General features: G+C 32.4%; 14 protein-coding genes and 2 long non-coding RNA genes across 38 annotated transcripts in view; 9 read left to right on the top strand and 7 right to left on the bottom strand.

Annotated features, from left to right (window-relative positions):
* Positions 1 to 18,134: 18,134 nt before the first annotated feature.
* LOC126879188 (gastrula zinc finger protein XlCGF52.1-like) lies at positions 18,135 to 35,856 on the bottom strand. Its single transcript, XM_050642244.1, has 3 exons — positions 35,421 to 35,856; positions 34,028 to 34,342; positions 18,135 to 20,318 (listed from the first exon to the last, which is right to left on the bottom strand). The coding sequence occupies exons 2-3, from the start codon at positions 34,287 to 34,289 to the stop codon at positions 19,390 to 19,392; spliced, it is 1,191 nt and encodes a 396-aa protein (XP_050498201.1). The 5' UTR covers positions 34,290 to 34,342; positions 35,421 to 35,856; the 3' UTR covers positions 18,135 to 19,389.
* Positions 35,857 to 37,243: 1,387 nt separating this feature from the next.
* On the top strand, positions 37,244 to 114,267 carry LOC126879185 (zinc finger protein 235-like). 5 transcript variants are annotated; one of them, XM_050642234.1, is made up of 3 exons: positions 37,244 to 37,713; positions 61,356 to 62,020; positions 83,584 to 83,789. In XM_050642234.1, the coding sequence occupies exons 1-3, from the start codon at positions 37,479 to 37,481 to the stop codon at positions 83,608 to 83,610; spliced, it is 927 nt and encodes a 308-aa protein (XP_050498191.1). In that variant the 5' UTR covers positions 37,244 to 37,478; the 3' UTR covers positions 83,611 to 83,789. The 5 variants fall into 5 exon arrangements, with proteins under 5 accessions (XP_050498191.1, XP_050498187.1, XP_050498190.1 ...); XM_050642230.1 differs by lacking the exons at positions 61,356 to 62,020; positions 83,584 to 83,789 and adding an exon at positions 109,305 to 114,267; XM_050642233.1 differs by lacking the exons at positions 61,356 to 62,020; positions 83,584 to 83,789 and adding an exon at positions 103,851 to 109,282.
* An 8,700-nt stretch (positions 114,268 to 122,967) lies between these two features.
* LOC126879179 (zinc finger protein 234-like) lies at positions 122,968 to 129,192 on the bottom strand. Its single transcript, XM_050642215.1, has 2 exons — positions 127,838 to 129,192; positions 122,968 to 125,064 (listed from the first exon to the last, which is right to left on the bottom strand). The coding sequence occupies exon 2, from the start codon at positions 124,799 to 124,801 to the stop codon at positions 123,587 to 123,589; it is 1,215 nt and encodes a 404-aa protein (XP_050498172.1). The 5' UTR covers positions 124,802 to 125,064; positions 127,838 to 129,192; the 3' UTR covers positions 122,968 to 123,586.
* Positions 129,193 to 132,773: 3,581 nt separating this feature from the next.
* LOC126879178 (uncharacterized) lies at positions 132,774 to 146,627 on the bottom strand. The gene is made up of 2 exons (XM_050642214.1): positions 146,072 to 146,627; positions 132,774 to 136,051 (listed from the first exon to the last, which is right to left on the bottom strand). Exons 1-2 carry the CDS (start codon positions 146,328 to 146,330, stop codon positions 133,665 to 133,667), a joined length of 2,646 nt encoding a protein of 881 aa, XP_050498171.1. The 5' UTR covers positions 146,331 to 146,627; the 3' UTR covers positions 132,774 to 133,664.
* Positions 146,628 to 152,940: 6,313 nt separating this feature from the next.
* Positions 152,941 to 157,119, bottom strand: LOC126885701 (uncharacterized). 2 transcript variants are annotated; one of them, XR_007698434.1, is made up of 4 exons: positions 157,034 to 157,119; positions 156,078 to 156,989; positions 155,215 to 155,371; positions 152,943 to 153,707 (listed from the first exon to the last, which is right to left on the bottom strand). It is a non-coding gene; the product is annotated as an uncharacterized LOC126885701 (long non-coding RNA). The 2 variants fall into 2 exon arrangements; XR_007698433.1 differs by having other exon boundaries at positions 152,941 to 153,707; positions 156,078 to 157,086.
* An 8,659-nt stretch (positions 157,120 to 165,778) lies between these two features.
* On the bottom strand, positions 165,779 to 231,900 carry LOC126885675 (zinc finger protein 664-like). 3 transcript variants are annotated; one of them, XM_050652382.1, is made up of 2 exons: positions 231,304 to 231,900; positions 165,779 to 168,184 (listed from the first exon to the last, which is right to left on the bottom strand). In XM_050652382.1, exons 1-2 carry the CDS (start codon positions 231,536 to 231,538, stop codon positions 167,046 to 167,048), a joined length of 1,374 nt encoding a protein of 457 aa, XP_050508339.1. In that variant the 5' UTR covers positions 231,539 to 231,900; the 3' UTR covers positions 165,779 to 167,045. The 3 variants fall into 3 exon arrangements, with proteins under 3 accessions (XP_050508339.1, XP_050508347.1, XP_050508330.1); XM_050652390.1 differs by lacking the exon at positions 165,779 to 168,184 and adding an exon at positions 182,164 to 183,975; XM_050652373.1 differs by lacking the exon at positions 165,779 to 168,184 and adding an exon at positions 215,425 to 217,610.
* A 104-nt stretch (positions 231,901 to 232,004) lies between these two features.
* Positions 232,005 to 265,638, bottom strand: LOC126885690 (zinc finger protein 664-like). Of its 2 annotated transcripts, none has more exons than XM_050652401.1 (3): positions 265,173 to 265,638; positions 261,729 to 261,857; positions 232,005 to 239,534 (listed from the first exon to the last, which is right to left on the bottom strand). In XM_050652401.1, the coding sequence occupies exons 1-3, from the start codon at positions 265,306 to 265,308 to the stop codon at positions 238,342 to 238,344; spliced, it is 1,458 nt and encodes a 485-aa protein (XP_050508358.1). In that variant the 5' UTR covers positions 265,309 to 265,638; the 3' UTR covers positions 232,005 to 238,341. The 2 variants fall into 2 exon arrangements, with proteins under 2 accessions (XP_050508358.1, XP_050508365.1); XM_050652408.1 differs by lacking the exon at positions 232,005 to 239,534 and adding an exon at positions 252,754 to 254,753 and having other exon boundaries at positions 265,173 to 265,630.
* Positions 265,639 to 265,757: 119 nt separating this feature from the next.
* Positions 265,758 to 275,382, top strand: LOC126885667 (zinc finger protein 501-like). Its single transcript, XM_050652363.1, has 2 exons — positions 265,758 to 266,072; positions 270,345 to 275,382. Exons 1-2 carry the CDS (start codon positions 265,853 to 265,855, stop codon positions 271,448 to 271,450), a joined length of 1,326 nt encoding a protein of 441 aa, XP_050508320.1. The 5' UTR covers positions 265,758 to 265,852; the 3' UTR covers positions 271,451 to 275,382.
* Positions 275,383 to 277,883: 2,501 nt separating this feature from the next.
* LOC126885663 (zinc finger protein 675-like) lies at positions 277,884 to 305,288 on the top strand. Its single transcript, XM_050652352.1, has 2 exons — positions 277,884 to 278,264; positions 303,591 to 305,288. The coding sequence occupies exons 1-2, from the start codon at positions 278,036 to 278,038 to the stop codon at positions 304,460 to 304,462; spliced, it is 1,101 nt and encodes a 366-aa protein (XP_050508309.1). The 5' UTR covers positions 277,884 to 278,035; the 3' UTR covers positions 304,463 to 305,288.
* A 2,805-nt stretch (positions 305,289 to 308,093) lies between these two features.
* LOC126885657 (uncharacterized) lies at positions 308,094 to 456,962 on the bottom strand. Of its 5 annotated transcripts, none has more exons than XM_050652343.1 (4): positions 456,840 to 456,962; positions 314,796 to 314,920; positions 314,313 to 314,738; positions 308,094 to 309,016 (listed from the first exon to the last, which is right to left on the bottom strand). In XM_050652343.1, exons 2-4 carry the CDS (start codon positions 314,890 to 314,892, stop codon positions 308,583 to 308,585), a joined length of 957 nt encoding a protein of 318 aa, XP_050508300.1. In that variant the 5' UTR covers positions 314,893 to 314,920; positions 456,840 to 456,962; the 3' UTR covers positions 308,094 to 308,582. The 5 variants fall into 5 exon arrangements, with proteins under 5 accessions (XP_050508300.1, XP_050508299.1, XP_050508303.1 ...); XM_050652342.1 differs by lacking the exon at positions 456,840 to 456,962 and adding an exon at positions 384,180 to 384,348; XM_050652346.1 differs by lacking the exon at positions 456,840 to 456,962 and adding an exon at positions 381,938 to 382,025.
* Positions 324,553 to 361,560, top strand: LOC126885637 (zinc finger protein 845-like). 8 transcript variants are annotated; one of them, XM_050652286.1, is made up of 7 exons: positions 324,553 to 325,617; positions 335,538 to 335,843; positions 335,905 to 336,027; positions 336,089 to 336,214; positions 343,033 to 343,314; positions 349,935 to 350,216; positions 356,394 to 359,062. In XM_050652286.1, the coding sequence occupies exons 2-7, from the start codon at positions 335,723 to 335,725 to the stop codon at positions 357,782 to 357,784; spliced, it is 2,325 nt and encodes a 774-aa protein (XP_050508243.1). In that variant the 5' UTR covers positions 324,553 to 325,617; positions 335,538 to 335,722; the 3' UTR covers positions 357,785 to 359,062. The 8 variants fall into 8 exon arrangements, with proteins under 8 accessions (XP_050508243.1, XP_050508275.1, XP_050508249.1 ...); XM_050652280.1 differs by lacking the exon at positions 324,553 to 325,617 and having other exon boundaries at positions 334,981 to 335,843; XM_050652288.1 differs by lacking the exon at positions 324,553 to 325,617 and having other exon boundaries at positions 334,982 to 335,843; positions 343,033 to 343,233.
* On the top strand, positions 363,960 to 365,185 carry LOC126878530 (uncharacterized). Its single transcript, XM_050641289.1, has 2 exons — positions 363,960 to 364,093; positions 364,429 to 365,185. Exons 1-2 carry the CDS (start codon positions 363,960 to 363,962, stop codon positions 365,183 to 365,185), a joined length of 891 nt encoding a protein of 296 aa, XP_050497246.1.
* LOC126885656 (gastrula zinc finger protein XlCGF57.1-like) lies at positions 385,274 to 397,859 on the top strand. Its single transcript, XM_050652329.1, has 2 exons — positions 385,274 to 385,917; positions 396,068 to 397,859. Exons 1-2 carry the CDS (start codon positions 385,467 to 385,469, stop codon positions 397,435 to 397,437), a joined length of 1,821 nt encoding a protein of 606 aa, XP_050508286.1. The 5' UTR covers positions 385,274 to 385,466; the 3' UTR covers positions 397,438 to 397,859.
* LOC126885662 (uncharacterized) lies at positions 422,893 to 444,159 on the top strand. Of its 2 annotated transcripts, none has more exons than XR_007698425.1 (3): positions 422,893 to 424,721; positions 424,780 to 424,974; positions 444,056 to 444,159. It is a non-coding gene; the product is annotated as an uncharacterized LOC126885662 (long non-coding RNA). The 2 variants fall into 2 exon arrangements; XR_007698426.1 differs by lacking the exons at positions 422,893 to 424,721; positions 424,780 to 424,974 and adding exons at positions 440,279 to 442,016; positions 442,075 to 442,269.
* On the top strand, positions 445,679 to 469,344 carry LOC126885651 (zinc finger protein 227-like). Of its 3 annotated transcripts, XM_050652325.1 has the most exons (4): positions 445,679 to 446,883; positions 463,453 to 463,629; positions 467,840 to 468,016; positions 468,185 to 469,344. In XM_050652325.1, exons 1-4 carry the CDS (start codon positions 446,631 to 446,633, stop codon positions 469,252 to 469,254), a joined length of 1,677 nt encoding a protein of 558 aa, XP_050508282.1. In that variant the 5' UTR covers positions 445,679 to 446,630; the 3' UTR covers positions 469,255 to 469,344. The 3 variants fall into 3 exon arrangements, with proteins under 3 accessions (XP_050508282.1, XP_050508279.1, XP_050508285.1); XM_050652322.1 differs by having other exon boundaries at positions 445,680 to 446,883; positions 467,840 to 469,344; XM_050652328.1 differs by lacking the exon at positions 463,453 to 463,629 and having other exon boundaries at positions 445,681 to 446,883; positions 467,840 to 469,344.
* Positions 469,345 to 482,431: 13,087 nt separating this feature from the next.
* The window catches only part of LOC126878526 (zinc finger protein 678-like), an 8,415-nt gene continuing 7,123 nt past the window's right edge, over positions 482,432 to 483,723 (top strand). Inside the window, exon 1 of the mRNA XM_050641282.1 lies at positions 482,432 to 482,492. Within this exon, the coding sequence (XP_050497239.1) occupies positions 482,432 to 482,492 (61 nt within the window). The remainder of the gene's footprint in view (positions 482,493 to 483,723) is intronic.

Here is a 483,723-nt window from a genome sequence, read left to right as displayed (position 1 = left end):
TTGCCCTTAATTATTGTCAAATAGTCAATGAGCAACATTATGAGCATTTGCTTAATTGAAATAATTAAATTCAATTATTATTCGATTACTTGTTTTTCATAACTTTGTTATTTTTTATTATCTTGTAAATGGTAGGGAATAAAAATTTGAAATTTTGCAATTATGTATAACTTTAAACACCCTATTAAAATAGCTATCACAATGACAGTGTTGCCATTTAAGAAAATAAACGATGACGTCATATCTCTAAATTGGGACTCCCTGTATACATTATTATTATATGTCAAAAATGACAATTTGAAATACTAATCGACGGGTCTGAGAATTTTTCAAAAATACAATTAGTATTTGAATTATTGAATTTATTCCAAATTACAGACACAACTTTGTTACTTTTTATTATCTTGTGAATGGTAGAGAATAAAAATTTGATATTTTGCAGTTATGTATAGCTTTACACACCCTATCAAAATAGCTATCAAAATGAAGTCTTGCCATTTAAAAAAATCAACGATGACGTCATATCTGTAAATTGGGACACACTGTATACATTATTATTGTATGTCAAAAAGGACAATTTGAAATACTAATCGACGGGTCTGAGTATTTTTCAAAAAAACCATTAGTATTTGAGATATTGAATTTATTCCAAATTACAGACTCTCTCTGTATATATATATATATATATATATATATTGATACATGTATCCATGTGACTTCCAAAGTAGATTCTCGTAATACGTTGTTACTTCATATATACCGTTATGACTTCCGATTTCGGAAGTCACAACGTTTTGCCTATATTTTTACGAATTTGGCTACTAGATGGTATCAGAAGGCTTATATTAAAAATTTCGCTGGAAGTCATATCGTATCTAACATACTCATAAGATCAGATTTTAGTTCGACGGTATATCACCAGCGCTAGTGTCGCTCCCGTGCTACTATACAGGCTATGTACACAACGCGTAGCGTCTTCCGTATACCACACCGCTCGGTGTGACTTCCGTTTTTTGGCAACCCTGTGTAACGGTTTCCAGACATTTATCTGTTGTAGATTCGCGGTCCTAATCGTACTTAGTGTTTTGTGTGCCTTTTGTTTTTAAACATGAATAATAGCAGATCTGCTTTACTTTTAAAGTTAGCCTTAAATGAAGGTACAATAAGTGATTATATATCTCTATAATTATATATTTTCTGTACTTATTTTAATCTATAATATTTACTTACCTATTTACTTATATAAATTCATTTTTCTCGTGTTTTTGTTTACTTCCTTTTTTACAATGAACTTCTAATTTAATCTACACTCACCGGCACGAAAAACGGGCACCCCAAAAAAATGGGTAATTTTTGATGTCTCGTATCTCCCAAACCTGTTGTCCGATTTAAGTAATTTTTTTTAATATGTTATAGCCTTATTCTTTAACAAAATAGCTATGATAATATTGTTGATAGACAGGTAAATTTTCATTGTATACCGGGTGTACCAATCAAACTGGGTTTTTTTCTCAATTTTCACAACACCCTGTGGAATATTCTAGCCTTTATAAAATATTTAAATCAAAGCCTAACTATAGCTCCAGGTTTTATTAACATTCTGTTTTTTTATTCATTCGCTTACGTTGGATAATAAAAAGTTAAGGACTTTAACAACTAGCCATGTTCTTTATCGATACAGGTGTTTCTAAATATAAGTGCGACAAACTTTAAGGGGTAATTTCTGCATGAAAAAATAATGATCGTTTGGCAAAAGAATTTTATATTTGCAAGCATTTGCGGACATAGCTTTATCAAGTAAACGATCATTATTTTTTCATGCAGAATTACCCCTTAAAGTTTGTCGCACTTATTTAGAAACACCATGTATTGATAAAGAACATGTTTAGTTGTTAAAGTCCCTAACTTTTTTATTATCCAACATAAGCGAATGAATAACAAACAGAACGTTAAGAAAACCTGGGGCTATAGTTGGGTTTTAATTTCAATATTGTATAAAGGCTAGAATATTCCACAGGGTGTTGTGAAAATTGAAAAAAAAACCAGATTGATTGGTACGCCCAGTATACAATGATAATTTACCTGTCTAGAAACAATGTTATTACAGCGATATAGTTAAAGAATAAGGCTATAGCACAGGGGTGGGCAAAAGCCGGCCCGCGGGCCGGGTCCGGCCCTTTCGCTTACTTTGTCCGGCCCGTTGAAAAACCCCGCAAGTACCTAATCTTTTTAATCCCTTTTATGTGATTTTGTTGAAATCAACAGTAATAGTTTGCATAGTGTTCACATAAATTATTAAATATATAAATAATAGAGAGTATTATAATTACGAACAGCCTTAGCTAACTATATTTTTAAAAACTGTTTAATTGTAACTATTTACTTTAAATTTCTTTTAAAATATAGGGAAATCCCCGGAGATTCATAATTGTTTATTCGGTATTAATAATCGTATTTAACTCTCAAGGTCTCAAGACAAGCACTCGGTGTTTGGGTATCTATTTCAACCATATCACTGACAGTTTATGATCTAAATACCTCAGCACTTTGGTCCCAATAATATGATTCTTTATTTATTAAATCTGAATTAAGTATGGTTGTTTGGAATACCTACTTCAGCATAAAATTCATTGTTACCGATTTTCGCCGAAGTTTTACAACTACTTCGAAAGACGCGTATAAGTTTATTTTGATTTAGCACTGGTCGTATTTCCTATTACTCCTCATATTTCTTTTGATAGTGTGTGTTATTTTGCAAATATATAATAAATTGAAAAAGTGGAGGACATTTTGTAAGTAAAATTTGAAAACATTGTTTTTATTTTATTGTATTAAAATATTTATTTGTAAGCATTTGCAAAATGATACAATCTAAAAAAAGAAAAGTTGATTTGGAATGCAGAAATTTTAATGAAGCATGGACAGAAAAATACCTTTTTACGAACATTGGTAAGAAAGCAATTTGTTTAGTTTGCCATTAAACCATTGCTGTTTTCAAGGAATATAATTTAAAGAGGCATTTTACATCAAAACATCCAAAATATGCATCGTTTTCTTTAGAAGAACTTAAAAATGCTGCAGACAACTTAGCAAAAAACTTAAATAAACAACAAAATATTTTTAGCAAACAAAGTAACATCGAGAAATCTACCACACAAGCAAGTTATGTTATTGCACACAAAATTGCTAAGTTATGTAAACCTTTTTCTGAAGCAGAATTTGTTAAACAGTGCATGGTAGAAGTGTCGGAGATATGTTGTCCTGAAAAAAAACATATTTTTGAAAATTTAAGCCTGTCAAGGAGAACAATAGTACGACGGATCGAAAATATTTCAGGAAATTTACTCGACCAGCTAAAAACAATAATTGCTGATTTTACATATTGTTCTCTGGCGTTGGATGAGTCCTGCGATATTACTGACACAAGTCAATTATTAATATTTATTCGGGGCATTAACAAAAAGTGTGAAATTCGCGAGGAACTTCTTAGTGTGCATCCAATGAAAGATACAACTACCGGTGAAGACTTCTTTAACGCTGTTGAAGAGTGTTTAGTTAAAGTAAATTTACCTTGGAACAAAATAGTAAGCATCACTACGGATGGCTGTCCTAGTTTAACAGGGAAAAATGTGGGCTTACTAAAACGAATCAGCGACAAAGTAAAACAGTTGCAGCCAGAACAAGACATATTATTTTTACACTGCATTATTCATCAAGAAGTGTTATGTAGAAAAGTTTTAAAATTGAATCACGTCGTTACTGTTGTGACAAAAGTTGTAAATTTTATCCAGGAACGTGCCTTAAATCATCGACAGTTTGTTGAATTTTTGAAAGAAATTGAAAGTGACTTTTACGAAATTCCTTACTACACTGAGGTGAGATGGCTTAGCATCGGTAAAGTTTTGGACAGATTTCAATATTTGCTTGATGAAATAGTATCCTTCTTGTCGATAAAAGAAAAACTACATGATTTTCCTGAATTGCAAAATGAGGCATGGCTAAACGATTTGTCGTTTTCTGTAGATATTGTAAAATATTTAAATGAACTTAATGTAAATTTACAAGGGAAAAACCAGTTCGCTTTCAATATGCACTCAAATGTCAAAGCATTTATGATAAAACTAAACTTATTTGCTGAGAACTTTAATAAAAAAATATTAAACCACTTCCCATCATTACAAACACGACGAGAATTATTGAAAAATTCTGATTTTCTTAAATATAGTTCAGTAACACAAGACCTGCATACTGAATTCCAAAGAAGATTTCAAGATTTCAAAGCTATTGAAAAACCTTTGTCATTAATTAGTCAACCTTTCAATTTCGATGTGCAAGAAGCTCCTGTTGAAATTCAGCTAGAATTAATTGACTTACAGGCAAATAATTTATTAAAAGAAAATGTTCAATCAAACGAATTGAGTGCTTTCTACGGTGCTTTGAATACAGAACATTTTAAACATTTTTTAAACTATGTTCAAAAATACCTAGTTTTATTTGGTTCGACATATATTTGTGAAAGAACTTTTTCGTTGATGGTTTCCACGAAAAATAAATATCGATCACAAATTACTGACGAAAATCTACACTCGGTATTAAGGATTGCTACAAGTGATTTGGATCCCAATTTTGAAGAAATAATATCACATGAACATTCGCGATTTCACGTTTCGCATTAACTATTATAGAAGTTATACTTATAATGAGTATTCTATTAATTTTAACGTTTAATGTTTGTCTTTTTTTTTATAATTTTATTTAATATTAGGTATATTTACAAAATATGTATCAATATAAATTAATTTGTATCGTTAAAATATAAATAAATAAGAAAATAAAATCTTTCAATAACTGATTTATTTAATTACCATTAATTTATTATTATTCTTCTAATGCCGACTCCACTAATGAAGGTTGGCTAAAACACCATTGCAAATTCGTCTCTATTTTCTTCTTCTCTGAAAAGAGTCTGTGTATTTAACCCGGTCAAGTCGTGAATGTTTTTCAGTCAGAATATTTGTCGTCTACCAGGACCCCTTTTTCATTCGAACAACTCGTACATATCATGCCGTAAATATGCTGTCTGTCTCCTTTTAATGGAGGCCAAAAGTTCTCTGTCTCTTTCCATTTCGTGCAACATCATTTTGTTCGTATATGATCGGTCCATGGTATTTTCTAAATTCTCCCAAAAAGCCACATCTCAAAAGGCACATCTCACATATATTTGTGAAAGAACTTTTTCGTTGATGGTTTCCACGAAAAATAAATATCGATCACAAATTACTGACGAAAATCTACACTCGGTATTAAGGATTGCTACAAGTGATTTGGATCCCAATTTTGAAGAAATAATATCACATGAACATTCGCGATTTCACGTTTCGCATTAACTATTATAGAAGTTATACTTATAATGAGTATTCTATTAATTTTAACGTTTAATGTTTATCTTTTTTTTTATAATTTTATTTAATATTAGGTATATTTACAAAATATGTATCAATATAAATTAATTTGTATCGTTAAAATATAAATAAATAAGAAAATAAAATCTTTCAATAACTGATTTATTTAATTACCATTAATTTATTATTATTCTTCTAACGCCGACTCCACTAATGAAGGTTGGCTAAAACACCATTGCAAATTCGTCTCTATTTTCTTCTTCTCTGAAAAGAGTCTGTGTATTTAACCCGGTCAAGTCGTGAATGTTTTTCAGTCAGAATATTTGTCGTCTACCAGGACCCCTTTTTCATTCGAACAACTCGTACATATCATGCCGTAAATATGCTGTCTGTCTCCTTTTAATGGAGGCCAAAAGTTCTCTGTCTCTTTCCATTTCGTGCAACATCATTTTGTTCGTATATGATCGGTCCATGGTATTTTCTAAATTCTCCCAAAAAGCCACATCTCAAAAGCTTCCGGCTTTCTCATTAAGTAAACATTAACAATCCAAGCTTCGGCACCATAAAAAAGAATAGAGTGGATATACAACATTTTATCAACTAATATCAGATTTGTAGATTGAGTCTTTGGTGACTCAGAAATGTCCTCATCTTCAAAAAGTCTACCCTCAATTGCTCTATTCTTGATCGAATTTATGATTTCGAATTTAAATCTTCCGTAATCCAGACTCCTAAGTAAGTATTTCATTTTGTCCACTTGCTCAATATCTTCATTTTTTATCTGGTTCTTTTTCTGGATCTTATGATTTAATATAATGACCATTTTTTTTTCAATTACATGACATATTTTACTGGGCACAAGTTTTTCGCATGTATTCCCAAGTAGGACAATTTATTATTACCATTTTCTAATTATTAACAGTCAAATTTCTTTGTCCAAATGCTTTAAAATAATACTTATAGTATTTATTTCTTGGGCAGGGAATAAACTACACCAAAAAAATTCGCGTGGGCACAGCGTACATATCCGGTATAGTCCTCCGGCCCGAGAGACATTTTGAAACTTTCATTTTGGCCCGCGCTTAAAAGTAATTGCCCACCCCTGATCTAAGCGGTTTTTTAAAATTTATGGGTTTTGCAATATTTTACCGTCAGCGAACGGACTAATAGTAGAGGATCCGATATAAGGCCGATCTGCATCGATCTATTTAATGGATAACGTGTGCGTGAAGTAACAATGTATTTTAAACGGGATTTACTTTTTCGCACTGTTTTTGACACACTTTCATATAATCAAATATCCTTAACTTTCGCGTTGTCATGGTGATGACATAATGAGCAATAAATTACAAAAAAAAATTTGACAGTTTTGTGGTTTGAAAGAAATTAGAATGTTTAAATAATTTCTAAAAATTGTAGAATAGGAATGAATTCCAGTGATGAAGAGTTACAGTTTTTTTATTTGTTTATCGTAGATAAAATATTGTATGAAACTGTGCGTGAAGTACTTTTTGCGAACTTAAGCGATGTATAGCACTCGCTCCGTTGTCGCTTGTGCTCTAAACATCACGTGCATTCGTAAAAAGCATACTTCACGAACTGTTTCATAAATAACTATTTTCATATATTAAAAAAAATGTTTCGACCCGGGTAGATATTATTCCAGATTTTCAGATTTCAGCACAGTGTTAGATGGTTGGGGCATATATGGAGAGCAGGTAGCGTAACAACTATAAACTCAATTTTACAATGGAAACCCGGAGTTAGAAGGAAACGCGGAGGAACTAGAATAAATGGTTACAGGAAGTAAAGGAAAATTTATATAGGGCAGGAATTAGAGACTAGCAGAAAAAGACAGAGGATAGAAAGAACTGGAGAAGCACAGTCAATAGTATCGAGTAGCAGACTGGGACTAATCTGCTCTAAAAAGATGGATCTAGATAGCTTTTTAGCAGCTCAACCCCACCTGGTGTATTTAGCCATTTAATTTTCTTATTACACATTATTATTGGTACATCAAAAATTAAAAGGACGGTGCCTGTAATAAAATCTAAAATTCAAAATTTAATCAAGAAAAATAATAAATATTAAAATTTCCTATAAGTTCAAATTTATTTATTAAAATTTTTGATATAATTTTCATAAATAAATTACTTACTAATAACACTTTTTTAATTAATTCCAAAAAATCCATTTTGCAGCAATAATAAAATATTAGTATTTGTAAAATAAATATCAATCATATCATAAATACTACAGGTTTACAAAAAAAAACTAAATTTCGGACTATTTGACGAAACCATGTTAAAAGGGGGTTTTTGGGGTGGCTGATCACGAATCCGGGGTCCGCTCACCTCTTTCACGCCAGGTAAAGGTCATTTCAAGGTCAAATCAAGATAAATCGACAGTCGCTCTGAGAAAGTATATTAGGGCGTTTTTGGTGTCGCTGATGACGAATCATTAGTCCGCTGACCTCTATCACGTCTAGTTCAAGGTCAAATCAACATAAATCGACACAATCGCTCTGAAAATATAGGGGTTTTGGAGTCACTGATCATGAAAACTGCGGTCCGTTGAGCTCTACCACGTAAGGTAATGGTCATTTCAAGGCCAAATCAGGACAAGTCCACAAAACTGATTTGACCTTGAAATGACCTTTACCTGTCGCGGTTGAGCTCAACGGACCCCAGTTTTGTGATCAGCGACCCCAAAAACCCCCTAATATACTTTTTCAGAGCGATCGTGTCCATTTATCTTGATTTGACCTCGAAATGACCTTGAGCTAGACGTGATAGAGGTCAGCGGACACAAATTCGTCATCAGCGACCACAAAAACCCCCTAATATACTTTTTCAGAGCGACTGTCGGTTTATCTTGATTTGACCTTGAGATTACCATTACCTGACGTGATAGAGGTCAGCGGACCCCGGATTCGTGACCAGCGACCCCAAAAACCCCCTAGTCATATGGTTTCGTCAAATATTCCGAAATGTATTTTTTTTGTAAACCTGTTTAATCAAAAGAATATCAATCTTTTAATTTAAATAGACAACTTTAAAACATAGAACTGCATTCACAACTGTATTCACAGTAAAAGTTTCAAAAGATCACACATTACGCTTAAAGTAAGAGGTAAATCAGCAGACGAGTCGTTGTGACTTCCAAAATATGACAACACCGCTGGAAGTGACAACGCACCTTGAACTACCCTATATATGGAAGCCATAACGTATGCTGTACGCTTCGGTATATACGTATATATATACAAAATTTATTTTGGTAAATCCTTTCCCCTCAATAGGTAGACCCATTTTATAAGCCCCCCTTTTACCAAATACACAATTTTTAAAAAATAATTCCTAGTAGAAAAGGTGGAAGTCGGACAGCCTCTTCTGTATACCGGAAGTCACAACTTAACGTGCATCAATATATATATATATATATATATATATATATATATATATATATATATATATATATATATATATATATATATATATATATATATATATATATATATATATATATATATATATATATATATATATATATATATATATATATACATATACATATACATAGGTTACATATAGTATTCCCTAGAGTAATTTATTTATTACCTATATTTTAAATTTTTCACCTTCCGTGTAACCCATTCTAATTCAATAGTATAAATTGTCAAAAAATAACATTGTTGTCATGATATTCCTATAATTGTCATAGCTTACCATTATGACAGATGTATTCAAAATATTTAGTATCTCGCTTATTTTTCCAGATAAGACCATCAAATTCAATATGGAAATGTTCGTTACAGAACGATCTATTCAAATGTGTAACCATATACATTTAAATTAACAAAGTTAACATCTGCGGCCATTTTGTTTGCACCTTCTTTGTTTTTCTACTATCATTGCCATTTTGTTTGCACCTTCTTTGTTTTTCTACTATCATTTTCGAAAACCACATAAAAAATCGTGCAACTTTTGTATTTTACGGTTTTTTCTAATTCTGTATATAAAGCAGTTTACAGGGGGGTTAAAATATAGTGAATAACCCTGTACACTGCATAAACGTTACAATAGAAAAACGTGTGTAAATTTTATATTTCTTTGTAAAGGACACCGCACACATCTTATGGAAAATATAATGTCACTCAAATGAAATAAAATTTACATGAATAGATTCGTCCCGAAATTTTAATCATTTGATACCATTGCGCCATTTCGGAATTTTGCTTAATTAGGGCGTTAATTGTAATTTAAGTTTATCGAAATCGCATTTTGAAGTCCATAAAACTGGCATTCATAAATAATATTAGTCTAGTGGCTACTGAACGCAGTATATTCACCATTAGCTTAAGCCGATTAGAGGCGGAACAATTGAACAAGTTATATCTACTGTATTATCAATAATAATAGGATAAGATAAGAGTAAGCCTCTGCCTTAATCCCTCAGAAAGATTTATGGAGTAAGCGAAATACAAAATATTTTTCTCTCTTTGACACACGTACATTTCCATTTGATTTTAGATTTATTTTTATCAATTTACCCTCTTTTTATTCAAAATACAGAGTTAGCGCAATGATAAAATTTTTTCGTAAATTCGGGACAAATCTATTCATGTAAATTTAATTTCATTTGAGTGACATTATATTTTCCATAAGATGTGTGCGGTGTCCTTACAATCATAGATACTTGTATAGTTCAAAAGGTCACAATAAACTATATTATTATTATTTATTGGTGTTTCTCTACCTATAGAACTTATGCTTATAAAGGAAATCCGGCACTTTGTTCATTGAAAATTAAATCTGTATTTTTAAAACGATTGATTTCGATTAACTCTTTGCGGCACGAGATTATATTGGTTTTCTAGACCCTTACTGCACGGAAACATTCAATTGCACGTGTAAAATGACCTCAATTTTCAAGAAACAACTGACAACCATTCGCGTTTGGCTGATATCTAAGGCCGTCCGCACATGAAGCTACTAAAAAGAAACTAAACTAGTTGGTAACTACAGTCACCAACTGGTTACTAACTACGAGTCACACACTACGCTACAGAAAAGCAATTAACACTATTTCATTAAATGCGGTGTGTAACAAACCAGTCCCTTGTGCGGCGTCTATGTAAGGGATGCTGGCTATGGAATACGTCTGGTCAACCAGTGACACATGCCGTTTCGGGAATCGCTACTTAAGTTGCCCTATAGTACCCTAATTTGTGAGGTCTTCTGGCCGTTGTGTTTATATTTTAAGGTTTGCAGATGTGCAAACTCGATGGGCCGAGTTATTTGCAAGTTAATATGTTCATTTTTCAACAAAATAACCACGTTTTTAGACGGTTTTTCGCAAAAACTCAAAATCATTTTGTCGAAAAAAATATTCTTAGCAAAACTATATTCTTAGCCTATCAAAAAGTGAAAAAAAAACGGTGTATATATTAGGTCTCTATACCTAGCAAAAGCAGTTATAGCTAATGAAAAAAAAATTCATATGCAAAAAATTCCAAATAGAATAATTCAATGTGAAATATCCAAATAATGAAGCATTCTTGGGGAAAACACATTACAACTTTTTTAAAGTGTTTAAAAAAGCTTTATTTCTGTTTAAAATGTCTAGCATCAAATGTAAGCAAGTTACGCTCAAAATAAAGTTGGTCCTTTTGTTTTGGCAAAAAAAATCAGGAAGATCATCCCCTCCCCCAATTAGCAACTTAAATGAAATTAATCGTTACCGCTTCAGAAGTTACTTTACTTATGTTGTGTTTATATGATGTGTAAGTTTCATCGATTCAATGTGCTTAATTTTGAAAAAAATTGGTTTTAGAGTAAAATTTTAAAAAAATTTAATTTCAACTTAAAAATTGTTAGAGATACCAAAAATCTTAAACAATCTTAACAAAAATTGGTTAAGATTCGGTGTTTCTCAATTTGCATACACTCGTGATAAGTGACTCGTTCAAGCCCTTTTAACTACAGCTCCGTCAAAAATAAGGACTTTGAACCGATGAAACTTACAGATCATATGACCAATACGTACGCGAGTAAAAAACTTGTGAAGTGGTAACAATTAAGTTCATTTGAAATGCTAATTAGGGCGTGACTTTCCCGATTTCTTACCAAAAAAAAGGGGCCAACTTTATTTTGAGCGTAACTTGTTCACTTTTCATGCTAAAAATTTTTTTTTAAACAAAAATAAGCATTTTTTTAAACGCTTTAAAAAAGTTAAAATGAGTTTTCCCCAAAAAAAGTGCTTCGTTTTTTGGTTATGGCACGTTAAAATATTCGATTTGGAATTTGACGCATATGAACCCATTTTTCATTAGCTATAACTCTGCTTCTAGGACAAAAGCACACATCGGCACAATATCACTTTTTTTCTTTGACTTGTTAGCTATGCACTAAACAATTATCAAGCACTAAACAATAATTTTTATACTGCCACTGTTTTCTGTGACTATGCCAAAGCTTTTGATTGTGTAAATCACGACATCTTGATTAAAAAACTAAATTTCTATGGAATTAGAGGTATTTCTTTGAATTGGTTCCAATCCTACTTGAATAATAGGAAACAACTAGTTAGAGCAAATGATACTGACTCTAGTCTCAAAAACATTGTATGTGGAGTACCGCAAGGTTCAGTATTGGGTCCTCTTCTGTTCCTTATCTTTATAAATGACATCACTAATTTAAAAATTGATGGGAAAATTTTTCTTTTTGCTGATGATACCAGTATCACTTGGAGCAACTCAACTATAGCATCTCTTCATGAAACTATAACTTCGGATCTACTGACGATAAAGACCTGGTCTGACTCTAATTTACTCTCTTTTAATGTAGATAAAACAGTAGCATTATCCTATAAAGGAGCTCTTCAACCTTTGCCTCTTAATAACAGTCAGATCAGTACCGTTGATTCTGTAAAATTTCTTGGTATTTTTTTAGACAGCAACCTCAAATGGTTCCTTCATATCGATTCGTTAAGTAAGAAACTCGCCTCAGCTTGCTTTGCAATAAGGTCTGTCTCAAGGGAACTCAATTTAGCATCTTCTAAAATAACATATTTTTCATTATTCGAGTCTCATCTTCGATATGGTCTTCCTTTTTGGGGTTCTAGTACAGCTGCTCAATTTGAGGTTATTTTTAAATTGCAAAAAAGAGCAATAAGGTATCTGTTTGGCCTCAGAAGATCTACACATTGCAGAAGTTACTTCAGGAATCACGGAATTTTAACACTTCCATCTTTATATATTCTAGAAACGGTTTGTTTAATTCGTAAACACCTTCATGCCTTTCCAGCAAGGCCCAATCATCTTTACTCCACCAGAAATTCAATCTTTGATATTTATTTACCGATCCCATGCACTGAGTTAGTAAAGAAATCTATATTATATTTCGCAAAAAAACTTTACAACCATCTGCCTTTACAACTTAAATCTGCAACATCTTTCCCAAAATTCCGTAAACTGACAAAAGCCTATCTATCTGAAAGACCATATTATTCAATAGAAGAATTTCTTAATGAAGAACTAAGAAAATTGGGTTTCATACGCAGTAGCTGAAACTGTCAATTCCTAATGTTGTATTTTAGTTGTTGTAAGTATGTTCAACTTTCAATTTGCAATGTATATAAATTTTGCAATTAATTGTTTTTGTCTTTGGTTTTATATCTTATTTACTGTATATTGACGATTTATCTAATTTTATTGAATTGTAGTTGTTATTTGTTATTTCTTGTTGATATTATTTTTCTTTTGACTGTATGTAAGCTTTGTCCATAAAATTGTAAAAATTTTCAGTGACAATAAAGCATATTTCTATTCTATTATGTGTATGCCAAATTTCATGTCAATCCAAGCGGTTCTTTCAAATTTAGAGGTTTTGCAATATTTTACCTTTAAAGAACGTACTATTTGTAGGATGTCAAAATAATCATATTAGTTGCGTTCTCGGATACCCTGGACAACTTGTCGCCGACAATTCCTAACCTCACCTAATAGGGTTTTTCATTCACAGTCATTTGTTTCGAGCTTCTGTCATATTTAGTATAATCTGTGTATATTAATATTATACACAGATTATACAACATCTGACAGAAGCTCGAAACAAATGACAATAGATGAAAAGCCCTATACAGGGTGAGTCATGAGGAACTGTACATACTTTTAACTCGTATAGAGGCTCCTATGGGGAATAACAAATGACCATTAAAAAGTGTCTGCTCCCATTGTTTAATAATATACAGGGCGAGTTTCGCATTTTGACAGAAATTTGTATTCGTCATAATTTTTGAACGGTCAGATCGATGTGTCTCTTATTTTGGCCAATCGTTACACTATTACCACCTAATCAACTAATTTATTCAAACTAGAAAAAAATCAGGTCCGGCTTTAAAAAAATTAGTTCGTTTGGGTCTTAGAAAAAATTTCACCCTGTATACGCTTTTTAAAAACTCTAATATGAATTTTACAAATTAGACAAATAGGCAATTAAAATGGCATATTTATTTTTTTCCCCACACGATTACTTAATTTTTTATTAAAAAATCAAATTTGTCAAAATCGGAATTTTAACCTAAAAATAAAAAAACTGAACTCACGGTTTAACTCGCTACAACTCTGTTCCATTTTAATATTTTTTTTCTGAAATTTTTACAGCACATACCTCTTACCATTGTGAAGACTATGAAAATTGTTTTAGACTTTCAGTCTTCTTCTTGTAAAAGTTGCAAACTTGTAAATCGCAAAAATTAGGTGGAAAAATTTAAAATTTATCAATTTGATCACGTCTATGTTAAACTATAGAGTCCAAAAGAAGTGTTATTGGAAGTTTTAGATCTAGACGTGTTATAGAAAAAAAAAATGGTAAAACTTTTAATTTTAAGAAAAACGTTGTTTTTGTAAATTAATTTTTGTAAAAAAAGTTAATTTTTTTAAATTTATGCAAAAACTTTGCCAAACTTTTTATGCATAGTCAAATTTGATTTTTTAATAAACAAATAAGTAATCGTGTGGGGAAAAAATAAATATGCCATTTTAATTGCCTATTTGTCTTAGTTGTAAAATTCATATTAGAGTTTTTAAAAAGCGTATACAGGGTGAAATTTTTTCTAAGGCCCAAACAAACTAATTTTTTAAATCCGGGCCTGATTTTTTTTCTAGTTTGAATAAATCAGTTGATTAGGTGATAACATAAATTAAATATTTGTTAAAAAAAATTCATTTTTGTAATAAAAGTTATTTTTTTTAAGTCTATGGTTCACTTTACCAAACTTTTAATTATTCATAGTCAAATTCGATTTTATTTTATAAAAAATTAAGTAATCGTGTGGGGAAAAAAACAAATATGCCATTTTAATTGCCTATTTGTCTAATTTGTAAAAATCATATTAGAGTTTTCAAAAAGCGTATACAGGGTGAAATTTTTTCTAAGACCAAAACGAACTTATTTTTTAAATCCGGGCCTGATTTTTTTCTTGTTTGAATAAATCAGTGGATTGGTGGTAACATAAATTAAATATTTGTTCAAAAAAAATTAATTTTGGTAATAAAAGTTAATTTTGTTAAATCTATGGTTCACTTTACCAAACTTTTAATTCATAATCAAATTTGATTTTTTTATAAAAAATTAAGCAATCGTGTGCGGAAAAAATAAATATGTTATTTTAATTGCCTATTCGTTTTATTTGTAAAATTCATATTAGAGTTTTCAAAAAGCTTATACAGGGTGAAATTTTTTGTAAGACCCCAACGAACTAATTTTTTTAAAGACGGACCTGATTTTTTCTAGTTTGAATAAATCAGTTGATTAGGTGGCAATAGTGTTACGATTGACCAAAATAAGAGACACATCGATCTGACCGTTCAAAAATTATGACGAATACAAATTTCTGTCAAAATGCGAAACTCGCCCTGTATATTATTAAACAATGGGAGCAGACACTTTTTAATGGTCATTTGTTATTCCCCATAGGGGCCTCTATACGAGGTAGGAGTATGTACAGTTCCTCATGACTCACCCTGTATAAATAATACTGTTAATAGATAAATATACAAGGTATATTTACTTTTAATTAATATTAATAACTAATTATTAAATTATACTAAACCTCATTCGCTTTTAAGATAAGTAACGACGTCAGTTTCAGACGAATAATTCGTGGTTTTTTCGTGTCGTTTGTTATAAATTAATGTATTCTATATTATTCTTGTTCTCATGATCATTTTTCAGTGCGTCACAGTTTTTCGATTTCTCTCTAATGCATTAAGTTAGATGAGACGAAAAAAGCGGTAGCTCCGTGATTAAACACAAAAATAATGCAGCGTTACAATGGTTATATACATAAGATGTCTATTCCTAACCTACGTTTGATTCGTTGATATTTAGAATGCGCGTTTTTTCTAGCCAATCAAATACACGTATTACGAACATTTGACGAAAACTTCGTCCATTTTGGCCATTTTTTAGAAGTGTCAAAGAGTCAAGTGACGGTTATTATTCAGGTCAGTATTTTGTGTACCTGTCATTTTGAAATTTCGAATTCGACTTCCCTTGTGTTTCACAACGTTTTTGTGCATTATTTTGTGTTTTGGTTTAGAATTTAGTTCGTTAAAAGTTGGTTTTGTGTTTTGGTTTAGAATTTAGTTCGTTAAAAGTTGGTTTTGTATTTTGGTTTAGAATTTAGTTCGTTAGAATAAATATATTCTAAAACTCCAGGTCATTATGCAAGAAAAAGATCCATAGTAAGGAGACGTAACTCATGGCTGAAGAACCTTAGGAACTGGTTTGGATGTAATAACAATGAATTATTTAGAGCTGCGGTTTCAGAAATGAAGATCGCTCTGATGATTGCCAACTTTTGAAGCGGAGACAGCACCTAGAGAAGAAGATAAAAACACAGTTTATGGATAGTTTTGTGTCATTTTTTAATGTTTCCATATTTATAAATTTAATTAACAATATTGTTTACTTTTTAATTTTATTCCCCTTTATAAAAAATACCTACATGTTAACATGTTGTGTAAAAATCATATCTACTAAATTACTAATTAGTTTAATTCCACAAACTTTTCACCTATGGCTAAGTACGATTCTTGCATCTGTCAGATTCGTCAATAATAATTACATGAAATTAGTCTCGACACACCCAATACAGTATATGACGTCATAATTAATGACGCACTGAAAAATGATCATGAGAACAAGAATATAAATTAATTTCTAGCCAATAACAAGCTGCGACGACACGAAAATCCCATGAATTAGGGGGTCAAAGACTGGCGTCGTTACTCATCTTGAAAGCGAATAAACTTTAGCTAAATATACCTTGTATAATAATTATCTATTAACGGTATTATTTATAGTATTTTAAAGCGCGCACGCGATTTGCTGACAATTTGTCACCGACAGGTACCCGCGGACGCACCTAGTATTATACACGTAGTAAAATTGTTTGTTCTTCTCTCCTTGTCTCTTCCAATACCATGTTAAGTAGTGTTGCCGATGTCACGATATAAAATTATATTAAGCCCCTGCTAAAATTATCAGATTTTGCCAAAAATTATGTTAAAATTTTTAATCTTGGTAGTTTCTAAGGGTAATAAAAATACATTAAGAAAAAAGTTATTTTATTCAACTTAACTTGTTAAGTCAAAAATTCTTGTAACAAAATATATGTAATATTATATACTATAATAAAACTAATTTACATCTGGAACGGTTTCAAATAAAATATCCTCATCTTGTAAAAATTAAGACTTTACCTATGTGATTAAAATAATTTAACATTTTTTGTCCGTTTGAAAGGAGTTCTTTTACTCCTTCACTTGCTAACACTAATCCGTTTAATATTTGCTCACAGATCGCAATTTGAACGGGGACAAACAAGGATATCTACAATAAAATGTGTTTTTTTTATTTCCGCACTGCTGCAGTTAATGCACTAACTTTATACCAGTAAAATATTCTTTTTGACTATTTTCAGGAATTTCTGCAAAAGATTAACAATACAATCGCAATTCATCGTCAATTTTTTCTATTATGTCCCAATTATTAACATAATTCCCACAGGCATACGTATAAAATTATGTTAAAAAAATATTTATTATCAGAATGCTTAAACTTAAGTTAGAACTTATGTTAAAATGTGATAATTATGTAGAAATCGGCAACACTGACGATTTGGTATACTCAAATAATGGCCGACGATCAGCGCAGTAATAATGCGCGATATTTTCCCGCCTTCGAGAATGTCACTGCTGGTGGTTTTCTTTTCTATGCTGTGACCTTGCGAAAACTGTTATGTACTTATTACTTCAGTGCACAAGGCTTTTCCCTAGTGTGCAGTTTTATATGTGATTTTAAATGATTACTTTGCGAAAACCGTTTTGAGCATATTTCGCATTTAAATGGCTTTTCTCCAGGGTGAGTCCTCATGTGTTCTTTTAAAAACAAACTTAGTGAAAACCGTTTCATGCAAATTTCACATTCAAACGGTTTTTCTCCTGTATACGTTTTTATGTGTACTTTTAAAGTAGATTTGTGTGAAAATTGTTAGAAACATACATTGCATCTGAATGGTTTTTCTCCAGTGTGCGTTCTCATGTGCCTTATTAAATCACAATTTTGTACAACAGTTTGTTGCATATTTCACAAGTAAAAACATGTTCCCCAGTGTGCAGTTTCATATGTGACTTTAACTTAATACCTCGCGAAAACTGTTACATATTTCACAAGCGCGCTGTAGCGGTATATACGTCACATATTTGTTATTTTATTTCCAAAGAATTGTTTTAATCTATCTTCTTTAATAATTTATTAATAATAATCTTTTTGTATTTGTCTTAACCTGTTTTCCCGTTAAAAACTTGTTTGGCGCACTCTTTCGTTATGTATAGGCATATCTCCGTATAAAACTTTCAGAACATTCTTATTCCATCGTTATGTGGTCCATGACAATGACATCCTAATGTATTTTCTAGTTCTGTCAGTTTCAAGCCCCCATTCAATAACTTCTGTCAAATATAACGCTTCCTCCAAAATGGATAAACTTTTTATTTTAATTTTGAAAACTACTTAAGGCAATGTCTGCTACATTTTCAAACAGACGTTCTTAAATTGGGTTTTTCTGGACAAATAAACAATGTGAACAACCCCTTCACCGAGAGGACTTTCTACAACTGGAGCCCCCAATGTCGCCGGCGATGCAGCGATAATCTACGAAGAAACATAACAACTGACCAACACCTTTAGGTCTGGTAGCCAGAACATCTACGATCCCAGAGCCAGTTGCAGAATCAACAGCAAGACACCAAGAATCTGCAAACAGATACCAAGTACCATAAAATAAGTATAATCTGATCTGTTAAGTTTCGGCAAGGTCTTGTATATCTTTTTATTTTATTATCGGTTTACAACGTTCTCCGTCTTCCAATTAGTTCCGATACCCGGTCGCCATTCCTCGCTGTCCGCACATTGATCTACTTGCAGACCTCTTTCATCCATGGCTTTGTTTATTCCTGCCTACCAACTTTTCCTCGGTTTACCTCTTCTTCTACCTTGCTGTTTCCAGTTTTGTACTCGTTTTGGGATTCTGTCTTCATTCATTATTTGTACGTGACCAAACCATCGCAGTTGTATTTACTACATACAATAAATGACGAAATCAACGAAATACAACTACTAAATATCTTTTAATACATTACTTAATTATGTCTTTTTTTTTTAAATAAACATTAGTTAAATTATTGTTTTATTTACTCCATTCTGGATTTTCAGTGTTCATATTTTTGATTAAGACAAGGTGGACTCACAACTTGGGAGATTGAACTAGTCTAGTGTAAACGATAACTATCATTGTTGGTTGAAATATTATTTTTTTAATATTATTTCAATTATCTGGGGTAGTTTATAGCTTCACTTTGGCGCCTAACGTGGGACCCGACAATTTCAATATTATTTCAATTATCTGGGATAGTTTATCACTTCAGTGAACAAGACTTTTCCCTAGTGTGCAGTTTCATATGTGATTTTAAATGATTACTTTGCGAAAACCGTTTAGAGCATATTTCGCATTTAAATGGCTTTTCTCCAGTGTGAGTCCTCACGTGTTCTTTTAAAAACAAACTTAGTGAAAACCGTTTCATGCAAATTTCACATTCAAACGGTTTTTCTCCTGTATGCGTTTTTATGTGTACTTTTAAAGTAGATTTGTGTGAAAATTGTTTGAAACATACGTTGCATGTGAATGGTTTTTCTCCAGTGTGCGTTCTCATGTGCCTTTTTAAATCACAATTTTGTACAAACAGTTTGTGGCATATTTCACAAGTAAAGGCATTTTCCCCAGTGTGCAGTTTCATATGTGACTTTAACTTAGTACCTCGCGAAAACTGTTTTGTACATATTTCGCATACAAACGGTCTTTCTCCAGTATGCACTCTCATATGTAATTTTAAAGGATGACTAAGTGAAAACCCTTTGGCGCAAATTTTACATTCAAAAGGTTTTTCTCCAATATGCGTTTGTATGTGTGTGTTTAAAGTAGATCTGAGTGAATACTGTTTGTTACATATTTCACAAGTAAAAGGCTTTTCCCCAGTATGCACATTCATATGTGATTTTAAATTGGCAACTTGCGAAAACTGTTTGGTGCATATTTCACATTTAAATGGTTTTTCCCCAGTATGGCTTCTCATGTGTTCTTTTAAAAAAAAATTTACTGAAAACTCTTTTTTGCAAATTTCACATTCAAAAGGTTTTTCCCGATGGTGGAGTCCCATATGTTGTTGTAAAGATGAATTCGTTAAACATTCTTTAGGACAAATTTTACAGGTAAATACCATTTCTCCAATTACAGTATCTTCTTTTTTTGTGTTGGTTCCTTCATTTTGTATATCTTCACAAAAGAAACCTAAAATCATAGTTATCTAGTAAATTCGCATTAAAAGAAAATTAAATATAAAATTGAGGAGTTGGTAGCAAAAATCCCGTTGTCAGTCAATAAAGACAAATGAGTTAAGACCGTGACAGACACTAACACTAGAAGCACCAGCATTTTTGCATACCTAGAAGCACCGGAGCGGTCAAAATGACTGGTATTAGAATTTTCCATCGCCAGTCGTTTTTGAATTCTTTTTTAGTTGCAATCAACCTATATTGAGTTAATACCTACTAATAAAAGACATACTTAGCTAATTTAAATAAATTATTTTATTATTTAAGCACAATTTATGCAGTAGCAAATTTTTTTAATAATGCTTGTTACAAGACCCACACACAAATTTTTGACATATATGGCAAATTTCACATATTTTATTTTTATTGCAGTTTGCTCATTGCCATTTTCTACGATTATTATTAATTTGGTTGGGGTGTTTTACCTCTTGGATTTGTATCCGTTGATGTTGTCCTGCCCCGAGTCATATGATCTTGTCGCAAATCTTCTGCTAACTGAAGTAGGAAAGTTTGCCTAGATATTTGACTGCCAGTAATTTCCTTATATAGAATCCAAGCATTTATTCCTGTCATATCTAAGATATTAAAAAAAGCCTGCAACGGCCAACTTCTTGAAGCTGATTTGGCTGTATGACTATTTAATCTACAACGTCTACTCCGTATTTTGTGTGGTCCTAGTAGGTAATGGTTTTAGGTTTCTCCTTTTTATCTGTGAATATTTTAATATTACATATTATAGAAAATTCAGCACTAGAACATTTTTGATAATTTTTCCCTGGTTTTTTATTGACTGTGGAATATCCTTTCTTGCTCGGTTTATTGTTCCAACACTGCGGATAGCCTTCTTTCGTAATACTTCTTATGCGTCGTGACATTTCTTTCTTTAATCATAGATGATCTCATTAGACGGTTTTCCCCAGGTAAGGAAATCCGTTCACTAAATATTTGAACTGGACCTCCGCTGCAAGCCAGAATTTATCGGATTATAGAATTTATCGATTTTTTAATTACAAACTTATCGGGTTTATGCGTCAAATACTGGATGATGTGACATCTTGCCTTTGTGGGAAAAAGCTGTTCGTCGATAGATATATTTTAGCCAGGTGTATAGCATAATATACAACTATGAATAAGTACCTGATACAGAGGGTCAAAAATAGAAAGCAGTCAAAATGACCGTTTGGTGCTTCTAGGTAGATATTAACACATTTCAAAAAATAATTATACCTTATTGTACCTACCTATAAGCGCCACTTGCGATTTGTAGTCGCGCGATTGTTTTGTCGCGAAGATTGAACACATTGTTTCAAATACAAGTCAATCCATTTGCGACTAAATAATCATAGATTGACTTGTATTTGAAACAATGTGTTCAATCTTCGCGACAAAACAATAAGTGGAGTCCGGCGCTAAAGGAGGAATTATAATCCTGAAATAGATCTGGGAAAAGTCCTAAATTATCAACTTTCTAAAACAACTATGCATAAGTAACACAGAGGGTCAAAAATAGAAAGCAGTCAAAATGAAAGCTCATCGAGAGAAGATGCTTTGTGTTATTTAGGAATTCTATCATATTACATTTTAAAAATAATAAAAAAAAAGACGAAATCGAAAAGTGTGGGTAGAGCACTGGCTTACTAGTCCATTCTTTCACGGTTTTTGCTCTAAATTTTAAAGAACCGCTTGGATTGACATGAAATTTGGCATACGTATAGCTTACATGTCAAAGAAAAAAAGTGATATTGTGCCGATGTGTGCTTTTGCCCTGGGAGTGACTTTCACCCCCTCTTGGGTGTGAAAAAATGTATGTCCAAAATATGTCCGGAAATGGATAAACTGACTAATTTTAAGTAACTTTTGTTATATAGAGCTTTTTCGCCAAGTCAACACTTTTTGAGTTATTTGCGAGTGAATATGTTCGTTTTTCAACAAAATAACCACATTTTTAGACCGTTTTTTGCAAATAACTCAAAAAGTAAGTATTTTATCGAAAAAAATGTTCTTAGCAAAAATATAGCCTATAAAAAAGTAAAAAAATGGTGTACGCATTAGTCTCTGGATCTCGTAGAACCAGAGTTATAGCCAATGAAAAATAGATTCATATTTACCAAATTTCAAATAGAATATTTCGACGTGAAATATCCAAAAAAGTAAGCACTTTTTGGGGAAAACCCATTATAACATTTTTAAAGTGTTTAAAAAAAGATTTATTTCTGTTTTTACAAAAAGTCTCTAGCATTAAATTTAAGCAAGTTACGCTCAAAATAAAGTTGGTCCCTTTTGTTTTTGCAAAAAAAAATCGGGAAGACCACCCCCTAATTAGCAACTTAAATGAAATTAATCGTTACCGCTCCACAAATTATTTTACTTATGTTGTGTTTATATGATCTGTAAGTTTCATAGATTCAAAGTGCTTATTTTTGAAAAAATTTGGTTTCAAAGTAAAATTTTTAAAAATTTAAATTTTGAAAAATATGCTTTTTTTCAAAATAACTTAAAAATTGTTAGAGATACCAAAAATCTCGAAAAACAAAAAAGTCAGATTTGCTTTTCTGAATATCATGTATTTTTTGTTTTTCTGTTAGACAAAAATTGATTAAGATTTGGTGTTTCTAAATTTGCATACATTCGTGATCAGTGACTCGTTCAACCCCTTTGAACTACAGCCCTTTCAATAATACGGACTTTGAACCGATGAAACTTACAGATCATATAAACAATTATATACACAAGTCAAGAAACTTGTGAAGACAAGTGAAGACGTAACGATTAAGTTCATTTAAGATACTAATTAAGGGGTGATTTTCTAGATTTTTTACCAAAACCAAAAGGGACTAACTTTATTTTGAGCGTAACTTGTTTAATTTTGATGCTAGAAATTTTTTTTAAAAAACAAAAATAAAGCTTTTTTTAAACACTTTAAATAAGTTGTAATGAGTTTTCCCCGAAATGTGCTTCATTTTTGGTTATTTCACGTTAAAGTAGTCAATTTGGAATTTGACGAATATGAACCTATTTTTCATTAGCTATAACTATACTTCTACTAGGTGTAGAGACGAGATATATACACCATTTTTTTTAATTTTTTACAGGCTATATTTTTGTCAAGAATGTTTTTTCGATAAAATTCTTACTATTTGAGTTATTTGCGAAAAAACGTCTAAAAGCGTGGTTATTTTAAAGTATTGACTTAGTGAAAAAACTCTATAGAACAAAAGTTACTTAAAATTGGCCAGTTTATCCATTTCCTGACTTTCTTTGGACGAATATTTTTTTACCCCCAAAAGAGGGTGAAAACCACCCCCAGGGCAAAAGCATATATCGGCACAATATCACTTTTTTTCTTTGACTTATTAGCTGTGTGTATGCCAAATTTCATGTCAATCCAAGTGGTTCTTTAAAATGTAGAGGTTTTGCAATATTTTACCGTTAAAGAACGGACTATACGAAAAGATAGCGTTTATCACATGTGGATTTATTAAGGTACTAGTACACTTTAGAAGACCAAAAATAAGCGTTTTTTAAAGATTTTTTTCCTCAGAAACTTTATTAAAAATGAACATAAAACTTTTTACATATTAATATCTAACTCTTAGAGAATACAAGAATTATATCTTTTTTAATTTATGCACGTACAATAATATTGTAGAGGGCGCCAAAGTCGAGGCCTTGAAAAAAAGTAGTTCCGATGGCGGACAGTTAATCTCAGGATTGGGATTTCTGAAACCAAAAAATCGTACTTCATTTGAAAAAGGAAGGTTTCTTACGTGACAATTTACCACCGTTAGTGAAAAATTCCGCAAAGCAAAGATTATACGGAAGTTTAAAAAAATTTTGTGAAAAAATCGCCAGAGTTCTTTCAGTTTTTCATGGTTAAAAAATATGTATTTTTTATTTTTTGGTCAAATTGTGGTAAATTGTCACGTAAGAAATCTTCCTTTTTCAAATGCAGTACGATTTTTTTGTTTCAGATATCCCAATCCTGAGATTAACTGTCCGCCATCACTTTTCGAAGCCTCGACTTTTGCGCCCTGTATAATATTAGTGTACGTGCATAAATGAAAAAGGGTATATTTTTTGTACTCTCTAATAGTTAGAAATTAATATGTAAAAAGTTTTATGTTCATTTTTAATAAAGCTTCTGAGCAAAAAATTCTTGAAAAAAAATGATTATTTTTGGTCTTCTAAAGTGTACTAGTACCTTAAGAGAGTTAGGTACGTGAAGATAAGGAAGATTTTCATAATTATTTCAGAATGCCTGAGATGGTGTACCAAGAACTTTTGCGCTTAGTTACACCAATTATATAGCTAAACAAGATAGGTACCTGCATGAGAGAAGCTGTTTCACCTCATGAACGTTTAAGTGTAACATTACGATTTTTGATAACTGGAGGAACATAAATAGAAAGATTTAATGTATTCATCAGCAATGTCAAGACCGTTATTGGGATATATAATTCCCGAGACAAGTGACGCAATTTACTCTGCACTGAAAACTTATTTAAAGGTAGTCAGATGTGTACATCTAAGTCCCGGTCTTTTCACCTCCGGATAACTAGTTATCCTAAATAGACGAAACTCGCAACACACCAGAGATTATTTTATTCTATAATGATACCAAATGTGGAGTAGATCATCATCAGTGGCGTTACAGCTCTTTATGAGCCAAAGCCTTCTTCAGAAAAATCCTCCATTCGCCCCTGTCTTTGGCAACTCTTTCTCCATGCTCTAATTCCAATAGACTTCAAATCATTTTCTAGGTTGTCTTGGTACCTAAGTCTCGGTCTTTTCTTGCTCGTTGTCCTATCGGCCCTCTTCGGTCAAAAACTTTTCTGACTATGGCATCTTCCTCTCGTCTGATTACATGACCTATCCATCTACGACGTGCTAGCTTAATGAATTTTACAACGTCAGGTTCTCCAAAACTTCTATACAACTCAAAGTTGTAACGCCGGCGCCACAAACCTTGTTCTTTTATGCCTCCATATATTCGTCTTAGTATTTTTCGCTCAAAACGTTTGAGCAGTTCTTGGTCATTCTGTGTAAGTGACCAAGTTTCTGAACCATATGTTAGCACTGGTCTTATTAGTGTTTTGCATACAGTCAATTTAATGTTTCTAGGTACTTTTGAGGCCATCTGTCTTCTTAAGCCATAGTAACACTTATTGGAGAGCACTATTCTTCTTTTAATTTCTTCACTGACATGAGCCTAAGTATATGAAGGTGTCGACACCTTCCAGTTCTAGGTCATCAATTATTATTCTTGTACGTGTCGGGTTGCTTGACCTAGTGCAACACATATATTTGGTCTTTTCAGTCCCATTCTCTGTGCAGATGCTCTTAACGACCGAAATGCTTCAGTCAGAGATTCTGTGGACCTACCTATGATGACTATGTCATCTGCGTATCCGACAATTTGTACTGATTTGTTAAAGATAGTACCATTCTTTCGAATTATTTTTTCTAATGCCAGGTTAAATAAGAGACACGATAGTCCATCACCCTGTACCCTGTCTTAGTCCATTTTTGTAATGGAACGGTCTTGAGAGATCATTTTGGATTTTAACCATGCTTTCTGCTCCTGTGAGTGTAAGTTCAGTTAATTGGACAAGATGAAGCGGTATTTGAAATTCTACCATAGCAAGTACAAGTTTACGTCTATTAACTGAGTAAATGTGGAGTAGATATTGTACATAAAATGGCGTCACCTTACAATGTGTTTAGAAATATTAAACAATGGCCACTTGTATTTTTATGGGGTCCTAAATATCGTCAGTGTGAACGCTTACCAAACATAGATAATAACCCTAATAGGGAATATACTAAACAACGAAGACAATTTATTGAAAAATTAGGAATAGACCTAGTAAGAAGTTATTTGCAAATTAAAGCTGCATCAGAATTACTCTCTCATATTCGGACAGCCCCAGTGCAAAAGGTAACAAGTCATTTTTCGGATTTTTTTATCATGCGATATTCATTGTTTTACCAATGTGCAAATCTATGCAATCTGTGCAATGTACTCTGTGCAAAAAGAAACAAGTCCACTACCACTGAAAGGCTACATTTTTTTACGTGTAGAATGTAACAAGTTAAATATGAAAAATTTAATTTGTGCAAAAGGAAATAAGTGGACTTGTTACCTTCAGGGCAGTATTTGAATTTATTACCATAATCACTACCTGGTTGACTTGTTTCCAATCAGTAGAAGTACATACAGTCATTTTATAATAAATTTAGTATTTTTGTGCCTTAAAGTTGCTGAAAAACAGAAATAGTGCCTGAGTAAGTAAGTATGTGTCAATGGTAACAAGTAAGAAAAATATTGTGCATGTTGTAACAAGTCGAAAAATTTGATAAATTAAAAGTCAAACTATAAAATTTTTTAAAGTTCAATAAAAATCACTATTTTGTATTGTTTTCTGAAAAAATTTAAGAATTTATTCGAAAAAACCCAAGAACCGTTTTTTTCATTTCCTCAAAACCAGGAAATTTGACTTGTTACCTTTTGCACTGAGGCCGTCCCATAAGCTGTTATGAAATACTTTGGAATGTCTACACAAAACAGTCCTAATCCACCACCAGGTAAAAAGCATTGCAAATACTGTAAGAAAAGGAAAACCAGATTCTATCTAAAAGTTTTCTATTTTCTGTGTAGGTACCTAATTTTGCTGAAATTTTTATGTTTTTTAGTAGAGTTTGATAATTGTTTTGATCAGGTTTTGTTAAGTGTGGTAAGCTGTCAAAATTAGTATGTAAAATATATCACTTGATTTTAATCTATGTATTTTAATTTAATACAAGGTAGGCATAAACAAACACTATATTTTCACCAGGAGGAAGGAAACAGCCTATAAATAATTAGGGTTATTCAAAAACAAATAATCAAACATAATTTAGTACATATATCTTAAAATAGTATTTTACGGTTTTCTAAAAACTTATAAAACGTAACTTGTCTCCTTTCAACAATAAATGATTCAATTATTTAGTAAAAATATAGGTATAACTTAAACGCAATAAAATGACGGCTTGCAGCTTGAAGGCCGAAGCAGTGATACACATACGGGCTACGAGTAAGATTTCAAACTGGTTGGATCGACGGCGTACTTACTCACTTATAGTGACACACGTGCGAAAAAGGTCGAGCCATAAGTTCGCGTACTTACTCGCGTGTCTGTCACCCCTTTTAGAGCTGATATGTATTCTTCTTCTTAAAGTGCCGTCTCCTCAATGGAGGTTGGCTACTACAATTGCAAACTCTTCTGTCTTCAGCTGTTCAAAATTTAGCCCTGTCCATTGTCGGATATTTCTGAGCCACGATAGTCTTTTCCTTCCTAGTCCTCTCCTTCCCTCGATCTTTCCTTTCACTATAAGTTGAGCATATTGGTACTTATTACTTCTCAGTATGTGGCCCAGGTATGTTTTTCTGACTTTCACTGCGTTGAAAAGTTCTCTTGCCTTGCCTATTCTATGCAGCACTTCTTCGTTTGAGGTATGCAATGTCCACGAAATTTTAAGAATTCTCCGGTAGATCCACATTTCAAAGGCCTCTAACTTATTTATGGTTGATGTTTTAAGGGTCCATGTCTCAACTGATATGTATTAGTTTCATTAAATAGCAATATCAGAAAATTGTTTGTCGATTCACAGGATAAATATAATAGCCTATACTAACAAAAAAGAATGTGTGTGTACTTTGTACGCACGTAAGAAGTTATACTTCTATTATATAATTTCAACGAAATAAATATACTTAACAGTTACAATACAAAAAATTAACAATAATTACCAAAAATTAACCAAAACTTAACAATGCCAAATATTAAAAAAAAAAGAAAAAAGTATGAATCGTCTGGGGTTTGAACCCGCAACCTCGCGATTTCTCGATCGCTGGTCCAATGCTCTACCAACCAGGCCATCGAGGCGCATGCTACTGACGTTTCAGATACACGTAATTACACATCACGGTGACTAGTGAAATAAAAAAATAGATGTTTTATTATTTTACACCCAAGGAAGACAAATCCAAAGACACAAAATTATAATAAATAATACATTTACTAAGAAACACTAATATTATTTTAATGGCTTATTTGCGCTGATACATAATTTGAAAGATTAGCAACTAAACGTCATACTGTCTGTGTGCGCATGCGCGCAGATTTATGAAAATTTTTACTCTTAATCGCGCCTAAAGAAGTATAACTTCAAAAATACAAAAATGATGACCAATCTCGTCCCCAATGAGCTAATAGAAATCGCCCATAGAACTTGTGGAAAATATGTGTATTTGAGTCACGAAATAAGGTTAACGCGAGACAACCAAACATGGGAGCTACTCCGAAAAATAAGTTTAGGTTGGTCTGCATTCGGAAAAATGAGACGTGTTTAAAACAAAATATATCCATCCATTTAAAAAGGAAAGCTTTTGACAAGTGCGTTCTACCAGTCCTCACACATGAAGCAGAAACCTTAACTCTCACAAAAACATCAGCTGAAAAACTGAGAAGGACAAAACGAAAAATGATGAGATCAATACTTGGAATAATCTTAAGAAATAGAGTATGAAACGAGGAAGTTCGTAGACGAACCGGACTGGAAGATATTATCAAATGTATTATTACAACGCAAAAATAGGGACGATTTAGTTATTCCAAAAATGGAGATGGGCGGGACATGCTGCAAAAATGAAAAAGGACAGTTCTTTAAAATACAGAGGTTTTGCAATATTTTACCATGAGTGAATGGACTAAAAGTAATATACAGTAAGAGCCACCATACTAGACACATAGGAACATTGAGCTATTACAGTCCTGGACCAATCACTTGTTGCAATGTTTATTTTTTATGTCAAGTGACGTTTAGAACGTCAGAAAATGTATAGAAACTGAATATTAACATAGAAAGTTGACAAATATTAGAGCAGCTGTATTAAATACAGCTGATCTAATTTTGACGTTTATAGTTGTCATATAGTTAAGTTATAGTTAAAGTTGTAAAAGTTTTAAAGTATTGTAATATTAATAAACTAAGTTTTCAATCTAATAGCACGTAAAACAACATCCAAAAATGTTATTCCACATCCTACCAGACCGAAAACAATGGGAACCTTCTCTGGTAACACCTTCGAGGCTTCTACAATTTGCAAGCCATAACGGATGCTGAGACTAAGGAAGATGAGGGAATTTTACAATTTATAATTCACATCCCATCTGCTCAGCGCGGTAAGTTCCAACGAGAATGGTTCCCTTCGTACTCCAATCGGAGTAAACATGTAAATCAATAATGAATATATATTTTCAATTTCGTTGCAACACGAAACTACAGCCGCATCATATTCCAGTTCAATCAGAGAGTGCAGCAAGCACCTCTACCGGTTTCGAAACTTACGGTTACGAAGGGAACCATTCTCGTTGGAACTTACCGCTCTGAGCAGATGGGATGTTAATTATAAATTGTAAAATTCCCTCATCTTCCTTAGTCTCAGCATCCGTTATGGCTTGCAAATTGTAGAAGCCTCGGAGGTGTTACCAGAGAAGGTTCCCATTGTTTTCGGTCTGGTAGGATGTGGAATAACATTTTTGGATGTTGTTTTACGTGCTATTAGATTGAAAACTTAGTTTATTGATAGCAGTTGCCGGTAGGGCATCCCGGCCTGCCATTTCGTTCGTTGCAATCCGTGACTGCACGCCGGGGTTTGTCCTAGTTGGGTCAGAGAGAGCAGCATATTATGTGCCTCCTGATGAGAGACTAATAAGTTTCGAAACCGGTAGAGGTGCTTGCTGCACTCTCTGATTGAACTTTAATATGATGCGGCTGTAGTTTCCTGTTGCAACGAAATTGAAAATGTATATTCATTTTTTTTTTTTGGTGTTTGAATAAAGTTATTTTACAACAGAATAATAATACTATTAACTAATGTTTTTGTGTATCAAAAAATAATTATTTTGAATAGTTTCTTGGCAGTAACATGACAGGAATGAAAGTCACATCTGAGAACGGACCAGATTAGCCCATAAGCATAGCAATTAGGTACCTATCCATGTGTCTAGTACGGTGGCTCCTACTATACGTGTCTATGGTACTCATAAACAAGGGTATTGTCCTTTTCATGATCATTTTTCAGTGCGTAACAAATGATACGAAAAAGGGTAAGTCCGTGATAATTAGTGATGTAAAATTTCCGGGAAGATTCAAACGCCGGAAACTTTCCGGGAATATTGGAAACTTTCGGAAACTTATGGAAATATTGAATTTTTATTAAAATTATTTTAATAAATTATACAAATCAGTAGTTAGCTTTACTTATTGTTGTGGTATTACAACTACAGAAAAAATCTGTTAAAAATTAATGTCAAAAATTTTAAAATTTAACTTAATTAAAAAAAAATACTCTGAATATTTGTTATTTATTTATTATGTAGTCGTTATAATTAAAAATAAAAAAGTTGTTTTATTTAAAAATATATTAAAATAAAAAAGATAACATACAATAACCAAACCAAAATTGATTATAGGAACTTACTTCAGGTAATCTGTATTCCTATATATAGTATTAAAGCAGGAACTCTTTTCTTAACAAATAATAATAAAAGACTACAAAATTCTAAGGAATTATAATTATAAAATATATAAATAAGTAAGAGTCTATTCTTGTGTCAACGAAATTGTCTTCACACAAGCTGGACTGTATTATGAAGAGAATATAATGAAGAGTCTCTCTCCGTCTCGCTTAATCTTTCATTTTCTGATATGGATTTAGAGTCTTGCCCTGCTTCCAACAGATGAGTTATAGAAAGACTCTCATCACATACCATTTTTCCATATTTATAATCTTTTAGTGAGTTTTTCCGCAGTATATTTCTCCTTTTATTATGTATGAAAGAGTATGTGCTATAACTACAATCTGTTTCAGCGTAGGAAGCTGGTAACCCGAGTATTGTAATTGCCAAATCTTTTAAAGAAGTTTTGGTGCACATTCCTTGTCACCAGCTTATACAATCTACTGATCGCGCTGAAAGCCAAATAAAATCCATTGACCAAAGGTCTGCTTTTGCACAGAACTTTGTTGTTAGTTCTGTAAAAATGTTTTCTTTTTTGTCAACAAACTTAAGATGATTGGTTAATATTTTGTCTATACACTGCATAGCTAATATATGCTCTTCACCAGTGAGGCCTTGTCTTGTTAAAGAAGAATAAAGCAAGTTTCCAGCATAGTGCACAAGCTTCACTGTCATTTTTTCCTTTTTTCTAATTTAGATAAGCATTCCTTTTCCTCACACTCATTGATTGGAAGTAATGGAATATTCTCGGTAAAAATATTTTCTCTATCCTTAAATGCCTCGACAACCTGAGATATTTTAAACATATTGCCTTCCAATAAAGTCTAATCCATTTCACAATTGACGTTAGCACAACTGCTACTTTTTACAACTATCCAAAATATTTCATCATCCAGACAGTTCTGTATGTTATTTATACAATTAAGAATTTAACTCCATCTAGTTTTTACAGGAAGCTTTAATGATAGTATAACTTTATTGTAGTTTTGAATTTTTTCTTTTTTTATTATTTTTCTTTTGAAATATTCCCATGCATTATACCTATATACAATCACAATAAAGATTCACTAGAAATAAACAAACCAAGACACATTGAATGTTCGAGGAGGACTCCCAAAGTCCTAAATCATGATTTGCAAAGTTTATACATTTTAAATCATGATTCGGCACTACTCCTCGTAATATTCAACGTGCATTGGTTTGTTTATTTCTAGTGCATCTTTATTAAAATTTTAGTACAGCTTTAGGCATTTTAGTATAAAAATAATGAAGGTAATGTTCAAAACAATGTTCCTTTTGTACTTGGCAGTAGTATAGATTCGCCGGCCGTATGAATTAAATAGCGCTACTTCCATGTAAATTCAAATTTTGTCACTGACCCTTATGTCCAAAAGGCCCTTGGAAATATTCTCAAAAGTTCTCGGGAATATTATGGAAAATTCTGTGAAACATTCTTGAAAGTTCTCGGAAATATTCTCGAGAATTTTCCATTGAAAGTTTCCGGGAATATTCGCGGTCAGGGGAATATTTCCATTTTTTATAGGCGAATATTCTCGGAAACTTTCCAATGTTCGCAAATATTCGCTTGGAAATATTCTCGACTCGCATCACTAGTGATAATACACATTTATGACATTTATTCTAACATGACATTTTAGTTCAATCTGACAGTTGTCACATTTTATTTTCAATTTGGAATAAAAACAAATTAAATGTGTTTCTTGCATTTATAAAATGGTATTTTCTTTGATTTGTATAGTCTTATGAATTATACAGATTATATTTGTAATATTATGATCTAATTTAAAAAAAATATTTTTTTATTATGGCGCCATCTATCGACAACTAGAATAACTAGAAGAAATGTTATAAAAATGTCACCGACGAAATGTAATCACCGACGTGCCTTTTTTTCTATCACATACAATTTAATGCGTTAGAAAGAAATCGAAAAACTGTGACGCACTGAAAGATGATCATGAGAAATACTGTATGTTTTTTTTCTGTCACCCAATTTTTTTTTTTTTTTTTGACTAACAGGGTTTTTGCTGTAAACCTCTCAATTAGAGAAAGTTAATCTAGGTTACCTACATGCAAAAAAGTATTTTTATTGAACATACAGAGTGAATCTGTAATTTGGAATAAATTCAATATCTGAAATACTAATTGCTTTTTTGAAAATTGCTCAGACCCATCGATTAGTATTTCAAATTGTACTTTTTGACATACAATAATAATGTATACAGGGTGTCCCAATTTAGAGTGTTATTTTTTATTATCTTGTATATGGTAGGGAATAAACATTTGAAATTTTGCAGTTATGTATAACTTTGCACACCCTATCAAAATAGCTATCAAAATGACAGTGTTGTCATTTAAGAAAATCAACAATGATGTCATGTCTCTGAATTGGGACACCCTGTATACATTATTATTATATGTCAAAAATGACAATTTGAAATACTAATCGACGGGTCTCAGCATTTTTCAAAAAAAAACAATTACTTAGTATTTGAATTATTGACATAACTTGGTTATTTTTTATTATCTTGTAAATGGTAGAGAATGAAAATTTGATATTTTGCAGTTATGTATAACTTTACACACCCTATCAAAATAGCTATCAAAATGACAGTGTTGCCATTTAAGAAAATCAACGATGACGTAATATCTCTAAATTGGCACACCCTGTATACATTATTATTGTATGTCAAAAACTACAATTTGAAATACTAATCGACGGGTCTGAGCATTTATCAAAAAACGGTTAGTATTTGAGATATTGAATTTATTCCAAATTGCAGACTCACTGTGTATACATATACACATTTAACATTTATTTAATAACACAAAACGAGTCACTGAGATATGACTACTACTATTTAGCAGTGGTGGATCCAGGGGAGGGCGATCAGCCCCCCTCTCAAACCAAGTTATATACAAAGTTTATAAAAATATTCATTTATTCATTTATTTTTCATACAAATTTAGCCAATTGGTCCCATCTCTTGTAGATGCTGTATCCTGCTGGATCCGCCACTGCTTTTTAGCTACTGTTAGAATGGTTCAAATTTTATAAAAGCTTCAGCAAATTACTTACCCAATTCATTTGTTTGTTTTTCTTCAAATGGCATAAATTTATCTTCATCTATTTCTGTCTTTAAAGGGTATTCCTTTAAGTCTAAATAATCAAATGTGTCACCTGCATTTTCTGTCTTGGTCTCTTTCTTAATCTCAATCTTGTTGATATCCAGAAAACTATGTTCCACCTCATTGTTATAGATTTCTGTTTTACATATATTCTCAATAACTTCTGGTTTCACTTCCATTTGATTTAACTTGATCTTATGTATTTCTGCCATATATTGTTGCTATATACCAACGCACTGGCTGCTGTCGGCTTTTGTGAAGTTACCTAAAAAAGCAAATGCGAAAAGATGTAGTGACTACCAAACAATCAGCTTGATGAGTCATGTTTGAAAAATATTTCTACGAATTTTTTACTCTATGATGGAACCATAGGACCAAAAAATAGAAGAACAACTTATTGATACACAGTTTGGGTTCAGCAATACTCTTGGGACCAGAGAAGCACTATTTAATATTCAGGTTATGGTACAGAGGTGCAGAGATGTCTGACATCCCTGTATATGTGCTTTATTGACTTTGACAAGGCCTTTGATCGAGTAAAACACACTGATATGATTGCCATTCTTCAGTAGGTGGGTATTGATGATAAAGACTTACGTATTATTAAAAATCTTCACTGGCATCAACATGCAACCATCCAGGATTGGTCAGGACACTTTTGAAGAGCTTGAAATATGAAGATGAGTAAGACAGGACTTCATTTTGTCCCCACTAATATTTAACATCTATTCTGAGTTAGTTTTCAATAAAGCAGTGAATAATGTTCAATGAAATATCAAAATTAATGGCGTCAATATTAATAATTTGAGATACGGGGATGACACGGTGTTAATGTCAAGCAATTACGAAGAACTTCAACATCTGGTTAATAGGATTACCACAACTGATGAATACAGACTCATGCTAAACACTGCAAAGACAAATGTGATGGTTGTCAGTAAAATGATCGCTTAATCTTGTTTAACTTATTGTGGTTTCTATGGACAAGTGGCTTAATGTTGCTATACCAGTTTCTACAAGTAAAAAAGAAAGTAAGGGTTCTAGTATAAAAAAGTAATTCGTGAATAATTTCACGCATATGCAAAGATCCCTGTTTAAACAACTGTGTTTTTGTCAACCTTTTTTTGTTTCTGGGGAATTATCTGAGCAGTGTAAGCTGTGATTTAGATTATTGCACAGGCTGTTGTTAAGATTAGAATTTACAGGAACCGAATCATTAACTGGGGAAAGGTGAGCCCCCTTTTCTAATTACAATTTAAAAAGATAAAATCTGGCTTTAGCATTAAACCAACGAATATAGAATCTCAATTGATTAAACTGTGCTGATATAATAGTTAACTTACCTATATTAGATACAGTGCAACACAAACTTTAGTAGTTAGGGATTCCTAACTGCAACAAAATAAATTTTTATGTTATGGTGTTCAGTTCATTATTTTTGACGAAAACTAGTTTGGTAGTTTAGACTACACTTTACAAAGGCGAAATCTTTAAAAATACTACAAAAAAAACAACAAACAATTCGTCGGAAAAGGAAGGAAATTGAAATTAAAAATTGACAATTGACACCCGATTGACTTGACCCGATCTATTTTTCTCATAATTTGCTACTATTCCGACAATCGGCAACGTTGTACGAACGTCAAAATTAGACATTGGATGTCAAAATTATGTCAATGTCAAAAAAAAAGAAAAGAATAAAAAAAATTCTTGCTTGTTTTGCCTAGGAAGGAGTCTGTCATATATCAACAACACCTTAAATTTCTAGCGGAACTGGCCATCTTGAACGTCTGTGGATGACTCATAAGTTTTTGTCAAGGAGGTAGAAGGTGTTTGTGTATTGGATCAGCTGTGTGCATAGGCGTACCATCTGGTAAAGCTCCTGTATATGCAATCAATTAACTGAAGTTATTAGTATAATAAAATGTTATTTAACTGACTTTTCAACAAAATATTATATTAATACGTATTTTCTTTGCTGTTTCTTTAACATCAAAGATGTAATAAAATCGTTAAGAATTTATTTTCTTCCCTCTTTCAAAGCTACGTCACTGGAGATACAACGCTGTGTCTAGGTACACGCTAACGTGTACGCAAATAAAATAGGTACACGCGAATTTAAACTTCATCAAGCCAGTGACGTCATTATTTAGCGTGCGCAGTGACTGTATATTTTGGTACACGCTATTTTGTTTGTTTGATAGAAAAATATTTGTTATTAAGGGAAGGGGAAGGGAAGCAAAACCATTCAGATGTTTCAAACTTAATTGTAATAAATCAATGTGTATATTTAGTATAAAAGTATATATTCAGGTTAGCAAAATAAATATTTAGTTGACATGACATGTACAAAATACTATTAAAATAATTTTTATACGTAAGGTAATTACTCCAGTTTATAAACCAATGCTGTTGTGTTTATTTCTATTTATACAGGGAAGTTGAACTTGTTATGATTTTTATAGAAAATTGCTTATAACTTTGTAAATACCCCGTGTAACATAATAAACCTTTATATTTTTGTGATGGGGACGTTAAGAAGATTTCGAACATAAAATAAAATATAGGGTGTTCCATTTAAAAAAAACATAAGTTAGGTCTGCCACATGTAACTGCCGTGTAACATTCTAACTAATTTTGTAATATTACGCTCAAAGTTTGCTACAATTTTTGTTACTAACTTTTATTGCTATCTATTACTTTAGCGGATCTACTGAACTGTATCACACTAATCAATCGCCTTGTATATTTTATCTTAATTCTTCTGTTACCCTACGAATTTTTGTCTCTTTTATCTTTGTCATACTGTTTTAAAATGTTGTTAAACTCATTAAAAGAACAAATAATTTTCCACACTCCATAACTAATTTAAAAACAAACACTAAACAAATAAAAAATAGGAAATCTCTTTACTAATCAATATTAAAATGTAAACACAACGCGATTAGAAAAATTCTAAACTCACTCTGACACTCGCGATATTCTCAAGTTAGCGTGTATGCAAAAAACCAGTAACAGTGCACGCTAAATAGTGACGTCACTGACATGATGACGTTTCGCGTGTACCCAACTTTTTAATTTGCGTACACGTTAGCGTGTACCTAGACACAGCGGAGATCGCTAGCAAATCTGACAGCTGACAGCTGATCGCCATTTGCAACCTCCTTCCTGGCTCCGAGTCATTTCGCATTGTACTCCTTCCTGATTTATTTTATATTCTAAGGCTTTTGCTTGTTGTTGCCTTGTTTTGTTGGTTGTTGCTTGCCATGTGCTTGCCATAATAAAATGTAAACATCGTTTTTGTAATAGTATTAATTGTGATTTAATTATTCACTTGGCTTTTATTCTAAACTATCAACATAATATTAAAATAAATACAATCAAATTGGATATGAGATAATATGATGGAAGTGAAACAAGAAACAAGTGAAATTCAATGTAAAATAGAAGTATGTGATGACTTTAATGATGGTCTCCTGGATAACATTAAAATGGAGATAAAGGAGGAACCTATAATAGAAAATACAAATGATACGTTTGATTGTGTAGACGTAAAGGAATATCCTATAAAAACTGATACAGAACAAGATGAAGATAAACTTAGAATGTCTCATGAGGAACAAACAAAAGAAGATGGTAAGTAAATTAATAAAAACAATTGATATATAAATTTAAGGTTTATTAGGGATCCCTATGCTCTTACTACTCTGAAATATAATTTTTATTCTCAAATTTTGATTTGACCTTAAGGGGATGGGTACGAACTTTCGGCTTCAGTGCTATTTAAATCGGATACATTTTTTTCGAATCCTGAGAAAACTAAGTATTTTTGAAAAATTTAAACGCAGAATGAAAGATTATGTTATTACCGAGGGCCGAAAGTTCCTGAAAACTTCTATAATGTTTATTTTAATAAGTTATAGGGGTGAGAAACTAAGACAAAATTTATGTGATTTTTAATTTCAAATATCTCATTCAAAAGAAACTTTTTATTAATTCTAAGGGACTTTTGGCCCTCGGTAATAAAGTAATCTTTGATTCTGGGTTTAAATTTTTCAAAAATACTTATTAGTTAGGTCAAAAATACTTATTAAAATAGTTCTCAGAATTCGAAAAAAATGATTACATTGATTACATTTAAAATAAATTGAAAATTTTGACAGGTGTCAAAATTTTGCATTTGTTGCTTTCGCCTTAAATACAGTTTGAATTAAGAGATATCACAAATTGACATCAGATGTATTCAGAAAATGTATTATCAATTAAATCAGTGAGAAGAGAAAGCAGCCATGTCCATAAATAAGCACCCTCGACACTCTGACAGAAATACATTATAAGTATGAAGATGAGAGAGAGAGAGAGAGAGAGAGAGAATATATGTTTATTGTCTAAGAAAAAATCTTGTTGACAAACACTGTTTAAGAGTTTTAAATAAATGAATTAAATGAAAATATGACTAAATATAAAATATAACACATAACACATTTACATTATATAACAACTACAAAATATGTAGTATTGTCAAAAATAAAAAACAAACAAACTACAAGCTGTAAAACTAAATCACAAACAATAATGACAAACAAATTGACAAAAAAAAAAAAAAAAAATATACACAAGATCACAATTACATCAGCTCCAATGGTCCTCAAAAAATTCTGTCAGATCATAATAGGCCCTCTTAGCGAGCAGTCTATCTAATGAATTTCTAAACTTTCTAATAGTTTCCAAATTTTTTATTTCACTAGGTAGTTTATTAAAAATTTTGATGCCGTTAAAAATAATGAGTCTTTGACTAGTGTGCTTCTAGGTGTAATCAAAGCTAAATTGCTAGCAAATCGTCCAGATCGATTATTATTTTCATATAGATGTTTATTCTTAAAAATAATGCTTGCCGTTTCCAAAATGAAAAGAGATACAAGTGTAAGGATACTGTGTTTAATAAATAAAGGTTTACATGTTTCTCTAGAATTTACCTGGCACCACTTTGTAGAGAAACCAGACATATCCTTGCGCTAACAATGCTTTGTTAGCACCAAGATATGTCCTCCTTCTCAACAAAATGATGCATCCTCACAATTATCATGGATTTCCATCAAAATGTCAAAAATGCCTATATATTGACATGTTTGCGTTCTCTTCTCACCAATTCAGTTAAAACTTACATGGTAATAACATAGACTCATCATCAATTGGCTGGACAGAGGTATCTCTCAGTTCTTTCCAATGTTCTCTACACTGGGCCTCTTGTAGCTAGTTTCTTGTTACTCTTTTTATGGCATTAGCCCATGTAGTTGGTACTCATCATCTGTTTTTATAGTTTATGGACGTCCATTCAATGATTTGTCTTGTCCACCATCCATCTTGTGTACTAGCTAGAATGTTCTGCCCAGTTCCACTTAGCTATGTGATTCTTTCAATGACAATATCTGAAACTTCTGATCTTTGCCTGATTGATTGGTTTTTTATGTGGTCTCGAAGGATCATGTCCATCATTGTTTGTTCTATGGCTTGTTGCATAACTCTAAGTTTACTTGTGGATTGTTGCATCAGTGTTAAAAAATAACATAATATACCCTATTCCACGAACATACGACTGTTGTGTTTATTATCTTGACAACGAATATTTTACTGTGCAAATTATGAAGAACGAAAGTAAATTGCAAAATACATTGCTGTTTATTGGAACAATTATTAGAGCCATTTATTTTCACACTTCTTATGTTGCACACTAAAATATTCGTTGTCGCGATAATCCAAGACAGTCATATATTCATGGAATAGCCCATAGATTATGGATATGCAAGGAAAGTGATTTGAGTATGTAGGTAAATATTTTTCTTAAAAAAAGTATATGCAGTAAAACCTGCCATATCCGGATCAATGTGGCGACAGACCGATCCGGATATCAATACTGATATACTGTTAAATCTAAAATTTAAGTGTATGTATAGGTATTTGATTATGTGTCTGTGACTATATTGTGTTGTATATCTGACGTGTATATCCATCTTTATGATGGCAGCTGTAAAGCTATACCAATAAAGTATTCTATTCTATTCTATTCTATTCTACTGCTTGTATAGTCTCTGATACGCTTTCTCCTTCATACATTCCAGTAATAAACGCCGTCAATAACTTTCGTTGATAGACACGTTTTATAGATTCTATAATACCTCGATCGATAGGCTGACAAAGGGATCTCACATTTGGGGGCTAAAAAGACATTTTATTTCGCCATATTTTAGTTCTTTTGGGTCGAGATGAGAGGGTGCATTGTCCAACACCAGAACTGCCTTTCTCAGTAGATTTCAGTAGATGCGGACGGTAGAACCGTCTGGATATGGGGAGGTCCGGATATGGCAGTTTGTACTGTATCTAGGGGTTCAAGCGAAAACCCAATAAATACCCAAATTATGAAATCAGGTATTTTTATTTCTGCTGTATTAAAAATACATCTTCTACCACTGATAAATGTTATTATTTGATATTATCATTTTTAAGCACAATAACTAATAAAAACCATTAACTATATATATAATCGATAATCCTTCTACCCTAAGGTGTTGGGTAAAAACCGTTAACTTCTATTTTTAAATAACTACAAATCGATATATAACTTTACTAATAAAAATACTTCATTTTAAACATATTTGTAATATGAGATTCTGGTAGATTCATTTATTTTCTTTTTCCTGCGTAAAGTTACCAATTTTATTAGAAATATTTCGGAGTTAAAAACTGATAATTAATTTTATCGGAGATGAAGATTACAAAATTGTTAAGTTTGACAAAATATATTCATGCAAAAATCAATAAAGAATTTTAGACTGTGCTAGTTTATTAAATTTCAGCACACTTTTTTCCTGCGAAAACCCAATAAAAGATAGCGTAAATTGGAAATTGAATATTATTTATTTATTTATTTATTTACGGCATCCATTTACAAGTTTTACACACAACAAGACTTTTACAAGTTACACCTCAACAATAATAAATTATTAAAATAATAAACACATCAGAATAATACAAACAAACATATTGTAAGAACACTACAGAACTACAACAAACTTATTTTAAGATACCCCTTAGTTGTTTTTTGAACAAACCAATTTTGGAGTCAAAAATATCCATTTGTCTTGGCAGGCTATTAGCACTCCGAACCAATCGTGTAGTCGGTTCATTTATACCAAAATTAGTGTGGTGAAATGGCACTGAAAAGATTTCTGATTGTCTGTTGCTTCTACTAGGAACTTTAAGACTAAAAAGTGATATCAATTGAGGACAATCTATGAAAGCATTAATAACTTTGTGTAGGAAGCATAAATCTAACAATGTCCTCCTTGACTCAAGTGTTGGTAAATTTAGACTATCTCTTACCCACTGATAGTCATATTCCTCTCTCCTGTATCCACTCTTATAAGCTGCTACCCTCAAAAATTTATTTTGGACTCTTTCAATATGTTCAATGTAACAGTTGTATGATGGGGACCATACAACTGATCCAAACTCTAGAATGGGCCTAACGAGACCACAATAAAGTTTTCTAAATGTGAACAAAGACAGGTCTACAGATGTGCGTTGGATAAATCCCAGTACTTTCATCGCCCTGTTTGTTACTTGATTGATGTGGCATGAGAATGACAGTTTGGTGTCTAACCAGATTCCCAAATCTGATACTTCATTTTTAGAGGCTAATGGCAAGTTATTAATATAATAAACGAATGTAATTGGATTTCTTTTCCTCGAGAACGTCATTTTATGACATTTGTTTATATTAAGTGACATTCTGTTTAAACTGCACCAATCATAAAAAGATTTAAGATCTTCCTGTAGTATAACAGCATCATCCCAGGATTGAATTTTTCTAAACAGTTTTACATCGTCAGCAAACATAAGAACACTACAATTTTTAATTTTTTCTACTAAATCAACCAGAAACAAGCAAAACAAAACAGGGCCACAATGAGAGCCTTGCGGCACGCCCGATGGAACTGTTATTTCAATCGAAGTAACACTTCCTAAGTTAACTGCCTGCGTACGGCCGCTAATAAATTCTGAAATCCACTGAAGAAGGGGATCCACAATACCCAAAGCTCTTAGTTTTTGTAATAGGACCCCATGGTTAACCCGATCAAATGCTTTAGAAAAGTCAGTATAGATCGAGTCAACCTGGAATCCCTCTTCAAAGCTGTTATATATATATGATTGACATACAAAACTAGGCTGGCATCTGTTGACCTCCCTTTCATAAAGCCAAATTGTTCAGGATTAAAAATGCCTCTAAAACACCATGTCAGTTTCTTACTAACCAAACAATCAAGCAACTTTATCAGCTCTGACTGATTACAGACAGCTCGGTAGTTTGATATGTCGTTCCTTGCACCTGATTTAAAAATCGGCTTTAAAAAGCTCTTCTTTCAGAGACTGGGAAAGCTACAAGTACCAAGTGATCTGTTAAAAATAAACAAAATTGGTTTTGTAAGTACACATATACATTTTTTCAGAAAATATTCTGGGATTCCAACCAGCCCTGCACATAATCAGTTTTTACAACTTGCAATAGTATCATAGACCTCAGTTGCTGTAAGTATTATGGAACTCAAACAAATCGAACTTTCAAAACTAAAAAAAGGTAAAGTATCTTGTTGGTCATCTGAGTAGACAGATGAGAAATATTCTGCAAACATATTGGCAGAGTCCTTGACATTCAAGTCAACCCTGTCATTATAGACCATTGTAGTTGGTATGTTATACCCATTTCTTTTGCTTTTAATGTAAGACCAAAAATATTTTGGATTATCGGAAATGTTGTTTTGTATCCTATCTAAATACTGTTTCTGACAGTCTGCTCTTAAAATTTCACACTGATTTCTTAAAGCCACGAAACGGTCATAATCATCTTGCCTATTACTAATTTTATATTGTTTGTGGGCCTGTTTTTTACATACAATTAGGTTACGCAGCTCTGAGGAGAACCAAGAGGGAAAGGTAGAGATCTTATATTTCTTAAGTGGAACAAAGTGTTCTATCAATGAGTAAATTATATCATAAAAAATGACCACCATACTATCAGCTGTACCACTAAGAAACAGTCCCTCCCAATTTATACTTGCTAAATAATTATTTATTGAAAAGTAGTCACCATTTCTGAAATCATAAAAATATTCCTAATAATTCATAAAATCAAGATTTTCTTCACACACTAGTTCAAAACTGATAGCTGTGTGATTTAAGCTATTCTCAAAAATTTTATCTACTGCCGGAGTGACATTAATAGATTCCAAATTACTAAAAACCAGGTCCAATGAGACTCCGTTGTTGTTCAAAATCTCATTCTTTTGAAAAAAGTTATGGAAACTAAAGCAATTTGCTACAATACTTACAGACTCATTTTCAGTGCCAGTCACTGTCAAGCCCAGCTCATCATTTCCCCATTTAGCTTGTGGTAGGTTTTAATCACCTGCTAACACAAACAAACTATCTGAAAAATTATTATAAACATATTCAACAGATTCACAATGCCTTAAATAAGACTGAGAAGGTGATGGAGAAGGTATATATACACAGCCAATAACAAAATTTTGAGTTTTGATTTTAAATGTTAGATATAACTGATATATGTCAGAGTCAACAAGAGGAACTATGATTTTTTGGATAGAAAGGCTTTTTTTAGCTGCGATTAATACACCCCCTCCACGCGTCTTTAGAGTGTTTAACCCCACTTCACGATCACATCTATAAATGTCATACTCTGGAACTCAAACTTCAGCATCAGAATAATCCGAATTAAACCATGTCTCTGCAATCATTACTATATCATAGCAGGAACAACTCAGAGCTTGATGGAAGCTCTGTATTTTTGTTCGCATACCACCAGTATTGAGATAGTAAACACATATGTTTGATTTTGATTTCCAGGAGTCGTTTTTAGTTATATCAAGGTCTGATCTCCTCGACCTTGACGAAAATTTTCAAACTGGCGTTTATTACTAATCCAAAACTTTCTTAAAATGATGCTTTAGGCCAAATATCTGGCATCGAAAAATCTTCCTTGTCATCTGGATGGATACTTATTTTGAAGGAGATATTTTCACCTTTCACTGGTAAGGCTTCAACCTTAAAATCCCTAATATTCGGGCATTGCTTCTTAACGTGTTGTTCAATAAAGGTGGGTGTAATACCCACTTTTACGCGACCAAGATAAAAATATGCTTTATGAGAAGAACTAGCAAAATTTTCATCTCCTTGGAAATTCGCTTTACCCAAAACGAAGTTTTGGTCATTTCTCCGGGCCTTTCTTCTCTGTACCAGGGTAAATTCTTGGTCATTATCAGCAGAATCTTTGTTTTTGTTTATGATTTCTTCTTTTTTTATGTTTGCTTTGGCCTGAGGTTATCCAAGGTTGGCCCAAGGTCTTCTGGTCTTTTGACAAGTTGGAATTAGAAGAGGAAGAACTGGCAACGCTGGCTTTCTCTGCCTGGCCAGCTGATTTCGATCCGTCATTGTCCTCTGTCAATGAAGGAGGGGAGGTTGGCGTTGCCACGATAACCCGTCTTTCTGTAGACCTCTGATTCAGTTTCGAAGCATCACTCGAAAGATTCACTTGATTTTGTTTCGAACTATCACTCAAAAGTCTCACCAAGTCCTTGTTGCTTTCAATCGCCATTTTAGACGTCATTACAAGCTTTTCTTGAAGATTCTGTTCCATAATCTTCATAACCTCACTAAGTTCACACTTTACAATTTCTTTTATGGCATCTGATAATTGCGGAATGGTTAGTTCAGCATTTTCGAGGTCTCTAATCGGGCCATCAATTTTAGCGCTAGAGAACTGATTTATGCAATCTTTGCACCATATTATAATGGTTCTGGTTTTAGCAATTGCACATCTTATTTCTTGAGAGGAAATCTTGCTACACTCTTTACATTATACTTTCTCGCAATTATCACAAGCACATCCAAACAACAGAGTTTTACTCTCTTTAAAATAACAGGTCTAATCACAAAATCCGCACTTTAAATCCTCCATCACTATAAAGAAACAACGGAGCGAATAACTGGCAACGCTGTGTATTACAAAACAAAAAGACGGTTAGAATGGGCCTATATAACAAAAAACAAAGTCAGAGCTTCCAAGGTACCACAGCAAATCAATTTAAATTTAATTTAAATTTAAATTTAAGTGAATTTAAATTTAAGTGTACTGAAAAGTTGTCTGAAGACTATAGAAACAAACTCAGTAGAAACTACTGGATTCTAGTAGTACATAGTAGTCTAATAGTCCAGAAAAATTTTTATTTTGTACAATATAACTGTCAAACTAATTAGGACTAGACTTGTCCCTTAAACTTCCAAAAGAAAGGAACAAACATTTAGTAAGAAATCTTTCTTTTCACTAGCTTACCATGAATAAATTCCAGTGTGCCAAGTTTTTTACAAAAATGCTGTGTATATGCTCAGATGATATAATGAATGCTGTAGCCAATACTGCCCTGCTTAGAAAAAACGTCCGATCTACAATTTTAGTTTTTTCGTGATAAGGCTAATAGGACGTTTATTCTAAGCACAACCGCTATTAGTTGTAGAAATACTCCAGGCTGTGGGTGAAAAATAGGTCGATTTCAGGATATAATTCAGGAATTTTTGAAACCTATCAGGTGTTGTAAAGGACGATGCCAGGAATAACTTATACTAAAAGTAACCAAAAATTTTGTGAGCTTTTTTATTTATTGCGATTTTCATTTGTTAAATTTGCAATTTTTAAAGATTTTTCATTTTGCAGCTTAGGATATTGATTCTAGAGAAAAACTTCTTAATAGAAAGTTGTAGTAAATTAAAAAACCTACAACTTGAGCTATGGTAAGTTTAATTTCGTTTATTGGTTATTGCAAAACAGCCTGCGAAAGGTCCAAAATGGCCGTTTTTTGCAATTGCGTTATTTATTGTACAAATAATTTTTTTATTTTTTAAAGCTTTAAAATGAAGATCTTTCAATTCCAAACGTAAAAAAAAATTGTAAGGCCGGATTAATGAATTTGTTGCTTAGATATTATAAATTGATTACCCCAAGAGGTCAAATGTCGAAGGCTATAACTTTTTGAAAAAAACTCATAGAGAGTTGGTGAAACATCCAATCTCCTTCTAAAGAGTCGTGTTTTCATATTCTGATGTAAATAAATGCGTAAAACATTTTTAAACCTCTAATTTTTGGGTTTGAAAATAAGGGGACAATTTCGTTATAAACATTTAGAGCTGAAGCGGCCCTGTACATCCTATGAGTTTTTAACTTACAGATTATTGTTGCTGAAGACGAAACAAAGATTTATAAAAAAATAAAAAATTTCTACGACCAACTGAAGCCTAGCTAAATGTTGGGTTTGAAAATAAGGGGGCAAATTTCGTTATAAACATTTAGAGCTGAAGCGGCCCTGTACATCCTATGAGTTTCTAACTTACAGATTATTGTTGCTTAGGACGAAATGAAGATTTATAAAAAAATAAAAATTTTCTACAACCAACTGAAGCCGAGATAATTGTTTCTTTTTTCTTAAATCGTAGTGCCTTTATTTATAACAATTAATAAATTATTTTACAATCATTGACTAAAGAAAGACTTATATTATCTTAAAATAAAAATTATTATAAAATATAGTTACATTCAATTATTAAAAATTATTTTTAAAATCGGTGCTTTTGCGAGCGGCCGAATTTTGCAAACCGCCCGGCTCGCTTCAAATCCGCTTATTATATTTATATAACAATGAAAAAATTAAAAATATAGTTATATATTTCATATATATGTATCATTTTTGTAATATTATTTCTTCAGAAAATAAGATTTCACATATAAAAGTTTATCAAGAAAAACAAATACAGTGGTAAATAGACTATGTTATAATGGTAATATTATTAAATTGTTTTCGGTCCAAATTTAATACAAGTTACGTAAAAATTTTCCGAGCGCGCGGATTTGAATCGAGCCGGGCGGTTTGCAAAATTCGGCCGCTGTTTGCAAAATTCGGCCTCTCGCAAAAGCACCGATTTTAAAAATAATTTTTAATAATTCAATGTAACTATATTTTATCGTAATTATTATTTTAAGATAATATAAGTCTTTCTTTACTCAATGACTGTAAAATAATTTCTTAATTGTTATAAATAAAGGCACTACGATTTAAGAAAAAAGAAACAATTATCTCGGCTTCACTTAGTTGTAGAATTTTTTTATTTTTTTTGTAAATCTTCGTTTTGTCTTCAGCAACAATAATCTGTAAGTTAGAAACTCATAGGATGTACAGGGCCCCTTCAGCTCTAAATGTTTATAACGAAATTTGCCCCCTTATTTTCAAACCCAAAAATTAGAGGTTTAAAAATGTTTTACGCATTAATTTACATCAGAATATGAAAACATGACTCTTTAAAAGGAGATTGGATGTTTCACCAACTGTCTATGATTTTTTTTTTTCAAAAAGTTATAGCCTTCGACATTTGACCTCTTGGGATAATCAATTTATAATATCTAAGCAACAAATTCGTTAATCCGGCCTTACAATTTTTTTATGTTTGGACTTGAAAGATCTTCATTATTTGTACAATAAATAACGCAATTGTAAAAAACGGCCATTTTGGACCTTTCGCAGGCTTTTTTGCAATAACCAATAAACGAAATTAAACTTATTATAGCTCAAATTGTAGGTTTTTTAATTTACTACAACTTTCTATTAAAAAGTTTTTCTCTAGAATCAATATCCTAAGCTGCAAAATTAAAAATCTTTAAAAATTGCAAATTTAACAAATGAAAATCGCAATAAATAAAAAAGCTCACAATATTTTTGGTCACATTTTAGTAGAAGTTATTCCTGGCATCGTCCTTTACAATACCTGATAGGTTTCAAAAATTCCTGAATTATATCACGTTTTTTCACCCACAGCCTGGGGTAAAAGGACAAACAAATTTACGGTTTTGTACGATTTGAGATGGCAGAAAAGGACTTTCTGACTAAGCAATAAGATGCTAAATGTCTAATAGTAGTGGATTTATAACCTTATGACGAAAAAACGAAAATTGTAGATCGGACGTTTTTACCAAGCAGGGCAGAATAGTGATTCTACTGGATGATATTCTAAAGAAGACAATCGAGGAAAACTTTAACCAGAAGAAAAATATCAGTAGATATTGGCTTGAATTAAAAAAAAATCTACTTTACACCCTAAAAGGCAAAAACGTATTTTATCCCAAAAAGCAATCATAGACTTACCAACTTGGGCAAATTTAGTTTACTCCTCCTGGTTTAAAAACAAACATTAGAACAACTCATCTAAAAGCACCTTTGTGAACACATAGCGGAGAAAAACCTTGCGCTGACTTCAATCATTATAAAGACATGACATCACGACCAATGAGAGCATGTTTTGGACTGGCTGCTATAATCTGAAAAATATTTTCTCTCGATTTTCATTCTTTTTACGAACCAAACGAAAGACAAAAACAACTTTTTTTCATTGCTATATATTTTAAATTATGTTCTGTTGTGATTTATAGCATTTTTTTGAATTTAAAATTTCATGTAAGTTTCCTATTTTCGTTCCTAATTTCTCTTCGTCTCTACATAAGTATTTTTGTCATGAACGAATTTTTCATGTTGATTTTTTTTATCGATTTGTATTGCTCGTTTTTTTTCTGCGTAACTGATAGCCCTTATTAAGTCATCTTTTATGGTTTCAACATTAATAACTTCTATGTTTGTTGTCTAACATTGTCCATAATTGTATTTGTTTATTAAGTATTTTATATTTCATTCTTCTTGTTCTCCTTCTTCAAGTGCAAACGTTGGCTATCAACAAGGCAATTCTGATTTTGCTTACGGCACTTCTCAGGGTTGGGCTGTTTTAAAACAAGCTTTTTAAAACAATGTTTTAAAACATGTTTAAAAACACTGGGAAAAAACAGTTGTGTTTTAAAACATTGTTTTAAAACATAGTTTTTTTTTTCGTTATTGTTTATTTAAACAACATTGTTATAAGACATTTGTGTTTGCACAATTGCAAACATAGATTATAGAGTAAGTAGGTGCAATAACAATATTAATGCGAAGTAAAAAGTAAAACTGAAAAAAAGTAACTGACTAAACTTTATTTATGTTCCGGTAGCAAGCATACTAGTACTGGTGGACAGTGCTGAGTGCTGTAGTAACATTAACTAAACCAATACTCCGAATAAAGTTGAAAGAAAAAGAAAAAAAATTAAGAAATTAAGTAAATAATTATTGAATTACAACAGCATATATTACACAGTCCTACATCCTGCAACTGATATGTGATACAAAAAATAAAAATAACAATGAATGTTCCTTAAAAAAAAATAAAAACTATAAATAATGAGTCTTTACGGTTAATAATGTAACCTTCAACTTTTATTAATTTTTATTTAAATGTTGAAATATTGCTACTAGCTTAGCAGCTTTGTCACTTCCTAACCTATTCCTCAATTTCGAGTGAACTAGACCATATTATGAAGAAAATAGCCTCTCCACTCCAGCACTGGATACAACTGCTGAAAATAATTGAGTTGTCAATTATAAACAATATATTGCTGAAACAACTCCGATGAAATAAACTGTTTTTGATATAGCCACCATGTTAAAGAACTTAAATTGTTTACTGTATTTTTTACAAACAAATATTGTTCATTAAATGGCGGTGCTAAGGCACGAAATGAGAGTATTTCGGGCATCACATTTGGGTGAAAATCCGAAATAAATAACAATGCTCTATCAACTTCCGCCTCAGTGAGTTTCTGACCTAAGTACTGAGGGTCTAATAAATAAGCTAAATAATGCGCATCTTTTATAGCCATTTGAAAACGTGCTTCTGCTTTATGAAGATCCAACACGTTGCTACAACCGTTAGGTTGAGCTTCACATTCACTTTGGAAATAACCCAGTAAGTCCTTCCAAATGTCTGTTGCAACTGCTATGGTGCAGGTATTTCTCTGGCATTTATCCAAAGCTGTTGCAACACCTTTCACTGAGCATTATTTTTTATATTTAAATTTTCAACTTTTGAAATTATTGTTGTATCAAAAGTTACCAAGAGATACCAATATGAAATTATAATAGGTTTGTTCTAGCATCAGTTTCAAACGGTTTGAAACCATCAGCGAATAGCGGACCAGCGCGAGTAGAGGGGATAGCACTGGTGACTGTATTATGTTCTCTCACTGACCAACTGTTTGCTGACGGTTTCTGACTAGTTTGACTGTTTGCTAGAACAAACCTATTATAATAAAGCAGAACTTAAAGCTACCGACCTATCCTGAAAAACTGAATAGCGAATGTGAATGTGATTTACATAATATCACGTGGTATAAGGAAACGAAACAGTTAAACACTCGTTGCACGTGAGCGCACTTCACGGGAATCCCATAGGTGTGCCAGTTGAGGTTTATGGGAACACCTTTTAGAAATCCAGTGAAGTACGTAATTATTTTAAAACAAAAAACATGTTTTTTGTTTTATTAAAAAAAAACAATTTTTGTCCAACCCTGGCACTTCTAAACAGTTCAACCGATGTGAGCCCGAACCATTTCCGCAGATTTTGGAGCCACGAGTATCTTCTCCTGCCTGGTCCTCACTTACTGCCTATTTTCCCCTGTATAATAAATTGCAGTAGGCGGTACTTATCGTGTCTCAATATGTGGCCTAGTTATTCAAGTTTTTTTCGTTTAATTGTGCTCACGATTTCTTTCTCTTTTCCGATTCTGTGGATTACCTCTATGTTGGTGACATGTTTGGTCCAGGACAGGGGTCGGCAACCTTTTGAGTCGGTAGAGTCAAAAAATACAATTTACCAAATTTCAAAATTTTTAAAGCGCCACAAATTTTTTTTGTCAACAATAAATAGTACTCGCATCAATAAAGTTATTTGATAAAAAAAATTAATCTACTTATTCATATGTATATCGTGTTTTTCACATAGATATTTTGATACATTTGATTTATTCAAGTAAAAAATTAAAACAACTAAATATTCACTTACAACACTAACTTGTACTTCAATGACAAACGATGGATCAAATAATTTCAATGTGAGCGTTGGCTTTGCATGGTTTTAGAAAGTTTGGATAAATCTGACTCATAACTTATTGTTTTAAGTTTCAAACACGACTCTAAATTTTCATGTGCTAGTTGGCTTCGTAGTTTACTTTTAATTATATTCATGCAAGAGAACACTAGCTCGCAAGAATATGTCGATCCGAAGATAGTTTGCACTCCAAATGCCAACTTCTTCACCTCACTGTAGCAATCTGGAAGACTATTCCATGCGACGAATATAAGTCCCTCAATTCGCGGCATTTCTTTCAAAGCTGTCCACTTTTGTTGCGTTACATACATACATTTCTGGATCTCCAACTCTTCCAACTTGCTTTTCAATTCTGTAAATTTTCCACTCCACAAAGCTTTATTTTTAAATCGATCATTTGCATTTCTAAAGATCCAGTATCAATTCCAAATAGCTCAACGTGGATTTCGTTTTGTATTGAGAGCATTTACTATTAATGCTAGACTGGTTTTATTGGTTTTGAATTGTTCAAATCTGCCAGCAAATGCATCTTTATTTTTTTTTTGTAACTGTGCTGAAGTAATTCGCGTCAACAGTTGCACTGGTTTTACCGCGATATTGCTTTAGAAATTAAAAATGAAGTATTTTTCCGCTCTGAAGATCTTCTGCAAAAAGAATTTATTTTTCTTTAAAACAAACCAATTATAGTGGTATGTGGAACGCCATCTAATATAACTGGTATTTACTGTCACCCTGGGAGCTAAGGGTGGTAATACCTCAGGTTCTTTTCAATGTTAAGTAGTTAAGGGAGAATGAAACATCTTACCTCGACGAACACCAAGTTTATTCTGATCTTTTAATTATATTATTTTCAATAATCAAAGTGTGTTATTGTTACAAATACACGGGTGCTTATTCAGCGCCCGTGGCCAAGGATTCGACACTCAATATTTAAATAAACAATCAAGGTAAATGTTAGTCGATATTACACAATCTTGACCCAGTTCAATATTGGATATTATTTAATATAATTCATCTTCTGATACTGATAAAAATCTTAATCTCATAATCTTATTCCAGGACACCATCCTTCCTCTCTTTAAGATTTTTTTTATTATCTGATGAAAAAAAAATCTTAATCGGTATTAGGATAAATTTTACGGTGTGTTTACTAACAAATACTATTTTTTATACTTCGGTCAAAATTGTGTTATATTATTATACTGACCTATCCAAATGAAAATGAAACTATGTACAATTTGTACAAGCTTGCTTATTTTACACTTTCACTTTTATACGCCAATAAAACACAAACATTACCTTGAAAACATTAAACCTAAATATACATACATATACATAATTTACAAAACAAACTTCAGTAATGTAAAATATTGTCTATTCTTACATAATTCCTTTTCTTTATATCTCGCGAAATTCTACACTCACAAATTATATTTTATACTTTACTTTAACTCAAAGATTTAAAAAGAAATTACAACTTAAACTCTTAAAATTGAATTTACTCTCTTAATTCTTATTCTGTTACTAGACTTTTATAAGACAATTCTTTTGATGTTCTCAAATTTTTACATATTCTTCTTTTAAAAATTCTCTCTTTTTCTTCCTCTTCCTCTTGTCCGGTACTTTACTAATACATATTTTTCATTTTCTTTATACGTAGTACTTTCTTCACAGTGTACTATTAAACATAAATCTTCTTCTTATTCATATTTCTTCTTTATATCATTTACTTCATATTTTATATAATATCTTCCTTCATACATATTCATATCATTTTTCAGAATTATTCATTTATATATCATTTACTTTAAAAATTCTTCATTTTCTAACCCTTACCTACTTGGTGGGTATTTTTCCGCAACTTTATACCCTTGAATTTACTTCCGGTCCTTTTGCACGTCCTTAGTCGCGAGAAGGTTTGTTCCAAAAAGACAAAATGGATAGTTGTGCGCTTAAAAAAATCTTCTAGGTGATCTTCTTCAGTCTAGGTGAGATCCAGTTAGTTTCAAAACACGAAATGGGTATGCTAATATCTTCTAATTTTCATTTTGTGCCTTTTCCTTGACAAGAGTTGGTTTTTATTGTCTAAATTGTCTTTAATTGTACTTTATTATAAAATATTTATACTCAAATTCGACTGATTTTAAAAAAATTTAAATCAAAACCTGTTATCGGCATCTAAAAAACTTCAAAATTCAATAAAAAAAATCGAAAGAAAGTGTTGATAAAAATAGACTATATTCTGTTAAAAAATCACCAAAAAGGCTCAGCTACCATCGCTGAATACTAATACTACTTATGGTTTTGGGCTGCCATTAAAATATTTACCTAATTTACATAAAAATACAACTGAGAAAACCTTATTATTGATAATTAACTTTTGGTAATAATTAACTACTAATAGTTCACTTTCTTCGCTAAAATGGACACTTTTATAACGTCACAACAAAATAGTCTTATCTCTATTTCTCTGGTTATATCTGCTATAAAGCCTTACATAAATTATGTTATTCATTCAAATATTTAAATATATTTATAATATAAGAACTTAAAGAACTATTTCTACACCTTTTTCTAGTGTATAATAATATAAGTCGTAATTTTAAATCGTGTATATATCTTCTGTCAGCAAAATTCCCTATCATAGTATTTCTTTACCCGTGTTTTCACGGTCAAATAACGTCAACATTTGAAAATTCGCAAATATAAATATACCTTCGCACAAATAAACACCTTTAAATAGCATATTTTTGCTTCATAGAAAAAAAATTGATAACTAAATCATTATTTTTACTTATCATAGTGTCATAAAATCGTTGTATTCTTTCTATTAAAAGAATGAAAAAAAATTGCTTGTTTTCATTAAAAATAAAACTTAATATTATCAATGTACTTAGTTAAACAAAAATCATCTAAATTATTGAATATTTGAAATATTGAATACTTCTACACTTAGTAAACATACGGAAACTTGACCTAATTTGATATTAATTGTATTCAATTAGAAAAATTAATTCTTATGTTAGGCTATATGCAATATGAGAAATGTTAAAACAATAAATACAATATAGTCAAATTACTCACATCACATAATTTTGTCCTTGTCCACCACTGTCCATTTCGTGGATGTGCGTCCTCCTGACGCCGCGCCGGCTGGTTCCATGGTTCCAGAATTCCCAATTTTCGTCCATGTCGACGTGTCTCCAATGTCTAGTCTGGTGGGCATCGCAAATTCCATCTATCAGCTAGTGCATAATATCATATCTATGGGGGATAGATACTTTACCCCAATTTTATTTTCTTCTTCCAGTTTCTCGTCGCTCCCATTGTTTTACTTTAGATTTACTTTTTATAACTTAAGTTTCCCTTATTCTAATTTCTTTTTTTTCATCTTCTCATTTCTTAATTAACTTCTTCTTAAAATTTACACTTAACTAATTACAATAACTACTTAACAAAGACCTTCTGGATCGCCATATGGTGGTAACTGGTAACTAAGGTGGTTGCTAAGGGTTCTGGCAGGATCGCCATATAGTGGTATGTGGAACGCCATCTAATATAACTGGTATTTACTGTCACCCTGGGAGCTAAGGGTGGTAATACCTCAGGTTCTTTTCAATGTTAAGTAGTTAAGGGAGAATGAAACATCTTACCTCGACGAACACCAAGTTTATTCTGATCTTTTAATTATATTATTTTCAATAATCAAAGTGTGTTATTGTTACAAATACACGGGTGCTTATTCAGCGCCCGTGGCCAAGGATTCTACACTCAATATTTAAATAAACAATCAAGGTAAATGTTAGTCGATATTACACAATCTTGACCCAGTTCAATATTGGATATTATTTAATATAATTCATCTTCTGATACTGATAAAAATCTTAATCTCATAATCTTATTCCAGGACACAATTCTTACACCAAAACATAGGCTGGGTTTCCCTTTCCTTGCAATTTTAGATTCAGTTCATTTAATTTCGCTGTGATATCCAACATAAAGTAAAATTTTTCCAACCATTTGTCGTTCCCTAATTCAGGGTGATTAATGCCTTGTTCATTTAGGAATGTATTTATTTTATTCAACCACAAAGCAAAACGTTTCAACACCTTACCTTTGGAAAGCCCTCGCACTTTATTGTGAAGGAGGTCGGAATACTGAGCCTCCATTTCGTTTAAGAATTCTTTAAACTGACGATGGTGTAGAGTGCTTTTGACAAGATTCTATTAACAATCTTGATCACCAAATTCATGAACTCAACTATTTGGGCTGGAAATTTTTGGGCACAAAGCGTTTCTTGGTGTATTATGCAGTGAAACGTAAGAATTACGTAATTTATTTTGCTTTGAAGAATCGTTGTTGCCCCGTTACTTTTTTCTGTCATACTTCTGGCTCCATCAGTTGCTTTTGAAACGATTTTATTTAAATCGATCTCATTGTCTTCAAGGCATTTTTGCACGGCATTCGCCATATCTTTCATTATAGTTTATTCCGAGAGCGGTAGCAATCCCAGAAGTTCTTCTTTGGGGCCTTGGGAAGACACACACCTGACAAAAAGGGCAACTTGTGCCGTGTCTTACGTCGCAAGACTCATCTATAGCGAGTGATAGGGCGGAAGAAAGTTAAATATCTTCTACCTGCAAATATGTTACAGATGAAGACATTTTAGCTATTCTATCTGGTACTGTTTTAGCGGATAGTGGCAAGTCTTGTTTTTGAAATCACGAATAAGTTCTTCAGGAGGCTTTTTAAATGTTTTTTTTGGTAGGATAAATAATATTTGCGTGTGGAACTAAGAGCCGCAGCTTCACATCCAAAGAGCCGCATGCGGCTCGCGAGCCACAGGTTGCCGACCCCTGGTCCAGGATATGGTACACCCACATTTCGAATGCTTCTAGTTTGTTCGTGAGCGTCTCTGTCAGCGTACAGGCTTCAACACCATGTAGTAAGATTGGAGAAATGTAGCATTTAACTAGACGTAGTTTTAGGGGAAGAAATAAATCTTCCCTTTAATATTTTAGAGCTTATGAGAAGCTTTTTCATATTGTTAAATGCCGCTCTAATCTGCATTTCGCAGTCACTTTGCAGTGTGAGCAGCATATCCCCATATAAAGCTTATGGAACCTTGCAGCTCAGTGTTGCCGGTTTTAAGTAGACGAACTTAAAGCCCGTCTAAATAGAATATTCCAGAAGTCCAAAACATCTTGATTTGAAGATCTGTGGGTTTTATTCTTTTTAACTAATTCAGAGATAGGTACTATGAAAGATATTTATACGATATCAACGCTGATGTTTACTGCTTAGAACAGAAAAATATCAATTTCTTAAAATATACCTCTTATATATATATACCTAAGATATTTATACGATATCAACGCTGATGTTTACTGCTTAGAACAGAAAAATATCAATTGCTTAAAATATACCTCTTCGCAACACTGTTCTTCGTAAGAGTCTGTATTGAAAGGTTGAAGCGTTTTACATGTCTGCTCAGATGGGGACAGGGATAAGACTAACTACGAAGATACTGGGGGTCGAAACAGGTCTAAAGAAGAAGAAGCAGACACGCAAACCTTCTTTGCGAGACGGCAGCTCAGGTTTTGTTGGTGGCGGGTAATGGAATCGTTAGGGGGGATGGGAGGGTTTAAAGATGACTAACTACCATAACCAAATAAACAACGGATACTTACACAGACTAGAGGACTTTTCCACTATTTAAAAATGGACTCCGTTTGAAATAAATCCTCTGGTTCATTACTGAGTACTTACTGGACATATTCTGTACTTACGGGTACCAATTGGGGGGACATTCATCTTAGATTCTTCTGTTGGGCTTAATCGGGCTATCTTTATCCTCAACATTGGCTTCTATGCCATATTCCTTTTTTTCTCTACTCTAAAACTCATACAGTTGCATTAGAAATCTGGTTAATAACTTTCCAAAGGGTTATACAAAATAAAATAGGTACATTTTCAAAAACATTTATTTTCAAGCCTCTTTTTTATTTAAAAAAATATTCTTTGACAGGAAATGAATGACTTTATCTCAGGATAAAATATGAACAACTACAACTTTTATATGATTTTACAAATACAAACATTTTGACTTGGTTGAGTAGTGTATCTCAAGCAAAAATTTGACTTATGCTGTCAAATGTCACTGCCATTGTATTTACTTTACATAATAGGCAAATTTATTTTCAAACTAAATTTTCTTAGACATCTTTCATAGCAAAACAGGACTTTAAATATTAAACAAACGTTACAAAAATTAAACCATTATGAAAGCAACATATTTTTATAAAAAAGTTTTAAATTTTACCAACTTGTTATATCCACTTGGAATTTAATCACTTTTAATTTACAATCGAAATAGTACTGTACCTTTATTAAAACGACTTGTCACACATCAACAAAGCAAACACTTTCATATGTCAATCTACAGGTGGGTGGGGCAGGCATTCCATAATACAAGGGGATCTGGGAAAATGGAAACTTGAACACAGGAACATAAAACAAACATCTTATCGGGACATCAATAGGGGAACAGGAACATAAAACAAACATTTCATCGGGACATCAATAGGGGAACAGGAACAGAACATCACCACACAAGGCCGGCCATCAGCTACGCAATTCATTTGTACTGCGTCGTACAACCTATACAAAGTAACCGATTTTCACCGTAAAAATCCAATGCCTTGGGGTGAAATCCTCCACGAGTACTCTCAACAGGTTACAACCCTTCACACAACTTTAAATAGCGACAATGCAACACTTATTACCGGCAAAGTAATGGTTTTTGATGAGCCCCACATTGCTGGCTAACACATCAGCGAAAGGGTACCGTGGGACTGAACTTTTCTTCGGCGGGGTACCTAACCTTCACCGATTTTTCTGCGTACTTCTAAGCGAAATTCGCCCTTAATGATGCAACTCTGCAAGTTTGGGACGAGTCCAATAATTTTTTCAAGGGGAAATGAGTACTTTCCCAACATTGCGTAATATTTTGTAATACTCAGAAGCAGGGGCGGTTCAGAATTTTTATGGTAAATTACTTCATAAAATAAATTGGAAAAATAGATATTTTTCTTGAGGTAGGATATAAAATTTATGGTTGGAGTTTTTTCAAACGCTACAAGGTAACCGTGAAACGGAGGATAGCTCTTTCTATTCTCAACATTAATATCACAAGAGAGTGAGAATAAATTGACAATAATGCGACAATTTTTCGAGAAAAGTTGTTTTCTGGCTATAGACTATTGCCGATTGGAAACAAGCAGAAAGAAAATTGGAGCATTATTTTCTTATTTATTCTTACTATCGTGTGATATTCGACAGATTATTTTTTAATACTTACATATGAAATTCAAGTCTTGAATGAAAACATTCAGTAACATTGATCCCAATTAATGGACACACATTTTTCAACTTGTCAAAGTGAACAGCACAATTTAGCAAATATTTAGACGAAGATATTAATAAAATATTAGTTAAAATATTTATAAATGCAGTTTTATTCATGAAATAATCTTACCGAAGTAAACTCGAACGCTACAAATCGCCGATTTGTGTTCTTCTTGTGACAATTTGACAGTAGGTGCCGAACTAAAAGTTTATTATGGATATTTTTTTAAATGTGACAGTTGTCAAAACTAAGAAACTGGTTGAAATTAAACAGAAGCTATTACTTAAAATTATTCCCACTGTAATAATGTACAGTAGAAAATAACCGCTGTAATTTATATTGAAAAAAAAAGACACTGAAAAAAAAAATATCTAAAAAACAAAATAATAAGTAAATAAAAAATGATACATAAAAAAATGATAAAAAAAATCACAATGAAAAGAAATAATTCCAAATGAAAACAAAAATCGTTGAAAATTAGATATAGGATATAGGTATATAAAATAGTTAAAGGAGGGACGGAGGAGGACGTAAAACGGAGAATAGGAATAGCTCAAAACGCATTCAATATGCTAAGGAAAATGTGGTCTTCACGTCAGATGACAAGTAAAACCAAGATAAGATTATTCAACAGCAACGTGAAGACTGTGTTATTATACGGAGCAGAAACTTGGAAAGTGTCAAGAAAATGTATCGGACAGATGCAAGTGTTTATAAATAAATGCCTAAGGAAGATTCTTAACATTTACTGGCCAAACCGCATATCAAATCAAGAATTATGGACAAGAACTAACCAGGTACCTATATGTAAAACAATATGCAAAAGGAAATGGAGTTGGATGGGGCACACACTAAGAAGACCTGATACAGACATAGCGAGGCAAGCCCTAGAATACACACCACATCGCAAGAGAAGACCAGGTAGATCCGTAGAAACGTGGAAAAGAAGTGTGGACAAAGAAATTAGTGCTATTGGGAAAAGCTGGGCGGAAATAAAGATTAGTGCAAAGGATAGGACAGAATGGAGGCAGACAGTTGACGCCCTATGCTCCGCATGGAGTGAAGAGGAATAAGTAAGTAAGTATATAAAATAGTTCTTTGTAAAATTGGAGCAGGATTGTGATTGGATACTCTCTCTTCGTCGTTTCCCCATTACTGAGGATCGTGATTTCTTCCAATATTCCTAACAATGTTTCTCCATTGGTCTCTATCTTCAGCTGCTCTAAGAGCTTCGCAGAATGAGTTTCCAGCTGAATTCTTTATTTGGTCGGACCATCTAGTTGGTGATCGTCCTCTTGATCTTCTTCCCGGAACGTTTCCAGAAACGATTAATCTCTCCAAACTGTCGTCACCTCTGCGAACCACGTGACCAAAGAATTGCAGAATTCGTTGCAGACATATTGTGGACAGCCTTTTTTTAATATTGAGTTGGTTTAGAATGGAAACGTTTGTCCTATGAGCTGTCCATGGTATGCGCAGCATTCTTCTCCAGCACCACATCTCAAAGGCATCAATTTTTTTGGCGCTCGCATGCGCGAAGAGAGAATGAATATTGAGAATACAAGGGCATTCACCAGTCTCATCTTGATATTTTGAGAGATAGATCTGTCTTTCCAAACTTTAGTTAGGCGACTCATCGCATTTTTTGCCATACCAATACGTCTCCGAACTTCTGCTTCACAGTTGCCATCGTTAGTTATACTAGACCCGAGATAGACAAAGGTGTTTACTATCTGGTATTCCTGTAACATGTTAGTCAGTTGAATAGTGTCGAATCTGTCGACCACCATTATTTTTGTCTTAGCTTTATTGATTTTCAGACCAACTTTATTGCTTTCGTGCTCAACTCTTCGCAGAAGATCAAACATTTCTTGCTCATTTGCTGCTATAAGTGTAGTGTCATCAGCAAATCTCAAATTGGAATTTTCCTACCGGCTACTGTTACTCCACCGGCCCATCCTTCTAAAACCATCCTCATGACATGTTCACCATAAATGTTAAATAAGTCAGGTGACAACACGCATCCTTGTCTAACACCTCTCTCGGTCTTGAATTGGTTTGAGAACTTATGATCTAGTCGTACTGTCGCTATATTAGACTGGTACAGATTTTTAATAAGTGTCACCAGGTGCATTGGTGCGCCCATTTCTATTAAAATTGACCACAGATTTATACCTATATTTATAGGTACTTGAAATTCTCTAGACTTTTCAATAAGTTGTCTCAGGTTCAGGATTTGTTCCCTTGTACCTTTACCCTTTACAAATCCCGCTTGTTCCTGAGGTATTTGGTAATGTAGATAGGTTTTTAATCTGTTTTTGATGATATGCAACAAGATTTTACTAGCATGTGTTATTAGTGACAGTGTGCGGTAGTTTTCACATCTGGTAGTAGTTCCTTTTTTGTGTAGCGGGATATAAATTGAGGTGCACCAATTAGATGGCCATTTTCCTGAATTCCAAACAGCGACACAGATACATACCTGAACAAATCAGTAGAAAGCGGAAGCACTCCTTTAGAGCTTCCGCATAAATAATACAAATAATCCCAAAAAGGTAAGATGGCGAATGGACATTGACTCCGAAGCCAATAATGCTCAAACACACACACACAATAATCTGATTGGACAGAATTAAACACGTGATGAAAAATCTTGCTACACGATTGGAAGTTAAAATCGTTAACAAATAATTGCCTTAATTTCTGTGCCTTGTATATTTTTAATTATATTTCCAGTAAAGTTTTTCTGTCCCAGTGAAATGTTTATAGTCGGTTTGTATTTCAGGTTGTTCCCGAGAGGAGAATAAACTGAAAATTATGGAAACCTTACATTCGCCTCATAAAGGAGGCCACCAGGTTGAAGAGAAAAGATTAAATAAAAATTTGAAAATTGGGACTGGAGACAGACCTTACAAATGTGAAATTTGTTTCAAGCAATTTACTAAAGTATCTCTGTTAAAAGTGCATTTGCGAATACACAGTGGAGAAAAACCTTTTAAGTGTGAAATTTGTTTTAAGCCGTTTATTCAAGCAAGTCAGTTGAAACAACATTTAAAGGTGCACACTGGAGAAAAACCTTTTAAGTGTGAAATTTGTTTTAAGCCGTTTATTCAAGCAAGTCAGTTGAAACAACACTTAAAGGTGCACACTGGAGAAAAACCTTTTAAGTGTGAAATTTGTTTTAAGCCGTTTATTCAAGCAAGTCAGTTGAAACAACATTTAAAGGTGCACACTGGAGAAAAACCTTATAAGTGTGAAATTTGTTTTAAACAGTTTAGTAGAACAGAAAACTTGACAGTACATTTGAGAGCGCATACTGGTGAAAAGCCTTACACATGTGAAATGTGTGTTAAGTCGTTTAGCGCAGCACATCATTTGAAAGATCATGTAAGAACCCACACTGGAGAAAAACCTTACAAGTGTGAAATTTGTTTTAAGCCGTTTATTCAAGTAAGTCAGTTGAAACAACATTTAAGAGTGCACACTGGGGAAAAACTGTACAAGTGTCAAATTTGTTTAAAACAATTATCTACAAATACTAATTTAAAAGCACATTTGCGAACACACAGTGGAGAAAAACCTTACAAGTAGTTCAGAGAAATAAGGAAAAAAAATATCGTGTTGGTGACACAACCCCCTCCAGGCCGAAACCAAATTTTTTGAGTAATATGGTCATCTATAATAATAACCTATATGTTTCCTGCAGCCGATTTTGATGATATACATAGTTATAAACAAATGAAGATCAAAAAACGGTAAATTTTCGCTTTTTTCGTCTATTAGTAAAAAATTGGGCATTTTAAACAAATTTGAGAGTAATAAACTCATAAACCGTATAAAAAACTTCAATATGGCGTTCGCTAAATATGTCTATCCTTATTGGTTGCTTATAAAATTGCCAAATAAATCATAAATTTTGAGTTTTTATAAATATGCATAACTTATGTAAAAATTAACTTAGAACCTTATTATTACACGTAATGCTGAGACTTATGGTGCTTAAATCATACCCTAAATTTCAAAGCAATTGGTCAAATAGTTTAAAAGTTATTTAATTTGTTTATTCAAAATTAATTTTTTTTGCAACACTGTAAGTCAGAAAATGATGAAGTTACAGTAATATTTTGGATAGTTTATGAAAGAAGAAAATTTACAGTATTTATTTAATTTAAAAAAAATGACAAAAAATAATTATAAATATTGCAAAATAATTTTGCAAAAACATGTGAATTAAAAAAATGGGGGGCTAACTTTGTCCCTAAATGTCCTAGAACAGTTGTTTTTCTTTCTAAATGTGTATAAAAATTCAGTCTTTCGAAATGTGAAAAAATAATTTTTCTACGGGTAACGGTTAAAAAGTTATTCTAATTGTTTATACGTAAGCAAAAAATCGACATGTTTTTGCAAAATAATTTTACACTGTTTAAAATTATTTTTTGTTATTTATTTTTAATTAACGTAATAGTATAAATGTTCTTCTTTCATAAACTGTCTGAAGTATTATTGTAACCTCGTAATTTTCTGACTTATAGTGTTGCAAAAAAAATGAATTTGGGATAAATAAATTAAATAACTTTTAAACTATTTGACCAATTGCTTTGAAATTTAAAATATAATTTAAGTACAAGAAGTATCGGCATTCCGTGTAATAAGAACATTCTAAGTTAATTTTTACCTAAGTTATGAATATTTATAAAAACTCAAAATTTATGATTTATTTTGCAATTTTCTAAGCAACCAATAAGGATGGACATATTTAGCGAATGCCATATTGAAGTTTTTTATACGATTTATGAGTTTCTTACTCTCAAATTTGTTTAAAGTGCTTAACTTTTTGGTAATAGACGAAAAAAGCGATAATTTACCGTTTTTCGATCTTCATTTGTTTATAACTATGTATATCATCAAAATCGGCTGCAGGAAACATATAGGTTAATAATATAGATGTCCATACTACTCAAAAAATTTGGTTTCGGCCTGGAGGGGGATGTGTCACGAGAAAAATCTTATTTCTCTGGACTAAAGTGTGAAATTTGTTTTAAGCAGTTTACTACAGAAAGGTACTTGAAACAACATTTGTTGGTGCACACTGGAAAAAAACCTTATAAGTGTGAAATTTGTTTTAAACAGTTTAGTAGAACAAAAAACTTGACAGTACATTTGAGAGCGCAAACTGGTGAAAAGCCTTACACATGTGAAATGTGTGTTAAGTCGTTTAGCGCAGCACATCATTTGAAAGATCATGTAAGAACCCACACTGGAGAAAAACCTTAGTGTGAAAGTGTGAAATTTGTTTTAAGGTGTTGTCTCAGGGAAGTTCTTTGAAACGACATATGAGAGTGCACACTGGGGAAAAAGCATATGAATGTGAAATTTGCTTTAAAAGGCTAACGGGAAATACGGCGATACCGTGTAATTTTCAAGGGCAACTCCGAAATGCATGAAAATTTGGATTTAGGTTTTACTCACCCTCCACTTCAAGGTTGAAATTTTGCCGTTGGTTGCTTTTACTTGGGGGTGACAGTCACCCCTTCTCGGGGGTGAATAAACATACATTCAAGATAAGACCGGAAATGGATAAATTTACTGATTTTAAGCAACTTTTGTTCTATAGAGTTTTTTGAGTAAGTCAATATTTTTCGAGTTATTTGCGATTAAAAATGTTTATTTTTCGACAAAAAAAACTACGTTTTCGGACGATTTTTCGCAAATAACTCAAAAACTAAATATTTGATCGAAAAAAATATCCTTGAAAAAAGTGTAGCTTATAAAAAACCGAAAAAAAAATGTGTATCAGTAAAGTCTGTTAATCGAACAAAAACAAAGGTGTAGCTCATGAAAAATACGTTCTTATGCGTCTAATTCCAAATCGAATAATTCAAGGTGAAATCACCGAAAAATTAAGCACTTTTCGGGAAAACCCCATTTAAACTTTTTTAAAAAAAGCTTTATTTCAATTGTTCATAAAAGTTTCTAGCATTAAAAATAAGCGAGTTACGCTCAAAATAAAGTTAGCCTTCTTTTTTTTGTAAAAAAATCATGAAAATCTCCCCGTGCTTAGCTCCCCAAATGAAATTAATAACTACCGCTGTACAAACAATTTACTTACTTGTCTATTTTTTATATGATCTGTCAGTTTCACCGGTTTAAAGTGCTTATTTTTGAAAGGGATATCGTTAAAAAAGATTGAACGGGTCACTAATCGCGAGTGTATGCAAATTTTGAACATCCATATCTTAACCAATTTTTGTCTTGCGGAAAAACAAAATGAAACTAGCATATTTATAATAGCGAAACCTACATTTTTTTACTCTTTAAGATTTTTCTTATCACTAATACTTTTTAAGTTATTTTGAAAAAAGGAAATTTTTCAAAAATTTTTAGAATTTTTTTTTTTACTATAAAACCAAATTTTTTTGAAAATAAGCACTTAAAACCAATCAAACTTACAGATCATATAAACAATATACATATTATTAAAATAAATCGTAAAGCGGTAACGATTAATTGTATTTAGGGTGCTAAATAGAGGGAGGATTTCACAATTTTTTTTACCAAAAAAAAGGGGCAAACGTTTTTTCAGTGTAACTCGTTTATTTTTGGTGGTAGAAACCTTTGTAAAAAAAACAAATGCAAAGCTTTTTTTAGATACTTTAAAAATTTTAATAAGCTTTTCCCGAAAAGTGCTTAATTTTTCGGTGATTTTGCGTTGACTTATTCGATTTGGAATTAGACGAATAAGAACGTATTTTTCATGAGCTACAACTTTGCTTTTTCTCAATTTATATACTTTACTGATACATTTTTTAAATTTTTTTATAAGCTACATTTTTGCTGAGAATATTTTTTTCGATAAAATATTTACTTTTTTAGGTATTTGCGAAAAACGGTCTGAAAACGTAGTTTTTTGTCGAAAAATCAAGACATATTCAGTTGCGAATAACTCGAAAAGTATTGACTTACGTAAAAAACTTTATAGAACTAACGTTGCTTATAATCGGTCAATTTATTCATTTCTGGGCTTATTTTAAACACGCGATTTTCACCCCTCGAGAAGGGGTGACTGTCACCCCCCAAGTAAAAGCAACCAACGGGACAAATTCAACTTTGAAGCGGAGGGTAAGTAGAACCTAAATCCAAATTTTCATGCAATTCGGAGTTGCCCCTGAAAATTACACTCCAAAACGGTCATTTATTGGGATATTTAGTGAAGCAAGTCTTTTGAAAAGACATTTGATAGTGCACACTGGAGAAAAATCTCACAAGTGTGAAATTTGTTTAAAGCAATTTACTGAAAAAAGTAGTTTGAAAAGACATTTGAGAGTGCACACTGGGGAAAAATCTCAATAGTGTTAACTCTGGTTTAACACTTTCGCTGCTGACTTTTTTAGAGGTGTGTTACACATGAGCGGCAATAAATTTTTCTAAAATATCGTTGTAATTGATATTAGAATATACTATAATAATATTAAATTAATTAAATAAAGTGTATATGTTACAGTTCAAGTTGATTATCCAGTTGGAGTTGACTCCAACTAGTTGGAGTTAACTCTAACGGCTGGTTTCAGTAAAAGTTGATTATAAATATAAAATGAAGATTTATATTCAACATTTACTAGTAAAAGTAGACTCCAACTAGGAAAAGTATACTCTTCCCAATGCCATTTAGTAAAAGTTGATTCTGATTCACACAAACAGCCGATTCTAGAAATTAAATGTTACTGAATATGTTCAAATTAGTCTAGACTGTATCGTCGCCCCCGTTAGATAAATTACTCCGATTCGAATTTTTTGCACAAACTTACTCAAAAAGAGGCCCTTATAACAAATCTACTGGGTGCCAGGCAGTACCTTGATCGATAAATTGTTTAAACAATTTTTTTAGACAAATTCACAAAAATAATTTTTTCACTTCGAACAATTTTTTTTTTAGATTATTTGGGTTATATTGAGCAAAAAAAGGTATTTTGTGATTTTTCTCTAAAATTGATTGTTGTCGAGTTATACGCGATTTATAATTTGAAAAATGCGAAAATAGCCATTTTCAAGGCTTAATAACTCGGTTAAAATCCATTATTATGAAAGTCAGAAAGTGACAAAATCAAAGTTTATAGCCCCCTCTACAAGATCCAGCAGAAATTTTTGTCACTGTTTTATTACAATTGTTTTTATTGTTGTTATCTTTAATTATTAACAATGAGCGCTAAGTGCGTATTAGGCGGCCGTCAATGGTGAGTGCTAAAGAGATGGACCATTCCAGCCGTCCAATGGTTAGCGCTCATTGTTGATAATTAAAAATAATATCTTATTAATGAAATAATGACAAAAATTTCTTCAGGATCTTATAGAGGTAGCTTTAATCTTTGAATTTTTTTAGTTTCTGAATTTCATAAGCGTATGGCATTTTTGCCTTTCGGACAGTTTCGGCGTCAATTACATCTTTAACCCTGTTTCAAGTAACTTGTGTCGATGTACACTAGCCCAGGGGGACCGACGGCTTAACGTGCTCTCCGAGACACGGTGAGACGGCTGGTGTCATTATTGGAAATGAAAATGGTTTGTCTTTAGCAGGGCTCGAACCCACGTGCACTGGCGTATGAGGCCAGCGATTATGCCGTTACTCCACGGCTGCTCGTTCGACTTTCACAATAATTATCTTTAACCGAGTTATTAAACCTTAAAAATGGTTATTTTGGCGTTTTTCAAATTTTAAGTCGCTAATAACTCGACAACAGTCAATTTTAGAGAAAAAAAGGCCCAACGGATCTAAAAAAAAATTTGTACGAACTGAAAAAATTACACACACCGGCAAAATTACCCGAACACCTTAAAAATGGGACATGTTTGATGTCTCGAATTTCCTAAACCTGTTGTCCGATTTGAGTGATCCTTTTAGTAAGTTATAGCCTTATTAGTTAAGAATATCGGTGTAATAATATTGTTGCTAGACAGGTACATATGATTTTATACCGGGTGTTACAATCATACTGTGTTTTTTTCTTAAAGTTCGGAACACCCTGTGGAATATTCTAGTATATATAATATTTTAAAATTAAAACTCCATTTGTAGACTTAGGCTTTCTTAACATTTTCTTTTTTGATTAATTTGCTTATGTTGGAAAATAAAAAAGTTATGTGCTTTAGCAACTAGCCATGTTTTTTATCAATAAATCCTCATAGTAGGGGAGGAAAGTATGCTAAATTTGCAGTTGGTAAAGATGTCTCCTATTTAAGATTTTAAAGTAACCCCCCAGCCCACCTCCGCCGGGGTCGTGTTTGGTGCCATTCGGTTGATTTTTGAAAAATATTCGATAGGTGTATTTTGCAGTTTTATGATCTGTTGTTCATTTCGCGAAATATCGCAGGGTTCGTATTTAAAATTTAAAATTTACCCCCCTCCCCTCTCCGTGGGGTGTCACGAACCTCCACGGAGGTGGGGTTCGTGACACCCAAAATAAGCAACTTTTATTCGACACATTTTTTCTATTATGGATAGATAGCGCCATAATCGGAGAAAAATGATTGTTTCAAATGGAAAATTAAATTAAAAAATGAAAAGTCCCCCACTTTATGTGGGGGGTGTACAATATTGATAACTATCGATTAAACATCAAAACCGGCCATCATGCAAAAGTCATCTGTGATTACTGCCATTACAAATTTTTTATTTCGTCTAAAATTAAAAAAATTTCCTCAAAGTTATAAGTAAGTGTTAATGTTTTTATGATTGACGATACAATTGTGTACGCACCACCTCAATACTCTTTATCGAACGCGTCTGTTCCTCTGCTCGTAATATCAGACTCGTTCGATAAAGAGTCACTTTAACTGACTGACTTTACTGAAATTGGTTAAACAATTTTTCGACCGCGGTACCGCGTGACACCCTGTGTATTTGTTATAAGGATTGTTATACGGATGTATTTCTTTGAGTAAGTTTGTGCAAAAAATCGAATCAGAATAATTTACCTAACGGGGGCGACGTTACAGACTATACTAATAAGTAGTTGAAACGGTCAAAACAAAGAAACGCACACTCATCAAAAATGCACTTGAGATTCTCGTAAAATCAACATTTACTGAATCGATCCAGGAAGAGTCAACTCCAACTAGTAAAAGTTGATTTAAATTTTTAAAATCAACTTTGACTGCTCGTTTCAGTTGGAGTTGACTCCAACTAGTTGGAGTCAACTCTAACTGAGAATCAACTTGAACTGTAACATATATATGTTTATAAAATGTGATTTGAATTTTTGACTCTCATGGGAGTCATGAGCACCTGGCTAAGAATTTCTAGTGTATCGCTGACTGGCTCCGACCGGCACAAGGCAAATTAGAACGTTTTTCTAGAAAAATAATTATATACCGGAATTTAGAAGAAAAAAAAAGTGTATTTAGATATTCTATAAACTACAATTGTATAGTAATTTGATTTACATATGAGCAATTTCAAAGCATTCTTCAACACAAAATCCGGGTTGATCAGGACATTTTTCGCAGTGATATGATGTCTGTTTTCTAATTTTTTTTTTTCGGAGCATATTTTGCAACGCTTTCTCTTTGTACGTCCCCTATTAGTGTAGGAAACAAAGGTTGAACCTTGCAAAATGGACACAAGTCCGGTTATATTTTTTTTCTGGTATATCAAGGGGTGCTTATTATAAGACTAACTTTTTCTGAAAAAATTTCGCACCGGAACCCCCCTTTTCACCCCTTTAAAGGGGGTAATTTGTGGTTTTTGCGGAACGTAGCCCTTCCTGTAACTTTTACAAAAAAATTCTTTTAGAGAAATATGAAGAGGACTATATTTTCTACGATTTATTTCCAACACCATCTCTGTGTCATCCACCGTTTAGCGGGGGTGACGCCCTAAAGTTGACAAGTTCTTAAAAAAGATGTTTTTAAAAAAAATATATTTTTCCCTAACTGTAACGGAAATTAAGAAGAAATCCTGCGACAATTATTCACAAATAATTGACTGATTTTTTGGTATAGGTTTCACTTAAGGGTAATTGCCCTTTTTTTAAATTACAGGGTGTTACATTTTAAAAAACCTTTTTTTATACCATCTGAACCGTTTATGCTAGAGTAAAAAGACTTTCAGCGATTACCCATGTACTGTTGCTATTTACAAATTTGTATAATGCACCCCCATTTTTTCCCCGGAACCACCCCAAAAAAAAGAAGAATTAATAAATAAATTGATTTTCTTGGAATCCTTCACACACAATGCCCTTTATTAATATGCTTCATATATCACTTTGTGCACGTTATTATTACCCATGCATGGACATCAAAAGCAATTTCCTAGTGCAACCCCTGTAGCAAAAAAAATAAATAAAATGGGGGGTTGAAATTTTTTTTTGTTTTTTGCTTTTTGATCCATATGGGCATATGCTTCATCAATAGTGCTTTTCAAAAATATATATGGTTATTGCAACATCTCTGCGAAAAGCACCCCTATCCTTGAAAATATACTGCAGAAACTACCCTATCCCTTGGCGAGCATGTTTTTACGATTTTCTCATTACCTATGTATTCTTTTTAAACAAAACTTATACAAGGTTAAAGACCACTATTTACTCTAAAAATTATGTCCTATTCATTTTTTCGTATAATCAACCGTTACGGCACAGTGGCGCCGTAAACCTCATATATGCTTTGGCGGGCTCCAGTTTTTGTTTTTTTTTTTTTCGTCATCTGTTCGTTTTATTGATAAAGTACTTATGCAAAATAAAACAACACAGTGTAACCTACAAATTATGATTTATGCACATTTTACATTCTTTGCTCCCCAACGCCACAGTGGTGGCCCAAAATAAATTTTTGCATATTTTCGCCACCTACATGCATTTTATTGCATTAATGCTACCTTAACAGTACAATATTTACCCTTAGGTGGTCGCTACGCAGTGGCGGATCCAGGGAGGGGTGATGGGGGCGATCACCTCCCCCCCCTCTCAAACCAAGTGATATTATATTCAAAGATTATAAAAATATTCATTTATTTTTATAGAAATTTAACCAATTGGCACCCCCCTCTTAACGATGCTGGATCCGCCACTGTCCCTAAAGCATAAAAAGTCATTCTTATAAAAATAATATTAATGTAATATAAGTATTTCTATAAAAATAAATGAATATTTTTATAATCTTCAAATATAATATCACTTGGTTTGAGAGGGGTGGGGGTGATCGCCCCCATCACCCCTCCCTTCATCCGCCGTGAATATTGTGCTATTAAGGTAGCATTAACGGAATAAAATGCGTGTAGGTGGCGAAAATATGAAAAATTTATTTTGGGCCACCACTGTAGCTTTGGGGAGCAAAGAATATAAAATGTGCATAGGTCATGATTTGTAGGTTACACTGTGTTGTTTTATTTTACATAAGTACTTTATCAATAAAACAAACAGATGACGAAAAAATAAACAAAAACTGGAGCCCGTCAAAGCATATATGAGGTTTACGGCGCCACTGTGCCGTAACGGTTGCTTAAACGAAAAAAATGAATACGACCTAATTTTTAGAGTAAATAGTGGTCTTTAACCTTGTATAAGTTTTGTTTAAAAAAAATGAATAGGTAATGAGAAAATCGTAAAAACATGCTGGATAAAGTATAGGGGTAGTTTCTGCAGTATATTTTCAATGATAGCGCAGGGATGTTGCAATAACCATATATATTTTTGAAAAGCACTATTGATGAAGCATATGCCCATATTGATCAAAAAGCAAAAAACAAAAAAAAAATTTCAACCCCCCATTTTATTTATTGTTTTTGGCTACAGGGGTTGCACTAGGAAATCGCTTTTAGTGTCCATGCATGGGTAATAATAACTTGCACAAAATGATATATGAAGTATATTAATGAAGGGCATTGTGTGTGAAGGATTCCAAGAAAATCACTTTATTTATTAATTCTTCTTTTTTTTTGGGTGGTTCCGGGGAAAAAATGGGGGTGCATTATACAAATTTGTAAATAACACCAGTACATGGGTAATCGCTGAAAGTCTTTTTACTCTAACATAAACGGTTCAGATGGTATAAAAAGGGGTTTTTTAAAATGTAACACCCTGTAATTAAAAAAAGGGCAATTACCCTTAAGTGAAACCTATACCAAAAAATCAATCATCTATTTGTGAATAATTTCCGCAGCACTTCTTTTTAATTTCCGTTACAATTAGGGAAAAATATATATTTTTTAAAAACTTGTCAACTTTGGGGCGCCACCCTTGCTAAACGGTGGATGATAGAGATATGCTGTCGGAAATAAATCGTAGAAAATATAGTCCTCTTCATATTTCTATAAAAGAAATTTTTTGTAAAAGGTACAGGAAGGGCTACGTTCTGCAAAAACCATAAATTACCCCCTTTAAAGGGGTGAAAAGGGGGGTTCCGGGGCGAAATTTTTTCAGAAAAAGTTAGTCTTTTAATAAGCACCCCCTGATATGCCAGAAAAAAAATAAAACCGGACTTGTGTCCATTTTGCAAGGTTCAACCTCTGTTTCCTACACTATATTGTCCCTAGGAATTTTTGAAATACTATTTCTGGAGGAAAATTTTTGTGGATTTTTAAACACAAGATTCTATTCTTTATACTTTGAAGGGCCCGGCATACTTTCCACCATTTTGAATCACGAAACTACCACAGCAAAGAACGGGTAAAAATTTTTCCTCACTCACACCCCGACAAACATTAACTAACGTCGGCGCTGTACTAAGTAAAATATACCGTCTTAAAAATCAACAGGTTACTGTCCCCGATCGGAGTCATGCGCAGCGAAAGTGAAACAATTGAGTTAAGCAAACAGTTTGGAAAAACACCCATAAAGAATGCACACTGGAAAAAAACCTTACAAGTGTGAAATTTGTTTAAAGTATTTACTACAACAATTTATTTAAAAGCACATTTGCGAACACATAGTGGAGAAAAACCTGGCGCTGACCTCAATCATTATAACGATAATATGATATCACGATCAATGGGAGTTTTTTTCATTGATATAATATATTTTAAGGCTATGGGTACATAACTCGCAAATATTTTACGGCTATCCCTACCTCTTCTGTTTTTACATGGCAAATTACGTGTAGTAAAATTCACACTGGTATGGATATGTACATATTACTAGAATGTTATTCTACTTGACAATGTCATAACTAGCTTAAAGAGGTGGCTTTTGAATGTTCTTGGATAACTGTTATTTTTTGTATAATTGCAAATTATTAATTCAGTTAATAAATGTGATAATTTTTTCATTAGCTATGTATTCAGTAATTGTAATAATTTATATGTACCTACAACAAAAACTAATACTCAATCGAGAAAAGAGGAAAAGTGTTAAAGTGATTTTTTAATATGTTATTATGGAACGCTTACAATTTTGAACATCTTTAACAACAAAATACTTGGATCGCAAAATATATCTTGATGCATTCTCTGCTTCTAGCTTCCATAAATAATACACAATAAATAACTTTTTATAAAGTTCACCTCTTAAATCAATTATTTATCAAATACACTGTATATCAATATTGTTTAATTAACAACTAAAAATATTCCCGATTCATGTCAAATAATTATTTAAAATTGTCACTGATTTTCAGTGTCTGACTGACAATATTCTATTCGACTGAGTGTGTTGTATGACAAAGATAGATTTGGAAAATATTACCACGGACATTGAGTTCATTTTTTTCGAATCCTGAAAAAACCAATAAATATTTTTAAAAAATTTAAACGCAAAATGAAAGACTAAATTATTACCGAGGGCCGAAAGTCCCTTAGAATAAATAAAAAGTTTACTTTGAATTAGATATTTGAAATTAAAAATAACACTAAATTTTCTCTTAGTTTTTCACCCCTGTAACTTATTAAAATAAACATTATAGAAGTTCTTAGGGACTTTCGGCCCTCGCTAATAATGTAATCTTTCATTCTGCGTTTAAATTTTTTAAAAATACTTATTAGTTTTCTCAGGATTCGAAAAAAATTATTCCCCATTTGAATAGCATTGCAGCCGAAAAAACGTACCGATCCTCTTAAATTATTTTCTGTTGTGATTTATAGCATTTTTTCGAATTTAAAATTTTATGCAAGTTCTATATTTTCGTTCTTAATTTCTCTTCGTCTCTACACAAGTCTTTTTTTCTTGACGAATTTTTCATGTTTTTTTTTTCGATTTGGATTGCGCGTTTTTTCTGCCTTACTGATAACTTCTATTCAGTCATCTTTTATGGTTTCAACATCCATAACTTCTATGTTTGTTGCCTATACTAAAGTCACAATAAAGATGCACTAGAAATAAACAAACCAAGAGAGGGGCCTGATTCGAATACATTTCGGGGTCGCTATTGAATTTCTACTCCGCCATGCCATGATGGTCGCAATTTATAGCGATTCTTATTCATTTCGATATTAGTTTAGTTACAACTGGGGATATTAACGTTATCATTTTGACACTGCTCAGAATTTGGGTTGGCGCTCCGGTTTATTGGATTTATTAGTTACGCAACCACCGCAACAGTTGTTGATAGTCTTGGAAAATTATCGAAAAAATGCTATTTTTGGGAAAAGTTATTTACCAGCTATTTTATTGCTAAAATCGAATCTTAAGATTGCATATATTAGATATAATATGGGGTATGACAAGTCCGCAGAAAGTGTGTTATTTTATTTATAAACAAATTAGCACTCCTAAATCTTCTTTTTTTTTTAATTAGTGCTATGTAACTCCTAAGATTTTTTAGGAGAGAGTTTAGACGCAGTGATACTCAACCTGCGGCCCGCGGGCCACATGCGGCCCTCGAGCATTTTTTATGCGGCCCGAAGGCTAACTAAAGGGCCCTGTGATCAAATTATTTGTCAAATTTCACGTGTTTTTTCAAATTATTTGATAGTGTGCCAATGTGTTTGAGGCGTGTTTGGGAGTGAGGCAGACAATTTAATGACTTTAATTTTAAATTACATTGAAATTTTTAAAAACTCTGATTAAAAAGTGTATTATTAACTTTTAATAATAAGTTATTAAAGTTAATGAACAAATACTCAATTTAAAAATAACCAATACTTATTTACTACATTGCAACGACCCATTTAGTAATCACAAGAAAAATTCAGGTCCGGATTAACAAAAAATTTTTTTAAATAATTGTGACCCTTGAAACAATACCCTGTATATTAAAATTTTCAATATTCGTCTCCACATTTGAAAAGAGCACAAAAACTAAGTTTAATTGCTCTCTTCAATTTTTTTTTCGCAGACAATTTAATGACATTAATTTTGAAATTACAGTAGACTCGCGATTATCCGAGTCTCGGTTATCCGAGCCCCTCGGTTATCCGAGCCCCTCGGTTAACCGAGGCAAAAGTCATAACAGGTGGGTTACAATTTTAAACCTTTGCGCAACATCGCCACCAAAAAATCAAAAAGAGGAATAAAGCTAATGCAAAATCAAAGACTTTTTTAAACAGTAATATTGATAAGGTATATGTTTTTATCATTTATAGACAGTACTGTATTAATTTTGTCATTAAAATATCCACAGTTATGATTATTTACGTGTTTTTCTATCAATATAACCAATCTCAGTGTTAACCGAGTTTTTCCGTATCCGAGGTAGTCACGGTCCCAGTTACCTCGGATAATCGCGAGTCTACTGTATATCGAAATTTTTGTTTTGAAAGTTCTAGTTCTTAAAAATTTCGACATAATTTCAAAATTAAAGTCATTGAATTGTCTGCGCAAAAAATGGAAGCTCCATTAATGCTCTTTTCAAATGTGCAAACGGGTTTTGAAAATTTCAATATACAGGACATGTTGTTTCAAAGTCACAATGGATTTATAATTTTGTTTAATCCGGACCTGGATTTTTCTTGTGATTAGTAGTTGGGTGGTTTGGGTTCGAAATGTGACATGTGTGTACCAAATATCAAAAAAATATACAAGGTGGTTCTAAAGTTATGGGTCTAGAAAGAAATGGGCAAAATCGATAAAACACTCTGTAACTCGGTTATAAAGTCGGTGGAGCAATAAACTTAGTATGTCTAGAACCGCCTGATTTACCTCTATTCACCATTCAAGTATTTCCGTTTCCCAAGGAAACACCCTGTATACTACTTCATCTTGATTGCGGCCCGCAAGCTGTGGCAATAGCTATTATGTGGCCCAGGAAAGAAAAAGGTTGAGTATCTCTGGTTTATAGAGTTTTAGTTCTCCTCCTAAACCAAAAACACTCAAATAAAAATTCACCGTAATTTAGTTCTGCACAAAGTTATTTTTTTCCATTTCCTTCAACAAAAATTTTACTCGAAAAATCCGAGTTTTCCCAAAAAAATTTGCAATTCTCAATTAAAATTTAAGGGAAGTAATTATTTATCAATAATTAAATAAATTGATGACATGAAAGATTTTTTATAGTAGATTATACAGGGTGTAACGAAAATACAGGTCATAAATTTAATCACATATTCTGAGACCAAAAATAGTTCGATTGAACCTAACTTACCTTAGTACAAATGTGTATATAAAAAAAGTTACAACCCTTTGAAGTTACAAAATGAAAATCGATTTTTTCCAATATATCGAAAACTATTAAAGATTTTTTATTGAAAATGGACATATGGCATTCTTATGACAGTAGCATCTTAAGAAAAAATTATAGTGAAATTTGGACACCCTATAAAAATTTTATGGGGGTTTAGTTCCTTTAAGCCCCCCCAAACTTTTGTGTACGTTCCAATTAAATTATTATTGTAGTACCATTACTTAAACAAAATATTTTTAAAACTTTTTTGGCTCTTAGACCCGTTTGCCATTATACTAATTTCAGTACTGATTTCAGTACTAAAAATATTGGTTAGTTGCGCGAGTCGATTTAGTATGAAAAAGTCAGTTTGTGCCAAGTTTGTGTTGCAACTATCCGAATTGTAATCAGCATATAGGCATGCGCTCTACCTACTAAATTTACATGAGCTTTACTCAAGGTTCATAGATAGGAGCTTTACTAATTGAGATTGCAAGTTGCAAGCCATTAACTTATTAACAATAAAAGATGGGAAGAAGTATTTTTGCAAAACTGGCAAACTTGGCTTTTATTTCTGCTATTAGAGATATATCCACACCTAGTTTGGCTAATTCTGCCTTTATTTCTTCCAAAACTTTAATTCGTGCGTTCCTATTCTATAGAGAGGGTGCTTTGGCACATACAAACATTGATCATTGATTCGATTTGTAAAACTCTATTAATGTTTCAATCTGCCTTTTTCTCCACATGTTGAAAGTTGAAATCACTATTATTATTATGTACCTATAAAAAAAACAAAAGTACCTAATATACAATACAACCTCACTTTTTAATATTGTGTCAATTTCAGTACAAGAAATTAGAACATGTTTTAATTTTTAGTACTAAATCGGCGCGCGCATCTAATTTGTAGATACAATATTTTTAGTACTAATTTCAGTACTAAATTTAGCATAGTGGCAAGCGGACCTTAGTACTTTTTCGAAAAGTCAGTTTTTATCGAGATATTTTGAATATTTGTCAAATCCACCACATATTTGTATATGGTTAAGTACGATTATGGAGACTTGGTAATAATATAAAAATTTATGTATGATTTACATTTTTGGTATGTTTTGAACCGTATTAAAAAAGAAGTCATATCTCGATAAAAGTTGCCTTTTTGAAAAAATACAAAGAGGCAAAAAAGTTTTAAAAACATTTTGTTTAACTGAGGGTATCACAGTAATAGTTTAATTGGAGCGTACACAAACATTTGGGGGGTTTAAAGGAACAAAACCCCCATAAAATTTGTATGTAAACATATTAAAAACGAAGCCGCAACTCGATAAAAACTACCTTATCGAAAAAATCGAAATTGATTTTAATTCATCAGCTGATATCTGCCTGACAGCAGTGACAGCAACGTTCTGTGTCTGTGGTTTTGGCGTAGCAACCGCAGAACTGTAACTTTTATTTGCAACGTTGCCAGTGTTCATGTTTAATAAAGATATATTTTCTTTTAATAGTCTGTTAATGTTAATTAAAAAAAGATGTGTGTGTACTTTGTACGCACGTAAGAAGTTATACTTAGAATAAAACACACACAAACACATTGAAAAAATGATTTCTGAACAATAATTGTTGGAAAGATTTTAATTAAATACGTATTTTCTTAAAAAAATTATATAATAATATACTTACAATCATAAAATGTATAAAAAAAATAAAAAATAAAAGTTTGTATTGGGGATTGAACCCACGTACATTGTGTTCAAATTCCAGCACCTTTAGATATCGGCTACGGGGACATATGCATTAGGGTGGGCCGAAAAATTTTTTTATTTTTTTTTAAGTTGTAATACCGCGGAAAACTTGCGAATTATAATTTGAAACAAAAAAAAGAAAAAAATTTCAAAATCGGTTAATATCTTCCGGTACCGCACTAACCTTAAAGTTTGACTATTTTTTAAAAAAACTTCATTTTTCTTATTTTGTGAAAAAAAATTTTTAATATTTATTTTTTAACGTAATAGTTATTTATGCGTTGAGATAGCCCCTAAGAACATTGTGTTTTAATTTGATTGTGATTACTGGATATCTTCCGGTCCCGCATAAGCTCCAAAATATGCCAAAATATTGGAAATTTACAGTTTTTACGATTTTTTTTTCTTATGTTTAATTAGTTTTAAATCGTTCCAGTTACGATATTTTTTTAAAAAACATTTCTGGTTGCTAAATAAGCCTAATTATACAAGCAGAATTTTTTTAGTTATGACTGAGTGACATAATATTGATTATAAATAACAACGAGCATAGAACCTTTCAACTTATATCTGTATTATTATAAAAAAAGTACAATATTCAATTATTAGTTAATTGTCTGCATTATTGCGTCTATTTTGTAGCTGAAGAAGGTACTTTGAAATCTGATTTACTGGCGAAGTCTGGCATGGCTGATCGCGACAGTAGAGTACTTCTGATAAATCCGTCTCTAGCTTCAGCGCCACAAACTCTGCCCGAAGCTTCCGTCACTAGTTTCACACAACGCTCAACTGCCTGTGTGTGAACTGGGAATTTCTTGTAATTAATGTTCCAGTTAAGGATGGAGTCACTGTTGATGTACGATTTTATCTCTTCATCACTGACCCTGGCCAACAGTGGGGGAGAAGATAAGTCGCAGTTCATCCAGTTGACAATATCTGAGTACTCTTGAGCATCAAAGTTGATTTTCGGCGGTGTGAATGTCCTTACTTTCTTCCTTTTTGAATCTATTTGCCTTGCCTTTAGAATTCGACGAAGTCCGAGCTGTCTTATCAGTTTATTGTCGTCCTCAATCATTGCCAACATCAAATTTTCGGGGTGGGAAAAATAACCATTTCGCTCAATCACTCGGTTTATAACAGCAAGCAAAGGCTCGGGCAAATATCTCGTTGATTCAATTGCTTGGTAAACAAGCTTTGGACCATCTGTAAAGTTTTTGCTTTTTTTGATAGCAAACCACATTGGCATATACGATTTCAAGATAAACAAATCTAGCTCTTGAAGTTCAGGTGAGGGGTTTTCTTCACTTATGTAAAGTCGCAAAGTTCTATTTGCTTTGGTCAACCACCTCGAGTGTGATAAGTGTCCGGGATCTCGTACAGACAAATCCCCTTTACATGTCCCAGATTTTATCGCAGTGGAAATATCAAGTAGGTACTGTTGATCCTTGCTGAGAACCTTTCTGTCTACCTCCGGAATCTGACAATCTATAGACTGGAAGTTAATTACCGGCAGTTTTTGACAGGCAACAAGTTTTTCACCGATTGGTCCTCTTGAAGTACTAGGCCCGGTTGTTTTTCCATCTAAATGTTCAAAGAGGTGCCGGAACGGCAGCTCATTAAAGTGCAGCAGGCAAATTGCCCATTGGACGGGCCCCCTTAAATATAATTCAATTCTTCGAATTATCCCAGTTTTCAACCCCTAAATTCCCTACAATAGGTTTGTGTGAATATAAACGGTTACTATTACTTTTAAAAAACAATTAATTATCAAATTCCAAAAATACGAAAAAATGTTGAAATTTCAATATTTCGGCATATTTGAAAGCTTATGCGGGACCGGAAGATATCCAGTAATCACAATCAAATTAAAACACAATGTTCTTAGGGTCTATCTCAACGCATAAATAACTATTACGTTAAAAAATAAATATAAAAAAAAATTTCACAAAATAAGAAAAATGAAGTTTTTTTAAAAAATAGTCAAACTTTAAGGCTAATGCGGGACCGGAAGATATTAACCGATTTTGAATTTTTTTTTTATTTTGTTTCTAATTATAATTCGCAAGTTTTTCGCGGTATTACAACTATAAAAAAAAATAAAAATTTTTCTCGGCCCACCCTAATATGCATATTACTGGAAGAGAGAGCAACTGAACAACTTGACAGTTCCGAATTTAACAACATTAGTTTGATGCTGCGGAATTCAAATATTACAACACAACAAAACAGAGCAAGAAAACAATATTAGATGAATATTTTTAGAAATTTTGTTGGTTAGGTAGGTTTATTTTACATACATACTAGATAGGTTTATTTTACATTTTCCAAATAGGTTATGTAATTTTTTTATTGTGATACTGAAACATTTACAATTCTTATTACGTATCTGTTGCTTTTAAAAACCATTTAAAAAGTCACTACAATTATAAACTTTTTTTGTTTCTATCCTCACAACAATAAAACTAATGTATTATACATTTGTTTACCTCCATATTGAACAATTATTATTGTCAGATCATTTCAACACCCAATCAGAGCCCGTATAACGACTAATACTATACTGTCCGTGTACGCATGCGCGCAGATTAATATTAAATAATCACCCTCAATCGCGCCTAAAAAAGTATAACTTCAAGAATTTCGGTCGAAATCATAACCAGAAAGATTATGATACACCAGAATAACTATGATTTTCGTATAAAAAAGCACTATACCTCTTCGACGTACTTTACAGAATTGAAATTGGACTATTTAAGCGGTCTCAGGAAGGTGATAAAGAAACATTTTTTTGGCTCAATACATAACAAATAAACCCCTCAGAAAATATTAGATTAAATTAAGTTAACGCTGTTGAAAAAGGCACGGCCCTTTTCGAAGAAAAAAAATGGAATTGCGAGGAGTGGTTCCAGGTATAACCGGTCAAATTTGACCGGCATTTGCGACAGAGTTATAAAACAGGATTTCAATCTTTGGACCATTACCTTTTTATTCCGGTCATCTTTCTACATACAAATTTTCATATCTTCAAGACACTCATAACAAAAAAGATTTATGTCAGCAAGTTATTTCATTATTGATAAATAATTACTTCCCTAAAATTTTAGTTGAAAATTAAAAATTTGTTTGGAAAACCCGAATTTTTCGAGGAAAATTTCTGTCGAAGGAAATCGGAAAAAAATATCTATGTGCAGAATTAAATTATTACAGTGAATGTTTTTGGTTTAACGTTAAAATCTTCTGAGCAATAATTGAAAAAAAGATTTCGGAGCGCTAATTTGTTTATAAACCAAATAGCACACTTTCTGAGGACTTTGCATAGCTATATATTACTAATATATGAAATCTTAAGATTTGATTCCAGCATGTCCAGCAATAAAATAGCTGGTACATAATTTTCCTTGTTTTATACTAATTTTCCCAGATTATTACCTTACATCTTTCATTGTGTTGATAATTCACGTTGTGGAAATTCTCAATTATTATATTTCTAATTTAATACTATTCTAATTCCTCGAAAACCAGCAAATTTCCATAAAACCCAGCCATATTATTACCTTTTGTTTTAGTTTTCCTTGCAAGAAACAAACAAAACACATCTAAACTAAACCTAACCTCGCTTTCGGCCATTCATATTCATTAATGTCCGTGTCACAATAATTTCGACTCGAAATTATAATATCAACCACTTTTTTGGAGTCTCTATTAATTTCGATAGTCGCTATTTTGTGACGTCATTTAGTTCAACTAAAATCCACAAGGCTCGCACAGTCGTATTTCAACGCCGCCATATTGAATGCGACTTGTTTTGAGTCGAAATTTGAATTAGAATCAGGGCCCAGGTTGAATGAACGAAGAGCACTCCCGAATCATGATTTGCAATGTGTAAACTTTGTAAATCGTGATTTGGGATTTATAGTGTACATAATTATATACATTGTAACCCTCGTTTCACACACTAATAATTTTGAACGTGCAATGGTTGAAATGCACGATGAGATTCCAATAGTGGCTCGAGCAATCATATGGAACCTTTCTCCCTTCACCGAACGTTTCAAGCCACCTCACGTTAAAAATTCTTAGTGTGTGAAATGAGCGTAAATCTTGATTTGGGAGTGCTCATAGTAAGCACTTGTTCACAATGGACGTAAAGGCCGCGTCTCACCATCAAATAATTTGATCAAACAGTTTGAGCAAACTCCGGAAGTACGTCAAAGTGACGTCACAATTGCAGTTTTTTTGAAATTCTAAAAATCTGTGCTCTCACTATCAGTCTAGTTTGATCAAATTTTTTGTACTGAGTGGTCTAACTTGTTTGTACTTTATTTAAAATTAAAATTTTTCATTATTATCCACAATGAACACTCAGGATGTGACGTCACTAACTGTCATTTTCAGTTTGCTCAAACCAGTTTGATCAAATTATTTGATGGTGGGACGCGGCCTTCACCATAAGGTGAACGTAAACCGTTATCATTTCGTAAACCGTAATTTGTTCATAATTTTATGCAGCGTTCACAATAGACTTTAAGTTTTACGTAACAAAACAAGTATTTTGATTGTCAATTGTCAAAACATTATTTATAGGTTGATGTAAATACATACATGTTTGATTTTGAATTTGTGTGCATTTATTTAACAGAAATATGAATACAGCTGGTTTGACTTGTGACCTGTTTACCATTTATTGTTAAGGGTGATTTAAAAAACAAATACATAAACCAAAAAGAAAAAAGAAGAGGTTAGGAGGTTTATGAATGAAATGAGGTTGTATGCATGATGCAGAGTGGTTTTTTACTTACATAAGGATTTTTATATACAATTTAAAAATGTTTATCACCCTTACTATATTATAATTAGGGCTAGGGCTTTGAACGCACAAGCTGAATTAAAAGTTCAATCTATTCGTCTATTTTATATTCTAAGCAATATCCACGTTCTCCATTTCATTTAATTTATATTACCAAAACGTGAGATAAATATAGATTAATAGAGTAATGGGGTAAACAAAAACAAACCATAAGTAAACTGACAGAATCCACTCGTCTGAAATGTCAAACTTTTGATCACCAACATTAAAATACAAAAAATACTACAGCTATCCTTAAAATTCACGTAATTCTAACATAAAGTTGAAACAATCTCAACTTTATGTAATCCTTACGTTTAAACGTAAGACAACCATAACCATAAATTTTACGTTTGCCCATTGTGAATACTTACGTTTGATTTCTACATGTTCAACTTTATTGTACGTAACGTAAATTACGTTTTACGTCCATTGTGAACAAGCGCTAACATTCAACGTGTCTTGATTTGTTTATTTCTAGGGCATCTTTATTGTGATTTTAGTATACCTTTGTCTATAATTTTATTTAGTGCCATGTCCGTTGCGAGCGTTGGTTATTAACATGGCAATTTTGATCTTACTTACGGCACTTCTGAATAGTTTGACCGATGTGAGCCCGAACCACTTCCGCAGATTTTGGAACCACCAGTGTCGTCTCCTGCCTGACCCCGTTTACTGTCTATTTTCCCCTGGATAATCAATTTCAGTAGAGCGTATCTATCTGTCAGCGTCCAGGCCTCCATACCATATAGTAAGATCGGAAAAATGTAACATTTAACTGGACGTAGTTTTAGCTTGTTCTATTCTCGGCTAAATTTGTGGGCCCTGTATATTTATAATTATATGTCCGGTAAAGTTTGTCTCAGTAAAATGTTTATAGTCGGTTTGTATTTCAGGTTGTTCCAAAGAGGAGAATAAACTGAAAATTATGGAAACTTTACCTTCGCCTCATAAAGGAGGCCACCAGGTTGAAGAGAAAAGATTAAACAAAAATTTGAAAATTGGGACTGGAGACAGACCTTACAAATGTGAAATTTGTTTCAAGCAATTTACTCAAGTATCTCACTTAAAAGTGCATTTGCGAATACACAGTGGAGAAAAACCTTTTAAGTGTGAAATTTGTTTCAAGCAATTTACTCAAGTATCTCACTTAAAAGTGCATTTGCGAATACACAGTGGAGAAAAACCTTTTAAGTGTGAAATTTGTTTTAAGCCGTTTATTCAAGCATGGCAGTTGAAACAACATTTAAGAGTGCACACTGGGGAAAAACTGTACAAGTGTCAAATTTGTTTAAGACAATTTTCTACAAACAATTATTTAAAAGAACATTTGCGAACACACAGTGGAGAAAAACCTTATAAGTGTGAAATTTGTTTTAAGCAGTTTACTACAGAAAGGAACTCGAAACAACATTTGAGAGCACATACTGGTGAAAAGCCTTACACATGTGAAATGTGTGTTAAGTCCTTTAGCGCAGCACATCATTTGAAATATCATGTAAGAACCCACACTGGAGAAAAACCTTACAAGTGTGAAATTTGTTTTAAGTTATTGTCTCATGGAAGTTCTTTGAAACGACATATGAGAGTGCACACTGGGGAAAAAGCATATGAATGTGAAATTTGCTTTAAGAAGTTTAGTGAAGCAAGTCTTTTGAAAAGACATTTGATAGTGCACACTGGAGAAAAATCTCACAAGTGTGAAATTTGTTTAAAGCAATTTACTGAAAAAAGTAGTTTGAAAAGACATTTGAGAGTGCACACTGGGGAAAAACCTCAATAGTGTTAACTCTGGTTTAACACTTTGACTGCTGACTTTTTTCGAGATGTGTTACCCATGAGGGGCAATAACTTTTTCTAAAATATTGTAATTGATACTATTAGAATATATAATATTAAATTAATTAAATAAAATGTATATATTTTATAAAATGTGATTTGAATTTTTGACTCCCATGGGAGTCATGAGCACCTGGCTAAGAATTTCTAGTGTATCGATGACTGGCTCCGATCGGCACAAAACAAATTACTTCTTCTTCTTTTCGTTTTTGGTTTCGCTGCACGGCGATTACCAGCACGATTTATAGGCGATCTTGACGTAGTCTGGCTCTAAGCCATACCAAAATCGCTGACTATATTCTTGTAAGGAAGCTTTTGATGAGGTGTGATGATTATAATTAAATGAAATTAATTGAGTCAGGTTAAGTATGATTAAAAATTAAAACATAAATTAAATGACAAAACAAATTAGAACGTTTTTCTAGAAAAATGATATATACCGGAATTTAGAAAAAAGTTTATTTAGATATAAATATATAATATATAAAAAAATGAAAAAAACATTTTTAAGAAACGCTTTTCTTTAGTTATGAGTGACTAAAATTAAAAATATGTTAAAAGAATCAACTAAAACGCAAAAAATAAACAAAAATTGAAAAAATCTTAATACATTCGTCAAAGAAAAGCGTGGCGCCTCTTCATCGAATAAACGGTTTTCGCCCCACGCATTTCTTTAACGAATGTGTTGATTTTTTTAATTTTTTTTTATTTTTTGCGTTTTAGTTGATTTTTTTATAATATTTTTAATTTTAGTCACTCGTAACTAAAGAAAAGCGTTTCTTAAAATTTTTTTTTTCATTTTTTTATTTTTTACTTTTTAGTCTTACACTTTTCAAACATTAAAATATATCGTCATGTTTATTAAAATATGTATAAAACATATGATGTACTAACATGAAAAGTAATCGGAATTGGCCAAAAATCTGAAACTTTGTTTATTTATGAAGCATAACGTAAACAATTAACGTAAAAAGTGAAATTATGTATAGTTCATATCATTAGCTACAATCTGTAAAAGTTTCAAGTTTTTACATTGTAAAAAACAAGAGAATTTAAGCATTTTCCATTAAAATCTTTTTTTTTTATTTAAACAATAAACATAAAACAAAATTTTATTGAAAAAGTCGTGTATTGCTCCCGCGAATGCATATGTCTGCAAATTTTCATTCATTTGCATTGAAAGAAAGGCAGTCAAATTAACGTCTAAAGATTTCACGCAAACTATATATATAAATAAACGCGTTTAATAATAAATATATAAACTATAGTAATTTGATTTACATATGAGCAATTTCAAAGCATTCTTCAACACAAAATCCTGGTTGATCAGGACATTTTTCGCAGTGATATGATGTCTGTTTTCTAATTTTGTTTTCCGAGCATATTTTGCAACGCTTTCTCTTTGTACGTCCCCTATTGACCATAGGAATTTTTGAAATACTATTTCTGGAGGAAAATTGTTGTGAATTTTTAAACACAAGATTCTATTCTTTATACTTTGAAGGGCCCGGCATACTTTCCACCATTTTGAATCACGAAACTACCACAGCAAAGAACGGGTAAAAATTTATCCTCACTCACACCCCGGCAAACATTAACTAACGTCGGCGCTCTACTAAGTAAAATATACCGTCTTAAAAATCAACAGGTTACTGTCCCCGATCGGAGTCATGCGCAGCGAAAGTTAAACAATTGAGTTAAGCAAACAGTTTGGAAAAACACCCATAAAGAATGCACACTGGAAAAAACCTTACAAGTGTGAAATTTGTTTAAAGGTATTTACTACAACAATTTATTTAAAAGCACATTTGCGAACACATAGTGGAGAAAACCTGGCGCTGACCTCAATCATTATAACGATATATCACGATCAATGGGAGTTTTTTTTTTTTTCATTGATATAATATATTTTAAATTATTTTCTATTGTGATTTATAGCATTTTTTCGAATTTAAAATTTTATGCAAGTTCTATATTTTCGTTCTTAATTTCTCTTCGTCTCTACACAAGTGTTTTTTTCTTGAAGAATTTTTTTTTCATTGATATAATATATTGAAACGAAATAAGCGATGGACTACCCCAGCTATTTGAAATAATATTCGAAAATATTACTTCAAATATCCAAGATAGCCATCGTTACACCCCAGCTTAGCTCAGTCACTCAGGTGTGTGTTCGTCCTGTCCTAATCTTAGAAATGAACTATGAAAGTTTGGAATGGAAGCAAACAAAACAGTATTTTTAACTAATCATGTTTATTGTTCATAAAAAATATAATAAAAATATGACTTAGTAAATTGCATTAACAAATATATTCAAACTCTTGCCAAAAACTAACAATTCTGGATTATACTTATGGCTTTTGATATCTGGTGGTAACTTCTCGATGTCGTATGGTACTGCGGTAGACTTCTTGTAGGCCTGGGCGGATGTTCGGCCCTAGGCCCCTGCAGGTTGTCTTCGCCTTATGTTCCATCACCGGTGAGGTTGGCTTGAAGCTCCCGAAGGGAGAAAAGGTTGATCTTATCCAAAAACTATAAAATAGAGACACATATCAATCATCAAGAAGAAAAACCAACGTGAGCCGTCTGCCATTCTAATCGTCAGAAAGAGTAGCAGATGACAAGAATAAATTAAATGAAATTTAGATGAGAATAGTTAAAATTTTGATTACTAAACGTGCATACATGTAAATTAAAAAGATACATTTAAAAGATGAGAATGTAAAATATAGAAACTAAACACATGGTTGAACATTGGAAGGTTAGAGAAAAAAAATCATAAAAAAGAATACAATCACTCACCCCAAGAGAAAGATGATTTGAATAAAAATGATTTATTTTTGAAGCTTCTTTTTTATGACATTTTCACCACCATTTTGAGAATGAAATATGGGGGTTGTCGCTATCACTAAAACGACATGACAACGAACCTTGGACCGAAATTTGAAATAACGAACACGGAACGCAAGAGATGATACAATGTAAATACAGTTGCCTACAGAACGGGCGCCAAACTAGTTTTTAACGAAAAAGCAAGTTAAAACGAATAGAATAAAATAATTACTAATGAAATATTAAAGAAAATAAAGTAAAATAATTATTTAAAAAATAAAATATTAAAGTTGTGACGTTTGTAACGTTACAATATTTTAAATTATTTTCTGTTGTGATTTATAGCATTTTTTCGAATTTAAAATTTTATGTAAGTTCTATATTTTCGTTCTTAATTTCTCTTCGTCTCTACATAAGTCTTTTTTTGTTGACGAATTTTTCATGTTTTTTTTTTTCGATTTGTATTGCGCGTTTTTTTCTGCCTTACTGATAACTTCTATTCAGTCATCTTTTATGGTTTCAACATCCATAACTTCTATGTTTGTTGCCCATACTAAAGTCACAATAAAGATGCACTAGAAATAAACAACCAAGACAGGTTGAATGAACGAAGAGCACCCCAAATCATGATTTACAATGTATAAACTTTGTAAATCATGATTTGGGATTTATAGTGTACATAGAGGAAAGTAACCAAATATGGAATAGTGCCCTAATATGGAATTACTTGATTTCTCCGAAAATATAAGTTGGAAGCGCCCTACAAGACCATCCTCTATTTCAGTCGCTCTCTTTATTATCGTATTCACACCTCTGGGTCAGATGCGCGAACGATACGTGTCTGGCAGGCGCGTTTTGTTTTATGGTCTAGCAGAAAATTTCAAAGGTAAATATATTCAACGAGTATTATTGGTTATTATGCATAAATACAGACTTGTTATGCCATTGCGTATATCAATAGTACATACCTTTATTTTGATATTTTATGACCTTCTGTAATTAAAACAACGACTTGAAAAAATGTTGATACTAGTTTGAACTAATGTACAGATCCAAATATGAACAGTCGTTGGTGCCTAATTATGGAATAGTGGATTAAGTGTAAGTGGGCTCATTATGATTGTGCTGGTCCAGAGTTTCATACATGGATCTGTGATGTCTGCAAGTGAGTTAAGCAACTTCTTTCATTTTTTTACAATTTTTTTATTTAAATTTATTTGATCTGAGATGATTATAGACGGAGAGGCAGCGCTGAAAAATCTATTTGAATTTACTAAAGCTAGATTTTTACAGTTAATTACTGTGAGTGTGTAGAGAAACATACTGCAGTCGGTCAAGCGAAACGTAGAACAGGGGTTACTGAGAGGGCATCAAAGTTGCTTTCCTACGAAGGTAATTAAATCCATTTACTGAGGCTGAAAATCAGTACACACATTCTAAATTAAATATAAATAAAAGTTATTATAGTCGGTCAGCTGTATGACGGGACACAGCCGGTCGGTCGGCCGCAATAGTCGATTGAGGAAATGAAGCATTTTGGCTTGCAATTTTTTCCTCCGGCACGGATTTACTTGAAATTTTCACAGAAGGTAGGGAATAGTCCAAGGATCATTTTCTATATCATGCCGCTATCATACGCTAAAACCTTAGGGTTGGTTGCCACCCCATCTCGAGGATGATAATTTTTTATTACATTTTAATCATGTAATTAGATGGAAAATGTGATTCTAAGAAAAAAAAAATTTTATATTTTCTTTGTAAAACTAATATTTTTCGAGTTATTCGCGCTTGAAAATAACAGTTTTTCGACGAAGAGGGTTTTTTGAGAATACCTCGAAAAGTATTCTATACATTTTTGGCGACAAAAAGTTTCTGCAAAAATTATTTTGTAGGTTTTTAAAGAGCTATAAGACTGTGTAAATTAAATTCCGTAAGATTCCGTTTTTAATTGGGGCGGGTTTAAAGGGCTGGAATAAGGGGGTGTTTGCTGGTTAATAGAGGTTTAAACAGCTATAACTGGCTAACTGTTTACTGTAATGAAAATCTATGCAAAGGGTAATTTTAGTCATTAAAAAAGATACAATTTAGTAATTTTTAATTTTTTTCGTATCTTCAGTATTTTCGGAGATATTTTGAAGTAAAAGGTAAAAAATACCAAATTGCAAAAAATCAATTTTTGTTTAAACTCCAATTTTTCCAAAATTAGGCATTTTAAATAGGTCAAACTCCTTAATTGTATTTATAATATAAATATAAAAGGAACTACAGAAAGCTGAAGACCAATTTTGAATTAGGAAGGTAGTTAGGGGGTTATTTTCACTGATTTTTTCGTAGAGAAAAGCAGGTACCGACATTTTTTTGATTATAAGTCGCGTAATTTTCATGCTAGAAACTTTTTATTATTTTTTTTTTGAAAGGTTTGATTGTACACTTGAAAAAAGATTATTAAAGTTTTCCTCGAAAATGCAAATTTTTCCCATTATTTGGCTTTGAATATTTCAAATTATGCATTTGAAGAAAAAAGCTAACTTTTAACATGCCGTATCTCGGTTTGTATTGGTCTTAAAGATTGTCTTAAAGGAAAAGAATTTGATTGCTGTTACTAAAGGATACAATTTCGATATCTACAGTTTTTTTTATTAAATTCATATTTTTCGAGGTATTCTCAAAAAACCGTCTAAAAAAGTCAATTGTGTTCGTCGAAAAACTGTTATTTTCAAGCGCGAATAACTCGAAAAATATTAGTTTTACGAAGAAAATGTAACAACCATTGTTTTCTTAGAATCATATTTCCGTCGAACTACATGGTTAAAATGTACTAAAAAATTCCCACTACCGAGATGGGGTGGCAACCACCCCAAGATTTTAGCGTATGATAGCGGCATGATATATAAAATGATCCTTGGGCTATTCCCTACCTTCTGTAAAAATTTCAAGTAAATCCATGCTGGACGAAAACATTGCGAGCCAAAATGCTTCATTTTCTCAATCGACTATTGCGGCCGACCGACCGGCTCTGTCCCGTCATACAGATGACCGTCTATAATAACTTTTATTTATATTTAATTTAGAACGTGTGTACTGATTTTCAGCCTTAGTAAATGGAAATAATTACCTTCGTAGGAAAGCAACTTTGATGCCCTCTCAGTAACCCCTGTTCTACGTTTCGTTTGACCGACCGCAGTATGTTTCTCTACACACTCACAGTAATGAACTGTGAAAAATCTATCTTTAGTAAATTCAAATAGATTTTTCAGCGCTGCCTCTTAGTCTATTATGTCTATTTTTGCTATTCGCGGTGTGCAAGTACTTGGAAGGGATACGTGAAACGATGGTGCGCGAATAGCGGAGAAATATTGCAACTTTCTTAAATAATTCATATTGTCAATTGAAATTGTCAAATTGATGTACATTTCATATCTACTGTCATTGAAGAAGAAAAATTATATGTTGCTCCACAATATTGATATGATATGTAATTATTATATAAAGGTAAATTTAATTAATTGTATTTTGCTTGCAGTACTGCATTTTAATAACTAATTTTGTTTACTACATACAATTGTTCACGTTTTAATAACATAACCTGAATCTTATTTTTTCTTCTTATTATTTTTTTGGGCTATGGCCTTGACAATTATCCAGTAACCAGGGCTAATATAATTGGCCAATATAATTAAAAGTGCGAATAAAGTTGCAGAGCGTAGAAATAGGTGTCGCTTTGCCGAACTTTCACGGTCCCAATTGATATGTTAGATTATGCCTCTATTCCATATATGGGTACCTATTCCATATTTGGTTACTCATTTGGGATATTGGGATTTTGTTTTTTTGTTCGATTTTTTTTTGTTAATTAATATTTAATAGAAGGCTTTTAATTACTACATAAAAATGTATGACTGATGTGTCATAATATTAAATTGTTTTCATTTCTATAAAGGTATTATTTTATATCCCCAAAACAAAATGGTATTCCATAATTGGCGACTTTCCTCTAATTATATACATTGTAAATGTAAATTGTAACCCTCGTTTCACACACTAATAATTTTGAACGTGCAATGGTTGAAATGCACGATGACATTTCAAGCCACCTCATGTTCAAAATTCTTAGTGTGTGAAATGATCGTAAATCATGATTTGGGAGTGCTCCTTGTAACATTCAACGTGTCTTGATTTGTTTATTTCTAGTGCATCTTTATTGTGATTTTAGTATACCTTTGTCTATAATTTTATTTATTTAGTGCCATGTCCGTTGCGAATGTTGGTTATTAACATGGCAATTTTAATCTTACTTACGGCACTTCTGAATAGTTTGACCAATGTGAGCCCGAACCACTTCCGCAGATTTTGGAACCACCAGTGTCGTCTCCTGCCTGACCCCGCTTACTGTCTATTTTCCCCTGGATAATCAATTTCAGTAGAGCGTATCTATCTAAATCTACTATATACCATACCATATACAGTAAGATCGGAAAAATATAACATTTAACTGGACGTAGTTTTGGAAGTGATAAATCTTTGCTTATGAGAAGCTTTTTCATATTGTTAAATTCTGCTAAATTTCTGTGCCCTAGTTTTTCTGTTCCATTAAAATTATAGAGTCGGTTTGTATTTCAGGTTGTTCCCAAGAGGAGAATAAACTGAAAATTATGGAAACCTTACATTCGCCTCACAAAGGAGGCCACCAGGTTGAAGAAAAAAGATTAAATAAAAATTTGAAAATTGGGACTGGAGACAGACCTTACAAATGTGAAATTTGTTTCAAGCAATTTACTAAAGTATCTCATTTAAAAGTGCATTTGCGAATACACAGTGGAGAAAAACCTTTTAAGTGTGAAATTTGTTTTAAGCCGTTTATTCAAGCAAGTCAGTTGAAACAACATTTAAAGGTGCACACTGGAAAAAAACCTTATAAGTGTGAAATTTGTTTTAAACAGTTTAGTAGAACAGAAAACTTGACAGTACATTTGAGAGCGCATACTGGTGAAAAGCCTTACACATGTGAAATGTGTGTTAAGTCGTTTAGCGCAGCACATCATTTGAAAGATCATGTAAGAATACACACTGGAGAAAAACCTTACAAGTGTGAAATTTGTTTTAAGGTGTTGTCTCAGGGAAGTTCTTTGAAACGACATATGCGAGTGCACACTGGGGAAAAAGCATATGAATGTGAAATTTGCTTTAAGAAGTTTACTGCAGCAAGTCTTTTGAAAAGACATTTGATAGTGCACACTGGAGAAAAATCTCACAAATGTGAAATTTGTTTAAAACAATTTACTGAAAAAAGTAGTTTGAAAAAACATTTGAGAGTGCACACTGGAGAAAAACCTCAATAGTGGTAAATCTAGTTTAACACTTTTGCTGCTGACTTTTTTCGAGAGGTGTTACCCATGAGCGGCAATAACTTTTCTAAAATATCATTGTAATTGATATTAGAATATATTTACACTCACCGGCACAAAAAACGGGCACCCCAAAAAATGGGTTATTTTTAATAACTTGTATTTCCTAAACCTGATATCCGATTTAATTAATTTTTTTAATATGTTATAGCCTTATTTTTTATCAATATCGCTGTAATAATATTGTTGCTAGACAGGTACATTGCCATTGTATACAGGGTGTACGAATCAAACTGTGTTTTTTTTCTCAAACTTTGGAACACCCTGTGGAATGTTCTAGCTTTTATAAAATACTGGAATTAAAACCCAACATTCTGTTACCCAACATTTTCTTAACATTCTGTTTTTTGATTCATTCGATTATGTTGGATAATAAAAAAGTTAGGCACTTTAACAACTACCCCTGTTTTTCGTCAATACAGGTAGTTTTTAAATAAGTACGGCAAACTTTAAGGGGTAATTCTGATTAAATTCTAATAATGATAAAATAATGACACCCAAAGAAGTAGTTTAAAAAAATACTTGAGATTGCACACTGAAGAAACGCTTTAAAAAGAAATCCGACGGAACGTGGTAAGAATATATAACACAATAATTCGTCCCACAATAACGTATGGAAGCGAAACAGGGACTCTGAATCAGCGGGAAACAACAAAATTACTGGTACTTGAAAGAAAGATACTGCGGACTATCTATGGGCCTTGCAGAGAAGAGACAACAGGAGAATGGAGAATAAGACACAATAATGAACTCCAGACAATATACGGAGATGAAAACATAGTACGCTACATTAAAGCAAACAGAATACGATGGGCGGGTCACGTACTAAGATCAAGTGACGAAAGACTTCTAAACCCCACATTCTGGGAAAGGCCCGATGGAAAAAGGTCAGTTGGTCGCCCAAGAAAGAGATGGAAGGACGCAGTAGCTAGTGATCTACGCAAAATGGGAGTACAGAAATGGGAAATAGCTGCTCAGGACCGACAACAATGGAGGGAAATAGTAGCCGCGGCCAATACTCACATAGAGTTGTAGAGCCAAATGATAATGAGGATGTAGCGCGACATTCTGAGTGAAATAGAAAAATGTAACAGAGAAAGATAGAAACTGAGGTGGATTCAACAACGTGAAATAGAGAAATTTCTGTCAAAATTTGTTATTTATGACCCTTAAGATAATACCAAATCCTAAAATTTATTGTCCTGTGGATCGTCTTGAGTTTTGCCACAAACTATCGGTAATGTGACGTGTATCAAAGAAGAATAGAAGCTCAAACAAATACGATCAGTGTCGTGGTAATTTTGTGGTCAAAGGACGTTGTGTTTTAATATTTGTATCATTGTGTGAATGGTGATCTAAAAAGAGAATATTCTCGTTCTCGAGAATATTCTCTTGAGAGTTGCTTCGTCCTTACTCGTGCTAAGACGATAAAGAAAAATGAAAAACTGAAAATGTGGATATGGCTCTTCTAAGTAAACGCGAAACAATGATTAATTTAACTGTGGAAATAATTCTAGACAATTATTTGTTTAAGAATTTTACAAGAATGTCAAAAAGTGATTTCGTACTATTAATAAATATGGTAGGGCTAAGAATAGAGAAGAAAGATCAAACATGAGAAACGCAATACCAATCTCAACAAGATTAGCAATTGTTATTTATATATACTAACAGTTTTAGTTTAATGTATTTATTCAGGGTGCACGTGCACTACTCTTCCATTTGTCTCATAGTTCCAGAAGTAAGCCAAGTTCCACAACTCTGGACGTAAATGTACTTAATAAACCTTATAATAAGATGTTACATTAATAAACCTTATTGTGATTTCATTTGACCACGTATTCATCTTTTCTTTGTATGTTTTGACAAAACCAAATTAAATTTCAACAGAGTACAGGAATTAAAGAGGAAATACAGAGCAACATGCAAAATCTTCCACAGCAGTTCAACTTTATCGGCAACGCATCAGGCACTGCAACAGTGTTCAAATACCAGTAAGATTTCGGCCACATGGCTCAGCCAAACGGCGATATTTTCATTAGTTAGCTGTAATGTTGCCAGAAATATACCAAATATATATTTTTGGCAACATATTGCTTCAAAAACTAGCCCGTATAAATGCCTCTTTAGAAGTAGATCAATCCATGACTGAGCTGACGACTCGTGAAAAATAAAATCCCACAGCTTCTCATCAGTACATTGAAATGCAGAATGTAGATGACCAGGATGAGCAATGATAGAAATAGATTCTGAACCTGAGGCCTCATGTTTTTCTGATTAAATCACCAACGCATTATTTGTTATTTTCATAAGAAACTTTCATCTTTTTAAACGTTTTTATTTAGTTCAATAGTTTGCGTCAAATCTTTAGACGTTAATTTGAGTGCCTTTTCTCCAATGCAAATGAATGAAAATTTGCAGACATATGCATTCGCGGGAACAATACACGAATAATCAATAAATTTTTTTTATGTTAATTAATTGTTTAAATAAAACAAAAACGATTTTAATGGAAAATGCTTAAATTCTCTTGTTTTTTACAATGTAAAAACTTGAAGCTTTTACGAGTTGTAGCTAATGATATGAACTATACATAATTTCACTTTTAACATTAATTGTTTACGTTATGCTTCATAAATAAACAATAAAGTTTCAAATTTTTTCCGATTCCGACTACTTTTCATGTTAATACATCATTTATGTTTTATACATATTTTAAGAAACATTACGATATATTTTAATGTTTGAAAAGTGTAAGACTAAAAAGTAAAATAAAAAAATTTTAAAAAAAATTTTTAGGAAACGCTTTTCTTTAGTTACGAGTGACTAAAATTAAATATATTAAAAATAAAATCAACTAAAAAGCAAAAATAAAAAAAAATTGAAAAAATCTTAACACATTCGTTAAAGAAAAGCGTGGGGCAAAAACCGTTTATTCGATCAAGACGCGCCACGCTTTTCTTTGACGAATGTGTTATATTTTTTTATTTTTGCTTTTTAGTTGATTTTTTTTTAATATTTTTTTTTATATTTTTTTATTATCAAATAAATTTTGTGTTCTCTGTTGCTTTTGTATTTTGTTTATATATAAAGAACACTGTTGTTTAGTCTCATAATTTTGTATATAATTTCATGATTTTTAATACCCTCTTTCATCTTCAACAATATCCCTCAGTGCGTTAGGGTTCATTCTCAGAAAACTTCTCCATATCGAGAATATTCTCTAATTTTTCATTTCCGAGAATTTTCCAACACTATGTGTGAATTAACCAACCTACTGATATTTTTAACGCCACTACTGGCGGGATGTACCTTTTTGGGCATCTTAATGCTTGGGGACATATTATGCTTTGACCCATTTTATCACAAAGTAAATATTTACTAATTTTACAGTATTGTAAGGTGGTAACTGCACTCTTTCTTTTTCACTATTACATTTATTACATCTCTCTTTGCCGACTTTTAAATTGGTAAAAAGGTGAACCTCGCTTTAACACGCGCTTCCACCTCTTCGTTGGAATGGGCTTTTACTCATGTGTACCCAGGGCCGTCTTAAGCATACACGGCGCCGGGGTGCGAGACTCATATTTGCGCCCCTTTTGTCAGAAGATTATATAGGTTATAGGTACGCAAAAATTAAAAATTCTTTATTTATATTTTAAAAACACATGACTTGAGTATTCAAAACCATATACCTGTACCATATTAAAGTCAACTTTTCTAGCTTTAAAGTTGGCAAAAGTTTTTATTACTTCGGTGATACTTTTTACTTGCTTTCTATACTTATTAAAGCCAGGTTTGTTCATATGTCTTGGCCCTTTGTTAAGCGCAGATAATTTTTGATTAATTTAAGTTTAGAAAAAGACCTTTCTCCTTCAGCTACTGTTACTGGAAGTGTTAAATATATCTTTAAAAATATTTGGGAAAACGGAGAGTAAATTATTAGATTATACTTATAACTTAAAATATCGAGTGGAGTTGTGTCTTTATTTATAAAAAATATTGGTAACAATTCTAACTCATGGAATAGATCTTCATCATCTACCTATATCAGATCTATTTCCATGCGCTAGTTTTTTTGTAAATTCAAATATTGTGTGTTTTTTAGTTTTCTTCGGAGTTTCTCCAACTCAATATATTTTCCAAGAACAAAAAATTATGATTATGTTCCCTCAACATTTCAAATCTTTCACTTAATTTTGCAATGGCAATGTTCAATAAATAATACTTAACTTTAAAAGTTTGTTTTGGGTCTAACAGAGGCTCGTCTGCAGCCTCGTAATTCAAATGTCTTTTTCGGGGACGTGGACAAACAGTTTCAGAAAATTTAGTTTCGCAATAGAGTTCTTTACGCACGAGGACTCATGTCTAAAAATTTTTTTGAAAGCCAATATTTTTGCCTCTCATATTTGCCCCATTATCATACCCTTGGCCTCGTAAATCATCTAAATTAATATTCATTAATTTCAAAAATTCTAATAAATAATTTGCTAATCCTAGTCCGGTAGTTTGTTTTAAACTGTTTAGCACAGCACATCATTATTTGAAGAAATATCAAATTTGTTTTAAGCAGTTTATTCAAGTGAGCAATTTGAAAACACATTTGAGATTGCACACTGGAGAAACAAGGTGTGAAAATTGTTTTAATCAGTTTACTGCAGCAAGTCTTTTGAAAATACATTTGAGGGTGCACAGTGGAAAGAAGCCTTACAAGTGTGAAATTTGTTTTAAACACAGTTTTGTTAACCCATTCGCAGACACTTACAAAGGGATATGACTGTGTGAATATGAAGATGTGTCCGCGAAATTATAAGGAAGAAAAATAAAGAACGTGAACTAAAAAAAAAGGAGAATCTGGGGCAAAAATTAGATATACAGAAGGGAAGCAGATGGGATTCTTGTGACTACCTGTTACTGTATATAAAAGAACGGTGATCATAGTCACTGTTTAAAATCACCGTTTTTTTAAATAACGGTCATTGATCACAGTGTGATTTGAAACAACATACAGCACAAAACTGCACTAAAACTTTAAATTCTATATACTCACTACTTAATTCTTACAGTAGAGAGTTATTGCCAACGTCTTTTAAGTCGACCTGTAATAAAAGATCCTTTATTTTGACATATAAGCATGCGCAGTATTGCGTCTTTTATTTTTGTCTTTTAATAAAATACAGGCCGCCTGTATTTAAGGAAAATTAGAGGACACCTTTATTTTAATAAAAGTTCCTTTATTTTGACATAACGTGTCAAAAATGTGCAGAAAGGTGTAACTTCACTTGTATTTTGAATTTATCTTGTCGCTTCTTTGGATTGATAATTTATGTATTGTGGGATTGATATTTGATTAAACTTTCATCATTAAAGTTGTATGTTGGGTTTTATTTATTAAAAACAACTCTAAGTAATATTCTGAGATATAGATTATTGATGTTTTGACCCAAACGAATATAGAAAAGAACATTTTATTGAAGCTTGAGTTATTACAAGAAGTTGTAAAAAGGAATATTACGTAAATAATTTTAAATTGTTACTAATTACAATGATAAGACTTAAAATATCAGTAACTCATTTATTAAACTCAATATATTTTACATTTTTCTATAGAAATAAATATTTATTGAAGATATAAGATCAATACATTTTAATGAAAGTTGGGATTTGTTAAAATTCTAGATTCAAAATAGAGTTCTATTCAAGAGATATATAACAACAGGTTAACAAAATAAAACAAAGGTTCAAGTATTTATTTTTGAAAATTTAATCTTTTATAGATTAGAATCTATAAAGTTTTTAATCAAAAGTATTAATACACTTTCATTTTCATGCCATCTTCTTCTTTTGGTTCTTATCCGTTTCGAATATTGGAAATCATATAGCAATCGTAACCTTGCTAGCTGCGATTCGAAACAGTTCCATTGATATTCTCCTTCTACCAGGTCTTCACTTACCTTTGACTGTACCTTGCAATATGTACTGCAGCAGGGAGTAACGGTGCTGATTTATCATATATGTCCCAGATACTGCAGTTTTATGCGTTTAATGGTAAACACAATCTCCAATTCCTTCTTCATTCCTCCTTGTTCGTGATCCATTTCATGCCATCAGTATTTGTTTATTTAAACATTGCCAAAAAAATTAATAAAAACCAGCATAAAGCTTAATTCTTCTATTATCTTTTTGTATATCGGGAAGTTTATCTGACAGATTAGAGGTCTTTTCATTTTCAGATAACTAATTATTGGGAAGTTTATATAACAGTATCCTTAGTATCTGTCTTTTCAGCTCCGGATAACTAGTTAACGGGAAGTTTTTCTCTGTCAGATATCTATTAGTATCTAATCTGTCAGATAAACTTCCTGATAACTAGTTATCCAGAGGTGAAAAGAAAGAAAGAGAGGGCCATAATGGATAAAAGATCAAACGCCAATAGCATGTATGTATATATTTATAAATTTATTATTTAAAACCTGCTAATGATCATAAAATACTTAAAATCAGTCACCAATATAATATTTATATTTATTTATAAATTTATTAAGAAACTGCAGTCCAATAATAAAATTAGTTTCAGCGCTAGCTTTAAATGTCGAACAATAATTTTAAACAAACACACACACAATTTAGTCGCATTAGATTAGCTCCTGGTTGAAAATGTACTGCCACAGCTTCTATACCAATATCAACAGCACACTCATTTGCCAGTATTTCAACGTTTTCTCCATTATGTACTACTGCAATATGTAAAACTGAACAAGCTGATATTATTCTTTGAATAAAAGGTAACTTGCATCTCATTACATATGGTAAAATGGGAAATCTCTTCACAATACCAAATGTTCTTTCAATAACAATTCTTGAAGGGATTTGTGATGGATTATAAAAACACAACTTCTGTCTGAAAATTCTGGAATGGTGTCATTCGGTAGTTGTAGTTGAGGAATGGATATCCACTATTCCCTAATAATATATTCTCCAGAAATTCCCCATTACATATACCCATAATGCAAAAGTATTTAAAAACTCCTAAAATAGTATTTCCAATTTATTGCACTTCCATATTATTGAACGATGAGTATTATGGGATATATTATGTTGTTCTCTAAACATCTTTAAATGACAAAATAATTAAATTTAACGTTTTACTCTTCAATTATCTTATTTTAATTTATATCGACAAATGGAATTTTATAGGTTATTTTTATATTTTCAAAAATATTTCATGTCATTTGTCAAAATAAAAGATTCTTTAACTGCGTTTGCAATACCACTCTTTTAGACCCGTCCTGTATTTGTCCTTTATTAAAGTATCCTGTAATAAAGGATCCTTTATTTCCCGGTGGCAATAGAGAGTTATTGCCAACGTCTTTTAAGTCGACCTGTAATAAAAGATCCTTTATTTTGACATATAAGCATGCGCAGTATTGCGTCTTTTATTTTTGTCTTTTAATAAAATACAGGCCGCCTGTATTTAAGGAAAATTAGAGGACACCTTTATTTTAATAAAAGTTCCTTTATTTTGACATAAAGTGTCAAAAATGTGAAGAAAGGTCTAACTTCACTTGTATTTTGAATTTATCTTGTCGCTTCTTTGGATTGATAATTTATGTATTGTGGGATTGTGGGATTGATATTTGATTAAACTTTCATCATTAAAGTTGTATGTTGGGTTTTATTTATTAAAAACAACTCTAAGTAATATTCTGAGATATAGATTATTGATGTTTTGACCCAAACGAATATAGAAAAGAACATTTTATTGAAGCTTGAGTTATTACAAGAAGTTGTAAAAAGGAATATTACATAAATGATTTTAAATTGTTACTAATTACAATGATCAGACTTAAAATATCAGTAACTCATTTATTAAACTCAATATATTTTACATTTTTCTATAGAAATAAATATTTATTGAAGATATAAGAGATTGAAGATATAAGATCAATAAATTTTAATGAAAGTTAGGATTTGTTAAAATTCTAGATTCAAAATAGAGTTCTATTCAACAGATATATAACAACAGGTTAACAAAATAAAACAAAGGTTCAAGTATTTATTTTTGAAAATTTAATCTTTTATAGATTAGAATCTATAAAGTTTTTAATCAAAAGTATTAATACACTTTCATTTTCATGCCATCTTCTTCTTTTGGTTCTTATCCGTTTCGAATGTTGGAAATCATATAGCAATCGTAACTTTGCTAGCTGCGATTCGAAACAGTTCCATTGATATTCTCCCTCTACCAGGTCTTCCCTTACCTTTGACTGTACCTTGCAATATGTACTGCAGCAGGGAGTAACGGTGCTGATTTATCATATGTGTCCCAGATACTGCAGTTTTATGCGTTTAATGGTAAACACAATCTCCAATTCCTTCTTCATTCCTCCTTGTTCGTGATCCATTTCATGCCATCAGTATTTATTTATTTAAACATTGCCAAAAAAATTAATAAAAACCAGCATAAAGCTTAATTCTTCTATTATCTTTTTGTATATCGGGAAGTTTATCTGACAGATTAGAGGTCTTTTCATTTTCAGATAACTAATTATTGGGAAGTTTATATAACAGTATCCTTAGTATCTGTCTTTTCAGCTCCGGATAACTAGTTAACGGGAAGTTTTTCTCTGTCAGATATCTATTAGTATCTAATCTGTCAGATAAACTTCCTGATAACTAGTTATCCAGAGGTGAAAAGAAAGAAAGAGAGGGCCATAATGGATAAAAGATCAAACGCCAATAGCATGTATGTATATATTTATAAATTTATTATTTAAAACCTGCTAATGATCATAAAATACTTAAAATCAGTCACCAATATAATATTTATATAAATTTATTAACAAACTGCAGTCCAATAAAAATAAAATTAGTTTAAGCGCTAGCTTTAAATGTCGAACAATAATTTTAAACAAACACACACACAATTTAGTCGCATTAGATTAGCTCCTGGTTGAAAATGTACTGCCACAGCTTCTATATCAATATCAAGAGCGCACTCATTTGCCAGTATTTCAACGTTTTCTCTATTATGTACTACTGCAATATGTAAAACTGAACAAGCTGATATTATTCTTTGAATAAAAGGTAACTTGCATCTCATTACATATGGTAAAATGGGAAATCTCTTCACAATACCAAATGTTCTTTCATAACAATTCTTGAAGGGATTTGTGATGGATTATAAAAACACAACTTCTGTCTGAAAATTCTGGAATGGTGTCATTCGGTAGTTGTAGTTGAGGAATGGATATCCACTATTCCCTAATAATATATTCTCCAGAAATTCCCCATTACATATACCCATAATGCAAAAGTATTTAAAAACTCCTAAAATAGTATTTCCAATTTATTGCACTTCCATATTATTGAACGATGAGTATTATGGGATATATTATGTTGTTCTCTAAACATCTTTAAATGACAAAATAATTAAATTTAACGTTTTACTCTTCAATTATCTTATTTTAATTTATATCGACAAATGGAATTTTATAGGTTATTTTTATATTTACAAAAATATTTCATGTCATTTGTCAAAATAAAAGATTCTTTAACTGCGTTTGCAATACCACTCTTTTAGACCCGTCCTGTATTTGTCCTTTATTAAAGTATCCTGTAATAAAGGATCCTTTATTTGCCGGTGGCAATAACTCTCTAATTTCCAATGTACTTTCACCTTGTGTATCTTTGGTCATCAATTTTATTGACATTCTAAGCCATAGATTAATAATATAGTATTACCGGATAGATAGGCAACTCACTGTAAAAATTTGGTTCCTTTCGCCACTTGCGACCGTAGTGTTAACTAATCACCATTTGGCGGGAAATTTAAATGGACAAGCATTAATTTCATCCGTTCAGCGCCTCTTGCGGGCCCTTTCGTTACTAATTAAAATATCTTCTTATAATCTCACCTATATTATTAAAATAAAATACCAGAACTTACTAAGCTTGTTAAAGTATTTTATTTAAATAATATCTAAGTAATACTCATAAATTATTCGGAATTCCCAAGTTACAAAAATATGTTATTTTTGCTGTAAAATTTAGTAAGGAAAAGGGATATAAAAAAAGTTATGACAATGTTTTTCTAAATATAGGTACGTGTATTTATTTGTTGTTTCAGATAAAACAGTTATAAACTAATTACTATTTACCTATCTATGCATTTTTCTAACTTTTCTATGATTTGTACACAACGGTACACAACAATAATAAACCATGTTCAGTTTTTTTATTAACACAACACAAAAGTTCTTTCGTTTCGTAACTAAAACAAAACTACACTTTATCAACGAAGGATAAGGAACCAACTTAAATTGAAATTACTAAGAACAAATCGTTAAAGGTAATACAATAAAAAATAAAAACTGTAAACTAATGGAAAATTTTTTCCACTAACTGTCATTACTTTTGACAGAATTGACATTGCCGAGTTAAGCCTCGTTTGATTATTTTATTTATGACATTCAGATATGGCGTTAACATAAATGATTGGTTAAAGTCTTCGTGAGCGAGATAGGCTGTCATTTCTCTTTATTAGCTGACGGTAGTGAAAGTGATGGGGGAAATTCCCCAGTTTGTTCATATAAGATTCCGGGGCATGTTCTAAGCGTCTTCTTACATCTCGGAAAAGATTCAACTTCAACTCCATTTCTTCTTCTCTTACTATTGTCAACGGTGATTGTTGCATTAAGTTAAGATCTCCAGATCTTACCACTATAGATTTTTTCTTTGGGGGTATTTAAAGAATATCTTCTACGCTAACTGACCGTATTCTCAATATGCGAGTCAGATTGCAAAAGTGAACGGTCAACATATAACAACAGGTTCTGAAATCTAGTGTTATTGATTTAAAAACTAACATCTACTCTGAGAGACCCAGTAGCCTTCTCTAATAAATAGCTATGGTTTGAATTTATGCCAAATTCTGAAATATATGATCAATTTAAATAATGAACATTTAAAATTCGTACTAGTATATAATCTATATTACTAAATTAAATAAACCTCTTAGAAATTTGAAAATTATTGTTCTGTAGTTTATGTATTGAAATTTCTTATATATTTTGGTTTTATTTTAGACTTTTCGCAAGAGAAGAACACTTTGGAAATTATAAAAACAGTTGACATACATTCATCTAATAAAGGACCACATACAAGTCGATCTGTTGAAGAAAAAACATTAAAATGTCAAATTTGTGCTAAGAAGTTTGGCAGAAAATATAATTTAAATCTACACATGAAAATTCATACTGGGCAAAAATCTCACACGTGTGAAATTTGTTTAAAGCAATTTATTCAAGAGAGCAATTTGAAAATACATTTGAGAGCGCACACTGGGGAAAAACCTCATAAGTGTGAAATTTGCTTAAAGATGTTCACTTCTACAAGTTATTTGAAAATACATGCGAGACTACACACTGGAGAAAAACCTTACACGTGTGAGATTTGTTTTAATCAATTTACTAAAAAAAGTAGTTTAAAAACACATTTGAGAGTCCACACTGGAGAAAAATTGTACAATTGTGAAATATGTTTAAAGCAATTTACTACGGCAAGTAGTTTAAAAAAACATTTGAGAGTGCACACTGGAGAAAAATCTTACAAGTGTGAAATTTGTTTAAAACAATTTACTGGAATAAGTGATTTGAAAATACACTTGAGAGTGCACACTGGAGAAACGCCTTACAAATGTGAAATTTGTTTTAAGCAATTTAGTCAATTAAATAATTTGAAAAGACATTTGAGAATGCACACGGGAGAAAAACTGTACAAATGTGAAATTTGTTTTAAGCACTTTACCCAAAGAAGTGGTTTGAAAACACATTATGTGAGATTGCACACTGAAGAAAAGCCTCAAAAAGAAATCCGCCGGAACGTGGCTCGACATTCTGAGTGAAATAGAAAAATGTAACAGAAAAAGATAGAAATTGAAGGCGGATTCAACGCGACATGAAATAGAGAAATTTCTGTCAAAATATGTTATATATAACCCTTAAGGTTATAGGACACTTTAGAAGGCCAAAAATAATCATTTTGTTCAAGAATTTTTTTCTCGGAACGTTTATTAAAGATGAACATAAAACTTTTTACATTTTAATATCTAACTCTTATAGAGCACAAAAAATATATCGTTTTTTCATTTATGAACGTACACTAATATTGTAGAAGTTGCAAAAGTCGAGGCTTCGAAAAATGATGGCGGACAGTTAATCTCAGGATTGGGATATCTGAAACAAAAAAATCGTATTGCATTTGAAAAAGAAAGGTTTCTTACGTGACAATTTACCTCAATTTAACCAAAAAATAAAAATATTTTAACCATGAAAAACGGATGATTTTTTCACAAAAATTTTTCAAATGTCGGTAAAATCTTTTTTTTCGGCATTTTCCACTAACGGTGGTAAATTGTCAGGTAAGAAACCTTCCCTTTTCAAATGTACGATTTTTTTCTCGAATACGAAAAAAGATTTTTTGTATTCAAACTAGTTCATGTGGTGAGACCACTCCCGTCTGAAAAAATTTCTGATTCGGTTTCTTTGTGGATTCCTATTCAAAAATGTCCCCTTTAAACAAATCTGAAGGATGCCGGGCGGAATTTTTGTTCAGGAATTGTTTATTTTTTTAAACAAATACAAAAGATCTCATTTTTTGCTCTGGTGCATATTTTTTTAGGTTTTTTGGGTCATTTTTAACAAGAAAGATATTTTGTGATTTTTCTTAAAAATTGATAGTTTTTGAGTTATTGAGTTATAGGCGATTTAATATCTGAACAATGCGAAAATACGCATTTTCGAGGCTTAAAAACACATATTTACAGGCTTAAAAACACATATTTAAGTTAGTATTTTTGAGGTTGCCAGATATGTAATTAAATTGAAGTTTAAACATTCAGCTTCAAGATTCTGAAAAGTGTTTGCGTCTAACCTTAATTTAAACCGTTGCATTTTAATTGTTAAATTTGCATGTCCATCCGATTTTTTTGCCGGTGCGGCGCGCTCTATTTTAATAATCTACTATTTTCCCCAAAAAATATTTTTCGGAGGAAAATAGGATATATTTTTGAAATAGAGTGCACCGCACCGGTAAAAAACACGCATAATTAACAATTAAATAACAATTGTGTAAATTGAAGCTAGACCCGATCACTCTTCAGAATCTTAAGAATGAATGTTTAAACTATTTAAGTACTTGGCAACCTCAAAAATACTAACTTAAATATGAGTTTTTAAGCCTCGAAAATGCGTATTTTCGCATTTTTCAGATTTTAAATCGCTTATAACTCGAAAACTATTTTTGAGGAAAATGACAAGATACCTTTCTTGTTTAGAATGACCCAAAAAACCTAAAAAAATATTTTCTGGTTCAAAAAAAGGTGATATTTTGTATTTGTTTAAAAAAATTGTTTAAACAATGTCTGCCCAAAAATTTCTTCCGGCACCCTTCAGATTTGTTTAAAGGGAACATTTTTGAGTAGGAATCCGCAAAGAAACCGAATCAGAAATTTTTTCAGACGGGAGCGGTCTCACCACATGGACTACTAAGAGTTAGATATTAATATGTAAAAAGTTTTATGTTCATTTTTTATAAAGGTTCTGAGAAAAAAATCTTGAAAAAAAGCTTATTTTTGGTCTTCTCTAAAGTGTACTAGTACCTTAAGATAATACCAAATCCTAAAATTTTTTGTCCTGTAGACCGTCTTGAATTTTGCCACAAACTATCGGTAATGTGACGCGTATCAAAGAAAAATAGAAGCTCAAACAAGTACGATCAGTGTCGTGGTAATTTTGTGGTCAAACGACGCGTAGTGTTTTAATTTTTATCATTGTGTGAATTAACCAACCTACTGATATTTTTAACGCCACCACTGGCGGGGTGTACTTTTTTGGGTATCTTTATTCTTGGGGACATACAGTCGGAAAAATGAAAGAATACCCATGAACGATCATATCAAGCACTTATTTTGGATTTGCTGCCTTTTTCTATAAATAACAAACGAGAGAGATAGATTATTTAAGTGTTTTCTACTAAGCAAAACCGTTATCCAAGACATACGCAGTTACATATTTATAATTGACAGAGTGAGACGGCGATACAATTGTTCAACGTAGTTATATTAATTTTGTAGAAAATTTAAACTCACACTTGACTATTTCTGTACTTCTAATGTCATTCTTAGAAAAACATTTAACATCAGTAGAGATAATGACTGTATAAACTACTATTCGAGTAATCGTGCTGGTCAACTATAATCTGACCGATTCAATTTATCTCACTTTGACAGTGAAACTGGGTTATGTTCGGTAGAGTTTATAAATTTTAATAATCAGTCGTATTTACTTGAATAAACTCAGTTCTTTTAAAAGCTATTTTGATATTATATTGTATTTTTGGTTTGGTAAGTATTTATTTAATTAAAATAAGTCAATAAAATTTGTAATTAATCATCTGTCAATATGGTTAACTTCTGTCTATGAGTTTGCCAAACGTGTACATATTACTCTGACTTTTCAATCATAGTGTACCTATAAAATTACAGATTAGTATATTTTTACGAATGTGCATTTATTTGCGGATAATGTCTGGAAAATGATCTGCATACCAAAATGATCTGAATTCATTAAGTTTACTTTCATTTAAGTCACTTAATGCAGCTGACATAAACGACATTTTTTAAATTCCGGTTACTATTTACGTCCGGCAACTTTAACATGGAGAAATTCATAATACTATATTTGCTTACTCATTATTTTTGTATTATTAATCTATATCAAATAATTAATTACGGTAGTAAAATTAACATTTATTACCAATAAATATATAGGTATTATAAGAAAAAGAATAACATCATAAAAATTTTTTGACACATTTACGTAGCGAAAAATCGTATGGTTGGGTAGTAGTTACATCCGTTTTTTTTTACAGTATAGTTTAGACGTTGTTTTGACTAGAAATTTTTGATTTGATTCGTATGCATATCATCGCGCGATGGCGCATGGGTATTCTTTCATTTTTACTACTGTATTATGCTTTGACCCATTTTATCACAAAGTAAATATTTACTACTTTTACATTATTGTAAGGTGGTAACTGCGCTCTCTTTCTTTTTCACAATTACATTTATTACATCTCTCTTTGCCGACGTTTAAATTGCTAAAAGGTGAACCTCGCTTCAACTCGTGCTTCAACCTCTTCGTTGGAATGGGTTTTTACACATGTGTACCTAACTTGTTTTAAACCGTTTAGCACAGCACATCATTTGAAGAAATATCATACATAAACCCACACTGGAGAAAAACATACCTAAGTGTGAAATTTGTTTTAAGCAGTTTAGCCAAAAAAGTGATTTGAAAAAAAAATTAAGATTGCACACTGAAGAAAACTCTCACAGATGTGAAATTTGTTTTAAGCAGTTTACTGCGGCAAGTAATTTGAGAGTACACACCGGGGAGAAACCTTATAAGTGTGACATTTGTTTTAAGCAATTTATTCAAGTGAGCAATTTGAAAACACATTTGAGATTGCACACTGGAGAAACAAGGTGTGAAATTTGTTTTAAGCATTTTACTGCAGCAAGTCTTTTGAAAATACATTTGAGGGTGCACAGTGGAAAGAAGCCTTACAAGTGTGAAATTTGTCTTAAGCACAGTTTTGTTAACCCATTCACGGACACCACGGCATATGCAGACACTTACAAAGGGATATGGCTGTGTGAATATGAAGATGTGTCCGCGAAATTATAAGGAAGAAAAATAAAGAACGTGAACTAAAAAAAGAGAACCTGGGTCAGAAATTAGATATACAGAAGGGAAGCAGATGGGATTCTTGTGACTACCTATTACTGTACATAAAAGAACGGTGATCATAGTCACTGTTTAAAATCACCATTTTTTTAAAATAACGGTCATTGATCACGGTGTGATTTGAAACAACATACAACACAAAACTGCACTAAAACTTTTAAGTTCTATATACTCACTACTTAATTCTTACAGTTTCCAATGTACTTTCACCTTGTGTATCTTTGGTCATCAATTTTATTGACATTCTAGGCGTCTTCTTACATCTCGGAAAAGATTCAAGTTCAACTCAATTTCTTCTTCTCTTACTATTGTCAACGGTGATTGGATCATCATGGTAAGATCTCCAGATCTTACCACTATAGATTTTTTCTTTGGGGGTATTTAAAGAATATCTTCTACGCTAACTCACCGTATACGGCCGTATTCGCAATATGCGAGTTAGATTGCAAAAGTCAACATATAACCATATAACAGGTTCTGAAATCTAGAGTTATTGATTTAAAAACTAACATCTACTCTCAGAAGACCCTGTTGCCTTCTCTAATAAATTGCTATTGTATGAGTTTATACCAAATTCTGAAATATATGATCAATTTAAACAATGAACATTTAAAATTCGTACTAGTATATAATCTATATTACTAAATTAAAAAAAAACCTTCTAGAAATTTGAAAATTATTGTTCTGTGGTTTATGTATTAAAATTTCTTATATATTTTGGTTTTATTTTAGACTTTTCGCAAGAGAAGAACACTTTGGAAATTATAAAAACAGTTGACATACATTCATCTAATGAAGGACCACATACAAGTCGATCTGCTGAAGAAAAAACATTAAAATGTCAAATTTGTGCTAAGAAGTTTGGCAAAAAATATAATTTAAATGTACATATGAAAATTCATACTGGGCAAAAACCTTACACTTGTGAAATTTGTTTAAAGCAATTTTTTCAAGAGAGTAATTTGAAAATACATTTGAGAGTGCACACTGGGGAAAAACCTCATAAGTGTGAAATTTGCTTAAAGAAATTCACTTCTACAAGTTATTTGAAAATACATACGAGAGTGCACACTGGAGAAAAACCTCACAAGTGTGAGATCTGTTTAAAGCAATTTATTAAAAAAAGTAGTGTAAAAACACATTTGAGAGTGCACACTGGAGAAAAGTCGTACCAGTGTCAAATTTGTTTTAAGCAATATAGTCGCATAGATAGTTTGAAAACACATTTGAGAGTTCACACTGGAGAAAAGTCTTACCAGTGTCAAATTTGTTTTAAGCAATATAGTCGCATAGGTATTTTGAAAAGACATTTGAGAGTGCACACTGGAGAAAAGTCTTACCAGTGTCAAATTTGTTTTAAGCAGTATAGCGCAGCAAGATTCTTGGAAATACATTTGAGGGTGCACACTGAGGAAAAACCTTATAAGTGTGAAATTTGTTTAAAGCAATTTAGTCAATTATGTAATTTGAAAAGACATTTGAGAGTGCACACTGGAGAAAAATCATACAAGTGTGAAACTTGTTTTAAGCGGTTTACCTCAGCACAACGTTTAAAATCTCATATAAGAATGCACACTAAAGAAAAACCTTACAAGTGTGAAATTTGTTTTAAGCTGTTTTCTCGAGTAGATAATATGAATCGACATATGAAAATGCATACCGGAGAAAAGTCTTTTAAGTGTGACATTTGTTTTAAGAAGTTTACTGCAGAAAATCTTTTGAAAATACATTTGAGAGTGCACACTAAGGAAAAACCTTATAAGTGTGAAATTTGTTTAAAGCAATTTAGTCAATTAGGTAATTTGAATACACATTTGACATTGCACACTGGAGAAAAATCATACAACTGTGAAATTTGTTTTAAGCAGTTTACTAAAGCAAGTATTTTGAAAAAACATTTGAGAGTGCACACTGGGGAAAAACCTTACAAGTGTGAAATTTGTTTTAAGCTGTTTTCTGAATCACGTTCTTTGAAACGACATACCAAAGGGCATACTGGGGAAGCACCGCTATGAACAATATTCCAGTGGATATACGGGAACTCGTTTTTCTCAATATACGATTCAGATTACAAAAGTGAGATGATCAACATCCGCATGTTTTGTGTGTCTATTTCAGTGTGGACTTTTTTAGGACGATAAACTCGGTAAAACACAAGTTAAAACCAAAGTAAATATATTTAGGATACGGTAAGGTCTCTTTTTATGCGGATTTTTTAATGCGATTTTGAAGTTGTGCGGTTTGTATTTCATACAAAAATTTCTATTATTAACAACTAGTATAATTAATATTTCCATCCAGATGTCAGTAATCTGAGGATTTGAAATTAGGGTATTCCCCCTGTTACATGATGTAGCATGTAGCTATTACATCAATCTGAGTTTTGCATTGAAAGTTGAAAGGTATAACCTGTAATTGTTTTGAAATTAAATTTAAATGTTATAAGTCTTTTAAATGTTGCTGATTTCAAGTAGCAGTATAATAAACAGCACATTTTGATTTCTGGATTGAAACATTTAATTAAGTGTCGTAAAGTTTTATGTTCCATAATAAGAGGTTTTTGCAATCTCAATATCGTTAGTCTGCGATTTTAATTTCTTCTTTAATATTTTATTTGGCCCAATAGAGAAAAAAAAACATCAAAGACACAATTTTTGGTGGACAAACGACCATCATTTTATGTGATTTTAGAAAACCACGGAACCTATCCCTACTTTTTCAATGCAAGTAAAGTCTTTTTTATGCGCTTTTCTGAAGAACGTATCCACCGCATAAAACGAGACCTTACATTTATACAGGGTGAGTCACCACTAACGGGACGGAAGATTACAGCGAAATGGTAAACGATTTGAAAACAATTTTAAATTAATAGTTTGTAAGTTGATAAAAGCTACATTTTAAAATTATTTTGAAATATACAGTGTGTCCCAATAAATGGCGACGTATCAAAGTTATATTTTTTCTTATGAAACACCCTGTATTTTATTGCATTTTTTAATTGTCCGCAAAAAATAAGGTATAATTTCATAAAGCTTCCCTGTACCTATGTTCAGAGTGTTCTGAGTTATGTTGACTTTTCTTAAAATGTAAAGTTTTAAAAGGAGCCTTATTCTCAAGTTACTTAAGAAATTATAAAAAAATTACTTTTACATTTAAATAATTGGATATTGGTTGAATGTATTCCATGATTGACTATTACACATTTATTTACAGGGTGTTCAAACTTTACAGTTTCATTATTGGATTATTCAATGTGTCATATGATGCTTATTTTAAATGGAACACCATGTATATTAGTCAATAATGATATTAAACAAATTTACCTCTTTCGAATGGAATATGGCTGTCCTAGACCTAGGTCTCACAGTTTTTGCGTAATTTACAATGATTATTTAAAATTCCTGTAAATCGATTTTAAAACAAAAGGTGTAGTTAATTAATGTCATTGTATGATATTGTCATTTTGACAGTAAGTTCTGGTAATTATCTTATAATTAATGTATTCCATGATTTATTATTACCCATTTATTTACACGGTGTTTAAAATGTACAATTTCATTATTGGATTATTCAATGTGTCATAGATGCTTATTTTAAATAGAACACCATGTATATTAATAAATTATTATACTAAACACAGGTTCCTGTTTCGAATGGTATATGTGTTCTATAACTAGGAGTCATCATAGTTTTTGCCAAAGTTACAATTTTCTTAAACGGTAAATAAATTTTAAAAATATTTATTTTCGAGTCACTCTCGATTTTTATACCCATCATCTTGGCAGAGTTGGTATAAACGACTGTAGTTGTAAATACAGTGGGTGATCATATTATTAGAGCCACCTAGTAAAATTCAATGTTTTAAAGGAAGGGTATATAATTGAGCTGTATCATATATTAATGCATTTGTTTCCATTTGGCTGTCTTGTTACACTTTATGAAAGGACAGTAAATAGTCTGACAATAGTGGCAACACGCATGTGTGGCAATGCGTGACTCAGATGCCATTGTTCGTCAGTGCTGCCCAGCCTAGCTTGCAACTCGTGTGCCTATTATTTTGTATTCTTGGTGTTTAGAGTTATAATAAAGTTTGCGAGTTTTCATTGTTCTCTAGTGATATTCTGACAGTCCTATACAATTTTTTGTGAATTTAGTAAAAATTGCGCCTTCGTTACACTAGTGGTACCAGAATATCATGGTAAATCCAAAGACATCTCACCAAGGAAAATAGCAGAAATAAAAACTTTAATATTCAATACTAATCACTCCAACAGAAACATAGCATCCATTTCTAAAGTTTCAAAGGCAACGTGGACCGTATAAAGAAAAATCTTACATACCATTATTAAACAAAAGTAAAATTTTCTGAGGTGGCTCTAATAATATGATCACCCACTTTAAATATGTGTATACTTTTAGTTGCTCATTTGTAAGCTAAATTTTTTCGTTATTGAAAATAATTAAATACATAACGAAACATAAAGAATTTTATTAAAACAAATACATAAATAATACAAAATGAACCACAACTTACTATAAGTAAAAAATGTTTGCTTTCTTGTGCAATACAAAAAGCGATTTTATCTTCAAGTAAGTTGCTTACGTTATAACATAACCCTTAACATAGGCAGAGCTGGGCAATACCCGGGTACGGGTACAAGTACCCGAATTTTGAACTCTCAGTACATTTTGGGTACCCGGTACCCGAGTACATTTTCAATAAAGTACTCGGTACTCGTAGCATATGGGTAAAATACCCGGTACCCGCGTTTTTTATACGAGTACTTTTTGCAAGTATAAACTTGTCGCTGCATGTGGGAGAGCACATTAATAGCAACACGCAAAAACGTCGTTTTCAGTATCAGTCCATTCGCAAAGTCAAGCAAACGGCTATTCTCTTATGCCATAATAATTAAGAGCCCTTCAAGAAATGCTCTGAAGAACTGATGAAACTTTGAAAAATTAGTTATCTTAAAAACCAATAAAATTAATCAGTGAGTGTGGAGTGGTGTTATACGCTCTGAGCTTCGCTGGTGGCGCTCCTGGCGGGTTACTAATTCAACTTTCACTGGTAATTTTTAAATTTATTATTTAATTGTAATCGCTTAATATTTACAACGCAAAAAAATAATTAAATTGTAATCGATTTTTTTAAGATTTTGCTAATCATTTTGACGTTCTATTGATAAAATATGAATTTCTTACTTCGGATACTTTCACAATTATCGTGTAGATGGCGCTAAGAATAATTTATAATTACATATTACGGAACATTAAAAAAACTTAAATTCAGTATTTAACACATTCACGGTCATGACTGCATATGAAGTCATTTACTCCATAAGAATACGTGTATACAATGACAGCGTGTCCGTGAATGTGTTAAATCGTAAGTATATTTAAGGTAAAAATATATACCACAGCTTTGACCAACTAATATTTTTTATAATTAATGTTTTTACTTTTAATTTTAAATTAATCGCACTTTGACATTTATGTCAAATTTCCGGTAAACGTTTACAGACTTGCCACTACTGGCGCTCACGAATTTGTAAATATCCCCTCTACGTACGAGTTCACAGCGTATACCTACTGATTACAGTAAAACCCAAGGTCCCTATACCAAGGTCTATTTATGAACCTTGAGTAAAACATGTGTTATCGGCCACCTGTACTTACGGCCTGTTCCAAAATTCCGCAAACCAATATATATATATATATATATATATATATATATATATATATATATATATATATATATATATATATATATATATATATATATATATATGTATATTCGCTTATTTATGACCTGCGATTTACGGCCAATAATCACATATTTTTAAAGCCCATTTCATAGAAATTGAATGTGAATGTTAGCCAAAATAATTTTTTAAAAATAATTTTGCCTATTTGTTGATGGAAATTTCCAGTACTATTTATTAGGACGTATTGTATCTACCTAAACAGGAGATTAACCTTCATCGGGTCGGTGGTCACAATAGGTTCTTAAAATCCTATAATGAAATAGTTTTGTTTTATATTAGGATATTAAAGTAGTTTCCGACGTTTCCGTTTATGAATATAATTATATTTCTTTTATTAACAAAATAAACAAAATTCCAATTATCTTTTATGTATTTGTGGACTACAAAAACTGGAAATACCGGCCACCTTTCTATATCGGCCAATAGTATTTTTAGTGGCCGTTACTGACAGGTTTGATGGCCGTTACTGACATGTGATGCGGGGCGAGAAGTATGGCATCGTGCGACTCATAATGCAGGGAAAGATAGATGGCAGAAGACGAATTTCATGGCTGAAGAACCTCAGAGAATGGTTTGGATGCAGCTCAAAACAACTGTTTAGAGCTACTGCCACAAAAATTAAAATAGCTATGATGATTGCCAACCTCCGTAGCGGAGATGGCACCTGAAGAAGACTGACAGGTTTTATTGTATTAATCAATGATCAATTTTTAAAATTCCTATTTTTTTATTTAAGTTGGAGTTACAGTCGAACCCGCTTGTTGGAATAGCCTTTGTGCAAGGCAAAAATATTCTTATAACCGGGATATTCTAATAACCGATCATTGGTGGCTAGTCGAAATAAGTGTTACCGAATATACGTAATAATATTATTTACATATTCTTTTTCTCATGATCATCTTTCAGTGCGTCACAGTTTTTCGATTTCTTTCTAACGCATTAAATTGTATGTGACAGAAAAAAACGTACGTCGCCGATTACAGACATTTACAACATTTATCCTAGTTATTCTAGTTGTCGATAGATGGCGCCATAATAAAAAAAATAATTTTTTTTAATTAGATAATATTACAAATATAATCTGTATAATTTATAAGACTATATAAATCAAAGAAAATACCATCTTATAAATGCAAGAAACACATTTGGTTTGTTTTTATTCCAAATTGAAAATAAAATGTGACAACTGTCAGATTTAACTAAAATGTCATGTTAGAATAAATGTCATAAAGGTGTATTATCACGGACTTACCCTTTTTCCTATCATTTGTTACGCACTGAAAAATGCTCATGAAAAGGACAATACTATGCCAATGTGTAGTTTTACATACTATGCCAATATGTAGTTTTATTACATACTATGCCAATATGTATATCATATATGTACCTACATAATCAGTGTATGTAAATGGTTTTAGGTCTTTTTACGTCAATAATACAGTAGTGTAACTAGTACTTATCTATGTATGTGTTAAATACCAAATTGCATTACATGTATGTGAATGAATACATTAGGGAAATAATATGAAATGTATGCAATATGTAGATATGTAAATATTTTCTTATTAAAATGCATATATAACAAAATTACTTTTTTTTTCTTGAGAAATTATTGGTAATTATAGCTTTTTCGTTGTTAATCCGTGTGGTCATCCTTAATCCATTGGTTGAATAGAAGTTTTATTGGCGTCAAGAAATGGATTGTTACATTCTTGTTCTTTTCTCTTCTTTTCGAATTTAACAAAGCCATAATTTACATCTTGCAAACAGGTAGGTACTCTCTGAGTGAATTCTAAATAAACTGCTTCTAACAATTTTATAACAGGCAACAGTGCCTTTGTGTAGACAAATAAAAATTATTTTATGACTCGTGCATTTGTCGGCCACGCTAAAGATCGAATTGGTATTCGTAACAAAGTAATAAATATTTATTAAAAATTATTTTATGACCCATGCATTCGTCGGCCATGCTAAAGATCGAATTGGTATTCGTAACAAAGTAATAAATATTTATTACCCTAATAATATCTAATCCAGCACTACAGGCCGTTGACGACAAACCATAATACCAAACATAATTTAAATTTTTCGTAAATTGTAAAAAAAATATTCTTTGACCTGCAAAATATGCTAATAAGCGGTATTATCTAGTTAGATCCTATTCCAATAAACAGATAAATTTATTAAGGAGTAAACGGAAATGTTTCGGGAACTTGAATTTATATTCCATAAACCGGGATATTCCTATAACAGGGATTCTAATAAGCGGGTTCGACTGTATACGTTATTTTATGTTTTCATGACTCATAAATAAATATGTTTAGAGAGGCAGAGATAATTATTACCTTCTTATCTTTTTTCGGGTTCTATATTCAAATGTACTCGAAATAAGTACCCGAGAAATTCGAGTAATTTAAATTTAGAGTATTGTACCGAGTACTTTGAGAAATCTCTAAAAAGCGTCCTTTTTGGGTATCTTCTATCAGGATACTTTTGAGCGTAAACTTTAGAAGCTAAGAGACAATTTTCTAAACATTCCCCAATACAAAGTACCATTCTACTATTTCGTAGATAGCGCGATTATTCATTTTTAGGAACAATTAAATTTGAATATCATACAAGGATGTTTATATTTTTGATAATTAGCAGACCGTACAAACTATACGTTATTTTTTGCGGACAAATAAAAATGCAATAAAATACAGGCTGTTCCATAAGAAAAAAAATAACTTTGATACTAAGCGACGAAGAAATACTGAACAGATGGAGAGAATACTTCGAAGAGCTTCTATAAATGAAATTCCCACAACAGAATATGCAGAAGAATAACCGAATGAAAATATTGATCAAGAAGAAATACAGGAAAGACCGCCTAATGAAAAAGAAATAATAGAGAAACTAAAGAAAAACAAGAGCCCAGGTAAGGATCACGTAACAGCTGAAATGTTTAAATATGGAGGACCAGTACTAATTAAGCATTTGGAAAAGCTGATAAAAGAAATTTGGGAACAAGAACACATACCAAATGAATGGACTGAAGCCACACTGTGTCCAATTCACAAAAAAGGCGACAAAAGTTTATGCCATAATTACAGGGTAATAGCCCTACTAAACGTTGCATATAAAATACTTGCAATATACAGGGTGAGGCAGATAAAGGGCCTATTAGAAATATCTTGAGAACTAAAGGTAAGAGAATCATGAAAATTGGAATACAGGGGTTTTGAGGTATGAACTATTTAATGAAAATATTTTGGTCTCTTTGCTACTTCCAGTTATACCGGAAGTTGATTGTAACTTTGTTTTTTTATTTGGTACACCCTGTATATTTTTACATTTTTGGATACTGCTCGATGTCTTCTTTCTTAAAATATGAGGTTGTGTAATATTATACAGGGTAATTTAAAAGATAATTACGGTTTTTTATAAATTTTGTAGCAAACTTCACACCCTGTAGAATTGTACTGATTTGATATCAAAAACTCCATTTATGTTTAAGTGATTTTTAATATAGTCTATTATTGCCAAAAATTAATAATTCAGCGAAACGTTTAATTGTAGTATACAGGGTTGGTCGAAACTCGGAATGAGTATTTTCTGAGTTTTCTTAAATGGAACCCTGCATTTTTGTATTGTAATGAAATAATATTTTATAGTACTTTTTTATTTCTTAAGCATTCCCTATACCTAACTGCTTTAATTTGTAAGTTATTCGTAGTTCTTCAAGACAAACATTAATTGCAACAAAAATTACGTGAAATTTTATTAAGTTTGCCGTGAAAATATTAAATTATAATTTTTTTTTTTTTTTTAAATAAATACATGTTAATCTAGAATGATCCTTAATTTATTAATATTGGATGAGATACCAAACTGCCTACGTTGTTAAGATTGTTGGTGCATAAAATATTAATAAAAACAAACCATATTCTAACTAGTTGGCTATGGCTTACTAAACACTGACACTAAACTTGATTAAAGTAACATTATTTTTATAGTTCCAGTTGCTTTGTTACCATTACTAATATAAATTTTTGTAATGGGGAACTGATTAGTAAAGTTTTTGTTCTAGGAGAGTATAACAAAAATGTACTACTAGCAATAAGAATTTACCATCTGCAACTCCCTGATAGACGACAACCAAGAAGAGAAACTTTTAAAAGTTTACTAGAATAGTTTCGACGTACTAGACACTTAGATTACGAGAACGTTCATACCAATATGCAGATTCTCAGTGACACTAACATTTAATTCATCATAATATCATTCACAATAGTTTTTGTTCGATCAGATTTCTTGTAATCTATATGTCCAGTTCGTTGAAACCGCTCTAGTAAATTGTGAAAAGTTTCTCTTTTTGGTTGTCATCTATCATGGGATTGCTGATGATAAATTCTTATTGCTAGTAGCACATTTTTATTTGTTATACTCTCCTAGAACAAAAAACATCTGAATCATTTCCTCATTAGAAAAATTCATATTAAGTAGTAATGGCAGCAAAGCAACTGGAACTTCAAAAATAGTATAATGTTTAAGCATATTTAGTGTCAAAGTCATAGCCAACTAGATAGAACATTGTATGTTTTTATTAATATTAAACACACCAACAATCTTAACTACGTAGGTATTTTGATATATCAACCAGTATTAATAAATTAAGGGTCAGTCGAGATCAGTATGTGTTAATTTTCGAAAAATTATTTATGATTGAATATTTTCACGGCAAACCTAATAAAATTTCACGTAACTTTTGTAGCAATTAATGTTTTTCTTAAAGAACTACGAATAACTTACAAATTAAAGCAGTTAGGTATAGCGAATGCTTAAGAAATAAAAAGTACTATAAAATATTATTTCATTAAAATACAAACATTCAGGGTGTTCCATTTAAGAAAACTCAGAAAATACTCATTCCGTGTTTCGACCAACCCTGTATACTAAAATTAAACATTTCGCTATATTATTAATTTCTGATAATAATAGACTATATTGAAAATCACTTGAACATAAATGAAGTTTTTAATATCAAATCAGTACAAATCTACAGGGTGTGAAGTTTGCTACACAATTTATAAAAAACCGTAATTATCTTTTAAACTACCCTGTATAATATTACAAAACCTCATATTTTAAGAAAGAAGACATCGAGCAGAATCCAAAAATGTAAAAATATACAGGGTGTCCCATTAAAAAAAACGAAGTTACAATCAACTTCCGGTATAACCGGAAGTAGCAAAGGGACCAAAACATTTTCATTAAATAGTTCATATCTCAAAACCCCTGTATTCCAATTTTCATGATTCTCTTACCTTTACTTCTCGAGATATTTCTAATAGGCCCTTTATCTGCCTCACGCCTGTATATAAAAGACAAGATAACACAAAAGATAGATAATGACATAGGAGAATATCAATGTGGATTCAGAAGAAGACGCAGCATGATGGATCAAATTTTCCTGCTGCGTGAAATACAAGCGGAAAGCTACGAATACGGGAAATCTACAATGGCCCTATTCATTGACTTTAAACAAGCTTTTGACACAGTTAAACGGAAAGAAATATACAAAGCACTATGTGAAATTGGAATTAGTAAAAAATTAATAAAGATGGTAAAAGTTACACTCAGAGAAACAGAGAACAGGGTCAAAATAAATGGAAAGGAAACAGATAAGTTTAGGGTCGGTGAAGGGGTACGATAAGGAAACCCACTGTCATCACTGTTGTTCAGTATCCTTCTTGAAATGGTCATCAGAGAAGCCTAAATTAACAGGACAAGACTTGTATACCAACGAAAACACCAATGCTTTTCATTCGCTGATGACATAGTAATGATAGCCAGAAGTAAACAAGAATTAAAAGAAATACTAAAAAGACTAGAGGCGATAGGAAGAAAGAAAGGGATATACATAAACGAAGAAAAGACTAAATATATGGAATGGACAGAACTAGAATACACACAAGGACAATATCTGACAATAAACACAGAGGCAAAAATATATTAAAGAAGAAATCCAAGCGATAATTATGGCTGGTAATCGTAGTATCTTTGCTCTAAACAACTTATTAAGAAATAAGAACATATCTAGAGGGGCTAAGATAAGAATATACAAGACAGTGATAAGACCTATAGTCTTGTATGCCAGTGAAACATGGACGATGAACAAATCCGAGCAAGTCATGCTTAAAGTGTGGGAAAGAAAAGTCCTAAGAAAAATATTTGGCGGAAAGTTATGGAATGGAATGTGGATAAGAAGACCAAATGTAGAATTGGAGAGGATGTATGGTGAACCAAACATGTAGGGATCATAAAATCACAAAGACTGAGATGGTTGAGACATATCCACAGGATGCCAAACACGAGACTTCCCAAAAAAATACTAACGGGAGGAAAGAAGAAGAAAGGTAGACCGAAAACCAGATGGAAGAAAGATGTTGAAAAAGACATAGAAGAACTGAAAATCACAAATTGGAAAAATAAAGCAGCAAATAGGAGAGATTGGAAAGGAATAGTAAACCAAGCCATGGCTCTTCTAGGCCTGGAGAGCTAAACTATATATAACTTGCAAACTATTAATTTAAAATTTTTTTCAAATCTTTTACCATTTCGCTGTAATTTTCCGTCCCGTTAATGGTGACTCACCCTGTATACAGTTCAAAATAAATAATTAAATAAAATAAAATGTGATTATATCTTACCCCGTTGCGAAGCAGATGCCCTTGATGGATGTCTCCAAACGAAAATTAATATTATCAAAAGAAAATATCCTTACACCTCACTACAGTGTAAGGCACAAACAGTTACGCAATCAAAATGTGAATAATCAAACGATTCTGATCGGAAGCCTCTCACTCCACGGCTACCGTTTAATTACGAGTCTCGCTACTCAGGTCGGCCTGCCTGCTCAATCCGCTGGCCTGGGAGCCCAGAGCTAGTCGCTACAAAACTGATTCTTCTCCGCCAGGGTTGTAGCGCTACGTGATGATGATGATAAGACAAAGTTTCAATAGTACCTATATAACGCGCTATAAAACGTAGTCACTTCTGTCGAAAGTGCCACGTGCCGTTATTTATTGTCTTTCGTTTCTGAAATCTACATATGATATGTATTTAAGCTTTGTGAATGTTTGGTATTGGAATTATGGAACGAAGCCAGCAGCTTGTTTCCAGGTGACGCATGCATATGCACTTGTTCAATGACTTTGATATTTTTGTCACTTGTAATTTAGCTATTGTCAGATAGATAGAATAATTTGTTGGAATTTTTGGAAGCATAAACTTTTAATTGTTGATTCTCTATTTTTAGGTTTGTATAAATTGTTAAGATATAATTTTGTAATTAACAATAAACCCTGTTTTTAGACAATCAACTTTGTTTTGATGCTGCAAGGAACGATCAGTCGTGTGATGGATGACCGAAGTTAAGTTTAACGTTCGAGTTAAAGTTAAGATAACTCTCAGGAATAACGTGCCCATAACTATATAGGTAAAATTTGGTGTGATGTATCGCTCGCAGTTATGAGATAGTTATATCATCAACGTTATATTAGAAAGAAGTTTTGAGGAACAAATTTTGAAGTAACAAAGAGAACCTTATGTACAAATAGTACAAGTTGGAGTGAGCGCGAGAGATTGTTCCGAACATATCCGTCGTCGGCTACCGCCGATGACCGAACAGCAAACAGCTGTTTGGGTTTGTTGGTGTTTCTAAGTTGCTTTCAAACGGTAGATAGAAACAGGGTTGCCAGATTGGTGTATTTTCCCAAAATTTTGGGTTAATTTGAAAGCGTCTATTGAAATTTTTCTAAGCAGAAATTGTAGTGGGATTTTTTGGGGGCGGAAAATTATGGATGATTTTAAGGGGTCATGGTAAATTAAATTTGCGAATGTACATAGAACTGTATGTTATACTCCCATATAATCGAACACGATAGGAACTATGAATTATTTCCATGGCCCTCGTTGATATTGTAGTATGAATTTTGCTTTACTGTTCTCTTCGTTTGACTAATAATTTATTAAAATGCGGCAACAATTTAAATTTGGGGACTTTGGGGTATTTGAGCTTCAATTTCAGGGAATTTCAGTTTCTAAGTGGGGGATTTATAAAATATCATCTGGCAACTCTGGATAGAAAGCTCAGTAGGTACTTAAAATAAAATTTCAACTTATATCGCTCGACTTGATTTTTGTATAATTTTTAAAATTGTATTACCCTTCTATTCTTAATTATTAAATTACTAGCTTCTAAATTCACTTGATTTCTGTCTAAAAACAAGTCAAAAGATGAACCTAACCTTGCATAACTACAGAGTTATCTCATAACTTGAGGTTTAACGTCGCGTTATAAAGTGACCAGATAACTCAAGAACTGTCAAGAAATAACGCAAATAGTTAAGTTAAGTATGATACATCACACCAATTCGATGGTTATAACATAACTACAGGATAACTTTACGTTAACGATAACTTCGGTCATCCATCACAGGGCTGATTATATGTATAATAAAAATAAATTAGAGGGAGCCAGTAAAGACTAGAGGGTGCCAAAAAAATTTGTCAGTAAAAATTTGAGGAAGTCAAAAAAATTGGAGGGTGTTAGTTCAATTGATAATATAAAAAATACACAGTTGTATAGAATCTCATTTATTTAAATAATCAAGAGAAATAAAACATCAGGAATTCTTCTTCTTTGTGTGCCGTGCTTGTTTTCAAGCGTTGGCTATCATCGTATTATCAAGCTGATGAAATGTTTCTCAGTCGGCAGCTATCTGAAACAATTTCTCGACCGTTCGACCTTCTTCTACGGCTCTACAGCCCAAATTAAGAATTGGCCTCCTTTATTTTTTGCCTCCACCCTTGCTTGTCTGTGGCTGCTCTTCTCCATACACGGACTCCTAAAAGGGCTTGTGCGTCGATGTTTACTGTCTTTCCAGCGCTTTCCGTTCGACCTGTCCATTGTCTAATGTTAAGCAGCCAGCACAATTGTTTTTTTCCAACCCAGCGTGTTCCTTCGATTTTGCCCGGAATGATTAACGAGTAAGCGATATTTAGGTCCTCTCATTATATGACCGAAGTATTGAACCATCAGGAATACAAATACTTAATCAGACTAACTACTTCTTCATATGTACCTACTTCAACTGTTTGGTGCACATGTTACATTATAATGCGTTTCCCTAAAATTCAGCAGTTTCATGTGTTTTTAAATTAGGACGTTCTGAAAACTCTTTGATGCAGATTTCACATTCAAATATGGTATTTCTCCATATGCAATTGTGTTTTCATGTGTTCTTTTAAAGAAGAACTTCGTGCAAACTGTCTGTTACACATTTCACACTTGTAAGGCTTTTCCCCAGTGTGCAAATTCATATGTGATTTTAAATGAGCACTTTGCGAAAACTGTTTTGTACATTTTTCACATTTAAATGGCTTTTCCCCTGTATGCGTTTTCATGTGTTCTTTTAAATAAAAACTTTGTGAAAAGGCTTTGGCGCAAATTTCACATTCAAAAGGTTTCTCTCCTTTGTGCATTTTCATATGTAATTTTAAATAAGAATTAGCTGAAAAATGTTTGCTACATATTTCACATTTAAATGGTTTTTCCCCAAAGTGTACTCTCATATGGACTTGTAAATTAGAACTTTGTGAAAACTGTTTGTTGCATATTTCACAAGAAAAGGGCTTTTCTCCAGTGTGCATTCTCATATGCGTTTTCAAAAGAGAAATGTCTAAAAACTGTTTGTTGCATATTTCACATACAAAATATGTTTCCTCATTGTGCATTTTCATGTGTAATCTTAAATAATATTTTGTTGAAAAAAGTTTGCTGCATATTTCACATGTAAAAGGTTTTTCTCCTTTGTGCTTTCTCATATGTAACTGTAAATAAGTATTATCTGAAAAATGTTTGTTACATATTTCACACCCAAAAGGTTTTTCACCAGTGTGCACTCTCATATGCGCCTTTAAATAGGTACTTCGTAAAAACTTTTTGCTGCAAATTTCACATTCAAAAGGCTTGTCTCCATTGTGTCGTCTCATATGAAATCTTAAAGAAGAGTTAGTTGAAAAGTATTTGCTGCATATTTCACAGGTGAAAAGTTTTTCTCCTTTGTGCATTCTCATATGAAATTTTAAATAATAATTATTTGAAAAATGTTTGTTACATATTTCACATTTATAAGGTTTTTCACCAGTGTGAATTCTCATATGCGTTTTTAAACAAGAAGCATCTAGACACTGTTTGTTGCATATTTCACATAAAAAAGCTATTCCCCCATTGTGCCCCTTCATATGTACTTTCAAATAATATTTAGTTGAAAAAAGTTTGGTGCATATTTGACATTCAAAAGGTTTTTCACCTTTGTGCATTCTCATATGTAATTTTAAATAAAAATTAGCTGAAAAATGCTTGTTACATATTTCACACTTGTAAAGTTTTTCCCCAGTGTGTCTTCTCATATGTACTTTCAAATTTGTACTTCGTAAAAACTTTTTGCTACATATTTCACAAGTGAAAGGTTTTTCTTCGGTGTGTATCTTCTTATGTTTTTGTAACTTGTAACTTTGTGAAAACTGTTTGTTGCATGTTTCACATGCAAAAGATTTTTCTTCAGCGCTTAGTTTCTTATTTGCTGTAAGATATTGGTTCAAATTGTTGATACTTGTAGCATAATCTTTCAAAATGTTTTGTGCATCACTTTGCACATCTTCACCTAAAAAACCTAAAACCATAATTACATATTAAATCAGTAGTATGTAATAGAAACAAGAAAAAATAATATAGGTAGGCCATAGCCGAAAATTTTTGAGACCACAAAAAGATGGAGTTACTGAGGAAAGTTACTGGTTGGTACTTTGGATTACCTTTTGGTCCTTAGTTAAATAAATTCATAATAAAACTTATTTAAAATCATTACATTATATTTATAATGTCCAACGTGTAACGAGATTTAACTCATTATTTAGAAACTCCTAAATAGATCAGGACGGATCTGTGAACAAATGTCTATTTTTGGATGTGCAAGGTGGCATTCGGATTTTTGCAGATAAAGTTAGGTGACAGTTTCAATAATAATAATTGACTTACTCTCCTTCTCAAATATGCCCGGAACATTAATAAAAAAATTAGAATATTTAAAAATTTCGAAAAACATCAATTTTTTTTAACTTTCTTTGCTTATAACTTTAAAACGATTCATTTTGGAACAAAGTCGTACAGAAATAAAATAAAGATAATTAAATTGTGCATGATATACGACTGGTTTAAAATGTCTTAAAGTATTACCCTTTCTGCAAAACAGTAATAAATACAAAATAAGGGGGCAAAATAAGCCTGTTTTTATTCAATGTTTTTCAACTACTTTGGTTGCACTTAGAACCTTCGTAATTCGCTTAGAAAATTCTTACAACATACTTAATCCGTTTACCAAATTTCATTAAAATCGACTTAATAGATTTTGCAATCTAAATTTTTTTTTAAAGTTAAAATTTTTTTAAAACTTTCTGAAAAAAAAGTAGGCCATTTAGAAGATTGCTAATTTTTTACATAATATGTAAAAAATTAGCAATCTTTATAAAGAGACGCTTTACCTATCTAATACACTTGACAGAATTAAAATCGGATTATTTAAGCGGCCTCAGCACTGTTTTAAAGCTATAAACAATTTTTTGGCTTATAAACAAATACAGTGAAGACGTTTGAGTTGGAATTAGTGATGTTAGAAGAGAATATTCCCGAGAACGAGAATATTCTCGGCCAGAAAATTCTCTCGAGAATATTCTCGACAAAAATTTTCTATATTTTCAAAAACTGAAACAAAAATAAAAACTAGATACGTGTCAAATTATTATAATTTAAAAAATATGTAGTTATATTGTTTTTGTCAGTCCTATGAACCACTAGTAAGGGTGTTTACAGTGTCAATATTTGTTGTTTTGGTGCAATATTATCGTTCAAATATTTAGAATGGTGTTCATTTAAGCAGAGAAGAACAAGTTGAGGAAACTGAGTTTGTAGATAATTTAGCAACTTTAAAATATGGTGATGAGTCGGCTGAAATAATGGCAGATTTGGCACTTTATCGGTCTAAGGAGGGATTTTTTGGAAAACCATACGTTGTAAAATCAATTGAAAAACTAGACAACCATATGGTGAAGAGGTACATGTTTCGGAACAAAATTAACTAAAATAGTAGTTGATATATTAAGCATGCCTTCATACAGTGCAGCGACTGAAAGAAGTTTCAGTACTTATGGTTTTTTTTATCCACTCCTCTAAAAGAAACCGGCTCACTGCTGAACGGGCTCGTAAGGTAACTTTTATTGCTCACAATTTAAAATTGTTAGACGTAGACCAATCCGTGACTGAGCTGGCCACTCGTGAAAAACAAAATCCCACAACTCATCAGTACATTGAAATGCAGATTGTAGATGACTAGGATGAGCTAATGATAGAAATAGATTCTGAATCTGAGGTCACATCTTTTATCATACCACATCGATTATTTGCTGTTAAGAAAATTTCATTTTTTTATCAAAGAAATTTTGTGTTTTCTGTTGTTTTTGTATTTTTTATATGCAAAGAACACTGTTGTTTCGTCTCATAATTTTGTATATAAGATCATGATTTCTAAAACTCTATTTTTCATCTTCAACAATATTCTTAAGTGCGTCATGGGGTTCATTCTCAGAAAATTCTCCATATCGAGAATATTCTCCGATCTTTCATTCTCTAGAATTTTTTTAGAATTCCAACAAGTGTTGGAATAAATTCATTTTTCAGTTATTTATCAAATAAACATTTTTTTCTGTTTTAGGGCAGCAGTAAAATGTATTTCGAATTAAATAAATTGTATACTTTTTCTTTTTGTCTCAATTAATTAAAACAAAATTTTTGGGCACACGGTATAAATAATTATGTTAATATTTATATTAATGAATAGAGAATTGAATAACCTTTCGAATAAGCTAGCACACTACCCCTATTCTCTTTTAAAAAAATCATCGATTACGTCATCACACCCAGATGGATGACGTCACTAGTATGATATATGTATATGCCAAAAAATTATAATTTAAATATAAAAATCGACCTATTTCGGGATTTATCTCCAAAGCCGCTCATTCTCGAGAAAATGAATTTATTCCATCTCAAACGATAATCAACATTAATATCACAAGAGAGTGAGAATAAATTGAAAATAATGCGACAATTTTTCGAAAACTTGTTGCCTGGCAACAGACACGAAAGCCCGAAAGGCTCATGTGACTATTGCCGAAAGGAAACGAGTTTCAGATATAACATGTTGTTATTTATTCTTACTACCGTGTGATATTCGAAAGATTATTTTTTAATATGTACTTACATACAAATTTCAAGTCTTTGTAAATAAACATTCAGTGACATTCATCACAATTAATGTCTTTCAACTTGTCAAAGTGAACAGCACAGTTTAGGAAATATTCATACGAAGATATCAATAAAATATTACTTACTTACTTACTCCGTGGCGTTACAACCCTTCGTGGTTTTAAAGTTCTTCGAGCTCTTTGTTAGTTCTTATCCTATATTGTCATGATGCTTCATCCAGCACAGGACCAAAGATCTTCCTTAGGATTTTTCTTTCCCAAACACATAGTCTCTCTCCGTTTGCCTTTGTTATCGTCCACGTTTCGCTTCCATACATCACAACGGGTCGTATGATTGTTTTATAGACCTGTATCTTCGTACGTCTTGTTAGTTGTTTCAAGTTTATAAGGTTTTGGAGGGCAAAAAGACATCTGTTGCCGGCCTGAATCCTGTTGTTTATTTCTTGTGATCCGTTATTGTCTTCAGTTATTGTTGTTCCAAGATACTTGAATTCTCTAACGCGCTCAAAATTAAAGTCATCGATGGTGATGTTCTGACCAATTCTATCTCTGCTTTGGTTATTGCGGCTCATATACATAATATATTATATTTCGTCTTGTTTTCGTTGATTTGGAGCCCATCTTCTCTGCTTCCTTCTCGAACCTCACGAAGGTCTCCTTCATCCTTAATCGTGTGTTTCCTATTAGATCGATATCGTCTGCAAATGCCAGTAGTAAGTTTGGTCCTTCTCGATGAAATACTGTATTCGGTTTTTCGATTCTTGCACTTCTGATTATGTGCTCCAGAGCTAAGTTGAAGAGTTGTGGTGAAAGTGCATCTCCCTGTTTTAGTCCATTGTTTATTTCAAATGTCTCCGAGTATTGTTGTCCAACCCTCACCTTACATCGTAACCGTTCCATACACACCCGTATCAACCTGACTAGTTTTTTTGGAAAGCCAAGTTCCTGCATCGCTGTCCACAGTCTAGCCCTGCATACTCTATCAAATGCTTGTTTAAAATATATGAACATCTGATGAAGCTAACGATCAAACTCCCAGCATTTTTCCATTATCTGTTTTATTGTGAATATCTGGTCAATAGTAGAACGGCCCGGTCTAAATCCGCATTGATAATCTCCAACGATTTCTTCTGTGTATGTTTTGGTTCTTTCTAGCAGGATGTTTGCAAGGATTTTGTAGGTGGTGTTTAGGAGTGTTATTCCCCGGTAGTTAATACATTGCTTTTTGTTTCCTTTTTTGTGTATTGGTACAATAACTCCTTCTTTCCATTCATCTGGCATCGTTTCTTCTTGCCAAATGTCTTGAATTAGCTTGTATATAGAACTGTACAATGGACTAAGTTTTCACTCTAATGGCACATAACATATCTCACCAGAATGAAAACAATGGGAACCTTCTCTGGTTACACCTCCGAGGCTTCTACAATTTGCAAGCCATACGGATGCTGAGACTAAGGAAGATGAGGGAATTCTACAATTTACAATTCACGTCACATCTGCTCAGCGCGGTAAAGTTCCAACGAGACTGGTTCCCTTCATACTCCACACAGAGTAAATGTAAATCAAAAATGAATAACCATTTTCAATTTCGTTGCAAAACGAAAATACAGCCGAACCATATTCCAGTCCAATCAGAGAGTGCTGCAAGCACCTCTACCGGTTTCGAAACTTATTAGTCTCTCATCAGGAGGCACATATGCTGCTCTCCCTGATCCAACCAAAACAAACCCCAGCGTGCAGTCCCGAATTGCAACGAACGAAATGGCATAGATGCCCTAGCGGCAACTGCTAGCAAAAGACTAAGTTTTCACTCTAATGGCACATAACATATCCCACCAGAATGAAAACAATGGGAACCTTCTCTGGTTACACCTCCGAGGCTTCTACAATTTGCAAGCCATACGGATGCTGAGACTAAGGAAGATGAGGGAATTCTACAATTTACAATTCACGTCACATCTGCTCAGCGCGGTAAAGTTCCAACGAGACTGGTTCCCTTCATACTCCACACAGAGTAAATGTAAATCAAAAATGAATAACCATTTTCAATTTCGTTGCAAAACGAAAATACAGCCGAACCATATTCCAGTCCAATCAGAGAGTGCTGCAAGCACCTCTACCGGTTTTGAAACTTATTAGTCTCTCATCAGGAGGCACATATGCTGCTCTCCCTGATCCAACCAAAACAAACCCCAGCGTGCAGTCCCGAATTGCAACGAACGAAATGGCATAGATGCCCTAGCGGCAACTGCTAGCAAAAGACTAAGTTTTCACTCTAATGGCACATAACATATCCCACCAGAATGAAAACAATGGGAACCTTCTCTGGTTACACCTCCGAGGCTTCTACAATTTGCAAGCCATACGGATGCTGAGACTAAGGATTGTAGAATTCTTGTAGAATTCCCTCATCTTCCTTAGTCTCAGCATCCGTATGGCTTGCAAATTGTAGAAGCCTCGGAGGTGTAACCAGAGAAGGTTCCCATTGTTTTCATTCTGGTGGGATATGTTATGTGCCATTAGAGTGAAAACTTAGTCTTTTGCTAGCAGTTGCCGCTAGGGCATCTATGCCATTTCGTTCGTTGCAATTCGGGACTGCACGCTGGGGTTTGTTTTGGTTGGATCAGGGAGAGCAGCATATGTGCCTCCTGATGAGAGACTAATAAGTTTCGAAACCGGTAGAGGTGCTTGCAGCACTCTCTGATTGGACTGGAATATGGTTCGGCTGTATTTTCGTTTTGCAACGAAATTGAAAATGGTTATTCATTTTTGATTTACATTTACTCTGTGTGGAGTATGAAGGGAACCAGTCTCGTTGGAACTTTACCGCGCTGAGCAGATGTGACGTGAATTGTAAATTGTAGAATTCCCTCATCTTCCTTAGTCTCAGCATCCGTATGGCTTGCAAATTGTAGAAGCCTCGGAGGTGTAACCAGAGAAGGTTCCCATTGTTTTCATTCTGGTGAGATATGTTATGTGCCATTAGAGTGAAAACTTAGATATGTTATGTGCCATTAGAGTGAAGACTTAGTCTTTTGCTAGCAGTTGCCGCTAGGGCATCTATGCCATTTCATTCGTTGCAATTCGGGACTGCACGCTGGGGTTTGTTTTGGTTGGATCAGGGAGAGCAGCATATGTGCCTCCTGATGAGAGACTAATAAGTTTCGAAACCGGTAGAGGTGCTTGCAGCACTCTCTGATTGGACTGGAATATGGTTCGGCTGTATTTTCGTTTTGCAACGAAATTGAAAATGGTTATTCATTTTTAACTGTACAATGCTTCTCCTCCATGTTTTAAGCACTCTGCGGGTATACCATCGCTACCTGGTGTCTTATTATTTTTAAGTTTTTTAATTGCCTGTATTACTTCTTCGTATGTCGGGTATTGGTCTTCTATTTCAGCTGTATGTACCTCTATGTTTGATGTATTTCTGCTAGATTGGTCGTTCAATAGTTGATAGAAGTGTTCCTTCCAGGTTTTTATAATTTCCTTGTCATCAGTGATAAGCTGCCCGCTGTCGTTTTGAAGGAAGTTTCCTGTTCTTGCTTGGTACCCGGTCTTGATATCTGAAAGTCCTTTGAAGAACTGTCTCGCTTGTTTGTTCTTTCTTTTTTCTTCTATATCTCTGATTATTTGTTCCTCATACTCCCTCTTCTTCCTTTTCATTAGTTTTCTTGTCTCTGTTCTTCTTTGTCTACACATTTCATTATTGTTGTGCGAGGGGTTTTGTAGCATGTTCCTTCTAGCCATATTTCTTGCTGTTATGGAGTTCAGGCAATCATCATCGAACCATTTTTTGTTGTTTTCTTTTTGTGTCCTAGTATTTCATCTGATACGCTTGTCATGTCAGAGCTAATTTGATATTTTTCCAAGCTGAGTCTATGTTGTTATAGTCTTCTGTCTGTGTTAGAGCGATTTTTATAGCCTTTTGAAATTTCTGTTCTGTCTCCTTATTACGTAGAACTTCGGTATTCCATAATTGTGTTGGTATATTCTTATGTGTTTTTTTGGACGCTATTCTTGTCCTTATCTTCGTTTTCACCAGAAAATGATCCGTGTCTCCATCAGCTCCTCTTAGGCTTCTTACGTCTAGACAATTACTACCCCTCCTGGCATCTACTAGAACATGATCGATCTGATTTCTTGTGACGCCGTCGTTGGAGACCCATGTTTGTTTATGTATTTTCTTGTGTTCGAACATTGTCGATTTTATTAGTAGGTTGTGGGACGCTGCAAAGTCTATTAACCTTGTTCCATTATCGTTGCTGACATCGTGAAGACTATGGTTACCTATTGTTGGTTTGTACGCTGCTTCCTTCCCAATCTTTGCATTGAAATCTCCTAAAATAATATGCATGTCCTGTTTGGGTAGATTATTTATCAGTTCCTCTAGTTTCTCATAGAAGTTATCTTTTACATGCTCTTCCTTTTCCTCTGTCGGTGCATGGGCAGTAACTAGGGAATAATTATGTAGTTGTCCTTTGAGTCTGATATAACAGAGTCTTTCATTAACGGGTTTGAAAGTTAAGACTGACCCCACAAGACTTTCCCTGACTATAAAGCCAGTGCCGAATTGATGTTCCCGTTCGCTTCCGCTGAAAAGTACTACTGATTTATTAGTTTTTTGGGTGTCTTCTCCAGTCCATCTAATCTCTTGTAAGGCAGTTATGTCCATGTTTCTGGATTCAAGTTCTTTGACCTATATAGGCTTAGTACGTTCCAGGTTCCTATATTCATTGTCCTTTGTTGTCTTAAAATATCCATCCTTATCCGAGGCATGCGCTTCGTTTTCATAACTGTTTTTTACCAGAAGGAATAGTTAGTCCCTTGCTTAACCCTCCTCCTTTCTCATCCTGGACTTGGGACCAGGCAACGGCGGAGTTCAATAAAATGTTAGTTAATATTATTTATAAAACTCAGTTTTATTCATAAAATAATCTTTCCCAATTTATATTGTCTTCGTGACAGTTTGACATTAGATTCAGAACTAAAAGTTTAATATGGTTCATTTTCTTAAATGTGACAGTTATCAAATCTAGGAAACTCGAAATTAAACAGAAACAAAATACTTAAAATTTATTCCCACTATAATAATGTAAGTAGATTGGATTAAAAAATAATCGCTGAAATTTTGATTTTTGTAGGTTTCTATTGGTCAATATCTCTAGGTGTATTGGTGGGCTTGTATAGGTGTTGCTCACTACATTTTTTTTCGGTCGACCCTGGCTTTTGGTAGTAAGTTCTTTCTTCTCGTAGCACTACAACCCGGGATGGGTCTTGGCTGACTGCATAACTCGCTTCCATCTCGAACAATCGTCCATGATAGTTTGGTCAGGGCCCATCCCTCAGATGTATCAACTGGTACATACTTTGCTTTTTTTTCAATTGTAGAATGTATGGAATCGCATGCTATTTCTGTATGGTCAGTCTTAAGGCCGCGTCCCACCATCAAATAATTTGATCAAACTGGTTTGAGCAAACTGAAAGTGACAGTTAGTGACGTCACATCCTGAGTGTTCATTGTGGATAATAATGAAAAATTTTAATTTAAAAAAAAAGTACAAACAAGTTAGACAATTCAATCCAAAAAATTTGATCAAACTAGACTGATAGTGAGAGCACAGATTTTTAGAATTTCAAAAAAACTGCAATTGTGACGTCACTTTGACGTACTTCCGGAGTTTGCTTAAACTGTTTGATCAAATTATTTGATGGTGAGACGCGGCCTTTAAAGAACTAATGGTCGATTGTTCTTAAAGATGGATGGCTGATGTAAAGTGATACATAGTCAGCTTTCTTAAGTAAAAAATGTGTCCTGCTGGCCCTTTTGGTGTATTCAACAGCACTACCTGGATTTGTCATAGTCGCGAGCTGTTGATGGCCTCCTTTCTTTCCTAATGCCTGTTGTATTCTAATTCATTTGCTTTTCTTTTTTCTTGACAAACGTTTTTAGTTAGCATTTTTTGCATTGGTCTTTTTTGGGTCTAAAAAACTCCAAGTCGTATTCCTTGAATATTTGCCTATATTTCTCGAACCCTACTAGTCTTGCATTTTTGGAATTGCAGATATCTTTGTACAGTCTATACATAATGGAGATATTTAAAGATGCACTTAGGTATTTTTTTCTACTTTCCTCGCCACAGTAATGTATCTCGACTGACGGAAAAGACAAAATGTGGTCACGTATACTTTGTTCAACTTTTTCGGATATCTTGTTTGAAGGTGTACGTTTCCCTGGTCTATCCTTTTCAAGTACTCCGTTGCTAGATCGATTTTTAATGGAACTTCTCATAAAAGCATCGGTTACATTTAGGGTAGCCATAAAAAATTCTCTGCAAACAACGCACTTCGTACCATTGACTGTAAAGTAGTAACTGCAGGTGAAGGTTTTTCGTGATTGTTCTATATTTCGCGTAGTGCGTTTTTTTGGATTCTGCTCTATGTGACTGCACAAAAACTGTCTCTGTTCATCAGAACAACTTAAACCACGAAATTCTCTATATATTTTTTCTCGGTCCTGCTCATTAACCAACTCTTTGCATTTATGTTTTGGTTTTGCCAGACATGGAGCTGGTAAGAGAGGCCGTGGAGGTTTTACAATTCCGCCATATGTAGTGTATGATTCTCCTTTCACTCTTTTAGCTTTCCGAATATTTCTTTTCCATGCCCCTTCCTGTTTTACCTTTCTTTTAGAAGTTTCCTTTTGCTCGGTCCCTTCAATTATTTGATAAGAACAGTTTTGTTTATTGTGATCTGAACTACTCTCTGAAGTACCATTGTCTGTTTCTGAATCACTTGACAAGGGTTCATAATTGTCAGATAATGAAGCAGGGTAATCCAAATCTCCTAACAATCGGTTACGTATGCTTTGCTCAACTTTTTCGGATAACTTGTTTGGTGTATGATTCCCGCGTCTTTCCTTTTCAAGTACTTCGCTGCTAGAGCGGGTTTTAATGGAACTTCTCATAAAAGCATCGGTTACATTTAGCGTAGCCATAAAAAATTCTCTGCAAACAACGCACTTCGTACCATTAACTGTAAAGTAGTAACTGCAAGTGAAGGTTTTTCGTGATTGTTTCAGATTTCGCGTAGTGCGTTTTTTTGGATTCTGTTCTATGTGACTGCACAAAAACTGTCTCTGCTCATCAGAACAATTTAAACCACTAAATTCTCTATATATTTTTTCTCGGTCCTGCTCATTAACCAAATCTTTACATTTATGTTTTGGTTTTGCTAGACATGGAGTTGGTAAGAGAGGCCGCGGAGGTTTTACAATTCCGCGATACGTAGTGTATGATTCCCCTTTCACTCTTTTAGCTTTCCGAATATTTCTTTTCCATGTCCCCTCCTGTTTTACCTTTCTTTTAGAAGTTTCCTTTTGCTCGGGCCCTTCAATTATTTGATAAGAACAGTTTTGTTTATTTTGATCTGAATTACTCTCTGAAGTACCATTGTCTGTTTCTGAATCACTTGACAAGGGTGCATAATTGTCAGATAATGAAGCAGGGTAATCCAAATCTCCTAACAATCGGTTACGTATGCTTTGTTCAGCTTTTTCGGATAACTTGTTTGATGGTGTATGATTCCCGCGTCTATCCTTTTCAAGTACTCCGTTGCTATAGCGGGTTTTAATGGAACTTCTCATAAAAGCATCGGTTACATTTAGCGTAGCCATAAAAAATTCTCTGCAAACAACGCACTTCGTACCATTAACTGTAAAGTAGTAACTGCAAGTGAAGGTTTTTCGCGATTGTTCTAGATTTCGCGTAGTGCGTTTTTTTGGATTCTGTTCTATGTGACTACACAAAAACTGTCTCTGCTCATCAGAACAACTTAAACCACTAAATTCCCTATATATTTTTTCTCGGTCCTGCTCATTAACCAACTCTTTGCATTTATGTTTTGGTTTTGCCAGACATGGAGCTGGTAAGAGAGGCCGTGGAGGTTTTACAATTCCGCGATATGTAGTGTATGATTCCCCTTTCACTCTTTTAGCTTTCCGAATATTTCTTTTCCATGTCCCCTCCTGTTTTACCTTTCTTTTAGAAGTTTCCTTCTGCTCGGTGTCTTCAGTTATTTGATAAGAATAGTTTTGTTTATCGTGATCTGATTTACTTTCTGAAGTAACATTGCCTGTTTCTGAATCACTTGACAAGGGTTCATAATTGTCAGATAATGAAGCAGGGTAATCCAAATCTTTTAACAATCGGTTTCCGGAAGTAGGCGAGAAAACTTCAGAATGTAAAATTTCTGTTTCCTGTGGTTCCCAATCACCCACTGCATTACTTCTAGAAGATTCTTGTGACAATTGTTTTAAAAAGCTTGTCATGGGACAGTCATCTAAAACCAATAAGAAAGTCTTTTTGTACGGATACTAATTTATTACAGTGAAGCTTATATATAATAACGTGTTAAGGTCGCCTCATATTATAATGCACGTCGCGTTTTCGTCACGTAGCGTTTCGTTTGCGAAAAATATAATTTAATGGTTTTTAAATTGAACCATTCATATTGTGCGTATAAGACACGTAACGTAGCGTATAAGACACGTTACGTCTGCGTTCGGTTCATTCGAAAACAATATTTTTCGGATGTTGACAGATACGGGTCGTTTTCCCCTTGTTGTTTATGTAGGTATTTCTTTGAATTTGATACCGAGTATTTAGACCGGTCAGTATTGTCGCCCTCGCTAGCGAAATTATTCCGATTCGATTTTTTGCACAAATTTACTCAAAGAGAGGTTCTTATAACATATCCACAGGGTGCCAGGCGGTGCCGTGGTCGAAAAATTGTTTAAACAATCTTTTTTAAACAAATTCACAAAAATATTTTTTCATTCGAGCAATATTTTTTTTAGATAATTTGGGTAATTCTGAGCAAAAAAGGTTTCTTGTCATTTTTCTCTAAAATTGCGAAAAATCAAGGCTTAATAACTCGATTAAAAATTATTATTATGAATTTCAATAAGTGACCAAATCAAGTTTCAAACAACTTCTTCAAGGTCCTGAAGAGATTTTTGTCATTATTTTATTACAAAGCTGTTATTTTTAACTATTAACAATTACCGCTATAGTCCAACTGTATCGTCGCCCCCGTTAGCGAAATTAGATTTTTTTGCACAAAACTTACTCAAAAAGAGGTCCTTATAACACATCAACAGGGTTCCGGGCGGTGCCGTGGTCTAAAAATTGTTTAAACAATTTTTGTTAAACAAATTCACAAAAATAATTTTTTATTAATAATTTAATTAAACCCAAATTAATAATAATTTGAGTTATTCTGGGCAAAAAATGTCTCTTGTGATTTTTCTCTAAAATTGATTGTTGTCGAGTTATATGGCCATTTCCGCATTTTTGCAAGATATGTTTTTTGCTAAGAATAACCCAAATTATCTAAAAAAAAAATCGTTCGTAATGAAAAAATTATTTTTGTGAATTTGTTTAATAAGAATTGCTAAAACAATTTTTTGACAACGGCACCGCCCGACACCCTGTGGATGTGTTTGTTATAAGGACTCTTTTTGAGTAAGTTTGTGCAAAAACATCTAATCGAAATAGTTTCGCTAACGGGGGCGACGATACAGTTGGACTATAGCGCTAATTGTTAATAACTAAAAATAACAGCTTTGTAGTAAAATAATGACAAAAATCTCTTTGGGACCTTGAAGAAGGGGTTTGAAACTTGATTTGGTCACTTATTGAAATTCATAATAATACTTTTAATCGAGTTATTAAGCCTTGAAAATGGCCTTTTCGCATTTTTCAAATTTTTAATCGCATGTAACTCGACAACAATCAATTTCAGAGAAAAATGACAAGAGACCTTTTTTGCCCAGAATGACCCAGTTTATCTAAAAAAATATTGCTCGAAATGAAAAAAATATTTTTGTGAATTTGTTTAAAAAAAATGTTTAAACAATTTTTCGACCACGGTACCGCCCGGCACCCTGTGGATATGTTATAAGGACTTCTTTTTGAGTAAGTTTGTTTAAAAATATCGAATCGGAATAATTTCGCTAGCCGGGGCGACGATACTGCCCGGTCTAATTTAAAAAGTAGTTTTCGAGGCAATTTGTCATGTAAACATGTGTTGTGACAATAAACACATCTGCACCGCACCAAACTGAAACCAACTTAAACGTTCTATGTATGATAATGTGAATGGGCAGTCCGATTGACGGTCTGTAAACGCTACGTGCCGAAAACGCGACGTGCATTATAATATGACGCGACCTTTAATTTTTCTTTATAGTAAAATGTTTAGGCGATCGTCGCGAAATAGTTAGAAGAGTCCATTTACGCGACAAGATGAGTCAGTTATATAAAATGTATTTTTTTCAATTATATTAAAATGTACTCTGTGCGTCAGAGAAAACAGGCACCCACAAAATGGGTCATTTACGATGTCTCGAATTTCCTAAACTTGTTGTCCGATTTAAATATTTTCTTTAACATGTTATAGCCTTATTTTTTAACAATATCACTGTAATAATATTGTTGCTTGACTGGTAAATTCATCTACATATCTCAACCAGTTTTAGAGCAAAAAATAAATCATCAGTTTGTAAGAAAAATTTCAACATCCCGTATCTCAGAAACGAAATATTTGAGGACATATCTTTATAAAGCAGATAGTTATTATTTTTTCATGTAGAATTATCCCTTAAAGTTAGTCGGACTTATTTGAGTGGCTGATTGGAAAAAGGATAATATTCCCAAAAATATGGCGAATTAAAGTGAGATAGCCATTGTATATGAATATTTGTATCTTCTATCCGCTGACCGAAAAAACGATAAAATCGCAGGACGCCCTGATGTCCAAACATTGTTGTTGAGCGGAAAAAGGATAATATTAATGGAATGTTATCCAGGGTTGTTTTGTTTTAAACATTTTGTTTTAAACAACTGTTTTAAACATGTTTAAAACACTTAAATTAAACAAGCGTTTTTTTTCGTTTTTTTTTGTGAATAATATATAAATATGAAAAAAAATCTTATACATATTATTATACAGACTGCGGAACACAACAAAAATTGGAAAACTCAAAACATTTTGCGTACAAGAGTTAATAATTTTCTCAAATTGTTTTAGTCTCATAGTAATCTTGTAATCTAAGTCATCAATTTTATCAGCCACGTGATCACTTATAGAATTAAGCTCTTTAAAAATTGAAACCAACTTAGCAGCTTTGACATTGCCTAGCCGGTTACATAGTTTGGAATTGACTAAAGCGTATGATGAGAAGAGTTTTTTTTATGTTGTATGACCATAGAACGCCACCATGCCAATGGTTGTACATTAGATGTTTAGAAAATATATATGGATTAAAGGGTACACACTTTGCCTGATAATTAATAAAATTGGCAATGCTTCTGGATGTGAAGTGAAGTTTCTACATATTCCGTACCAGTTTTTATTTGCTCTTGACTAAATTTATTTCCACTAAAGCGATGAGCAAACCAACTTGTCAAGAAATGAGCCAGGATCAAAGCCATTTTCATAAGCTCCTTGACTTTATTCGTATCATTTACCAAAAATTCGCCATTTGCGTGTTCAGTCTCGAATGCTTCCAGAAGTTCTAGCCATATCTCTGTAGCCTCTCATTTAGTGCAAGTATTTGTTTGGACTTTGTCCCTGCACTGCAATATACCTTAATTTTTATAAATACCTAGTCTTTGACATTTGCCTTTAACTTTGTATCATTTACAAGCTATTTTACATCTTTATCAATACTTATTCTAAAAAATCCACAAGGAAAAGAAAATGTTTTTCCTGTAGTTGGCTGTATACCATCAATCACAAAATTGGAAAAAAATCCTTTGTAAAAGGTATAAAATTTTTTTTTATTAAAATCCCTTAAAAGGGCTACATCACAACAAAACGTTTTCGATTTTTATAAAAAATCATCATCAGTGTTAGATAAACTGGATGCTAGCTGAGCCACAAAAGAAAAATATGCGGGTAAAAACCCTTTACATGTAATATAGATGCCTTAAAAGTGCATACTTCAATAAAAAGCCCTGTGATGGTCACATGGCAACCAGGATAATGCCCTGAGGTAATGTATTGAAATTTCCCAACACGTGGTATCCAAATTGAGTTGTGGTTTTTTCAGAAACATCACTCATTTCGCATTCAGTTGCCATTAAGTCATTGAAATATAAACAACTCAATTTGGATCCCACGTGTTGGGAAATTTCAATACATTACCTCAGGGCATTATCCTGGTTGCCATGTGATGTAGCCCTTTTAAAAGATCTTAATAAAAAAAAATTTATACCTTTTACAAAGGATTTTTTTCCAATTTTTTTAATACTTATTCTATTGTTTAGAGCAAATGTGAAATAATATTGGCCAGTTTTTCAACTAACTTTCTAAGCATTCCGATAAAGTGGATAAAGTATTCTAACGAACATCATAATGCAATACAAGAGCAAAATCACCAGCTTCTCGGAATTTTGCGCTAGCAAAATGTACATTTCTGAAATATTTGCAATTTTTTGACACTGTTCTTTATGCCTGGCACTTCTATATCGTGGGCAAGTAAGTTCATAATATGAGCTGAACAGCCATAAGTTATTATATTATGTATCTGTGCTGCCTAATTCCTCAACCAGATCCTTCTCATTTTAAGAAATATGATTTAAACAATGTTTTTTTCTACGTTTTATTTGTTTAAAACATGTAATATAAAAACGAAAAATAAAACATGTTTAAAACAAAAAAAACCGTTTAAAACAAAAAAAAACGTTTGTTTTGTATAAAATAAAAAAAAACATGTTTTTTTTCAACCCTGATGTTACGTTTATCCACGCGATGTAAAATCGTGTCGCTTAATATTATGACCATGGAACAGCTGATTTTAGTTTATTTTGCACTTTCATCGAGTAAACATACAATGGCCAACCTCCTTTCAGCACCAAGAAGTTAGAAGATGTTTCCAAAGTGATACATTATATACCAGAAGACTATAGGGCCTTCTATGATGATATACTCACAAATCAAACAACAAATAAAAAGAACAGTGACCCAGAAGACTAAAAAGAATATAAATGTCATTTGTTTCAAGTTTGTTACCGAAATAAAAATTAGTTCTTCGTAAATGCCCCTTTTTATTTTATTTTACTCACTTTTTCGATTTTGAATGGAAAAAGGATAAAATTTTTGTATTTTCAAATATCAATAACGACTTACCTAATAGGCACGGACTGTTAGTACTTTGGCAATAAATGTAGCTTGTCAAGAACCTCAAATGTTCAATAGAAATCATTTTAGCAAAACTAGCAGCTTCGATGCAAAACAGTTTTTTTTTTATTTTCTAAAAACATGGTTGTCAGGAATGTTATTCTATTTCCAATCACCCATTCATTTAGAAACACCCTGTATTGATGAAGATCATGGCTAGTTGTTAAAATACCTAACTTTTTTATTATCCAACATAAGCGAATGAATCAAAAAACAGAATGTTAAGAAAATCTGAGGCTATAGTTGGGTTTTAATTTCAGTATTTTATAAATACTAGAGTGGGTCACATAGAAGATATAGAGATAGTGCTGATAGGTTATTGCGTTTAATAAACAAATATGAACCCCAAATTAATATCTATGATTATATACCTGGAATATAAGTATCTTTCTTATGTATACAGTGAGCACGTAAAGGTTGGAATAAATTCATTTTCTCGAGAATTGACGACTTTGAAAAAAAAATCCTGAAACAGGTCAATTTTTATTTTTAAATTGTCATTTTTTGACATATGTATCATACTAGTGACGTCACCCATCTGGGCGTGATGACGTCATCTATAATTTTTTTAATGAGAATAGGGGTCGTGTGATAGCTCATTTGAAAGGTAATTCAATTCTCTATTCAGTAATATAAACATTAACATAATTATTTATACAGGGTGTCCAAAAAATTTTTTTTTAAATTAAATTTATTGACATAAAAAGAAGAATGTGTGTAATTTATTTAACTCAAAATACATTTTACTGCTATCAGAAAACAGGAAATGATGTTTATTTGACAAATGAATATCGTTTTTTGCTTAAATTCAATATTAAAGCCGCCACCCACCTTCCTCTTGACAGATTTAACATTTAATTTAAGCGAAGAGCAATGATTATTTTTCAAATACACATTTTTTCTGTTTTCTGAGAGCAGTAAAATGTATTTTGGACTAAATACATCACATGCATTCTTCTTTTTATCTCAATTAATTTAATTAAAAAAAATTTTTTTAGACACCCTGTATAAATAATTATGTAAATGTTTATATTACTGAATAGAGAATTAAATTACCTTTCAAATGAGCTATGACACAACCCCTATTCCTATTTAAAAAAATCATCGATGACGTCATCACGCCCAGATGGGTGACGTCATTAGTATGATATATATACCAAAAATTTGCAATTTAAAAATAAAAATTGACCTGTTTCAGGATTTTTTTCCAAAATCGTCCATTCTCGAGAAAATGAATTTATTCCAACCTTTACGTGCTCACTGTATATGTACTTTGCATTGTTGTGAATAAATATTTGGATATTTTGATCAATTTTCATGTCGAGCAATTGATTTTCAAGCAGTTAATTTCGAGCAATTGTCCTAGAATTGGTTCACATGTATTCCATCCGCATGGAACGTGTTAATAACAATATCCGACCCACTTGGAACATTAAAAAAATACATTTGACGTCTGAAATATATAAAATATAACATCAAATAAAAAAGGTTTTGTGTTGTAAAAATGAAAATAAAAATAGTCAGTTTATGTTCTGCCTATGATGGATGGTTAACTATTTGCATAATAGAAAGACAGATGCTATGGGTGTACTACTGCTACAGCTTTACTGGTACAAATGGAGGAAACAAAAGAACAACCAAAAAGAAAACAAATTAAATGAATTGAATTAAATAAATTACATACATTCTTCTTTTTGTGTCAATTAATTTAATTCAAAATAATTTTTCTTAGACACCCTGTATAAATAATTATGTCAATGTTTATATTACTGAATAGAGAATTGAATAACCTTTCAAATGAGTTAGTACACGACACCTATTCTCATTTAATAAAATCATCAACTATGTCATCACGCTCAGATGGATAATGTCACTTGTATGATATATAATATGTTAAAAAATCATATTTTAAAAATAAAAATCGACTTGTCGCAGGATTTTTCCCTAAAGTTGCTGGCTAAGAAATAAACAATTTATTCCAAACATTTGCACCATAGTGTATATTAAGAAATAAATACATAGGGCTGTAAATTTTAAATGATGGAATAAGATAAATAATTTAGCAGGAGGCTTTATCTGTATATATACTTAAAAAAAATATTTAACTATATACTCAAATCTCTTTCTTTGCTCATCCATAATCCATGTTATTTTTTAACACTGATGCAAAAATATGCAAATAAACTTACAGTTATGCAACAAGCTATGGAACATACGATGCTGGACATGGCCCTACCAGACCACATAACAAACCAACCCATCAGGCAAAGATCAGAAGTTTCAGATGTCATTGAAAGAATCACAAGATGGATGGTGGACAAGATGAATCATTGATTAGATGCCCAGAAACTATAAAAACAGAGGACGACTACCAACTAGATGGACCGAAAATATAAAAAGAGTAGCAAGAAACTAGCTATAAGATGCCCAGTGTAGAGAACACTGGAAAGAACTGAGAGATACCTCTGTCCAGCCAATTGATGATGAATCTATGTTATTACCATGTAACTTTTAATTGAATCGGTGAGAAGAGAATGCAAACATGTCCATAAATAGGCATTTTTGACGGAAATCCAAGGCATTGTTCATCACCATCATCACTGGCTCGACAACCCTTTCTGGGTCTTGGCTTGTTCCAGGATTCTTCTTCATTCTGATCTGTTTCGTGCTTTTTTTCTCCAGTTTTTTATTTTTAAGGTTGTTATATAATTTTCTATTTGTTCTAAATATCTCAGCTTCTGTCTTCCTCTTGTTCTTTTTCCTACTGACATCTGTTTGAATTTTTGTTTGGTATTTCGCCTTCTTCAATTCTTTCTACATGTCCCATCCAACGCAGCCGTCGTATTTTAATAAATGTTATGATATTCGGATCCTGGTAGTATATTTTGTATAGTTCAAAGTTGTATGTTCTTCGCCAAATTCCGTTTTCTTTTGTGCCCTTATATATGTGTCGCAAGATTTTTCTTTCAAAGGTGGCTATACCCTGTTCCACGAACATACGCCTGTCTTGGATTATCGCGACAACGAATATTTTACTGTGCAAATTATGAAGAACGAAAGTAAATTGCAAAATACATTGTTGTTTATTGGAACAATTATTAGAGCCGTTTATTTTCGCACTTCTTATGTTGCACACTAAAATATTCGTTGTCACGATATTCCAAGACAGGCATATATTCGTGGAATAGCCCATAGCAATGTTTCCTGTTTTTTAGTGAGTGTCCAGGTTTCTGAGCCGTATGAGAGTAACGGTCTTATTAAGGTTTTGTATATTTGGCATTTTGTTTTTCTTGCGACGTTATCTGATCTTAGTTGCCGAATTAAGCCATGGTAACTTTTATTTTCAATAAATATTCGCCTCTTCACTTCCTCCGCAACGTTATTATCATATGTGACTAGGGATCCCAAGGAATTGTTAGTGCGAGGATATGTCTGGTTTCTCTAAAAAGTGTTGCATCTTCATACTTGTAATGGATTTCTGTCACAGTGTCAAGGATGCCTATTTATGGACATATTCGCTTTCTCTTCTCACTGATTCAGTTGATAATACATTTTCTGAATACATCTGATGTCATATTTGTGATATAACTTATAATTCAAACTATTAAAGGTCAAATCAAAATTTGCGAATAAAAATTATAGTATCAGGGCCGGTTGTTCGAACGCTAATCAACAATGATCATTATCAAATAATTAATTACTGTCAATGTCAATTGTTAAAACCTAATTAATTACAATTCTGAGACTATAATCAATTAATATAACAATAATTATCAACATAATTAATAATAAATCTCATAATTGTAATTAATTATGTTTTCAGCAACCCAAACAAAGTTGACATTGACAGTTTTGGTGACAGTAATTAAATATTTAATAATGATCATTGTTGATTAGCGTTCGAACAACCGACCCTAAAGGCTGTATGACACTATACATTTTCTTGTATCATTTCTAATATCGTTTCTGATATGTCAAAAAAATGCATAGTGTCATACACAGATACAAGAAACGATATCAGAAACGATACAAGAATTTGTGTCAGGCACAGATTATTGTACAAGAACTGCGCCAATTTCTGCGCAAAGAGCAAAAACGTAAAACCTGCTGGTAAAACATCTAAAATGTCATAATTACTTACTCATAATGGCGGCTGAAATGAAAATGGGATAATGTATTGATGAATTTATTTGTGTTTTTGTAGGTATTATTTATAAATCTTTTATTGATACTTAATATACCGTTTGGTATGGACTACTGTTCTACTAATAACCATATATTTAGCTCCTAGTAAAGTTCAAACTATAAATTTAGGTTTCATGGTGCATAATTTTTTAATAGACGAAAATACAATAGTTCCTAATTTGGATCAAACTGAAGATAATTCTAATGCAAATATTTTAGCACAAATATCAAAACAAAATAAAAACACACATAATCAACCTCAGTCAACGTAAAATTCTGGTTAACATTAAAATGTTAATTATATAAAAGTTTATAAATTTTATAAAATATTTAAAATCAGCTGTGTCTGTAGATGCAGTACTACCATAACGTGACACAGGGTGACAAACAAAATTTCGACCAATCACGTGCCGAATTTCATACAATTTTCGATACAAGAACTTGCATAGTGTCATACAGGGCACAAATGTACGTACAAGAAATGATACAAGAAAATGTATACAAGAAACGATATCAGAAACGATATTAGAAATGATACAAGAAAATGCATAGTGTCATACAGCCTTAAGAGTAGTAAGAGGGTAGGGCATAGATATAATTCATAGATTAGACAAGGTACGAAAAATAGCACAGCACGGAGCAGTTCATCGGTGGTCTATCTATCTCTCTATCAGCACTTAGCTTTCTCTCTTTGGCATATGATGGCTGCTGGCCGCTGTAACTCTGTGTCGTTCCATTACTCCCACCTCTTGGTAGATACGCTCACACTCGTAGGACAGACAAAGATATAGATATATAATAGACCACTGTACTCGATATTGGTGTTACACCCTGATGCAATGAGCAGCATATACCTAGCCTGGTCTATGGGGTAGGGCCCCCCTAATAAACCTGAAATTTCTATATCAATTATTGTTTTTATTTACTTACCATCTTCTTTTGTTTGTTCCTCATGAGACGTTCCAAGTTTATCTTCATCTTGTTCTGTATCAGTTTTTATAGGATATTCTTTTACGTCTACACAATCAAATGTATCATTTGTATTTTCTATCTTAGGTTCCTCCTTTATCTCCATTTTAATGTTATCCAATAATAGACCATCATTAAAGTCATCACATACTTCTGTTTTACATTGAATTTCACTAGTTTCTTGTTTTATTTCCATTATATCCAATTTTATTGTATTCATTTTAATACTATGTTTAGATAGTTTAGAAAAGCCAAGCGAAAAAGCGAATAATAATAAAATCACAAGCAATACTACAATACAATACAAAATGTACGTTTATTTAATATTTATGGAAAGGCAGTGGATACTGTGGATAGGTAGCCGGTACCGGTGAGTTCTTCCGTAGCCGGTACCGGTAGTTGGCTTTTATTGGTTAAGCAATTAAGTGGGCGGAACTACCGGTCAATGAGTTGGTTGCCGGTACCGGTAATACGGTAATACATTAGGTAATGATGTATTACCATGTGTATTACTTACGAAAATTATACAAAATAGCTGCATTTACATTTTCAATTATTGTGCGAAATAAGTGCATTTTATTTTAAATAATTGTGCATTTTTACGAAAAAGTAATAAAACACATCGCAATAATTAACTCAAAGATCAAGTAAAACTTTATTAAAAAAATTAAAAAGTAACAATAGTTATGATTATTATTGTACGATTGTACCCCGGCAGAACCAAAATTTAGTCCCCATCACAGATAATCAAATTTGCCTGATTGATGCAGTTCTGAAGGCAAAACTCTGCTTTTCTGCGTGAACAATATCCTGTATAGATTTCCATGTTTCACAAGATAGTTTTAAAATACCGGAACAAGATTAGAAGAGATTGGAAACTATTTCGGAACAAGATTAGAAGAGATTGGAAACTATTTGTTTTTTTAATTCAACGTGATCGGATAGGCTTTTCATTTTCTTTTTTTTTTGTAAACCAATTACGGTTACATCTTGTCCTTTTGGTCTTTCAATTCGATATTCAATGCTTTAAACTCTAAACAAAACAAACACAGGAGCATACGAAGCAAACATAAACTCATAAACATAACCTAAACCCTTAAACTAAACATAGACCATAGAGAAACATAGACCTTGATTTAGATCAATTGCGGCTACAGAACAAGTCACCGGTACCGGCTACCTATCCACTACCTTATGGAAAACAAACTTTGACTTGACATTGACATCCTAACTAAATGCTAAAAATGTCTAATTTTGACGTTGTCATTCTCGTACAACGTTGCCGATTGTCGGAATAATAGCAAATGTATATTATTTTTATAAGGTTTGTTCCAACATGAACTTTTGGAAGCACCAGAAACCGTCACGAAACTACTTGTACCGTTTGTTGTGCGCATGTTTGTAATTGTATCGCCTAGTTACCGTCCCATGACGGTAATTTGGAAACCGATGTTGGAACGGTTATCTGACTGATAACTGATTTATCTATCATTATCATATATTTGTCATTTTTGTTGGTGACAGCTTGTGTGCTTTTAGTCGATCAAAGGCTCAAAAAATTTAAAGAATTAAAATCCTAGTGCGCAAGTCAGTCCAACCAGCACATGCATTTGCCCGAGTACTGAAATGGTCATCACAAAACTCTCACCGAAAGATCACAATTCTTGTTGGAACACTGGGACGATCCGATGACGATTATATTTTTGTTGGAACGGATTTTGTTTACTGCGCAGGAGCGTTTCGTGACGGTTCTCGGTCGTGTTGGAACAAACCTTATATAGGTTTGTTCCAACATTAACTTTTGGACGGTCCAGAAACCGTGTACCGTTTGTTCTGCGCATGTTAGTAATTGTATCGCCCAGTTATCATCCCATGACGGTAATTTGGAAACCGATGTTGGAACGGTTACCTAACTGATAACTGATTATGAATATGTATATTGTTGTTGGTATATCCAATGATAAAAACCAAAAGGTTTGTTCCAACAAGAACTTTTGGACGGTCCAGAAACCGTCACGAAACTACTTGTACCGCTTGTTGTGCGCATGTTCGTAACCGTATCGCCCAGTTATCGTCCGATGACGGTAATCGAATGATAAAAACCAAAGACGTATGCCGTAGATATATTAATATTATGTGACACATGACAGAAGCTCGAAACAAATGACAATCAATCAAAAACCCTATTGCCCATTTACTGAAATAGTCATCACGAAACCGTCACTAAAAGATCACAATTCTTGTTGGAACAGTGGGAAGGACGATCCGAGGACGATCATATTTTTGTTGGAACGGATTTTGTTTACTGCGCAGGAGCGTTACCGTTTCGTGACGGTTCTCGGTCGTGTTGGAACAAACCTAAAGACGTATGCCGTAGATATATTAATATTATGTGACACATGACAGAAGCTCGAAACAAAAAATGACAATCGATGAAATACCCTATTGCCCGATTACTGAAATGATCATCACGAAACCGTTACTAAAAGATCACAATTCTTGTTGGAACAGTGGGAAGGACTATCCGATGACGATCATATTTTTGTTGGAACGGATTTTGTTTACTGCGCAGGAGCGTTTCGTGACGGTTCTCGGTCGTGTTAAAACAAACCTGTTGTCGATCGACACTCTCGACTGAGCGTGTACGCGGCAATCGACGTGTCGACTGGTTTTCCATGCTCTGTCGGTAAAATCAAAGGGTAGTCGAGTCGAATCCGAAGTGTGGACGTGCTAGCTAGCATTCGACCATCGACATTGGTAAAAATACAGTAAAAATAATTCAGTGTGCGTGCGGCGTAGTCCCAACCTCATCCAAAATCTCGTGTTTGTAAAGTGATGGCATTTATTAAAGCGTACAAATTAAAAACAAATCTATGGAACACTAGAAGCAAATGTTATAAAACAAAGTGCAAAAAAATTTCTGAAACCACCGTTACATCTAAATTGAAGGTTCAATATATCGATATCATCCTTTTTCAAATCTTGGTCGAACTCAAAATCTTCTTTTACGCGATGATTTACGTTTTTTAATTGTGATAATAACAAATGCGGCACAAACAATAATCTTCGTCACACATTTTCGTTTCTACTGTAGACAAATATTCTGCCTACCTGGTGTGGACATGTGAAGCTTTTTCGATTTATCGGTCGACAGACAGAGTCGATCGAAAATGTCAACTCAATGAGGATGCGGCTTAACGCGCGGCAGTCGATCGGTGGTCTATCTATCTCTTTTTACTAAGCCATACCGCTCATATGGCGTCCTTGAGATAGGCGTTACACCCCGATGCATTGAGTGGCATATGACTGTAGCCTCGTCTATGGTTAACATTTGGTTTTAGTTGCGTTTATTTGTCATTTTATTTTGTACAAGGATTAATTTAACATTTTTACTGGAATAATCGATAATATGCTTCATGTCTGTTGTGTTTTGAAGTGTGGAATGCGAAGTAATCGTGATAAAGTTCAGTTTTATCGGTTACCATCAGTTCAACATTTTAGGCTTATGCTTAATTATGTTATCATAAAACCAACTGACCTAAATAAGATGATCGGTGAGACAAAAACAATGGTTAAATATAATAATAAAATTATAAAATGTCCTATAAAAATGCTAAATAACTAAATACTGTACCTACTAGCAACATCTGTAGGAGAGACTGGGGAAAAGTACATACCTTTCCTAAAAATAAATGGTTTGCCATTCTTCCATTCATAGATCGACGACACATCACTACAATTATTAGGTTACGTACAGGGCACTGTCTAATAAAAGAAAACTTGCATAGGATGAACCTGACAGATAATCCCTATTGCGAATGTCGGTCCATAGAAAATCTTAATCACATATTTTTTGAATGCCCTATTAACTCGATTCCAAACTGGGATATCTACAATTTTTTCGCCAATAAAGGACTTCCAACCCCGATAACAATATATTCAATTTTACATAACGTAGATGAAGAATCAATCAGAGCAATTATGAAGTTTCTTAGCATAAACGGAATAAAATTATAATGCTCAACTAGCTACAACTTATTTCTAATTCATGCTTATTACTAATAGATTTTGTTTGTTATTGTGCCTTGTACAAAAAGTAAATATTTAGTCAAAGTTATCACCATAGCCAATTTACTTCAAAAAATCAAGAAGTAGACATATTCGGTGGGCCCGACATGGTCATCAACGTCGTGACCGCCAACCTGATCGAGCTGGCCAAATTGCATAAAGCAAGGCCAATAACCAAGCAAGCAAGTTGTAGCACATGTTTAAATGTTGAATAAAGAAGTTAAATAATTCACCGCGAAGTATTAATTACAAGATTACCTGAGGAACAAACTCTAACAGGTTATGGGAACCCAGACACAAAAATTTAGAATAAAAAAGTGTGAAATATAAAAATGGCTAGTAATGCAATTGTGAATGTTCCTCAGCTGACAAATGCTACAAATTTTAATAATTGGAAATTCAGAGTAAATATACTACTGGAAGAAAGCAAGACAAAGCAAGACTACAGTGAAACAAGAGAGAAATCAGAGTTCAAACTAAAAGATTCTAAAGGTAAAAGCATCATAGTGCAATGTTTAACAGACAAACACTTGGATTTAGTTAGGGATGCAAAAACTACAAAAGAAATGATTATAGCCCTGGAAAATATATTCGAGAGAAAAAGTGTACTTACAAAATTAACATAGAAACGTAAATTGTTAACATTGAAGCTGAATAGAAATGAAAAATTAGAAGATCACTTTCTCTGTTGTTTGATACCCTTATTAGAGATTTAGAAAATGCTGGTTCAAAACTAGAAGAAGAAGACAAAGTATGCCATTTATTACTATCATTAAACAAAGAATATGAATCAGTCATCGCAGCTATAGAGACGATGAATACAAGTATTAAAATCAAAATGGACTTCGTAAAATCCAGACTATTAGATGAAGAAATGAAAATTAAATCAAAACAAGGTAAACCATCTAATGTTAATGAAATGTCATTCCAAGCCAATCAGTCAATAATTTGTTATAAATGTCACAAACCAGGACATAAGATATCCGAATGTCGCCAATTCAAAAGTGGGTATAGAGGTCACAATCCCAGAGGCAACTTTCAAGAGGTAAATTTAGACAAAGTGGTACAAATCGTAGTAGACAAGATTATAATAGAGTTCGTTAAATACGGGGTGTTAATTAAATGGAGGTGAAGGCTGGTTTGGTAAAACACTATTTGTTCATACTTATTTATTGAACACTACTAAATATATTAGTAACGAGTTGGTGTGCTAAGGTATAACCATCTACTGATGTATCTGAAGTACGAATAGAAATTCATAACAGATGAAATTAACATAACACTTCGACTGTATGTGTAAATAAAATTGTAAAGTGTGTTTATTTATATTGCTGACACGAATTATGAATACTATTGAATAGCTGACGATGCTTTATTGAAACTGCTGCACTTGTGTTAAGAAATCGGTGTCACCTCAATTATTTAAAAACAAACGTGATGTTTGTTTTGTAAGACATTTAAAAATTAAAGGAATATGTCTTGCTCTTATTTAATCAGTTACAAGATGGTGGTCAGCAATCACAGGCAAATCAAGCAAATGATGTAGCTTTCATCGCATTAAGTGGTGTAACTGCAGTGTGTGACATAGCAACTCACAATGTACAGGTAGGTATTTATTCTAGATTCTGGATGTATACAACATATCGTAATGGAAGAAATGGTTGAATACATGGTAGAGATAAAACAAATCGACACAATGAAAATTCGAACTGCAAAGAATGGTGATGTATTAATAGCAAATACGGTAGATATGGTATAATGCTCATAGTATATTTCCCACCATATTTCCAAATAGGACTGGTTAAAAACCTGAAGAAACGCAGTAAGTATAGTTCACCAAATATAGCTGAAAGTGTGAAAACGCGTGACGATCATGATGTGCATTCGTCAAACAACGGACGTCTCACTCGCACTGACAGTCCAGACCGTTTGTATGTGCGTTCTCACTTCATTGTTAGCGTAGGCAATGGGAATTTCACACTTTCAGCTATATTTGGTGAACTGCACTATGTAGTGTGTAAATCCTTGATTTTGTGTAAGGATATTTATGAAATTGAAAGCAATATGATTTATTATGACTAACAAGGATTGTGTCTTTAGAAAAAAATATGCAGATGATTGTTAAAACAAAATAAAATTTACACAAAAATCAATTGACAGTTGCTTTGTTTGGAAACTTTTTTGACGTCACACTATCACGGTCCATTGCTCGTAACAATATTGAATTTTCAAGTTACTTGAAGGCAAAACTCTGTGAAACATTAAAAATCAAAAAATTACTCAATGGCAAATTTCATTTTTTAGGCATTAGAATCATTGGAGATTTAGAAAATAGAACTATTTATATATATCAAATATCTGCTATAAAAACGTTAAATAATAGGTTAAATGTACAAGATTCAAAAAATTTCAAAACACCAATAGAAAAGAACTTGAATTTAAAAAGAAATGTTGAAGAAAATAATATGACAAAATTACCTTATAAGGAACTACTAGGAAGTCTTAGGTATGGAATGATGAGAACAAAAAACCAGATATTTGTTTTAGTATTAGCTATTTTTGTCAATTTCAAGACTGTGCAACAGATGAACATTTTAAACATGTTTTAAGAGTTCTAAAATATCTAAAAACCACTGTTAGTTATAAGTTGTATTTTTACTGTACTTCTGACAACTTGGTAGCTTATAAAGACGCCGACTGGGCTAATCCCTAATAACACAAAACATTCCATGAATGTTCCTAGAATGTACACACAGGACATTGAAAACATTCCTGGAATGTCCCCAAATGCACACGAATGTCCCTGGAAAGTCCCAGGAAAGTGCTGTGTCAGCATTTTAAATATTCTTAGAATGTTCTGTTGGAACATTCCATGAATGTCTACGAATGTTCTTTGGACATTCACAGTCTATTTTTTAGACTGAATGTCTTGTTGGAACATTCCATGAATGTTCTTTGGACATTCACAGTATATTTTTAGACTGAATGTCTTGTTAGAACATTCCATGAATGTCTACGAACGTTCTTTGAACATTCACAGTATATTTTTTAGACATTCACTGAAATATATCGTCAGTAATGTGACAATACCTCCTATATGTTTTTTCATGAGGTTTGCAGGAGACGAAAAACATTTTTTAAGGTCACTTTCTGTTTTCGTACGTATTCTGACTTTTTTGTAGTAAATAGATAGTTGAATTTACTGCAAAACAAGTCAAAAAATATATGAAAACAGGAGGTGGCCGAAACAAGTTTTTAGTCTATCTTACAAATCTCTTGAAAAAAACAGATAGGAGGTATTGTCACATCACTGACGATATGTGGCCATACCAAATAATACATCCTTGATAAATATAAACATTTTTATTGCAAAAAATCTTTACATACATTTTTTAATGTAATTTACTGACATTCCTAAATATTATAAAAAAATGTGTCACATTTGCTTTGTAAACCTTTCTTTTGCTTTTCGTAGCCACATATTCCGTTTCCTTTCTGGTTTTTTGTAGACCACTTCTCTCAGCTGATTCTAAAAGAAAATAAAATAAAAGGTAATTTTTCTATCCTTTACAATTGGACGGCGTTATGCATAACTCGACCAAGCGCCAAAACATAGTTTTGAGATAAATGGCTTCAAAGTTTTTCGTTTCTTTGTTGCTTAATGGTCGCTTAATGGTAAGTGGAATAATGTCGCTTGGTTTAATTTTGTTTTTCTTAGTAACCGTTAACGTGACAATAACAGGGATTTTTTCCAAGACAGTTTTAGCTATGTGTCACCAGAATCCGCTGTTATCTCAATATTAAAGAAATGGCGCTTGGTCGAGTTATGCATAACGCCGTCCAATTAACAATCAGAAGAAATATTATTTACAGGTAATAATACGCATAAATAATAATAATAAAAAAATAAATATTAAATAATATTTAAATAAATAATATTTAATAAATAAAATAATAATAATGAACATTTTGTATTTTGACAACGACATCCGACGTGGAAGTAGAAACCTTAATAAAATTATTTTTTCAAGTAAATTGTGGCTTATTTCCTCATTAGAATAGTTAATTACAAAAAAGCCACAAAGAAATAGATTTTTCACAAACAAATAAGTATTTAGTATTCATTATATTTATTGTTTTTATTATTTACTTTAATGTCCTACTGGTACATTATTTGACAAATAATGACATTTCGAAGTCTGTTAAGTATGATATAACGCCCTTGGGCATTAAATTTAAATAACGACTTAGATACTGTCAAGTTGACAAATATCAACCTAAGTAAAACTATGGTTACCACAATTATGTTACTACTGTTACTGGTAAATGTACTTATTTAAAAACTAATCAATTCAAAATTCATTCAAATTTTTCGCATATAAAGAATAATTTAGTCAGACATTAAACGTTGAAGGCACCACAGGTATTATAATAATAACGCTTTCGGTCAACGTATATCCCTCAGGCCCTTGTTAAAAACACCATTGACCTCAAGCGTTATTATCCTTATAATACCCTTGGTACCTTAATAACTGTAACATAAGATTATACCTTAATTCTTGTTTTCTATTTCTGATGTTTTTATTTATTTACATTGAATATTAATTTGTTTTGTTGTATAATCTACTTCGCAATAATTATGTGATATATTTGACTTAAAATGAATTCAAAAATTTTTTGCAGTTGGGCAACAATGTCAACTTAGATCTCCGATGTAGATAATGAATTACAACAGTATCTATATTGTACAGACTGTATTATTAATTAGGTTATTTATTTATTTATTTATTGAAATATACATCCACCAGGTATAAACCCATAAAGGTGTACATAAGAAAACTACATACATTGACTGAACACTTGATGACAAAATATAAAATAAAATAAAGAATAACCAAAAATGTTTCTGTTGTTAATACACATACACAATAATAAACAAAGACCTTAATAAAGAAAAATAACATGGCATCAATTCGATAAGCTATTGCGTATTTCGCGTTTAAAGATGTTAAAACCAAGAAAAAAAATGCATATACCTGTGTGACATAAGCTATTGGAACAGCACAGTCTCTTAAACGAACAGATGAAAGTGAAGTTCTGTCAATATCTTTTCTAAAATGTGTTTTGAACATACTCCTCTATTAACAAATCTGATCTATACTTCATGTCTTCTTCGCAGGATCTTCTGGAAAGCTAAAAATACAAAATATATGCATTACTAAGCATTATTAACAAATTTTAGTTTTAAATAAAAAATATGATTAATGGACTCACAAAATATTATAAAACAGCTTAGAAATTGTTTATTAGTATAGTCGGTTCCCCAAACTCTGACACAACTGGCTAGTGATTTTAGTAGGTAATTTTTTTTGTTTTTGGCCAATTTTGCCAAAATTACAGTAATTATTAACTATTTAGTTATTATTTTTTTTTTGCCAATTTTACCAAATTGGCAAAATTATTTACTAAAATCACTAGCCAGTTGTGTCTGAGACTGAGTTTAGCAAATCGACTATAATATTCTGTGTATTCATTAGTTGGTACTGCATATTAGAGTGTGTGGTCTACCATCCTATTTATAAAGGCATACATTAGCAAAAACGCAAAAAGAATTACTTTAGTTTTACAAATCCTATTAGGATCTCTATTTACTATTTTAGTTAGGAATAAGCGAAGTTTGTGGCTTATTCACAATTATTATTAAAATAATAAATGGATATGACCAATTATTAACTTATAAAATAAAATAATAATTCTTCTGATTTATGCCTTTTATTCACTTTGTTATATCTAGGTTACTTAAAAGATTTTTTATGAATAGTATTATTAGGGTATTAATAGTATTAATTTATTTTCTGAAATACAGGGCATGCCTTCGTTTACATATTTGCATACTAACCTTTTAATAGGGCTTTTCATTCACAGTCATTTGTTTGGAGCTTCTGTCATAATTGAAACGTTATTCCTGCAGATTTTTTTATCTACATTTGTTTCTGCTACTCCAACTGCGTTAAAAACAGGACACCATTTTATTCACTATGTTAATAATACTATTAAAGCTATTATAAAAGTATCCGAATTAAAAAATATTCTTAAAAAGCACAAATAATACAAACAACTATCCACCCACGGCAAAGCAAGGTGGCCAAAGATGAACACAAAGATGAAGATGCCAAGATGGCCGAAGCGAGGTCGTTGGTTGGTCGTTTTTAGTCACGTGATGCCCTCTCAAGCGCCATGCACAAAAATATATGCACGGCGAATTTGAAAATGAACGCAAAAGAAATAAATATAAATGCCTCTCTTGGGTTTTGCATAAGTTATAAGTATTTTTTTATTAACAAAATCGCATTCCAAATTGAATATTCGCGAACAATAATTTTTATTACACTTGTATGTTTATAATAGGTTTGTTCCAACACGACCGAGAACCGTCACGAAACGGTAATGCTCCTGCGCAGTAAACAAAATCCGTTCCAACAAAAATATGATCGTCATCGGATCGTCCTTCCCACTGTTCCAACAAGAATTGTGATCTTTCGGTGACGGTTTCGTGATGATCATTTCAGTAATCGGGCAAATGCATAATGTGCTGGTTAGACTGACTTGCACACTAGGACTTAATTCTTTAAAGTTTTTGAGCCTTTGATCGACTAAAAGCACACAAGCTGTCACCAATAAAAATGACAAATATTGTTTACCGTCATGGGACGATAACTGGGCGATACAATTACGAACATGCGCACAACAAACGGTACAAGTAGTTTCGTGACGGTTTCTGGACCGTCCAAAAGTTCATGTTGGAACAAACCTATTATTGTATTAATTGAACTTGGGAAACTCTTTAAATTTGACATATTATTGCACTGTAGGCCTAAAGTGTCACTTAGTTTGTCTGGTATGTTATAAGTAATGTTGTATCTGTTACACGTATGTATTATTTCGCAACTTAAAATATAGGAACATTGGTAGTATGTTCACAGAATGTCTTATGGTAACATTCCAGGAATAATTTAAACAGATGTTCACCGAATGTTCCCTAAATGTCCAGGACATTCAAATATTGATAGAACTTTGGTAGTACATTCCTGGAATGTTGTGTGTTGTTAGGGATAATGTTAATGATAGAAAATCCATAAGTGGAATCCAAATATTTGGGATAGCAATTTTTTTTGAGTTCCAAAAAACAAACATTTGTGACTTGTCAGAGTCAGAGTTTGTAGCAGTTTGCACTGCATCATGTGAATTTTTATATATTAGAAACTTGCTATCAGATTTAGAAATTAATATACAATTGCCAGTTTGTTTGTTTGAAGACAACCAAAGCACTATTAAATTACTTCACAACTTTGAGAATAACAAAAGATGCAAACATATAGATGTTAAGACTAACGCTCGGTTTCATAATTAGCTAAAGTGGACTTTAAATTTTAAGTTGGTACCTTTATCAATGCAATTCATATGGGTAAATGTCAACGTTAAAGTGAACTTTAGTTAATGTTCACTTTGATTGTATAGTAAATAGTAGCTTGATAAAATTAGAATATATTCCTACAGAGAGTCAGCTGGCAGATGTGTTTACTAAGGCATTAAGTAATGAAAAATTTTGTAGATTTGTGAAAATGTTAAATTTAATTTGAGTTTTTTATTTCACTACGAAGCATTCTACATTCTACAGGTTTGAGGGAGGGTGTTAGAGTACACTGAAGTATGTGAACAAACCTTTAGAATGTTGTGTTGGTATCAGTGAATGACAAGTTCCTGTTCTTTGTAAGAACTGCCATGTAACCTAATATAAAATGGAAGTTGTAGCACATGTTCAAATGTCGAATAAAGAAGTTAAATAATTCACTACGAAGTATTAATTACAAGATTACCTGAAGAACAAACTCTAACAATCACTATTTCTCCATGTATTTTTATAGTGAACAACACAACAAATAGGTTGATATGGCATTTTTTTTTAATATCCCATTTAATCATACACTAAATCGTCCTTACAAGCATTTCAACCAACGGCCACCATGAGCAGGTCGGTAGATTTTGCTTTGACAGTTTGTTGTTTGTTACGCTCGGAGCGAATCCGGATTTTCGTATCCGACAATCGCAACCATGTGACTAGCCTCTAAATAGCAACTAGGAAAAGAGACGATTTTCGTATGTCGGAAATCGGATACATAGGACTCCGCCCTAAGGCTTTTCTCTAGTGTGCACTCTCAAATGAATTTTCAATTTAAGCGGCAGTTTCACATAGCAGTTCACTGTTATCACAGTGACTGTTAGGTAGGCGTGGTTTGACTGTCACCTTTTCTTCGTTGTGAATCATACCACTTCGATCGCAGTAGATTGTTATAAGAATTACAGCGATAAGTAGAAATAATTCTAGTTTTGCTATCGCAGTAACTTATTTATAAAATAAAAATGGCGAAATCTGGCGAAAACACATTACGTTCTCGGACGAAAAAAATGTTTTTATTCATTTAAGAGAAAGAATGCAATTGCAAAAATTGCGAAAAAGATGGGTATAGATTATAGATAAAGAAATCATAAAAAATAAGATAGCATCCATAAGAGCAACGTATCTACTAGAAAAAAAGAAAATTCATGATAGCCAACCAACAGGAATGAGCACAAATGATTATTTACTACTGTCCAACAGTGCTATGGTTTTAATGGTTCTGTTAATAAATTATTTTCCATGTCAAAGCCAGGTCTGTTTACAGTGTGTTCACCCAATATCTTTTTTTACTGTATGTTCGTTTCGCCACCGAGGGTACTTTTTTTCCATAATATTTTTTTTCTTCAATAGTAATAAATAAGTTGTTACACCATCTACACCTTTTTTTATTCGGCGCCATCTTTAAAAACTGACTATTTCATTTTGAACATACGGGTAGTAAATCAATAGATAGCAGTAAAACCCATCGCAGTAGATATATCCCCACCGCTAAAGTGAACTGCAACGTTGAATAGCAACGTATCTACTAGAAAAAAAAATTCATGATAGCCAACCAACAGGATGAATGAGCACAGGATGCTATTTACTTTACTGTCCAACAGTGCCATGGTTTTAATGATTCTGTTAATAAATTATTTTCCATGTCAAAGCGAGGTCTGTTTAATAACGGTGCTTTCATCCAATATCTTTTTTACTGCATATTCGTTTCGCCACCTAGGGTACTTTTTTTCCATAATATTTTTTTCTTCAATAGGTAGATAGTAATAAATAAGTAGTTAAATACACAATCTACAACTTATTTTTTATTCGGTGACATCTTACCGTTTCATTTGGACATACGGACGGGTAGTGAATCAGTAGGTAAGTAGTAAAACCCATCGCAGTAGATATATCCCCACTGCTAGAAACCGCTGCGATAACAGTGATGCTATGTGAAACTGCCGCTTTACTTTTTGATGTAAATCTCTTTTAACAAATTTCACACTTTTAATGCATTTCTCCAGTGTGCATTATCAAATGTTTTTTCACAGAAGTTCATGTGGTAAACTGCTTAACACAAGTTTCACATTTGTTCGAACGAGGCTTAGCAATTCCAGCAGTGCAAGGAGTCATCGCGATTGAAACGGAATACAGAGGGCAGCTCGAATGCAAGAAAATTGAGGAATAGAAGACAGGGGCGGCCCGTCGGGGTAGGCGCCGCCTACCCTCTTCAAATGTAGTACAATAATATAAATTTTATTAATATAAATTACTTATTTCAAAATTGTAATTTATAAATTTTGACACAATACCTACAATAAAATAGCAAAAATTATCCAAATTATTTTTAAAAATATCCAAAAAATTTTCTCCGTAGTTATAATTATTGTACGCTCCTTGTAGTATCAGTAGTACTGTATAAGATTCTTATTCTTCCTAAGTCAGGCACTTGAAAACGTAGCCTGAAATAGAACGACGCCAACACCGAATTGACGTGCGATCTCTCTCTGTTTACGCGAGCAGGCCTGCTACAGGTCTGCTGGTAACGACCGTATTCTACGATTTTGAAAGGGGGCGAATAGGCACCGAGTCTTATAGCCGGACCTACAAAATTTTATTAGTTGCTTCTCTTGTGAAACTCTTTTTTTAAATAATTGTTTTTTGATTTTGGCTGTTATTAGTAGGTTAAGTATTGAATAAAACTAGGTAGGACAATTTAAATTTGTTTATGAAAACTGAATAATAAACAGGTAAATTTGAGATCGGTCTATTGAAGGGCATTTTAATTTTATATTAATTTAGTAATAATTCACTAACGACAAATAAATCTGTGAATAGTTATTGTCAATGTGTGAATGTGTCAGTCGTTTATTATATTTTTATTGTGTTTCAATACAATTTGGATAATTTAAAGTTAAACTGACGAATTGTGTTATTAGTTTATATAGATAATTAAAAATTTAAAGCGAGGTTAATTGTTAACTTATCAATTTATTCGAAGAGTAAATTATTATTTGATACATAAATAAAATAAGTAATATTTGACGTTGTTGAAACGTAGGTGTGTTAGTTTTATTGGTGGAAAAACTTTAGTCATCTAATATGAATATTTTAAACGATGTAATATGTAGTTTGATCGAGACGCCTTTTTCAAGACGCCAAAATCAAGAAAGATCAGAAATTATTTCAATGGGCCGGCCTTTACCAAATTTAACAATTTTATCCACAGATAAGACAAAAGACAATCGACCATTTTCGAGATCGTTTAAAACAATATGGTATGAAAATCATAAATGGCTAAGCGGAAGTTATTTTAAAAATTCACTTTTCTGTTGGCCTTGTCTGTTGCTCTCAAATTTGAAGCAAAATGTTTGGGTGAGTCAGGGATATTCAGATTTGAAAAATTTATCAGCTAGTTTAAAAAAACATGAATCTTCGAAAGAACATTTAAACAATTGCTTAGGTTTAAAACGGTTAGAAAAAAATAAACAAACTATTGACAGTGATTTAGCTGGACAAATTTCTCTATCTAATAAGATATATAATGAAGAAGTTGAAGAAATTGATGTTACAATTCTGTTAGTAAAACAAGAACTTGCATTTCGCGGTCGTGATGAGAGCAATAATTCTTCAAACATGGGTAATTTTAAAGAAATTTTTAATTTAGTAGTTAAACGCGATCAGGAAATACAGGATCATGTTAAAAAATAGAAGGGGTGTTCACGGGTTTGTCAAAAACAATACAAAATGATTTAATAGATTGCCTTGCCGATTACGTAAAAAATGAAATTTCAACAGAAATTAATGAAAGTCAATTTTTTTCTATACTAGCGGACGATACTACTGATATAACCGAAAAATCACAGTGTACTTTAACAATCCGTTTTGTTAACAAAGTTGGTCAGGTAACAGAAAGATTTTTAGGATTTTTTGATGTTAGCGAGAATAGATCTGCAGACGCTCTATATAGTTTAATTTCAAACGTGCTTGAGCCATATGATTACAAAAATAAATTAATTGCTCAATTTTACGATGGTGCAAGTGTAATGGCTGGCTCTTTAAACGGATTACAATCAAAAATTAAAGTAGATGCTCCAAAAGCAATTTTTACACATTGTTGCGCTCATAGATTACATTTAGTATTGCAAGACGGTTCAAAATGTATTACAAATTGTAGGATATTTTTTGTCGCCTACCCGAAGTATATGTGTAGCCTACCCGCATACTGAGGTCACGAGCCGCCACTGATAGAAGAATACCGATTTGATTTAAAATATTTTAATGTGCTCATAATGCTGAAATTTACTAAAAATTTCTTAATAGTGACCAAATTCCATTCAAATCAACAATTTTCTGGTTTGTTTATACCTTTTATAGTAGTGTAAATTTATTCAACCAGAGGTCAGCTACTTTGCTTTTCATCGCGAATAGTGCAACATATCACGAAAGAGTGTCTATCGTAAATCCTAACGGGTTAGGCAAGCGGTTGTTTTAAGATTTACATGAAGAAAGAAGATTAAAAAAATTAAAACCAAGAGACTTAATTAATATATTTTAAGTAATTTGTTTTACACATATTTATTTGTAAATAATAATGCCATGAAGTTAGCAATAGCTACATTATAAAACAAAGTGCTCAATGAAGCATCAAGTCATAATTATTTGTCAGCAAAAACGCTTATTGTCATTATTGATAGATTGCTGAATAAAGGAGCTAGATTAAACTGCTTACGCTCGGTTTCATAATCAGTTAATGTGGACTTTAAATTTTAAGTTGGTACCTTTATCAATACAATTCATATAGGTAAATGTCAACGTTAAAGTGAACTTTAGTTAATGTTCACTTTAAGTTGATTATGAAACCGGGCGTTAATCCATTCACCGCCGATCACGTGATCCGGCAGCGCGTGATATGGGGACTTCAGTCAGGTGCCACTCACGCACCAGCGAGTTATATGCTTACTTCATAGTGCAGTCACTGAAGGTGGATATAACCTATTACCACCGATTTCGTTCAACCTCCATCGATTTGCATGAAAATTGGTGAGTTGTTAGAGGATATCTTACGTAACAAAGGTGACATGATGTCAACTTGCGCTTTTACCGTGGGGGTGGATCTCACCCCTCCTCGGGGGTGAAAATTATATTATTAAAAATAACCCCATAATTAGATAGGGGGACAAATTCTATGCAAAATTTGTTATATAAAGTTATTAAAATAAATCAAAACTTTTTAAGTTATTACGATCAAAGATTTTAATTTTGCGATTTTTCATAAATAACTCAAAAACTAAGTTTTTTAACTAAAGTTTCTTCAAAAAAGTTATTAATAAAATTGAAGCTAATAAAAAATAAAATAAACTCCTTATTAAAGAAACCTTCTAGTGTTAACTAAAAGTAAGTTATAGGTAATTGAATGTATATTTTTTTCGGTGAGTACCCAAATCTAAGTATTCAAGCTTAAATTACGGGAAAGTGATGCTTTTTATAACATAAACTTATTAAACATTTGTGAAATTACTTAGAAATATCTTTCAAATGAGATCCCGAACAAGTTGATAGCATTAACATTTATGCTACAAAAATTTTTCAAAAAAATATTATCGTTTTTTCAAAAAAATAAAATTTGGCTATTTATCATTTTTTACCTATATTGAGTATTTTTGGAGTTATTATCAAAAGAGAATGAAAATTACCATAATTTTAAAAATTCTGATTTTGTTAAATTATATCTTTTTTTTTTCAAAAATATGCATTCTAAACCGGTGAAAACTGTGGAAATCATTATTTATGCTAATACAAAGAGATTCTTGTAAGGATTACTATAAATTTTAATTTTTGTGGGAATGGAGTATGTTTCATTTTTCACTTTTTCCTAAAAAATTCGAAAGGGTTCTCTTATTTTCATCATAACTTACTTAATTTTAATGCCATTAACTTCTTCTGGAGCTCATTTGATAGGTATTCTGAAGATCTTTGACAAGTGTTTAACAGGTATATTTTATAAAATGCATAGTTTTCAAGTTATTTAAGCTGCAATACTTAGATTTGAGTACTCGTAGAAAAATATGTACATTCAATTACCCATAACGCGCTTTGAGTTAATATTTTACTCAGTTGAGTTGAGTTAAACTCAGTTTAGTTCTTTAAGTGAAAAGTGTATTCAATTTTTTATCTTAAATTTTGGTAATAATAACTTTTTTGCAAAAACTCATAGTTTTTGAGGTATACTTGAAAAACAGCTTTAAAACATGAATTTTTTTACGAAAAATAAAATGTTTGATCTTTAATAACTCAAAAAGTATTGATTTATATTAATAACTTTATACACTGGCGGGCAAAAAATTGAGGTCACTAGATGAATTAGTTTGATGCCTCGAATTTCCTAAACCTGTTGTCCGATTTGAGTAATTTTTTTAGTATGTTATAGCTTTATTATTTTAGAATCTCAATATATTAATATTGTTGGTAGACAGGTAAATGTCATTTTATACCAGGTGTAACAATCATACTGTGTTTTTTCCTTAAAGTTCGGAGCACTCTGTGGAATATTATAGCATAGATAAAATATTGAAATTAATACTCAATTGTAGCCTTAGGCTTTCTCAACATTTTCTTTTTTGATTCATTTGCTTACGTTAGATAATAAAAAAGTTAGGTAGTTTAACAACTAGCCATGTTCTTCATCAATATAGGGTGTTTCTAAATAAATGCGACAAACTTTAAGGGGTAATTCTGCATGAAAAAATAATGACCGTTTGATATATAAACATATGTCCACAAATGCTTCATTTCCGAGATACGGGATGTTGAATTTCTTCTTACAAACTGACGGTTTATTTGTTGCTCTAAAACCGATTGAGATGTGAAACTGAAATTTGGTAGGTTTTAAGAGGTAGTTATTGCGGATTTTTTGACATACAATTATGAATTTTATATTCACCATTGGCGTGCATATGTGATGTATCTAAAATATTTATACCCGTATGCACGCCAATGGTGCGCAAAAAATGCGCAGTAACTACCTCTTAAAACCTAACAAATTTCATTTGCATATCTCAACCCGTTTTAGAGCAACCAATAAACTGTCAGTTTGTAAGAAAAAATTCAACATCCCGTATCTCGTAAACGAAGCATTTGTGGACATATGTCTATAAGGCAAACAGTCATTATCCTTTCATGCAGAATTACCCCTTAAAGTTTGTCACACTTATTTAGAATTGTTTTGAACACCCTGTATTGATGAAGAACATGGCTAGTTGTTAAAATAACTAACTTTTTTATTATCCAACATAAGCAAATGAATCAAAAAAGAAAATGTTAAGAAAGCCTAAGACTACAATTGAGTTTTAATTTCAATATTTATCTGTTATAAAATTCCTCAGAGTATTCCGAACTTTAAGGAAAAAACACAGTATGATTGTTACATCCGGTATAAAATTTACATTTACCTGTCTGGCAACAATATTAATACATTGACGTGTATTTTATTCATCTAGTGACCTAAATTTTCTTGCCCGCCAGTGTATAACAAATTTTGCTTCGAATTTGTCCCTCTATTGATTTATGGTATCATTTTAATAAAATAATTTTAACGTAGAATGAAGTAAACACTTCTGTTGTATGTAGGTATATAAATTTATTAAAATTCTTAAAATTTATCCAGAAGGGAGTGGAAGTACAAAACGTTTTCGGTCAAACTGACCATCATCAGTGTAAACTCCCAGTGTACAAGTAATTGAAACTAGCCACTTCAATAGGTGTAAAAACCTCTAAATAACATTATTGCTATATAGTAATCGACATTAAGTCGATGTCTTAAGATTATAAATATCACATGTGGATGTATGTCATCCTTGCTCGGAAATTTCACAAGGTTGTTGTGATCAGGTGAGAGGTTAACAACCAACTTTAGGTTAACAACCAAGTTGGTTGTTAACCTCTCACCTGATCACAACAAGCTTGTGCAATTTCCGAGCAAGGATGACATACATCCACATGTGATATTTATAATCTTAAGACATCGACTTAATGTCGATTACTATATAGCTCATAATGTAGCAGTAATGTTATTTAGAGGTTTTTACACCTATTGAAGTGGCTAGTTTCAATTACTTGTACACTGGGAGTTTACACTGATGATGGTCAGTTTGACCGAAAACGTTTTGTACTTCCACTCCCTTGTGGATAAATTTTAAGAATTTTAATAAATTTATATACCTACATACAACAAAAGTGTTTACTTCATTCTACGTTGTTTTAACGAAGGTATACAGCCAACTACAGGGTTTACCCTTTTAAAGTTTTAAAATAATTTTCATCCCCGAAAAGGGGTGGCATCCACCCTCAGGGTAAAAGCGCAAGTTGGCATCATGTCACCTTTGTTTCCTGAGGTATCTCTAACTCCTCACCAACTTTCATAAAAATCGGACGTGAAAACCTTCAGTGACTGCACTATCAGTCAGGTGCGATTCAGCAGAATGAGCCCTTAGAAGCCCTCAATCTGAGAGGCAACTGAAGGTGTTTGTTTGTAAGAAGTGTCTTCATTTTTATAAATGCTTGCCTTGCAGTTTTCATTCGGACTTTAATTTCTTTGCTTTGGTCATTTTTGTCATCAACCCAGGTTCCCAGATATTTGTATGACTTTACTTCTTCTATTTGGGTTTGATCTATCATTAACCTTTCATTTCCATGTTGTGTTTTTGGGACAATCATAAATTTAGTTATTTTCTTGTTTATTTTTAGTCCGTATCGAACGCAATAAGTGTTAATTCTATTTAGCAATTCTTGTAACGATTCCAGGGTGTCTGCCATTATAACGGTATCATCAGCGAATCTTATTTTATTTACTATTCTTCCGTTTATAGAGATTCCATCACTTAGCTCCGCTATTGCTTCCTGAAATATGGCTTCACTCTACAAGTTAAACAGTAGTGGCGACAGAACACAACCCTGTCTTACTCCTCTCTTTATATCAATACTCTCGGATTCTTGTTCTTCTATCTTTATTCCAATTGATTCCAATACAGATTGATGATAATTAGTAAATCTCGTTTGTCTATATCTCTGTTTATCAATATTTCTATTAGTTTTTCATGTCGGACCCTGTCGAACGATTTTTCCAAGTTGATGAAACATGAATAAATATCCAGGTTAATATCTAAGCATCTTTTAGAGACGACATTAAACGCAAACAATGCCTCTCTTGTTCAACGAACTGACTGCATGTATACAAATCACAAACAGACGAATCTTCTGAACGGAATAATTCCCCGAGATAGAGCGATCTTTTTGGTGCTATATCAACAAAATATTTCGGACAAATCTGGTCAGACAAACCAGGCCTAAGACTTTTCTTCAGTGTGCGCTCTCGAATGTACTGTCAAGTTATTTGCTGTACCTACTAAAGTGTTTAAAACAAATTTCACACTAGTAGGGGTTTCCTCCACTGTGTGTTCGCAAATGTGCTTTTAGATGACTTGTTCTAGAAAATACCTTTAAACAAATTTCACACTTGTAAGGTTTTTCCCCAGTGTGCACTCTCAAATGTACTTTCAAAGAACCTGCTGTAGTAAACTGCTTACAACAAACTTCACACATATAAGGTTTTTCTCCAGTGTGAAATTTCATGTGGACAGTTAAATGACCTTTTTGAACAAACTGTTTGAAACAAATTTCACACTTATAAGGCGTTTCTCCAGTGTGCACTCTTAAGTGTTTTTTCAAATCACTTCTTGTAGTAAATTGTTTTAAACAAATTTCACACTCATAAGGATTATCTCCACTATGTGTTCGCAAATGTCCTTTAAGATAACTTGTACTAGTAAATAACTTTGAACATATTTCACACTTGTAAGGTTTTTCTCCAGTGTGGGTTCTTACATGTCCTTTCAAATGATGTGCTGCATTAAACGACTTAAAACAAATTTCACACTTATGAGGTTTTTCTCCAGTGTGCACTATCAAATGTGTTTTCAAAGAACTTTCTGCGGTGAACTGCTTAAGACAAGAGTCACACTTGTACGGTTTTTCTCCAGTGTGCACTCTCAAGTGTTTTTTTAAATAACTTCTGGAACTAAATTGTTTTAAACAAATTTCACACTCATTAGGATTATCTCCACTATGTGCTCGCAAATGTACTTTAAGACAACTTGCTCTAGTAAATGACTTTGAACAAATTTCACACTTATGAGGTTTTTCTCCAGTGTGGGTTCTTACATGTTCTTTCAAACGATGTGCTGCATTAAACGACTTAAAACAAATTTCACACTTATGAGGTTTTTCCCCAGTGTGCAATCTCAAGTGTCTGTTCAAATCACTTTTTCTAGCAAATCGCTTTAAACAAATTTCACACTTATAATGTTTTTGTTCACCGTGTATTAGCAAATGCACTTTTAAAAGAGACACTTTAGTAAATTGTTTGAAACAAATTTCACATTTGTAAGATCTGCCTCCAGTCCCAATTTTCATATTTTTGTTTAACATTTTTCCTTTAACCTCGTGGCATCCTTTATGAGGCGAATGTAAGGTGTCCATAATTTTCAGTTTATTCTCCTTCTGGAAACAACCTGAAAAACAAACCGACTATAAGCATTTTACTGGAACAGAAAAACTTACTGGAAATACAGGGTGTCCCCGAAAATAGTGCGTTCCTCTAAGGGATGGATATACTACACAATGTAGAACAAAAAACATTTTTTTCTAAACTTAACCGTTTAAAAAAAATTTACATTGTTCGTCATATAAGCGAACTTTTATTTTCATAAAATTTAAAAATTTTGCATCAATGTACAAGAACTATTAGTGATCTAGGTTATTGACACCATAAAAATGTATGTAGACAGTTACACCTGCAAAATAATTATACCACCCCATTTTTGAAAATAACAAAACAAGAATTTGTTTGTTTGTTTATAATGAAGACAGGGTTTAATCTAAATACTAAAGGCTAATGCTGCAACTATTTTTGAATTGTGATGGTCTATGTTTAGATTTTTGTATACATAGTTGTCAGTTTTCAATTTGCACACCAAAATGTATTTTGGTTTTTTGGCCAAACGGTTGAATTTAGAAAGAAATGTTATCAGACTTTTTTGCTCTACATAGTACCTTCTACCTATACCTTTAAGGAAAGCAGTATTTTCGGGGACACCCTGTATAATTATAAATATACAGGGCACAGAAATTAAGGCGAGAATAGAACGAGCTAGAGCAGCATTTAACAATATGAAAAAGCTCCTCATAAGCAAATATTTATCTCTTCCCCTAAAACTACGTCCAGTTAAATGGTACATTTTTCCGATCGTACTATATGGTATGGAGCACGGTAGACAGAGACCGGTATGCTCGTAAATAAATCACAATGTGTACCCCGGCGCGCATGATGTCACCTACGAAGCAACAATACAGGTTCCAGCTGTAGGAACCACCCGTGTCCCGGTTGATCTATTTGTGTATCGTACGGTAGATGAACTGTTTTTACAAAGCCTCTCGTTTTGATCTTTTCTCTCTCAAAATGTAGAGTTTGTAAAGCAATGGGTGGTTGCAAGTCGGCGCCAAGATTACAACATAAAGGACTTATTCCATTTCAAAAAGGGATATTGCTTACTAATAGATCTCTGAAAGAGTTACTTCCTTACCTACAAGCAAAATACAACGTTGACTATATTTTTACATCGAAGCTGAATCAGGATGTGCTAGAGAACCTTTTTTCCTATATTCGAGGAACGGGTGGTGCAAACGATCATCCTTCGCCAATAGATTTTAAATTTAAATTAAGGTGGTATATTTTAGCAAAAAATTCAGCGGCTATCTTTACAGAATGTCACAATACTATTGAAACTACTGAATCTTGAGTAAGTAACAGCTCAATAGAAAGTCCTCAATTGCCAAGCGATATTTCGGCATCGGAAGATATTTGCTTGACACAAAAAGTGCTGTCTAATTTGAGAGAAAAAACTGAAAGTTCGTAAAAATCTCAGTCTGAAGAGGGCAAAATACTTCAAAATAAATATATAGAAGCTCACTACTTGGAGGAGGATCATATAACTGACGATGACATTTTGAAAGTCGCAGAAAATTATGAGGTGAAAGAAAAAATTCATCGGGACTCTTTGAAGTATGTTGCTGGTTATGTGGCATACAAATTCAAGCATAAATATAGTTTACGAAACCCTACAAAAACCTATGAGACACATATGGAACCAGGTTGGCTACAGACAGTCTCAAGAGGTTCTCTTATGTACCCAAACGAAGAATTGTGGGAAGCTGCACTAAAAATGGAATCACTGTTTTGAACAATCCATGGAAGCTCTGTGTCAAAAAAAAAAACTAAAATCTTTCAAGAGCTGGCACAGAAAACTTTGTCTCAACTTGTGAATATCACGATACCATTTGAGGTACTTTTATGCCTCAGTAGGATACGTATATATATATATATATATATATATATATATATATATATATATATATATATATATATATATATATATATATATATATATATATATATATATATATATATATATATATATATGTCTTCATATCAAGGCGAGATCCGTTTGTATCATAAGCTATACAAGATGAGATCCGTTTTGCAAGGCGAGATCCGATTTTGGATCTCACCTTGTATTCACGTGTATATAGTGACATCTCGATGTAACAATGGTTAGGGTACAAGGAAATCGATTTTTGTCTGGACCTCATTTTGCACCCCTTTTGGTGAATTTTATATTGCAGTGGTTCCACTAAATCCGCTGTAGAGGGCAGCGCGCGCGATCCGTTGTGTATATGGTAAATATATATTTTGCAGACAACCCGAGATCCGGTAAATTTGGAAACATCGCAAATGAATTTCACGGTCAGCTCTCTCACTCGGCTTATGTCTAGCTTGAATAAGAATGTTTACATTATTTAAGGGCTCTGTCCAGAAAGGCGATTGTCAAATCTCTCGAGAACTAGACGGCATATCGAAAAAACTTTGGAATGCTTTTTGAATGGTTTTTCAAAATCTATATACTTATGCAATAGCAGGGTTCTTATTCTGCCTGCGAAAGCGGTGGGTGTAGCAACTTTGAATTTTCAACTGAAACACTTTATTTTTAATTAAATAGTTGAAATTTAGAATTAAAAATACACAACTTTTGTTTGAATCGATAATAGTTTCTTTAATCCAGTCGGAAGAGCTTCAAAATCGTCGTTTTGATGACATTTTTAGGGTTTAGGGGTACCTCAGGTAGTTAGCTTAAAACGTAAGAAATAAATTTGAATAGTTAATGTTTATTGATAAACAAAGCTCCAATTCTATTTTACTTCAACTCATTTTAAGGCTATTTCAATAAACTAATCGGTTCTTTTTTCAGTTTTTTGGTAAAACATTGTAACTTATAGACGAAAATTCTTAAAATCGGCTATTTTTCATTTAAATTGTCAATAAATAATTAAATTGAGAAAAAATTGGTCAGATGTACATAAATTTTGTTATTCCGTCCATATAGAAACTAAAACAATTGTTACGTAGTTACACTGAGTGTCATAAAAACCGTGTATTTTTACTCATTTCTTTGAGCTATTTCACGTAATATCGAGATATAAGTTGTATTTTTTACATAAGTTATATTAACGTTAAACTGACTTAATTTATAGTTTTATAAGCAACAATTAAGTATAGCGAAATTTATAAAACCTTGTTTAAATTGTTTTACATGCTCTATAATGCGGTTATCTTAAATTTTGTTTTGAATGTTTTTCTTCTTACTGGTAGACAAAAAATGGCAAAATGTGCATTTTTGACATCAAATTGTTGATAACCAACATAGTTACTACTCAAAATATTAAAAAAACTAACCGTCGGTATAACAGGTTGCCTGGAAACCAAATGCAGAACAGTACCATAAATGTTTTAGACTTTTTAGCACTTTCTTTAAGTGAAATTTAAAATCATTTACCACCCATGTACACTCATTACGGAATCTGTTACAAGAATTTCAGCGATTTCAGCCATTTTTTCAAAATGTATTTGGATTTTCTCTAGTAATCCTTCCAAAAGACAATACATAAATGGTGAATACCTTTTACACCAACTTCAAGGAGGGTAATTTATACAGGTACATACCTGGAATTATTATATGGACCGTTCACTCTTGTTAGAGTATAGTTCGATCAAATATGAGCTCTTTTAATCCATTTCACGCGGTAAATTAGTCCGCTTTTCCTTTAGGTCCTAGTTCATAGGTTGTGATGTTTTTTTGCCCTCTCTACTATCTTCTTCCACTCTCTCCGGTCCTGAATCTTTTCTCTCCAGTTTGCAATTTCCATCTTTGATATATCGTCTAGCAGTTGATCTTCCCATCTAATTTTTGGTCTTCCTCTTGGTCTATTTTTTACTGGTTTCCAGTTCATTATCTTCCTGATCAGTTCTTCTACCCCTCTTCTTTGTGTGTGCCCAAACCATCTGAGGCTTTGTGCTTTAATGAATTTTACTATATCTTCTCCTTTATTTATATTTATTATTTCATGGTTCATCAGCTTTCAATATTCCCCTGTTTCTGTCTTTACTGGGCCATGTATCCTTATAATTTTTCTTTCAATTATTTTTAACTTTTCTTCGTCTTTTTTCGTAAGGCACATTACTTCTGCTCCATAGGCTATCACTGATCTGATTGCTGCTGTGTATATTTTTGATTTTGTTTTTTTTGCTCAGGTTTTTGTCCTTGAGTAGTTGGTGATATTTCCAATATACTCTATTACCTGCTTTAATTCTGTCGTTTATCTCTATACTCCTTCCGTTTTTGCCGTCCACCATCACCCCCAGGTATTTGAAGCAATCTACTCTCTGGAATGTATTTTCACCTATCTTTATTTCTGCTATTCTGTTTACATTGTCTCGTGTGCTTATAAGATTTTTTGTTTTATTCTGATTGGTTATTAGTCCTCTCGTCTTTGCTTCTCTTACCAGGGTTAAAAGTGCCTCTTCTAGTCTTTTTTTATCTCGTGCTACCAGTCCCAGTTCATCTTCATATCCTATGATCTGTGTTGAGCTTTGAATAATTGTCTTTTTCATCCCTGTGTCCCTAATTACTCCTTCTAGAGCGATATTAAATAGTGTCGTTTGTCGTTGACAGACTGTCTCCTTGTCTTACTTCAAGTTCTAATTTGATGTCATTTGTATCGCCCTCATTTGTTTTAACTTTTGCTGTTGAGTCTTTTATTGTCATTCTAGTTAGTCTTATTAATTTTGCCGGTATCTCCATTTTTTTCATTTCTTTTAATAATTGTTGTCTGTATATGCTGTTGAAGGCCTGTTGGAAGTCGATGAATAGTATGTGTAATTCTATGTCATGTTCATAGCTTTTTTCAATTGTTTGTGCCAGTACGTGTATTGCATCTATTGTTGATCTTCCTTTGATCTATTGTTCTAAAACCCTGTTGATATGGTCCTATAATTTTTTCTGTGTATTGATTTAGTCGGTTTCTTATAATTGTGGTCAATTTCTTATACGTTGTATTTAGTAGCATAATTGGTCTGTATTTGCAGCACTTAGTTGGATCTCCTTTCTTAAAGATTGGTGCGATGTGTCCGTTTTTCCATTCTATTGGCATGCTTTCGTCCTTCCAAATTGTAACCATTAACTTGTGCATTCGCTTCGTGAGCTCCTCTCCGCCGTTGATGATCAGTTCGTTGTTGATTTCATCTGGCCCTGGCGTTTTGTTTAGTTTTAGTTGTTTTTAATACCTCCATGAATTCCTAATAAGTAGGTGCGACTTCCTCTTCATCTCTGTTATCTCTTATATCCTCATCCTCTGAATATGCCTTATTGTCGTTTTTGTATAGGTCCGTGAAATGTTTTTCCCAATCTTTTTTGTTTATTTTTGTGACAGATTTTTTGGTACTGTGTTGTTGTTTTATCTATTCGAACAATTTCTTGTTGTCTTTATTATTCGTTTCTAATTCTTGCATTTGTTCAGAGATCCATGTGCTCTTCTTTCTTCTATAGAGTTTCAATGCTTCTTGTTTTTCTTTTCTATATTGGTCCAGTTGTTCCTGTTCGGCACTTTGTAGCCATTTGTTTCTTGCGAGGTGCTTCAGTTGACTTTTTTGGTGACATTCCTCATCAAACCATTCTTTCGATTCTTTGTTTTTTTGGAATCCTATTATTTGTTCTGCTGTCTCTATTATGCTGTTCTTTATGTTTTTCCATTCTCCTTCTATTTCTATGTGCTCGTACTGACCCAATTTCTGTTCCAGTTGTTCTGTATATTGTTGCTTTGTTTCTTGCGTTTTCAGATTGGCTATATCCCATTTCCTCCTTTTTCCTTCCTTATGATTATTTGCTTTGATTATTTTCATCTTAAGTTTTGCTATCAACAATATGTGGTCAGTGCCTCCATTTGCCCCTCTATATGACCTTACGTCTTGTACTATTTGTGTCCACTTTTTCGAAATTAGAGTATTTGGTTTCCATCCATTCTTCCTGGTATCATCCATGTTATTTTGTTTTCTTTTTTATGTTTATGCCCAGTACTAACTATATATGTATTTGTTGCTGCTGCTAGGTTGCAGATTTCTCCTCCATTATCATTCGTAGTTTCATGAATACTTTCTTTGCCAGCTACATTACGATTATAGTCCTCCTTTCCGATCTTTGCATTGAAATCACCCAATTTTATTAGTATGTCATTCCTCGGAATATTTTCACAGGTTTCTTCCAGGATGTCTTAGAATTCTGTTTTATCTTCTTGGTTTGCTTCTTCGGTGGGTGCATAGCAATTGACTATCGAGATGTGGGCTTGTTTATTTTCTTATGTAAAATATCCTTTCATTAACTGCTTTGAATTGTATCAGTTTTTCCCTCATTTTTTTGTTCACCATAAATGCCGTACCATTCGTTCCCTGTTTGTTTTCTCCCGAATAATACATGCTAAAGTTTTTCTTCTCAATTTTTCCTTCTTTCTTCCATCGTATTTCCTGTACGGCTAGGATTTCTAGTTGGTATTTTTTCATTTCAAGAGCTATTTCTTGCATCTTACCTGCTGCCAGCATGGTTCTAATATTCCAAGAGCCCATTCTAATGGGTTTTGTTCTTTTCTTCTTATTGAGATTCTTTCTTTATTTTGTGTGCGTTATTTTGTTTTCGTTAACCGTTTGCATTTCCGAGTCTTTTTTTGCCATGTCAATATCATATTTCAGCCGCTGTTCTTCGTTTATTAGTTTTTTGAATTTTCTATCAGCTGTTCTCTCTCTTCGTCCCATATCTAGATTTTGCCATTCACTATTAATTTCTTGTAGCCGATTTTCGTTTGCTTACCTTTGCTTCTTTCGTCCTTTGCTATTTTAGTTATTTCCTTCTGTATTTCTTTTTCTTTCGATGTCCAATCGTTGTTTATATAGATACGATCTTTATGCTGTTTTAGTTTACGTTTCTTGTTTAGGATTTCCATTTTATCCGTGAGAGCTTCTGTTTCTATTGCGCATACTCTTTCTCCTATTTTTTTGCACTTCTTAGTTTTATTTGTATTTGCAACTCTTGGGCTCTGAAATTTTTCATTTCTTCTTTTAATTTCTTATAATCATTTGTTTCTACTTTCAACCCAGTTACGATCAAGCTTTTCTTTTTGCTAAATTTCTCCAGTTGCTCCATTCATTCATGTAGCTGTTTTACTTCTTTTTTTTTTAGTTTTTGTTTCTCTGCTTTTACACCCATTAACTCTTTATTGGTTTGTTGTTATTCTTTCCTTATTGGTTTTATTTCCTGAAGCATTTCATCGTTTTTATTCATTAGCTCTTTCATTATTGTAATCATAACATTTTCCATGTCTTCCTTGTTTTCGTTGCCTGCTTTGCTTGGTGACCGTTTTTTAATTTTACTTCTATTAAAACAATCATCCAAGTTTTCTCTTTTGCGTTTCGTTTCATCATCGGTTTCACTTCCTGTGACATTTTTTCCATTTTCTAGGAGTGCAGCGCTAAATACCTGGAATACCGATATTAGATTATCAACAATACTTAAAAAATGAAAGTTACCAATTCACCGGTGGTTAATGCGTTATTTAAAAATTACCTGCTCACCAGAGTTGCCAGTTGGTCTGTAATTAGGATGGGGATTAAAATAGATACGAATTCACCGGGACCCGGAAATATGCACACCCTGATATTCTAGTTACGTAAGCTCGTCCGATTGGCGCATGACGTTAACAACAGAGTAAAGCATAGTCCCGTCTATGCGTTCGTAATACGAACGCGAATGAAATTTGAGAATAGCACAAATGAATGAATTATGACTAAAAGAAACTAAGTGATTTTTATAGTTTAGAGGAAAATTATTAAACTATTTACTTTTATTTAAATTGATTTTCAGTTATTTGTAAAGTTCCCAGTTTCTTGATTATATTGGTATCCGGAAAATAAAAATATTCATATAATCGATATCTACTAAAATTATTATATTTCGTTAGTTGGCAAAAATTGATTAGTGGCCTACACATTAGTAAATATAATTTTTACCAAGGGGAAGAAAAGCCCAAAAATAAAACCATAAATTTAATGGATTGATAAAAAAACAAAATTTTTTACTTTTTAAATAATGTATTTCATCAGATTTAAGTAAGAGGCGTGGAAAAGACAAAAATAAGTTTTACAGTTTTCATGCCATGCACTTTATTTAAATTTTGTGCATGTGAAATAGACGTACATACAGCAACTATGTAGCAGTTTTCATAATTTTTCTTTTACGCAATGTCAGGTTGTTAAGAGACTTGTTTAATTCTTTAATTCGGAAGTACATCCGAGACCTAAAAAATAACTTGTTCGCTTTGTTAGAACAGTCTACAGTTACACTTTTGGACATAAGGTTTTCTAAATAATTTTTAGTTACCAAAATGGAATCACCATTCATGTGGAAGGAAAAATTGTCTCCAGTTACTTAATATATGACAAGAGAGTGTCTGATGGTTTACATAAACCACACTTACTCAAATGATCAACCCACGTGTACGTTGAAACATCTTCGGATTGAATACTGGAGTCCTTCAATTTATGGCAGATATAACCAGCCAAATTATCCAAACCATCATACTCGAGGTCACTAATGTTTTTTCATTCTAACTCTCATTGAAAACTTGAAAATCCACAACTGTTTCGTTGTTAGAATCCAGCCTTTGGATCAATTGTCCAGAAATTGGTAAATCTGGGATGTCGTCTGTTTAAACGTTCGAAAATTCGTTCCGTTGTCTCTCCTACCCGTATATAACTTTTATAAAATAAAATAAAGCTTTTTGTTAACACTTTAAAAAAATTGTAATGGGTTTTCCCCGAAAAGAGCTTCATTTTTTGGTACTATGTATCACGTTAAAATATTTGATTTGGAATGTGAAGGATAAGATCGTCTTTTTTATGAGCTACAAATTTACTTTTACTGGTTCTATAGACTAAGAATATACCATTTTTTCGTTATTTTTATATGCTACATTTTTTCCAAGAATATTTTTTCGATATAATACTTACTTTTTGAGTATTTGCGAAAAACCGCCGAAAAACGTGTTTTTTTTTTGTTGAAAAGTAAATATTTTTAGTCGCAAGTGACTCTAGTACCTACTACTAAATTAACCTAGTACCTAAGTTAAAAAAACTCTATAGAACAAAAGTTGCTTAAACTTAGTCAGATCTGTTTCCGGACTTATTTTAAACGTATATTTTTTCACCCTCCAAGTAAAAGCAATCAACGGCACAAATTCAACTTTGAAGTGGGGGATGGGTAGAATCTAAATTCAAATTTTCATGCAATTAGGAGTTGACCCTGAAAATTATGTGTGTTTCTTTTTATCTTTTAAATCATTTTACTTAAAATCATTTTTTAACTATCAAATAATAATTACATATTGAGTTATTTTATTTTTTAAACTTTAATAATATTTATAAAAAATTTTACTTTCTCGTAATGTATTTTTAAAACAAGCAATCATTTAAATAATTATTTTGTAACAATTTGTATTATTTAAGAATATAATAATTACATTTTGGTTTCATAGTAAGTGTTTTTTAAGAATATTAATGTATAGTTTTAAAATATTGTATTGCAAATAATTATCATTATTAAATGGTTATTATTTGTCAAGTATTCTTTTTCTTTTTTCACACCCTTATGTATGTAATAAAACTAAGGGACTTTCTGAAAGGTCAATCGTAGACTTTAAAGACACAAAAGAAGCGATACTTAAAAGTTACGCCCATTATATATCTTTATATCGTGGGAAATATACAATACAACACGAGCTCCAACCGCTCGACTAATACTCTTTAGAGCTGGCATCAGTGTGTGATCTCGCGTTGATCGGTAAATATCTAAAATTTCGTATATAAGTCCTCCCCTTTACTTTTCAGCGACGGATCTCGTTTCGCTGTAAATTTATCAGAAAAATTTAAGTACAAAAATCTTTTCCCCTCTAAGTGTGCCATGATTAATATGTTAATTATAAAGATACTTATGAACAATATACTCCAATAATTAATTTCCTATTGGTGGATCTCGGGTTGTCCTCGATTTAGTCGGATCTCGCCTTGATATGAAGACGTATATATATATATATATATATATATATATAAGATTAAGAGAAATGAACAGAAAGATTAGTTTGAGTAACTATCAAAGAAAACTCGACAAAAAAATATCAAAGTTTGTTAACTCTAAGAAATAAATTTTAATAAGTAATGTATAAAAATAGGTATTCAATAAATGTGCAATAAATCTTCATTATAAATTATAGGCCGGATTCATTATTGGCATAGGCGTACCCAGGGGAGGATTTGGTGGTTATAACCCCCTTATATGAATGTACTTTGAGCTCTATACGCTTAACACCATTACTATTCCATATCCCCAGAGACCATCAAGTTGTTGTAACCCCCCTTAGGATCATCCGGGTTACACCTCTGATTATTGGAACATTGTAAAGTAAGCTAATGTTGGAAAATGCAAATGAAAGTTTGAAGATATTTTGTAACCTCTAATTATTGTAAACGTTAGTTAAGTAATTCGTAAAGTGTTTTTAATATTTAACCATTCTACTTACTTTGTTCAAAATACACGATTTTCGAAATATTCCAGTAATAAATCCGACCATCGAAATATGTATAAAATAGAATTCATTTACATGCTTATTAATTGAAAAAACAATATTATATTCCTATATTAATATGAATATACACACTTTATGTAGCGGCGAAATGTCGAAAATAGTCGTTTTATTTTTCATTGATCAGAAAACCTATACCCAAAAAATGTTAAAAATTGGAAACTATTATGGAAACATCCAGGGGAAAATAGACAGTAAGCGAGGGCCAGGCATGAGAAAACACTTGTGGCTCCAAAATATGCGGAAGTGGTTCGGGCTCACATGCATCCGTCGAACTATTCAGAAGTGCCGTAAGCAAGATCAGAATTGCCGTATTAATAACCAACGTTCGCAACGGACAGGGCACTTGAAGAAGGAAATATAATATAATAAATAAATACAATTATTGTAACGAGATTTAATTAAGTATTCAGAAACCCCTAAAATCTTTTTTAATAAAAATAGATTAATTATTGTTTAATACGATTGCTTATTAGCTTACATAATAATAAATACATCTAGGTAGAGCGCACACATTCAACGTATAAGCGAATTTGACCTAGAGAAATTAGCCTAGAAATTAGTTAGATTAAACATAACAACATTTACAAATTATGATATTGAAACTGAAAACACAATAAAAAAACACATATCAGTTTATTTTTTATAAAGTTTTTAGCATCAAAACTAAGCGAGTTACGCCCAAAATAAAGTTTTGGTAAAAAAAATGGTGAAAATATCCCCCTATTTACCATTCCAAATATTAATCTTTACCGATTTACAAACAATTTACTTTACTTATTTATTTTTTAAATGATCTGTAAGTTTCTCTGGTTCAAAGTGCTTATTTTTTAAAGGGTTAAAGTTGAAAGGGCTTCAACAAGTCACTAATCATGAGTTTATGCAAACCAAGTTTTGTCTTACAAAAAACCAAGGGCCGATCCAGAGAGGGGGCCATGGCCCCCTCCGAGAATTTAAAAAAATATAAATTTAAATATTTGCAGTTCAAATGTTTTTAGTTTCAAACACATAATATTATGTACTTACAAAATAAGGGATAAATATATATGCCTTCTGGACTAGAATTGAATAAAGGGAGTAACGAAGGCTTCAATAATGACATATGATGTTTTGTAAAATAAAATGTTGATAATTTTACAAAGTGCCAATTGTTAGAACGACTTTGGCAGCCATCAAAATGATATCAATTTCCACATTCTATACACAAAAAGAGTAGAAGAAGAATGAAAAATGTGGTCACAATAAAGGGATGACTGCCCAAAGCCTTGTCATGAAACCTTAAACATCTTTCGCCAAACTCGTGGGCACAGATGGAGCCATACAAACTTATGAAAAAACATCATACCTACCACAAGGAGTGCGTTCAGGTTGGGCTGGATTTTATACAAAGTTATCGCAACCCGCAAAAGTCAGTAATTAACCAGATAGACTCAGAGGACTCATGGGTCTAAACAGATACAAGAAAATAGAGAAAGACTACGACCAATATTAGAACCTATAGTGTTCTTAGGTAGACAAAGTATTCCTCTGAGGCCATCGTGATAATACCCTTCTGGTCCTGGACCTATCAATGAGAGCAATTTCAGGGAATTGTTAAGGATTAAAATCGCATCGGAAGATGAGACTTTTAAGCAACACCTATCCACAAAATCTTCCCGAACAACATACACATATTGTAGTGAAGAAACAATTGAACAAAATGAATTAGGTTGAAAGTTCAAATTATTACTCTGTCATATTTGACGAAACGACCGACGTATCCCACGTGGCACAGCTTTCTCTAAATTTGAGATACATACACAATAACAATATTCGTGAAGACTTTGTCAAGTTCATTGACGCTTATGAGATGTTTAGTGAAAATCAAGAAAGAGGGGAAGAACAACGTCTAACAGGAGAAGACTTGGAAAAAATAGTATTAAACTTGCTGAAAGAACTGCACTTGGATCCGAAGAAATGTGTAGGAATCGATACTGACTTTAATAATACGTACTTTAATAACGATAAGTTTTGAATGTCTTTATGGCGCTCAAGTGTGTTAAAAGTGCCTTAAAACTCACCATTTTAGCCCTAATTTAAAAAAATCCCCCCCCCCCCCCCCAAACACATGGCCCCCACCGAAAATCGGTCCTGGATCCGCCCTTGCAAAAAACAAAATGAGACTAGCATATTAATAAAAGCAAAACCTACTTAGTCCAGAAAGCCACTGCGCATCCGCTAGGAAAAATATTCTAATTCGGATTTTTTGCACAATCTTACTCAAAAAGGACTCCTTTTAACAAATTTGCATGTTGCCAGGACCAAAAGGTGGTCAAAAATTTTTTAAACGTTTTTTTTTTGTTTTTTTCCTAAAATTATTTTTTTGCACGGAAGAAAGTTTTTTTAGGTTTTTTGGATCATTCCAAACAGAGAAGGTCTTTAGTGACTTTTCTCTAAAAATGATAGGTTTTGACATATAAGCGATTAAAAATTGAAAAATTGCGAAATCAGCCATTTTTAACCCTCAAAAACTATGTGAAAAACTGGAAATTTAAATGTTGTCAAAGTAGGTAGATACTCTTTAAACATCGATTGATAAAATCCCGAAGAGTTTTTTGCAATACAATATTCAAAACTCCTTTGTTTTTTAATTTCTAATCACGCGTGCGCGACACCGTTACATGTGTATACAGTATGGTGCAAATGAAAGGAATAAATTCGTTATTTCGTAAACCGGCGACTTTAAGGAAAAAACCCGAAACAGGTCGATTTTTTATTTTTAAGTTATGATATTGTGGCATATATGGTATACTAGTGACGTCATCCGTCTGGGCGTGATGACGTAATCGATGATTTTTTTAAATGAGAATAGGGGTCGTGTGGTAGCTCATCTGAAAGGTTCTTCAATTCTCTATTCAGTAGTGTAAACATTTATATAATTATTTATACAGGGTATCCAAAAAATTTTTATTAAATTAAATTATTTGACAAAAAAAGAAGTAGAAGGACACCCTGTATAAATAATTATATAAACGTTTATATTACTGAATAGAAAATTGAAGACCCATTCAAATGAGCTAGCACACGACCCCTATTCTTATTTAAAAAATCATCGATTACGTCATCACGCCCAGATGGATGACGTCATTAGTATACCATATATGCCACAATATCACAACTTAAAAATAAAAATCGACCTGTTTCGGGATTTTTCCTTAAATTCGCCAGTTTACGAAATAACGAATTTATTCCTTTCATTTGAACCATACTGTCGATGGAAAATAGTGTCGCGCACGCTTGATTAGAAATTAAAAAACAAAGGAGTTTTGAATATTGTATTGCAAAAAACTCTTTGGGATTTCATCAATCGATGTTTAAAGAGTATCTACCTACTTTGACAACATTTAAATTTCCAGTTTTTCACATAGTTTTTGAGGGTTAAAAATGGCCGATTTCGCAATTTTTCAATTTTTAATCGCTTATATGTCAAAAACTGTCATTTTTAGAGAAAAGTCACTAAAGACCTTTTCTGTTTGGAATGATCCAAAAAACCAAAAAAAAACTTTTTCCATGCAAAAAAAATAATTTTAGGAAAAAAAACAAAAAAAAAAACGTTTAAAAAATTTTTGACCACCTTTTGGTCCTGGCAACATGCAAATTTGTTAAAAGGAGTCCTTTTTGAGTAAGATTGTGCAAAAAATCCGAATTAGAATATTTTTCCTAGCGGATGCGCAGTGGCTTTCTGGACTAACTGAATATATATTCTCTAAATAACTCGAAAAGTATTCACTTTCTAACTATGTATATGAAGTTAAAAAACTGTATATGACAAAAGTTGCTTAGAATTATTCAATTTATTTATTTTCGCACTTATTTTAAAAGTTTGTTTTTTCACCCCCGAGAAGTGGACGATCAGTAGAACCTAAATCCAAATTTTCATGTAATTCGGAATTTCCCTTGAAAATTACATTCCAAAACGGTCATTTACTGGGCTAAAAGTGCCACAAAACGGTGTGAGGGGAAGGGAGTCACACTTGATCGGTTTTTCTTCGGCTTATCTCCATATGTCGTTTCATATTACCTACTCGAGAAAACTGCTTGAAACAAATTTAAAACTTGTAAGGTTATTCACCAGTGTGCACCCTCAAATGTTTTTTCAAATTACTTGCTTGGTTAAACTGCTTAAAACAAATTTCACACTTGTAAGGCGTTTCTCCAGTGTGCACTCTCAAATGTGTTTTCAAATCACTTTTTGAAGTAAATTGTTTTAAACAAATTTCACACTCGGGATTACCTCCACTGTGTGTTCGCAAATGTGCTTTAAAATAACTTGCTCTAGTAAATAACTTTAAACAAATTTCACACTTGTAAGGTTTTTCTCCAGTATGGGTTCTTACATGATCTTTCAAATGATGTGATGCACTAAACGACTTACAACAAATTTCACACTTATAAGGTGTTTCCCCAGTATGCACTCTCAAATGTGTTTTCAAGTAAGTTTCTGCAGTAAAGTGCTTAAAACAAATTTCACACTTATGAGGTTTTTCTCCAGTGTGCACTCTCAAATGTACTGTCAAGTTATCTGCCCTACTAAACTGCTTAAAACAAATGTCACACTTGAAAGATTTCTCCCCAGTGTGCAATCTCAAATGTGTTTTCAAACTACTTTTGTGAGAAAACTGCTTAAAACAAATTTCACACGTATAAGGTGTTTCCCCAGTATGCACTGTCAAATGACCTTTCAAATGAGATGCTGTAAAAAACTGCTTAAAACAAATTTCACACTTATGAGGTTTTTCTCCAGTGTGCACTCTCAAGTGTCTGTTCAAAATAGCTTTTCCAGCAACTCGCTTTAAACAAATTTCACACTTATAAGGCATTTCTCCAGTGTGCACTCTCAAATGTGTTTTTAAACTACCTTTTTCGGTAAATTGCTTAAAACAAATTTCACACTTATGAGGTTTTTCTCCAGTGTGCACTCTCAAGTGTCTGTTCAAAATATCTTTTCTAGCAAATCGCTTTAGACAAATTTCACACTTATAATGTTTTTCTCCACTGTGTGTTCGCAAATGCACTTTTAAAAGAGGCACTTTAGTAAATTGTTTGAAACAAATTTCACATTTGTAAGGTCTGTCTCCAGTCCCAATTTTCATATATTTTCTTAACATTTTTCCTTCAACCTGGTGTTGTCCTTTATGAGGCGAATGTAAGATTTCCATAATTTTCATTTCGTTGTCCTCCTGGGAACAATCTGAAATACAAACCGACTATAAACATTTTACTGGAACAGTAAAACAAGGAAATATAATACAGGGTGTTTCACTGGGAAACGGAAATACTTAAATGGTAAATAGAGGTCTCTGAGGCGGTTCTTTTCAATTCAATTCAATTCAGTTTATTGATGTCAATATACAAAGTATTTACATAAGTCAAAGTCTGTTAAAATGCATCATTGAAATACATTGGCAAGCTAACACTTAATAAGTAAAATCTATAAAAAATTTTATCTCCTAGTCTAAATACTTAACACAAAGTTTGAATATTAGCATAAAAACACAAGAGCGCACAGAACATTTAAGAGAGCTGTAGGACTATCACAACAGGGTAGCCCCGAGATGATATATGTACTAAATTTATTGCCTCACCGATTTTTATAACCGAGTTACAGAGTGTTGTATCGATTTTGCCCATTTTTTTCTGAACCCTTCACTTTAAAACACCCTTGTATATTTTTTTGGTATTTGGTACACATATTTCTCATTTAGAACCCAAATCATCCAACTACTGATCAAAAGAAAAATCCAGGTCCGGACTAAAAAAACTATAAATTCATTGTGAGCTTGAACCAACACCCTGTATATTGAAATTTTCAAAATCCGTTTTTCATATTTAAAAAGAGCACAAAAACTAAATTTAGTGGTTCTCCTAGTTAGAACCATAATATATTGAAATGTTCAGGAACTTAGAAATTAAAAAGGAGATTTTTAAAGCACTTTTAAATGATAAATTATTAAAATTAATGAATAAATACTCATTTTAAAAAAATTATATTTTATAATAATATTTACTACATTAGAACGGCCCACTTATTAATCACAAGAAAAATCCAGATCCGGATTAATAAAAAAATATATAAAGTTGTTGTAACATGGAAACAACACCCTGTATATTGAAATTTTCAAAATCCGGTAGCACATTTGAAAAGAGAACAAAAACTAACTTTAATGGTTTGCTTCCATTTTTACGCAGACAATTTAATTTTTTGTCGGTGTATCCCCATATATTATCTACTCGAGAAAACTGCTTAAAACAAATTTCACACTTGTAAGGCTTTTCCCCAGTATGCAATCTCATTGTTTCATATTACCTACATGAGAAAACTGCTTAGAACAAATTTCACACTTGTAAGGCGTCTCTTCAGTGTGCACTCTCAAGTGTGCTTTCAAATCACTTTTTTTAGTAAATTGTTTTAAACAAATTTCACACTCGGGATTATCTCCACTGTGTGTTCTCAAATGTTCTTTAAGCTAACTTGCTCTAGTAAATAACTTTGAACAAATTTCACACTTGTAAGGTTTTTCTCCAGTGTGAACCCTTCCGTGGACATTATAACAAGAACCAGAGCGAGAACTGCGGAAATCCTAACCGAGCTAGTAACAGCAGCAGAACGAATGGGGTTATAGTATGGTATTGATTCAATAAAATTGTGTTTTGACTAGGAAAGTTTTGGGGTAGTTCTGATTTCTTTTATTATACATGGATTTTGGGCTGCTGAATCCGAATATGAGGTTTGCGGACAAAATTTCTTGCCGAAACATTAAAAAAATCGCGAAAAAAGCGAAAAATTTCAGCTTTTTTCCGCTTTTTTGCTCAAATCTCGAAAACTATTAACTTTTAGTAAATGGTCTGTTAACAAAACTTAAAGTACTTAAAATTATCTACAAATATCACTATTTTTTTTTTCAGACGAACCGTTCGGTCTAAAGTACAAGTTGAAAATTGCCAATTTTTAACGGTTTAACAACAGTGGCGTGCTGGAACTTTTCGAGCGGCTCGGTGATTTTATAGAAAAGCGGCCTCCCATCCTCATTTTACATTCTATTATCAGGATTTTTTATTCGTTATTTATAAAACAAAAATACAAAAATATAAATTATTTTTAAATCAAACATAAGACTTTGAATTCAATGAACTTTTTTAAAATTTGCTATATTTTTTATTTAGGAATAAGCAGTCTTACAAATAATAAATATTACACCTATCATCACATATCACATAATAAAATATACATATGTAGTTTCAAAAGTTATGCATTACCTAAAATTATGTTCATTTTCATAGTTGATTTTTTCGTGAACAGATTAACGGACTCCGCTATTTTTTTACTATTTTAGATTTTTCTTTGTTATTTACCCAGTTGGGCAAATGTTTACTCAAACTTCTTTTTTTAACTTATACCGGGTAGAAGAAAAGATATGTTTTTCTGATGTTAAGTTTGAGACACCCTGTAGGGAAGACAAGGTATAAGTGTTGATATACATCGAAATCGTATATTGTAGTCTTATGTTTTGTGAACATTTTGTTTTTTTAATGTCCCTGATATCTTTAGAAGCATAGAAAATGGACGGTTTAATTCTTTAGCATGACATGTTTTATCTGAAACAGGACTAAATTAACAATAAAAAATAAGAGCTAACAAACCTTTAAAAACAGAGAGGCATATAACGTTAACAATTCTGGTCGAAACCTTAAGATATATTTGTCGACCAAGTGAGCGGTATGCACAGCGCAACATAAAAGAGACGAGATTGTTTAATAGAGGCTCTGTGATGTTTTGGGGTGGACTTTCCTTGAGAGTGAGTACGGATTTGGTGTCTACGTGGAGGCTCTTTAAATAGCGAGAGGTACATTATACATATTTTCTTTATTTGAACACTTTGTTCCTTTCGCACAATATATAGAAAATAATTTCATCTTAGTGTATGATAAGACATAACCTCCTCACGTATCGCATGTCATCAGTTAAAACACATATCAAAGAGTAAAACCGTCTCGTTTCTTTATTAAAGATATCAGAGAAACTAAAAAAATAAAATGTTCACAAAATATGGGACTACAACATAACTTCGATGTATACCCACCTTTGTACGTTTTCCTTCCTACAGGGTGTCTCAAACTTTTGTTTCAGTTAAAACACATGTTAAAGAATAAAACCGTTATGTTCCTTGTTTCTAAACATATCAGTGACATTCAGAAAACAAAAGGTTTTTGAAATATTTTCTGAATATCATTCGATTAAGAATTAAAAAAAAAATGTTTGTTACATCTAAAATTTTTTGGGAAAAAATCTTATTTGACCGGCCTCAAGAGGCCGCAGCCTCTCGGTGATTGCACCGATTCATTTATATGGCCAGCACGCCACTGTTTAACAGAAGACGAAGATAGTGACACTGACTGGTTCTGCGGAAAGACTTTTATTCAAGTTCCACAGAAGGATGGATAAGCTGATCCAGTTGCTTAAATGGACTAAAAATTCATGTGCAGGTGTAGAAGATGAGGATGATGAAGTAGTACTTGTATGCGAATTTTGTTAATAGGCTTTTCTTGGTTTCAATTTGGTACCCCATTTTACCCTATACGACGGGCATAATGGGGCAATTTACATTTGTTTCTGTTTTTTCATATAATAAAAAAACTTTGACTTTTTTTAAATTCAAATTATATTAATAAATAGTTACTACTATAACAATGATATTTCTCTTATTTTAAGCCCTTAAAAGTTACAGATTTTATTTTAAATCCCAATTTAAACCTAAGTTCCTTAAGTACCCCATTTTGCCCGCCTTTCCCCTATATACGGCGGCTGGGAATACAGACCCACTTTTTCAAAAACATATATATGCAGCGTTGGGACAGAAAGGGTTAACATACATACAATCGACAGATACCACACTTTTTACGTCATGGGTGGCATTTCTTGTATTGCACCAAGATATGCAATAGCTCCTAACTAATCCATTATCGGCTAAAAACTAAACCCGCACCTGAGGTTTATGGAAGTCAGAGAGCTGTTCAACTAATACATTTTGAAAGGACAAAAACTCAAGGTTTATCAGAAATCAATATCCGAAGGGAATGTTCACACCAACTGAAACTGTGACTCCATCTGTGCCTGATCTTCTGTGGCTCTAAAGGAAAAGCAGAGACTCGGTATTTTAGGATGGAATGGATTCATGGAAGCTGTTAAAAGAGACATACCATATTCATGTTATGAACTAACATTTATTATTTGTACAGAAAACTAGGAAAAATTTATTAAATGACAGCATTCTAATAAAAACTAAAGTTTTGGAATGTAAAAAGTGGGTTTTGCCGAGACCGTTAAAAATTGGAAATTTTCAACTTGCACTTTAGACCGAACGGTTCGTCTGAAAAAAAAAGTAAATAGTGATATTTGTAGATAATTTTAAGTACTTTAATTTCTGTTAACAGACCATTTACTAAAAGTTAATAGTTTTCGAGATTTGAGCAAAAAAGCGGAAAAAAGCTGAAATTTTTCTATTTTTTCGCGATTTTTTCAATGTTTCGGCAAGAAATTTTGTCCGCAAACCTCATATTCGGATTCAGCAGCCCAAAATCCATATACATATAATGAAAGAAATCAGAACTACCCCAAAACTTTCCCACTAGGGAGCTCGTAGAGTACAAATTGACTGAATCATATAACTAGACCCAAACCCAGACATTCAAAGTAAAAGTTATCCTCCAACCCCAAATTGTTCTATATGGTCCACATAATGTTCAGAAAAAAGTCACACCATTTTGAGCGTCGGGTTTGGGGGGAGAGGGGGGGGGGTAGAAATCGGTAAATTCGTAGTTTTTTACGTTTTTCGTCAATATTTCTAAAACTATGCAGTTTAGCATGAACAACCTATACAAAAATAGTCTACATTAAATTTGAATAAATTTTAATAAATATTAAATTTAAATAAAAAAGGCCCTATGCATAATCCTTCTAAAATGAACGGTTCCAAAGTTACGGAGATAGTATATTATAATTGGTCCAAAAAAAAGGCCTAACCCAGACATCCAAAGTAAAAGTATTCCTCAGCACAAAATTGTTCTATATAGTCCACATATTGTTCGGTAAAAAATTACACCAATTTGAGCGTGAGATGGGGGGAGAAGTCGGTAAATCAGTAGTTGTTTTACGTTTTTCGTCAATATTTCTAAAACTATGCTTTAGCGGAAATTATGTTCTATACGCAAATTTTCTACATAAAATTTAAAACAAAAAAGGTCCAATACATAATTGTTATAAAATCAACGGTTCCAGAGTTACGGAGGGTGAAAAGTGGAGGTTTTCGATACTTTTTATATTTCTTAGGCAATTTATAATTTTATTACTGATGAAAGAAATTTTTTTGTAAATAAAATTTGCTATTTCAGTGGCCGATGATATGTTAGTGATAAGCTCTTGAAGAAACGTCAACCTCACCACCCAAAATCATCATCAATTGTCCAAATAATACAAAAAGTATCGAAAACCACCACTTTTCACCCCCCGTAACTCTGGAACCGTTGATTTTATAACAATTATGTATAGAACCTTTTTTGTTTTAAATTTTATGTAGAACATTGTTTACGCTAAAGCATAGTTTTAGAACTATTGACGAAAAACGAAAAACTACTAATTTACCGACTTCTCTCCCATCTGCCCCCCAAACCGACGCTCAAAATGATGTAACTTTTTACTGAACAATGTGGACCATATAGAACAATTTGGTGTTGGAGGAAAACTTTTACTTTGGATGTCTGACTTAGGCGTTTTTTTGGACCAATTACACTATACTACCTCCGTAACTTTGAAACCGTTCATTTTAGAAGGATTATTATAAGACCTTTTTTATTTCAAATTTAATGTATGACATTTTTGTATAGAAGGTTGTTCATGCTAAACCGTATAGTTTTAGAAACATTGACGAAAAACGTAAAAAACTACGAATTTACCGATTCCCCCCCCCCTCAAACCCGACGCTCAAAATGGTGTGACTTTTTTCTGAACATTATGTGGATCATATAGAACAATTTGGTGTTGGAGGATAACTTTCACTTTGGATGTCTGGGTTATGCCATTATTTGGATCAATTTTATCATGCTATTACATATAAATCAAAATAAAACCAAATTCATGGCAACTAACACAAACACAAGAGCTGGAAATGTTGACGCAGATGTGATCATCGGTGACCAAAACTTCGAAGCGGCCAAGGAGTTCATATATATATATATATATATATATATATATATATATATATATATATATATATATATATATATATATATACATCCTACTATCAATTTGGCATCGATACATTATGCATTTACCATCGATTTGGCATCGTCTTGCAAAGTGGCATCTGTATATCGATGCCACTTTACACTATCTTAATAACTTTATTCCTGTACTTGTTACCAGAAGTCTAATCAGCTCGGTAGTTAGAGATTTGATTCCTTGATGTTACTTTAATATATCAGCTTTCCTTGTTTACCTCTTACTAAGTTATATAAGTTTATTCCATAAAATGTTTGAGTCCAAAATGATCGTACAGTGAAAATATTATATACATTTAGTTCAGAGTTTTACCGTTTTGTCGCTGTCGTTATATACATGAAAACGTATATCCCACTTTCATTATCAATCATTTTGGCATCAGAAATTTGGCATCACTGTTGAATACAATATTATTCACAACGAAAAATAGACAATTTGAGAATGTATATATTATTTTCATAAAGAAATCAGTCTGGCATCATGTTTTATTGTTTTCACCCAATTTTGAAAAAATGTGAAAACTTTGTATTATCCGCGTCCGTCTGTCCGTCTGTCTGTAACCACAACTCCTCCGTCAATATACCAGCTAGAATGACAAATGAGGTATCAAATGAAAGCTGATAATCCAAGGATGGTACTAAAGGTGAGATATTTGACCTTGGCGGTCTGTCCGTCGGTCTTTACGACCGCGAATATAACTCCTCCATCATTATACCAGGTAGAATGACAAATGAGGTGTCAAATGAAAGCATATAATCCAAGGATGGTACTAACGGTGAGATATTTGACCTAGGCTGTCTTTCCGTCGGTCCCTCCGACCGCAAATATAACTCCTCCGTCATTATACCAGGTAGAATGACAAATGAGGTGTCAAAAGAAAGCTTATAATACAAGGATGGTACTAAAGGTGAGATATTTGACTTAGGCGGTCTGTGACTCGGTCCCTCCGACCGCGAATATAACTTATCCGTCATTATACCAGGTAGAATGACAAATGAGGTGTCAAATGAAAGCTGATAATCCTAGGATGGTACTAAAGGTGAGATATTTGACCTAGGCTGTCTTTCCGTCGGTCCCTCCGACCGCGAATATAACTCCTCCGTCATTATACCAGGTAGAATGACAAATGAGGTGTCAAAAGAAAGTTTATAATACAAGGATGGTACTAAAGGTGAGATATTTAACTTAGGCGATCTGTGCGCCGGTCCCTCCGACCGCCAATATAACTCCTCCATCATTATACCAGGTAGAATGACAAATGAGGTGTCAAATGAAAGCTTATATTCCAAGGATGGTAATAAAGGTGAGATATTTGACCTAGGCTGTCTTTCCGACGGTCCGTACGAACGGGAATATAACTCCTCCGTCATTATACCATGTAGAATGAGAAATGAGGTGTCAAATGAAGGCTGATATTCCAAGGATGGTACTAAAGGTGAGATATTTGACCTACATGGTCTGTCCGTCGGTCCGTCCGACCGCGAGTATAACTCCTCAATCATTATACCAGGTAGAATGATAAATGAGGTGTCAAATGAAAGCTTATAATCCAAGGATGGTACTAAAGGTGAGATATTTGGCCTAGGCAATCTTTCTGTCGGTCCGTACGACCGCGAATATAACTTCTCCGTCATTATACCAGGTAGAATGACAAATGAGGTGTCAAATGAAAGCTTAGATTCCAAGGATGGTACTAAAGGTGAGATATTTGACCCAGGCTGTCTTTCCGTCGGTCCGTACGACCGCGCATATAACCCCTCCGTCGTTATACCAGGTAGAATGACAAATGAGGTGTCAAATGAAAGCTGATAATCCAATGATAGTACTACAGGTGAGCGATTTGACCTAGGCTGTCTTTCCGCCGGTCCGTACGACCGCGACTATAACTTCTGCGTCTTTATACCAAGTAGAATGACAAATGAGGTGTCAAATGAAAGCTGATAATCCAATGATGGTACTACAGGTGAGCGATTTGACCTAAGCTGTCTTTCCGCCGGTCCGTACGACCGCGACTATAACTTCTGCGTCTTTATACCAAGTAGAATGATAAATAAGGTGTCAAATGAAAGCTTATAATCCAAGGATGGTACTAAAAGTGAGATATTTGGCCTAGACAATCTTTCTGTCGGTCCGTACGACCGCGAATTTAACTTCTCCGTCATTATACCAGGTAGAACGACAAATAAGGTGTCAAATGTAAGCTGGTAATACAAGGATGGTACTAAAGGTGAGATATTTGACCTAGGCGGTCTGTTGGTGGGTCCGTCCGACCGCGAATGTAACTCCTCTATCATTATACCAGCTATAATAATAAATGAGGTGTCAAATGAAAGCTTATAATCCAAGGATGGTACTAAAGGTGAGATATTTGAGCTGGGTACTCTTTCTGTCGGTCCGTACGACCGCCAATATAACTCCTCCGCCATTATACCGGGTAGAATGACAAATGAGGTGTCAAATAAAAGCTTGTGGGTGAAAACCTAGGACTTACGAAGTCCAATTTAAAAATAGGGCATATCAGAGATATGCCTTGGACATCATAGAAGACAATGACACAGAAAAATCAAACAAGCAATATGTCAAAAGGGCCTTAGTTATGTATCTTCGGTCCTGTTGGTCCAATCGTGATGTATAGCACCTCAAATGATAGGATTTGACAAACAGAATACAATGAGAGAAAAATCAAATACAACCTCATGTCAAAAGGGCCTTAGTCGCGTATCTTCGGTCCTATAAGACCAATCGTGACGTACGGCATCTCAAATAATAGGACTTGACAAATAAAATACAATGACACAGAAAAATCAAATACAGCAACAAGTCAAAAGGGCCCTAGTTATGTATATCTAGTCCTATTGGTCCAATTGTGACGTACAGCAGCTCAAATGGTAGGGTTTAATGAACAGAATACAATGACACAGAAAAATCAAATACAGCAATATGTCAAAAGGGCCTTATTTACGTATCTTCGCTCCTATTGGTCCAATCGTGGCGTACAGCACCTAAAATAACTGGATTTGACTAATATAATACAATGACGTATGAAAATCAATTACAGCATCATGTCAAAAGGGCCTTAGTCTTGTATCTACGGTTCTATTGGTTCAATCGTGACGTACAGCGTCTGAAATGATGGGATTTAACTGGCAGAATAAGATGGTGTAGACAAATGAAAATGACGGCATGTAATAACACTTTAAAATTGTAGAAATAAAATGGATTAACACACATGGTATGACATATTAGGTGAGAGTATTTAACAAATAGAATACGATTACATACGTCCAGTTTTTGACAAGCGACTTCTCTACATATGATAAACGCGAAAGGGCCCCAACGTTCACGGCTCGACATAGGCCTCCCGTTCACTGCATATACCCACTGCTTTCTGACGCTGTGACTTGAGAGGATAGGATTTAACGAATAGAACGACAAAGAAGACTAAACAAGGCAGCTCACGGGAAAAACACAACTGTCCGTTTTATACTCTACAGGGAAGCATCAAATATTCAACGTAAGAATATATTAGAGTATAACGGTATGATAAATCTTTTTCTTCTTTTTTTCATTTAGTGCATTCCGTACGTTTTTTAAACATAATCAGGAGAAGTTGTTGAATTTCTGAAGTCTATAAAAGAATTTCTTAACAAACCTTTTTTTAATTGTGTTATGGATTATTTTTAAGAATGTGTTTAAAAGGCAGTTCGCAGGCTTATTGTTCAATGGGCTTATCACTTTCAAGCGCCTGTCTTTTTTGTAGGACTATTAATTGTTACTTGTGATTTCAACCATTCTAGCGGGGCAATGCCTTTTCTATAACTGAAATGAATATTGTTATCCATTTAATTTTTTTCCTCAATTAATTGAATGCCTCCTACTGGTGTTTGGTCTAAGCTTACCGCTTCTCCCCATTTAAGCTAAACTGCTCGTCAAAAGTTAGGGATATAGAAAATTATGCTCATTTTCATAGCTAATTTTTTCGAGAACAGATTAACGGATTCCACTATTTTTTTTAATATTTTAGATTTTTCTTTAGTATTTACACAGTTGTGCAAAGGTTTACACAAACTTCTTTTTTGTACTTATACCGAGTGGTAGGTATAAGTACAGAAAAGAAGTTTGAGTAAACCTCTTGATAGGTATTAGTTACGTATCTTCACTCCCATTGGTCCCAACGTGTCGTACGGCGGCTCAAATCATTGGAATCAGCCAACAGAATACAATGACTAGGGAGCGGATTTATATGCGATCAATTTTGATGAAATATTCGCATATATATGCGGTAAAAAATTACGAAATATGCGCAAGATATGCACAAAAATTCAAAATATGCGCATTTCGGGAAACCACAAATTTTCTGTCTTATTTAGTAATCATTTATTATTTTTCAAATAAAATCATTTTTTATATATGCAATTTATTCACAGTTTTTACAAAAACTGCTACCAATAGTTACCTATTTAAAATAAAACAACAATATCACTATAAATATATCTTCGATTATAATTCACTACAATGTGTTTTTCCAAATTCTTTACGAGGAAACATATTCTTTGATCAGACAAAATATTTTTATAACTTGAAAAACTCCTTTCAACATCGATAATTGGTGCGTATTTAAAATAACTTGTTAATTTCCGTTAGAAAATCGTAAAACTTTGGCTAAAGGTGTAAATTCTCTTAACAATAGAGGATTTAAAAAATCACCAGAATTATAGGTAGGTACCTACCCTAATAGCACAAGGACGTCCAATGGACGTCCTTCACGGACTTTAGGGACGTCCATTGGACGTCCGTTTTCGTCCGAGGAACGTCCTTTATACGTCCTATTTTGGTCCAAATGTCGCGCTACCGAACGTCCATTGGACGTCCATCTAATGTCCGAGGGGACATATATTGGATCTTAATCGGACGTAAATTGGACCTTAATCGGACGTCCTAGGGGACGTAAATTGGACCCTAATCGGACGTAAATTGGACCTTAATCGGACGTAAATTGAACCTTAATCGGACGTAAATTGGACCTTAATCGGACGTAAATTGAACCTTAATCGGACGTAAATTGGACTTTAATCGGACGTAAATTGGACCTTAATCGGACGTAAATGGGACCTTAATTGGACGTAAATTGGACCTTAATCGGAGTAAATTGGATCTTAATCGGACGTCTTAGGGGACGTGAATTGGACCTTAACAGGACGTCCAATTTTGGTCCAAATTCCACGTTGCCAAACGCCCAATGGAGGTCCACCTAACGTCCGAAGGGACGTTCGGTGGACGTCAATTGGGCCTTCATAGGACGTCCCAGTTTGGTCCAATGTATTGCTGCCGATCATCCATCTAACGTCCTGGGAGGACGTTCGGTGGACGTCTAGAGACGATATTTATACCTGTGGAGAATGTATTGTGGGAAATAAAAAATATATTTTTTAAGGAACTTATATTACATCTTATATTAATTTACAATTATTGGATATTAGATGATTTACATTAAATTATAATTACATTTCTCCAAGAAATTAACGCACCACCTTAAAAATGGGCCATTTTTGATGTCTCGAATTTCCTAAAGCCATTGTCCCATCTAAGTGATTTTTTTAATAATATTATAGCCTAGGCTATATGGGCTACCTCCATAAGCTTGTCATGCACGGGGAGCTATACTGTAATAATATTATATCACATCGCTGAGGGAACTCTACATTACATATACTTTTCGAATCAAAACTTTTATTCTCTTAATATTATTACTTAAAAAATATATACTACATTCGTCTCGCTAAACTCGAAAAATAACTTATAAACCATAAAAATCTCCAAAAATATAAATGACATAAATGAGAATTGGCACAATTATTATTATGGTTTTAAGTTGATTTTTCGGATTTAACTACAATATTATGCAAAAAATTATGTTATATCGCAGATTTAAAATGGGTTTATCTCGAAAACAGTTATATTAAGTTTAGCGAGATGATTGTAGTACACTTTTTTTAAGTAAAAATATTAAGAGAATAAAAGTAGACTGGTACGCAGTCTGATTTTTGCATAAGAGTTTAATGAAATGGTAACAAATCAATTGGAAGTTCTGTCCGACAAAATACATGGAACGTTTTCGGTAGTCTGATGTTCCAAGTTTTTAACCTGTTCCACAATTAAAACTTCCCCGGTTCCAGTATTCCCGTACATCAAAGTTTGTCCGACTAGACACCGTGAAGCTATTAACAAATTTTCAGCTTGCTGTTAATCAACTTTTTTTATTACGCGGGATCCAGGTCTATAAATGAATACAATAAATAAGTAGGTAGGTACATATTATACACTTATTTATACGAGTACAATTAATAGTAGAGCTGGTTTTTGGGATGTTACAAGCAGCATTTGCATTTCCACAGAGATACTTATGACAGAAATAATAAAATACCGAGACGGACTATTATTATAATAATTTACAATAGGACCCGACCGACGGCCGACGCTATAGGGACAGGTAAAATTTATGACTGAACAATGCACCGAGCATCGATACAAGCAATATGTACCGGTCGAAGGTTATTTTTTATTGTGCCAAATGGACGTATATAGTACCTACCTTTAAAAATCGAATACACAAATTAAAAGATATTTAACAACCATAAAGATTTGTCAAACTCTATCACCGACTTCATGAAAACAAGTATTACTACATTCTTTGATGGTTTTTGCTGTAAATTTTAAAGGATTGACATGAAATTTGGCATACGCATAGCTAACATGCCAAAGAAAAAAAGTGATATTGTGCCAATGTGTGCTATTGCCCTGGGGTGAGTTTCACTCTTTCTCTGGGGTGAAAAACGTTCAAAATAAGTCCGGACTTCGATAAACTGATTAATATTAAGCAACCTTTATTCCATACTTACAAAGTATGTGTACTTACAAATTAGTATGTGAATTTGGGGGGTGAGTTTCACCCCGAGGAGGGGTGATATACAAAATATAGATAGATACACAAAAGATATACAAAAATGTTTCAAAACATCGAAAAAATGTGGTAAAATGCAAATATACATATCATATTATGATAAAATTGCGATTTTGGCGATTTGCCTTTTTGGATAGAATGATGATGATGTTGATTAGGATAAAACTGCGAAGAATTTTTTTATCGAAATATAGTAAAAAATATGAAAAATATACCAAAAAGCTTGAAAAAATATGTAAGTATGTAAGGAAAAACATAAATAATTAAATAAACTTTTGACAACACAACACAAAAGTTTGAAACACTCACTATTTGGATTGGTTGTCCTGGCTTGTGATTTTCTTCTTTGCAGATGACGCTCACGGATCGATGTCAATGTCCAACGGACGTCCGAGCACGGACGTCCAATGGACGTCCAAAGGACGTTCATATTTATTCAACACGTAAGTACGTCCAACGTCGGACGTCCGAAGGACGTTCATTTATAGTCCATCCGCATTAGGACTAAAACTGGACCTATTTTGGGCACACGTACGCTCAACTTCAAAAAGATGCTCTCAATATTCATCTGTAGTAAGGATACATTGATAAAAATTATATTTTTGCTTATTAGAATTAACCACCAAACTTCTATCATCTTGGTAACGGGAATAATAAAACATTATAAAGTCCACTTTACATCAACAATAATTGAACAAGAAATTGACGACAAGTTATTCAAGGTCAAATTTGGCTTATACAAAACACAATTCTACTTCCAATTTTGCCGTGAATAAACAGAAAATAAAGAAATTTGACAAAATAAAACATATCCAATTGTTCTATTTCATCAAATTCCTTCATTTTCTTTTACAAATCATACATTTTGTACTCGTCAAATTTGGCCTTGAATAACTTAGTCAATTTCTTGTTCAATTTATTGTTGATGTAGAGTGGACATAACGAATAATTTACCGATCAGATTTTCACACTTTACATAAAAACAAAAACATGTATTAGATATTAAACTACATATACAGTTTTGAATTAAATATGATTTATAATCTTTTCCATTTAAACTATTTTATTAACATAATTAAGTTAATATTTTATTAAATAATTTTGCTGTTTAATCCCCTTATTGGTAGAATATGTCCAATATGGACGATTGGAAAAGGTCCGTATTTCGTCCGAGTAAGGACGTCCAAAGGACGTTCATATTTATTCCACCCGAAGGACGTCCAACACCGGACGTCCGAAGGACGTACATATTTAGTCCACCCGAAGGACGTCCAACGCCGGACGTCCAAAGGACGTACATATTTAGTCCACCTGAAGGACGTCCAACGCCGGACGTCCAAAGGACGTACATATTTAGTACACCCGAAGTACGTCCAGCGTCGGACGTCCAAAGGACGTCCGTTTATGGTCCATGGACGTTAGGACCAAAAATTGACCTATTTTGGACGTCCAAAGGACGTCGTGTGCTATTAGGGTATTAAATATAACAAAAGTATATAAAATTCGGATTTCCGGGTAAAACATCCTTCGTCATTTTAACATCCTACAATCATTTCATAACGGCGGCGTATTATCCTATAAGTACTTTGTGTAGAGATCGTTTATTTTCTAAGAAAAAATGAAAGGCGGTTAATGAGCTGTCTCTCTTGGTTCTCGAATTAATACAGACCACAGCCTGTGCGTGGAAATATTTTGTCGAATTAAAAAATTTAAATTTTTTTTGGACTAATGAAATAAAACATTTTAGTAGTTCCAAAATGACACAAAATCTAGGCATCGGATAAAAAAGTTTATTTGAAGAAAGTGTATTTTTTTGTTCTTCTTAATGGCGGTACAGGCTCGTTTTTTTAATATTGTATTTAATTACAGAATAATTTTCAAATATTACCTAATATATTTTTCAAATTGGGCTCTGTACCGCCATTCTTTATTATATTACGGATACGTGTGCCAAATATCTTGAAAAAATATTCAAAATTACAGCCGCAATCTTGGAACGCGTTTTGGCTACCTGTTGATCGCTACTGTATCACCTTAAACAATTTTTTAAACAAATTCACAAAAATAATTTTTTCATTACGAACGATTTTTTAGATAAGTTGGGTTATTCTGAGCAAAAAAGGTATCTTGAGATTTTTCTCTAAAATTGATTTTTGTCGAGTTATATGGCCATTTTCGCATTTTTCAGGTTTTAAATCGCGTATAACTCGACAACAATCAATTTTAGAGAAAATTGACAAGAGACCTTTTTTGTTCAGAATGTCCAAAATTATCTAAAAAAAAATTGTTCAAAGTGAAAAAATTATTTTTGTGGATTTGTTTAAAAAATTGTTTAAACAATTTTTCGACCACGGCACCTTGTGAATATGTTATAAGGACCTCTTTTTGAGTAAGTTTGTGCAAAAAAATCGAATCGGAATAATTTCACTAACAGGGGCGACGATAAATCCGGGACTATAGCGCTAATTATTAATAATTAAAAATAACAGCTTTGTAATAAAATAATGACAAAAATCTCTTAAGGACCTTGAAGCAAGGGTTTGAAACTTGATCTGCTCACTTTTTAATTTCATAATAATTACTTTTAATCGAGTTATTAAGACTTAAAAATGGCCATTTTCGCATTTTTCAAATTTTTAATCGCATATAACTCGACAACAATCAATTTTAAACAAAAATGGCAAGACACCTTTTTTGCCCAGAATGACACAAGTTATCTAAAAAAAATTGTTCGAAATGAAAAAATTGTTTTTGTGAATTTGTTTCAAAAAAATTTTTTAAACAATTTTTCGACCAATGCACCGCCCGGCACCCTTTGGATATGTTATAAGGACCTCTTTTTGAGTAAGTTTGTGCAAAAAAATCGAATCGGAATAATTTCGCTAGCGGGGGCGACGATACTGCCCGGTCTACTTTTGATGCTGATGGTGATAGAATAGATACTTTTTATATAACAAAAATAAAACTTTTTTTAAACTCTTTAAAAAATTTGTGGCGGGTTTTCCCCGAAAAGTGCGTTATTTTTTGGACATTTTACGTTGAACTAGTCGATTTGGAATTTGACGAATAAGAACCAACTTTTGATTAGCTCCAACTCTGTTTTTATTGTGTGTCCAGACTTCATACATACATCATTTTTTTTACTGTTTTATAAGCTTTATATTTGCTAGGAATAGTTTTTCGATCAAATACTTACTTTTTGATTTATTTGCGAAAAACCATCTAAAAACAAAAGTTACAAGGAATTTAATTAGTTTATCCACTTACGGACTTATTTGGACCTATATTTTTTCACACTCGAGAAGGGGGTGGTACTCATCCCCAGAAAAAAAGCACACACTGGCACTCTGATGTTCATTTCGCGAAATATCGCAGGGTTCGTATTTAAAATTTTTAATTTACTCCTCACCCCTTTCCGTGGGGGTTCGTTTTTGGTATCATTCGATAGACTTTTGAAAAATATTGAACACGCATTTTTTAGTTTTTCGATCTGACGTTCATTTCGCGAAATATTCGCTTTTTTGTGAAACTTTGTGACTCGCCCATCATTTCTTCAGATTTGGGAACACTTAATAATCGGAGGGGGCCAAGTCAGGAGAGTAAGCCGCTTGAGAAAGTAATTAGAACCCCAACTCGAATTTTTGCTACTGTCACAACGCTCTTGTGAGTCGATGTATTGTCTTAGGTCTTGAGAACACTTTTTTCTTCTGCTTATGGAGTCGTTTTTCATTCATCACATACCGGAACTCACCACATAAATTTTGAAGACCCTGACATCAAAACTGTATTAAATTATATGTGATCTAAGTAAGTTAATGAAAAGTCAGAATAGATAGAGTAGAACACTTATAAAAAAAATTGTAACAAGCAATTGGACATCGTAAGTTCTAATTTTTCACAAAAAGTGACCGGAAGTTGAACCGGCAGTCGATATTTGAACCCTTCGTGTAACTTTTTGTCAGCTGATATGACGGATGAATTTTGTTCACCTACAGATATGGACGAACAGACAGGCATGAAACCGGAAGTATGTATTTGTTCTGGTCTTTCCTAGTCGTGTTGACCAATAGTTTGTGCTATTTCGACGAATTTAAAACAGTACTTTCGGTTGCAACTCTGGAACAGGCAGTCCGAGGTCAAACTTCTCACATGTAATATCATATTTTGGTTATAGGCTTTCATTTGACACCTTATTTGTCATTCTTTCTGTCCTACTAATAGACGAGTTGTGTTTATTGACGGACAGACATGGATAATTCTAGGTTTTCACATTTAATGATAAAAACAATAATTATACAATTCAGTTAACCTGACTATATCATTGTGATAATGACTTCTTATCTAAAAGTGACAACGGCAATAATTGCCGTTGTAATAATTATTATTCCATTCACTCACGATAAAATATCGCAAAACCTCCAGATTTTAAAGAACCGCTTGGATTGACATAAAATTTGGCACACACGTAGCTAAAATGCCAAAGAAAAAAGTGAGATTATGCCGATATGTTCTCTTGTCCTGGATGTGACTTTCACCCCTTCTTGGAGGTGAAAAAACATACGTGCAAAATAAGTCCGGAAGTGGATAAACTGACTAATTCTAATTCTAAGCAAATTTTGTTCTATAAAAGTTTTAGGTCAATACTTTTCGAGGTATGTGCGAGTGAATATGTTTATTTTTCATAGAAAAACACGTTTTGGACGGATTTTCGCAAATAACTCAAAAAGTAAGTATGTACATATTTTATCGAAGAAAATATTCCTAGCAATAATATAGCTTATGAAAAAGAGGTGTCAGTATAAGGTCTGTAGACCCAGTAGAAGCAGGGTTGCAGCTAATGAAAAATAGGTTCTTATTCGTCAAATACCAAATCGAATATTTCAACGTAAAATAACCAAAAAAATAAAGCACTTTTCGGGAAACACTCATCATAACTCTTTTAAAGTGTTTAAAAAAAATTTTTTTTGGTGTTTTTAAAACAGTTTCTAGCGTGAAAAGTAAGCAAGTTACGCTGAAAATAAAATCGTTCCCTTTTTTTTGGCAAAAGAAAGTCATGAAAATTAATTGTTACCGCTTCACACGTTACTTTAGATAAATGTATTGTTTATACAGGGTGTCTCCGAAAATAGTGCGTTCCTTTAAGGTGTGGATATAATACACAATTTAGAACAAAAAGGTGTTGTAACATTTTTTCCTAAAGTTAACCGTTTCAACAAAAATTACGTTGTTCTCCATAAGAGTAAATTTTTATTTTCATAAATTTATATGACCTGGCAACATGGCGTAGAAGAACCTGTGACTGTGAAATTTAATCTAATGGGACCCCTTGTTTATTTACTAATTGAGTATCAATTTGCATATCAAAATGTATTTTCGTTTTTTGGTCAAACGGCTGAATTTAGAATAAAATGTTATAAGACTTTTTTGCTCTACATTGTGCTTTCTATCTATACCTTTAAGGAACGCACTATTTTCGGGGAAACCCTGTATATGATCTGTAAGTTGCATTGGTTCAAAATGCTTATTTTTGAAAGGGGTTTTGTTGAAAGGCCTCGAACGAATCACTAGTCACGAGTATGTATATGCAAATTTTGAACAGCCATATCTTAACCAATTTTTGTCTTCCAGAAAATCAAAAAATTCCAAATATTTAAAAAAGCAACACCTACATTTTTTACTCTTTAAGATATTTGGTATCACTAATAATTTTTAAGTTATTTTGACAAAAGTCTTTTTTTCAAAATTAAAGATTTAAAAAAATTTACTTTAAAACCAAATTTTTCCACAAATAAGCACTTTGAAATGATGAAACTTACAAACACAAACAATACATAAAGTTACTTGTGAAGTGGTAACGATTAATTCCATTTGGGCTGTTAATTAGAGGGAGTTTTTAGAATATTTTTAACCAAAAAAAAAGGAACAACTGTATTTTGAGCGTAACCTGCTTACTCTTGCTGCTGGAAACTTTAAAAAAAAATAAAAATAAACGTTTTCTTAAACACTTTAAGAAAGTTGTAATAAGTTTTCCCAGAAAAGTGTTTCATTTTTTTTATTTCACGTTAAAATATTCGATTTGGAATTTGAGATATAAGAGCTTATTTTTCACTATAGTCTGTTTTTAAACAAGAGGAGTCATTCAAATTTCCCGCGCCGTACACCTTGTTTGTAATTGGTACAACCTCAGGCAATTTTACTCATATCAAATTTTGACACTATTGGCATTTCATAGGTCAGTTTATTTATTTTATCAGCAATTTTTGTATTTTCTGCGTTCTTCCTTTTATTTTTAGATTTTTAGTCAAGATTACCGTCAAAGGCCGATATGATCAACCAAAAAAGAAGATTTATCTGATGATATTTCTAGTGACTTTCTTGGGTGTGAATCTGCCATTTAGTTTACCTACTCCTCTTGGTTTTAAAACAAAGCTTAGCAATAACTCTGCTTCTACTGGGTCTACAGACCTGACACATATACCATTTTTTCACTTTTTTATAAGCTATATTTACTATTTGCTAATTTTTTTTCAATAAAGTACCTACTTTTTGAGTTATTTGCGAAAAACCGTATAAAAACGTTTTTTTTTTTGTTGAAAAATGAACATATTCACTCGCAAATATCTCTAAAAGTATTGACTTAGTGAAAAACGCTATAAAATAGAAGTTGCTTAGAATTAGTCAGTTTATCCAATTCCGGACTTATTTGAACGTATTTGTTTTCATACCCTATAACCGACGAAACTCACCTCCAGATCAAAAGCACATATCGGCACAATATCACTTTTTTTCTTTAACATATTAGCTATAGGTACGTGTCCCAAATTTTATGTCAAACCAAGCGTTTCTTCAAAATTCTGACCAAAAACCCTAAGTAAATTAAACGAAAATATAAAATGAATTTTTCAAACAAATATTTTAAGTCGGTATGAGAAATTTTAATTTAACAGATGAAATCAAATAAACACAATTCAACTCGTAAAATATTTAGACCCTTGCTTGGTAATCCAGCTGAACAGGTAAAGAACCTACCTTTTATGTAGTTTATAATCTGAGAGGATGGAATATTTTACCAAAATATTCCATCCTCTAAGTTTACAATAGACCTTTTCTACCTGTCCTCAAAAGATCGGTATTTTTAACTCGTGGCAACGTCGAAAAGCGGCAAAATGATGGGAAATACACATTTTTATGTGGTGGAAGTCAAAATGGTTATGAAGTGTAAAAATTTTTGTATATAATTTAAATTTTTAAAATTAAAATTTTAGAAAACTGAGAACGATACAGGGCGTTAAAAAATGCGCTCAACAAACATACACGAATTAAAATTCGAAAATGATAGTATTTCTTGGTGATGCCAAATGACTGCAACATGAAAAGATGACATAATGATAGCGGGATGTATATATATATATATATACCTATATATATATATATATATATATATATATATATATATATATATATATATATATATATATATATAGGTACATCGGTTATTCCCAATAATAACACATCAGGGGAAATAAAAAGGCGAATAATAATTGCAAACAGGTGTTATCATGGTGTATCAAAGTACTAAACTAACAAACGTCTGTTTCAAAAAACTCGTATAAGGCTGTATAGAATATTGATAGTCCCCGTTCTCACATATGGATCACAGGCATGGACGCTAACTAAAACAGATGAATCCGCTCTATCGATTTTTGAAAGAAAGGTGCTACGCAAGATATTCGGAGCGGTCTGTGAGAACGGAATATGGAGGCGTAGATATAACTTTGAACTGCAGAATATCTACAAGCAGACGTTTGGTGGAAAATATATTACCACTATAATTAAGCGAAATTGCCTGCAGTGGGCAGGACATGTAGCCCGGGAACCTGAATCGAACATGATAAAAAAGATTCCAACAGCACAACCCGTGGGAATGAGAAGACGGGGTAGACCAAAGCTGAGGTGGATGGACGGAGTAACACAAGATGCCGAGAAGATCGGAGTCGGCAACTGGAAGATGCAATCAAGGGACAGAACAGAATGGCGTAGAAAGTTTGAGAAGGTCGAGGCCCTCTAAGGACTGTAGCACCAAGATGGGTTTTCAAAGAAAGTGCCACAGGACGGAGTGAGGGGAAGGGAGTCACACTTGTTAGGTTTTTCTTCGGTGTATGTCCATATGTTGTTTCATATTATCTAATCGAGAAAACTGCTTAAAACAAATTTCACACTTGTATGGTTTTTCTCCAGTGTGCACCTTTAAATGTGTTTTCAAAATACTTGCTGTAGAAAATTGTTTAAAACAAATTTCACACTTGTATGGTTTTTCTCCAGTGTGCACCTTTAAATGTGTTTTCAAAATACTTGCTGTAGAAAATTGTTTAAAACAAATTTCACACTTGTAAGGCTTTTCTCCAGTGTGCACTCTCAAGTGTTTTTTCAAATCACTTTTTTTAGTAAATCGTTTTAAACAAATTTCACACTCAGGATTATCTCCACTGTGTGTTCGCAAATGTTCATTAAGATAACTTGCTCGAGTAAATAACTTTGAACAAATTTCACACTTATGAGGTTTTTCTCCAGTGTGCAATCTCAAGTGTCTGTTCAAATCACCTTTTCTACCAAATCGCTTTAGACAAATTTCACACTTATTTTCTCCACTGTGTATTCGCAAATGCACTTTTAAAAGAGACACTTTGGTAAATTGCTTGAAACAAATTTCACATTTGTAAGGTCTGTCTAGACTCCCAATTTTCATATTTTTGTTTAACATTTTTCCTTCAACCTGGTGGCCTCCTTTATGAGGCGAATGTAAGGTTTCCATAATTTTCATTTCGTTGTCCTCCTGGGAACAATCTGAAATACAAACCGACTATAAGCATTTTACTGGAACAGAAAAATTTTACTAGAAATGTGATATAATAAATAAATATAATTATAGACAAAGTTAGACAACAACCATAGAAGTTAATGATGTCGAAACCATAAAAGATACAATATTATTAAACCCTCCTAAAATGTCAAGTATTTGAAAATAGAAATAGACAACAAATTAAACTTCAACCACCACACAGCAGTGATGAACAGAAAACTTATAACTAGAGCAAAACACTTCAAGAAGTTTAACATAAAAGAATGAGGGAATTATGATTGAAACTGCGGCCAATATTTATAAAATCATTTGCAGACCCATGGTGGAGTATGGTTTTACACTTTTCTGTAATTCTAAAGGTGTTGCCAAAAATAATATAAAAGTGGGTGAAACACTTCTACAAATCACTAGAATGCGTCATTCTGATAATCCACTTCATAATCCATCAAACAGAATGCTGTACAATAAAGTTGAAATAAAACCTATTAATGAGAAACTCAATAAGTTGTTTAAATATTTCTCTAATAATGAAAAAACCAAAGATTTGATTGAGTCCCACATTATAAAGATACCAGAGGACAGTAACCGTAGATATCCAGGGAGAACTCTATTTGCAGAAATCTGCTACATATCAAGGCAATAAACAACTCTCTTTTAATCTTGCTCTGTTATTTGTAACTTAATTGTCTGATAATATTGTAATTACCAACACATACAAATACTTTTTTTAAGTTATACTTCTTTAGGCGCAATTGGGAGTGCTACGCAATTGTTTGTGCTACGCGCAGATACGATATTCGTCTGCTCTGACTGGGTATTCTAATGAGATGTCAAAAATTATACAATTTGATATGCTAATTCAGGATATCCCCGAAAGAGTAAGTAAATATGATGTTTCTTCAGGTTGTAAAGGGCCTAGCCGGGTAAGATGGTGAAAAGTGGCCCCAGCTCGATTTACATTCCATATAGAACACTTTTTAGCACATATAGAGGATCTCACTTTCTGAAATTTTTAGCCCCCTAGGTGGTCACGTGACCCCCCTAGAGGGGGGTTATTAATTGGGCTTTTTATGTTTTTATTTTTTATCTCAGGCGCATCAAGAGCTAGCCAAAAACTTTAAAAAAAAAGTTGTTAGTTCCAAAAAGATTTATATGAAAAAAATTTTTTTTATTTTTTGGCGGGAAATTCGAATTTTTAGAACAATTTTAAACTTTTAAATGACTCTGAAAAAAAAACTAAGACACTCGTTTTTACGAAAATTAATTATAATATGTATTTTTGCACAATCTTTCACCCTGAATTTTTTCAGATTTTTAAAATTGGTGAAACGTACCTTTAAAAATAAAAAACCGCATTTTTTCAGTTTTTTTTCGTTTTTTGATATAATTTTATACATGTTTTTCAAAAAAGGTAACACTGTCACTAGAATAGGTAAAAAACTGAAAAATAATTGGGGTTTGCTTAATAAAAATTTTTTGTAAAGCCATCCATTTTCAAGATACAGGGCGTTGAAGAAAACAAAATTTTACACATTTTTTACGATTTTGCTGAAACTACTGGCAACATTGTAATAAAACTTGGCGGGATTTAAGAGCTAGTTATTGTGCATATTTTGACATACAATTAAGGATTTGATATTCATCATTGGCGCGCATAGGGGTAATGGTCTGAACTTTTTAAAGAATAAAGATAGTACGCCACTGACATATTTCAAATTAACAATCGTTTTTGAATTTATCGTTTAATTTGTAACAAAAAATGTATCTTCTTATTTTTTCATATGACGCGCCATTTTTATTCAAAAAATAAAAGATCTTAACCCTTACAAAGTATTCGAACTTCTAGTAGTTTCTACATCTACATACATAATAAACTCGTACATCCATTATCAAAATTAATTCGAATACTTTGGAAGCGTTAAGATATTTTATTTTTTACAGTAAAACGGCGCGTCGTATGAAAAAATGAGAAGATAGATTTTTTATTGCAAATTGAACGAGGAATTCAAAAATGATTGTTAATTTCAAATATGTCAGTGGCGTACTATCTTTTTTTCTTTGAAAAGTTCAGACCATTACCCCTATGCGCGCCAATGATGAATATTAAATCCTTAGTTGTATGTCAAAACATGCACAATAACTACCTCTTAAAACCCGCCAAGTTTTATTACAATGTTGCCAGTAGTTTCGGCAAAATCGTAAAAAATATGTAAAATTTTGTTTTCTTCAAATGGATGGCTTTGTATCTTGAAAATGGATGGCGTTACAAAAAATTTTTATTAAGCAAACCCCAATTATTTTTCAGTTTTTTACCTATTCTAGTGACGGTGTTAAATTTTTTGAAAAATATGTAGAAAATTGTATCAAAAAAACGAAAAAAAAAACCGAGAAAATGCGGTTTTTTATTTTTAAAGGTACGTTTCACCAATTTTAAAAATCTGAAAAAATTCAGGGTGAAAGATTGTACAAAAATACACATTATAATTAATTTTCGTAAAAACGAGTGTCTTAGTTTTTTTTCAGATTTATTTAAAAGTTTAAAATTGTTCTCAAAATTCGAATTTCCCGCCAAAAAAATAAAAAGAAATTTTTTCATATAGATCTTTTTGAAACTTACACCTTTTTTAAATAATGTTTTTGGCTAGCTCTTAATGCGGCTGAGATAAAAAATAAAAACATAAAAAGCCTAATTAGGCTCTAGGGGGGTCACGTGACCACCTAGGGGGCTAAAAATTTCAGAAAGTGAGATCCTCTATATGTGCTAAAAAGTGGCCTATATGGAATTTAAATTGGGTTGGGGGCACTTTTCACCATCTTACCCGGCCAGGCCCTTTAGTATGTGTAACCAAATTAGAGATTGCAATTGCTGGATCCAGCATCCAGCAATCCAGCTGGATCCAGCAAATCATGCTGGATCCAGCAGCGCGGATCCGCAAACGTGTCAAATTCGAAATAAGTTACTTAATGTCTTTATTAGCCGCTTTATTCAAAGCCCTGAGTCAGCAACTTGCTATTCTATCGCGCTGGCTGTAGCTCAGTATACTGGAAAGTTTCTATAGTTTAAAAGTTTGCATCGATAAAGCGTTGATATACATTGATTCTGCGATAAAATTCTCTGCAGGCGAGTGGTCAATAATCAATGAGTTAATCGCCACTTTTAACCGGCTGTAGAAGGTCTTTACAGAATAGAGTCCACTTTGATAACGGCCGACACAACCATGAAATTTGTCTTAGACAAACTAAATAGCCCGGACTCTAGCCTTAGTGCCGATCTATCGGAAGCACTACGCAACAGAATCACGGAACGGCGTCTCTATGAGATTACTAGTGATGTTGATTATAGTTACTTTCGAGTATTCGTTACAAATCGTTACTTTTGTATAAAGTAATCATTTATAGTATTCATTACTTTGATTACTATGATTACTTTTGTTACTTTTGTATTTGAGTGCCGGTAATCATATCGAGAATCGTATTTTGTATAGGTATTCGGATATAACAACGACCTTCACCGATCTGTTTAAGGGATAAAATGATTTGATTACTATGATTACTTTTGTTACTTTTATATTTGAGTACCGGTAATCATATCGAGAATCGTATTTCTCAGTAGGTCCTCACACCCTTAAAACGCTTCATACCGATAACGATATTCGATAACACTCGTAAAATACCAGTCCCGTCCGTTACTCGCTGAGATACGATTGGTAGAAAGTAATCAAGTGTACTGGTTGCAGATACAATAGTCGTTACTCGCTCTGATACGATTGGTACGAAGTAATCAGAGTAATCAAAGTAGATATAATAGTCGTTACTCGCTTTGATACGATTAGTACGAAGTAATCACAGTAATCAAAGTAGATACAATAGTCGTTACTCGCTCTGATTGGCATGAAGTAACGAAGTAATCAGAATAATCAAAGTAATCAAAGTAACGATTTGCTGTACATTAATCGTTACTTTCGGTATTCGTAAGTAACGAGTACTTTGTAACGAATAGATACTTTTTCAACATCTCTAGAGATTACAGGTACATTAGTGTATTTACAAAATCAAAAAAAGTATGACGAAGGACTAAACAATCCTGGTTACTTCCCCATGCCGAAAAAGAATGCAATGCGACAAGGGATGAAAAATTTGTTGATTTGTATAAATAAACAAAGTAACTGTGGAACTAGTCCAAGAGATAATGGAAGAAGATGGGCCAACTAATCCGGAGCCTGTGAATTTTACTTTGGAACAAGAACTTGAGATTGAATTAAAACTGATTCCCAAAAAGATTACGAAAAAATTTTGGAAAAGGATAAAGGAGTGAAAGGCGATTTCTCCGCAACCGGCTATATGTACAGTCTGCGCGAATTAGGTAAAGCCTATGTTTTTAAGATATCACTTACATAAAACTAAATAATTCATGTTTCTGTTGTTTAGAAATTTAGAAAAAACATTAAAATCGTGTTTTTATTTTGATTCCACATTTTGCTGGATCCGCGCTGGATCCAGCTGGATTCAGGCCAATCTTGCAAAAATCCAGCTGGAACTGAAAATGCTGCTGGATTGCAATCCCTAAACCAAATATAATTTTATACAATAGTAGACATATCAGTTTGTCTACTACTTTTTAGACATAGATAATTTATTGTTGTTCTGTGTTGATAAAAACAATAAAAAATTATGTACATTGCAATGAACTACAGGTCTATATTGATATTTTTGTTTCAAGTTTAATCCAGATAATTCAAAAAATCAAGAGATTTTAATGTCCTTTTCATACGATGATGAATTAGAACAATTAGCTGATAATGTGCCTCATATTGAAGATCGATCAGAGATCAATATAATTAAGGTGGTAAAACCCAAAAAAAAAAGAAGCATTTGTCATCCCAAAATATCAACTGAGAATTTTTCCCGCACACCAAAAAGACCCAGAGTTGAAATTAGACCATTGAAGGAAATAAACATAGATAAAATAGATAATTACCAGATACGATAACACAAAGGAAGAATCCAGATGCATCCAGAGTCGGTTCTAAAACTACATTTATTGCCTCACTGATTTTTATAACCGAGTTACACGGTGTTTTATCGATTTTGCCCATTTCTTTCTGAACCCATAACTTTAAAATCCTATTGTATATATATTTTTTATATTTCTCATTTAGAACCCAAATCATGCAACTACTGATCACAAAAAAAATCCAGGTCCGGACTAAAAAAAAATAATAAATTCATTGTGACCTTGAAACAACACCCTGTATATTACAATTTTCAAAATCCGTTTGCATATTTGAAAAGAGCACAAAAAAATAAATTTAGTGGTTGTCTTAGTTAGAAACATAATATATTGAAATTTTTAGGAACTGGGAAATTTAAAAAGGAGGTTTTTAAAACACTTTTAATGATAAATGATTAAAGTTAATGAATAAATAATAATTTTAAAAAATAATATTTTATAATAATATTTACTACATTAGAACGACCCACTTATTAATCACAAGAAAAATCCAGGTCCAGCACATTTGAAAAAAGCACAAAAAACTAAGATTGATGGTTCGCTTCCATTTTTACGCAGACAATTTAATTTTTCTTCGGTGTATCCCCATAAATTATCTACTCGAGAAAACTGCTTAACCCTTTAATTGGCAAGACTGTCTGCAGACGGTCTTTACTCTAATCCAAGTATTTTTTCAATCAAGGGTGTGATCGAGCTGAACGACGAAGCCGTTTGTAGTCACTGAAAATACGAAACAAATAGTACCGGTTTGAACATTATAGCTTTAAATGATTTACAGCAGCTATCATTTATGGCACGACATTGGCACGGCAGGGCTATGATTCAGACGCTAAAATTATTTGTGCTATGCGCAACAACAAAAAATTTAAAATAGTACTTTCTAGTTGAGAAATAAAACGCGAAAATTTTTGTGGTGGGTAGTTATTATTTATATGTATTGATTTAATACTGTGTGTAAAGGAAATGAGCAGTGGAGTTGATATACCGCGCATTTAGTGAAAGCCGTCTACAAACGGTCTTGTCGCTTAGTTGCAAAACTGTTCTCGCTTCTTTGTATTGTGCGTATTTTTATTCTTTATTTTACCTACTAACCATGCGGTTATTATTTTTTTATGCAGAAAATGGAGAGTAAACGTAGTCTAGAAGAATGTAAGAGAGCATGGGCAGCAGGAAAAGGATTAGATGTCTCTACTCTGACTGAAGAAGAAGTAATAACCATTATGGACCCGTATACGGATGAAGAAGATGTAGATGACGTAGACAGTGATCTGAATTACGACTCTGATGAAATAACACCTGAGGATGATGAGAAATGAATGCATCCAAAACATAGAACCGCCACATTTGTACAGGCTGTGAACTTATCACTGAATATCAGTCAGTAGTACTTCGCTCAGTTCGACCGATGCTACAGTTCTAATGGCACAAACTTCCACTCCTGAAGCGGCTATTGTGGTTAGAGATGAATCTCCACCAACCACAGCAGCAAAAACAGTAGCATCAACACCAGAAGACACAACCACAGTCGCAAAATGGCTAAAGAGCTGTGTGTCACTTCTGAAAAACGTCCTGTTTGACGACCATCATCCGTTCCACAGACATCTAGTAGTTCTGCCGTCATTAGACGAGCTGTTCATCAGGTGGATAGTGTAAGATACGACAGATTGAATCATTGGCCTGAATGGGGATCGAAAAAATCGTGCAAACTGTGTATAAAATCTGACACCCACTTCTTTTGCACTAAGTGCAACCTTCTAGTCTAAGAGCTAGAGCCGAAAAATCATCGTCATAAGTAATATGGAGTTTGGCATGTGAAATGTGTCTACTGTATATTGACAATTATGACCCCTTCCAGGCTGACACCTCATTGGATACAGGAAGTAGCGATAAGGGATGAAAGGGGAAAGTTAGTGCAGCCATTAAAGGTTTTCACCTCCTATTTTGTTAAACCTCCATCGATTTGCATGAAAATTGGTGACTAGCTAGAGCATACCTCAAGAAACAAAACTGATTTGGTGCCAACTTGCACTTTTGCCCTACGGGTGGATACCACTCGTTCTCGGGGGTGAAAACTATTTTATTAAAAATAACCCCACAAATCGATAGAGGGACAAATTTTAAGTAAAATTTGTTATATCATATTATTAAAATAAATCACTACTTTTTGAGTTATTAAAGATCAAAGATTTGAATTTTTCGTGAAAAAATGCAGGATGTAAAGCAGTTTTTCATAAATAACTCAAAAACTATAAGTTTTATCAAAAAAGTTATAATTATCAAAATTGAATGTAATAAAAAACAAAATAGACTTCTTATTCGCAAAACCTTTGAGAATTAATCAAAAGTGAGTTATAGGTGATTGAATGTATATTTTTGTCGGCTAGTACTCAAACCTTAAGTATTCAAGCTTAAATAACGGGAAAACGAAACTTATAAAATATATTTACTAAACACTTGTCAAAGTACTCAGAAATATGTATCAAATGAGCTCCCGGAGAAGCTGATACCATTAAACATTATGCTACAAACATTTTTCAAAGGTTAGGCTCCAAAAATTTGGAGCTTAATTATTATTATATTATTTATATAATTTTTTTTTAAATTGTTTTAAAACATTTATGTAAAGTTTAGCAAAAATGTATTCGAATATGTCAAATGTACCCATTATTGGACATCCCCAGTTTCTGGACATATTCAGTTTATATTGATAGAAAAAATTCAATTAAATATCGAAATAATATAAAAAATAATATTTTACTAACATAGAATTAATTAATATGTTCTTTTTATCATCCGTAACTTCACGCATGTGCTCTTAAATTGACGCTATTGTATAGCTACTTGCTACTGCCATTTCGGAGTCTGCGTTTGTATTGAATATACCTATATTATATATTACAAAAAATTTAACTGTTTTCAACATTACAACAGAATACACTTGCGTGCTTAAAATAAATTGCACAATTAATACAGATACTCTGTCATGCTATTTCTTTTGGACGATCGAGAGACCCAATAGAATATAATTATAATATACAGAATATTCCTGTTGACTGGGTTACTGAAATTCGTGATTTGGGAATTAATTTAGACTGTAAACTTTTATTTGAATCACATTATACATCAAAAATTTCCAAATCTTTACAAATGCTTGGTTTTATAAAAAGATGCACTAGAGACTTTCAGAATATTGATGCAATTAAATTACTATATTATTCTTTAGTTAGACCTCATCTAGAGTATTGTTCTTGTGTTTGGTCTCCATCTTACAATATTTACATAACAAAAATCGAGACAGTCCAACACAAGTTCTTAAGGTACATAGCATATAAACTGGGTATACCTTTTGAGTTAAATCAGTTAAATTATTATCAAATTGAAACCCAATTGGGTATTCTCTCATTGCGTGACCGACGAGTAATTAAGGATGCAAGGATGCTCTATGGCATAATTAATTCAACAGTTTTGTCCTCAGCTACTTGAGCAGGTTGGTCTCCATGTACCTCTCCGCAGAACTCGATTAAATCAAACATTCTATGTTCCTATCCATAGAACCAACTATGCATATAACAACTTTTTATCTCGAGCACTAAGATGGGCAAACACTCAATCTGATCTAGATTTCTTTGCACCGAAGTCTGAATTCATCTCTGGCCTCAGACGTTTGTTTGTTTGAGTAGTTGTTGGATATTCATTATTGTGATATATGAATCTGATTTATGTGATTAAGTTTGTGATATTTATATTTTATTGTATTATTGTTTTATTATTACTATTTTATTGTAGTTTTATTATTATTGACACATGTATTATGTATATTGGACTTATAAACTTGTAATCTTATTGGGCAGTGTCCCGTTGAAAATAAATAAATAAATAAATAGATACTGCTGTGAAATTAATTAGTGAAAAAACATTGAAAACTGCAAAAGAAAAATTAAATATTATTAAAAATTAAAATTTAATTATTAAATTAGGTATAATCCTTCATTCCCGAAATTTCTTTGAAAATTATTCTGTTAACTAATTTCAAAATAAATATATAAATAGCGTATGTTTTAATTTTTACTTTTTTCTAAAAAATTCAAAAGGTTTCTCTTATTTTCATCATAACTTACTTAGCTTTGATGTTATCAACTTCATTTGGAGCTCACTTGATAGGTATTCTTGAGTACTTTGACAAGTGTTTAGTAAGTATGTATATTTTATAAAATATATCGTTTTCCCGTTATTTAAGCTTAAATATTAGTACTTAGATTTTAGTACTAGCCGAAAAAAATATATATTCAATCAACTATAACTCACCTTTAATTAATTCTAAAAGGTCTTTCACGTAAAGAATCTATTCGATTTTTTATTATCTTCAAATTTCGTAATCATAACTATTTTGTTAAAACTTACAATTTTTGAATTATTTACATTATTTATGAAAAACCGCTTTACGCCATGCATTTGTTTCACGAAAAATTCAAATCTTTGATCTTTAATAACTCAAAAAGTATTGATTTATTTTAATAACTTGATATAACAAATTTTGCTTAAAAAATTTGTCACTCTATCAATTTGTGGGATTATTTTTAATAAAATACTTTTCACCCCAGAGAAGGGGTGGTATCCACCCCCAGGGTAAAAGTGCAAGTTAGCACCAAATCAATTTTGTTTCTTGAGGTATGCTCTAACTAGTCACCAATTTTAATGCAAATCGATGGAGGTTTTACAAAATAGGAGGTGAAAACCTTTAATGGCTGCACTAACTTTCCCCTTTCATCCCTTATTACTACTCCCTGTATCCACTTAGGTGTCAGCCTGAAAGGGGTCATAATTGTCAATATACAATGGACACATTTCACAGGAAAAACTCCATATTATGACGATGATTTTTCGGCTCTAGCTATCCGTCTATTCAATTGTGTAACAGGAAAGGTAAAAATTGCTTCACATAGTATGACATCAAAGCCTGATACTTTTTGGTTTATTTACATGTAACTGTTTATCAATAAAAATATTATTTTTGTACTACTAATAAATTATGGTGTTTTCATAATTTTCCTTCTGAACGACAAGACCGTCTGCAGAGGGTCTACCATTTGTTGAGGTGGCAACCAAACCAGACACAGTATATTGCCAAAATGACCTCAGATTCGTTTTTCCCACACCCAAATTAACCTAAAACCACAATTCCTGAAACTTAAAACCTGCTATTTATATCTGCCGATTACAGTGTTAAAACAAATTTCACACTTTTAAGATTTTTCTCCAGTGTGGTTTTCAAAGTGCCACAGAACGGATTGACGGGGAGGGGGCACACTTGTTCGGTTTTTCTTCGGTGTATCTCCAAATGTTGTTTCATATTCCACTGTGTGTTCGCGAATGTTCTTTAAGATAACTTGCTCTAGTAAATAACTTTGAACAAATTTCACACTTATGAGGTTCTTCTCCAGTGTGAACTTTCATGTGCTCAGTAAAATGACTTTTTTGAGCAAACTGTTTGAAACAAATTTCACACTTGGGATTATCTCCACTGTGTGTTCGCAAATGCTCTTTAAGTGAACTTGTTCTAGTAAATAACTTTGAACAAATTTCACACTTATAAGGCTTTTCTCCAGTGTGCAATCTCATATGTTGTTTCAAATTATGTGCAGTGCTAAACGACTTAACACAAATTTCACATGTGTAAGGCTTTTCACCAGTATGCACTCTCAAATGTGTTTTCAAAACATCTTTCCGAGAAAAATGTTTAAAACAAATATCACACGTATATGGTTTTTCTCCAGTGTGAACCATCAAATGTGTTTTCAAATTAACCTGTTGACTAAACTGCTTAAAACAAATTTCACACTTATAAGGCATTTCTCCAGTGTGCACTCCCAAATGATGTTTCAAACTACGTGCTTCATTAAACTGCTTCAAACAAATTTCACACTTATAAGGCATTTCTCCAGTGTGTACTCCCAAATGAAGTTTCAAAGCATGTGCTTCATTAAACTGCTTCAAACAAATTTCACACTTGTATGGTTTTTCTCCAGTGTGAACCTTCAAATGTGTTTTCAAATAACTTGCTGTAGACAATTGTTTAAAACAAATTTCACACTTGTAAGGTGTTTCTCCAGTGTGCACTCTCAAGTGTGTTTTCAAATTACTTTTGTTAGTAAATCGTTTTAAACAAATTTCACACTTATGAGGTTTTTCACCAGTGTGAAGTTTCATGTGCTCAGTTAAATGACCTTTTTGAACACACTGTTTGAAACAAATTTCACACTTGTAAGGCGTTTCTCCAGTGTGCACTCTTAAGTGTTTTTTTAAATCACTTCTTGTAGTAAATTGTTTTAAACAAATTTCACACTCATAAGGATTATCTCCACTATGTGTTCGTAAATGTGTTTTAAGATAACTTGCTCTAGTAAATAACTTTGAACAAATTTCACACTTATGAGGTTTTTCTCCAGTGTGCAATCTCAAGTGTCTGTTCAAATCACCTTTTCTACCAAATCGCTTCAGACAAATTTCACACTTATTTTCTCCACTGTGTGTTCGCAAATGTACTTTTAACAGAGACACTTTGGTAAATTGCTTGAAACAAATTTCACATTTGTAAGGTCTGTCTAGCGTCCCAATTTTCATATTTTTATTTAATGTTGTTCCTTCGACCTGGTGACCTCCTTTATGAGGCGAATGTAAGGTTTCTATAATTTTCATTTTGTTCTGCTCCTGGGAATAGCCTGAAATACAAACCGACTATAAGCATTTTACTGGAACAGAAAAACGTTACTAGAAATATGATAAAATAAATAAATACAATTATAGACAAAGTTAGACAATAACCATAGAAGTTAATGATGTCGAAACCATAAAAGATAAAATATTATTAAACCCTCCTAAAATGTCAAGTATTTGAAAATAGAAATAGACAACAAATTAAACTTCAACCACCACACAGCAGTTATGAAAAGAAAACTTATAACTAGAGCAAAACACTTCAAGAAGTTTAACATAATAGTATAAGAGCTGTGAGACATTTTTGAGTAGGTATTTTAGGCAACCTGAAAATTTTTCAGGTGACTCTTCCATGATAGCCTAATACAAAAATGCCGGTCTGGCTGGAGGGTAGCGGTTATTTTCCCCAAAAATCCCCCCCAAAGTTAAAAAAAGGGTAAAAATTGTTATTACAAAAAATATCATTGACGTGACTTTAAAGTAAATTTAAATATTCAAATATAAAGAAAATAAACAGGCCAGGCGATTTGAGGGCGATTTTAACTCTGCAAGATACTTGCATGGGCGCCCCAGGATTATTTTCAGGGGATGCATCTGAACTTCAGAAGATTTCATCTGAATCTGTACATACTATTAACGAGTATAAAATATACAACTATACATGCAAAGCTATGTACATTCCTTCAGGACAGGGAAGTACAATTATTATTTTGACAGGGTATTTTTTAATATTAAAAATAAATATTCTACAAAGACAGGTTTTTTTTGGTGAAATTTTCCAACTGCCATGTGATCGAACAAATTACGCGTGCATATAAATGAAAAGCGCTATAGGTAAACAGGAGTGTGAGAAAGAGCGTATACCGATAGCTGTTTGCGTCCTCTGTTGTACCTGAGCGAGTCCGTTCGCTCGAGAAAAATCACGTGACCTGGCGATCCCATGTTGTTGTGCCTCGAAACGTCAGAGTAATTATTATATATTATAGTTTTTTAAGTAAAGTCGGGTCCATAGATATTTCGCCCGTCGGCAAATTCAAACAGATAACATTTGTATTGTTATGAAATTCGAGTAAACCAATGTCCCTTTGATTAAGCACACGCCGGTATTTTTACAACCGGGTTACTCATTGTAAATCAATCAAGTTTAACACTTGAAAATGTATACTTGGGCATTAGTACAGTTAAAATTGTTAGACGATTATATTTAGATGAAATATTAAGCAATAGAATTGAAACTTTTTTCTACTTTTAAGGACAAAAAAGCAAGTTCATTAGCGGAACGTGATTCAAAATTATTCTGCAGATTATATTTGAAGCAATATTTGATTAAAACATCTCATTTTTGGTGGTAAAAATATATTAAATACATATATTAATTTGTCTGGACTAAAGGTGGTCAAAGATGGTCTGGAGTTATATTTTTGTTTGAATTTGCCGACGGGCGATAGATAGATGGTGTTTACTTTAACTTTTTCTTAATTAAAGGAAAATAATACGTACTATACAATAGATTTTGCAAATATAATAGAAAAAGACAGATTTATTATTATAAAGATATAGGTAGAAAAGTATAAAAGTATAAACTAAATTGATTCTGTGTCCGAATCTTGTACTTCTTCTTCAAACTCCTCATCTGAGCTTAAATATTCACTGTCTTCTTCTTCGTCAGACTCCCCTTGAGACTCAGATTCCTCTTCTACATGATCTGCAAATAGTTAATATGTATTTAGAATTAATTAAAAATTAATTAGTGATTAATTAATTGAGTTGCTACGTATTCTCTGTCCTTTTATACGGAGTCGAAGCCTGGAGAATCACGGGCGCATCTAAAGATAGACTTGCCATTGTTGAGATGTGGTGTTATCGAATAATGTAAAAAATATCATGGACGCAACACGTAACAAACACGGAAACATTAATAAAGATAAAAAGTCAAAAAAATACTCAACACTATGAAGGAAGGAAAAATGAGCTACTTTGGTCATATACTAAGAAATAAAAAACATGATGTAATTTATAATATAAGGAAAAGTATTAAGTATTAGTTATACATTAATTTTTAATTAATTCTAAATACATATTTACAACTATTTACAGATCAGGTAGAAGAGGAATCTGAGTCTCCAGGGGAGTCTGACGAAGAAGAAGAGAATGAATATTTATTTTGGCTCACCTTTCTTTCCTTTATAGTGTTGAGTATTTCTTTTGCCTTTTTCATCTTTCTTAATGTTTCCGTGTTTGTTACGTGTTGTGTTCATGATATTTTTTACATTATTCAATAACAGCACATCTCAACAATGGCAAGTCTTTCTTCAGATGCGCCCGTGATTGTCCAGGCTTCGACTCCGTATAAAAGGACAGAGAATACGTAGTAATTAAATTAAATTATCGCTAATTAATTTTTAATTAATTCTAAATACATATTACAACTATTTACAGATCATGTAGAAGAGGAATCCGAGTCTCGAGGGGAGTCTGACGAAGAAAAAGACAGTGAATATTTAAGCACAGATGAGGAATTTGAAGAAGAAGTACAAGATTCGGACACAGAATTAATTTAGCTTATACTTTTATACTTTTCTACCTATATATTTATAATAATAAATCTGTCTTTTTCTATCATATTTGCAAAATCTATTGTATAGTACGTATTATTTTCCTTTAATTAAGAAAAAGTTACTTAAAAAACTATAATATATAATAATTACTCTAACGTTTCGAGACACAACAACATGGGATCGCCAGGTTACGTGATTTTTCTAGAGCGAACGGACTCGCTCAGGTACAACAGAGAACGCAAACAGCTATCGGTATACGCTCTTTCTCACACTGCTGCTTACCTATAGCGCTTTTCATTTATATGTACGCGTAATTTGTTTGATCACATGGCAGTTGAGAAATTTCACCAAAAAAAATTCTGTCTTTTTTAGAATATTTATTTTTGATATTAAAAAAATACCCTGTCAAAATAATAATTGTACTTCCCTGTCCGGAAGGAATGTGCATAGCTTTGCATGTATAGTTGTATATTTTATACTCGTTAATAGTATGTACAGATTCAGATGAAATCTTCTGAAGTTCAGATGCATCCCCTGAAAATAATCCTGGGGCGCCCATGCAAGTATCTTGCAGAGTTAAAATCGCCCTCAAATCGCCTGGCCTGTTTATTTTCTTTATATTCGAATATTTAAATTTACTTTAAAGTCACGTCAATGATATTTTTTGTAATAACAATTTTTACCCTTTTTTTAACTTTGGGGGGGATGTTTGGGGAAAATAACCGCTACCCTCCAGCCAGACCGGCATTTTTGTATTAGGCTATCATGGAAGAGTCACCTGAAAAATTTTCAGGTTGCCTAAAATACCTACTCAAAAATGTCTCACAGCTCTTGGACCATAAAAGAATGAGGGAATTATGATTGAAACCGCGGCCAATATTTATAAAATCATTTGCAGACCCATGGTGGAGTATGGTTCTACACTTTTCTGTAATTCTAAAGGTGTTGCCAAAAATAATATAAAAGTGGGTGAAACACTTCTACAAATCACTAGAATGCGTCATTCTGATAATCCACTTCATAATCCATCAAACAGAATGCTGTACAATAAAACTGGAATAAAACCTATTAATGAGAAACTCGATAAGTTGTTTAAATATTTCTCTAATAATGAAAAAACAAAGATTTGATTGAGTCCCACATTATAAAGATACCAGAGGACAGTAACCGTAGATATCCAGGGAGAACTCTATTTGAAGAAATCTGCTACATATCAAGGCAATAAACAACTCTCTTTTAATCTTGCTCTGTTATTTGTAACTTAATTGTCTGATAATATTGTAATTACCAACACATACAAATACTTTTTTTAAGTTATACTTCTTTAGGCGCAATTGGGAGTGCTACGCAATTGTTTGTGCTACGCGCAGATACGATATTCGTCTGCTCTGACTGGGTATTCTAATGAGATGTCAAAAATTATCCAATTTGATATGCTAATTCAGGATATCCCCGAAAGAGTAAGTAAATATGATATTTCTTCAGGTTGTAAATTTAGTATGTGTATCCAAATATAATTTTATACAATAGTATACATATCAATTTGTCTACTACTTTTTAGACATACATAATTGACTGTTTTTCTGTGTTGATAAAAAACAATAAAAAAATTATGTACATTGCAATGGACTACAGGTCTATATTGATATTTTTGTTTCAAGTTTAATCCAGATAATTCAAAAAATCAAGAGATTTTAATGTCCTTTTCATACGATGATGATGAATTAGAACAATTAGCTGATAATGTGCCTCATATTGAAGATCGATCAGAGATCAATCTAATTAAGGTGGTAAACCCAAAAAAAGAAGCATTTGTCATCCCAAAATATCAACTGAGAATTTTCCCCGCACTCCAAAAAGACCCAGAGTTGAAATTAGACCATTGAAGGAAATAAACATAGATAAAATAGATAATTACCAGATACGATAACACAAAGGAAGAATCCAGATGCATCCAGAGTCGGTTCTAAAACTACATTTATTGCCTCACTGATTTTTATAACCGAGTTACACTGTGTTTTATCGATTTTGCCCATTTCTTTCTGAACCCATAACTTTAAAATCCCATTGTATATATATTTTTTTATATTTCTCATTATATTTCTCATTATATTTCTCATTTATATTTCTCATTTAGAACCCAAATCATCCAACTACTGATCACAAAAAATCCAGGTCCGGACTAAAAAAAATATAAATTCATTGTGACCTTGAAACAACACCCTGTATATTACAATTTTCAAAATCCGTTTCATATTTGAAAAGAGCACAAAAAAATAAATTTAGTGGTTGTCTTAGTTAGAAACATAATACTTATATTGAAATTTTTAGGAACTGGGAAATTTAAAAAGGAGGTTTTTAAAACACTTTTAACGATAAATGATTAAAGTTAATGAATAAATAATCATTTTAAAAAAATAATATTTTATAATAATATTTACTACATTAGAACGACCCACTTATTAATCACAAGAAAAATCCAGGTCCCGCACATTTGAAAAAAGCACAAAAAACTAAGATTGATGGTTCGCTTCCATTTTTACGCAGACTATTTAATTTTTCTTCGGTGTATCCCCATATGTTGTTTTATATTATCAACTCAAGAAAACTGCTTAACCCTTTAATCGGCAAGACCGTCTGCAGACAGTCTTTACTCTAATCCAAGTATTTTTTCAATCAAGGGTGTGATTGAGCTGAACGACGAAGCCGTTTGTAGGCACTGAAAATACGAAACAAATAGTACCGGTTTGAACGTTATAACTGTAAATGATTTATAGCAGCTATCATTTATGTCAAGACAGTGCTATGAATCAGACGCTAAAATTATTTGTGTTATGGGCAACAACAAAAAATTTAAAAAAGTACTTTCTAGTTGAGAAATAAATGCGAAAATTTTTGTGGTGGGTAGTTATTATTTATATGTATTGATTTAATACTGTGTGTAAAGGAAATGAGCAGTGGAGTTGAAATACCGCGCATTTAGTGAAAGCTGTCTACAGACGGTCTTGTCGCTTAGTTGCAAAATTGTTCTCGCTTCTTTGTATTGTGCATATTTTTATTCTTTATTTTACCTACTTATTTTACCATGCGGTTATTTTTTATGCAGAAAATGGAGAGTAAACGTAGTCTAGAAGGATGTAAGAGGGCATGGGCAGCATGAAAAGGGTTCGATGTCTACTCTGAGTGAAGAAGAAGTAATAAACATTATGGAACCGTTTACGGATGAAGAAGATGTCGATGATGTAGCCAGTGATCCAAACTACGACTGTGATGAAATAACACCTGAGGATCATGAGAACTGAATGCATTCAAAACATAGATTAAACCGCCGCATTTGTGGCTGTAATTTTTAATATTTTTTCGAGATATTTGGCACACATATTCGTAATATAATAAAGAATGGCGGTACTGAGCCCAATTTGAAAAATATATTAATATGTGGAAATTATTCTGTAATTAAATACAACATTAAAAAAATGAGCCTGTACCGCCATTACGAAGAACAAAAAAATACACTTTCTTCAAATAAACTTTTTTATCCGATGCCTAGATTTTGTGTCATTTTGGAACTACTAATGAAATACAAAAATTTAGTAGTTAAACAATGACACAAAATCTAGGCATCGGATAAAAAAGTTTATTTGAAGAAAGTGTATTTTTTTGTTCTTCTTAATGGCGGTACAGGCTCGTTTTTTTTAAATTGTATTTAATTACAGAGTAATTTCCACATATTAATATATTTTCAAATTGGGCTCAGTACCGCCATTCTTTATTATATTACGAATACGTGTGCCAAATATCTCGAAAAAATATTCAAAATTACAGCCGCAATCTTTGAACGCGTTTTTGCTACCTGTTGATCGCTACTGTATCACCTAAATGCAATTTACTAAGTCATATTTTTATTATATCTTTATCGAACAAGAACAATAAACATGATTAGTTAAAAATACTGTTTTGTTTGCTTCCATTCTAAATTTTCAGAGTTCATATCTAAGGTTAGGACAAGACGAACACACACCTGAGTGCCTGATGTTATTAAGCTAAGGGTGTGGCAATGGCTATCTTGGTTAGTTAAGGTAATATTTTCGAATATTGTTTCAATTAGCTGGGGTAGTCCATTGCTTATTGGGATACAGTACCAAAGAAAAACTCAGATTTTAATGGGTAACAATGAGCCATACTTTAACCAAAAAGTGGCAAACCGAGAAAATAGTGACGAGGACAGTGATAGGGAATTGCTTCACAAAATATTGAATTCACAAATTCAAAGTTATTAATGCTTTCATAGATTGTCCTCAATTGATATCACTTTTTAGTCTTAAAGTTCCTAGTAGAAGCAACAGACAATCAGAAATCTTTTCAGTGCCATTTCACCACACTAATTTTGGTATAAATGAACCGACTACACGATTGGTTCGGAGTGCTAATAGCCTGCCAAGACAAATGGATATTTTTGACTCCAAAATTGGTTTGTTCAAAAAACAACTAAACTAAGGGGTATCTTACAATAAGTTTGTTGTAGTTCTGTATTGTTCTTACAATATGTTTGTTTGTATTATTCTGATGTGTTTATTATTTTAATAATTTATTATTGTTGAGGTGTAACTTGTAAAAGTCTTGTTGTGTGTAAAACTTGTAAATGGATGCCGTAAATAAATAAATAGTCCGTTCTTTAACGGTAAAATATTGCAAAACCTCTAAATTTTAAAGAACCACTTGGATTGACATGAAATTTGGAATATACATAGCTAACAAGTCAAAGAAAAAAAGTGATATTGTGCCGATATGTGCTTTTGCCCCGGGGGTGCTTTTCACCCCCTCTTGGGGGTGAAAAAGTAGTCATCCAAAGTAAGTCCGGAAATTGATAAACTGACTAATTTTAAGTAACTTTTGTTCTATAGAGTTTTTTCACTAAGTAAATACTTTTCGATTTATTTGCCAGTGAATATGTTCATTTTTTCAACAAAATAACCACACTTTTAGACGGTTTTTTGCAAATATCTCAAATAGTACGTATTTTGTCGAAAAAACATTTGTAGCAAAAATATAGCCTGTAAAAAATTTTAAAAAATGGTGTATATATCACGTTTCTATACCTAGTAAAAGCAGAGTTATAAGTAATTAAAAATATGTTCATATTCGTCAAATTCCAAATGGAATACTTTAACGTGAAATAACCAAAAATGAAGTACATTTCGGGGAAAACTAATTACAACTTATTTAAAGTGATTAAAAAAGGTTCATTTTTGTTTTTAAAAAAAAATTTCTAGCATCAAAAGTAAACAAGTTACGCTCAAAATAAAGTTAGTCCCTTTTTTTTGGTAAAAAAATCGGGAAAATCACCCCCTAATTAGTATCTCAAATGAACTTAATCGTTACGACTTCACAAGTTTATTGACTCGTGTATGTATTCTTTATATGGTCTGTAAGTTTCATCGGTTCAAAGTACTTATTTTTGATAGGGCTGTAGTTAAAAGGGGTTGAACAAGTCACTGATCACGAATGTATGCCAATTTAGAAACACCAAATCTTAATCAATTTTTGTCTAACAGAAAAACAAAAAAATACTTGATATTCAGAAAAGCAATGCTGACTTTTTTTGTTTTTCGAGATTTTTGGTATCTCTAACAATTTTTAAGTTATTTTGAAAAAAAGCATATTTTTCAAAATTAAAATTTTTTAAAATTTTACTTTAGAACCAATTTTTTTCCAAAATAAGCACTTTGATCGATGAAACTTACAGATCATATAAACACAACATAAGTAAAATAATTTGTGGAGCGGTAACGATTAATTTCATTTAAGTTGCTAATTAGGGGGTGGTCTTCCAGATTTTTTTTGCCAAAACAAAGGCGACCAACTTCATTTTGATCGTAACTTGCTTAAATTTAATGCTATAAACTTTTTATAAAAACATAAATAAAGCTTTTTTAAACACTTTAAAAAAGTTATAATGGGTTTTCCCCAAAAAGTGCTTAATTTTTTGGATATTTCACTTCAAAGTATTCTATTTGAAATTTGGTGAATATGAATCTATTTTCCATTGGCTATAACTCTGGTTTTACGAGGTGTAGAGACCTAACGCGTACACCATTTTTTTTACTTTTTTACAGGCTATATTTTTGCTAAGAACGTTTTTTTCGACAAAATATTTACTTTTTGAGTTATTTGCGAAAAACCGTCTAAAAATGTAGTTATTTTGTTGAAAAATGAACATATTCACTCGCAAATAACTCGAAAAGTGTTGACTTGGCGAAAAAGCTCTATAGAACAAAAGTTACTTAAAATTAGTCAGTTTATCCATTTCCAGACTTATTTTAGACTTATATTTTTTCACCCCCAAGAGGGGGTGAAAGTCACTTCCAGGGCAAAAGCACACATCGGCACAATATCACTTTTTTTCATTGACATGTAAGCTATGCGTATGCCAAATTTCATGTCAATCCAAGCGGTTCTTTAAAATTTAGAGCAAAAACGTGAAAGAATGGACTAAAAGTGAATCAGACGAACTACTATAAACTCGAAATGATTCTTCATTATAACAAAACAAAAGGAGCTGTTGACGTAATAGACAACATTGCACATCAATACACAACACAGCACCAAACAGATGGCTGTTTGGTGCAGATGGCCCATGGTAATTTTTTATCACATATTAGATCATTCAGCCATAACTGCTTTCAAAATTTGAAAAATAAAAAATCCAAATTACGATAGGATACATTTGTATACAAGACAAAGTTTTTTATTATTAGGACGAAAATTGCTAAAAGAAAAGGTCGACAAGTTCCATGTTCTTATGCAAGAGAAAAAGGACTGAAAGTCCCTGCATTAATGTATTGTGTTGAAAAACTTTGTTCATGTTGGTCACGCTGTGAAAAAATTCAAGTTTGTGTTGTAACCGTAATAATTTTTTTAAGAAGAAATTTTTTTATTTATTTTTTATTTATTTATTTATTTATTTCAACGGTAGAACCATTTACAAACGAGTACAAAAAAAAATAGTAAAAGTAAAAATCATATACAAAAAACATCAAAAATCAACGAATAAAAGACAATTAAACAACAAAATTTGTAAAATAAGACAGTAAATTCAATAACAGAAGATAAAAAATATCACATATTTAAATCAATAAACTCTGAAGCTGCCTTTTAAAGACATTAATGCTTGGACAGAACGGATCAAGTAGCATTTCATTGCACAAGCTGAGCATTCTCGACAAGGGAAAATGACGAGCATACTCAGTCCTATGAAAAGGAATATAAAAGAGTGCAGTGTGTCGAGTTCTATGTATTGTGTTTAAGTACACATTATCCAACAATGACGGACAGTTGATAGCACTGTTTAGAATTTTGAATAGAAACAACATATCAGCTCTCAACCTGCGGTTCATCAGGCAATATTAAATTGACACATTATTCCTGAATAATCTATGACAAAATTTTCAGTATTTCTTATATTAGTCTGTGCTTTATAAGCTAAGGATCTTAGAAACTTCCGCTGAACGCTCTCCAATCCATCAATGTAAACTTGATGAAATGGAGACCAAACAACAGAGCAGTATTCAAGTCCTGAGCGCACTAGAGAGCAGTACAGTAATTTGAATACAGTAGGTGAGAGATCATGACTGTTGTGATAAATAAAACCAAGATTGCGAAATCCTGTTTCCTTAATTTTAAGATAATGGCTTCTAAATGTCAATGCACAATCCAATAATACACCCAAATCTTTAATCTCGGTAACTGAATCCAAGAGTACATCATTAAGAACATATCTATTAGCTGTTAGATTATTTATACAACCAAATGAAATACAAGAACAGTCGGATTTAGGCTTAAACCATTTTAAACCATTTCCTAGTCGGATTTAGGCTTAAACCATTTTGTTTCGACCATAAACATATATTATTAACATCATCTTGCAGAAGATCTCTATCTGATATATCATGTATGTAACTAAATAACTTAAGATCATCAGCAAATAGTAGAAAGTGTGAGTTTTTGATAGCCTTACCAATATCGTTAATGAACAAGTTAAAGAGCAAGGGACCACAATGAGACCCTTGTGGGACACCAGAACAACAATGGAATTCTTTAGAAACATAATTGTTGATACGAACTTGTTGTGTACGTCCCATCAAAAAGCTTTTAATCCAATTGACAATGGGTTCACCAAAGCCAGACGCATGAAGTTTATGAACCAACAGGTTATGATTAACCCTGTCAAATGCCTTTGAGAAATCAGTATAAATGCTGTCGACCTGAATCTTATTCTCAAATCCACCCAACAAGTATTGTTGGTAGTTGACAAGATTTGTTACAGTTGACTTTCCGTTAGAAAAGCCATGTTGCTCATCAATAATTATGTTTCGGCAAGCCCAGGTAAGATTTATCGATACCAATTTATCTAGAAGTTTTGGGATTGCTGATTGAATAGTTATACCTCTATAATTATTTACACACTCGCGATTGCCAGATTTATAGATAGGTGTAAGAAAAGTATTTTTCCAATAATGTGGAAATATAGATGATGACAATGATAAATTGAAAATTTGTTGTAAAGGTTTACAAAGGGAAAACATACAGTTCTTAATAAGTGCTGCAGGTATACCATCAGGCCCTGAAGAATATGTAGTTTTTAAACTCATAATTCCCTCAAAAACATCTGTCAGACTAAATTCCAGAGTTTGGACATCTACACTGTACTCTAAATCAAAGTTAGGTAAATTATACTCACTATTATTATATGTACCTGAAAAATAATTGGCAAATATATTGACTATTTCCTCACCACACTGAGCAATTACATCCCCACCTTCATTAGACATTACATTAGGATAAGCGTTAGACCCACGTGTAGCATTAACATGTCTCCAAAAAGAGCGGGGATCGCTTGAAAGATTTGCTTGAATATTCTCTAAATAGTTTTTATAACATACTGCTTGTAATGATTTACATATTTCCCTTAACACTGAAAATTCCTCATATGAGTTGCCTGATGCTTTAAAATTCCTGTGAGCTATTTTTTTCTGTATGACAAGTTCAATCAATTCTCGTGAAAACCAAACTGGAAAGTTCAATGACTTACACCGATTGACAGGAACAAACATATTGATGGCGTCATATAAAATATGGTAAAAATTTTCTATGCAGCAATTAATATCTGATACATCTAATACCTCGTTCCAAGGAATTGATGCTAAATGTTCATTTAAAACCTGATACAGTAGGACCCCGCAAATCCGAACTTTCGGCAAATCCGAACCAACAGAAAGTGAAATTTTTTTTAAAAATTCAAAATAAAAATTTAAAAACATGCTTATTATATGTAAGTACAGAGAACCAGAAAATTTAACAATGTAAAATTAATAGGAATTTGGACATGTGAAATTTATTAAAAATAAATACATACTTTATATACTTTACTTTATATACTTTATACGTATTACCATACATACTTATAAAAACTTAAACACAATCAATAAAGGAATGTACATAATACACATTTCCCATGGTATACTATGAACGCAAACATTGAAAAAGATAAGAAACATGAGAAACATAGTGTAATCAATATCCAGATTACAAATTAAATGAATCATTTACATGGCCGAATTTCCATGTCCCGTGACAAAACAAAACTACTAGCGTTAGCGATTTAATATTTCAGTGATCTAAATCTTAATATTTTTAAGCTTTAGAATATTGGAGGCATAAACGTGCGGATAAAGTTTCATAAAGGGATCGGTGGCAGTCCAAATCTTTTAAAAATCATCTTCGTTAGCTTCTTAGGCTAACTTTCGGATAATCCGAACTTTTCAGAATCCGAACAGGCTGTCCCCCCAATTAGTTCGGATTTGCGGGGTTCTACTGTAATTACATTTTTTAAAATCATGATAAAAGACATCATATTTAAGAAATAAATTTAAATTAGCTGCAGGTAACAATATAGTATACTTAAGCTGAATGATGTTGAGAAGTATTCAATAGAATATCAGTAGAAATCGACACAACTGCATCCCTCTGCGTACAAAAAACTAGATCTAAAAATTTATTATTAAGGTTAGGCAAAGTATTTACTTGTGACGTATTAAGAAAATTGTAGCAAGTACAAACAATATTTGCTGGATAGTGTTGAGGACACTCAACTGTTACACCATCATTAAGATTATACCAGGATGCCTCAGGTAGGTTGTAGTCACCACAAATACAGAACTCACAGTCACTGAATCTATCTGCTAAGTCCAAGATACAGGTGGAATGCTCCTCATATAATGACCCAGATGACTGTGGAGGAAAGTACACAGCACCAATGATTAACTTTCTAGTAGCACACATGACCGGTGCAAATACATGTTCCACAGAGGAATCGATAGGCTTAACCATCATTGAATGAAGGCGCTTATGGATAGCAATAAGGACACCACCACCACGAGTCTTCGAACTAGTTTGAGTGTTTCTGTAGTGCCTATACACATTAAAGTCACTCAATCCCAATTCAGCATCTAAGATTTTAGAAGTAAGCCACGTTTCAATGATAATAATAATATCATAACTAGAAAGAACCACAGCATGTCTGAAATTTTGAAGTTTGGTGCACATACCCCCAGCATTCTGAAAATATAATCTCAATGATCGTTTTTTGAATTATTAAATTTCTTGACGATTCTGGGCACCCCATTTAAGTACTTGATCCTCAAGTCCTCTTCACCCTGTGTTTTCCTGTATTCCAATTCCTGATAAACTGAAATAGGTCTTCTCTGTTTGTAAAATTATGTTTCATAGTATTATAAAAATTATAATAGGTGCTAATAAATCCTATGTCATAGGTGCTAATTATCTTTCAACTCAATTTTTCTCACATTTACATATAAAAAAATGGATATAAGGATGGGGTACAAATGCACCCACTACTGTTGTTCATGCAAGAATCTAGGCACTGTGCTAACTCTTTCATGGGCAGAAATGCTACAGTAAATTTTACCTTATTTGTACAGATTAGACAAAATCAATGTAAATGCAGTAGGAAATATATGTATCACTACCCATTTCAGTGAATTTTTTTGTGGTACATTTTGGGTACCCTCGCCTATGAATATGATATAGTTAATAGGATTAATCAATTTTATTTACTTACTTTCTTCATTGGTTGTTTGCTTTTCTTCAAACGGTGTAAATTTATATTCATCTTGTTCTACTTCAGTTTTTAGGGGGAATTCGTTAGAGTCTAAATAGCCAAATGTGTCGTATGCGGGTTCTGTCTTGGGTTCTTCTTTAACTTCAACTTTGAACGCATCCAAGGGACCATCACACGTCTCTTGTGTATCTTCTACTTTACAAGTTTTCTCACTGGTTTCTTGGTTTATATCCATATTTGAATTTATATACACATCCAAAAAGTAAAATCAAAAAAAGCTTCTTTTAGCTACACTAACAATCACTTTGTTGTATTTTGATTTTGTCACTTTATTTTTTATTTACCAATTTAGCCCACATCATATGCACATCATAGAGAAATGGCCCACATTCCACATCATTTGACATCACACCCACACCGGCCACACCGGCGCCATCGGCCATCCTCTTTTTTCATTGTCTAAGCAGGGTTGCCAGATGAAATTTCAGAATATCCCTAGACGGGAGCTTCAATTTCCCCTAGAAATCCCTAAATCGTATTAATTTGACCTAAAAAGAAGAAATTGACAGATGACAGCTGTCAATTTAATTTATAACCTATTAAACACTATGTTTAATCTACTTTAATCGTTGATTAGGTAATGTTTTAATGTTTACTTAGGAATATTTATGTCAGGGAACAATAAATAATAACAATAATAATAATATTTGAACAAAAAGATATTTAATAACAACAAAAAATGGCACCAGCACAGTTTAATAAATCCCTAGATTTCAAAAAAAATCCCTCCTGAGCCCCAAAAGCTTCAAAAAATCCCTAGATTCGGGGAAAATCCCTAGACATGGTAACCCTGTGTCTAAGATCCCATCCATGGCCATTCGCCATATTGAAACAGCGCCACTGTCGCCTGTCGGATTAACTACGTTTTGACAACGTAAAATTTGACGTAAACATTTAAATTTTATAAATTTTTGAATAACTAGCTTATTTTGCTAAATTAAATTAAAATAGTTCAAACACTTTATTTAAAATTTAAATTTTTCATTATTATCCACAATGAACACTCAGGATGTGACATCACTAACTGTCACTTTCAGTTTGCTCAAATTATTTGATGGTGGGACGCGGCCTTCAAGGCCGCGTAACTTAAATTTTACGTCTTTACATAAAATTTAAGTCTATTGTGAACCATAGAGGTATATATTAACATAGAGGGAGCCTACCTTCCGCGCTTCCTGACGACAAGATCTCGGGGACTGGTTTGCTGCATCTCCTTCTAACACATTGTATCGAGAATCTATAATGACATTCAGTGTGATAATAGGCACAGAAGAGGAGGACAACTTTCGCAGCTTTACTATGCGTAAGAGTGAAACAGCACTAATCCAAATAAAAAAGATGGTGTCGTCACTTCGCTCTGAATGACACTCTCTCTATGCTAATATTTAACTCTATGTTGTGAACGCTGCATAAAATTATGTACAAATTACGGTTTACGAAATGATAACGGTTTACGTTCATCTTATGGTTACGTCCATTGTGAACAAGTGCTTATAGTTTTAGTTCTAATAAATTTTATTGGATTAGTCACATAAATAAATTAAGTAAAAATGAAAAAATTACTTGTTATTTGAGGAAGGTGGAAAAACCATATGTATTAACATGGAAGTAAAGTGCCTTTTCCTCCCTTGAATGATTACTGCCCCCCGCTACGCGTCGGGCAGCAAACTTCATTCTCGGGAGGAAAAGTAGCACTTTCCTTCCTTGTTATACAAATAGCTACATATATCCTGATACCATAGGTAAATTATAGAAACGGTATAATATCTCGAGAAATACACTTCCAAATAAGAAACCAAAAAACAGGTTTTTAATATTTTTCGAAAACCTATCGATAAACACCAAAAATGACCCTCCAATCCACCCCCTGGTGACGGGGTGGGGGGTAAATTTAAAATCTTAAATAGCAACCCCCACTTTTGATTGCAGATTCGAATGCGTCATGAAAAATTAGTAGTGTTCGCGCAGTACAAATCGAGCATACCCAGAGTAAGTTCGGGATTAGTTTCCAATGCGCAGGCGTCAACGTAAACTTATCCTGGACATGCTCAGGATTTTTCGCTCCGCGAACAATTTTCGGATTCGCAATGTAATGACGGGTTGCATACATTAAGGTTAGAGAAGGAAGCTTTTTGTTGTCTCTTTCATATTTCGAAATAAATGTCAAAAAAGAAAAGAGAATAAAGGCAACAGGCAAAGGATTAACTTTCTATTCAATAATTCAATGCCTTTCTTAGAAGGTAGAAATTTGATTAGAGTCTTTCTTTATTATTTCCACAATATAATGTGGTTATTTCCACTCTGAAATCCAGCTTACATTTTTGTAGAGAGTAAGATTGTTGATATGTAGATATAAAAATTACCTTTAACTTCATGAGGGTTGAACATTATCTGAAGGAAGGAATAATTTAGTAAAACAATCATTTCCAATTTTGATATCTATGTATTGAATTTAATGGGTTGTGGCATTGTGTTGTGGTTTATTACACCACAAAAATAATGAAATATAACAAGACACAAGAAATAGTTTCAGAATAAGTTTGATGTATTGTTTATGTTTCATTATATTCAATAAGAGACTAATTTAACTCATAAATTAAACTGAAAAATAAACCACAAGAATATGTAGGTACTTATAAGCTCATTTAGATAGAAGAAATTAAGTAAAAACAGAGTACAATTTATTGTAATACATACTACCGTAATAGATAATTATCGAATATCGAATGAAAATAATACTTGAAAAGGTACCTACTTATTTATAAACATACGAAATGGAAAACATTGACAAAAACAACTAAAAAAGCTTTAATATAAAAAATATTAAAATTTGTTTGAAGAATATTTAAATGACACAACACTTTACATAATTTCAAAACTTTAAAAACCAGAATCTACATCTACAAGTTGTTTAACAAAACAATATTTTAGGTTAAGAATTGGAAGGAGTAAGAACAGAATGTCAAGTAAGAAATTCTTCCCAAATATTTTGTGCGCCTGTGCGAACTTAAAATCCGAAACAAAATCCTCGAACGTCGAGAGCGTACCCCGGGCATGTTCAGGATCTTTTTTCTGTACTGCGCGAACACCGAATTAAAAATCCGGAGGGTTTTCAGAGGGAAAGATTTGGACTCCGCGAACGCCCAATTTTGTAATGCGCAGGCGTTCTCCCTCTGGGTATACCCAGGACGTACTGCGCGATCAAAGCTATTAAGCAACATTTATTCGAAACATTTTTTAAAATTGCAGATAGATGGCGCTAATAAATCGTATTTTTTAAATTAAAGCGCCATCTATCAACAATTCTAAAAAATGTTTCGAATAAATGTTGCTTAATTTTTCATGACGAATCCGAATCTGTAATAAAAAGTGGGGGTTGCTATTTAAGATTTTAAAGTTGCCCCCCACCCCACCTCCAGGGGATGGGTTGGAGGGTCATGTTTAGTGTTATTCGATAGGTTTTCGAAAAGTATTAAAAACCTTTTTTTTTGGTTTCTCATTTGGAATTGTATTTTTCGAGATATTACACCGTTTCTATAATTTACCTATGGTATCAGGATAAATCGTTTTTCTCAATTATAGCGCCATCTATCCACAGTTCGAAAAAATGTCTTGGATAATAGTTGCTTACTTTTACGTAACGAATCCAAATCTGCAAGAAAAACTAGGGGTTTCCATTTCAGATTTTAAAGTTACCCTCCACCCCACCTCCAGGGGGTGTAGTGGGGGTTGGTGTTTGGTGTCATTGGATAGATTTTTGAAAATGATTGAAAACGTATTTTTCGGTTTTTCGATCCGATACGAAATATTCGACCGTTCCACTACTTTTGGGACACCCTGCATATCATTACAACAGTTTTTCCTAAAATACAAAACCCAGCCAAATTGTATAACAAAAATAAGTTTCCTAAGCACATCAAAGAAATGCATAATATGCTGTGCGAAATGAACATATTACGCAAAAGGTTAAATAGTCGGTTTTATACAGAACGATATAATACTTTTAAAAAGCAATATCAACAAATCAGACAACAGTTTTTAAAACAAAGAAATAATGCAAGTATTGAAAATAGCAAAAACATGATAAAAGAAAGTTGAAAAATCATCAATAATAATCAAAATAGAAATAAACCCACATTAGCAAATATAATTAAAATAAATGACAATGAAAACATAAAAACTAAAGATAAAGCCAAGATAATAAATAACTATTTCATCAATAAAAATAATAATCACTCAACTCCAAATTATCTCATGAAAATTGATCAATTTTCCAAGACTTTCTTTCTTTCTCCAACTACACCTGAAGAAGTAATGTCACTTATAAGTAAGACCACATCTAAACATGCTGAAGGTTTAGATGAAATCAATGGTAAGGTTATGTTGCCAGTCACATATGTGAACCCTTGTCACATTTAATCAACGAATCTTTTATGACAGGCCAATTTCCCAATATAAAGGAATCCAAGGGATTTAAAATTTTTTAAAATAAAGGTTCTGCAAGTAATATTGAGAATTACCGTTTGATTTGTATACCCAGTAAGATTGCAAAGTTGTTTGAACTGGCGTTCTGTGAAAGACTAACAAGCTATCTAGAAGCATTTCATTTACTGCCAGATGTCCAAAATGGATTCAGGAAAGGAAAATCTATTGTAAGCGCTGTTGATGACTGTCTTAACCGTATCTATGAAGCTCTAAATGAAAAACAGAACACATTGGGTCTTTTTTATGATCTCAGTTGTGCTTTCGACATGGTGGATCACAGGCTGCTTCTGATGAAGATGGAAGGCATGGGAGTTCGAGGTATACCACATGACTGGGTAAGATCATATTTGTCAAATCGTTTGCAAACAATAATATTGGATGGTACACTATCAGACCCAATGAAGTCTTCTGTAGGGGTACCACAAGGCTCGGTTCTTGGCCCTCTCTTCTTTATTGTTTTTATCAACGATATCAACCAAGTCTGCACCATTCCTAATCAAATTATTGAATATGCAGATGATACAAGCTTCATTATATTACATCATCAATTTGATCAACTTGTTAGCAAGGGTAATACAGCATCTCAGGAATTTAGTAAGTATTGCAAAGACAATGGCCTTAAATTAAATATAACAAAAACCAGTTTCATGAGATTTTTACCAAAGAATATAGCCCCTGACTATGATCCTTATCTATATATTGATCACAAGTCCATTCAAAATGCTGAAGTAATAAAATTTTTAGGACTGATGCTAGATCCAAAGCTAAGTTGGGAAGATCAAATAGATAAAGTAAACTCAACACTAAGTAGTCGTTGTTATGTAATTAGAAACATAAGGGATACTGTATCCTTCCATATATTAAAACTAATGTACTATGGCTTGGTGCAGTCAGTCCTTCAGTACTGCTTAATATTTAGGGGCTCATCTCCATATATGAATAGAGCTTTTATATCTCAAAAAAATACTACGAACTATGTTTAAAGTATCACCAACTACATCAAGCAACTATTTATAAAAGCTAACATCTTGACTCTTCCAAGCCTATATATTTTACAACTAATAATGTATATAAAAAAACATGAGCAAACATTCCTTAGGAACGTGGATCTACATCCATATAATACACGCCTAAAAGATAACATACACCAGCCTTTTTCCCGCCTGGGAGTTGCACAGCATGCTCCTACATACATTGGGATTAAATGTTTTAATAAGTTCAGTGACATGTCGGTGACACATAAGATGCATCTTGACACTATTAAATCGTTTGAACGGAATCTAAAAAAGTTTCTAGTTAGCCATGCCTTTTACAGTATTGAGGAATTTTTAAATTTTTAATGTGTTTCTTGTAATGTATTTTTCTTAATGTAAATTTTAATGTACTAAATTTTTAATGTGTTTACATTTGTATAACATACAGGGTGTCCCGGAAAATAGTGCGTTCCTTGAAGGTATAGGTAGAAGGCACCATGTAGAACAAAAAACTCTTATAACATTTTTTTCTAAATGCAACCGTTTGACCAAAAAATTAAAATGTATTTTGGTATGTAAATTTAAATCTGACAACTATGTGCGGTACGCAAATTTAAGCATAGACAGTCCCATGTAAATAGATAGAAGATACTAAGATACATAGTAAACAGATAGTTTTAAAGAATCCTGTTTAGTGTTTAGTGTCAATGCGAAAATGTTTTCGAATAGTGAGTGTATTACCTATTATGTTATTACCTATGAATGGTGTTTGTGAAAGGTTACTTGAAACATCTATTCGGTATAATAATTATTTTCAAGTAAGTACAACTTAGTTATTTCAGTTCACAAGTAAACAAATTACTGAGACATTATCTGGTGTATTTAAGTTCCACTGTAAACTATTAAAACTATGTAATTCAGTTAAAGCCCTCAGCAGTACTCAGCATTCAACCCATTTAAACCTTACTAAATACATAATACTAGTTTAGTTAAAAGACGTGTTTTTATGTTAAAAGATGTGTAATTCGTTTAAAATTATGCAATAGGTATTTCAATACATTTCAAAAGAAAATAATTTTAGTAAACAAATAGTAAATACATAAGTATTACCTACTATTAGGTTGGATTATTTTAAATACTGTTAATCACAATCACAAACGAGTTCTTATTATCTGTTATTATTCCGTAGTGCGTTCGATGTTGCCAGTTTATTAAAATTTCCAAACATTAAAATACAGGTATATGGAAAACAATGTTAACTTTTTTTTGGAAACGGCTAACTTTAGAAAAAAATGGTATAGGACTTTTTTGTTCCAAATTGTGTATTCTCTCCATACCTTAAAGGAACGCACTATTTTCCGGGACACCCTGTATAATACTTCTTTGACTAGTCAGATAAATCTATGTAATGTGTATACATTTTATAAATTTCTAGACGAATAAATTCTATCTATCTATCTATCTATCTACACGATACGGAATCCATATCTTGTTTAAAACAAATTTAACACTTGTAAAGCTATGCTCCAGTGTGAACTTTTGAATGTTTTTTCAAATTACTTCTTTGGGTAAACTGTTTAAAACAAATTTCACACTTATAAGACTTTTCTCTAGTGTGAGACATCAAATGTTTTCTCAAATGACCTATTTGACTAAATTGCTTAAAACAAATTTTACACTTATGAGGCTTTTCTCCAGTGTGAAACATCAAATGTTTTTTCAAACTACTTCTTTGGCTAAATTGCTTCAAACAGATTTCACACTCATAAGGCATTTCTCCAGTGTGCACGCTCAAATGTGTACTCAATTGAATTTTGTGACAAAACTGCTTAAAACAAATTTCACATTTATAAGGAGTTTCCCCAGTGTGCAATCTCAAATGTGTATTTAAGTGACTTTTGTTAGAAAATTGCTTAACACAAATTTCACACTTGTAAGGTGTTTCTCCAGTATGCACTCTCAAATGTGTTTTCAAATGATCTTTCCGAGAAAACTCTTTAAAACAAATTTCACACTTATAAGGCTTTTCTCCAGTGTGAAACATCAAATGTTTTTTCAAATGACTTGTTTGACTAAACTGCTTAAAACAAATTTCACACTTATAAGGCGTTTCTCCAGTGTGTACTCTCAAATGACGTTTCAAATCGCTTGCTTCATTAAATTGCTTAAAACAAATTTCGCACTTGTAAGGCTTTTCTCCAGTGTGAAATTTCGCATGTCCATCCAAAAAGATTTTACGAGTAAACTGTTTAAAACAAATTTCACACTTGTAAGGTTTTTGTTTAGTGTGCACTTTCAAAGGTGTTTTCAAATGGGCTGTTTGACTAAACTGCTTAAAACAAATTTCACACTTATAAGGAGTTTCTCCAGTGTGCACTCTCAAATGTACTTTCAAAACATCTGATCGAGTAAACTGTTTAATACAAATTTGGCACTTGTAAAGCTTTTCTCCAGTATGCACTCTCAAATGACCTTTCAAAGCATGTGCTTGATTAAACCGCTTAAAACAAATTTCACATTTGTAAAGCTTTTCTTTGTTGTGCGTTTTCATATGTCGTTTCAAAGAACCTTCTTGATCAAATTGCTTAAAACAAATTTTACATTCACAAATAGAATTGTTTAATGTTGTTTCTTCAATGTTTGCACTCATTTGTTGTTCTGTAGTGCATGCAAGTTCCGTTTTCATGACTCCCATACCATCCTGAGAAATACCTAAAATAAAAATAAAAACTATACAAATTTTTGTATGCGGAAACTACAGGGCAAAACAAAGAATAATACAATTTAGTAAGAATGAATATAATGAATACAACTGAAACCGTTCTGAAACATACTAAGTACAGTATATCAAAATAAAAATTACAATGAAATAGAAACAAGGACTAGTTTACAAAGTTTAAATAATATGAAAAACCATTTTTAAACACAACAAATGCGGTAATATCGTCGATAATGATAAACGTCAAAATTCTTATAAATAATGTACCTATCAAAGACATGTCGTCTCGCTTATTCTTTTTTAACTTATTGTGTTTTCTATAGACAAGCGGCTTAGTTATGCGATACTAGTTTCTGTGAGTAAAAAGGTGAACTAGTATAAAAAAAATACGTAATGGGACGTTTCATCGCCGCCGTTTCGATGCCGCCGGTTCATCGCCAGTCCATTTCATCGCCGTCCGTTTCATCGCCGGCCGTTTCATCGCCAGTTAGTCAGTTGATTTTGTATTATGGGAGATGACACGACACGACGTTAAATTCAGTTCAAAACTTATAACAAATAAAAAGATAAAAAATATTATTATATTAATTTACTGTTCTATTTCTACTTCCCCTAAATTTGATACTAAATAATATTAAATTTGTAGTGTTAAATTATATTTTATATTATAAAAGTTTAAAAGTCTATTAAAAGATTAAGTATGGCAACGGTAATGGTCATATCTCGCATTTCCTAGAATTCCTAATTAATACTAAAAATAAATAATAAATGTAACTGTCGAAAATTGGTAGAAAATTCGGAAATATATCAGTTAACGATTAACTGACTGGCGATGAACCGGCTGGCGATGAATCGGCCGACGATGAATCGGCCGACGATGAATCGGCCGGCGATGAATCGGCCGGCGATGAACTGGCGGCATCGAAACGGCGGCGATGAAGCGTCCTAGACCCAAAAAAATAATTCGTGAATAATTTCATAAATGTGCAAAGATCCGTTGTAACAACTGTATGTACTATACCAACCCATGTCCACTTAATAAATAAAGAACACATCCCTTTCTGCCACAACTGCAAGATCCCAATTACTGTTACAAATCCTATTAAAATGCCAAACTTACATGGAGGATCTACTTACTCCAACATGGAGGATCTATTAAACTGCTAGTTTAACCAAGCTTTGAAATAAAAGACATTAAATTTTAGAATATTTAAACTATTACATCTAAATTATATGTATACATTGTAAGAAATTGAAATCTTGTAATTTATGTATGTTGTGCCCGCTAATATATTTGTGCTAATAAGGTCGGCCGCAAGTTGACACGCTGCTTGGTGAGGTGAGCAGGTAAGTCATAGTGAGGAAAAACTGCTGATGACTGAATCACCGCAAATTGAAACGCAGTTTGCAACTACTGTTCTTAGGTGACGTGTTTCTTTCCTTCAGAGTTCTTGGATCTTACCTACGGACACCGTAACAATATGCGGACTTAAAACTGCGTTTTTTTGAAGTGAAAACTTCCTTAGCGACGTTGTACACATTTCATTCGATTACATGAAATCAACCCCAACCCAAGAATATCCGTCACAAAAATATCATAGCATGTGATCTGTCTTAAAGACAACCAAATGCAACGGTGACAGTAAAATTATCGCGTTAGAGATTCCATAGCAAATCACGAGGGAAAATCAGGAAAAAACCTCGTGATACTATCCCGACATAGTCGAAACGTTAATAAAATTATTTTTTTCAATTTAATTGTGGCTTATTTCCCATATAAATAGTTAATTATTATAGTAATGTTTAAGAAATCTTTTCACAATAATTTAATTTTTTTGTTACACTGAACAATTTAAGGGTAGACAATTTCCACTTATACAATACAAACATATTAACCGTTTATGACAGAATAACTGCAATTCCACATCCAACAAATTAAAAGATGTTCTAGAATTTATTGTTGGTACCAATTCACCACTCCCACCCAAACGTAATTGATTGATTTGCAGATAAGTTAAATCAAATCATTAAGGTAATACAGTAGCGATCAACAGGTAGCCAAAACGCGTTCCAAGATTGTGGCTGTAATTTTGAATATTTTTTCGAGATATTTGGCACACGTATTCGTAATATAATAAAGAATGGCGGTACAGAGCCCAATTTGAAAAATATATTAATATGTGGAAATTACTCTGTAATTAACTACAATCTTAAAAAAATGAGCCTGTACCGCCATTAAGAAGAACAAAAAAAATACACTTTCTTCAAATAAACTTTTTTATCCGACGCCCAGATTTTGTGTCATTTTGGAACTACTAATGAAATAAAAAATTTTAGTAGTTCCAAAATAACACAAAATCTAGGAATCGGATAAAAAAGTTTATTTGAAGAAAGTGTATTTTTTTGTTCTTCTTAATGGCGGTACAGGCTCCTTTTTAATTACAGAGTAATTTCCACATATTATGTAATATATTTTTCAAATTGGGCTCTGTACCGCCATTCTTTATTATATTACGAATACGTGTGCCAAATAGCTCGAAAAAATATTCAAAATTACAGCCGCAATCTTGGAACGCATTTTCGCTACCTGTTGATCGCTACTGTTTCCTCTTAAGTGAAACGTACGTCGGCTTGTACGTGTTCTACTGTCAATATAAATATTAAGAAAGGGATATTATCCCGATAGACGTATTTTATAAAGTTCATCATTCTCTTTGCCTTATCCCTATGCGGGGTCGGCTTCCCTAATTGCATGTCTTCACACAATTCTATCTTGGGTCATATCAATATTAATCCCCTTTACCAACATGTCGTGCCTAATCGTCTCCCCCCACGTCTTCTTTGGCCTTCCTCTCCTACTCCTTCCATTAATCTGCACTTCCGCAAAAGGCTTAATTCATCATAGGAGATTTTGTTGTTTTTTGCTTTTTTTTTATTTGATGTACTTGACATTCTCTCTTGTTTCATGGTGTTTCGACAATACGTGTTGATTCTTTTTAGACAAGGTAAATCCCGTTTTTTTTAGGCAGAAATTGGTGGTAATAAGAAAATTGATTGCAACAGTTTGTTGTAATGAATTGCAGTACTTACTACATAGAATTATACATACATATTGTGCAACTTATCCCACTTTCTGAAAATATTTGGACCAGCATAATTTTTAAGTACCTAACTTGTAATAATAAATATCTTGGAAATTCTTTGGCGAAGGTAACTTTTAAATTTTAAATCGTCAAAGAGGTCAAAAATTTGCAAATCTTCAAAATTCGAAAAACGAGTATCTATTTGCATATAATAGTAGGTATCCAAAATTTCAAGATATACTTACTCGTTTTTCGAGATATGTATCATGTCGTTGTCTTTTTTGGGGTGGTTCGGAAATATCAAGCGAATCCAAAACATCACTGCGTATATATTGGAAACTACTATCATTATGAAAATCTCTGAGATTTTGCACCAGCTTTCGTATTCTATTTTTAGAATAAATAATGTCAGTTGACTGATTTTGAACAACAAGGAATATCTTGGGCAAACTCTGTCTTAAAAATATTTAAAAAAATATTGAAAGAGTCATTAGTATTTAATAAAGTTCTCAAACCGATTGCTTCACGGACCGAGGTATCGCCACTTGCAAAATCATCGCCTTCGATAATAAAATCAAAAACTTCCAAAAGCTGTTCACGAAAATCTGCTACAGATACTAAAACTATAAGAGATAATCTGCTTAGATAAAACTAACCGAGTTTCATCGCGTCTGACAAACTGTTCGCTTTTTTTTTCTAAACAAATTTGTTCTAAAGCAGTAATCCGTTTAGGTGAGCTAAACTGGCAAGAAAAGACGATATTCTTTATTTTTTTACACGTATCATGTAAAACTAAATTCATTATATGCGCATAATAGTGAGTAAATAAAGCTTGTGATGCAATAGTTTTAACTTTTGCCTGGAGACTATTCAATTCACCACTCATCACAGCAACGCCGTCATAAGATTGCCCCAGTTTGCCCTACCAATTTATTTTTGGTATCAAAAAATTTGAATCTGTTCTTTAAAACACCAAAAATATATTCTCCCTTATTGCTTTTACTCACATCTCTAAAACCTAAAAACCTCTCATAAATATTACCACGTAACGCGTATCGAACAACAATAATTGATAATTGTGAATGACATGATAATCAGAAGTTTCATCTACTTTCAGTGAAAAGCAAATGGTTTTCTAAATCTCAGATTCAACAACGTTATTCAAAATGTAACTATTTGATTATATGTATTAGTTCATTCTGTATTACGAATACACTTCGAATCAGAAAGTAAATAGGTATTTCTAAAACAATTTTATTAATTCTCTATAATTACTTTGATTTTTAACAAATGCTTCGATCCATCATGTCCACTAAATGATAATTCCTGACAACTTAAAAACATTTCAATTAAACGACGTAAAACGGCGTCATTATTTTTGACAATTTCTACCGATGCATACTTCCAAATGAAACACCGACCGGCAGACCGAAATGTGCCGTACTTGCCGCTTAACCTGCCATCCGTATCTGCTATTGCCCACGGAGAGAAGTAGCTATTGCCCACGGAGAGAAGTAGCTATTGCCCACGGAGAATGTTCGCTTGCTCAACGACTTGTTATTTCGTTGAGTTTTACGTGTAAATTGTCAAGCTACGGATGAGTTAGGGACGGCTAGCCGAAAAGTCAGATAAATGGCTCGGATCATTCATTTTTTGAGAAGTCTGTTATGCGCAGGGATCACTTAACGCTCGGATTGATCAAATTCTTTTAAAAACCATGAATAAAATTTAGTCTGTATTATCTGATAGATTTTTTTATTTCACAGATACAAATATTTAAAAAATCTATATCTATAAATGTGTGGGTCGGCACTGCCGACCCTGACCGGCCGCCACTGAATAATATTGATAGTGTATTTGATAAATAATTTATTTAAGACGTGAACTTAATAAAAAGTTATTTATTGTTTATTATTTATGGAAGATCCAAGCAGAGAATACATCAGAATATATTCTGTGATCCAAGTATTTTTTTGTTAAGGATGTTCAAAATTGTAAGCGTTCCATAGTAATAATATATGTATTATTAAAAAATCACTTTAACACTTTTCCTGTTTTCTCGATTGAGTATTAGTTTTTGTTGTACATATAAATTATTACAATCACTGAATACATAGTGAAAAAATGATCACATTTATTAACTGAATTAATAATTTGCAATTATACAAATAACAGTTATCCAAGAACATTCAAAAGCCATCTCTTTAAAGTCAAAGTAAATGATGACATTGTCCAGTAGAATGACATTCTAGTAATGTTTACATATCCATCTCAGTGTGAATTTTACTACACGTAATTTGCCGTGTAAAGACAGAAAAAGTAGGGATAGCAGTAAAATATTTGCGAATTATGTACCGATGGCCTTAAACAGCAATCTCGAAAATAAAGAAATAAGTTTCCGTTCGACAGAACTATACCCAGACCCATGTAGTATAATGACTATAATGTCTAGGTTAAAAATATTACTTGTCAAATTAGCTTAAAAATAAATATTTACCGGAAGTAATCAAATATTATGAGAGCAACAGTTAGCCGTTCTAATAATTACGTTTGAAAATAAAAATTACAATGAAATGTAGAAACAAAGACTAAGGGCCTGTTGTTCGAACGCTAATCAACAATGATCACTATCAAATATTTAATTACTGTGACCAAAACTGTCAATGTCAACTTATATTGGGTTGCTGAAAACATAAATGATTATAATTATGAGATTAGTTAATCAATTAACATAACAATTATTAACATAATTTATTAAGTAATATCACAATTGTTTTCAGCAACCCAAACAAATTTGACATGACAGTAATTAAATATTTGATAATGATCATTGTTGATTAGCGTTCGAACAACCGGCCCTGAAAGTTTAAATAACATGAAAAACCATTTTTAAACACAACAAATGCGCCAATGTCACCGAAAATGATGTTTCCGAAAGTAAGCAATGAAAATAAGTATGTTTCAGGACATACAAATGAAGAAAAAATACTCGAACCAGGAGTTGCAATAATGATGGAACAAGAAGCTAAACATGTACTTATGGAGTGGGAAGCTTCATCGGAAAGAATAATATGGGCAATAGTCAGAAGTTTTATAACATCATTATAATATATGTATACATGATGATACGATGACCACAAATGAAAAAAGGAAGAAGTACATGAACAACTTCAAAGTACTTTCCAAAAAATTAATAATGCATGAGAGATGTAAAGCTACTTATTGGAGACATAAACGAAAAAGTAGGAGCTGACAATCAGAGATATGTCAAGAATAGATCTGGCTATAGACCAGTAAGGATCTGCGAAAAAACGTCTATTTTTGGATGCGGGAGGTGGTATTCGAATTTTTGCAGATAAAGTTAGGAGACACCTTCAGTAATAATAATTGACTTATGCTCCTTCTTAAATATGCCCGGAACATTAATAAAAAAATTAAAATATTTAAAAATTTCCAAACACATCAATTTTTTCTGCTTTCTTTGCTTATAACTTTAAAACGATTCGTTTTGGAACAAAGTCGTAGAGAAATAAAATAAAGATAATTGAATTTTGTATGATATACGACTGGTAAAAAATGTCTTAAGGTATTACCTTTTCTGCAATATAGCAATAAATACAAAATAAGGGGGCAAAATAAGTCTGTTGTTATTCAATATTTTTTAACCACTTTGGTGGCACTTAAGTAATTCGCTTAGGAAATTCTTTGTAACATACTTAAATCGTGTACCAAATTTCATTAAAATCGACTTAATAAATTTTGCATAATAAATTTGCAATCTAAATGTTTTTAAAAAAGTTCAAATTTTTAAAAATATTTCTGAACAAAAAGTAGACCATTTAGAAGTTGGCTAATTTTTTATATATAAAGAGGTGCTCAACCTATCTAATACACTTAACAGAATTAAAATACAGGATTATTTAAGGGGCCCCAGCAATGTTTTAAATTTATAAACAATTTTTTGGCTTATAAACAAATAGCTTTGTTTAATAATAAAAAAATTAATTTTTAGCAATGCAAACAATTAAAACCGGTATAATTTGACTTAAACTTTCAAATGCTGTCAGCAGAATTGCTATTTTATTTTTTATTCAAACGTTATTCGCGTTCAAAAATTGCAATTTCTCGATTTTTTGAAAGTTCCACCGCGTTTATCTCGAAAACTATGCATCTTACGAAAAAACTTGTAAGAACATTTTTTGCTTAGAATTACCCAAGAAATACAAAAAAATGTTTTATTGTGCGAAAAATCGATTTTATGTAATTCCTCAAGTTCTTTGTTTATAACAATCTTATCGACATCCGGATCAACTGTTACCCAAAAGATTCGTGTTCTACGGGTCAAAATGCATAAAAAAACTTGGGTAAGTCCGTCTAAATAAAGGAGTCCGTAGCACCCCCTCCTGGTCACAACACTAATTTGTTCATAAGCCAAAAAATTGTTTATAACTTTAAAACATTGCTGAGGCTGCTTAAATAATCCGATTTAAATTCTGTAAAGTGCATTAGATAGGTGGAGTACTTCTTTATATGTAAAAAAATTGACAAATCTTTGTATGATCTGTTTTTGTTGTGCAAGATTTTAGAAATTTTAATTTTTTAAAAAAAGTTTAGATTGTAAAATTATTATGCAAAATCTAGTAAGTCAATTTTAATGAAACTTGGTGTACGGTTTTAGCACATTACAAAAATTTTCTAAGCGAATTAGGAAGGTTCCAAGTGTAACCTAAGTGATGGAAAATCATTGAATAAGGACAGGCTTGTTTTGCCCCCTTATTTTATATTTATTGCTATTTTGAAGCAAGGGTGATAAATTAAGACATTTTTAACCAATCGCATCTGATACAAAATTTAATTATCTTTGTTTTATTCCTATAGGACTTTGTTCTAAAATGAATATTTTTTAAGTTATAAAAAAAAAAGTAGAAAAAAACGAATTTTTTTTAAATTTTTAAATATTTATTTTTTTTTATTAATGTTTCCGGGCATATTTGAGAAGGAGCATGAATAAATTATTATAACGAAGTTATCACCTAACTTTATCCGCAAAAATCTGAATGCCACCTCACATCCACCTAAAAACAGATCCTATGGTCTACTAGGGATATGCTAAACAATGCATCGGGGTGTAACGTCGATATCAAGTACGGTGGTCTAGCTATCTTTGTCTGTCGTGCGAGTGTGAGCGTATCTACCAAGAGATGGCAGTAATAGAACGACAGTTACACAGAGGCGGCAGCCATCATATGCTAGAGAGAGAAAGCTAAGCGCCAGTAGAGAGAGATAGATAGACCACCGACCCGAACTGCTCCGCGTTAAGTTGGATTTATAGTTTGACGTAGCGTAGACGTAGACGCAACGTAGACGTAAGAAACGGACTGGAGACGGAAGAAAATATTATGTCAATTTATAGATCGACGTAGCGGAATTTTTGCGCATGAGTAGAAAGAGTAAACAATGACTTAATTCTAATTCAACAACATAGCCTATAAATTATACGAGCAGTAAACAAACTTTGTGTTTATTTATTTATACTTATACTATTATTTATTATAATACTTAGGTATCTGTTTTGTGTGTTACATGGATTAGGAAATAAACGAAAGTATGCTCTTTGGTGCCGCATGCCGTGGGATTTCCAACTATTTTGTTTCATTTCCTGGTCTTTAAATGTTTATTGGATTTACCTATCGTATAATATGTGTGGATAACCACGAATTAGGCTAATAAACAACTCATATTTATCTGAAATATTGAAATGACTCTATGATATATTTTTATTAAATTAATAACTTAACATCCATTGTATTAACAAAATTCGAATATGTTGACAATCAACTTTTTACACAACACAAGGAATGAGGGGGCGGGGCGGGTCCACTTTGAGTGACAGAACAAAATTCTGCCTTATGATTGGCCAGACGGAAGAAACGCACTGTAAAAGATGAAAGTTGGTCATCTCTTATGTTACGTTACGTTTCTCTTACGTTCCGTCAGGCGCTTGCGTTCATCTATAAACACGAGTACACAAAATTCGGTGTTGATCTTTTCCAGTGCGTCTCCGTTGCGTCTACGTCTACGCTACGTCAAACTATAAATCCAACTTTACGCTATTTTTTGGAGTTGGCCAAATCTATGTGTATAAGATCTTTGCTGACAATACAGGACATGAACTGGTCATGGGTACGGATGGCCTAGGTCAAAGAAATAATAACGGGGAGATATTAATAGACTTTTGCCACCAAACCCAACTAATTATAGGAGGCACCAGTGGCGACGCGTGACTTTTTCTAAAGTGTTACCAAAACCAGATGCAAAAACTCTCGAAAAAAAAAACAGTTAATGTTTCTAGATGTTGGCAAAATTTTTGATCTTTTTTGGCAATTAATGTTAACAATTCCCTGTAATTGCCTCGATTGTCAGAGTCGTCGCCCTCAAAATGACCACGAAACACTAATTCTTGTTTGGCCAAAAAACATACGGTATCTATTATAAGTGTGCTAAGGATATACCTATCTATTTTTTAACAAACTCATTATGTTTAGCAATATTTGCTTTAAAATATTGGTTAAGAGAACTTTCGATTCTTGTTTTGCCAAACTGAATCAAATTGGGTAGGTATACATCTTACATGTAGGTAACAGAGAAATTTCATGTCTCCTTTTTAAAACTTTAATAAAACTATTTAAATCGTGAACCTGGTCCACCCATTTTTCTGTAGAAACCAGAAGACATGGCCCACAATACAGTCTATTTTTCTTGCAACCACATAACCAAGGATTTTCACTGTACCAACTAAATTTAAAATATCGAACTACTTTTTTGATTCCTTTTTTAAATTGTTTAAAATTGGTCTTTCATTTTCAATAATGTCATTTTCTTCTTCAAAATTATACAAGAATTACTTTTCAAGTAGTTGATCGATTACGCAGCGACACTCATCCATGGTTAGCTGCACGCACACTTTTTATAGGTACTGTAACCAAATTTAAATCTGGTAACAGGGCTACTGATATTATACACAGCGAACTTACGCCGTCGCTCCTTCAAAATTTTCAGACACTAGCCGGTCACTGTAACCACAAATGAGACTGGTAACAGAGTATAATAAAGTGCAACTGAGTCACATAAACTCGCCAATATTTTCGTGTGTCTACGAGTAGTTAGCTATTTACCGAATTAGGTACTATTAACACATAATATAATGATATATTTCTAAAAACTGAATGCGTTGCATATGTGAGTTCATTTTAAATGAAGTGAATTTTTAGCACATTTTATTACCATCTCAAGTCAAGTTTTCACAATTCAATAAAAAAAATTCACCATTTTTAACTTAATTATGTAGGACGATTATTAAGTAATATTTATTTAACCCATTCAGCAGTTCCGTATGACTGTGAAGATACTTTTAAGCTGTATCAAAATAAAAAATCTGATATTTCTAGGGTGAGTCTAATAAATTGAGCAGGGACTGTACAGGCCGACAGGGATCTCGTGAAATAAAGTTGTCACCGCGCATAAAACTGGGTGGAAAGTGTGGGTTTAGCCACGTCCAGTAAAGGCATTCGTGCACCAGACGTTCTACTGTGAGCTATTCGATATTTTGACAGTGTTGCATTATTTCTTTTCATTTTAGTTGTACATGGTTGTACTCGTTTTATGCAAAAGTTATTTTCAAAACTCTGATAAAATTAAAAACTGTAAAGATAAGTAGATAAATTGTAATATATTATATACATATTATATTAATAAAAATCAAATGTATTTATTTTCTGCATATAATTTTTTTTATTGTGAGATACAATTATTGTAGCGTTTCCTCTTCTCTTCTATTGATTTCTTCTTCTAAAGATCCTTAACTATTTTGATTGAGAAATTGCCACAGTTAAATTGAAAAAATAATTTTATTAGAAAATACTTAATTTTGTCGGATGTGTAACCGTGAATATAATGAATGGATTATTATTACCTTATTTAAATATTGTATTGTATTTTCTACTTAGATGGCATTAAATGGGAGTGAACAGAAATGTTGTATTTTCTCCTAACTTAAAAAAATTCTGTGGAAAAATTGAAAAACTGATTTTGTTTCATAGTCTTTTTCATAGTCATAGTCTTAATCTTTTTGTTTCATAGTTTTTATTTACAGCTTTCACAAAAAAGTGATTTTCGGATAATGAAAAAAAAAAGCAAAATCTTAGGGATGCCTCCGAGATAATACGAAAGGATTATGAATCAAAAATAGCCCTTGCAATTTTTCACAGAATTTTTTAAAGTTAGGAGAAAATACAACGCTTCCATTCATCCCCGTATAATGTTATCTAAGCAAAAAATTTTTGTTGCCGGTATAATAATAAACGATGTCAATACATGTACCTACAAACTGATACAAGAATATTGAAAATCGGAGTAAAAATAATAAATATATAATTTGTCAAACCTAATCAAAAATTTTGAGTGCCGGAATTTTTTGCCGGGGAGTGTATCTTTAAAACATGTCACGTTATGTAGAGCTTTTTCACACTGTATATCATACCTAACCAAAAATTTTTCCCTTATTCTTTTAATCATTAAATTATTTCAAAATCTCTTTTCTTTAGCAATTTACTATTTATATTTTCCTATCATAAATATTGACTATATCATTAAAATCATCCACTTTAAAATGTAGGCATAATATATGTCTGAATTTTCAATATGAATGAGTCAGATAAAGCAACCAAAACAAAATTTGTTTAGTTTATTGTTTTGTATTTTGATAACAATTTCCGAAGTGAAAGTCGAAAAGTCAAATAAATTTAATTTCAAACTTAAATTGTGGGTTATTCCCAAATAAAATAGTAAATTTCATCAGATACCACAAGTAAATAGCTTCGGAACAATATCATTTCTTTAGATAGTATCGTACTAAAAATAACTAATATTACTGTGATCATCTACATATTGACAACATTGTAAAAATTTTAATGATTCTCCAGCGTGAACTTAAGCGTAAATCTTCCAGTATACTCCATCTTTCTCTGCCCTAAAGTTTTCTCAGTCTGCGTAGTACAAGCTCCGCCTATTCACGAAATCCCTGTCGGACAGTACATAAAGAAACGTGGATATCAACTGGTGGCAAATGGAGGAACCAAATTGATCACAAAATAATCCTACAAAAGTGGAGAGGACGGTTACAAGATGTTAAAAACAGAAGAGGCGCAGATTTTGATTTGGACCATATATTGGTGAGGGGGAAGCTAAAAATGAGACTTCTGACAGAAGAAAGGAAACGTACAGTATAGGAAAAGAATTAAAGTTGCCCAAGTTGACAAAGGAGAAGAAAAAGACAAATATGTCACTAAATTAAAAGATAAATGGAACATAGAAATGAGCGGAGACACAATAGAAAGAACATGGATTAAATTTAGGAAAACATTCACAAAAGAAGCAGTGAAAACGATAGGTTTTAAGGAAAAAAACAAGAAGTGGATTTTTGCAAAACATAAATGAACAAAGAAAAATTAAAGCAGAAATTGTAACAAAAGGAATGCTTACTCAGAAAATGGGTTTGCGGGTTAGTCGAAGTGGGACTTTAAACAAGAGCAAGCAACCAATAGGGTGTTCACTAATTTTTAACTATAGTTAAATTCAAGAGATTTTAAGGTATATAAAAACGTAGCAATCATAAAACTGTTTAAAAATGTATATTTTTTAAGATAAATGAGTTCAAAATGTTGATTTTCTTGGAGGCTAGAAAAACGGTACCTTGCAGCGAGGCTACGGTGTGTGACGTCAGCAGTCGTATCGTCTGTGATCGACGACTAGTTTTGTATACTTATTTACGAAGTGTATTTGAATGTATGCAATTCTTTATTTAATTAGTAGAAATGAAACCAAATAAGTGGTGTTTTGTTCCGTGGTGTGTAAATGCCTCTACAAACAATTCTGACAAGATTTTCATTACAGTTCCAGCTAATTTAAAACGTAAAAAGAAAATTAAAAAAGGAAGTATGTATCAATAAAAACCAAGCTTTTCTCTTGTGAAGATCACTTCTTTATTGTAAGTTATGGATATTTTCCTAAATAAATGAGTTTTTAAATTACTCATTTTTACTCAATTCTATATGTTTTAGATTTAAGTTAGCTTGGTTATAAAAAAAATTATAAAGATTCTTAATACCTACAGCCGAAAACTTCGTATTTTGGACTTCTAAATATCTGTTTCTAAATATCCAGGCAACGAAATGGGTTAGCAAGAATTTTTTTACAAAAATAAAAAGTTCCTACTTTATGATCTGTCAATTTGTCTAGAGGTTTAAAATACTTGGTGTCCATAACATAGTAATAAAGTAGGTTTATTACAGACCCTATAAACTAGACATCATTTAAATTAGTAGCAAATTGTACATAAAAAGTTTTTGGTTTAATTGTAAAATATTTTATTAAGCGCTACTATTAAGGGGGTAGGCCCAAAATCTGAGGCAAATGCTATTTAAATGCATTAATTTTTTCGAATCCTGAGAAAACTAATAAACATTTTTAAACAATTTGAACGCGGAATGAAAGATTACATTATTACTGAGGGCCGAAAGTCCGTTAGAATAAACAAAAAGTTTGAATGAAATAAACATTAAATAAACAATAAATGTTTATTAAAATAAACATTTCACTACTCTGTGGTTGATTTATTTCTTTACAAGATGACAAGAAATCAGACACCATTGTTATATCTACAGTAGGTAGGTTAAACGAATCAGCTTTTTTAAAACCTTTTATTTTATGTATTTATTTGTACCACCCAAAATATCTCCTTAGAAACAGTCCTACATTACTTTAAACTAACAAATTCACGATAAAACTCTACGTTAGCCCTGATAAATCAAGAAGAGAACAAAATACAAAATAAAATGACCTGAACTAACGTCAAACAGGTACCTAAAGAATAACACTGGTTTGTTTAATTTTCTTTATAATTTAGACAATTATTCCTAGGGTGTTTCTTAATCGTTTTACATGTTTAAACTATTAAATTTTTTGTGAACATCCCTATTGCTCCAATGCGCACGGCTACTCGCATTTTTGCAGGAGAACTGAGCGTAGATACGTTTGGGGAGACGTTACAACAAATTTCACACTTGTAAGGCATTTCCACAGTGTGCAATCTCAAAATGTTTTTTCAAATTACTTCTCTGGTCAAATCGCTTAAAACAAATTTCACACTTGTAAGGTTTTCTCCATTGTGAATTTTTGTATGTTCATCCAAAGTACGTTTATGACTGAACTGCTTAAAACAGATTTCACACTTGTAAGGTTTTTGTTTAGTGTGCACTTTCAAATGTGTTCTCAAATGACCTCTTTGACTAAACCGCTGAAAACAAATTTCACACGCATAAGGCTTTTCTCCAGTATGCACTCTCAAATGTAATTTCAAACTGTTTGTTTGACTAAACTGTTTAGAACAAAATTCACACTTGTAAGGCATTTCACCAGTGTGCAATCTCAAATGTGCAGTCAAATGACCTTTGTGAGAAAACTGCTTAAAGCAAATTTCACACTGATGAGGCTTTTCTCCAGTGTGAACTTTAGTATGTTCATCCAAGAAACTTTTATGAGTGAACTGCTTAAAACAAATTTCACACTTGTAAGGTTTTTCTCCAGTGTGAAACATCAAATGCCTTCTCAAGTTATTTTTTTGGCTAAACTGCTTAGAACAAATTTCGCATTGGTAGGGTTTCTCTCCAGTGTGCACTCTCAAATGATTTTTCAAATGACATGATCCAGTAAACTGCTTCAAACAAATGTCACATGCGTAAGGTTGTTCTCCAGTGTGAACTTTCGAATGTTCATCCAAATAACTTTTATGAGTGAACTGCTTTAAACAAACTTCACACTTGTGAGGCTTTTCTCCAGTGTGCACTTTTAAATGACGTTTTAAATCGTGTCCTCGAGTGAACTGCTTAAGACAAATTTTACACTTGTAAGGCTTTCCTGCAGTGTGTATTTTCATATGTCGTTTCAAAGAACATGTTTGGTTAAACTGTTTAAAACAAATTTTACATGTTGTTTCTTCAATGTTTGCACTTATTTGTTCTGTGGTGCATGCAAGTTCAGTTTTCATGATTTCCATTCCATTCTGAGAAGTACCTAAAATGAAAATAAAAACTATTCAATTTTTTGTATGCGGAAACTACAGGACAAAACAAAGAGTAATACAATTTCGTGAGAATGAATGATATAATAATTAAAAAGGGATATACAGTCCCTCTAATTTACTTACCGTTGCACGTCATTACCTACGCCAGAGATCTAAGTTGACATAGTTGCCAAAGTATAAAAAAATCCTGAATCCATTTTAAATCAAATAGATCACATAATTACTGTAAACGTGGATTATACAACAAAACAAATTATTATTCAATGTAAATAAATAAAAAACTTTAGAAATAGAAAACAAGAATTAAGTTATAATCTTACATAAAACGGGATAATACCCGAAGGTTGGCTGTATACCATCTAGTCAAATAAAATTTAACTTGAAGTAAAACACACCTTGGTGTAATTGGTATATTTTAATAAAAATTTTAAAAATCCAAAAGGATTACGTTCAGAACGTTTTCGGACTTATCAGTCCATCATCAGTGAACTCCCTGTCATTGCTAAATAGTCACAATGCCAAACACTGGTTAAGTTGTATGTTCCAACTACATAGTAAAAATTGTAAAAGAATTTGGCCTAAATTGGATGCCAATGGATTACTTCCAGCAACATAATGCTCTACTGTATTACATTAAAAGATTTTTTATGTGATTAGGTCTTCATTGAACCACGTTTAGTCTATCAATAATTACAGACTAAACGTGGTTCAATGAAGACCTAATAACATAAATAATCTTTTAATGTAATACAGTAGAGCATCATGTTGCTGAAAGTAATCCATTGGCATCCAATTTAGGCCAAATTCTTTTACAATTTTTACTATGTAGTTGGAACATACAACTTAACCAGCGTTTGGCATTGTGGCTATTTAGCAAGGACAGGGAGTTCACTGATGATGGACTGATAAGTCCGAAAACGATCTGAACGTAATCCTTTTGGATTTTTAAAAGTTTTTTAAATTTTTATTAAAATATACCAACTACACCAAGGAGTGTTTTACTTCAAGATAAATTTTATTATAATCTTACGTTGAAGTAAATAATAAAAACAGTAAATATAATAAAACAAATACTTATAGTAAAGAATATAAACAAATATGAAGTGTCATCACCGCAACTGTCAAATAAATGTTACCAATTTATTCTAAAATGTCACCTTCGTTCGATTACAGTTACAGTGTGTTCCGAGCAAATGTGCTTCATAAAAACGGTTTATAATCCATTTATACAAATTAAATGAAACATATTATTACAAGTGTATTTCTTTAGGTTAACATTAATAGAAATCTTCAAATATTATTTCTACGCATATATATAAAATTTGTCTAGTGACTGTAATTCCAGTATACTAAGCAAAATCATTCTAAAAAAGAACACACCTACCGCCTAAATATTTCGTGTTGGTATCATGTGACATCACAGGCTATGATGCGGATGACGTGCAACGGTAAGTAAATTAGATGAAGTATAAGTGACAGAATAGAAGCTTTTGAGATCTGGGCCCATAGAAGAATTTTAAAAATAAGTTGAATCAATAAGGTTATGAACAACGATGTTTTAAAAATAATGAACAAGCAAAAGGAGATATACTTAGTCCACAGTACATCGTCCTTTTTCAAAAATGATTACAAAAGTCTTAAAAATGGTTTTAATTGCTTCGTTTGAGCGAGTCTACCTCTGTCTGAAAAATTTCAGAGTGCTGGTTGGACTCGTTTCTGCACGCCCCACGATTAGGATTTGTGATTGCAAAACAATCATTTTTAATTTTAATCAAAATATTATGCGTTAGAATAAAATAAATTATTATCGTCGGACAAAAAAAAGGGCGCGATCGTTGATTCCGACACCCGCAAGATGTCATTCTAGCGCAGTACAGTATTGATAATTAATTACTGAAGATTGTCTATCACTTGTCAGACAAATTTACAGCCTTGTTTCTTTAGTCAGACAACATAAATATGTTAATTATGGCAGGTTATGTTTTGCGATTACAAAAGTCATAATTTTAATTTTTTTGCGTTCAAATAATACATATTAGCTTTGATCGCGCAGTGCATCCTGGGTATACCCAGAGGGAGAACGCCTGCGCATTACAAAATTGGGCGTTCGCGGAGTCCAAATCTTTCCCTCTGAACACCCTCCGGATTTTTAATTCGGTGTTCGCGCAGTACAGAAAAAAGATCCTGAACGTGTCCGGGATACGCTCTCGACGTTCGAGGATTTTGTTTCGGATTTTAAGTTCGCACAGGCGCCCAAATATTTGGGAAGAATTTCTTGACATTCTGTTCTTACTCCTTCCAATTCTTAACCTAAAATATTGTTTTGTTAAACAACTTGTAGATGTAGATTCTGGTTTTTAAAGTTTTGAAATTATGTAAAGTGCTGTATCATTTAAATATTCTTCAAACAAATTTTTATATTTTTTACATTAAAGCTTTTTCAGTTGTTTTTGTCAATGTTTTCCATTTCGTATGTTTATAAATAAGTAGGTACCTTTTCTAGTATTATTTTGATTCGATATTCGATAATTATCTTTTACGGTAGTATTTATTACAATAAATTGTACTCTGTTTTTACTTAATTTCTTCTATCTAAATGAGCTTATAAGTACCTACATATTCTTGTGGTTTATTTTTCAGTTTAATTTATGAGTTAAATTAGTCTCTTATTGAATTAGTGCAGTCACTGGGGGTGGATATGAGCTATTACCTCCGATTTCGTTGAACCTCCATAGATTTGCATGAAAATTGGTGAGTGGTTAGAGGATATCTCAAGGAACAAAGGTGACATGGTGCCAACTTGCGCTTTTACCCTGGAGGTGGATGTCACTCCTTCTCGGGGGTGAAACTTATTTTATTAAAAATAACCCATAATTTGATAGAGGGACAAATTCTAAGGAAAATTTGTTACTTATATAAAGTTATTAAAATAAATCAAAACTTTTTGAGTTATTGAAGATCAAAGATTTTAATTTTTCTTGAGAAAAATGCATGTTTTTAACCGATTTTTCATCAATAACTCAAAAACTATAAGTTTTTGCAAAAAAGTTAATATTACCAAAATTGAAGCTAATAAAAAATGAAATAAATCCTTTACTAGAAAAACATTTTAGTGTTAACCAAAAGTGAGTTATAGATAATTGAATATATATTTTGTTCGGCGAGTAAAAAAATCTAGGTACTCAAGCTGAAATAACGGGAAAATGATGCATTTTATAATATAAACTTATTTAACATTTGTCAAAGTACTTAAAAATATCTATTAAATGAGCCCCCGAACATGTTGATAGCATTAAAATTTATGCACCAAAACTTTTTTAAAATTTATTTTTTTTTTTAATTTTTCCAAAAAATGTTGTTTTTTTTTAATAACTCCGTTCATTTTAAGGATATCAGGTTTATCTAAAAACCGTTTGGAAACTAATTCCATGGACTATTTAACCACGTTAAATTTAATCTTTTAGACCCCTCACTTTTTTAAAAATAAAAGGTTAAATGGCCCCGGTTGCATGGTTTTCACAGCAAAATTTAAGATTTAAACGTTTCTATCTCGGTTATTTATTACCCTATGGAAATAGTAAAACAGGTAAAATATTTGACACAGAATAAACTAAAATTTGGGTATTTATCATTTTTTACGTATATTGAGTATTTTTGGAGTTGTTATCAAAAGAATATGAAAATTACAATAAATTTAAAAATTATGATTTTTTTAAATTAAATTTTTTTTTCGAAAATATGCATTCTAAACCGGTCAAAATTATTGAAATCATTACTTACGCTAATATAAAGAAGTTATTATAAGGATTATTATAAATTTTGATTTTTGTGGAAATGGCGTATGTTTTATTTTTCACTTTTTCCTAAAAAATTCGAAAGGGTTCTTTTATTTTCATCATAACTTGCTTAATTTTGATGCTGTTAACTTGTTCTGAAGCTCATTTAATAGGTATTTCGAAATACGTTGACAAATTATTAGCAGGTATATTTTATACATTGCATCGTTTTCCCGTTATTTAAGCTTGAATACTTAGATTTGAGTACTCGTCGAAAAAAATACACATTCAATTGCCAATAACTCACTGTGAACTAACATTAGTTCAGTTCTTTAAGTAAGGAATGCATTCAGTTTTTTATTATCATTAATTTCAGTAATAATAACTATTTTATAAAAGCTTATAGTTTTTGAGTTATACGTGAAAAACCGATTTAAAACATGCATTTTTTTACGAAAAAATAAAATATTTGGTCTTTAATAACTCAAAAAGTGTTGATTTATATTAATAACTTGATTAAACAAATTTTGCTTATAATTTGTCCCTCTATCGATTTATGGTATTATTTTTAATAAAATAATTTTCACCCCCGAGAAGGGGTGGCATCCACCCCCAGGGTAAAAGCGCAAGTTGGCATTATGTCACCTTTGTTCCTTGAGGTATCCTCTAATTACTCACCAATTTTCATGAAAATCGATGGAGGTTCAACGAAATCGGAGGTGAAAACCTTCAGTGACTCCACTAAATATAATGAAACATAAAGAACACTTCAAACTTATTCTGAAACTATTTCTTATGTCTTGTTATATTTCATTATTTTTGTATTTCAACACAATGCCACAACCCATCAAATTCAATACATACATATCAAAATTGGAAATGATTGCTTTACTAAATTATTCCTTCCTTCAGATAATGTTCAACCCCCAGGAAGTTAAAGGTAATTTTTATATCTAAATATCAACAATCTTTTACTCTCTACAAAACTGTGGATTGCCGGATTTCGGCGTGGAAATAACCACATTATATTGTCGAAATAATAAAGAAAGACGCTAATCAAATTTCTAACTTCAAAGAAAGGCATTGAATTATTGAATAGAAAGTTAATACTTTTCCTGTTGCTTTTATTCTCTTTCTCTTTGTTGACATACAAATTTGTTGCATTTGCATTTTTTTTGACATTTATTTCGAAATAAGAAAGAGTCAACAAAAGGCTTCCTTCTCTAACCTTAATGTATGCAACCCGTCATTACATTACGAATCCGAAAATTGTTCGCGGAGCGAACATGTCCAGGATAAGCTTACGTTGACATATACTATTACTGAGCATGTCCAGGATAAGTTTACGTTGACGCCTGCGCATTGGAAACTAATCCCGAACTTACTCTGAATACGTTCGATTTGTACTGCGCGAACACTACTATTTATTAAAAAAATAATTGTCTGACAAAAAAATGATGCAAAATTATAAAAAACGAATTTTTTTTTAAACAGTGGTAGTCTACTTTAACACTACTGTACTGCCTACTTATTGTAAGAAGAATACAAAAACAATTTTATTTTTAACCGAAATTCTTGTTATCCGAAACGGATATCCCCCCAATTATTTCGGTTAACGGAGGTTTTACTTTAGTTCCTTTGTAACAATATTAGCATATTAGAAATATGTAGTAAATAGATCTGATCCTTATTTCAATAATATATTCTTTAATTTGGGATACCCAACAAATCTGACCTGATTGTACAAAAGGGGGTGATTATTTTGAATTGCCTGCATTAACCCGGGAGCAGTCGTGCCGTTAGAAAAAATCTAACATTTTACCCTTTTTGGTGATAACTCAATGAAAAATTTTGCAACATAATTTTCCACTCGTAAGTGCCTCGAGGAGGAGTGTAGTAATGCGTAGGTTTATTTTTTTTATTTTTTTTTTCTTCTTCTTCTTCTTCTTCTGCTTTTTGTGGAATTTATGGCTTTGGTGAGAACCAATTAGCATTAATAATTGTTAGAAATAACATTTCTAACATAACAAGTAAATAAAAATACTGTAAAATAAAAATTTGTTGTAAATTCGAATTTATATTCGTATTGCTAGATAAAATCTAACGCACGACTGCTGGCATAAAAGAAGTGAGTGCGACTGTTCCCGGGTTAAATCTATAAAATCACCTAAAAAGCTCTTCACATCATAAAAAAAGTTTTCAAAAGCAGGCCAATTTTATTACAGTAAGTTTTCTACAAAACAATATTTTTAAAATATGGTAAAATTAAATAAAAATAAATGTGCAGTTTATTATATAATAAGTAAGCACTATCATGTCTCTCCCAGAACCTACCATGGAGCAAATATGAAAATTTCTGATTAATATGTTTTTTTAATGAGACTTTACCACAAACTAAGTTGTAGGAAAAATTTATCTCATATAATTAAAGTGAAATGTATAAAAGTAAGTTCTCCCTACATGCAATTGTTTCAACGGATCTTTGCCCAAACGTAATAATTGATTTGTAAACAAGTTAAATCAAAACATTGTGTGAAACATATGTCAGCATGTCATGTACTGTCAATGTAATGGCTATTATCTCATAAGATGTATAAAATTATTTTATTGTACTTTTTTTCGCAATTGAGGAGAATGATGGACTTAACATTAAACAGCTTGAACACTCTACCGACTATTACTAATATAAAAATAAATATATTTAAAAGAAAACAAAAAGTTAAACAGTGATTTCGAAAATAAACAAATAAGTTTTCTGTTCATCATAACTATAGCCAGACTCATGTAGTATAATGACAATTTGTAGGTTAAAAAATAATACTTGTCTCATTAGCTTAAAAATAAATAATTACACTCAGTAATCAAATAAGACAGCAATCAGTCGTTCTAATAATTATGTTTGAAAATAAAAATTACAATGAAATGTACAAAGAATAAAAGTTGAAATAACATGAAAAACCACTTTTAAATACAACAAATGTCAAAATTCTTTGTAAATAATGTGCCATATCCGTAGGCCATATCGCTTATTCTTGTTTAACTTATTGTGGTTTCTATGGAAAAACGGTTTAATTTTGCGATACTAGTTTCTGTAAGTAAAAAAAAGACCTGTATACAAAATAACTCTTGAATAATTTCATGCATTGCAAAGATCTGTTGGAACAACTGTATTTTTATCACTTCTCTCACCTGAGTTATCTTCATCTGTTTTGTTAATCAAGTTTTCAAGATCTGAGGAAGTAAATAGCTGACTCTCTATATTAAATTCTTGACAACCCTCTGGAAACTCTTCCTTAATTTCGGCTTTCAGTCCCATTTCTAATAAATACAAAATATATGTATAAGCTAACAATAAAACACTGAAAACGTTTGTTTTCTATACTTCCACAAAATTTATTATATCTAAGTGACTACAGCTGTTTCGGCGGAGTGCCTTTCTCAAGTAATATAGTTTACAATGTGTTTGCCTTTTTAATCTTCAACTGAAGAGGTTGAGGAGTGGGGAGCTGTTTGTCTCGAGTTGGTCATTCAGAATTATATCTGTATTTTTCAGTTTATTAATTTCCATAGATTCTAAAAAAGATAGCTTAAGGCCTTTATTTATCTTAAGGCCTATCTTTTTTAGAATCTATGGAAATTAATAAACTGAAAAATACAGATATAATTCTGAATGACCAACTCGAGACAAACAGCTCCCCACTCCTCAACCTCTTCAGTTGAAGATTAAAAAGGCAAACACATTGTAAACTATATTACTTGAGAAAGGCACTCCGCCGAAACAGCTGTAGTCACTTAGATATAATAAAATACCTATCAAGATTACGCTGTATGGCAGCATCAACTGCAGGTCCCTTCTCTTGCAAGCAGGAGAAAACAAAGGGACCTTTTGCTATTATTCAAGATCTTAAATGGTATATGCAGTTGTTCTCAACTACTTAATAAGATCGCACTGTTTGTACCACCTCGCACCACTAGACAAGTGCGAACATTTTATGTACCATTCCACAGGTTTAATTATTCACTTTTTTCATTCGTACCCAGAGTCTTGAATTTAGCAAACTCCCTTTGCAATTTACAACTGTTCGACAACTCCATCAGTCGTTTTAAAAGAAATTTAGATGGGATCAATATTTGAGTGAAGCGTCTGTAATTTGTTAACTTGGTTTTGTAATTTGTTAACTTGGTTTTATGATATTATTTCATAGTACATATTTACTTCTAATATTATATTTATATTTCTGTATGTCTGTTTTTTATATTATATTATGTTATTGTTTTTTTCTGTACACTATGTATTTTTGTAGAATTGGGCTTGCCCGTAAAATAAATAAATAAATAAATAAATAAAATTTTGTGGAAGTATAGAAAACAAACGTTTTCAGTGTTTTATTGTTAGATAAAATGAACTTCCATCAAGTAACGGTCGAATCCATCAATATGTATAAGCATTGTTTATATAGGGAGATAGTTGGTCAGCCCAATAGGAAAATTTGTTTGATTCAAATTGAGACAGTCACCAGATGTCCCCACAATTTCTGTCAGATTCGCAACGTCAAAATGCATAGACACCAAGTTGGAGACGATCCTATTCATAACACCCCAACTTGCATACGTATTAAGAAAAATAAATATATATGGAAGAATATATTTAGAAATTGAATTAATGGTGTCATGCTACTATAGATTACATATATAATAGCATGACATCATTAATTCAATTTCTAAATATATTCTTCCATATATATTTATTTTTCTTAATACGTATGCGAGTTGGGGTGTTATGAATAGGATCATATCCAACTTGGTGTCTATGCATTTTGATGTTGCGACCGTGACAGAAATTGTGGGGACATCTGGTGACTGTCTCAATTTGAATCAAACAAATTTTCCTATTGGGTTGACCAACTATCCCTATATAAACAATGGTATAAGTATATCAGGTAAGAGAACAACCGGGATTCAGAAAGGATTTTAGCACTAGTGACCACCTGCTAACAGTAAAAATACCTACTTGAAAAGTTGAATGAATATCAAATCCCGTTATACATGGCATTCATAGACTTCCAAAAGGCATTTGACAGCATTGAACATTGGGCCATCCAAAACTCACTATAGAACGACAGAATTGATTATAGGTGCACGGACTTAATAACAAACATATACACAAACGAGAGTACCACAATAAAATTGACAGATGGACACTCTACAGAGCCAATAAAACTGGAAAGAGGACTCAGGCAAGGAGACACAATATCGCCAAAATTGTTCAATCAGGCTATGGAAGACATATTTAAAAAAGTAGAATGGGAAACATATGGATTAAAAATAAATGGACAGCTCTTGAACCACGTGAGATATGCAGGCGATATAGTCCTGATAACCGATAAGTAGGAGGAGTTACAGAAGATGTTTGAGGAACTAATAGAAAAGTGACAGGTAGATCTAGAGATGAACTATAGTAAAACCAAGACTATGACAAACCAAGAAGACAAATTAGAAATAGTAGTAAAACAGAATAAATTAGGGCAGGTGACAGAATACATATACCTAGGACAGATAATAAAGCTGAACAGAGACAATCACACAGAAGAAATAAAAAGAACGAGATTATCATGGGCATCATTTGGTAAACTATCATATTATTACTTATTCTAAAAAATTAAAAGTACCCTCAATAAATGACAACGAAAGTATTCAACCAGTACATTATCAGTTATCACTAGGGGTACGAAATTTTCGTTTTTACAAAATAGATGCGAATTTCGGCGAAATTTTGAACATAAATGCGAAATATGGAGTTTTTGTTTATTTCCGCAAAATACCTGCAGGTGCTCAACTCACCCCTAAATAAGTAGGTAGTTACGAAGGTATGGAAAGATTTTATGGAAAGTTTTCTATTGTAATTTTTGAAAGGATTGTTTATTGTTGTAACACGTGTTGAAACAGAAGGATCTTTCATCATATAATATTGTAGTGACAGATCGAAGAACAGCTCTTAGAGTCGAATGTCGAAATTACAATGATGTTAGCTTTTAATTAATGTTTTTTGTTGTTTTACTCGTAGTTAAAAATAAATGCGAAATTTTGTAATTATAAAAAAAGTAAATGCGAAATTCATGTTTTTTATTTGTGAAAATTCCGTACCCCTAATTTTCACATAGGTATGGCTCACAAACATGGACTTTCACAAAGGAGAACATCATTGGCCACACTCTGCGGCAAAAAGATGAAAGATGGAATAGCAAATTCTACACTGGCGACCATGGGAACAGAAAATAAAAAGAGGAAGATCACAGATGATATGGATGGACGACCTTAAGAGAATGGCAGGAGAGGAATGGATGCAGATCGCCCAGAATAGAGACCAATGGAAATTAACACATTACATGCAGGTGTCTGATACTAAGACGTACATTCATGACTGACAAAAAAAATACCTATTTAAAATGTGTATAATCAATGGCATACACGTGCGCCGTCCGCACATTAGTGAAGGTATCATGTGGCTCACATGTATGCCATCCGCACGGATCGTGTTAACAGGCAAGGCCTATGGATTTAAGGCTGATTAAATAGATAGATATAAGTATACCTACCACATTATTTAACACTTATTTTTACTACTTGTCTTACCCGAATTATTTTCTAGTTTTACTTCATTTTTCCAGTTTTCCAGATCTTTGGATGTGGTTGGCTGGCCCTCTGCATCTTTTTGGCTATATTCAACAAAGTGTTCCTCAATTTCAACTTTAAATTCCATAGCTAACATATAAGCTGAATGAATTATAATGAAAATTTATAAAATACTTTCATTCCTCCATTCCCTGATTCTACTAGGATGCTACGAGGAGCATAGACTAGATGAAGGTAGAAATCTAAATTTGCTAAAAAATTTTTACAGTTAGGTACTGTTACAGTGGTCATGCAAGTTAGTCAGAACAAGTATGGTGGAGACATTCAGACATTTGGTTGAATTTATCTTATTATGATTTAAGATAGAAAATTTGGTAATGGCAAAAGGATTAAAGGATCAATATTTATTTTATTTTTATATGACATGGACATTGCTTTTATGTCATGTTTTGGTCATGTCATATGTCAGTCATGGCAAAGGATGTTGATTTTGATTGGTTGAGCGTCCACGAAATTGACAGGAGCTGTAACTGCGGGGGCGGGGGCGCCACAAACAAGTACCTTATGACACATTTATGACATGTCTTGTCAACACGTTTCAGGGTTTCATAACAAAATCATATGATTTTATTTCGTTTTGTAAACAATTATTGTTAAAATTTTAAAATTAATAATAATCGATGATGGAAGTAAAACAAGAAGTTGGTCAGATAACTTCTGAAACAGAACTATATAATGAGGATGTTAATGTTGCTCTGGATGGCTTTAAAATAGAGATTAAAGAGGAACCATTGGAGGAAAGTACAGATGATACATTTGGTTATTTGGATGTAAAGGAACATCCTATAAAAACTGAAATAAAACAAGATGAAGATGTTGCTTTACTGTTGCAGGAAGAAGGTAAGTGTATTATTATTTATTACGGGTATAATTTTGTTACAATAATTATTATTCAATTGTTAACAGCAGCTTGCGTATTCTCGTCAATATTTGCCAAACTGTCCTAAAACATCCCTTCTGTGTCCAAGGCATTGTCTTCTTGTAAATTGAGATCATACAGCGATCTCCTGATGCTCTCATTCCACGACCTTCACGGTCTACCCCACTTTCTTCTTCCTGGTGGTCCCCATTGAAGTGGTCTCCACTGATTTGTTTAAGCCAAGGTTCTTCAGGCATTCTTAAAATGTGTCTTTAAAAATGATCTTTTTCCTATATGATAGGTACATTTCTATGAGAATCTGCAAAAGGTGGTTGTCAATAATCATGTCTTTCAAGGCTTTCCACAGCTTTGTTCTAGGAACCGTGTCATATGCGTTTTCTAAGTCAACAAAAGCTAAGTGTAATTCTTTTCCTACGGATACAAATTTTTCTGCCAGTTGTTGCAAAACAAAAAGGTTTTCTGTACAAGATCTGTCTGGTGTGAATCCACTCTGATCTTCTCCTATTATTTCATGGCCTATGTTCTGTCTAATTTTATTGTTTAAATTTTTGCTAAAGTGCAAAATGTAGTTACAGCAATATCTGAATTTTTGAATCTTTGAATCTGTATTTGGTTACAGCAGCAATTCATAATCTGTGTAATTCTGTTCATCAGGCAGGGGCCTCCTGCCTTCAGAAGTTCTGGGATGATTTCTGGACCAGGTGATCGGCCATTTTTCATTCTGAATTAACACTGTCCTTGTTTACTCGTCTGATATATCGATGCTTCTATCTATTTCTTTGTTACTTGATTAGGGGTTCATGCTTGTGTATTCTGGTCTATTTTCGGTAAGCAATTTTTCATAGTGGTTACTCCATTCTGGTATAGGGATCTGTGCGTAGAAGCTTTTAATCTTCTGACAGTTCTCTATGCTTCTGCTTCTGTGGATTGAGTACCTCCTATTAGGTTTTCTATTTGATTGCATTTTTGTTGCCAAGTAAGATTTTTTCTATTTTAATCCTTCTTCGTAACTCCCTATTTTTGTTTGATATTATTTATTTATTTACGGGCAAGCCCTATTCAGATATAAATGTTACAGTGTTCTAAATTATCATAATATAACATAACAAAGTGGTTTGAGAAAAAATAATTCTATGAGTAGTACAGCTACAAAAAAGAAAAAAAGAATAAGATTACATATAGGTCAGTACAATTACAAACAAAAGATAACACATAAATTAATTCAGAAATGTTCCAAGGTATGACGGTTTTGAGTTATGTAATACATACAGGTCATGTAACAACAATCACAATACAAAAGCTCTGGCCGAATGTATTAAAAAGTTAGGGAAGAAATATGATTTTTAAAGCAGGAAACTGATATATTAAAAATTTCGAGGTTATTTAATGAGTTAGCTAATCAAAGAGTTCTAGGAATAAATGTGTTCTAAGAATAATTGAATCTATGAAAAGAAACATAAAATAGTCGAACGACTGGGGACAAATAGAGATATTTTGGAGAGAAGCTCGGGGCAGTTACACAGCCTGTTGATAATTTTGAATAGAATTATTAAGTCTCTCTGCGTACCTCAAGAGGAGGTAAGTTCAGTATGCGCTCTAATGCAGAATAGTCGTAGTTACATGCATCTGAGTGGCAGTATATCTCAGAAAATTGTGTTGGACAGCCTCAAGTTTCAGTTTATGAGTAAAGTAATAGGGGGGCCAATTTGTGGAACAGTAATCAAAATGAGATCTAACCAGGGAGAAATAAAGGGATTTAATAGCTGCGATGTTAGTAAAGTCTCTGGTGGTTCTCTTTATAAAGCCAAGCATCTTCTTCATAGACATCTGTAATGTACTGGAAATGTGTGATTTATAGCTAAGGGCTGAGTCAAGGATCACACCTAGATCCTTAGTTTTAGAGGCAGAAATTATTTATTAATATTTATACTATATTCGAAGATGATTGGATGATGAGTTCGATGAAAACGAAGAATATGGCATTTGGATGCATTCAAACACATACCATTTTGCATACTCCAGTTAGATAGGCGATCAATATCACCTTGTAGACTAAGGGCCGGGTGTTCGAAAGCTAATCAACAATGATCATTATCAAATATTTAATTACTGTCACCAACTGTAAATGTCAACTTGGTTTGGGTTCCTGAAAACATAATATGAAATTACTTAATCAGTTATGTTAATAATTGTTATGTTAATTGATTAACTAATCTCATAATTTTAATCAATTATGTTTTCAGCAACCCAATAAAAATTGACATTGACAGTTTTGGTGACAGTAATTAAATATTTGATAGTGATCATTGTTAATTAGCGTTCGAACAACCGGCCCTAAGTGCATCAGCCTCACATATGATTATTTTAAAACATTTTAAATCATCTGCGAATAACAAAGTTTCACTTACTTGGAAACAGGGTATTAGATCATTGATAAATACACTGCGGTGCAAAAAAATCGATCTACTAAAAATTTGGTCATTTTTGATGTTTCGAATTTCCTAAACCTGTTGTCCGATTTAAGTGATTTTTTACCACGTTATAGCCTTATTCATTGACAATATCTCTGTAATAATATTGTTGCTAGACAGTCAAACTATCATTGTATACCGGGAGTACGAATCAAACTGTGTTTTTTTCTCAAAGTTCACATCACCCTGTGGACTATTCTGGCATTTATAAAATACTGAAATTAAAACCCAACTATAGCCTCAGGTTTTCTTAACATTTTGTCTTTCGATTCATTCGCTTATGTTGGATAATAAAAAAGTTAGGTACTTTAACAACTGGCCATGTTCGTCATCAATACAGGGTGTTTCTAAAATATTTGCACAAAACTTTAAGGGGTTATTGTTCATGAGAAAATAATGACAATTTGCTTTATAATCATATGTCCGCAAACGCTTCGTTTCCGAGATACGGGATGTTCAATTTTTTTTACAAACTGGTGATTTACTTAATGCTTTAAAACCAGTTGAGATGTGCAAATCAAATTTGGTGGGTTTTAAGACGTAGTTATTGCACATTTTTTGACATACAATGGTGAATATAAAATTCTTAATTGTATGTCAAAAAATGTGCAATAACTACGTTTTAAAACCCACCGAATTTGATCTGCATATCTCAACTGGTTTTAAAGCAATAAATAAATCGTCAGTTTGTAAAAAAGAAATTAAACAATCCGTATCTCGGAAACGAAGCGTTTGCGGACATATGATTATAAAACAAATTGTCATTATTTTCTCATGTCAAATTACCCCTAAAGTTTGTCGCACTTATTTAGAAACACCCTGTACTGATGACGAACATGGCCAGTTGTTAAAGTACCTAACTTTTTTATTATTCAACATAAGCGAATGAATCAAAATAAAAAATGTTAAGAAAACCTGAGGCTATAGTTGGGTTTTAATTTCAGTATTTTATAAATGCTAAAATAGTCCACAGGCTGATGCGAACTTTGAGAAAAAACACAGTTTGATTTGTACACCCGGTATACAATGACAGTTTAACTGTCTAGCAACAATATTATTACATCTATATTGTCAATGGATAAGGCTATAACGTGGTAAAAAATCACTTAAATCGGACAACAGGTTTAGGAAATTCAAAACATCAAAAATTACCAAATTTTTAGTGGATCGATTTTTTTGCACCTCAGTGTATATTAAACAACAGAGGTCCCAAGTGTGATCCTTGTGGTACACCTGAGGTAACAGAGATGGTATGAGAATAGTAATGATTAACCCTGACAATTTGCGATCTTTGCTTAAGATAGCTCTTGAGCCACTTCAATATAACGCCATCAACTCCGTATAAATAAAGTTTATGAATCAAGAGCTCATGAATAACTTTGTCGAAAGCTTTGGAAAAGTCAGTATACACATTTAGCATACATATTCTTCTCTGTGTTGAGCTGATTTAGTGGCAAGCCATCTATTGTAGAGTATTTGTTTACCCACAGCCGACATATTGAATTATTTTGTGACAGGTTATTGCAATGCCCAATCAGACCAAATATGTAACGTTCATCTGCACATAGAGCTAAAAAATTTTGATGAATTCGCGCACATTTACATTTACTCTCAATCACGTCTAAAGAAGTATAACTTCAAAAAATAAAATGTATTTTGTGTTTTTCACTACACTGCATAGGTTTGCCACTCTTCATTCACACATTATTATTTTGTTATTTTTTTCTATAATATTGATTTAATAGATTACTATTGTTTTAGGTTTATTATGTGTAGACATACAAACTGATGCCCGAAACATTTTGAAAGATCATGTTAAAAGCAACACAAAATTGAACCAATATCTAGCTGTCCCTAGTAAAGTGAGTACTGAAGAAACGCTTTGTGAAAGCGAAATTGGCACCAAAAAGTTAAAACAACACATGGCAATTCTTGGGAAGGAGAAACCGTTTATATGCGACATATGCAACAAAAAGTTTCCGTTTAATTCCTCTTTTAAAATGCATATGAGAGTGCATAGCCCTGTAAAACCTTTTGTATGCGAAGTTTGCACCAAACAGTTCGCACAAAGTGTTCAATTTGAAAGACATATGAGAGTGCACACTGGTGAAAAACCATTCGTATGTGAAATATGTAGCAAACAGTTTTCAGGAAGTTACAATTTAAAGTTACATATAATAACTCACACTCAAGACAAACCATTTGCCTGTAAAGTGTGCTCCAAACAGTTTTCATATAGTTGGAGTTTAAAAAAACATATGAGACGACACAGTGGAGAATGTCCCTACAAGTGTGACGTTTGTCCTAAACAATTTACTCGACAATATAACCTAAAATCACATATGAGAGGGCACACTGGAGAAAATATTTTTTCTTGCGGGATGTGCACAAAAAAATTTTCAAACAAGCGGCATTTAACGAGACATGCGGTGGTGCATACTGGCAAAAAACCTTCCATATGTATCGTATGTTCTAAAGGGTTTTCGAACAATTCTTATTTAAAAGAACATATGAGGACCCACACTGGAGAATGTCCTTATAAGTGTGAAGTTTGCCATAAACAATTTACTCAAAAATATAATTTAAAGTCACATATGAGAGTGCACACTGAAGAAAATATCTTTTCTTGCGGTACGTGCACAAAAAAATTTTCAAACAAGCTGCACTTAACGAGACATACAGTGGTGCATACTGGTAAGAAACCTTCCATATGTATCGTATGTTCCAAAGGGTTTTCAAACGATTCTTATTTAAAACAACATTTGAGAACCCACACTGGAGAAAAACCTTTGACATGTGATATTTGCACCAAAAGGTTTGCAATGAAGTTTCAATTAAAAGCACATATCAAAACGCATACTGGATAAAAACCTTCCACTTCATATACACTTCTTCTTCTTCTACGGCACTTCGGCCCAAATTGAGCCTTGATCTCTTTTATTTTTTGCCTTCACCCTTGTTTGTCTGTGGCTGCTCTTCTCCATACACGGACTCCTAAAGGGCTTGTGCGTCGCTATTTACTGTGTCTTCCCAGCATCCCAGCACTTTCTTGGCTTTCCAACCGGTCTCTTTTCCTGCATTCTAACGCTTAGTGCTCTTTTTGGTAGCCTATCTTAGCACATGTCCGGTCCATTACAATTTTTGTATTCTAATGAAGTCTGACAGGGGTGTTTCCTTATAAAGTTGATAAAGACGGAGACGGACAAAACACGACGTCACGTCGACCACTACACTCCCTCCGGGGGATCAGTATTGAAGAGAGAGTTCAGATAGTCTTACGCTAGCCGTTGCCTTTTGGTAGATATATTTGATCATGTAAAGGCCCCGTCTCACCATCAAATAATTGACAGTTATTTGATCAAACTTGACAGTCAAACTTGACTAGTGACACAAACTATACATACTAACTGTCACTTTGTGTCACTAACTGTCAAGTTTGATCAAATAACTGTCAATTATTTGATGGTGAGACGGGGCCTTTAGTGTAGCGATGGTCTATTCGGCATTCTGTCAATGCTTTTAACATTTTCTGCTGGCTTATGGTATCAAATGCTTTCTCGTAGTCTACGAATATCAGTGCCAATGGTTTGTTGTATTCCGCAGACTTCTCTATCAGGTTTTTTATTACCAGTAGATGGTCGTTAGTGCTATATCCAGATCTAAATCCAGCTTGTTCTCTAGGCTGATAGAAGTCTAACTTAGCCTCCAGTCTTTTTTTTTGATAATTTTTGTGAAAAGTTTATATACATGTGATAGCAAACTGATAGGATGGTAGTTTTTGAGATCTGTATGTCACCTTTCTTGTGTAATAAAACAATGACTGCATTGTTCCATTAAGAAGGGGGTTTTCCTTGGTAAATGCATTCGGTGAAAAGTTTGACCAAAGCCTGAATAATTTTATTTCCACCTTGTTTTGATTGCCTCGATCACTATTCCGTCATCGCCAGGGGATTTATTATTTTTCATTTCTGAAAGTGCCGTTTTAACTTCATATGGTGTTACTTCTGGCATTAATTCTGATCCCTGGTTTGTTATTTTGGACAGGGACTGATCTTGCCTTTCGTTGGTGCTCTCATACATTTCGCGATAAAACGATTGGACAACCTTGAGGATTTCGGTTCTATCCGTAGCAATGTTGCATCTTAGTATTCGCTCTGAGCGTTAACAAAGTGTCAAAGCAAAATCGACCGACCTGCTCATGGTGGCGGTTTTTTGAAATTTTATAAGGACGCTTTGTGTATGTTTAAATGAGACATTTAAAAAAATGTCGTGTCACGCTAGTGATATTATGTATTAATATAAACAGAAAATAAAAACGCACTATAAATTCTTCACTTTCCAATATTTATTATCAGTTTGATTTTGTATGCATAACCTCACTATCGCAATTTATGTCAATAAATATTTATTAACGAAAAAGAAAATATTTTGTTTCACTATAAATTACAGTATAAATTAATAACTAATGAATTCTAACAATTGTATTCGGTTATTATCACTACAAAATAAAATATTCAAGTTTAACAAAATAATCCCATAAGACTCAATGTTAAAACGTCCTTACAAAATCTTGACAGCGTATCACGTGACTGTACGTAGAGGGGAGACGCACGGAGCCAATAGTATAGTTGATCCAAAAGATGGCATAACCCAGACATCCAAAGTGAAAGTTATCCTTCAACACCAAATTGTTCTATATGGTCCACACAATGTCCAGAAAAAAGTCACACCATTTTGAGCGTCGGGTTTGGGGGGGAGAGGGGGGAGAAATCGGTAAATTCGTAGTTTTTTAAGTTTTTCGCCAATATTTCTAAAACTATGCGGTTCAGCATGAACAACCTTTTACACAAAATTGTTCTACATTAAATTTGAAATAAAAAAGGCCCTATGCATAATCTTTCTAAAATGAATGGTTGCAAAGTTACGGATGTAGTATAATATAACTGGTCCAAAAAAAGGCCTAACCCAAACATCCAAAGTAAAAGTTTTCCTCCAACACCAAAATGTTCTACATGGTCCACATATTGTTCAATAAAAAGTTACACCATTTTGAGCGTCCGGTTTGGGAGGCAGATGGGAGAGAAACCGGTAAATTAGTAGTTTTTTTTACGTTTTTCGTCAATATTTTTAAACTATGCTTTAGCGTAAACAATGTTGTATACAAAAATGTTCTACATGAAATTTAAAACAAAAAATGTTCTATACATAATTGTTATAAAATCAACGGTTCCAGAGTTACGGAGGGTGAAATTCGAGGTTTTCGATACTTTTTATATTTTTTGGGCAATATTTATGATATAACTATACCAAAAACCCAGACATCCAAAGTGAAAGTTATCCTCCAACACCAAATTGTTCTATATGATCCACATAATGTTCAGAAAAAAGTCACACCATTTCGAGCGTCGGGTTTGGGGGGGGGGAGAGGGGGGAGAAATCGGTATATATAAAACGTATCGAAAACCTCCAATTTTCACCCTCCGTAACTCTGGAACCGTTGATTTTGTAACAATTATGTATACAACCTTTTTTGTTTTAAATTGTATGTAGAATATTTTGCTATAGAACATTCCTTGCGCTAAAGCATAGTTTTAGAAATATTGACGAAAAACCTAAAAAAAACTACTAATTTACCGATTTCTCCCCAATCTCCCCCCCCCCCAAACCGGACGCTCAAAATAGTGTAACTTTTTACTGAACAATATGTGAACCATATAGAACAATTTGGTGTTGAAGGAAAACTTTTACTTTGGATGTATGGGTTAGGCCTTTTTTTGGACCAATTATACTATACTACCTCCGTAACTTTGGAACCGTTCATTTTAGAAGGGTTATGCATAAGGCCTTTTTTATTTCAAATTTAATGTAGAACAATTTTGTGTAGAGGGTTGTTCATGCTAAACCGCTTAGTTTTAGAAATATTGACGAAAAACGTAAAAAACTACGAATTTGCAGATTTCTCCCCCCTCTCCCCCCCCCCCCCAAACCCGACGCTCAAAATGGTGTGACTTTTTTCTGAACATTATGTGGACCATATAGAACAATTTGGTGTTGGAGGATAACTTTCACTTTGGATGTCTGGGTTTGGGTCTAACTGTACCATACTATCTTTGTTTCTCGCCTCAAAACGCCTTCTTCGTATTTCGTCTCAAAACTTTTAAACTTTTGTTTTCTTGAATTATTTGAGTTATTTCTCTTGCGTTGTTTTCTCTTATGTCGTTTTGGATTGATCGGTGGATATCTTTATTTAATTTCTTCAGTGTAATTGGAGTCATATTTTTCCGTCAGCTGTCTCCTCTTTCTTATTAACTCTTTGGTATTTCGGCTTAATTTTTCTTTATGGGTCACGACAGTCGGGCATCATTCCCTTCATGTTTCTTCTAGTGCCTTCGTTATGAATTTATTTGCGTGGGGTAGTCCTGTGATGCCTCAGGTTAAACCCAGGAATATTTTAAACATCACATATTTTTAACAACATAATGTAACACATTTTAAAACTTTATAAAAGTTTTGATGCGAAATACGAAGAAGGCGTTTTATGGCGAGAAACACTGATGATGGAATTAGTATTCCGAAAACGTCCTGTTCTGTGATGTAACACTTTTTAGTGATTTTTGTAAATAGGTATACCTTTTACAAAGGAATTTAACTATTTTTCAGTTATATTTTATGTTTGTTATATATCTTATTATATTTATGTTTAATTTATTATGTAGATGTAGATTATTAAAAGAGTATATCTTATTGAAGTTTTTTAATATTGTCGTTGAAATTGTTTACCGTTGATCTAGATTATTATTTTTCATTTGCAATATTTTGGAAATTGTAATAATCAATTTGTGAATTATGAAAAAATAAACAATATTACATTTAAAATGGTGGAGATTTTATTGCATAGTTTTTAGGGCTGTTATCAGCAGTAAGATTGGTGAAGTTACAGTATCATATCGTTTCTTGTAATATACATCACATACTGGTTCGGCGTCCACAATTACATTTCATAAGATTCTATCTTGGAATCTTGGGTCATATACTTTTTCTCATGAGGATCTTTCAGTGCGTCACAGTTTTTCGATTTCTTTTTAACGCATTAAATTGTATGACAGAAAAAAAACGCACGTCGGTGATTACATTTCGTCGGTGACATTTATAACATTTATTCTAGTTGTCAATAGATGGCGCTATAATCGAAAAAAAATTATTTACTAATTATATAATATATCTACGAATATAATCTGTACAATTTATAAGACTATACAAATCAAAGAAAATACAATTTTATAAATGCAATAAACAAAATTGATTTGTTTTTATGCCAAATTGCAAACAAAATGTGTCAACTGTCAGATTTAACTAAAATGTCATGAAAAGGCCGCGTCTCACCATCAAATAATTTGATCAAACAGTTTGAGCAAACTCCGGAAGTACGTCAAAGTGACGTCACAATTGCAGTTTTTTTGAAATTCTAAAAATCTGTGCTCTCACTATCAGTCTAGTTTGATCAAATTTTTTGTATTGAGTTGTCTAACTTGTTTGTACTTTATTTAAAATTAAAATTTTTCATTATTATCCACAATGAACACTCAGGATGTGACGTCACTAACTGTCACTTTCAGTTTGTTCAAACCAGTTTGATCAAATTATTTGATGGTGGGACGCGGCCTTTAGAATAAATGTCATAAATGTGGATTATCACGGACTTACCTTTTTTTCTATCATTTGTGACGCACTGAAAAATGCTCATGAAAAGAAGCATACCACAGAATAACTACTCAACCTCCTTTACTGATCTTAGAGCTTCTTCCATTCCTACTATTTTATTTTTAATCAACACCTATATTATAAGGCTGTATGACACTATGCATTTTCTTGCATCATTTCTAATATCGTTTCTGATATCGTTTCTTGTATACATTTTCTTGTATCATTTCTTGTACGTGCATTTGTGCCCTGTATGACACTATGCAAGTTCTTGTATCGAAAATTGTATGAAATTCGGCACGTGATTGGTCGAAATTTTGTTTGTCACCCTGTCACGTTCTGGTAGTACTGCATCTACAGACACAGCTGATTTTAAATATTTTATAAAATTTATAAATTTTTATATAATTAACATTTTAATGTTAACCAGAATTTTACGTTGACTGAGGTTGATTATTTTTGTTTTTATTTTGTTTTGATATTTGTGCTAAAATATTTGCATTAGAATTATCTTCAGTTTGATCCAAATTAGGAACTATTGTATTTTCGTCTATTAAAAAATTATGCACCATGAAACCTAAATTTATAGTTTGAACTTTACTAGGAGCTAAATATATGGTTATTAGTAGAACAGTAGTCCATACAAAACGGTATATTAAGTATCAATAAAAGATTTATAAATAATTGTACAAAAACACAAATAAATTCATCAATACATTATCCCATTTTCATTTAAGCCGCCATTATGAGTAAGTAATTATGACATTTTAGATGTTTTACCAGCAGGTTTTACGTTTTTGCTCTTTGCGCAGAAATTGGCGCAGTTCTTGTACAAGAATCGTGTCTGACTCAAATTCTTGTATCGTTTCTTGTATCTGTGTATGACACTATGCATTTTTTTGACATATCAGAAACGATATTAGAAATGATACAAGAAAATGTATAGTGTCATACAGCCTTTAGGGTTGGATCTACCACGAACCCAGTCAATTATTGAAAATTCTGATTCTTTATCTAGTTTTATATCTTAAAAAAGGTGTCACACTATATATTTCCGAAAAACTGAACAAATCAACCCCCTGGTTGAAACCACCCTGAAGCCAGTCATGGAAATTCGGAATCTATATTTAGTTTTAGTATAAAATGATGTGCCGCACTATATTTTTTAAGCAATTGAGCAAATTCCTTTACCTCAAGCAATTTCCTCCTAACCCTGTAGGAGGAAATCCACCCCAAACTCAGTCAAAATTTAAAATTCGGGATATATACCTACTTGAAATCAGCGTAAAACCAGTCAAACAATAAACAATTCGGGATCTGTAGAAAGTTAAAATAAGCGTATAGATATGTACAGGGTGTTTCATTAATAATTGGAAATATTTTAACTGTAGAATTACCATCAAAGGTCGATATGAAAAGTATTTGGTGTTTTTTCTAGTGACTTTCTTGGGTGTGAATCTGTCTTTTTAGTTTACTACTCTTGGTTTAAAAACAAACCATAGTTAAGGGAAAAAGCTCGCTTGAAGGTTTTTAAATTGGCAACACTGAGTAGGATTAAAATGGTTTTAGGTTAGGAGTTTTATGACAGTTAGAGTCTTAGATAAGGAAAAAAGAGTCTCTTTCCTTGTCTAAGGTTACAGTTTTATGAGGTTTTAGTTTTATTTACTTTTTTCTATTTTACTTTACTGCGATAATCTCATATGATTTTGTAAACATTTTGTACATACATATATAAAATCTAGATTAATCAGATGGAAGTAAAACAAGAAGTTAGTCAGACAACTTGTAAAACAGAAATAGATAATAATGAGGTTGTTAATGTTCCTCTGCATACCTTTAAAATTGAGATCAAGGAAGAACCAGAGGAACCTAAGGAGGAAAGTACAGATGATAATTTTGATTATTTGAACTTAAAAGAATATGGTATAAAAACTGAAACGGAACAAGATGAAGATAATGCTACATTCTTAAATGAAGAAGGTGAGTAAACAAAAGAAATTAATGTAGAAAGTGCTTCTGTCATCATAACCCAACCAATAAAAATAATGGAAGAAGAAGGTATGATGTGAAATTCTCTAAAATTTTGAGTTTCCTATTGAATGAAGGTGATAATATGTGACTTCCCTATCATATGAAACTTACACTGTGTGTTATGGATAAAGCACCTTGGGTACCTAGATGTGTCTCACCTGTAAAGGCGTTGGGTGCTATTTATGTAACGATAAACTACCACAGAGAATTAAAATCCTATTGTAAAATAATACTTGAATCAACTATGATAGTTATCGTTTAAGCCAGCATTTAGCTTTGTCTCTCAGGTTGTGTTGTGAGTATGCCTTGTCTTAGTCAAAAATATGAACATTGAAAATCTAGATGGAGCAAATAAAACAATAAGTTAACTAATCAGGTTTATTTTTCAGTAAAAAACATAAAGAAAATATGATGTATTAGATTCAATAATATATATTCAAATTATTACCGAAGAACTTACAATTTTTTATTATACTTATTGGCTTTTTCTGTTGACTTTTTCTGTTTCGCCTAACTTCTTGTTAGCTTCATATGATAGTTTCTATGTTAGAGTTTCATATGATAGAGAAGTCACATATCACCTTCATTCAATAGGAAACTCAAAATTTTTGGAGAATTTCACATATCTCCTTCTTCCACTTATGTCTTCAATTACTTTTTACACTCTTTAATATTCAATCAACCATAAATATAATCTAAATCAGGAGTTTTCACAAAAATGGCTGCGTTATTCTCAATATCTCAATTTGTATGATGTTTCAGGAGAGCAAAGGGTAATTATTTAGTGTTGACTCACAGCTCCCACAAGTCTGACAACTGTATATATGGTATCTGCCTTACCTTCTTATCATTTTAAAATTAACAATTAACTGCGCTCGGCTTTAATTTTTGTATTTATCTCATTTAAAAATGTGAAATTTTCACATCAATTTCAAATTATGGCCGCCATTACAGTATGCGCAGATCGCTTACGTATGGATTGATGAGTTTATTTCTGCAATGTTGCCTAATTTAAAAAATTTTATAATTTCTTGTGCAAAGACGGAAGGTGCTTTATTTTTTTTTTTAATTTTATTAATAATTAACAAAACACTCTACACTCTAATACCCGAAAGTTAGGTTTGGACCGAAGGGTTAGGTCTTCCTCCTTTGAAAATTGTACTACCGAAGGGTTAGGTCTTCCTCCTTTGAAAATTGTACTGTATAATATATAATATATTAATTTTTTAATTTTATTAATAATTAATATTACATTAATAATAATTTATTTATTTAATACAATAAATATTAATTATAAAATAAACACTACACTATGTAGTTTTTTGTAGTTGGTTTTAACATCTTTCTGCATTTGCATTTATAATATGGGGTATACAAAAATAATATGGTATGGAAATAATTCTGCGAAAATTTTAAACTTGGCAACGATGCTTTCATCCCTTAACTAAGGAGGTAGAAGGGGGTTGGCTAAGCGTTACCGACGCTAACCAACGCGTCCTTTTCGTTCTTTCTTGTTCATACCGTGTTTGTGTACTAAGCATCAAAAATGGCGTGTGTTGAACCATGTAGCATCGGCGTGTTTGAGGCTGGCTACATGGCGAAAACCAAGGGCGAGGTGCTAAAGTTTTTCATTAATCACGGGGTGTTGAAGGACGTGATAGTGTGTCGGTGCGGAAATACCCTTAAAATGGACGGAAAGATGACTTTCAGGTGCAACAAAATGGTCTTAAGGAAGAAACGTGCTCCTAAAAAGTGCGGATTTTGTATATCGGCGAGGAAGGGTACTTTTCTCGAGAACTCCAAATTGGCGATAGACAAAATCTTTCTTCTCGTGAACCTTTTGTTGAACTGGAGGCCACCGCGTCAGGAAGCCGCTTTAGAAGAGCTTGGGATATCTTCTACTACGATGGTCGACTGGTACAGTTATTGTAGAGAAGTGTTTATTAGCTTCGCTATTAACAACTCTACAAAACTAGGGGGTCCTGGTTCGATCATTGAAATCGATGAGGCCAAATTCGGTAAGCGAAAATTTAACAAAGGCAGACTTTTCCGGGGTCAATGGATTTTCGGAGGATATGAGCGAAGCACTGGGAACTTTTTCGTTATTCCTGTCGAAAGAAGGGATGCCGATACTTTGCTTGGAATAATTCGCGATTGGATCCTTCCTGGTACAACTATATATAGCGACTGCTGGAAAGCCTACAATTGTTTGGCCCATGAAGGATTCCATCATCAAACTGTGAATCATTCCAAACATTTTGTCGATCCCGAAACTGGAACACACACCAATCACATCGAGAGGTTATGGCGCGAAGTTCGCAGTAATATCCACAAATATGGCGTCAAGGAAGCTCACTTTGTTGGATATCTTGCCGAATTTTACTTCAAGAGGAGATATCCCAAACGCCTGGAGAGGATGCACCACTTTTTCAAAGCGGCTTCGGAGCTTTACCCGCCGGCATACTAAGGTAGGTTGATTATCATATATTAGAATTTGATTTATTTTGATTTAACGATATACATCTTTGTTCCGAAAAAATCAATTTTAAATGTGGCAACAGTGCGCATACCTACACCAACTCAACTACTGCTTATAACTGTAATTTTGGTAATTTTCCGATGTGCACTATTTTATTTGTTGTTTGTACTGTCATTTTATGGTAATTTTTTTGGACTTAGCCTAAAAACCCAAAAAGAGGCCAAATTTTAATGATTTTTATGTGGCAAATTATATAAAGTGCATAAAAAGTATGAAAAAGACACAAAAAATATGCGATTGCATCTTTGTTCCGTAAAAATAAATTTTAAATGTGGCAACAGTGCGCATATCTACAACAACTTGAGTACTGCGCATAACTGTAATTTTGGTAATTTTCTGATGTGCATCTTAATGAATATAAATAAATAACATCAAAAACCTGTTGATAATTACAATAGTTCGATTACATTAAATATTATTCAAATAATTTACTATATTATTAGTTGTTTGTATTCTCGTTTTAAGATAATTTACAGTTTTTAATTTTTTTGTGTCTTTTTCATACTTTTTATGCATTTTTTATAATTTGCCACATCAAAAACATTAACATTTGGCCTTTTTTTGGGTTTTTAGGCTAAGTCCAAAAAAATAGGCCATTTTCGGCAAATCCGTTTATATCAAATTTTTACCGAGCAAAGATAAGAACTGGCCCATGTTCTAATGATATCATTAGTTGTTTGTCAGATTGTCAGTACCTTTATAATATTTTATATTGATCCTTTTTCTCTGTGTCCTGTGGCTCCACCATTGACACATTAAGGACAGACAAGGCATACTGAGCAAAAAAGAGTAACATGTGGGCAGTCGATTGCTGGTGTATCTATTACTTTTTACAAAGAGATCCCGTGCATATGACAGACAAAGATGGCTAGACCACTCAAAGTAAATATTGTCCATTGATATTGGCGTTACACCTCGATGCACAGAACGGCCCATACCTTCAAGTCATTTATTCATGTTAATATACAAAAGTACTTATATATGTCAAAAATAATACAACTTTGGTTCATAGATTCATAGATATAAAATACAAATATAAAAACACAAGGCATACTATGAAATAATACATACATTAATTTAAGACAAACACTTTCTGGGTTCCTAAGAATGAACAAAGTACAATTCAACAATAATTCACAACCCAGTTCCAAACATTAAAGTTAAAATTTAAAAATTCGTCACTGCTGTAAAATGCTTGATGAGAAAATTCTTTAGTGATTTTCTAAATTGTAAAATTGGCAATTCAGTAATTTCAGTAGGCAACTTGTTGTAGAATGTTACACCATAAGAGTTTGGTCCGTCTCTACTTCTTTGGAGCCTGGTGTAGGGCAGTATTAAGGCATGTTTATTCCTGGTTTCATATTGGTGTACATCCTCATGTCTTTGATGACAATCTATATTTTGTTTTGCATGAACAATACTCTCTGGAATAAATAGTGAAGTGTAACAAATGCTTACTGACATTCTTTCTGAGAGGACAGGCCAGCAATTATCCTTACTATTCTTCTCTGAATACGAAAGACATCTTTGGCTCCAGCACTGTGACCCCATGCCAAAATTGCTTAGCTCAGGTGTGAATGACACAGTGCAAAATAGGCCTGTTGTAAAGTGAACTGAGATACACACTCAGAAAGTCTTCTAATCAGAAAAGTTGCAGTTCCTAGCTTAGCAACAAGGGACCTTGTATGAGCTTTCCAACATAGTCCTGCATCCAAGTAAACCCACAAAAATTTTATTTGTTTGTCTGCATCTCCGGATCGAAGCTGTCTTGTTGAAAAAATCAAAGGCTGGGTTTTATTGAGGTTTAGAAGCAACATATTTGCTGCAAACCATTGTTCTGCCTTATCTTGTGCTCATTTTGATGCCTCTATTGTTGCATTACAATGAGACCTTGATTGGCTTTAGACCTTGCCTGGTCTACCCTTTATTATGTTCATGAGACTCCATAGCCCAAGTCAGGGTCTGGCCTCCCCCAGCATCTGCCTCAATATCTCTTTAGTATCGGGTCTCACTTCGTCTATCCATCTCTTCCTTGTTCTTCCTACTGGCTAACGTCCAACCATAGTTTTGCTAAGTATTCTACTACGGTCTGACAATTTTTACAAGACAGTGATTCATTGTCACTCGCCATTAAACTTTAATGAGGAGTGACAATAAATCACTGTCTTGTAAAAATTGTCAGAGTATAGGTGTCATTATCCATTCTTATAAGATGACCTGCCCAGCACAATCTTTGTATTTTTGCATAATTTGCTTTAGAGGCTTCATTGTAAGATTGATATAACTCCTGGTTGAACCTTATTCCCCATATACCATTGTCACAAATGGGTCCCAATATCCTCCTTAATATCCTTCTTTCAAAAGTATTAATAAGGTTTATTGTCTTTTCTGTTATGGTCCATGTTTCTAAGCCATATGTTGCTATTGGTTGTGTAATGGTTTTATATATCGAGGGTTGAGAACAATAAGGGTCCAAGTGCCATTTTACAATTTTTTCAGGAAACAAATTTCTAATTTTAAACTGTCATAACTTCGTTATGGCAGTTGTGTCATAACTTCGTTATGGCAGTTGATGGAGGAATTTATGAGGAATTCAAAAGTTATTTTTAATTTGAAATATCTCAGTGGCATATTATTTTTTTCTTTAAAAAAGTTCAGACCATTACCCATATTCGCGCCAACGGTGAATATAAAATTGTTTTGTAGGTAGGTATGTCAGAAAACAATGCACAATAGCTACCTGTTAAAACTCACGAAATTTCATTTGCATATCTCCTCTGGTTTTGCATCTCAATAAATAAATCGTCAGTTTGTAAGGAAAATTTGAATACCCCTTATTTTGGAAACGAAGCATTTGCAGACAAACATTTAAAAATCAAACTCATTATTTTTTCATGTAGAATTACTTAAAGTTTTCTTAAACTTACTTCTTACTTCTTAAAATCGTTATAAAAATAACATGTTAAAGGCAATAAAACAACCTACAAATTAAAAGAAAAAAGAAGTTTCTGCGATGATTAGAAACGAAGATATCTTCAAAGAACGAACTAATACTTTTTGATTTTTTGAGGTTATGTTCAGGTCTAGGGGTCTAAAAATTGTTTTGATCTTTTTTGGGATGCACTTGAAGGCAAAATAAGGCAGATAATGATTTTAAAATTGAATCAGGAGTCAGAATGGTCAAAGAAATGACCGAAAAATGATTTTTCTTTATTTTGACCATGATGAAGCTGACCTATAAAAATCTGAAAAAAAATCATGGAGGTAATTTGACACCCAATAAAAAATATAATTTTTTTTCGGCATTTTGATCGGAATAATTCTTTTTAAAACACAGCTTAAAAATTTCAAAAGCAATAAAAATGAATTTCCCTCCAAAAATTTTGTGCTATGGGCAATGAATAATCCTAAAAAAAGTAGTTTCTACCGTGATTAGAATCGAAGATATCGCTAAAAGACAAAAACACGTTTTAATTTTTTGGGAGGTTAAATAGACCCTTTGTGATTTCTTTAGTTGTTTCAACTGACAAGTCATTAAAATGCATAACATTTTTGGAATTAGGTGGCTTTATTCAAAGAGTTTACATGATTTTAAAATTGTTTTGAATCTGAGTGAATAAATTCTTCAATGTTGGAAGTATAAGATATATAGCATTGATTTGTTATTTTTTGCAGTGCGTTCTAAAATCTGAAAATAAGGTATAATCAGCTGCTTACTGAATATGTTTGAATCTAGCATGAGCAGACTTTGTGACAGGTCTTTCAGCACAACAGACTCATTAAAACACAGGTTAAAAATAAAATAAGTATATTTAGGATATTTATATTCAGTTCAAAATTAAATACATATAACAAAATAAAATTCCATGGAATGTAACTTTATAAGGTTTTTATCGCTAAATTTCCTAACTCTATGACTTTCATTTCTTTTTATCTCACAACGTAATATGTTTTCCATCTTTTGCGATATTTTGCCGGTTATTAGCGCGCTCATCACTGTATACTGTGTACACAATGGTAATCGCCGAATCTACCTATCTACATAATTACACACTGAGACTCGGTAGTCCCCAATCAAATATCGACACACAGTTACCCATCTGACAGCTCTGGGCGGAGGTGGCGGCTCCCGCTAGCTGTGGTTATGGTTCCGGCGGAACGCCTCCTCACTGCAGAGCGCGTCCACCTCGGCAGGTTCCACTTCATTCCATTTCATATCTGCCGATTGAGTTCTTCCCGTTTCACTACACCGAGAGGAACTGATTTCATGATTCTCCGTGCTCGTCTTAAGTACACTATTGGTAGCCATCACTCCTTGGTTTCGCCGGAGAGGTGGACGTAGGGGGTTGCGCCGATATGGAAACGCGTTCGGTCCTCTGCTGTTGATCTGCCGAACGCCGGCAACTTTTATTAAGTAAATACTGGTTTAATAGATAACTATGATTTTAGGTTTTTTATGTGTGGACATGCTATTGGATGCCAGAAACATCTTAAAAGATAATGTGAGAATTAACAAAAAATTGGACCAACCGCTAATTGCCGCTACAAAAGTGAACACTGAAAAACCTTTTAAATGTGACATATGCAATAAAGAATTTTCAAGAAGTTCTCGCTTAAAAACACATAATATAAAGAAGCACACTGGAGGAAAACCATTTACATGTGAAATATGCTCCAAAAAGTTTTCAGAAAGTCATTTTTTAAAGTCTCATATGAAAACTCACGCTGAAGGAAAAACCTTTACCTGTGACATTTGTTCTAAACAATTTTCATCAAAGGAGTGTTTAAAAAGACATACATTCACCGGCAAAATTAACCACCCACCTTGTATTTGTATTTCTTTTAATTTGCAGAAATAATTAATCTTGGACCACATTTTATGAAAGATACGGTGAAAACCACCTTTGAGGAAAACAAAACAGTAAAACTTTTGAGGAAAAAGTCGTTAATCAAGAAAAAGTCTGCTAACTGGACTGTGGCTGAATGGAAGAACATATTTTTCTCAGATCGGAGCAGAATGTCCCTAAGAGGTTAAAAGGGACGTCAGCATGTCTAGAGGCTTCAAAATGAAAGGTTTGCTCCATGCACTATAACCGAAACAGTGGCTTACCGAAGAGGGTCAATAATGACTTACGAAGCTAGTACGGATCTTGTTGGGCTCGATAGAGGCAGTGTGAATGCTCAACAATACGTGGAAGAAGTTCTTCAAGACCATACCACGACCTTTCGCATCGTTCATTGATTAACGACAAAGCATCCCTTGATTAACGACTTTTTTTCAACAAGTTTACTGTTTTGTTTATACAAAAAACATGTAAATCAATAAAACCATGTTTTCCACTCGCATGCAATATTATATGTCTCTTATGGTTTCTTAACTAGTTTTGATGGGAATTAAGGCACAATTTTAATTGCAAAAATGCCACAAACAAATAGCTTTAGAACAACATTATAGTTTCTTAAAATCTCGGTTCTTTTGTGAACAACATAAGTTGTTCTGAAGCTATTTTCTTGTGGCATTTTTACAATTTTAATTTTTACAATGGGAAATAAGCCACAATATTATTAAAAAATGATTTTTTATTTTAACGTTTCGACGCCTAAATCGGGTGCCGTTGTCAAAATACAAAATACTACTAATACAAACAAAAATGTTGTTGCTTAGTAAAAAAATTCTTCTAATAATTTATTTAATTTGACTCATTTATATCGGCAATTCAGATACATATGATACATTTTAAAGACTTAGAAGACTTTAAAATGATATTGCCAATATTTATGAGTTGCGTTCCTGGGACGACTTTACTGAAAGATAGTTCATTCGATTACATGAAATCAACCCCAACTCAAGAATATCTGCCACAAAAAAATTCATAGCATGTAATCTGTCTTTAAAAAGACAACCACATGCAACGGTGACATTAAAATTCTCGCGTTAGAGATCTCATAAATATAAATAATATAATATACATATCAACGCAACTCATAAATATTGGCAATATCATTTTAAAGTCTTCTACTTTAAAATGTATCATATGTATCTGAATTGCCGATATAAATGAGTCAAATTAAATAAATTATTAGAAGAATTTTTTTACTAAGCAACAACATTTTTGTTTGTATTAGTAGTATTTTGTATTTTGACAACGGCACCCGATTTGGGCGTCGAAACGTTAAAATAAAAAATCATTTTTTAATAATATTGTGGCTTATTTCCCATTGTAAAAATTAGAACAACATAAGGTTTCTCTTTCACACAAGGCTTTTGTCTTCCATTTTGAACCTATACCCAATTTTAATTTTGTAATACAGTCTCTACAGTAACATGCTCTTCGTTTTCACGCATTTTATACACTAAACGCAAAAAGTATCGCATAATTTTTGAAACAGAAATTTTTTTAAATTCTTTTGCAGAATGTTATAATACCCGTCTATCGTTTTCTTTAGGTGTCTACAAATCCATACCATTTCAAGTTGAAGCGTGTTTTTGTCGAAAAAAAAAACAGTAAACAAAACGTTGTTAAAGAACATTTATTTTGGACATTTGTGTTCGAGAATTTGATCTGTGCACTGTGTCTGCATAAGTTTTCAATAAGGAGATGCGTTCTTACAAAAAATGACTAATATAACGTCATAACAAGCAGCCCAAACTGTAGGATTAATTGGAGATGGACGATCGCAGGAATATCTTGCTGATGTTATGAGAATCTACCAATCAAGCATTTCAAGAGCTTAAAGAAGGTATAAAGAAAGGGAAGGATACTCGAGAAGACCACTTCCAGGACTTCCCAGGTGCACGAACCCAGCAGATGAACGTTATTTACATCTGCAGACTTTACGTACACATCATGTTACAGCTAGACAACTGCGAAATGATCTTTCCACAGCCGGTGGCCCGTAATGTTCGGTTCGTAAAGTGCCAATTCGGTTAGAAACAGATTAAGGGAATTTGGAATCAGAGTAAGAATGTCTGCTACTGCTCCACTGTTAAGGAAGGCACACCCGTATGACACGTTTAAATTTTGCACCAGAACATGTCGATTGGGATATTAACAACTGAACTAATATTCTTTTTACTGAGGGGTCAAGATGTGCACTTTGTGGATCCGACAGTGCAAAGTGTCTATCGGATCCAAAAAGTGCAAATTTTGACTCATCAGTAAAAAGAATATTAGTCCAGTCGTTAATATCCCAATCGACATGTTGTGGTGCAAAACTTAAACGTGTTATACGGTGTGCCCTCGTTAACAGTGGAGCAGTAGCAGTCATTCTGACTATGATTCCAAATTTCTTTAATCTGTTTCTAACCGAATTGGCACTTTACGAACCGAACATTACGTGCCACTGGCTGTGGAAAGATCATTTTACACATATCTAGCTGCAACACGATGTGTACCCAAAGTCTGCAGATTTAAATAACGTTGATCTGCTGAGTTCGTGCACCTGGAGAGCCCTGACACTGGTCTTTTTGTGTATCCTCCACTTTCTCTATACCTTCTTCCCATATTGGATTGGTGGATTCCCATAACTTCAGTAAGATATTGCTGCGATCAGCCATCTAAAATTAAACCTACAATTTGAACGGTTTACTGTAAAGAGACCGAAATCATTAGACCGAAAGCAGTAGACCGAAAAGCACTTTACCAGGGGCGGATTTATTCATTAGTGGGCCCGGTGCTAATTCTTGTAGAGGGCCCTACCCAACTCTTTTTTGACAAGGCACTTTAAAAATTAAAACAATATAAACTTCAGTACATTTAAAATTATGCATTTTCAACAAATGCTTTTATGACACTTTCAAAATCAATTTCCCCCAATACGTCATTCTCAATAGAGCAGATCGATAACGAAACTAATCTGTTCTCGCCCATTGATGACCTTAATTTATTTTTAATAAAGCTTAATTTTGAAAATGATCTTTCGGATTCGCAGTTCGTGATAGGTATAGTTAAATATATTCTTAAAACAATATAGGTATTTGAAAACACTGAAACAAGGTCTTTTTCGATAATAATATCCAACATGTCTTTAGGTGTTACTACAGAATTCTCGAAATTAGGAAGAGATAAAATAAAATTTTGAAAAAATATAATCTCTTCGATAAATGCCTGATCTATATCAAGCGGGTACGTTTCGATAAGATTTCGCGCATATTGTTTTAATGTTTCACCTTCAATAGTGCGAAAATTTACAAAAAATGCAAAAAGATTAGATACATAACCGTATGCTTCATGTCGCTTGTCTAACTCTGTCACTAATGTATCGATCGATAAATAAAATGTTTCGACTTTAAATTTGTTTGAACCTTCTAAATGTGAAGAGGGCCCGTCTGGAAATTTTTTTTTGAATCTGCTCGTTTTTTTGAATAATCAAATTTAACGTATAAACTCAATTTTTTTGCTTTTTCTTCAAAGTATTCAAAATTTTCACGGTGTTTTTGTATACTACTGTGTAGTCCTTGTAGTAGAAGTGTGCCAGTGTTTAGATCCAGACCAGGTTTTTGAAGAATGGTACTAACTGTTCCAAGTTGTTTTAAAATTTCGTTCCAAAATACGGTTAAAAAAGCAGTTTCAAATTTCTCAAGGATTTTTACTAAAGTTCCGCTTTCTAATTTTGTTTCCTTTTTCTCATCGGGATCGTCGCGAATAACAGTAAGACCATCGTGTATTTGATCATAACTAGCTTCTAATGCTTTTGTAGCATCCTCTCGACATGACCATCTGGTGGACGAAAGTGACTTCAGTGTAAATTTTGTACGATTTTCTTGCATCTTTCTTGTAAGAACATCCCACCGATGAGTTGAACTAGCAAAAAAAGCGTACAATTTTTGTAAAAACATGAAGAAATGAGATACTTCTGTAGATGCCTCTACGCTGCATTGACCCACTAGATTTAAAGAATGTGCAAAGCACGGCACATAAAATGCAAGGTTATTCCTGTTTTTAATTTCCGCTTGAAGTCGCTTGTATTTCCCAGACAATATTGACCGCGACAATTCATAATGTTAATATCATGACATTCTAAAAATTCTAAAACTACACTACTCTAAGAAGCACCAGTATGACTAAATATAGGTAAAAATGTCAAAAAACGTTCATGAACTTTATTAGAAGAGCAATATCTAATAATCACTGGAAGTTGGTCGGTGTGTGATATATCGGGCGTAGAGTCCACGATCAAAGAAAAATATTTAGAGTTTTTAACTTCACCAATAATCTTGTTTTTCACTTCACCGCCAATAATATCAATAAACTGTTCATATATAGTTTTTGATAAATATGACACGTGTCCACTACCTTTACCGCCATACCTTTCAATGTGTGTTTTAAGGAAAGGATCAAACTCAGAAATTAGTTCTAGTATTCCCATGAAATTTCCATTTCTACTATCACCAAATTTTTCTACGCTACCACGAAATGATAAGCCTCTTTCCGCTAGAAATTTTACGACCGTAACTACCCTTCTAAACACGTTCATCCAGTACTCAGTTTCTTGAATAAACTGATAGGCTAAGCTTTTATCTATACGATTCTTTAAATTAAGTCTATTTAACAATAAAAACATACTCTCACGATGTTCTACACTATTTTCGTGAGAAAGTGTGCTTTCTTCTGCTTTACCCCAGTTTGAGAACCCGTGGTGAGCAAACGCACTTACACTTTTTACCGAAAAAAGCTTACACGCGAAACAGTAGATGTTTCCAGTTGAAGGTGAATACATGATCCGAGGTACAGTTTCTCCATTGCTTATTCTTTTTTGAAATAATTTACCGAATAAGACTTCTATTTTGTGTTTTGAAGTTACGCTTGGAAGCTGCATACACGCCATCATTGTTTTGAAAATATTCTGAGCCTTTTTCTACACAACTTGATCGAAATGCATCTGTTAGAGTTGTTGGCCACAATGATACATCATTAGAAACTAAAAACCCAGAGGATGTGGACGCTGCCAAATGAGAATCATTGTTAGAATTTTCACTCAACTCATCTTTTTCTATCAAATGGGGTTTGCTTGTTGATGCAACATCAATTGAATCATTTATTTCCTTGTCATCGTGCGTAATTAACAGAGGTTTGGCGTTGTTTTCTCCTTGGTTCTTAAAAAACATGGTCAATTTCGGTAACTTTTGAACTCTGCTAAGTTTTTCTTCTTTTGCCTGAAAAAAATTAAAATTGCATAGACAGATTCGAACCCCGATGCAAATTTACTGCTTTTTGATCGATTGTTTTGAAGCATATATTTTTATTAAATCATACAATGTTACAGTGAGTCACAACAAAAACATTAAATAATTGATGGATTCGACCGTTACTTGATGGAAGTTCATTTTATCTAACAATAAAAAACTGAAAACGTTTGTTTTCTATACTTCCACAAAATTTATTATATCTAAGTGACTACAGCTGTTTCGGCGGAGTGCCTTTCTCAAGTAATATAGTTTACAATGTGTTTGCCTTTTTAATCTTCAACTGAAGAGGTTGAGGAGTGGGGAGCTGTTTGTCTCGAGTTGGTCATTCAGAATTATATCTGTATTTTTCAGTTTATTAATTTCCATAGATTCTAAAAAAGATAGCTTAAGGCCTTTATTTTGAATATGTAGAATTTTAAACTCTTCATTGAAAGAATGATTATGATCTAGAAGGTGAAGTGCGTATGTAGAAGTGTCTGTTTTTCTATTGTTGAATGCCCTTTTGTGTTCTGCTATCCGTTTGTCAAAAGTTCTGCCAGTTTGACCGATGTACGTTTTCGGACAGTCACCACAAGTTAGTTTGTACACACCACTCTGTAGTTGCTTTCTCTTTCGGCTTTTATTGTTCTTAATATATTTGCTTAAGTTGTTGTTAGTTCTGAAAGCTGGTGTTATTCCTTTCTTTTTTATGTATCTGGCTATTGTTGTTGTTATCTTGCCAGTATATGTGAGAGAGCAGAAGGTACTGGGTTCTTTCTGTGGTGGTGGATACACTAATTTCAGGGCTTTCTTATGGAGTTTTTGGTTTAAAATTTTGTTAACTGTTTGTTCGTTATAGCCGTTGTTTACTGCTATTTGTTTAATGATGTTTAGTTCTATTTCGAAGTTATTTTTTGTCATGGGAATTTCTGTCAGTCTATGTATCATGCTATGGTAGGCTGCTAATTTGTGTTGTGTAGGATGGGATGATGAATTGTGTATAGTTGTGTCAGTATGGGTAGGTTTATGATATATGGAGAACTCATGTTTGTTGTGTAGTCTGGAAATCGTTTTCTAGATGTAACGATTTCCAGACTACACAACAAACATGAGTTCTCCATATATCATAAACCTACCCATACTGACACAACTATACACAATTCATCATCCCATCCTACACAACACAAATTAGCAGCCTACCATAGCATGATACATAGACTGACAGAAATTCCCATGACAAAAAATAACTTCGAAATAGAACTAAACATCATTAAACAAATAGCAGTAAACAACGGCTATAACGAACAAACAGTTAACAAAATTTTAAACCAAAAACTCCATAAGAAAGCCCTGAAATTAGTGTATCCACCACCACAGAAAGAACCCAGTACCTTCTGCTCTCTCACATATACTGGCAAGATAACAACAACAATAGCCAGATACATAAAAAAGAAAGGAATAACACCAGCTTTCAGAACTAACAACAACTTAAGCAAATATATTAAGAACAATAAAAGCCGAAAGAGAAAGCAACTACAGAGTGGTGTGTACAAACTAACTTGTGGTGACTGTCCGAAAACGTACATCGGTCAAACTGGCAGAACTTTTGACAAACGGATAGCAGAACACAAAAGGGCATTCAACAATAGAAAAACAGACACTTCTACATACGCACTTCACCTTCTAGATCATAATCATTCTTTCAATGAAGAGTTTAAAATTCTACATATTCAAAATAAAGGCCTTAAGCTATCTTTTTTAGAATCTATGGAAATTAATAAACTGAAAAATACAGATATAATTCTGAATGACCAACTCGAGACAAACAGCTCCCCACTCCTCAACCTCTTCAGTTGAAGATTAAAAAGGCAAACACATTGTAAACTATATTACTTGAGAAAGGCACTCCGCCGAAACAGCTGTAGTCACTTAGATATAATAAATTTTGTGGAAGTATAGAAAACAAACGTTTTCAGTTTTTTATTGTTAGATAAAAAACATTAAATTTACTTAATCCTTTTATTCTTTAAATATACCAATCAAATAAAATTTCAATACATGTAAAACATAAGACAACTTTTCGTGCTTATTGCAACTTGCAAGGCTGTAAAAGCTTTTTTCTGTGTGTATTACCGACTATTACCCTATTTTTAAAAACCAATTATTCAGTGTTTATTGTTAATTATTTAAATAAATTACGCATGAAAACGAGCTTACAAAGTCTCAAATTAAAGGTTGTCCCATTAGGTTTTTAAATAAAAATTGTAAAAACCTCTATGTAATCATTAATTTAGGCTAAAGTTTAAAAAACCAATTTATAAGAAAAATTTACCTGCTTTTCCTTGTTGAAATAATTGTGCCGTCATCTGAAGCGTATCCTTTTTCAAAAATATCTTTTTATTTTGCCCAAACTTTGTTTTAAAAAAGGACAAAAACTGTTCGGAATTACATTATGTTTTTTTATTTGATTAGGCTAAAAGTTGCGCTAATATAAATTAAGTAAATAAACTCACCTTTCGCTTAGCGGCTCCGCTTTTATGCTGCTTAAGTGACATTATAGGTAGTTACAAGCGTATAAACGTAATGTATTTAAACAATATTAATTAGCACTCACAAACACTAGAACTAAAAATTAATCTGAACCGAATAAATAAAATTCACCAGCATCAACTCACGATTCACAATCTAATGATAAATGACTAAAAGCTAACGCCAACACAAGTAGGTATGAATTACTAATTGTCGTCTTTGACGTTCTTCAGGTACTTTACTTGGTTGTAAACAAAAGCTTTACTTGTTGTTACGCTTAAAGGGTAAAGTAGGTATATTTTATATTTCATTTCTTAACTTTATGGCACCCATTGAAAGACATATATTTTTGTCAAACACCTTTAACTTTCAGAGCGATTTAAAAGCATTGTATTGTAAGATTTCCGAAAAGGAGATGTAAAAGTATACCTGCTAATCTGTTGCCATTTATGTCATGTCATAAAAGGGTGGTTATCGGGTGTTCCTTTCCTTTTCTTTCAGAACAAAAGATTATATGAAATTGTCAATACAACAATAATTTCAAAGTAATTTTTACAATAAATAAGAGGAATTTGGTAGGGTAAGTACGACGGCGCGTCAGAATGCCAAATACGTAATTTTAGACAAATGTGTAGGTCTTCTGGGGGCCCCTTCAACCTGGGGGCCCGGTGCTACAGCACCTCTAGCCCACCCCCCAAATCCACCACTGCACTTTACCGAAACCTCACTAGACCGACCAGCAGAAAACCGAAAAGCAGTTCTTTTTACTTGTCGCAGTAAAAGAGATAAGACTAATGTAATTGCAACTGAATGTTATTTGGATGGTTATTATAAACAGTTAAAATGGTGTTAACGTCAAACGTCACTCTACCCTTAATTTATTTTTACCTTCACTAATTTATTGTTTAACGGATGAAAATTATTTCATATCAGACTGTACAGAGTAACAATTTACACAGTCTATAATATATAAAATACAAAAAAATACAATAAACAAAAAGACAGATATACCTACAAAATCTTAGAATAATTTACTGCCAACTTTTTAAATATATTTACCATTTCCATTTCGGTCTAATGCTGTTCGGTCTAGTGAGGTTACGGTAAAGTGCTTTTCGGTCTAATGAGTTCGGTCTACTGCAATTTGAACTGCTTGTTCTGACGTTATATTACTCATTTTTTGTAAGAACGCACTTCCTCATTGAAAACTCTAGTGCACAGATCAAATTTTCGAACACAAATGTCCAAAATAAATATTCTGCTTTAACAACGTTTTGATTATTTTTTTTTTCGACAAAAACACGCTGCAACTTCAAATGTTATGGGTTTGTAGACACCTAAAGAAGGCGATAGACGGGTATTATAACATTCTGCTAAAAATTAAAAATTATTTTTAAACTTTTTTCCTGTTTCAAAAATTATGCGATACTTTTTGTGATTAGTGTATATATAATGTTTCGAATTTCAAACTTACGACCCTCAGAGAGATCTTCAGTCTTAGGGTGTGGTCTAGGTTTATATTGTGTGTGCTCTACTTCAGTATTTACACTTTTTCTGTTTTTCAAAACTGACTTGAGTTTTGTCTCACTAATACACAAAGCATAACACACGCGTTTATGTACGAATTGAACTGATCACAAAAGGTCTCCATTGGATTTTTCAGTAGTAAAATAAGCATGCAAATTAAATACATATTACTCGATTTATATCTAAAACACGCTTTGCCATTTTCTTTGCCAATATACAAACTCTTTCAAACTAGGGAACCATTAATTTGCAACCGACTTGGATTTGAAAGTATCGCTAAAGTAAGGTATCAGTTTCTCCGAATGGTCAAAACCCCTAGTGCAAGCTATGAGGGATTAAATCAATATTTACGAATATCGTCGACCTAATATGTAAACTGCGTAACTCCATTTATCCAAATTTTACAGGAGAGACACTAAACTATCTATCTAAATATGACTAATGCGAATGCAAATACTACGTATCTCTCAATTTAAAAGATGGTAAAACGGAAATATTTTATAGATACACATATCACTAACATTTAGTATATTGTTTAAGTATTTAATATTACATACTTACCATCAACTTTTTCTTGAAAATATCACTTTCTAAACCGTGTTAGGTCAGTCGTGTGGTATCACAAACTAGGGAGTTACGCATTTTTCGTACTAAATTTGGCGGCAAGGGAGATACGGTGTATACGAAGAGGTCGCTATTTACTTATTGGGTAAAAATATGCACGTGTGTCTTTTTTGAACGATAAGTAGGGACTTTTTCAAACAGACGGCAGTAATAACTAATTTTCAGATAATTATGGAGTTCCGCAGTTTGCAGATTAGAACGACGTTATCTTAATCTCTCAGAGGTCATTGATTAGAACCACATTAAATTCTAGATAATAACTAATCTGGTTGTAACAGGTATTTTGCAAGTAAATATAAAATAAAATATGTTTCAAAAAATTAAGTCTTTCCATAACCTTATAAACATGAAACTGTCTTTAAAGTTGAGCAAAAGAGGAAAATCTGCTAAGCAAACCAACATTTCCGCATAAAATCTGCAGTGCACATGAATTATATCAAAAGGACATACTGTAAATACCTTCTTATTAATACTGTAGAAACAGATTGTAAAAGGATTTTTTAGAGCAATTTATTTTCGTACTTCTTATGCGGTACAGTAGAGTTAGCCATTTTCTGTCGATTGTCTAGCGATACTCCAAAACAATCACAAAATCGTGAAATATACTTTAGATTGTGTATATCTTACCGGCCAAACTCGATTTGTTGTTTGAAACTAGTTTGTCCTGAACGCGTTAGCAAAACTAGTTTGGCTTAGGTAAAGCTAGTTTGTCCTAAACTCGATAATATCTTATCGCGTATAGGATAAAGTAGTTTGGCCTATGCCAAACTAGTTTATCCTGATATTAATACGGACACTGCAGGATAAACTAGTAAGGCCTTTATAATATACCTAAAAAACCAAAATAAATAGATAAACTAAATAAAATACTCTGTAATTGGAGAACAATCATTTTTATTAAAAGATAATGACTCGTCGTTAAAATTTATCGACAATTGGTAATACAATCATGTTATAAAAAAAAAAGAATGTGTACTTTGTACGCACGTAAGAAGTTAAACTTCTATTATATGATTTCAACGAAATTAATATACTTTAAACAGTTTCTCTACTACTTTCCAAAAATTTTTATTAAAACAATACCAAAAATTAAAAAATAAAAGAATAAAACACACACAAACACATTGAAAAATGCCACAAATGATTTCTGAACAATAATTGTTGCCAAAAATTTTAATTAAATACGTATTTTCTGAAAAAAATTATATAATAATATACTTACAATCATAAAATCTATAAAAAAAATAAAAAAATGATATAACTTGCATTGGGCTTGAACCTACTTCCCGTGTATCCCGCCGTACGAGAGTCGAAGCGATTTCAAACTGCATCACCTTCGCATATTAACCCGATCAGGGAACGCAAAATTTTACGAAAACCTCCAAAAAAATAAAGGAAGGATGAAAATTTGGGAATAGGTATTTGAAAGTGTCTATTATTATATAAGAAAAAGTTTACAATTCTACATCCCCTCCATTTTACAAAAATTGGAAAGTACGGGATGAAAAATTTTTTCTCAGGGGTGAAAAAATATACGTTCAAAATAAGTCCGGAATTGGATAAAATAACTAATTCTAAGTAACTTTTGTTATACAGAGTTTTTTTACCAAGTCAATACTTTTCGAGTTATTTGCGAGTGAATGTGTTCATTTTTAACCAAAAAAAAAATGTTTTTGGACGGTTTTTCGGAGATAACTCAAAAAGTAAGTATTTTAGCAAAAAAAATATTCTTAGTAAAAATATAGCTTATACAAGACTGAAAAAAATGGTGTATGCGTGAGGTCTGCAGACCCGGTAGAAGCAGAGTTGCAGCTAATGAAATGTAGGTTCTTCTTCGTCAAATTTCAAATCGAATATTTCAATGTGAAATAACCAAAAAAGGGAGCACTTTTCGGGAAAAATTAATTATAACTTTTTTAAAGTGTTTAAAAAAAGGTTTATTTTTGTTTTATAAAAAAACTTTTAACATTAAAAGTAACGCCCGGTTTCATAATCAACTTAAAGTGAACATTAACTAAAGTTCACTTTAACGTTGACATTTACCCATATGAATTGTATTGACAAGGGTACCAACTTAAAACTTAAAGTCCACTTTAACTGATTATGAAACCGGGCGTAAGTGAGTTACGCTCAAAATATTGTTGGTACCTTTTATTTTTTGGTAAAAAAATGGCGAAAATCACCCCTTAATTAGCTTCTCAAATAAAATTAATCGTTACCGCTTTACAAGTTACTTTACTTATGTATTGTTTATAACGAGCGATCCACAATTATTGGGATCAAAGCTAGCCGTGCAAAAAATTACGTATGTCCTGTTTTAATCTGAATTTATATCATTGGTTTATCAATTAATTTTGATTAACATTATAAAACATAAACAATCAGTCAAAACCAGAATTTTAATCAAAAATAAAATGAATTAACAAAATTATAAGTAACAAGAATAAATAAAATCTCTACATAACCTTACTTTTCTTGTTAATTTGACCTACACTGCAAAGTTGACGTAAACTGGAAAGTATATCTGAATTAAGAATAGACATGCACTGTATAGCTATCTTTGTCGTTCAGAGCCACCTATGGTGACAATAATTTTGGATCACACGTTATTATCTATAAGTTTCATTGGTTCAAAGTGCTCAGTTTTAAAAAACATTTGGTTTAAAATAAAACATTTTTTTTATTTTGAAAAAAATCGTAATTGTTTATGGAATTAACTTAAAAACAATTAGGACTACCAAAAATCTCAAAGAGTAATAAAATGTAAGTTTTGCTTTTCTGAACATTTTTGATTTTTTGTTTTCTTGTTAGACAAAAATTGGTTATGCTATGGCTGTTCAAAATTTGCCTAAACTCGTGATTAGTTACTCGTTCAAGCCATTTTAACTACAGCTTTTTCAAAACGAAACACTTTGAACCGATGAAACTTACAGATCATATAAATAATACATAGACAAAGTTACTTGTGAAGTGGTAATATTAAACTTTATATGTGATGCTAATTAGGGGATGATTTTCGTGATTTTTTTTCCATAAAATAAAAGGGACCAACAATATTTTGAGCGTAATTCACTTACTTTTAATATTACAATTTTTTTAAAACAAAATAAACCTTTTTTAGACTTTTTAAAAAAGTTAAAATGAATTTTCTCCTAAAAGTGCTCCGTTTTTGGGTTATTTTACATTGAAATATTCGATTTGGAATTTGCCGAAGAAGAACCTACTTTGCATTAGCTGCAACTCTGCTTCTACTGGATCTACAGACCTCATGTATACACCATTTTTTTCAATTTTTTATGGGCTATATTTTTGCTAAGAGTATTTTTTTCGCTAAAATACTTACTTTTTGGGTTATCTCCGAAAAACCGTCCAAAAACATGTTTTATTTTGTTAAACATGAGCATATTCACTCGCAAATAACTCGAAAAGTATTGACTTATTAAAAAAACTCTATAGGACAAAAGTTGTTTAGAATGAGTCATTTTATCCAATTCCGGTCTTATTTTGAATGTATTTTTTTCATCTTCGAGAGGGGGGTATTCCCCTCCATTTTTGTAAAATGGAGGAGATGTGGAATTGTAAATTTTTTCTTATATAATAATAGACAATTTCAACTACCTATTCCCAAATTTTCATCCTTCCTTTATTTTTTTGGGGTCAGATTGTTCTTTGATCGGGCTATATACGTCATGTGGGAATATACACAAACTGAACAACTTTTTGACATTTTGTTTATATGAATTACATATAAACAATATATAGAGTAAGAAAACGATACATTAGATGAAAATTTGTAGAAAGTTTGTTCGTAATCAGATTATGTAAATTAAAGCATTGCCTACTAGGGGTATAGCATACATAGCAAGTACTAGGTAAGTACATTATTTTTTTTACATTTTCCAAATAGGTATGAAGATAATTTTTTATTGGAATACAACTAAAACATTCAGAATTACGTACGTGTGGCTTTTCAAAACTATTTAAAAAGTCACTATAATTATAAATTTGATTTTATTTCTGTCCTCACAACAATAAAAACTAATATATTATACAACATTTTTGTTTACCGATAACCTCCATATTGAACAATTATTGACAGATCATTTCAACACCCAATCAGAGCCCGTATAAAGACTAATACCAAACTGTCGGTGTGCGCATGCGCGCAGATCAATATAAATTCACCCTCAATCTCAATCGCGCCTAAAGGAGTATAACTTCAATAATGAGTGTTTTTTATATAAAAGTAATAATTATTTTTCCATGGAGTATTTTGGTGACACTTATAATTGTGGATTATCATTTTCTTCTTGTTTTGTCGTGCCAAGAGAAGACAAAACATCGTCGGCACGACAAAACATTGAAAGGTGGACGAGAAACATTTTTACATTGGAGACCACGCGAGCACAGCCGTAGTAGAGGAAGACCACAAAAACGATGGCTAGACGACATCAAAGCAAAAGTGGGGAGAAACTGTCACCAAATAGCACAAAATAGAGAAAAATAGAGAATTCATGGAAAGACCTTTGTCCAGGAGTGGATGCCAACAGGCAGAAGAAGATTGCCTTCTTACTCTTGTATCTGTTTGTGGAACAGTTTTTGTTGCAGCTACATTTGACAAAACCTTGTCCTGGTCCAGCTGAACCTCTCGTAGCAGGCTGCAACCTTTAACGATATTTCAGTGCCTTAGTTTATATCTACTACCTCTAAAAAAGTGTCGAATGTCGAATTCTGATCTGAAAGAGACAGAGATATTAATACCCCAAAAAGTTAGCTTAATTTAAAATATCGCTAAGGGTTGCAGCTACGAGTGATTCAGTTGGACGGACAAAGTTTTTTGTCAAATGCAGCTGGAAGGAAAATTGTTGCACAAACAGATGCAAATGCAAAAAGGTAATGATACTCCACAATTCTAAGTGTCACCAAAACACTCCATGGAGAAATAAATAATAATTTTTATAATTGAAATATAGTCCATTCTTTCACGGTTTTTGCTCTAAATTTTAACGAACCGTTTGGATTGACATGAAATTTGGCATGCGTATAGCTTACATGTCAAAGAAAAAAAGTGATATTGTGCCGATGTGTGCTTTTGCCCTGGGGGTGACTTTCACCCCCCTGTTGGGGGTGAAAAAATATATGTCCAAAATAAGTCCGGAAATGGGTAATCTGACTAATTTTAAGTAACTTTTGTTCTATAGAGCTTTTTTGCCAAGTCAACACTTTTCGAGTTATTTGCGAGTGAATATGTTCATTTTTCAACAAAATAACCACTTTTTAGACGGTTTTTCGCAAATAACTCAAAAAGTATTTTGTCGAAAAAAACGTTTTTAGCAAAAATATAGCGTATAAAAAAGTAAAACAATGGTGTACGCGTTAGGTCTCTGGATCTCGTAGAACCAGAGTTATAGCCAATGAAAATTAGATTCATATTCACCAATTTTCAAATCGACGTGGAATATCCAAATAATTAAGCATTTTTTGGGGAAACCCATTATAACTTTTTTAAAGTGTTTTAAAAAATCTTTATTTTTGTTTTTACAAAAAGTTCATAGCATTAAATTTAAGCAAGTTACGCTCAAAATAAAGTTGGTCCCTTTTGTTTTGGCAAAAAAAAATCGGGAAGACCAACACCTAATTAGCAACTTAAATGAAATGAATGGTTACCGCTCCACAAATTACTTTACTTATGTTGGGTTTATATGATCTGTAAGTTTCATCGATTCAAAGTGCTTATTTTTAAAAAAATTTGGTTTCAAAGTAAAATTTTTAAAAATTTAAATTTTAAAAAATGTGTTTTTTTCAAAATAACTTAAAAATTGTTAGAGATACCAAAAATCTCGAAAAACAAAAAAAGTCTGATTTTCTTTTCTGAATATCATGATTTTTTTTGTTTTTGTGTTAGACAAAAATTGATTAAGATTTGGTGTTTCTAAATTTGCATACATTCGTGATCAGTGACTCGCTCAACCCCTTTTAACTACAGCCCTTTCAATAATAAGAACTTTGAACCGATGAAACTTAGAGATCATATAAACAATATATACACGAGTCAAGAAACTTGTGAAGTCATAACGATTAACTTTATTTTGAACGTAACTTGTTTAATTTTGATGCTAGAAATTTTTTTTATAAACAAAAATGAAGCCTTTTTTTAAACACTTTAAATAAGTTGTAATGAGTTTTCCCCGAAATGTGCTTCATTTTTGGTTATTTCACGTTAAAGTATTCCATTTGGAATTTGACGAATATGAACCTATTTTTCATTAGCTTTAACTCTGCTTCTACTAGGTGTAAAGACGTGATATATACACCATCTTTTTAAATTTTTTACAGGCTATATTTTTCTAAAAATGTTTTTTCGACAAAATACTTACTATTTGAGTTATTTGCGAAAAACCGTCTAAAAGCGTGGTTATTTTGTTGAAAAAAATGAACATATTCACTGCCAAATAACTCGAAAAGTATTGACTTAGTGAAAAAACTCTATAGAACAAAAGTTACTTAAAATTAGTCAGTTTATCCATTTCCTGACTTTCTTTGGACGAATAGTTTTTCACCCCCAACAGGGGGTGAAAACTACCCCCAGGGCAAAAGCACATATCGGCACAATATCACTTTTTTTCTTTGACTTGTTAGCTATGTGTATGCCAAATTTCATGTCAATCCAAGCGGTTCTTTAAAATTTAGAGGTTTTGCAATATTTTACCGTTAAAGAACTGGCTAATATAATTATTGCTTTCAGAAAAAGCATTGATTATTTTTTAAAATATGATTGTATTACCAATTGTCCATTAGTTTTAACAACGAATCATTATCGTTTTAATAAAAATGATTATTTTCCAATTACGGAATATTTTATTCAGTTTATCTATTTATTTTGGCTTTGTAGGTATACTACAGTATACTCCTTCTAGAACGAGAACTGAAATGGCAGACTAATTACCTCGTTATAAGCCGATCTCTTTATATCGGACAACAACAATATGGTGCATACATATCAATATGTAGTTTTCTAAGACATTAACTTCTTACAGTGAAGCCATTCCGAGCAATATTCTTCTTGTAGTGCCTATCCGTTTCGGATGTTGGCGATCATCATGGCAGTATGTACTTTGCACACTGCTGCTCTAAAAAGACTTGTGGTTGTTGTGTTAAACCATGTGCGTAGATTCGTCAGCCAGGAAATCCTTCGCCTTCCTGGTCCTTGTTTTCCCTCCACGTTTTCTTGCAAGATTAGTTGCAGTAGTCTATACTTTCGCTGTTTCTCATTATGTGACCGAGGTATTCGATTTTGGCTGCTTTTATTGTGGTTAACAGCTCTTTTTCTTTTTGCATTCTCAGCAATATAAGATGCAAAATTTTGTTTGATTGGCGCTTTTTAAAAAGAGTCGATATTAGGAAGAAGTTGATAGGCAGTGAAGTTTATTACATCACTGGCCTCGATAAGCACACAGATTTTAGGCATTTCTGTATACAGGCAGCTGGGGTATTTAGTTATAACCATCACCGCGTCAAAAACAGGTAAAGAAACGTTCGATCTCATTTTCCCTCTGTATAACCAAATATGCCTTGTTATACAGGGTTATAGTTCAATGGAAATTTCATAGGATACCTAATACACCTCGTTATAAGCGAAACCTATTAATACCCGTGTTCGTTATAGAGAGAGTTTACTGTATAATTTTTATACTAGGCCGTACTAATAGTGGGTTCTGCAGTGTCCGTATTAATATCAGAATAGACTAGTTTGGCCTAGGACAAACTAATTTATCCTAACGCGTTCCGGGCAAACTAGTTTGTCCTGATTACGGGTTTGGCCGGTAACATAATAAATTATATTATTTTCATTGCGAAATACTAATTTAATAGATAATTATAATTTTAGGATTCTTATGTGAAGATATACAAACTGATGTAAATAACGAATTACAAAGAGACCATGTTACAAATAATTTAGTGGACGGAACGCACAGTGGACAAAAACCTTTTGAGTGTGAAGTTTGCAGCAAGAAGTTTTCAACAAGGTCACGTTTAAAACCGCATATGAAAATTCATTCTGGAGAAAAAGAAGATACTTGTGACATTTGTTCCAAATCTTTTATAAGAAAAAGGGGATTAAAAGTACATATGAGAGTGCATACTGGAGAAAAACCATACAAGTGTGAAATGTGTTTTAAGCGGTTTACTGGGCAAACCAGTTTGAAAAACCATCTGAGAGCACACATCGGGGAAAAACCTTATAAGTGTGAAATTTGTTATAAGCAGTTTGCTACAGCAAAAGGTTTGAAGTACCATCTGACAACACACGCTAGAGAAAAATCACACACTAGAGAAAAATCTCACAAGTGTGAAATTTGTTTAAAACAATTTACTACATCAACTTATTTAAAATCACATTTGCTAACACACAGTGAAGAAAAACCCTACCAGTGTGAAATTTGTTTTAAGCGATTTATTCAAGCGAGCAATTTGAAAACTCATTTGAGATTGCACACTGGGGAGAAATCTTTCAAGTGTGATATTTGTTTTAAGCAGTTTAGTAGAGCACATGGTTTGAAATACCATATGAATATACACACTGAAGAAAAACCGTACAAGTGTGAAATTTGTGTTAAGTCGTTTAGTGTAGCACATCATTTGAAAAATCATATAAGAATACATACTGGAGAAAAGCCATACAATTGTGAAATTTGTTATAAGCAGTTTACTTCAGTACAGAGTTTGAAGTACCATCTGAGAAGACACGCTAGAGGATAATCTTCTTATATGTGTGTGTGTGTGTGAAAAAATGGCTTGGATGCGAGTCCGTTAGCCACAGATTTTTATTTTATTTTTACCTCAATTTATTAGTTTTGTTATATTTATACGTATTTCACTTAAATGATTATATTTGTTTCTTTCAAGTAGTTTATGAGTAATTTAAATATTTCCATTTTATGACAACTTAGTAGATATTCTATACTAATTGGAAAATGAACTTGTGTTTGTCGTAAATTGTAATATAATTGATTTATGTCTCGTTAATTTTGCATTCCAAGAAAATATGGTTTAAATCTCTAATCGAAACATTATCACAAAAACATACTGATGAATTAATTATTCCTAATTTGTGCAGATGTGCCTCATATTTCCCGTGTCGAGTTTTTAATCTGACGATAGTAGAAATATCTTGCTTTGGCAGGTTATATTTAAATATGTATTCAGGTGGCGGAGGAAGTTCTTGATGTAAAGAAAAATATAAATTTTTTGACATGCTTGTAATATTTTTCCATATTTTATTTATTCTAACTTTGACGTCATTTATTGCATCTGTCGATAAGATGTGAGTTAGTATCTCACCTTTTTTTATTGCATCTTTGGCCAACTCATCCACTTTCTCATTACCCAGTATACCGGCATGCCCTTTTGCCCATATAAATACTACTTCCACTTCTTATACTTGTTGTAGATATGTAGAACTAAGTTTCATCTCTTTTTATTTCAAAACGTGTTGTTTTCCACATTTTGCCGGTTATTAGCGCTCTCATCACTGTATAATTATTTTTTCTTTTGTGAGAAAAATATATACAAACTTTAAATCCAATATGTGTGTATTATTTTATTTTAATATCCTAGTAATGCTATGAGGATATGTGAATGTTCCATAGCTCTCAACCTAAATGACACTAAAACTACAAAATTGATTTATGAAGATTTTTTTATGATTTTAGGAATGGTAATTATTTTGAACTGAATAACTTTCTTTCATTCATTAATTGGGATGGGTGTTTGGATAATAACATTGATGATGCAACAAGTCTCTTCTATGATATCCTTTTAACAGGGATTTCTCTCTTTATTTCTCTGAAAAAATATAGAACATCTACCTTTCTGAATGGTTCTCCTCAGACATAAGAAAATTAACAAGGGAGAAAAGGTATGCGGACCTTCTTTATCTTAAAAATCATTCTGGCACTGAGTATATGAAGTTTTCACGTCTTCGAGCTGAATGTAAACGTTTATCTGAAATATGTTGTAACAACTATATTAGAGGGATTGAGTCAGACCTAATTAATAATCCTAAATACTTTTGATTTGCTAGAATGCAAGGAAAGAGACTGGTTGGGAAGCCACGAAAGAGCTGGGAAGACACAGTAAACAGCGACGCACAAGCCCTTTTAGGAGTCCGTGTATGGAGAAGAGCAGCCACAGACAGGCAAGGGTGGAGGCAAAAAATAAAGGAGGCCAAGGCTCAATTTGGGCTGTAGTGCCCGTAGAAGAAGAAGAAATCCTTTTGAAGTATGTTAATGACAAAAGCTCAGCTCAGCATTTACCTAATTCCTTATTTTACCAGAAACATACAGCTTGTAATGGTCTAGATATAGCCAAGTTTTTTATGAATTTCTTTCAGACAGTGTACATACCTAATAACAATCACTCTCAATTGTCTACAATTTCCGAAATTAAAAACTCAAATGTAAGCATTCATATACATCCTATTTCTGTTTCTGATATTTTTAATTGTATTAGATTTATTCCCAATAAGCTCACTACTTCCAGTAGGTCCAGGTGGCGTCCCAAATTTCCTGCTGAAAAAATGTGTTTGTACGATTGTTGTGCCATTATTTTTATTATTTAATAAATTCTTGGAGACTTCGACGTTTCCGGTGCCCTGGAAGGAAATTTATATTATACCTGTATATAAGAGTGGTCTAAAGGATAATGTTAAAAATTACCGTGCTACCTGCATCCAATCTGCTATTCCTAAGCTGTTTGACTGCCTTGTAGCTAAGCAGCTTTCTTGGTCTTGTCGATATTTACTATCTGAGTCACAACATGGTTTTTGCAAAAATAAGTCCGCTGCGACAGATTTGGTTTGCTATCAGTCTGACCTTACTCAGATGGAGGATCATAAGCAAATCGATGCAATATAGACATATTTCTCTAAGGCCTTTGATCGTGTGGTGTGGATCATCAAGTTCTTTTGTGTAAGTTGGTCTTGTTTGGTTTTCATGCTGAATTTTTGGAGTGGATAAAAAATTACTTAACGGGTCGCAGTCAAAGGGTGAAGATTGGTAGTAATCTCTCCGATGAAATAAAAATAAGCTCTGGAGTTCCTCAGGGTGGTCATACTTCACCTCTCCTTTTTAACATCTTTGTTAATGATATAATTGACTGCTTTCGTAATAGTATTTAATGTTTGCTGATGATTTAAAATTCTAGAGAGTTATAGAAACGATTAGAGACCAAGATTTGCTACAGGAGGATTTAGACTGTCTACATGCCTGGCGTGTTCAAAATAGACTTAATTTAAATACCAATAAGTGCTGTTTCATAAGTTTTAAACATAAGGCTGGTAGGGTTGAAACGAGTTACTCTATATGTAAACAACCACTCAATCGCGTTTCTTCCATTAAAGACTTAGGTGTCATTAGGGAGCGTTCAAGTATTACGTAACACGATTTTTGAAGATTTTTAACCCCATCCCCCCTACGTTGTAACGCACTCTTATGGGAGTTTTTTAACTATTGCGTAACGCAATTTTTGAAGATTTTTGACCCCCCCCTCCCCCCCAACCTGCGTTACGTAATACTTAAACGGTCCCTTATGGACGAAAAACTTTTGTAGAACACATTAATACTATTTCTGTAAAGGCATCTAAGCTTCTAGGTTTTGTTATGAGAAATTGTAAGTGTTTTTCTGTGGTAGCAACGAGATTGGTTTATTGCTCAATTATTAGAACCTTGTTGGAGTACTGTTCGGTAGTTTGGTCCCCTTACAATCAAAACCATATCGATACGGTCGAGAGGATCCAAAATAAATTTTTACGTTACTGCGCATTCAAATCTTATCTAACTATAGTTAACCATGATTACTCAACTGTATAGTCCCATCTCTCTCTCTACTTCCTCTCAGATTACGTCGTGACATCTCTGGTGCGGTCTTTCTGCACAAGTTGATTAACGCACAAATTGATTGTTCAAGTCTCTTGAGCCAAATTGATTTTAATGTTCTGTATCGAGCCCTGCGCTATCATAAAACATTCAGTGTCTCTTACCACAGAACATCCTATGGTTTTCGTAGCCCAGTCGATAGGTATTGGGACCGTGCAAGTTCGGCAAAGCGACCTCTATTTCTACGCTCTGTACTTTTATTCGCACTTTTAATTATATTGGCCAATTATATTAGTCCTGGTTGCTGGATAATTGTCAAGGCCATAGTCCAAAAAAATAATAAGAAGAACAAATAAGATGCAGGTTATGCTATGCAAACGTAAACAATTGTATGTAGTAAATAAAATTAGTTATTAAAATGCAGTACTGCAAGCAAAATACAATTAATTAAATTTACCTTTATATAATAATTGCATATCATATCAATATTGTGGAGCAATATATATTTTTTCTGCTTCAATGACAGAAGGTATGAAATATACGTCAATTTGACAATTTCAATTGACAATATGAATTATTTAAGATAGTTGAAATATTCTCCGCGACTCGCGCACGGTCGTTTCTCGTTTCCCTTCCAAGTACTTGCACACCGCGAATATGGGATTATTGAATAGCGGTAATGTTGATGTTTTCCATATTTCATTGGATTAACTGAAGAGATCTCTGGCTTTATGATGTTCATTGTTGTAAAAATGTCTGTTTCATTATTGTTAATACGTCTTGTTAAATTTAGTGTTATATTTGTTACATTTTATATTTTAGGTTACATATTGTGATTGTTTGTATTATTGCATTGTATCTTCTTATGAGTACCTACTACTTTTATTGTGTTGATGCTAGTTATTATTATTATTTACTTTATAATTACACTTTTAATGGAGTTTTACCCTATGATTAATAAAAAAAATGCTTTTCTAAAGCCGCAGACGCGACGAGGACTTGATTCAATTTTTAATGAGAATCTCAAGTGTTCCACTGTCGCGTCCGCAACTCTCTAATACGTTTCTGCCTTTAAAATAACTATTGCAAACCAAATAAAACACTAAAGAGCAATTTTTAAATTTCTTTATTCTTACAAAATACTGCTTCTCCATTTTGCGCTTTTTTGTAATATTCCTCGCCTTTTCCTGCAATTCTTCCTTCATCTTGCACATTGTTCCTTGAATGTTTCTCATAAATTTGGTAAAACTATCGTTGTCTAATTCATCTATGAAATTTTTTAACTCTTCCTTTTGAAGTCTTAGGATTTCTTCTTCTTCTTTGGTTTCTTCCTGGATCACATTTCTCTGTTCTAACTTCCCTCTGACAAAGTCATTAATTTCCTCCTCATGCCCCAATTTGATAATTGAAGTTTCTCCCAAACAGCTTGCAGCATCATCTAAAACAGAGTTAGTATTCATTTCATGACGGAAAACGAGCCATTATTATATGGACAAAGAAACAGTTATCTGATGAGTGAAATACTGTACCATTACAAAAAAGTGAGACTAGTTGGAATACAGAAACCACCACAGGATCACACTTCTGAACACAGCATGCATGATACAGTCCAACATAATGCATGAGAGATTAAGACCATAATATATTTAGCACAAACTTAGCAGATATATTATTTTAAAATGTTTATTGTATATTATAAATAAAATAAAATTACCTACACATCAAGGGATGAATCAGGGTCCCCGCTACCATATGTGTAAAGTGTGCAATGCACACGGGCGCTAAAACCCAGCATCAAAAAAAAAATACAGAAACCACCACAGGATCACACTTCTGAACACAGCATGCATGATACAGTCCAACATAATGCATGAGAGATTAAGACCATAATATATTTAGCAAAGCACCTTTTAATGTCACAGGCCAATAACCACAAACTTAGCAGATATATTATTTTAAAATGTTTATTGTATATTATAAATAAAATAAAATAAAATTACGTACACATCAAGGGATGAATCAGGGTCCCCGCTACCATATGTGTAAAGTGTGCAATGCACACGGGCGCTAAAACCCAGCGTCAAAAATAAAATAAAAATTGCAAAGAAAACAGAAATTAATTTTAAAACAGAAGTTGAGAAATTTAATAGGATTAGGTAGGTATAAATACACACGAAAGATATTTAAATTAAATGACAGAGATCTTTTAAAACTGTTTTGTTCTTGAAGAACGACTGGCAGATCAGGATAATAAAGATATAATATAAGTACTCCAATGATTTGATTATTAGAAATTAAAGCGCTAAAGTTATTTTCATTATCTGATGATACTGTATTTTACAATATATATTTGACAACAATTTAATCTCCACCCTTCCAAACGTATCTAAGCATTTCACTAAGAATTCTTTTTTGACATTACATACCTGTATCTGTAGGTTTTTTTCGAGCGATCTTTTTAAAGTTAAAAATCATTTAAGGACAATGGTTCAAGAAAGATTGCTTGGGCTAGCAATATTAGCAATTGAACAAGAAATTTTTGATGGTATAAATCTTAACGATCTAATTAATGAGTTTGCAACAGTAATGTTTCGGAAAATATCGCTACTACAATAGCTATTTTTTATTTTTCTATTGTATGTACAGCTGGTTCCTAAAAAAACTGATACGACTCTTAGTAAGATTTGATCATTTTGAGCAGTGTATGATTGGTCTGACATTATATTATATTTATTATGACAGACAAATAATAAAATAAACAAACAAACAGCCATTTCTTTGAGGTTGGAGTTATCTGACAAATTTTAAGATTTGGCAGTGACAGTGACAGTATGTAAATAATAAGTATTTATCCTTCAAAATATAATAAATTAAATATAATTAAACTCATATTCATTATATCACACCTCATCAAAAGCTTTTTACAAGAACATAGTCAGCGATTTTGACATGGCTTAGAGCCATACTACATCAAGATCGCCTATAAATCGTGCTGTTAATTGCCTTGCAGCGAGACCAAAAACAAAAAGAAGAAGAAGAAGAGAGTACACTGCTCAATTTTCTACAAAATACGCTTTAAGAGTCGTATCAGTTTTTTTTGGAACCAGCTGTACCTATAAATCTGTGGTACTAAGGCAAAACCCGATATGTCAAAAATTATCGATTTTTCGTTTTTAATGGCAATATGTAGGTACATTGAGTGATGAAGAATATGATGACAAAATCCTACATGGCTAAACGCATCCATGTAACCGGTAGATGATAAAATTAGTTTGCGATATGTCCACTATTACAACAACACTGAGAACTTTTAATTTAAACTCATCTGCTGCAAAATCACGTTTTTTGACATATCGGGTTTTGCCTTAGCACCACAGAAATAGCCCAGTACCAAGCCACCTTTACTTAACAAGCCATGAAGTTGAAACTTGACAACATCTATTGGTAGACCGATTAATTCTGACAGTTCTCATTTGTTTTTAAATAATTTTCACTGTATTTACAGAGAAACTGAAATATTTTACAATATTTCGTGCTCCCAATTATAAAGAACGTTAAAAGGTATGTTATTAAGATGATTTTAGTTCAATATAATATATTTTTATATAAACTTGCGTGCATATAAAAATCCGTCCACTTAAAAATCTTGTCATTTTTAATGTCTTATATTTCCTAAACCTGTTGGCAGATTTAAGTGATTTTTTTAATATGTTATAGCCTAATTCTTTAACAATACCGCTGTAATAATAATGTTGCTAACCAGTTAAATTTTTATGGTGTACCGGGCATTTATAAAATACTGAAATTAAAACCCAACTATAGACTCCGGTTTTCTTAACATTCTGTTTTTTTTTATTAATTCGCTTATGTTTAACAACTAGATTTGTTCTTTATCAATTCAGGGTGTTTCTAAATAAGTGCGACAAACTTTAAGGGGAAAGGAACAAAATGCAAAATTTTGACGCCTGTATTTTAAATGTAATCATTTTTTTCGAATTCTGAGAAAACTAATAAGTATTTTTAAAAAATTTAAACGCAGAATAAAAGATTACTTTATTACCGGGGGTCAAAAGTCCCTTAGAATGAATAAAAAGGTTTTTTTTAATGACATATTTGAAACTAAAAATCACACTAAATTTTCTTAGTTTTTCACCCCTGTAACTTATTAAAATAAACATAGAAGTTTTCAGGGACTTTGGGCCCTCGGTCCTAACGTAATCTTTCACTCTGCGTTTAAATTTTTGAAAAATACTTATTAGTTTTCTTAGGATTCGAAAAAAATGAATCCCGTTTATATTCTTGTTATTGGTTTTTTTTTTGTATAATAAACGTTACTTACAAGGAATTACTTTTAATATTATTTTGTACAAACTTCTAATTAATAATATTTTCTTGTTCGACTCAAAAAATACTATAAATTTTACCAGAATTTGTACTTTAAAATCGTAGTTTCGAAAGCGGTAGGGAAAGCGAAAGTCAGACTACGGACGTCATCAATTGCGACGTTGCCTTTTTCTCTTCATGGCTTGTAAAGTAAAGGTGGCTATGCCAGTACCTATAAATGAACATAAAATATGGCGATACCATGTAATTTTCAGGGTCACCAGCGAATTGCATAAACATTTGGATTTAGGTTCTAGTTACCCTTCATTTCAAAGTTGGACTTGTGCTGTTGGTTGCTTTTGCTTGGGGGGTGAAAGTTATCCCTTCTCGGGTGTGAAAAAATATAGGTTCAAAATAAGTCCGGAAATGGATAAACTGACTAATTCTAAGCAATTTTTGGTCAATAGAGTTTTGTAACTAAATCAACACTTTTCGAGTTATTTGCGAGTGAAAATGTGTATTTTTCAACAAAAAAAAAACACGTTTTTAGGCCACAAACTAACTACAAGCAGCAAACTAATTGAAAACTACGCATTTTATCATAAAAAAATTATTATCAAAAATGTAGCTTATAAAAAAAAACGAAGAAAATGGTATATTAATCAAGTCTGTTAGATCTAGTAATAGCAAAATTGGAGCTCACGAAAAATACCGTTCTTATTCGTCAAATTCCAAATCGAATATTTCAACGTGAAATAACCTACTTTTTGGAGAAAACTCATTAAAACTTATTATGACTTCTAAAGATCAGTTTTTTGCTTAATTTCAAGCACTTATACCTACCTATCTTCAAAAAAATTAATAAATAAACATGAACCAAAATGCCTTAAGGGGCGCCAAAATCGTTTTTTGCACACAGACCCAAGTAGCCCTTACGGGGGGAGAAGCCCTTACGGGGGCCCTGGGATGAATATTGTTTTATTCTGCTAATAGTATGATTTGTTACATGAGACTCGCAAGGATAACAATTCACACAAGTCAGGTTGGAATGGGATTCATTATAATTGAATCGTTTGTTTGAGAAACCCACCATGTCCAAAAAAATTGACTTTCTTTTTTTTTGTATTTCTACTAACCTTAGATATAGACTCACATGTTTGAGTCTATGATAAGTATACGGTAAATTGAAGCTGTAATTACAAAAAAAGAAATATGTAGTATGTCTTTGTACTCACTTTATAACGCTTAAAAAATTACGGGATCTGGATTTCAATGCATATTTTTTTTATAATTCTCGTATCAAAGTTACGCATGAAGTTAGTTGTATTGATGACAGTTGGGGAAACATGGGCGACCCGTTTTAAGAGAAACCTGACCCTGTTTAACCCATTGAGTGCTGATGACGCCTAAGAACTCCACATCATTACTACTGTTGAGTGCACATGATATCTTCAGGCGGCATATGCAGATATGCACAACATTCGTTTAGTTAGAGGTTAGTATTTGTTTCACTTTGACTGAAAACAAGTTGTATTTCTATTGAGTACGTTGATAAAACTATATTTATAACGTCAGTTTAGATTCATATTAGATATAGATCCAAGGCCATATTGACCAAAACACTACAATGTAAATGCAGCAAAAAATCGAGTTAGCACTCAGATCGCATTAAGTATATTTCAGTAGCAATAAAAGGGTTAACAATCAAGTAGACCTAGAGAGTTGAGAAATTTTTCTGAACCAAGAGAAACCCACAACCTCAAGATGTTTTTTGTACTTTTCCACAACTTTGCTTTTTCCACAACTTTTGTGAACATGTCAAGCTCCTAAACACGTTGATGGACAGTGCGTCAAATGTATAAGCAAATGTTGTTACACTATAATGTATTTTGCAAAGTAGAATAGGGAAATTGCTGAATTTCTTTTAGCACTTATAGTTTATGGAAACAATGAGCTTTTTAACATATTTTGTGTAAACATGTGGACGACGATCATGGACATTGTGTCACATCTAATACACATCTGTAGATGTAATGTGACATTTTTTGATACAGACTTTTTGTCACAACTCGTTATTTTAAAAATGTTGTCTATAGACGTTGTGTCACATTACATCAATGAGAATTAGATGTCTATAGACATTCTTTCCATCAACATGTTAAATGACTGATTAATTGTATAGGTATCAAACAATTTTTTTTTAATGTATTAACATTTTCAATTTCTTTGCAACACGAAAATGCAGCAGCTGCATAATGCTCTGGTTAAATCGGAGAGTGCAGGAGGAGTCTATACCGGTTTCGGAGCTCTTTTCCCCCTCATCAGTGGTCCCATATCCTCTTCTCTCCGATTTTCCCAGGCATCACACTGGGCCTTCCCGAATTGTTTTAATTTTTTTTTTTTGTATTTACCTTCCATCTTGAGTAATAAAACATAATTCTTGTTATCATTCCATTCCTTAACCTTTAAGTCTGTTGCTACCATATCATTTTGGTCTGGTTTCTTGTGTATATTATACTTCCTGGACAAATTTCTGAGATCGATACTTGTTAATAGGGGAAGTCTTCCTAGTTTTGGTGTTTCCATTTTTCTTGAATCTTCTAAAATTCTGCTGTGTGGCACTCCAGATGTTACCTTCTCTACAATCATTTTTTCTTCTGCTTTTGAGAGATGCATCGTTCTTAATTCTTCGTTATGTCCAACATGTGTTTTCCAATAACTGACAGATACTTGTCCTTGATTTCTCAGTTTACAAACCAGTCTGGAGGGACACACTCCTTTAATTCTAATTGATCCCCCAGATTTTTCTGTTCTAACTTTATAGTTGGGCTTATATCCTAAAAATAGACAAGTATAAGTTTTAATTATTGCAAGTAACAAAGTATTGTACTTACCATATGCGTCACTTCTGTTACACTCATAGTATAACATCTTATGTTCCTCTCTGTTAACTATTCTATGCTTTGCATAACTTGTCTCAATTTTCTGCATATATTTCCATGTCTCATATTCTTGTTCACTAGAAAATTCCAAAGTTATTAGTTCAATACTCATCTGGTGGTTCTCCTCGAGATGTTTTCGTAAGTTCTCATGACTTTTTAAATTAGTTTCTTGCTCACATAAGGGACAAACAATATGATTCATTTTCTTAATCGACACATCTAATTTATGTATTCTTTTGATATGACGATTTCGTAATTGCACATTTTTAAATATTTTGCTGCAAACAAGGCAAGCCCCTGGGAGAACCTCAGAACTTCTTAGAGTCGATTGAATAGGATTCGTTGCAGTAGATGGGTAGATAGAATCCATACTTTCTTGCTAATACAAAGTCTTGGGTAATTAAATAATGATGGTTTTTTTACCGATTTTTAAAAGGATTGAAATCAAAAAATTTACAATCGAAATTTTATATGTATATTTGGTGTTGCTTTGTTAAAAATCACCAAAACCATATTATTATTCTACGCCACGCGCCAAAACAGCCGAAGCATAACATAAGATAAATAATAACAAACTAAAAACACAGCATTGTTTTCTGTGCTTGTTCTACACTGTGACCTGTGACTGTGCTCGTGCTCTCATCTATGGCTGTCTAAAAACATCCCAAAACATCCTGTGCATATTATATCCTGTGCTGTGCCCTGTGCAAACCTAACCTCAAAAAATTCATCAACAGATGATCATGACCTTAGACAAGGAAAAAAGAGACTCTCTTTCCTTGTCTAAGATCATGACGATGACAACATATCACAGCAAACGTGCAGATATATAGTTGTTCCTTCAAATCTTTGCACAACTTCATGAATAATTGATTTGCAAGTTGAGATGGTACAGAATAGAATTCTTTGGTAATAGGTTGGAACTGAACCTATTCCAAACAAATACATATTCCAGAAACCTAATGCGGGTTTCTGATTCCGACGTGAAAAGGTGATATATCGATCGCCACAAAGTGGTCGTATTTTTACTACAAAAACGTTATTACGTAGGTCAAAATTTTTGACGTAAGAGAACTGTCAAAACATTAGAATGTGACTTTTTATTATTGCCGTGTTTATAACAGAGATATGTAAAGAAAATAGATCAGGCTAGTCATATGCCACTCAATGCATCGGGGTGTAACGCCGATATCAAGTACGGTGGTCTAGCTATCTTTGTCTGTCGTGCGAGTGTGAGCGTATCTACCAAGAGGTGGGAATAACGGAACGACAGTGACACACAGGCGGCGGCCATCATATGCTAGAGAGAGAAAGCTAAGCGCCGGTAGAGAGAGATAGATAGACCACCGACCCGAACTGTTCCGCGTTACGCTATTTTTCGAACTGGCCTAATCTATTCTGTTATATCTATGGTTTATAATAAACATAGCAATAATGAAAAGTCACATTCTAATGTTTTGACAGTTCTCTTAAGGCCGCGTCTCACCATCAAATAATTTGACCAAACAGTTTGAGCAAACTCCGGAAGTACGTCAAAGTGACGTCACATTTGCAGTTTTTTTGATATTCTAAAAATCTGTGCTCTCACTATCAGTCTAGTTTGATCAAATTTTTTGTATTGAGTTGTCTAACTTGTTTGTACTTTATTTAAAATTAAAATTTTTCATTATTATCCACAATGAACACTCAGGATGTGACGTCACTAACTGTCACTTTCAGTTTGCTCAAATTATTTGATGGTGGGACGCGGCCTTTACGTCAAAAATTTTGACCTACGTAATAACGTTTTTGTAGTAAAAATACTATACCTATAATTTTATATTTTCAATCTAGAGGATGTATTTAATTTGACTTTTAAATATATTTATATTTCTTACCATGTTTTCCCTACAATTCGTAAATCTATATAACAACTATTAAAACTAATTTTTCTTACATGTAATTATGGGTATTTAAATTACCTAAAGTCGAGGTTTATTTAGAATTCGTTTATGCAAATGGAAAATAAATACACTAAGTTATTACAGAAGATAGGATCGATTAGATTATTGGCTCCGTGCGTCTCCCCTCTACTTACACTCACGTGACACGCTGTCAGATTTTGTCAGGACGTTTAAACATTGAGTCTTATGGGATTATTTTGTTAAACTTGAATATTTTATTTTGTAGTGATAATAACCGAATACAATTGTTAGAATTCATTAGTTATTAATTTACAATGTAATTTATAGTGCAACAAAATATTTTCTTTTTCGTTAATAAATATTTATTGACATAAACTGCGATAGTGAGGTTATGTATACAAAATCAAACTGATGATCAATATTGGAAAGTGAAGAATTTATATCACATTAAGTGCGTTTTTATTTTCTGTTTATATTACTACATAATATCACTAGCGTGACACGGCATTTTTTTTAAATGTCTCATTGGAACATACACAAAGCGTCCTGATAAAATTTCAAAAAACCGCCACCATGAGCAGGTCGGTCGATTTTGCTTTGACACTTTGTTAACGCTCGGAGCGTATAGTCATATAAATAACATAATGCGAAACAGTCAAAATTTTAACTGTTTTAAATGACAACTATACCCCCCAAGTAGCAATTTTTCGACGCATTGGTTGTCAGTACAAACAAATGCACTGTATATAACGTTGCCACAGTGGACTTTCAGTTGTTTCGGCCAACGACACCTAACCCGACTGACATTACGATGTTACAACGTTAAGTAATATCTTTAGTTATATGGGCAACTAAGTTATTACTATTGTGACAACTACATATCACAGTTAAGTTTTTTCAACAATCGCAACTACTTAAAAACGTTATAATGCTAAACCAATTTACGCCCAAGGGTTTTCTGGCCGACTAGGTAGTTGTCTCTCACGACCCCAGGGCCTTTACGTATAGTTCTATAGATGTGTGACACGTTTTTACGGCAACTTCAGGAGCAAAAAAAGAATTTACTTTATAACCTTACTTTTTTCTTATTATTTTATATTTTATTTTGCTGGAAATTTTCGATTTATTTAACAACCTGTTTATTTGTTTTTTATTAGCTGGTTTCTCCATTGTCCATTGTTTTGTCAGTAGATTTGATAAGCTTAAATCTTTGTATCAGCTTTGCTAGACAGGGTTGCCAGGCCAGTTCTTACTCTTTCAGTACTATATCCATTGCAAGATAATTTGGCTGAAACTCCGACAAAATATGTACTTTTTGTACATATTTTGTCTGAATTCCATCCGAATTATCTAGTTTTGCTTTCAAAAAATCAATAGAAATCAGTAGATTCTTTAGGCCCTTTAAATACAGTAAAATCTGTGTTAACGGTTACCTGTCAAAATCGCCCGGTTTCATAATCAACTTAAAGTAAACATTAAGTAAAGTTCACTTTAAATTGACATTTACCCATATATGAATTGTGATAAAGGTAGGTACCAACTTACTTAAAATTTAAAAAACTGATTATGAAACCGAGCGTTACAATCATTTTGAAAATTCTCCAAACCAATTATATGAATATTTCTTTATTTAGATCTGGTATTTACCAGTCTCATTTCTCTGTCCATCTATTATCATTATCTACGTCCTAAAATCTTATTTTCGGTAACGACATTGGGAAATTGTAACAATATGTCTGAAAATTAATTTAGAAATGGGGTAAATACTATTAAAAAGCAAATTTTATTTTAGTGATAACAAAATATTGAAATATACCAAACATCTAATAAAAAACATTGCCTACTAGAATTTTTTAAATAATATCAAAAATGTACCAAAACAGTAGATATCTACTAAATGTGGCAACGCTGTTAAGGAGAATGATGCACTTCATTGCACTGGTCACATGACCTCTGTCACCCAATAAGAGGGTGCGTTCTAAAGTGGTTGGGATAGTCGGCCCAGGCCGTGTTTGGTCGGCGATTGGACTTCTCGGTTGTCTCATCCGTCTATGGTTGGTAATAAGGTATATTTTAAGTAATATTGGTAATGTTGTTTAATGCACCATTTTGGTTTTTTTGGGATGTAAAGAAAATAAAAACACAAAATATAAAAAATGCAGGCATTTTCTAATACCTTTAAAAGCACCATCAATACATTAAATTTATACAAAACATCTTTAACATAAATTCTGGCTTTTATATTAAAATTTAATTTTTTAAATTTACATATTTTTTGTTAAAAAGGTGATAAAAAATGAGCGCGTGTGTTTTTTAAAGGTGGAATATCCATATTTTACGGTAATCTGAGATGCGTTTATAAATTTCACATCAGGTAATTTTGTTTAAGTCCTTATTTATGTATTTATATAAATTTAAATACCTGATATGATGTCAAAATAGTTTACTTTTTATATAGGTAAAAAAACATAACCAGTCCGACTCTTTGAGCAACCATTGCACGCAGGCACTTTTTATAGTCGCTTCAGTTGTCTTATGCAACGCTTAAGGTTACCTAGGCAACGTCAAGACAACTCAAAAATCGTCCACCAAACTAGTGCAGAATTGGGTCGTCTTCTAGGCAATAACAACGTTGTAACAAAACGTTGCCACGCGGTAGACAACGTTGTCGCGTCGACAAATTGCTACTTGGGCCATAAATTAGAAATCTGTTACAACCGTATCGACCTGAAATTCTTTTCTCACATTAAACAGATGTGATATGTTGCAATCGAAACAGACGCCGCCGATGCGTATCTCTATGGTACCATAGAGAATAATTTCCAATAAAAATATCAAGAAAGCTCACGAAAACATCAAAAATATTAACACGGCAATAATCGATAACTCAATAATGACACTTCAGACAAACTTCCAAATTTGACAGAATATTGCTTGTGTGTGAATTCGGCTTTATTTTCGGCCAATCAGCTGGCTTTATTTTTCGCGCGTTCGTTTAAATCGCTCCTCCTATTTAAAAAATGGACCATAGTTCGTGAATAATTTCATGCATCTGCAAAGATGCGGTAGAACAACTATATTACTGTAGTCCAGCGGTTCTCAATCTGTGGTACATGTACCACTGGTGGTACATCTCATTATTTGCGGTGGTACACAAGACACAAAAAAAATTAAAATAGTAGTGCTTAGTAAGTCTTGATAATACAATCTAAAACTATAGGTGGTACCAAAAATAATAAAAAGAACTGTAGGTGGTACATGACTCAAAAAGTTTGAGAGCCCCTGCTGTAGTCTATTAGTTGACAGATGACAGAAGTCATATTTGTGTTTTGACGTCTTTAGCATAGAGAGAGTGGGTTATGAGATGTTAGCACCTCATTGATCGAATTTCGTAAAAATAATTATACCATCCTTTTGCTCACGGTTTGTACAGCAATGATCACTAGGTTTCAGATTTTGATCACCTGTAGTTTATTTTTTATTAAGGGTTGAAAATTCAAGGACGAAAAAAAAGATGTTGGCACCTCATTGATCGAAATCTTTAAAACAAATGACTGTATTCGATAGGAAATAAAGCGCTGAGCAATGATCACCTATTTTGAACATTGATCAGGCTTTTTTTTGCACTGAAAATAATTATTAAAGTTGCAATAACATTACCACGCACGCGCAGTCCATTAAAAATTTTATATCTAACAGGAGCTCTGTTCTTTATTTGAAAAATTTTCAAGGACAGTCACTCTTCGGTCCGAGTAAAATTATTCTGTCTAAATCTTGACCCGAGGGGTAGCGGCGTGTAATTTGGGTTGCCTATATAAACATCGACGAACTTTGAGTTATTTAAAACGCTGAAAAGACTAGTTAGTGATAATAAAAACCGATATTTAATATTAAAATATTATTGGATGTGGTAGAATGTAGACTCTTTGTATAATTACCAATTGAACAGTGAAGCTGTTAGATCAATTTTCCGATTCAATCATTTCTACTGTTTACAGTTCTGTGTTTGTGTTTGCTTTTGAGTATGTATTTCATTTTCTTGACATCGAAAATGTTAGGTGTGAAAAGAATTAATAAGTGCGTGAAATGCGAAAAAGTGTATAAACATAAACATGATTTAAAAAGACATGTAAAAGGTTCGCATCCCGACAAATTGGATGCAATTGCCCCTTTAAAAGTGCTTAAAGGCAACGTCTATAAGTGCACACATTGTGATAAACAATTTAGATATGTCAAGTTTAAACTTTCATGTCAAAAAAGTGCACACAAATGTATCAGTTTCTGCAGAAACTAAAACATTTCATCATAAATGTTCTCTGTGTAATTATCATGCAACTTTTAAAAAGGACTTTATTAAACATTATGAAACTTCTCATAGCATTCCTATGCAATGCGATACAATAGAGTTTTCCAACCATGATGACTTTATTTCTTGGAAGAATAAAATAGAGCTTGAAACAAATGCTAGTGTAGTTTTATTGCTGAAAAAGTGAACTACATAATTGCCACCGATAATAAACAGGCCATTTCGCGATTTAAGATTATCAACACAAATTACACGCCGCTAATATTCGGGTCAGGATCTAGAATCGAGTATCAAAATTGTTGCAAGCTTTTTACTCTCTTCGAACGAACCGTTTTCTTACAGTGTTGCGCGATTTTGAATAAGTAATAAATTATAAGTTCTGACCCAGAAAACTCAGAATTGATTTTTACATTATAATCAAACGAAGCGGTTATAGTTAAATTTGTTGCTATCTAGAGAATGTAAAGATTATTCGTGATAATAAGAATTGTAATAGATTTCTTTGTTGTGGATATTAGGACTATTTTATTCCAAGGAGATAGTCAGATCACACTATTGGCAACTGAGCATCTTAAAACATGTCTTATTATATGCATTGTTGTCAGGTCTAAAAGTTACTTTTTCTCTTAAGGTTTTTTATACCTACCTAATAATATTAGTATAATTATTATATTATATTATATTATATTAGATTATATTATATTATATTATATTATATAATTATATTATATTATAATAATTATACTATCATTTTTTAAAAAGGAATTTCTTTTTTAAGGAATGATAATATTATATAAAACTGGTGATTTTTTCCTTCGCCATGCGACGGGGGATACAATCAATTGCCATGTACAGTCGCTGTACTCAATTTTTTCTGGCATCCTCTAATTTTATTTGACAACCTCAACTATAAGAAAGACTGGATTGATTTCGCTAATTTTGATTTTGAAATATTTTTAGAAGTCGTGTTCTCACCATAGGTATAATAACACAATAGATTAGGCCAGGTCCGAAAAATAGCGTAACGCGGAGCAGTTCGGGTCGGTGGTCTATCTATCTCTCTTTACCGGCGCTTAGCTTTCTCTCTCTAGCATATGATGGCTGCCGCCTCTGTGTCACTCAAGGTTCATAGATAGTATGCAATAATCTACCTTGTGTGTCACTATCGTTCCATTACTCCCACCTCTTGGTAGATACGCTCACACTGGCACGACAGACAAAGATAGCTAGACCACTGTACTTAACCCGCGAGTAGTCACGCCGTTAGATAGAATCTCACATTTTATCCTTTTTCGCGATAAATTGATGAAAAATTTTGAAATTTTGAAAAAATTTCGTAAGTGCCTCGAGGAAGGGTGTAGTAATACGTAGGATTTTTTTATTTATTTATTTCTTCTTCTTCTTCTTCTTTTGTGGAATTTATGGCTATGGGGACAGCCAATTAGCTTTAATAATTGTTAGAAATAATATAAAATAAAAATTTGTTGTAAATCCGTATTTAAATTCCAATTTTGAGATAGAATCTAACACGCGACTATTCACGTTACAGAAGTGAGCGCGACTACTTCCGGGTTAATATTGGCGTTACACCTAGAGATATGTCAAGAATAGATCTGGCTAGGGATATGCTAAATAATGCATCGGGGTGTAACGTCAATATCAAGTACGGTGGTCTAGCTATCTTTGTCTGTCGTGCGAGTGTGAGCGTATCTACCAAGAGGTGGGAGTAATGGAACGACAGTTAAGGCCGCGTCCCACCATCAAATAATTTGATCAAACTGGTTTGAGCAAACTGAAAGTGACAATTAGTGACGTCACATCCTGAGTGTTCATTGTGGATAATAATGAAAAATTTTAATTTTAAATAAAGTACAAACAAGTTAGACAACTCAATACACAAAATTTGATCAAACTAGACTGATAGTGAGAGCACAGATTTTTAGAATTTCAAAAAAACTGCAATTGTGACGTCACTTTGACGTACTTCCGGAGTTTGCTCAAACTGTTTGATCAAATTATTTGATGGTGAGACGCGGCCTTTACACAGAGGCGGCAGCCATCATATGCTAGAGAGAGAAAGCTAAGCGCCAGTAGATAGAGATAGATAGACCACCGACCCGAACTGCTCCGCGTTACGCTATTTTTCGGAGTTGACCAAATCTATGTGTATAATATCTTTGGTTATCCCCCGATGCCACAGTATAGGAGGCCGATGCATTGAGTAGCATATCCCTAGCCAGATCTATTATTGACATATCTCTGGTTCTCACTATCAAATAATGAACCGTGATAGTGCGACGTCAAAAGGTCCAAAAAGTTTCCAAACAAAGCAAAGGTTTGACGTCTGTGAATTGTTTATACACGTGATTTGTGTAATCCATTTTAATTTTATTTTATTTTAACAATAATCTGCACATTTTTTCTTAAGACACAATCCTTGTTAGTCATATCAATCATATTGCTTTTAATTTTATAAATGTCCTTACACAAAATCAAGGATTTACACACTACATAGTACTTACTGCTCTTCAGGTTCTTAACCAGTCCTATATGGAAATATGGTGGGAAATATACTATGAGCATTGATTACAATCACGGGTACCCACCACCCAACACATTACCATTTTGTAAAAATTAAACATCTTACAATAAGCAATATATTCCAATTATAAAAACCAAAACAAACACCACGTGTGAATTTTTGCTTTGTTTGGAAACTTTTCAGAGTAGCCAACATTGATTTGACGTCACGACTATCAAGGCCGCGTCTCACCATCAAATAATTTGATCAAACAGTTTGAGCAAACTTGACGTACTTGAGGAAGTACGTCAAAGTGACGTCACAATTGCAGTTTTTTTGAAATTCTAAAAATCTGTGCTCTCACTATCAGTCTAGTTTGATCAAATTTTTTGTATTGAGTTGTCTAACTTGTTTGTACTTTATTTAAAATTAAAATTTTTCATTATTATCCACAATGAACACTCAGGATGTGACGTCACTAACTGTCACTTTCAGTTTGCTCAAACCAGTTTGATCAAATTATTTGATGGTGGGACGCGGTCTTTACGGTCCACTTGATCAAACTGGTTTGAGCAAACTGAAAGTTAGTGACGTCACATTCTGAGTTTTCATTGTGGATAATAAGGATAATAATGAAAAATTTTAATTTTAAGTAAAGTACAAACAAGTTAGACAACTCAATAAAAAAAATTTGATCAAACTAGACTGATAGTGAAAACACAGATTTTAAAATTTTAACAAACTGCAATTGTGACGCCACTTTGACGTACTTCCGGAGTTTGCTCAAACTGTTTAATCAAATTATTTAATAGTGAGAACACGACTTAACGCTCGGTTTCATAATCAGATAAAGTGAACTTTAAATTTTAAGTTGGTACCTTTATCAATAGCTAAGGCCATGATACTATAAATAAAGGCTAAGGCTAATAAATAAATGGCTAAGGCTACGCCGAGGCCGGCGTAGCTAAGCGGTAGTGTGCTTTGCTCGCGTGCCGGTGGTCCGGAGTTCAAATCCTACCGCCGGCAAGAACAACTAGACATTTTTAAAATTTTTATAGGCCCCAGGTCGACTCAGCCTGAATAAAATGAGTACCTTGGGTAAAACCAGGGGTAATAATAGGCGGTTGAAGCGTGGCACGCTGTTGAAGGTGGTTGAAGGTGTTACCTTCCTTGTATACCGTAGGCCCTAGATATTCGCTCTGAGCGTTAACAAAGTGTCAAAACAAAATCGACCGACCTGCTCATGGTGGCGGTTTTTTGAAATTTTATCAGGACGCTTTGTGTATGTTTAAATGAGACATTTAATAAAAATTCCTTGTCACGCTAGTGATATTATGTATTAATATAAACAGAAAATAAAAACGCACTTAATCTGATATAAATTCTTCTATTTCCAATATTGATTATCAGTTTGATTTTGTATACATAACCTCACTATCGCAGTTTATGTCAATAAATCTTTATTAACGAAAAAGAAAATATTTTTGTTGCACTATAAATTACAGTATAAATTAATAACTAATGAATTCTAACAATTGTATTCGGTTATTATCACTACAAAATAAAATATTCAAGTTTAACAAAATAATCCCATAAGACTCAATGTTAAAACGTCCTGACAAAATCTGACAGTGTGTCACGTGACTGTAAGTAGAGGGGAGACGCACGGAGCCAATAGCAGACTACCCTGCTATACTCCCAAAGCCACGTGAGCGGTATAAAACGGGAGACTATTCATATTACCTTTATCAATGCAATAATTCATATGGGTAAATGTCAACGTTAAAGTGAACTTTAGTTGATGTTTAACCATAGAGTTATATATTAGCATAGAGAGAGTGTCATTCAGAGCGAAGTGACGACACCATCTTTTTTCTTTGGATTAGTGCTGTTTCACTCTTACGCATAGTAAAGCTGCTGCAGTTGTCCTCCTCTTCCGTGCCTATATTCAGACTGAATGTCATCATAGATTTTCGATACAATGTGTTAGAAAGAGATGCAGCAAACCAGTCCATGAGATCTTGTCGTCAGGAAGCGCGGAAGGTAGGCTCCCTCTATGTTAATATATACCTCTATGTGTTTAACACTTTAAAATTGACATTTACCCATAGGGCTTTTCATCGATTGGCATTTGTTTCGAGCTTCTGTCAGATGTTGTATAATCTGTGTACAATATTAATATACACGGATTATACAACATAAGACAGAAGCTCGAAACAAATGACTGTGAATGAAAAGCCCCATATGATAAGGTTACCAACTTAAAATTTAAAGTCCACTTTAACTGATTATGAAACCGCACGTAAGGAGGAAGATCTCTATACCTACTCTATACATTGAATCTCATCCGATATCAAATGCGTTATTAGTTGTATAGAAAGTGTCTAAATAATGTGCTCCTTGTTCAAGAATATCTCTATTTTTGACAATATCGAAAATTAATATACGGAAAATATGTTTATAAATAAAAATAAGTTTAAAATATTGTTTATTTATTAGGTATAATAAAAAGTGTTTTTCAACATTTACTCTGCGATAAAGTTTAAAATTCAAAACCTTCCAATGATTGACAGACGCCTAAAAAGACTTTGGCCAGAAGCAGAAGACCAAGCTGCTAGGTCAATTCCAGAGAGTCGTCAATGGACGACACCTGCCACAAGCCAAGAATTTATAAAATATTCAGTGATGAGCGCGCTAATAACGGGCAAAATAACGTAAAAGAGAGAAAAGATAACACGTTGTGAAATAAAAAGAGATGACACTAGTAGAGATGTAAAATTATCAATAGGAAGCTATACTTAAATTTATATTACATAGTTTCTCACCTTTAGACGTCTGTGACAGGAGAATGTTATAAAATTGTGTAACAGTGGCACTTGTCATACTCCTTTCATACTAAAATTGTCTAAAGATGGTGAAGTATGTAATGTAATGTAAATTTATAGGTTCCTATCGATAGTTTAACACCTCTGCTAGTTTCAACTCTTTTTATTACACAACGTGTTATGTTTTCAATCTTTTGCGTTATCATGCGTAAGCAAGGTTTGATAATTGAATTGAGTTGAAGCTAGTTTCTATAATAAGAACATTGTTGCTGAATAGGTATACAGTATGATGAGTGCACTAAGAACAGGCAAAATAACGCAAAAGACGGAAAACATAATACGTTGAGAGGTAAAAAGAGATGAAACTAGTAGAGGTGGGAAATTATCAATAGACATCTATAAATTTACATTATATTCATAGTTTCTCACCTTAAGACGTATCGGATGAGTTTGGCGACGTATAGGAGTCAAACTGTGGCAGGAAAATTTTATAAATTCTGTCATAATTTGACTCCGATACGTAGCCAAACTATCAATATAAGGTAAATTTCTAGGTTTTTATATATAATTTCCCACCTCTACTGGTTTCATATCTATTTATTTCACAACGTAATATGTTTTCCGTTATTTTGCCAGTTATTAATGTACTCATCACCGTATATTTTTACCACCAAACTCTGAACAATGTTATCTCGTTCAAATATTTTAATCTGTTTGCCCTTTGTCCAGTGTATGTTATTTGTATCGTTAATTTTAAGTAAATGTCTTCATTCTGGGAAGGTATACTTAGATCGAAAGTATGCTTGGGCAAGATAATATTAATAAATAACTATGCTCAATATTTGCATTTTATTTTTAAAAATAAAAAAATATACCTATATATAGGTGCATATTTGCCTTTAATCGGTTTAATAAATACATATATTATATATTCGATAGTTAATTTGCAAGTAAGGGGCTTATTGTTAAAATGTTAATAAATGGTGAACTTATATCTAATATGGAAAAAACATTAATCGAAGCCATCGAGATAAACTTCTAAATATTTACATTTATATGTAATATTTCAACCAAGTTCGTTGATTTAAATAAATATTGAAACTCAGGCAACACTGCTGATGGTAACAACAATGGACAACCTAAGTCTGACGTCACAAATGTCACAAAATTGGGAGGAGCTTATATTGGCTCCAAACAATTTTGTTTGTAACCTTAAATGTTCATAAGGATTTTTTCATTTATGTGCTTTGTGTGGCAAAATAAGACTTCATTTAGGTATTTCGTTAAAGAAACGTGTTAATTAAGAGATTTTTATTCGTTTTTGCTCAGGTGGTTTTTATTCCTTAGTGATTGAAAATAAATATAACCTCAAAACTGTTTACATTCTAATCATTGCATTAAATTAACTCACCTGGGCAAAAACGAATAAAAATCTCTTAATTGGCACGTTTCTTTAACTAAATACCTAAATGAAAAGTCTTATTTTGTCACACAAACCACGTAAACAATAAATTAAAAATTCCTTATGAGTGTTTAACATTATAAACAGAATTGTTTGGAGCCAAATATAAGCTCCTCCCAATTTTGTGACGTCAAGACTTAGGCTGTCCATTTGCATTAGAAGTAATTTTTTTCTCTCTCTGTTAATAGTTCTATCCCTTCTACTGGAGTATTATGAATGTACAAGTTGGCTAACTTGATAGACAGCTGATTATACAGTGTTGCCTTGTTGCCTAAGTTTCAGTATATATCGTTAAACCAATTATAATTTACTATTTTATTTGGCTATCAGCCACAATTTAAGTGTGAAATTAAATTTATTTGGCGTTTTATCCTAAGTTGCCATAAGAAAATAGCTTCAGAACAATACAGTATAAAATTGTTTGAAATAAGTTACGTTTTTAAGTAAATATTTATAAATAATATGTAATAATTCATCTCGATGGCTTCCATTAACGTTTTATTCACTTAGTAGGTATAACTTTCAGCATTTATTAACATTGTAATAATAAGCAGCTTACTTTGAAATTAACTATTGAACTTGTTATTTGAAAATTATCAATACAATTCTGATTGAAAACAAACATATTCTGTAACAAGTTGCTTATTTTGGAAGCTAGCTTATTTTCTGGGTTGCAAATTGCAATGCAATTATCAAACCTGGCTACCGTATCAGCGATTTAAAGGACGAATCCTGCTTTGTTCTATTTCTTATATTCAATCATGCCCCGGAATCTTATATGAACAAACTGGGGAATTTCCCCCATCACTTTCACTACCGTCAGCTAATAAAGAGAAATGACAGCCTATCTCGCTCACGAAGACTTTAACCAATCATTTATGTTAACGCCATATCTGAATGTCATAAATAAAATAATCAAACGAGGCTTAACTCGGCAATGTCAATTCTGTCAAAAGTAATGACAGTTAGTGGAAAAAATTTTCCATTAGTTTACAGTTTTTATTTTTTATTGTATTACCTTTAACGATTTGTTCTTAGTAATTTCAATTTAAGTTCTAAGTTGGTTCCTTATCCTTCGTTGATAAAGTGTAGTTTTGTTTTAGTTACGAAACGAAAGAACTTTTGTGTTGTGTTAATAAAAAAACTGAACATGGTTTATTATTGTTGTGTACCGTTGTGTACAAATCATAGAAAAGTTAGAAAAATGCATAGATAGGTAAATAGTAATTAGTTTATAACTGTTTTATCTGAAACAACAAATAAATACACGTACCTATATTTAGAAAAACATTGTCATAACTTTTTTTATATCCCTTTTCCTTACTAAATTTGACAGCAAAAATAACATATTTTTGTAACTTGGGAATTCCGAATAATTTATGAGTATTACTTAAATATTATTTAAATAAAATACTTTAACAAGCTTAGTAAGTTCTGGTATTTTATTTTAATAATATAGGTGAGATTATAAGAAGATATTTTAATTAGTAACGAAAGGGCCCGCAAGAGGCGCTGAACGGATGAAATTAATGCTTGTCCATTTAAATTTCCCGCCAAATGGTGATTAGTTAACACTACGGTCGCAAGTGGCGAAAGGAACCAAATTTTTACAGTGAGTTGCCTATCTATCCGGTAATACTATATTATTAATCTATGTATTCAATCTTTTATATTTTGAAACAAGGTGGATAACAGAAAACAAACGTAATTTTTAAAATGTGGTTGCATTAAAAAACAACGTGTACTACTTATATAGGTATTTATGGACAAACTAGGGATTCCAAAAAGGTAATTTGCATGATAATAATGACGATTGGGTACGTAGATCTTATCAAACAAGAAAATACAGAACGATATTAAATATATAGATAGAGTGAGATCGACAGACAGAATAAGTCTTCTTAACAGACCTTAAGCTGCGACAGAAACATCCTGTTATGGCTGTTACTCATCTCATACTAATGGCACCAGTGGCGCACCCAGGGGGTGGTTTGGGTGTTAAAACCCCTCCCACCGGCCACCAGTACATACAAAGAATAGTAGGAAAATGTAACTTGTCTTTAACAAACATACAAAAAAATTGCTGTGTAATATGTAAAAAAAGTAGAAAGAGGCTTTTCATCGATTGTCATTTGTTTCGAGCTTCTGTCATGTGTCACATAATATTAATATATCTACGTCATACGTCTTTGGTTTGTATCATTGGCAATACCAATAACGTATGACGTAGATATATTAATATTATGTGACACATGACAGAAGCTCGAAACAAATGACTGAATGAAAATCCCCATGAACGATCACATCAATCACTTATTTTGTATTTGCTGTCTTTTTCTATAAATAACAAACTTTTGTTATAGAAAAAGACAGCAAATACAAAATAAGTATTTAAGGTCAAATGTCTTCTTCTTTTTTTTTTCTCAAAATGTCATTTTATGCCATTTTACATGATTTGGTGTTTATTTAAACAAATTTGCATTTTACATCGTAAAGTATCAATGAAAAAAAATATATTTTAGTAGAAGGGACTCAAAAATATCATTATATGGCATTATAACAAGTTATTTTGATGGAAAATCAGTTTTTGATCAAATTTTATAGTGTATAAAACGTTTAAATATCGTTTTTCTACAACCGTGTTAAAAATGCAATTTTTAGCACTCCATACGATCGTTATGCCACTTTAAGGCACTAGTGCTTTAAAATTTGTATGGCACTGCAGTTCGTATTGACCGTATAGGCAATTTTGATGTAATGTCAAAAAAATATAAAAATGGAATGTCAGTCAAGTTCAAGTAAAAGTTTTTGTGGATATTGCCCTGTAATTACGTTTGTAGAAAAAATATTGTATGATATGCGTGTTAAAAAGTACATTTTTAAGGCACTCATGTGAATTGCAGAACTCGCTTCGCTCATTCTGAAAACTTTCACATGCGTGCCTTAAACGTGTACTTTTAACACTTATATCATAAATAACTATTTTTACATTTTCCTCCATTCCCAAAATACATTATAATCGATTTGGCTGAAAATATGCCCACAGATAGACTTTAAGTGGTTAGAATGATTTGAATTAGAAAAGAAAATAATCGTTTTCGTTTTGATTCAATTCGAGTCTCTTGCCATCCTCTGACACCGTGTTTCGGGGTCTCTACCCCTTATCAAAGAGGCTATGCAAGTAGACTGAACTGAATCAACTCGAAACGAAGAAGAACTGCATATATTAAAATATCTGCAGCAGAGTGTGGTTAGACTATCCTCTAACGGGGAATGACAAAATGAATAAAAATAAATTTCGACCAAGAGTCAGGATTCTGTTAACCGAGATACGATAGTACACTTCGCAAAAAAAAACTGGTACAACTCTTATAACCGAAAATCGTGTTTTTTCAAGTTATGTAAGTTGATCTTGTCACAAGTGTCATTCCAATTTCTAGGGCAAAGTTGCCAGTTCAACGAAAATATTATATCAAACTAGGTAAAAACGGGGCTGTGCGACAGACCGCATTTTTTAATACACTAAAAACTAAAACAATTGTAATTTTCCGTCATCTAAATTAAGTATCCATACATTGATTCGGTTTTTATTATAATTTATAAAAATATTTCAATTCAAAAATAATGATAGATAAATCTTGGCATGACTTTAAATTATTATGTTTAATGTCAAATCGAGAGGTGTGATTGGTTTCTCGTAAATTGTAGGACAAAACTGCATTAAGTTGTGTAGAATACATAAAACACACTGGAAAAATGAAAAATTTAATTTGAAATTAATACAAAATGAATAACTTTTACAGTGAACAAGTGTGTAATTTAAATATATGTATTACAATTATTCGAAATATACATTTTAAACGTTATTTTTTTGTATTTAGATTTAGTGCAATTGCGTTATCTGTGATGGCAACAACGAAGTGATTCACGAACAATAATTGTCAGTCTGAACACAGGTTTACATTGGGAAAAAAAGTGTACCAGTTTTATATGACGCGAAGTGTACCAAGCGGCGCCGCTAGGAGGAGCATTGAATTACATTACAATACAAACTCAAAATACTCAAAAGTATAATTAGTCCAGTCGGGATAGCATGACCTTGCATGCCGAGCTGCTCAAAATTTTATTTTTCTTATCTTTAGGGGGGTCAAAAGTAGTCTAAAATTAAAATCGCGAATGAATTCCTCCGTTACGTTAGCCACCATCTTGATTTTAAAGGAGAACCGTTTTTGTACAATATCTCCGCCATTTTTAACTTTTCCACAAAAATGGTAGAAACTGAAATTGTTAAAAATAAATCGTATTTACAATTATTACAATTTCTTTTTAAAAATTTTTGTCGTGAGGTCGATATTTTCTGAGTTAATTATACTTACAGTAACCGCCTATATTTTTGACCATGATATTGCATGTAACTTTTTTATTATTGTAATATAATTCAAATCCTTCTAACCACTTAAAGTCCTATGTTTTGGCTATCTGTGGGCAAATTTTCAGCCAAATCGATTATGATGTATGTATTTTGGAAATGAAGGAAAATGACGGTATTTTAACGTTTTCTACACTATAAAATTTGATCAAAAACCTGTTTTGAATCCAAATAACTTGTTACCTATACCTATAATGCCATATAAATGACATTTTTGAGTCCCTTGTATTAAAATAGTATGTTTTCCATTGATACTTTACGATAGAAAATGCAAATTTGTTTAAATAAATACAAAATCACTATAAAATCGCTTAAAATAACAATTTGAGAAAAGAAGAAGAAGACAATTCGACCTTAAATGTTTTATTTCTACATCTCTCAGATGCTTTATATATACAAATTTTCAGACAAATCGGAGATCCAAAAGTTTTTTTGATCCAAAATTGAGTGATTTGAAATGGAATCACCCGTAATTATATGGTATAAGTTCTTGGCTTGTGGCAGGTGTCGTCCATTGACGATTGACGACTCTCTGGAATTGACCTAGCAGCTTGGTCTTCTGGCCAAAGTCTTTTTAGGCTTAGGAGTCTGTCAATCACTGGAGGGTTTTGAATTTTAAACTTTATCGCAGAGTAAATGTTGAAAAATACTTTTTATTGTACCTATTATATTATATAAACAATGAAATATTATTCTGGTCCAGATAATAAAAATATTATTTATAACAATTATTAAAGCTAATTGGCTGTCCCCATAGCCATAATTTCCACAAAAAGAAGAAGAAGAAAAAAAATAAAAAAAGTCCTACGTATTACTACACCCTTCCTCGAGGCACTTACGAAATTTTTTCAAAATTGCAAAATTTTTCATCAAGTTAATTATCGCGAAAAAGGATATAATGTGAGATTCTATCTAACGGCGCGACTACTCGCGGGTTAAGTACAGTAGTCTAGCTATATTTGTCTGTCGTGCGAGTGTGAGCGTATCTACCAAGAGGTGGGTTTAATGGAACGACAGTGACACAGAGGCGGCAGCCATCATATGCTAGAGAGAGAAAGCTAAGCGCCGGCCGGTAAAGAGAGATAAATAGACCACCGACCCGAACTTCTCCGCGTTAGGCTATTTTTCGGACCTGGCCTAATCTATTGTGTTATTATATCTATGGTGAGAACACGACTTTTAAAAATATTTCAAAATCAAAATTAGCCAAATCAATCCAGTCTTTCTCATAGTTATAAAATAAAAAAAATGTACGAGTCAGAAAACGTTGGTTGTCAAATAAAATTAGAGGATGCCAGAAAAAAATTGAGTGCAGCGACTGTACAGGGCAATTGATTGTATCCCCCGTCGCATGGCGAAGGAAAAAATCACCAGTTTTATATAATAGTATCATTGCTTAAAAAAAGAAATTACTTTTTAAAAAATGATAGTATAATTATTATAATATAATATAATATAATATAATATAATATAATATAATATAATATAATATAATATAATATAATATAATATAATATAATATAATATAATATAATATAATATAATAATTTTAATAGTATTATTAGGTAGGTATAAAAAACTCTAAGGCCCGGTCTTTTCACCTCCGAATAAAAGTTATTCGGAGGTTTATTTGACAGATTTACATGTAATCTGCCGGATAAACTTCCTAATAAATATTTATTCGGAGGTGAAAAGACCGGGCCTAAGAGAAAAAGTAACTTTTAGACCTGACAACAATGCATATAATAAGACATATGTTTTAAGATGCTCAGTTGCCAATAGTGTGATCTGACTTAGTCTCCTTGGATTATATTAGTCCTAATATCCACAACAAAGAAATATATTACAATTCTTATTATCACGAATAATCTTTACATTCTCTAGATAGCAACAAATTTAACTATAACCGCTTTGTGTGATTATAATGTAAAAATCAATTCTGAGTTTTCTAGGTCAGAATTTATAATTTATTACTTATTCAAAATCGCGCAACACTGTAAGAAAAAGATTCGTTCTAAGAGTAAAAAGCTTGCAAGAATTTTGATGAGATTGAAGAGTGACTGTCCTTGAAAATTTTTCAAATAATTAATACAAAATTATCTGCTAATGACTAAACCCTGGAAATGTGTGTCCTTTCGTGAGCACTTTGTTAACTTTCAGATGGTATAAATATATTTCAGAAATACTAGGCGTAACATAGTAATTTAGCAAAACTCGGGAAGGCACTGATTTCACAGTAGGTTTAAAATTTTTACCGCGCTAAAGAACTGGGCTCCTGTTAGATATAAAATTTTTAATGGACTGCGCGTGCGTGGTAATGTTATTGCAACTTTAATAATTATTTTCAGTGCAAAAAAAGCCTGATCAATGTTCAAAATAGGTGATCATTGCTGAGCGCTTTATTTCCTATCGAATACAGTCATTTGTTTTAAAGATTTCGATCAATGAGGTGCCAACATCTTTTTTTTCGTCCTTGAATTTTCAACCCTTAATAAAAAATAAACTACAGGTGATCAAAATCTGAAACCTAGTGATCATTGCTGTACAAACCGTGAGCAAAAGGATGGTATAATTATTTTTACGAAATTCGATCAATGAGGTGCTAACATCTCATAACCGAGAGAGTGTCATTCAGAGCGAAGTGACGACACCATCTTTTTTATTTGGATTAGTGCTGTTTCACTCTTACGCATAGTAAAGCTGCTACAGTTGTCCTCCTCTTCCGTGCCTATATTCACACTGAATGTCATTATAGATTCTCGATACAATGTGTTGATGCAGCAAACCAGTCCAGGGTTACCATGTCTAGGGATTTTCCCCGAATCTAGGGATTTTTTGAAGCTTTTGGAGCTCTGGAGGGATTTTTTTTGAAATCTAGGGATTTATTAAACTGTGCTGGCGCCATTTTTTGTTGTTATTAAATATCTTTTTCTTCAAATATTATTATTATTGTCATTTGTTCCCTGACATAAATATTCCTAAGTAAACATTAAAACATTACCTAATCAATGATTAAAGTGGATTCAACATAGTGTTTAATAGGTTATAAATTAAATTGACAGCTGTCATCTGTCAATTTCTTCTTTTTTAGGTCAAATTATTACGATTTAGGGATTTCTAGGGGAAATTGAAGCTCCCGTCTAGGGATATTCTGAAATTTCATCTGGCAACCCTGAACCAGTCACCAGTCCAGAGTTAAGTGATCTGTGACCAGTCCCTGAGATCTTGTCGTCAGGAAGCGCGGAAGGTTGGCTCCCTCTATGTTAATATATACCTCTATGGTCTGAAGTGTTTGCAAATTTGCAAGTTCAAGTTTAATTTAACCTTTAATCAGTTCTCGTTTTCAGTTTTAATTTTAGTGCATAGTGCATTTTAAGGCCCTAATTCTGTAAATTCTAAATAGTCATTGCTCACTTGCTTAGTTTGTTAGCTATGGAATTTAAAGTTGATATTAAGGAAGAATTTGTTGAATATAATGAAACGTATGTAGGGAATCAAGTATTCACATCAACAGGTATTGAAGGTTTCAAGAATGAACCAAAGGATAGGTCAGGTAAGACATGTAATAAAAATTAGTGAACAACCTGATTTAATTGGTATTTATTTATACTTAGCAATGGAAGTGAAAGCTGAAATTAAGAAAGAATTTGTTGAATATAATGAAACGTATGTAGGGAATCAAGTATTCACATCAACAGGTATTGAAGGTTTCAAGAATGAACCAAAGGATAGGTCAGGTAAGACATGTAATAAAAATTAGTGAACAACCTGATTTAATTGGTATTTATTTATACTTAGCAATGGAAGTGAAAGCTGAAATTAAGAAAGAATTTGCTGAAGATCAACAAGGATATGTAGAGAGTCAACTGACTACATCCCTAGATCTTGGAGACTTAAAGAATGAAACAGACGAAGATAACTCAGGTGAGAGAATATCAATTGATTCTTATAAAAAAAAATCAAATTAACCCTTAACCCTCCAGCGGTAACGTGCGGTCCACAGTTCCGGCTATTAAGTGAATCATCTTTTACTGCGCCAAATTTCATCAAAGCACTTTGTGCATGTAACTGCATGTGCTAAATAAAGTCCTTCGCTGCCATGTGACAGCTCAGTTTTATACGAAGTTCGTTAGTGTTAGTAACCAAATGTTACTACACACATGTTACATACAGTGTCTCACACTGTATGTCACAGAAATCTGTTACCTACCCAGTTTATTTAAGATCAGGGTAGACCAAGTCAATCAAGTATGTTTGCATTTAGGAAATCTTGTACTCTAGCATCACACATTCCAAATCCGAAGAAAAACATTCTAGTATTTTTGCCAAGCATGAAAATGACGAGATCGATGGAACTACACAAAAACCTATGAGGCGTTAACCATAGGCGTAACCAGGATGATCCTAAGGGGGGGGGTTACAACTACCTGAAAGGGGGGGGTTACAACTACTGGAAGGTCTCTGAGGGCTATGGTGTTAAGCGTATAGAGCTCAAAGTACATCCCAATGGGGGGGGGGGTTATAACCCCCAAAACCCCCCTGGTTACGCCTATGGCGTTAACCAATTACTTGTTAAATCAAATCAAAATTGTATTTACGCATATAGCATTTACAGAATAAGTTCAAAACAATAATACATAGTAAGTTTTAGAATCAGATCACATACATGCAACAAATAAGACACATTTTACCATAATAATTTTAAAATTCAGTTTAATAAAAACTTTATTTGCCAATTTGCTCATTCTTCAATTATTGTTCTATTACTTTTTTGAGTTTTTTGTTTAACATATTTGTAAACTGTTACATCTAAGCCTTTTATTAAGTATAGCTATTTGAAAAATGTGTGTTTATAAGAATATACAGTAAGGACGTTTGAGTTGGAATAAATTCAGTAACTCATGAATGGGCGAATTTGGAGAGAAATCTTGAGACACGTCGATTTTTATTTTTAAATTATAACTGTTCTGAAGGGAAATCATTCGATGCCCCAAGGGAGCATTCAAGTATTACGTAACGCGAATTTTTAAGATTTTCAACCCTCATCCCCTACATGCCGCACTCTTATGGGAGTTTAACTATTGCATAACGCAATTTTTGACCCTCCCCCACCTGCGTTACGTAATACTTGAACGGTCCCTAAAGGACACTAAGGATTATGAGAAAGAAGAAGAAGAAATTATGACTGTTTGTCATCGCGGATTATAGAGCTTAAAATCCTCTATATGTTAGTGTAGACATCTCAAAAACAAAAACAATTTTGAGTTGTCCCGGTATCATTGCCGGATGGCGATATGTCCGCAAATCCTTCTTTTCCGAGATATGGGATGTTGAATGTTTTCTTACAAACTGACGATTTATTTATTGCTCTAAAAACCGGTTGAGATATGCAAATAAACTTTGGTAGATTTTAAAAGGTAGTTATTGCGCATTTTTTGACATACAATTAAGAATTTTGTATTCACCATATGAATACTGTGTCATAGTCATATTACCCGTATGCACGCCAATGGTCAATATAAAATTCTTAATTGTATGTCAAAAAATTCGCAATAACTACCAGTATAAGTATACAGTATTAGTGATGTTGATTATAGTTACTTTCGAATATTCGTTACAAATCGTTACTTTTGTATAAAGTAATCATTTACAGTATTCGTTACTTTGATTACTATGATTACTTGTGTTACTTTTGTATTTGAATACCGGTAATCATATCGAGAATCGTATTTCTCAGTAGGTAGGTATTTTGTATAGGTATTCCTATATAACAACGACCTTCACCGATCTGTTTAAGGGATAAAAATGATTTGATTACTATGATTACCTTTGTTAGTTTTGTATTTGAGTACCGGTAATCATATCGAGAATCGTATTTCTCAGTAGGTAGGTATTTTGTATAGAGGTATTCCGATATAACAACGACCTTCACTGATCTGTTTAAGGGATAAAAATGATTTAATTACTATGATTACTTTTGTATTTGAGTACCGGTAATCATATCGAGAATCGTATTTCTCAGTCCCCACCCTCACACCCTTAAAACGCTTCATCCCGATAACGATATTCGATAACACTCGTAAAATACCGGTCCCCTCCGTTACTCGCTGGGATACGATTGGTAGAAAGTAATCAAGTGTACTGGTTGTAAATACAATAGTCGTTACTCGCTCTGATACGATTAGTACGAAGTAACGAGGTAATCAGAGTAATCAAAGTAACGATTTGCCTCTCTGTATAGTAATCATTACTTTCGGTATTCGTAAGTAAGGAGTACTTTGTAACGAATACATACTTTTTCAACATCTCTATACACTAAGTATACCATAACTTTACAGTTTTACTTGATTTTCCCAAAAAATACTCAGAATAATCCAATACTCCAAAAAAAATTTCAATTTGGAGTTCAATACTCCAAAGAAAACTTTTGGAGTTCTGAACTTGATATTTTAATGATATCCTGATACCCTTACGGTTTCACTTGATTTTTCCAAAAGTACTATGGTTTGTTTTTAAACCAGGAGTAAACTAAAAAGACAGATTCACACCCAAGAAGGTCACTAGAAAAATCACCAAATACATCTTCTCTTTTGATTGATCATATCGGCCTTCGACAGTAATCCATACATATTATATTATACACTTTGAAGTTTCAAAATGAAAATCGATTTTTTCGATTATATATCGAAAACTGTTAAAGATTTTTTATTGAAAATGGACATGTGGCATTCTTATGGCCAGAAAATCTTAAAAAATATAACAGTGAAATTTTATGGGGTTTGTTCCCTTAAACCCCCCCCCCCCGCCAACTTTTGTTTACATTCCAAATAAATTATTATTAAAATCCACAAGGAAGAATTTCCTGTAGCTGGCTGTATACTATTAATTACAAAAATTTCAAGACAAATCTTCTGTATAAAAGGTATAATTATTTTTAAAAACCCCAAAAAAGGGCTACAAATACAATACAGAATGTGTTCGCTATAAAGAGAGCAACATCAGTGTTCTTGCGTCAAAGGCAAGTGGCTGTTCTTATAGTTATACTTATTATAGGCAAGAACACTGATGATGCTCCCTTTAGAGCGAAAACGTTCTGTATTGTATTTGTAGCCCTTTTTTTGGGTTTTTAAAAAATAAATATACCTTCTATGGAGAAGATTTTTCTTAAAATTTTTGAAATTATTATTGTGGTACCATTAGTTAAACACAATGTTTTTAAAACTTTTTTGCCTCTTGGTATTTTTTCGATAAGCTAGTTTTATAGAAATGTGGCTTCCTTTTTAATATGTTTACATAAAAATTTTATGGGGGTTTTGTTCCTTTAAACCCTCCAAATATTTGTGTATGTTGCAATTAAACTATTATTGTGGTACCATTAGTTACATTTACGAGTACTAGGATCTGACTTACGAGTACGTTTACATTGAATACTAGCGATTTTTTGAAGTTATTCTTCTTTTGGCGCGGTTGAGAGTAAAATTTCATAAATCTGCGCGCATGCGCACACATACAGTAATAGTTCGTTGCTTTAAAATCATTTAAAATCGCTTGTTGTATAAACATTTTGAACATGTATTACATAACTGATAATTTTTTACTTACATTAAGTTGTGGTTCATTTTGTATTTAGTTATTTTCTTAATATTATCATTAATAACGAAAAAAAAATATTTTACAAATCAGAAAATAAAAATATATCTACATATTTATTTACAACTACACTCTATAACCACTATGCCAAGATGATGGGTTTAAAAATCGAGAGTGACTATAAATATTTTTCTAATATCGATGTACCGTTTAAGAAAATTGTAAATTACGCAAAAACTATGACTCCTAGTTATAGAACATATACCAGGGGTCACCAATTAGTTTCCCTGAAGGTCCGTTTCGAAAGCCTATCGGCAGTAACCTATTCGGCAGTATAAACTTCCGGACCCCGAAGGTCCGTTTCGAAAACCTATCGGCAGTAAACCTATTCGGCAGGATAAACTTCCGGACCCCGGAACTTTATACTGCCTGTGTCTGGCTGTTCTGATTCGGTTTCTTTACGTATTCTTGTTAAAAAATATCCCCTATAAACAAATCAGAAGGGTGCCGGGCAGAAATTGTTTAAAAAAATTTTAACAAATTCAAAACATCACCTTTTTTGCCACCGAAAATGTTTTTAGCTTTTTTTGGGCCATCTTAAACAAAAAATATCTGTCATTTTATTGAAACTTAAGAGTTTTCATGCATCGCAAATGCATATTTTCGCATTTTTCAGATTTTAAATCGCTTTTAACTCGAAAACTATTAACTTTTCAGAAATATGACAAGAGACCTTTTTTGTTTATAATTTTAAAAGTTAGGAATTTATATTTTGAATGCTAATGGTTTTTAGACATCTTCAATTTGGAGAAAGGAAAGTAAGGAATTTAAAATAAATAATCAGTACAAAATGCTAATTAACATGTTTCTTTTCTACATTAGTTTCAATGCAAGGTGTTTGTTGCAAACTTATTAAATCTGAAATTTATTGTAATTAAATGCACATCTGAAAAGTACTCCTACTTAACATACCTATAGTAGAGAGGAAATGAATATTAAAAAAATGCAACTGACAATTTTATATCACAGTTTACTTAATTTCAAAATTAATGATTAGTAAGTTTAAGGGGGAAACTCTTTACAAAATTAAATTATCAAAGAGAAAAATGGCATTTTTTATGTACAATCTGTCTGAAGTTTGGAGTGAGTTTAGTGCAACTGAGTCTCATTAGGGAGTTGAGATATTCATCTGTTAAGTGAGATCTCTACCGATTTTTAATAAAGTTCATTCTTGATAAAGCGGCTTCGCACACATAAGTTGAGCCAAACATAGTACACAATTTCATGGCCAAACATTTTCAAAATTGCCAAACACTAGGTATATTCTCAATTTATTGACGGTCCGCACAAAACTAGCCCACGGTCCGGATGCGGACCGCGGTCCGCTAATTGGTGACCCCTGCCATATACTATATACCATTCGAAAGAGGAACAACCTGTGTTTAGTATAATCCTTGATTAATATACATGGTGTTCTAATAAAATAACCATCATTATGCTACATTGAATAATCCAATAATAAAACTGTAAATTTTGAACACCCTGTAAATAAATGTGTAATAATCAAGCATGGAATGCATTAATTATAAGATAGTTACCAGACCGTATTGTCATAAAATGACAATGTCATACAATGACATTAATTAACTTCATCTTTTGTTTTAAAATCGATTTACAGATTAATAATTTAAATAATTGTAAATTACGCAAAAACTATGACACCTAGGTATAGGACATTCATATACCATTCGAAAGAGGTAAATTTGTTTAGTATAATTATTTATTAATATACATGGTGTTCCATTTAAAATAAGCATCATATGACAAATTGAATACTCCACTAATGAAACTGTAAATTTTAAACACCCTGTAGACAAATGTGTAATAATTAACCAAGGAATACATTCAACCAATATCCAACTATTTATATTTAAAAGTAATGTTTTTATAATTTCGTAAATAACTTGAGAATAAGCCTTCTTTTAAAACTTTACATTTTAAGAAAAGTCAACATAACTCAGAACACTCTGTACATAGGTATAGGGAAGCCTTATGAAACTATACCTTATTTTTTGCGAACAATTAAAAAGTTCAATTAAATACAGGGTGTTCCATAAGAAAAAATATAACTTTGACACGCCGCCATTGATTGGGACACCCTGTATATTTCAAAATAATTTTAAAATGTAGCTTTTATCAACTTACAAACTATTTTAAACGTTGCTTTTGAAAGAAAGATATTAAGGAGGATACTGGGACCCATTTGCGACAATAATATATGGAGAATAAGGTTCAACCACGAGTTATAAAAATATTACAGAGAACCCTGTATAGCAAATTATGCAAAAATACAAAGATTGCGCTGGGCAGGTCACCTTATAAGAATGGATAACGGCAGAACACCTAGTAGGACGCTTAGCGGAACTATGGTGGGACGTCGGCCAGTAGGAAGACCAAGGAAAAGGTGGATAAACGAAGTGAGAACCTTGGAGGCGGATGCTGGGGGAGACCAGGGCCCGACTTGGGGCGCCATAGGAGAGAGAGAGAGAGATAGAGAGGGAGAGATGGAGATGTAGAGAGATAGATAGAGATGTAGAGAGATAGATAGAGATGTAGAGAGATAGATAGAGATGTAGAGAGATAGAGATGTAGAGAGATAGATACAGATGTAGAGAAATAGATAGAGATGTAAAGAGATAGATAGAGATGTAGAGAGATAGATAGAGATGTAGAGAGATAGATAGAGATGTAGAGAGATAGATAGAGATGTAGAGAGATAGATAGAGATGTAGAGAGATAGAGATGTAGAGAGATAGATACAGATGTAGAGAAATAGATAGAGATGTAAAGAGATAGATAGAGATGTAGAGAGATAGATAGAGATGTAGAGAGATAGATAGAGATGTAGAGAGATAGATAGAGATGTAGAGAGATAGATAGAGATGTAGAGAGATAGATATAGATGTAGAGAGAAAGAGAGAGAGAGAGAGAACACTCGTAAGTCACCCACCACATGGTCCTTAAATTGTGTTCTCAGCTTGCCTCTTTTCCTCACTCCATCTGTTTTCTCTATTTCAGCACCTGGTGTTTTATAATGATTTCATTTTGTCTATTCCAACAATAATTTTTACCAAGTTTTGTTTTTATTGTAGGGTTTTCCAAGGAGAAGGGAATGAAAACCATGAACACATTACCTGATACTTCATGCAACGAAGAACGACAAATAAATCCAAAATCAGGAAAAGAAACTTTCAAAAACTCAAATTGTTCTAAACATTGTTCTTACAAAAACAAATTAAATAAAAATACAAAACTTTTGACTAGAGAAGGACTTCATCAAAGTGAAATAGGCTGTAAGCAATTTTCTCAAAAAGATCGTTTGGAATTTGTCACATGCAAGTGTGAAATTTGTTTTAAACAATTTTCTACAGCAGGTAATTTGAAAACACATTTAAGACTGCACACTGGGGAAACACCTTACAAGTGTGAAATTTGTTTTAAAGAGTTTTCTCAGAAAGGTAATTTGAAAACACATTTGAGAGTGCATACTGGAGAAACACCTTACAAGTGTGAAATTTGTTTTAAAGAGTTTTCTCGGAGAGATCATTGGAAAACACATTTGAGAGTGCATACTGGAGAAACACCTTACAAGTGTGAAATTTGTTTTAAACAGTTTGTCACAGCAAGTTTTTTGAAAAACCATCTGAGAATACACACTGGAGAAAAACCTCATAAGTGTGAAATTTGTTTTAAGCAGTTCAGACATAAAATTTCTTTGGTTGCGCATACGAAAGTTCACACTGGAGAAGCACCTTACAAGTGTGAACTTTGTTTTAAGCAATTCATACATAAAAAATCTTTGGATGCGCATACGAAATTTCACACTGGAGAAGCGCGTTACTACAAGTGTGAAATTTGTTTTAAACAGTTTAGACAAAAAATATCTTTGGTTACGCATACGAAAGTTCACACCGGAGAAACGCTTTACAAGTGTGAAATGTGTTTTAAGCAGCTCACTACAGCAGGTAATTTGAAAACACATTTGATGGTGCACACTGAAGAAAAAGCTTACAAGTGTGAAATTTCTTTTAAGCAGTTCAAATATAAAATTTCTTTGAATATGCATACGAAAGTTCACACTGGAGAGACCCCTTACAAGTGTGAAATTTGTTTTAAGCAGTTTAGCCAAAAAAGTAATCTGAAAAGTCATTTGAAAAGACATTTGAGTGTGCATACTAGAGAAAAATATTACAAGTGTGAAATATGTTTTAAGAAGTTCTTTCAAGTAGGCGAAATGAAACTACATGAGAGATTGCAGAGTGGAGCAAAGTTTTATAAGTGTGAACATTGTTATATTCAGTATACTAATAAGAGTACACAGTGAAAGAAAAAACTATAAACACATGAAATTCGTTTTGATTTGTAACATAAATTAATTGTTTTATATCCAAAGTGGATATTTTCTCATAATCAGTCCTGGGATGATGACCGAAGTTATCTTTAACGTAAAGTTATCCTGTAGTTAAGTTATAATCCTCGAATTGGTGTGATGTATCAAATTTAACTTAACTATTTGCGTTATTTCTTGACAGTTCTTGAGTTATCTGATATATCAACTGTCACTTTATAACGCGACGTTAAACCCATTGGCATATTAAGCGTAGACAAGGCATACTCACCAAAAAAGCGTAACGCGGAAACAGCATGGAAACAGTCAATCGGTGGTCTATCTATCTCTTTTAAACAAGGGATCCCGCATCCCGCGCATGTGACAGACAGAGCTGGCTAGACCACTCAATATGTCGGCGTTACACCTAGATGCATTGAGTAGCATATGACTAGCCCGGTCTATCCTTAACATGTCTCTGGTTAAACCTCAAGTTATGAGATAACTCATAGAGGTATATATTAACATAGAGTGAGCCTTCACTCCGCGCGTCCTGACGACAAGATCTCTTCGACTAGTTTGCGCTATCTCTTTCCAGCACATTGTACCGAGAAACTAAGATGACATTAAGGTGTGAGCATAGGCACGGAAGAGGAGGACAACTGTCGCAGCTTAATATGCGTAAGAGTGAAACAGCACTAATCCAAAGAAAAAAGATGGTGTCGTCACTTCGCTTTGAATGACACTCTCTCTATGTCAATATATACCTCTATGAGATAACTCTGTAGTTATGTTAAGGATTGTAAGGTTAGGTTTATGTTTTGATTTGTTTTTAGATAGAAATCAAGTGATTATTTAACGTAGAACGCTGCATCAGATTGTCCCAGGACTTTGTGCGGCATTTTATTAATTAAATAAATCAAATTTAATATCGAATATAAAGCAGCACAAAATTATCAAAAACATATGTGTACCTAAGATAACAATTAAAAACACGTAGGTAATAAAATTGAAACAATAATAAAAATGAAAAAGAAAGCTAATAATTTAAAAATAGAAGCGTAATGCAATTTTAAAAATTATACAAAAATCAAATCGAGAGATACAAGTTGAAATTTTTATTTATAAACATCCAATGGTTTTAAGTACTATTCTTTGTTCCTTCTATCTACTTTTACGATTCACCACCGAAAGACACCGAACATCGAACAGCTGTTCGGTCATTGGTAGCCGTGGGTAGGTATACCAACTTCTCGTGATTCTCTTTCTCGCTCAAACTTATACTGATTCTACATAAGGTTCTCTTTTTAGACAACTTAATATATTCTTCCGTCTATCTATAACGTCTCGGAAATAACTCATCTCATAACGGTGGATCATCCATCACACCGAATTTACGTTTTATAGTTATGGAGATAGTTATATGTTATAGTTATGTTAACTTTAACGCAAACGTTAAAAATAACTTCGGTAATTCATCACACGGCTGAATATCTTGAGGAGCCTTTGGCTAATTTAAAACATTTTGTCAAATATAAGTCAGAAATATAGAAACTCTAACAAAACATGGTATAGAAGTATAGACCATAGCACTGTGGCCCTTATTAAAAACCTATATTGGAATCAAAATGGCGTCGATCAAAATATATAATCGTCTGACTGCAGAAATGTCAATAAAAGAGGAGTTCGTCAGGGATGTGTACTTTCTCCACTATTATTTAATATATATTCCGAAAAATCTTTCAAAATGCCCTCGAAAATATTGAAGGAGGAATGAAAATCAACGGAGCATAGGTAAACAACTTATGTAAGGGCAGCCAAAGTCCGAAAATTAAAGGTTTTCTTGGATTAGAATTGAGAATTATTCTCTGAAATCTTCTCTTTCGAACGATATAAAATTCATTATACATACTAGAAAATATACATGGTTACAAAATTATTTGTTATTTGAACGTCTGCACTCAACTTTTGACAGTTTTGGTAATGAATTCTGCTAGCCCGCATTTTCCGAATATAGTCGGTTCGCAAAACTCAGACACAACTGGCTAGTGATTTTAGTAAGTAATTTTGCCAATTTATTAAAATTGGTAAAAAAATAATTACTAAATATACACACCCAAACTTATATATTATATGGAATCACTATGTATTTCAAAGTGATATTTAATTCTTTTGAAAAAACTTGTCATTGTTGCGAAGAATAATAATATTGTTTGAAAATAAACAAATATATAGGACAATCGGATAGTACAGCTCGGTACCGTATTGGGACCGTGCAAGTTCGGAAAAGCGACACCTGGTTTCATAGCTCGGCAACATTTTTAGCACTTTTAATTATATTGGCCAATCATATTGTCCTGGTTATTGAATAATTGTCAAGGCCATAGTCCAAAAAAAAAATAAGAAGAAAAAATAAGATTTGGGTTAGTTATTACAACGTAAACAATTGTATGTATGTATTGTCCTTTTCATGATCATTTTTCAGTGCGTAACAAATGATAGGAAAAGGGTAAGTCCGTGATAATACACATTTATGACATTTATTTTAACATGAAATTTTAGTTAAATCTGACAGTTGTCACATTTTATTTTCAATTTGGAATAAAAACAAATCAAATGTGTTTCTTGCATTTATAAAATGGTATTTTCTTTGATTTGTATAGTCTTATAAATTATACAGATTATATTTGTAATATTATTATCTAATTAAAAAGAAAATATTTTTTATTATGGCGCCATCTATCGACAACTAGAATAACTAGAATAAATGTTATAAAAATGTCACCGACCAAATGTAATCACCGACGTGCCTTTTTTTCTGTCACATACAATTTAATGTGTTAGAAAGAAATCGAAAAACTGTGACGCACTGAAAGATGATCATGAGAAATACTGTAGTAAATAAAATTAGTTATTAAAATGCAGTACTGCAAGCAAAATACAATTAATTAAGTTTACCTTTATATACTAATTGCATATCATGTCAATATTGTGGAGCAATATATTATTTTTCTTCTTAAATGACAATAGTTATGAAATGTACGTCAATTTGACAATCTCAATTGACAATATGAATTATTTAAGAAAGTTGCAATATTTCTCCGCTATTCTCGCACGATCGTTTCGCGTATCCCTTCCAAGTACTTGCACACCGCGAATAGGTTATTTGCTTGAATTGCAAATTGAACGAAAATAAATAAACTAACTTTTGCGTCTAAAACCGAAAATATGCCTCATGTGGGGTTATAGAACTTACAACGAGAAAATATTATTGGTCTCGTGGAGAAAGTAATGGTCTCAGAGGGACGTAGCTGTAGAGCTAGGCGTAATACAGGGCGTTCTGTCCAAAACCTATGCTAGGTAACAGGAACTAGGTAAGCTCAAAAATAAAGCAAGGGAAAATCGCCAAAAGTAATAACGGCTCTCCATGATCGTTTAATTGTCCAATCAGCTGGAAGACACCCAACCATTTCTCACCTGCAGCTCCAAAGACAGCTTTTGGAAGCTACAGGTGTAACTGTTTCGGTTGAAACGATAAGAAGAAGAGTTCGTACCAAGAAGTATACAACAGGAGACAGTTATGGGTTCCCGAGTTATCCAGGCAGCACAAGGTTGATCGCCTAAATTGGTGTCTTCACCACCAAAACTGGAACATTGGAAATTGACAAAATGTGATATTTTCAAAAGAAGTCACGATTTGTGTAAAATCAGATGACCCACGAAATCGTGTACTTAGAGGTCGAGGAAGACAAGCAAGAACGAAAACTGTCAGATCTATTCACAAATATACAAGGGGAAGTGTATTGTTCTGGAGAGGAATTGTGATCCGTAAAAAAACTCCTTTAATTTTCATCCAATCAACTTTAACTGCTCACAGGTATGTTGATAACCTGGACTCAGGCTCTGGAGAGGTGCAACGGGAGAAAATTTAATTTTATTGTATGATAATGGACCTCTACATAACATTAGAGTGACTACATACATCATTGAAGCAGAAGGTATCCCTTGTTTGGAGTGGCCTGCTTGCTCACCCGAGCTTAATCCTATAGAGCAGCGTTTCCCAACCGGTGGGTCGCGACCCACTGGTGGGTCGCGGGCGGATTTCAGGTGGGTCGCGGCGTGGCTCTTACAGTAGCTGAATAACGTACATAATATATACCATCATGGGTGAGGGATGAGTCGCGAATATGAAAAAACATCAGAAGTTGGGTCGCCAGACATAAAAGGTTGGGAACCACTGCTATAGAGTATTTGTAGGATATGTTTAAAAGAAAAATTAGAGCTCGCCGGGATAATCCACAAAACACCGCACGACTGCCACGACTAGTACAAGCTGCTCTTAAAGGATGTAGCAACGTAGCACAACAAAATGTTGATAATTTGATTAGGAGCGTGCCCACGCAAACTGAATCTTGCATAAAGGATCGTTTAAACACAGCGATAAATCAAACAACTTATCAAGGTCAATCGAGTTGTTGCAACTTATCATTGTGTGTAAACGGTGCATCGCACAACTTATCAAAGTTGGAGTTGGGTTGAAGGTGGTATCGCATTGAATCGCAGCGTCTAAACAGCGTTTCAACTTGTCATCACAACTAGTTGCTGTGACTTGTCGTTGTGTTTAAACGACGCTTAAGGACTAGAGGTGATTGACTACCACAAAATACAAAAAAAAATTAATAAAAACAATTTAAACATTATTCGTTTTACATTGAAATTTTGTATGCTATTTACTTTAAAACAACTACCTACTTTCAATTTGTTTGTTAAATACTTCATTGTTTTATTTAATTGTTATGTATTTGTTATTAAATTGCTTGAAAATAAATATTGTTTGACTTCGTGTGTTCGTTTTTTTTTTTAAATTCACACGAAATAGTAAGTAATATCAGATGATTCCCTATAAGTTTGGGTGTGTGTAGTTAATAATTACTAAATAGTTAGTAATTTTGCCAATTTTGGCAAAATTGCCCAAAAACAAAATAAATACCTATACCTACTAAAATCACTAGCCAGTTGTGTCTGAGTTTAGCGAACCGACTATACTTTGTTTTTTAACTTTTGATGTCAAATATCTGTGGTAGAGTCCAAATTTTTACAGTAGTTATAGATAGATAATGTCAAGTTCCTGTAAGGTTTTATTGAAAAATGTACAAAAACAAGTAAAATTAAATCTAAACTTTTTTGTTTTTTTGTGTAAAAATATTCAAAAAATTTTTAAAATAAATGTTTTTTTCACTCTTTACAAACTTTACACCAATATACGCAGAACTAAACAATACATCTAGTTTCAAAATAAAAAAATAGATCTTTAAGTGCATTGTAATCTATATGTGATATAATGTTAACATTGTCGTTAAATGTGACTTCGGGCGTCCTTATATACGCAGACGATACCCGTCATTATTGCGGACAGTGCTGAGAGTTTGCAACGATTTAGGAATGTCATACTTGAATGTTGTGTCCGCCCCCGCTAGAGTTAACGTAAATAAATTTGACGCATTTTTGCATATTTTTAGATTCTCTGTAGGGACCAAATTATAGAGGTTGGTACCTTTTCAAATTGTTACACTGTATATTGCTAATGACAGTCATTAGTTTCCTTTCTTAAAGAAATATTATTTTTATTTCAATATTAAGTTTTACCTAGTTTCGTTTTCATTTTAGGGTTTTCCAATGAGAAGGGAATGGAAATCATGAACCCATTACCTGAACCTTCATGCATCGAAGAACAACAAATAAGTCCAACATCAGGAGATAAACCTTTCAAAAATTCGATTTGTTCTAAAAAATTTTCTTACAAAAATAAATTAAATAAGAATGCAAAAATTCTGACCAGAGAAGGACTTCGTCAACGTGAAATAGACTGTGAGCAATTTTCTCAAAAAGATTGTTTGAAATGTGTCACATACAAGTGTGAAATTTGTTTTAAACAATTTTCTACAGCAGGTAATTTGAAAACACATTTAAGAGTGCACACAGGAGAAAAACCATACAAGTGCCAAATTTGTTTTAAGCAGTTTGGCGGAGCAAATGTTTTGAAAGTCCATCTGAAAGTGCACACTTTAGAAAAACCTCACAAGTGTGAAATTTGTTTTAAGCAGTTCAGACATAAAATATCTTTGGATGCGCATACGAAAGTTCACACTGGAGAAGTACCTTACAAGTGTGAACTTTGTTTTAAGCAATTCATACATAAAAAATCTTTGGATGCGCATACGAAATTTCACACTGGAGAAGCGCGTTACTACAAGTGTGAAATTTGTTTTAAGCAGTTTCAACATAAAATATCTTTGGATGCGCATACAAAAATTCACACTGGAGAAGCACCTTACAAGTGTGAACTTTGTTTTAAGCAATTCCTACATAAAATATCTATGGATGCGCATACGAAAGTTCACACTGGAGAAGCGCCTTACAAGTGTGAACTTTGTTTTAAGCAATTCATACATAAAAAATCTTTGGATGCGCATACGAAATTTCACACTGGAGAAGCGCGTTACTACAAGTGTGAAATTTGTTTTAAGCAGTTTCAACATAAAATATCTTTGGATGCGCATACAAAAATTCACACTGGAGAAGCACCTTACAAGTGTGAACTTTGTTTTAAGCAATTCCTACATAAAATATCTATGGATGCGCATACGAAAGTTCACACTGGAGAAGCGCCTTACTACAAGTGTGAAATTTGTTTTAAGCAGCTTAAACATAAAAAATCTTTGGATGCGCATACGAAAGTTCACACTGGAGAAACCCCTTACAAATGCGAACTTTGTCTTAAGCAGTTTAGCCAAAAAAGTAGTTTAAAAAGTCATTTGACAGTGCACACTAGAGAAAAATTCTACAAGTGTGAAATATGTTCTAAGAAGTTCTGTCAAGTAGGCAAAATGAAGCTACATGAGAGATTGCAGAGTGGAAAAAAGTTTTATAAGTGTGAACATTGTTATATTCAGTATAGTAATAAGAGTACACACTGAAAAAAAAAACTAAACATGAAATTCGTTTTGATTTGTATCATAATTTAATTGTTTTATATCCAAATTGGATATTTTCTCATAATATCTTGAGGAGCCTTTGGCTAAGTTAAAATATTTTGTCAAATAAGTCAAAAAGATAAAAACCCTAACACAACATGGTATATAGACCATAGCACTGTGGCTCTTATTAAAAACCTATATTGGAATCAAATGACGTCGATCAAAATATATAATCGTCTGACTGCAAAAATGTCAATAAAAAGAGGAGTTCGTCAGGGCTGTGTACTTCCTCCACTATTATTTAATATATATTCCGAAAAGATCTTTCAAAATGCCCTCGAAAAATTTGAAGAAGGAATGAAAATCAACGGAGCATATGTAAACAACTTATGTAAGGGCAGCCAAAGTCCGAAAATTGAAGGTTTTCTTGGATTAGAATTGAGAATTATTCTCTAAAATCTTCTCTTTTCAACGATATAAAATTCATTATACAGTGGAACCTGCTTAATTCGAACTTCCAGAATTCGAAATCTTCTTTAATTCGAATTTTTATTCTGGTCCCTAGCATTTCCTATATAAGTAATGGTAAAAAGTCGTAAATAATTCGAATTATATTTTGGATAATTCGAACTTTTCTACTATCTTTTCTGAATATCTTAGAATCTTTTGTCATTACTGAGAAGCTAAATTCTAAAAAGCAGCTAAAAATTTCGAATCTCTTTGGAAAAAAATAAAGTCTGTCTTTTTTATAGCTTGCAAATGTTTTAATTGGTACTTCTGGCCGAATTTTGTTGGCTCATTTTTTTAGTTTGACAAAACTCGGGCAAGAATAGAGGAACAAAAACATCTACAGCGATAAAAATTATCAACTACTGTTTTTTGCTGATCAACTACTGATATTTATCATTATTTGCAGATGTTTTTGTAGGTAATCCTTGTTTTTGTAGATTTATTTTTTAATTCGAATTTTTGGATAATTCGAATTTTTCTAACGGTCCCCTGAGATTCGAATTATCCATGTTTCACTGCAGTAGAAAATATACATGGTCACAAAATTATTTGTTTTTTGAACGTCTGCACTCAACTTTTTGGTGATGAATTCTGCTAGCGCGCATCCACAGATATTGATGTCAATATCTGTGGATCCTTAGATGATAGAAGGTCTAAATTTTTACAGTAGTTATAGATAGATAATATTAAGTTCCTGTAAGGTTTTATTGAAAAATGTACAAAAACAAGTAAAATAAAAAATAAAATCTAAACTTTTTTGTTTTTGTTTGTAATAGTATTTTTAAAATACATAAATGTTTTTTCACTCTTTACAAACTTTACACAAATCTACGCAGAACTAAACAATACATCTAGTTTCAAAATAAAAAAATAGATATCTAAGTGCTTTGGATCTCTAAAAAAATAGATCTCTAATGAACTTATTATCTCGAGAATAAGAAAATTTGGAGAGAAATCCTAAGACAGGTCGATTTTTATTTTTAAATTATGACTTTTTGGCTTATACAGGGTGTTAGTAAATAAGTATGAAAAATGTTAAGGGCTAATTCTACATGAAAAATTATTGCCAGTTTGCTCTATAAACATATGTCCGCAAATGCTTAGTTTCGGAGATACGGGGTGTTGAAATTTTAATTTCAAACAGCCAATTTATTTATTGCTCTAAGACCAGTTGAGCTATGAAAATGAAATTTGGTGAGTTTTAGGAGGTAGTTATTAAGATTTTTATGACATACAATTAAGAATTTTGTATTCATCATTGGCGCGCCTACGGGCAATGGTCTGAATTATTTTAAAGAAAAAAATAGTACGCCACTGAGATATTTCGAATTAGAAATTATTTTTAAATTCCACGTCTAATTTATGATAAAAAACCTTTCTTGCCTTTTTTCATATGATGCACCGTTTTTATGCAGAAAAATAAAACATCTTGGCGCATATTTTTCATTTCTTAAAACATCATCAAGAACTATCCAATATAATAATACTAAACTAGAACAATAACAAAATATTACTAATACCATTTCAACTAGGTGCAAAGCTGCAAGAAATGTTTAAAATGATCTCCTTTACACGTAACAGAAGAATTTTATATTCATCAATGGCGCGCGTACGGGTAATGGTCTGAATTTTTTGAAGAACAAAATAGTACGCCACTGAGATATGTCAAACTAAAAATCATTTTTGAATTCGTCGTTCAATTGACGACAAAAAATCTTTCTTGTCTTTTTTTCATATGCGGCGCCGTTTTTATGCAAAAAAATTAAACATCTTAACGTTTACAAAGTATTTGAACTAAGTTTCTATGCATATGAAAACTACCTCAAATACTTGGTAAGCGTTAAGATGTTTTATTTTTTTGTATAAAAACGGCGCCTCTTATGGAAAAAAGGAAAGAAAGATTTTTTGTCGTAAATTGAACGAGGAATTCAAAAATGATTTTTAGTTTGACATATCTCAGTGGCGTACTATTTTTTTCTTCAAAAAATTCAGACCATTACCCGTACGCGCGCCAATGATGAATATAAAATTCTTCTGTTATCTGTAAAGGAGATCATTTTAAACATTTCTTGCAGCTTTGCACCTAGTTGAAATCTTATTAGTAATATTTTCTGTTATTGTTCTAGTTTAGTATTATTATATTGGATAGTTCTTGATGATGTATTAAGAAATGAGAAATACGCGCCAAGATGTTTTATTTTTCTGCATAAAAACGGTGCATCATATGAAAAAAAGGCAAGAAAGGTTTTTTTATCATAAATTAGACGTGGAATTTAAAAATAATTTTTAATTCGAAATATCTCAGTAGCATACTATTTTTTTGTTTAAAAAAATTCAAACCATTGCCCGTAGGCGCGCCAATGATGAATACGAAATTCTAAATTATATGTCAAAAAATTCGTAATAACTACCTCCTAAAACTCACCAAATTTCATTTTCATAGCCCAACTGGTCTTAGAGCAATAAATAAATTGGCAGTTTGAAATAAAAATTTCAACACCCCGTATTTCCGAAACTAAGCATTTGCGGACATATGTTTATAGAGCAAACTGGTATTAATTTTTCATGTAGAATTAGCCCTTAAAATTTTTCATACTTATTTACTAACACCCTGTATATCATACTAGTGACGTCATCCACCTGGGAGTGATGACGTAATCGATGATTTTTTTTAATGAGAGTAGGGGTTGTGTGATAACTCATTTGAAATGTTATTCAATTCTCTATTAAGTAATATAAACAATAACCTAATTATTTATACTTCTTCTTCAAGTGCCAACTTCGTTCCGAAGGTTGGCGATCATCAGGGCTATACGTATTTTCGAAACTGCTGACCGAAACAATTCGTTGTTACTACAGCTATACCATTCCCGTAGATTCTTTAGCCAGGAGTTTCGTTTTCTTCCTATGGACCTTTTTCCTGCTATCTTCCCCTGCATAATTATTCGAAGCAGTTCATATCTTTCGCCTCTTGTAATGTGTCCCAAATATTGCAGTTTTCGTTTTTTGATCGTAAATATGACTTCCCTTTCTTTATTCATTCTTCTCAAGACCTCGACGTTTGTGACTCTCTCCGTCCATGATATTCTCAAGATTCTGCGATACATCCACAGTTCAAATGCCTCCAATTTTTTGATATCAATCTTTTTCAGCGTCCATAACTCCATTCCGTAGAACAGCACAGAGGGTACGTAACATCTCATCAGGCGAAGTTTCATTTCAAGGCTCAAATCTCTTCCACAGAACACTCTCTTCATTTTAGTGAATATGGATCTGGCTTTTTCTATTCTTATTTTGATTTCTGCTGAGTTATCGTTGTCTTCATTTACAAAAGTGCCTAAATATTTGTATTTGCTAACTCGATCGATAATTTCATTGTGTAAATATAGATTTTGGACATTTCGTGTTGATTTCGATATTACCATAAATTTAGTTTTCTTTATGTTCAAAGATAGTCCATATTCTTCGCTGCAGTCTGCTATCTTATTCACCAATGTCTGTAGCTCTTCCAAGTGTTTCTGCGATCAGAACGGTGTCGTCGGCTAATCTCAGATTGTTTAATCTAACACCATTTATTTTAATACCTATGGATTGCTCAGAGAGTTGTCTATTCATTACTTCTTCGGAATAGAGATTAAACAGGGTTGGTGACAGTATACACCCTTGTCTCACACCTCGCTTAATTATTTATACAGAGTGACCAAAAAATATTTTTTTTTCATTAAATTAATTGTCGCAAAAAGAAGAATGTAAGCCATTTATTTAATTTAAAATACATTTTACTGCTGTCAGAAAACAGGTAAAAATATTTATTTCACAAATAAACATTGCTTTTCGCTTAATTTCAATGTTCAAACTGCCAAGAGACAGGTGGGTGGCAGCTTTAACATTAAATTTAAGCGAAAATAATATTTATTTGTCAAATAAACATTTCTTTCTGTTTTCTGACAGCAGTAAAATGTATTTTGAATTAAATAAATTGCTTACATTCTTCTTTTTGTGTCAATGAATTTATTCAAAGAAAATATTTTTTGGCCGCCCTGTATAAATAATTACGTTATTGTTTATATTACTGAATAGAGAATTGAATTACCTTTCAAATGAGCTATCACACAACCACAACTCTCATTTAAAAAAATCATCGATTACGTCATCACGCCCAGATGGATGACGTCACTAGTATGATATATACGCCAAAAAGTCATAATTTAAAAATAAAAATCGACCTGTCTTAGGATTTCTCTTTAAATTGGCTATTTCTCGAGATAATGAATTTATTCCAATTCAAACGTCCTCACTGTATATGTGACAGAATTTTAACATTGTCGTTAAATGTGACTTCGGGTGCCCTTAAGGTCAGCAGACGATACCCGTCATTATTGCGTACAGTGCTGAGGGTTTGCAACGACTTAGGAATGTCATACTTAAATGTTGTGTCCGCCCCCGCTAGAGTTAACCTAAATAAATTTGACGCATTTTTGCATATTTTTAGAATTTCTGTAGGGACCAAATTATAGAGGTTGGTAAATTTTCAAATTGTCACACTGTATACTATACTGTTGATGACAGTAATTCCCTTTCTTAAAAAAATATTATTTTTCTTTCAATATCAAGTTTTACTTAATTTTTTTTATTTTAGGGTTTTCCAATGAGAAGGGAATGGAAATTATGAACCCATTACCTGAACCTTCATGCATGGAAGAACAACAAATAAGTCCAACATCAGGAGATAAACCTTTCAAAAATTCGATTTGTTCTAAAAATTTTTCTTACAAAAATAAATTAAATAAGAATGCAAAAGTTCTGACCAGAGAAGGACTTAATCAACGTGAAATAGGCTGTGAGCAATTTTCTCAAAAAGATCGTTTGGATTGTGTCACATACAAGTGTGAAATTTGTTTTAAACAATTTTCTACAGCAAGTAATTTGAAAATACATTTAAGACTGCACACTGGGGAAACACCTTACAAGTGTGAAACTTGTTTTAAAGAGTTTCCTCAGAAAGGTCATTTGAAAACACATTTGAGAGTGCATACTGGAGAAACACCTTACAAGTGTGAAATTTGTTTTGAGCAGTTCAGACATAAAATATCTTTGGTTACGCATACGAAAGTTCACACTGGAGAAGCGCCTTACTACAAGTGTGAAATTTGTTTTAAACAGTTCAGACATAAAATATCTTTGGTTGCGCATACGAAAGTTCACACTGGAGAAACGCCTTACAAGTGTAAAATTTGTTTTAAGCAGTTCGCTGCAGGAAGTTCTTTGAAAACACACTTGAGACTGCACACTGGAGAAACTCCTTACAAGTGTGAAATTTGTTTTAAACAGTTTGGCAGAGCAAGTGTTTTAAAAGACCACCTGAAAATACACACTGGAGAAAAATCTCACCAGTGTGAAATTTGTTTTCAGAAGTTCAGACATAAAATTTCTTTGGTTGCGCATACGAAAGTTCACACTGGAGGAAGTTCACACCCTTACAAGTGTGAAATTTGTTTTAAGCAGTTTAGCCAAAAAAGTAATTTGAAAGCACACTTGAGACTGCACACTGAAGAAACTCCTTACAAGTGTGAAATTTGTTTTAAGCAGTTTGCCCAAAAAAGCTATTTAAATGGGCATATGAGAGTTCATACTAGAGAAAAACCATATAAATGTGAAATTTGTTTTAAGCAGTTCAGACAAAAGTTTGCTTTGGATGAACATACGAAAGTTCACACTGGAGACAAGCCTTACAAGTGTGAAATTTGTTTTAAGCAGTTTAGCCAAAAAAGTAATTTGAAAATACACTTGAGACTGCACACTGGAGAAACTCCTTACAAGTGTGAAATTTGTTTTAAGCAGTTTGCCCAAAAAAGCAATTTAAATGGGCATATGAGAGTTCATACTAGAGAAAAACCATATAAATGTGAAATTTGTTTTAAGCAGTTCAGACAAAAGTTTGCTTTGGATGAACATACGAAAGTTCACACTGGAGAAAAGCCTTACAAGTGTGAAATTGTTCAAGAAATTTACAAGAAATATAATGTATGAAAAATTAATTGATCTAAGTTGTCCTTTACCTGTCAATTTAAACGAAATTATTTTTCCAAAAAATAAGCAGACGTTAAAATGTCTTTACGAATATGTAACGTCCTGTAAATTTAAATTTTAAATAGGCTTAGATATTAAAATTAAAAATTGTATCCATTAATATATTATAACACCCTGTAAATTTAGATTATAAGTAGGCCTAGATATTAAATTAAAAATTATTATTGTAATACCATACAAAAAACAAATAGTCTGGCTAATTGGCTAAAGCCAAAGCCATTATAAAAAAAGTGTGAAATTTGTTTTCAGCAGTTCAGACATAAAATTTCTTTGGTTGCGCATACGAAAGTTCACACCCTTACAAGTGTGAAATTTGTTTTAAGCAGTTTAGCCAAAAAAGTCATTTGAGACTGCACACTAGAGAAAAATATTACAGATGTGAAATATGTTTTAAGAAGTTCTGTCAAGTATGCGAAATGAAACTACATGAGAGATTGCAGAGTGGAGAAAAGTTTTATAAGTGTGAACATTGTTATATTCAGTATACTAATAGGAGTACACAGTGAAAGAAAAAAACTATAAACACATGAAATTCGTTTTGATTTGTAACATAAATTAATTGTTTTATATCCAAAATGGATATTTTCTCATAATATCTTGAGGAGCCTTTGGCTAATTTAAATAATTTTGTCAAATATAAGTTAGAAAGATGAAAACTCTAACACAACATGCTATAGACCATAGCACCGTGGCCCTTATTAAAAAGCTATATTGGAATAAAAATGGCGTCGATCAAAATATATAATCATCTGACTGCAGAGATGTCAATAAAAAGAGGAGTTCGTCAGGGATATGTACTTTCTCCACTATTATTTAATATATATTCCGAAAATATCGTTCAAAGTGCCCTCGAAAATATTGAAGGAGAAATGAAAATCAAAATAGGTAAACAACTTATGTAAGGGCAGCCAAAGTCCGAAAATTCAATTTTTTAAGTTTTTTGGGTTATAATTGAAAATTATTCTCCGAAATCTTCTCTTTCCAACGATATAAAATTCATTATAGTAGAAAATATACATGGTTACAAAATTATTTGTTTTTTGAATGTCTGCACTCAACTTTTGACAGTTATAGTGATGAATTCTGCTAGCACGCATCCACAGATATTGATGTCAATATCTGTGGATCCTTAGATGATAGAAGGTCCAAATTTTTACTGTAGTTATAAATAGATAATATCAAGTTCCTGTGAGGTTTTATTGAAAAATTTACAAAAACAAGTAAAATAAAAAATAAAATCTAAACTTTTTTGTTTTTTTTTGTAAAAGTATTTTAAAAATTTTTTAAATACATAAATGTTTTTTTCACTTTTTACAAACTTTACACAAATCTACGCAGAACTAAACAATACATCTAGTTTCAAAATAAAAAAATAGATCTCTAAGTGCTTTGGAATATACAGTGACGACGTTTGAGTTGGAATAAATTCATTATCTCGAGAATAGGTAAAGGATAAAAATCCTGAGACATGTCGATTTTTGTTTTTAAATTATGACTTTTTGGCTTATATATCATACTAGTGACGTCATCCACCTGGGAGTGATGAGGTAATCGATGATTTTTTTAAATGAGAGTAGGGGTTGTGTGATAACTCGTTTGAAATGTTATTCAATTCCCTATTCAGTAATATAAACATTAACCTAATTATTAAACAGAGTGACCAAAAAATATTTTTTTTCATTAAATTTATTTAATTCAAAATACATTTTACTGCTGTCAGGAAACAGGTAAAAATATTTATTTCACAAATAAACATTGCTTTTCGCTTAAATTCAATGTTCAAACTGCTAAGAGACAGGTGGGTGGCAGCTTTAACATTGAATTTAAGCGAAAATAATATTTATTTGTCAAATAAACATTTCTTTCTGTTTTCTGACAGCAGTAAAAGGTATCTTGAATTAAATAAATTGCTTACATTCTTCTTTTTGTGTCACTGAATTTATTCAAAGAAAATATTTTTTGGCCACCCTGTATAAATAATTAGGTTATTGTTTATATTACTGCATAGAGAATTGAATAACCTTTCAAATGAGCTATCACACAACGCACTACTCTCATTTAAAAAAATCATCGATTACGTCATCACGCCAAGATGGATGACGTCACTAGTATGATATATACTCCAAAAAGTCATAATTTAAAAATAAAAATCGACCTGTCTTAGGATTTCTCTTCAAATTGGCTCTTTCTCGAGATAATGAATTTATTCCAACTCAAACGTCCTCACTGTATATGTGACAGAATTTTAACATTGTCGTTAAATGTGACTTCGGGTGCCCTTAAGGTCCGCAGACGATACCCGTCATTATTGCGGACAGTGCTGAGGGTTTGCAACGACTTCGGAATGTCATGCTTAAATGTTGTGTCCGCTCCTGCTAGAGTTAACCTAAATAAATTTGACGCATTTTTGCATATTATTAGATTTTCTGTAGGGACCAAATTATAGAGGTTGGTAAATTTTCAAATTGTCACACTGTATACTATACTGTTGATGACAGTAATTATTCCCTTTCTTAAAAAAATATTATTTTTTCTTTCAATATCAAGTTTTACCTAGTTTTTTTATTTTAGGGTTTTCCAATGAGAAGGTAATGGAAATCATGAACCCAATACGTGAACCTTCATGCATGGAAGAACAACAAATAAGTTCAACATCAGGAGATAAACCTTTCAAGAATTCGATTTGTTCTAAAACATTTTCTTACAAAAATAAATTAAATAAGAATGCAAAAGTTCTGACCAGAGAAGGACTTAATCAACGTGAAATAGGCTGTGAGCAATTTTCTCAAAAAAATCGTTTGGATTGTGTCACATACAAGTGTGAAATTTGTTTTAAACAATTTTCTACAGCAGGTAATTTGAAAACACATTTGAGTCTGCACACTGGAGAAAAGCGTTACAAGTGTGAAATGTGTTTTAAGCAGTTCAGACAAAAGTTTGTTTTGGATCAACATACGAAAGTTCACACTGGAGAAAAGTCTTACAAGTGTGTAATTTGTTGTAGACAGTTTAGTCAAAAAAGTAGTTTGATAACACATTTGAGAATGCACACTGGACAGAAGCCTTACAAGTGTGAAATTTGTTTTAAGCAGTTTGACAGACCAAGTGTTTTGAAATACCACCTGAAAATGCACACCGGAGAAAAACCTCACAAGTGTGAAATTTGTTTTAAACAGTTCAGACATAAAATTTCTTTGGTTGCGCATACGAAAGTTCACACTGGAGAAAGTTCACACCCTTACAAGTGTGAAATTTGTTTTAAGCAGTTTAGCCAAAAAAGTCATTTGACAAGACATTTGAGAATGCACACAGAGAAAAATAGAGAAAAATATTACAAGTGTGAAATATGTTTTAAGCAGTTTAGCCAAAAAAGTCATTTGACGAGACATTTGAGAATGCACACAAAGAAAAATAGAGAAAAATATTACAAGTGTGAAATATGTTTTAAGAAGTTCTGTCAAGTAGGCGAAATGAAACTACATGAGAGATTGCTTAGTGGAGAAAAGTTTTATAAGTGTGAACATTGTTATATTCAGTATACTAATAAGAGTACACACTAATAAAACTATAAACACATGAAATTTGTTTTGATTTGTAACATAAATTAATTGTTTTATATCCAAAATGGATATTTGCTCATAATATCTTGAGGAGCCTTTGGCTAATTTAAATAATTTTGTCAAATATAAGTCAGAAAGATAGAACACAACATGGTATATACTAAGCCTAACACAACTATATTAGGTACATATTTTTGATTAGAATTATGGAAACAAGCTGGCTGCCAGAATATGGAAGCAACTCTTTAGTACCTATCCAAACTGGTATCACTGAATCCCCCTTTCCATTAATGATTTTGGGGTTGTGTCCGTCCCCGCTAGAGTTAACGTAAATAAATTTGACGTGTATTTGCATATTTTTAGATTTTCTATAGGAACCAAATTATAGAGGTTGGTACCTTTTCAAATTGTCACACTGTATTATTATTATGATCTGATTTTCTGCTTGCTATGAGGTCAAGCTGACTTTTATTCATCATCATCATTCTCTTTGCCTTATCCCTATGCGGGGTCGGCTTCCCTAATTGCATTTCTCCACACAATTCTATCCTGGGTCATATCAATATTAATCCCCTTTACAAGCTGACTTTTATTAATTACATTAATTAATTAATTACTTTAATTGTTAATTATAAAGCAAATCACATTTAATAAAAAATTTCAGTGAAACAAAAAATTCTCTGAATTCGCAAAATATTCTACGGCTATCCCTACTCTTTCTGTCTTTACACGGCAAATTACGTGTAGTAAAATTCACACTGGATTGGATATGTAAACATTCCTAGAATGTCATTCTACTTGACAATGTCATCATTAACTTTAAATGTTCTTGGATAACTGTTATTTGTATAATTGCAAATTATTAATTCAGTTAATAAATGTGATAATTTTTTCACTAACTATGTATTCAGTGATTGTAATAATTTATATGTACAACAAAAACTAATACTCAATCGAGAAAAGAGGAAAAGTGTTAAAGTGATTTTTTAATAATACATATATTGTTACTATGGAACGCTTACAATTTTGAACATCTTTAACAAAAAAATACTTGGATCACAGAATATATCCTGATGTATTCTCCTCTTGGATCTTCCATAAATAATAAACAATAAATAACTTTTTATTAAGTTCACGTCTTAAATCAATTATTTATCAAATACACTCTCAATATTATTTAATTAACAACTCAAAATATTCCTGATGCCATGTCAAATATTTAAAACTGTCAGTGTCTTGTCCTAATAATATTCTATTTGACTCAGTGCGTTGTATGACAAAGATAGCGAATGTTCGATTTAGAAAATATCACCAAGGACATGGTGTCCATTTTTTCGAATTCTGAAAAAACTGATAAATATTTTAAAAAAATTTAAACGCAGAATGAAAGACTAAGTTATTATCGAGGGCCGAAAGTCCCTTAGAATAAATAAAAAGTTTCTTTTGAATGAGATATTTGAAATTAAAAATCACACTACATTTTCTCTTAGTTTTTCACCCCTGTAATTTATTAAAATAAACATTATAGAAGTTTTCAGTGACTTTCAGCCCTCGGTAAGAACGTAATCTTTCATTCTGCGTTTAAATTTTAAAAAAATACTTATTAGTTTTCTCAGGATTCGAAAAAAATGATTCCCCATATCTAATAAAAAAAGAACCTTTAATTCTATTATCTTCTTTGTGAATCAAATTTATTTAATTGAATCTATAGATTGTTCTAATTAGTATTTAAAAGAAAAACAAATTTTAATTGAGTACAAAGGACTTAAAACCGATTTTTCCATAGACAATTGTAATTAATATTTAGCGTTTACGGACTTCCAGGTACTTTGTTTTTTTCGTATTGAGATCAAGTCAATGTTCTCTACTTGTCTTAGTATATCTGATATGCGGGACAAGTTTCATGTCAGCTAATGAGATCTCCCCTAGATCCGCCACTGTTCAGTAGTATTCTAAAGATAAGGCAGAACTGCAGTTCATTCAATTCAAGAAAACATGATAATTCTTATATCGCTCTAGTAGCATATTTTATATCGCACTTCTTTAGTTTTCTGAGGACTTTTTCAGGACGAATTCATATACCAGACGCAAGTATGCATGAAGAAAATGAGTCTGTCTTCTTCCAATAATAAATATTTTCGTTCACTTGACCGTGAATTAAGTGCACTTAACGTAAACCAAACACTCGAATCCAATAACTTCAGAAGGCTGTAGCTCGAGAATAGTAGTTATTCAGACCCATGTCCCATGGGACTTTTTTAATCTAGACGTCGAGAAGTATCATTGACCAAACTTTCGTTAAATTTGACCGGGACCACTTTTCCATAAGGAGTGTTGCGGGGTCCTTTAACGATGTTAAGTTTATTTTAAAATTACTTTATTTTGATAGGTGAATTCTACTCTTTCACATTCTAGTTTTAGTTCTCGTGTGAGTCGGACGTGCCGGTGCTGACGAGTAATCTAAACGCTTTACTAATACGAATAATAAGTATCGATAATTATTCAAATAATATATAGACTAATAACTCGCGTTTTTGTTTCTATTTTTTAATTAAATGAGTGTGGACACGGGCGGTAAACCGCCCCCTGAACCTGATGGACCTCCCAATACTACCCTTAGTAGTCCAGATGTTGAAATGGAATCCCCTAGCAATTTTAAAGGTTTTAGTAAGGCTGACTCAACCAAACTGTAAGTACTTCCGATCCTATTAAATCTAACGATGACAAACAAAAAGAAATTTTTAAGTATACCATAAATGACCGTGGACCGTTCCATATATATGTTGAAAATAAAAATAGCGATCTTAAAGGTAAACTTAATGCATTAAAAATTGGTGACATTATTCTTACAAAATTCCCAGAATTAGATAATAAAATAATTAGTATCGATACAATTGGCAGAAATAAATTAAGAATTAAATTTACGGATTCTAAAAACGCTAATTACCTTATCGACAAGAAAGACGATCCGGTTTTTGTTAAAAACAATTTGGATGTTTATATAACTAAATTTATTATTATTAGACAAGGTGTTATACGGGATGTCTCAACGGAATTCTCCGATGAATATCTTAAAAATAAAATTAAAAAATTCGAAATATATTCTAATTTTGAGGTAGTAAACGTTTCTAGAATAAATAGAGAAACGGTTACCGATGATAAAATAAATTATGTTCCTACTAAATCGTGTGTAGTAAGCTTTAAAACACAAGTACTTCCAAAATACGTTACTATAAATAAGGTGTTGAAAGAAATTGAACCATATCAACAAAAAGTCCTGCTTTGTTTCAACTGTTTGCGATTTGGCCACCAGGGGAAGCATTGTAGGAGTAACCCCCGTTGTAACAATTGCCAGAAAGACCATAATACAAAAGAGTGTCAGGAAACAACATTAACCCCAAAATGTTTTAGTTGTGTGGGAGACCACTTCACAACAAATCTTAAGTCATGTCCAGAATTCAAAAGACAGAAATTAATTAAAGAATGCATGACTAATAGTAATATTAATTACCATGATGCCAACAAACAAATTCCCCGCAAATCTTATGCAGACGTAACATCAAATAACATTATTAAAGATTCTCATCAACAAAATTTGCCTTCTTCTAATTCCCCTCTTGTTAACCAAAGTATAAATAGCTCTTCTGTTACTCGTCCATTCACATTTTCGGCCAATAGTAATCATAATAAATATACAGTCGTCAAATCTTCTAAAGGTAGCAAAAGGCAGAGACCAAATAGTCCTGTCTTAACACAGTCAGATCCAGAATACACATTTTAACTTTAGACAATCAGGAACTAATATTCCAATTATAAATAGTCCTTCATATAAAAATAATTTAAATTCAAATTCTCACACGCTACAAACAAAGTCAAACTCTGATATTTTAGATATAATTTTTACTATTGTCACCGAACTTTTTAAAAATTTTAGGAAAACTAATAATCCCAATGTTACTAAACAAGACTTAAAACAAATATTAATTAGTAAACAATTATTAAACGTGCACAATATACCAACTACTTCGTCGTCTTCTCAGCTATAAACAAACTCAACATTTTACAGTGGAACTGCAGATCTGCAGTTGGCAATAAAGAAAACTTGGAATATCTCTTAAATACAACAGAAACTACCATAGCAGCTTTGTCAGAGACCTGGTTCAAACAGGAAAGGTTTTATAACTTCCAAGGTTATAATATTGTTCGGTCAGATCGTATGGATGGTTACGGTGGGGTAGCCATACTAGTAAAATCCAATAAATTATTTTCAGAAGTCGTAGTACAGAAACCAGCAAGAATGATGTGTACATGCATCGAAGTGAAACTTCTACCTAATAACAAAGCAGTGTACATATTGTCAATATACATTAAACCAAAGACTCGGATAGAAGTAAGAGAATGGATACAATTTTTCGAAAACTTACCACGACCTTTCACTGCAATCTTTTGTATCTCAATGATGGTGCACCCACACTTGTTACGTCAGGTAGGAAAAGTGCCATTGATCTGTCTATTTGTACGCAAGACATAGTTTATTTAATATCTTGGTCAGTCATACAGGATCCTCATGGATCCAATCACCTTCCTATATATATGAAGTTTAATAACTCTGACTCAGGCTTACAAACCTATGGTCCAGTTCACAACATATGGGTTCTTAAAAGAGCCAACTGGAATCTGTACACGACAACACTAGAGGAAATGAGCACCGTATGCAACTACAACAATTTCATAGACACGATAAACTCAGCTGCAAACATTTGTATCCCGAAAAGAACAATAATAAGAAATAAGTACTGGAAGCACAAACCAAAACAATGGTGGAATGAGACCTGCAACAACATTGCTCATAGGAGAAAAGAAGCTTTCAGATTATGGAAAGAAAACCCAAACATACAAAATTTACTTGAATTCAAACGAGTTGATGCCATCGCAAAAAAACATTCAAAGACACAAAAAGAATTCAGTGGAGGAAATATGTTGAGAGCCTAAATCAGACAACTCATCCCATCACTGAAGTATGGAAAAAGGTAAATAGTTTTAAGAATCGTAAGCAGCAGAATAAGTTACCTATTGATCTGGAAGCGAATTGGATAGAAGAATTCCATGCCACAATCTCACCAGACTGGGCAAAAGAATGCATAGAATACAATCAGTTATCTTTAAAAACTGTTCCCAGAAACAACTTGTACTTACTTGAACGTTTTGAGATGTGGGAATTAGAAAGATCGTTGAAACTATCTAATAATACTTCACCAGGCGAGGACAATATAACTTACTCCATGCTGTTTCACCTCCCATTTAAACATAAAAAGTCGCTGTTAGAAATCTATAATAGTATCTGGACTGGTGCAAGTCCTATTCCGGATAGCTGGAAGAACTATATAATATTACCTATTAAAAAGAAAGACAAACCGCTAGACCTCTCAAGTTCGTACAGACCTATAAACTCTGGAAAGAATAATAAAGAATCGATTAGAACAATGGCTAGAATTTGAACACATCCTACCAAACTCACAATATGGGTTCCGGAAATGTAGGTCCACTCTCGAAGCTATTACTATTCTCGTTACAGATATACTGACAGGATATACAATAAAGAAACATACAGCTGCAGTTTTTATTGACCTTTCCTCGGCTTTTGATAACGTAAATTTAAACATTTTGTACCATAAGCTGACATCAATAGGAATACCTCATGAAATATGTTCATTTTTAATTTCACTATACTCCGATAGACGACTTTCACTAAAATTAAACCAAAATCTTCAAGGATCCCGAACATCGAATTTAGGACTACCTCAAGGCAGCATACTCAGCCCGCTACTTTTATACTATATACAATGGACTTCGAAATAAATTTGAATAACGTGAATATGATACAGTTTGCTGATGATATAGTTATCTACACCAACGGTACTACTATTTCAAATTGTCAGAACATTTTAAACACAAACCTATGGTCAGGGCCGCGTTTAGGTCAATTGACGCCCTAAGCAATTCTCTAGTAGCCGCCCTTCAAGCATGTACCATTTTTGCCAAAATAAAATTGCAAGCAGATTTTTTTATTTAAATAAGAATACATAAAAATTGGCATTCAAGTTCGATCACATCAGATTTCTTTCTTGATTTTTCTTTGGAAAAATCATCTATAATGTCGTCATAATTTATCGCCTTTGTTACGTCACTTTCTATGGACAAAATCGAAAAATTGTTAAAACGTTCTTGCGTCATACTTGATCGGAAATTATTTACATGACTATTTTAAATTCTTGACATTTTCGAAAATTACCTTTCAGCGGACACGTTGGTTGGCAACTGGGAGGCACAAATAAATGCGCAAAGCAATATCAAAATTAGGGAAAATATCTTTCAATCCACTCTTCTTTAAATATTTAGATATGTCAATTATTGGTGATTGGTGATTTTATTGTGGTATCCAAATGAACCTTTAAGTGAATGCATGATGTAGGTATCTATTAGTGCAGTCAGTAAGGGTATTTGGCTCCGACTTCCATCCTACTGCATCAATTTACTTGATATTTTCACTGTAAGTAGGGAATAGCTCAAGAAACAAAGTCTACGCTATATCCTATGACGCTTTTAACTTAGGGGTGGTTCCCACCCGTTGTCGGAGGTGGAAATTTTTTTATCAAACTAATACCGGAAGTGGCATGAGAACCTAATTCTAAGCAATAACCGCCATTAAAAGTTTGCCATTTTCATTGAAAAATGACACTTTTCGGAGACTGCTTTTTTGGGAATACCATAAAAATTGTGCATCTAATGAAAAAAACTATATAATAAAACATTTTTGTAGTTTATGAAAAATCAGAGAAATTCATTTTTTCATAAATCTTCTAGTTTTAATAAAAAAAGAGATGATGGTAGGTGAAAAAAAAATTTTTTTTGGTGCATGCTCAAATCGGTGTATTCAACTTAAAATAACAGAGAAATTGTCGATTTTATAGGGGTATAATGCTACGAATCCCTTTTGTAGTGCTTGAAAAGACCTTTAAAACGAGAACTGTTAAATAAATGTCGGTTACATTCAAACTAAGCGAGATATGGTGCAAAAAACTAATGACTAATGTATTTTAAGGAAAAATGAGAAGTATATTTAACCCCTCGTCCACCAGAATTTAAATGCATCGTTTTTCTTCTAGAATACCTTCTACTATAGTGTTATTTCTATATTCAAAAAGTTGGACGGGTTTAAAATGAATGGTTTTTGAAAAGAATAAGATCAAATTATAGAGCGCATTTTTAAATTTTCTTAAAAATCTTCCTTTTTCTCCATGTAATTCGAAAGTGATAAGAGATACGTAAAAAAAATACCTTTCAAAAATGTAGGTTTTCTTTTAGATAACAATTTTATTTTTCTTTCATTACTGTATCTCATTATCATTTTCGAGTTACATGGAGAAAAATGAAGAATTAAAAAAAAATAAAAATGCTGTCTATAAGTTGATCCTATTTTTTTTTCAGAATCCATACATTTTAAACCCGTCCAACTTGTTGAACATAGAAATAACACTATAGTAAAAGGTATTGTAGAAGCAAAACGATGCATTTAAATATGGTGGATGAGGGGTTAAAATATACATACTTCGCATTTTATCTTAAAATAAATTAGTCATCCTTTATTGTTGCACCATATCTCCCATTAGTTTGAATGTAATCGAAATTTAACTCCGATCTATTCTCCGATAATCTGCCCAGACTATAGGTACAGTTACGATCATTGAATAGTTTACAGGCTTACGTATCTAGGAGAAATTTTTTTAAATTTTTACCTCGTTTAAACCCACCTTTTACTTCAAAGTGACGTTAACAGTGGTGTATCTTCAATAGGTTGATTAAAATTAAAAAATCAAAATAATATAAATAATATATTTTACAAAATTTAACAAAATGGATAGTATAGAAAGAAGTTTTTTTGATTAAAATGGATTATGGTCTTAATAGGTAACGTAAATTAAAATATCCATTTTATTTTAAATCTACACTCACTGGTACGAGCGCCCCAATAAATGGGTCATTTTTGATGGTTCGTATTTCGTAAACCTGTTATCCGATTTAAGTAATTTTTTAATATGTTATAGCCTTATTCTTTATCAATATCTCCGTAATAATATTGTTGCTTAACAGGAAATTGTCATTGTATACCGGGTGTACCAATCAAACTGTATTTTTTCTAAAACTTCGGAACACCCTGTGGAATATCCTAGCATTTATAAAACACTGAAATTAAAACCCAACCATAGCCTCAGGCTTTCTTAACATTATGTTTTTGGATTCATTCGTTTATGTGGGATAATAAAAAAGTTAGGTACTTTAACAACTAGCCCTGTACTTCATCCAATTCAGGGTGTTTCTAAATAAGTACGACAAACCAAAGGGGTAATTCTGCATGAAAAAATAACGACCTTTTGCTTTGTAAACATATGTCCGCAAATGCTTCGTTCCCGAGATACTGGTTGTTGAATTTTTTCTTACAAACTGAAGATTTATTTATTTGTTAAATTGTTTTTGTCTTGGCTTTTATATCTTATGTACTGTACATATATTGACGATTTATCTAATTTTAGTAAATTGTAGTTGTTATTTGTTATTGATATTATGTTTTCTTTTGACTGTATGTAAGCTTTGTCCATAAAATTGTAAAAATTTTCAGTGACAATAAAGCATATTTCTATTCTATTCTATTCTATTTCTCTAAAACCGGTTGAGGTATGCAAATGAAATTTGCTAGGTTTTAAGAGAAAGTTATTGCGCATTTTTTGACGTACAATTAAAAATTTTATATTCACCATTGGCGTGTATACAGGTCATACTACCCGGTCATGATGCCCGTATGCACGCCAATGGTGAATATAAAATTTTTAATTGTACGTCAAAAAATGTGCAATAACTACCTCTTAAAACCTACCAAATTTCATTTGCATATCTCAACCGGTTTTAGAGCAATAAATAAATCTTCAGTTTGTACGAAAAAATTCAACAACCCGTATCTCGGAAACGAAGCATTTGCGGACATATGTTTACAAAGCAAACGGTCATTATTTTTTCATGTAGAATTATCCCTTACAGTTTGTCGCACTTATTTGGAAACACCCCGTATTGATGAAAAAATGGCTAGTTGTTAAAGTACCTAACTTTTTATCATCCCACATAAGCGAATGAATCAAAAAGCAGAATGTTAAGAAAACCTTAGGCTATAGTTGGGTTTTAATTTTAGAATTTTATAAATGCTAGAATATTCCACAGGGTGTTCCGAACTTTTAGAAAAAAAAAAACACAGTTTGATTGGTACACCCGGTATACAGTGAAAATTTACCTGTCTAGCAACAATATTATTACAGCGATATTGTTAAAGAACAAGGCTATAACATGTTAAAAAAATCACTTGAATCGGACAACAGGTTTAGGAAATACGAGCCATCAAAAATGACCTATTTTGTGGGGCGCCCGTTTTTCGTGCCGGTGAGTGTATTTAATACTAAATAATGGTAACAATGTTAAATAATAAACAATAATTTGTGTAATTCTTCTACGTGCAATGCAAATACTGGAAAAGGAGATCTTCTGCCCTCTTGAACCGCCCAAACTTGCTATTGGGACCGTGCAAGTTCGGCAAAGCGACCCCTGTTTCTACGCTCTGTACTATTATTCGCACTTTTAATTATATTGGCCAATTATATTAGTCCTGGTTACTGGATAATTGTCAAGGCCATAGTCCAAAAAAATAATAAGAAGAAAAAATAAGATTCAGGTTATGTTATGAAAACATCAACAATTGTATGTAGTAAATAAAATTAGTTATTAAAATGCAGTACTGCAAGCAAAATACAATTAATTAAATTTACCTTTATATAATAATTGCATATCATATCAATATTGTGGAGCAATATATAATTTTTCTGCTTCATTGACAGAAGGTATGAAATATACGTCAATTTGACAATTTCAATTGACAATATATGAATTATTTAAGATAGTTGCAATATTTCTCCGCGACTCGCGCAGGGTCGTTTCTCGTTTCCCTTTCCAAGTACTTGCACACCGCGAATAGAGTGATAATTATCCCATCTTTCTTTAATTTTCCATATGGACATATGCCTCACGTACAAATCTGCGGCAACTTTCCTTAGTGAACAACATTCTTCGAGTTTGGCAATTCCTCTTGATTTTTGCATATCAGTCAAATGCATTCTAATCATTTTGGAGGAGTTTGATATCGTTTTATTTTATTTTGTTTTTCAACATTAGCCAAATTTTTGACAAGTATGGACTTTTTGAAACTTTTTAACTTTGACATTTTTCAAATCCGTACGACACTGCAATTTAAAGACGGGTTGACATTACTAGTGAATAACGAACGTGGCTCACGCTTACGTATTTTTCCCGTGCTATTCTTAGATATTTTATTATCTGTACAGGGTTAGGCAGACAAAGGGCCTATTAGAAATATCTCGAGAACTATAGGTAAGAAAATCATGAAAATTGTTATACAGGGGTTTTGAGGTGTGAACTATTTAATGAGAATATTTTGGTCTCTTTTCTACTTCCGGTTATACCGGAAGTTGATTGTAACTTCGTTTTTTTAAATGGGACACCCTGTATATTTTTACATTTTTGGATTCTCCTAGATTTCTTCTTTCTTTAAATATAAGGCTTTGTAATATTATACAGGGTAGGTTAAAAGATAATTACGTTTTCTTATTAATTTCGTAGCAACATTCACACCCTGTAGGCTTGTAGTAGTTTGACATAATAAACTCTATTTATGTTCAAATGATTTTTAATATAGTCTTCTATTGTTAACAATTATTAGTATAGCTAAATTTTTCGTTTTAGTATACAGGGTTGGTCGAAACACGGAATGAGTATTTTCTGAGTTTTCTTAAATGGAACACCTTGTATTTTAGTATTGTAATGAAATGCTGTTTTATGGTACATTGTAATTACTTAAGCACTCCCTATACCTAACTGCTTTAATTTGTGAGTTATTGGTGATTCAAGCAAAACATTAATTGCAACACAAAATATGTGAAATTGTTTTAGGTTGGCCGTGAAAATATTCAATCACAAATAATTTTTTGGAAATAAATACATATTAATCTAGACTGATACTTAAAATTGCCAATAATGGTTGAACTGTCAAAATACCATCGAAGTTAAGATTGTTGGTGAGATTAACAATTAAGCACAAATTAAAGCAGTTAGGTATAGGGAATGCTTAAGAAATAAAAAAGCACCATGAAATATCATTTCATTACAATACTAAAATATAGGGTGTTCCATTTAAGAAAACTCAGAAAATACTCATTCCGAGTTTAGACCCACCCTGTATACTAAAATTAAAAATTTAGCTGTATGTACTAATAATTGCTAACAATAGTAGACTATATTGAAAATCATTTGAACATAAATAGAGTTTATTGTGTCAAACTACTACAATCCTACAGGGCGTGAATATTGCTACGAAATTAATAAGAAAACGTAGGTAATTATCTTTTAACCTACCCTGTATAATGTTACAAAACATTATATTTTAAGAAAGAAGAAATCGAGGAGAATCCAAAAATGTCAAAATATACAGGGTGTCCCATTAAAAAAACGAAGTTATAAGCAACTTCCGGTATAACCGGAAGTACCAAGTAGATGAAAATATTTTCATTAAATAGAAAAAACCCCATTATGAAAAAATGTCTTCAAAACCCCATTATTCCAATTTTCATAATTCAGTTACCTTTAGTTCTCGAGATATTTCTAATAGGCCCTTTATCTGCCTCATCCTATATAGATACTAGTAATATCAACCCGCCTGTAGAGTATTACAATATAAAAATTAAGGTGTAAGCTATTCAGTGATCGTAACTGTAAATTGTAACTTGAGGGGTGTAAAATCAAAGTCGGCAATCTCCCATTTCCATAATTTTGGGAAACCGCGAAAAACTGTAGAAACTAACAAAATTAAATTAAAACAATAAAACTAATGAAGATTCATATAAAATTTGGTTTGTGATCGGATGTCCAGAAAGAGGAGCTTACGAAATTATTTTATTTTCCTCTTTTGAACATTTTAGTTTGGAGATTGCCGTTTTGTTTGCAATGGTTGAAGATTCGACGGATATGAAAATGATCTATAAGGATATTGCCAGTTTTGAAACTAATAAAATATCATTGTGCCGGTTACTTAGTGAAGAAAAATATATTTTGATATTGAACAATAATATAATATGTAAAGCAATTTAAATGCATATTATCACTTAAACTAAAATATCCGGAAGTTCGGGTATATATTCACAGGTTTCGACAGAGTTCACGACATTCACTGTTGATCACGTGCCAGCGCTATGTGGTTCTTATTGGCCGCAGCGGAGATTGCCGCTTTTGATCCCAATATGAATTTTTCACTGCGATTTGTATACAGTTAAGACGGCTTTTGGTCCTTACAAATAGTTTTATCTAACAGATAATAAAAAAATAAATAAAATAAATTTCGACCAAGAGTCAGGATTCTGTTAACCGAGATACCATAGTATCAAGCGGCGCCGCTAGGAGGAGCTTCTCCAACAATGCGTCTCAGAATACCTTAAGAACACTTGGTCATTTTGTACTCTAAACCGAGTAAAGCATGAAAAAGAAAAATAAAATAATCGTTTTCGTTTTGATTCAATTCGAATCTCTTGCCATCCTCTGACACAGTGTTTCTGGGTCTCTACCCTTTGTCGAAGAGGCTATTGCAAGTAGACTGAATTGAATCAACTCGAGACGAAGAAGAACTGCATCTATTAAAATATCTGCAGTATATTGTGGTTAGACTGTCCTCTAACGGGGAATGACAAAATAAATAAAATAAATTTCGACCAAGAGTCAGGATTCTGTTAACCGAGATACCATAGTATCAAGCGGCGCCGCTAGGAGGAGCTTCTCCAACAATGCGTCTCAGAATACCTTAAGAACACTTGGTCATTTTGTACTCTAAACCGAGTAAAGCATGAAAAAGAAAAATAAAATAATCGTTTTCGTTTTGATTCAATTCGAGTCTCTTGCCATCCTCTGACACAGTGTTTCTGGGTCTCTACCCTTTGTCGAAGAGGCTATTGCAAGTAGACTGAATTGAATCAACTCGAGACGAAGAAGAACTGCATCTATTAAAATATCTGCAGTATATTGTGGTTAGACTGTCCTCTAACGGGGAATGACAAAATAAATAAAATAAATTTCGACCAAGAGTCAGGATTCTGTTAACCGAGATACCATAGTATCAAGCGGCGCCGCTAGGAGGAGCTTCTCCAACAATGCGTCTCAGAATACCTTAAGAACACTTGGTCATTTTGTACTCTAAACCGAGTAAAGCATGAAAAAGAAAAATAAAATAATCGTTTTCGTTTTGATTCAATTCGAGTCTCTTGCCATCCTCTGACACAGTGTTTCTGGGTATCTACCCTTTGTCGAAGAGGCTATTGCAAGTAGACTGAATTGAATCAACTCGAGACGAAGAAGAACTGCATCTATTAAAATATCTGCAGTATATTGTGGTTAGACTGTCCTCTAACGGGGAATGACAAAATAAATAAAATAAATTTCGACCAAGAGTCAGGATTCTGTTAACCGAGATACCATAGTATCAAGCGACGCCGCTAGGAGGAGCTTCTCCAACAATGCGTCTCAGAATACCGTAAGAACACTTGGTCATTTTGTACTCTAAACCGAGTAAAGCATGAAAAAGAAAAATAAAATAATCGTTTTCGTTTTGATTCAATTCGAGTCTCTTGCCATCCTCTGACACAGTGTTTCTGGGTCTCTACCCATAATGTAAAAGTCTTTAGAGATCTAAGTTGACATTGTTGCCCAATTACAAAAAATTCTTGAATTCATTTTAAATCAAATACATCACACAATTTTTGCCGAAGTGGATTATACAGAAAACAAATTAATATTCAATGTAAATAAATAAAAACTTTAGAAATAGAAAACAAGAATTAAGTTATAATCTTACGTTAAAGTACATAATAAAAACAGTAAATATAATGAAACAAATACTTATAGTAAAGAATATAAACAAATATGAAGTGTCATCACCGCAACTGTCAAATAAATGTTACCAATTTATGCCAAAATATCACCTGCGTTCGATTATAGTTACAGTGTATTCCGAACAAATGTGCTTCATAAAAACGCTTTATAATCTATTTATACAAATTAAATGAAACATATTATTGTGTATTTCTTTAAGTTGACATTAATAGAAATCTTTAAATATTATTTCTACGCGTATATCATAAAATATGTCTAGTGGCTGTAATGCCAGTGTACTCGGCAAGGTGATTCTAAAAAAGAACACACCTACCGCCTAAATATTTCGTGTTGGTATCATATGACGTCACGGGCTATGACGCGGATGACGTGCAACGGTAAGTAAATTAGATGGAGTATATATGCCCAAGTGTAGTAATATTAGGACACTGTATAAAATATGTTTAAACCTCATCAAAGTCAACAATTGAGGTATTATTACTTCTTAGATTCAGTAACCCCAAGTAACATAGAAATGTCATGCATGTTGATATTTAAAAGAGTATACAGGGTGAGGCAAATAAAGGGCCTATTAGAAATATCTCGAGAACTAAAGGCAACAGAATCATGAAAATTGGAATAAAGGGGTTTTGAAGGATGATCTATTAAATGAAAATATTTTTATCTCTTTGCAACTTCCGGTTATACCGGAAGTGGCTTATAACTTCGTTTTTTTAAATGGGACACGCTGTATATTTTTACATTTTTGGATTCTCTTCGATGTCTTCTTTCTTAAAATATGAGGTTATGTAATATTACACAGGGTATTCTAAAAGATAATTACGTTCTTTTATTAATTTCGTAGCAAAATTAACACCCTGTAGAATTGTAGTAGTTTGACATCTAAAACTCTACTTACGTTCAAATGATTTTTAATATACTCTACTATTGTTAAGAATCATTAGTATAGCTAAATTTTTAATTTTAGTATACAGGGTTGGTCGAAACTCGGAATGAGTATTTTCTGAGTTTTCTTAAATGGAACACCCTGTATTTTAGTATTGTAATGAAATGATATTTTATGCTACTTTTTTATTTCTTAAGCATTCCCTATACCTAACTGCTTTAATTTGTGCCTAATTGTTAATCGCACCAACAATCTTAACTACGTAGGTATTTTGATAGATAAACCATTATTGGTAATTTTAAGGACCAGTCTGGATTAATATGTATATATTTCTGAAAAATTATTTGGGATTGAGTATTTTCACGGCCAACCTAATAAAATGTTACGTATTTTTTGGTGCAATTAATGTTTAGCATGAATCACCAATAACTCACAAATTAAAGCAGTTAGGTATAGGGAATGCTTAAGAAATAAAAAAGTACCATAAAATATCATTTCGTTACAATCAATGAACTGTCAACACCGATGGAATGGGCAAGAAGTGAATTTAATGACGCCAGCAGGATGAGATAGCGCTAGTCAGGGAAGAAGGGAAGATAATGGCCATCTTTCGTAAACAAAAAATTTATAGTGATAGTCAGCGTTGCCAGCTTGGGGTATTTTTCCATAATTTTGGAGTAATTTGAAAGCGTCTAGAGGAATTTTTCTAAGCAGAAATGGTTGGGGAGGGACAATTATGAGATATTTTAAGGGGTCATGGTGAATTAAATTTGCGTATATACGTAGAACTGTAAAATTATACTCTCATATAATCGAAGACGATAGGACCTATGAATTATTTCCAGGACCTTCTGTTGATAAGTAGTATAATTTTGGTTTACTGTTCTCTACATTTGACTACTAATTTATTAAAATGCGGCAAAAATTTAAATTTAAGGGGTTTGAGCTTCAATTTGAGGGAATTTCAGTTTCTAAGTGGGCGATTTATAAAATCACATCTGGCAACTCTGGTCATTATGATAATATCCAACCAATGAAGAAGTCAAATTTTCCCTGACAAGCTCTGTCTCTCTCTAGGACCTCTCACTTGTATGTTGGCCGCAATCTCGCTTCACTGTTTGAATGGGATGGGGCCATTCCATCCGTTGACATTTCATTGGTTACAATACTAAAATATAGGGTGTTCCATTTAAGAAAACTCAAAAAATACTCATTCTGAGTTTCGACCAACCCTGTATACTAAAATTAAAAATTTAGCTATACTAATGATTCTTAACAATAGTAGAGTATATTAAAAATCATTTGAACGTAAGTAGAGTTTTAGATGTCAAACTACTACAATTCTACAGGGTGTTAATTTTGCTACGAAATTAATAAAAGAACGTAATTATCTTTTAGAATACCCTGTGTAATATTACAAAACCTCATATTTTAAGAAAGAAGACATCGAAGAGAATCCAAAAATGTAAAAATATACAGGGTGTCCCATTTAAAAAAACGAAGTTATAAGCCACTTCCGGTATAACCGGAAGTTGCAAAGAGATGAAAATATTTTCATTTAATAGATCATCCTTCAAAACCCCTTTATTCCAATTTTCATGATTCTGTTGCCTTTAGTTCTCGAGATATTTCTAATAGGCCAGTTATCTGCCTCACCCTATATATACAGTGATGAGCGCGCTAATAACCGGCAAAATAGCATAAAAGATGGAAAACGTATTAAGTTGTGAGATAAAAAGAAATGAAACTAGTCGAGCTGGGAAATTTAGCGATATTAACCTATTAATTTACATCATATTGATTGTTTCCCACCTTTAGACGTATCGGACGAGTTTTACAAATACCACTGTCAAAGTGACAGTTTTAGTTTACATACTCCTCTGATACGTGTAAAGCTGGGAAACAATCAATATAATGTCAATAAAAAGGTTACTATCCCTAAATTTCCCAGCTCGACTAGTTTCTTTTCATTTTATCTCACAACTTAATACGTTTTCCCTCTTTTGTGCTATTTTGCCGGTTATTAGCGCGCTCATCACTGTATAATAGCCCGGGTGATATATTATTATTATTGTAGTTAGTATTTATAATGTAATCGTGATTGCGACAGGCCGTTGGCCTAGGTCGGTACAATTTGTTTATGTTTATATTCGTTTCTTGGGTGTGAATCTGTCTTTTTAGTTTACTCCCCCTGGTTAAAAACAAACCATAATATGGAATTGGTTATCCATAATGGATATTTTTACGATCTGGAAGGCTTTTTTGTAATTTAAATAAATTAGGTCAAATGTATGTTAAAAATGAATTGTAAAATTGCAGTACTGATAAATACACTCACATAAAAAAATTGTCATGTCATTTTTTTTTTCGATGAACTTTGGTTATAAATGTCGTATTGTAGTCTATCATAAATAATCAAGATACGTAGTGAGGGCGTTTATATGGACAAAAACAATAATATGAAAGGCTAACACAGAAGTAAAAAACTTAGATTTGTATCTTGGTATAAAATGTTTATTAAAACTTTTTAAAATGTCGTCCGAATGGATTGCAAAACGTTTTCGATCTGATTCAGATCATCATCAGTGCATTCTGCTAAGTAAATGGAACTAGCACACTATTGAAAGTGGTAACATCGAAATATATCGTTTACATAATATAATTTTATAAAGTATGGTGACTCCAAGTCGATGTTAATGGATTTTATAGTATTGGTACTTAAACGGCAACATTCCCAGATAGCACAAGTACGTTTTATGGACATCCAATGGACGTACATCTGTGTACATTGGAACGTCCAATGGACGTCCCGCTAAGGTACAATGGACATCCGATGGACGTCCAACGAATGTCCAGAGTTCACAAAATTGGACGTCCATAGAACGTCCGCTACAAACGTACATTGTACGTTGTATTGGAGCTTTCAGTGTATACCTTATGTACATTCAATGTACGTCTTATGGACATTTGTAGGGCACTTTTCAGAAAGCAATCTAGTATCCATAATTTTGTGAATACATAGCAAAAAGCCTTTATAGGAAATAGTTCCTTATAATACTAAACTTATACTTAAAAATATTACACAAAAGACCTTTTTTATTTCTCTTTACTATAACTTCATTATAATATATACTTTATATTATAGGAACTAGGAAATTCATTAATGCACGACTGCACTTGCACGATAAACAGAAAACACAAATATATCACAGGATGTATTTTCATAAAGACGAGATTCAGATAATGACGCCTTAGGAAGCATGCACATTAAAAGAGGTTTAATATCTGTTCTGTTTCTGTTCCAAACTATTTTTAGAGTCAGTACCGTTGTTGTATATTACAAGCAGGTTTGCCATTCTGTGAATTATCATAAATAAACCCTCCTTCAGTATTCCACAACAATTAACAGCGATAATCCCCTAAAAGTACCTGACTAATACTACCTTTCACGACCGATAGCGCGAAGAGCGACAACGTTGTCAAGAAGATTCTCATTTAGTTTGTATTGGGACTTAATATAATAGTCGCGTTTTGTGTAAAATATCCATGGACCACAAATGGATGTCCAATGTACGTTGAAATCAAACGTCCAATGGACGTCCCGTAATGTACGTACATAGTACGTCCAGTTTTGATCCATGGACGTTTGGACTTTAAATGTACGTTATATGGACGTACATTGGACGTTGTTTGCTATATGGGTTGGTTCCCTGCTCAAATGGAACGCATGTTCTTGCCAGTTCTATGGACACACACCAACTGAACTGGCAAGACCACGCGTTCCATTCGAGCAGGGAACGCAGGGAACCATGTTGCCGTTTAAGTACCAATACTATAAAATCCATTAACGACTCGGAGTCGCCATACTTTATAAAATTATATTATGTAAACGATATATTTCGATGTTACCACTTTCAATTGGTGATTCGGATTAAGATCGCAGCGCCAATGTGGTATCAAATTGAACTGAGCTAAGAGCCATTGTAATTGTTTACATATTTTGTATGTTGCATTAGTTTTTTGTGTTTTTGAGTTAGTTTTGTTCGTTTATCTGTGTGTTTTTTTTAATATAATTATATTTTGTGTGACTATCGTTTATTATTATTGATTAATAGACAATTTTGTTAGTTATAAGTTTTATTTTAGTGAACCTTATAAGAATAAAATATCTCGGGTTAGTGTACACCAAAGATTCTAATTATTAGTTTATGTTCCATTTTTTAGTCAAGAAATTACAGTAATTTGTTACAGTTTAGTCATGAAGTAATAGACAGCACAATTAAACGTGATTTAACAAAGTCTCCAATGACTATATGCCTTCAACATGAAAGTAAATAAATAATGCACAGATCACCTACTCCTACCCAGAGAATTAAGTGATATGTGAAATAATGGCTCTTAGCTCGGTTACTGCAATAGCCACCAGAGGGCGTATTGCTTAGGACGAGATGCCAATTGGGACCGTGCAAGTTCGGAAAAGCGACACCTATTTCTACGCTCTGAACTTTTATTCGCACTTTTAATTATATTGGCCAATCATATGGTCCTGGTTACTGGATAATTGTCAAGGCCATAGTCCAAAAAAATAATAAGAAGAAAAAATAAGATTTAGGTTGTGTTATTCAAACGTAAACAATCGTATGTAGTAAATAAAATTAGTTATTAAAATGCAGTATTGCAAGCAAAATACAATTAATTAAATTTACCTTTATATAATAATTGCATATCATATCAATATTGTGAAGCAATATATAATTTTTCTTCTTAAATGACAATAGGTATGAAATGTACGTCAATTTGACAATTTCAGTTGACAATATGAATTATTTAAGAAAGTTACAATATTTCTCCGCTATTCGTGCACGACCGTTTCGCGTATCCCTTCCAAGTACTTGCACACCGCGAATAGTGTGTTAGTTTCATTTACTTAGCAGATGTACTGAGTATGATCTGAATCAGATCGAAACCGTTTTGCATTTTCATTTGGACATTTTAAAAAGCTTTACAACATTTTATACCAAGATACAAATCGAAGTTTTTTACTTCTATATTAGTTTTTTAACTATGGTATACAGCCAGCTACTGGAATTTTCCTATTGATTTTGGAATATAAAAGGATTCAAATTATTTGTAGAACACACTGTGGAGCTTACACGTGTGAAATTTGTTTTAATCAGTTTACTACCATATTGTAGAATACAAAGATTGCAATGGGTCGAACATGTGATAAGAATGGGAGAGGATAGGCTACCAAAAAGAGCACTGAACGCTGGAATGCAGGGAAAGAGACCGGTTGGAAAGCCAAGAAAGCGCTGGGAGGACACAGTAAACAGAGACGCACAAGCCCTTTTAGGAGTCCGTGTATGGAGAAGAGTAGCCACAGACCAACAAGGGTTGAGGCAAAAAATAAAGGAGGCCAAGGCTCAATTTGGGCTGCAGTGCCGTAGAACAAGAAGTTTACTACCACAACTCATTTCAGTGGGCGCGCCAGGTTTCCTAAACACGACTCTTATCTTATCGGCAGAGTCTACGAGAAGTGCTACGGTAAATTGAAGCTGTAATTACAAAAAAAAGGAGTATGTATGTCTTTGTACTCACTTTATAACGCTCAAAAAATTACGGGGGATCTGGATTTCAATGCTTATTTGTTTTTATAACTCTCGTATCAAAGTTACGCGTGAAGTTAGTCGTATTGATGACAGTTGGGGAAACATGGGCGACCCCATTTCAGTATGTACCACATCATGGGTTTAACACGGTTTAACTTACAGATGTCGCTAGCAGTTTTGTGGGTCCGAGAATAAATTTTACCTGAAACGTCGTACGTACGAAAGGTACATAAATTTGTCGTCTGTGGGTTTGAGATTGGAAATCAGATACGCGTTCGCTCGACTCCGTGGGTTTGAGATTTCAGACCCAAGAGAGACTTTACTGTTATAAAGGGTGTAAAAAAGGCAGGTCATAAATTATATTACACACTATCTGGGATCAAAAATAGTTCGATTGAATCTAACTTACGTTAGTACAATAATGCTCACATTTATTGAGTACAGTTAGTTGCCTTAGAAAATTCCATTACCAATAGAAAAATGCTCCATATGTGGAATCCAAAGACATGAGTTCCGCTGGTTTGACATTAGATCAATAATTGAATCGGTAATTATGGAAACGGGTCAGTAGAATGCTTTTTAAATGCATTAACGATGAAACCTTAGACATTATCGTATACTTGTTTAACACAATGTTCGCAAAACAGGAAACATACCAAAACGATGGTTACTCTCCACCTTTTGTACTATCCCTAAAAATACAAACACTAAATATTGCAGTGAATACAGAACACTAATAAGTCACATTCTCAAAATATTATTGAAAATAATACATGGTCGTATTCGCTCTGAGCGTTAACAAAGTGTCAAAGCAAAATCGACCGACCTGCTCATGGTGGCGGTTTTTTGAAATTTTATCAGAACGCTTTGTGTATGTTTAAATGAGACATTTAAAAAAATGCCGTGTCCCGCTAGTGATATTATGTATTAATATAAACAGAAAATAAAAACGCACTTAATCTGATATAAATTCTTCTATTTCCAATATTGATTATCAGTTTGATTTTGTATACATAACCTCACTATCGCAGTTTATGTCAATAAATCTTTATTAACGAAAAAGAAAATATTTTTGTTGCACTATAAATTACAGTATAAATTAATAACTAATGAATTCTAACAATTGTATTCGGTTATTATCACTACAAAATAAAATATTCAAGTTTAACAAAATAATCCCATAAGACTCAATGTTAAAACGTCCTGACAAAATCTGACAGCGTGTCACGTGACTGTAAGTAGAGGGGAGACACGGAGCCAATAAATAAAAATCTGGAATAAGGAATAGATAGGAATAGGAACCAGCGAGAGGCGTTATTTGCTTTTAATGTGTTAGCTCAAAGATCCGTGGATGTGCATGTTTGTTACGTTAATTTTCATAAAGCATTTGACAATGTAAGTCTCTTTGCCTTGATTCCTATGCGGCGTCGGCTTCCCTAAATACATTCTCCATAAAGTTGGATTTATAGTTTGACGTAGCGTAGACGTAGACGCAACGGACACGTAAGAAACGGACTGGAAACGTAAGAAAATACAGTAGACTCGCGATTATCCGAGTCTCGGTCATCCGAGCCCCTCGGTTAACCGAGGCAAAAGTAATAACACGTGAGTTACAATTTTTAACCTTGACGCAACATCGCCGATTCAAAATCAAAAAGAGGAATAAAGCTTATGCAAAATCAAATACTTTTTTAAACAGTAATATTGATAAGGTAAATGTTTTTATCTTTTATAGACAGTACTGTATTAATTTTGTCATTAAAATATCCACAGTTATGATTATTTACGTGTTTTTCTATCAATATAACCAATCTCAGTGTTAACCGAGTTTTTCCGTATCCGAGGTAGTCACGGTCCCATAGTTACCTCGGATAATCGCGAGTCTACTCTATGTCAATTTATAGATCGACGTAGCGGAATTTTTGCGCATGAGTAGAAAGAGTAAACAATGACTTAATTCTAATTCAACAACATAGCCATTGGGACCGTGCAAGTTCGGCAAAGCGGCCCCTATTTCTACGCTCTGTACTTTTATTCGCACTTTTAATTATATTGGCCAATTATATTAGTCCTGGTTACTGGATAATTGTCAAGGCCATAGTCCAAAAAAATAATAAGAAGAAAAAATAAGATGCAGGTTATGTTATGCAAACGGAAACAATTGTATGTAGTAAATAAAATTAGTTATTAAAATGCAGTACTGCAAGCAAAATACAATTAATTAAATTTACCTTTATATAATAATTGCATATCATATCAATATTGTGGAGCAATATATAATTTTTCTGCTTCAATGACAGATGGTATGAAATATACGTCAATTTGACAATTTCAATTGACAATATGAATTATTTAAGATAGTTGCAATATTTCTCCGCGACTCGCGCACGGTCGTTTCTCGTTTCCCTTCCAAGTACTTTCACACCGCGAACAGTAATAAACAAACTTTGTGTTTATTTATTTATACTTATACTATTATTTATTATAATATTTATCTGTTTTGTGTGTTACATGGATTAGGAAATAAACGAAGATATGCTCCTTGGTGCCGCTTGCCGTGGGATTTCCAACTATTTTGTTTCATTTCCTGGTCTTTAAAATGTTTATTGGATTTACCTATCGTATAATATGTGTATATAACCCCGAATTAGGCTAATAAACAACTCATATTTATCTGAAATATTGAAATGACTCTATGATATATTTTTATTAAAGTAATAACTTAACATCCATTGTATTAACAAATAATTAACAAAATTCGAATATGTTGATAAACAACTTTATCTTTACAAAATTGATGAGGGCGTGTCCACTTTGGGTGACAGTACAAAATTCTTAATTTTGATTGGCCAGACGTAAGAAACGCACTGTAAAAGATGAAAGTTGGTGAACTCTTCCGTTATGTTCACAATAAAGGACAGGAGTTACGTTTCTCTTATGTTCCGTCAGGCGCTTGCGTTCATCTATAAACACGAGTACACAAAATTCAGTGTTGATCTTTTCCGTTGCGTCTACGTCTACGCTACGTCAAACTATAAATCCAACTTAACATGAATGGAATGAATAAATAACATAAAGAAACTTGTTTTACATTTATCCCCCACAGAAAACAATAAGTGCGCTTTATGACGTGTAGTTCCGGTTTAGTTCATTATGTAAACGGGAGCAAATTAATTATTTTTCCTTTTTTTTATCACGGGAAGAGGGAATTTTTATCAAATTACTATAAAATTGGGAATTTTATAGCAAATTGAGGACAAAGTTGGTGACACTAGTTTGGTAGTGATGACAGATGACACTAGTCAGACGTCATTTGTCAGAGTGTTTGAAAGAGTGAAAGAAAGAGCTTTGTTTTTGCTTTGTTTTCGTTTTTCGTTGCATGGGCATGGTTGCATGTTCCTTGTTCGTTCACCTCAGCTCACAATTTTCAAGTTTTCGTTTTCCTCTTGTTGCTGGTTGTGGTGTAGTTACACTGATATACGTTGTATAATTAAAATACAATTGAATTAAGCTTAGCAATGGAAGTAAAACAAGAAGTCAGTGAGAAAACCTGTAAAACAGAAATAGAAAACAATGGGGTTTGTGATGCTCCTCTGAACACCTTCAAAATTGAAATTAAAGAAGAACTCAAAACAGAAAGTACAAATGATCAATATATTTATTTAACTGAGTATCCTATAAAGACCGAGCTAGAGGATGAGGATGCACTTATACCATTTGAAGGAACACAACTATATCCTATAAAGACTGAACTGGAGCAAGATGAAGATGCACTCATACCAATTGAAGAAAAACAAATACATCCTATAAAGACTGAACTGGAACAAGATGAAGATGCACTTATACCATTTAAAGAAAAACAAGATGTTAAAAAGATATATTCTAAAAGGACAGAAGGAGATGATGAATGTGCACTTGCCATTCATCCAAGGAAGAAAAACAAGCCAATGCCAATTGTAGATAAAAAGAGTAAGTCTAATTTATTGATTCTTCCAACTTCTCAACTAATAAAAATATTATACAGTGCCGGCAAAAATCTTTGCAAAGTGAATATAACGCATAGAACTGGATAATTATTATTTTAATTTTACAAACTATACTTTATAAGGATATTAAATTTTGGGTTCTGTAGCAGTTATTGAGTTATGGAAGGGTTCAACATTACTACATGCCTGATGATGATGTCAGACTTAGATGATGCTTTTTAAGAGCTCCAAAACCAGGGTTTCTTTCCAGAACAGTCTCAGAAGGCTACGACACATTCGACCATTTCAATTGATAATTGAATCTCTTGAAACACCAATATCACGTGCTATGGTAATTACAGAGTTGTCTTTCCCAAGTAACGTTGAAGCACAAACTTTCTGTTCATTTGTCAGCAGTGGTGGCTCGAGATTTTTACAATAGGGGAGGCTATACCTAACTATAAAATATCTAGACAAATTTGCACTAGAAAAAAAAAATCCGCCAAAAAAATCTAATTTAAGGCCCCATTTTTTTGACCATTTTTTATTTACATTTTATAATATCATATTTCATACAGTGGAACCTCGATTATCTGTCTCCATTAACCGTCACCTCTGTTAACCGTCAGGGCACATACAGACATTGTATTGACTACATAAGTAAAAATTTTAATGTAAAAAAATAAAAAAAAATTAATTTCATTTGTGATGAGAACACAAACAGCTATCCATTGCTGACAGATAAAGAAATCGTTGAAATGGCAACAAAGGCGGACCAAACAGATTCAGAAACTGACAGACTTGGAATTTGACTGTAGATATGTTGATGAACCTATTGTAATTGACAAAGATTTGCGTAAATAATCTAGAGAAGTTGCATCACACATGCAATAATTCATCGAGTAGTATTCTCAAAAAGAAGAAGCCAATAAAGTAGATTGCATGATCTTTTGCCGATTAAGAAATTCAGACGTCACAAAATGTGAAGCAACAGTAAAACAAACAAAAATTTCAGAATATTTTAAATTGATTCGATTGTACGAACACAAATCCCTCTTATATTGTCAAACAAAACATACAAATGAAATTTGAGAGTTGTATCATGAATTTTTAATTTTTTTAATGTTCTGTTAACCGTCTTTTCGATTATCCTTCATACCCTTGGTCCGGTACCCTGACGGATAATCGAGGTTCTACTGTAATATCATATTATTTCAAAAATAGTTAGTCTAATTTTAAAAGTGTATTACCAAAGTTTGTGTCGTTTATTTGTAACAATTCTATCTCTGTAAGTAGATATGCATATCAAAATAAATACAGATTTGAAGTTTTGCTGTCCATACAGGTTGAAGGTTCACATTTTTTAAGATACTCAACCAAATTTTTTTAATTCTAAAAGCAGCCTACTGCGAATCCAAGAACACAGTAAATTACCGATACTTTGCTTTGCATTATAGATATATCGGAAAAAGTTATTTGAACTAGTTGTTCCAAATAATGTTCTAACCCCACATACCAAATTTCATCACAAAATTCGCACTTTCATTTTTTCATTATTTGTTGTCAGGATCCTAAAATTGGAGCGGAGGTTGCTTACCGGTCAGCCGCTGTTGCTAAATCTCCGGGCAGCGTGTGTAATAAGTGATAATGTAGCGCTGAAACTGGATCTCCTTAAACTCAGTTGGGCTGTTAGACGCATTAGCAAGTTAGACTTCCTGGCCAGCAGCCTCCGCTCCAGTTTTAGGATCCTGACTACAAATAATGAAAAAACTAAAAGTGCAAATTTTGTGATGAAATTTGGTATGTGGGGTTAGAACATTATAGACCATTCCAGGGTGACGTCATTTGGCAGCGACTGGTGGGCAAAATATTATAAACAAACTAGGTTAGGTGTAGAAAACCATTGTTTAATTTAAGAATATGATTAAAATGCCAGCGTTTTGTTCAGTTTGAAAGTGTTCCAGTAAAGGTAAAAGAGATAAAGTAAGTTTTTTTATAATACCAACCGCATTTAAAGACCGAAATGTTTTAAATCACTATAATCACAATACACTGTAAACAGAACGACGATATAGGCCAAGAAAACTGATTTTCTGATTATATCAGGTTTTTGCATCCCCTACGAGGGTGTCCTATATCCAATATTTGAAATTTTTGTAGTTAAAACCACAGATTTTTTATAATAAGGTGAGAAAATAGCAAAAATAACACCAAAAACACAATTTTTGCCCCTCAGCAACGGTGTCGAAAGTCTCGTGACCTGGAATGGTCAATTTGGAACAACTTGTTCAAATAACTTTTTCCGACATCCCTAACGTGAAGTAAAATAGCAAAGTAAACAAAACAGTGTAGAATGTGTAAAAAATTTATGGGGACGCTAAGCCTCCCTTGCTTCCTCTGACCAGCCGCCACTGTTTGTGAGTTTCTTTTGTGTCATAGTTTTTACTTCAGCTTTTCAAGAAGTTTCACATTGACTACTTGTATAAAGCCAACTGAGCCTATTGGTGTTTTAGGGGAGAGGTGATGATGTACTTTTGTCAACAGGTGCCTGTAAATTACTGACATCTTATTTTCTTTAGATTATTCTGTGGGTTTGTACTGTACACACAGTTAACATGTTGAACCCTTCCATAACTGCCACAGAACCCAAAATTAAACATCCTTAGTATTAGTTGGTAAAATTAAAATAATAATTATCACGATTAATTTATGCCTTTTATTCACTTTGTAAAGATTTTTTTGTAGGCACTGTAAGTTCTATTCTCAAATTAATACTAATTTTAATAAATAAATCAATTTTATTTTTACTAAGAAGTTCTAAGAATATATTCAGCAAAGGGCCTTGCCGGTTAAGATGATGAAAAGTGCCCCCAACTTGATTCAAATTCCATATAAGTCACCGTTTAGCATATATAGTGAAACTAACTTTCCGAAATTTTTTGCCCCCCAGGTGGTCATGTGACCCACCTAGAGCCTAATTAGGGATTTTATGTTTTTATTTTTTATCTCAGCCGAATCGAGAACTAGCGAAAAACTTTAAATAAAAAATGTCAGGTAGATTGTGTATACACAGACTTTTCAAAAGCCTTTGATAGGATTGACCACTACTTACTGTTACATAAACTTAAGGCATATGGTTTCAGCGATCAGCTTTTAAAGTGGTTTGCTAGCTATTTAATAGGTCGCACACAAAAAGTCAAACTGGGTTATGTCAGATGCAATACAAATAAAATCTGGAGTTCCACAAGGTGCTCATTGCTCGCCCCTTCTGTTCAATCTATTTATTAACGACATAGGTGAATGTTTTAATCACTCTCAAGTACAGTAGACTCGCGATTATCCGAGGTAACTGGGACCGTGACTACCTCGGATACAGAAAAACTCGGTTAACACTGACATTGGTTATATTGGTAGAAAAACACGTGAATAATCATAACTGTGGATATTTTAATGACAAAATTAATACAGTACTGTCAATAAAAGATAAAAACATTTACCTTAATATTGTTTTTGTTTAAAAAAGTATTTGATTTTGCATAAGCTTTGCTCCTCTTTTTGATTTTGAGGCGGCGATGTTGCGGCATGGTTGAAAATTGTAACTCACCTGTTCTGACTTTTGCCTCGGTTAACCGAGGGGCTCGGATGACTGAGGCTCGGATAATCACGAGTCTACTGTACTTGCTATTTGCTGATGATTTAAAGATGTACAGATCTATCAAAGATCATGAAGATTGTAGTCTCCTTCAAAATGATCTCAATAATTTAGTTGAGTGGTGTAACAAAAACAGACTCTTTTTAAACGTTAATAAATGTCATTTCATTAGCTTTCACAAAGTTGCAAAAAATATCAATCATCATATGTCATCGATAGTAAAGTGCTCTCTTATGGTAAAGCAGTAAAGGATTTAGGAGTAATATTCGATGAAAACTTAACGTTTGTGGATCACATTAACTATGTGACAGCAACGGCTTCAAAAATATTGGGTTATATACTTCGCAGTTGTGCTGATCTTTCCCTTAATACAATAAAGGCTGTTTACTCATCATTGGATATATCTATATTAGAATTCTCCTCTATTGTCTGGTCACCATTTTATAATGTTCATGTTGTTTGTCTCGAGAGAGTTCAAAATAAGTTTTTAAGATTTGCAGCTTACAGATTGGGATATAATGTTATTGAACTAAACCACAACTATACCATCATCCGTAGTGATCTCAATTTGCACTCCTTAAAAGACCGTAGAATTATACATGATCTAGCTTTTATTTATAAACTATTAAATAGTGAAATCAATTGCCCTGATTTATTAAAATTAATAAACTTTAATATTCCAAACCCTGATCTGAGAAATAATAACTTGTTCCATGTACCTCATCATTCAACAAACTATGGTCTTAACTCACCAATAGATAGAACTTTGAGTCGCCTGAATGATTTGGACATCGATTCTTCCAGTAGAGTATTTAAAAACCGACTAAAATCAATTTTTCCGGTCAGCACTTATGTTTAATATTATATTTTCAGTAGATTTGTGTGTATGTTAAATTTAGTTTTATTGTAATGTACTTACTATAGTTTTATGATGTCACACTTTCATTTAATTCATTTAATTTTATTTTTTGTTTTTTTACTGTTTTACTGGACTTTACTACTATGTACTACTTTTACTTCTACTTATTGTTTATATATGTATATTTTTTATGAAATTGGGGAAACCCGTAAATAAATAAATAAATAAAAAAGTTGTAAGCTTTAAAAAGTTCTGTCCGAAAAAAATTTTTTTTTAATTTTTGGCGAAAAATTTAAATTTTAGAACGATTTTAAAATTTTAAATGAGCATAAAAAATAACTAAGACATTCGTTTTCACGAAAAAAATATATAACGTGTATTTTTGCATAATATTTCACCCTGAATTTTTTCAAATTTTTATAATTGGTGAAACGCCCCTTTAAAAATAAAAACCGCATTTTTTCGGTTTTTTTTTCGTTTTTTGATACAATTTTATACATGTTTTTCAAAAAAGGTAACACCGTTACTAGAGTAGGTAAAAAACTGAAAAATAATTGGGGTTTGCTTAATAAAAATTATTTGTAATGCCATCCATTTTCAAGATACAGGGCGTTGAAGAAAACAAAATTTTACACATTTTTTACGATTTTGCCGAAACTACTGGCAACATTGTAATAAAATTTGGCGAGTTTTAAGAGGTAGTTGTTCTGCATTTTTTTACATACAATTAAGAATTTTATATTTATAGGGGTAATGGTCTGAACTTTTTAAAGAAAAAAGATAGTACGCCACTGACATATTTCAAATTAACAATCGTTTTTGAATTGTTCGTTCAGTTTGTGACAAAAAATCTATTTTCCTATTTTTTTCATGCGACGCGCCATTTTTATTCAAAATATAAAACATCTTAACCCTTACAAAGTATTCGAACGTCTAGTAGTTTCTACATCTACATACATAAACTCGTACATCCATTATAAAAACTAATTCGAATACTTTGGAAGCTTTAAGATATAATATTTTTTGCCGCAAAACGGCGCCTCGTATGAAAAAATAAGAAGATAGTTTTTTTATCGCAAATTGAACGAGGAATTCAAAACTGATTACTAATTTGAAATATGTCAGTGGCATACTATCTTTGTTTCTTTGAAAAGTTCAGACCATTACCCCTAAGCGAGCCAATGATAAATATCAAATCCTTAATTGTATCTCAAAACATGCACAATAACTACCTCTTAAAACCGGCCAAGTTTTATTACAATGTTGCCAGTAGTTTCGGCAAAATCGTAAAATATGTGTGAAATTTTGTTTTTTTCAACGCCCTGTATCTTGAAAATGAATGGCGTTACAAAAAATTTTTATTAAGCAAACCCCAATTATTTTTCAGTCTTTTACCTAATGCAGTGACGGTGTTATCTTTTTTGAAAAATATGTATAAAATTGTATCAAAAAACGGAAAAAAAAACAAAAAAAGGCGGTTTTTTATTTTTAAAGACGCGTTTCACCAATTTTAAAAATTTGAGAAAATTCAGGGTGAAACATTATGCAAAAATACACGTTATATATTTTTTTCGTGAAAACGAATAGTTATTTTTTTATACTCATTTAAAATTTTAAAATTGTTCTAAAATTTAAATTTCCCGCCAAAAATTAAAAAAAAAAATTCCGACAGAACTTTTTAAAGCTTAGAACTTTTTTATTTAAAGTTTTTCGCTAGTTCTCGATGCGGCTGAGATAAAAAATAAAAACATAAAAAGCCTAATTAGGCTCTAGGTGGGTCACATGACCACCTAGGGGGCTAAAAATTTCAGAAAGTTAGTTTCACTATATATGCTAAACGGTGACCTATATGGAATTCGAATCGAGTTCCCTTTGTTACCAAAAGTAGTTTTATATACAGATGGCTCACAGATTAAATGATTCAGTCGCAACTAAATAAAATCTTGTGTCAGTGGCTCAATATTTACATACTGAAATTAAATCACTATAAGTCATCTACAATAGCATAAGCAATTTTAACGCTTAGTAAATCTCTCAGCGGCTATCTTCCAGCTGTATCATCTGCATCTGACAGTTACTGCTTACTCAGATGTCCAGCCGCTGAGGATGTCTGAACGTACCCAATGATATATGTATTCATTAGCCCCTCTGTATTATTTTGTCAGATTGAATGTTATTTATTTATTTGTAGTTGAGCAAATGCCCAATTTAAATACAATACTTCTTCTTCTCATTGTCCTTATGCCCTGTAAGAGTGTTGGACTTTGGTATCACCTATCCATCTTTTACCCATTTCTTCCATACCTTCTGGTCTCCTGCTATTTCCTTCATATGTTGCACTGTTTTCCCTCTCTTGATCCATATTTCCTGGGTTTGTTCCATCCAGTACAATGTGGAATTTTTCCACGCTGGACAGATGGGATGTGAATTGAAAATCATAGAAATCATTTTCTTTTCCATCCTCCAACCACTGAGATGCAACTGTGAGGAAAATATTATTTTATGTTTTATTAAATTGCAAACTTTGACTTTAAATAAAATATAATTTGAAAACAATAATTTGACATTATATTTAAACCACAATATTATGACAGATGTCAGTTACCATTTAACATCTCACCAAATATAATAAAGACGTCATAATAATAGGTTTGTTCTAGCATCAGTTTCAAACAGTTTGAAACCATCAGCGAATAGTCGACCAGTGCGAGTAGAGGGAATAGCACTGGTGACTGTATTATGTCCTCTCACTGACCCACTGTTTGCTGATGGTTTCTGACTAGTCTAACTGTTTGCTAGAACAAACCTAATATAATATAGTTGTCACTACTTCTAGCCAATGAAATGCTCGTTGTAATAATGGCACGACAGGACAATCTGATTATTCCCTATAAATTTTTTCAAATTTCACAGATAGCAGCAAGGAGAAAATTGCGTGTGAGCCTTATTGTTGGACTTCAACCATATCTTCCTCTTGTTAATACAAAATCCAAGCCTAGCTAACTTATTTATTTTTAGAACATTTAAAAATCAATTTTTTAAAGGTACGTTTTTACTGGAGCATTTGTTGCGATAATCGTTGAGCTATCATCGCTCAGCGATGATCACTAAGCGATGATTGCAACTGGAGTGTTTCTTCTGAAGCGATTATTAGTGAGTTATCGGTTGTGTAGTGAACAAGTGGTTTTGTTGCAGCGATCAGCTTATCTAAAAGAAAACAGTTACTGCTGCTGCTGCTACTAGAAGAAATAGAGGACGAAGAAATGTTATTAATGTTAATGCTCCAAGATGAAGAGGATGAGGAAAACATGCAATAAAAGAAGACAAGAAGACAGATACTTCAAAATTATTTTTATAAACGATCATTTATTATGAGATGACTTTTTCCACAGTTCTTCCGTTTGGATTTTGATTTTGTATTCAATGCTGAATACTTAACATTTAACTAATTTTAACATAATTTAATTTTTTTACAGGTATTTGTCATGACTTTAAATACCGTAGATGTTTTTTTAATGTTATTTGCAATATATTATTTAATAAGCCTGTTAGTAGATATTAAGTCGTATTAAAGAGAACTGAAACAAAATTGCTAGTTATTCCTATAGATGAAATACTTAGTTTTCCAACTTTTCCAGCAATAATAACCCAAATATTGTCCTTAGGCGTAGCAGGATGTAGCTTATTTTTTCTTCTTATTATTTTTTTTGGACTATGGCCTTGACAATTATCCAGTAACCAGGACCATATGATTGGCCAATATAATTAAAAGTGCGAATAAAAGTTCAGAGCGAAGAAACCAGGTGTCGCTTTTTCGAACTTGCACGGTCCCAATAGGGTTGAAACCACCTCAAAGTCAGCCAATAATAGAAAATTTGGGATCTATATTTAGTTTTAGTTTAATAACATATTATTATGTCGCACTATATTTTTGAAAAAAAGTGACCAATTCAATCCCAAAGGGTTGAAACCACTCCTAACTCAACCAATAATATAAACCTGTAAGATATAGACAGTTTCGAATGTTGGACTACGAAAACTTCCCATGAATTTTGTCAGACAGAACTTCCAATTTAATTTTTTACCCTTTCATTAAACTCTCAGCAAAAATCAGACTGCTATTTACCACCATCATAATTCCTGTCATTTGACATATTATACCTGTCGGACTGGTTAACATCAGGGTTGGCAAAAACCAAGGTTTCTTCCAAAAAAACAAAAAAAAACAGGTTTTTTGGTTTAAACCAGGTTTATTTGGTTTGGACCAGGTTTATTTGATACAAAGTATAATAAATCTAAATGCTTTAAAAATATAAATTATTTTATGATTAATTATTTATATGGGAAATAAGCCACAATTAAAATGAAAAAAATAATTTTATTAACGTTTCGACGCCCAAATTGGGTGCCGTTGTCAAAATACAAAATATTACTAGAATAAACAAAAGTGTTGTTGCTAAGCAAAAAAATTCTTCTAATAATTTATTTAATCTGACTCATTTATATTGGCAATTCATACATATATTATACATTTTAAAGTAGAAGACTTTAAAATGATATTGCCAATATTTATGAGTTGCGTTCCTGGGACGACTTACTGAAAGATAGTTCATTCGATTACATGAAATCAACCCTAACTCAAGAATATCCGTCACAAAATTATAGCATGTGATCTGTCTTTAAAAAGACAACCAAATGCAAAGCAGTAATTCTCGCGTTAGAGACTTCATAGTAAATCACAAGGGAAAACCAGGAAAAAACCTTGTGATACTATCCCGACATCGTAAGTATTTGGTCTTACATTTAATTTACTCTCAAACAATAATACCAAATTCTGACTTGTAACAGGTTTAAATTATAAATAATATTAATAATACTAGATATATAAGTAATATGTACTAAAATATAAAATATGTACGATTTGGGCGTCGAAACGTTAATAAAATTATTTTTTTCATTTTAATTGTGGCTTATTTCCCATATAAATAATTAATCATAAAAATGCCACAAGGAAATAGCTTCAGAACAACATAAATTATTTTATAAAATATGTAATAGCAATAAACAATGAAAAAAATGATTAAAACAACTTTTATTTTTATTTACACATACAAAATTAATATAACAAAAAAACATCTTCAAAGGTAATATTCAAAATAACTAAGTTCGAAAGTAAAAAAATAGAATTTATTTATCGTAATTTTCTTCATTTGCGGCAGCTTTACTTTAACATACATGTTTACATAACAACTTTAAATAAAAGCACCAGTTCGGAGGCAATAAAAAAACCAAGGTTTTTTCTTAAAAATGCCAGTTGGTTTAAATCAAGGTTTTAAGCATGTTGGTTCAAACCTGCCAACCCTGGTTAAAATGCCCAACATATTTGTCGGACACACAATTTTTCATATATTATATAACGTTGGCTATTGAATAAACTTAAAAAACAGCCTGGTATTTTTCACAATCATAAACTTGTCCAGATGACAAGTTTATCATGTTCCAAAATTAGCTTCCCCTATCCCAATGTTCCCATACATCAAAGTTTGTCCGATTCCGTTGAGCTATAAACAAATTTTGCTTGCTATTACTAATCTTTTATTTGGTACGCGGGATCCAGGACTAATAGATAACTATGCTTTTTAGGTATCTTATGTGAAGATATACAAACGTCTGCATGCAACGAATTAAGAAATCTTAATGTTGGGAGTTATTTATATGAACAAACAGACATTGGTCAAGAATCTATCGCATGTGAAATTTGCACGAAACGTTTTGTCAAAAAGCAATATTTAAAAATGCATAAGGCAATACACAGTGGAAAAAAACTATTCACTTGTGAAATTTGTCCTAAAAGATTTCTAACAAAGGCCCATCTAAAATCGCATATGAAAGTGCACACTGGGGAAAAACCGTTTGCCTGTGACATTTGTTCAAAACAATTTTCGACAAAGGAACAATTGATAAAACATAAGAGAGTCCACACTAGAGAAAAACCGTTTACATGTGAAGTTTGTACCAAACCATTTTCCACAAAGCAACAATTAAGCATACATATGACAGTTCATACTGGGAAAAAACCATTTCAATGTGAAATATGTAGCAAACCATTTTCGAGAAAGGAGAGGTTAAAAAAACACATGGAAGTACATACCAGAGAAAAATCGTTTGCTTGTGAAATTTGCTCTAAACAAGTGTCAACCAGTTCCTATTTAGAACAACATATGAGGATGCATACTGGAGATAAACCATTTTCATGTGAAGTTTGCACCAAACCATTTTCAACAAAGCAACAATTAGATATACATATAGCAGTTCATACCGAAGAAAAACTATATACATGTGAAATTTGCGTGAAACCATTTTCGAGTAAGGAAAGATTAATAAAACATATGAGAGTGCACACTGGAGATAAACCATTTGCTTGTGAAATTTGCTCGAAACAATTTTCGACGAAGACCCAATCAAAAACTCATATGACAGTGCACACTAGAGACAAACCATTTAAATGTGAAGTATGTACCAAACAATTTGCGACGAAGGGACAATTAAACACCCATATGACAGTTCATACTGGAGAAAAACCATATAGATGTGAAGTTTGTATCAGATCATTTTCGAGAAAGCAATTATTAAAGAAACACATGATTGTGCATACTGGAGATAAGCCATTTGTTTGTGAAATATGCTCTAAAAGATTTTCAGACAGTTACGCTTTGAAACAACATACACGTGTACATACCGGGGAGAAACCTTTTGCATGTGAACTTTGTAATAGACAATTTGCGACAAAGGAACATTTAAAAAAACATATGCCAGTTCATACTGGAGATAAACCTTTCTCCTGTGAAGTATGCTCTAAACAATTTCCAACCAAGCAACAATTAAACACGCATATGACAGTTCATACTGGAGAAAAACCATATACTTGTGAAATTTGCAGCAAATCATTTACCAGAAAGGAATCATTAAACAAACACATGACTGCACACTGGAGAAAAACCACTTACACGTGAAATTTGCACTAAACAATTTTCAAGAAATGGAAAATTACGTATCAACCTGCATAAAATAATATTCTTTAAACAAACAAACCGATATTGCGATCCTAAAAGTAATATAACCGGTCTCTAAAAGCCGCTAAAATTTGGAAAATTTGCCGCCAGTTTTCCGCCATACATCAGAAGGGCAGTAAATTATAAAATATTGAAATAAAAGAAAATTTGTAACAAATCGGCCCCTTCTACGCCGGCTATGTATATAAGGAATGCCCACCGGCGACGCATGGTATTTCCGGGAACCGAGATTAAGTGGCCCAATGCCCCTTTGAAATTATCGATGGAAAAGAAAGATACAAAGACCCTTTTTCAGTTTCTATTTAGTTGAGTTGGCATTGAGATTTTGTACCCTAAAGTCGAAATTACACCATTTGTTCGAATTATCGTGATTTTCATTGTAATAAACCCTAAAACCTGAGATAAAAACCTTAATTTACCTTTACAAATTATTTTTTTTATTCTCCAATTTTGTTTTCTTTTCATCAACATACTTTTTTAATTCAAAGTTAAAAGTATATAACAATTATGACTATTCAACAATTATTGTATTTTCATTGTAATTAAAATATTTATAATAAACTGTCGCGCCAGATTTGACAACAATGTATTAAATGTTCTAAAGACGTGCATCTTCTACTTCCTTTTATATTGGTTCTACATCATCTGGACCATCTCAGAGTTGTTGGGGGTAATTACCCCCTACTATAGGGGTTGATGAAGTAAACACTACTCACAGTATATTCATTTATTCAACTCGGAGTACGACTGTAAAAAGTTGGTGTGCTAATGTACGTTCACCCTCTGGTGCATCTCAATTATCAATGATGATTGATCACGCAATGAAATTAGAATGCCTGCCTATGTTTACTGTGTATATAAATAAAAGAGAAAGTGTTGATATTATTTATGCTGAGTCGGCTCAGGCCATGAATTAGGAATGTGTAATATTGGATTGCTGACACAACAAGATTGACAACTGGTACACTTGTGTGGAGTAATCTGGGTCACGTAATGTGCATAATAAACAAACGTGTTTGTTTACCAAGGACATTTAAATTTTAAAAGAGTGTCTTGCTCTTAATTGGATGTTTAATAATGGATGCTGTGAATCCCAATACACTTTTCTATCACCTGCGCACTTCGCGTCTCTTCCCTACCTTGGGCTGGGCTAGGGTAAAACTGATTTAACTTTGATGTATGGGAACACTGGAATAGGGGAAGCTTTAATTGTGGAACATGATAAACGTGCCATCCGCACAAGTTTATGATTGTGAAAAATAGCAGGCTCTTTTTAAGATTATTCAATAGCCAACTTTATATAATATATGAAAAAATGTTGGTCTGACAAAAATTTTGGGTATTTTAACCAGTTCGAGACGTATAACATGTCAAATGACAGGAATTATGTTGGTGATAAATGGCAGTCTGATTTTTGCATGAGAGTTTACCTAATGAAAGGGTAAAACATCAATTTGAAATTCTGTCCGACAAAATTCATGGAAAGTTATCGTAGTGCCACGTTCGAAATCTGTAAGATATTAGCTTTGATCGCGCAGGACATCCTGGGTATACCCAGAGGGAGAACGCCTGCGCATTACAAAATTGAGCGTTCGCGGAGTTCAAATCTTTCCCTCTGAACGCCCTCCGGATTTTTAATTCGGTGTTCGCGCAGTACAGAAAAAAGATCCTGAACGTGTCCGGGATACGCTCTCGACGTTCGAGGATTTTGTTTCGGATTTTAAGTTCGCACAGGCGCACAAAATACTTGGGAAGAATTTCTTGACATTCTGTTCTTACTCCTTCCAATTCTTAACCTAAAATATTGTTTTGTTAAACAACTTGTAGATGTAGATTCTGGTTTTTAAAGTTTTGAAATTATGTAAAGTGTTGTTTCATTTAAATATTCTTCAAACAAATATTAATATTTTTTATATTAAAGCTTTTTTAGTTGTTTTTGTCAATGTTTTCCATTTCGGATATCTATAAATAAGTAGGTACCTTTTCTAGTATTATTTTCATTCGATATTCGATAATTATCTATTACGGTAGTATGTATTACAATAAATTGTACTCTGTTTTTACTTAATTTCTTCTATCTAGAGGAGCTTATAAGTACCTACATATTCTTGTGGTTTATCTTTCAGTTTAATTTATGAGTTAAATTACTCTCTTATTGAATATAATGAAACATAAACAAAACATCAAACTTATTCTGAAACTATTTCTTGTGTCTTGTTATATTTCATTATTTTTGTGGTGTAATAAACCACAACACAATGCCACAACCCATCAAATTCAATACATAGGTACATATCGAAATTGGAAATGATTGCTTTACTACATTATTCCTTCCTTCAGATAATGTTCAACCCCCAGGAAGTTAAAGGTAATTTTTATATCTAAATATCAACAATCTTTTACTCTACAAAAATGTAAGCCGGATTTCGGCGTGGAAATAACCACATTATATTGTCGAAATAATAAAGAAAGACGCTAATCAAATTTCTAACTTCTAAGAAAGGCGTTGAATTATTGAATAGAAAGTTAATCCTTTGCCTGTTGCTTTTATTCTTTATTTTATTCTCTTTCTCTTTGTTGACATACAAATTCGTTGCATTTGCATTTTTTTGACATTGATTTCGAAATAAAAAAGAGACAACAAAAGGCTTCCTTCTCTAACATTAATGTATGCAACCCGTCATTACGTTACAAATCCGAAAATTGTTCGCGGAGCGAAAAATCCTGAGAATGTCCAGGATAAGTTTACGTTGACGCCTGCGCATTGGAAACTAATCCCGAACTTACTCTGAATACGTTCGATTTGTACAGCGCGAACACTGCTATAGACAGTTTCGAACGTCGGACTACGCAAAACTTCCTATGAATGTTGTCGGACAGAACTTCCAATAATTTATTTTTTACCTTTCATCAGGTAAACTCTCAAGGCCGCGTCCCAACATCAAATAATTTGATCAAACAGTTTGAGTAAACTCCGGAAGTACGTCAAAGCGACGTCACAATTGCAGTTTTTTGAAATTCTAAAAATCTGTGCTCTCACTATCAGTCTAGTTTGATCAAATTTTTTGTATTGAGTTGTCTAACTTGGTTGTACTTTATTTAAAATTAAAATTTTTCATTATTATCCACAATGAACACTCAGGATGTGACGTCACTAACTGTCACTTCCAGTTTGCTCAAACCAGTTTAATATCAAATTATTTGATGGTGGAACGCGGCCTTCGTGCAAAAAATCAGACTGCTATTTATCACCAACATAATTCCTGTCATTTGATGTGTTATACGTGTCGTACTGGTTAAAATGCCCAACATTTTTGTCGGATAAACATTTTTTTCATATATTATATCGCTGGTACCCATGATTAATCTGATTCCTAATACGTTTTCAGTGAAAATAATAACTCTTTGATTAGTGTTGGCGATACAATTTGTTTTATAAGCGTGTCCGCGAAGATTATAACTCCCAAAATGTTTATGACGAAAAGATTTAGTTAATTATGACGAAATTAGATGCCGACGAAAACAATTATTCCCCTCTCTGTTTTCGCGAAAAAAATTCCTGGAAGATTTACAGCGAAGGAATCATTTTTCAATAAGAGGCCACAAAAAAAAATAATTTTGTTAATGTACCGGCGAAGACTAATTTTCAAAAGGTTGTGGGGGAAAACAATTACTTCTCTACAGATATCGGCGATAAAATTTTTGCTATTTACGTGCCCAAGAACATTATAATTTTAAAAATATTTGTGACGAAAAGAATTATTTTTATACCAGGAACAACAAAAAATAATTCTTTTTATCTCTACATCCACGAAGATCGTAACTCCCAAAATATTTATGACGAAAACATCTAGTTCTTAATAGATGACGACGAATATAATTATTTACGTTTCTGTTCTTGCGAAAAAAATAACTCCTCGAAGATTTACATTAAACAAAAATTATTTTCCAGTAGAGTTGCTACGAAAATAAAATTTGCCGTCGCTTATTTAGCATTATTCTTTTTGCCGCGCATTATTAGGATTCATAATCTCCGCAAACATAGAAATATACATGATTTTTTTTGCTGTCATTCATCGAAAAGTAATTATTTTGGCCGAGAAATTTTTAGTAATATTAATTTTCGTGGAAACATAATCAGAAATAATTATTTTTACACGTAATTATTTATGGTCTTCGAAATTAAGAAAAAGAAAAAATATTTTTCGCTCTCATTCATTCAGGATCATATTTTTCATTACTCATTATTAGGAGTTATAATCTGCATGAATACAGAATTAGAAATAATTAATTTCAATGTTATATATCGAAGAATAATCATTTTCAATGAGAACTTTTTAGTAATTATAATTTTCGTGGACCCACAAACAGAAATGATGTTTTTTGCTGATACTCCTCAAAAAATATTTTTCCACCTACCTCTACCGAAAGTATACTTTTCCGGACCTGATTGTAGGGAGCAAAGTTGTACTTTTCCTCTCTAGGGAGGAAAAGTAAAAGTGACGTCATGGTATTTCATTCATGAAATATACTTATTGACGCCCTGTACAAATTCTGTTTTCTATTACGTAAGTATCTATCTATACATTTTAACGTTTATTTATAAAACACCCTGTATTTTGCAGAATGGTAAAAAACAGTAAATTGTTATTTTGACTTAACAATGTTTACATTAATAATTTGACTTATATTTGACAGTTGACAGTTATATTGTACCTACTTGTTAGTTTTAGTTTTAATAAATTTTGTTGGTTAGTTACATAAATAAATTAAGTAAAAATGAAAAATGACTTGTTATTAATTTGAGGAAGGTGGAAAAACCATATGTATAACATGGGAGTAAAGTGCCTTTTCCTCACTTGAATGATTACTGCCCTCCGCTACGCGTCGGGCAGTAAACTTCATTCTCGGGAGGAAAAGTAACACTTTCCTCTCTTGTTATACAAATGGCTATTTTTTTCGCTAACACTTTATTAGGGATTATAATGTTCACGATCATACATATAATCGAAATTAATATTTTTCGCGGCGTTCATTGAAAGTTATACTTTTCACGGCATTTTTCGGAGTTATACTTTTCGTAGGCGGCGGCGATATAACCTTGGCTATTGAATAAACTTAAAAATAGCCTGCAATTTTTCAAAATCATAATTAAACCGGGAGATATTAACAGAACTTCAACCACGATTTTCTAAGTCCTGCCCTTTGCAATACTGGAAGGTTAGAAAAAGTCCTTACAATTTATGGAAAAATCCACGGGTTTCCTGTGACATTTTCCTGTGAAAATTAGATTTTCCATGGAAAAAATGGGGAGTTGCGATGAATTTCTGAGTCCTGCCATATCCATAGAATGACAGGATACTATCAATTTTATGAAAAAAATTTTTTGGGCAGGAGGGTTGCAAAAGGACTAAGGGAATATAATATGTATATACGAACATGTAATGAAAATAATGAAATTTTCATAATTTCTGCCAACTTAATAAATTAAACATAATTATTTGAAAATTATCGAAAAAATGTTGCAATGACGTCTCCTAATGTTTAACTGCACTTGTCTCTTTGAAAATTCTGTGGAAAATTTTCACCCTGGTTCCGTGATTTTCTGAGTCATAAAATAAATTTTATTATAAAATAAATAATTTAAGTAGACATTATTCAAAATGGCAGGATGTTTAGTTACACCTTTTTTACTAAACATAGTTAAAAAATGTGTAAGGAAATTCGTGGAAAGTTACACGATTTTCTGAGTCATGCCATTTTGGACATATCTCAAGAATGTTAATATAAAGCTATTTCAAAGAGGCAGGATGGTTGTGTAGTTATTTCGTATATAAAAATAAAATTTTAAGTCAGTAAAATTATTGCAGGTTGTTATACAAACATATCCATATCACCACAATTTTCTGAGTCATGCCATGTCAGGTATGCTTAATAAACACTAATCTAAAACCGTGTACAACGTGGCAGGATAACCGCAAAGATATTTAATACATAAAAATTAATTTTTATATCGTTAAAAGAATCGTACGGTATTAAATATTATTTTCCTGAGTATTGTCTCGGATTTTTACACACCTTTCAAATATAATACCAAACTGTAACATATTTATTTTAAGCGATTAGATCATATTTGTATCTACGTAAACGTAATAAAAAATAATAGGAAGAAAATCAATAATTTTACAATTAATTGGTTATAGTAGGGATTGTACCTATTATACAGGGTGTCTAGAAACTCTTCTAGCAATTGAAGCCCGGAGATTCCTCAGATAATTTTAAGAAAATTTAACTCAATTCACCTCCTCTGAAAATGGAAGCTTCCCAAGGAAGCTAGAGCTCTTTAAAGATGGTGTATTCTAATTAGTTTTTTTTAATAGCTCCAGAACACTTCTATTTAGAAAAACGAAAACTGGTACACCTATTTATCTTCCAGAGGTAAATCGATTCTATCATTTGTCAATTTTTAGTACCGGTCATAGACGTCCGTTTAGGGTAGGGAAACGGATATTTTATCCCATAACTTTTCTGCGTCTAACTTTTAAGCATTTTTGACACTGGATTATTAAATTATGGGGTATTCTTGTACTAAATGGTGCTCTTGCTTTAAGTCGGTAGGATACGCCGTTCTAGAAAAATCGATTTGAAAAATTTTTCGGTTTTTGAATTTGAAAAAAAAATTAAAAAAAACTATTTAGAAAACGAAAGCTGGTACGTTTATTTCTCTTCCAGAGATGAATATTTTATCAATTGTGAATTTCTAGTATCGGTCATAGGCGTCCTTCTTGGGTAGATCAACGAAATATCATAACTTGCTTTAATTTTTAAGAATTTTTGACAGTAGAGTATTAAATTATGAGATATTCTAGTACTAAAAGTTACTCTTGCTGTAAGTCGGTAAATACACCGTTTTTTTTTTCAAATTTTTCCTTAATTCAAAATACGAAAAATTTTGAAATTGATTTTTCTAGATAACGGTGCATCCTACCGACTTACAGCAAGAGTACCGTTTAGTACTAGAATACCTCACAATTTAATAATATAGTGTCAAAAATGCTTAAAAGTTAAAGACAAAAAGGTTATGCGATAAAATAACCGTTGCCCTACCCAAAACGGACTCCTATGACCGGTACTAGAGATTCGCAATTGATGGAATCGAATTATATCAGATAAAAAGACGGACCAGTTTTTGTCTATCGAAATGGAAGCGTTCTGGAGATAAAAAAATCTAATTACAAGGCGCCACCTTCAAAGAGCTCTAGCTCCCTTAGGAAACATTTTTGGATATGTGAATTGTGTTAAATTGTCTTAAAATTATCTTAGAAATCTTAAAATTATATACAGGCTGTTTATTAAAAAAAAACATAAGTTTGTGTCACCCTGTGAATACGGGTAGCCCTGTATATTAGAATATATTTTTAAATTATGATCCTCTCTTTGCTCTAAGTTTTACCTAAATAACTTTTTTTCGTATCTCTTACGACAAACGAGTAATTGGACTTTGTCGCACTAATGACCCACTCTGTATACGAAATAACTATAAAACCATCCTGCCTCTTTGTAAATAGACTTATATTAAGATTCTTGAAACATATGCAAAATGGCATGACTCAGAACATCGTGGAATTTTTCACGAATTTTCTTACAAATCTAGGACTCCTGCCGTCTTACAAGAACCGTTTAACCTTCCTGCCGAGTACCGAAAAAGTATTGATTGCATTTGAGTATTATAACTTTTTAAAGGCAGGACTCAGAAAATCACTGAATTGGGGTGAAAATTTTCCAAGAGACAAGTATACTTAAACAGGAGGAGACGCCATGCCAACATTTTTTTTATCATTTGGAAATAAATATGTTTAATTTATTTAGTTGGCAGGACCCAGAAAATCATAAAAATTTCATTATGTTCTTTACATGTTTGTATACATATATACTCTGTTAGTCCGTTTGCAACCCTCCTTCCCAAAAAATTTTCTTCATAAAATCCACAGTATCCTGTCATTCTACGGATATGGCAGGACTCAGAAATTCATCGCAAAACCCTATTTTTATTTTTGGGAAAATCTAATTTTTACAGGAAAATGTCACAGGAAATTAGTGGATATTTCCACAAATTGTAAGTACCTCGTCTACCCTTCCACTATTGCAAAGGGTAGGACTTAGAAAATCGTGGCTGAACTTCTGTATATCTCCCGGTCTAAAAATTGTCTGGTTGACATGTTTATCATGATTCAAAATTAAACCTTCCCCTCTTCCAGTGTTCCCATACATCAAAGTTTGTCCGACTCGACACCGTTTAGCTATTAACAAATTTTCATCTTGCTATTAATAATCTTTTATTTGGTATGCGGGATCCAGGACTAATAAATAACTGATTTTTAGGTATCTTATGTGAAGATATACAAACGTCTGCAAGCAACGAATTAAGAAATCATAATGTTGGGAGTGATTTACATGAACAAACAGACATTAGTCAACAATTTTTATCATGTGAAGTTCGCTACGTGAAACGTTTAGCCAAAAAGAAACATTTAAAAATACATAAAGCAATACCCAGTAGAAAAAAACGATTCACTTGTAAAATTTGTCAGAAAAGATTTCGAACAGAGGCCCATCTAAAATATCATATGAATGGGCGTACTGCGGAAAAACGGTTTACGTGTGAAATTTGTTCGAAAAAATTTTGGAGAGAGTCATATTTATTGTTTACACATATGATGGTACACGATGTAGAAAAACCGTTTATATGTGAGACTTGCACCAAACCATTTCCAACAGAGCTTGAATTAAGAATACATATGATGGTTCATACTGGAAAAAAAACAGTTCGTATGTGAAATATGTAGCAAACCATTTTCGTGACAGGAAAGGTTAAAAAAACACATGGAAGTGCATACCGGAAAAAAACCATTTGCTTCTAGTCGAGGAAATGAAACTGAAAAAATGGCAAACCCTCACAATTTTTTTGTCCAGCATTGATTTGTACAAAAATTTGGGATTAGGCTCATTACACCCTCTAGTTTATTTTCTATATTAAGCCGTTGTACGCTTTTGGTTTTTTAAGGGTTCTACCCCTAATTGTAAAAAATTATAAAATAACATTTTAAACTTTAATATTGTCAACATTTGATTCTTATTAGTTACATAATGATTGTTTTATGATTTAAGATATACTATCATAATATTTCAACCCTTAAACCACCCTTGTTGGAGCTATATATAAAACTTACTTATCCTAAAAGAAAAATTTCGGCTTGCATCGATTTACATAAAAATTTGGTTTAGGATTATCTCACCCTGTACTTCATATTCTATATCATGCTTAAGGAGGTTGATTATTTTTAGGGGTGTAAACTACCCCTTATTGTCAAAAATTACATAAAAACATTGTAAACTTTAATATGGGTAAAATTTGGTTTTGATTGGTTAAATAATGATTGTTTTATGCTTTAGGATATAATATCATAATATTTCAACCCTTAAAAACCACCCTTAACAACATTACAATTTTTATAAGTAGATAATTTAATAGATCTATACAGAAAAAAAAAATAGAATTAAAGAATTACAAAAACATGTATTTACACAAAAATACGAATTTAGAAATACAAATAGTTTTTTAGTCATAAGTCATCTTCCAGTATACGAACCGGTTCTGTGGTATTATACATACATTGAAAATGATCCATAAGCGGACTATTCAAATTTTTCGAAAAAAAAATCGTTTTATTAACATGGCTCCTTCATTTTTGGCGATAGAAAGTTTTTCAAAAATGATTTTGTAGGATTTTTGAAGAGCTATAAGACTGTGTAAACTAAATTCCATAAGATTCTTTAGTTTTTAATTGGGGTGGGTGTAAAGGGCTCGAATAGGGGGGTGTTTGCTCGTAAATAGAGGTTTTAAACAGCTATACGAGCCCCTTCCCATTTCAGTTGGCCCACCTTTGGAATTTGCAGTTTATGACGATTACCATAAACAAGTAATAATCAACATATTTTTATAAGTTCCCATATTAATTAATATTGCATTTCTTACTAATATTTATTGAAAACATTACCCTTATGGTTTTTTTATTTATTTTAAACAATAATAAAAAAAATCGCTAAATCGTGGCTTTTGATTCAATTACATCAACATGCATTGATTTTTTCATAATTATCTTAAAATCAGAGTTAGGCTATGGAAAATGATATCAAAACAATTATTGTCAATTAATGTCAAATAGATTTTGTGTTATTATAAAACCTATTGCCGTTTGTCGGAATAAAGTCATCGATGGGAGTGAGTGAAGGTAAAGTTATGGATGAGAGCATTTGTTCAATCATCAATAGATTTTTTAATTCTCGAAAATCAATTCGAAAATCGCGAATATGTTTCAATTGTCATAGTATAGTGTAAGAAATATAGTTAGGAGATACAAAACCTCAGGTTTTGTCATCACAAGACCTATAAATGAAGGAAAAAGTAAAATAAACGAAGCGGATAGAAGGGGATTAAGACGCATTATAATGAAAAACCGACGTGCAACTTATCTAGATTTAAGTAGTTTTTGGAGTAAACTGGTTGGAACCCACGTTTCTAGATCGACATGTCACTGAGAGGTCCACAAATTAAGATTTTCTACTTACAAAGTTATTGATAAAGTTAAAAAAATCAAATACGAATTCTTTGTGAAAATTTTAATTTTATCTAAGACTAACGAAAATCCAGTCTTAACATTACAACACAAGAAAAATATGTTAAAATGGTCAAAAGAGCATTGAGGTTGGACAAATTCACTAAGGGATACAATACAATGGAGTGATGAATCCAGATTTGAAGTTTGTGCTAGAGTCGAGTTGGATACAGTAGGAGTCGAGTTATACGCAGGAAAAGTAAAGCTTTTCAGCTTAATGTTTTAACAGAAAAGTCAAATTTCCTACGTTTATCATGGTCTGGGGCAGCATGTCATCGAATAGTTTGGAAAAATTGCATTTTATCGATGGAATCTTAAATACGGGCAAATATTATTTGAAAGTTTTAAATAATTTTTTACCGATTGTGGAACAAAGTCGTTTCAATAAGTTTTAATTAGCGAAAGATTTTGTGTTCCAACGAGATGGCGTAGTGTACCACACCTCAAAAAAGAGTTTAAACTGGATTGGTGACCAGGGTATACTACTTCTGGAATACGTTTCTAACAGTCCCGACTTGTCCCCGAGAAAAACTTTTGGTCTCTTTTTTACGCGAAATAAAAAAAACATTGAGGAAACATCCTGCTAGATCCGTCAAAGAATTGAAGCAAAACTTGCAAAAAATATGGGATCCATTTACACCAGAGTGTTGTCAGAATTTTATAAAAACTATGCCTCGAAGAATTTTAATCTAATTAAAAATAAAAAAGATGTCATTTAGTTGTAAACTTCCACATTTGTTTTGTTAAAATTAGATACTTTTTGCGTTTTTTTTTAATTTGTTATTCTGTTTAATTAATCGTTCTTCTTAATTTAAAACATATTTTGTATACTTCTGGAAATCCAAAAATTATCGATGAATTAAAACTTTCAAAGTTTAGGTATGCTGGACTTTTGTTTTTGTTCTATAAAATTGGATTTTCTCTTAAATCTACAATGGGCCAACTGATACGGGAAGGGGCTCGTATCTCGCTGTTCACTGTAATTAAAATCTGTGCACAAGGGAATTTTAGTTATTAAAAAAGCTGCAGTTTAGTTATCTATCATTTTTTTCGCATCTCTAGTGTTTTCGGAGATATTTTGAAGTAAAAGGTGAAAAATAGGAAATTGCAAAAAATCAATTTTTCTTTAAACTCCAATTTTTCTAAAATTAGGCCTTTTAAATAGGTCAAACTTCTTGGCTGTATTGATAATACAAGTATAAAAGGAATTAGAGAAAGGTGAAGACCAATTTTTAATTAGGAGGGTAGTTAGGGGGTTGTTTTCACTGATTTTTTCATAGAGAAAAGCAGGTACCGACCTTTTTTGATCATAAGTCGCTTAAGTTTCATGCTAGAAACTTTTTATTATTATTTTTGAAAGGTCTAACTGCGTAGTTGAAAAAATATTACTTAAGTTTTTCTCGAAAAATGCAAAGTTTTTCCGTTATTTGGCTTTTAATATTTCAAATTATGCACTTGACGAAAAAAGCTAACTTTTAACATGCCGTATCTCGGTTTGTATTGGTCTTAAAGATATTACAGAAAAATAATTTGGTTTGTGTTACTAAAAGATACAATGTTGACATCTACAGTTTTTAATTAAATTTTTCGAGGTATTCTCAAAAAAACACTCTAATAAAGTCGATTTTTTCGTCGAAAAGCTGTTACTTTCAAGCGCGAATAACTCGAAAAATATTAGTTTTACGAAGAAAATGTAAGAAACACTTTTTCTTAGAACTACTATTTACATTGATTTACATGGTTAAAATGTAATAAAAAAAGAATGTGTGTGTACTTTGTACGCACGTAAGAAGCTATACTTCTAAATATGATTTCAATGAAATAAATATACTTTCGTATTTTATTTAAAGATTAAATTAATTTTTACTTACTACTTTCCAAAAATTTTTATTAAAACAATACAAAAAATTAAAAAAAAGATTAGAAAACACAAGGATTTGAACCGGAGACCTCTTGATCTCCAGCCCAACGCTCTACCACTGAGCTATACCCTTTTGTTTATACGGGCTACAAGATTTGTCAGACATAGTGACGTGACAAACATACGAAGTGAATTATAAAATACTTTAATTATTACTTATTATCTTATTCCCGAGGTAGACAAGTCCAAATACACAAAAATTATAATAATAGTTATTTATGATATAAATGTTAAAAGCACAATTTTAAGGCACGTATGTGAAAGATTCGCTTCGCTCATTCTGCAATTCACATGAGTGCCTTAAAAATGTATTTTTTAACACCTATATCATACAATATTTTTTCTACAAACGTCTTATATATCAACAATTATAATTTATTCATTCTCAATTACAGCACAATACCTACAAAAACTTTTACTTGAACTTGACTGACATTCCTTTTTTATATTTTTCTTGACATTACATCAAAACTGCCTATACTGTCAAAACGTAAATCATAACAACTATAGAATAACATCTACTTTTGTTGTTTGTTTGGGTTTATATGACTGCGGACACTAAATCCATTCGCCTAAACATCTACTTTTATTTTTGTATATTCTAACAAATTTTAATAGTTTTTTTTTCTACAAACGTGTTAAAAATGCAATAATACAGTTTAATGTTAACATTAATATTAATGTTATTAACATTAATATTAATGTTAATAAATGAAATATAAATATTTTGACGTTTCACAATTTGACAATTCAGTTTTAACTGCAGTGCCTTAAAATTTTTAAAACAGTGGTGCTTTAAAGTAGCATTTTTAACGCTCCTATGGAGTGCTATAAATTGCATTTTTAACACGTTTATAGAAAAATTTATTTAAAAACACTAATATATCCTTTCCACACCTTTTCTGGACTGATACATACATAAATTAAAACATTTAGTAACGAACTCCATACTGTCTGTGTGCGCATGCGCGCAGATTAATAAAATTTCACACTCAATCGCGCCTAAAGAAGTATAACTTCAAAAATTCCCGCCCCCGAGATGGAGTGGCAACCACCTCCAAGGTTTTAGCGTACAGCGGCATGATATAGAAAATGATCCTTGGGGTATTCCCTAACGTCTGTGAAAATTTCAAGTAAATACATGCTGAACGAAAAAATTACGAGCCAAAATGCTTCATTTCCTCGACTATTCGTCCAAAAAACCATTTTGCGGTCCGCATCAGCATTATATTTTGTAAATAGTTTTCTCCTTATTATTATACTATTATAATAGTTAATTTGGAATTTAAGTAAACTGCTATGTAAAATTTTCATGTGCGTTTTTTATGTTCATTTCCTCTCTAGTCCTGTCGCCAGGGGGTACAACGGCCTCCTTTATTCAGATGGACTTACCCAAGTTTTTTATGTATTTTGGCCCGTAGAACACGAATTTTTTGGGTAACAGTTGATCCGGATGTCGATAAGATTGTTATAAACAAAGAAGTTGAGGACTTACATAACAGCGATTTCTTGCAAAACAAGACATTTTTTTTGTATTTTTTGGGCCATTCTAACCAAAAAATGTTCCGACAAGTTTTTTTGTAGGATGCATAGTTTTCGAGATAAACGCGGTTGAACTTTCAAAAAATCGAAAAATTGCAATTTTTGAAGCCGAATAACTTTTGATTAAAAAATAAAATAGCAATTCTGCTTACCGCATTTAAAAGCTCAAGTCAAAATCTATCGGTTTTGAATACATCGATTGCTAAAAATTTATTTTTTTATTGTTAAAAAAAGCTATAAACACATATAGTTTCCCGTGCCTAATACATGCGTTTTAACGCATGCTGCGTAGAAATCGCGTCGCTTGCACTTGTACCTACTCTACCTACTCGTTCGATTTTAAATGAGAAATCATTGACAACATCACTCAAGCACTTGGTGTTTATAGCTTTAACAATAAAATAATAAATTTTTAGCAATGCAAATAACTAAAACCGATATAATTTGACTTGAACTTTCAAATGCGGTAAGCAGAATTGCTATTTTATTTTTTAATCAAAATTTATTCGGGTTCAAAAATTGCAATTTTTCGATTTTTTGAAATTTCAACCGCGTTTATCTCGAAAACTATGCATCCTACATTTTTTGGTTAGAATGGCCCAAAAAATATAAAAAAATGTCTTGTTTTGCAAGAAATCGCTGTTATGTAAGTCCTCAACTTCTTTGTTTATAACAATCTTATCGACATCCGGATCAACTGTTACCCAAAAAATTCGTGTTCTACGTGTCAAAATACATAAAAAACTTGGGTAAGTCCATCTGAATACAGGAGGCCGTTATACCCCCCCTGGCGACAGGACTACTCTACATGTTAAGTGTGAGTACTTTTCAGCTCTAAAGGCTATAGCTGGATAAGATGGTAAAATCTGCACTCGGCTGGATTCTTAGTTGGGATTGGGCAACCGAAAGTACATAATTCAAAAACCCCCTAACCAAATTTTTACCTCCCTATGTGACCCCAGGTGTCCCCTATCGAAAAAATGTGTTTTTTCGAAAAACATTTTTTTTGAGCGATCTTTTAATTTAAAAAATGTGAAAAAAATTGTGAATGTATATTATTATACCCGAAATCACACTGATTTTTTTCAGATTTTTTGGATCAAAATTGATGCCAGAAAAAATTTTTGAATTTTTCAAAAAATTTTTTAAGTTATTTAGGTAATTTTTGGCTAGCTCCGACATAATTTTTTTAGTGTATTTTTTTTCGTTCTTTTGAATGGGTCGAATTCGAAAACACCCCATTTTTTCGTTTCCCCCCCTCCCTCATATTTTTAGTGTTTACTGAGGGATCTTTTTAAAAAATCTGAAAAAAATTATGAACATACATTGATGCTCAAAACATACTGATTTTTTTTCAGATTTTTTTGATCAAAATTGAGGCCAGAAAAAAATTTTGAATTTTTCAAAAAAAAATTATGTTATGTAGATAATTTTTGGCTAGCTCCGACATAATTGTTTTTAGTGTATTTTTTTCCGTTCTTTTGAATGGCTGGAATAGTTTTGCCATTTTCTCGCCGGAAATTCCTCAACATTCGAGAAAAGCCCCATTTTTTGCCCCCCCCCCCCAACCCCCTCATATTTTTAGTGTTTACTGAGGGATCTTTTCTTTAAAAAATCTGAAAAAAATTATGAACATACATTGATGCCAAAAACATACTAATTTTTTTTAGTTTGGATCAAAATTGAAACCAGAAAAAATTTTTGAATTTTTAAAAAAAATTTTAGGTTATGTGGGTAATTTTGGGCTAGCTGCGAAATAATTATTTTTAGTGTATTTTTTTTTCCGTTCTTTTGAATGGCTGGGTTAGATTTGCCATTTTCTCGCCGGAAATTCCTCAAAATTCGAAAAAACCCATTTTTTGGTTTTCCGCCCCTCATATTTTTAGTGTTTACTGAGCGATATTTTCTTAAAATAATCTGAAAAGAATTATGAACATACATTGTTATGCCCAAAAACATACTGATTTTTTTTAGATCTTTTGGATTAAAATTTTACCCAGGAAAATTTTTTGAATTTTTCAAAAAAAATCGGTTATGTAAGCAATTTTTGACAACTTCGAAATAATTTGTTTATTTTTTTTCGTTCTTTTGAATAACTGGGTTAGATTTGCCATTTTCTCTCCGGGATTTTCTCACATACAGTTTTTGGTGGACAAACGTCCACCTTTTTATGTGATTTTAGAAAACTACGGAACGTATCCCTACTTTTTCAATGCAAGTAAAGTATTTTTTATGTGATTTTTTTATATGCGCTTTTCTGTAGAACGTATCCACCGCATAAAACGAGACCTTACTGTATACCATTTTAAACAACCGTAATATTATAAAAAGTACTTTTTTATACGAGGGTCGTTTCTTTTTCAACCTCCGTTTGTCCATAAAAAATTCCCGTGAAGCGTTTCGCCATTGCGGTGCGCAGTGGACGACAGCGCATCTCCCCCGCTACACTCTACATTAATCCCGACTTCCAGGCATCAGTCTGTACTGTGCTACACATGAAAAAAACTAGGCCGCGACAATTAGTTCTCCCGCCAAGTGTGAATTACGCGCTGTCATTCGCTTTTTGCAGGCAGAAGGCAATAGTGCAGCTGCAATTCATCGAAGGATGTGTCAAGTGTACGGAGAAGGGTTTATGAGTGATGGAGTTGTGCGTGAATGGTGCCGAAAATTCAAAGAAGGACGAAATGATGTGCATGACGAAGGGGGTCAAGGTCGCAATTCTGTCGTTACAGATGAGCTTGTTCAACGTGTTGATGAAGCGGTGAGAAACAACCGTCGCTTCACTTTGACATCGTTGGCAATGGAATTTCCACAAGTTTCATTTGACACACACACTTGACACATCAAGGATGTGTCAAGTGTGTGTGTCAAATGAAAGCGAATGACAGCGCGTAATTCACACTTGGCGCGAGAACTAATTGTCGCGGCCATGTTGTTTCGTGTGTAGCACAGTACAGACTGATGCCTGGAAGTCGGGATTAATGTAGAGTGTAGCGGGGGAGATGCGCTGTCGCCCACTGCGCACCGCAATGGCGAAACGCTGCACGGGAATTTTTTATGGACAAACGGAGGTTGAAAAAAAAAACGACCCTCGTACTAGTGTAATTTTTGGAATTATAATTTTAACAGTTAATACCCTACTAAAATTCATATTTTATTCTTTCGAAACATGTTGTGTCCTGTATATAACAAAACCGTGTTATTATAAAAAGTACTTTTTTTTATTATAGTGTAATTTTCGTAATTTTAAAGCATTTTATATCGTCAAATTATTTTATATTGTCTCCTATAAAAAATAAAAACGTTTTATTATAAAAAAGTTCTTCTTTATAAAAGTGTAATTATTTTTATTTAATTAATTGCAAATTTACAATCTACTCCACACTAATAAGTAACTAGTTTATATTTTGTAGTATGCATGTGCCGGGTACCATCAGCAATGGCTCTCCGTACAGTTACTCAAGTAGGTCTTCTGGCCAGATTCGTTTCTATCATCTAACGGCTGATCGAATACCTACGTTTCGGCAGATTGTCATGATCTGATGTCCGTTCTTTGTATTTATTCAGTCTAGACGACATTTCATCTTTTATTAATGGGATTTTTAGATCGCTATGTAAGGTTAGATTTGTTATATACCAAGGTGCTCCATATATCATACGAAGTGTCTTGGACTGAAATGACTGTAATATTTTGATATTTGATGGCTTGATACATCCCCAGAGCTCAATCCCATATGTTCAAATTGGCTTTTGTATATGTTTGTAGATGGTCAGTTTGTTTTCAAGTGATAGTTTGGACTTTCTATTGAGTAACCAGTACATATTTTTAATTTTCAAATTAAGTTGGCTTCTTTTTGTTTTTATGTGTGTCTTCCATGTCAGTTTCTCATCCAAGTGGAGTCCAAGATATTTTACCACAGTTTTTACGTGGATAGGGTTGTTGCTTATGATAACTTGAGGTGGTCTGCTTTTTCTTGTAGTAAATTTTATTTGGGCAAATTTATCGGTATTAACACTTATTCTCCATTTATGTATCTATCTATAAAGGATATCCAGGTGGTATTGCAGCTTCTCAGCTGCTCTCGTCAGGTCTACGTCTGAGGTTATTATTGTAGTATCATCTGCAAATGTAGCTGTTATAATATTGTCGGTTTGTGGGAGGTCTGCAGCAAAAATTAAATAAAGGAAAGGGTCAAGTACGCTACCCTGAGGAACTCCCTATTTTATAGATTTATAAGCAAGTTATAAGCAAGGCTCGGTGCCTAGCCCTTATTTATTTTATTCTCATTAGTTTTGGACCAGATAACAGCGAAACTACAAGGTAGTATTCCATGGTGCCTAATGTATGCTGATGATGTAGTGTTAATAGGAAATAGTGAAAGAGATTTAAAACAAAAACTGGAACAGTGGAGACAAGCTCTGAAGGAAAAAGGTAGGGTAACTTAGTAGGACAAAAACAGAGTATTTGGAATGTTCATTTAAAGATGGAGTTACTACAAATAAAATGGTATCTTTGTATGGTGAAATGATTGTGAAAAGTAATAGTTTTAAGTACCTAGGATTGGTATTATAGAGTAATGGAGAAATAGATGGAGATGCATGCAGTAGAATTAGGGCTGGATGGATGAAGTGGAAAGAAGCGAGTGGTGTGTTGTGTGACAGAAAAATTCCAATGAAGCTGAAGGGAAAATTCTATAAAATAGCCATAAGACCGGCTATGATGCACGGAACTGAATGTTGGGCAGTGAAAAAGAAAGAGGAACAACGAATGCATGTGGCGGAAATGAGAATGCTTAGATGGATGAGTGGAGTGACAAAGAAGGATAAAATTAGAAATGAGTATATTAGGGGAAGTCTAGGTGTGGCACCAATTGATGCCAAAATAAGAGAGCATAGGTTAAGATGGTTTGGTCATGTTCAACGTCGAGACGTTAATCACACAATACGAAAAATAGCTGAAGTGCAGATTCCTGGAAGGAGTAGGAGAGGAAGACCAAAGAAGGCCTGGGGGAGACGATAAGGCAGGACATGTTGGTAAAGGGGATTAACATTGATATGACCCAGGATAGAATTGTGTGGAGAAATGCAATTAGGGAAGCCGACCCCGCATAGGAATAAGGCAAAGAGAATGATGACTGGGGAAAACCTCACAAGTACAAAATTTGTTTTAAGCAGTTTAACCAAGCAAGTACTTTGAAAAAAACATTTGAGATTGCACACTTAGTAATGTGGACTGGGAATATTCCCTCAGTCATTATATCTTCCCAAAAAGTGGAAATTTATTAAAAATCCTGCTTATTTTTAACATTTTAGAATTTCAGCTGTTTTTTGGAATGCATGTGTTTCAGTGTGATCTGTTTTAACAAGATTGTACTTTTTTATCTGAAAATAATGACATAGGGAGGTACTACAGCATTGTCAATGGTTATTAGGTCTATTTTTAAAGCAAGTCTGAAATGTACATTATGTTTAAAGTGTTGGCATCTGAACGTAAATACCGCAATTCTTTGAAGTTGACAGGAAAAGACCCTTTGGGAAAGTCCTCTTTTTTTGCTTACAGAGTTTACAATCAAACAAAGTCGTTCTACAAACATTAGCTGTTAGTAAAAAAGCTGAGTTGGAACCAAGTATGAAAAGAAGACTACTTGATGATCGGATCTTTTGGACCAGAATTGGGAAATAGATATATTTGCTCGATCCTATTGTAGACCTCATTATTGAACCACAAATTCACAGAGTTGTGAGAAAGTTGGATGACCTGGAAAAGATTATAGCCCTAAACTTGATATATGTAGTCGAGGAAAAAAAATAACAGCCAAATTCAAGGAGAGAAAAGATTTTGGAATTGGAGATATTCACTTGGCAGCTTTTTTGCTAGATCCAAATATGCAGGGAAGTTCACTCGATTCAACGCAGTTGTTGGATGCCATGGGCTTTATTTGCGAATGTGCTCAAAACATGAATATCGTAATGAAAGTTTGGCCGATTATAGCGACAAACAAGGGCTTTTCTCGAGAAAGTTTATTTGGGAGGGAGTTGGTGAGGAGGCAACTATTAGGTCTCTTTTGTGGTGGAGGAGACTCGGACTTCCGATTTAGCCGATGTGGCAATAAGGATCCTGAGTGCCCCTGTCACTTCTGCCGCCACTGAACGGACATTTAGTACCTTCTCCTTGATGCACTCTAAAAAGAGAAATCGTTTATCATCAGAGCAAGCAGCCAAGCTTACCTACCTTGCTTACAATCGGAAACTAATGAACTGCACTCAAAAGGAAGGGTCTTTAAGCTGAATGACGTCAACCGATGGTAGGCTAAATAAGGATGGACCTGACGAAGAGAAGGTCGACGACGAGGTTGTGCAAGATGAAAGCCATGAGTATGAGGACGAGGATTGTCCATCAAATGGATGTAAATGACAGTGAAAGTGAATAGACTCTGATAATTTTATGTCACTATGTACTTACAGGCATATTCGTTTGTTTTATATCAGTAATAATTGTTAATTCTCTAAAAAAAATTCACTAATTACATTTGAATTTATTCAAATATCTGTGGCAAAAAGTTCATCTAATGCCAACCCCTCTTTGTGAACACACACACATTTGAATTTTTAAACTTGAGAATTTGTTTTTTTTTTTTTGAGTGAATTTGATGGCCTTGGCCGAGCCAATTAGCCAGACATTTTGTTATTTTAAAAACAAACAAATTTGATTTTTCAATCAGAGGAATTTTTTCTGTATTTCTAACTCTAAATACATAACAAACTAAAATTATTATCTACAATTATTATCTAAATAATACTCTGTTTTGGTTGTTCATTTTTTTTTTGTAAATTTTTATTTTTTTTTGTATTTTTTTTGCATTTTTTTTATATTGTTAATTTGTTTTTTTTTTATTAATTTTTTTATTGTTATTTTTTATAAATTGTTTTTTTTTTACTACGCTAAGACGTAAACCCGATTCTTCCTCGCGGAGGTTTACATCTTCTTAGTTTTTTTTTTGCATTTTTTATTTTTTTTGTTTTTTTTTGCATTTTTGATTTTTTTTTTTTTGTTTTTTTTCTTTTCTTTTTCTCTTTTTTTTTGTTCTTTTCTTTTTTCAATTATAATATACAATAATTACTTAAATCTACAGGATTTAAAACAAAATAACAACAAAACAAACATGTTTGTTTTGTTTTAACAAACATGCCTGCTTTGTTTTAACAAAATTTCTTAAATACAGGGTAAATTTTATTGCTACAATCTATATTTACAATTTTTGATATGTTTGTAAATTGTTTTTAATATATTAATCTCTTCAGAAAAAATCAAATTGTTCAGGTAGACGGGAAGTGGAATTTTTAATATATTAAGATTATCATAAAATTCGTTTATATTTACTGATTGATGTGAACATTCGAGGAGAATATGTAGTAGATTACCTTCTTTTCCACACTCACAGTTAGGTGACTCTGTGAGACCCAGACTGTACATATGAAGGGGGGTAAGAGCATGATTACATCTCAATCTATTTATAACTCTTATGAAATGGCGATTTGATACAGAATGAAACCATCTTTTAATGGGAATTTCAGGTCGCATTTGTTTGTAATCACTACCAGTTCTCGTGTTTCGATAATACCTTTGCCAATTTTCTTTTTGGTGTCGTCTACTAATAATATCAATATCCGAAATGGGTAGTAAGTTCATGGGAAGTTCTTCGCCTATTTCTAGGGCGGATTTGGCTAGCCTGTCTACTATTTCGTTACCCCTAATGCCTGCGTGTCCCTTTATCCATGATATAATGATGTTTTTTCCTAAATTTGCAATTTTATTATAAAGAGTCAAGAATTTGTTGAATATGAAGTTTAATTCTCGTGTACCTAACTTTTTTTATTTGCGTACACGTTAGCGTGCACCTAGACACAGCGAAATTTGTCATCAGAAAAATAAAGAAAATAAATTTTATGGACCTGGCAACCAGGGTTGCCAATTTAGTAGATTTTCTACTAGATCTAGTAGAATTTCTTGTGATTTAGTGGGAAAATTTTAAATCTAGTAGATTTTAGAATCTGGTAGAAAATATAGTAGATTTTAGTAGGTTTTGGTTGTGAGAAAGGAATCTTTTATTTTGACAAATGACAATGACATTAAATATTTTTATTTTTGTAAAAAATTATAAAAATAACCTCTAAAATGTGCTAAAATTCTATTTTTGTTACGTTACCTGTAATATATATAAAAAGTAAAAAGATCATGAAAAAGAGTAAAACGTTGAATTTAATTAGTATTTTGTCATTTAAAGAGTAAGATAACCCATAATACTCATCCTACAATATTATGGAAGTGCATTTAGAAAAAGTACTCTATTTTAGGAGTTGTCAAATACTTTTGCATATTATGGATTATGGGCACATAAAATGGGGAATTTATGGACAATGTATTGTTAGGGAATATCCAGTTCTCAACTACCTATTAATGACACCATAGCAGAATCTTCGACAGCAGTTGAAGTGCTTTTTAATCAATCATAAATTGCTTCAATTGTTATTGAAAGAAGGTTTGGTATTTTAAAGAGATTTTTCGTATTAATATGTGAAATAAGATGCAATGCAACATACCTTTTGTTCCAATAATAGCAGCTTTACAAATATTGCAGTTGTTTAGAGAAAACATTGAAATATTGGCAACTGAGCCTGCGGTTATTAATTCATACAAACTGTGGCAGTACATTTATACATTTTTAACCAGGAGAAAGTCTAGTGCAACTTTTTGTGTAGTGTGTGTTTGTTTGTTTTAAAATGTTGCCATTTAAGGTAAATACAGTAAAACCTCCGTTAACCGAAACCTTTTTAACCAAAACATCGTTTAACCGAAATGGCTGACAGTTTCAATAATTTTGTCAATATAAAGGAAATTAATCAAAAAGCAATAAAATCAAGGAAAATGAACATGTTTCGAGTATTTTTTAAAGAATTCTTCTATTTTCTTTTGTGTTTCCCTTTGACAATGATGTTTTGTAGCTATATCTCTCCAATACTATGTAATCTGATAAAAGAAGAGTACAAAAACAATGTCATTTTTAACTGAAATTCTTGTTATCCAAAACAGCCTATCCCCAATTATTTTGGTTAACGGAGGTTTTACTGTAAATGGCTAATGTTGATAATATATTATTTTTCTTGGACTGCAGTTTGTTAATAAATTTATAAATACATAGGTACATGATATTGGTGTTTGATTTGAAGTATCATTTAAAGTATGCTATATCACATTCCGTTAAAAGAACTTCCACAGCTAGCAAAAATGTATGAATAAACAAATTGTTTTAAAGGACAAAAAAATAATAAGTAAAGGAATTGGATTTATGGTGTTTTTTTTATAGCACATTTAAATAAACAAATGCTGATGGCATGCAAATGAAAGTGTAATACTTTTGGTCTTAGTTCAAAACTTTATATATTCTAATGCATAAAGTATTAAAATTTAAAAAATAAATACTTAAACCTTTCTTTTATTGTATTAACCTGTTTATATTGTTAATACCATTTATGTTATATATCTGTTGTATTAAACTCCTACTTTTGAATCCAGCATTTTAACAAATTCTAAACTTTTCCACAATGTCTCGTCTCAAGAATGATATTTGTGCATTCAAATTAATTTACATTGCATCTTAAATACCTTAGATTGCATATCAACCAAAGGATAACATGGAACAAACACCTCCAAATGAAATGCAGGCAGTTGGATCTCAAGTTCAGACAAATGTACTGGCTCCTTGGTAGGATATCCAAATTGTCATTAAATAACAAATTACTACTATACAAAGCCATGTTGAAATCAATTAGGATGTATGGTATCCATCTCTGGGATTGTGCTAAATTAACACACATCACAACCATACAGAGATTTCAATCAAAAGTCTTTAGACCAATTACTGGCGCACCCTGGTATGTCAGTAATCTCACAATGATCTGAATATTCCCTTCGTAATACATGAAATACAGCGTAAAGTGACCAACCATGAAAGTCGAACAAGAAACCAAGACAACGAACTGATCAAACATATCTACCAATGGACGAATACACAGAAGACTCAAGCGAACGTGGCTACAAGATTTAATAAAACAGTGAAATAAACCTATAAGACGAAGCATCATTGGATGCTCCTCCTTCCTTGCTTAAAATTTCATTCAAACTTACTTAAAACTTTTAAGAAATTGATTGTAAATAAAAGTTCATAAGGAGAAAAAAATATATACAAATGTTATTTTAATTCCGATATACCTACCTTTAAAGACATTACAAAAGACAGCACACATACCATTGTAGGTTTAGAATTAGAGGAAATTGAAAATATTTTAAGTAGTTGAGTAAATGTTGTTTAAGTAAATGAATTTTGTACAAAATATACGATTTGATATTTTTTGCCTAGAACTTATAGTTGTCTTTTACATGTTTACATATGGATGCCTCAGAAGTCAAACGGTGTAAGTCACATTCTCCCTAAAAATGACTTATGCGATACAACACTTATAATATAATATTATTATTTCCTTGTTTGTATTTATGAATATGTTACCCATATTATAATAGATAGAGACACTTTATTTCATTTTAATAACTACTTATCCTTTCAGTTAAATACAACTTATTTTTACCTATTTCTTCTTAGAGAGGATATTTTTGTGATATGTGCAATCAGATGAAATTGCCAATGCTTGCAGACTTGCAACATTTTATCAGTAGGGGTTTATTGAGAGTTAGAAATGAACTGTAATGCACTATTTTTACTGGAAATAAGCTATAATTTTATATTAAAATCAGTTTACAATTCAAAACGTTAAACTAACTTAATTTTGAAGTAAAATTTTTGATAGTAAACTGTGTTAAGCACAAGAAAGTGACATTAAAAAAATTAAATGTACAAAATGTATTAGAATTTAAAAAAAAAGGGTAGTTCTTAATCAATGGTATTAGTTAAATCAACTTGTTTCTCTTGTTTTCACCACTTTCTCCTAGAGAGGATATACTTTTCTATAGAATAAGTATTTAACATTTTTTTAATTATTTTTTAGAAGTTTCAATTATGTTGTTTATGTGTGGTTTATGTAAATATAAAAATTATTATATTTTAAATAAACATGGTTTTTGTTGTTTTTAACTATGGAGACCTACACAGAGGAGAGGATTCGAGATAGGACGACCTTGAAATTTTTGTACACAATTTTGCCTGTTTGCTTGGTTTCTCGCTAGGGCGGCGGTGGCGTAGAAATAGATGCTACTTTTGCATTGGAGTGAATGTGAAAATTTCGAAAATAATTAATTATTCGTAGTTAATATAAGATTATTGGTTTTGGTGGTTAATATTATTTAAATATGAGTGCCAAGAAAGCTTACACTAAAAGAACTTGCTTCGTACCGGGATTTATATCGAGTTATCGTTCCGATAAAAAATTCAAAAGGGAACTTAACGAAGTTAATAAAGACTTTTTATAAAGATTTGTCTTTATGTTATTTATAACGTTCGTGGATTAAACCTATTCGTTTGTATGTTATTTCCTTCGGTGTAAATAAAATTTGTGCCTATTATTGGTTTTTATTTTAACCTGAAAATTATAGTGATAATAGTAGGACGATCTTGAAAGTTTTTCTGTCGAAACAATGCATTTTTTGAGACAAAATATTTCACAAAAATTAACATTAATTTTATAAAAGTCAGACTATCGTCTGCGTAGTTTATAGACATATATTTTTATTAACTAAATTTAAACATCTGATAGGTAAGCTTTCAGAATATAGATAAATGAAGTATTAAAAAAAAGCAGTTTAAATTTTGATAAAAAGAATACCTAATTAAAAAAAATTGATCAATAAACTTCAAATTATTTAAATAACTTTTTAAACTTTTTAAAAACAATTACGTACAGTTAAGTCAATTTTTTCAACTAACAAACTTTTTAATATCAGTTACAAAGATATTAAAAAATTAATTTGCCGTTGAAATACCATTGGTATATAAATGTGGCAGTTAGATAATGTGACAAAATATTTCCGCTTCAAAATAAGCTGTCCTACATATTAAAGTAATGACAAATTTAAATTTGATGTCACATCTCCATCTACAATGGTATATAAAGAATACACTTTTTACCACACGTCGATATGTTATAAGGTTAAAATAATTTATTTTTGGCATAAAACATATTCAGCTACAATCCACCAATAAATTAATGTCTAATTACGCTAAAAACAAAAATAAAATGAGTTAAATATTAAATAAGTCCATAAGAGCTAATGTATTTGTAGCACCTATTCGAACACTTGCGCCTCTAGCGGCGATTGCTGAAAGTTGAATTAGAGGTTGAAAAGTTAGCCCACAAACGATGCATTGCGTTTCCACTCCTTCTTACAGGTCTCCATATTTTTAACATATAATAACCTGTCATCTGTCATTTCTTCTTCTTTTTTGGGCTGTCATATGTCATTTCTTCTTCTTTTTTGGCTGTCAAGTGTCATTTTGTGAGCAAATAATTTAGTAGCATTTTTGGTAGATTTTATCCTCCATCTAGTAGAATTTAGTAGATTTTATACCTAAATCTAGTAGAAAACGACGTTCGGTCGTTGGCAACACAAGAATCTACAGGTCGAGCAAGTCTCGTAAATTTCACGATTGCGAGCCACGCTTCACGCAACCGTGTTTGCGTACTTGTATTTCGAGTTGCGTGGTCGTGCGGAGTTATATTTACCAAATTTAAATCCGTTCCAACATGCTGTCAAAATTAAATCAATATGGCTACTGGGTGTAAAAGATAAATCTTATTCTATCTGTTCTTAATGAGTTTTAGATAATTTTAGTTGTATTTCTTTGTAATTTTGTGTTGTACAAAGATTAATTTAACATTTTCTCTGGAAGTATTAATTTAGAAAGATAATTATGCTTCATTGGTGTTGTGTTTTGAAGTGTGAAATGCAAAGTAATTGTGATAAAGTTCACTTTTAAATCTGAGAGACAACAATGGTTAAATGCAATACAATGTACAGGTTTTACTAGCGAAATGAAAAGTTTCCTGTCCTGTCTGCTGTAATCATTTTATATCTGGTAAGTTACAATTACAACAGTAACGATTTTTGAAGATGTTAACATTTTAATCTTATAGGAAAACCAGCCGACTTAATCGATAATAACAATCTCCAGATTGGGTTCCTTCAATAAATATGGGCTATAAACACAATGAAATAAGTTCCCCAAAATCTAAAATGGAGTGGTATCAAAGGAGAATTAAAGGAAAAAATATTCATATTGAAATTATTTATAAGGCACTGGACTATCTTAAATTCTACAATAATACTAGGTGGGTAAATGATTTTAGACATTTTTCATTAAGAGTAGATTAAGATTAAGTAGATTTTCATTCAGTAGATTTAAGACTTGTTTACACAGGTAGAGTAATGATGCAAGTACTTGATAGAGTAGAGTAACTCTACCTGTAAAAATGCTCAGCACAGTAGAATAGCTGGTAGAGTGTATAGTTGGAGTTAAAGTAGAGTGACTAGCAACCTATGGCAAAGTAACTACTCTATGACCACCACTACTGCCAAAATGTCTACTCGGCTGCACACTCTACCCATGGAACACGCTCAATTATGGCAGAATAGAGTAGGTAGGAGAGTACATGGGGGCGCTGTCATTCTGGCTGGAATTGTGTTTTGTGTAAATAGTGAAAATGAAGTTCACTGAAGATGAAACTTTAAAACTTGTAGAGCTATAATACGGCGAATACCAGTGTTTATGGAATTTAGGTAGTGTATACTACAGAAATAAAAGTTTGCAGCAAGCTGCGGAGGATGAAATCGTCGAAAGAATGGCAAAGAGGGCTTTGGAGTTGAACGAGTAAACACAAGAAAAATATGTTAAAATGGTCAAAAGAGCATTGAGGTTGGACAAATTCACTAAGGGATACAATACAATGGAGTGATGAATCCAGATTTGAAGTTTGTGCTAGAGTCGAGTTGGATACAGTAGGAGTCGAGTTATACGCAGGAAAAGTAAAGCTTTTCAGCTTAATGTTTTAACAGAAAAGTCAAATTTCCTACGTTTATCATGGTCTGGGGCAGCATGTCATCGAATAGTTTGGAAAAATTGCATTTTATCGATGGAATCTTAAATACGGGCAAATATTATTTGAAAGTTTTAAATAATTTTTTACCGATTGTGGAACAAAGTCGTTTCAATAAGTTTTAATTAGCGAAAGATTTTGTGTTCCAACGAGATGGCGTAGTGTACCACACCTCAAAAAAGAGTTTAAACTGGATTGGTGACCAGGGTATACTACTTCTGGAATACGTTTCTAACAGTCCCGACTTGTCCCCGAGAAAAACTTTTGGTCTCTTTTTTACGCGAAATAAAAAAAACATTGAGGAAACATCCTGCTAGATCCGTCAAAGAATTGAAGCAAAACTTGCAAAAAATATGGGATCCATTTACACCAGAGTGTTGTCAGAATTTTATAAAAACTATGCCTCGAAGAATTTTAATCTAATTAAAAATAAAAAAGATGTCATTTAGTTGTAAACTTCCACATTTGTTTTGTTAAAATTAGATACTTTTTGCGTTTTTTTTTAATTTGTTATTCTGTTTAATTAATCGTTCTTCTTAATTTAAAACATATTTTGTATACTTCTGGAAATCCAAAAATTATCGATGAATTAAAACTTTCAAAGTTTAGGTATGCTGGACTTTTGTTTTTGTTCTATAAAATTGGATTTTCTCTTAAATCTACAATGGGCCAACTGATACGGGAAGGGGCTCGTATCTCGCTGTTCACTGTAATTAAAATCTGTGCACAAGGGAATTTTAGTTATTAAAAAAGCTGCAGTTTAGTTATCTATCATTTTTTTCGCATCTCTAGTGTTTTCGGAGATATTTTGAAGTAAAAGGTGAAAAATAGGAAATTGCAAAAAATCAATTTTTCTTTAAACTCCAATTTTTCTAAAATTAGGCCTTTTAAATAGGTCAAACTTCTTGGCTGTATTGATAATACAAGTATAAAAGGAATTAGAGAAAGGTGAAGACCAATTTTTAATTAGGAGGGTAGTTAGGGGGTTGTTTTCACTGATTTTTTCATAGAGAAAAGCAGGTACCGACCTTTTTTGATCATAAGTCGCTTAAGTTTCATGCTAGAAACTTTTTATTATTATTTTTGAAAGGTCTAACTGCGTAGTTGAAAAAATATTACTTAAGTTTTTCTCGAAAAATGCAAAGTTTTTCCGTTATTTGGCTTTTAATATTTCAAATTATGCACTTGACGAAAAAAGCTAACTTTTAACATGCCGTATCTCGGTTTGTATTGGTCTTAAAGATATTACAGAAAAATAATTTGGTTTGTGTTACTAAAAGATACAATGTTGACATCTACAGTTTTTAATTAAATTTTTCGAGGTATTCTCAAAAAAACACTCTAATAAAGTCGATTTTTTCGTCGAAAAGCTGTTACTTTCAAGCGCGAATAACTCGAAAAATATTAGTTTTACGAAGAAAATGTAAGAAACACTTTTTCTTAGAACTACTATTTACATTGATTTACATGGTTAAAATGTAATAAAAAAAGAATGTGTGTGTACTTTGTACGCACGTAAGAAGCTATACTTCTAAATATGATTTCAATGAAATAAATATACTTTCGTATTTTATTTAAAGATTAAATTAATTTTTACTTACTACTTTCCAAAAATTTTTATTAAAACAATACAAAAAATTAAAAAAAAGATTAGAAAACACAAGGATTTGAACCGGAGACCTCTTGATCTCCAGCCCAACGCTCTACCACTGAGCTATACCCTTTTGTTTATACGGGCTACAAGATTTGTCAGACATAGTGACGTGACAAACATACGAAGTGAATTATAAAATACTTTAATTATTACTTATTATCTTATTCCCGAGGTAGACAAGTCCAAATACACAAAAATTATAATAATAGTTATTTATGATATAAATGTTAAAAGCACAATTTTAAGGCACGTATGTGAAAGATTCGCTTCGCTCATTCTGCAATTCACATGAGTGCCTTAAAAATGTATTTTTTAACACCTATATCATACAATATTTTTTCTACAAACGTCTTATATATCAACAATTATAATTTATTCATTCTCAATTACAGCACAATACCTACAAAAACTTTTACTTGAACTTGACTGACATTCCTTTTTTATATTTTTCTTGACATTACATCAAAACTGCCTATACTGTCAAAACGTAAATCATAACAACTATAGAATAACATCTACTTTTGTTGTTTGTTTGGGTTTATATGACTGCGGACACTAAATCCATTCGCCTAAACATCTACTTTTATTTTTGTATATTCTAACAAATTTTAATAGTTTTTTTTTCTACAAACGTGTTAAAAATGCAATAATACAGTTTAATGTTAACATTAATATTAATGTTATTAACATTAATATTAATGTTAATAAATGAAATATAAATATTTTGACGTTTCACAATTTGACAATTCAGTTTTAACTGCAGTGCCTTAAAATTTTTAAAACAGTGGTGCTTTAAAGTAGCATTTTTAACGCTCCTATGGAGTGCTATAAATTGCATTTTTAACACGTTTATAGAAAAATTTATTTAAAAACACTAATATATCCTTTCCACACCTTTTCTGGACTGATACATACATAAATTAAAACATTTAGTAACGAACTCCATACTGTCTGTGTGCGCATGCGCGCAGATTAATAAAATTTCACACTCAATCGCGCCTAAAGAAGTATAACTTCAAAAATTCCCGCCCCCGAGATGGAGTGGCAACCACCTCCAAGGTTTTAGCGTACAGCGGCATGATATAGAAAATGATCCTTGGGGTATTCCCTAACGTCTGTGAAAATTTCAAGTAAATACATGCTGAACGAAAAAATTACGAGCCAAAATGCTTCATTTCCTCGACTATTCGTCCAAAAAACCATTTTGCGGTCCGCATCAGCATTATATTTTGTAAATAGTTTTCTCCTTATTATTATACTATTATAATAGTTAATTTGGAATTTAAGTAAACTGCTATGTAAAATTTTCATGTGCGTTTTTTATGTTCATTTCCTCTCTAGTCCTGTCGCCAGGGGGTACAACGGCCTCCTTTATTCAGATGGACTTACCCAAGTTTTTTATGTATTTTGGCCCGTAGAACACGAATTTTTTGGGTAACAGTTGATCCGGATGTCGATAAGATTGTTATAAACAAAGAAGTTGAGGACTTACATAACAGCGATTTCTTGCAAAACAAGACATTTTTTTTGTATTTTTTGGGCCATTCTAACCAAAAAATGTTCCGACAAGTTTTTTTGTAGGATGCATAGTTTTCGAGATAAACGCGGTTGAACTTTCAAAAAATCGAAAAATTGCAATTTTTGAAGCCGAATAACTTTTGATTAAAAAATAAAATAGCAATTCTGCTTACCGCATTTAAAAGCTCAAGTCAAAATCTATCGGTTTTGAATACATCGATTGCTAAAAATTTATTTTTTTATTGTTAAAAAAAGCTATAAACACATATAGTTTCCCGTGCCTAATACATGCGTTTTAACGCATGCTGCGTAGAAATCGCGTCGCTTGCACTTGTACCTACTCTACCTACTCGTTCGATTTTAAATGAGAAATCATTGACAACATCACTCAAGCACTTGGTGTTTATAGCTTTAACAATAAAATAATAAATTTTTAGCAATGCAAATAACTAAAACCGATATAATTTGACTTGAACTTTCAAATGCGGTAAGCAGAATTGCTATTTTATTTTTTAATCAAAATTTATTCGGGTTCAAAAATTGCAATTTTTCGATTTTTTGAAATTTCAACCGCGTTTATCTCGAAAACTATGCATCCTACATTTTTTGGTTAGAATGGCCCAAAAAATATAAAAAAATGTCTTGTTTTGCAAGAAATCGCTGTTATGTAAGTCCTCAACTTCTTTGTTTATAACAATCTTATCGACATCCGGATCAACTGTTACCCAAAAAATTCGTGTTCTACGTGTCAAAATACATAAAAAACTTGGGTAAGTCCATCTGAATACAGGAGGCCGTTATACCCCCCCTGGCGACAGGACTACTCTACATGTTAAGTGTGAGTACTTTTCAGCTCTAAAGGCTATAGCTGGATAAGATGGTAAAATCTGCACTCGGCTGGATTCTTAGTTGGGATTGGGCAACCGAAAGTACATAATTCAAAAACCCCCTAACCAAATTTTTACCTCCCTATGTGACCCCAGGTGTCCCCTATCGAAAAAATGTGTTTTTTCGAAAAACATTTTTTTTGAGCGATCTTTTAATTTAAAAAATGTGAAAAAAATTGTGAATGTATATTATTATACCCGAAATCACACTGATTTTTTTCAGATTTTTTGGATCAAAATTGATGCCAGAAAAAATTTTTGAATTTTTCAAAAAATTTTTTAAGTTATTTAGGTAATTTTTGGCTAGCTCCGACATAATTTTTTTAGTGTATTTTTTTTCGTTCTTTTGAATGGGTCGAATTCGAAAACACCCCATTTTTTCGTTTCCCCCCCTCCCTCATATTTTTAGTGTTTACTGAGGGATCTTTTTAAAAAATCTGAAAAAAATTATGAACATACATTGATGCTCAAAACATACTGATTTTTTTTCAGATTTTTTTGATCAAAATTGAGGCCAGAAAAAAATTTTGAATTTTTCAAAAAAAAATTATGTTATGTAGATAATTTTTGGCTAGCTCCGACATAATTGTTTTTAGTGTATTTTTTTCCGTTCTTTTGAATGGCTGGAATAGTTTTGCCATTTTCTCGCCGGAAATTCCTCAACATTCGAGAAAAGCCCCATTTTTTGCCCCCCCCCCCCAACCCCCTCATATTTTTAGTGTTTACTGAGGGATCTTTTCTTTAAAAAATCTGAAAAAAATTATGAACATACATTGATGCCAAAAACATACTAATTTTTTTTAGTTTGGATCAAAATTGAAACCAGAAAAAATTTTTGAATTTTTAAAAAAAATTTTAGGTTATGTGGGTAATTTTGGGCTAGCTGCGAAATAATTATTTTTAGTGTATTTTTTTTTCCGTTCTTTTGAATGGCTGGGTTAGATTTGCCATTTTCTCGCCGGAAATTCCTCAAAATTCGAAAAAACCCATTTTTTGGTTTTCCGCCCCTCATATTTTTAGTGTTTACTGAGCGATATTTTCTTAAAATAATCTGAAAAGAATTATGAACATACATTGTTATGCCCAAAAACATACTGATTTTTTTTAGATCTTTTGGATTAAAATTTTACCCAGGAAAATTTTTTGAATTTTTCAAAAAAAATCGGTTATGTAAGCAATTTTTGACAACTTCGAAATAATTTGTTTATTTTTTTTCGTTCTTTTGAATAACTGGGTTAGATTTGCCATTTTCTCTCCGGGATTTTCTCACATACAGTTTTTGGTGGACAAACGTCCACCTTTTTATGTGATTTTAGAAAACTACGGAACGTATCCCTACTTTTTCAATGCAAGTAAAGTATTTTTTATGTGATTTTTTTATATGCGCTTTTCTGTAGAACGTATCCACCGCATAAAACGAGACCTTACTGTATACCATTTTAAACAACCGTAATATTATAAAAAGTACTTTTTTATACGAGGGTCGTTTCTTTTTCAACCTCCGTTTGTCCATAAAAAATTCCCGTGAAGCGTTTCGCCATTGCGGTGCGCAGTGGACGACAGCGCATCTCCCCCGCTACACTCTACATTAATCCCGACTTCCAGGCATCAGTCTGTACTGTGCTACACATGAAAAAAACTAGGCCGCGACAATTAGTTCTCCCGCCAAGTGTGAATTACGCGCTGTCATTCGCTTTTTGCAGGCAGAAGGCAATAGTGCAGCTGCAATTCATCGAAGGATGTGTCAAGTGTACGGAGAAGGGTTTATGAGTGATGGAGTTGTGCGTGAATGGTGCCGAAAATTCAAAGAAGGACGAAATGATGTGCATGACGAAGGGGGTCAAGGTCGCAATTCTGTCGTTACAGATGAGCTTGTTCAACGTGTTGATGAAGCGGTGAGAAACAACCGTCGCTTCACTTTGACATCGTTGGCAATGGAATTTCCACAAGTTTCATTTGACACACACACTTGACACATCAAGGATGTGTCAAGTGTGTGTGTCAAATGAAAGCGAATGACAGCGCGTAATTCACACTTGGCGCGAGAACTAATTGTCGCGGCCATGTTGTTTCGTGTGTAGCACAGTACAGACTGATGCCTGGAAGTCGGGATTAATGTAGAGTGTAGCGGGGGAGATGCGCTGTCGCCCACTGCGCACCGCAATGGCGAAACGCTGCACGGGAATTTTTTATGGACAAACGGAGGTTGAAAAAAAAAACGACCCTCGTACTAGTGTAATTTTTGGAATTATAATTTTAACAGTTAATACCCTACTAAAATTCATATTTTATTCTTTCGAAACATGTTGTGTCCTGTATATAACAAAACCGTGTTATTATAAAAAGTACTTTTTTTTATTATAGTGTAATTTTCGTAATTTTAAAGCATTTTATATCGTCAAATTATTTTATATTGTCTCCTATAAAAAATAAAAACGTTTTATTATAAAAAAGTTCTTCTTTATAAAAGTGTAATTATTTTTATTTAATTAATTGCAAATTTACAATCTACTCCACACTAATAAGTAACTAGTTTATATTTTGTAGTATGCATGTGCCGGGTACCATCAGCAATGGCTCTCCGTACAGTTACTCAAGTAGGTCTTCTGGCCAGATTCGTTTCTATCATCTAACGGCTGATCGAATACCTACGTTTCGGCAGATTGTCATGATCTGATGTCCGTTCTTTGTATTTATTCAGTCTAGACGACATTTCATCTTTTATTAATGGGATTTTTAGATCGCTATGTAAGGTTAGATTTGTTATATACCAAGGTGCTCCATATATCATACGAAGTGTCTTGGACTGAAATGACTGTAATATTTTGATATTTGATGGCTTGATACATCCCCAGAGCTCAATCCCATATGTTCAAATTGGCTTTTGTATATGTTTGTAGATGGTCAGTTTGTTTTCAAGTGATAGTTTGGACTTTCTATTGAGTAACCAGTACATATTTTTAATTTTCAAATTAAGTTGGCTTCTTTTTGTTTTTATGTGTGTCTTCCATGTCAGTTTCTCATCCAAGTGGAGTCCAAGATATTTTACCACAGTTTTTACGTGGATAGGGTTGTTGCTTATGATAACTTGAGGTGGTCTGCTTTTTCTTGTAGTAAATTTTATTTGGGCAAATTTATCGGTATTAACACTTATTCTCCATTTATGTATCTATCTATAAAGGATATCCAGGTGGTATTGCAGCTTCTCAGCTGCTCTCGTCAGGTCTACGTCTGAGGTTATTATTGTAGTATCATCTGCAAATGTAGCTGTTATAATATTGTCGGTTTGTGGGAGGTCTGCAGCAAAAATTAAATAAAGGAAAGGGTCAAGTACGCTACCCTGAGGAACTCCCTATTTTATAGATTTATAAGCAAGTTATAAGCAAGGCTCGGTGCCTAGCCCTTATTTATTTTATTCTCATTAGTTTTGGACCAGATAACAGCGAAACTACAAGGTAGTATTCCATGGTGCCTAATGTATGCTGATGATGTAGTGTTAATAGGAAATAGTGAAAGAGATTTAAAACAAAAACTGGAACAGTGGAGACAAGCTCTGAAGGAAAAAGGTAGGGTAACTTAGTAGGACAAAAACAGAGTATTTGGAATGTTCATTTAAAGATGGAGTTACTACAAATAAAATGGTATCTTTGTATGGTGAAATGATTGTGAAAAGTAATAGTTTTAAGTACCTAGGATTGGTATTATAGAGTAATGGAGAAATAGATGGAGATGCATGCAGTAGAATTAGGGCTGGATGGATGAAGTGGAAAGAAGCGAGTGGTGTGTTGTGTGACAGAAAAATTCCAATGAAGCTGAAGGGAAAATTCTATAAAATAGCCATAAGACCGGCTATGATGCACGGAACTGAATGTTGGGCAGTGAAAAAGAAAGAGGAACAACGAATGCATGTGGCGGAAATGAGAATGCTTAGATGGATGAGTGGAGTGACAAAGAAGGATAAAATTAGAAATGAGTATATTAGGGGAAGTCTAGGTGTGGCACCAATTGATGCCAAAATAAGAGAGCATAGGTTAAGATGGTTTGGTCATGTTCAACGTCGAGACGTTAATCACACAATACGAAAAATAGCTGAAGTGCAGATTCCTGGAAGGAGTAGGAGAGGAAGACCAAAGAAGGCCTGGGGGAGACGATAAGGCAGGACATGTTGGTAAAGGGGATTAACATTGATATGACCCAGGATAGAATTGTGTGGAGAAATGCAATTAGGGAAGCCGACCCCGCATAGGAATAAGGCAAAGAGAATGATGACTGGGGAAAACCTCACAAGTACAAAATTTGTTTTAAGCAGTTTAACCAAGCAAGTACTTTGAAAAAAACATTTGAGATTGCACACTTAGTAATGTGGACTGGGAATATTCCCTCAGTCATTATATCTTCCCAAAAAGTGGAAATTTATTAAAAATCCTGCTTATTTTTAACATTTTAGAATTTCAGCTGTTTTTTGGAATGCATGTGTTTCAGTGTGATCTGTTTTAACAAGATTGTACTTTTTTATCTGAAAATAATGACATAGGGAGGTACTACAGCATTGTCAATGGTTATTAGGTCTATTTTTAAAGCAAGTCTGAAATGTACATTATGTTTAAAGTGTTGGCATCTGAACGTAAATACCGCAATTCTTTGAAGTTGACAGGAAAAGACCCTTTGGGAAAGTCCTCTTTTTTTGCTTACAGAGTTTACAATCAAACAAAGTCGTTCTACAAACATTAGCTGTTAGTAAAAAAGCTGAGTTGGAACCAAGTATGAAAAGAAGACTACTTGATGATCGGATCTTTTGGACCAGAATTGGGAAATAGATATATTTGCTCGATCCTATTGTAGACCTCATTATTGAACCACAAATTCACAGAGTTGTGAGAAAGTTGGATGACCTGGAAAAGATTATAGCCCTAAACTTGATATATGTAGTCGAGGAAAAAAAATAACAGCCAAATTCAAGGAGAGAAAAGATTTTGGAATTGGAGATATTCACTTGGCAGCTTTTTTGCTAGATCCAAATATGCAGGGAAGTTCACTCGATTCAACGCAGTTGTTGGATGCCATGGGCTTTATTTGCGAATGTGCTCAAAACATGAATATCGTAATGAAAGTTTGGCCGATTATAGCGACAAACAAGGGCTTTTCTCGAGAAAGTTTATTTGGGAGGGAGTTGGTGAGGAGGCAACTATTAGGTCTCTTTTGTGGTGGAGGAGACTCGGACTTCCGATTTAGCCGATGTGGCAATAAGGATCCTGAGTGCCCCTGTCACTTCTGCCGCCACTGAACGGACATTTAGTACCTTCTCCTTGATGCACTCTAAAAAGAGAAATCGTTTATCATCAGAGCAAGCAGCCAAGCTTACCTACCTTGCTTACAATCGGAAACTAATGAACTGCACTCAAAAGGAAGGGTCTTTAAGCTGAATGACGTCAACCGATGGTAGGCTAAATAAGGATGGACCTGACGAAGAGAAGGTCGACGACGAGGTTGTGCAAGATGAAAGCCATGAGTATGAGGACGAGGATTGTCCATCAAATGGATGTAAATGACAGTGAAAGTGAATAGACTCTGATAATTTTATGTCACTATGTACTTACAGGCATATTCGTTTGTTTTATATCAGTAATAATTGTTAATTCTCTAAAAAAAATTCACTAATTACATTTGAATTTATTCAAATATCTGTGGCAAAAAGTTCATCTAATGCCAACCCCTCTTTGTGAACACACACACATTTGAATTTTTAAACTTGAGAATTTGTTTTTTTTTTTTTGAGTGAATTTGATGGCCTTGGCCGAGCCAATTAGCCAGACATTTTGTTATTTTAAAAACAAACAAATTTGATTTTTCAATCAGAGGAATTTTTTCTGTATTTCTAACTCTAAATACATAACAAACTAAAATTATTATCTACAATTATTATCTAAATAATACTCTGTTTTGGTTGTTCATTTTTTTTTTGTAAATTTTTATTTTTTTTTGTATTTTTTTTGCATTTTTTTTATATTGTTAATTTGTTTTTTTTTTATTAATTTTTTTATTGTTATTTTTTATAAATTGTTTTTTTTTACTACGCTAAGACGTAAACCCGATTCTTCCTCGCGGAGGTTTACATCTTCTTAGTTTTTTTTTTGCATTTTTTATTTTTTTTGTTTTTTTTTGCATTTTTGATTTTTTTTTTTTTGTTTTTTTTCTTTTCTTTTTCTCTTTTTTTTTGTTCTTTTCTTTTTTCAATTATAATATACAATAATTACTTAAATCTACAGGATTTAAAACAAAATAACAACAAAACAAACATGTTTGTTTTGTTTTAACAAACATGCCTGCTTTGTTTTAACAAAATTTCTTAAATACAGGGTAAATTTTATTGCTACAATCTATATTTACAATTTTTGATATGTTTGTAAATTGTTTTTAATATATTAATCTCTTCAGAAAAAATCAAATTGTTCAGGTAGACGGGAAGTGGAATTTTTAATATATTAAGATTATCATAAAATTCGTTTATATTTACTGATTGATGTGAACATTCGAGGAGAATATGTAGTAGATTACCTTCTTTTCCACACTCACAGTTAGGTGACTCTGTGAGACCCAGACTGTACATATGAAGGGGGGTAAGAGCATGATTACATCTCAATCTATTTATAACTCTTATGAAATGGCGATTTGATACAGAATGAAACCATCTTTTAATGGGAATTTCAGGTCGCATTTGTTTGTAATCACTACCAGTTCTCGTGTTTCGATAATACCTTTGCCAATTTTCTTTTTGGTGTCGTCTACTAATAATATCAATATCCGAAATGGGTAGTAAGTTCATGGGAAGTTCTTCGCCTATTTCTAGGGCGGATTTGGCTAGCCTGTCTACTATTTCGTTACCCCTAATGCCTGCGTGTCCCTTTATCCATGATATAATGATGTTTTTTCCTAAATTTGCAATTTTATTATAAAGAGTCAAGAATTTGTTGAATATGAAGTTTAATTCTCGTGTACCTAACTTTTTTTATTTGCGTACACGTTAGCGTGCACCTAGACACAGCGAAATTTGTCATCAGAAAAATAAAGAAAATAAATTTTATGGACCTGGCAACCAGGGTTGCCAATTTAGTAGATTTTCTACTAGATCTAGTAGAATTTCTTGTGATTTAGTGGGAAAATTTTAAATCTAGTAGATTTTAGAATCTGGTAGAAAATATAGTAGATTTTAGTAGGTTTTGGTTGTGAGAAAGGAATCTTTTATTTTGACAAATGACAATGACATTAAATATTTTTATTTTTGTAAAAAATTATAAAAATAACCTCTAAAATGTGCTAAAATTCTATTTTTGTTACGTTACCTGTAATATATATAAAAAGTAAAAAGATCATGAAAAAGAGTAAAACGTTGAATTTAATTAGTATTTTGTCATTTAAAGAGTAAGATAACCCATAATACTCATCCTACAATATTATGGAAGTGCATTTAGAAAAAGTACTCTATTTTAGGAGTTGTCAAATACTTTTGCATATTATGGATTATGGGCACATAAAATGGGGAATTTATGGACAATGTATTGTTAGGGAATATCCAGTTCTCAACTACCTATTAATGACACCATAGCAGAATCTTCGACAGCAGTTGAAGTGCTTTTTAATCAATCATAAATTGCTTCAATTGTTATTGAAAGAAGGTTTGGTATTTTAAAGAGATTTTTCGTATTAATATGTGAAATGAGATGCAATGCAACATACCTTTTGTTCCAATAATAGCAGCTTTACAAATATTGCAGTTGTTTAGAGAAAACATTGAAATATTGGCAACTGAGCCTGCGGTTATTAATTCATACAAACTGTGGCAGTACATTTATACATTTTTAACCAGGAGAAAGTCTAGTGCAACTTTTTGTGTAGTGTGTGTTTGTTTGTTTTAAAATGTTGCCATTTAAGGTAAATACAGTAAAACCTCCGTTAACCGAAACCTTTTTAACCAAAACATCGTTTAACCGAAATGGCTGACAGTTTCAATAATTTTGTCAATATAAAGGAAATTAATCAAAAAGCAATAAAATCAAGGAAAATGAACATGTTTCGAGTATTTTTTAAAGAATTCTTCTATTTTCTTTTGTGTTTCCCTTTGACAATGATGTTTTGTAGCTATATCTCTCCAATACTATGTAATCTGATAAAAGAAGAGTACAAAAACAATGTCATTTTTAACTGAAATTCTTGTTATCCAAAACAGCCTATCCCCAATTATTTTGGTTAACGGAGGTTTTACTGTAAATGGCTAATGTTGATAATATATTATTTTTCTTGGACTGCAGTTTGTTAATAAATTTATAAATACATAGGTACATGATATTGGTGTTTGATTTGAAGTATCATTTAAAGTATGCTATATCACATTCCGTTAAAAGAACTTCCACAGCTAGCAAAAATGTATGAATAAACAAATTGTTTTAAAGGACAAAAAAATAATAAGTAAAGGAATTGGATTTATGGTGTTTTTTTTATAGCACATTTAAATAAACAAATGCTGATGGCATGCAAATGAAAGTGTAATACTTTTGGTCTTAGTTCAAAACTTTATATATTCTAATGCATAAAGTATTAAAATTTAAAAAATAAATACTTAAACCTTTCTTTTATTGTATTAACCTGTTTATATTGTTAATACCATTTATGTTATATATCTGTTGTATTAAACTCCTACTTTTGAATCCAGCATTTTAACAAATTCTAAACTTTTCCACAATGTCTCGTCTCAAGAATGATATTTGTGCATTCAAATTAATTTACATTGCATCTTAAATACCTTAGATTGCATATCAACCAAAGGATAACATGGAACAAACACCTCCAAATGAAATGCAGGCAGTTGGATCTCAAGTTCAGACAAATGTACTGGCTCCTTGGTAGGATATCCAAATTGTCATTAAATAACAAATTACTACTATACAAAGCCATGTTGAAATCAATTAGGATGTATGGTATCCATCTCTGGGATTGTGCTAAATTAACACACATCACAACCATACAGAGATTTCAATCAAAAGTCTTTAGACCAATTACTGGCGCACCCTGGTATGTCAGTAATCTCACAATGATCTGAATATTCCCTTCGTAATACATGAAATACAGCGTAAAGTGACCAACCATGAAAGTCGAACAAGAAACCAAGACAACGAACTGATCAAACATATCTACCAATGGACGAATACACAGAAGACTCAAGCGAACGTGGCTACAAGATTTAATAAAACAGTGAAATAAACCTATAAGACGAAGCATCATTGGATGCTCCTCCTTCCTTGCTTAAAATTTCATTCAAACTTACTTAAAACTTTTAAGAAATTGATTGTAAATAAAAGTTCATAAGGAGAAAAAAATATATACAAATGTTATTTTAATTCCGATATACCTACCTTTAAAGACATTACAAAAGACAGCACACATACCATTGTAGGTTTAGAATTAGAGGAAATTGAAAATATTTTAAGTAGTTGAGTAAATGTTGTTTAAGTAAATGAATTTTGTACAAAATATACGATTTGATATTTTTTGCCTAGAACTTATAGTTGTCTTTTACATGTTTACATATGGATGCCTCAGAAGTCAAACGGTGTAAGTCACATTCTCCCTAAAAATGACTTATGCGATACAACACTTATAATATAATATTATTATTTCCTTGTTTGTATTTATGAATATGTTACCCATATTATAATAGATAGAGACACTTTATTTCATTTTAATAACTACTTATCCTTTCAGTTAAATACAACTTATTTTTACCTATTTCTTCTTAGAGAGGATATTTTTGTGATATGTGCAATCAGATGAAATTGCCAATGCTTGCAGACTTGCAACATTTTATCAGTAGGGGTTTATTGAGAGTTAGAAATGAACTGTAATGCACTATTTTTACTGGAAATAAGCTATAATTTTATATTAAAATCAGTTTACAATTCAAAACGTTAAACTAACTTAATTTTGAAGTAAAATTTTTGATAGTAAACTGTGTTAAGCACAAGAAAGTGACATTAAAAAAATTAAATGTACAAAATGTATTAGAATTTAAAAAAAAAGGGTAGTTCTTAATCAATGGTATTAGTTAAATCAACTTGTTTCTCTTGTTTTCACCACTTTCTCCTAGAGAGGATATACTTTTCTATAGAATAAGTATTTAACATTTTTTTAATTATTTTTTAGAAGTTTCAATTATGTTGTTTATGTGTGGTTTATGTAAATATAAAAATTATTATATTTTAAATAAACATGGTTTTTGTTGTTTTTAACTATGGAGACCTACACAGAGGAGAGGATTCGAGATAGGACGACCTTGAAATTTTTGTACACAATTTTGCCTGTTTGCTTGGTTTCTCGCTAGGGCGGCGGTGGCGTAGAAATAGATGCTACTTTTGCATTGGAGTGAATGTGAAAATTTCGAAAATAATTAATTATTCGTAGTTAATATAAGATTATTGGTTTTGGTGGTTAATATTATTTAAATATGAGTGCCAAGAAAGCTTACACTAAAAGAACTTGCTTCGTACCGGGATTTATATCGAGTTATCGTTCCGATAAAAAATTCAAAAGGGAACTTAACGAAGTTAATAAAGACTTTTTATAAAGATTTGTCTTTATGTTATTTATAACGTTCGTGGATTAAACCTATTCGTTTGTATGTTATTTCCTTCGGTGTAAATAAAATTTGTGCCTATTATTGGTTTTTATTTTAACCTGAAAATTATAGTGATAATAGTAGGACGATCTTGAAAGTTTTTCTGTCGAAACAATGCATTTTTTGAGACAAAATATTTCACAAAAATTAACATTAATTTTATAAAAGTCAGACTATCGTCTGCGTAGTTTATAGACATATATTTTTATTAACTAAATTTAAACATCTGATAGGTAAGCTTTCAGAATATAGATAAATGAAGTATTAAAAAAAAGCAGTTTAAATTTTGATAAAAAGAATACCTAATTAAAAAAAATTGATCAATAAACTTCAAATTATTTAAATAACTTTTTAAACTTTTTAAAAACAATTACGTACAGTTAAGTCAATTTTTTCAACTAACAAACTTTTTAATATCAGTTACAAAGATATTAAAAAATTAATTTGCCGTTGAAATACCATTGGTATATAAATGTGGCAGTTAGATAATGTGACAAAATATTTCCGCTTCAAAATAAGCTGTCCTACATATTAAAGTAATGACAAATTTAAATTTGATGTCACATCTCCATCTACAATGGTATATAAAGAATACACTTTTTACCACACGTCGATATGTTATAAGGTTAAAATAATTTATTTTTGGCATAAAACATATTCAGCTACAATCCACCAATAAATTAATGTCTAATTACGCTAAAAACAAAAATAAAATGAGTTAAATATTAAATAAGTCCATAAGAGCTAATGTATTTGTAGCACCTATTCGAACACTTGCGCCTCTAGCGGCGATTGCTGAAAGTTGAATTAGAGGTTGAAAAGTTAGCCCACAAACGATGCATTGCGTTTCCACTCCTTCTTACAGGTCTCCATATTTTTAACATATAATAACCTGTCATCTGTCATTTCTTCTTCTTTTTTGGGCTGTCATATGTCATTTCTTCTTCTTTTTTGGCTGTCAAGTGTCATTTTGTGAGCAAATAATTTAGTAGCATTTTTGGTAGATTTTATCCTCCATCTAGTAGAATTTAGTAGATTTTATACCTAAATCTAGTAGAAAACGACGTTCGGTCGTTGGCAACACAAGAATCTACAGGTCGAGCAAGTCTCGTAAATTTCACGATTGCGAGCCACGCTTCACGCAACCGTGTTTGCGTACTTGTATTTCGAGTTGCGTGGTCGTGCGGAGTTATATTTACCAAATTTAAATCCGTTCCAACATGCTGTCAAAATTAAATCAATATGGCTACTGGGTGTAAAAGATAAATCTTATTCTATCTGTTCTTAATGAGTTTTAGATAATTTTAGTTGTATTTCTTTGTAATTTTGTGTTGTACAAAGATTAATTTAACATTTTCTCTGGAAGTATTAATTTAGAAAGATAATTATGCTTCATTGGTGTTGTGTTTTGAAGTGTGAAATGCAAAGTAATTGTGATAAAGTTCACTTTTAAATCTGAGAGACAACAATGGTTAAATGCAATACAATGTACAGGTTTTACTAGCGAAATGAAAAGTTTCCTGTCCTGTCTGCTGTAATCATTTTATATCTGGTAAGTTACAATTACAACAGTAACGATTTTTGAAGATGTTAACATTTTAATCTTATAGGAAAACCAGCCGACTTAATCGATAATAACAATCTCCAGATTGGGTTCCTTCAATAAATATGGGCTATAAACACAATGAAATAAGTTCCCCAAAATCTAAAATGGAGTGGTATCAAAGGAGAATTAAAGGAAAAAATATTCATATTGAAATTATTTATAAGGCACTGGACTATCTTAAATTCTACAATAATACTAGGTGGGTAAATGATTTTAGACATTTTTCATTAAGAGTAGATTAAGATTAAGTAGATTTTCATTCAGTAGATTTAAGACTTGTTTACACAGGTAGAGTAATGATGCAAGTACTTGATAGAGTAGAGTAACTCTACCTGTAAAAATGCTCAGCACAGTAGAATAGCTGGTAGAGTGTATAGTTGGAGTTAAAGTAGAGTGACTAGCAACCTATGGCAAAGTAACTACTCTATGACCACCACTACTGCCAAAATGTCTACTCGGCTGCACACTCTACCCATGGAACACGCTCAATTATGGCAGAATAGAGTAGGTAGGAGAGTACATGGGGGCGCTGTCATTCTGGCTGGAATTGTGTTTTGTGTAAATAGTGAAAATGAAGTTCACTGAAGATGAAACTTTAAAACTTGTAGAGCTATAATACGGCGAATACCAGTGTTTATGGAATTTAGGTAGTGTATACTACAGAAATAAAAGTTTGCAGCAAGCTGCGGAGGATGAAATCGTCGAAAGAATGGCAAAGAGGGCTTTGGAGTAAACGAGCTTAAGCAAAAAATTAAGAATTTAAGGTGCACTTATAATCAAGAGTGTTTAAAAATACAAAAATCGGTTTCACTATACTAGCATCAGTACTATACTTGTACTCTCCTCATGTGAATGGTATCAAGCCATTTTTGGTAGAGTACTACCGCTACTCTACTCTCCTCAAAACTCTACCCATGTAAACAAGTCTTTAGAAACAGTGGAAAATGAGGTAGCTAGTAGAGTAGTAGTAGAGTAAACTATACTGGTTTAGCAAATTACAATGTTTTAAGGTAATACAGTAGCGATAAACAGGTAGCCAAAACGTGTTCCAAGATTGTCACTGTAATTTTGAATATTTTTTCGAGGCATTTGGCACACGTATTCGTAAAATAATAAAGAATGGCGGTACAGAGCCCAATTTGAAAAATATATTAATATGTGGAAATTACTCTGTAATTATACAATATTTAAAAAACGAGCCTGTACCGCCATTAAGAAGAACAAAAAAATACACTTTCTTCAAATAAACTTTTTTATCCGATGCCTAGATTTTGTGTAATTTTGGAACTACTAATGAAATAAAAAATTTTAGTAGTTCCAAAATAACACAAAATCGGATAAAAAAGTTGTATTTGAAGAAAGTGTATTTTTTTGTTCTTCTTAATGGCGGTACAAGCTCGTTTTTTTTATATTGTATTTAATTACAGAGTAATTTCCACATAATAATATATTTTTCAAATTGGGCTCTGTACCGCCATTCTTTATTATATTACGAATATGTGTGCCAAATATCTTGAAAAATATTCAAAATTACAGCCGCAATCTTGGAACACATTTTCGCTACCTGTTGATCGATACTGTTTCCTCTTAAGATAGTTTTAATAGTTATTTATGCTATAAGTATTAAAAGTACAATTTTAAGACGCGCATGTGAAAGTTAACTTGAAAAAATAATTTTATTAATGTTTTGACTTCCACATCAGATGTCATTGTCAAAATACAAAATATTTATTATTATTAGGTTTGTTCTAGCAAACAGTCAAACTAGTCAAAAACCATCAGCAAACAGTTGGTCAGTAAAAGAACATAATACAGTCACCAGTGCGATCCCCTCTACTCGCGCTGGTCCACTATTCGCTGATGGTTTCAAACTGATGCTAGAACAAACCTATTATTATTATGCATATCATTATCTGTAAATAATATTTCTTCTGATTGTTAATTGTAAAGGATAGAAAAATTACCATTTATTTCATTTTTTTTAGAATCAGCTGAGAGAAGTGGTCTACAAAAAACCAGGAAGGAAACGGAATATGTGGCTACGAAAGGCAAAAGAAAGGTTTACAAAGCAAATGTGACACATTTTTTTGAAATATTTAGGAATATCAGTAAATTGCATTAAAAAAATGTATGAAAAGATTTTGTTCAATAAAAATGTTTATATTTATCAAGGATGTATTATTTGGTATGGCCACATATCGTCAGTGATGTAATAATACATCCTATCTGTTTTTTCATGAGTTTTGTAAGAGAGACTAAAAACTTGTCTTAGGGTCACCTCCTGTTTTCATATGATATTTTTTGACTTGTTTTGTAGTAAATTAAACTATCTATGAACTACAAAACAAGTCAAAACTTACATATGAACACAGGAGGTGACCTTAAAACATGTTTTTCCATCTCTCATACAAAACTCATGAAAAAAACAGATAGGAGGTATTGTCACATCAGCAAGGATGTACAGTGATAAGTGCCCTAATAACCGGCAAAATATGGGCAACATATTTAGTTGTGAGATAAAAAGAAATGAAACTAGTCGAGCTGGGAAATTTAGCGAAATTAACCTTTAAATTTACGTTATATTGATCCCACCTTTACACATATCGGAGGAGTATGTCAACTAAAACTGTCACTGTGACAGTGGTAGTTTCCAAACTCGTCTGATACGTCTGAAGGTGGTACACAATCAATACAATCTAAATGTATAAGTTAATATCGCTAAATTTCCCAGCTCAACTAGTTTCATGTCTTTTTATCTCACTACTTAATACATCTTTTGTGCTATTTTGCCGGTTATTAGAGCACTCATCACTGTATTTCTGGTATATCCAGGGAATGTCTACAAAATATATTTTGAATGTCCAGAGAACATTCGTGGACATTCATGGAATGTTCCAATAAGACATTCAGGTAATGTTTAAAATGCTGACACAGGATTTTCCTGGGATCTTCAGGGAACATGTTTTCGGGGATATTCCAGGAATTTTTCAATGTCTGTGTACCTTCTATGGACCTATATGGAATATTTTGGTGTTATTACCGCCGCACTCCACTTGCGATTTGTAATCAGGAAGATTGAACACATTGTTTCAAATACAAGTCAATCCATTTGTGACTAAATAATCATGGATTGACTTCTATTTGAAAGAATGTGTTCAATCTTCACAACTACAAATCACAAGTGGAGTCCGGCGCTTAGGGCTACTTCCTCTTCGGTATTATGTATTATACTACAGAAATCAGGAACTTTCCTTCTAAATATATGTATGCATCTTGGCCATCAAACATTTTTTTAAGGGGTTACATAGGTCTTGTGGGTAAAAAAAGTGACTTTTTAAAAAAATTATATCTCGAAAACTAAAATTTATTTTTATTTATAATTGGAACATGTAAAAGTATAGTACTTAAGGTAGTCTCAAAAAAAGTTTCAGCCAAAAATATTCATCTTTGTAGAGTTTAAGTTTTTTTGCGTTGGCAGCATAACTAGTCTCATCTGAAATCAAAAAGTTTCTTGTAGTTTATACCTCTGGCTAGAATATGAACGAAGGAATTAAAAAAAATTAAATTTGAAGATTTTACATAAGTTTAAACACATTTTTGACCCCAATTTTTCTCATTTTTAAAGTAGTTTTTTTTATAAAACAAAAATGACCTCATCTAATAAAAAATCCTTTGTTCATTCACTAGCCAGAAGTATAAACTACAAGAAACTTTGATTTCAGATGAGACTGGACTTGTTATGCTGCTCACTGCAAAAAAGGGCTGGTTGTGGAAAAATTGCAGTCAACTCTACAAAAATGAATATTTTTGGCTGAAATTTTTTTGAGAGTACTATACTTTTACATGTTTCAATTATAAATAAAAATAATTTTTAGTTTCCAAGATATAATTTTTTTAAAAAGTCACTTTTTTTACCTGCAAGACAACAACTTAACAAATTGTTGATTTCAAATTGTAACAATTGTTTTGCAAAGTATGCTGCCTTCTTGTATTTTCTGTGTTATCTTCATCATACAATTACTTCATCTAAAAACTTTCTGCGATATATTCGCAACAACAAAAACAAACAAAACAAAAAAAAATAAAACAAAAGTTTAACCACCTTCACACCACAGAATCAAGCAATCAAGTTACACAAATTTTCAAACACCTCACCCGACACAGCGTCTCAAGTACGATTGCGCGAATTGGTAAATATAACTCCGCACGACCACGCAACTCGAAACACAAGTACGCAAACACGGTTGCGTGAAACGTGGCTCGCAATCGTGAAATTTACAAGACTTGCTCGACCTGTAGATTCTTGTGTTGGCAACCCTTGCCAGTGGCCCAGTGGCAACGCTGTCTGGCTGGGGAAGTCGCAATGACAGACGTGACAGATAGATAGATGTTTTAAGCAAACATAAGGTCGTCACAATGAATTTTAATAATTTTTCTGTCTGTATGATGTCTGTAAATATTTGGTAATATAAACTGTGTGTGTCCTTATAGAATTGTTTAGTGATTTCATATTTTGGATGTAAAATTATTATTCAAATACGTAAAATCAAGTTTAGTCAAATGGAAGTCAAACAAGAAATTAGTGATGAAAGGTGTAAAGTAGAAGTAGAGTATAATGACCTGGATGACCTTAAATGTGAAATTCATCCTCTTTTGGATGACGTTAAATGTGAAATTAAGGATGAATCCAATACGCAAAGTATACATGACACAAATTATTATTTAGAGGTAAAGGAACATCCTATAAATACTAAAATAGAACAGAGTGAAAGTAAAATTCACCCATTTGAAGAAGACCAAAAAACTGAAAAAGGTTAGTAACAATAATATATGTACTAAACTACAATCACAATAAAGGTGCACTAGAACTAAACAAACCAAGACATGTTGATTGTTACGAGGAGCACTCCCAAATCATAATTTATAATATACCGTCGCCTCAAAGCAACAGTAGGATATATACATATCCTACTGTTGCATGAGTGCACCGTTCAACCAGTTAAGTCATATTGGACCGATGCGATGTGTATGTATATACGCATATGCAGTGCAACAGTAGGATAGATATGTACATATCCTACTGTTGCTTTGAGGGACGAATACATTGTAAATCCCAAATCATGATTTACAAAGTTTATACATTATAAATCATGATTCGGGTGTGCTCCTCGTAACATTCAACGTGTCTTGGTTTATTTATATTTCTAGTGCATCGTTATTATGATTTTAGTATAGTGTAATAAAGAAGGTATGATCTCTAACACTAATTACACACATCGATTTAGGAGCCCAGTAAATATCAGCCGATATTTTACTGGTAGAAGGTGCTTGGAGACACATCGAATTTTTACTGATAAAACAATCAGTTGCTTTGTTGTCGTGATATGAGGTTAATGAATAAATCAATCCTAAATGAGTTGTTGCTATGTGTTTATTGTATCGCTGTATTAATAGTCTGGGCAGATTATCGGAGAATAGGCCATTTTTGGGAAAAGTTATTTACCAGCAATTTTATTGCTGTAATCGAATCTTATGATTGTATTAATAATATAGGTATGCAAAGTCCGCCGATAGTGTGCTACTTTTTTTATATACCCAATGGCGCCCGAAAATCGTGTTTTTTTCAACTTTTGCTCTATAACTCTAAAGAGTTTAACTTTAAATCAAAAACAAGCAAATAAAAATTCACCGCAATTTAATATTGCATAAAGGCGTGTTCTTCCCAATTTATTTCGATGAAAATTTTCCCTGGAAAATTCGGGTTTTTCCAACAAAATCTTTAATTTTCAAATAAAATTTTAGATAAGTAATTGTTTATCAATAATTAAATAACTTGGTAATATAAAAGCTCTTTTCGTATAGAATATAATTCCAGAAGCCGATGTAAATTGAATGAACAGTTTAGCAACAATTGAACTGTAAATTAAAAATTTACTGTCGCTATAATAACCACATATATTATAATACATAAGAATAACTATGATTTTTGTGTAAAAAGACACTGTACGTATCTAATGTACCTTACCGAATTGAAATTGGACTATTTATGTGGCCTCAGGAATATTTTGAAATTATAAACAATTTTTTGGCTTATAAACAAATAGAATATCTCGGGAAATATTAAATTAAATGAAATCATGGAAACCTTATTGAAAAAAGTGGCAGGACGCTTCTTTTAAAAAAGAAAAAACGTTTCATCGTTATAGGTGGTTCCTGAGATACAACCGGTCAAATTTGACCGGCATTTACGGCAAAGATATACACAATAGGATCAGTTTAAAATTAGAAATCAACCTCAATGGATGTAATTAGCAATTGCTCCTAAAAATTGTTGTTTTACAAGTAAATATCAACAATTAATTTTTAAAGTTAAATCAAAATAAGCTGAATTAGTACAAGGAATTTGAAGATCATCTTTCTTTTTTGAAAAAACAATTTGTTTGTAAATTGCAATAACTGCAATGCAAAGTTTGTACCTTTAGTTTTCTTTTTTTAAACAAAAACTTAAAGCAGTTAGGACAAATTGATAGTGATAGATAAGTAATTACCATATACCAGTGAAGTGACTTACTATCTTTATTGAAGGGTATGGTTGACATTCTGTTGAATATTCAAATATGGGCAAATGCTTGATAAGACTTCTTTCAAGTGTGATAGATGTAAGAGGGCTCTACATATTAATTGTGCCAGTATAACAGCTACAGAAGTAAGATGTGTTTAATTGGCAGCAGATACTAGGAAATTAAAATATTTCTGTGAGGATTGTGAGCAAGGTTTACTGTTAGTACCAATTTTGAAGTCTATGCTTGAAGATCTAAAGATTGAGGTAGAGAAACTTAAGTGTGCTAATGAAAAATCCTTACATGAAAAGGATAATCAGATTTGTGATCTAAGGAAGACTATTGATGAACTGAAATGCAACTCCAATGCGACAGGTTTGCCATTTGAGGAAATGTTCATAGAAATAAATGATAGAATTGTAAAATCTAACAATATTATGTTATTCAATTTTCCCGAATTGAATTCTGTGAATATTGAAGATAGGATAAAACAAGACAGAGCCAAAGTCGAGGAAATTCACTGACATCATTCTATCACTCGTTCTTACAACTTCCACCATGTTATCTTTCATTTCACTATAAGCAATTATACCAACTCCATTTCTAGTGTTACTACTCCCTGCATACCACAATTTGTAACCTTCACCTAGTTCTTTCGCCCTTTGACCTTTCCACCTAGTTTCTTGAATGCAAGCAATTTGAACTCTCCTTCGTTTGAGCGCATCCACTAACTCCAGACTCTTACCTATAAGACCACCAAGATTCCACGACCCTATCCTGATTTTTCTAACCTGCAATGATGATCGCCTGAGATAGTCCTCACCCGGAGATCCGAACGGAGGCTCATTTTACTTCCGGTATATTTTACCTCAGGAGATGTCATCATTTCAGTAAGTTTTTATATCTTTGGAGAAGGTCTTTTCATTTTTATTGCCTGAAAAGATTTTGTTTGGATATTTGATGCCTGAATGCCTTTTCTATCATCACCATACCCTGCCCTGCACGTTTAGCCAATACACCATCAATGCAACCAAAGTCAGTATTACCCCACACCCGCCTGCATTTTTCTATATAGGCCAGGATCCCTACTGTAAGGACTTCCCTATAAGCCAATGTATTTGCCCTATGGCCAAAGGCCAATGCCAATAATATTGATAGTGTATTTGATAAATAATTGATTTAAGACGTGAAATTAATAAAAAGTTATTTATTGTTTATTATTTATGGAAGATTTAAGCAGAGAATACACCAGGATATTTCCTGTGATCCAAGTATTTTGTTGTTAAAGATGTTCAAAATTTATATAAGCGTTCCATAGTAACAATGTAATAAATTAAAAATCACTTTATCACTTTTCCCCCTTTCTGGATGAAGTATTAGTTTTTATTGTATACTATATAACTTATTGCAATAACTGAATACATAGTTAGTGAAAAAGTAATCCTATAATTTAAGTAATTACACAAGTAACGGTTATCCAAGAACATTCAAAAACTGAACGAAAATCTCTATAATGCTAATGACAATGTCATTGTCAACTACTAATGTTTACATCTGCAGTTTCCATACCAGTGATAAGTTTTACTACATGTAAAAAAAGAGAAGGTAGGGATAGCTTTGTAAAATATTTGCGCCTACACTCTTAATAGATAAGGAGGCTGATTATGATGCATATAAAAGGCAGACACAGCTTTCTCAAACCTAATAATTGTGTCGTTGAGTACACATCAGCTGTCTTGCGTTTTATTAACCTTTAGTGTAATCATTACATTTCTTTATTTTTACATTCATTTTCCTTTGGAGTCAAATAATTATATTATAGTGAGTTTGATTTTTAGATTATCTTCATGAGGACAAAGTGGAAATTTTGGAGGCAATAACTGAACATTCATCCCATGAAGGAAATTCTATGAATCCACATGCTGAAGGAAAAACATTAAATAAAAATAGGAAAGTTATGACTGGAAAAAGGCATTACAAATGTGAAATTTGTTTGAAGCAATTTAGTCAAGCAGGCCAATTTAAACAACATTTGAGAGTGCACACTGGAGAAAAACCTCACAAGTGTGAACTTTGTTTTAAGCAATTTATTCAAGCAAGTAACTTAAAAACACATTTGATGTTGCACACTAGAGAAAAACCTTACAAATGCGAAATTTGTTTCAAGCAATTTTCTCAGAAAAACCATTTGGAAAGTCATTTGAGGTTGCATACTGGAGAAAAACCTTACAAGTGTGAAATTTGTTTAAAGCAATATAAGGATACTAGTAGTTTAAAAACACATTTGATAGTGCACACTGGGGAAAAACCTCACAAGTGTGAAATTTGCTTAAAGAAGTTCACATCTACAAGTTATTTGAAAATACATGCGAGAGTGCACACTGGAGAAAAACCTTACAAGTGTGAGATTTGTTTTAATCAATTTTCTCAGAAAGGCCAATTGGAAAGTCATATGAGAGTGCACACTGAAGAAAAACCTTATAAGTGCGAAATTTGTTTAAGAAATTTTAGAGAACGAGGACATTTGAAAACGCATTTGATGATGCACACTGGAGAAAAACCTCATAAGTGTGAAATTTGTTTTAAGCAGTTTACTACAGCAAGTCATGTAAAAAGGCATTTGATGGTGCACACTGGGAAAAAAACTTAAAGTGTAAAAATTAGTTTTTGCCGGTTTTCTCAAATAAATATTTTGAAACATCATTTAAGGACACACAGTGGAAAAAAAACTCAATAATCATAAAACGTAATTAATATCTTTCATATAACCCTTGGTACAAAGACAACAGGTACGATATTGCCCATGCGACTATCAGCTGATTGCCTTCTGTCGACATCACAATGAGAGTTTTATCGATTTTTTAGCTTTTGGTGAGATTTAAGTTGATTAGTAGGATTTTTAGTGTGAAAGAATTATTATTAACCCCTTAATGTATTGACTCCAAAATTATAGTTTATTTAAAAAACAACTGAAGGGTGTCTTAAAATAAGTTTGTTGTAATGTATTATTCTCGGATGTTTGATAGTTTAAACATTTATTGTTTTTAAAGCCTAGTTGTCTTAAGACATTTGTAATTTGATGCAGTTAACAAATATAAATAAATAATGTACAAATTTTGTATAATAATAGTTTTGAAGTTTTATTCGGTCAACAAATTATTTAATTTTACAGAAATGATTGAAATTTAAAGATGGATAACTAATATGTGTATAATTAACTATTTTAAATGGGAAACAAGCCACAATTTTACCAAAAAAATAATTTTATTAACGTTTCGACGCCCAAGTCGGGTGTCGTTGTCAAAATACAAAATAATACTGCTATTTAATAATACAGTAATATTCAAGATGGCGCCGAACGATGCGCACGTGAAATTACTCCTCTCTGTAAATGATGAGAATTTTAAGGAAAAAGCATTCAAATGTTGCCAGAAAACTACTAACGTTATAGTGTGCATAAAATGTGGAAGTATTTTTCATTTATCTTGTTCATCAAGAAAAAAGCAGAAATGTATAAAGTTATGTGATACTAGAATTGTATGTGAGACATGTGAACAATCTGAAAATTCCAAAGGAAACTCAGTAAGTCATACTCAAGAGGTAAATGCACATATCCTACAGTTGGAAATTGATTTTCTAAAAACAATTTTAAGTGAAAAAGAGGAAAAATATAAAATTTTATTTGATAATAATCAATTGTTAAAAAGAACTAACGAGCTCCTTGAAGAAAAAGTAAAACAAAAAACTAAAGAACCTGAATTCAAGGTAATTAACGTTGACAAAAGAAAAAACTGGACTTCCCCTGGTAAAGATGATAAACAACTACAAAATGTTAATGACCTTACTAATAGTAAACAAACTGAATTAGTAGTGACTAAAATTCCTGCAGACGGAACGCTAGCGCGATCCTCAACATCGACAAACTTTGGAAATGAAGTGCCAAATGAAAAAAAATACATTACATCAAGACAAATGAGTGCCGCAATGCAAGAAGCCAAAACTCAAACTGTTTTACATAATCTGTTGAACACTGAAAATAATGCTCCGGTTCTTTCAGAGTCTTCAAGCAACGGTGCGTGGACACAGGTAGCTCATAGAAAAAAGAGGAAGTTCTTAGTTGGAAGTACCGAGTCACCTTGCAACATTGAGGCTGTTCCACAAATGATCAACCTACATGTGACTCGCCTAAAGCCTGACACAAAACCGGAGCAATTAGAAAAGTTCCTGGAAAATCATTTAGATGGCGTAAAATGCGAAATCCATCAGTCCAAAAAATCTGACATATATGCATCCATGAAAGTGACCATTAGACGAGACTTAATTAAGAATGCATGGAAGCGAGAAATCTGGCCCAGCGGAGCATTAGTCTCGTTTTTCAAGATGAGGAGGACGCTGTCGCATTAGGTGGGTCCTCAAGCAATACAACTATTTCACGTATAGTAAATGACTTTAAATTGAAGTTAATCTCGGTTAATGTACAATGTTTAACAAACAAACTTTTAAATCTTGAGCTTTTTTCTAATGCTGAAAAACCTGACATTCTATGTATTCAGGAGCACTGGTGTAATGAGGATAATATTAATCTTATTTATATCCCAGGGTACACTTTAGTAACCCATTTTACTAGAAAAAATAAAATACATGGTGGAACTCTTATTTTATCTAAATCTGGGACAGACAAGTATGCAGTCTCAGTCGTTGATTGCCGTAAATTCTCTGAGGAAGAAAGCTTTGAATGTTGTGCTGTGACTATTTTAATCAGTAACTGTAAATTTCTAGTCATTAATGTGTACAGAACGCCTAACAGCAATCTAGATTCTTTTATAAATAATTGTTTTAATATTTTAGGTCATTTTCACAACCGTGTTGATAAAATTTATCTCTGTGGAGACTTTAATATCAACTACTTAATTCAGAGCAATGAAAAACTTCGATTAGATGATCTTTTTCAATCGTTTGGTTTGTCTCTTAATATCCCAAATATACCAACACGTATTTTCATGAATAACAATAAAGTAACAAAAACAAAAATTGACTACATTGCTACTAATAATATCACTATGAATCATACTTGTCAAGTCAATCAACCCAATATGGGTGACCATCTTGCCATTATTTTTGACATTGTTGTAGGTCGTAATCAGGATAGGATGGAATCTAATATAAAACAGCAGTGTTTTAGGTGTTTAAATGATAATAATTTAGACATCCTAAAACAAGACTTAATGAGGATTGGTTTTTGCGAGGTATACAATGAAAGTAATATTAATAACGCTTTTATCGAATTTATGGATACTTTAAACTTTGCTATTACTTCAAACTGTCCCCTTAAAAGTAAAATAGGTAAGGACGTGCATAAAAGTAAAGGTTGGGTTGATCATGACATATATGCTAGGAGTAAACAATTAAAAAACCTATTTAATGAAGCTAAAAACTCTAATAATAGTAACATCTGGAATGAGTATAAAGCTACCAAGAAGGAATACAATAATCTTATTGCTGAAAAGAAAAGGGAATTCAATTATCTTCAAATTATAAGTAGTAATAATAAACAAAAAACTATGTGGAGTATAGTAAATAAAACTATAGGGAGAAAGCAAAGTACTAATAAAATTAAACTCAAAATTGAAGACAAACTAATATCAGATGATAAAAATTTAGCTCAATATTTTGCATGCCATTTCAATGACAGAAATAATGCACTAAAAAATAGGCTTGACAATAACCCTCAAAACTGTACTTTATCACATAGGTGGACTATAGACAGTTTTGTTTATTTTCCAGTAACATCTGATGAAGTTCTTGATATTATTTGTGGTCTTAAAAATAAACATTCTTTTGGAAATGATGAATTAAACACAAGAATGATCAAACACATCAAGGATGTTATATCAGAACCGCTGGCATATTTAATTAACCTAGTATACAACACAGGTGAATTTCCTGAAAACCTAAAATTAAGTAAAATTGTTCCAGTATATAAAAAATCCGATCACACTTGTATTGATAATTATAGACCTATTTCTTTGTTAAATGTAATTTCAAAAATTTTTGAACGAGCTTACTACACTAGGATCATACAGTTTTTGGACAAAAATAATGCACTGTGTTCAGAACAGCATGGCTTTCGATCCGGAAGATCAACAGAGGGGGCTACTGAAGTATTTATGGAATCTGTCTATAGGCATCTTGATGATGGTCTTCTTGTAGTGGGTATCTTCTTTGATCTTTCCAGAGCATTCGACAGTCTTAAATTTGAATTTGTCCTTAACAAATTGTATGTCCACGGAATAAGAGGTAACATGTTAAATTTATTGAACTCATATCTTCTGGAGAGGAAATTCTATGTTGAATTAAACAAGGAAAGGTCAGACATCTTCAGTGTAGATGTAGGAGTGCCGCAGGGATCTGTGTTGGGACCACTGCTATTTCTTATTTTTGTCAATGACCTACCCGATCATATTACTCATGACCACATTGTAATGTACGCAGATGACTCATCTGTGATTGTATCAGCACATACATACGTAGGGCTTCAAAATAGAGTGTCAAGGGTTATCAGATTATTCCAAACATGGTGTACACAAAACTTGCTACAACTGAATATTGATAAAACATCGTATATACATTTTAGATGCAAACGAAATATGCCAGTTGTGTCTATTCCTGAAATTGTAAATATTCCAAACATAAAATTTTTAGGTGTATTCTTGGACCAGTTTATGAGTTGGGATGTTCACGTTGAATATGTTAATAAGAAACTAAATTGTTCATTCTATGCTTTAGTACAGTTGAAGAGAACACTCAGTATTAAAACTCTCATTAATGTATATTATTCTTTGGTTTATTGTCACCTTACTTATAATGTTACGTTATGGGGTAATTCCACAAAATCAGACACAGTGTTTATTAAACAGAAGAGAATTATTAGACTTATCTTCAATATTCCTTTTGGGCATACTTGTAAGCAAGTTTTCATTAATAACAATATCTTACCGTTGCCTTCCATATATATCTTGAGATCCATATTGTATATTAAGCATAATTTACATTCATTCAAGAGAAATTCTGATTTACATGCATACTCAACTAGGAATGCCAATCAGTTTGTTACTGTTGGTCACAAACTATCCAAATTTGAGAAGTCCACAGATTATGTGGGGGTCAGGCTATATAATCATCTTCCAAATGAAGTTAGATCTTTGCATCCGGTGAAATTCAAAAGAGTTGTGAAAAGTATACTATGTAAACATGCATTCTACAGTGTAGAAGAATACTTAGCAACTAGATTGCTGTTATGAGTTCTGTCTAATATTAATAATTTTCATATTTATCAATGTACATTATGTTAAATCTAAAATTTAAGTGTATGTATAGGTATTTGATTATGTGTCTGTGACTATATTGTGTTGTATATCTGACGTGTATATCCATCTTTATGATGGCAGCTGTAAAGCTATACCAATAAAGTATTCTATTCTATTCTATTCTACTTGATTTTGACAACGACACCCGACTTGGGCGTCGAAACGTTAATAAAATTATTTTTTTGGTAAAATTGTGGCTTATTTCCCATTTAAAATAGTTAATTATGAAAATGCCACAAGGAAATAGCTTCAGAATAATATTAATATGTGTATAGGTATAATGGTGATTTGATGTACTTTATAAATTATAAAAGGATAAATCCAATGTCCTTAATTATAAATCGCACTATTATTTATGTCGGCATATATTACCCAATATTTTTCCTATGCTAAATACTTTAAATTTCAAAATTACTGAGTATTGTTATGGTCATTGTGGAACATTATGTAATTGTTATGGTCATTGTGGAACCTTGCACTACTGTCTTTACGTCACAATATTGTTGGTTTCTTTGTATTATAATTATATTAAATGCATTGAGGTATGCCTTAAGAGACAAGGCAGCTGATTATTATACATATAAAAGACATATTGGGACCGTGCCAAGTTCGGCAAAGTGACCTCTATTTCTACGCTTTGTACTTTTATTCGCACTTTTAATTATATTGGCCAATTATATTAGTCCTGGTTGCTGGATAATTGTCAAGGCCATAGTCCAAAAAAATAATAAGAAAAAATAAGATGCAGGTTATGTTATGCAAACGTAAACAATTGTATGTAGTAAATAAAATTAGTTATTAAAATGCAGTACTGCAATCAAAATACAATTAATTAAATTTACCTTTATATAATAATTGCATATCATATCAATATTGTGGAGCAATATATAATTTTTCTGCTTCAATGACAGAAGGTATGAAATATACGTCAATTTGACAATTTCAATTGACAATATGAATTATTTAAGGTATTGCGCTATTTCTCCGCGACTCGCGCACGGTCGTTTCTCGTTTTCCTTCCAAGTACTTGCACACCGCGAATACAGCTTTCTTAAAACTAATAATTGTGTTCTAGAGTACACATCAGCTATTTTACATTTTATTAACTTTTAATGTGCATTTTTTTTATTTTTACATTCCTTTTCCTTTGAAGTCAAATATTTATATTATAGTCAGTGTGATTTTTAGATGATCCCCATGAGGACAAAGTGGAAATTTTGGAGGCAATAACTGAACATTCATCCCACGAAGGAAATTATACGAATCCACATGCTGAAGAAAAAACATTAAATAAAAATAGGAAAGGTGTGACCGGAAAAAGGCATTACAAATGTGAAATTTGTTTTAAACAATTTAGTCGAGCAGGTCATTTGAAAATACATTTGAGAGTGCACACTGGGGAGAAACCTTACAAGTGTGAAATTTGTTCTAACCAATTTATTCAAGCAAGTCAGTTGAAAAGTCATTTGAGGTTGCACACTGGAGAAAAACCTTATAAGTGTGAAATTTGTTTAAAGCAATATAAGGATACATTTAGTTTAAAAACACATTTAATAGTGCACACTGGGGAAACACCTCACAAGTGTGAAATCTGTTTTAGGACGTTTACTGTACTAAGTAATTTGAAAAGACATTTGAGAGTACACACTGGTGAAAAACCTTATAAGTGTGAAATATGTTTGGAGCAGTTTACCGAAAAAGGTAGTGTAAAAAGACATTTGAGAGTGCACACTGGGGAAAAACCTCACAAGTGTGAAATTTGTTTTAAGCAATTTAGTCAAAATGGAAGTTTGACAAAGCATTTAAGAATACACACGAGAGAAGCCGTATACGTGTGAAATTTGTTTTAAGCAATTTAGTCAAGATGGAGATTTGAAAAGACATTTAAGAGTAAACACAGGGGAAGAACCTTATAAGTGTGAAATTTTGTTTTAAACAGTTTACTACAGCAGGTCATGTAAAAAGACATTTGATAGTGCACACTGGGAAAAAAACTTACTAGTGTAAAAATTAGTTTTTGCAGGTTTTCTCAAATAAATATTTTGAAACATTTAAGGACACACAGTGGAGAAAAAAACTTCAATAATAATAAAACGTAGATAGATATATAGATATTTTTATTAACTCTTTGTTACATACACGTATGCATAGGGCATGTCAAAAATTACAATAAAACATTACAACACTACAGTTACAATTAGGGCTTACAATACCGGGATCCCGAATATTGTCCGGTATTAAAAACCGGTATTTATCTAAAAATACCGATATTACATTAGTAGATAAAAATTTAATTTATGCACAATATAAATCTAATTTAAAATAATATTAATTAATTTCAATAAGTTTTTTTTGAAAATAAACAATTTCGTTTTATTAAAATGTTTATCAGGCATATAATTTATTACACATACCAAGCCAATGGTTATACGTCTACTACCCAATGCCACATTTTCTTTCGAAATGCCACATTTTGCAAGAAAAATTAACCCGATAGAATTTTTGAAAAAATACAAATCCACTTTCTCTGAGCTTTATTATTTGGCTATAAAATATTATTTGTCAATACCCACCACATCAGTACCTTCCGAAAGAGTATTTTCAAAGTCTGAGCAGTTAACAAACCTAAGTATTTTTTACAAATTAGACTAGACATTAGAATACCGGTTTTAATACCGGTATCTCGATATTTCAAATATCAAATACCGGTATTCAGATTTTAGTTCGGTATTGTTAGCCCTAGTTACAATCAAACGTAATATACAGTACAAGACAAATGGATTTTGAGAGTAAACTAAATGTAAACCCAAATACTTACGATATCGGGATAGTATCACGAGGTTTTTCCTGGTTTTCCCTCGTGATTTACTATGGAATCTCTAACGCGAGAATTTCAGTGCCACCGTTGCATTTGGTTGTCATTTTAAAGACAGATCACATGCTATGATTTTTTGTGGCGGATATTCTTGAGTTGGGATTGATTTCATGTAATCGAATGAACTATCTTTTAGTAAAGTCGTCTACTTTAAAATGTATAATACGTGTCTGAATTGCCGATATAAATGAGTCTGATTAAATAAATTATTACAACATTTTTGTTTATTTAGTATTATTTTGTATTTTGACAACGACACCCGACTTGGGCGTCGAAACGTTAATAAAATCATTTTTAGGTAAAATTGTGGCTTATTTCCCATTTGAATATACTGGATTATAAAAATGCCACAAGAAAATAGCTTCAGAACGACATTAAGACAAATGGACAATAAGTTGCCAACAATTATTGTATAAGTCATGTTAACTACAAAAATTAAAATTGGACATCTTCTATTTGAGCTAAGCACTCTGTAAATTCACGTACTGAATAAAAGGCATGGCTTATTAAGAATTGATTTAAGTTTTTTTGAAAAGTTCTTAGTGAATTAAAATTTTTAAAACTAGATGGTAGTGTATTAAAAATTAGGGAGCATGCATATTCGTAATTAATATCTTTCATACAACCCATGGTACAAAGACGACAGGTAGGATATTGCGCGTGCGACTATCAGCTGATCGCCTTCTGTCGACTTCACAATGAGAGTTTTATCGATTTTTTTAGCTTTTGGTGAGATTTAAGTGGATTAGTAGGATTTTTAATGTGAAAGAATTATTATTAACCCCTTAAGGCAGCGTTTCCCAACCGGTGGGTCGCGACCCACTAGTGGGTCGCGGGCGAATTTTAGGTGCGTAACGTACATATAATATATCATCATGGGTGAGGGATGGGTCGCGAATATGAAAAAACATCAGAAGGTGGGTCGCCAGACATAAAAGGTTGGGAACCACTGCCTTAAGGTATTGACTCCAAAATTAGTTTATTTATAAAACAACTGAAGGGTATCTTAAAATAAGTTTGTTATAATTTATTATTCTCAGATGTTTGATGGTTTAAACATTTATTGTTTTTAAAGCGTAGCTTTCTTAAAACTTTTGTAATTTTATGCAGTTAATAAATAAATAAATAATGTACAAATTTTGTATAATAATAGTTTTGAAGTTTCATTCGGTCAACAAATTATTGAATTTTAAACCGGATCCACATCAATAAAAATTAATGTTGTGCGTTGTATTTGACACAAAGCTCGTGTGTATTGAAATTTTTGTTGGTGTGGACTGTGCGCCGCAAGGATTCGTGCAAAAATATTTTCGTGACGAACAATGCACGCTATCGGGCGTCTGGCGGTTTTTCAGTCGACTTCAAAGAAATTTTCGCCGCACAACGATGTTAGTGTGGACTTAAATATACATTTGTCACTAAGTGGATTCGGCGGTACAACACACAAAATAAATATTTACGTCGTAAAAATACTTGAGCAGATTTAAATTTGTGCCGCAAATATTTTTTCTGTATTTTAAACGATGTGTCTAGGTACACGCTAACGTGTACGCAAATAAAAAAAGTTAGGTACACGCGAATTAAACTTCATCAAGCAAGTGACGTCATTATTTAGCGTGCGCAGTGACGCTATTTTGATATGTTTAGTGTTTGTTTGATAGAAAAATATTTGTTATATAGGGGAAGGGAAGCAGAACTATTCAGATGTTCAAACTTAATTATTGTAATAAATCAATGTGTATATAAAAGTAGGTATTCAGGTAGGCAAAATAAATATTTAGTTGACATGACATGTACAAAACACTGTTAAAATAATTTTTATACATAAGTTAATTTTGTTCTGAAGCTATTTCCTTCTGGCATTTTTACAATTAAGTATTTTCGATGGGAAATAAGCCACAATTTTACCAAAAAATGAATTTATTAACGTTTCGACGCCCAAGTCGGGTGTCGTTGTCAAAATACGAAATAATACTAAATAAACAAAAATGTTGTTGCTTAGTAAGAAATTCTTCTAATAATTTATTTAATATGACTCATTTATATCGGCAATTCAGGCATGTATTATACATTTTAAAGTAGAAGACTTTAAAACTTTAGATGTGGTTACCCATACTAAAAGAGGAAGTCAATAGAAAGAAAATACCACGATTAGTAAGTCATTAACATATCGAGTTAGTACATATTTTATATTTTAGTATTATTTATATAATATCTATGTATTATTAATATTATTTATAATTTAAAATAGCATATAATAAATTAAAGTCAGAATTTGGTATTAGTTTTGAGAGTAAACTAAATGTAAGCCCAAATACTAACGATGTCGGGATAGTATCACGAGGTTTTTTCCTGGTTTTCCGTCGTGATTTACTACGGAATCTCTAACGCGAAAATTTTACTGCCATCGTTGCATTTGGTTGTCTTTTTAAAGACAGATCACATGCTATGATTTTTTGTGGCGGATATTCTTGAGTTAAGGTTGATTTCATGTAATCGAATGAACTGTCTTTTAGTAAAGTCGTCCCAGGAACGCAACTCATCAATATTGGCAATATCGTTTTAAAGTCTTCTACTTTAAAATGTATAATACATGCCTGAATTGCCGATATAAATGAGTCAGATTAAATAAATTATTAGAAGAATTTTTTACTAAGCAACAACATTTTTGTTTATTTAGTATTATTTTGTATTTTGACAACAATACCCGACTTGGGCGTCGAAACGTTAATAAATTCATTTTTTTGGTAAAATTGTGGCTTATTTCCCATCGAAAATACTTAATCATAAGTTAATTATACCAGTTTATAAACCAATGCTGTTGTGTTTATTTTTATTTATACAGGGAGTTGAACTTGTTACGATTTTCATAGATAATTGGTTATAACTTTGTGAATACCCTGTATAATATAATAAACCTTTATATTTTTGTGATGGAGAAGTTAAGAAGATTTCGAACATAAAATAAAATATAGGGTGTTCCATTTAAAAAACATATTATGTTTGATCTGCCACTATGTTATCGAACGCCCTGTAACATTATATATAACTAATTTTATAATATGAAGCTCAAGGTTTGCTACAAGTTTTGTTACTAACTTTTATTGCTATCTATTACTGTAGCGGATCTACTCAGCTTTATCACACTAATCAATTGTCCTGTATATTTATCTTAATATTTCTGCTACCCCTAATCACGAATTTTTGTCTCTATCTTATTCATACTGTTTTAGAATGTTGTTAAACTCATTAATAGAGCTAAATAATTGTCCACACTCCATAGTTAATTTAAAAAAATACTAAACAAATTAAAAATAAGAAAAATCTTTACTATTAATCAATATTAAAGGGTAAACACAACGTGATTAGTGATTAGACAAATTCTAACCACACTCGTGACACTCATTATACCAGATACTTTTAAATACCACAGCATATACGCAGCTCAAATAAGCGTGTACCAAAAAACCCAGTCAGAGTGCACGCTAAATAGTGACGTCACTGATTTGATGACGTTTAAGCGTGTACCTAACTTTTTTATTTGCGTACACGTTAGCGTGTACCTAGACAGAGTGTATTTTAAAATACAACACTCACACACTCATTTCTATTGATGTAGTTCCGGCTTTACAGAAATGATTGAAATTTAAAGATGGATAACTAATGTTGTTCTGAAGCTATTTACTTGTGGCATATTTATGATTAATTATTTATATGAAATAATGAATTTATATAAAATTAATTATTTATAATTGTGGCTTATTTCCCATATAAATAATTAATGGATAACTAAAATGTGAATATATATATTGGTGATTGGATAAACTATATAAATTATAAAAAGATACATAAATTCAATGTCCTTAATTACAAATTATGCTATTCTTTACCTAGGTCGGTATATTCTACAAAATATTTTTCTTATGCTAAATAGTTCAAATTTCAAAATTACAGAGTATTGTTATGGTCATTATGGAACATTATATGTCATTGTTATGGTTATTGTAGAACCTTGCACTACTGTCTTTACGTCACAATATTGTTGGTTTCTTTGTGTTGATATGATTATATTGAATGCGTTGAGGTATGCCTTAAAAGACAAGGAGGCTGATTGTTACCCATATAAAAGACAGAAAAGGGCCGGTTGTTCGAACGCTAATCAAAAATGATCATTATCAAATATTTAATTACTGTCACAACTGTCAATGTCAACTTTGATTTTGTTGCTGAAAACATAATTATTGAGTACAATTATGAAATTAGTTAATCAATTATGTTAATAATTGTTATGTTAATTAATAAACTAATCTCATAATTATAATCAACTATGTTTTCAGCAACCCAACCAAAGTTGACATTGACAGTTGTGACAGTAATTAAATATTTGATAGTGATCATTGTTGATTAGTGTTCGAACAACCGGCCCTTAGAGCTTTCTCAAACCTAATAATTGTGTCCTTCAGTACACATCAGCTGTCTTGCATTTTATTGACCTTTAATGTGATCATTACATTTCTTCATTTTTACATTCCTTTTCCTTTGGAGTCAAATATTTATATTATAGTCAGTGTGATTTTTAGATGATCTCCATGAGGACAAAGTGGAAATTTTGGAGGCAATAACTGAACATTCATCCCACGAAGGAAATTATACGAATCCACATGCTGAAGGAAAAACATTAAATAAAAATAGGAAAGATGTGACTGGAAAAAGGCATTACAAATGTGAAATTTGTTTTAAGCAATTTAGTCAAGCAGGTAATTTGAAAGTACATTTGAGAGTGCACACTGGGGAGAAACCTCACATGTGTGAAATTTGCTTAAAGAAATTCACTTCTACAAGTTATTTGAAAATACATGCGAGAGTGCACACTGGGGAAAAACCTTACAAGTGTGAGATTTGTTTCAAGCAATTTTCTCGGAAAAACCAATTGGAAAGTCATTTGAGGTTGCACACTGGAGAAAAACCTTACAAGTGTGAAATTTGTTTAAAGCAATATAAGGATACATGTAGTTTAAAAACACATTTAATAGTGCACACTGGGGAAACACCTCACAAGTGTGAAATCTGTTTTAGGACGTTTACTGTACTAAGTAATTTGAAAAAACATTTGAGAGTACACACTGGTGAAAAACCTTACAAGTGTGAAATTTGCTTAAAGAAATTCACTTCTACAAGTTATTTGAAAATACATGCGAGAGTGCACACTGGGGAAAAACTTTACAAGTGTGAGATTTGTTTTAATCAATTTTCTCAGAAAGGCCAGTTGGAAAGTCATATGAGAGAGCACACTGAAGAAAAACCCTTATAAGTGCGAAATTTGTTTTAGGAATTTTAGAGAACGATGTCATTTGAAAACGGATTTGATGATACACACTGGAGAAAAACCTCATAAGTGTGAAATTTGTTTTAAGCAGTTTACTACAGTAATTCATGTAAAAAGACATAATTTGATGGTGCACACTGGGAAAAAAACTTTAAAGTGTAAAAATTAGTTTTGGCCGGTTTTCTCATATAAATATTTTGAAACATCATTTAATGACACAGTGGAGAAAAAAAAACTCAATAATCATAAAACGTACTGAATATCTTTCATACAACCCTTGGTACAAAGGCGACAGGTACGATATTGCGCATGCGACTATCAGCTGATCGCCTTCTATCGACGTCACAATGAGAGTTTTATAGATTTTTTTAGTTTTCGGTGAGATTTTGTGAGATTTAAGTTGATTAGTAGTAGAGATGGCATGATGGAACTGGAGCAGGTACCTCGGAATAAGTTTAAGTCGTCTATTCCGCGCACCAGTGACAAAAAGTCGACGGCATCGGATTCGATTCCAACGGCGCCGCATCGACCGCAATCCGCAATTTACAATAAACTCGAACTGGATTCTCGCTCGGAATAGGTTTTAGCACAGCCACCGCACCGCAGGGTTTGTAGGGAACGCATCGGTGACGTTCGTTTCGTTTAGGGATGGCATGATGGAACTCGAGCGGGTACGTCGGAATATGTTCCAATAGACTATTCCACGTATTACAAGTGACAAAAATTTGACGGCATCGGTTTCGATTCCAGCGCCGGCCGAAGTTGAGTACACTTTCCGGAACGACCGGGCAAGAGATTTGAAATGAAACTTGAACTGATCTCTCGGAATAGGTACCATAGAGAAACACATCGGCGGCATCTGTTTCGATTCCAACATCTCACATCTGTTTTGGGTCATGTGGTGGGTCCAAAAGATTTTCAATTTTCGAGGGTCCAATTTCAGGTCGATACGGCTGTTTGTTTTTAAAGCGTAGTTTCTTAAAACTTTTGTAATTTGATGCAGTTCATAAATAAATAAATAATGTACAAATTTTGTATAATAATAGTTTTGAAGTTTCATTCGATCAACAAATTATTGAATTTTACAGAAATGATTGAAATTAAAAGATGGATAACTAATATGTGTAGGTATATTGGTGATTTGATGATTTGATACACTATATAAATTTAAAAAAGGTAAATCCAATGTCCTTAATTACAAATTACGCTATTATTTATGTCGGTATATACTACCCAATATTTTTCCTATGCTAAATAGTTCAAATTTCAAAATTACTGAATATTGTTATGGTCATTGTGGAACCTTGCACTACTGTCTTACGTCACAATAGTGTTGGTTTCTTTGTGTTGATAGGATTATATTGAATAGTTGTCTTAAAAGACAAGGAGACTGATGACATATAAAAGACAGACACAACTTTCTCAAACCCAGTAATTGTGCTCTTGAGTAAACATCAGCTGTCTTGCATTTTATTAACCTTTAATGTGATCATTGCACTTCTTTATTGTTACATTCATTTTCCTTTGGAGTCAAATATTTATATTATAGTCAGTTTGATTTTTAGATTATCTCAATGAGGACAAAGTGTAAATTTTGGAGGCAATAAGTGAACATTCATCCCACGAAGGAAATTGTATGAATCCACATGCTAAAAGAAAAACATTAAATAAAAATAGGAAAGGTGTGACCGGAAAAAGACATTACAAGTGTGAAATTTGTTTTAAGCAATTTATTCAAGCAGGTCATTTGAAAAGGCATTTGATGATGCACACTGGAGAAAAATCTCATAAGTGTGAAATTTGTTTTAAACAGTTTAGAGAACGAGGTCTTTTGAAAAGGCATTTGATGATGCACACTGGAGAAAAACCTCATAAGTGTGAAATTTGTTTTAAGCAATTTATTGAAGCAGTTCAGTTGAAAATACATTTAAGAGTGCACACTGGGGAAAAACCTTATAACTGTGATATTTGTTTCAAGCAATTTTCTGAGAAAAACCATTTGAAAAGACATTTGAAGTTGCACACTGGAGAAAATCCCTACAAGTGTGAAATTTGTTTAAAGCAATATAAGGATACATGCAGTTTAAAAACACATTTGATAGTGCACACTGGGGAAAAACCTCACAAGTGTGAAATTTGTTTTAAGACGTTTACGGTACTAAGTAATTTGAAAAATCATTTGAGAGTACACACTGGTGAAAAACCTTACAAGTGTGAAATTTGTTTTAAGCACTTTATTCAGGACGGTAATTTCAAAATACATTTGAGAGTGCACACTGGGGAAAAACCTCATAAGTGTGAAGTTTGCTTAAAGAAGTTCACATCTATAAGTTATTTGAAAATACATGCGAGAGTGCACACTGGAGAAAAACCTTACAAGTGTGAGATTTGTTTTAATCAATTTTCTCAGAAAGGCCAACTGGAAAGTCATATGAGAGTGCACACTGAAGAAAAACCTTATAAGTGCGAAATTTGTTTTGGAACTTTTAGAGAACGAGGACATTTGAAAACGCATTTGATGATGCACACTGGAGAAAAACCTCATAAGTGTGAAATTTGTTTTAAGCAGTTTACTACAGCAAGTCATGTAAAAAGACATTTGATGGTGCACACTGGGAAAAAACTTAAAGTGTAAAAATTTGTTTTTGCCGGTTTTCTCAAATAAATATTTTGAAACATCATTTAAGGACACACAGTGGAAAAAAACTCAATAATCATAAAACGTAATTAATATCTTTCATACAACTCTTGGTACAAAGACGACAGGTACGATATTGCGCATGCGACTATCAGCTGTTCGCCTTCTGTCGACATCACAATGAGAGTTTTATCGATTTTTTAGCTTTTGGTGAGATTTTTGTGAGATTTAAGTTGATTAGTAGGATTTTTAGTGTGAAAGAATTATTATTAACCCCTTAATGTATTTACTCCAAAATTATAGTTTATTTATTTAAAAAACAACTGAAGGGTGTCTTAAAATAAGTTTGTTGTAATGTATTATTCTCAGATGTCTGATAGTTTAAACATTTATTGTTTTTAAAGCCTAGTTGTCTTAAAACTTTTGTAATTTGATGCAGTTAATCAATATAAATAAATAATGTACAAATTTTGTATAATAATAGTTTTGAAGTTTTATTCGGTCAACAAATTATTTAATTTTACAGAAATGATTGAAATTTAAATATGGATAACTAATATGTGTATAGGTATAATGGTGATTTGATGTACTTTATAAATTATAAAAGGATAAATCCAATGTCCTTAATTACAAATCACGCTATTATTTATGTCGGCATATACTACCCAATATTTTCCCTATGCTAAATAGTTTAAATTTCAAAATTACTGAGTATTGTTATGGTCATTGTGGAACCTTGCACTACTGTCTTTACGTCACAATATTGTTGGTTTCTTTGTGTTATGATTATATTGAATGCATTGGGGTATGTCTTAAAAGACAAGGCAGCTGATTATTATACATATAAAAGACAGATACAGCTTTCTTAAAACTAATAATTGTGTTCTTGAGTACACATCAGCTATTTTACATTTTATTAACCTTTAATGTGATCATTTTTTTATTTTTACGTTTCTTTTCCTTTGAAGTCAAATATTTATATTATAGTCAGTGTGATTTTTAGATGATCTCCATGAGGACAAAGTGGAAAATTTGGAGGCAATAACTGAACATTCATCCCACGAAGGAAATTATACGAATCCACATGCTGAAGGAAAAACATTAAATAAAAATAGGAAAGATGTGACTGGAAAAAGGCATTACAAATGTGAAATTTGTTTTAAGCAATTTAGTCAAGCAGGTCATTTGAAAGTACATTTGAGAGTGCACACTGGGGAGAAACCTTATAAGTGTGAAATTTGTTTCAAGCAATTTTCTCAGAAATACCATTTCGAAAGTCATTTGAGGTTGCACACTGGAGAAAAACCTTACAAGTGTGAAATTTGCTTTAAGCAATTTAGTCAAGCAGGTAATTTGAAAGTACATTTGAGATTGCACACTGGGGAGAAATATTTCAAGTGTGACATTTGTTTTAAGCAGTTTAGTAGAGCAGATAACTTGACAGTACATTTGAGAGTGCACACTGGAGAAAGACCTTACAAGTGTGAAATTTGTTTTAAGAAATTTTCTCGAAAAGAAGATGAGAAAGTTCATTTAAGGCTGCACACTGGTGAGAGACCCTACACATGTGAAATTTGTTTTAAGCCGTTTACTACACTAAGTAATTTGAAAAAACATTTGAAAGTGCACACTGGAGAAAAACCTTACAAGTGTGAAATTTGTTTTAACCAATTTATTCAAGCAAGTCAGTTGAAAAGCCATTTGATGTTGCACACTGGGGAAACACCTCATAAGTGTGAAATCTGTTTTAGAACGTTTACTCTACTAGGTAATTTGAAAAAACATTTGAGAGTACACACTGGTGAAAAACCTTATAAGTGTGAAATTTGTTTTAAGCAATTTAGTACAACGAGTACTTTGAAATCACATTTGAGAGTGCACACTGGAGAAAAACCTTACAAGTGTGAAATTTGTTTTAACCAATTTATTCAAGCAAATCAGTTGAAAAGCCATTTGAGGTTGCACACTGGAGAAAAACCTTACAAGTGTGAAATTTGTTTGAAGCAATTTAAGGATACATTTAGTTTAAAAACACATTTAATAGTGCACACTGGGGAAACACCTCACAAGTGTGAAATCTGTTTTAGGACGTTTACTGTACTGAGTAATTTGAAAAGACATTTGAGAGTACACACTGGTGAAAAACCTTATAAGTGTGAAATATGTTTGGAGCATTTTACCGAAAAAGGTAGTTTAAAAATACATTTGAGAATGCACACTGGGGAAAAACCTCACAAGTGTGAAATTTGTTTTAAACAATTTAGTCAAAATGGAAGTTTGAAAAGACATTTAAGAATACACACTGGAGAAAAACCTCATAAGTGTGAAATTTGTTTTAAGCAGTTTACTACAGCAAGTCATGTAAAAAGACATTTGATGGTGCACACTGGGAAAAAGACTTACCAGTGTAAAAGTTAGTTTTTGCCGGTTTTCTCAAATAAATATTTTGAAACATTTAAGGACACACAATGGAGAAAAAAACCTCAATAATAATAAAACTTAGATAGATAGATATTTTTATTAACCCTTTGTTACATACACGTAAGCATATGGACCAAGAGGAAACGTCGGGAAAACAGTGATTTTAAGACACTTGGTTTTTTAATATATGCTTCCTTGAACACTTTACCGGCCATCTGGCTACTGAGACAGGTTGCGTTCATTACTGCGCAGCGCACCTGTACAGGTAAATATATCGAATTTAAAATTATTTTAAGACGAAAAATTTTTTTGCCATTACTTTTTAAACATTATTAGAAATATGAATTATAATTGCCAGGCATTACTGTGGTTGCTAAATATGCGCCAGACGCTATTTTTTATAAATAATAATTGAAAAATTTAAATCATTTTAGTATGTCTGAAATTTTAATATTATATTATTTACACATAAATAAATGCAAAATTAATTTGCCAGGCATTAATTCGGTTGCATTCACCAGCCAGATGGATTTAAAATTATAAAAATAATGTGTATTTTCAGCAAAACGATCGCTGGTTGGGTTAAGAACCTAGACAAACAAAAGATACGACAATTTCGGGGGTGAATATTGTCCGCACATGTTATTAACATGGGTCAGTCACAATAAATTCACAGTTTGTTAACTATTCTTGTCGAGTTTCTATTTAGTGAAAAGTAATTGTGATACAATATAATGGCAAATAAAATACAATGTGTGTTTTGCAAGGAAAAAAACGAGAATGTAATAACTTTTGTGGATGAAAAACTGTTGGAAGTGTAAAGACGTTTTGAGTGCGCGTATTAAATACAATTTAAAATATAATAATGTACGTACAGTTACCGGACCAAGTGAATACCACTGGTGGATACCATAAAAAATGTTACAATTCTTTTGCAGCCTTAATGGCTAAGTATCGTAACATATCTGACATTAATTCAGTTTTGTCAAATCTTCGTCATACATCAAGTTCTTCGCTGTCAAGTGTGAGTAATACAAGTTATATTATGTAATATACAGTCGAACCCGCTTATTAGAATACCTGTTATAGGAATATCCCGCTTTAAGGAATAGACATTTTAGCACTAAAAACGCTTCTACTAGCCACCAATGATCGGTTATTAGAATATCCCGGTTATAGGAATACTTTTGCTTGACACGAAGGCTATTCTATTAAGCGGATTCGACTGTATATCATATTCATAAATACAAGTATAAATTTTGATACGACTTCAATTTCATTTTATCCTTTTTTTTTCTATGATTATTTAATTTGAAAACATTAATTCAAACAATTTACCTAAATGAAAAAAATGATTCCCAGAATAAAAAATATTATTTTCTATTATGTTGTTGAAAATTTCGACAATAATTTTTATTTATTAACATTTTACATATTTAATTCTGTCATTATTAGCTAGGTTGAGATAAATAAAAATTTCTTTAAATACCGTAGGTAGATTTATTCCTGTCTCTTTCCGCCAGTCTACTCTACCGCTATCTTTCTGTAATAACTAATATATTACTGGAATACCCTACAACTTTAATTTGATCTGGCTGATGACTGCAACCGAGTTAATGTCTGGCAAATTAATTTTGCATTTATTTATGTGTTAATAATATAATATTAAAATTACAGACATACTAAAATTATGTAAACTTTTCTATTATTATTTATAATAAATAGCGTGTCTGGCGCGCATTTAGCAACCACAGAAATGTCTGACAATTATAATTATTGTTTCCAATAATGTTTAAAAAGTAATAACAAAAAAAATTTCGTCTTAAACTAATTTCAAATATATTTACCCGTATCTTTTGTTTGTCTTATTTCTTAACATAGATAGCGTACGTTTTGCTGAAAATATATATCATTTTAAACGATTTTAAATCCATCTGGCTGGTGACTGCAACCGAGTTAATGTCTGGCAAATTAATTTTGCATTTATTTATGTGTTAATAATATAATATTAAAATTACAGACATACTAAAATGATTTAAATTTTTCTATTATTATTTATAATAAATAGCGTCTGGCGCACATTTAGCAACCACAGAAATGTCTAGCAATTGTAATTCATGTTTCTGATAATGTTTAAAAAGTAATGGCAAAAATAATTTTCGTCCTAAACTAATTTAAAATATATTTACCTGTATCTTTTGTTTGTCTTATTTCTTAACCCAACCAGCGATCGTTTTGCTGAAAATACACATTATTTTTATGATTTTAAATCCATCTGGCTGGTGAATGCAACCGAATTAATGTCTGGCAAATTAATTTTGCATAATAATATAATATTAAAATTACAGACATACTAAAATGATTTAAATTTTTCTATTATTATTTATAATAAATAGCGTCTGGCGCACATTTAGCAACCACAGAACTGTCTGGCAATTATAATTCATGTTTCTAATAATGTTTAAAAAGTAATGACAAAAAAATTTTTCGTCTTAAACTAATTTCAAATATATTTACCTGTATCTTTTGTCTGTCTTATTTCTTAACACAGCCAGCGTACGTTTTGATGAAAATATGTATCATTTTAAACGATTTTAAATCCATCTGGCTGATGACTGCAACCGAGTTAATGTCTGGCAAATTAATTTTGCATTTATTTATGTGTTAATAATATATTATTAAAATTACAGACATACTAAAATGATTTAAATTTTTCTATTATTATTTATAATAAATAGCGTTTGGCGCGCATTTAGCAACCACAGAAATGTCTGGCAATTGTAATTCATGTTTCTGATAATGTTTAAAAAGTAATGGCAAAAAAAATTTTCGTCTTAAACTAATTTCAAATATATTTACCTGTATCTTTTGTTTGTCTTATTTCTTAACCCAACCAGCGATCGTTTTGCTGAAAATACACATTATTGTTATGATTTTAAATCCATCTGGCTGGTGAATGCAACCGAATTAATGTCTGGCAAATTAATTTTGCATAATAATATAATATTAAAATTACAGACATACTAAAATGATTTAAATTTTTCTATTATTATTTATAATAAATAGCGTCTGGCGCACATTTAGCAACCACAGAACTGTCTGGCAATTATAATTCATGTTTCTAATAATGTTTAAAAAGTAATGACAAAAAAATTTTTCGTCTTAAACTAATTTCAAATATATTTACCTGTATCTTTTGTTTGTCTTATTTCTTAACACAGCCATCGTACGTTTTGATGAAAATATATATAATTTTAAACGATTTTAAATCCATCTGGCTGATGAATGCAACCGAGTTAATGTCTGGCAAATTAATTTTGCATTTATTTATGTGTTAATAATATATTATTAAAATTACAGACATACTAAAATGATTTAAATTTTTCTGTTATTATTTATAATAAATAGCGTCTGGCGCGCATTTAGCAACCACAGAAATGTCTGGCAATTGTAATTCATGTTTCTGATAATGTTTAAAAAGTAATGGCAAAAAAATTTTTGTCTTAAAATAATTTTAAATTCGATATATTTACCTGTACTGGTGCGCTGCGCAGTAATGAACGCAACCTGTCTCAGTAACCAGATGGCCGGTAAGGTGTTCTAGGATGCATAGGGAATAATATATTAAAGAATCAGCTGTCTTAAAATAGTTGTTCGAAAACGTTGATAGCCATTTAGACTATAGCGTCTGGCACGTATTTAGCAACCACAGAAATGTCTGGCAATTATAATTCATATTTCTAAGAATGTTTTACAAGTAATGACAAAAAAAAATTTTGTCTTAAAATAATTTTAAATTCGATATATTTACCTGTACAGGTGCGCTGCGCAGTAATGAACGCAACCTGTCTCAGTAGCCAGATGGCCGGTAAGGTGTTCTAGGATGCATAGGGAATAATATATTAAAGAATCAGCTGTCTTAAAATAGTTGCTCGAAAACGTTGCTATTCTTGTTCTCATGATCATTTTTCAGTGCGTCATTAATTATGACGTCACATACTGTATTGGGTGTGTCGAGACTTATTTCATGTAATTATTGACGAATCTGACAGATGCCAGAATCGTACTTCGCCATAGGTGAAAAGCTTGTGGAATTAAACTAATTAGTAATTTAGTAGATTTGATTTTTACACAATATGTTAACATGTAGGTATTTTTTATAAAGGGGAATAAAATTAAAAAGTAAACAATATTGTTGATTAAATTTATAAATATGGAAACATTAAAAAATGACACAAAACTATCCATAAACTGTGTTATTATCTTCTTCTCTAGGTGCTGTCTCCGCTTCAAAAGTTGGCAATCATCAGAGAGATCTTTATTTCTGAAACCGCGGCTCTAAATAATTCATTGTTATTACATCCAAACCAGTTCCTAAGGTTCTTCAGCCATGAGTTACGTCTCCTTACTATGGATCTTTTTTTTGCATAATGACCTGGAGTATTAGATATACATCTCTCATCACATGTCCCATATATCTCAGTTTTCTTCTTATTTGTTAGTTCTTCTCGTTCCCTATGCGTAAGTCTCATTACCTCCACGTTGGCTATTCTATCTACTCATGAGATTTTTAGCACTCTTCGGTACATCTCGAATGTCTCTAGTCTCCTCACGCCAATGACTAACTTTTAACGAACTAAATTCTAAACCAAAACACAAAATAATGCACAAAAACGTTGTGAAACGCAAGGGAAGTCGAATTCGAATTTCAAAATGACAGGTACACAAAATACTGACCTGAATAATAACCGTGACTTGACTCTTTGACACTTCTAAAAAATGGCCAAAATGGACGAAGTTGTCGTCAAATGTTCGTAATACGTGTATTTGATTGGCTAGAAAAAACGCGCATTCTAAATATCAACGAATCAAACGTAGGTTAGGAATAGACATCTTATGTATATAACCATTGTAATGCTGCATTATTTTTGTGTTTAATCACGGAGCTACCGCTTTTTCCGTCTCATCTAACTTAATGCATTATAGAGAGAAATCGAAAAACTGTGACGCACTGAAAAATGATCATGAGAACAAGAATAGCTCTTATAGACCAATAGGGCATGTCAAAAATTACAATAAATAGTATATTGTGCAACAAGTGCAGAAAGGTACTAATTTCTCACGAGTTTGAAAAGTTGCGGTACGAGCGCAAGCGAGTGCCGCAATTCAAACGAGTGAGAAATTACCTTTCTGCACGTGTTTCACACTATACTTTTTCTACAAGCACAGTTTTTCCTAAAAATAAAAATCACAATTTCCAAACGACGATAAATTTTAAACTGTATTTAATTAATACCTACTAATCAATTTAAATTCCTTATACCTAAATAAATTGCACAGAAATCAGTTAAAAAATTAATGCACTGCCTTAATTTGTTTAAATTTAAACAATTATTACACATTATTGACAGTATATTTATGCAGTCACGGATTTACACAAAACCTACTTCATTCGACGTCTCTTGCACAGGTTGCTAAATCCTTATTGGTTATTTGATAATTATAAAATGTTTAATAAGAATAAAATTGTAAAATAAAACAGTTGTAACATCCATAATTTAGTTTCTATGCTATAGTTAAATATAATAATTGTCTTATAGGTTATATATTTGTCTAAAGTTTAACCACGGATGTAAACAGAATATAACGTTACTCAGAATGCGGTAGTCCACGGATGTAAACAGAATATAACGTTACTCAGAATGAGGTAGTCAACTGTGCAGAAAAGAACTTTGCGGCACAGAAACGTCACTTTGCGGCACAGAAACGTCACTTTTCTGCACACTAATGTCAAATATCTTATACTGTGAGAAAATATCAAGTTTGCTAACATAAAACCGTGCAGAAAAGTGCACTTTGAATAGTGGTTGTAGAAAAACATTATAACACTACAGTTATAATCAAACGTAATATACAGTACAAGACAAATGGACAATAAGTTGACAACAATTATTGTATAAGTCATGTTAAATTCAAAAATTAAAATTGGACATCTTCTATTTGAGCTAAGCATTCTGTAAATTCACGTACTGAATAAAAGGCATGGCTTATTAAGAATTTATTTAAAACTAGATGGTAGTGTATTAAAAAGTAGGGAGCATGCATATTCGTAATTAATATCTTTCATACATAGTTCAGAGAAATAAGGAAAAAAAATATCGTGTTGGTGACACATCCCCCTCCAGGCTGAAACCAAATTTTTCGAGTAATATGGTCATCTATAATAATAACCTATATGTTTCCTGCAGCCGATTTTGATGATATACATAGTTATAAACAAATGAAGATCAAAAAACGGTAAATTTTCGCTTTTTTCGTCTCTTACTAAAAAATTGGGCATTTTAAACAAATTTGAGAGTAATAAACTCATAAACCGTATAAAAAACTTCAATATGGCGTTCGCTGAATATGTCTATCCTTATTGGTTACTTAGAAAATTGCCAAATAAATCATAAATTTTGAGTTTTTATAAATATTCATAACTTATGTAAAAATTAACTTAGAACCTTCTTATTACATGGAATGCTGAGACTTATGGTGCTTAAATTACACCCTAAATTCCAAAGCAATTGGTCAAATAGTTTAAAAGTTATTTAATTTGTTTATCCAAAATTAATTTTTTTTGCAACACTGTAAGTCAGAAAATGATGAAGTTACAGTAATATTTTGGATAGTTTATGAAAGAAGAAAATTTACAGTATTAATTTAATTTAAAAAAAATGACAAAAAGTAATTATAGATATTGCAAAATTATTTTGCAAAAACATGTGAATTAAAAAAATGGGGGGGCTAACTTTGTCCCTAAATGTCCTAGAACAGTTGTTTTTCTTTCTAAATGTGTATAAAAATTCAGTCTTTCTAAATATGAAAAAATAATTTTTCTACGGGTAACGGTTAAAAAGTTATTCTAATTGTTTATAAGTAAGCAAAAAATGGACATGTTTTTGCAAAATAATTTTACACTGTTTAAAATTATTTTTTGTCATTTATTTTTAATTAAGGTAATAGTATAAATGTTCTTCTTTCATAAACTGTCCGAAGTATTATTGTAACCTCATAATTTTCTGACTTATAGTGTTGCAAAAAGAATGAATTTGGGAAAAATAAATTAAATAACTTTTAAACTATTTGACCAATTGCTTTGAAATTTAAAATATAATTTAAGTACAAGAAGTCTCGGCATTCCGCGTAATAAGAAGATTCTAAGTTAATTTTTACCTAAGTTACGAATATTTATAAAAACTCAATATTTATGATTTATTTTGCAATTTTCTAAGCAACCAATAAGGTTGGACATATTCAGCGAATGCCATATTGAAGTTTTTTATACGATTTATGAGTTTCTTACTCTCAAATTTGTTTAAAGTGCTTAACTTTTTGGTAATAGACGAAAAAAGCGATAATTTACCGTTTTTCGATCTTCATTTGTTTATAACTATGTATATCATCAAAATCGGCTGCAGGAAACATATAGGTTAATAATATAGATGTCCATACTACTCAAAAAATTTGGTTTCGGCCTGGAGGGGGATGTGTCACGAGAAAAACCTTATTTCTCTGGACTATACAACCCATGGTACAAAGACGACAGGTAGGATATTGCGCATGCGACTATCAGCTGATCGCCTTCTGTCGACTTCACAATGAAAGTTTTATCGATTTTTTTAGCTTTTGGTGAGATTTAAGTGGATTAGTAGGATTCTTAATGTGAAAGAATTATTATTAACCCCTTAATGTATTGACTCAAAAATTAGTTTATTTATAAGACAACTGAAGGGTATCTTAAAATAAGTTTGTTGTAATTTATTATTCTCAGATGTTTGATAGTTTAAACATTTATTGTTTTTAACCCGCCAGTGGTCGCTATATGAGATTTTCTCTCACGGTTTCAGAAAATTGCGCACAACTTTTTTTCTGGGAAATTATATGCGCTGTAGTTCCTTCTAGTCTCCTAACTATTCTCCCTCGACAATCTAATAGACTCGTCCGCTCAGATAGTGACTCAGTTTACTTAGTATCATCATATTGTTGAGTCAGTGCGCTTCATGTGAGATATTCTCGCATCAAGCGACCACCGGCGTGACCAACTGTGTATAAAAATTAATTTTATTTTTCCTTTTAAAACCTAAAATAATATCCTTTTATGATGTAGTAGAAGCCGCAGTGGATGGAGTTGATAGGAAAATCCTATATTATGTTTCACGGGTTAGTTGTAGATGGTCACTTACCATATATTTTTCAATGCTACATATTGGCGGCATCAATAGTCACATTTTATACAGGGTGTCCCAAAAGTAGTGGAACGGTCGAATATTTCGCGAACTAAACATCGGATCGAAAAAATGAAAAATACGTGTTCAATTATTTTTAAAAATCTATCCAATGACACCAAACACCAACCCCCACTACACCCCCTGGAGGTGGGGTGGGGGGTAACTTTAAAATCTCAAATGGAAACCCCCAGTTTTTCTTACAGATTTTAATTTGTTACATAAAAGTAAGCAACTTTTATTCGAGACATTTTTTAGAACTGTGGATAGATGGCGCTATAATTGGGAAAAACAATTTATCCTGATACTATAGGTAAATTATAGAAACGGTCTAATATCTCACGAAATACACTTTCAAATTAGAAACTAAAAAACAGATTTTTAATCTTTTTCGAAAACCTATCAAATAACACCAAACATGACCCTCCATCGCACCCCCTGAATGTGGGGTGGGGGGTAACTTTAAAATCTTAAATAGCAACCCCCACTTTTTATTATAGATTCGGATCCGTCATGAAAAATTAAGTAATATTTATTCGAAACATTTTTTAGAATTGTTAATAGATGGAGCCTTACTTGGAAAAATTCGATTTATTAGCGCCATCTATCAGAAATTTTAAAAAATGTTTGGAATAAATGTTGCTTAATTTTTTATGACGAATCCGAATGTGCAATAAAAAGTGGGGGTTGCTATTTAAGATTTTAAAGTTACCCCCACCCCACATCCAGGGGGTGGGTTGGAGGGTCATGTTTGGTGTTATTCGATAGGTTTTCAAAAAAAATTAAAAATCTGTTTTTTGGTTTCTCATTTGGAAGTGTATTTCGTGAGATATTAGACCGTTTCTATAATTTACCTATGGTATCAGGATAAATCGTTTTTCCCAATTATAGCGTCATCTATCCACAGTTCGAAAAAACGTCTTGAATAAGAGTTGCCTACTTTTACGTAACGAATCCAAATTTGCAAGAAAAACTGGGGGTTTCTATTTAAGATTTTAAAGTTACCCCCCACCCCACCTCCAGGGGGTGTAGTGGGGATTGGTGTTTGGTGTCATTCGATAGATTTTTGAAAATTATTGAACACGTATATTTCAGTTTTTCGATCCGATGTTTAGTTCGCGAAATATTCGACCGTTCCACTACTTTTGGGACACTCTATATAAAGATAATAATAATAAAACAGAAAAACGTTGTGTCTTTTTAAAGCAAATGGATTTATCGTTGATGAAACCTCATCTTTTTTGTAAAATTTTGTAAAGAAAGGCAAAAGTTGGATATGTGAGAGAAAATCTCACGCGCGACCACTCGCGTAACCTACCTAGCGACCAATGCCGGGTTAAAGCGTAGCTTTCTTAAAACTTTTGTAATTTGATGCAGTTAATAAATAAATAAATAATGTACAAATTTTGTATAATAATAGTTTTGAAGTTTCATTCGGTCAACAAATTATTGAATTTTAAACCGGATCCGCATCAATAAAAATTAATGTTGTGCGTTGTATTTGACACAAAGCTCGTGTGCGTTGAAATTTTTGTTGATGTGGACTGTGCGCCGCAGGGATTTATGCAAAAATATTTTCGTGACGAACAACGCACGCTATCGGACGTCTGGCGGTTTTTCAGTCGACTTCAAAGAAATTTTCGCCGCACAACGATGTTAGTGTGGACTTAATTATACATTTGTCGCTAAGTGGATTCGGCGGTACAACACACAAAATAAATATTTACGTCGTAAAAATACTTGAGCAGATTTAAATTTGTGCCGCAAATATTTTTTCTGTATTTTAAACGCTGTGTCTAGGTACACGCTAACGTGTACGCAAATAAAAAAAGTTAGGTACACGCGAATTAAACTTCATCAAGCAAGTGACGTTATTATTTAGCTTGCGCAGTGACGCTATTTTGATATGTTAAGTGTTTGTTTGATAGGAAAATATTTGTTATTAGGGGAAGGGAAGCAGAACTATTCAGATGTTCAAACTTAATTATTGTTATAAATCAATGTGTATATAAAAGTAGGTATTCAGGTAGGCAAAATAAATATTTAGTTGACATGACATGTACAAAACACTGTTAAAATAATTTTTATACATAAGTTAATTTTGTTCTGAAGCTATTTCCTTGTGGCATTTTTATATTTAAGTATTTTCGATGGGAAATAAGCCACAATTTTACCAAAAAAATGAATTTATTAACGTTTCGACGCTCAAGTCGGGTGTCGTTGTCAAAATACGAAATAATACTAAATAAACAAAAGTGTTGCTTAGTAAAAAATTCTTCTAATAATTTATTTAATAAGACTCATTTATATCGGCAATTCAGGCACGTATTATACATTTTAAAGTAGAAGACTTTAAAACTTTAGATGCGGTCACCCATACTAAAAGAGGAAGTCAATAGAAAGAAAATACCACGATTAGTAAGTCATTAACATATCGAGTTAGTACATATGTATTTTATATTTTAATATTATTTATATAATATCTATGTATTATTAATATTATTTATAATTTAAAATAGCATATATACATTAAAGTCAGAATTTTGTATTAGTTTTGAGAGTAAACTAAATGTAAGCCCAAATACTTACGATGTCGGGATAGTATCACGAGGTTTTTTCCTGGTTTTCCCTCGTGATTTACTACGGAATCTCTAGCGCGAGAATTTTACTGCCATCGTTGCATTTGGTTGTCTTTTTAAAGACAGATCACATGCTATGATTTTTTGTGGCGGATATTCTTGAGTTGGGGTTGATTTCATGTAATCGAATGAACTATCTTTTAGTAAAGTCGTCCCAGGAACGCAACTCATCAATATTGGCAATATCGTTTTAAAGTCTTCTACTTTAAAATGTATAATACATGCCTGAATTGCCAATATAAATGAGTCAGATTAAATAAATTATTAGAAGAATTTTTTACTAAGCAACATTTTTGTTTATTTAGTATTATTTTGTATTTTGACAACGACACCCGACTTGGGCGTCGAAACGTTGATAAATTAATTTTTTTTTGTAAAATTGTGGTTATTTTCCATCGAAAATACTTAATCATAAGTTAATTATACCAGATTATAAACCACTGCTGTTGTGTTTATTTTTATTTATACAGGGAGTTGAACTTGTTACGATTTTCATAGATAATTGGTTATAACTTTGTGAATACCCTGTATAACATAATAAACCTTTATATTTTTGTGATGGAGAAGTTAAGAAGATTTCGAACATAAAATAAAAAATATAGGGTGTTCCATTTAAAAAACATGTTTGATCTGCCACTATGTTATCGAACGCCCTGTAACATTCTATATAACTAATTTTATAATATGAAGCTTAAAGTTTGCTACAAGTTTTGTTACTAACTTTTATTGCTATCTATTACTGTAGCGGATCTAAGCTTTATCACACTAATCAATTGTCCTGTATATTTATTTTAATATTTCTGCTACCCTTAATCACGAATTTTTGTCTCTATCTTATTCATACTGTTTTAGAATGTTGTTAAACTCATTAATAGAGCTACATAATTGTCCACACTCCATAGTTAATTTAAAAAAAATACTAAACAAATAAAAAATAACAAAACTCTTTACTATTAATCAATATTAAAGGGTAAACACAACGTGATTAGTGATTAGACAAATTCTAACCACACTCTGACACTCACCATACCAGATACTTTTAAATACCACAGCATATACGCAGCTCAAAAAAGCGTGTACCAAAAAAAGAATGTGTGTGTACTTTATACGCCCGTAAGAAGTTATTTCAACGAAATAAATATACTTAACAGTTACAATACAAAAAATTAACAATAATTACCAAAAATTAACAATGCCAAATATAAAAAAAAAGTATGAATCGTCCGGGATTTGAACCCGCAATCTCGCGATTTCTCGATCTCTGGTCCAATGCTCTACCAACAAGGCCATCAAGGCGCATGCTAATGACGTTTCAAATATACATAATTACACATCACGCTGACAAGTGAAATATAAAAATAGATGTTTTATTATTTTACGTCCAAGGAAGACAAATCCAAAGACACAAAATTATAATAAAAAACCTTTTAGACCACCTTTTTCAAATTGCGCAAGTTGTATTATTAATATAAATGTTAATAAATGAAATATAAATATTTTGACGTTTCACAATTTGACAATTCACTTTTAACTGCAGTGCCTTAAAAATTTTAAAGCACTAGTGCTTTAAAGTAGTATTTTTAACGCTCCTATGGAGTGCTAAAAATTGCATTTTTAACACGTTTGTAGAAAAATATATTTAAAAACACTAATATATTCTTTCCACACGTTTTCTGGACTGATACATACATAAATTAAAACAATTAGTAACGAACTCCATACTGCCTGTGTGCGCATGCGCGCAGATTAATAAAATTTCACCCTCAATGAAATCGCGCCTAAAGAAGTATAACTTCAAAAACCCAGTCAGAGTGCACGCTAAATAGTGACGTCACTGATTTGATGACGTTTAAGCGTGTACCTAACTCTTTTATTTGCGTACACGTTAGCGTGTACCTAGACACAGCGTATTTTAAAATACAACACTCACACACTCATTTTTATTGATGTGGTTCCGGCTTTACAGAAATGATTGAAATTTAAAGATGGATAACTAAAATGTGAATATGTATATTGGTGATTTGATAAACTATATAAAGTATAAAAAGATACATAAATTCAATGTCCTTAATTACAAATTATGCTATTCTTTACCTAGGTCGGTATATTCTACAAAATATTTTTCCTATGCAAAATAGTTCAAATTTCAAAATTACCGAGTATTGTTATGGTCATTATGGAACATTATATGTCATTGTTATGGTCATTGTAGAACCTTACACTACTGTCTTTACGTCACAATATTGTTGGTTTCTTTGTGTTGATATGATTATATTGAATGCATTGAGGTATGTCTTAATAGACAAGGAGGCTCAAACAGACACAGGTTCCTCAAACCCACTAATTGTGTTCTTGAGTACACATCAGCTGTCTTGCATTTTAGTAACTTCTAACGTGATCATTACATTTCACTATTTTGACATTCATTTTCCTTTGGAGTCAAATATTTATATTATAGTCAGTGTGATTTTTAGATGATCTCCATGAGGACAAAGTGGAAATTTTGGAGGCAATAACTGAACATTCATCCCACGAAGGAAATTATACGAATCCACATGCTGAAGGAAAAGCATTAAATAAAAATAGGAAAGATGTGACTGGAAAAAGGCATTACAAATGTGAAATTTGTTTTAAGCAATTTAGTCAAGCAGGTAATTTGAAAGTACATTTGAGAGTGCACACTGGGGAGAAACCTTACAAGTGTGAAATTTGTTTCAAGCAATTTTCTCGGAAAAACCATTTGGAAAGTCATTTGAGGTTGCACACTGGGGAAAAACCTTACAAGTGTGAAATTTGTTTAAAGCAATATAAGGATACATGTAGTTTAAAAACACATTTAATAGTGCACACTGGGGAAACACCTCATAAGTGTGAAATTTGTTTTAGGACGTTTACTGTACTAAGTAATTTGAAAAAACATTTGAGATTACACACTGGTGAAAAACCTTACAAGTGTGAAATTTGTTTTAAGCAATTTATTCAGGAGAGTAATTTGAAAATACATTTGAGAGTGCACACTGGGGAAAAACCTCATACGTGTGAAATTTGCTTAAAGAAGTTCACTTCTACAAGTTATTTGAAAATACATACGAGAGTGCACACTGGAGAAAAACCTTACAAGTGTGAAATTTGTTTTAATCGATTTTCTCAGAAAGGCCAGTTGGAAAGTCATATGAGAGAGCACACTGAAGAAAAACCCTTATAAGTGTGAAATTTGTTTTAGGAATTTTAGAGAACGATGCCATTTGAAAACGCATTTGATGATACACACTGGAGAAAGACCTCATAAGTGTGAAATTTGTTTTAAGCAGTTTACTACAGCAATTCATGTAAAAAGACATTTGATGGTGCACACTGGAAAAAAAAACAAAGTGTAAAAATTAGTTTTTGCCGGTTTTCTCAAATAAATATTTTGAAACATCATTTAAGGACACAGTGGAGAAAAAAAACTCAATAATCATAAAACGTACTTAATATCTTTCATACAACCCTTGGTACAAAGACGACAGGTACGATATTGCGCATGCGACTATCAGCTGATCGCCTTCTATCGACGT

Source organism: Diabrotica virgifera, chromosome 1, assembly GCF_917563875.1.
Source record: "Diabrotica virgifera virgifera chromosome 1, PGI_DIABVI_V3a".
Taxonomy (NCBI): domain Eukaryota; kingdom Metazoa; phylum Arthropoda; class Insecta; order Coleoptera; family Chrysomelidae; genus Diabrotica; species Diabrotica virgifera.
Note: the sequence above shows the minus strand (reverse complement) of the source record. Positions and strands in the feature narration are given on the sequence as shown.

Coding starts and splice junctions, on each gene's coding strand:
- LOC126879188 (XM_050642244.1), bottom strand. CDS start 34,289: ATGGCAGAAATACATAAGATCAAGTTAAATCAAATGGAAGTGAAACCA. Junction 20,319..34,027: donor AAAACAAACAAATGAATTGG/GTAAGTAATTTG, acceptor CTATGATTTTAG/GTTTCTTTTGTGAAGATATA.
- LOC126879185 (XM_050642230.1), top strand. CDS start 37,479: ATGATGGAAGTGAAACAAGAAACAAGTGAAATTCAATGTAAAATAGAA. Junction 37,714..109,304: donor GGAACAAACAAAAGAAGATG/GTAAGTAAATTA, acceptor GTTTTATTTTAG/ACTTTTCGCAAGAGAAGAAC.
- LOC126879179 (XM_050642215.1), bottom strand. CDS start 124,801: ATGAGAAGACACACTGGGGAAAAACTTTACAAGTGTGAAATATGTAAC.
- LOC126879178 (XM_050642214.1), bottom strand. CDS start 146,330: ATGAATACAATAAAATTGGATATAATGGAAATAAAACAAGAAACTAGT. Junction 136,052..146,071: donor GGAACAAACAAAAGAAGATG/GTAAGTAAATAA, acceptor TATTGGTTTTAG/ATGACTGTCCCATGACAAGC.
- LOC126885675 (XM_050652373.1), bottom strand. CDS start 231,538: ATGGATATAAACCAAGAAACCAGTGAGAAAACTTGTAAAGTAGAAGAT. Junction 217,611..231,303: donor GCAAACAACCAATGAAGAAA/GTAAGTAAATAA, acceptor TTTGTATTTCAG/GCTATTCCCAGGAGCAGAAC.
- LOC126885690 (XM_050652401.1), bottom strand. CDS start 265,308: ATGTTAGCTATGGAATTTAAAGTTGAAATTGAGGAACACTTTGTTGAA. Junction 261,858..265,172: donor AAAACTAGAAAATAATTCGG/GTAAGACAAGTA, acceptor TGTATTTATTAG/AAATGGGACTGAAAGCCGAA. Junction 239,535..261,728: donor AACAGATGAAGATAACTCAG/GTGAGAGAAGTG, acceptor TTTTTATTTTAG/GTATTTCTCAGGATGGTATG.
- LOC126885667 (XM_050652363.1), top strand. CDS start 265,853: ATGATGGAAGTAAAACAAGAAGTTGGTCAGATAACTTCTGAAACAGAA. Junction 266,073..270,344: donor TTTACTGTTGCAGGAAGAAG/GTAAGTGTATTA, acceptor CTATTGTTTTAG/GTTTATTATGTGTAGACATA.
- LOC126885663 (XM_050652352.1), top strand. CDS start 278,036: ATGGAAGTAAAACAAGAAGTTAGTCAGACAACTTGTAAAACAGAAATA. Junction 278,265..303,590: donor TACATTCTTAAATGAAGAAG/GTGAGTAAACAA, acceptor TTATAATTTTAG/GATTCTTATGTGAAGATATA.
- LOC126885657 (XM_050652334.1), bottom strand. CDS start 315,213: ATGGATTCTATCTACCCATCTACTGCAACGAATCCTATTCAATCGACT. Junction 314,739..314,795: donor TAACAGAAGTGACGCATATG/GTAAGTACAATA, acceptor GTCTATTTTTAG/GATATAAGCCCAACTATAAA. Junction 309,017..314,312: donor TTTATTACTCAAGATGGAAG/GTAAATACAAAA, acceptor ACTCTGTTTTAG/ATGATGCTGCAAGCTGTTTG.
- LOC126885637 (XM_050652286.1), top strand. CDS start 335,723: ATGGAATTTAAAGTTGATATTAAGGAAGAATTTGTTGAATATAATGAA. Junction 336,215..343,032: donor AACAGACGAAGATAACTCAG/GTGAGAGAATAT, acceptor TTTTTATTGTAG/GGTTTTCCAAGGAGAAGGGA. Junction 343,315..349,934: donor TAAACAATTTTCTACAGCAG/GTAATTTGAAAA, acceptor TTTTCATTTTAG/GGTTTTCCAATGAGAAGGGA.
- LOC126878530 (XM_050641289.1), top strand. CDS start 363,960: ATGAGTGTGGACACGGGCGGTAAACCGCCCCCTGAACCTGATGGACCT. Junction 364,094..364,428: donor AAGGCTGACTCAACCAAACT/GTAAGTACTTCC, acceptor TATTATTATTAG/ACAAGGTGTTATACGGGATG.
- LOC126885656 (XM_050652329.1), top strand. CDS start 385,467: ATGGAAGTAAAACAAGAAGTCAGTGAGAAAACCTGTAAAACAGAAATA. Junction 385,918..396,067: donor GCCAATTGTAGATAAAAAGA/GTAAGTCTAATT, acceptor TATGCTTTTTAG/GTATCTTATGTGAAGATATA.
- LOC126885651 (XM_050652322.1), top strand. CDS start 446,631: ATGGAAGTCAAACAAGAAATTAGTGATGAAAGGTGTAAAGTAGAAGTA. Junction 446,884..463,452: donor AGACCAAAAAACTGAAAAAG/GTTAGTAACAAT, acceptor TGTGATTTTTAG/ATGATCTCCATGAGGACAAA. Junction 463,630..467,839: donor TAAGCAATTTAGTCAAGCAG/GTAATTTGAAAG, acceptor TGTGATTTTTAG/ATGATCTCCATGAGGACAAA.